The sequence below is a fragment of the Anas platyrhynchos genome, chromosome 6, assembly GCF_047663525.1.
Source record: "Anas platyrhynchos isolate ZD024472 breed Pekin duck chromosome 6, IASCAAS_PekinDuck_T2T, whole genome shotgun sequence".
NCBI classification, from domain to species: domain Eukaryota; kingdom Metazoa; phylum Chordata; class Aves; order Anseriformes; family Anatidae; genus Anas; species Anas platyrhynchos.
The window spans coordinates 22,065,516-22,642,231 of record NC_092592.1 but is presented as its reverse complement, the minus strand read 5'-3'; the positions used below and the strand labels follow the sequence as shown (position 1 = coordinate 22,642,231).

General features: G+C 40.6%; 7 protein-coding genes across 38 annotated transcripts; 5 read left to right on the top strand and 2 right to left on the bottom strand.

Annotated features, from left to right (window-relative positions):
• Positions 1 to 10,592: 10,592 nt before the first annotated feature.
• Positions 10,593 to 31,945, top strand: TMEM273 (transmembrane protein 273). 2 transcript variants are annotated; one of them, XM_005022192.6, is made up of 9 exons: positions 10,619 to 10,834; positions 10,920 to 11,021; positions 11,102 to 11,264; positions 11,538 to 11,646; positions 16,567 to 16,617; positions 17,438 to 17,548; positions 18,145 to 18,169; positions 28,897 to 28,923; positions 29,575 to 31,945. In XM_005022192.6, the coding sequence occupies exons 4-9, from the start codon at positions 11,592 to 11,594 to the stop codon at positions 29,618 to 29,620; spliced, it is 315 nt and encodes a 104-aa protein (XP_005022249.1). In that variant the 5' UTR covers positions 10,619 to 10,834; positions 10,920 to 11,021; positions 11,102 to 11,264; positions 11,538 to 11,591; the 3' UTR covers positions 29,621 to 31,945. The 2 variants fall into 2 exon arrangements, with proteins under 2 accessions (XP_012957574.1, XP_005022249.1); XM_013102120.5 differs by lacking the exon at positions 18,145 to 18,169 and having other exon boundaries at positions 10,593 to 10,834.
• Positions 31,946 to 51,443: 19,498 nt separating this feature from the next.
• VSTM4 (V-set and transmembrane domain containing 4) lies at positions 51,444 to 85,403 on the top strand. 2 transcript variants are annotated; one of them, XM_038181084.2, is made up of 8 exons: positions 51,444 to 51,597; positions 56,834 to 57,232; positions 63,356 to 63,424; positions 64,959 to 65,066; positions 68,200 to 68,233; positions 73,650 to 73,756; positions 74,605 to 74,666; positions 85,189 to 85,403. In XM_038181084.2, the coding sequence occupies exons 1-8, from the start codon at positions 51,543 to 51,545 to the stop codon at positions 85,312 to 85,314; spliced, it is 960 nt and encodes a 319-aa protein (XP_038037012.1). In that variant the 5' UTR covers positions 51,444 to 51,542; the 3' UTR covers positions 85,315 to 85,403. The 2 variants fall into 2 exon arrangements, with proteins under 2 accessions (XP_038037012.1, XP_038037013.1); XM_038181085.2 differs by lacking the exon at positions 85,189 to 85,403 and adding an exon at positions 74,909 to 83,695.
• Positions 85,404 to 95,261: 9,858 nt separating this feature from the next.
• On the bottom strand, positions 95,262 to 270,298 carry WDFY4 (WDFY family member 4). Of its 7 annotated transcripts, XM_072039559.1 has the most exons (65): positions 234,422 to 234,486; positions 230,169 to 230,336; positions 229,239 to 229,511; positions 223,873 to 224,037; positions 218,930 to 219,191; positions 214,626 to 214,740; positions 213,923 to 214,026; positions 212,371 to 212,517; positions 211,557 to 211,746; positions 210,851 to 211,040; positions 209,002 to 209,162; positions 208,176 to 208,628; positions 206,456 to 206,560; positions 205,418 to 205,608; positions 202,474 to 203,084; positions 199,369 to 199,462; positions 193,483 to 193,697; positions 192,496 to 192,608; positions 191,547 to 191,748; positions 191,205 to 191,281; positions 190,263 to 190,481; positions 189,707 to 189,891; positions 187,492 to 187,723; positions 185,627 to 185,778; positions 184,960 to 185,071; positions 184,648 to 184,838; positions 183,433 to 183,585; positions 182,463 to 182,536; positions 181,463 to 181,624; positions 179,653 to 179,744; positions 178,514 to 178,613; positions 177,537 to 177,742; positions 176,823 to 176,992; positions 176,147 to 176,272; positions 175,550 to 175,711; positions 175,242 to 175,439; positions 173,606 to 173,723; positions 172,913 to 173,070; positions 172,237 to 172,475; positions 169,798 to 169,907; positions 168,672 to 168,863; positions 167,994 to 168,133; positions 154,088 to 154,165; positions 152,998 to 153,198; positions 152,121 to 152,172; positions 150,739 to 150,905; positions 139,257 to 139,405; positions 138,023 to 138,143; positions 135,634 to 135,719; positions 134,159 to 134,221; positions 124,669 to 124,711; positions 123,748 to 123,867; positions 122,984 to 123,101; positions 122,189 to 122,298; positions 117,650 to 117,803; positions 115,970 to 116,061; positions 110,908 to 111,120; positions 110,244 to 110,391; positions 109,223 to 109,380; positions 107,301 to 107,459; positions 103,335 to 103,514; positions 99,904 to 100,086; positions 99,174 to 99,261; positions 96,757 to 96,868; positions 95,262 to 95,667 (listed from the first exon to the last, which is right to left on the bottom strand). In XM_072039559.1, the coding sequence occupies exons 5-65, from the start codon at positions 219,188 to 219,190 to the stop codon at positions 95,601 to 95,603; spliced, it is 9,582 nt and encodes a 3,193-aa protein (XP_071895660.1). In that variant the 5' UTR covers position 219,191; positions 223,873 to 224,037; positions 229,239 to 229,511; positions 230,169 to 230,336; positions 234,422 to 234,486; the 3' UTR covers positions 95,262 to 95,600. The 7 variants fall into 7 exon arrangements, 5 of the variants coding, with proteins under 5 accessions (XP_071895660.1, XP_071895659.1, XP_021129955.1 ...); XM_072039558.1 differs by lacking the exons at positions 229,239 to 229,511; positions 234,422 to 234,486 and adding an exon at positions 270,068 to 270,298; XM_021274280.4 differs by lacking the exon at positions 229,239 to 229,511.
• Positions 128,173 to 133,575, top strand: LRRC18 (leucine rich repeat containing 18). 2 transcript variants are annotated; one of them, XM_072039569.1, is made up of 3 exons: positions 128,173 to 128,574; positions 128,826 to 129,025; positions 132,626 to 133,575. In XM_072039569.1, the coding sequence occupies exon 3, from the start codon at positions 132,714 to 132,716 to the stop codon at positions 133,500 to 133,502; it is 789 nt and encodes a 262-aa protein (XP_071895670.1). In that variant the 5' UTR covers positions 128,173 to 128,574; positions 128,826 to 129,025; positions 132,626 to 132,713; the 3' UTR covers positions 133,503 to 133,575. The 2 variants fall into 2 exon arrangements, with proteins under 2 accessions (XP_071895670.1, XP_005022251.1); XM_005022194.6 differs by lacking the exon at positions 128,826 to 129,025 and having other exon boundaries at positions 128,191 to 128,574.
• On the top strand, positions 238,693 to 385,173 carry ARHGAP22 (Rho GTPase activating protein 22). Of its 14 annotated transcripts, XR_011810025.1 has the most exons (12): positions 238,693 to 238,927; positions 254,878 to 255,077; positions 266,145 to 266,232; positions 342,604 to 342,780; positions 359,430 to 359,637; positions 364,610 to 364,742; positions 370,256 to 370,329; positions 372,040 to 372,161; positions 375,743 to 376,640; positions 380,739 to 381,220; positions 382,715 to 382,958; positions 383,675 to 385,173. XR_011810025.1 is itself a non-coding variant. In XM_072039562.1 (11 exons), exons 2-11 carry the CDS (start codon positions 245,777 to 245,779, stop codon positions 380,965 to 380,967), a joined length of 2,232 nt encoding a protein of 743 aa, XP_071895663.1. In that variant the 5' UTR covers positions 245,362 to 245,560; positions 245,721 to 245,776; the 3' UTR covers positions 380,968 to 381,449. The 14 variants fall into 14 exon arrangements, 9 of the variants coding, with proteins under 9 accessions (XP_038037006.1, XP_038037008.1, XP_071895664.1 ...); XR_011810026.1 differs by lacking the exon at positions 382,715 to 382,958; XR_011810023.1 differs by having other exon boundaries at positions 382,715 to 385,173.
• A 4,671-nt stretch (positions 385,174 to 389,844) lies between these two features.
• MAPK8 (mitogen-activated protein kinase 8) lies at positions 389,845 to 435,975 on the bottom strand. Of its 4 annotated transcripts, none has more exons than XM_072039568.1 (12): positions 435,841 to 435,975; positions 412,439 to 412,605; positions 409,697 to 409,826; positions 408,418 to 408,476; positions 408,156 to 408,294; positions 403,343 to 403,508; positions 398,882 to 398,953; positions 396,263 to 396,445; positions 395,615 to 395,739; positions 394,594 to 394,657; positions 391,219 to 391,296; positions 389,845 to 390,787 (listed from the first exon to the last, which is right to left on the bottom strand). In XM_072039568.1, exons 2-12 carry the CDS (start codon positions 412,558 to 412,560, stop codon positions 390,771 to 390,773), a joined length of 1,155 nt encoding a protein of 384 aa, XP_071895669.1. In that variant the 5' UTR covers positions 412,561 to 412,605; positions 435,841 to 435,975; the 3' UTR covers positions 389,845 to 390,770. The 4 variants fall into 4 exon arrangements, with proteins under 4 accessions (XP_071895669.1, XP_027315784.1, XP_027315785.1 ...); XM_027459983.3 differs by having other exon boundaries at positions 389,845 to 390,782; XM_027459984.3 differs by lacking the exon at positions 398,882 to 398,953 and adding an exon at positions 398,452 to 398,523.
• An 8,307-nt stretch (positions 435,976 to 444,282) lies between these two features.
• FRMPD2 (FERM and PDZ domain containing 2) lies at positions 444,283 to 517,538 on the top strand. Of its 7 annotated transcripts, XM_072039557.1 has the most exons (47): positions 444,283 to 444,491; positions 453,664 to 453,792; positions 456,247 to 456,404; positions 456,587 to 456,652; positions 457,687 to 457,872; positions 458,691 to 458,817; positions 460,246 to 460,377; positions 463,904 to 463,988; positions 466,591 to 466,741; positions 469,215 to 469,286; positions 470,001 to 470,175; positions 470,895 to 471,045; positions 471,142 to 471,280; positions 472,148 to 472,300; positions 474,539 to 474,724; positions 475,591 to 475,747; positions 477,459 to 477,669; positions 478,599 to 478,702; positions 479,720 to 479,818; positions 480,862 to 480,969; positions 481,087 to 481,203; positions 481,717 to 481,952; positions 482,555 to 482,659; positions 484,014 to 484,107; positions 484,631 to 484,716; positions 484,988 to 485,135; positions 486,199 to 486,413; positions 487,816 to 487,914; positions 489,084 to 489,448; positions 492,234 to 492,528; positions 493,462 to 493,620; positions 494,261 to 494,435; positions 495,347 to 495,557; positions 496,638 to 496,675; positions 498,328 to 498,414; positions 498,883 to 498,947; positions 500,476 to 500,637; positions 501,435 to 501,606; positions 503,681 to 503,763; positions 505,552 to 505,637; positions 507,330 to 507,445; positions 509,461 to 509,609; positions 511,285 to 511,375; positions 512,502 to 512,836; positions 514,112 to 514,327; positions 514,612 to 514,674; positions 515,516 to 517,536. In XM_072039557.1, the coding sequence occupies exons 2-47, from the start codon at positions 453,669 to 453,671 to the stop codon at positions 515,585 to 515,587; spliced, it is 6,624 nt and encodes a 2,207-aa protein (XP_071895658.1). In that variant the 5' UTR covers positions 444,283 to 444,491; positions 453,664 to 453,668; the 3' UTR covers positions 515,588 to 517,536. The 7 variants fall into 7 exon arrangements, with proteins under 7 accessions (XP_071895658.1, XP_012957594.3, XP_012957595.1 ...); XM_013102140.5 differs by lacking the exons at positions 444,283 to 444,491; positions 453,664 to 453,792; positions 456,247 to 456,404; positions 456,587 to 456,652 and having other exon boundaries at positions 457,715 to 457,872; positions 515,516 to 517,534; XM_013102141.5 differs by lacking the exons at positions 444,283 to 444,491; positions 453,664 to 453,792; positions 456,247 to 456,404; ... (34 more) ...; positions 501,435 to 501,606; positions 503,681 to 503,763 and adding an exon at positions 505,029 to 505,166 and having other exon boundaries at positions 515,516 to 517,537.
• Positions 517,539 to 576,716: the final 59,178 nt, after the last annotated feature.

The following is a 576,716-nucleotide window of genomic DNA, read 5'->3' as shown; positions in this document are numbered from 1 at the left end:
AGTGGGAAAGGCAGTCTTGTTCAGATCCCTCCCATAAGATCAATTAGTGTTGTGATGCAGACAGAAGTTAGTAATGTACTCAAAGTTGAATGCTTTGGCTGTCACTTGGTCATGCATACTGATGATTTTACTAGCAAAGTGACTGTAGTGTGTTTACTAGCAAAGTGACAGCACTGAGATGCTGTTCCTGCTTATTGCCCATCATTAACACTGCCTCCATGGGAAAGATCTAAGGCCTAATAAGTCAGAAAGACAACACTGGTTACATTTTCTAACCTCATTGAAGTATTTAAACCCTAATGTAGGTGTATAAATTCCCACTGAAGAAGATAAACCAGATCTTCACTTACTTAAAACTATATATAAGTGCTTAAAGAAAACTGGGAAGCAACTAGAAGCACACATATATCTCATTTGGGGCATTCAAATTTGGACTTTGGTGCCCTTCTTCCTCATTTGTCCATTAACAGCTCTCCACTCATTCTGTTTGTTATGTTAGCGTGAGACAGGTAAAGCCCCACCATGCAAAGAAACAGATTTTTGGGGAGCCTCTGAAATTTTTCAGCTTTCCGCAACACCAAGCAGAGAAGCAAAATGTCTGTTTTCACAGGCAGACAATGTATTTGAAACGGATCTGCTTGGAAATGAATGATGAATGGTTGTTTGATTTAAACTTAGTGTTTATGAAGATTGCCTAGTGACTTCTAGTGCTTTTCAGTGTTTGTTAAATGGAAAAGGAGAAAAATCTCATAATTCTAATCCCAAAGCAGGGCAATTGGCTTGTTTATATCTGTTATATTCCATTAAAGATGCTGTATCTACTTTGTCTATCTACTTTGTCTCAAGAGAAGTCCCATTTATTTATGCCTAGTGTTAGGGCAAATATTAGCACCAAAATGGTATGCAGCAAAGTCTAATGCCATGTCACCAGCGTTGCTCAAATTACAGACAAAATAAGTGACAGTTACTTTGAGGCAGAACTGGGTTGTTTGTTCAAGTAGCTCTCCTTCATGAACATTCAAAATTTGCCTCCAGCAACAGGACTTCAAGAGTATAGTGGAACATGGTTGTACATTTGAGGAAAGATATAAGAATGCTGGCTGTTTTGTGGGACCTAGTTTGCTATTCACTAGTCATCGCTGCTCTTGACTAGTGATGTGACATCAGATGATTCCCTTATCATTTGGTACATAACCAGAGCTGGTCAGGATTTCTTAAGCCTTTTTATCATTAAAAAAAATAATAATAATCCAAGCTAAACATCACTACTCAGAAACTTGCTATGCTTTCTTGTGGAAGCACTATATCACACATTACGCACCCTTTTTGATGGCTGAATTCACTAGTCAAAAAACATCCCAAGATGCATCAAATCTTTGCCGTGCCAGTGCAATACATCATTCTGTCCTCTGGTTACAGCACATCATGAGAATGCAATTCAGCTGATGAACCAGCCAAGAGAGGATAAGAGGGATATGAACTACCTGAATTACAACTCATATTGGGCACAGCGTCTTCATTCTCAAAGAGGAACAATTGATTCTTCATTTCTGATAGAAGCTCAACCTTGCCACATTTTATAGAAAAGCTTATTCTGTTGGAAACCCTATTTGACACCTAGGAACAGAAGAGACCAAAATGTTTCATCCAGGTGAACACCACATTCCTTATGTGGTCATTTGGATAGAACCAAGCTGCAGACATTTGGCCATAGAGAAACTGACTTCTCCTTCTGAGGCCAAAAGCTGCAATGACCCTTATGACTCCATACATTGCCTAGCCACTAAAACTGCAGATTGACTTTTGGAATAGCATCATTGTACCTGCGGCAGCAGGTAGTAGCTATAAGCAGGGCATTATGATACTTTACTAATTCCTGAAGATGCATAATACTTAATGCATTTGTCACATTTGTATTTAAGTCTGTCCCAAAATTTCCTAGATCATTGTTTTTAGTCTGACAAGTGGTGATGTCAGCCACGGCCACTTACACGTGTTCTCATCGTAATGAATTTCTGGATTTAAGATGAACTAGGCAGACAAATTATACAGTTTCTTTCCTGTTATACTGGAGATACATAAGGACAGCTGTGATTTCTGAGAGGTACCTTAGAGCTAAGGAGGACTGCAGTCAACACAATTTTTATGACAGAGATCAACAATATCTCATTGAAAGACATATTTGCTCCCCAAATCCTCTGCCTTCAGAGCTAGATGCCATACCTTTGACACCATTACTCTTGAAATACTAATAAACCACTTAATCAGCATGCAGCAAAATGCTGCTTCCCCCACATTCACCAGCCAGCACATTGAGTGACCTTTTTGCTACCCGCAGAGGCCAGCAGATGCAGATTCCCTCAGACCAGCGTGGGGAGATATCAGAGGAGAAATCCTCATTCCCTGCCCTTCCTCTACAAACAATGAGCCTGTTCATTCTAATGCCTCCCTAGGCTGCAGCTGTTGCACGGAAAGAAATGGTCTCTCCGGCTGCATTAGCAAAAATGGTTAGATTAAGTTTGGGTTTATCACAACTGAACCGACATTGGTATTTTGGCCTGATTTTAAAATGTAACAAAAGGCAATTTTCTGTCTGAATAGTTTCAAGATTCACTGTGAAAACAGTTCAATCAGCATAAAAGTACCTGACATACATAAAACCTCTTCCTTTTGCTCCAGAGGTGTAAGCCACATGTTTATAAGCACATGTATACCATTTCAATAGGGCAAATGCAGACTTTCCAGGGTAAAAAGGGGCTAAGGGCTATAGTCAGCCCAGCAGCCTCTGTTTCTTGCCCCCCCACAGTGCCATTTTCAATTCCCACATGCCTGTCTTTTCCTTGGCTGCTTGATCTGCTGGCTGTCAGCCAAAAAGGGCCTGCTGCATGATCTAACACAGCTCTCATTGCATTTGACGAGACTGTGACCACGAGTTGTACAAAATCTTTCCTGCTTCCCAGCTCTCCCATCACCTCCAACACTGCATCCTGGCCTGTGCAGGACACAGAGGACCTATTTAACTTTCCTGACACCAGCATTGTTAAAACAGGACCACACACATAAGAGCAAAGTACCAAATCACCTTCACTACAGCAATTGAAAACAAGAACAAATCTGTCAGTTCTGCCACCTTCTCCTCCCATCTACCTCCCTTTACTCTTCCCTTCAAAGCCTAATTAATTCATTAAAACTAAGTGTTATTACAGGTGGGCAGTTTACTTTTGTCACCCTCTTATTGTACACCCTAAAGAAAAAGGATGCTCAGTACCTCTAGAAACTGTTAATATCCAAAAAACCTTAAGAAGCTGTCAAACATGTCAAGAAAAGGCAAAGTTAAACACTGAGAACTCTGACTGCACTGGGTGTCCTATCTTGCTCTTTTTTATTATTCTTTTAAATAAGGTGTGTATATATATATATAAACACATATATAGAAATGTGTTTTAGAAAAACAATAGAGGCACTCTGTTTTGGCAATGGTACCTTTATCTTCATATCATTTGATTTCCTCATTTCTTTTCTGGGTACCCTGAGGTTTACCATTAACACAGCTATTTACATTTATATTCTTATAAACACTGGCTAGAGATTGTGCTCTGCTTCCTGAGTTAACAGTAAAATGAACAGGATGATTTTCAGAAGAACAGAGAACCTCTGGAGAGCAGAAGATGCTGCTGCTCTGTACCCCGACACAGCCTGAGCATGGCTGGGATCTGCTTCCCAGTCCTAGACCCCCATGAGGTGCAAAACTCTCAAGAATTTGAAAAATAAAATAAAATAAAATAAAAAATAAAATAAAATAAAATAAAATAAAATAAAATAAAATAAAATAAAATAAAATAAAATAAAATATAAAATAAAATAAAAATAAAAAACACACAACTTTTCCTCTGCATTAGAATCACATAGCATTTGAAGCGGACTAATGCAAAACCTTTTGCCTTTGTAGTTCCTTCAAAATTTATGATTGTTTAGCTTCCTCTCAAGTCTAACTCCAGTGCCAGGTTTCCAGACTCTCTATTGTTTAGTCTTTTTCCAATAACCACAATGTTCTTGCAAGCATTTTATTCACAATGTCCTCACTGTCCACAAAGTCCAACACACCTGTATTTCTCTGCTTACACAGAGTACAGGTGGATGGGAGATGCTAGAATACTGGTGGGAATTGGGCATACTTTTACCCTTTCATTCTCCTGCTCTGAATTTTCCTGGCCCTTCTATTTTGCTCTGTGCATGCCACCTGCAAAGAGTAAACGGCCATTTTCAGAGGCTGCTTAGCAGCTTTCTAACACTTCAAAGGTATTTTAAGACACAGCCGGGTGTATCAGAATGTGCAACAATGACAAAGCTGGGCTGCCTTGGATGTTTTGCTCATGTCGTATGAAAACCTACACAGGAAAAATTCCAGCAATGCTGCCGCACTAAAGGAACTTTATCAACACAGCGCGCGCCAGCAACCAAGACACACTTGATAAGCAGAGGAGCAGACACTGTCATCCAGCGGGTACTGCAGCTTTTGTTTAAGGTCGCCCAAGCCTAAACTCATTGCTCAGAGAGCAGAGAGCCAATCTTACCCCCAAGGACATCTTTAATGAGTAGGGGCAGCACAGCTTTGTGGCACTGTTGCTTCACCCACAGCCTCCCAACTCCTGTAGCATCATTCCCAAATTCCACAGCATCCCCACTGTGATTCACAGTGCTTCAGAGAAAAAGTAGCACGTGGAGGAACCTCCTCCTCCAGCAGCTCGCTCAGACAGACCTCAGCAATGAGACAAATGCAACATAGTGAGGTTTTCCAATGGGCTACTGCACATATGGAAATCCACGGGATCTGGGCAGAGGGTCCTGTCTCTCCCTGAGCAGACTCACAGCTCCAGTGTGGAGCTGACCTGTACAGAGGAGCTGTTAGCTGAAGCCTGATGAAAAAAAACAAGCAGACACCTCCATCCTGAGCCTAACCCAGCTTTCTGGTAGAGTTGGATCAAGTGGTAAAAGCCATCGCCTGTGACAGATGGAGAGAGGGCTCAGCAATGCCGAAGTGCTGCTCTCTGCTTCATGCCCACCCGCAGGAGCTGCCCGAGCTTGCCGGTCCTCATCTGCCAAAGCACCTGTTTATACACACAAAGCAGCTTCCCTGGTATTATACAAGTTTGTTCTGTGTTCAGCACAGGGGTTAGACAATAAATAAGGCCCACTACTCCCACATAAGGATGGGAATAAACAGATATGCTGAACAACTGCCCTCTTCACTCTGCCTCATTCACTGTTTCAGATGGGGAGAGGATCTGCTCTTGAAGCCAGGTGGGAACAGGACAGGGAAAAGGGGACAGGAAAGACTGAGCACCATAGAACTGTGTTACTAAAGACAGCCATGGAAATATGCAGCAGCTTGATTTAGCAGAGCTTATTTCTGATATTTCCCATGGTAGCACAAAATAGCATTTCCAAAAGGTTGTCTTAGGGCAATAGAGTTCTTCTACTGTTATTTTTGGTAGTGTTTTCTAGGTGTTTTTTTGTTTTGTTTTGTTTTGTTATTTTTGTTTTTGTTTTAATAAAGAAAGGAAAATACAGATTAGGTTCTTTCTATACTGTAATAAATACTTTCCACTCAATGCAAGAAATCCATCCATGCAATAGAGGACATACAGTCAAAAAGCAACAGGTTATCCACGTGGGAGTATACACATTTTTAAGACAACCAAGACAAAAATATTTCAGGATATCTCCAGGGGGCAGTGTGGGTGAGAGGTGGGATCCATAGATTCTCTATGCCATGTTTTCCTACAACAAGGCAGACATGATCAGTGTTGCCCGTGTGTGCTCCTCAGCCCTCCCAAGTCATCTGGACTTATTGAACAATTTCAACTAAATTTGATTGAGGGTTGAGGTATTTGCCAGTTGGTGAAGTTTTTGTAGTTTTAAAAGAAACTTCCCCCTGAAAGATGTCTGTATGGAAAAATAATCCCTTTCAGGGGAAAAAGCAAGTCAGGTCAGATGGTCTCAAGCTGCTAATAAAATGTGAGCTGCTTCTATTGAAAATAAAACAAGATCAAACTACAAAAACAAACAGAGCTGCTGTCTCCAGTGACAACTGTTTGCAGCCTTGTTTTTGGAGGGACACAGGCCTTATGTTGTCTCCTCAGTTCCTTTAACCTGGTAAACTTGTGCTCTGTGTGTTCCCACACGTTCCTCCCAGTGACTCATGGGCTGCTATGTCGAAGGCAGGATCCTGACCTCTTTCCTATTTCCTTAGCTAAGTGAAACACTTCCCAGTCATCTCAAGCATCAACACGTCCTTCTCATTCTACACCGGCAGCTAACTGACAGGCTAGCTGGTGGCATTATGAGAAGCCTGAAAGACTCTTTCTTATTAATCTTCTAACCTAAATAAACTACTTCATACTGGACAGTTTGTCTCCAGTGTTTATAAACATGTTATACAATGGGCTCCAGATCAGATTAGGGTTGTCTAAAGACAAGTAAGAATACAAGTCTCTGTAAAATCATTCCTCTGAGCTGTGGGCTACAAATGCACATTATGCTGTAAGCTATGTTTCAGAATCACCATAGCTAATCCTAAGAACAAATCTGCAGGCCTAAATGCACTACTCAGAGCTTGATAGCTTTCCTGGAAAATTTTTAGCTGTTCAAAACTAAAAAGGAATTGAAATCCTTTGGTGTAAAGCATCATTCCAGAAACAGAATCAGCAGGTGTCCCAGGATCCAAAACTTTACCTGGTCTGAAACCCCATCTAGAACAAATTTGACTGTTTTCACACACCAGATATGCACCTTTAAAATGAAAACATTAGCCACATGGTTTGCTATGTTGATTTTTCAACCCAAATTTTTGTGTGCCTACCTGCATTTCATAGAACCATAGAATCATAAAGGTTGGAAAACCACCTCTATCTGGTCCAACCATTCCCCTACCACCAATACCACACACTAAACCATATCCCTTAGTGCCACATCCAAGCTTTCTTTAAACACCCTCAGGGATGGTGACTCCATTTCATCCCAGCTCCTGAAGTGCTAGCTGGCAGTTGTTAACCCAAAAGATACACAGCTTCCCAAAGAGATGCATAAGTGCTTTCCTTCACCAGAGAAGATACTGCCATCTGCTATACCCATCTTTCCTGCTGCCAGCATAACACAAAATCAGTCTGGGTTAGAAATGTAAAAAATGTTCTTTGCACATTGATACAGACCAAATGAACAAATAATCCAAATTCACCTGGTACAGAAGAAATTAAGTTCAGAAAAAGTTATAAATTCCATGAGGGATACTACACGATTTTATAAACCTTGTGAAAATAGAGCAAGATTTGGGACAGGAGATCTGCAAATTGAAAAGTCTACTCAGCTGAGCTGTGGACTACTTTGGCATTTTCTTTTCTGATGATGCATGGAAGAGACCTGAGTAGACATGTCCCAAAGCTTTTTTTTTTTTTTTTTTTGTCTCCTTGCACCTCTCTGAGTTGGCAATAGCACTGAGCAATAGTGTCCCACAAGTAAAATCAAGGAAAAAAAATAAGAATTTTAAAAATTTACGAGCATATTCCTTCATAATGAGGGGAAAAAAAGGGAGGAGGAAAAAAAAAAGAACACTGAAATGTTGAATGGTTTCCCATAGTATTTGTTAACATCAAGGGAAGAAGGCGCTAAATAATTGGTGCAGGCGTGTTTCCCTTTGTTAACACACCCGACATCTGTGATTCTGTTGCTTGCTGAGATGTGGAATCCCTCCCAGTTGTCCCAGCAGCTCAGAGTCCTGACAGAGGAGGAGATGGAGAAAATAGCAAAGGAAGAGCAGCTGTGAGTTTTCAAGCATAGTTTCAATTTGTTCCGGATGCCCATAGCAAAAGACCCTTGATTTTTGGCAGTAACCAGCCTGAACATGTTTTCCTCAATTTGTTCCATGATGTGGCACTTTAGTGGAAGGCAGCACGTCCATACACACCAGATCACCCTGAGGTTGCCTAATATCCATTGATATCCATCAAGCCAAGTACATAAAAACTTCCAATTTTTCTCTTCCTACAGTGACTGTAAGACTTACTTGGCCACACTCTGAAAGCAGATTTTGAGCCTGAGGACTGGATTTGAATGGAACAAAAGAATCGGACAGTGAACCACCTCACCCTGTTTCTGCCTGCAGTGGCCAGTACAGAGGATGCTGTCAATGGTGGCATGCATCAGCTGGTGACAGAACATCTTGTTCAGCCTGGAGGTTTGTTTTCAACGTCTCACTTTGGGACTGACATGCATCCCACTGCATCAGAGTTCTTTATGTCTCTTCAAATAGGTTGGATTGCCATTACTTAAAGAGCATTTTTTTTTCCCATTTGACTTGTTTTGCTGAAATTCTTCATTTCACAATACTTGTCATCTGTCCTATCTTGCTCATCTCCAGTCAGACTCTTATATTCACACTGTCTGTGGTTCTGTTATGGTTCCTTATACTGTTGCCATGCTGAAAGTGACAATCTGAATTTCCTTCTCTCTACCTAAGGTCTCCATTTGCTACATGCTTTGCCCTAATCTCACAAAATCATGCGGATAGTCCTGGATCAAGCAACTGCTCCCAGTGAGAAAACAGGCCCTGCCACTTAGGTAAAGGTTTTGGAGAAGTGCTCCAAAACACCCAAATCCCTTTTTCAGTTAATCAGTATAAATCAGGGCATGTCCACTGACACAAATTATGTTACACCAGTTAAAACAAAAGGGAAACAAACACTTGCCTATCTAGGCCCTCAGAGTATTTTTTGAAGATCCCATTTCTGAACCCACTACAACTTCCCTGGGACCGCACACAAGTGCAGGCTACTGCACTGGACTTCACTGCGCGCTGTTTTGTGGAGTTTGATTCTGTTTTTGTTTTTTTTTCACTTTGGGACATATTCCACAGAGAATCAAAGTCTGCCAGAAGGACAGAGTTTTCTTTGAACCTCAGGTGGAAGAGAAGGAACAGCATTACAGTGTGCCTCTAATTACAGCCACCATGACAGTTCATATGTGTAGCAATAAAAATAACCATAAACCTACCTAATCATTAAAGTAAAGTAAACAACTCCTCTCTGTATCATCATACACAGGTACTGGAGTTGCTAATAAACCAAGAAGAGCACTGAGGCACTGGAGGAGCATCTTTCCTATCTCCACAGTTTCTTAAACAACTTCAGAGGCATATTTTTATTAAGTATATGCAAGGCAGATGATCTTAAACCTCAAAAAGAGTCTGTATAATAATTGTGTGCTCTTCTAATGCTCTCCAAAGACCTATTCAGAGTCCATTCTGAAAGACAATAATATATCAAGAACTTCTGCAAACTTCCTCCTAATGAACACATGCCAATTTGAGACCAAGAATTCTGGCCTCAGAGGACAAAATAACCACTGCTTTTAGTCTCTGGGTGTTTTGCTACTTTATTTCAGAGTGATTCAAAATCTAATTAAATTTCTAAACTCTAATGAAATTACAGAAGAAAAATCATTTAGGATTATATTATATACAATTACTCACAGCTGAAAATTACAGTTAGCCCCTTTCACCAGGATAGGGTCTCCTGAGAAATCCTTGTTATTCATATAACGTATAAATCTGACACTACTCCCACTATTTACAGGTCGAAGGTAAAAGCAGAATTAATTAAACATATATATCCTGCCCAGTGGCTGGATGGCAGAGAGTGGGTAATAGAAGTCTGGTAATGATGACTATGCTTGAAACCACATTCCCAGTTTGGTTAAGAAACAGAATAAACCTACTACAAAGTAGAAGTTCAGTAAGCCTGGCTTACTCTGATGCTCATCCTCACTGGAGGTATGCTGTGAGTGAGAATATGCATATGTACTCAGCAGTGCACTGCCAGCTGGCTGAGCTAGCTGAAGCATTTTGCGGAGAATTAGCAACAGAATAAACCAAGCAGTTTGGAGACTTCAGCCAAACACTTGGATATTTAAATGCTTAGTTGTTTCTCTGAAGTAGGAGAGGCCCCTGAGACACTGAGCTAGGCAGTGAGGGGGTCGGGAGGTGGTGGTGAGGACAGGGGAAAAAAAAAAGAAAGAAAAAAAAAAAAAAAAAAGAGTGCTAGCATTCATGTTATTCATCCCATTAGAGATTCTCAGCAACTTTGGAGTATGGGATCATTTGCAGATGAAACACATGCTGTATAAAAACTTTGAGGGTCTCCTACTAGGATCCTTGTATCTTTTCCCTACATCTGGTGCAGAGCACTTTGTCTAGTTTTGATGTTTTCAGCTCTGATCCCAGGAACAGTGAAAGAGCAGCAGTGAATTACACGTGTTCATACCCACACACTCACAATGGGTCAGAGCGTTAACAAATACGTTCATGAATTGCTACCACATTCAATCTGTTCTGCCTATGCTTCATAAAGCAAAACAAGCCAGGAATTGAGGCCACCTCAGAGAGTTCATAGGTCATTTTTATTTACATTTTCAGTGCCTCAAGAGTCTTATTTGTTGTCTAAAACCATGTTCTGCACATCCCTCCACAAACACCTGGAAGACATAAACATGATCCTTCACTCACATCTTGTCAGAGCAACCAAACATTTGTGAACGCGTCTTGCTCATCTGCAGCCATTTTCCTGCCAAGGTGGTCATAGACCTGCAGTCACCAGCATTCTCTGTAGTCTACAGTGGTCCCATTAAAAACAGACTTCTGGAAGGAAGGAGGGCTTTACAGCTGTAAGCTACTCAGCAAGAAAGAGGTTTTGTCCAGCCTTAAGATATGCAATTCTGCTGAAATATTCCCTCATCAAGAGAAGGAAAAGGAAGAAAAAATGGAAATTTTCTTGAAAAACAGGTATATATATATATATATTTGTTGTTGTTGTTGTTTTTGTTTTTTTTTTTACCGTGGTATAATGACTAAACTGTACTCTTGTCAGAGGCATCATCTGGATGTGACACTGCTAGGCAGGGAGGTTGGATTAGATGACTTCCAGAGACCCCTTCTCACCTTCACCACTCTGTGATTCTGTGATCTGCCAGTAAGTTACTCTTTTTAGTTCCTACTGTGCCCGGACATTTTTCTAAGGCAGAAACTGGCAATGGTGGCTTTCTTTTCCAGGAACTGGCTTGCAATCTTTTTGCAGCTGTGGTGAGTTTCTTCCACTCTGCTCCCCCCAAAAGATGATGGGGGGGAATTATTAAGAAGATTTTCTCTCTAAAGAAGAAAAGCCACTTGCATCACTTCAGGCTGAGAAGACTTCAGCAGAGACCAAATCACTGTGGTAGGACCTTTTCAATTTGGTAAAAATAAATATTAGTATTTAAAGTTCCCTCAGAGAACAAAATAGCTGAACTAGGCTCTGACTGTTGGCTGTCCATCTTCTTCTCAAAATGTTTTCAAGCATGTAGTTTATTTATATGTTGAACTTAAACCCAAAAAAGGGAACTTCTGTTTGTAAGTGTAACTACTCAGGATGTGACTGTTGCTTCACAATATAACCACGTGACCTGGCTTAGCTTTTTTTTTTTTTTTTTTTTTTTCCCTCTCACCGCAGAAGAGCAAAATTCAGAAAATTTGGGTGAAATCACTCTGTTGTCAAAACTTCACTATGATCTCACTAACAAGCTGGATATCAGTCCCAACAACATTTCTTCTTCTCTTACGTAAGTGATCGATCATATTTATTTTATTTATTTTCAATCTTTTTAGAGAGCTTTTTTTTTTTTCCTGACTTTGGTCTTTGTTTGGATTATTTATTTCTCAGTCTGATTGCATGTACATGTATGTTGTTTTAAACTTTGTTTAGAACTCTCTTCCTCGGAGAAGAAAAGTTTGTTGAGGCAGTGGGGTATAGGTTGCTGGGTTTTCTAAACAAAATTTTCTACCTTGAGTGCTAAGGGATTGGCCACGTGTCATCCAGAAGACTCCCTGAAGTTAAGTACATGCATCTTTGCATAATAGATGTCAAAGCTGCTGAACATCCTGTCTGGCACTATGTAGGAAACTACTTCAGTGGAGCGTAAGGAAGAAGTTGATCTGTGTGCATGTTACCTGCAAGCCGCTTTTGCTCTCTGCATCTCTTACTTAGACTTTGATGCTCCTGACTCAGGATGCTTCTAACGCTTCCTGTCAGCTCAAAGCAGAGCTTTGTCACCCTCACAACTTGCCTTTTACTTCACAGTTTCTCACCTCCGGTCAGCGCAGGGAAGAAGTGAATCACACAGATAGGAAGTGTCAGCAGGATTTATAATATAACATTGGGACTAAGGTGGACTAATTCAGGACGGAGCTGGCAGCTGCTAAAAGACAGAAGTGTACGTGGATGCTGTGATCTCTGAGAGGTTAGGTAAGGGGGCAGGCACCCTCTGCTGGCAAAAATCTCATTGTCACCAAACAGATGCTTCCCACATCACCCTACTTCAAGCAGAAATTTACCAAAAATCATCATTTAACTTGGGGAATCCCACAAGACAGTTTGCCCCACCTGAAGCATACAGCTCAGCTCTTCCAGCTTGCACCCACTGCATATGTGTTTCTGCCTCTGCTCTTGAATGTAGCACTATTCATAAGTCTAAAGCAGTGCTCTATCCTCTTGTCATCCTTCTCAGAGTATACATAGAAATTTATTGCTCTTACTGTCCTTTAGTTGCCTCTTGAAGACCTCTGCCCCTTCCTATAGATGCTTCCAGGAGCTCAGAGAGATGGAGACTGTCTGCCACGTAAGGCATGGATAGCAGCTGTTTTTACAGGTCTAAAGAGAAAGTACAACCATTGCTCCCTAGTTACTGACTAGCTATTGCTCAGCAAGCAAATGACACAAGTCCCATTAATCCAATAGCATTTCCCCAGAGCAAAGAGGTGCAAAAGGTAACCTTGCAATAGATACAAGGAAAATACATTAACATGGCTCCAAGTGAAAGAGAAAGGTGCAGGCAATGCCACATCCATGGGACCTAGATGGAGAGGAGCCTGACAAGGGCTAGAGCTCACCAAATTCCTGTCTCCTTGTGGGAGTGACTCCTGTCCTCATCTATTACTACAGAAAAGGACTGAGGAATGACCCATTTGCCTGCATGCCAGCAGTGCTTATCTTACAAAATTTAGATGTAACTGACAATTTTGCTACACTAAATACCTACATATATATATATATATATATTAACAGTGCATTCTGCACCACTTTTCTCCCTGTGTTGACCCATTGGCAAGGCACTGTCTGAGCACCCATGGGTAGCAGATGGAGAACAGGACATTCCTTGGTGGGGCAGCTCCCAGCATGGGGTGCTGGCCTCAGGAGCTGTGTTCAGCTTCACCCAGTTCTGCTCATGGCTGGAGGGCTAATCATGCCTTAGGTTCACAGAGATCATGCACACAGAGGCTCCTCGTCCCCTCAGAGCCTGGTGTGTTCATATATATGGGCTCATTGCCTGCCTGGCTGCTCTGCCTTGGTAGAAGTAAATCACATCTCCTGATTTAACCACAACGTAGATGATCAATGTGACACAATCTGTCTGCATCACAGTGCAAATGCATGAGTCAGGCTTGCATAAAGGCTGGGAAAACACCATCAGTTATGTGAAGACCCTTCGAAAGCAATCACAAGTCACTCCGGTATAGATATTAAATGCATCTGCAAGGCTCTATGACCCAGAAGAAAATCCTGTCCAAGTTCAGAGGGTTTATTCAAGAGAGGGAGTTAGTCTGAGCCCAGTCTGCAGAGATGCGGGCCAGACAGAAAGCTAGAACTGGGACTAGGGAGCTGCAGAGCATTAGGAATCATTTCTATCACCCTGTCCCGGGAGGACTGTGTATATCCCCAGGAGATCTGAACTGATGATGGAACCTAGATCAAACAGCAAAATGTGTTTGACGGTGTTGATCCCCTTCCTTCCACCTAAGGAGAAAGGAAAACAAACAGAAGCTAGCTACCTAACACACAGTCCTCAAAAGCAAGCGGTATTTAAGCAGCATCCAGTAAATGATATTAAACGTTAATTAAAACCATATTGAAACTATGAATTGAAAACATTCTCTCCAGTCCTGTGGGTTTTCAGAGATTTCCCTCCCTCCCTTTTTAAAAAGAAACTAATAATTAAATCTCAATATATTAAAGTGACCTACATAAAATATTCCATGTAAAATATTATTTCTGCCATAAAACACATAATCTGTCACTGGTTTAATTCCATTAGAAAGCATACATTAAGGTCTATGTATTATGACCATTAGGATAATAAAAGTAATACAATATAACTTTTATTATGTTTGAATTTAAAACATTCTTCATATGAGCACAAAGAATAATTAAGTGGATGGAAGAAAGTTTTTTTTTTTTTTTTTAAATTTATAATGAAATAAATTCACAGGCAGGAGCAAAGAGACTGGTTTTTAATCTGGAAAATCAGAAACATTGCTTTCTATACCTATGTATTCTTAGACTTTTGTGATTATTGTTTTTTGTTTTGTTTTTTATTTATTTTTTTACATTGATTTTGGTCATGTAGAGAAGTCAGCTTTTGTGATCATATGTGCCACTGGATTCCCTACCCCTTCCAAATCCTATCTCTGAGTGTCATGGGATTTTTTGAAAGAAAACACTTCTGCCTGTATAAAAGAAGTTTCCTGATATTTTTTGATTACGAAGAAAAATTTGGGGAAAAAAGAACTTTCAGCTCAGTATTACAGCTCACTAAATACATATGGTTTAAAACTCAAGACTTTTTTAAGCTTGTCTCCAGGATTTTGAAGCATGGTTTGTAATTTATGAAAATTTGGGATTAGAAATGTGACTAAGGCCAGGAAATAAAAACAAATCTGTTCAGAGTCACCCAATGTATCAGATTTTTCTGATGTAATGGCAGAAGCCCCAGAGCCCAGACTCAGCTCAAGAGATTTTCAGCAATCCGAAAAGCAGACTCAACACTGATGTCTCTAACAGGACAGAAATGGCTGGTTTGGTGGCTTTGGAGAATGAGAGGATTATGCTTGAAATTTAAAAACAAGCTCATTTTTAAGTATTCATTTTAGTGGGAAAGAAATGAAAGCACAGCCCCCAAAACCTCAAAAAGGCAGGATTATTTCTCCATGGTGAGAGGCAATCTGGGTTTTACCACATGGGCATTTTAGCCGAAGGAAAGCTGGATGCATTTAAGACCTTGAAATCTCATTTGAGTTTCAGTCAGAAATCCCCACTAAAGTGTGGAATGCCTCTGAAAAGACAACGTGGGGTGCAGAACAGCTGTCTTCCTACCAAGTCCCATATGACCAACCAGAGGTACCATCACACAGGCAGCGGATTGCCAAGGAGGGTACCCTCAGGGATGCAGGTCCAGCACAGCCACAGAGGAGCAGATCATCCTGTGTCTTCCAGGGTAGGTTTAGTAATCTCACATGCTGTAAAGGCCTTGATGTTTTACAGGATAAGTACTCTGGTGCAGAGGTACTAATTCCATCTGCATCAGTCCATTGCCAACCACAACACAGGTTTGGTTCTGGAAATAATAATGTCTGTTGTCAGCCAAATAATGTCTGTTGTCAGCCCAGCAATAGCTGGAGAGGACTTTGAGTTCCACCTGAGGAATTTACCAGAGACAGAAATTTAATAGCACATTGTTTTAAAACACAGGGGATACATCTGCCTTTAAAGCCTTCTCATGCTCCAAGCAACTCATGCAGCTGTGCAACAGTTAGGTTATTTGGTGCTGCTTGAAAAGATTTTGGTGGGAACACCCTTGCATGCCCATCACTGGGAAACGTTCAGTTGTACATTTTCAACAATTTCCTACAATGAGCAAGCAACATCAAATATGACTTTTTTTTTTTTTTTAAACAAACAAACAAACAACTTCTTATTGTTGGAAAGTTTTGAGTCCATCTCCTTCAAAAACTACATGGGAAAGAATTGTTTTCTTCAAAGCCACTCTATCTTGAGGGACCCTGCACACTCCAAGCATCAGGCAGCCCAGCTCAGTGGCTTTATGGAAGAGAGCAGGGCCAGGAGCAGGGCCTTTTGATGAACAGACAGCTTGGCACAGGAATCTCTGGAAAGGTTGCTTCCAGCTCACAAGGTTTTCTTGCCCACAAGAGGAAAAGACTCTTCTCTAAATTTCTTTTTGAAGGCTGGGGCTACAGCACATGTAGGGCTGGGGTTTTCTGGAACAGGTTGTGTTGTGTCCTCTTTTGCTAGCATGTCTTACTAGCTTTACTGTATCTGTAGTCCTTTTTGTGATTTATAGCAACTTCTGTTTCAACTCTTGCACACAGCTCATGGGCTTGCAATGAGGAAATCTTAGAAAGGAAACAGTACTATAACAAAAGTTTTTAAAACTCTATTTTCCATTCTGTCCAAAAATTAACATTCAGTGATTTGTTCCAAACGTCTAAGATTTCCTCATTAAATTACTAATTATATATAACTTTGCTAACACTTTGCTACTGCAGCAAGCCTCAGGTCCTTTCTTAGCCTTTACCTGGATGTTCCTTTCCTTTGGGAATAGCCTGATACACATTCTTAGCTTTAGCTCAGGTGCATATATAGCACATTCTTCCTAATGTCTTAACAGACAAAAATATTTCCTTTTCAGATTTTTGGAGAGCAAAGGTCTATGCTTCTGAAAACTCAGAGGATGAAATAGGTCAGTTTATGGGGAGATTTTCACTTCTAGGCAGAAAGTCCGGGGGGAGGGTGGGAGGGTCTGGGACTGAATACACATAGAAGAATTTAAAAACTTTTTATGTGTAGAAAATTATTATCTGGTTGTGTGCTTCAACTTTGCCTAGCACAGCAGAGTTCTACCATGTGACTGGAGACTTAAAATGAATTTTAACTGAATATAATGAGCATAGGGAGAACAGAGCCAGGAGTATCACAGATCCTGTAGTCTCCAGCATGACAGATGAAGGTGGACCCTATGTACACATAGTGATGCAAAATCATAATATGCTTCATAGTTTACACTTAAAATTCCCCTGCTTCCTCCCTGAAAAGAGTTACAGGCAGAGTAGTCAGGCAGAGCAGGATGATGGGGTTGGGAGGAGGAGATGAAGCTGTGCACATGCAGGTAGGGGAAGCAGGAAAGGGAGATTGGTAGGATAAAGAGCGGAGAGGGAGTGGGGGTTGTAGAATCTTTGGCAAAAAAAGTTAGAGTCCTAGCTGTAAAACTCAGCTGAGACCTGCACACACAAAGAGCGAAACTTGTTCATTATCATATAACTGTATCGAGCCCCTTAGCCACAGTTTCATAAGGTTTCATGCTGTGCAGGGGTAGTCTGGTGTGTGAATATCCTCACCTACCTGGTCTGGCTCAGCATCATCAGCCACTTCTGAAGAATAGATGTGACTTTAAAAAAAGATATATTTTAACTTTGGCAGATTTGTGTTACCACATCTGAAACAAACAGCTGTATTTATTACTTATTGGTGTATATTCACTGTCTTGTTTTCAATTTTTGCAGATTTCACATATCTTATTATAGGAGTTACTCTGGGAGCCTTTCTAGCAATTGGTTTTATAGCAGTCATAATTTGCATGATCAAAAAACAAATGCTTGACAATGTATTTGGAGGTAAGCGAAAATACTCCCGATTTCTTATCCAAAGATTGAGATCTCCTTGTGTTTCATGCTGTTTACAGTAAATGCTTGTCTCTTAAAGGATAGTTTTGCAAACAGACTCCCCAGGTACCCTGTGAGGATACAAATGATGGCGTAATGCTACTTCCTGAAAGACAAAGAGCTGATGCTTTCTTTATTGGCACTACATTCCCTAAGGGGAAATTGCTTCCTCCTAATTCTCATCAAGCATCTACTCCTGAAGTTGTTTCTCATTACACTCTGGATATGCACTACCAAAACAAAACAAAAGAAAAGAAAACAAAACAAAAACACCACAATATCTCAAAATACCCAAAACGTTAGCAAAAATAGTTTTGAGAAAGTTGTTGTGAGATATTCCAGCTGAAAGAATTAAGAAGGACTTTAGGAAGGCTGCATGGCACTACTAATATTAAAGAGTTTTGCCTCAGAAAGGATGGCTGGACCTTTACCTCCTCCAGCAGCTCTACCTATGTTCTCCTGGTTGCATTCTCACTGCATGTGAACAGGCCTTTCACCACTCGTTTCCTGGTTTCTTAACTAACTGCATTTTCCTGTTCTCTCTTTAGAGTCAGATGGCAAAATGGATAGAAGGTAAGAATCATTGCTCCCAGGGTTTTGTGAGGGGCAGCATGATATGCAAACTGTAATGATAAATTTCTCTTTATGTATGATACTTCCCCACAACTGTGATTTGAATGATAATATAATATACATTTATTTATGGTCTAGAGGACCATGACACCCAGTACATCTAGTGGAGCTGCATGGAAAAGGAAATTCCACATAACAGGGGTTTGACATTTAAGAACTAGGAAAGAAATCCCAGCAGACTGAGATTCATTTTCAAAAGAAAATACTTCAAAAGCTTTTGATTCTGCCCTTTTATTTTGCACTATATTTAATAGCAAGCTCAAAAAAATACAAATAATTTTTTAAAAAGCTTTAGATTTGGATGAAAGCCAAAGGTCTCAATTCAGAGGTGCTAAACTTAGATTCTCTTTGACATTGGTATAATTTTTCCATGTTTTCTCTGCAACAGAGCTTTTACTATACCGATATATTTTCACAAGCCCTTTAGATTTCCAGAAAGAAAGAGAGAGATGGAAAAAAAAAAAAAAAAAAGAGGATCCAAGAGGAAAAAAAAAGCCAGAAAGATATAAACCACAGCAAATGGCTTCATCAAAAGTTTTCCAGTCACTGTGACTGGGCCTCAGTTCCAAGAACTCCCTTCACCCAAAGGTCTTTCAAATCAAGGTCATGCGGTGACCATTCCCATTGTGAGGGATGTATTTTTACCCTCCACTTTCGCTCCCACTACCCATAACCAGTAAGGCCATTTTAGGTTGTAAGCACCTTATGGACTCACAGGCACAAGAGGTAGTGTCAGACTGCTTAGGGGATGGCTGCTCCTCATCTGAAGTCATTCAATAGGGTGGAGATGTAGAGTGGGGGTAGACAATGTTTTGTTTCTCCCTAAGATATTTTATGTGTGTAAAAAAAATGAGATTACATGAATTAATCAGCATTCTCACGGACTGAAGGCAACAGCTGTTCTCAGTGACCTAAGAAAAGCCTTTTGGCCTCTCTCAGAGAGGTGGATAGAAGTGCTAATAGGCACGTCCTCATCAGTCATTCCTCACAGAGGCAACACAACATATGCAAACACTCAGTTTAACATCAAGGCAAGGACAGTCTTTGCAGAAAGTATTGTAATGCTTTGCCTAACAGAGAAAGGCCCCAGCACGGAGCATCTGTTGTTTGCCCAAGGGGGCGCTTCCACAGCCTAACACAGCTAACTGTCACAAACCCCGTTTCCTTTCTCATCACACACTGTGTTCAGTCTCTTCTCTTACAAGACACTCATTCACGCTTTCTGTGTATCAGCCTTAAAGTAAATTAGGACTGCTGTAGAACCAAAAGACAGAGCATAGAGCACCCAGTAAGGTGTTTCTGGTGTGTTAAGGACAGTACAGACACAGCAACAAATGGGGAGGGAGAAAGAAAACAGAAATCTCAGAGACCAGACTCAGGAGAATGGGAGGAAGGGGACAAAGGCAAGGAGAGACACGAAAGGCAGTAGATTTACTGCCTGGATCAAATACAGATGGCACTATCTGTGAGGTTCCTAGTTGCATGTTAAACTTGGGATCTTAAGGCTGGAAGTGTGACGCAGTACACACTGCACATTCTGCCTTAGAAACACTGACACAAATTTAGAGAAAAGCTGTAATTCCACAGTATTTGGGGACAAAACTAGGTATCCTAAAGATGACTTTTTTTCCTGTGTAGTGGAAAACAACTAGAAATCCACCATCTTTTCTTAGTCCATTTTACTTTTCAACAGTACTGTGGCATTTAGTAGTTTATTAACAAGTCTTTGTTCTTGTTCACTTCAAGGCATCTATGTACTACCGCTTAGTGGATTTTTAAGGGATTCTATAATACAGATGCTAATCTGAGGAAACAAAATAGTCATTTACTGGTCTTAATGAAACCATTGGTTTGTAGTATAAAATAGTTAATACCTAATGTGATCCTCAGTAACTAACAAAAACATAATTAATTATTGTTTACCTACTGTAAGGATGGAGTAGTATGACTGATACAACAATGCTGCAAATAATACAAACACATAATTTAGGCTCTAAAGAATTTACAGAGAGATTATAGATGAGAAAGTTAACAATATTACCTATGAAAATCAGATATCCTTGCAATATCATCAAGTTTTAGAAAGGAAGTTCATATGGTGGCTTGTTCTATAAACAAATATATGCTCTTCCACATCTCAGATGATGCAAACCCAACTTATTTGTTCTTTGCATTATCATTTTTAAATCCAAGCAAACTACTCGCAGAAATCAAAGGGAAATTCAGTATACAAGATCCAATGTCCTATTTCATCTTTCCTCCTAACCTTTAGAGGAAGACCTTTCCATAGGACTCTCATCCATGTTGACATCTCTTCTTTGTAGGACAAAACTTTAACCACAGAACAGTGGGAAATGACATGTTTCAGTTTCCAACATTCATCATTTAAATGGTTGAGGTTGCTTGTATATCTCTGCAAGGAGATGTATGGGAGGTAGATGTTCTTAACAAAAACAAACAAGCAAGCAAAAGTAACCCTCCAACCTGATTTTCCAACCTGAACATCGATTTCCTGAAAACAGCATTGAAATATTACCTGATAAGTACTCATCATGATTAAGTGCTACAGTGTCACAAATACTAAGGAGTTTCCTCAAGAATATCCAAGCTATATGTTCATTTTTATCTGATTTATTTTTCCCCATAGGTCAAAGGGATAGCTTCCCATTTATTCAGGTCAGTGGAGAGATGTGATAATTAGATCTAACCTAATTTTCACTACTTGCTTCACTACCCTGGAGATTCTAATTCATGGCATTTTTAGGACAGTGGTTCATCCCGGAAACCCTTTTGATAATGCAAAGTCCTCTATCAGAAATTACTTAGTCCTAGATTTATTCCAATCAATCATAAAACCATCCTGAATCCCTCAGCTATACAGGCAACCTGAATCCCTCAATGATAATCAGGATATCACCCCTGTAGGACTGGAAAGGAAAACTGGCATATCATCCACAATCAATTTAATTTTCTACTTCACCACTGATGATTATTAGTGTTTGTTCAGGGAAAAACAAAACAAACTCCACCACTTTAATCCACCTGATAGAGCACTTGCTGAATTCATAATAAGCCAAATTTTGTTTTAATTTTCACACTGTTATTGCCACAAGTGCCTCAAGTCATTCAATTTCTCCCTCTAACTGGGATATACTCTGAGTGGGAGTATCACAGCCACATACACGAATCTCCATTTATGCTAAAGCCCCTATTAGCTGAAACTGAACCTAGCCAACACATTGCAAAATCACGTTTCCCACTGAAATAAACATTCTTATATGTTCCCCTTGACACTTTCCCAAATCCTTAAAACAGAAGTGTTTCTAGACCCAAATCATACTGTCAGCTCATTGTGAAATAATTAACATTCACCACTCTATCCAGGTATATAACATTGTGATTTAAACAATCAATTCATAATGGGATGTCCTTAAACTCAATGGGATATTTACTAACACTTGAGAAGAGAGAGAGCCTTGAGGCAAGCTGCTGTCAGCTAACAAAATAGTAATTTAGATGTCAACTGACTATTATTTAATGTCCTTTTTTTTAATTAATAGCTCATGTCAGTTTCAAATGCCATCTTGGTGTAAGCTTGGTAAATTATAATGCCTAAAATTTCATGCAAGTTTAATGTATTAATAAAAATGTCTGGGCACATTTAATGCTGGCAATATTTTGAGTTAACTACAGTGTATGGCAGCCAGATTTATTTTGACAGAAGGAGACAAAGAAAGAGGCATGCAGAGACAAGGAGAAGGATGGAGAGACAGAGAATGTATACTAAAAAGGAAAAGGCATGCATTTTAAGCTTGCTGTAGTAGCAAAAACTAATCTGTTTCCTCAATACATCCTGGGGAACAACACATACCAAAACTCCTCATGCAATTCTCTGGGTTCTGCAGGCCCCCATGGAAGTCATTCAGCATAAGATCAGGTTTTAAACGCAACGCACAAACTGTACTGATACATGAGAGGACAGAAGGAGCTTGGGAGCTGCACAGGCCCAGTGCCAAGTATAGTGCTGATTTTCTTTTGATATCTGAAGCGATATCTAGATGTTCTCTTGAGTTTTACCACTGGATTTCTTCCAAGTGACTGACTCTTCTTTGCTGAACTTGCCCTGTGAAACACAAGGTAATCTTGCAAGTCAGAGCAAATGGCAGAGGGCTTGGAACTAAACTAGGTTCATCTCTAAGGTTCTTTTTGAATGAAAACAACTCAGCTGAGTGTTATAGCCCTTGCATTATCCTCAGCTAGCGGAGCTCTCCCAATGGGTTGTAGCAGGCCATGCCTACTGACAGGGAAAGCCCTCTTATTTCCTTATCCTGACATATCTGTGCACTCCAGGCACAAGCAATGCACCTTTCTGGTTATGTTAGATTTTTGTAACTGAGAGTCATGCAGTGAGCAAGATCTGGATGGTAATATACTTAAAGACAATAATTAAAACCAGCTCCATGAAAGAAAATTCTCCTTTCTTCCCACATCTTCATGAAACAGGATGTTTCTTCACCAGTAGTACATTTCATAATGGCACATGACAGTGTATTCCTCATGTGCATGAGGGTTATCCACAATTCCCATGGAAATCCAGGATGCTGGTGTGCAGCCCACAACCACTTGCATCTCCAGCCCAAAGGTGTTCTATAGAAGACAATGTACAGAACATCATATTTAGTTTTAGCAACCTCAGTTTCAGTTCAATGAGTGGAGCCTACAGTGACGGGCCTGCCATTCTTCACTGGACATTCCTGTTTAACAAGAGAACAACAATTGAAGAGTGCAACAAGTGTTTCATACAAACTGTGTGTGACTCTCCAAGCTGCTGGCAATCTGCAAAGGGCCTTCAGCTGAGGTAACTCTTGAAGCCCCTGTGAAATTATACCCTTTGAGGCTGATGACACAGAGTTCAAAGTCATGGCTCATTGCTTCCATTTAAACTCCCTCTCTGAAACTAAGGAGAAACAGTCATCTCATCTTGAAAGCCTCTGGTCTCCACAACGTCTAACTCTAAAAATATTGCTATGGATTAACAGGAAGTGAAACCATCCACTTGGAAAATATAAATATCAGAGATGGATGGCATGACAAAAACTAGGTTTGGACAATTAAGTGCAAGTGTGAATGTTGAGGTGCAGTTTCTTACAGAAAATGTATAGATTGCAGAACCATCACCACCAATATGTTTGAGTTAAGATCCTTTTTCCTATCATTTTGTCATGTTTGCACCTATAACCAGCTGCACAGACAGGCAGAAACTGCAAACATAACAGAGCTGATCTAAACATTTCAGAGCTTTCAAGCAGGCTGAGAGTCAGAACAAAAAGTCTCCTATTAGGAGCGGAGAACAGTTCTTAGTTTCCTTTTGATCTAAATAGTCCAGATTGGCCTATAATGCTGTGAACTGTGGAATGCATCATTTGCCAGACAGGAAGCCAATCAAGTAGACATGAGTCATACCACAGATACTATTAGCTGCAAATCAAAGATACGCTAATCACTGGAGTCTGAGCTCACAAAGCTAGCTGGAGACCTTGCTCTGATGTTAGGGTACAGAAAGCCTCTGTGAAAAAGCCACAAGGAGGAGACCTTTGGAAAATGGGGTCAAAGTTCACAAATCAAAATTGTTAAGTAAATACACATTTTAGAAGAGACCTTGCCCTTGTCCAAATGTGTCACTGAAAGAGCAGTGCTCAAGGAAAAAGGATTAAGACCTAGAACAGAGACTACACAAGATGCCGGGCGCTGAAATGCATCGCAGCAACTCAGATACTGCATCAGCTATTCACATGTAACACTATACATTCGCTCTGCAGCCAGGGAGGGATACTGTCTCGGTCGCTCTACTATCCATTGAAATTGTATCTGCTTAAGATGCAAACACATACCGCTGCTGTACTATAGGCAAGTTCATGGGAAAAGTACATGAAATAGCAAGATGCTAAAAATATATCTGCAAAGCAACTCTCTTTTATACAGTTACTAATCAGAGTAACTACGATGTCTTCTCCAGAGAAGATTTTTTTACAAAGAGAAGATGAAACAGGGATGGGCATTGGTTGTTTTAAGCCACACTACAGCAACTTTAGTGAACTTTAATTACTTTTCAGTGAAGTAATTTTCTCCTGCGGAAATATGTCAGCTTGGAAGTAGACATTTTCTTTGCACTGATCTGACATTTGGAGATGTTTCCCAGTCATGAGGTATTTCACTTTTCAGCTTAGAAATACCTAGTACAAGGCTAGCTCATATGTAGCATTTCATTCAAGCTGTGGCCTTCATGCTAAGGCTCCCATTAAGAAGTTATTACAGGATTTATTCAGACATCTTTGTATATGTTACCAATCGGTGCTGCAGTTCCTCTCTACAGAAGCTGAGACCACTTCAAAGTAGCTTTCTCATGCATATTTGTAAACATCTGGTAACAACAGTAGTGAGGCACCAGAGGGAAAAGAATTAGCCATAACCTTCATCCACCCATTCTCTCTGAATTGTCAGTAGTCCAGGCAGGCCTAACTTCCCTAGAGTCCCTGAGGTGCCTGCATCTATCATTATTTTCCTAAAACAAGCTTCTCTTTTCTTCTGCTAGGAATATTCCTTTTAAACTCTGATACCCAGTGTCTTTTCCTGGAGAAAATCAGTCATTCAGTAGAATCTTTGACACCTCTGGGGTCACCAGTTTGAATGTTTTCTCTCATCACTCAGCAATATATACCCTGAACTGTTGTTTCCCTTACCACTCATTTTTTCCTCCAGAAGCCTTTCATTGTCCCATTCTTACATTCTCTATAGAACCCAATCATCAGGTCAATATATGGTTTTCATAAATAATTAGAGGTTTACAAATAAGGAAAAACAGAGCCAACAAAGACACAAAAAGTGATCTCAGCAAAAATGTCTGTCTAAACTTTCTTGCAAATATATATTTCCAGAAACAAACCGTAAATACCTGTTCTGTGTTAAGGCAATGGTCACCAATAAACAGGATAATAAATTGGCTTTTCTACCTGATTCTGTCACTTTCTTGTCTAGCAGAACTTGTTCTTCTGAACAACCTTGGGCAAGTTACTTTGGCTCAGGTTACCCTTTCCATAAAATGAAATTAATCTTTATTATTGCACACTTCAAAAGCAAGGACACTAAGCTTTACACTGTGCTGAGAACACCAGACTTTAAAAAGCAGCACTAAGCTATTCTATAGGTAATCTTCAGACCCTCAATTCCTTTCAGCACCATTTTTGAATGGCAGGACTACTTCATATACAGACACATACACAGAGAGGCAGTGTTATATATACACATACATATAGCCCAGACTGTTCGGGTGAGATTAATTCATTAAGCCCCTTTCCAGGATACTGCACTGATGCCAGCTATGAGCCTGATGGGCAGAGCCACACTTCTGGCTATTTTTCGCTCCTTCCTGGCCACTTTCCACATTCTCTGGGAGAGCATCTGCCCCAGGACGCTTGTGCTCTCATCAGATCTGGGGGCTGCATTTGCAGTTGACCTTTTCACAGCTGCCAAATGGGGAGGAATCCTTATTCCTTCCTCCTCCTCTGCACAACTGTTTGAGGCTAGTCTTGAATAGCTCTAAGTCATTTGATTGTAAGAGTTGGTCCCAAACCTGCTGAGTCAGGAGAATGCTTTCCTGGTAATATTCAGACACCTGTCAGAGGCAATTCCTTCCACAGCCATCATGGTCTCTGCTGTCAAACTTGCTGGTGTCACTGACTCCAGCAATAACTGAGTACTCTGCCTTTGCCTGGAGCTGCTGCAAATCTGGATAAAAGTTCAGAAGTGTTTCTGGAAGACTTATCTTGGCTGCTGCCAACATGCACCTGGGGTAACTCAGACCCTGGACACCACAGGGCAGAGGGCTCCTGCTCCCAGGGAGAGCCCATCCACCACCCAGAGCAAGCAGCTTTGTGCTGACTAGGGCAAGGCAGAGAGGTGACAACATGAGATTAGCTAGCAATGAAAGCTGCTGTCATAGCTTAGACAGAGATTTAAAAACAAACTAAATCAAGACCTCTGAAGCGGGAGGCTTAGCATGCCAGAGGTCTCAACCAGAAAAGAACAGCATCAATCAGAGCTCCTGCATATTCTGACTCACAGAAGGCACTGTATCCTATTGAATTTCTGGATAAATTCACACTGAACATCAAAAGAGGACTCTCTAATTTCAGATGGATTCCTACAAACCTTTTCCCAGTGACTTATGAAAAAATAATATTATTTATAAGTCCTTTTTTAAGATCATGTATATAGTGTGTCAGGTCAGTTTATTTCCATTCCCTGATCTCTTAATCTCATAAAGTTCTGCCCTGAAGAACCAGTACCAGGTATCAGCAAAGCTAAATCTGTCTTTCTTCTGATTGCTGCTTATAACCACCCACCTTCATTCTCCATGTGCATTTCTGTACCGGGTCTGGCTAGGTACCAAAACTTAACAGCCTGGTGTCAGAGAGCTGAAAGAAGTGAGCAATATCACTAAATGCAACACAAAAGGCTACATATGCTTGGGGATCCATGGACTGTTTCTGAGGGGTTCACAGAAGTTTAAGGACCTAAAGACTTTTCATACAGGTTTAAACTGAGCTTAAATACATTTCACAGAGGACCACAGCTTCAACTGAAAATTTGTATGGGTTTATAAATAGAAAAAGACAGAAGAACATTGGCTGAAAAGTAATAAGGTCATTTTTGGTGCATTAAAAACAACACCTGACCCACAGGTTAATTTTTGTTGATTTACTACACAGGCATCGCATTGCTTGTACTGACACAGGAGAGGTGGAGGAGCAGGGTGGGAGCTGGGAACAGCTACACTTTAGGTGGCAATACTGCTTTTCAAGTCTTTGTGAGCTGGTTTATTTAAGTGAGCTTTCACTGCTCCCTGGAGGAGAAGAAAGCATGAGCTGTTCCCAAAGGACAGTCTTGTTCCCAGGGTCAGTCCTGCTCTGCTCCCCATTTGCTCCCAGTACAGCTGCGTGTTCTGGTCAGGCAGCCACATATTGCCTTTCACAGAACAGGCCTGGCTGAAAACCTGCATGGCATAACAAACATAATTTTCAGAGAGATCTGCCTGTTCAAGGACATCCAGTGGAAGGGAAATGGTGGGATTTTATAGCCAAGGTGCTGAAGAAGGCTGGACCATCCTTCTGTGCAGCAGCTGGCATTGTCGATTGTGTGAAGGCAGCCTGGGAGCATCAGCAAGAAAGCCATTCTTTTTAAGTGACTTACCAACTATACTGGGCTACACGGACAGGAGCATCAGCCTCCCAGGCAGTCTATTCTCTGCTCCTTTTGTACGTGGTGAATTAGTTACTTAGGGTGAGGTAGGCAGTCTCTTCAGAATGGTGCTGGAAGACAAGGCCTGTCCCAGCAGCTCCCTGCCGCTTTCTCTCCCAAACACAGGCAGGGGAAGGGATCAGGTGAGCGTCCCCAGACCTAACCACTTGCTGATTCACTCCAGTTAGCTCAGATCACTCTGCATTGGCCTCATTCTGCATTAATCTATTATTGATCCGTTGTCATAGTCAGAACAAGAGGGGGAAATTGGTTTTTTGTTTGTTTGTTTGTTTGTTAAAATGGCTACAGTTCCAGACAGGCAGAAATTTGTGTCACTTAGATCACATGCTTAAACCTGTGAGTTCCTTTTTGTGTGTGTGAAGAAATGTTGACAAGTTCAACAGTACTGCACACATTGGGTCTTTTGATTCTGTTTTCAACTCCCTCATCTCTCTGGGAAGAGCTGATACAAACTGTTAGGAGCAAGCTGAAAAATACTGCTGCTGGACCCAAAGGAGCAGTGTCACTACATGTAATTACTTTGTCTGTGAAGTGCCAGCCTGGCGGAGGCAAAAGAGGGCTGAGACAGCCACTAGCAGCCTCTGATCTGGCCCGTGGGCTCCTCTCCTTGTGCCCCAGCAGACCTCTTCTCTGGACGCCCTGGAAGCTCCCCCAGGGCTGGGTAAAGCAGGGAGCAAGGAGGGAGTTCAGCCATGGAAGCACTACAGGATGGTCCTGATGCACCCCAGCCCCAAACTGGAGAAATAAACAAGGAAAGAAAGAGCAAAGCAGGAAAACACAGATTTTCCTCTGATTTTAGCCTATATATGCCCACCACATGCTCTCCAGTGGACTTTATGCCCAGTTCAAGCTAGAAAGATACAAATCAGCTCTTAACTATTTCTTATGGACATGAACTGTTAGCGCAGTGAATTTCATGTTAGCAGAAAATTTCAGCACAGCTTTCCAAAAAACACATGCAAAAAATTTCTCTCAGAGAAGGAAGAAGACTGAGACAAATTACAAGAAGCCTGTCCCTGGCTGACAAATCTCCTGTGAGTTCTTTAGCGAAGTCATCAGAAAATGCTTAAGTAGTATTGAAGGTGGGGGACCTGAATACCATTTCCCAGTTGAGTCATGGGATCCAAGAATATAAATAGCTGCGGGATGCAAGGCAAGATGACATCTTATTTCCAAGCACTGACGCTAGATGGAGTAAAGCTGAATAACAGATTAAGAGTAGTGAAGGAAAGAGAAAGAAGGAAAAGTTCCTGTGTTTCACCAGCTCCTAATGTGGTGATGCTTTGCGTGATTATTTTGATTAATGCACTGAAAATCAACATTAATAACTATTTCTCTATACTTTGCAGGTCAAATATGGGATCCAGTCAGAACAGGTACATTACTGGGTACACATGGGTCTGGGGAATCCCTATCTTCCTATCCCCAACCACCTTGTTCCACCCTGCACAGCCTATGGCAAGTCTTTTAGCTGCCTCATCCTCCTGCATCCCAGCTGTGACAGTGTGACTGTGCTGCAATGCAGCTGCCCTGCACGAGCAGCTCCTCCAAGCAGTAAGCTCTTAGAGCTGCAGCCACTATCGGGGTCCAGGAGCTGCTCCCTGTGTGAGAAGGCGGTCCCAGGAAGAAGCCCAAATAACAATGACCCAGAGCTTGTAATGCAGTGAGAAATTCTCTTAGCAAGATGCTGCCCTGCAGCTCATTGCTGCCTGCTAGGGGAATCCGAACTGGCAGCAAAGGGGACATCTGGTTACCACCACAGCCCGAATCATACATTCATCCTGTTAGCTCACTGAAGAAAAATGGGTACCTCCAAAGAGACAAACATCAAGGAAATAAAAACTAAATGTGAGGAACTTCATGAATGTAACTACAGTCCCTCCAATAACAATTTTGCAGGAAGCCTGTAATTCTCATCTGCGTAGCACCCAGCTCAGCTTTTACAACAATACTATGGATCTATTTAGATAAAAGAAATGCCAGAAAATTGTTGTTAACCTGCAATGTTTTCTTTTCTTTCTTTTCAGAGATGACATCAATGTACTAGGAAAACCAAGTACAAATAATCAATAATCCTTTTGCAATTGACAGCTGCATGGTCTGAGGCTCAATAGAAGTCTCTTGTGGATGAGCAGGAATCTCACACCAGTAACAATTCCTTTCTTTGCTCTTTAATTGAAAGACTGATTGATTGACTGATTACATGAAGAGCTTATAATGCATGCTAGCTTCCACCACCTGTACCAAAATTCCTGTAGTCTCTAACAGCATGCATGCATGAAGGAAATGCATGAGGAAATAAAAAAGATGAACTCTGCTCATTAATAGATCTTGTTTAGTTGGTTATAAATACATGATTGATTTTTAAAATCAATTAAATACAGGGTATTCAAAAAGCTAACAATACATTTCAGCAGCAGGATTCATAGTCACACTCATAATTCAAGTTATGTAAATGATGGTTGAAGTAACTTAAAAATTATTAATTTGAGGTTAAAGCCAACAAGGCTTCTCAAGTTTTTCAGGAAAAGCATGTTTTGTGTTAATGTGAAAACATTTCATTCATTAAAGGTAAATCTTTTTTAGCTTTAGGATCAATACCTTTTATTTAACTTTAGGTGGTAATGTTAATTTCAGCCATCTCAAATGAATTGTGGTCGGTTATGAACTACTGTTTTCCATGTTTTATTTTTAGAACACTGAAATGAAAACAGTGTTGTATACCCAAGACAAAAAGTTTCTGGACACCTGAAATGAAATATTAATTTGCTACAAGCTAATTTGTCATTTCCAAAATCCACTCAATCCTGTTTTTTCAGTGTAAAGCAATGCAATAAGCTCAATCAGAGTCTGTGAATAATTTCAGTCTCCTATCCCTCCCTTCTTGTTCTAGTCTTGAATATTCTGTTGAATTTGTAGTCACCAAAAATGCTTTGCCTAGTTCCAGTTACAAGCTTCTTACAGTGCAAGTGACAAGAAGAAAAATTAGTTTTGTCTCAGAATGTTTTTTAAAGAAATTAAATAATTATAAATGGTTTAAACCCAAATTATTTTGGAAAAACATCCCAATTTTTGCAGAAGCTGTGAGCCTGTTGTCTCAGTTAAGAAAATAATGCTCTGGTTTATATTCTGCTTGTTTTAAAGCAAGAATACTTTATTATAACAGATATTGTCATTGCAAAATGCACAAAAAGCAGGCAGATATTTGTATTTCAAACCAGGCTTTACTTTCAGCTTGTAAAGACAGGCAGCAGATGTCAGCTATGGGGGCTCTGCAAACACTTGGCCGGCAATGACTCTGTGCTGAGCATCCTCTCCTCTCAGGAAACCCAGCAGGAATTAAAGACTTGGGAGACTCAGGTAGATGGCACACATGGCATTAAGTAATGTGGTGGGATTTCACTGGCATAGCTGTTACGCCGCAGCATTACAGGATGACTTCAAACAGGATGTTACTTGATTTTATTGCAGCTTACAAATAATTACTAACCAGACCACAAAATAAATAAAGTGGATCTTGCAAAACTTTTATATGAGGCCTAAGTCTGTAGACATATGGATTTGTTAAACTCTCATCTAACATCCATTCCTGAAGCCAGTCTCTGCTAGCTTTTAAGCCTTTTAAGCCAGTTTCTGCTCTCAGCCATGCCAGTCTCTGATCAGAATAAATGGAATTCTTTCCAGTTTTTCAGTACTGTAATACAGCAGAAGCTATTCAACCTGGGGGGGGGGGGAAGTAAGAAAAAGTAAAAAAAAAAAAAAAAAAAAAAAAAAGAGAGAGAGAGAGAGAGAAAGAGGAAGAAAAAGAAAAGAGAAAGAAAAAGGAAGGCAAATATTAGACTCAAATCCCAAATCCAACCTGGAAAGTCTGTCTTATTAACAAATGTGACTTGAAAGATTCCTGGATACCAGTGTCTCCCTTCCATTAATCAACTTTCAGACTGAGAACAGCTACAATTAGCCTCACATTTTGAAGTTAGAGCTGATGCCCTGAGTCAGAGGTTGAGTCACACTGTCAGAGCAGAAATATCAGAATTATGTTTTTATGAAGAATAAGCTACTGTGCCAAATTCTAACTGTAACTGAAAGGATTTGAATATAATTTGGTTCTGACCTTAGCAAGCCAGGTAATTTCCCAAATGCGCAAAGGAAATCTTGTTATTTATTTGGATTGTAATTTTTTTGCACATTTTGAACAACAAAATGTAAGGCTTATTTCATAGAAAAGTGATATATTGGAATAATTTCCCTGTATTCCCTAGGTGTCTGTTACCCAGTTCTGTAACACTTCAGTTCATTAGCAGCATTTGTGAACAGATAAACTAAAGCAGTAATGTGATACTTGGAAGTAATTGTGTATGTGTATATATGTAAGTGAATAAACTATCTTGTAAGGTATCTGTTAATTGATTTGCTTCCTTTAGTACCATTTTAATTAAGACTTGGAACAGAAGAGAGCATGTGGTCAGGGAGGGAAGCTATTACCTTCCCTTATTTGTGTGAATAAATGTTTCTTTTGCATCATTTCAGTGCACTACAGGAAATAAAGAGGAAAATAAACAAAACAGCAACAACAAAAAAACAACAACAACAACAACAACAACAACAAAAAGCAAGTTGCAAGCAGTATGGGAGAAAGGCCTGGAGAATTATGATTAATAATCTTGATCAGGCAAAGGCCTCGGGCTGGAAAATAAGTTTCTAAAACCTTTTGGGGTGTGCTTGGCTCCCTGGGTACAGGAAAAAGATGGGCAACACAGAGACAAAAGCTGGAGCAAGGAGTCCCAGTGCTGCTGCCTCTAGCAGCTGTCCCTGCTGTGAGGGGCTGCAGTAGCCACAGCCATCAACGTCCCATGAAGCCTGACTGTCCCACCCCACAGCTCCAGCAGCCAGGTTCTGCGCAGACAGGTCATGCTGCCATGACCGTTTTGCCACCCCACGTTGCCACTCCCATGTTTGGAAATAATCAGTGAAGGTAAACTAGATAAAAGGGGAGCATTTTTGAGGCATCCAGTCAAAAGACAAAAGACATTGTTAGCTCCACTAATGCTTGATCAAGGGTACAGCCCAGGCACTGCACAACCAGCATCCATGGGATCTCTGCTCTCACCTGCTTGCCTGTCCAGCACAGGCTCCTCCTGGCGCTGCTGAGCACCCAGAGCTCTCCCACAGCTCACTGGCATCTCCTGAATGGGTGACAACAGGAAGGTCTTCAGGGGCAGGGTTTGGACACATGTCCCAGTTATGTCATGCTGGGCCTGTGGTCTCCTCATGGCAGATGCGCAGCAGAATAATGATGCTTTTGAATTGAGTTATTCAGAAGAGGAGATGGTCATAGACACAAGAAGTGAGCTAAGAGGTACATACACAGCATGCATTTCTAGAGAGACAGCCATGCAGTGCTGGCTTTAGTTACAATGCATGTGCCACAGCAAGAGGGATCATCCAGGTCAAGTCCTGCTGTCAACTGCATCAGTGCAAATGGGGACGAACTGCAGGAGTTGCACAGTTTGGTGTAGCTCACTCACATGGTAATAAATCAGGGAAAACTCCACTGAGCTCCATAGAGCTACATGAGTAGAAGAAAAGGTGTGCCTATGGGAGGAGTCCTCACATAAATCTGCTCTGGGCAATGTAAGAGAAGAGCCTGATATTCAGTCCTCCCAAACAGAAGGGAAGGCAAATTTCATAACAGTCAAAAGCTGCAACCTGAGTTTTGCTTGGTCTCTCTCATTCCTGTAAGTGAAAAATCAGATGATTTTCATTGAGTATTATTTTTCCAGTTTGTTTTAACTTCACCTAATCAAATACAAAAGAATAAGATAATTAAAAATGCCTTGACTAACCAACCAACCAAACAAACACATACAAAAAATACAAAAGGAAAATAGAAGCAAAAGAAAGCACCTACCTAACAAACTTGATTAAAAAAAAAAAAAAAAAAAGGTGTTTATACCTACATACAAAGAGAAATAGAGATGAAATGTGAATTAAAGAAAGGGCAAAGTATAACACTCTACGATGGCATAGACCAGGTCTGAAATACCAAGTGTCTGTTAAAACGGAAGAAACAAAAAGGACCTATAGAGGCTCCAGAGATTTGAAAATCACACTCTGTACACATAAGGAATATTAGGACAGGCAACCTAAAAGTTTGTCTTCTCCAACAGCCTATTTGCCACGGTGGCTAGTAGCAAATGTCTGATGATGTACTTTCCTTCCATAGGCAGAAGTAGTGCATTCTGAAGATACTGTATATTTATATACTAAAAAAAAAAAAAAAAACAAACAACACACAGTGCCCTCCCTGTCACTACATCAATAAATTTGCATGGTCCCTATTCCCAGAGTATGAAAGCAATTCCCATACTCCTAAGAAGAAATGATCACACTTCATAGAGAGGGGAAATGAGACATGGAGGAGCCAAAGTGCTGTGCCAAAGGCCAATGCAGCCTCAGCAGAACAGAGCATACAGACAACTTTTTCCAAGTCCAACGTGGGTGACCTAATTATTATTATGAGACCATCATTCTTCTTTTCTGCTGCCTCCAACAAAAATGCTGCTTTTGGAATGGTAAGGTGTTAAGTATTTCACCTTATTGAATATATATGGTCTGGATTCTCATATTTCAGGCTTTAGGCCCTAGAAGTTTGCTGTGCTTTCACTTACAGCTCTATCAATTACAGACAGCAAAGTCAGTGACTGCACTGGGGCTGAACACTGCGTGGAACAAAAACAAGCCCGAATGCTTCACAGACAAACTGGAGCAGTGCACAGGACCTGTCTTCTGCGTTCAGTTAAAAAAATAGTGAAAATACGGTCCCTTCTATAAGCTGTGCAGTGCTCCCTGGAGGCCAGCGATGTTTCATTTGCATCCCTTTCACTGCTGCTAACGGCAGACTGTCCTCAGGCAGGGAATCCTTAAGGCGTTTCACTTTATAGATCAGATTCCACTCATTGCTAACAGAAATCTTTCTGAGTCAATAGGCAATTAAAATAATTACCTTTAATCATATTCTTCAATTACTCCACAGTACCGAGGGAAGACTCGCAGGACTGGGACCAGATGCAAAGATATTCTGTTGTGATTAAAACTGGCTGAGATGTGCCAATGGCTATAAAACAGTGACTATTTACCCCTTTGGGGGACCCTCTGTATGTTTTAAGCTGCCTCACATTTAAAGTCGTTAGAGCAGCACAAGGGAACGAAGGGAAACCTGGGGAGAGTACACAAGGACTCCTGCAGGGACCTCTCCAAAAGAGGCACCACCTTGAAATGAATATAAAACACAAAACAGCTACTAAGAAGAAAAGACTGCTGCTTGTTCACAGGACAAGCAGTTCTACCAGCAATGGGCAAAGCAATGTGAAGGCAGGGCAGGTTGGTTGGTGAATCCTTACCCCATACACCAGCCATCTCCAGCAGCTCGCTGCCTCTGGGACCTCGCTGTCCCTACCCAGGGACAAAGATGTGGGAGACTGCTGGTGTCTTTGTCCTGGGGATAGGAGCAGGTTGGCACAACAGCCAAGGGGCTTGGCCTGGGGATGCCAGGGGAATTGAGTATTTTGTTAAACAAACTGATGACAGAAAGGAGAAATAAATAGAAAAGAGACCAGACTAATGCTGGGAAGGGGGAAAAAGTGACTGCACAGGAACAGACAGGATACGTGAACTTACAGTCACCTGAAGACAATGCTTTTACAGATTCAGGAACAACAGGGAGTGCTGCCAACAGTCATTTTTTGACTCAAAGTTTTGCACTGGCTGATATTTTACTTGAGACACTAGGTCTTCAAAGCATGTGGCTGTGGCAACCCCCATTTTAACTTAAAATATACCTTGCTTTTGAGGCTGTAGAGAGTAGCTGGAAGCTCTGATCACTGCTGCATCATATATGCAGAGAAACCAGGAGATCAATAGTAATAATAATAATAAAAGAAAACAAACAAACAAAAGAAAACACTAAACTTCAAAAATGTCAAGATTATATTGGGCCTGCTTATGAACTTTTGAATTCTCAGGGTTACAAATACAAGCTCAGTAAGCAGCAGGCCCATACCTGCTTGCTATCAGAGAGGCAATCCCTTTCCAGTGACACACACCAAGCCTAAGTAGTTACTGTCTTACAAAGGGCAAAAGCCTACCCCTGCTTCTCCTCTCAAAATTACCCCAAGATGAGGTGAAAGAAAAGCCCAGTGCATAGTGCTGGGAATTAGAGGTGTACAGTAAATGAAATGTATACATTTGCGTTTAAATGTAAATGTTACCTGTATGTCCATCTATGAGGCAGTCCCAAGAGTAATGAGTTTTCCCAGCTCCATTCTCTCTCCTCTCACTCTGTTGAGAACTCTCTTAAACTTACACAAGATCACTGCCTCAGTCCTGCATCCACCACACAGAAATGAGTCCCATAGTCATTTTCCCCAAATACTATCATCCATATATGAAAGCAGCATATTAAATAATTTATATCTAACTCATAATTTGTAACATTTTCCAAATAATGTTAATGAGCCAGTAAGTCAAATCTCGTTCCTGGTAAATAGCATGATCTACACATGGAAGATGATGCAAATGGTAGCCTGTTTGATGTAATGCTGACAAAATGAATAAACCCTTAATTCAGTTCTAGCACTTACCAGGCTTTTCAAGGATGATAAAAGAAGACAACATTGTACAAAGAGATCAAACATTAAGATCAACATTTGACACTCTTGCCCTATGCTGTTCATGAATGAGACTGAAAGACTGTCAGATTACAGATACTCATTAACTTTGGAGAAAGGCCTTAAATCCAGGTCTAAATGAGGAATGTAACTTTTTGCACTAAAAAAAAATCTGCTTATAGGATCGTAAATAAACATGCATCCCCTCTGGGATAGAAGCACTTTGTTCCTACCACAAAAATACTTGTGAAGAACTCACTTCATGACTTCATTATCCAAATGTCTGCCCAGACAGGACAACCTGCGAACCTGCAGCTCAGTGCACCAGTGCACATCCCACCTTGCCTCCTCTCTGCTCAGTGTTGGAGCCTGAGCTACAACAGCTCCAGGGCCCAGCAACACGCACAAAGGCTGAGCAGTCTCAGAACAGTGGTGAAGCCTTCTGCCATAGGAGTGTAGATTCATACAGTGCAGTCACCAGCAGTCCCTTAGGCAGGTTTTGCTGAAGGGTTTAGACATGCTTTGCTTTCAGATCTTGTCACAGCTACAGCTGGTTTAAACTTTTCAAGTGTTTGTTGAGAGCAAGATGACCAGACCTTCTGCGTGAGCCATAAATGACCTCCCACCATGACTAAGGAAAAATAAAAACCTCATCTCATGGCCTTGATTATTCATGAAGTAAAAAAAAGGTCATTGGCCTGAAGGAATGTGGCTTTTCATGCATCTTTCATGGGGAAGTGATGCTATGGATCTGGCACAGAGAGGAACAAAGGGTGGCTGCTGCTGCTGCTGCATAGTTTGTCCCCAGGAAACCACCCATGGGTCAGGGAGAAGCCAGAAGCGGTACCAGGCTCAGACCAAGCAGCAGCTGCTAGTTCTCTGCTCCCAAGCCTTCCTACTGACTTATTTATTATCTCCTCCTGCGTAATTTGTCATAATCTCTGACTCGTCAGGCCAATTAATCATGCTTCAGAAAAAATGAGATTTCTCACAAGGAGATTATCTGTCTCTGACAAACAAGGGATAATTCAATTAGCTTCCTTTTCTAAACATTTATTAACTGGTTTTGGTAAATTAGTCCTTTTTGTAATTTAACTATAATTTAGGAAGATTTAATATGTCATTAGGCACACCAAATTCTGTGTTAATATAACATTATGGCTGAGATTTTAATTGCCCCAGAGTCAGGAACTGTATACATAAATGGCCTTATTCCCACATGGAAGCAGCTGATAGGAAGTACACAGGGCTCTACAGAAATTCTCCTTAAAATCCCCTCTTCCGTGAGTTGAGCACATGCTTAAGGACTCTTAAGGACTCTCAGGATGTTTTCTCTGGCTAGAAAAAAAACTGGGTAAAAACTCAGCCAGAAAGAGAAAAATTTGCATATTTGTTTGCAAAGCTTCTACATACTACAGAACTTCACCTTATACATGGATTTACCTCCCCTCACAGTTCCTATTTCCCATAGTGCAGTTCCCTAGGAAAATCCTAGTATCTAGTCGTAGTAGCTGATAGTGTCCTGTCAGCTGAGAATGGGTTTTCCATTTCAGTTTGGAGGAAAACCTAAAAAGGGGTTATGCTGGTGAGTTCTTTTGGACACTGCCAGTTGATACTAATGTCATAGCATTAAAGAAATTGATGCTACTTCATACTGAGGGTAAAAACCAGACTCTTTCATAGAATCACAGAATATCCCAAGTTGGCAGGGACCCACAGGGATCATTGAGTCCAACTCCTGGCTCCACTCATGCTGGGGGAAATCATTAGCAAATCAAAGCAATTGAGTTGCATGGATGTTAAAAGGCGTAACAGAAGCAGACCCAGTGTTAAAGCCATGTTAATTACTTTATCACAGCATGGTCATACAGACTTTGCAAACTTAAAGTGAAGACTCAGCTGAGGCTGATGCATCTTACACATTGCTGGCTGCAGCCTGACTCTGGTGTCAATTGGGAGCACCATAACTGGGCACTGGAGCAGCTGAACTCAGGGTATTTCCCAGTATGTCCACTGGTAATCTGCCCATGGTAGATCCTTCCAGAGTTCATGTTTGAAAGCGAGGACCCACTATGAAAAGCTGGGATTTCTAGAGTCTGTTCTTTCAGAGAATTATGGAGCTCCAGCCAAAGCAGCCTTCTCCCACCAACTTTTGAGTAGATTGGCCAGTTCCTAGCAAAACATTCCTGTAACTTCCACGAAGTCAAGCAGGGAGAAAAAAAGCTCTTCTTAGTCCTCTATACAGAGTGAATCTTGTGTCTAAGATGACATAAAACCCTGTTTGAAGCTTTTTCCAAGGCAGGTGTGTTCTTTAGATCACTCTTTACAAATTACTCAACACCTAAGAAAAGATATAGCTTTATTTAGCTAAAACATCAATGAAGCACATAAACAAATCTGTTGGGAACCGGAGCCATTGGTTCTGCTGCCCCGCATACACTTGACATACACACCTCCCAGCACACACAGTAGGAAAATGGCCACAATTTAAGACAAGGCAGTTCAGCCTGTCAGGCTGGCCTAGCCAATGCATGCCAATTCTGTGGTAAACCACATATAAGAAGAAATTTTTTATCGCAGGCAGCTGCCTTTTTGAATCCCCAGCTGGATGACTGATACTCATTTACAACTGAGGTGACCAAGAAAAGCCTCAGAGCAGCATGATCTGATTCTCTACCTGTCTGGAAAACACTCATCACTAGCATAAGGGAATGTACACCTCTGGCAAAGAGCCAGATGTTGTAACCACTCTGCCATCACAGCATCATTTAGGGAAAATAAAAACTTTCCTTAATTTTATTTTATGGTTAAGATACTCCAGGAGTTATTAGATGTCATGCTGTTCACTAGTTTAAAGCCATAAATTTGTATTTGAAATAAATTGTGTAAAACCGAGGCTTTTTCATGTGTTATTTCAAGTGGTAATAGGAGGCATGATTCTGCACTCAGCTATACCAACAAAAACTGGGAGCAACTTGATGGAATTACTGCAGGAAAAAAGCAGTGCGGACAGAAAGAGAGCACAGCCCATGAATTTTTTAATTTAAAGAATTCCTGTATTTAACTACAACCCCAAACTCAATAATTATTACCGCTAAGGGATCTATTAGGTAATGATTGCTCTGGAGAAAGCCCAGTTGACCTCAGTGGGAATTTTGCCTGAATAAACTTCCCATTGGAGCATGCAATACTACTGATATGCTCACGCTCATGAGCATTAGCAGAACCCAGACCTGTATCTGAAAAGTATTTCATTAACTCTCGTTAGCAGCAGGGGTGAAGCTTTAAAACCCTTGGGACAGATTCCCTCTGCCCCATTTTGGCCTGGGCAGCGTCCATTAACACTCTGTAAGCAGCTGGAGGAATGCAGGGCCCTGGCCTGCAGGGTGCATTAAGTCCCCTTAACATGTCTCCTCATCAGTGCCATTGTAGGACATGGGAAAGAGGGGTAGAAAGGTAAGTGCCGTGGGGAAAAAGGAGTGTTCACAGCACATGTGGAGCTATGCTGGTATGAGATGTGCAGAAGGAAATGTTTGGCTTTACAGAGGATCATGCAGAGCAGTGCTGACGAGTTTGGACATCACGTTTACAATCTGTCAGACTGCCAGACTTGGCACTATCTCAGGACAAAGTACAGTATTGGGGAAGAATCAAACTAGAAAACTATTCTGCAGAAATGCATAAAGGAGTGAGTAAACTCCCTTCCAGTGAAACAAACAACCTTGGAGAAGACCTTCACAGTCTCTACAGCTATAAACAATGCGTGCTATCGGAAGGATACTGGGCAGAACATCAATTTATTTCTGATAAAATTGGATCTCAGCTCGAGGTTTTTAATAGTTTTTGATTAAGATAGCCAAGATGCTCACAACAGAAATGGACTGCAGAAACTTACGGAGTACTGCAGTCCATGGAACATACAACCAAGATTTTTTAATGCAGGGGAACAACATGGATAAAATGCAAAAAGTGTTTGCAACTGGTCTAAGACTTGAAAGTTGGACATTTTTTCCTGGAGTGGGGAGGAAGGGAGTTGACCAACCAAGGTCCTGATAATAGAGCAGTTCTCCATCAGCATGTAAGACACACAGACACATAGTCAGAGAGACTAACGAAAGACCCAAAAATAAATTCTGGCAAAACGTCTGGAATCTGCCAAGCAAAGGAAGTCACCCAGACTCGACTGAAGTTTACAGAGTGCAGACTGCTCTGATACAGCGACCATGACAGGACATTAAAAACACTGTAAGTAAAGAAATGAACAGGGCCCATCCACAGAGCTCTGAGTCCATCCATACGTGACTCAGCACACAAGCCATAACTATGCTTAAAGCTAGAAAAGATGCAAAAGCCATCATTCTTGATGAGTTTGCAAGCAAAGTCTGGCAAGTTCAGTAATGGCAACACCAACACCGCTACTTCTGCGGAAATCTGGACAGCACAGCTACAAACTGCAACTTGGCTGCCAACTGTGGGATGCTTACTAATTTTGTCTCTGATGCACAAGATTGTATTGGTTGTATTTTCACTACAGTAACAATAAAAAAAGTCAAAGGCAAGGCCCCAGTAAAGAACCATATGAATTAGATGTATGGACAGTTAACAAGCTAGGAACAATGATTTTTCTGATGCTTGGTGAAGAAGGAAAATTTTATTGGTGATCTTAACCTGGAAAGTGTGATCAAGACAGAACATTCATTAGAAAAGAAGTAATCAAAACAACTAAGGAAGACTTTTTGTGCTGAGCAGAGCTGAAAGAACACAATTACTTCAAGACACAGGCCCCCAGGAAAGCTACTTCCAGCTTCTCTGGGAACACAGGGCAGAAGGACCAACCCAGTTGCTGAACATCTGTCTGGTTGCTGCAGAGGGAAAACACACACACAACTCCTGGAAAGCCAGAAAGCCCCTGACAACACATGCTGATATAACAGAAATCACAGTATGGCTCAGGGTATTATCATTTTTACATTTAAATTTTAAATGTGCTTTTGCACATTTTATTAATCCACAGAATGTGCAGCATTTAAAAATGGAAATATCATAGCTAGAAAGAACTACAGATGTTAGTAATTAGTGGCACATTACTCACATTTCATCGTAAAACATATGGGTATTATTTTAATTATAATGACTAATAGAACATATGCCTTTTATATAGAATGTTTTCAGTGACTCAGTGCTTTAAGTATGGTTTTAATTTCATTTACTTTCCTAAGCTCAATGTTGGAGAAGGAAAGTATAGTTGTTACATGCTAACTGATCAAAAAAAACCAACAAACCAGAGAAAGACTCTGTGTATTATTGGAAACCTGTGTTTTGATGGTACGTGTTTGCAACTGCTAAGTGTAATGTTATGATCTCCAGCTTCACTAAAATTACTTCTTAATGATAATATTTCCTTACCCTGGGGCTATACCACATACAATTATGGAACATTTTGGAGCCTTCATTGTGTGCTGTGACTTTTAAAAGATAGTATCCCACTTCCCTTTTTTTTTTCTCCCTTCAATCTCTTTCTTTAGAGCAATGTTCAAATATACTCCTTTTTGAAAATTACTTGCATATGCCATGGCCCGCATTATGGTTATTTAGTGGTGGCCATTTTACAGTCAGGTTAGCTTTTCCTTTCACTGAAATTGTTGGCTGCCTTTGCACAGACAGTCAGAGAGAAGCCTATATAAAAAATAAAATAAAACAAAACAAAATAAAACAAAACAAAACAATTAAAAGGACTTCAAGAGCAGAATCACTGGCAGACATTCAGCAGGTACTAATAACCTACATGTACCACCCAGGCAGAATTTAGGTACCTTCACCCACATTTCCTCTTTAATATTTGAGGTTCCCTAAGTCCAGATACTGACCTCCATAAAAGACCAGCATGATGTCTGTTGTGAAACCCTGCAAAGGTGCCAAGTCCTGCCTGTTTCCATTTGTATCTTCATGGCCACACAGGCACACACACAGTTTTGAGCCCCTCCATTGTCTCTGTGAAGTCAACCCCAAGCACGGGACACCCAGCTTACCCCCTCCAGCAATAACCCTCCCAGCTGGAAGGCCTTTGCTCAGAGTCTGTTGCAGACAACATACATTCTGATAAAACTGCTGCTCCAAGTAAAAGCATTTATTTTGAAATATAATCCCACAGACCCTTTGAATGCTACTGAGAGGTATTGGCTGTGTTCACCAAGTAATCCTTCCCCTGACCAAGGGAATATTAATTTGGAGAGGCTGAAGTGGTTCACCTGAAGGTGATATGTTGAACTTGGGCAGCACCAGTTTCACCCTCTGACTGCCTTCTGCTTCCATTTTCTCCTGCCAGATCTCCAAAATAAAAAGTGGATGGAATATTGTCATGGACCATCTTCTCAAGGATGTAGTAAAGCACTGTGGTGGCACATCAGTAAATGGCACCCATCTGCCCCAGCTGCTGTCCTGAAACTCCCAAAGCATGAAGAAAAGCCATCATCCCGATGCAACCCCTAACAGGGAGCAGAGATGTGAAGCCATGGATAACTGGCCTAACAGGATAAGCTGGCTCATGTCAGCTCTGCTGCTGCTCTCAGCACTGCTGTTGTAATCTTTCCTGGCAATTTCCCAAAGTTTTTCATTTCTGAACTTTTTGTAATTTCACATTTTAAAGCTGTATCGCCTCTGTCACTGCACTCAGCCATTGCTTATGGTACTTTCCATCAGCAATCTCCATCAAAACCCTCAACTCCTACTATTAATAACTTTAAACAGACTTTAACCATCAGAGCAAAAATGTTCTATGCATGGGCTCTCCACCAAGAGTTTTTTTTTTTCTTCTTCTTTAAAAAGAACTGAGCAAATATTAGTCATCTGTTTGAAAAACAGGGAGCTTTGCCAACAGCTGACTTTAAATCAGCACAATAAACTTCTAATCTTCATAGGTGGAAAAAAAATCATTTGTGAAATCATAGGTGGAAAAAGTCATTTCCAAGGAACAATCTTGAGTTCAGAGCTTTCTTAACCAAGTCATAGAGAATCATTCATATAGGCTTTATATCATTTAGAAAGTGCAGAGGGAAGCCCCTTTTTGTACTTGTTCAGAGGAATTTCGCGGATGCTCACTTGTAATTCTGCCCACGTTCCTGCTGCCCTGCACAGACTATTGTTCCATGTAGCCATGGAGCCCACAGACCAGGCATGACACAGCCAAAAGTGAGCTGGCTGTCGCTTCACCACACCAAAATCACTACATCGACTGGGTCAGGATCTCCCCTCTTCCACCAAATGGTGCAGGTAATGTGGTGCCTGTCTAAGGCCGACTGCTGAGGCAGTTGTCCTCTCCCTGCTGCAGAAGGCATGCAAGGAACTTTTGCCTATTGCTTTGTCATATATGGAGAAGAATGCAAAAAAAAAAAAAGGATTAGGTTCTTTTAAGACAGAAGAAATACAAGCTCGTTTAGTGATATGGCAACCCTGCATCTTATCCATGTGGCTCCAACACTGCTAAGAAAAACGTCTATGTTTGGTTAAGGGATGTATCCAAGCATACGGTATGTACGGTATGCAAGATGTGGCTTCTCTCATATTCTCTGCAAAGAATCATTTAACAAATTGCACCTGAACTTCTGTACTTTGAAAAAGAACATATAAAGCAATTCTTTTGCTGCTTATTTTTATGTTTAAGGAAAAGAGGTTGAAGAACACACAACATTCAGCAACTGACAACTATGTGAAGAAGATGCCTTTAACATGCTACAGGATCAACTTTTGTTTCTCTTCAAGGCAGGCAGTAATCATCCCTATCTACAACACGCAAGAGACTATATCTTAAAATATTCAATACTTGAAGGACTTGAAAGTCCGTTATTTTGTTTATTCAAATCTGTGCCAAAAATTCATCAGAGAGATCATCCTAGAAACACAAGTGAGGTAACTACTTGAGCAGTTCATAGACCTGCTGGATATTTGAATAGATATTTGTTCATTATTTCTCTGTTCAGCAGGATACATAACATCTTGTCTCATCTATAACACCTCCTGAAGCTCAGAGGTCCATGTACAACCACTACTCAACTCATGCAAAAATTGGCTGGAACGTGTGGCTTGAACTATCTCTGGTAAAAGTCTTTACTGGGAGATTTCTTTAAGAAACAGTAGGTTTTTACTTTTGTTTAAAAGTGTAGAGAATCAATTCTAAAGTTAGTGGCTGCCAAAGTGTAGCAACACCATTCCTGACAACAGAGCAAAAGGAGAGCACATCTTCCAGGGACATTCCTGAGGTTAGGGAAAGATTCCCTTCTTTTCTGACAACAAGCTCTGTGCTGTGGGTACGTGTGTGGGTACTTTGTTTCCAGCCTGGAATATTTTTAAACATGCAAAACAGAAAGATGCAGGATTTATTATACAAACTTAATAAAAGCAGAAACACAAAGAAGTCTTGGGGAACATGGTAGAGAATAAGGATAAGAGAGCAAGGTGCTATCTATGTCTGAATAGGGCAAAGTAGGTCAGAAGCTTTGTTATTCCTTGGAATGTGAAGAGCTTAAATAACTTTTCTATGGCGTGTTCAAGGATTTAGTATTTCTACTATGGGACAAAAATACAGAGAGCACAAAACTATAACAAAGAAAAGGCTAGGAGAGCTCCTCAGATCTCATTTAGTCCAACATCCCCCTGAAAAGCTGGTTGGCTATTCTTAAACAACTTATGGCAGATATTTGTGCAATCTATACCTAAAATCTCCCATAAAGAGGGCCCCTAAGCTGTTCCAGCCCTTGATTAACCTTGTGGTTAGAAAGCATTTTGTGTTATCTTATTTTGCTTTCTGCAATTTAGATCTGTAGTTTCTCATTCTACTGTCAGTGGACATGGATAGTTGTTTATTCACTCTTTATGCAAGAGCCCCAAAATACATGAAGATTTATTATACCTCCTAATCCTCAGCTATCCCAGCTTTGCAATGTTTCCTCAGAGGCCATGTTTGCTAGAGCTGTGACCTTCTGTGCCGAGCTCTCCAGTTGGTGCATATGTTTTTTTCCAGTTTGTATTTGCTTTCCAACTGTGACCTTCAGGTTTTTCCAAGGTGAGTTAGCAATTTTTGAAGTGCCAATAATAGTTTGGTCCAACTTGCTAGATAACAGTTAGTAAAAGCTTCACAGACAATTTTCAAAAAAAAAAAAAAAAAAAAAAAGTATCAGTTAGAAGCAATACTTGAGAAGTTTTGGTTCATATCACAACTATTCTTCACCTTAATTCCCCTTCATCCAAAACCTGCATTCCACAACCATTCATTGCCCTTCTGGACACTACCTCCTCAATGTGGTGGGCTATGGTGTTTCTGGTGCCAGACCAGAAACACCAGGCACAGGCAAGGGGAGCATTTCTTGTGACACTTCTGGCCAGAGTAGAAGCAGGCAGGTGAAGGAATTAATGTGGAGGCCTTTCTTCTTAAGACTAACCCAGGATAAATTTGCTAATTTGGGAAATATGTTGCACAGAAGTTTGAAAGTTTAAGACAATAAATCCAAACATAACCAGACAAATGGTAGACACGTACATTGTACCTTCTGGTATGAGCTTGCTGCTTTTGTCAGTGTGACTTTCATACGAGCCACATAGCACCAGTTTGAGAATCCCCGTGTGGGTTCAGTGACTATTTCATGATCTGCTTCACCTCAAGAAGCTTTTGCTCCACAGTGCTTTATTCCTGTCAGGGCCACAGCCAGTATCACCCTGAGCGGGGAGGAGAGGTATGCTGGCAAACTTTGTCTTGGTTGATGTTAGCACAACATCTTGCCGAGAAAGCAAGTACTGTAAATCATATGAAGCTGGAAAAGTCCCCTGGGAACACAGTATTGTTTGCTTGCCCTGCTCATACTGCTCTACTCTAAGCATTTGCTAATAGCCACAGCCAGAAAGAGGGCACTGAGCTGGAAGGATCACTGTGCTGTCCCAGGAGAGCAATTCTGACACTCTTCCACATGACAAAGAGGTCACAGGATGTGTCTCAGAGTGACAATCCAGAGACAAGTTATGAACACAAAGCTTTAAATACGCTGCCAGCATGGGCCGTGCAGAAAGCACACCCCAGATCCCATGAGGCAGGAGACCTCACAGATAAGCCACGTCGCTGCAGGCTTCAGGAGGGGGTTGTGCTGCCCTAGGCTTGGTCACAACACTTACTGGGGAGGCAGATCAGCAGAAATGGGCCAGTACAGTGAAGTGACAGGGTAGCTCTCACTGGTCATGTGGTGCTGGGCTCTGTACCCTCTCAATGCTGGGCAGACTGGGATGAGCAGGCTCCCAGTGAGCAGCTCAGGGCAAAGTGGTCAGGAATGTTTTAGCTGGGACATGCGCCTAATGAGAATATGGAGCCAGAAGATATTACTGTACTGGAAAGGCTTTGAAATCCATCTTAGCGTGACATTTGCTCACCTACTGCCAGAAATAAGGACAGCTAAAAGCTAACACTTTAATATATTTGGAGAGCAGAGATGGAAATGTAATAGACTTTTTAACGAGCCTTAAATGGTGCTCTTATCTACAGTTATATGAAGCTGAGGCTGTGCCTTTGTGCATGATGATGCACAGTAAGACACAATAAGACTTAATCAGATTTCAACATCTTGCACACATCTAAGGAAGCAGAGAATACAGGGGATGTCTCACATGACAGAAGCTCTTAACACTTGCGAAATATCCCAAAGTCTCATGTTTGGGGGGATTAGTAGTGCCTTGCAAATTGGAATGACCAAACTTGAAGCAAGAGCTAAGAAAAACATAACAAATCCCCCTTCCTCTTGTGCAGTCCCAAACATAATCATAAAAGTCGTTACAAAAGGAAGTTCCCTGGAGACTAAATAATGTGGTCTCATTTGAATGGAAAAAAAATGGAAAAAAAATGCTTGTTGCAGCATCAAATTTTAAGGATAGGATTTCACCTCTCCAGGAAACATCTCTCCCCAAAAAAATCAGATCCTACCCAGGTACATCAGTATCACTCATAACTCTGGAAAAAAAAAAAAAAAAAAAAGACACAGGTGCTCTTACAGTAGTGCTTGTCCTGTTGATGCAGAGCTGGAGCCACAAAACTGTACTTCCCATATGGCAGTCCACAAAGTAGCCAGGGGAAAATACAGGAGCAGAATTTTTAATCCCAAACCATGTTATTCAGCAGCTCTGGACTATTACAATTCAAAGCTAATTTTGCCCATTAAAGGGATGGGAAAGTCTGGATACAGATCCAAACTCCATCCATGCTTGGCAACACCAAATCAGTCTGGATTTTATCCATCTCTAATCACCGAACATTTATAATTAAGATTCCATGGGCCATGGGAGCTACCTGCTGCTGGATCCTTAGCAGACCTGGCTATAATTATCTCGGCTGTAAGGTTCAGGCAGGCAGGCAGCATCCTTGCAGGAGGCGTGGGAGGGTTAGAGGCTGCAGCTGCCCCGATCAGTCCAGGTACAGAGGAGAAGTTCAGAGAGGCAGTTTATTGCTAGCAAACTTCATCCATCACTCAGCAGAGGCACAACTCCCCTTAGCAATCACATATGAAAGCCAGCAGTCAGCCCACCCCAGTCCACCTGCACTGACATTCTCCCAGTGCTACAGCACAGCTGAAACAACCCCAGGTCGTGGCCGATGTTACTACATCCCTGTATGCACTGAAGTACACACACACAGCTGGTCTGGTCCCCTGAGGCGTGTGATTCCTCGAACACAGCCCCAGGGAGCAGGGGCTCCAGGCTCTGTGGGAAAAGGCAGCTGAGCTGTGTCAGCTGCACCGAAGTGCTGAGCAGGCACTTTTCAGCTCTGAGCAGACCCGTTCTGACAGGAAACCAGGACATGTAGGTGCTGCCAAAGCTGAGGAAGCCATATCCTGCGGGGCAGAGGCTCAGCTCGCCTGCGTCAGCACACGTCCAGCGGAGCGAGGGGAGGTGCACTGGCTCACAGCCCTGCGGGCGAGAGAGAGAAAGGCAATCGTCCTGCACACTCATGGGCCTCTGGGATTTGTGGTGCGAGGACTAACTGTGACTACCAGGTGGAAGGCATGAACAAACTGGAATAAACATTTTACAAAAGCAAGAGCATCTCAGCTGTTACAAATGGGTTGAAGGGGTAAAAGGTTTTAAGAGTGAAAGAATGCAAACCTTATCATTGCAACCTTTCATCCAGGTTGCCAAAGTATTTCCAGTCCCGCCAGAAGCTCCCTTCCCAATCCAGGCCAAATGAGTTTACAGGTCAGCTAGGTGCAGCCCAGGAGTTGGGACCCATTTGCATAAAATCATCCAAGAAGCCAGCAGTACATCTGAGAAGATGAAGGGCAATGGTTTGTGTTTCTCCATTGCTCACTAGCCTGACTAGTGCTGTCTGGCCCATGAGTATATCCCAAAACACTGGTAAAGATAGGTTACATGCTGCATTGCCTAGCAAATGCGGCTGGAGATACAGCTTAGTAGCAAGAGAGAGGCCCAAACACAGGAGCTCATGGGCTCTGTTCCTAGCTGTGCAACAGAGAGCTCTCCCTTGGTAAAGAACACACAAGGTCAGCATCACCTGAGCTCATTTATGTCACGACAAGTACAAAAGAATTTCAGCCTAAACCACTTCTAAAAGTACTTTCTGAAATTTAAAAGAAACATTCCTTTAAGAATAAAGAGCACTTCTCATGCTCTTACATTACCAAAGGTATTTCAGTGGGGGAGAAACTACCTAAACGATTCTATGCAAAACAGCAAACCCACAACACAGGGAAATGTCAAAGGCACAGAGATCACAAGCTGCAGAACAGAAACAATATGTGGCAGTAAGCTGGCAGGCACACAAGGCTGGAGAAGCCCAGGTGGGCCTCTGATGTCTTCTATTTTCTGTCATGGGCAAATACCTCTTAGGAAGCCTTCTCTCCAGCTGATTGATCCAGCTCTGCCCCAGAGCTCATTAGGGTTCCTGATGCAATTGAAGGAACTGTTAGTGCCACCAGTAACTGAAGTGGTTGCAAAGACACAAACATTGATACCGATTCTCATAGTGCACTGTTAAGCTATACAGGGCCCAGGCACTCACATGAGAACTTAGGCAGTCCTTATTGATGGCTTTACATCGGTATTTTGAATGCACCCTTAAAAGATTAGTAGACTGAAGGAATCTATGCGAGACATGGCATGCAGCAAATGCTTTGGAAAAGAATACGCAGAATCAGTCATCCCTGTTTCACCTTTCAATCAGCAGCCCCAGGATTTCCTGAGCTAGAGCTTCAATCAGGACCATCAAATTAAATAATTGCTGGTGCACCTTTTTGTGTGTGTGTGAGAATTTATCTGCTTCTTTATGAATTATCTTCTCTCTTTGATAGGATGTTCCTTTCCTGAGTTAAAGGAGTAGATTTGAATCTACAGATCTTAATTAGCTCCCCAGGCAGTACATCTTTTAACAACTCTGTCTGTTTCCTCAGGTCTGCTGATCTGTGTATAATGCAGACCTGGCGTTCTCTTGGGAGGAGTGTTTACTGAACAGACACAAAAGCCTGTCCCGGAGGTAAAAGAATTGCCCAATGGTCCGAACAAGCCATGCAGCCATCAAGTCATGTTCCTGCACCTTCTGCTTCCATCCACATCTATTAAAGGCAGGCTTCGGCCTCATAAGGATCAGATGAAGCACATGCTAATTTTTCTGTGATGCATAAAAGCAGACATGTATTATCCTGCCTCAGGGATTACTAGGAGAGGGGTGGAGCAGCTATATTGGTACTAATTGCACTATCCATGAAAGCAGGAATGCCAATGTGTTTGCATCATACACACTTCACATAAAATGAATACTGAAATCGGGCATAATCCATCATACCTGCTGGTAGAAGGATTAAGTCCCCCTCTCTGGAGATTTGTGGGCTTTAAAATGATAAATATCATCAAAAGAAGCTAAGGGGAAGGGCAGAGGTAGACTGCTGAGTACTATGTTCCCCAAAAGACCTTATGCCACGGAGATTGAATGCAGAAGCCATCACAAGATGAAAGTGCTGGATTAAGATAATTAATGAAGTGATGATTATGGTCCATCTTATGAGGCTGAAACCTGCCTTTAATAGACATGGAAGGGATGCAGCACTGTGGTACCTCATCTTCTGCCTTCTCAAGGGGCAGATTCTGGACAGACCTTCACAACAAAACCAGTTTGGTTAACTCCTGCCCTCTGATACCAGTCAAGGTGGTGATCAGCAACCTTCAGCAAACACTGTTCTCACTGTTTCTAGATTTTTACCAGCCTAAGGCATTCCCAAAGCCTCATCCACTGTGACTGCCATCCTCACTGAAGCTAAGGCTGGGTTATCAGACTGCACACAGAAGAGGCTGAGGCAGGGACACATCACTTTCCACCACTACTGCCACGTTGCCTGGCACAGAGACACCCAACAACTGGAGGGGATGATGTGTAAAAGAGCAGTGTAAAAGAGCCCAGTGGTGTATTTGGTCAGTGCCCTTGGAGTACTTCACAAATGGGTCAAGGCAAAATAAGAATGGTATCCTTGGAGTGATGCACCTTAAGCTGGTCTATCTATTAATTCAGGACTTTTTAAGGCAGCAGGTGAGTGTCCAGGGTTGGTAGTTGTGCTGCTACAGCAGAGAGCAAAACCCTCCCACCATCAAAGCACTGTGTGGTGTTCCAGCACAGGCACCCACACAGCCTAAGGCATCCATCCCCATGCCTGCCTGAGGGCCACTCCTGCCTGCCAGAACTCCTCACCCCCAGGGTGCCACCAGCAGAGCCCACAGAAGGGAGATGGCTGTTATCTGGAATCGCCTGGAAATGCTGCTCCTGCTCCAGCTGAAGAGTGGGCTGTGGGCAACAGGTGTGAGGACCTGCAAAACATCAAACTCTTCCAGGAGAGCAGAGAGGGTGCATAACAGTCTGCCCAGTCTCGCCCCCCTGCCCAGCCACCCTGAGCTGCTGGGCTGTCGTGCTGGAAAGGCTTTCTGTGCTTGGAAAGGGGAGATCCCTGCTCCGCCTCTGCTCAGATCCCTGTCTTTTGGGCAGGGTGTGTGTGTGTGCACAGGGGGCTGCAGTGATGGCAGATGGAGCGGCCCCCGTCCCTACCTAGCCCTTGTGCCCTAGGAGAAAAGAAAAGGAATGAAGGCGAGAAAAAGAGGAGGGGAGTCAAAGCGGGGGCAGGACGGTGGGAAGCGCAGTGAAATGGGGAGGGAAGGGAGAAAGCGGAAAAAAAAGGAGGAGAAAGGGGAGGAGATGAAAGGCGAGGGGAGAAGGGAGGACGGGGCGGGGAGGAGGCAGTCGGCTCGGCACGGAGGGACGGGACGGGACGGGACGGGACGGCCCCGGCGCCCCGCGGGCCATGCGGCTGCTGGCCGCGGCTCTGGCCGCCCTGCTGGCCTCGGCCCCGGCCCCAGGTAAGCGGCACCGAAGGCACCCGGGGCCGGGGGGCGATGGTAGGGAGCCGGGAGAGGGGGGCTCGGCAGGCAGGAGCCCGGGCACGGGGATCTGTGCGGCGGGGGGGGGGGGGGTGCCCGCCGCCCCCTTCGGGGGTCCCCGTCCCGCTGCGCCACCCCCGGGGCCGTGGGTGCGGGAGGAAACCCCGCTGGAAGCGTTCCCTCCGCAGCCTTCTGTGCCCCGTGCCGCTGCAGGCAGAGGGAGTTTTGGTCCCACAGGTGCCTGGATCCCCTATGCAGCCAGTGGGCACGGGGACCCCCGGTCGCTTGGTGCTAAGAGCAGCCCCTGCTCCTGCCCGCTTCTCTTCTGAAATGAAAAGCGCAGCGGGCAGCGCTGTGCCGTGTGCTGCAGCAGAGGACGAGTCCGGCTCTCAACTTCAAGGCGCGGGGAGGGTGGGGAAGCCCGGCTCCTTAGAGGGTAACGGGAGTGGGATTTGCACCTCTGCCTCAGCAGGGCAGGAGGCGGCAGAGGTTGGGTGTAGGTTCATCTTCAGTCACTGCAGGAGCTTTCCAAGGGAAGGAGCCTCTGACTTGTGAAAGTTGCAGACGTCCGTTCAAGCGCAAGCAGCTGGTTGCTTTTGGTGATCTTTCTAGCCAGCCCCTAATTATCTTCATTTAAACAAAGAGCTTTGCTTCTTCCTGGCTCATCTGCTCTTCTTACTTCTTAATCGAAGAGAAATCAAAATAAAGCAGGCTTTGACAGTAACATTGTTTCACAGAACAAACTACAACATGGATAGAAGCCGCCCTGTCCACTTCTGGTCCCACAAATCCAAGATGAGATGGCAACTACTGAAATGGCAACTGCTCTTGGCGTGCCTCTTCAGTCCCTTGGCTATCAGCAAGGGCTGGGGAAAAAGTTCTCCCAGCCCTGAAAAGTGGCTTGTAGACTCTGTCCCTCAGTCTCCATGGAAGCAGGGAGAGGGACCTATAAATACTGCTAAACCCAGATGTGAGCAGCAGTTACAGGAGCAACCCTACTGGCGTGGGATCTCCACCGCAGCAGCTGGGGCTCTTCACAAGAACACAGCCCTGCTGGAGCTGCCCCCCAGGCCTAAGGACCCAGCAGCAACTGCTGGTCTTTTGCTGCTTCTCCAGCACAGACTGTGGGGCCAGCCCTGGCATGGGTAGGTTTCTGCCTGCTGAAACTGTAGTTCCTCACTCCTGACAATGCCATAAAAGCATTTTGCTATGTAATATGGCAGACAAAAGGTCCAAACATAGCTAACACTTGGGACTGAACTCCTGTGTGTAGGCACATGTGGACTATTTTTGGAATAGGATTTTTCAAATTGGGGTGCAGTTTTAGCACTACCCTTCTGTGACTCCCAACAGCCCAGTGAGACATGCGGCTGGAAGGGACCAAAGAAACAAGCAGCTAAAGGCCAGGGATGAGGGCAACTAAATCAGCTGGTTGCAGATGGGAGAGAGACACATGTGTGATGATTAAGCACACTCCAAAGGAATCCTCAAGCCTTTGACTCACTCTCCTCCCTTTTTCTATAAATAGTTTCCCTTTTCAAGCAGAAGCAGGACTAAATTCTTGTGGTGAGCTCCACCTGAGCAGCAACATGGTGCTATACTGGGAAGTCAGGAAAATAAAACGTGATTCCTCACTTGGAGCAGCAATCTGAAGCCTAGAAACTCAGTGCTGTAATCGCACATAAGCCTGATCTCAAGTTGTGGAAGAGTCTCCTGTCTTGGCACACAGCCCACTACAAGGATAAACCTCGTGTTGGGGCTGGTCCAGCGGCCGCTAAAGACCAGAGAAACATTTCCACTAGCATGTGGAGGCCCTGACCGAGGCTCGTCCTTCCCACATGGGAGGTAGATGACCTCTCCTCCAGCCATCCAACACTGCTCCTGCTCCAGTGGCAGTGGGTGGATAAAGTCAAATGGACACCATTTTCCTGTTTCATGTAAAGCATCACCTCACCCTGCCCAACATAAGATGAGGTGAGGTCACAGTCACCAGAAAATTTCCAAAGCTTTTCCATCTGATGCACTTGTACAACTGCCCTGGTTCAAGGTGCAGAAGGTAAGACATTTCCACTGCTCAGACAAACCTTCAGGCAACTGGCCCTCTGAAGTAAACGAGCTTTCTTACACAAAGGATGCAAAATTTGATATTTCCTTATAAAAAGACACCTCCCCCAGGGAAAAGTAGAAGCCCTAGGTATAAAATACTGATTTTTGTATGAGTGTAAGCAGCTAGAAGGGAACCGGAGACTCCACATACAATGTCTCTTTATCTTCTCGCAGAGGCTTCCATCAGCACCATATCTGAATTCCTCAGTATTTTCTCTTGGGTACTTTTTGGCAATGTGTTCTGCCTAGTTTTGAATTAAGCAATGATTCTTTTGCTTTTTGTTTTGGGATAGTATTCCACAATTAATCCTAGCCAGCTTTTTCAAACAAGAAGTTCACATGTCAGGAAAATGACATAATTGTTTTTCTTTACAGCTTTACATGATATGTTCATAATATCGGTAGAGAAAGCTCATGTTTCTCATTTACCCAAACCACATTTTTATAATCAATTTCTTAAAAGTTTTATAGCATAAATAATTATGAGAACTCCCAAAAGTGCTGAAATTCCTAAATTTATTTCTTATTTTCTGAGCGTTCAAAATTTTAATCTCCTTTTGATGGCAGAGGCAGGCACTTTGTCTTCACATCTGCCTGTAAAGCACTGAGGCCCTGTAACTCCAGCATGTACTAAATGAAGTTTCATGCCTGGAAACCTTTGGTGATATTCAGACTTAGTTTTAAATTTCAACATCCTGTTCTACTTGTGTGCTTTCTATGATCCAAAATAATCTCTTGCTTTGGCACTCACATGAAGTGCACACTCACACAAACATAATGCACAGATAATTACGTCAATAGCTTAGACCATTCTTAACTGTGTTTTCATGAATAAATCTTTTCATCTCATTATGTTTTTTCCTTCACAAAGTGTCTACTTGTACAAAATGTCTACTTCATGGTGTCTACTTGGAAAAAATCATACCAATCAGTAAAGCTTTCTATTAAAATAACACAAAATAATTACACTATTTATTTTCAGAGGGTTTTTCTCTCAAACTATTGCTATGTAACTTTTTAAATTCAATGGGATTTACTTTAAGTAAGGTGATACATTTCATCACAGTTTCAATGAGGCCACAGAAGCAGCATCTCTGCCTTCAGTACTCCCTCAGAAATAGATGGAAATACTTTACTTGCTTATTTTGAGATAAATATATGTTTGTGTTTCAGGAGCTGATGTCAGACAAGAGTCTGCCAAAATGCTCATCCCTTTTGTTAAAACGTTCCTAGCTGATGTGCTAGAAAAGTGTCCAGAAATGAAAAAAAAATCCTTCTCCCAGAGTTGTAATTCTCATTAGTATCTGAGTACAGTATACTCACATAACAGGAAGCTCAATATTCACATTTTAGAGGACATTTCATGCTTTGCACAGCATTTTGCAGGGAGTGTTTTCTCACTGTTAAAATATGCTTCTTCTCTCTAGTGGATGCCATCAGACCAGTAGATTACACACTACAAGTAACTTAGGAAACACGTTGCCACAATATACCAAAAAATAGATCAGGTCAAAAATAAATCAGTCTGTGATATGACTACCAAGGACATCATATACAATGGGAAAGAAATAAAATGGGTGTTGATTCCCATGCCTCAGAAAATCTGTTAACCATAAATCAGCAAGGTCAGGAAAGAAAAATCTTGCACTAATGAACAGCTATGGACTTCTTTCAACCTTCACCTACACTGACTATTGTTAGAAATAAAGCAGAGAGACAACTAGTCTAAACTAGGTTCATGATGAAGAACAGGAAAAAGAGAGTCAGAAATGAATGGAAAAAAAGAAATAACCATTTGCCCCAATATAACCGCATATCATACTTTGTCATGCAAGTAATGTCATATTAAAATGAATTTGTAGTCAGGAGGACTGATCTGACAGATTTAATCCAGATGATCATTTGATTATTACAAGGAGAATATTACTTAAAACAGAGGACACAGGGAACGGTAAAGCGAGGAGTTACTCGTATCTGAGGAGTTACAGGCTTGTAGGGAGGTCAGTAGCCCTTTAGTGACTCATCTAGGGAACAGCAGCATGTAAGGTTTGCACAGATTATGTCCAAAAGAAAGAAACAGAAGCATACACATTGACATTACGTGACTTTAGCAAGTCAGCATACGATTGTGGTAGCATGTGGAAAAACTGAGGACCAAGTAACAAAAGTAGAGCAGAACTTAGTAAAGCTAAGTCATGCACTTGGGGATTAGTAAGAATTTCTCTGATGAACTAGGAACTGAACCACAAATGACAAAGGAGGGAAAACACTCAAGTGTATTTAAATATAAACTGATATATAATCCCATATGAAAGTGTGATGAAAAAGGACAATGGAATTCTGGATACACAAAGTATTTCTAATCAAACCTGGAACGTACATTGACTATTTCACAGGACATTGGAGAGCTGCTTCTCAGAGCGTGTCTATAATTCCAGGCACCCATAATAAAAATAACAACAGCATTACAATCAAAACAAAAATGTAAGGAGGAAGCAATGCACAGAAGAATTACCAAAGTGAATAGGGAAGTGGAAATACTACTTTACCAGTGGAAACTAACAAAGCTTGGCTTCTTTAGTTCAGCAAAGTGCTGATTTGAGAGGCCAGATAATTGCTTTCTATATAGAGTCAGGAAGTAAATGCCATTTAAATTTAAAGGGTAAAGTTGGCACAGGAGCAAATGGGCATAAGCTGGTTATTGAAAAAAGTTAGCTTGGAAGTTGTAAGATGGATGCGAGTCACTGTAAGATGCAGGTCATGGAATAGCTTTCCAAAAGATATTCTGGGCTCTTACTCCAAGCCAGTTCTAGACAAGGCTTGTTCAGGGTGATGAAAGATTATGTGATGTTGGGTCTGTGACAGCAAAGTGCCTACCTCAGCCCTATCTTATTTATTAGAGAACACAAGAATACTGGAGCAGATTGACTGAATGCCATCCTTAACTTTCACGGAGGGACAGAATATGTCAGGTTCAAGAAGCTCACTGAGTTGCTGCACACAGAACTCACGCTGTTGGTTTACCTGCTGTGGATCTGTATGCTGGGACAGATTATGGTGCTGTTGTGCTGGCAGGGAGGATTCTCACCATCTTTTCTTTCCTTTGCAGATATTTGTGAGGCTTTAAACGTGACAGTCTCTCCAGGACCGACAGTGAGATACTCCGAGGGAGACAATGCTACCCTTTACTGCCACATTTCTCAAAAGAGAAAGACAGACAATTTGCTGGCTGTGCGGTGGGTCTTTGCTGCATCGCCTACCCAGGAGTATCTGATGATCAAAATGACTAAGTTTGGGTCTGTCCAGTATTACGGAAATTATACTCATAATTTCCACAAGCAAAGACTTCGTCTTCTTAAGGAGAAACATGGAACTCTGTACAAATTCCTTATCCTAAGCCTCCAGCAAACAGACCAAGGACACTATATATGCAAAGTGCAGGAAATTGGCAAACACAGGAATAAGTGGACAGCATGGTCAAATGGCACAGCAGCTACTGAAATTCGAGGTGAGAAATCACTGATTTCAGTTCTATCATTTTTCTTGTCCTATGATCTTTCTGTCAAGTTCATCCATAAGACATTTGAAGTTAGGTTATTTTTTTAAGTGTTATCTGTGGGTATGAGAAGAAAATCTAATACCCTGCTTCTTTACTTACACATTACAATTTAAACTTTATTCAGCCCATAATAAGATGTAAACAAGCAAGATTAGTATATTTGTAGAAGATGGTCTATTTCCTTTGCCTTTCACCAGAATAGCAGCAATTAAGGTTCTGTTACATTCAGCTATGGGTCTCTACAACTTTGCCAGTGGGAACAAAGAAATGTCATTATTATTTAAATACAAAGGACAGAAAGAGAGAGAAATTAACTTATTTTCTAAAGAATATGAAGTGGGTTAGCCAGAAATAGAAGATATTTTAGGTCTGTGTTTTGCCTCTCTCTTGGTGTTTTCATTTATTTTAGTTTGAACGCAGAAACAGTTTATAAGTTGCATTTCTAGTATCACTCCTGCACTTTTGTTTATATAATTTGTAGCCAGAAAGCAGAGCTAGAAAAGCAGCGACCAGCCTGACTTTAGATAAAGAATTGACCAGCAACAAGTGAGGTTTTGAACCATACATATCAACTGGAAAACAGGCCTTCTCTTTGGGGGGGGCTCAGCTCAAACCTAACACCACCACACCCACGCATGATGAAACTGGACTTAGAGAACAGACTCCTTTGAAGAGCTGGCTGAGCTCAGCATTTGTGCTGTCAGGGCTAGCTGACAAACAAGCCCCCCGCATGTGGTTTTACATACAGAAAAGTTGATTTCCCACAGAGCCAACTCTGAAGACAATGCCAAAAATCAAGGGGGACTGCTTGGTCCATAGGTCTGGAAATTCAAGAGGTTTATCTAGCAATCACAGAAAAACTTGTAAGAGGAAATTGTACTTCATGAAGTTTCTGCCATTGCTGTTGATGCTAAATTTACTGTTGTGTTTAGATTGCAAAGGTTATTCCCGTAGCTGGGAAATCCCAATCCCATTTATCTAATTTTTGTTTTGGGGAAAATGTCCCTAGCTCTTTTCTAAAACCAATTTTGCACTAAGAGGACTCCACTGACTACAAGCTTTTTCCAGATAGGTTCAAACATATTTCTGTAGACTTAATTCAAAGCACATTCCCTTAGTGCCATCTTCATTAGCATCACTCAGGTTTCTGTATCACTTTTGGATTATACACACACCGGGGGACAAATGTAACAGTAAAAAATAATCTTTGAGTGCATGATCGCCTCTGGAAAGCTCTCAGGTGTCACTACAAGAGCAAAGGTGGAAAAACAATATAATGAGATAAACAGCAATTTCACTTTGACCAGCAATGTTTAAATCTGCCTTGAGAAATTATGGCATTAATATAATACAATTAGCTGATTATTACTAGCAATAATGAAAGACACTAACAATCCAAAGCTGAATCTCTGGTTGTTTTGGTAACAAAGACCATGGGTCAATTTCAAACAACCATAAGAAAATCTTTGGTTTTACTGGTTATGTAAAATTTGTCCCTCTCTGAAGAAAAGCTCCAAGCTCAAAGCTGGTAACTCTTGTTCTTGCTCTGCCCTGTGCCCAGTGACCTTCCACATCACAGTCAATGACTGGGGCTCCTGGATATGCCACAGGAGGAGGTGGCCAGCACTAAGGTTATTGTGGAGAGAGAACACGTTAGGATACAGGACACAGAATTCATTAGCTTCACAGTTCAAAGAACAGTTGCATGTTTGTTTTTTGTTGTTGCTTTCACTCTGTTGTTTTTAAATGGGGAGGAGTAAAATTACCAGGGCCCAACATTCCTTGAACTCAGCCATCTTGCATCTCTGGAGATCATTAAATTTTACAAGCACTGACCCCATGTTGTGTGGCTGGAGCCAAGGCACAGTGGTTAGTCTCACAACCACACAGGGATCTGTGCTGAAATGAAACTTTATGGTATGTGTGATTTAGCCCTGCAGGCTTCAGGCACTAGCTTGCTTCACGCTCAGCAGTTATTCTTCCCTGTTGTTCCTGCTCTTGGCTAGGAACTGGGACTCCTCCTCCTCTCCCTCTCTCTTCCTCCTTCACCCCTCCAGATTTGGCTAAAGGGAACTTGGAGGAAGGAGACCTGATCACCCCAGCTGCCTCAGCCACCTCTGGGAAGGGGCAAAGCTGGCGAATGATGCAGGGGACAGAAGCCAGGGCTTGAGTCTCAGCCTACAAAAACATGGTGGTTCATATGCTGTGCTGGAGGGGAAGAGGAGGAGAGGCTGAGTGTAACAACAGGGAGGCTTCCTCTGGTGCTTGAAAGGGATGGGCAGAGCTTGCAGACCTACAGGTAGAGCAAGGAGGTCAGCACACAATCCCGGAGTCTTAGACTACACCTTCATCCCCATCCCAGGCTGTCCCTCACATCAGAGAGCTTCAGAGACTCCTTCAAACCTGCTTCAAACACTGACATCCTCTCTTCATGTTTTCCAGTGCTTTGGGGAAAAAATACTGAGGATTACTCGAGGGAGGAAAGCTAGAGAGAACCAGGTCTGATGCAGAGAGAAGCGAAGGAGAAGAATATCGTTTCAGCTGAGGGAACTATGCTGCCCCATTGCCTAAGATCATCCGCAGCAGACCAGTAGCTATCTTCAAGAGTGGCGCACTGAAGGATAACAACTAGTGCATTTCTTGCACAAAGAACTTGCAAAATAAACCAGAACATAAACACAAGAAGTGCAGAACAAGTACTTCAGGAAAAGGAAAGAAAAAAAAAGAAAAAAAAGAGAGGAAAATCAGATGCAGGACCATTTTTAGGATTTTCCCATGATAGTGTAATTTCATAAGTCAGTAGTTTAGAGTGTTACCACATTCAGTGAAGGATAGAATTTCTTAAATGCCTGTACTGAAAACATATGGATTTATCTGGAGTGTTTGTATGTTAGGGGAACAACATATTGCAGATAAATGGCAACAGAAAAAAAAGCAATATAAAATATTGATGGACCACCTGTCAAAACCCTTCTCACAAATGCCACTCTGCATATTTTCAATAACCTGTTGCACAGGTTATTGATAACTATAACACAGAAATGCCTCATTGCTCTTTCTAGTCAAAATCTGGGGTTCAGATTAATTTAGTTATTGCAAAGAAGAAAAATGGAAAATTATCAGTCTGTTCCTTAAATTCTAAATTAGCTCTTATTTTTCTGACTTTTAGTACTATTTATAAATACATAATCATGGTGAAGATTTGCAGCTATGAATTCATCCTTCTGAAACTCTCTGGCCATCTGTACTGCTTCTCTCTGCTTCCAGTGTAACCCAAAGCAAGGCAGAAAACTTGAGATAAGGAAGGAGGGAAGGCCACCTGTAGAGTACACACACTGACAACACTCCATGGGGATCTCAGGCAGACACCCCCAGAAGGAATATCTATTCGAAATCCAAATCCAGGTTAAAAGATCGTGGAATCACAGAACCATAGAAAGAATGGATTGGGTTGGAAGGGACCTTAAAGATCATCTGGTTCCAACCCCCCTTCTAAGGGCAAGGGCTAAGATACTAAGGAGACACTTGAAAAGTCACATATCTTTAAATGTCATAGCCACTGTTTTAGTGCTAAAAGCCCCTTTACTGGGAAATAATTGTCTTAGCTAGCACCAGATAAAACACTGTGATTGGACAGGCCTTGCTACACATGGGAGGGAAGGCAACGATTTTCAGTGGTGATAAAGTCTTCAGTTTCCCCAGTGGTAACACTTGGGCTTTTCAAGGAAATTTTCTTCCAAACACATTTTGTATTTTATATTATGATCAGTTACACTTTTTATTGCAAAGGGATTTGGTTTTGCAGTTAGATCCCGGAAAAAAGAAAAGGAGCAATACAAATTGCCTGAAGCACATGGATACTTAAACCGTACTGTTTGTGCTTTATCAAGTAAGGTAGCAGTGCTCAAATGCATCACAGTTGCTGTCTTTTCTAACATTTTGTTCCAGTTAATGTGTCTGCAATTATGCACAAATTCAAAGTGGTCTCTTTATGCTGAAGCACCAGATAAATTTCTGACAAGCTTGCACATTAGGTGGATGCAGAAATAGGAATTATTTTTGTTAACACAGGAAGAGGAGGTCACTGCGTAAGACAGAAAATTGCAGAGGAAATGCAGAAGGAAAAGTCATCCTGCACCTTCAAAATCTAACTGGCACTGCAAGCAGAAAAAAACAGAGGCAATTCAGTATGTAGCCTTTGTCAGCCACAAAGCATAGCACTATTTCAAGTAAAAGAACTTGATAGGTTAAGCCTGGGTCTGTAGTATCTAACACATTTTTTATTTTTTTTTTTTATTTTTTATTTGCTAGCAAGTTTGCTAGTGTGAATTTGTGTAGTCCATAAAGAGGCTGCAAATGCATTTTTTTGCAACACCATTTTTTACAGGTAGACATATTGGAGCTGTGGAAAATCAAAAAAAAAAAAAAAGAAAAAAAAAGAAAAAAAAAAAAGAAAAAGAGTTACAGTTCCTTAATGTTTAATAATGGCAGTTAAAAGATCAGCTATACATCTAGCTTCTCCTCTAGGGGCTGAATAAATTTTTCAGAATCAGAGCCTCATCTGATGAGGATGGAGAGTCCTACATTTGTGAATTCACTTGTCAACTACAGCAACTTTGTGGTCTTTTAGAAAGCCCATCTGAAATTTGAAATGCTGCAGTTTGCCCCTTTAGGTGTAATGAATACAAGACAGCAAACAGAATTCACAGGAAGGATATTGTTAAATCCTGGTAAATCCATGTCCTCATGTTGTCAAGAAGTGTCTCCTACTTCAGCCATTTGACATACTCACTCTAAGCTAAGGTGGATCTTTTTCCCCTCCCTGCATCTTCTCATAAAAAGTATATTGTCTTTTCATGGGTTTGTCTGGTCAATATTAGCCTAAGAACAAGTTAATCATCTTCATTACAGTGCTGAATACACCAGAAAACATTATGAGAGAAAAAAAAAGACATTGTAAAGATGGTTCTCCTACTGCTTTCCTATCAGAAAACTCAAAAAAGTGAGTAGTCTTCTACAAACAATATGCAGCACCTCCATCATTTATGGTTGGATAATCCCTCCATTCCAGGTACTGCACATGGCTTAGGAAGAGCAGTACATGTTCTAAATGGTTTATGATCCAAGAGAAGAGATTATATGTAGGAGGACAAACAGAGAAAATCAGACAGTCCAACTGAAATCCTACTAGCATGGACAACAAGTGAGAGATGATCACAACATCTTGTTGAGAAGTTTGTATATCAGAGTTTCCTGTAGAAAAGATTCTGAATTCTATTAAATATTAGTAGCCTGTGCTGTTTCCGAACAGTAAAAATGTTGCAAGATAAAGAAATGCAATATTTTTTTCCTTCAGAAAAATAAAAAAAAGCCCTTTTTTCAGGGAATGTATTCTAAAATACTTGCCAAAAATCTACTCGTGTGATACTTTCACCCAACAAATCACTAGACCTGTGAAAAAAAATGTTCAGGATAAGCTTCCCATCACAACTAAACAGCAGATTTCATTATTCCTGAAAGCATTTCCATATCCACTGAGTTAGCCCCACACATCACATCCCTACAGGACAGGCCTTAATTAATTTCCTTTCTAGTGGGATACTTTTCTGTAATGATTTGCCACACGACCCTCTCTTGGAGGCAACCAGGAGGACATCACCAGACTTCTTTTCCATTGTAATGATAGCTAGCATAAGAAATCATGGATTAACATAAGTGAGATCATCTAATCTGATGACATCTAAATATGTCAGCATGCTTAAACAATCTAGCTGGGAGAGCAGAGAGGGTTTTGAACAGCGGGTGATCCAGCAGTCAGAGCATTTGGATTCTAGTACCAGGTTGTACAGCTGTTATGACACAGCAGATGAGATTTGATGGAAGATATTTTTAGTAATGCCATTTTATAACTGCAGTGTTTCATTGAAGGATAACTGTCCTGTGAGATCAAGTAAGACCTTGATGCACCAATGTGTAAGGCAGAACTATATTTACTCTGAGTGATCCCAACATGTTCTGCTGTGTGTTTTCAATTCTTGTTATGTCCTCTTTTTTTTTTTTTTTTTAAACCAGTGATTTCATCAAAAACTTCTGATGATCCCACTTTCAAGAAAAACCATGAAGCTTGGAAGTTTTTTGAAGGTAAGACACATCTAACTGCTACATACAAGATGCTAGTTTGGCCAAACTCTACAGTACAACTCAAGCGCCCCCCAACAGGCCCAGTTTTGCATGTTCCTGTACAAACTCAGGCCTTGCCTCAGAAGGCATCCCACAAACTACAATGGGTGCTGGCAAAAAGAGAATGGAAGTCTTCAGCTCCACTTTCTTACATGTTTGTTATGGTCAATGGGAGAGTGGCCTGCACCTGGCTGGTCATGCAATGCAAATGCAAACCCTCATCCAGGAGGGTGCTGAGCATGAGATACCAAGCACTGTGCACTCCCCCCAGCCTTTGAAACTGCTCACAAACCATGCTCTGCACTGAGGGAGCAGCTTAAAGCTCCCGGGAGTTTCAAGGCAAGCAGTATTTTCTGTTTATTAGGGAACATCTATTCCAAGAGGCTGAAATCCAGAACCTGCATGCAGCTGGGATTTCCTCCACCTCCTCCCACCCCAACCCAGAGCACCAGTGAAGCACCAGCCCAACATTTGCAGCCACTGTGCTGCACTGCCTGACAGGCAGCACTGCTTGCTCAATTCTGCAGAGAGCCTTGCTGCTCAAACCACAATTTACACACTATATTGTTGTACTGTGTACGGGGAGATGTAAACGAAGCACAGAACTGTAGGTCAGGGGTCTGGTTCCAGCAACGCTATTTTCTACAAGAACACTTGACCTTTGAGGCTTGGTTTCCTCTCTGTAAAGTGGGAAAGAAGCCAATATACATCCCTAAGGACATTTCAAGACATTAATGGGTAGAGCATCCTTGAAGTGCTCTTTTTAGAGTTCTAGTAAAAGCAGAAATAAGTCATCAAAGACTTAGCCTTCTGAAAAAAATACTCTGTCTTGATCTCCTGTGGTAGAAGTGCTGGCCCCTCCAGTGGGAATGTGTTATGGGACTTGACTGACAGCTATAAGGGGAGACTGAGGCTGTAGGTTGAAAAATAAAGAAAATGTATGGATAAAAAATTCAAGCCAATGCTGCCACCAAAAAAAATAATATAATAAAATAAAAAAATAAACAGCAATCACAGACTTCCTTCCTTCTTCCTCAGCCACTCAGCACTCCCCCATCTCTCCCTACTGCCACTTTTAAAATTTGTTTTCATGTCTTTATTTTTAAACTAGTACAGCTGTTTGAACTGGGAAATAATCCAACTGAAGTTCTTTTGGTTTTGTTAGCCACACCAAAAACACACACAAGCAAACCCAAACAAACAAAAAAAAAAAACCACCACTACAACAACAACTACCAAAAAAAACCAGCCTTCTCCTCCCTCCCAAAAGCAAGCCCTCATAAATACACCTATTAGTGCTTATAGAGACTTTATCCAAATTTTAAACTGAACAGGATATTGTATGAAAATTTCAAGAATGTTAATTATTTCTGAACTGTTACCTAATTCTTTTGGGTCACGCTCTATTTAGGTCTTGTTGAAATAATATTTTTCTATCTTGTAAGCATGAAACGTACAGCAGCAACATTGAGCATCACCTGTGCTTGCCTTTCAGATCTGTACGTGTATGCAGTGTTTGTGTGCTCAATAGGAATCATCAGTGTCCTCCTTTTCACGCTTGTCATTCTCTGTCAGTCACTTCTGAACAAGAGGAGATCCACAGGTGAGTGAAATGTCATTCTTGCTGGCTGCAAGATCCTTACCAAAGAGGGAGAGCGGGAAAGGACAATGGAGAAAATGCAGGAAATAAAAGTATTTCCTTGTTTTTATTTTAAATTAAAAAATAAAATAAAATAGGAAAGACTGCTTTATTTCTTCCAGAAAAAAATGGAATTTTCTTCCACAGAGTAACTAGAACAAAGGCCTTTTGTTCCCCTTGAATAGCTATTTCACTTTACATTTGCATCGTACTTTTTCAGAACCCTTCAACTTTTCTTAAACATAAATTGCAGGTTGTTGGGACTTTCTTCAAAGACCACCAAGTTCTACATCATTAAATTGCATTCTGATCAGATCTAGCCAGCATTTTGCAGGAGTAACATTTCTGCAGACATGTTTAAAGGGGCTTCAAAGCAATTTTCTTTTGTTCCATTTTCTTATCCATTCCTGACTAAGCTGTCAACATTCTTGGGAAAGTGTGGGTGTTATTAGCACTCTCTCATTTGTAGCGTGCTTTGAACCTAAAGCATCATTTTATCATTCAGATGTGTATTTTCACTATAGTCTTTCAAGACCAAGGATTACCATTTCATCCTTCTCTTTCTCAGGTTTTTCAAAGAGGCTAAACCTGCATGAAAGCAGCCCTGTTATAACTAAAAGTGCTATTTCCGATCTGTGGAATAACCAGTGCAGGCTCTGCTTTCATTTCAGTTTAAGAATGGTATTTTTTGGAGACCTCACACTGTGATAATTAAAATACCAGCATGTTTAGCAGCCATCATGCTAGAGGAAAGTGTAAAGACCATCTCTGAACAGAAGCTGAAAAAGAGTTTGGTTAGTGATTTGTCCTGTGAATGACAGGAGAGAATCGTGACTTGTTGCCTCTTCAGCACTACACACATACCACAAAGGAATGCATGACTCAGATACACAAGGAAGAAGACACGTAAGCCAAAACATAGATGTGTACAGAAGTCCTTGCCTGACCACAACAGTATTTCAAGCTGTGGCTCTGTTTTCCTGGTAGTGCCCTCAGTAGAGTAAACTCCAGGTCTATCTGAACCAAAGAACTGTGCTTGCCAAGAGGAAGAAATAGGATCAATGTTATTCTTCCTACCCTGGTAAGTGATGACAAATGCTTTGTGCCAAGGGAGTACCCACACTTAAGTGTGTTGGTCATGGTGAGTCACCCTGAAGCCACAAACACTAGACACACTGATTTATCCTGTTTTTTCTCTAAAAGACATTGGGCTAGATTTTGCTTCTGTTTGTGTTTATTTACAGTAGCACAAGTGAATGACCAGGTTAGAGCTCTCTTCACATCCAGCCAACACAAGATAATTATAAACAGAATATAGAATAAGCATATACAACAGACAAAAATAATTTATTCTGAGCTAAACCCTTTCTTCACTACTCTAATATCTGAATAATTGAAGTCTTAAACAATTTTTTATTTGGATTTTGTACACTATCCAGTAAACACTGGCAGCATTAAACTTATGGTTTCAATGGAAATATAACAGAATAAAGCTTAATAGATGGCACTCGGTATTCAACAGATTTTATCTATCTATAGGCCTTTTGCCTAGGGCCAGCTGGTCAGAGCATTCTCCCAAAGCAACGTTAATCAGCTCAGCATTCAGTTAAGCAGCAGGGAATTAAAGCAGCAGTGCTCTCTCCTTCAGACTGTTAGAATAAAGCACTTTTCCTCAAAAAGTGTTATCTTACCTTCTTTCCATCTGTGGTACTCTGTACCTCCATCCTGGGCTGGAGTGGGCAGATCCTAGTGTTCAGATGAAAGGAACCTTCAGCAAAATCCTGAAGCTAGTCATTGAGGAAGGGAGCAGGGCACAACACGGCAATCTCCAAGAGCTTCACCCCGAGCCTTCAGGCCAGCTCCAGGCACAGCCTTCTGCCACCTTCAGCGTGGTGATTGCCACACCATCTTCCTCAGAGGCCCTCCGAGAGATACCTGACTCTCCTGTTCCCCTCAGGGCCCAAGAGAACCAAAACCATCTCCATACCTCACCTGCTGGGTAAATCTCCATGAGAAAAATTACTGTTTCCAGTCACCCCACCCATGTGTTCTTCATGAACACACCTGAAGAAAATCATGGAGACACCAACAGCTCTGTCCACTCTCCCACCATCCCCTCTCCAGCTTCCTCAGCCCTAACACCGTATGTATTTAAGTCCAAAATACAGCCTGTAAGGAACTATTCAGCTTTCTTATAAGGGATACTTCAGGTAAGTCCAAATGTGAAAGTTTTCCTGCACAAAGGGGCATAATTCTGTAAGTGCCCCATTGTCTGGTTTTCAAAGCCTTTTAAAGAATGGAGAAAATTAAGATGCAGGGGGTTACCTATGTTACATTACACTTCACACCACGACTCGGGGCTGCTCCCTCTTTTGTTTTAGAGAAATAAATTGGTTCTAGTTTAACTAGAAGAGCCAAAGCCTCTCCTCCTGCCTGCATCTCTCCATGCGATGCAGCTTGGGCAGAGCCAAGCCACAGAAGAGCATCTTAATAACCCTGGCTCCTGAAAGGCTGCAGGAGGGAAGCTGCCCTTGCTCGGGCTACTGATTCACAGCATTATGAAGCAGGAGGACTTACACAGCTCACACTCATGCAGTCAGAGATGGCACTGGCCAGACTGGACTTCCAGTCTGATCCCAGGAGGCAACCCCTAAATGCCTGAGGCTTCAGGCTAGCCTACATTAGGAACAGCAGCAGCTCCTGTAGCTGCATGGTTTATTTCAGGCTTCTGGAAATAAACAGAGGCACCACAAGGGAAATGAAAGTCCTCAAAGTAAAATTACTGGCCTGCTGTGCCTCTCCTTAGCAAGATGTCTCTTGTCTGGGCTGACCAGGGCTGACCACTGGAATGTGAGCTGCCCAGCACTTCCACAGCAGATTTTTGCTATTTGATGCATTTCCCTCTCCCAAGTGTAGCTGTCTTTGAACCTGACTACATTTTAATTCACAAAATATGGTGATCGTTAGCAGCTCTCCCAGTGTGACAACCTGGCTCCTCCACAGTCCCAGGAGCGTAGGTCTACCTGCAGTGTCCATTTGTAATCCATAAACTGTACCAGTGTGAAGCCACATTTTCTTTCTTTCTTTTCTTTAACAGTGAAGCATTACCTGGTGAAATGCCCCCAGAACAGGTAGGAGATTACAATTCTCTACTATAACCCAAGGCACCAGTTCTGTTTTGGTTTTGCTGTGTATGCTGAAGATGAGTAATGTTTTCCAAAATGCCTGCATGAAGATAAAGAGTCCCAGGTCCATGACTCATGGATGTACTTGAAAGCCAACATCTGCCATGCATGACAGGGGAGATCCACCTGTGCTCTCTCGCTGTAGGTCCTGCTTCAGTGACAAGCCTTTTCATGAGGCTCTGAATTGCTTTCTGGAGAATCCTGTTGGGTTTCCCAATACCTGTTACAGCTGGTAATGACATAAGCCATCCAACTACATAAAGCACACAATGTTACCCAATAATTCCTGCACCCAGAACCAGGAGTGAGGCTCAGAAGCATGTTTTTTTGGCCCACAGTCTAATCCTAGCTGAAGACTCCGAGTGATGGGAAAAACGCTACTTCTGCTGCAGTCATTAATCACTGTTCCTTTACATACCACTGACTGCCAGAAGTTTTTGATTGTGTGGTAGTATAAAGCTGATTTCCAGTGTATGAGCTTCTTGAGATATAAACTGTGCTGGAATGGCAGTAAAGGAAAGATGACAAAAGTACTTTACAAACAAAAAAGATTAAAGAGGGATGCCTCATAATGCAAAAGAACATCTGTTTCCCAGTTTTCAGTGACATAAAACACGTTTCTGGCCATGTAGTTCAAATCCAGTATTGCTTGGTATCACAGATACTATTTCTCATAGTATCTTTTTAGCACCAATTCAGTGCCAAGTATAGCATGTCCTAGATCCTAAACTAGTGTATTTTTTGGTGCATTTTCATGGGATAATCACTGTATTCATTCTAACCCACACTCGGATGTAAGGGAAGTCAAAATAAAGCTACAGAGAGTTCAGGCGAGGTCAGTACAAACTGAAACTTTCATGTTATTCTTGAAAGATCTTTGTTTTGTGACCCTGACCAGCCATTACACCACACCAAAAATTTACAGAGACAGCTCAGCAGTTTTCATTTTTCCCTGAATGTTTTTTCTTTTTCCTTCTTTATTAGCTACTAGGACAAACTTAGAACTAAGGAAAAAAAAAAAAAGTGGGGGAGGAAATCAAAGGAAATCAAGATTGTTAGAGAACCCAAAGATAGGGGAAAAATGAGACTGATTGAAAAGATGAGAGTCAAAACTAGTGAAAAAATTGAACATGGCAGTCAGATAAAAAGACTCATAGTATACAGAATCTGCCTGTCTGGGCGTACGTGATATGGTAGTGATACCACTGAAAATGCTAAACTTGGGAGCTGAATATCAGGGTGGAAACAAGCCAATATGATTTCTTCACTTTAAAATGGAATCTTAGGAAGTGAAAGAAGTGCATGACTCTATATGGCTAAAAATTGTGGCTTAATGTATTTTAGTCTGGTAAGGTATGCTAGTGAAAACCCTGATCCTACAAATGCTTGTCAGAAGTGCACTGACTTCAAGGCTTTAAAATAAGTACCTATGAATGTGTTACCAGTAATATGCTTTCTGCTGTGTTTCACAATTACTACCTTTTATTTTCTACCCTCTACTCAAAACACAAACTATTAATTCCTTTGAACTCGTCAGGACTATCTCTATACTTGAAGTTAAGCAGAACTGATATTAAACATGCTATGAGCCACATCTGATGCAAAACATTTGTTTTCATTCTTGTGCTTCAAGGCATCACAAAATCTGAATGGCAAGTAAATCTTGTATTCTGGCTTATCCAGATGTGCTACTGCTAATAGGTAAACCCACTGAAAGGAAGAAGATGCAATTGCATAAGCTGGCACTGGTCACTTCGAGCTGAATGCCAGCAGTGTGGCAGCAGTGCTATGGTCACACAATGACAGAATTTAGAAGCTTGGATACAATTTGAAGTATTAGAAGATATGAGAGGTATGTGACAGCTTCATCCACCTACAATGCAAAACCCAAGAAACCCCATCAGTGTTGCCAGATCAAACCAGAACCTAAAAGGCTGGACCAGATCTCATTTGTGCACTTGGCATAAAGGCTGCATTTCAAACAATCTTTACCTGCCCCTAACAAGTATTTGTTAGCTCATCTTGGAACTTAATTCAAAATGTTCAGGCCCCAAACCCGGTGCCTAAATGCCCATTAAGTCAATGTGATGAACAAATTTGCACGAGATTCTTGCCACTCAAAATGGCTCAGCCTTGCTCAGCTCCAACTCCCTCAGTGACATTTCAAACTGAGAGCAGAATCAAGTTTCCAAATTACATTAATAGTCTGGTGTCTGGGAATCGTCAGCACTCCCACTGCAGTAATACCTAAGCATCTTAAAATATTTCATGTCTTGACATCATAATGATGGTTTTACTTAATTGGAAATTGAAGCACAAATTACTAAGTGATTTGCCCCGGGTCTCACAAAATGGCCTTGGTAGAAAAGAAAGTGCCTGAGTAAAACAACATGAAACAAATGTTTGGGTTTTGGTTCACTGATTGACCAACAACAAATAAAGGGGAAAATGAGTTAACCAAAACCCGTTTCTAAAAATAAATAACTAAATAAAAAGTACAGCCATTATGGGTTTTCCAAACCACTTAATTTTCTTTTCTGTGGGTTTCTTTCCTTTAAATATCTTCTTTTTTATTATCTGCCTTATTATTAGATCGTTTTGTCAGTTTTCAGATCCAGAAACCCACGGGAGATGTAGCTTTGAAAACAGGACTTTTTTTTCTTTTTCCTGTCTTTTGTTTGTTTTGGCCTGAACACTCCAGTCCTTTGGTGACTGCTTTTCTGGAGAAAAATAATTTGAGGTGAAAAAAGCACTCACTTCACAAAGCTGCCTGTCCCAATGCCTTGGTCCCACACCACCACTCTGACAGTGTAGGAACAAGTTCTGCCAGACTGAACCAGAACCAGGCATCCAGCTCACCCCAGGTACCTTCTTACACAGTGCCCCATTTGGAAAATACCAACACAGCTCCCAAGCGACTTGCACTTTTGTCACCCCAACCCACAGATCCTTGACAAGAGGGAATAGCTGACCTAGACAACCACAGGAAGAGTCCCACATCATTGACTCTGGTAAGGATGGTAATGCCCAAATTGTAGCACTTTGCCCGCTCTTGGGACTGTGTGCTCCTGAAAGAGCAGCCACTACCTCCAGGGAAAATTGCCTTGGTTGTCAGACACCTTCCACAGGCTTCCTTTTCCCCAAACTCCTGTCTTTTTCTCGCTCTCTCAAAACTCATCAGATCCTTCAAGAAAGGCACAACGTGACACTGTTAGAATAGGAGCCAGGAGACTGGAGGAGGAGCTGCAGATAAAAACGTAACATTCTTCCTCAACCCAGAACAAGACAAGCTCACAAAGAGACAGTGTTTCAGAGCCAAGGAGTCATTTCTGAGCCTCCTTGTTTGGTTTGAGGAGCTCAGTTTGGAGACAGCAAGTACAGTTATTTTATCTCCCAGAATCAGTTAACCCTGTATAGGTCTGGCACTTGAAAGAAAAGCATAAGCCACAAATAGAGTGTTCTGTAGCTTCACTTTTTCAGTGGCAAAGCAGTACAAAAAAAAAAAAAAATGCAATGAACTAACACTAAGCCTTTTCATAATTTGTACCTAAGTAACAATATCAGAACAATAATATCTTTAAGCTACATATCTGTCTTAATGACCAAAAACATTTTATAAAAATCACCTCCTTTCCCTTTTCTCTGTCCTTTGCAGTTTGCTGTGTTTGAGTGATGGAGCTAGACAGGACAGTTTCATTTCCTGGTAGTTTTAAATGATTTAACATTATGATTTTAATATAGAAACAAATGGTTGTTGTGGGAGAGTTTCACAATTGTGCAGGCACACTTTAAAATCACTTTAATGCAACCCTCAGTTTACATAATTGATGTGATTTATTTATAAATCATGAAAATATTTTACCTCTTAAACACTTTTTTAGAAGTTTGGCTGCAAACCTATGTCTTCAGCTGAATACAAGGAACAGAATTTAGCATAATCAGCAAAACAGAGTTTTTTTTTTAATCTACTCAAGTGTAAATTCAGAGTGATTTCACCAATGCTAGTGGCATTTGTTTGGATTTACAGCTGTGTAAAATGATAATGGCTCCTATTTTGCTATTCTTGTGTAGGCAATAGCTGAGAAATCTTAACTTTCATCGAGACTTTGGCTCAATTTGAATATTTAATTCTATTAATGAAAAGAGAATGTTTCTTTATACAAAAGAACCTAGAGAGGAACAGCATCTCGGGACAAATGATTTAAAATTCAGAGAATACAATGTCACCAGTGTTATTACCACAGAGCCCCCAGCTGGGTCCCACTACATGGTGCAGCTCCCCAGGATGATTCCCTCAGCCACTCTGAGCCCTTCTCAGGGCCAGCCCATATCAGGTGCACCCAACAACTACTGCTTTCCATCCCCCCCCATCATTTAACTGACCCCTATATGCTCTCCTCCCACCCCAGCTGTAAGATAAGATTCCTTTTGCTCCCAGTTAAGCCAATATATTCTTACTTCACGTTAGTTGCAAGCGAGGAGCACCTGCACAGTCGGCACAGCTGACATGGTGACAAGGTCAAGTCTCTGCAACCTGACTGCATATCTGAGCCCCTAAATGTTCAGAGCAGGTTATACTGCTTCAGACTTGAGACATGCTAAGGGTAAAACAAAATGAATCAAAGCATAACAGAACAGTTGCTACACGATGATGAGCTATAATAAGTCCAGATACAGAAGCCCTCTTTTAGGACCCTATTTATAATAAACTGTTGTACTCTTCCCTCACATCTACCACTGCTTTCTCAGCATGGATGTACCGGAACATGCAAATTGCTGGAGTTATGAGACTGCAGCACATGTTACACACTGCACCTCCTGTAAAAAGCTGCCTTTTTCAGATATAGCTTTGTCAGCCATCTGAAGGACGAGCTACCTCAAGGCATGCTGCACACTCTCCTGTCCTGCTGACCAATCAGCCAGGATTAGCCCCTAAGATTTTGTTTTGCCATGAGCTGCCTGTGTGATCTTATTCCAGCCCACCCATGGCCCTGGTCCTAGCCAACAAAAAGGTGCAAGCACAGACTGGGGACAGCAGCAGGATCATGCATGTTTTTAAGAAATAGCTGCGATGAAATGTGTAAACCCGGCTTTAAGGTCACTTTGCTTTTTCTGTGTCAGGAAAGATCAGGCTCCTGATTTTCTCAGCTAGGCTGTGTGATTGAAGAAATGCAGGACCCAGAGCATTTTCAGCCCCCTGTCACAGGTTTTTTAGCATAGCCCCATGTCAAAATCCAAGTTGTTGGGCAGTAGCTCTCACAAGCGGAAGGTGATGTGTCTGCTTGCATGAACTCACTGGGACAAAGCATCTTTCCCTGCGTTGCCCTCACCTGTCCCTCACACACGGGTCTCTGCATTGCAGCTCAGGGGAGACCGTAACCAGCGTGACAAGCATGTCCCCTCTGCAGCCCAAGAAGGTAAAGAAGAAGAAAGAGAAAGTGGAGCAGCCGCCTGCCATCCCAGCAAAAGGTATGAAAACAGAGAGGCAGGGGTATTTCAAACCCCAGGTACAACCATGGAGGGAAAGCAGTGCATGGGATGTCAGGCCTTGGCACTCTGCACCCATCCCGCTTGTGGGCAATGCATCTGTGGGGGAAAACATGCCCAGTGCCTGCTGCTGGGACCAGGCCTGCATCCCCACAGCCTTAGGTATGGCAGGGTCATCACCGCGTCTAAACCAGAGGCCTCAGCTCCCTGTAACAGAGAGGAGAGCAGGACCTCTGCCACAACGTTCACACTCATATTGAGGATCAGAGTTAGGCAAGATGAACTCTCACTTTGGGGATAAACTGGTGAGGGAAGCCAGCACAACGCACTCTTAAAAAATGGGGGTGCATTTCATAGATCAAGCAAGACAAGCAGATAAAGATCAACCCTTTGGGGATCTCATTTTCAAAGAGGGTTTGGGGTTACCTCTGGGGTCGGTCACACAAAGACTTGGGTGTGCTTTCTGAGCACTGCCACCAGTGCTAACCCAATGGCAGAGGGGAAGGAAAGGAGCTGAAAGTTTTCCATGCATTAGATCACAAGTGACCAGTCCTCAAGACGTGTCTTTGGTCTCTGGCTTCTGCACAAAACAGCATGATTTATATATCAGATTCTTTAATCTTACGATTTTTTCCGATTCATAAGCCCTATGCTTCATTGTAAAGCAAGTTATCTGAAATACAGTTAAGCTTTTATAAAAGTGTAACTACATGTATTTATTTACTCCCAATCTGCTATAAATCTGTCATTTATAAATTGCTAATGCACATGCTAAAAATGACAGTGAATTATAATAACATGAAATGACCCCTTAATATTTATTTCCACAGCTCCAATAGCCAATAATTTTCCTAAGCCCAAGCTCTTGAAACCTCAAAGAAAATTGATCCTGGTAAGTAATTTTCAATGACATTTTCTTCATATTCTTCTCTCTCAATATAATTGCTGTAATGTTGCCAGAACTCCAGGTTCAGAAGCTATAAATTGGCATAAAAATTACACAACTTTTTTTTTTGCTGTTTGTTTTTTTTTTTTTTTTTTTTTTTTTTTTATAAAGTAATACTTCTTAAAGTGATAAGTTGTCTTGGCCCTTTTCATTTAGAGCATTAGGTTACAGTGGATTATGTTTTTCAGCTTTCTTGCAGTCACTGTGTCTACAAATTTAGCCTGCTCTTAAACGAAACCTGCTATTGATTCTCACATGCTGCTGGGAGCTGGTGCTTCGGAAAAAAAAACATCCGTTACTGGTAGAATCACAACCACACTGTCACACTGCTTTTGAGACATTTCAAGTCAAAAACAGGGTCCTGATTCTGCCCCACAGTGGTGTAAGTCAGCAACAGCTGAAGTTGCAGGAATGAATATATGCATAGAGCTTGTATGAAAGAAAAGAAAAACTTGGATGCAGTTTCTGTTGGATACGAGTTTTTGTTAAAAAACAAACCAAAACTCCAAGCCTGTGGGTATTTGCCAGACAGATCAGATAGATGGGCAGATGTTTCTCTGCTTTAGTAACAAAGCAGTACCTGGCCAAGACATCTGGGGTAACAGAGACTGCTTTATACCAACTAACTTCAGCTGCACTATAACGAGGCTGGCTTGCATGGCTCCCTGTGCAGTCAATAAGCAGAGGTGAGTCAGAGAGGAGCCTGACCAGATGCTCCTCGTTGCCTTTTGGGGGGATCTGCTCTCTGTTTGTTGGCAATGCAGAGCCCAGGGTGACTAACCCCCTAACTTCAGCACCTGAGTGAAAGGCAGCTCTCTAAAGTTAGGTGATGTGAATAACACAAATGCCTCTGTGATGGCTTCACTTTCAGATGAGGACTGGAATTGGGAACCCTCCCACCAATTGCTGGCAAATGTTCTCTGCTCTTTTAACATGGTACAGCCCAGGGTACCTGGGAGCGGTGCCAGGTGGCTCCTGCTCAGCTTAAATCTTGCGTGACACTGCTTCTCGGGCACACTGCCCACCTCTTCCCCTGGTCACAAAAGGGTTGTGCCTTGGTCAGCCTCCTTGTACTGGTAAGGTATCAGTAAAGGAAGAGGTAGAGTTTTAAAAGCCCATGAAAACAAAACCTGTGTTAGCCACTGTGTCCCAGCATGTGGCTATTCCAGGTATCCACTAACCTTCAGCCCTCCTAGAAAAAGCTCTCATCAGTTAAAGCACTCAGACTCTGCCTGCAGGTCAATAAAGCACATCAACACACACTGAACTTGAGGTAAATCTGTTTCCAGATGCTTTTTCTTTCTGGAATAAATCCAGGGATGGGGGCCACAAATAGCTATTTACTCTTGCCTTCCCACCATGGGACCCCAGACAAGGTTCAAGGTCTTTGGAGGAGAGCAGCAATAAACCCTTCTCAAACCCTGAAATCTGCTTTGTTTTCCCTAGCATGACTGAGCACCTGTGTGCTGCCAGCAGACTCAGTGTTAGTGCCTTGCTGTCGGACTCGAGGCTGGCAGCTGCTTCCATGTGTGCCTCTTTTCCCTTTTACATGTTACCTCAGAGTGCACATGAAAAGATATCGCAGTCTGCAGAAAACACACAATCTATGGACGAGAGTTAGCTTTTAGCTGAAAAATAATCCAGCAAATATTGTACAAGGCATTTTCAAGACCCAAACTCACCTAGTGGTACTTAAAAGGCAGAAAACTAAACCCAAGGCAGTCCATAAGGCATATTCAGAAGCTGAGCAGGACACTGCCCTGAGCTGTTTCCCATTTGTGTTCCTCTTGCCTCTCTCTACAACCCATTTGTTTAAACCGTCATGTTTTAGTATTCTCAGGGAAAAAAAAATCTTTTCTCTTTTTAAATTCTCTTTTAGTGAGAAACCTAAACTAGCTGAAGTTAAAAAAAAAGTTTCAACAAAGATATGAAATGGAAATAATTACAGAATTCAAATTCATCAAAATGGAACATTTTGTTGGTTTCAGCACAGGTCTCCTGATTTTCTTAATTCACAAAAAATTCTCAGATTTAAAATTTTCAGTCTGCTTTGGGGCAAGAAAAAATGTTATCGCCACCCTGCCAAATTTCTGCAGGGTAAGAGATTTTTTCCTTTCAACTGCAATTATTTCAAAGTTGTTGTCTGCGCTAGTTTTTTTTTTCACAGATGGCACATAGTTGCTAGGTAAGGTAATAGCCCTTGGAAAGCCAGACTCAAATTGCTGAGTATCTGGACTTCTTCTTCAGCTTCCCATTGCAATCGAAAGAAGATACCACACTAGGAGAATATTCTAGAAAGCCTAAGCAAACAAGCTTGAGTATAAGGGAACATTACAAAATAATTCCAGTGTTTTGGGAAAATTTTTGTAATAACCTAAATACCAGCAAAATTATTTCCAGAGGACATGTGCTTCTGGTTTCTTGAAAGATGTTTATAATAAGCTAGAGAATTTCTTTTGTTGTTAACATGCTAGAGTGGATTGCAGTATAATTTTACAAGAATACAATAACCTGGGTAAAATATGGACATAATCTCAATGAAAATTAAAAAAAAAAAAAAAGTGAAAGCCTAATATCATGTTCAATTGCACAGCCTTGAGTAAAGTCTTTTAAAAACTCTGCTTATGTCATATTGCTTTTGCTTTAGCCAGAACAAGAATTCTATGCTCCCCTTGTTGCAAAAATATTCCCCATCAGTGTCATTCTCTATTAGCATCAATGAGAAATGTGTACAGATCAAAGGAAATAGAGATGCTGAAATGCAAAAAGGGATGGTTTTTACAGCATGTAAGAAGCACAGAGAGTCATTAGGAAGACGAAAATTCTAGGGGCCCACAAATCTGTCTCTCTAAGGGCTGTTCCACTACAGCCTTAAGTACTTAGCCCTTTGAATTGGTAGAGACAAATCTTATACTTCCTCAAATGAATTTTCTGGTAAGCCTTTCATTGCCTCCTAGAGATTCGTTGTCATAGTCCAAGAGTTTCAGGTGCAGAACATCTAAATGATTAGGTTTCAGTGTCTTCATGAAGGTTTGCATCACCAAACTTTTAGAAGACCTTGTGTGGAGCTAGTGGAAAGAATTTGATTCCAAGTTAGACCAAATTCTGCAATCTTTACGTATGCAAAATTTTTGTTGACTTCATCATCTTCACATTAAACTTTAAGGGAAAGACTACCTGCACAGATAAGGCAGGATACAGGGAATCTTCTTGATTCTGCCACTGACTTATGCAGCCTCTGCCAAGTCAGATAATCATTCCACTTTGAAATGAGATAAATGCATCCCATATTATAAATGATCCCCTTGGGTCTAGTTCTTTGAATGTGTTGTAAACGTAAGGGACACAGTATGTAGGATTTGCCTTCTGCAGCTCCTGCATTGACAAATCTCTTTACCAGAGTGTATCTGGGTTCTCCTATTATGCAGCACAGAATATGCATTGGTCCTGTGTGACTTCTGGAGCAGTGGTTTTCCAGAGACCATATTGGAGCTAATTCTGAGAAACATCCCACTACCCACAGCTAATGCAGCACAGACAGCATTGTTTGTTTCAGCATGGATTGGATCACTGGAGACCTGGTCCTACATGATTGCTGAGATTTTCTTTTGATGATGATTATGTAAAAGCTACTTGAGAAATGGGAAGGGCTTATGGTTATCTAAGATTGAGGGAAACTTCTGGAAGTCATTTTGGTGACAGCTCAGAGATCTGGATTCCCAGCTTTTACAGATGTATCAGAAATGGAACACTCTGACTTTTTCTTTTCTCTCTCTCTTTCTCTCTTCCCCACCCACCCTAGCTTTGAAAAATCCCATCCTTATTTGTCATTATAGGCTAAGTGCTGACAATGTGCTGAGTGCCAGCCAGTGCATGTTAGGACAGTCCCTGCACTGGAAGTGCTTACTCAGCAGAAAAGTGTGTCAAAGCCTGGGATCTGCAAGCATTCAACCAAAGCACAGCTGTCCTGCTTCTGCTGTGTCTTTGAGGCAGAAGGGTGTTGTTTTTAGCAGGAACTTGATGGGTGTTTAACACTTTTGGAAGTAAGAAAGATATGATTTGGTCTCTTCTGCATGAATTCAGCAAAATTAAGCTTAGTTCACATTTAGCTCATTGTTCTACATCAGTGTATACTCCCAAAGCAAGCAATGAAGAAAGGTGCTCCTAGAGCTGCCCAGAAGCTGAAGTTTCCTTCATCTGAAAAATCATTTTGACTTTTAGGTTTCAGGAGTACAAATAAGCAACCAGACCCACTGTGTATCAGAACCAGTGACTTGGAGACCCTTTGAGGAAGGGTCTGGATGTGCAAGTGAATGATCTCTTTTTCATCTTACAATTAAGTACTACATCATTCAAGCCAGTCTTATACCTATTCACCAAGCTCACTAGGAAAGGTTTTCTAATCAGCTTTTTGCATGACTAGTAGAATTCCTGAATAGTCTTAACATGCAGGTACCATTGGCCCTTTCCTTAAGAAAAACAAAGAGTGAAATACTATTCAGTAACCTCATATATTTCACTTCTGAGAACAATCAGGTCTCCTTTTCGCCTGCATGATTTTAAATTAAAAGCTATGCCACCCTCTGTTAGAAGAGTTATTTTCTCCACGATATGTAACAATCTGTGATTTAAGTTCTCAATTTCTCAAGGCATTATTGATCTCCACAGACTTCAAGTAACATTGTACATATGATATGCAAGGAAGAACTGAACTTTTTTTTCTCGACTCCCCATGATTCTTGAATATTTTCATCCAGTCCACATAATTCTTTTCTCTGTCAGATAAATAATCATTTTTTATCAGTCTTTCATTAGGATGTGAGAAGTCCATAGGAACGTTTCTTCATGAATATCATTTACACATTCAAGTTGAAACTCAGAATATAATATATTCAAAACTTCTGAGTTATGCCTGCTTTCACATTCAGATCCTGCATTTCTATCTTCAGCCCCAAGAAGGAACAGTTTGTGTAAATACAGAAAAGCTCTTGCTTGAATTGTGCCAAGAATTGTGTATTTACAAAGTCCCACAGCAGATGATTTTTGTGCAATAACACCTTTGGAGTAAAAAATGTGTCTCACTAGAAAACTAAAGTCCTTGAACCCTTCTGAAGGATAAAGAGAAATAATCCTGATTTCCAGCAATGTTGGTTTGGTTCAGAATCTAGTAGTAATTCTGCAGCTGTAAAAGGAATAAAGCATTAGCAAAGGGACTATTCTGCAAAAGCTGTTAAAACAGGCTGGACAAACTTCTGCCAGGTACATTTAATTCTGTTAATGAAGAAAGACGGACTGACTAACTCCGTATAAACACTACCAGCCATTTAAGGGATTCTGTTTCTTTAAAATAAAATGATTCAATGGGACTTAGAGAATCACCTTTGTCTTTGTCCCCGACGTTGTTATCGTAACTTCTGTGGGATTTAGAAGCAAAATTTAGATGCAGTGCTGAAAGAGGTTTCACAAATTGACATAGACATTGTTTCCAGTGGTGAAGCCTCTTCTGGGTATTAAAAACCAGACATCTTAGTGGAAAGAAAATGTCCTTTTTTTTGACTGATAGTGCCACCAAAAATCATACTTCCTACTCCATGATTTTCCAATGTCATATTTCTCAGCCTTGGCACAGAGAGCACAATGGCTCTCTTGATATTCCAGAGCTCTTACTAGCCAGCAGTTGCATTTCTGAGGAATAATTCATCTTGCAGATCTAGCTTCATTTTTTTGCGAAAGTCTGCAGAAGTCATTTTGAAGTCCCTCTCTTCCAAAGCTAGCCCCTGTTCCTTAGGCAGCACACAGTTCTCTCCCATCTGGACATTCACACAGAGAGCATCAACGGTCTGCCCCCATGCCTGAGCCCACCCCCTTGGGCCTGCAGAGTGCTGCCTGGGCACGGTCTGATTTCTCTGTGCTCAGGCAGTGACACAGGGTGCTCCTGAGCTGTGCCATAGGGACAGTATCAGTGCTTTCCCTGGGGACCTCTATACAGAGGATGAATGCAAAGCACAGAGTCTCTCAAATATGAAACGGAAAAGGTCCAAACTCTGATTTGGGATTATGCAAAAGAAAGGGAGAGGAAAAATGATAGTTGCAGCAAGTTGTTGCTAAGAGAGACCTACGTTGTGTCACTGCACAGGGCTGTGGTGTAACCTGAAGAAAAGCAATTGTGCTGGAGACTTCATCAAACAAACCTCATCACCACCTCTTGAATCCATACCTTTCCAGCATGTGCCCAACAGCAGTGTGGCTAGCCCATAGGTGACAATTTCCCCTGTAATGGCACTCAGAGCAGCAAACATGCCTAATTGGCGACGTTTGATCTAATCCATTCACCCACAAGCACAGGACCTGGCAGTGAGGGTAGGGTTTCATTTTTAATGTTTCTGCAGGAATTCTGAGTTACTGAATTGTTAAACTCTTGACTGGAACTTTCTTGAAACATGCCTGTTAAACCCCAAAAATTTAAAAGTGACAAGTCAATTTGGTATATAAGCGTAATTTTCTTACTCTCATCCATAATTAAAGTCATTCTGAATCATATCCCAAACATCTCCATCACATACAATCATATAGACACTGAATTCCAAGGCAAATATCTGCAGCAGTAGTGGATTAAGTATTTAAGACTGAAGTGAACAGGCAAGCGAGCCCTTGTCTGCTTAATTTTGATGGTAAGCTAGAATCAGGGGATTATTATTATTTTTTTTTAAATTAGAAACTCACATTTATTTTGTCATTTTCACAATAACTGTTGAGGTCATGAAAGAGCAAGACTACACCAATCCATGAGTGAAAGCTGGCAGCAGTTGTTTTTCCAGACAAGTTAAAATTATGAGGTTATTATTTGCTTGTTTTATCTATAGCTATTTACAAATTTGGATAAAAGTGGTTTTAGTTAAAACTTCAAAACTTTCAGTCTGACAGTTCTCACAGTAAATATCCTTGATGCTGCCAAGAAACAACCCAGCTAAGCCAAGAAAGAGCAAAATTGACATTCCTGATAATTATGACATAAAAATCAGAGTAATTTTCATTAAAATCCCAGCCCTTCCAGGTCTTTTCTAACACATTTATACACTGGACAAGCCCAATAAAAACAAAACTGAGTATACACACACTTAAGTTTCTTTTAGATATTCACGTGATAGACTTTGCAGATTGTTTTTTGAGAAAATGTTCCTATAACTGAATTATTTCACATAGTTGCCCAAGGGAAGCCCTGTGACTGGAATAAACTAAAATTAAACTGGAAGAGATCTGGAAGAAGAATCATTTTGCATTTGCCAGAAGATACACTGGAAAATGATGACTCTTTCTAATTTGTGTTTCTTCAAAGGGTATGATCCCAAGACAAGATGAAAACAGATGCACATGATAAAAGTCTACATCTAGAAATGTCACTTTGGAAAATAACTCTATTTGAAGAAATCATTTCAATATAATTTAAGAACAATGATGTAATTTTTCAGGAAAGGACATTGTAGCCATAGAAATCCCAATGACCCCCTAGATGAAGAGCTGGGATGGAAAGAAAGAGGCGAACAACCAGTCATTTGCTGTCTCTTCCTCTTCTGTCCTAATATCAGTCCCACCTGTAAGATCAGTTATTAAAGTCATCCTGTTGTTCTAAAAAGGAGGTGGTGGCAGGATTCCAGGCTGACATTGCCAAAATGGTATCCAATCCAAATGAGAGATGAAATCATAGAATTAGTTTTCTTTCCCTGCCTGTTCAAAAAAAAATTGGTTTTGGACAAACAAACTATCAAAATTAAATTAAACATATGGTTGATAAATGAAGTACAGAAAAGTGCATGAAAAACAAGCCTGGCTACCATACGTACTTTATAGTACTGTTGGCTTCCATGCACTGTTATTACACATCCTTCGCTGAAAACTGTATACCCTTCACAATTTTGAACCTCCTGTGTGTTTCCTCATATTTTCAATCAAATTATTACATACTAGAAATATGCATAAGGGAAATTATTCTACACATTTTATGGTGTGCTGTTGCTTGTAGCAGTAATTGAAGTACCTTTTCCACTTATGAAAGTACTAATTTTATTTGGTTTTATTGCTTTTCTAGATGCAATTATTTATTTAGTGTGTTTTGGTTTTATTAAATTATGTTTACTATAGGAACATCATAAAAATGTATGAAAACAACACATCAGCCACTACTGCCCAATGACCTGTTTTGGGGAATCTAGTGTTATTTTTCATATCCAAACATAAATAGAATAAAGTAAGAATAAAGAGATAATCTACACTGGAAAACAATGCAATTTTGAGTTAACACAATAAAACACCTGGCCAATATGATTTCATAAATCTTAGTTCTAAAATTTACATGAGCTGGGCGTTGAGGTGGCTATTTTAGGACGTGACATTTTCTAAATGGAAACATAATATGAAATGCAATTAAACAGCAAAGAGGAAAGCATATACAGATTTAGCATGCCCTGAGCAACTGATTTCTATGGAACAATGAAAATAGTTCTACTTCAAAAGGTGTACTGGGTCAGTCCTAGAAGATGTGGAGTTTTACTTTGGCAGTAATCAATAGCTTGTTTGGAAAGTTTTATCAGATATGTTTTTAAGATGCTTTTTTTTGTGCATCATATCATTATGTTCAGGGGCTGAGATGACTCCCACTAAAGTCAGTAGCAAAACTCCCATTACCTTCAAATAGAGGCTAGATCTGTTATCCCACACTGAGAATAAAATCTTCAGTATTTGCTGGTTTTATTGCAATATCCAGCATCAACTTAGTTTCTGCATTTAGCTGGCATACTGGAAAGACAGGTAGATATAGCTTTGAAGTCTTAAAAGGAATCTTTAACATATGAAAAAAAGGCAAAAACAAATGCCTAGATACTTTCAAGCTATAAAGAAGAGAGATGTTAAAAAATAATTAATCAGAGTAGCTGACAGATTTTCTCTAACTTTTTTTTTTTTTTTTTTTTTTTTTTTTTAACTCAAAGCCAGGAGAGTATGGATGTCTTTCTAAATGTGTTTTAGTTCACTCCCATTATGTGAACAAATAAATGTGACTTTCTTTCTGTGTTGTGTATGAGATCAGGTAGCAGTCTACAGGAAGTCTTTTTACATCATAACAGCAGAAAAATCCACAAAAACAGGAAGTTTTGTGTGGTTAACAGTGGAGCATTTAGTAGTGAATGAGGACCAGAAGCTGAGATCAAATAGGACTACCCATGCAAGGTGGGGAAGACAATGTGAAGAATTCAATGCATAGATTACAGTCCTGCAGACACAGAGCCCTGCAGATGGTCTTTACTCACATGTACAATCAGCTGACTTCAGTGATACTCCTTGCAGGAGCAGCTGCACAAAGTATTTCAGGATCAGATCTACAGAGAAGAAATAAGATTAAATTCATGCTGGAAAACTGTAAGAGGATCCACCCAGAGGGAAACAATCTGAAATGTAGAGAGTGAGCGACTGTCAAGGCAAAATGAAAGGATTCCAGAAAAGTGCAAAAGACAGGAAGCAGGGGAGCACGGGGACTGATTTCAGAGGATATTAGATGTTTATCTTTTTAGCCAGAAGACAATACAATAATTATTCAAGCAGATTTCAAGGAAACAGGAATCATTTATGTTAAATCAGAAAGGAATAAATAGCAGTAAATAAAACCTAAGGAAACTTGCCATTGGAAAATACTTTTCTTTTTTTTTTTTTTTTTTCACTATATGGAAACCTTGGTTTATAAACTTTGAGTTAGTTTTCAATTTACAACTGAGAAAACCTTTCTTGGTCTTAGAAATGCAAACTTTTCTATAAGGTAGAAATTTGTGACTGCAACAGACTGCATGGCTGATATTTTTGTATCAGCCAAAATATATATTTTTAAATAGTCCATTTTAGTCTTAAACTTGAGGACAACAGAGCCACAGCAATTTACAAAAGTGGAGAAATCCTACTGGAATGACAGTAACAACTCAAACCACATTTTTACCACCTTATGCAGAACATTAACACACTTTTTCTGTTAAGAAACATAATGAGAGGTACTGTGACTGTCAGTGATTAAAGATGTAACTGGGAAGCAAATCTGGCACATATATTTCAAATTGTGGAATTTGTGAATAGCTAAAATTAAATTGGGAAATGTAAGATAAAAGTGACCAAACGTTGCTAATATACATATTTCAAACGTGCACTATTTGAACTGTCAAATTAAAGCAATCAGTGTTTAAGAAACAAGGAGAAATTGGATGTGAAGCTAAAAATCCTATCTCCTATTTCCTTAAAAAATGTTTCCTTTTAAAAAATTATTTTTATTTCATCATATCTGAACTAACTGGCGCAGAGTAAGCTTACTAACAGCAGAGTAGAACTAGCATTTGTGAGAGAAGAAACACACCCCATTCTATAGAATATTTGAAGTGACTTTTACATTTAACGATAATGACATTATAACTGTAATTTGTTGTTTGTTTCCTAGCCAAAAATTGCAGAGGAGAATTTAACATACGCTGAACTTGAACTTATGAAGCCAATTCAGGAAGCCAAAGGCATTCCCAGTACGACAGTCTACGCACAGATACTGTTTGAGGAGAACAAGCTGTAACAGTTCATGCCTGTATAAATGTCCTTTGTCTGTGTTCTATTTAATTCTTGCTGTGCTGTTTATTTATAAAGATCATACAAATGTCCGTATTTTTTTATTGCCGTTCATGTGCTTCTATAATTCTATGAGTCTTTTATACAAAATGTAGTTGAAAGCAATCATAGAAAAAGCAGCTGGTCTACAAGTGACATCCAGAGACACCCCACCCCTATAGTGTTTGCCCCTCCCCTTCCCCAATTAGAAGGATACTAAGTTCTACCTGGGGCATTTTCAATGCTATTCATTATTCTTTCTTTGACACTAATGCAACAAGTCCAGCTGCAAACATGGACATCTGAGCAAGCTGTGGAAATACTAGTGGCAGGATCCATGCACATTAGCCTGCTTCTTAAGATGAGGACCATTCACAAGGAAATTCAACAAACTGCTGCTGTTTATCCCATCAAAAAATAATAATTCAGTAAATCTAACACTTATTTTTCCACAGTAAAAGGAAAGCTAGAATTACATTTTCTGCCTTCTACCCCCCCCCCCCCCAAAAAAAAAAAAAAGTTATCAAAAGGTATGGTTTCTATGTTTTCTTTCTGAATGACATTGCATCTTACAGTACCTTTAGTGAAGCCCTACTTCAGAGCTTAAAATCAAACACTTCAAAATAATCCGATGGAAACATTCCTAGTTAAACCATATCAATTTGAGGAATAATATTTATAGCTTGGGAACATTTTCCAGGGTTTTATGGTTTTTTGTAGTTCTGGTTGAGAATAGAAAAAACTTGATAGTAAGAGACATCCACAGAACTGGGACACTGTTTTTGGCTTTGCTCTAGACTGGTGCTCCTAAACCTGCAAAAGATTCCTCCTGTGGCTTACCTTAGTGAGCTGCTGTGATGTGAAGTGATGTGGAGGAAAAATCACAGAGCATCTCCTTTAGTACAGAGCAGACTCCGTAATGCCCTGCTCACTTATCTTGGAGTTGGTTCTTTGGAAAGGCCAGGGCTCGAGAGATAGGGAACTGAGTCTACCGTGAGAGCACAAGATACTCTTCCTCTCACTTCCCCCCTTGTTAACTGAGAAGGGATTCTTCCTTTTCCTACGATACACATTCATGAAAACGGGATGTTCTCTGGCATCCCAGGCATGTCAGCCATGAAGGATAGCTGGATTGGGGTTTTAAAGCTCCTAAATTTGCAATGCCCAATTTCCACTCAAGGTCAGGGATTGGACACCCAATGCCTTTCAGCCCTTGGAAAGCTTTAGCCCTTGAGTAACCACAGAGTTAATGGGGATAGAAAAGCATGGGCTCTTTAGCTCACCATCAGGCCCTCAAGATCTGATGTTTGGCACGTGCCGAGCCCCTTGACAGGCCACAGATTCAGCAGCATAAGCATGGATTTTGGAACAGTGCTTGCAGCCCTTGCATCTTGAAAATCTCAATCAAAGTGATCCAAGTAGCTTCCTCCTTCACGGGTCAAGCTATTTAGTGATACAGCAACTTCATTCCAGGGCTCAGAGCACAGCTAGGAACACTTACAGTAGCGCTCATGTTGCTACTCCCAATTAGCACGCGAGAGCAGAGGGCAGCAGTAGCAATGCAGGAAGGGGGACACATGACAAAAGGACAGCACACCCCTGCCTTTTGGAGGGTTCCCCCAGAGTAAGCAAAGCTCTATAAACTGCTTTTTAACTTTTCTTGAATGGAGGTGTAGATTATGTGGCATATATAAAAAGTTAACTTGCAGTCAGGGTGGGTAGATATAAAATGTAGTTATTTGCTTCCACGCTAGTTAAAAACCTCTTCTATAAAAGAAGAATTCAAGAAAGGCTTGGTAGGCTGGCCATTGTGTACAGTACTAATTCCATCCCTACCTCCTCATCAAAGCAGTTCTTTCCAAACTAAAGCCAGCTTCTATCAATAGGTTTGTTGCTAGTAATTATTTGCATTTTAAATATTTGGGTTTGTTTCACCTTCTCATTACCCCAGGAATTTAATCACCCAACAAAATGGCATAATATCTTTCCTTATTCTCTGATGAGCTCTTGCTGGCAAGAGGCATAAACTCATTGACCAAAAAATTGGTGCTAAAAAGTCATCAAACATTCAGGGACCAGACACAGTTTGACTGAACATTCAGAGAGAACAGCATCTTTTAGGTAGACAGCTGTAAGGAAGAGCTTAGAAAGGTATAGAACTTATTAGGAATTCCTTTGGAATTAAAAATACAACCCTAACATCTTAATAATTTGATCATTTAGTTGTAAAAACTTTTTAAAGTTTGGTAATATGAACATTGCTTTTACATACAACTGGCCATTATGCCCATTGTTCAGAAAAGTCCACTACTGTATGTTTATAGCCATTATTTTAATGAATACCATTCTTTGTGTATTAATATTTTATATGTTCTTGTTTATGCTTCATATCTAATTCCCCATAATAATAGTTAATTGATCTAAATAAATTACCTTTTTTGCTGAGATAAGTTCTCTCAGTCTTTATAGGATTTATTGCTTGCTAGAGAATGATACGAAGACATGTTTTCATCTCATACTTGACATAAAGACAATCCAAGGAGATGGTAACTGACTTTTTCATTCTGCAGAAAATCCCAAGATTTTAGAAAGTTTTCCATTTGTGACTGACTTCAGATGACAACAGAATCCTGAAAGGCAGCAGACCATCCGAGTGAAAGGAGGGTCATATTGTTGGAGAAAGTAAAACATCATCCTGTCCCTTGAAATTAATTGTACAACTTTAAGTTTAAAAGCAACTCACTTGAAAGAATACGGAGAAGAAAGTTTCACCAAGCATAACAGGCTTTAGTGGGAGAAATGTAGTTGGGTTTAGCTCGTTTTAGCAGGAAACTCAAGGCAGAATTCACTCTGGCCCGACTCCCTCTGGCTATAGCAGAACAGCAGCAGAGCTGAATGTGGTCCACTGCTTTTTTATGATAGGAGCTCCCATGAAGACTCTTAATACTATATTTAGTAACAACTGGATCTGCTGAGTCACAAAATTTTGGTTACTCCTTCTGTTGTCATTGGTAAAACATGGCCCAGTGCTGAAATTTTAACAAATACAGCTCTATTAGCTTCACACCGACTTAGTGTCAGACTGTTAAATGTTAATGTACTGCACCCTATAGCTTTAAACAGAATTAGAGATGTTTACAGCTTTGGTTAAATGCACCTTGTTCCTCCACATTAAATTTTATTGCCAGAATCCTCCATCAGCAAACAGGAGTAAATCATATTAGTGTCGCAGGCTGTGTGGGGGTTGATTCTGCAGCCCAGGGAAGGGGTGTTTTATCACTCTTTATTACAACTTTCTAATTGGTAGGTGTGGCAGGAATGCTATATCTGTAATTACAAGCAAATTATTTCGTTTAGAATAACTGTAACTTAATTGTGGCGTTCTCTTCATTAAGAAGTTCAATCAACTTGTGTCCTTAGCTAGGGTTTGGCCATAGCAGGACTAAACCGGATGAGGTCTTATTTTTTATTTGATATGTAGATCAAGTTCTTGTGTGTGTGTGTCTGTGTGTGTCTGTGTGTTTTAGGACTTCTCCAAAACACCTCTGGTGAGCAATACTAGGTTGCAAAGATCGTTTGGGGCTTCAGTCTAACTTGTCAGGGTGAAAACATAAGAAATCCTAAATTCTAGCAGAAAACAATTGCTCTTTGGACTTTCTTGCACATCTGAAATATTCTTATTTGGTATGCTTTGTTCAACACTTAGTATGTCTCAGTTTTATTTACCTTGGTTGTGAGGTAAAGCAGATAGAAAGACTGCATGCCAGTTGAAGAACTGAAGACACCGAGTGTGGCTTTCTTCTTATAAAGAACAAACGATTCCTGACACTACTTTTCTTGAAATGAGTAACCAAATTATTCCAGAGGAAATGCTTAGTAACACACCATGCCCTGGAAATTCAGGCAATGGGTAGGTCAGGTTCTGAGCTTGCTTCTAAATCCCATTCGGAGCACAAGCCACAAAGGAAAAAGCCTGCTGAAACACCTGCACAAAACATGCCATAGCTCCAAAACAACCCCTCTCTCTTGCTACCTCAGCTCCTTTCAGTGAATTTGGCAGTTATTGCATACTCCAGTATTTCTGCTAGGAGGCTAAATTTTGAAGCAACATGCTCTGACTGAATAACAGTAGGTAGGCCAAGAGTCCTGCCGCCATTTTATGTTAACTCTGGCATTCCTTACCAGCATTGCAGGGAAGTTTGCAAAATCCTCAGAGGCTTTTCAGTTTTTGACTGCCCCAGTCAGAAATGAAGCCCTTGTAAAGCCTCCAGCTGGTATCTGCTCGGGTTTTCATTTCAGTAGCTAGCAGCTAGTCACTGCAGTCACATTTCTCCCTGTTGTGCAGAGCCTGGAACTCTCCTGCACCTACCACCAGGGAAGTTGGAGTTCATGTGCATGCTCAGCTGGGTTCTGGGCCTGTTTAGAGAAAAACCCCGGGGAAAGGCACTTCTCACCTCCCTGCATGCCTGCTCTGTGTGGCCCTCTTGAACACAAGCTGTTGAGTTCAACTCAAACTTTCCTTCTTGGATTTTGTTTGAGTTGTTAAGTCAAGTTAAAATCAAGCAGTAATATTTCACAATAAAGAAGTGAACGAGAACACAACAGCACATCATGGCTCTGTACATTGAGAATCCCCCATGAGAAGACGACCTTTGGGGGCTTTTGCCTTCCTCTGAATGGCATTTGGGCACAGTTGACAGCAGATGCAGTACATAGCTCCAAATTTTTCCTTGAGAAATTAAACATCGATACTTTTGGATTATCCTCAGGAAAAATAAGGCCTCCAGGAAATTCTCTGACTGCTAACTGTTTTCTTTTTACACTGGAGGGAAGCACAGCCCAAGAACTAGAACACCACAGGGAGTGGGAAAAAAAAAAAAAAAAAAAAAAAAAAAAAAAAGGAAAAAAAAAAAAGAGGAATGGGAATGGGCAACAGTTATCAGTTTCAAACATGGTAACTGGCCACGCGTTCGCCCTCTACCATAAAAAGCAGACAAGCAGCAGGAGCTGGTGAACACTGCACAGAGTTACTACAACACTTCCTCCACCTGCAATTCTGCTCTCTGTGTGTAGGAACTAGGAGGGAAATTGGACAGCACTGTCTGTGAAGAGGTTTTTCAGGCAGTCAGTTAAGCAGCTTTACAATCATTGTTCCACTGTACTAGTCCCATGGTAGAGAGGCAAATGGAGAATCCTGGCCTAAGTACTCAGAACAGAGAGGATCAACAAAGTTGCTAGCCAGCTGTTATTATTCTATAAGGCAACTCTATCCCTTAAATAGTCCTGCCTTGCAATGGCACTCCATTGTCTCTGGAACATGTGCCCTTCAAGTCCCCCAGGGAAAAACATAGCTACACACATTTCTACCTCTGCTTCCTCCTTGCTTGTTCTCAAAGAGCAGAGAATAGAAGAGCTGTGTCCTGCCAGGAAACTAGCTGAAAAGCCAAAATGAGTAAATCACCATGCACATGACAACAGCAAATGGCAAAGGCCACTTCTATGTATCACTATAAAAAATAACATTAATTGGGATGCTTTGCAATTTCCTGTACAACCCATAATTAGGTTATATAAGAAACTAGCAGTGTCTAAGTGCTATAAATGTCTAAATTAAGTTATTTTGAAAGTGCCCAGCACTTTGACATTTGAGAGTTCGGAGTAATTGGGGTATTGAAATAAAATTGCTTCTGTTATTTAAAAGGTCATTATCTTCTTCGAGTAGATATATGAGGACTATTTTCCACTCTACTGAGCCGTTCTATTTGGTACAATTAGACCTGCTTGAGTAGATTTCTAGTGGGCCTCCTCCCACTTATCATAGTCCCAGCATTGCCACAGGGAAGGGCCTGTAAATATACAGCCCAAACACACAGTACATATTCAGCTCATAATCAGACTCTGAAGAGCCAAAAGCTGCCCAGGGTCTCACACCCACCATGAAAAACACATGATGGTAAATCCCTTAAGGCAGCAATTGAGTCCTTACACAACCAAAGTCAACAAAAACTGGGTTACAGGCAGAGGGCAGTTTGCTAGGTAGACAAAGCCTTTGGAGCAAATAAGGATTTCACCTTCCAAACAATTAACTTGTAGGGTGGCAGCAGCTCTAGTTATTTCAACAACACTACTGGCATCCCTTGTTTAAAACGTAAATGGTTCCACTGTTGCAATAGATAGCACTTTTGCTTGCTTACCAGATCTGGTGCTCTGCAACTGTGACAACCAAAGATGTCACTGTAAATGACTACATTTTGTATTTTATTTTGGTTAGTCCCATAGTGCAAGTAAATTAAGTGTGTTTGTCTCAACACAGACACTGGCAGAAATTTAACTTACTACTATTTTTCCACTGGAGGCCTCCACAGTCAGGGGACCACAGGGAATGGACTGAACACACAAGTGTCTACAGAGCACTCTCACTGCTCATTCCAGCAGTTTATTCCCTGTGCTCACTCCCATCCCACAAAAACTGGAGTGGCTAGGGAAGCATAATTCCTCCGTGTCCCACCTGGCCAGGCAACAGATGTAGGAGGAAGAAACACAGTCCTTAAAGCCTTCTGTCCAAACAGAACAAGGAGACAATTTCTGACATGAAACAGGGTTAACTTCCCACATTCCTGTTGCATTCACCCAGAGATGGCTGTGTAAGCGCTCACGATTTGCTCAGTATTCATTGCAGCAAATACTACCGATGGTTACCAAGATCCTGATGTACTCCTGGAGCCTACTTGGTTCTGGATAACAGGTTCCCGTAAGACATTAGCATATTGCTGGTAATGATTTTAGCTCGTAAGGCTCTCAGATACTTCCCTTGTGACAGAAATATGAGATCCTGAGTAAGATGATCTGCTTACCAATTTCCCCTTGTAACAAGCTCTGAGATCCATGCATGAAAAGGACCTGGAAGCACTAGCACGTGGTGACAGTTATGGGGAACTTTTTGTTGTAGTTACAGATTGGTTTGCATGGATTTTTCAAAAAAAGGTTTGAGCAATTTCTTTTTATATGAGCAGACAAAGGCCTTGCAGTGCATAGGCAGCTCTGCAAATATTGCTTCACTAGTGTTTATTAGTCAATAGAAAGCAACAGAAATCAGACAGTATTTAATGCTCACTGTAGCATTTATAAGACTTCTGTTGCAAAACAAGGAAACCTCATGGTCTGTGCAATAACCAAAGAAGTGTGATTAAGGCATTTTAGGGTTTATTGTCCCCAATTAAATTGTTTTTTAAAGTCACATAAAAGTTGTGCTGTGCCGTATTTCTCTTCTTGGCTTCCCTATGGGGCAGAGTTAAAACTCTGCCTTAATTAATGCCTTAATTCTGTACTTCTTATCCTAATGGCATTGGATTTCTTTCAAGGGTAATTCTCCCCCTGAACTACTTACCCCCTGCAAAAGCTGCTTCCGAGATAATTACAACACTCTGGTGATGCTTGCATTGTGCCACTTATGGTAGTGATGGAGTTATGTTGAAAGCATTTGCTGTGAAATTGCTCTACCTGCTAAATTTTCAAGCATATTCTAGACCTGCCTCCCCTATATCTCATGCAGCCATTAGAGAATCAGTATCATATCATAAGACAGAAAGCAGGCCTTGTCTGCATGTCAGTGAAAGCTATCTCCACACGCAGAGCTGACAGACTTTAATGTACATTCATCATCTACCAAATACACAGGAGCCCAGCACAAATATAAAAGAAGGTGTTTGCAGAAGGATAGGTTTCAGACAATCGTTCAACTGTATATTAGAAACTTCTAACTATTACTTCATGTCATATGCCTGCAGGAAAATGATCAGGTGACATTGTACCACTGTCACACAGACGCTGGCTACATCAAAGCTAGGAAATGGCTGTGGTATGTGTGCCTCAGCTCTGCCAAGCAAGGAGTGGTGCTTTTGGTACCCACAGCATGCATTTCTTTCCATGACTTATGACTGGAAAAAGTCCTCTGGACATAGAGGAAAAACAAAGAATTTCTCAATAAATTGGAAGATACCAACAGCCTCATGAGATGATGGCCCAGAACCTATACTCCAAAATTCAGAGTTTTTTCAGCAGACTAAATTTCTGAAGAGTGAAGCAGCAAAGAACTTGCCCAGGTGCTAGATAGATGCAAGTCTCAAATATACTACTTCTTAAAGGACTTGTTGCTAAACAACCTTAACTCATGAAGACTTTCATTCGTAACCTGCTGACTGACATTCACATGCACATTCTGGATTTGTTCTGAAATCCAAAACAACAGGTAATGCACTTTGTCTTTCTCTCAGAAGCACAAGAGAACTGATGTAAAGCACAAGGAGATAAGCCTGTCAAATCCATGCACAGTTAACCCACAGCTTCGAGTGGTCTCTTCTCATACCTGACAAAGAAAGATTGGTGTCCAGAGCTCTGGAACCATTAATGCTGCTACCCAGACAGCAAAGTAGACGCCAATGCCAGGTCTAAAAAAGTGAATATCAATTATTGGCAAAAAGAGGCTGCATGAAAATGCTAAAGGAACAGGTAATTAGCCAGCTATCAAGATGCCTACTAGGTAAAATGAAAGCATTGGTAGTGAGCTTTTTCCATGGCTCTTAATCATCTTGATGATGTTTCAGCAAAGCAGTATACATAGTTGACAGGAGTACATATCCTGCTATGTAGCCAAATCACAGCTTATTTTTAAGGAACATGGAGAGATGGAAGAGGAAAGAAGGAGTGTACTTAATTTTGTTGAATTCTATGGCAATTGAGCTTTCCCCAGTTCTCAGGAAAGACGGGCACAAACAACCTTTGCAACATAGGGTTATTTTGATTGCAAAAAAAAAAAAAAAAGATTTGTTTAGGCCTAGTTTCAGGGTCTGTTTTGCCAAGCACCAATACCAAGGATGGTATTTGAATCATCAAGTCAGGTACTTGGAGGTTAGGAAAGATAACCAGCCAGGTCATCGGTGTAGACATAATGCAGCCTTCCTTGTGTCTGCATCATGAGCTAACTTCTAATTACTACATTTTCCACAGGCAATTACCTCACTCTTGATGGAGGTTAGACAGAGCATAGGGGGTGGGGGGGCTGTCTCAGCACTCTGTTAGGAAAGCAGCTATTTGCCAGAGGAAGCCTTGCTCATTCAGCAACATAATTTGAAGACAAGTTGTGAACAAAGCAGTACCCTACAGGAAGAAGAAAGTTGTTATAGTTAGAGGAGACTAGTAAAAAACTCATCTTTTTTTACTCCAGACTCATCCTAATAATACTGACAAGTTTCTAAGCACCAAGATTTTGGCATACAGCAGTTCCTCATAAGGTGGGAGGAGAGGGGCAGTTATCACCAATATAGCTCCTTCAAATTCTCAAAAAATGAGAGAGACCTTGATTTTTCATACTTTCTTCATTTCAGCTAGAGACATAAATGGCATTTAAATATATTAGATTATGGCCTCAACCTTCTTATACTACAAATACCCACTTCTATTATGCAGAGTCATTATGAAGGTAAATCCTGATGTATGTTGCTGATATTCCAGATGGCATCATGACAGGAAAGAAGGTAGAAAGGGAAGTGAAAGAAAGAATACATTGAACAGCTGTGTCAGATCACTGTGGGGGAAAAAAAAAACACAGTAAATCAGATTAGGAAACTAAAGACTATGCTGTAACATGCTTACAGCTGAGCTGGATGAAGGCACTGCTATCAACGTGGCATCTAGGAGTTCTTACCTTCACTTTGTAAACAAACAGGTTTTCTGAAGGGATGCATACATTTTTCAGGGAATGAGGAATAGCAGGAACAGAGATACTAACGTACTTGTGTGTCAGTAAGAACAAAGATTCTGCTATGAACACAGTTAACATCAGTTTGAAGCCTCAGTGTGTTTTGACCTCATAGTATTAAAATTAGTATATATTCATTTTATTAAGCTACATTGCTCTTTCAGAGAAATCTAGACTGCTTTATTTGATAGCAATTATTTGTGAGATACAAAGAATTATGCAAAATACAGTATTTAAAATAACATTTAAAATACAGAAGTTTTACCACGTCAAATACTGTGAATTCTCATTGTCTATGTGTATGTCTGTCAGTGTCTTTCCTACACCTTTGGAGTCCAGTCTTTGATTTCAATCAGAGCTGACTGTGTGGTCATTCCAACAATTCCATGGAGATTCAGTCCCCAGTAATTATCTTCTGACTTCAACTCTTTCATGCTCTGATGGGCACTTTTCTCTCCATCCAAAAGGCTGAAAACATGAGTCCTGACTATTTCTTCCTACCCATCCACAGACCAACAGCAGATTCTTCCCCAGTCATCGCCAACTAGGAGCTTGGAGGAATTTCTTGAGAAAGAGAGAAAAATATTTAAGAACGAGATGCAAACAGATCAAAACTTTCTCCTGTATATGCAGCAATTAGGAGGATGCAACATTCAAGGGAGCAGATTAATCTCTAACATTAAGTTTGAAGAACAATGGTCTAGACTATACAAAAGACTGAACTTAGAAACAGATCCAAACTGTCCTGTATTTCAAGGGGTTAGTTGCGGATAATCTTGCCAAATCAGGAGCTTTTACCCTTCTCTGATCCTGAAAATCTGTGAATGTTAATTAAATTTGGTGGCCAGCGTCAGAATTCAGGCTTGTCAGCACATAATCTAATGGCTTCAGCCATTGAAATCTCTGCTGCACATGGTGTCATCAACACTGATGAAACTAACCAACCCCCCCCCCCTCCACCCTCCCAAAAAACTTATACACTTTCCATGCATATAAGTATCACACTGAGTGCTCTAAATCTCAGCACAGACAGTATAGGAATCATTTTAGCAACTATCAAAATGCCAGCACTTCTAGAGAGAAAGGCAGCAGCTGTTTTACAGTACATTGCAACATCGTGGGATAGAAGATAGCAACAAATATTACAGCCAGATGACACTGCGGGAGGGAGATTGAGTAAACTAAAATACTGCTGGCTGTGCAAACTGAGTTCAGTTCAACAAAGCTGTCCATTAGCCAAAAACTTCCAGTTTATGTTTCATTAAGGACATAGCATCCCCAGAAACTCCTAGGACACTGTTTCTTCTATGATGCAAAGACAGTGCAGCAGCTATTGATCTATACAACTATTCCACCCAAAAGCTGCAATTTCTTCAGGGCTGTTTCTTTTCAGACCACTGAGTATCCCAACACCCTTCACTTAATACCATCAGCCAGGCCAGCTCCCAGAATGACTGCATTTGACCGAGATTAAACAAACAAACAAAAAAACAGCACACATGCACACAAAAAACCCCACACAAACAGACAAAAACCAGCAGAAATACAAACTTTAAAATAACCTGAGGATTTAGGACAGATCAGTGGAGACACTGAGGCTCATACGATGCCCTCTGCCGGGCATATGCTACAATGCAAAGGACAGGACCGTACCTGGACATAGCAAGTGCTGTCACTGCTGGGCTGTTCTTACTTGGTTTTCCAGTCAAGGCAAGGCTGGAATTCAGTTCCCGACAGAGAACAAGATGTTTTCCACTCTTGTTACCTGTTGTGTGGTTTAAAAATAAATATTTAGAATGTGTCTGGGGGGCAGCATGGAAGGGATTGTTATTATTTACGGTCAGCAAGTTGTTAAGTTGAGAACAAATATATTTAATCTCAGCCTGTGCTGTTGCAAAATAGGCCCATCCCAATTTAATTTGTGGCTATGATAGTTACATGTGCTGACGTGCGGCTGTATCAATTGTGTGCTAAATTGGATTTGTGTATTATTGCTTTCTAAATTGCATGCCTAGTTCAGCAAAATTGTTCATCAGTTTTCACTGGCTCTGTGCTTAATAAGATGCCCCACAATACCTTGCTGCCAGGATATAATACAGCCCATAATTGCCTAGTAAAAAGAAATTACATAAAGCCCTGGTATTATCAACTTATCTAAATCTGCTCATAACAGAACCAATAATTAAATGCTGAGAACATTTCACATACACACATACATACACACACACACACAACTAACAAAATAATTCGATCATAGTTACTTTGGTCTTCTTAATGACTTGTGTTTTGTATTAATTTTATTTTCTTTAACATATAGAATGGCATGTGGGAATATTTGGCCATTTAAAGTAATTCTGAAATCATCTAAACACTTTGAGGAAGCATATCACTGCTCTGATCACATTCCTCAACTCTTTACTAAAGAACACTGTTGCTGTATGCATCTGAGAACAGGCTTTCTTACACTTGTATGAGAACAAGTACACTGTCAATGATGTCAATGCATGTCTCTTAAAAAGGCACAAACTGGAGTATTCTGCTCTGTTCCCATAGGCAGCTTTTAAGTCCTTGTTTGGAATACTGTTTAAGAAGATCTGATTTTTTAAAAATAGCCAAGGTCTCAGTCTGCTCGAAGACAATTGCTATGCAATTGTACCTGAGTAAAAGAGACATGGAAGTATCTGCCACAGGAAGTTAAGGACCAAATTCTATGAAATTCTTAAAATAAACTAGATACTTCTAGATGTAAGAAGAATCTGCAAAGTGACTACTGAGTGCTACAAATATTCTGGAAGGAATGTTAAATCTCGTGTTTTGACTTGCAGCAATCTCTGGTTAGAGACCACAATGAAACCAAATATACAGCTACCGAGCCAGACTGCCTCACATCTAGCATCTCTGGTGTTCTTGCTCCCTTCCCTAGAAGCATCTGGCTCTAGTTACTCTCAGAAACATGACAAAAGGTAGGATGGGCATGTGGTTTGGCATTTCCAATATGACTTTGTACATATAAACATTTTCACATAGCAATCTAAGTAACGTAGATGCCAAGTTGCCAAGTTCCATGAAGAGCACTTCTGAAGATCTCAGTGGTAATGCCCAATTACCGTATAATATCTTTTTATGCAGATGTTACATCTACAACTCTATCTTTATGCAAATTGTGTGCCTAAAATTGAAGCAATAGAGAATGCCTAATGAGGATCACAGCAAATAAGTGGTGTAAATTATACATACTAACAACACAATTCCTTCCTTTTATAAAACGTGCTGTGAGCAGAAGCAAGCTGTGCTATTAGAACATGCCTTTAAAGCTCCCTGGCAGGTTTCAGCTCCTGTATTTGTTAGAACAGTAGTGAGCTTGAGTTGTTTTTAATACCAGTCAGCACTGTAGCCCCATCATCTTGTTAATCCTGGCTGCTCTGCAAGAACTCCAGGGCATTAGCTTCAGCTTGGCATAGCCTTGGAAATATAGCACCATGCAATAAGACCTGCTGCTAGACTCCCACAAGTCTGGAGAACCTCCAACCTCGTTTAAGACAGCAAAGAGAACAAACTTCCCTGTTTCATTCCAGGACAGAACATGGCACTGCCCACTCTGACATCCAAGTACACTTTAGTGCAGGCCATCAGTAGATGCGCGAAAGGAATGTGCTTTCTGGAGTTCCTTAGTTTCATATGCAGAAATGTGGTTATAGAATCACAAATGGTTTGGATTGGAAGGGACATTAAAGATCATCTAATTCCAACACACCTGCCGTGGACAAGGACACCTTCAGACCAGGTTGCTCAAAGCCCCTATCAAGCTGTCAAGCTTGACAGAACGTATAAAGAACCTTCCAGCTTCATCCAGACAGGATTTACCCAAAAGACTGGTGGCTGAGCACTGTTCTGTCTCCCTAACATAGGACAGTGGCTACCCACTACCACTGCTGGTTACAGTACCACCATACCAGTTCCCAAACTATCTCCCATTCACACCACTGTGCTCCCACATCCTTTTCCTCCTCGCAACAGAACCAGGTCTGCAACAGTCCCAATTCAGTTCACAGTCCACACTGGGGTCATACCTGTGCTGTTTGCCTCTTCCATGGCGCCTTTCTGTGAGCTCAGTCCATCAGCTTGGCCTGGGCTGTCAGTGTATTCAGTCTTCCACAGCTGTGTCAGTGAGGGAAAAAGGAGAATAACATGGTTATAACAACACAACAACATGAGATGTGGATGTCTGCGTCCCAGCAAGGGCTGAAAATTGGATTTTGATCATCAGAACGGGGCTTGGCAGTGTTCTCTCTCCCTTTGCCACTATGCTGCAGGGTGTCACACTGAAGAAACGTATGCATGTAGCTAGCAAGGTTGCAGGTCTGATGTGCTAGCCAGGATCCCAATTACCCAGGGAGCTCTTCCACCAGACAGGAGGTGGAACCAGCAGCAAACTCCTGCTCTTGAGAAGGTATGATTTAATGAACTAAGCTGTGAACCAACTCTCAGAAGCTATGGATCCTGCAGAGGTCTGTGGTATTGATCTATGTAAAAGTGAACCTAAGGGATTTCCTCACCACCTCAGTGTCTCCATTTATAAAACAAAGGCAATGCATAACAAATTCTTTAAGCAATGTGCTGCCATCCACTAACAAGTGCTGCAGAAGAGCCAGGTACTAAGTTCTCCCCCAAGAAACTGTTTCTCCCAGGAACTCCCAAACACGGGCTTTTAGCAGCTCTGCCCCACCATTCAGAATGCAAAATTCTGCCTCTGGTCTACACTAAATTAGGATATTTCTTTTCTCTTCCCTGTCCACCTACCCTCACTACTCCATCTGTGCTTCCTGTGATGACGATGCTGCGTGTGTCCCAATCCATCACTTCAGCAAAACAGCAACAAGTAACACGGCTTTCGGGGCTGCAGGTGGTGTTAATGCTTACAAGAGGCTGGCCATTGACTGTCCACAAATATAGGTAGGATCCAGCACAAGAGGCAATATCACCCTGTAACAAAGCAAGAGGCAATGTTTCAAGATCCTACACACTCATCCTCCTCACAGGAGGGCAGAGATAATGGATGCAGATGGAGCCAAATCAACAGTAAACTTCTGGTTCAAACTGTGGAGGCATTCATGTATCCTGCAGAAAGTATTTACTGAATTGCACTAGAAAAACAGTGACCATTCATAAAATAAAAGAAATTGATGTTATTTTAAATGACACTTCCCATTGCAAAACACTTCAAGGCTACAAAGATCAGCAGAACATCATGCCTTCATGTCCACCTGCCCCCTCCTGTAGTCTGTCTTGTTCTAAATCGTTTAATTACTTAGCATATTTTGTTCTAAGTGTCCCAGCACCTCTTCACACCTCCTTGGAAACAGGCACGCCTCAACACTTGTTTTTCAGTTCTGTTCTAGTTGTGTTCTGCCAAAACTACCTTGATCCACTGGTGCAAAAGAATGTGGAGACAGGACAGATACAGTTAGCCTGCTGCATTGTCAAAAAATGGGTAAGGAAACATCTGGATTCACATGAACCAGAAATGCAGCCTTGACATCCATTTCCTGTAACTGAGCAGGGGGAGACCAAAGAGCTTCTCAGTTTTGTTCTGCAGTCCAGGGCACCTGCTACAGACAGGAAGCTTGCAGACAGACCAGGCCACAACATGTTAGGCTGCACCTTGAGGTAACAGTCTGTCTGTTAGTTTGGGGTTAGGCAGTCAAAACAATCCTCCTCCTTGCCCACCGCACCTACCCATTTTTTAAGCATGGCAAAGGAATCAAAGAAACACAGGAAAAACAAACAAACAAACAAACAAAAAACAGAAAAGAGGACAGAAGGCTGACTGCTATGCTCTGCCCTTAGCTTTTAGTCAGTGCATAGCCCAGCAGAGCACAGACTGAACCTCAGCCTCCACCAGGGCCAGGGGCTGTGCAGTCAGTGTCTGACACAAGTTCTGGGCCAGGACTAGTGCTTTTAAATGTTACTGATCTACAAATAAACACTCTCTTAAATAAGGACATGGAGTTTACCTCCTTAGCTGTGAAACCTTTGGTGATTTCACAATCCTCCTCTGCCCCTCGCAGGGAGCTTAATGTCATCGCATTTTTAGACTGTTTTGCATTCGACCAATGACCAGCTCAGCATTCGACGAGCAAGCAGCACTTCCAATGCAGAAAACATCCTCTGCAACTGAATCTCTCCTATTCCTTTAGCGCAGGTGGATAGTCTTACCAGGGACTGCATATAAGGAGCAAATACACAGGTATCTTCAGGGCAAGAAACACACAGAATCAAAAGCTGATGCTGCAGTCTTAAATAATCTTATCAAAAGTGCCCTTTGATTGAGATACTAACTGAAATTTCACCCAAACTTTTCACACTTGATGTGTACTAAGAGACAGTTAAACAGAACAGCATCAGCCAAGTCATCTGATTCTGGCAAAGGCCGGTGTGCCCTTAAATTAGCAGTGCTCATCTGGTTTAAATCAACTAACACTGTACATCACCCCTGATTTGGGGAAAGGGCTCTTCACATTGGAGGGCAGGATTTTGAAGATAAAGCAGATTTTGTTTGAAACACTGAAACACAGTTGCCAATAATTAAAGAGATTAAATGTCAGCTACCTCATCTACATGTCTGTTCATTTGGTAATTATCTACAGCATTTTTCAGGTCTAGACCAGAGATTTAAAACTGAAATCATTAGTTAAAGCAAGCTTTTACAATCCTGCTTAGCTTATAAACTTTGTTTTGCTTTGTGCCTAAGTGATACAAACACCATGAAGTTTGGATCTATAAATGGAGTTTCCAGATGCTAAAGCAAATATAAAACCAATCATGTCACAAACAGGTGTAAAGGGCTCTTACTTCACAGAAAAGTGATTCAGAAATTTGTTTCCTTCAAATCTTTGCTTTAAAACATTCTGAATTTTCCAGGAAAAAATCATTACCAAAAAATGTCACTTTGTATAAAAAAAATATTTAATTTAGCACAATGGAAGCATTGGTTCTACCTTCATATTATAATAAATATTATCAAATTATGAAATAAATAAATCAAACATACTTTCTTAAGGTTTCTTTCCTTTAAACAAACCTTTCTGCAGACAATTGTCCAATCAGTTTAACTATTTTAATTTTTGGACAGTTTAGGAGAAGAGCTCCCAACTGAAATGGCTACCATTAATGGTAGGTTGGTATGTAAGACGAAGAGGAGACTATGCTTTTGAGGTATGAAGCCCATGTTATCCTGCCCACTCATTTCTGAATGCTTGGCACTGTTTCAACTGCCTTCCCAAGGGGCCACCAAGTACTGTGAGGTGGCCAGCTGAAGCTACTGGCCACATATTACTGCTAACCAGGACCCTTGGTGCTGGGTGCTGAGGTGGCACTGAACAGACTACTTAATTCCTGCCCTCAATCACTAGTCATCAGACTGTATGTTTAGTGAAGTTGTATGGTTGTTTTCTTACTGCTGTGAATTCAGTTTTGCCTCTCTTGGTACAAACTCCAGTACCCGCAAATTGTCTGAGCACCTGGAACCTTGCTATGGTATATTAGCACAGAAAATATAAATATACAAGCAATATTCTTGGGAGGTAGAAGATTGGAAAAAAAAAATAACATTCAGAGTGCTTACAGTTAACTCCAATAGAAAATATTTTCCTATCAGCATGCATGTGATTGCAGCCAGGCCCAGACCACAACAGGATTATTTCCACTGCTGGTAAACGAAAACCTAGCCACTGCTATCAGGAGCACACCCCTCAGCTGACAGTAGGAGGGAAAGCAAAGCAAAACAAAACAAACAAACAAAAACCCACAAACACTATCACTGCGAGGGTGTAAGAAAGTTGTCAGCTGAGGTGGGAGACTGAGGTCCAGCACTCCTCAGCTGACATGGGTCTGCTGCATGAACGTCAGGAGAAATTAATGGCATAATGAAAGCAATAAGATTATGGGTTAGCCAGATCCAGGAGCTACTAAGGTAATACTTCATGTTCTGCAAACTAAAAGAGTTTTAATCCTGCTATCCACCTAAGATGCTTCTGCTTAGCTACTCAGTCTAAAACGTTGCTTTTAGTGCTCCCCTCTTATCATTAAGAACACTATTAGCAATCTCTATAGAAAGAAAAAAAATCAATGTATCAGACTCAGGATGTTTTTATGTTGTGAAGAGCACCCATTAAATTATCATGAAATGTTCATGGATGCATCAAAAGAAAGATGATAAATGAAGATCTTACTGTTGAATTGTTGATGGCAACAGAACAGAGACTTGCCCCATGGGCAGGAAGCTGGGTTATGTACGTCAGCTGGTTCAGGTCCCAAATGATGCAGGTTCTGTCATCAGATCCACTCACGATTATGCTGTAGGTCACAGACGCAGCAAGGCAGGTCACTGCCTGAGAGTGCCCATACAGAGCCTGGTGGGGAAAAAAGTGACAAAACACAACAGTGTGTGACAGATTTACTAGGGAACTGCAGTTCTACGGCCATTTACTTAGCAAGAATAAGCAAACAAGTCACACTTTGGAGAGCCAAAAAGTGTATGAAGTAGAAACCACAAAGATTCTTTTAGAACCATCCTTTTCCTCAACTCGTGGTTGAGGAAAGTTGAGTATCCAAGAGATTACATGACTTGCCCCAGGTTGCATGGTAAGTCAGGTAAAACAACTCAACTCTGGCCCTTGGCATATGTTTCAGATTCTACCACAGTGGTTTGTATGCAAATCATCAATAAATTCAGTTAAGGCAGTCTTAAGCAAGTAAAATTTGGACTTGAGAATTATTTCTCAAAATTTTTAAATCATTTTGAAATAAAACTTAAGATATATTTCAGTAACCTTCCCAGACTTTTCTTTCTGTTTTTCTGAACAAGTACTAACATTTTTCCAATTTTAAATTAGAATAAAAACAGCATTTGTTTTTATTTTTGCTTAAAAAAGCTATGTATGAATTCTTCTCTCATTCATCATTATCCAACATCCTTCCTCTGTTTTCTAGGTTCCAGAGATACACAGAATACCCAGTTTAATTCATCTTTAAACAGTTTCATTAAAAAATACTATATTTTAGGCAATTTAATGTCACAGAAGTTGTGAACAGGAATATACTGATGACAATTGTGTAATGCAGCACTCTCAAGTGACAGCAGCATACATTTCTGCTGCGTAACCACCAATGACATTAAAGCCTGTAGGGCAACAGAGATAGAGTCCTTCACAGATTTCCTGAAAAGCCTTTCAGGGCTCAATTATTAACTGCCTTACTGTGAAAAGTCCGATCCACCAGTTTTAATGTTGGTTTTAAGAGTAAATGCATATTCCCTGCTGGCTTTCTCTACATGACTTAATTAACACATTTTCAGGGTTTGTCTCAGTTCAGAGACAGTCACAGAGCAGGACAGCCACATGTCCCGAATGATTTTTGTGAACACATCTCATACTCTTTTACAGTCTGTGAATATCAGACTGAACTCTTGCTAGCTAACACGTGCTGCCACTCGCCACCGTTATTAGGATAACAGTATTCAAACATGAATCCACTGGAGGAGAAGCTGAGCTGAAGCTATGACCTACTGAAGGTGACCTGCAACTGCAAGGGATGAATTCCAGCTTGCAATGTATTCCATTGAAGAGAGTCATCAGCTAAAAATACTGGCACAAAATGGCATCTCCATCAGCAGTCCTCAGAGGTCGGAAGCACTCCCAACTCAGCAGTAGCTTACAGCTCACAGTGGAAGTCTTTTTACAAAGGGCTGGGCATAACCTAATGCCTGTGCTCCAGAACTAGGCTGTGACAAAGCAGGTTCAAGAGCTCCAAATTCCTTCTCATTCCTCCAAAGAATGAAAGGAAAGGAAATGTACCCACTGTGACAACATTCTCACTGCCAAGACAAGCTAAGGTGCTACACAAATTTTCATCAACCCCTTTCTCCTTTTTTAACTCAGAAAGACTTGGTGGTGAAGTACTTTAAATGCAAGCTGAACATGGAAGAGAAGGATAGATCAGAGCTCAGTTAAAATTTCAGCTTTGATCTACCAGCATTTTGATATGTATTAATGCAAAAACAGTCAAGTGCAAGTGCTTGTAGATCTCTAATGTCTTCTTGTTTTTCCTCATGAAGGTTTTCCCTTAATGGGGAAAAGAACTGTGAGGCCTGTCTCCACAGTAAATTCACAAATAAAAACAAAACAAAACAAAACCAAGTTCTGGCCATCCAATGTAACTGGCTGGCATGGGCACAGATACTTCACAGCTATGTTCAGTACCTTCCTGACAGGTCAGCACAGCACACAAAGCACAGCTTGCCCGGATGCTTCTCCCAGCCTGGTGTTTCATTTGGCCCAGAAATTCTGGGGGGCGGATCGCATGGGTTGCTGTGTTCATGAATACTGAGGGAACTGGTAAATTGCACAGATCAATACCGAGGCTATTATGCTCAATCTTTAGTGTTCCACAAAACTGTGGAAACAGTCCCTGCTAGAGAGGGAAAAGTGACTTTTTATGCTGAAATATAGTTTCTGCACTTTACTACATTCCAAACCAGAATGTGTCGGTCCCATGAGACAGCTGATAAGTGAATAGCATCCACTTTATAGCACATCAGCTTTACTTAAGCAAAGTTCACTCTCTCAGGAAAGATGATACAATTTTTTTTTGTTGTTCAGAAAAAAAAAAAAAAAAAGGAAAAAAAACGGCCACCACAAAACAGTGAATTACATGAAAGCAGCATGTAATTCACTGGAAGACATTTAGAACCATAATTCGAATTTATATCTACACCAGTCATTAAAAAAAAAAAAAGGTCTCTGCAAGCAAAGAGAAGGAAAAAAATACAGCATTTGTCACTGTATGACCTCATGCCACTTTGAGGGCCTTGGGTAATATCAGATTAATCACAGCTGAACACATCAGCAAAGCTGATTTTATATTGTTAAAGGGAAGGGTATTATACTGAAGATGGAAGAGCCTCTTCAGTCAGATGCCTGAAACTCGAACAGATCGCCAGAATAGTATCATTTTGATGTTTATGAAGATTACTGCTTAGATTTTCTCTGCTGCTATTTCTTCCATTTCTATGTCCACCTCTGCTTGGAATACTAAGCAGAGAGACTAAAAGGTCGTCACTCAAGATTTTGCCTCCTAGTTTTGACTTCTCAAGAAAGAAACATAGAACTCAGAAGAGAAGCTGCTATAAACAGTTTTCTTCCTAATTTCAACATCCAAAAACATCAGATAAGTGAAGGTCTAGGAACTTCTCTGGCCTCCCAGCAGACATAGATGTTTTCACATTATTTAATGACAAATAAAATATTTTTCGCTCCAGGTCTGGAAAGCAATGAGATAGCTCCTGAGTATCTCCAGAGCAGATAAACAGAACAAAACTCTAGAACAAGAATTTGGAGACCTCCTTGCTGATCAATGAACCCATTATTAGTTTGCCTAAGAGTAGCAGAGAGTTTTGTGTCCCTTTAATTCTTAAGGAAGAGAGGTCACACACTGCCTTTCAGATATGATAGTACTCCAGATTTTCTTGTAAAGCTGGGAACTCACTGTTCACTTTTGCAAATGAAGTAGCATTTATACAGCTGCTGGGTGACTACAGATGAGCTCCAAATCAACAAACACTAAAGGACCGTGGACAGCAAGGTCACAAACTATATAACTGAAGGGATCTTTCCCTACCTCGTGGAGTGATAGACAAACCTTTGAAGTTCTGAATTCTGTTTGAGGGAGAAGTATCAAGGGCTTTGCCTAGCCGAGCCTTCATCCCCATCAGCTAAGTTGACAGGGTGTTTTGGAGATCCTGCCCACTGCTCTAGCAGCCAAAAAAGAACTAGAACCATCTCCAGGTAATATTGGCTTTTGAAAATAATCCAAGGGTTGGCTGGAGGACATGCCTTATTGTCACTGTTTCTTCTATCACTGTAAATTTAGATAATGCTACCAAGGCAAAACAAACAAACAAACAAAACCCACCAAGCATAATACATAAGGTATGGGTATAAGGCATATAATCAGTTCCTGACCTGACAACAAGTTTTAGCATTATACCTATTATTATTATTTATTTATTTATTTTACTTTATCACCTTTTTCTGCCTTTTTGATTCACGGTAGCATGTTTTCTCTTCCAATTTTCTGACAGAAAGAAACTCGCTCTTTGCTTTTTATTAAATTTCTGTACCAAGAGTCACAGTACTCACCTGTCTCAAGTTCAGATGTTTTACTTTGTCCTTGACCAAAGAAAGTTCCCAGACACACACAACCGAGCTTGTTCCAGATGTGATTATGGTAGTTGCTGACGGACACACAGCGCAGAGGCATTTATCCCAGTCTGCCATGCACTCAAACGTAGTCATGTTCTGTATGAGAAAACAACTTTCAGCCAAAAACTCATCTGGTGATACCATGCATTTACTAATACCAAATGGCAGATTTAATTTTCAGAACTGAGCCTCTTTTAACCCAGGAAAGAAAAGCTCATCTTATCCCAAGTCTCTATTTTGACAGCACAGCTGTATACATTATGTATATGCACACACTGTGGCTGCATGCAGCTGTGCAAGACTCTGGGGAACAAACAGGAAGGGTGGATAAAGGTCAGTGTCTTAGGACAACAGAGTTCCAGCCCCTCTTGTGCTACAGACTTCCTACATAGCTTCAGGCAAATTTGTTCTGCCACCATATAGCAGCAGCATGCAAACATTCAATGTAGATTAATAACAAAGCATAGGTTATGACTGCCACCGCTAACAGAGTTAGTGCCAGGCTCAGCTACATCTTTGTCATACTTGGATTGAATAGCCAAAGCACTAAATTCCATTCTGGCCAACTGCTCTGCTAGCAGTACCAAGCTGCCCTAAACCAACTCTACACTGCTGCAATTACAGCACAAACATTCTTCCACTCATGTTTTGTGTTAGCTCTCTCACAGTCAATGGGGATGACAGCACAGTGCTAATGATTCTGCTGAACCTGGATGCCACAGTTACAAAAATCGTACCATGGACAAAACAAACCTTTACTACTTCAATGAAGGCAACAATATATTTCTAGCATATCTTCAATATATTTTCAACAGAGGCACTGTTGTCCCAATAGAGATTCAAGCTGATCCCTCAACTACTTCTTATAGTAACTGTATAATCACTGCAAGAGGCTCAGTGACACCCTGACTTTTGAGCAGTACTAGAACATTTAATTTTACCTTGATCTTTGGAGGAAAAAAACCAAGAACCACCATGATTCTGTAACTTCCTTTCTTCTGAGTCAACCAGAAGACATTAAGCAAGAAGTTTACACCTACGGCAGCACTATAAGTTACTGAGCACCAATTTTAATTTGCTATATTGAAAATCAGTGGGAAAAAAATCATTGATTTTACAGAAATCAGAAAGTAAAAATAAATCTCATGTTTTTCCTCATCTCTAGTGTTTGTGGATATATCTGTAAAAATACAACGATATGGTATGATCTGATACCCAAGCTAGTATTTTGATGAATGACTAATTCTGCTATTTTGATACCCAAACTAACTTGGATGTCTTTACACATCATAACGTTGTCCCAAACACGTGCAATATCAGTGTGTTTGTGGTAGAGAACTGTATCTGTCCAGTGCCCTAGCCAGCAGTGTGGTGACACACACCCTTGATTTTTAACAGCGAAGAAGTAAGAGTATTAACTTTCTAGATTAGGGGACATTATGATGTTGAATGAATGCACTGGGCTGAGCTTGGGAGCCAGAGGGGAATTGACAGATGGTCCTATCTCAATTCCAGCAGAAAGTTCTGCACAATGAGATTTCTAATTGGGGGCCAGAAGACCTTGTACCGTCCTTGCAACCTATGAAATGAGGTTTCTCCTTCGTTGTGACAGACAACAAAGTCACTTGAAGGAAAACTCAAGATCATTTAGAGGGAAAAAGTCACATTTTTCAGCTGTGAAATAATTTTGTACTCCACTGGAATATCCAACTTGAGAATCCTCAGAAAACTTGACTGCAAAAAGTCATGCAGAGCACTCTCCAAAATCAGCTCCCCTACAGCCTCTCAACTGGGTACCCAAACAAGACAGACCACAACATAACATCCATTTCTGAAATGCTTAGGCTTTTTCTATTTACCTTTTCAGACCCATAGTTGCCAAAGCAGCAGGTGAAGTCTTCAAATCCCCAGCAGAATGTTTTGTTCCAAAGAGGAGGAATCAACACTTTATTTTTTTCAACAGCCAGAATGCCCTTCTCAGTATGAACAATGTGTCCAATAGCTCCCTTGGGATAGTCTGACAAGACAGAGAACATATTTAATTCTGTTGTCTTTAAAACACTAACATTAACTTACTGCCTTACATGGCTTTGTGGTGGGGCTGGCATGCCCCACAACTGGGCTCAGTGTGCTGGGACCAGGTCCACAGACAGAAATCCACTCTGCCACTGAGATTCCAAGACAATGGTGGATACTCCCCTTTCCAACAGACCACATAAATCCATGCAGAGGTGGAGACTGGCTCCAAAGAAGGGGACAGCAGTGTCATTAACCTTCTTGCTGGCAGACTGCCTTCTGCCATGAACTATAGGATGCACGGCATGGCAACAACAGCCTCTGTAGTACAGCTACAGGAGTCTGCTGGCCACACAAAAATGTGCAATGTACATACCAGCATCATAGGATGAAAAGAAGTAGATACACTGAAATTTTCCAGGCTTGTCAGCATTAAGAAAAATAGACTAAGAAAAAGATGAAGAAAAAAAATAGATTTGAAGACCAAGAGGTGCAGAAGGAAAGAATTTACTTTGCTGATGAATATAAAAAGAGAATGAAAAGGGAAAAGAGCAAGCTTTATGCTTTAACTTGATATATCCAGAATGTAGAAGACAGAAAAGATTTGTGTCATAAATAATTTTGTAGAGTTCAGAACAAATTAAGTTCCAAGATTTCTCCTTAGTGTCTAAGTACTTTCAATGTCCCCTCACAATACACACATATGCAAATAATAATTGTCTGAAGGGATCTTGGTGGTACCAACTCATGTCAACTCACACAAAGCTATATGACTATATTTATGCTATCAAAAGTACAGATTCATCCCCATCCAAGAATCCTACACTTAGTAGCTCAGAAAATGGAGCACAGCCCCTGCTGCACCTTTTACTGTAACTGGTGAGAGCTTCAGGTTTTGCAGACTGCTGATGAACGGAGGAAGAATTCCACTTGACTGAAAAGACAGCACTGATTCTCTTCCTGATGAACTTTTACCCTGGGCATTCCTGGATGGGTGTGGCTTAGTGAAGAGCTAGAACAAAGGAATGGCATTGAAAAACACATCTCTATCAACCAGGTCATGCAGGAGACACATCTATTTAAAAGATTAATCATAGACTCCAGAACTGTCATACAAAAACTTTTTCATTAAAATGAGACCATCTTATCATTACATTTTCATCAGACTACATCCCTTACAGGGATAGGAAGCTACTCCCAGTGATACAGGAAAAGAGAGAAAACTACAGGTGAGAATTTAAACTGCCTTCATCTGCCTGTATTCAGCCCCAGACTAGTGGTTACTCATGTAAGTACTGAAGTAGCAGAACCCAGATTTGATACCACAGGTTTATGGTATATGACAAGAACAGCATAATTCGAGAGTGGAGTCACACAACCTGGAGAACTCTATAGCCCATCTTCTAGCAGATTTAAATCAGTGACTGTCTGTAATTTAAGTTTCTTCTCCTGATTTCCAGTTGAAATACTACAAGATCAAAATTAATTATGCTCTGTTTTTCCTTATACTCTCATGATGAAGTGATACCTGCTTTGGTATCTGTCCGAAGTTGCTGATAAAACCCAGGATGGTGCTCTTAATCAGAGGATCTTTGATGTTGTTGAGGTCCATCTTGTCTCCATAGAAGTAAGGGTGGTAGGTGTTAATGGCCTCCACAGCAGCTGAGCCATGTTGCTTGTGGCCAAAAATCAGGTCTATCCAGCGATGGAGGTGTGCACTGACATAGTCACTTTCCAGTGCCTGAAACCAAAGAAAATTAATTCACTGGAGTGCATCTATTGCAGATGCGTTACTACTCCCTGTTCCCTGCTGGAGACAAATTCTCCACAGTACTCTCTGAAAGCAAATCTTCACACTTCCAGTTCTTCCAGTACAATCTTTCATAGCACATCCTTACAAAATGAGACCGAAGAGGTGTAGGGTGGATCCTCACAGGAAAAGGAAGGACAGAGTGAGGCATGCTTGATGTAGCAGACACCACTTACAGTATCTTCAGGGAAAACACAGGCAGGTTCTACTAAGCAAAGCACAAGCATTCCACAGGTTTTGGCACATCCTTCGGTTTCCAAGCATACACTAAACGCCTGTGCTACGATTTCTTCATCAATAATGTTACTGACACGAGATGGTTTAAAAGAATAAAATATTTATATAGCATTTAGTACCATCTTTTGGCTCTGTAGACAATCCACAGGTGATTTAAGGTACTACTCTCTTTGTAGAAACAGGCCTTAGTAATGAATTATACCGAGTAGCAGAGACTTTATTTGAGAAGATACATGTGGGTATATATTGGAAAGGAAGAAACTAGCAGAGAAGCTTTAAGTTGGGTCAGAAGGTTATGGTAGGAGAGGGTACATGCCATGAACCATCTCTGGAAATGCAGAGCTTGTAGTGATATGGCAAGGGGTGTCACAAGGCAAGACAGGCAGAGCATGAAGGGCTTTGCAGTAGCAGAGTTGTGGTGCAGCAGGACAGCTGTATGAAGAAGCTTCATGACTGCCTGGGTTTCATCAACACACACATTTTACAACCCTCAAAAGGTTCAAGCAGAGACAGATGCAGCACCAGACTCCCTCATCCTGGAAAAGCTCAAGGCCTGAACTTTTCCCCCCCAAAAAAAGAAATGGCTCTCTCTGTCTGACTAGATCTGCCACCTGCAATCACAGGCATGTGGATTAACACAACCAGAAGAAACAAATACTACTGTAGAAGACCATAAGAGATGCTACAAGGTAGTGCACATCCGTCCTAATGTGGGCTCCCTAAAAGGCTCAACATGATAGCAGAAATCTTGTGCTTGGAAGACCCAGAAAACAAGTTCAAGGGCAGTAGACAAAAATTTGAGTCAAACCTTCACCCACCTCCAGATTAGTCAGCCTTATCTATGAAGCTTTGCAAAACACTATTGCCTCTGCCATCGCCTGCATCACCAAATCTTTGTGCATTCCACAATTGCCTTGCTCAATGATTCAAGCATCAGTGTTAAGCATTATTAAAACTACTTTCCTATCTCCAAATCATTTGACTGTGTAATACTCCCTGATGCTCAGTTAAAGGTCTCCCAAGTAGACCATCCTACCCAAAGCACAGCAGAAATAAACATGCTAATGGGATCCAGAACAATGGCTCATTTCACAGAGCAGACAGTGAGCCCGATACTGGTTTAAATGACCCTGCCCACAGCTAAAATGATTGCAGGGCAGAGAACAACCACAGTATACAATTTGTCCCCTGCAAACAACAAGAAAACACTTATGAATTGACTCAGAATTCATTCTTATTAATAAAGCAGTTAGTGCACGAATTACAAACTGTAAATTTTGCCTGGCATCACCGCCAGAGCAAAACAAAGCAACCAACTGAGATGAGACCGTGCAGCCACTCAGTATTTCACTGTGCACTGTGACGTGCCCAGGAAGGCAGGGAGCATTGAGGTCTAAGAAGAGAGAAAAGAAATTACTTTATGTAGACAAGATTCTTAGCTTATTATACGTGAAGTAGAGCTACTGACAGTTTTAGCTCAAGAACAATTCTTTGCTCTCATATTCCTCAAAGAAATAGCCAGGTTTCACAACAGTGTTGACCTGTAACTGTTTAGTGTTTTAAACTCTGTGAAGCCTCCTGAAAAACACCACGATACCAGTAACAAATACATCTAGCCTTGCAGGTGATTTCAGAGGAAATAGAATTCTTCGCATTCCAGAGTTCAAGATCTCTACCTCTTCAGGATTAGATGAAACTTTCCCAGGCATGCTAATCAACTAACTTCCCATGGCAAGATTTCTTGCACCCTCCTGTGTAATACCTGGTGCTACTAGTGGTTGGAGATAAAATATTGGACTGACTGTGCTCGAGGTCTGCTCAGGCCTAGCAAATCATTAAGAACATGACTATAAACATTTTCCTTTTGCTAAACTGCTCCTATTTGAGACTTCAATTCATTTGTACAAGTTGCATGATTTAATCAGCTGTGCCAATGCTATCAAATAGTGCAGCTCAGTGGAAGCAGGTCTGCTGAACACAACAGCTGGTAGAGAGGGCCCAGTATCCACATTATATGCACTGTGGGGGCTTTACTCCAAACTATGTCTAGTCTGCTCCCCCAGGCTGAATGCTGTCAGTGGTAGGAGCATAGCTTAGGTGCACAACTGGAGTGCAGCTTTTGGTTTCATTTCATTCAAAACTAATCTATATAACAATCTGAGATCACTTTGCAGTGAGAACAAAACTATGCTATGCAGGGATGATTGATAAATCATTTCAAAACTAAACCCTTACTCCAAACTACAGGACTAAAGCAGATGTTCCTGTTGAATTTAAGTGCCCTCAAAGTGCCCAGCATTAACAAGCAGCAAGGAGCAAAGCCCAGTACTTTACATTCAAACAAGACAGAATGTAAGAGAAAGCACATCTCCCTACACTTTTATTTAAAGAACATCAGTATAAAATTGCAGCAGCTCTCGTGTCTGTGGATTTCTTTCTGCAGCACCTCTGTTAGAGAAGTGTTGTCATTCCTATGTTTAGCAAACTGGAAGACAGAGGCTAAGCAACTGGGAAGGTTACAGAGGGAGCATGAGGCAGAGCTCAGGAAGAAACCAGAAAGCTCCAAAGCCTACATGCCTTCTTTGGAGTCCTGGGAGAACAACAGGGAACAGTTACATGTTTGACTGAGGTGGCCAAAACCTACATGCAGTGGGTAACACCAAGTTGCTTCCCTGCAAGGAACGTGACTGCACAGTTCCTAGGCTCAACTCTTCACTTTGGAAAGGACCTTACTTCAACCAGCGAGCCTGCAAAGCACACAACACAACAAGAATTTCCCTCCTCACAGTAAACGTATCGTCATGTGCTGATGAGCACTGATCAAAACTCAGGTCTCTTTGTCCCTTCCACTACCTTTCAGCGTATCTGCAGCTCTAAGCCTTTAAATCACTCTAAGCACCTTCAGTGATGCCTAACTCAGTAATAACTGTTATTGTGTACATACAGGAGCTTAAGCAGTCTGAAGTGTCTCAATCTCTCTCATCTCAGTCATTTGTTTTGGCAAAAATGTCACCTCCTTTCTTCATCCATCTCATGTTACAAAGTTGTAAACAGAGAGGGGACAGAGTCTGACCAAAAATTGAAGCTGTGCAGATACTGGATAGCATTTTCTTTCCAAATCAGAACAAAATCCCTATCAAATTTTCTCATGTATTAAAATCTCCCCCTCCCCAAATTTTAAATTTGGAAAAATACCATCATGTTATTTCACTATTAATGAAGCTATACACCATACAATATTAGTTGTAACAGCTACATCATGAAAATCAAACATTTTTAGTTCAGCCTGTAATATAATATAAATGTTGCAATGAAAAGATCATTCCTGAAGCATTTTGAAAACAGACAGAAAGTTGAAATGATTTATTGAGATTTCCTTGTTACTACTGACACACTCGTTCAACCAGACTTGTTTTCTGGTGAAAAGCTGTTCCATACATCTCTTTCCCAGACAGTTCCACTCACTGTGCGCTTGTCAACCCAGTAACACTGGGCTGTGATGGGAGTTACACATTTAACTGCTACAGAAATACAAAGAAAAACAAAGAAGATTAACATAGCTTCTGTAATGGTACTGATGAATGTCTGAATATGTTGTAAATTCAACATACTGGTTTAGGTTACTAAGATGTGTGGCAACTCACCATGGAGTCTAGCTATTAAGCATGGAGGCACACTTGAGACTTACTAATAATAGCAAGTAGCTATTTGCGCCCACCACATAACTTGGAATATCATTAATTTACAAGCCTTTTTGTATCAAAGATGATCTCTAGGGAAAACAGTGATAAATGACTATTTACAATCATATTTTTAAAATGATTGAAAACTTTTTTTTTTTTTAAGCCTATACAATAGTTAACCATTTCAAAATAACTAAAAGTAGCAAGATAGAAATTTTGCTTTTTCAAAGTAGTTTTTCGCACTTACTGTTCTGACACTGATTTTAAGTGAATTGGTCAGGTCATGACTTCACACCAGAGACTAAAGGGAGCCTATTAAACTAAAAATGAAATACCTTGTTAACAATCCTAAACCAGAAACTATGGCAAGAATACTGAGAAGAAAAAAAAAAAAGTAGGCAAGCACAGAGTTAGATTGTACTCATACTCACAGGAGTAACCTGAGCACATGTGAATGAAACCATGAATTTCAACAGGCTCACACTCACATTCGGAGCTATTCACAAGTCAAAGTGTTCACAGCATCAGGAATCAGGGAGACGGTGTGCAATGCAGATACTACAAAGCATTGACTTCTTTGGAATATACATATATTTTTAGCAACAATTTATTCTTTGCAAGAAATACAGATGATGCATGTTATTAGAAGCCCGTTCTCTTAAACCTGGTTTCATACAAGAAAACTTACTTCAGGATGGAATAACAGCCTGTAAAACAGCTCGCAAAGGATTTTTTCTCTCAGATGGATAAAAATGGTATTGCCAAACATGGGACGACACCTAAATTACTGAATACACCCAGTCATAAATATTTTAGTTTGTGACTCTGGCCTTTAATCCCAAAACGTGATATTCACTAACCTGTCTATGTAGGAGAATGAATTTATGGGGGTCCCCATCTGCCCAAGGTGGAAGCTGCACATCTCCCAGCACTGTTCCATCCTGCATGCAGCCTGCAGGAATTAAAGGAAAAAATAAAAACAAGAAGCGCACACGTTGCAAATAGGAAGAGCTTTTCCAAAACTGTGAAGTCAAGGGAAATTCAAGTGATTTTCACACATGCAATTTCAGGTTCTACATGGAATATAGCGTCATAAAACACTGCAGAATTTATTTCACCTTGGATTTCTGATGTTAATAAAGCAGTGGGATGTTCTACAAACTGTCATTAATGCAGTAAAATCACACATGTGCTTACTACAATCATTTTAGCCCTGAATGCAAACTCAGACAACACAAACTTGTTGGCATAACTTTCTTCTCATACATAATCCCATTGCACTATCTGATATTTCTGCTACAGCAGCCTCTGGGAAGGATTTCACCGTCAAGTCCTTTGCTATCTGATTCCTTTCAGAAGGTAAGCATATGTTTTCAAATCAGGGCAGTGTTACACAACTGGATGATCTAAGTTAAGGCTCAGGTTTGGGACTACAGATTTCCTTACAGTGTAGCAGTGAACAGATTCAGGTTATTGGATTTACCTACTGTAAAATCTTTCTGTATATTTGTTCTTTATCAGTGAGATTCTGGTGCCTTTTTTAAATCCCTCCACTTGACTGTGTTCAGTTCAATTTCTGAATGCTGATTTCAGGCAGGCTCTGCTATTTCATCTCCTCTCAAAGATTAAATTAGCCTAATTCTTTACTATCTTTTACCAATCTTTTAACATCTTTTTCCTACAGTGCCCTTTTCATAGTATGTCTCATTTCACTGAGATCTTAGGTACAGTTTATGACTAGATTTCAAAATCACTAGTTAGGTGCCTTTGCTATTATCAATTTAGGATGTGCCTTAAGGAGTCTCCTCTGCCTTCACTGTTAACTAACCAACATCCATTAGAAAAAGAAGCTTAGTATTGCAAATTATGTCAGTTTCCTGTAAAGTGAAATGGATCATGACTGGAACACTGTCATATCTATTTCTGAAAACTGTTTTTTTTTTGAGGGTTCTCTCTGACCCTCCACCACTGATGGAGAAAGGTTTGGAGACAGTGTACATTCAGAGGGGACTGTGATATTGCTGGATGCCAGGGATGATGCATTTAATTCATATAACTGGCACTGAGACATTCAAGATGATAGTGAGGTCACATTTGGCAATATTAAGCACCAGAAAGAGCAGATTAAAAAACCAAAAATGTAATAAGTACCACTTAACAACTGATCCATCTCCAAAAGTCAAATTAATATATGGTTGATAGACACATACATGTGATGATAGAGACCAGTTTTTCAAAATCAGACATTCAGCCTGTTGATATCAAAACCTGCCTTTGACAAAATGTACAATTTCTTTACACAGAAACAGGAACAAGAACCCCTTCTGAGCTAGAAACATGATTTATTGAATGTGTCACGTGAATATAAAAAGATTATACTCTTGAAGCTTTCTTTTAATAAAAAATTGTCTCACTTGATTGGAGAGCCTCATCAGTCAGCATAGTCCAGTGACCACATACCAACATGAGATCTAGGACTTCTCTCTTGGTGTGATGCTGGGGAGCAGAAGGGGAGCAGTGAAGTCCCTTCTGTTACTTACCAAGTTCAAAATGATTGGCATTGGTGAGGAACTCTGGAAGGTAGAAGAATTCGGGGATGAGCTCCCTGACATCACTCATATTGTCCCTTGATGCTGATTCCCACGTGCTCTTGACACTATGAAACATCCTGTCTGCAACATCAAAACTCCCACCCTGTTAAATGGACAAAAAGACTGCATTGTGAATATTCTGTTAAATAAGAAGCAGATGCAGAATCTTAGCCAATTCTGCAATAATCATGACACATCTGATTCGTTGATATCTCAAAATCTGTCCCAGCTCTATTTACTGTCTCAGTCCTGAACTTTAGATATGTAGGTTAACAATATCATACAGCTTGGAGATTTTGTGTAGCTTGAAATAACACAGTAGCATGCAAAAATGATCAAAGATAGCTTAAGAATATCAGCATACTCAGCAGTAATGCTTCTCAGTGTAACTCATTCGTTTAACATCCCAAAGTGACTTGCAAGCAGTAGACACAGCTTTGGCATTTACATCTGTGAATCAAATAGTTGTGCGAAATCTTACATGCAATCTTCTGGAGAAAAACCCCTGGGGAAAGGTGGTACCACTGAAATAACTGTAATCAGATCTGGGCAAACACGAAAGACCCACTGGCCAGGGGACAGCAAGGAAGAAGGCACAGCATAAAGATGGGAAGAGGGGAAGAATGTTTGAGCCCAGCACTGAATTGGTATATGAAGAAAGAGAAACAAAACACTTCAAATCCTGAGAGCATTTGAATATGTTTAGTTTAATGATAGTAAAGCACTAGAAAATAGCAGCCTTCTTAGTCCTTAATATCATTCTGAACCACGGCCTTTAGATAAAAATAAATCACTCACTGAATGAAGGGTGCATGTCTTATATTGAAACTGTATTTCCTACAGGATTTTTAAAACGGATTTCAGATACAGTATGGATTGGTGAAAATATCAGGTGCACATTTACATAGGGATCCCTGCACTGAGAAAAGGATTTATTTTAACAAAGAAGTCCTACAGTAACAAAAACAGACAGTTTTTGGAGATCATCTGAATGAGCTGTTCAGAATGAACAAGTTGATTCAGAAGAAAGCTGACTTTTTAAATGATGTAAAATTATAAAACTAAGGTCTATGATCTCTGTTAAGTCTGGCAACTGAAGGTCAAGAAGTAACTTTTGCCTTATTCTTTAAGAAGAAACTGCCCTCACAGATAAGTAAACAAAACAGAAATCATAAGTTCTGAAGCCACATCTCCTTGCTTGTCTTTTGAGATAGACTCCAACCAAAAGCTAGCACAGTCCAGATGTAAAGACTTCATCTCTGTTTCCCCTGAGATGAACTCTGACAGGACTTTTGGTCCTGCTTCATCTCTAAATGACAGCACAATTCTGGTACACCTCGTTGCATTTTACATCCTTCTTCCTTATCCCACTGACAACTGTGAAGCTTTCCCAAACCTACTCAAGGGACTGAGTGAAAAAGTGGCTCAAATCACATGAGTAAGCCTAGCTGGAGTTAATTTGATGCACAAGGTCATCTTGCTCTTGATCATTATTAGAGAGGGACCCTTGGAGTCAAATTCAAATTGAAATTAAAACAGAGTAGAAGAAGCACTATAAATAAATCAACAGTTAACAAGTATCTCATTGAAGCATATTAAAGGGCTTTGTATATTTAATCTGCACACAGCGCACTGTGTCTGGTGGTGATTGATGCTTTTTCATCTTTTTTTGCAGCTTTTATGAGAGCTGATGGTAATCTCTTGAGAAACAATATGATTTGTAATAAAAAGATTACCTGTATTAAATAAAAATAATATATACATAGGAAATGCTGTTAGCGCGACAAATCTGGTTAAAGATATTACCACCACGAAAAAATGTGATTTTTTCCCTGGCTGTCTAATTCATTTTAGGGAAAAGTAATATCTTTAAAACTTAAGCCTGTATTATTTATAAAGGAAGCAATAACTGATTTTCCCATTTCCTATATTAATAAATTTATTTGCATATATTTATATCAGAATTAATGAGTTTTCTCTCTCTATGAATGCAAACACCACACTGAAAGGAAAAAAACAGAATCAAGAATTGCTTTATGCCTTTAGATTCCAGTTCAACAAACTCTTACAGCTTTTGTATAGCTAGATACAGTAAGTCTTTCTTTCCTTTCAGTTTAGGCCTTCTACTACAGATCAGTAATACTGGTAAAAAAAACATGCATTTTAAAGCTATGGTTCATCAGGATATATAAAAGACAGCTGGTCAAAGCGGCCTCTAGGTGGGAGTTAGAACTCCCCATGTTTATAGAACTGAGTCTTGGTTGTGTTTTAAACCCAAAAAGAAAGTGTTTCTAAAAGATGATTATGAAGTGCAAAGACTTACCATACCCTCAGAGATGCTGAGAAGCAATTACCCTTAGACAGTGCTTAAATGACAGCTCCAGAGTCAATGACACAATGAAGAGTAAGAACCCTGTACTCTGCAAGTACCTCAGAGAGGCAAACACCAGGAAGAAAGAATAGCCTGCTTGCTGAAATGCAACAGTGGGATAAGAACAAAAGGGAATAAAATACAAGGTGAATCACAAGCAAGTGGTACAAATCATTAGGAGCATGAAGTCCTAGAATGCCTTTCCAACAGAGATACTAAGCACAGAAACCTATTCCTGAAAGGATTTCTGTGAGGTACCTTATTTAGGAGATATCATCCAAATACCCATCTGATGAGACAATCTTTGATCCATTCCAGTACAATATGCAAAGCACATACATGCCTTCCTCCAGAATCAGATCTCAATACATTTAAATAAAATGTGAAATAATAAGGCTTTGTAAATTCCTGTATGGTTGCTTTAGTAGAGAGGTACTGCTTTCTCGCTGCCTTCTTTGTCCAGGTGTAAATCACATATCTGACATGAGAAACATGATGTTATGCAAATTTTTTTTTTTTTTTTTTTTTTGTCATGTGCATTCAGGCAGGCAGTTTAGGGTTATAAGCATGGCTTTTCCACTTTTTAAGATGCTGAGAATCTTTCGTGGTTCCCAAGTCAGCATCTTTCCAAAGTATTAGGTTTGGGAGTTCTCCTCCAATCTGTTCTTGACTGAATATCAGTTGCAGATCTGCTTTTTGCCTGACTGCATTTCACACTTTGCAACTCCTAAACTGCATAGGACCAGTCAGCCAGGAGAAATGACAGCAGCAAGCTCAGCTGAATATGCAGCAACAAAAGAGCAAAGGAATGAGAACGAAAGTTCAGCAGTTCAGTGGATCTGCATCCAGACAAAATTTCAAGTTCTTCAGATCTCAGCAGTGTTTGAATATTTACATCCACATGAAATACCTGCTAATCACACAGACAAACACAAAGCAGGTACTCAGTCTAGGAGCACGTTATGCATAGAAGTGTGCCAGTGAGACACAGCAGCCATTATCATTTACTGGAAGAAATAGCTGCTCCACAGGCATTTGTGACTGCAGCTAACATATGGCTCACAGAATGCAATGGTAAGTATTGCCTCAGGTAGTTCACTAACCCATCATCTACTGCTGGTAACAGCTGATATCATAGGGCTCATTACTTAATTATCACAGTGCTTTATTTATACTAGCCCATAAAAAAAATAATAATAAAGAAAGAGACCAGCACAACCACAGAGCATTGCTTGTATGTTGCCAACTGCTTGAAAAGGGCAGACAGGAAATTTAGTGTCCTCTATGCTGACTGGCTAGGAAAGGTAAAAACAAGGCTCAGTTCCTGTGAAATTAAATTCCATGGAGAGTCCTTTCAGCGCCAACAAAATGATGCCAAGTTCAGAACAAGCAAAATCAAAATACTCCTTCTAGGGCACTGGACCTAGTCTCGCCCCACCCTCAGAGAGCCAAGCCAATGCCTCCTGCTGTGCCTCAGAGTCATCATGTTCCCAAACCACCAGAACCTGCAGGTCCCCATCCAGCCTAGGGATGCTCTTCACGTTAGCACAGTCATCTCCAAGAGCTTGCCAATAGGCACATTACTGCATGAGCTCTTGAGAATTCAATAGCAGATATTCTAAGCGCATCTGCCCCAAAGTCAGAAGCTAACACTCAGAGTGGCAGTAAAACATTATCTTGGTGTTCACATGCTCAGCTCTCACAAAAAGCACCATAGAACCAAAACTAAATAGTCCCTCTTCCTCAGGGAAAAATAAAATAAAATAAAATAAAATAAAATAAAATAAAATAAAATAAAATAAAATAAAATAAAATAAAATAAAATAAAATAAAATAAAATAAAATAAAATAAAATAAAATAAAATAAAATAAAATAAAATAAAATAAAATAAAATAAAATAAAATAAAATAAAATAAAATAAAATAATCAGACATCAGTTCCACTCCTATTAAAACTTTCTGCTGAAATCAACAGACACAACATAGAGCCTTCAGTTAGCCCAAAGTCCACAGAGAGCATACAAAAAATGTCAAGAGAATGAATCCCTCTTCACTGCACAGCCAATGCAGTGGGCTCCATAACGAGGTGTAGGAGGGAAGCAATCTTGTCCCCTTACCTGCAGAGAACAGAAGGTTTGTGTAAATGGCTCCAGTCGCACCAGGTAAGATGCCACTATAATTGCTGATGAATAGTGCGTACAGTAATGACACTGAGCTGACAGGTCTCCTGGAAATTTGACACAAATCAGATTTCAGTGCTAAATTCCACCATCTCAATTTCATAACATCTAGTTAGCACAGCACAATAAGTCTTTAAGGCAGACGTTCAAAGACGTGCAAAAACACACCTTTCATATCTGCATTGAATGTGCAGTTACTACCACATCTGTATATTCTTTTTTATTTTTCAGAAAATTAATGTGGAAGGGAAGAAGACCTTTATCTTGCCAGACCATCCTCTTGCCCATTAGTAATAAAAAAGTCTTGATATCTAGAGGTCAAACAGCTCAATGCTGTTTCCTTTTCTTAATGTAGCTCCTAGCCAAACTGCATGCAGCAGTCTTCTACACACAGTTTGGCTAACAAAGACTGCTGCATGCACCTTACCTACAAGAACAGCCTTTTCTGAGGAACATTGCTTTTTGCTGTTGCATCTCTTCCTGCCCAAGTGAAGAGGAGAGAACACAGCAGTAGAAGGCACAGAAGGAGGAAATGCATGCAAGAGAGTCATTTCTCTTTCAATCTTCAACCACTTTGAAACTGAAAGCAAGAGGATCTTCCTGGCATTGTGCTTCCCTTAGCTACAGCTGTGGAAAGACTTTGTGTGTCTTTTCCAAGGGATTCAACAGTATCCCCAAAGGCCTGAGGAGACTTAAAGCCTATACTGCCTGCTAGGTTCCTAAAACCTTCACCTTCACTCTTCTCCACCTCGTTGTAGCGCTGGATGAACTTCTGTTTCCTCTCCGTAGTCTGTGCTCCCATGGGCTTCGACAGGTCCCGAAACGTATGAGGATTACTAAGGTTCAGAGTCTGAAAAGCAAAAACAGCAAAGATAGGAATTTTTAGAATGCAGACTCAGGCATTATGACCAACTCTGTGTCATTGGTCAGTGGTAAAGTTGTATTCAAAGCTTCACATATACAAGGCTGCCACAGACTCAGTACAGAAATAGTCATCCTCAGAACTGGGAAGGGACTTGGAAACAGAATGGCAACATGTTCCTCTGAAAGGACAGCATGTACAAGGTGCTTCATAAGTAAAGGACGTGGTAGATCCTGAATAAAGGACCTGGAAGGTCTCAAGGACTGCTTTCAATGACTGCAAGGATTGTTCTCAAGGACTTTTCTGTCCAAACCTCGTTGCCAAGAGGTTACAGACCTGGCCCTGCCTACCTGCTAAGCCAGTGCAATCTTTTCTTATTCCTTAGGTATGCATTTGACAGATGCTTATTCACCTTACCAAGGCAGAACCTCACCTCAGCATGCTGACTTGAAGAGAACACTAATCTATAAAGAATTAACACAATTCAACAAAAGAATCAGTACAGTTCAACGTAACTGTCTCAAATTTTGAACCCTTGGTTTAGGCCCTTTTGCTTCAGTGGCATCACAAAACAAACCTTTACATGGTTGCTATCACAGAAAGTACAGGATGCAGTTACGCGGCATGCACTGACCTGGGAGTGATAGTCAGCAAGGACCCATGGAAACACAGGATACTGCATGTAATCGTTGTAGCTGCGGCCAGCAAGTGTGTTCAGGTACATGAGATAATCAAAGTTGCTGATCTCCCTCTTCTGCCAGGGAAAGGAAACAGACATTAAAATCTCCTAACTCCAGCCATGAAAAACATGCCTCAAAAGCAGCCTCAGAGCTCTGTGGTTCCTTTGTCCACCAGGACAAAAATTATAAATAGTGTAATCAATCACCCACTGCCATTCAGATCAGCACAACAGCTCTTATACAACAGTCCATTCAACAGAATCTGAGTCTTCTTTCTGGCTCTTCTTCAGACAGGCCATTTGCATTCATCTATAATCACCCAGTGCTTTTATGCTGCATTTGCATAACAGAGAACTTTTTCCCAATTTAAAAGAGCCAAATGCATGCAATCTGTACACTGGCAAATCCTGGACAACTGCCTGTACAGAAAAGCTGCACAAAGTGCTACATACAAACAAGAGGGTATAGATTTCTTCAGCGCGTCTTGGGCCACCAAGATCAGGGGTAGAGGAGAGCGAATGCATCTCTCAGCTCAGTATAAAATCTATGAAATCAAGAGAGGTGCATTGATTTAGATGTACAGATCTGTGAATAATCATTTGACTAGGTAGCTCTCTTTGGTTTCTGCTTTAAAATGTGTGTAAAATCACACTTAATCTGCCAGTCACACCGTATGTTTCACAGTAGGAACAAAATCTCTGCAATAACCAGATGTAAATTCTCTGCTCCTCTTGCCAATAACCTCACCTCCAGCAGTGAGCAGCTTATGCCTGGAAGTGCAGGCATGCATGCACACACAGACATATATATAATTGTGGGTGGACACAGGTGATGAAATTCTTTGCTTAACCACATGGAGCCAAGATTTAGTTTACCTGCCACTTTTGGAGCATTGTCTTTTCCCCTCCTGAGTGTTTCCTGTATGGAACAGACATTGATTGAAATAATTGCTTCAGAACAATAAGAGAAAATCAATACATTAATGCTTGTGCTCCCTGAGCCCCTACTGTCATCCCATGGAAACAAGAGGACACCGACACTAAGGAATATTGAGGTTTCAGCATTGACCAAATCATTCCAAAATCAGAGAGTGTCAATAGGTTAGTGCTGCAGGATCAAAGTTTCATTACTGCTTTCAGTAGGTGGCAAGGTTCTGTCTGGCCAGAACATGGCTGGCCAGCTTCAGATGACTGATGAGATTGTCACTGGCAGTCCCCCTCCCTACCTATACAAGGGGGGCTAAGCTACTTTCCAGCCTGCTCCTGAATGAAGCACCACCTGAAGTATGATATTTAATAGGGAAAAAAAAATGAGAAATTAGGGTGGTGGTGTGGAAGATGAATTCTGTTTGCCTTAAGATATCACTGCAAATGGTGGCAGTGATGCCACATAGTAAGCTAAAAAAATTTACAAGCTGACTAAAAGGGAGAGAAGGCAACCCTGCAGCAGAGGCAGAGGGACAGTGGAGGACAGTAACCTTCTCAGCTGTTCTGAGACAAGCCATTCTGCTAAATGCTCAGTGCTCTCATTCACATCCTACTGCAGAGCTAGCGTATTAGTGACAGGTACCATTAAGACTGTCTATATTCTGAAGACTTATTCTTGAAAGTTCTTATTTTTCTGATGCTTTTTGAAAACACTGGCTTGAAAACAAAGGTTTTCAAGTCTCCATATGAAAGATATTCTTTGTGCATAAAGCACTTTTAAACAAATGTAGTTCTGATAAAGTAGGGTGGAGTCTTTTATTTTTAAAAATCAAAACAAAACAAAACAGGAGTAAATAGTTTTTTTTTCCCTGCACTTTCTTTGTTCTCAAAATACAGAGCAACTTTTACTGAAACTTTAAATAAAAACAAACCAGCCAAAAGGAGATACTAAACAGAGAAATTCACTTGAAAAGGTGAAAGAGTCAAAGTTCTATGCAAACAGAAGTAACATTTCAACTACGCTAAACCAGGTATGTCAGTATCTGAAGACAACGAATTTGCTCATGTCTACTGTAAGAGACCAAACTCAGTCAACTAACAGCTTCTGGATTAAAGAAATTTTTGACCTGCCAAAGTAAACAGGGTTAATGACATGACGTAACATAACTGGTGGCAGAAGTTGCTTTTCCCTTTGAGTATATAGCTCTACACTAACCCTGAGGTGTCAGTTCACAGATGAAGTTACTAACTTCCTGAAGCTTAAAGGAATCAGTTTAGCCATAGATTATAAAACTGCTACAGGAATAACTAGCTGTTATTTTGCATTCTTGTGCTCTGTACTGGATCACACTAGAAGTTTACAAAGCTAGTCTTAAAGCAGCCTCAAAGACCTAAATAAAACAGCATCATGGTCTATGATCATTACAGTTTTATTGAAAGTGCAGTAGTTAAGTGCTTGTAAACAACCCCTCCTGAACCATTATTTTAGTTTGTCACACGCCCTAACCCAATAATAAGGATTCTGCAAGAGCCAAAACAAACCTCTCTCAGTGGAAGCTTCTATATAACAGAGAGGCTGATGTGTTCAACACCTCATGAAAACATACAAGGCTAAGTGTAGTCATCCTCCCTGAAAGAGGCACCCTTCTGAGTCTCAGGGGTCCAGACAAGATGCTCCCCGCTCCAAGTCCCAAGATCTTTGTCAACTCCCAGTGGTCCGATCCATTAATTACATTAGGTGAAGCTCAGCAAAAGCACAAAGTAGATCAACAGCTATCCAACCACAACAGCTATCCAATCATGGTAAGTGCATTTAGAAATAAATAAACAGAAGTCTGGTTTGAAAAAGAAATAGGAAAAGTGCTTCCTAAATGTAAATAACTAAACTTCAAGAGAAAGTGAAGTTATGTGAACCAACAGAAGTACCCGCATATCTAACAGGAGTACCCTCATATGTAAATCTATAAGGTATTTGTAGGTTACTAGCCATAGCACAATATAAGCATATGTACTAATGACAACCATTGGTTACAGTATGCATAAGTGATTTATTAATCCCTTTTTTCCATTAACATCAGACTATGATCTCACTCCTGTGATAGCAAGCGCCCTCCATTTGCTAGAAACAGGTGAACCTCAACCCATTTGGAGATTCACTGCAGAGGAAACAATCTCAAAGGATAAAATAATCTCAAAGAATAAGATTTTGCCCCCACAGAAATTAAAACTAAAATTCCAATAAACTTCATCGGGTTCTTAGATTTCCCAATGCTACTTTCATTTTCTTTTTGTCTTCCATCTTCCAGACTTCTGAAGTCTACAAAACAGTGCCCAGTGCCCAGGCTCTCCTAAAACCCACCTTCCTTAAAGAATGTCTGCAATTAGGAAAAATATTATGAGAAAATCTCCTTCACGGTAAACCACATTTTAGGTCCAAGCCTTATTATTAAACAAAGTTAATTACAAAGAGGTTAACAGGGACTGGATATTAAGAAATATTTCTTTACTGGGAGGGTTGACAAACACTGGAATAGGCTTCCAAGTAAGGTGGTTGATGCCCCATGCCTGTCAGTGTTTGAGAGGCATTTGGATAGTGCTCTTAGTAACATCATTAACTTTTAGCTAGCCCTTTAGTGGCCTGTCAGTTGGACTGATGATCTCTGTAGGTCGCTTCCAACAAAACTATTCTATTCTAACACCATCTTTCCCTGTGAAGCAATCCAGTCTCTCAAATCTCAGTGTTGGGTTAGTTTACTTTTGATCAAAGGTGCGGGGTCCTTTTTATCTGATTGTACCAGTTTACCTTCTGAGTATTCTTGCTCTGTGCTATAAAAACAGAGATATTACAGTAGGACCACACAATTTCTTCTCTACAGTTGAAAACAATAGGCATTTCTGTAGGACACTGAGTAAATAAATCATTTCTGTGTACTTCTTGGCAATAGGTGGTACACAAGCCCATTTCCCTTCAATAATTCTTTTTCTCTAGATATTTTGGAAGTATTGCGACCAGTTACTAAAAGCAAGAGCTTGGTAGCTGCAGCTACAGAGACAAAATCTAGTAAATTCACATGGCACAAGAGGAAATTGTTGCAACAGCTGCACTTTTGAAGGGTCACAGATAGACAAACATAAACTGCAGCTCATAGCCTTTCTGCTGCACTGCTGAACTAACATCCTCCTAGTTTGTATCTATCCAGTCTGGCATGTCCTAAGGATGGTATCACAAACATTGTGAGTTCAAACATAAACGTGCAGGCATTTCACACTGTGCTACAGCCAAGTAAAATGAAATAGCCAAATGACTAAAATGGACAGTTAAGGCAACAAGCTGATGAACAGCCTCTAACCAGGTCCAGATGCTTTTTGTTTCTGCATAATTTGAAATCTAACATTTCCAGGCACTACATGCAGTTCAGCTTTTTTCCCTCCAGCTTGAACTTGCGTGCTGGAACCAAACATTATGCTAATGATCTCCAAGGACCTGGCACTGCTGTTGCTTAGGAACAAAAGTTTCACAGGCTGTGGACAGAGAACTGAATAGAGGCGCTGTAGCTGGGGAAGTCCGTTTTACCACCCTCTTCCCCTCAACACTCACATACACAACAGTTCCTTGAAGGGCTGCCATTTTCCTTCAAGGAAGTACGATTCAGCATTTACAGGCCTCTGAAAAGGAAATTGTCCTGCACACTCCTGTTTTACGAGCTGAAAGACTAACTCATTACTCAAGGAAGAGCAGACCAGAGGACAACTACACGGTAACAGACCATGAAGGCTCATCCCACACTACTGAAAAAAACTATCAGCTTGTGACATCTGTACCCTGGCTTTTAAAGTCCTCCTAGCTGCTAGCCGGTAAGACCTTGTGCAGGGGGGCAGCCTGACAGAATTGCTGAGATAAGAATATTTTTGTTTATCCTTGGTGGGCACTGGTTTTATAAGTGACCTTGCACTGTGTGATAGCACAGTGGCTCTGAAGTCATCTAGAAAAGTAATAAAATTAAAGAAAGTATCTATTTGTTCATGGTAGGATTTAGTCTAACACAGCCTGTTAGCAAGATACTACATCTAAGATAGTCAGTGAATTAATCTCTCTTCCACAACAGGTCGTATCCAACAACAAAGAAGTGGTAACAGGCTTGTAAGCAAGGAAATAAAATCCTCCCCAGTTTGGAACCGCTTGGCTTCATGCAAAATTATTCACTGTATGAACGTGGGTTTTAAGCTGTACACGGAAGTACCTCCATAGAGCTGGAACATGTCACCTTGCTGACCTCCTGATCACAGAGTGGTGCCGCTGGACCAGGCAAGCCCACTCTGCAACACGTAGCCTTCCAGAGTGAAGGGAGAGGGAGAGAGAGAAAACTTTCTTTACAGGCTGGTTTAAGAAGGGATCAGGATGTTTCTGTATAGCTTTGGGCACAATGAAGTAGGAAGCAGCAACCTAGGGGAGGAAAAGAACAGGGAGAACCACAGAGGAGATCTTGAAACACCCAGTGTCAGGGATAGAAGGCCTGTCTCTTCTGCCAGCACTAGGCTGAGAAAGGAAAGAGAAAGGTTCCGGCGGAAGATTGTGCACTAGGGTCCTAATCTGTATTTTTCCAGCATTGGGTCTCCTTCTTATGGCAGGCCTAAGCTACAGTGGGTCATGGCAGGGCCCTGTGCAAGCCTTTCTTGCCTCACAGCCCTAGTCCTGATGATCAAGGTCTGTTCCCAGCAACACAAAGCACCACAGGCAGTGTGATACAATAGACATGGATTTTCTTGTAGTTTCTCTATCAGGTCAGCCTCAAAGCTCTGGACCTGTGAAACATTCCTAAAGCTCTAGGCTTTTAAAAGTCCAGTCCAGACTAAAGACTTTGCCAGGTATGGATATAAAGGGAAAGAGTTTCTCAGTCAAGATCTTCTTTACCAAGACCTTATCAACCTAGAAATGCAGCACCCTCATCCTTGGACAAAAGCCTGCCAGCAGCTCAGAGTGTCAGTATCTAGAGAAAACTACAAGTAGAGTTTCCTCTTGGCACCACCATTTCTTAGGCAGTGGGTCACACATGTACCTTTCCCTCTGCTAGCACCGGAGATGCACTGTGAGCATGAGACTGAACAGGCATAATTAAAATTTACAGCAAGGAGGGCTCCTGCAATTCCTGAATTTTTAATACCAGTGGCTACAGAACTGGAGCCTTCTTATGCGGAGCTAAAGAAAATGAGACACGGCTAAGTAAGCTCCATTATCTCCAGCGACAGCCCTGCGAAACACTGATAATTAGTTTACAAGCATGCAGAGACAAGAGAGCTATTCATACCCTTCAAGCTGTCTGGTGCTGTGCAGTGTTTCTGCAGAACTCTAATGCTAATCCCTGTCTCCAGGACTGAAAATATATATATATTTTTTAATACATTTGAAACCTGAACACTACTTTTAACCCAAAGGAAATAGCCTTTGGAAAGCGTCAGCACAGTGAAGGGACATATGTTTTCCTGGTCAGTGCATCTTAGAGGTCCAAGGTAGGATTTTTAAAAATCCAACTCAAAGAGGCATGACCCAAGTAGTTAAATCATTTTAAAGTCTGGGGCATTACGCTATGCATCATATTAAGTGATCTGTCTTCAGGAAAATTAATAACCTCTCTGGACTTCTAAGAGTCTGAAGGGCCTAGGTTCAAATTTTATAACAAGTCAGCAAAGGGTCATTAATAGAGAAGTACCCAAAAGGTTAAATTGTACTGCTACTTCTTACCAGCCTCCTACCTTCAGCATTCAACCTTCTGCACCAGGCTCCCTCTAGTGTTCACAGGTACACACGGTACAGAGTAATATCAGGACTGGGAACCAGCATTAAGAGAGCTGCGCAAAAGGCTGAATTTATTTATCTATGTAAATGAAACTGTTTAGGATCAAAGCAGAGCACTCCTCCCATCCCCTTCCTCTGGATTTTCAATGAAAAGTTACAAAAAAAAAAATCACTAGAAACTGAACAAAATGTTTTCTGAGAGTTTTAAAGATGTTTTAAAAAACATTTTAAGAGATTATTATATTGAATTTAGAAAAAAATATGTATTTCCTGCCAAAGCTTAATGCAGTTGACCTGAAGATCTTTTTCCATCAACTCCTTAAAATATGAGAATTGTGATTAAAACAACCTATTGTTTTGGTCTCCAGAACTTCCTGCACAATCCTGGTCAAATTATTTAAGCTAACATCCACAAAGATGGAGAAGTGCATAATTTTCCATAGTAGAGTATTTCTGTGCCTCAGTCCCCATTCTTCAATGGAAGAAGTAGCATAGACACTGCCCTTGGAGCCCAGTAAGCTTAAATATAGCCGAGTAAGATTAAATATAGCAAAAGGTGAGAGGCCTTGAGATATAACAGTAATATAACCCCGTAATTACTGGTGAGAGACAGAAATGTGGGTGTGAAAGATTTAACTGTGTTTAAGTCCTTTTATAAATAAATAACAGAAAGATTCAATTTTGGAATATACCCTCAAGGCAAGACTGACCCCACTGTGCTGCTTCTAGAAGCACTTGCCTCATTACAGAGCTCCCAGGAGGACAGATAGTAACTGGCAGAGATCTCACTTGTTTTTGCATCATTTTTGGCTATGGCATGTAATTGAAAGGAGCTGAATGCCATAGTTGTAGCCTCAGCTTCCCCATCATGTATTTGCACATGATTAATGAGTAGCCAAAAAGCCTGAAGGGTTTGTAATGAAGTCTTTATAAAATGGAAATGTACTGTAGACAAATCCATATTTTGTTGCAATCATTCATCAAAGCTGTGATTTGTCTCTTCACAACTAAATGTCAGAGCACCAAGACCATCCCTGTGATTAGCCAGTTTAACCCATGCTCCTCTCAGCTCTCTGGCTGATAGGGACATTGTCATCCATTTCTAGGGGATCTTCTGTCACTAGCTCTAACTATTGGCTATATTTGATGACCTTCAAGTATACAGACAGGTCACCAACCATAAGACTACAGTGGACTACTACTCATGCAGGCCTCAATTCAAAGCACATAGCATGTGCTTAGCATCAGTAATAACCAGAATTCTGACCAGAACACCTACATATATTTTTTAAGGGCAGGGCACCCCCACCATGTGAGTCCATCTATCCCACTGCATGTGTAGCAAGACAAGGTTAGAATATCCACAGTCTGTTCTTAGGAGTACAGAGACACTGACTGAGGTCTGGTTTAACATATCATTAAGCAGCACAAACACTGACTGCCCCCTCCCTGTTCAGTCTGCCCTGTAGAAAATGTGTGAACTGCAAGCAAAACCTGGGAGCCCACTAGGTTTCCAAGATCCCAGTTGCATAAAAAACAAAACAAACAAACAAACAAAAAACAAACTACTTTTAATCATTCACTTTAAACATTTCATTTTTCAAGTCTCAGGTCCACTAAATAGGACATTTACCAAACCTATCCTCAGATGCCAGGCCTGAAAAGAAGGCAACCCATTGGTCTGGTAGAATAAGCACTATTTTGGATGGCTTCTTTTAATGCAGTCCTCAAGGACTGAATTGAGACCCATACATTTCAGCCAGGTCCTCAAACAGTGAATGGGTAACAACACATTTTGTTCAGTTTCATTACATGCTGGGCTCAAACCTGTAGCTAGGGATGAAAGACAGCAAGTTTCTCCCACTTATATTTCCAATTTCATCTTGTAATACTTATATTGCTGTATAGTGCATTTTTAATAATTAGACTTTTACCTACTCAAAATACTTCTTTCAGGAAAACCTTTCAGAGCTGCAGCCCTGGGACTGAAAAGTCCTGACCCTTAATAAAAACAAACAAACAAAAAAACAAAAACAACAACAAAAAAACTTCTGAAGAGACTTTTGGTCACATGCTAATTCATGACTAACTCATTATTTTGTTTTTAATTAGGAAGTAACTGCCACTGCTTTCAAAGGCTTTGCTGGAATTCCCACACTTCATCCAGATTCTGGTGTGTTTCTCCTCTCTCTGAAGAGATATGGCCAAGGGGAAAGCAAAGGAACCAAAAGGGAAAAAAATTACCTTGAAAATTGCTAAAAATTCCATCAGAATCTCTTATGACGGAGGGCGCCGTCTTGACTTAAGCAAGATGGGTATCACCACCTTTCCCAAATGCATTCTGAAACTGGCTGATGTGGATGAACTTGATTTGAGCAGAAACATGCTTAAAAAGATCCCAAACAGCATTGAGAAGTTCCAGAAACTGCGCTGGCTGGACCTGCACAGTAATCAGCTCGAAGAGCTGCCCAAGACAATAGGTACACTACAGAACCTTTTCTACCTGAATATTTGCAATAACAAGCTGACAACTAAAAGTCTGCCAGAGGAGTTGCACCTTCTCAAGAACCTGCGTTTTCTCAACCTTGGCTTGAACTGTCTTGAATGCATCCCCAGCAACCTTGGGGCCCTGCAGGAACTTAAGGAATTAGGTCTCTTTGACAACTTATTGACCACCATCCCAAACAGTGTGAAAAAGCTCCCCAAGCTCAATAAACTGAATGCAGAAAGAAACCCTTTCCCTGATTCAGTAGAAAAAGAAGAGTTTGTCGACCCCATCAAACGCATAGAAACGCTTTACCTAGTACAAGAGAAAGACCTGTGCTGTTCCTGCCTGAAGACATGTCAGGGTGAGAAAGACAAGATGAACAAGTTAAAGAACATAATACCCAGCCCCTCAAAGAAGCTCAGCTTCCCTTTACTCCTTACTCCCAATTCCACTGCAAAGGATAACCAAGAGCAATGGAGATTAAAAGGTGAAGATCCCTGAAATCTACCAAGCACTCCACAGGCCACATCCCATACAATGTGGTGAAAACTAATAAAAAAAGCTGTCCACCTCCCTTTTTTTTGCAGTTCTCTTCATTTAAAGATACTCAGCTTTAGAAGCAGATCCTAATAGTCTCTAAAACTAAGTAACTGAAGGTCAGCACAGAACATGCTCTGTCACCTCCCACTGGAAGAAAGCTTTCTTTTCCTGCAGTGGTAAAACAGAGGGACATCAAATTGGAATCTCCACTGCACAATTACTGTAACATGCCAAAACGTCTGTGTGCACATCAGTCACTGTCTGCTCTAAACGTGCAATAAAGAGGCCATTATGCAGAAACATTATGGATTACCTCTCTAACCTCACCACACTGACTCTCTTTCCCACAGTAACCATCTGTGTAGACTTTACCAATAAAGTCATATTAAGGAGGTAATAATTATTAAATATGCCCAGTCAGCTACTTAGCACATTCCTCTTGCCTTCATATTATGGATGCTGTACACTGGAATGCTTTTCAGAATTCAGGGGACACATTTGAATCTTTAAAATAGGGGGCACAAACAGCTAAGTTTCTAGATGCATTTTTTTAAGGTATGACTTATTCACACAGTTGCATTTGTTATCTACTGTTATCCAGTGTTCCCTGTATTTACCTTATATTCAAGGAGTCTTCTGTTACCCCCTTTGACTTCAAAGCAGGTTGGAAAGAGCAAAATCTACAGAGATACAAAAGATAACATTACAATCATTTAAACAGTTACCTTTACACATTACATATGTACATACAATTATATATGCATATAATCTATTAAATAATGTCATATTTTAACAGCAACTTTCCTCCTAAAGGATGTCACAGTGTTTCACCTACCCAGCTGTGAGACAATACAGGAAAAGCATATATGTAATGTTAAGAAAGTGCCTATAGGCTGGATAAAAAGTTTGTCTCCTAGATAGGGCCTTGAATTGATATACAGGGCTATACCTTATGATCAGGTTGTTTAAGATGGTATTAATTAAACCCAGAGAAAGAGAACCCTCTCAGACATTTACCAGCCTCTTGGCAAAAAAGACAGAAAGGAATACCAACTCATGTCTCAGTCATTCATGTTTACCTTCACTGGGAACTTATTATATCAGACATAAAACCCCTGAGATACATAGGTTTGGTACCTGCAGCCAAGGGGCAAGACAGTCAGCTGAGGATGAAAACATTATCCTGAACTGCCTCAGCAAGACAACCTCAGGAAATGCATCTCAGAGCCAAGAGACAGCAAAGATAAGCACTGAACAAAGCAGCTAGCTCTGGAGCAGGATCTGGTAATTCCAAGTAGCCACACTATGCAGCCAGTTTAGAAAGGAAAAGTGGATAAATCTGCATTGGCGTTTTAAGCAATGCTCCATTAGAAACTGTTCAGTGATTTCAGGAGCACAAGGAAATTCTATGATTGCTTGGAAACTAACAGTAATCAGTCCAGGCTGCAGAATTTACCAATTCTACATATTCTAAAGATTCTAAGTATTTCTAAGGAAATACTACATATTGAGGTATTTTTCCTGCATAAAGAACAGTAAGTGAATCTAATGTAATTGCCCATCAAAAAAAAAGCACGTAAGGAAAAAAAAAGTCTTTCCTATAAAAAATCCTATTGTTAAAATTTAACACCACACTAAGGATACAAAGTCAGAGTCAGACTACAAAATACTGATACAAAATCAGTTTATTCTTAAAGCATCTAATGGTGCTTTGTGTGTTGGAAGAAAGTTTACGGTACTTTCCCACAGTACTGTAAAGTGAAGCAGAGACAGATTTCTGCTCTCAGTGAGATTGCAATTCCCTGGGATGCAGGGACATATGCCACAACACACCATTGGGTGCTACAAGAGCTCTACAAATGCATTAGTCCCCTTGATAAATCAATGGCTGTATAATGCTCCAAAGAATTCACAAGTCAGCAAAAGGAAAATTTCATAGCTTTACGTCTAATGCATTAAAGAACAAGAGCTGAAACTGAAAAAAGAGCCCTTGTGGCAGCACAAAGGCAGACATCTGAAGCTGGGATAAACAGGGGCAACAGACAAAGACTATAACCTGGGTGTTCATGTGATATTATGAAGTAGTGATTACCTCTTAAATATCTTATTTCGGTCATTGTCATGGAATACAAGAAATCTGGAGTAGCCATTTTTGAAGAATATTTCTAAGGCGATCTCCTGGAAAGGTAAAATCAGTCACAGTTTGAAGAATCGCAGAGCTAGTGCTAGTACTGCAAGGAGTCCACTATGGCCTGCCCAATTCTTAATTTTTTTTTTTGTTTGTTTGTTTTTGACTTGGTATTAAGTGTGAAGCATAGCAAAATAGGTCTAATATCCCCAATTTCTCCAACTGTAGGAGTGGTCATACTGGGATGACTGAAAGTGCAAATGCTCCTGCGAAGCAAAACCAAGCTCCAGATACTGGTTTTTATCACCCACGACCTCCTGCCACTTCTGAAGCATTTTTGTCTTGAAATTTCAGTGTGATTAACAAGACACTAGTAGCATTAACTTCTAACCAGTTGAGAAAGACAATCACATGAAGGGGAGATGTTAAATAAGAGCCCCTTTCAAACAGCACATGTACTACTTCCTCAATGAATAATGATCTTGATGGAAGTAACCAAACAATTTTAGTTCAGAAATGGAAGAGTAAGGCAAGTTTGACATTTCTTAGTGAAGCTTTAAATAATCAAAATTGAAACCTTCAGCCTCTTTTTCCACCACATCCTCTCACACAGTTTGTTGAGCATTTGCATATAAACCTGTAATTTACTCAGTGATCTGTCCCTTTTCCGCCCCACCAAAGTCAGTCAAGTATAACTACAGATGATGCGTAGTGTCTGGGAACCCACACGTGAGTTTCAGGCCAAATGTGTCAGGCGTAATACAAACCTGAGAAGATAACTAAATGGCAACAGTCCATACATGTTTCATAAATTAAGTATAAAGCAGAAAGGCAATGTGAGAGCTGCTATGACAATAAACAGGTTGAAGCATTGGGTCTGAAGCTTGGTTTTCCAAACCAACTCTGCTCAAAGTGTGGCCATTCCAGCATCAGGCTGTGTGGTTTCACATTGTGTTGCTCTTTGCTTGCCTATGTGCACGAATAGGACATCAGCTCTCTGCTGCTTTGCTGCTGCCTAAACAACTGATCCACCTGCCCTCTAGGGAAAGCACAAATATTAGCTTTCTTCTTTTTTCCATACTATTTTTTTAGAGCAATTTTTGGCATTGGGTCCTGGTGCCAGAATTTTAGAGTGCTACAGATACCTGAATTTTCAGGTCATTAATAGAAATAAATAATAATAAAACCACACACAAAACACAACTGAAAAAAAAAACAACACAACACATAGAACCACCTATATCGTCCCCCTCCCACCACCCCTTTTTTTGTCCAAGGCTCAATCAATGACTATTTTTACTCATCTCAATTTTTTCCACTCTGAGTCCCGCAAAACATTTCCATTTCACATGTTTTAAAAAGTCCAAAGGCATACAAATACAAGAGAAGAAAGCAAGATTCTACTGACAACTTTGAATTTATTTACAAAAGAGGTGACAGTTCTGTTACTCTGGTTGCTCATCAGTGGTGTAAGAAAACCTTTGTGCAGTTACTCAGAGCAAGACTTAACATTCCTGTACATGCTTGGAGAGTAACCTAACCACTGAGATATAACATACCCTTAATCGGGTCTGATCTACTAGAATTTTCCATTTTGCATACATAATTAAATATAAAATAAAATGGGGATGAGTGCCATACTGCATGACTTAAGACATTCATCAGCACCATTCTCTCAGTTTTCAATTTTCTGAATTATTTCTTACTTTTCTGTTGAACTACCTTCCAAAAATGGATTAAACGAACAGATTCCTGTTTATGGCTGTTTCAAAACACTGCATTTTTGTCAAACAAAATCTGTGAATTACTCTTTAGGCTGTACCAAGATGCTCTAAAGCAAAATACAGGCTCTGGTGTTTCAAGGAGCTCTAGCTGCACTTCTGTGATTCTTGTCATAAGCTTACCTAAACCAGACAAAGCTAAAAGGGTACCAAGCCACTGCTAATGAATAACTTCTGGGTAACATAGCTAAAAGCTGTGTTATGATTCAGATACTGACTCATATGCACAAGTTACTCCAAGAGGCTCAGGTAAGTAAGTGATGCATACTTGTAGCCCACTTATGTCCACATCCACTGGTATATGGGAACTATTATTGAAAAAATAGACATTTACTGTGATCTTCAATCAAAACAGGACTTCAAGACTTATTTTCAAAAATATTGAGATGAACTGTAAAGAACATTATCAGCGTAATAACTAATGGGCTAACCACTCCAGTGAGGGTGGTGTATTTTTTTTTTCTGAAAGAAATCTCAGTAGAATTAGTGAAAATTATGTAAGTAGTTTTCAGTCACATGCCATTACTGCTGCTGCAGCTTTCATTCAATTGACCATGCATGTTAGTTCCTACCTGCAGAAGGAAGCGCATCAGACGAATCTCTTTTATATCATGATACAAGTAACGGGAACACACCTGGTCTCCCACAGCATGATCTTTATGACATAAGTTGAAAATGAATGGATCACTGATGCTGTGAAAAAAAAGGAAAAATAAGAAAAACGAATTTCAAACGGAGAAAAGATCAGAAAAACTTTGTGAACATGGCAAGTCCTCTTTCTAGGAAGAATAAAAATACTAAGAGATAGCATGATCAATTGGGGTATAGATGAAGATAAAGGCAAATACTGAAAGCAGATTCTGTGCTAGTACTTAATAAAAAACAACTTGTGGAGGCTGAGGGTAGATTTGGAATTATTTTAATGTATGCAAATAGGCAGACAGCAATGTTTTACACACACTGAAGTCTAAGAAGTAGCAATGGAAGGAGTTGGGTGGGTCAAAGGCAAGCATCATGTGGACATGCTGCTACTATTAAACAGCTATTAATTGGAACTAATAATTAAGCATTTAATTCATTATTACTTTAGGTATGTACATGTACTGCAGCTGATATCTACAATCTATCCCACAGCAAGTCCCATAAAAAAATCAAACCAAGTCAGATTCAGTCCAATCAATATGTAAGTCACCTGATCAGATTGACTGGTATTGGATTTAGTAAGAATCGGATGCAGAACAGACAGACAGTCATGGAATAAAAGCACTGAGTTACTCACTGTCCCACTGGGCTTTGCACATGAACACACAGTATGAGCAAAGAGATAAGTCTAACAGACTCATTTTCAATATTGATCAGTATCAATAAATCATGAGTCAAAGATGATAGCAGTGTGCCAAATATTAATTATGATTCTGTCTTGGAGAAACAAACAAAAACTTATTAGACAATGAAGTGAAAGGCTCTTGTAATGACTATTCCATATGAATAAAAGATGGGAGGCAGCCAGAAAGGAACATTAACAACACTTTAAAAGATTTAAAAAATAATAATAAAAGAAACGTGTTAGACTGCTCACCATCTCCACCTGTTGGAGTTGGGAGTCCTTAATGCACCTCCAAAGCCTATGGACAAGCATCTGCAGTAAATTAGGCTGAACAATTCTGCAAATACGGAAACAACAGCAAACTTCTTGCTGTGCTAATATCGTTTTTGGAATCCCCCAAAGTCTATGAGAAATCTAGGGCTGCATGTGTCAATTCTGTAGTTAACCAAGCAGATCTCTGAGAGGAAAGAATGACTCACCTGGACAAGCAGTGTCGTGTACAGTAGACCTCTTCTAAAGGGGATAATACAAAGCACTCACAGATGTAGAAGTGCTCTTTTCCAAAGAGCAGCACTCCTTCCAATGCTGTATGTCCCTGCACAACTGCCACAGAGCACTTGAAAGTAACCTAGTATGGAAGTAAGCATAACAAAGCCAGGAGTGGGTAACACAAGAGACAGGGACATCAGGGAGCAAAACCCAATGATGTAGAAGGATATGTATTTGTACCAAAACAGCTGGCCTCTTGATTGGCAAATCTATAGGGATGCAGCCACAAAATCATCATGTGATTGACAGTGCATGCCTCCCGGACACTAGTAGTGGGAAAGTCTGATGTCCTTCCCCGCCCCCTCCCGTGTAACTCTGCCCCTTCCTCATCTACCTGGGGCTGTATTTAGCAACATCACTATAGAACATAAGGACCTTACAAACGTTGCAGAAGTCACCACTGCAAAGCCTTGTCAGCAACAGTGACTCTACAAAGACAGGGAGTTGAAGCACTGGGGAAAGAGTGACTTACACAGCACCATGCATAAGAACAGTGTCATATAACAAATATATGTATATTTACAATACAGAGAAAAGACAAATACTTGTAAAAATGAAATCTACACTTGCAAAAATCCTTCAAATTGATTCTAAGAAGCAATAAACAAGGAAAGGAACTAATATTCTTGGTATTTATCTCTCCAAATCTGAGTAACAAAACTCCTTGCATTAGCATTTTTCCTTCCTATATTATACAGGATACCAGTCAAAATATACGAGTCTATGATTCTAGTTGCTTTAAAATAAAGATTTAGTTAGACATTCTGGAATAGTAAAAACAAAACAAACAAACAAAAAACACACCTTCCTTAGCATCCCTAAAATTCACCTCCTTTTTCTTACTCCTGAGCAAGCTAACTTGGGCCTTAGAATGGAGGAATTTCTAACCCACAGTTTAGATGTGTTGGGAATTTTTCAACAAAATAGTTCTTCAGTATATACGCCAGCTCATAGAAAGTTTTCTTGGGATTTGACCAATTTTGATGGAGAAAAAAAAAGACTTTCATCTGGAACAACTTTTATGGCTGAGATGGTGCAGGAAAAAAATAAAAATAAAACAACAGAACAACAGATAGACTAGAAGAGCCTAATGATTTGAAAAATTTGCAGGTTGTGAGAAACTTAAGAACAAGTTCTGATTTTAAATCAAGCAGTACTTAATTGAAAGGAATTTTCCTAACATTTAGAGGCAAGACACTCCTAGTTTTTCTTGTGTGTTGAGTCAATCTTCTACATATACTCAGCTTAAGAAGAGCAGTCTACTGACTAGTAGAGTTAACTGGGAGGATTAAGGCCAATTCACTGCTATGCCAGGTTTGCACAAGAACTTTGAGCTGGCACTTTCTACATTTCCAAGAAAGGATGCAGAAGCAAATCACCATCCTATTAGCCTACTCACAGGTGAAACACCCTTGAAAATCCTTTCATAATACTACAAAACTGTAAAATTCTCCAAACTTTAAAATCCTAATACTACCTTACATACTAAAAAAGGATTAGATCTGAGGATTAGATCATAACAAGAGTTTTGATAGCTCAGAAATCTATTGCAATGTTCTTGTGAGAATGGATTGACAAGCATGGGAAGTAGCACAAAGCGGTTTATTCTTACAATCTCAATAATCTTACCTCTACCAAACTTCCCTAGAACTGAGGTCCTGTATTAATTTTTGCACATGCGGAAGTGGCCCAGAAATAGCATTGGTTCTAGAAAATCATATGAAATCTCAATATCACTATAATAAAAATATAGAGATCAGGTGTGCTTCTCTAGAATCTGCACATTTCAGCTTGGCTTTCTGCCTTTGTTCCTATTGTACTCTATTGCTGGAAGCAAACATACAGTCTTCCTTGCCTCCATCCCAGAACGGGCTGACTCAGATCAGCTGAAACAGACCTGCACAGCTATATAAGCTTTCAGTCTCAGGTGCCAGCATAACTTGGTAAAACTATTAGAAGTTTTTGTTTTAAAATTCAGTACAGAATGAAAACTGTATGAAATAGAAAGATGCAAGAATTCAAAAGGGTGATTACTATTTTGATCAATATTTAAAATTGACATAAATAATAAATAAATTCATTAATAATTCAAATAAAATCTTGCTTCGACATTTTATTTTATTTACTGAAAAGCAATTCTTTTCACCAACAAAATGGAGTCATTTTAAAATGAGTTTGTTGGGAACAGAAGGTTGGTGACATTCTGGAGTAAAAACAATAACATTGGAAGATTACCGTGGGCAATTTTTAATGAAAATCACTTCACTTTCTTCCTCTTCCCACTCCAAATTAATTTTAAGAGGAATCTAGCATTTCCAGTCACCTCTCCCACAGATCCCACAGGAATGCCTGTCTCCACAGGGTTATGCCACCACAGAGCTCTCTGAGCTGCAGTACCCACGTGTGTGCAGGCCATTACGTGGTTAGAGGCATGTATGCTTGCACCGAGAGTGCTGGGGAATTCTGCTCACATTAGTGAACCACAGGGCTTCCTGAAGTAATTAAATAGCAGAAAGATTGCTTCTTCCCAAATGGAAGGTAACTGAATAATGAAACATCAGGCAGTTGCATAAAATAGCTAAATGGACACAAAGTTGAAATCCAGACTTCTAAGAAATCTGCCTCAGCAACTCCAGCACTCTGATCCACATCAAAGAGCCATTTGACCAATTTCAGTCTAACTCTGCTGCTTTTTAAATTTTATTTATTTTGTTCGGTTGCATATATGGCTATCATGGGACTCCGAGCAGACAGCAGAAAGTGGGGACAGATGGAAACATTGTAATAAGAAAGGAGATTCTCAAGTAGATCTAGGCAGGTAAGCGTGGGTAAAGGGGAATGGGCAGGGAAAAAAAAAGGCAGAGCAAAAAGGGAGCAGGAAAATATAAGTGGTAAGAAAAACAGCAAAGAAAAACAAAGGCAAGTATGACTTATGTCTTTAACCCTCTTAATGTGGAATATTAATAGGGAAGAGAAAAGAGCCTACAGGAATAGGGATATGGGACAATTCAAACCAGAAATATGGAACTGAAATCATGTAGGGTAAAGCTCAGGTAGCAGTTGGGTAAGTGCCAAAATTGTACTGTTTGGAGTAGGACTAACATGCCAATAAAGCTAAAAGCACTCATGTCAATCCAGCTCTCCTGTTTACAGTTTATACTAATCTGAATACCAGTGTAAGACACAAGGCACAGCAGGTTGACTCTTAGCCATATAGATAGAGCAGTCAGGTAAAGCGCTCCAGTGAGAGCCCTTTGGCTGCATGCATGGCATAAAACCACATGCTGGCTAGCACAGGGCAGGAGGCAAAGCTGCTGCTGGAAAACAGCAGAGACGAGTCAAGAACAGTTCATAGGGAAGACCTAGGTAGAGCCATGAGATAGGTTGAAAACATTAGAAAATCTGCACCTGACAGCCTAGATAAGTTGCAGCAGGTGACAGTGATCAAACTCTACATAAAATTCCTGGAACTTTATCCTAGATGAAGACTACACAATGTGCAAGAGGAAGGTCTGTAGGTCAGCCTCAGAAAGTGTTTCCAGCACAGCAGGAGCACCACAAAATCACAGTCTCAGAACTGTACTGAAAACATTGCCAGAGTGAAAATTTCAAACTAGAGATAACAGACATCATGTGTGTGTGTTTGGGAGGCACATGGACTGTGAAGGGGGCCCGCACACAATCACTAACATGGTCTGGCACAAATAACCACTATGGTACTCCACCTAAGGCAGGATTGGGACATATTAGCAGGCCTTGAGAGGGAAAGAGCATATACTTCTCTTTTAAGGCCTATTAAACTCTAAGCCCAAGTACGTTCCTGCCCTTCTGCACTGTCAAACCACTAACAGTCACTGGTGCCAAATCCATTTCTTCATTTCGTGTCAACACCCCCAACAGAATTAAATATATTTGCACTATTAGAAATAGTAGAGCCCTTGGGCTGAGTCAGTTCTTCTCATTTGGAGAACAGGGTTCATTTTTCTTCCAGGTGAGTAATAAAGATCTGACAAAGAGGTGTACTAGAGAACCCCCACCAGGACAGTCTTGTACCTAAAAGTCTTGCATTGAAATACCAGGCAGCTTGAAATTACCACAGATTAAATAAAAACTTTCATTTTCTGTCAAAACAGAACAGAATCCAGTTCACCAGCTACTAGAATCATTAATCAATGATGCAAAGGTGACATAAAATAATTGAATAATTACCTTCTAAGGTATTGCCTGAAGCTCTGCATCTCTTGATTGCTCTGTTCATTTGTATGTACAAAGGAATTAAAGCTAAAGGCATGTTCGTTTTGTGTGTGCACATGTGTCTTCTCTCCCTTTCTCTTGTTTTTCAGAAGAGCTGTTTGTAAAGGCATACAGTTGCATTTAAGCAAACTGCAATAAAACCACACCTGCTCTGGAGTTCAGGAGCCAGATTTCCAAAGGAATTACATTCCTGAAGATGCAAGCAGTCTTTACAGGGTTTATAAAAAAACACCAGAGGAGGTTAGATCTATTCCTAGAGACCCTGGCAGTGTTAGTATTGCCCTTCCAGGGAAGAATACAACGCAAGGAAATTAAAGTCACAAAAACATGTCAATGGAACATGCTTACCCATGTCACACACCCTACTGAGCGCAACATTTTTACAGTGTGAGGACAAAAGAACGGCTACTCTTGAGTCAGTCCGTAGATCAGTCTGAATAACTATCCTGATTATTAGTATCAGAAGCTTAAGGAAAGAGTATAATAAACATGCTTGGTATGGCATCTTTCTTGATCTTTATGTATCTTCTAAGCATCCAATGGCTTAGGGACATCCTGAAGCCCCTTCTTCCTTTTTACTGCTACATCTTGTATTCCCCTATAAACACTCACAGCCATCTCTAATTATTTGCTCAGAGATGAAACCTGTGGTTATATACTATTTCTGTCCTTTCTGTTGTGTATCAGGATGTATTAGCTACAACAGATCTGTCAGTAAAGTAGGGTCAATGCCACAGAGTTTAAAATGACTAGAAATATACGAAACAGAACATGTTGCTTTCACAATTTTTGCTAGGAAAACAGATGCATGCTTTCATGGTGACAGGCATATAGGTCCATCTTTTAATGCCACTCACAAGACCTTTCCTGCAATGTTTGTTAGTTTGCTTGCTGTTAAAGACTCGTCTTACTTTGAAACTGTCACACACGCACCTCATTAATCACAACTTAAGAATAAGTGACAGGTTGCTTCATTCTCCCCAGCTGCTCCATGACCAAAGGAAACTAAATCCACTTGACCTAGTCTTTCGTGGTAGGGGCTCCAGGCTCAAGTTTGATCCCATCTGAACTGTTAAAAACATTGGCTCAAATTCCTTCTGCTTGGGTTTGAGTTAAACTATTCTAATGCCAGAAAGATAGCAACAAACCTTGTGGTGACAATTTTGCTTTGGAAGACCCACAACACATACACTTTTTTGCAGGTAGCCTCTATCCACCCTTCCTCTCTCTCTCCCATAATCTGCCGGAGTAAAAACCTTATGCACAGGAGGTGTTCCTTCAGTGTGCACTTATCAGGTTTTATCAACTTCCCAAATGCTGCAGGGAAAGAATATCAGGTATTCAGGAGAAAAGGCGTGGAAGAAGGTTTCTGTCTGTACATGGTCATGGGAACTGGGGTTGCTCTTTGTCCTTGCTTTCTGTGCTGAAAGCTGCCATCTGTCCCGGCCCATCGCCAGCCTGAGAGGCTGGCATCCCTTAGCTGATGATAGCATCTGGAAGCCAGCTCTAATAGGATTGTGCTCATACCTCTTGCACACTCAGACATCTCTGTCTCACTCCAGGCTCCACTCAAACAGAAAATGCTGCCAAAAACTAATATGAGCCCTTTAATTTTCCCTTAGGCCAGTTCACTCAAGTTCATGCCCTTCCCCATGACTCTTGGGAGTAACCACAGCAAAGTTTGCCTACACCACACCCTGCTACATCACCCTACACTACAGAAAGCAACTGTTAAGGCATCATCAGCTGTGCTAACCTGAGGTGGCAGTCAGGGCCCTGGTGTTTGTCTGGAGCTCTGCAGAGATCCAGGGAGCAGCTACAGCTTCACAACTGAAAGACGTTTTTCAAAACAACCAAAAAAACACAGAAGCAGATATGAAGAGGGACACAAATACAAGGAGTACAAAATGTCATGGTGCAGGTGAACATCCAGAAAAGCAGAGATCTGGCTGAAGATGCTCTGTTTTTTTTGTGACACAGCATGAGTTGGACCCTGCCCTTTACACCTAGTAGCACAGTTGTTGACTGAGCTCTGGTGGGAATGCATGAGCTGTAGTGGGTTTACGTGGCAAGGTTTTGGTAGCAGGGGGCCATAGGGGTGGTTTCTGTGAGAAGGATCTAGAAGCTGCCCCATGTTTGGTAAGGGCCCCATTGTTTTCCAGAGCTGAGCCAATAAGTGATGTTGTTTTGCACCTCTGTGAGAGCATATTTAAGACAGGGAAAAAAACGCTGCGCCACACAGCAGCTGGGAGAGTGAGAGGAGTGAGAAAAACAGCCTTGCAGGCGTCAAGGTCAGTGAAGAAGGAGGGGGAGAGGTGCTCCAGGCACTGGAGCAGAAGTCCCCTGCAGCCTGTGGTGAGGACCATGGTGAAGCAGGATGTCCCCCTGCAGCCCATGGAGGAGACCACGGTGGAGCAGGTGGCCCTGCACCGACAGAGGCTGCCGCCTGTGGAAGACCCCTGCCAGAGCAGATTCCAGGCCCGACCTGTAGCCCGTGGAGAGGAGCCCACACAGGAGCAGGTGACCTGTCAGGAGCTGCTGCCCGTAGGGGAGCCAGGTTGGAGCAGTTTGCTCCTGAGGGATGGACCCCGTGGTACGGACCCATATCTGGAGCAGTTCTGGAAGAGCTGCTGCCTGTGGGAAGCCCACGCCGGATCAGTTCATCAAGGACTGGACTGTATCCCGTGGGTGGGACCCCACAGCACAGGGGACGAGAGTGACTGAGAAGGAGCGGCAGAGAAGAAGCGCTGTAGACTGACCATAACCCCGATTCCCCCGTTCCCCTGCGCCGCTCGGGGGGAGGAGGTGGAAGAGGGTGGATGGGGGGGGGAGGTGCTTTTGGTTTCTTTCCTTTGTTTCTCACTCCTCTAGCATGTTGGTAATGAGCAATAAATCTTACTATCTCCTTATACTGAGTCTGTTTTGCCCGTTACAATAATTATTGCGTGATTTTCTCATCCTTATCTCAACCTTTGAGCCCTTTTCACATATTTTCTCCCCATTCCTCTTTGAGGAGAGGGAGTGAGAGAGCGGCTGTGGTGGAGCTCGGCTGCCCACTCGAGTGGAACCACGACACGAGCATGGGCTGGGAAGGGGCTCCCAGCAGTCTCTCCACTGCAGCAGAAACCCAGACAGGACAAGACAGAGGAGTAATCACCTGTAAAGCCTTGTCCTTCTTCAGGTAGCCCTGTCTGAACACAGGAAGAGTTTCACATCAAAAACCTTTATTAATGCTCAGAACTGCTTCCTGCAGTGGGGCAGCCATTACAGCCGCTGCTCATGCAGCAGGAAGGAAAGAGGAGAAACTGAGGCATAGAAAGGGAAAATGATTTGTGCCAAGACCTGACTTCCTATTCTCCTGCTTCGATCCCAACAGCTAGTGCCTGTTTGTGCTGCACATCAGCACATGTGAAGTTCTTTTCTGCGTCGTTGAACTAGGATGAACTGTAACAGTGCTCCCATGAAAACAAACTGTCTTGGTGCCTTATATAGCTGTGAAGCTTGTGTAATGCCCCTAAAACCACTGGCTCCACTGAGTGCATGCAGAGCTGCTGCACACTTCTGCCTGTCCCAGATGCTGAACTTCACAGCTGCTCCCTCCTTCAACTGAACTTATTCTTTAATCAGCTCCTTTCTCCCAGCCAATGGATCTCTCTCCCTCTTTAAATGTTTTATGCTAGCCACTTCTATTATTGTCCTTGGCATCTCCTGTGCTCTCTCCCAGCCCCTCCTTTAAGGAAAGGCATTGTGCCCAGATTTCTGCTAGGCCATGCCCTCTTGTTAACTTCAGATTCATTACCCCAGCTGCTTGGATTTCTTACTGTCTCAAATGACTTGCTGGCAAACAGAGCTTTATTTTTCTCCAAAATTCAGAGTTTCTATGTGAAAATCATTTCCCTAGCCTTCTACACTTCCTTCATCTATTACATGTTAACTGCACGTTAACAACCTGGCAGGACTGCTTCAGGCTTGTAAAGATCAGGGAGGCAATCTCACAGTTGGGGGCTCAGGTTGCAGATACACAAATCCAATCTTCTTGCTGGTAAACCAGGGTTATTTAAAGGGCTGGCCCTGGCTTTTGGTAGGCAAGCTGATAGATTAGATCAAACAGGTTCCTATTCGCATTTCTCTTGTGCAATTTTGCAGTTTTTCTCTTGCATGCACAGCTGCAGAACTGTGCATAACATCACCCACAATGCACATTACCTCTCCTTCCATGCCTACAGCATACATGGTCTCAGAATACTGAGGCCATGAAAAATACAGTCTTAGGCTGTATACGAACTGCTTTGCTACAGTTCGCCTGAGCCCACTAAGAGCAGTCCTTTTACCTAGCTTCCACAAGTGGTCCAGGCTGGGGCTATCTGTAAAGGAGGAGGCAAAGCAACAAAATGTCTCAGCTACCCACCCACCATTCTCCTATAGCCTGCCAAAAATCTGCCCTGAACCTCCATTCCTTATGCCCAGCCTCTCTTTGAGGGGGCAAGCTGTGGGCACGTACAATTCCTTTTAACAGCCACTTCCTTCTTTTTGTACCACCACAGAGCCAAACACAACACCCTCTGGATCTTGCTTTTCACCAGTGTCACATATAAGGCTTTTGCCTTTTGTATCTAGATCACTGAAAGTTGGTGGGGTCTAGGGGAAAATGGTGCAGAGTACATAAAGAAATGGGAAAAGAACAGCACACAGCCAGACTCATACATCTGGCAATTCTACTGATAGGTTACCACTGTGTAAGGAAGATGACTGGGGCCTATAGCATCCCTACTAGCTGCAGAATGATGAAGGTAAGCAGTATGTATTACAAGGACCATGGCTGGAGGAGAAAAAACATGATCAGTATAACTAAATGGTGCTTTGAAGGTATGGATTTGTACATACATACATACCTACCCATTCTATGCACTGGTAGCACAGAAGGGAACAAACTAGTAAATGATTATGTCATTAAAGGCTACAGTTGCACAAATCAGGTATTAATTTCTTGATCTCTGTAAGTTCCTAAATTCAGAAAGTTTGACTTTGAAATCTGGGAAATATGTTCCTCTATGGTTAGTTTAGTGCATAAAAAAAAGGCAACAAAAAGAACGTCTAAAGGCTGAACTTTTCATGGTTTGGGTTCTGTTCAAACAGAGCATGACTGCTCCCGCTTATGATTTATCTCTACTCAGAGACTAACCTTCACAATACTCAGAAGCTTCCTTCCTTGGCCTACCATACTTAAAATGCATACTTCAAATGATTTCACAGGAATGCCTAGAAATGTTTTAGTTTATTTTACAAGCAGGATAAAACAAAAGACTAGATTATATTAGCAGGAGAATACCTCACCCACACCAATATTTTCCTTATTTAACTTGCTGTAAACAGACTGAGCATTTGGTCAAACAGCATTTGATCTGCTACTTCTGCAAAAAGCTGTTGCACATCTGAATATGTACAAAGGTGCTTGTTTAATGGCAATACAAGAAAAAAATAGCAGAGGGTGACAATATGAAACAAGGACCACTTTACAGAATAGAGCTATCCCTGTGTTCCAGAAATCTATCTAGTAGCTGCCAAGGCATCACAATGACTTCTCTGTGCAGTGCAGTAGGTAAGATGGTTCCAGTTGCCTGGTTCAAGTGCAAACAGCTCATGAGGCAGCCATTTACAAGGCAGGACTGCAGTGCACTAAGTGAGCACAGGACAGCTAATGTCACCCCCTACTGCTTTTTTTAATACTTCTGTCGGCTCGGCAGCACAGTGACTGCTGCTGGAAAAAGCATGCCTGGCGTTTCTGACGGCTTCCCGTGGAGTTACATGGAGAAGAGACAGACAGCCTAAAGGCTAAAAATGAGATCAGCACACAGAAAACATGCCTCACATATTCATGCCTGACTCTTCTGCTGTGGAGAGGTGTGTGGGGGCAGGGAAGAGGAGAAGCAGGGGAATGAAGTATGTTGTATAGACAATATACCAACAGCTTTAATAGCTTAAGGAAGCCATCACGTTGGAGAACACAAATGTGACTCCTGGCAAAATGCCAAGAAAATTCAGCTAAGATACTGAGACAAAAATAAAATAAGCATTTCTATACCTAAGTACAACCATCACACAGCACTGTAACAGCAGAGTCTAAATGCTTGAGTCTAACCCTTAGGTTCCATTATGGGATGCTAACTCCTAGGCCAACAGGGAGAACAATGCCACTTCAAATAAAATGTAGTGTAGAAGATCACAGAATGAGGCTAGGTCTACTCTTTGTGACAAAAATCTCGTAATCCTGGGAGAAATGGCTATGTGCAGAGCATATTCAACATGAAGGATTTGACCCAAAGACACCATTGCAGGGAGTATGTTAAAAATGAAGGGCAGGTTGCCAGCTTTTGAGCAAGGGATTAAACTGAGAACACCAGGGTGAAGTTACTGTCCTGCTGACAGAGTCACTCTTATTTACTCCCCAGTTCCTGTCCTCACAGCATTCCTGAACCTGCCTCTTAGACACAGAAGACACTGTGAAGATGTAAGAGAGAAGGGTCACCAGTCCAGCACAACATCCAAGAAGCAACAGCACAGTTTTGAATAGATCAGACAACAGAAGCATCAGACAAATATGAAGCAGAGAAGGTCTCTATGGTCTCAGGGGGAAGAATCTGTCCAGCATTCAAGGAGAGGTGGAGAAAAAAAAAAGGGCATGTGAAAGGACAACAAAAATATTTTCTGGTATTCATCAGGAAGAGATTTTGAACATCACTGAACTAGCATTTTTACAAATCTAGCACAACCTTCCATGGGTAATAAGTTGGATCTAGACACTGCTCTGGGCATGGATAAGGGTAGGGAAGTTGGAATCTCAGGTCTGTATAATTTGCCATGTCTCAGGCAAAATGAGACAATATTGTCTCACACGTACCAGAATACCTTGGTCACACACCCAAAATTTTTGCTGTTACTTCAGAGAGTTAGTGTTAAATGCTCTTCAATAGTAACCCTATATAGGCATTTGTACAGAGTCTGGAAAATTGCAAGTGCTCTTAAGAAACAGATATTGATATCTACTGTAGACTGAATCCATCTGAACCAAAAACTGAGAGGAACAGGTAAGCCTCCACATCCAGTTCACCCTCTAAAAGCCATTTCCCCTGAGAAAATTTTCTAGTTCATCTTTGCTACCTTTTCACTCTCTGCAAACTCCTGCAGTATAATTTGTCTCTCCACACATAACTCCAAGAAGTCTTCTGAATGGAAACTTTCATGTAGAGCAGGGAAGAACGTTAGCTGGTTACAGTCAGATCCTTTCTCATCCATGTCCCTCTCTGCTCCATTTAATGTCAGCTCTCCTATATGAGTATGAAAGAGATGGCAGTTTTAGTGGCAGCCAGATGACAACAAAATAATCTGCACTTTAGACTTTCACCCAACCTGTTCTACTTTGGGAAATAACATTATCATATTTTGCAGATCAGCAAAAAAATAGGCATGAGAAGTAAAATCTGTGACTGCTAAAGAAGGGTGCTTAGTTCAACTAAAACCAGATCCCCACAATTCAGTCATAATTCAAATCAAATCCCTGTCATCACTGAAGATTCAAACATACTGAATAAACATATTTATTCACATTTTTGTACTGCGTTGGGCTGATCATATGATAACCAAATAATTTTAAAAAGACTCTGTTTACATACTCAGATTAAATTAGGAAGAACTGAAAATGGCAGTCTCCCATGAACATGCAATGAGCAGGATCATAAAACAACACAAGGAGAGATAACCCACTCCATATCTTGCCCTAAGTTTGGGGAATTTGTACTGTACACAGTTAGGGAAGGAGTGATCAGCCTTCTCTTAATCCTTCTTACTGAAGTAGACTGCAGTTACTTCCACGAAGAAACTACATAGTACTTCAGTCTTGTTCTGAGCCTAAAAAATAGGCTCCATTCTCCCTCAATTCCTGGGCCCTAGCACATGAAGAAACATACAACAATATACTGCCTATATCCAACAATGTACACTAAAAGCTGGACATAAAATCCACAGCCTTAGACTTGGCTGACATTTCTGAACTTGAACTTCTTAATTTTTTCCTCCCTCTGAAAACCTATCAACCTCTGTACCATATTTCACTAGTCTGTTGTTTTCATTCTTTTAATGTCTCATGTAACAGAAATCCTGGCCTTGGGAAATGAAAAATGTTGACAATTACTATATTTGAAAAACCTGGTCCCATTTTGAACACTGAAAAACAAATCTGACATGTTAATTTTCTTGGAGATTTCCTCACATTCTCCATTATTCTGTCCACATTCTTGGAAACTCACATTTCCTATAATCACTTCCCTGAGCCATTTATCACCAGGTATTTATACCACCTATAATAACTGTGCCAATCTTTTAATAGACGTTCAAATTTATTTATTTTATTTATTTTTTAGCCCAGAACACTGCCACTCAGCTTTTTACCTAGACCAAATTCTGACCTGGAGCCTTGTCCACAGCTCTCTTTGGCTGTTTGTATTTACCCACTACCACAATGTAATTTAGCCCTAAACCATTACCTGAATCCACTTCAGCAGTGGGGGTTGTTTCATTTCTGTTTGGTAGGAGAACCTGAAAAGAGACTAGGTATGACTACAGAAGAATATGCTGTCACGTAAACATAAACAAAACCCTGCTGCAGAGCAAAGCACAGATTTGGAACTATGTTGCAGGTAAGTGCCCTGGAAAATCAAATAAACACATTTGAAAGGACCCCAAAAAAGAACTAGATGTAAGAGTAATAAGTGTCAACAATTAAGCACAAGGTCTATTGTCTTTTCAAAGATGAACCTCTATGAGGCCTGTTATAGGATAAAATCATATAACCCAGACTGCAGAAAATTGTCAGAATTCAAACTCTGTATAAAAGCTGAAAATGTCCTAAAGATGGAAACCTCTTGACATATTAATTGCTTCAGCTTCTGACTGATAGGATTTGGCACTTAGAATCTATGGAGACAGGCTGTACTAAATTCCCCATATACACAGGTCAATGCTTAGTTCAAACCACTCTAATTCCCCTTCTTGATCATTGACTAGTTCTAGCAGCCCTAATATGCATAAGGCTAACAGGATGGTGCAGCTTTCTAACCAGACTCTGCTGGATACACTGCAAAATACTATACCCATGAGATATTACAAGCAGAAAAATATGTCTGGGTTATATTCTCAATTATTTTAGATTTTGTATTAGAAAAGATGGAAAATCATTCCATGGCTGCCAAATTCATTGCAGTTGCTGTTAATCTCTCTCTCAAACAAAGACTGATTCAATGGATTCCATATGCATGGCAGAGCATATGGGTAAATCAGGTGATGAAGAAGCAGTAGAAACAGGATTATAAAGACACCAGCAACTGTAACAGAATTTGTGCACCTCCTGTAAATATTTTCTACCTCACTCTTCATTCGTATCGTTGCTCGGGTGTTCCCATGTTGAATCCTCCTCCTCATACGTGAAGGCCCTTCAAAACAGTCAAGAATCCATCGCTGCTCTAAGGACTGTGAGGCAATTCCCCATGGGCCTCTCCTGTAGAAAAGCTGCTCTTCAAGTACCATCCAGTCCTTGGCTGCTTTGCTGTAACCACACTGCAGCATCTGTGGGACAGAACCACTTTGTCACTCCTCCACACTTCCCTCCTGCCACCCAGTGATGACACCGCCCCAGCGATTTAGAGGGATCTGCCACGTGGGACCACAGCAGAGCAAGTGTTGCAGACCCAGCACAGGTCTGACTGACTACCAAAAGAGTGCTCTGGGAGATGCTACTAATCAGATAAAAGCAACAGACATAAGAATGTAGCTTACTTCAACCTCCTTGAGAACAGCTGCTTTCATTTAGATATTTAGCTCAAAAGCAGTGAGCCAAGAGAGCAGCTTCACAGAGGATTCATTCAACTCCAATTTTTCTGGCCAAAACTCATGTTTAATGGCAACAACCATGCTCAATGAAAACAGAGTCTGAAAGTTTCAGAAAAATATTATACTCCCTCCAAACATGGCATAAATTTAAATATTTCTACTTGGGGAGGAGGTGAGAAGGAACACACTAAAACATTAATCTAAAGGAGAGGTGAATTTCAAATTTCAAAGAATTAAAAGCTTGTTGGTCCCTGAAGGTCAATCCTGAAAAAGAAACATACCTGTGAGATTTTACTGACTATGAGTGAATTCTCTTGAAAAGTTTTACTGGCTGCCAAGAAAAAAGGTCAAAGCCCTCACTTTCATTTCTGCCAGCGTATGAGTGGAATAAATCAATTAAACAAACAACAACAACAAAAGGCTCCTAAAGATAAAGTGAGGATCTGCAGACTATTTGGTGAGTGATGGATCCTGTATCATGTGTTAGTGATGAGGTCAGCAATGGAGCTCACTGCCTGTTACAGGCACACTACTTATCTCACCTCTGAAATGCCTGATTCTGAGGGTAGTCCAAGAGCAACCTTTCAAAATCAGAAAGGTGTCACACAACATTCCTGTTCTTTACCTGTACATGATCCTTGTACAAAGAGGCATACAGCTCCTGCCCAGTTCTTCGGTACTGTTCCATACATGACACAAATCCCTAGAAGAAACATCAGAACACATTACACCCATACAAGGTGCTGCAAGTGTAAGCCCCAAAGGACAAAAGCAGCCATTAGTTTCTCTGTCTTCTGAAAAATAATTAGGGAATACGGCCTGACAGCTCTCCAGACAGCACAGTGATGAGGCAATCATCTGAGAGCAAGCTGCACACTCACACAAAGGAAATGAACATATCCATGATCTTAACAAGGGTCATTAGTGGAATTACTCAAGACGGAGAAAGAAAACAAAACTGCAAGGCTTCTCCTTTCAGACCTAAGATATTTAGTATTACAAGTAGCAAAAACAAACAAACAAACAAACAAAAAACAATTTGCTGTTGTCAAGACTCCAACTGAGGTAAGGATCTGGGATTTCTAACTATACACCTACTCCTTGCTGTATAAACAGAAAGCACAGACAAAGGGCTGGTCCATGTCCCCATTCTGCACACAGGAAAACAACTGCTCCTAAAAATGTTTTTGATATTTAGGAGCCTAGATCTACCAGCAATAAATGACTTTCAGTATAAATCTGCTATTTAATGGGAATATGATGCAGAGATCTCTGAGCTAGTTTTAGAACTAGAAGATTGTAGAGCTGTGCTAGTGCAAGATGACAACCACAGTAACTGCCTCTGCTTCACTATGCAGCATGGATACGCCTTAAACCCAGCATTACTCATGTGCTTCTGGAAATACGTGTCCCCCAAAGCAGTCTGACACAACTTCCCGGCCACCTTCCCTTCCAGGATGTTCTAGACTCAGAGAACAGTGAACCTGCATCAATAGTCACTGCATTTGTTATTGTATATGAATGAACTTAAGCTAAGGAAGGGTCTCTGTGCAAGCATGAGACTGATAAACTGCTGTCAGGAGATTATTTGCTGCATTCCCCACTTTGCAAATGGGTTGCTATGGGACTCACAATGATGTTCCTAAACACTGCTGAATTACACAGATACACACAAGCCACAATACAATCTAAACCATAAATATCTACTCCAATCGCCAGCCAAATGTGTAAGAGGTACACCAAAACAATAAGATGAAGAGAAAATGAATCAGGGTGGCTGTTTATTAACTGCATTACAGAGAGTAGCAGAAGTTTCTGTTCCTTTAATAAGGTCCTGAGGATTAGTAGTGGCAGAGAAGGCAGAAGCTGTTCAGAGATTACATAGGACAGCTTAAAGTGCCCTCAGTGCCACACAAAAGGTCTTCTGCCCACCAGTGTCCCTGAAGGGTTTCTAACAATGGTCAGAAAGTCAGATTGCTCTGAGTCACAGCCCAAGTCTAAACTGGCTGTGAAAGTCCCAGACTCTCGCTACCTACAGCCATGGATCAGATGGGTAACTTTTAAATGCATGGACTCTGTGCCACGCTGACAGTGATTCCTCACAGCAAACTGTCTAGCTGCTGCTTGCACTGTGCTCTAATTAAGTTAACACACAAGGTCTATGTGGTGTGCCGATTACTGCTGGCTGTCAGCCAGGTCTGCACCCCTGCCGTGAAGTCACATTTATTGTTGTTTCCCTGCAGGAAGCTCCTGTTTTACACTGATGAAAGTCATTACATTTTTGTTTGTTTAAAGCATCATTAAACCTGTAATCACAGTTGCGGCCTCACAAAAGTATTCTATAATTCATGCAAAACTCCCATAAAGGCTGACCTAGAAAGCAACAGAATCTCCATGCTGTTGAGCCAGGCTCAGTACAGGAGGAGAGCTGAGATCCCAGCTTTTTGTAGACATAGGGTAAAAGCCATTCAGAGTAGACAACCAATCCCTCCATGTATTAGCAACCATTTCAGATACCCGCAGGCTGTTCAAGCAGAGCCAGTGCCCTGCTGGCAGCTGTTTCAGCTCCGCACACTCTGTGTTTCAGACATGGTCACTGATCAGATCCCTGAGCTCAAAGCCCATGTTGAAAAGGTTCTCACTGCCTTCCCTGACACAGCTCCGAGCCTTCCAAACACACGGAGGGTTCTCTGAAGGAAAAATTCTGCTAGCCACATCTGGTGGAATGAAGACTAACCACTTTGGCTTCCAAATGAGCTCTAGCTAGTCAGCTTTAACCAGATGAGCATGTCCCCAGTGACCACCCCCACAAGAAATCCATCTGGCTGTAAAAATAAAATGAACAGTTAACAAAACTGGAGATCGCTGTGACTGCAAATATATATACACACACACACACACACACACACTGAAAAGAGTATAGACCAGGCTATCATCTATCCAATGTTTGGTCTGAACAATTAAGACCATACAGTAAAGCTTAATGAACAACTAGTGTGACATTTGCTGTGACCTGCTAATAAATAAGCAGATTCCATTAGAAAGACACATCCTGAAATCATATACTGTAGGGGGTTATCCTTTAAAATGGCAACTCCATGCTGTAGGTTGAACACAACCGTGTTAGGGTTAAATATTTATCTTGAACAAAAAGGATATATCAGCTTTGATAATTATTAGAATTGTGTGACATTATGTATGGGTTGTGTTTCAATATACAGAAAAGCAACTCTGAATGCAGAAAGTGTAACATATATTCTAAGGAAGATCAGACTAAAAGGCCATATTAATCCATCCTGGCCTAAAACTGAGCACAGTAACACACTTTAAGTCTTCCTTATACAGACTTCTCCACCTTGCAGCCTTAGGCACTTGCATTGGAAGTAGACTCACGTCATTTTGCTAGCCCACATTCCCCAGACAATATTTAGAGCTTCAAAAGGTGATGGAATTCACAAGCTATTTCTCTACTGGGAGCGGGGGGATGGCAGGGGAGAAGGGGGTACAACGCACAGAATCCAAATCCATTTTTCCTCTTGCTGCATGGAGACCTCAGGCAAATAAAAGTGAAAATGATTAGCATTGAGGAATAGTAAAACCAGCAAGAAGAAAAATGCTGGCAAGCAGAGAAAAATGGCACGCCAAAAAACCCAGAGAGTGGATTTTCTGTAATTTCTTTCAACAAAAGCAATAGAAGGACTGTTTGTAATAAAAAATGGTTAGAGAAAGAAAAAAAAAAAAAAGATTGAGGTGTAAATTTTAAGTTATCAATTCCCTACTGAGCTCTGGAATGTTTTTATGTCTATTTTTTATATGTATGTGTTATATGTGCATGTGTGTATATATATCACTTAACACTCCTGCAGTCCATAAATACCCAGGCTTGCCATAATAAACTCACATTGCCTGATACAGACTCCACAAATGCCACAGATCTTTCCTAAAGAAACATTATGTCATTGGAGCTCTGCGCTTTGGGGCTTTCTTTGGGGAATTACAGGCTGCATGTTGTATTACAGAACATACGTACACCAAAGCTCTTAATAAATAAAAATAAGCTTCAAGATGAAGATCCAAAAGGACAGCCCATGTATCCAGATCTCTCACAATGGCAAGTGTACAGGTCCAATCCAACAAAGTCAGTAGTCAGACAGATGACAGTGAAAATAACCAAATACTTAATTTGAAGCATGTGTTTTCAGCATCTGTTGGTGAGGACTAGAACTAGTGATGTTAATCTACTTCTTTTGCTTTTCTAAGCTAAATAAGTATGATAAACAAATAGATATGTACACAAAGAACACTTGCATAGCATTGCAGCTATGTTAGATGTATTAAATAAAAACATCTACTCTTGCACAGTGATTTTCATCAGTATCATAGAATGGTTTATGTTGGAAGTGATCTCTGGAAGTCACCTGGTCCAACCCCTCTGCTCAAGCAGGGCCGTGTCCAGATGACTTTTGAAGATCTCCAAGGAGGAAGACTCCACAACCTCTCTGGACAACCTGTTCTGGTGCTCCATCACCCACACAGAAAATAAGGGTTTCCTGGTGTTTAGATGGAACCTCTTGTGTTTTAGTTTCTGCTCATTGCCTCTTGTCCTGGCACTGAGCACCACAGAAAAGAGTGTGGCTCTGTCATGATTGCATCCTCCCTTCAGGTATTTGTACACATCAGTAAGATCTTCCCTGAGCCTCCTGCTCTTCAAGCTGAACAGTCTCAGCTCTCTCAACCACTCCTCATAGGTACTCTACTCTCTCTGATAGGAAAGTACCTATCAGAGGTATTTATGAAGGAGGTAAGTGCCTTTATTTCTACCTTACAGTTGGAGAAACTAAGACAAGTGAGTCTCTGGAACATCCCGCCACTATGAATGGGAACTGGTGATGGTACATAACCAACCTGAATTACTTTGAAACAGCTTGGTAATCTCACAAAGATGAATGTGGCAATAATTTGCAGTAGCAGGGGGAACAACTTAAACCAATTTGGAAATCCCTTCTGCTGCTATTAAGTTGTTCCTAGTGCCAGCACACTTTCTAATATAGTTGATTTGCCAGATATTAGTACTTATGTTATATTAGTACTTATGTTACAGAAAGAGTCCATATCCCTAATTCCTCTAAAATTCCTTTCGAAATTCTATTTGGGAGTTTTTTTGTTTGTTTGTTTGTTTTTTGTTTGTTTGTTTTTTGCTATTTGAACAATCACTAGGTTTTCTGAAAGTGTTCTATGGGCACAGCAGACAAATAGAACAGCACATAAGGTGCTCTGACAGACAGAAAAAAGTACATGTAAGTACCTGTAATTAGCGTATGTAACTAGCAAGTAGCTTGTGCACAGCAGAATCAGATTTGATAGCTCATTCATAAAAGTCTCTGTTTCAGCGGGTGTTAAAGCATACACTTATATTTAAACAATGCAACATTTCTTACTTATTATTGCTTGCGAACATACCAGAAAATACAAAACCTAGTTCCAGTTTATAAAAAATACAAAAATGTTAAAATCACAGTTATTTGTAACTAGGCTTGATAATATGTAACTAGGCTTGACTAAATGTGTTTTAACAACCACATTTATGAAAAACAAGACACTGGAGGTAAAACTACCCAAACTTATTACTTGTGGGTGAAATATCTGAAGTAATAGAGGTCTGCAGGTAAAAAAATCTCTTCAGTGATACTGTCAGACCTGAAGAACAGACTGCGTATTAACAGATTTACTTTTTCTTCAATATCAATTATCATTTCTATTACAACTTTTACAGATGGGTTTTCTGCTACTAAGATGGGGTGCAGATTTGACTTTAATCCAAGCATTAAGATATAAGCATACATTTAATAAATGAACAGCACTTGGACATCGTAAAAGTGACAGTTAAGTGTGATTAAAACCTCTGTGGGTGACAACTGAAAAAGCAGTAAACAGAAAATGAGCATCATTGAAATGACAAACATGCTATTAATGTAAGATTTATATTTCAACCACTTTTCATCTTGAATCAAACAGAATTTGCATTTTTAATGACACAGAACTATAAGAAAATGTCATTTTACAAGGGGAAAATTGTTCCGTTTTACTCAGGTATGTTTCTCAGTAGTTCAACGTTAAATGGTGTCTGTCTGTGGTGCAGCACTGCTCCTCTGTCAACAGCTCCACATCCCAGCTCTGTTCCCTGGACTAACCAGTGTGGATCTCCTGTCACTGACCATATGATTTAGTTGGGCAGGAGACATTTTCTACAAAATGTATCAGTTTTTGCAGTCACCATCCAAAGCCAAGAATTGTTTTAATGGAAAAATTCCTGAAACACTTATTTACATAGCTACAGAGCTAGATTGGCAACAGTTAAGTTTTGAGGCTAAACTCTTCCAAAGCATGAACTCTATCTTGTAGTATTTACTTCAGTTCTCATACTCATCCTGTTTCCACAAATCTAACCAGAATTTCTCTCCCCTCCCCACAAATACACAATTGAAGCCCAATACTTCTGGTCTGTTCCTGCTAGAACATGGAGAATAAATCAGCCTCACAAGCAGAGGATAGGATTACAGGTAGCATTGCCATTTTACAGAGAGGAATCTGAGTGTCACAGTAAATTACTAAAGCTGGCTGAAGTCTCCAATTCATCAGTCCTGTTGTACTTAGCTACAGAAGAAAAACGGGCTACCATTTCCAATGACACACATCTACCCCAGGTCCTAAATCTAACATGGTGAATCAGAGGCCAGGTATGCTACTGCCCTGTGCAAACAAACAATAAGACAACTATTTCATAACCAGACTACTTTTCAAGTAAATGGCTGTGAACCAGGAAGCAAGTAGGTTCATTTCATAAGGGAAAAAAAAAGTTTCACTAGTCACCAGGTAATAAACATTAAGCTATGGCAGATAGTATTTTTTTAACATCAAAGAGCAGTTTGTCCTAGTTCTTAGCATATACTCTCCACATTAAGAGCTGTTTTCAGGCTCTTTTGAATCACAAAATTGTTATTGCCATGTGGATTTTATTGTTACTTTGCCAAAATTCATTTAGTTTTTCAACAGACTGCAGTTCCAGCAGTTAAGTGTTGCATGTAAGCTTCGTGCCTCAACCCGCTAGGAGGCTAATGCACACTGCCAACTGCTCCTAAGGATCATGGATGGATTCCTGGCATCTCCAGTTGGTTGGGGAATAGCAAGCTTAATGAGAAAAACCTCCATATTTCAATACTCCATAAATGTACCCCAACACAAGGGTAAGTTTCAAGGGGATAAACTCAAAGTACAGTGTACATGTGATGAGTCAACACAGTATTGTCAGCTAAACTTGAGCAGCACAGAAACTTCCCTTCTTCTACATCAACTATATATTTATAAATTGTGTATATATGCACACACACACACCTTTTCAACAGCTGATACTACTGAAGAGATAATTCTTGTGAGAACAGGAAAGTTACCTCCTAATAGCTAAAAAGTTCAATGTAAGTTGAGATCTGTCCTTTATTCCTGTCTCTGAGAATGACTTGTGTGACTTTGAGATAATTCACTCAACCTCCTGAGCACTCAGTTTCCCTCCAGTTACAGAACAGGTGTTACCTCTTCTAGCGAGTGCTGAAAGTCATTCTTCAGTGATATTGGGAGTAAGGTCTCTCTTTCCTTCATTTGTTCTTTCTGACCATTTTCTTATTTCTGTTGAAAATGGTGATTTTTCTAACAAGTGCCACAATTGTGGTAACTTAGGGCTTTATTACTACATAGTGTCATAGTACATTTATCTGAAAACTTCACACTGGAATTTTCTGATTATATTTGAATTATGGCTTTTGTTTAAGAAAAATGTGCATTTCTAATCCTTTAGCTGAAGAAATAAATTTGTAAATATTAGTATATGCTTAGAGCTCAGAGTCCAGAATAGAAAGAAACATCTCTCCATAGTCCACAAAATTAACAGTTTTCTTAAAATGACATGCATTTAAAGGTGACATGATTATTCCATAGCAACAGAAAGTATGAATGGAACACAGTCAAGTACAACCAAGCTTTAATCTGGCTAGCAAGGATAACAACATGGAATGAGGGCACAGGCAGGCAAACTATGCCCTTGTTTAAGAGGAACCTTTAAATTCATCCTGCGGAGATTTCTAGAACTTCCCGATTTCCTATTCTTTACTTGTATGCATCATCATCAAATTACACTCTGCTATTTTAAATCCGTGTTCTCTGGTGGAAATGCATACTTAATTTTCTGGGCACCTGAACTCCTGTATACATTTTATACTGCTCCTTGAATGAGATAATATGCCACATATAATTTCATAACTTGTTGATAAGTGAAGTTGGTCATAACTCTTCTTCTTATAAAGATTTCTACTAAAAAACAGCATAAGTCATGAAGCAATTGACTTCAAATAATTCTCCTGAAATTATTATAAATGTTCCATCAGGACTCCTGAAGCAAATGGACATCTCTAAAACAAGAAGTATGAAAAGTGATTTCTCTTTCTATATATTCAGCATAGAAAAAGTAATTCTGTTTCACTGGCTACCACTTGTTTCTAAGGTTTCTCTGCATCCAAATAAAGCTCTGCTTCCATCCACATTAATACTATTCAATTCATTTGGCATGATCTCTGTTATGTGAAAATAAAACTCTCCAACCAGCAGCTGAAAGTTGAAACTACAATGCTAACAGCTTTAAGCCTTAAACTCCACTGGCTGAAATCCTATATCCAAGCTTAAGCTTGAATCAGACAGTCTCTAACTTGAAAGAAAAACAAAACAGCACCACATTTTCCAAAAAAAAATAAAAAAAAAATGCAGGAAATGAAAACTTTTCATACAGTATGTAATTAAATAGAGGAACTTCACTGGCACGGGATAACAGAAAAAAAAGCCATTTGAATAGTTACCTATACAAAGTTTTGGAAGGGATATTGGATCTTGTGTTATAGGCTTTAGATGAATTATAACTGATACAAATCAAGAAAGGAACAACTTTGGTAGGATAGATTCTCTACTGTGCATTGTGCTGTAACACACCATCTCCTTTACCATTGGTATTGGCTTTTTAGGGGAGGACAATGGGGTGAATAGCTATTGGATCTGAGTTAGCCTAATAATTTGTTTTCATCATTATGCAACCTTTATATTCCATTTTCACTTTTAAACAGTTATCTTCAATGAATGTGGAAAGTATCACAAATATTTCAAAAATTTCAGTAATTTGTATTACATAAAATCAGGTAGCTCTGCATTGTATGTTTTCATGCAGTTCTTATCTAACCTATTGACCTATTGGATTATTTCATTATGATCTTCTAAGCAATCTGAAAATGAAAAATGAACAGTGCATCAGATAACTGCTTAAGAGGACAAAAAAATTCTTTGTTCAAAGTTAAAGAAACTTTTTCCAGCTTGCTGCAGCATACTGTAATTTAGCTTTGAGCCAGTTATTAAACAAGACAATAATATTATAATGGAAATTGTTTAATATACATCATTAATAGCAAAGTGCCTGCTTTCATTGAAGTAAAAATGTGTGCTATGAGCAGTTTTGAAATGAATATTTGATTCTAATCTTCCCTTGTGCATTTAATGACATGCTAATTTACATTTTAATTACTTCCTAAGAAATCAAAGCATTTGTTGACAGTAGAACATAATGTCAACTTCACAGTGCACTGTTGGTGGATGGTTAATGAACTTAATTAGATAATTAGTGATGTTAATTATCCTTCTATCTGAAGATAAAGATGTTACACAAATAATGCACTTTTCAAAGAAATACCATTTTATGTTTGCTTATTTTAACTTAGTTAACCCAAAAAGCAGGTAAAAGACCAATAGAGTAATTAGTAAGAAAAATGTTTGTTTAAATAAGAATTGTGATTATATTTCAGATAATATATTTTTTAAACTTCATTTCACCTACCATGGACTGTTAAGATGAGCTTGTCCATCCTGCGTCCTTACTGTTATATCTAAAATAAGTTCATTTCATCCAACACCAGAGAGGTTGGATGAAACCCACATACTTCCACCCCTTAAACATTCTCTGATCTAATTGCCTCAGTATTGTTTGAAAACCCAGGCTGGTCAACATCCTTCTTGATTTTACAGTTGGTTATTGAAAGACGCCGTAACTATACAGGAAATAAGCAGTTAGTGTTTGAAAGTGCTGATCCAGTATTAGTTCTACCACTAACCATCTTGTGTGATCATGGCAAAGTCTCTAAATTCATGTCCATCAAGTTGACGTAAAGCTTTTTTTTTTTTTTTTTTTTTTTTTTTTTTTACCAAACTCAAAAACCCACTGACAGCATTTTGAGCTAATGCTGATATTACGTGCTGGGGCCAAGTATTCCACACCCCTACAAGGGTCTGCAGGTGCACCATCAGTCTTCAGTTCAACATGAAACACTTCTGCTTGAAAAGTCTTGTTTAAAACTACCCTCTAAAATACAGACTTTTGCACACAAATGTCTGACCCAATAGTTTGCAAATATGATTTAAGAATATTAGTTTCAAGCAGGTCATTTCTCAGTGTTCCTTCACACTTAATGCAAAACACCAGTATATATGGCTGCAAAAAATGAGAAGCAAGATTGACAGCCAGGAGTGAATGAAGTCCCAGAACTCTATCACCCTTTGGCAAAGGAATGCAATTAATGAACCCAAATGAGAGAGGACAGGCATGATCAGGCCTGCTGTACCACTCAGGAGGCTGTGCATTTCCTGGAAAGCATAACAACTATATCTACAGCCCCGAGGCAGCATGTCTTACAGTTGTTAGAAGTATTCTGCTTGTAACCTTGCTCAGGCATTCATCCTCAGAAAGAACCTTAAGACCCTCAGCATGGTAGAAGCTGATAATGGATTTGCAATTTACTGAAATCATAAATGGTTGGCTACAACAGTCTCTTGCTGCTCTTGCAGCTTGTTGAAAACAACAAAAATAACTGGTCATTGCTAACCTAAAAATTAATTACATACCCTAAGATTTCAACAGCAAAATGAGGAAAGAAGGGTAGGGAACAGGGAAGGCAGAAGAAGATCAGAAGACTTGTTCTGAAACAGGAAAGCCAATGATTTTGAAACCTCTAGTACTGTATTCAAGAGTTTTATAGACCCTCCTGCTGGTGAGCTTGCCCAACTCTGTCACCTCTAAGTGCTAAAGGAGCACCTGACTTTGTATAGTGCTCCTCTTGCCCCTGCATGGCTATTCAGACTTCCAAGAAAGCACAAGGTAGCAAATACCAGAAAAAATTGCACTTCCACTCCTAGAAATGTGATCAAACTCTTCTTTCTGAATGCTCATGTGTTCCAGACAGAGACCTGAGCAGACCATGAGACAGCAAAACAGATTCAGGAATATGTAGAAAAAACAGCTGTATTTGGTTGCTTGTTCTGACATTTGCCATCAAAAAGCAGGGAATCACCTTCACTTATGTTCCGCCTTAGCATCAAGAAACACTTTGTTACTGTGAAGGTGACTGAGCACTGAGGTTGCCCAGAGAACTTGTGGAATCTAAATCCTTGGAAACACTCAGAAGCCATCTAGACATGGTCCCTGGTAACTTGCTCTTAGTGACCCTGCTTGAGCAACAGGTTTGAACAACATGACCTCCAGGAACCCCTTTGACCTCAACCATTCTGCAATCCTGTCATCTTTTCCTTCAACGTATGCATTTAAGATGAGAGGCCAAAATATAATACTGAACCAAATTCCAAGCATTGTTTGACATTATCTGTGTGCTTTCCATTACAGACATTTTGACACTATTAATAAGTGACTATTTTCATTTGCCAAACCCTAGTTGTAATCCATAATTAGGTTATTTCTATATTGGTACAGCAACAATCACACCAAAAGCCTAATCCTATTCAGTGTAGAGACATTCTTAAAGTAAAAAAATAAAACAACAACAAAAAAAACACACCACCTCAGCTAAAATAGTCTTCTATATGAAATTTGCAGAAGCTTTATGTTACATTAGACAGGAATCCCATTTACTTTCAATTTTTGTGCTCACAGCTTCCTTTGATACTGAGAATCTCACCTTTTATCTCTGTTATAAAGTGTATGAAGAAAGTGAAGAAAGGACGGTGGAAGTGCAAAGGAATTCATTTTCTTCCCCCTCAATTTCTATCTCTGAAAATTACAGCAAGTCCTTTCAAATATAGGCTGGAGGGAAAAGCAGGGAGAGGGAAAGTGGAGAAGAATATTTGGAATTGGATCTTTGCATCTCATTGAAAGGAACAATTTATCAGAGCTACAGAGCTGTCAGTCTTTGACATGATAAGGAATAACACCAAATGAGTAATGTTTCCTTCAAACCCAGCTCCTTTAATTACAAGCCCCTTCCTTGCAGAAGAGAGACAGAAGATGCAGAAACACCAATTTCATGCACTTGTGCCTGAATAATGTCTCCGTGCTGCCTTTTCCAGATGGCAACCTTTTCACTGGAGGAACTAATGATGTGGGCATATTTAGGGAAAAACCAATAACGGAGTCTTTAACCTTCAACAGCAAAAAGCATGTTGTACAAAATGTTCCTTGGGATACATTTACAAATATCAATTACATTGCTCACTGAGGTGTAATCAGCTGTAACAATCAAAATTAATTTTAAAAAATAATTAAACAGACCCCAGGGCAAATACTAGATGCTCTTGCAGTATGACATCACAGTCTACATATGTACCTGGGAAGAACTTGCTCACTCTAAGTAGCAACGTGATTTTAAGGATTGAAAAAGGATGCTGTGGCACAGTGAGAGAAAAACTGCTGCTCAGTAAGGCACTATCAGACACATTACTTAGGTATCATAGCCTTACCAATCAACACACCTAGATCTGAATCAATTCACTGGGGATAAAGCTTCAACCTGATGCAGCTTAAGCTAGAGGGTTAAAATTCCCTGAAGTGATGCTGTAACAGACTGTCTCTTCAAAAGGAGGAAAAAAAGACCTTGATACATTCAGCATTGCAATAAGATGTTAATGCCCAGTCCTGAAGTGCCCCACTGAAGCAGTTCAAAGCTCTCAATATTCTGTCAATTGAGTGCTGCTCTACCCTATAGCTACTCTAGCCCCAACGTACACAACTAACTACTGTGTTGTTTGTATTCTAGACAAATGAGAAGCAAAAACATAGAAATTGTTAAGGCTGTCAACCTAAGTTCTTTATATCAATGACTATTTCTTTATTCTGCATTTCTACTATGATCATGACCATGGCTCACTATAGCATTACAAATAATAATATAGCCTTGATACTAAAAATTCTGAGATATCACACTCAGTAAAACACGTATTCTTACAGTACTCCATTTTATAGCTAGCAGTGTAGGATTCACCAAGACTCATAAAATTACCCAATGTCATACAAACACTACTGCAAATAAATTAAGAGAAAATGTGTCTCAAGACAGGCACTACCAATTTTGTCATTAGAGCCACAGCCTGGAAACACAAACATTGTTTCCACACAGATGAGAAATGCAAACTTATATGCTTAACCATTCTCATGAATATTGCCCACACAAGTAACTCATGAAAGGAGATCTCAGTGGCTTCCAAACCTTCAGTTTGCTCTCTGGCTATTCTGTTCCCCACTCTGCCACCCCATTTCTCTTTTGTGACTTATTTTTTAAACTTGATTTTAAACATTTAGAAAGCTGATGGAGGTTCTGAACATCAAAGTTAGTCAGATTTAAAGTTATGGATATTATCATGCACCTTGCCATGCTGGGGCCTTAGTTGCTTAAAAGTACACTGCTAACAGACAATGTTGACAAGCAGGATTTAAGTCACTAAATTTGAGGTACAATAGGAATATGAATATTATACAGATGACCTGACAGACTACTAATAAATCCAGTGAGTAAAACTGAAGGCACAACTATTCAGCTTGCATTTCTACACAGACCTGGATTCCTAAAAAACACGACATGAATGCAGTTTGTCCAGCAGAAATACCTATTCTCACACACAGAAGGACAAATTGCTTCTAGAAAAAAATGTTTTCCCATTCCATGCGAGCTACACAATCACTCCATACATGGGCAGACCACCCATTGGTCTAAAGCTATTTCACACCATGTCACCTTCAGCAGTGACGTTCTGAAACTAACCTAATACATCCTAGCTGACCAGTCAGGGTCATGTAGGTACCTCTGTCCAGTGCTCATGAGTGCTCCCCAGTACAGAAGAAAAAAAACACATGACCTGCCCTTGAAGAGTCCAGCATAGCTTATTAAGTAAAGGTCTTACCCCACTCACTGATACCTCCACTTTTAGGCAAGTGCCAAGTAAAGCTTTCTGGCTCCTTCCATCCAGGAGATAAGATAAAATTATTCATAATTGTCTCTCTAGTCTTAAAGTCTGGGAAAGGAACCTCAACAGCCATGGGTGTCTAATTTCCAAAGGAACACACCAACTGACACACACAGAAGCCTCGTAAGTCAAGACAAGCTGCCAGAACCATATCAAAGGCAGAGAAGGTGACAGAGACAGAAAAGACAGCAAGGAGATGTTACCTCAGATTTGTATGTCATTTCCTTTGTATTCCGGCCAGGCATCAGCCTAATAGCTGAAGAAAGACTTTCACTCCAGGAATTGTGCTTGCTCTGGGATGAGCTGGGCCCCCCCTTATTCTGGAGAATTCTCTTTTCTGATGCTGTGAGCCAAAAATGAAAAGAAAAAAAAAAAAAAAAGAAAAAGAGCTTGTAAGACTTGAAGTGGAGCTTGTGAGAAGGTCTTGTAGGTCTTGTGTAATGTGTATCAGTCTTACACAAGATACAATGTGGTAGCACCTCACTTCAGCTTTTCTTTACAAGAGAGCTGAATTAACGTGCTTTTCAAAAGCCTTTATTTAAAAGCCTAATTGAGGTCTGCCATATACCAATGTCACTGGGATGATCTTTTTCACCCAAATATCCTCCCTCTTATTAAATTCTCCTGTGGGATACATTTATCTAAGTACACCTCTCTTTCTTACGGTACAACACCAGCCCAAACCCATCACCAGATGATTATAGAAGGGCTGGGGCATGACACAGAAAACAGTCACAGTACTGGATTACAGAAAATGAGAACCTGTTTCATCTAGCAGGTGACATGCAGAGGAAGAGTACAACCAAGGAATTAGCAGCTCTCCATTAAGCACTGCAATATCTATGGCTACTACAACAAGTGTTAAATAAAAGAGCAGAGACCTAGGAAGTTTTGCCAAGCTTTTGCCATCATTTCTTCCCATAAAGGAGTGATCTCAGTTATCTTCATGTCCCTCTCTCTGTCACTTCCTTTTACAGAGAGATCCATCTTGTAGATGTCCTCCAGAGCTTGCCGCCTCTGAGAGATGAGTTGCTTCCAGATGATTTCTACAGTTCTCAGAATCTCCTGATGAACTAAGAAGCAAAAGAAACTACAAATGAGTATTTTTTGTGTAACAAGTCAAGCAGCAGACAAATCAAAAGCACCTAATTTTGAACAGCTCTGGTCCAGAGTAACTGCTGGAGTGCATAGAGTTGCTCCATTCTGTCCAGTATCTATACACATCTTAAGCCAGACCATTTAGTCTATTATAGAAAAGAGAAGGACATTTCTTTTATTATATTTCAAATCCCTGAATGAAATGAGTAGGAGTGACAGATGATTCTACCTGGTTCCTGCCTTGAAAAAACACCTCATCAGAAGTTTGATGAGCTTATTATCACACAGAGTTCTAAAGCACATAAAGGCCATTCCTTTATATTGTCAAATGTCATCAGAAACAGTAGGAGGAAGGTAATCAAGTCATGAAAAAATCGGATGCTGCAATGGGCTGTACAAGGAAGTCCTGAGCTGTTTTGCTGTCTTTCCCTGCAAATCAGACTGATCTGACTGCTTCATACCCAAACTAATACATTAAAACAAACAAACACAAAAAACCCCACACATCTCTGCAGTAAGGTTCAGCTGATAGCCCACACACCGAATCCAGCCCAAGTGTTTTTTTCATTGTTTTTTCTAAAAAGAACCATATGTTTCTTTCTGTGTAGAACAGCCACCAAGCTACACAGGCCTTGAAAACAGAAACAGAACTACAAACAGCAGGTAGTTGGGCACTGATAGTGGCCACAACTTGGGGAAAATATCTCCAAACATACCCATTACTCCTGAGGATGTGGGATATGAATTTGGAATAAAAACATACCGTAGAAAGACCTCTCTGTGCTGTGCTTGCAGTGCCTAAACACTCTGAAGAAGGAATTCAGCAGCACTTGCACAAGTTGCTTGGATAGCTGTTTAGACCAGGCACTTTTGTACCCTTTAAGCTGAAGCCAACATGCAATAAATTACCATCATCTGGAGTAGGTAGGCTGCCTTTTTCCTCTTCACTGGGTGCAAGGAAAATTTGGTGATGAGAAGCTAGTCTTGGTTTGGCATCCATCCCAAAACCTTCTGGATAGCTGTGACAAAAGGAAAAGAGAGCAGATGTAGAACAAACCAAAGACAATGAAAAAGCTAGTTATTTCTACTCATCCACTCCTACTTTATTCATGTAGCAGGCTACGTTCCAAGGCTCAAAGGCCTACATCAATCACATGACATTGCAGAGTTTACGGGAAATGGGAATTAAATCCCTGTAAGTCTGATTTCCAAAGTCAAGGAGTATTCATCAAGATCCTATGAATCACTGTGTTCTACAAGCCTTATCCTGCAATCCTTGGTGCACTTTACCTACCATTTACCTCAGTTAGCTTGAGCACAGGGTTGTACTGAGGGATCCAGATTGCATACAGGATGCTCAGGGGTGGTAAAAGAAAGCTTTATGCAGTCTCTTTGCTCCAAATTTCTTCACTAGATTTATTTCCCATTGTTTGGGAAACACTGTGTTGCCATATCCTACAGATGATCTGTTCACTTAGTCTCATACAGTTTATAAAGCACTCAACATAACAAGGCCACATACTTTAGCACCTAGTGTTTGCCCTATTTTCACTCTTCCCTAAGCACCAGTATTAGCCAGTGTAGGAGTCAGAGCCACCTAGATCTTTGTCTGACCCAGTACAGACACTCAAAACACACTAGACTATTTCAAGAATAAATAGGCACCACTACAAGGGAGACTAAAGCCTCTGGGGTATGCAAAGCTGCCTGTTTTATTTGTGGTTTTCTTTAAAATGCAACAATTCTGATTCACAGGACTTGCTATGTTTGGCTTTTGGATAATATCAAACTTCTGTAATTTTTATTGTTGTTAATATTTATACTCTTCCTTATATACAAGCAATCCGTACCCCATCTCCACAGTTTTTGTCTAGAAAGTATCATCAGACTGGAGTAAGAATAATCATGTAGCAATAGAAAACCTCAGGAATGAATTGTGACTCATTTCTGTTACGATACCGTATCACTGCATTCAATTCAGCACACCTAAGCAGCACAGAAGGTTTCCACTGAAACAGCAAACATCAAAGTGAATAAAGCCCTGGCCATTATTTGCTTCTTTTAAAGAAACAGAAGTGTCAAAAACAAACAAACAAACAAACAAACAAAAAAAAAAAAAACAGAAGCCAGCCTTCCTCAGTTTACATTAAAAAAAAAAAGTACCTTTGACACAAAACCTATAAGAACAGCAAACAGAATACCTATGAATGTTCTAGTCCTATTTAGTCAAGGGCAAAATTCCCAACAATTTCAGCAGAACCAGGACTTTGTAATTCATATCCAAGTAACAATAACCAAAACAGTAAGATTCAGAAGATCCATGCACTACTTTCTGTATGTTTTAAGTATACCCACATAAAAATGACTCCTGAATCAGAACAACCATTTCCCTAAACTACCCCAGTGCAGACATCTCAGAAAATGGCCACCTGCATGCTTGTGGAAGGATTTTACATCCCAAAATTTCCAGATTCTCATTTTACTGGTGTGCTCATGAGCTAACTCCATTGAAATCAGTTGAGACTTGTTAACTGCAGTTTACTCCAAACTGAGTGAGCTGGTAGAAAGGCTGAATGAGTAAAACAGATACACAAGTATCTTAATATAAAGCAGCAATTAAACCTCGGTGCAAATTCAAGGGCTCTTCTTAGACAAACCTGCAAGCTTGCCTGAGTGCCTCTGAAATGAAACAACCTTTTCAAAATTAAAGAAATGGAATTAAGTGTTATTACCATCTACTGTGCCTTGCTTCCACAAATTTATGCACAAATAGTATGCACAAACATGCATACTAATCTGCCTCTAAACCACAGAGGTAGTAGGAAATTTTCTGCTCACTAGTGTTTCAAGGAGAAAACAGTTTTCTGATTGAAGAACTGTATCTCTTCCACTTTCTTGCTAAAAAACAATAATTTGTCTCCAGAACAGTGAGCACATGAATAAACTTTCCCCTGAAATTAAATTATTATTATTATTATTATTACTGTAAAATGTACAAGGGAAAACAACCATCTTTCCCCACTGAACTTTACTCTGTAACTTCAACAGACACCAACTCAGACAAGAAGCTCTGGCCAAAGCAGGCAACTGCAAAATGGTGCTTTAAATCCCCAGAGCACTGAGAACCAATAGGCCAACGTCTTGCTAGGATACAGTACATCCAAAATCCTTAGTCTAGGTGTATCCACCTCAATCTCAGCATCTAGGGACTCTCCAAATTGGAGATTACTTAAATCTTGTGAAGAAAAAAAATACATAAATAAGCATGCAAGATCTCCCCTTCTGCACCCACTGCCGTAGATTACAGTACAGAGAGTTAAGCAGAGGTCATAAGACAAACATTTGTACCTGCACGAATTCAGTTGGCAAAGACAGTGCATTAGGCAGACAACAAAATTATTACTTGAGTTGTAAGTTGCAAAAATAATGTCCCACTGTTCCTGCAGAACATTGAGAGTGTTCAGGACAGTAAACTTTTCAGGCAGTGACTGTTGTGGTCTGGACAGGCAGTAGAGGATGGCTCTGTTTAGACAGCTGTACAGGGTACTGAGGAAAACTTCCTTTTGAGGAACTGTGCCTTCTAAGACCTGTGAAAATATAAAGCAGCAGTGTACTTGGCATGTTCAAAGAACTGTCTTTCCCAAGGATTTACTCCTCTCACTTCATTTAAGCTGTTGTAAACTTACTTCGGCAATATTCCCCCTAACTACCTGTTAGGTACCAATTCAATTTTCTGTAGTTCTGCTAAGTCCTTAGAATTGTAGAAAAGATTAATTTATTCTCATTCAGCAATACATACATAGGCAGCAGACAGTGGTACATGGGAAAGAGCTAACTCTCCCTTCTTTATTCAGCAAAATCTAGCTGATTGTCATTTACAGCCATTATCAGCTCATGCAAGAGAACAGAAATAATCAGAATCATTAGATTGCAGACAACTTCTTGAGATTTGTTGAATCACCATCTCAGTGTGAAACAGATAAAATGTTGATAACAGTTTGAAAAAATCTTTCATGTGACTCACCCCCATAATCTGTTTGGCAGTGAAGAGCAGGATTTGCTTGGGGTCAGCAGCAAACATTCTGCTGCTCAGCTTCTCAATCAGCTTCTGAGCAAAATAAGCAACGTTCATCATGGACACAGATGCAGTTGATTCTGAAGTTCCACGAGGATCACCGTTCCCTGGAGATAATACAAGAGAGTTGATTATCCCACAACAACTTGAAATGCAGTAAAATATAATGTAAGATCTGAGAGTTGAGAAAGAACAAAAACATTTCAATGTATCAGAGGTGGGACATGTCTAAGAAAACTCTAGGTCTAGCAGAAATGTGTTAATTAGATTGGGTATGACTGCTTCATCCTAGGGATAGAACCAATCCCACTAAAACACTGTCCTGAAGGACTAGTCCAACCAATTACTCAGAAAGTAAAGCAACAACAACAAAGGTACCAGGGTTGTTTCCAGAAGCACTTAAAAGATAAGCCTAGGTTTCTTTCTTGTTAAATACTTCCTTTTAATGTTTAGAATCTGTTCTCAAAAAATCTCTAGAAACAGAGTAAAACTGCTGTAATTTCTGTATTTGAATTTACGACAGGAGTAAATGGACAGGCCAGCCTGATGAGCTGAGTTCTACCTATTCTTTACAGGCTTGTCTAACAAGGACAGCTAAATGCCAAATATCAGCTACCTAATGATCTGAATCTCGCCACTCACCTCTTGGCCTTGTTTTCCCTTCACTTTGGCTGATAACATGGAAGACATCCATAGCAGAGAGCAAGACTCTTGTCTGAAAATTTCTCTTCTGCTCACTGGAGGCATCCTCTGGAGAAGCCTGTACAGTCACCATACAAACATTACTAAAGCACGAAAACAGCCAGAAATCAGATTCTGAAAGTCACACTCAGCCTCTATTCAAAGGCTTTTGATTTCACTGGATCTTTGGCAGTTTATACCTATCAAAGATTGGGATTTGGTAAAAGTTTTGCTCAAGGTAACAAGCAGAGATTCCAAAAGAAATTCAGCACAACCTGAGATAGTTCAAAATGCCTAACATTTCCTTTAGCCCCCTAGGCATTGCTTTAGGAAGAGATGGGGAAACACAGCACAAGAAGAAAGAGGACAAGAACTCCATCTCACTTCAGCCTTTGTTATGGGCATATGAAAAGCTGATGCGAGGTTAACAGTTATCTTCAGCAGCTAACCCACAGTAACACAATTGCAGAAAACTGCTGTACTCCTCTGTGCAAAGGCAAATCAGTAACTCTCATAGGAAGGATGCAGGTAGTCATAGGAGCCACTCTATTTTCAATTGTATCATGATTAAGCCTTGGGAAGTTATTATGTAAGCCTTTAGGGAACTGCTGCTCCACAATGGGATTTAACTCATAAGATGACAACTGCAATAAAGATTCTTATGTTTGTTACTATTTGTCTTACTAAGCTAAGTCTGAGCTACCCTTTGCTCAAACAAATAATGACAGGACAAGGGGGAACAGTTTTAAACTAAGAGGGGAGATTTAGATTGGAGGTTAGGGAGAAATTCTTCACTCAGAGGGTGGTGAGGCACTGGACCAGGTTGCCCAGAGAGCTTGTGGATGCCCTATCCCTGGATGTGTTCAAGACCAGGTTAGATGAGGCCCTGAGCAACCTGATCTAGTGGGGGTATCCCTGCCCATGGCAGGGGGGTTAGAACTAGCTAATCTTCAAGGTCCCTTCTAACCTAAGCCATTCTATGATTATATTTGGAACACCTGAACTATTGACAATTTGTTGATTGACTCTTTCCAGTGCTTTGAGTGGTTGGAATTCATAATCTAGGTTCAGTTGTTACAGATTCTATTAATCTGTCCTAAAAAAGGAGGAAAGGGATAGTTGGTTTTGGTTTATTTGTTCACTGAAAAGAAATTATTGTCTCAAAAAACAGTACACAGGAATGCTCTGAAATATTCTGCTCTCTCTAGAATTCAAGGGCTGCTCTAATGACATGCAGGCATTACTAGGGAAAATTTTCATGCCATACTTTAATATTAGATGTTGCCTGAAAAATGCCTTTGTTGGAGTCTAGGTGTAGCATGAATGCAGAGCAGGCAAAAAAAAAAAAAAAAGAAGTCTCTTCCTTGCACGTATGGGTAGGAGGAATTCCATTCTATTATGTATGTTGTCCAGACCTGCCAGGAAATAATGCATGCTAAGAGCTGTGATCCAGCCTTATCCTGGACTGCTGGAAATGCTTACTGAATACAAGTCTTCATCACTGTTAGCCCTTTGCTAGGCTACTAGCAGGATATCTCTTGTCCTTCCACCCCCAGAGCAAAGCAGAGCAGCAAAGCCTGAGGACTACAACAGAAACCTCAAGAAGCAGCTCAAGTGGATGTCCTTGTTTGTTTGCTGGGATGTTGAGAAGACTGTCCATCAGGAGGATGCCTATGAAATCCCACACTTGTTTCTTGGCAGGGTGTGGCAGGAGTGGGAGAGAGGAAGAATCAACACAGCCTTTCCCTTCAGCAACAGCTGGACCTTCAGGGGATAAAAGACCTTCAGAACCTCCCTGTAGACACAGACAGACAAGCAAAGGATTTTAATTTATAACCTCCTTTAAGTTGATTTTTCCTCCTGGCAAGAGATTTGAAGGGCTTGTGCTGACTCACACACACATACCTTGGGTGCTCCAGAATGGAAGGCAACCATCGCTAAAGTTTTCAAGAACTCAGGACAGTGCCACACTGGATCTTGAGTGTAACTATGATAGATCAAGCACAGAAACTGGATAACGTTCCCTGGATAGTTAATCTCCCAGGAGGCTTCTGCATCTGCAATGGGCTGAACACAGACAAATGTGCATCTAGTCAAGGCTGCATTCCACATTCAGATAAGGTCCTTTCCAGATGTTCCCTAAGCAGCTTAACAAACACTGCATGGCCACAGAGAAGTCAGAAAAGGCACAATGGCTAACTCCCAGCTTGCAGACCACGTTACAGAAAGGTTACATATCCTTATCGCCAAGAACGAGCAGAACAGGTGATGCTGTGGGTGAGACCCATCTCTGTGTTCAGAGTTCTTAAACATGAGCCTATCGCATCATCTGCTACATAACACCCAGGCCAAGAGCTATGCTGATGCTTTGAAATCCCTTCTCACTTTCTGACTCAATACTGCCTGGGAGGGCAGATGAAAGCTAGAGCTTACAGGTGAAGATTGCCACGTCCATCAGGTAGTGCCACTCATGTTGCACTGTCCTTGATATAAAACGCTTACCTTGTCCGCAGTGACTCTAACCATTTCCAACAGTAAAGCAGCTGCCTCTGCACACAATCCAGTTTTGAGGACATTCTCTGTAATGTGGTGTTGCAAGAGCCACTGCAACATAGAGTCAAGATCTCCCTACAACAGGAAGATACATTTCAAGAAGAGATTGTAATTATTTGTGCTACATCAAGAACAATGCTTGCTCTTCCACATTAGGGGAAAAAAAAAAAAAAAAGAAAACACCACAACATTTTCACCTCCACCTGCTCCTCCCTCTCCTATTAAATGTGTTTATCCAGAATAACACTAATGGATTGTCCTCTTCAGAAAGATATCTTTGTTACTCCTGAGGGAAAAAAAGCCTTATTGGCTTCTCATGGCACCATGGAAAAATACACATATCCACTAATTCTGAGATTTTAATGAGTCCTGACAACATCAAAACAGACAGAAAAACTAATTGGAATTAGCTTCTAACATGCAATAGTTAAATGGTACTAAAGACCTATATGAACAAGTTTGCTCAGAACACAAATTTTCATCTTTTAAGTGTGGATGGCTAATTTTATCTATCCCAAAAACTAAGTACAGTTAGACTGCCTGGGAATCCTCCTATAGAAAATACCAGAAAATAACAAATTAATAAAGTAATTGCAGCTTCATGCTTGTCCACTGTTTTTCTTACCTTGGCTGTTTCAGGTGGTTCACAGTGTGGAGTTGCCAGAAAGAGCCTTGCCACTAGCAAGTAGATCTCAGGGATGTGGACATGATCAGTCAGACATTTTTGCAACACAGAAAATCCAAAAATCAAGAAGGGGCCATTGTCAGTTACTGGAGGATGAGTTTTTAAATTATCTGTAAAAGAAAAGAAAATGAAAACATTCTGAGAAAGTCTCTAAAAATGAATGTCATATTGTAAGAAGGACTACTGACCCAATTTCATCCTCCTTTATCTGTGGTACCAGGCCACTCAGGATTCTTCTAGACTGCAATATTAACACTTCACAAAACTTCAAACAGGAGATTCTCCCAGAATTTTCCTCTCTTCTCTTCCCTCTCATAACCACAGGTCTAGTTATCAAAATGCAAACTGAACAAGTCTTAAAGAAAAAGAAGGGTTCACTGTACAAGCTAACATCTGAACTTCTCACATGCTTATGAACTAGCTTGATTTTAAGTAAGACAGGAAGATCCACCTCCCTGCAACTTCTAACCAGAGATGCCAACTACAGTTTAATGAAGCAGCAGTGCTTTCTACCTTTCAGCACAGAAAACCTTAAGTACCAAGACAAGCTTGCCCTAGAAAGCAATACTAAAACTTGGTCTATTGAGATTAGTGGAAATTCATCCACTGAGCTTGATTAAGGGATTGTTTCAGGAGCATTAAACCAACACATACCCATTAGAATATTCAACCCTGTAGAGCTGTTTTCCAGCCAGCGCCCAGCCACAATCCCTTCCTTGAATTTGTTTAGCAGTGAACGATTATGGAGGAAGCACAGAAGTAGTTTCATCCCTAGCACAACCGTGCTAGAGTGCAGGTAGCTCTGTGTGAACAGCAGAAACCAGTCTGACCCCAGCGCCAAAAATGTCTCTTGTTGTGCCCTGGAAAAGAGAGGGAAATAAAAGAATATGAAAGGAAACATAGGAAAAGTCAGTGAGGAGATTTTATTTAAAATTATCTCTAGGTGATTCAGAAGCTCAAGCTTCTCTGGAAAAATTCTGATTAAGGTTTTACCATGACACAAAATCATGAAGATTTAATGACATACACAGCTCAAACCACTTCATTCCCACTATATCCAACCTTACATTATAAAAAAAAGCTCATTAACATGAGGTTCCCTCTGAGAGTGCGTATCAGTAACTGGTAAACAATACATCACAGACTAGGTCTTTCAACCTAGAACATTCAGAATTCAAGTTTAAATTTTGAAGTCAAAGATACTTTAACAGATGGAAGTGTAGTTACAGCATCCAGCAACATGAACTCTGCCTTTTAGTTACACAAGGTAGAACTATAACTGCGTGCTTATGACTGTGATACAGGGACACAAGTAATACTAAGTTATATTCAATTGATTTTCACTAACAGCTGTGATTTTTTCAACCCTTGCAATTGAAGAAGAAACAGTATCTCCAAGTCCCTTCTTTGAGATCATTTTCTGAAAACACTCAACATTTTTCAAAGTGGAGATCACTGAATCACAGATAAATCACTGCCAAGACATAATTCTGAATCTAGTCTGCTCTTACTTACCATTTTATTGACGTGCAGATATTATTGTTGTGTTTATTCATTATCACACACCATGAAAGAGAAAGCCTAGAAGAAAGAGTCACTTACTCCTGCCTTCCTAAATTGTTTCTACTTACTCAGAGGACAGATGAGTTTTGTCTGAGCAGATTACATCTAACAGCATCTTCAGTAACTGGTTTCGAAGCCAGATTGTCTTCCCAGATGTTTGGCTTAAGGCTACAAATATCAGAAAGTAATAAAGAGCAATGAAGAGACAAAACACATGTTCCATTGCTTTGAAGAACAACCTTGTTTATACCAGATTAGCCAAATGGAAGTACTTATAGCAGTGTTATGCAGAGTAAAAGGATGCAAACATCAGCTTTTAGTCTTAAGAATTCCTGCAAAATCAGAAACGATCAGTGCTTAAATTGTAAAAGTCCTGTCTTTAGAGCTTCTCAAAACTCAACCAGACTTCATGTTGAATAATAATCCACATCAAGCAATCTCAGGTTAACTAAGGTTAACTAGGGAGGGAAATGCAAACAGGCAATGACATGCATTTACTAGTTGTGATGTTTATAGGTACAAACCACAGTTATTAGTGTCTCCTTAATATATTGTTTGGAGGTGCAATAACCAATACAGTCTAAACTGAAAGATCACAGAGAATGAAAGAGCTAGCTGACTGGAAGCTCTTCCCCCCCACACACTTAAAACAGACATAAGGGATGGATTTTTTTTAGAAGGTCCAGAGCTCCACGTAATTGTTTGCTACAACTACATGTGCAGCAAAGCATTCTTAGAAAATCCAGGAGGCCAAATGAAAATTTATTCCTCCTAACAGCATGGTGTACTGGTTTTGGAGACATTTTCAATTTAATTGGCCTTCATCTCAGTGTGTATTTGTGAAATCCAACATTGTGTGTAGGTTCTAGAAAAAGTAGTTGAAACACTGCTGGCTAAGCAGAGAGGACAAAAGCAGAACTCCCTTAGCAGGAGGAAGATTGTGCTGTAAACCAGGCCTTCCTGATTATAGATAGCAACTACCACTCCAGTATTCTTCACATCAGGACTTTGTAGCAATTTAAGTTTTCCTCACAATTTCAGGTTGCCTCAATGCAGCCTATCCCTGGCCAACAGTCATTTGAATTGTGTCTCTTCCCACCACTAAAGGCATAAGAACTACATTTCATTTAGGGTTCACTGTGCCCTGGGGAAGAGGAGATGCACCTAGCCATCTGTGAGAATACACACACCAAAGGCAGTTCCTCACCTTCATTGGGCATCTCAGCCACACTTTCTGGGCAGAGCTGATTTTCATCCGCAGAAGAGGGTTTCAAAGTGTAAACAAGGAACAAAGCAACCCTTCCAGAGAGAAGGAACCGGTTTTGGTCAACAGAATGAAAGACATTCATTTAATTAATTTGAGATTACCTATATATCTCAACAGTAAGTAACAACGTCTGTTAACGATGACTGCTTGAAATTCTAGTGGCTGCAGAAATAGGCTTGAAATAGGAATGAAAAAGATCATAAACTAGGAAGCAAGTAAAGAGGATATAAAAAAAAAAGAAGAAAAAGATATCTATAAACGTAAGTAACATCTATTCTACTATGGAAGAGTTTTTCTGTTTATCTGTCTTCTAATTTTAAATGTCTTTTACCCTGTAGACAGCAAAACTGAGTTAAGTACTATTTATACAAAGCTGGGGGCAGAAACAGATTCTGAATTTGTAGCATTTAGATATCAGCATCATCATCACTTGGTTTCCAAGCACACAGTGGAAAGTAGAGAAACCTCAGCAGCTACTCAGGGAGGAGGACTGGCAAATGCTTTTCATCTCTAATTTGCTTTAACACATTACTTGGTTCTACAGGTAAATGTGAGATACACACTTAGCGCAAGTGCATACTTAGCCTCCTGCCCACAAGAAGGGCATTTCTTAAGGAACAGAATACCACTTGTTCTGCAGGACTGATCCACACAGCAGTCTCCAATAGATGTGTCCAAAATCTGGAACCAATAGAAACCCCAGCACCTTTCAGTACTGGTGAGAGCCTGCTATAGTCTGTCATGGTTTAGTGGGTGACATTGGTAGTAGGGTGGAGGTTGGACCAGTTGATCTTGAAGGTCTTTTCCAACCTTAATGATTCTATTATTCTGTGTTCTCCAGGAGCTTGGAGGATGGTGACACATCTCTATGCACTTACTCAGCACCATTGGGCCTGACAACCAACCAAAATTACCAAGGAATAACCATTCATGAGATTTTAAGAAAAACGCTCATGTACACTCCTTACCGCAAGACCAGTTTGATATACTAAATCCATTACTCATACCTCTGAAAAAAAGAAAAGGCTAACTCATACAGCTGAGGGTATGAATATGCATACAATTTCACAAAGAAGCTGGCTAGCAGTCAGTTCATGTTACTTTACTCCACAGTAACTACTGGAGATGCTTGTCTCTACATTTCATTTGACCAAAGACAGAGCTATAAAGCAGCTGTCATCTGGGCAGTGCGTTTACTTTGAGCTGAGTGGCTGTGGAACACTGTGTGGACCTTCCTCAGTTCATAGGCTATGGGCTGATGCAGCTGGACTGGGGATATAAACTGAAGTATTGTTTACATTCTGTGGAAAGTAAACAAGTATTAAAACACTCGATGAAATCCTGACTATTGCATGTTTAACTGATACAAATTCAAAAACAAAAAATATAATTATTGGGATATAGGCTAAGCCAATGAGATTAGGTACATAGTCATCTAGGGCCATGCTGCAGTACTTCAGGGACAGACTTCAGCGAGAATAAATATTAAGTACAGATTGTGCAGTCCCAGTCATAGCATTGGGGCTATTTGTGCCATCACTGTAAGGGTTGTCACCCAACCTGTGAGGATCTTCACACAAATATAAGCTAGGAGTGAACTCTATTTTGAAGGTGTTAAAGTCATTAATTACTGGGGACTTTGGAGTTGATAGAGATTTGGGGCTCCTATCAAAGATAAGGTGAGAGAAGCTCAGGAGAACAGGAGAAGCTCATTTGCAAACTGAGAAAAAGCTACAGACTTGAATGTTACCTGAGAACATCCCTTGTGTTAAAGTGTCCTTGCAACTGGTGGGAGAGAATAGTGCAGGCCACCGTGATCCTGGAGTTGCTGATTTCAGGATCATTGAAGAGGAAAATGAGCTTGGGCACCATTTGCACCTGGTAGGCAACTTCAGCATTGTGACACCCATCTCTGCATAAAAGAACGGGAACTTTTAAAAGCTTTTACTGGGAAGTACAAAACTCGCTGGGTTTCAGCTAAAAGGTTTCTCAAATTGCACTGATGCTTTGCACCTTTGGCTTCTGATGTTGCTTTGGCAACTGATCAAATGCTGTCACACAAATTGAATATGTGTCAGCGATGGAGATCTGAAGACTTCTTTGTGTGTTTTCCACCCTTCGCAACTGCCCTCTGCCCCGGAAACCACTGCATTTCAGTGAGTTCAAAGAAAACAACATTATTGACTTTTCAAGGAGTGAGTTGGTAGTAATAAAAACTATTCTTGTAAAATGCAGCAAGGGACATCAGACAGCTCTGCAGAGATTTTTCTGGTGCCAAAATGAAGGAATCTAGCAACCTGTTCTATTCAGCCCCTATGCCTCGCTACATCTCTTCAGATGCATTTAATTCCAGTAGAACCAGTATGCTATTCTAAAAAAAACAAAAACAAACAAACAAACAAACAAAAAACCTACAACTCCTGGTTGTATTCTGGCTTTAAACAAACAAACAGAGGAAGTTAATTCCATGCTGTATTCAAACATTCAGATTTATCTCCCCTGCATATATTTTTAACTTTCTTTGTACATCAGAGGTTCCATGTGAACCAGGTCACCAAATAGCTTTTCCTAGTCTGGTCCCACAGTAATTTCAGAGGCCGATCAAATCACTAACTCCAGCCTTGAAATTTAAGAGTAGTACAGAAGAATCATTCACTCCTTTGGTCCACTGATTACTACTAGGATTGTGCCCTCCACATACACCTCACAGTCACAGCCACATGCTTCTGATTTAGATGCTAGCTGCGTACCTGGAGGACTGCAAGATCTCCGCAAGATGTGAAAAAAGAACAAGGTCAAGGTTCTCTGGTGCTTTCATCCAAAGCTGAAAGACAAAGGAAAGCAGAAATTTTACTGCTCTGGTGAGCTGAGGGTACAGTAACCTGTGGCAGAGAACAAGTAACAAATAGTTCAGATGGGATAACATAAACTATCATAGTCACATCTGAATGACAATCTACAGAATTCTATTTTTTTTTGTAAGTACAAAATTATTAAAATTATACTGCAAGAGTGCACTGTAAAGAAAACTACAAATAATATTCACAATATTGCATTGATGGTTTCTGCAGTTTTGGAAAGGGGAGCACAACAGAGCAGCAAGTACATTTTGAGAGGCAAAGAAAGAAGGAGAAGATGCCTAAGTACATCCACTTGCAGGGCTCACAATTCATTTATAGGAAAGCAGGAGTATCACAGGATATAGAGCTAAAACCAGGCCACATTTGAAGAAAGTTCTCACATACCCCCAAGTAAGGGAGATTTTATTCCAGACCCAATAAATCCCAGCCATTTTGTGCCATATAGATATTGCTTGGAGGGAGAAACAAGAAAGGTGGAGGGGAACAGTGTCTGATCCCACTGCAGGGATACGACAGGTAAGGAGAAGCTCAGAGCCACAGACTATTTCTCACCAAGGCAAGCTATCTCCAGTCAGGCACTGGGAAATCTCTGCCTGTGTGAAGAATTTCTGCTCCTGAGCTAACTCTGTGAGGAGCAGGCCCTCAGGCTTTGCAGAAACACTTCAGAACCTGGACCAGGGCACACAGAGCCACAGTGCCAGAGCAGCAGCCATTCCAGGACCCTGCACCTCACCGTGTGAGCGAGCCATGCAGCAGAATATCACACACAACCCCATCCCAAATATTGGAATCAGGAGGTGCTAGGAACAAACCTCATACTATAAAAACATCTTTAATACAGTCAAACACACAGTTTTACCTCGAAGTTGCAGAGAATATACTGGAATGCACTATAATTCTTGATGACTGAAGACTCAAAACCAAGTTCAGCTGTGCCCACTAGGGAGAACATTAACTGTAAAATCCTGTTGTTTAACAGCTGTGTTTTCCTCTTCAATAGGTATGCTAGCAACTGAAAAAAAAAAAAAAAAAAAGACAAGTATTTGCTGAGTATAAATCTGTAGTACTGTTTTTAAATGTGTCCAGAGAAGGGCTACAAAGCTGGTGAAGGGCCTGGAACACAAGTCTTATGAGGAGCAGCTGAGGGAACTGGGATTGTTTAGTCTGGAGAAGAGAAGGCTAAGTAAGTATTTGGGCAAGTAGTACTTAAGATACATATATTCATAAGAATCAGGATCAATCTATGAACAATTATGAGCAATTCACAAATTGGGAACATGGAAACTTTATAATTAATCATTAATGAAGCTCTAATGTTAACAGTCTCTTGCTCTCTGTTCCATATGACTCTGCTTAGCCGACACAGCATAAAGTAAATGATATTGAACTGAGACTTCACACTTCAACCTTAACCCAGCCAGCATTATGCATACAGTGCTTTAACTTGCCCTGGTTCTATCAAAGCCCTGAGACAACCAAAGTCTTTAGTCTGCACAGCTTTCAGGTTTGAAAGATGAATTTAGGACAGACCTAATCAATCTCGTTTGAAATGCAGACAGCACTTATTTATCTCAGCACAATTCCTAATACACAGTGAAGATTGAGCCATAGGAATTCACTGTCAGACCTACACTACAGACCTACAGTCTGTAAAGCCTGTAAAATCCTAGGTTGGATGAGCCAAAGGGAAGAAGCAGACCTGCCTGAGAAGTGGTCTCTTGTGGGAGGGATAAAGTGTGGTGGCAAAAGCTGAACTCACAGATTTGCTGCACTGACTTTACCAACAATAGCATTAGGAGCATGACACCTTCCATTATTAGATCACATCTGATGAAGATACACCTGTCCTCACCTTCCCATCAGGAACCCATTGTTATAGAGGTTTCCAGAAATTGTAAGCACAGGATTTAGAACACTGTTCCATATTTCCCTCTCATCAATCCCATAACTTACACAGTTCCAATCATAGGGGCTGATAGCCAGGATATTCTTGGTTCGTTGCCATTAACAGGTTTTAGGATAAGGTCCCCCTAAAGGAAAGACGATACCCAAAATGAACAAAAAGGGTACCTACCTGGTATCCACCCATATGCCTCATCAATTTTTCACTCATTGGGCTACTGTTCAGGATGGAGTTCAGGACTTTGACAGCTGCATACATTGTGTGATCATCACGGGCCATGGCAATGAGACCCAGGAGAATGGAAGGGCCTCCAATGAAGTTCAGGCTAGTAGCTGCTGGAGAGGACTTGAACACTCTTACCCCTAGGAAATTGCAATATTATTCCGTCAAGAAGTTATACAGACTACATCTGTTATAACACAGAGATAGGCCCAACTCTTAAAATAAAATAATACACGAAACATTAAAGCATTGTGCATTTACCATATTGGCCCACAGCAACTGATCCAATAGTCCGTGAGGAACCTGAGAGGTGTCCAGCAATATTTTTAGCCAGGAATATTGGAGTTGAACTGTCCCGAGAATTAATCCCAATCTAAAACAGATCAGAGACATTCTAGGAAAAACAGTGGAAGTACAGGGAAGACAAAAAGTAATGAGCAGAGGCTCTAATTCTTTTTTACTTTTAGAATATGAAAATTTTAGAATATGAAAAAAGAGCTCTGCATATGAAAACCAATATTTTTCTTCCAAGTTGGTTGTTCAGACAAACATCGACCCACCTAAAACATCCCACAATTCATCATTTTGTCATGTCAAAAGCAGGCCTGGCACTGGCAAGAAAGCAATGATAACACCTGAAAGGTCACTGTGAAGGCTTTAAGGAAATCAGTTATCCTTAGACCTCAAAACTATGACATCTGCTGCTGTTTCAAAAAAGGCTTTCAGCATTGTGTTCATGCTATCCAATCTATTACTCTCTGCAAATGTAAGCTAAAACCATGACTAGAGTAGAGTTAAGGAATGGGAAGAGAAACTCAAAAAAAATCACTGAAGGTATGAAAATAAGAAAAAGTCACAAACTGTGCTGAGGGAAACCGATGAGAAACAAGAGAAATTATGTTAAAGACAAATAAGGAGCATGTGTGACCTCTTTGGCAACCAGCCGACCATCCACTTCATTGTAGAAGCTCTTTATATCTTGAATTGTAGTGAAAGATGAGCACATAGCATTGATTCCAAAACAAATCTTCTCTTCTGCCACCAGCAGTGTAGGATTATGCTCACTGTACTGGTCCTCACCTAAAACAAGAGACTATAAACCTCTGAAGCAACTTTGCAAACTCAGCATGTAAGATAGAAGAAAAGCAGCTGAAAAATAACTGGAGGACTTAACTAGAATCAGATAAATCCCTGACTCTGCAACACAGACCATGGCAGCCTGCCAGCACAAGCACCAGAAGATGTGCTTGGCTTGTCTCTTCTCATGTCTGCCTTGTGTAGATCCTACATGTTCTCCCAGTATCTCTTGAAGCTCAGAAGTCCAGAATAAAACTTTCTCTGTCTGGAAAGTACAAACAGTCTGGACAGAGAAAACATTTCAGAGGCCTTCTGTGTTACTGTGAACTTTCTCAGCATTACTAGGAGCTAGACTTCATGTCAAAGAAAAAAGGAGAGAGGAAAAAGTTCAGACCTGCTAACTGGTAACATGTGGGAAGTTCCTAAAATGTACCAAGTTTAGAAGCTTAACAATTGTATGAAATTATCACATTTTTCTTTAAAGAAATTTTTATTCCTGCTTGCACTTTGAAAAATAACTTGTGCCTTGTACACAAATAAAAATCTTGTATTTGATAATTTCATAAAATGGAAAAACGGTTGATCTTTGAAACCATTTACTAATGCTTGAGACAGCCCTTAACGGCAAACAATTATCACGGTATTTGGGGGTTTTGTGCCAAAACTCTTTTAACTCGAAATTTCCATTTGAAAAGTTTCTTCAGGTGTTTTGATGAAATAGGGAGACACTAGACACTGCCGCATTCCTACCTCTGTCCCTCACAAAGAGGCTCATTTCACTCTCCTCATTTCACAAAGATCCGATTATACCTTATATAGTGACTTGTGACTTCCAGGGCATTGCTGCAATCAGATGGCCACAACCCATGTTTAGTACTGAAGTCATCCAGGAAGACCAGTGTGCAGAGAACAAGTACCACGCACTTCATGAGGACTCAACACTTCAAAAATCAAGCCCATCTGACTTCTATCAGTATTTTTATTATTTTAGGGATATATTTGTGATGTAATTTTTCTTTCAACCCCCCCCTCCCCTCCCCCAGATAACTGACTTGGACAGTCCTGAAGGAGGACTCTCAGACAGTCTTTTCACTTTGTTTTAGGCTAGAGCTTCACCAGGTGAGATTATTCTGTTCTTGTCAAACAGGAGATCATCCCATTTCACCCCTGATTTCTAGTCCAGAGGTGAATACACTACATGTTGAACAGTAATCAATAAGTGAAATGTTTTGTCTGCCTGTTTAATAATTGAAGCTAACAATATGCTTTAGTTAAAAAGCCTCTTCATTAAACAGAATGTAACTTATTCCTCTCTCTCTCCCCTCCTTTACTCTGCGGGCATTTGCAATGAAAGCAGATGCTTCTTTTTCTGTCCTGTCTTGTAATGTCTCAGTTACAAAGCTGTCCTTTTAATATTGGTCCAACAGAAACTGCAATCTTGCATTTCAAGACGTTATCCCTTTTTATTGTCCAGCTTTAAAAATCAGGTTTAAAATGGTTCTTGATTCTTCCTCTTTCTTTTCCTGCCCCATTTATGGTATGTTACAAGACCCTTATGGTATCTTCCTACAATCTTGTACAACACCTATTAACACAGAGTTCTGGACTTTTAGGGAGAGCTTCAGGCATAGCTGTAATTCTAACGACAGGCTACAAAAAATCCAAAGAACATTGTCATGAAAAAAAAAATAATGCCAGAAAAGAATTATTGCATACCTTGAAGCTGTACTGCTTGGAAATTGCTGCAATATCGTGGGCCAAGCTTATTAATCACCTCCATGGTTTCCACGGAAATGACTTCTTCAAATAAGTATGTGGGGCCGAGGCGCCAGGTCAAGGAGGACTTCTGTTTCCAAACTCGAGGAGTAGCTATGTACCCATAGACATCAATAAAGGAGGAGGGTTCCATGGAAATATAACTACCTGGTAAGGGCTGGAGATACCGCATCTGCAGCAGAGGAAGAATTCACCAAGAGAATTCAATATGCTCAGGCTTCCTTAAGTCTTTTTCCCTAGAAGGTACTGCCTGCCTCCTCTTCCCTCCAAGAAGCTTGTTCATGTTACACAGTTAGCTGTGTAACATGATTATCACCATCTACTGTTTAGCATTTGGACTTTCGGAAGTATAACAAACATAAGCATTTTGGAAAGGTCAAAGCTACTTCTTTTGATTAAAGAACAGAGTCAAAATCATTTCCAGTGTTCTCAACAAAAAAACTTATCTTGACCCCAGACCTATTTTTCCTGTTCTTAACTTAGTAACTCAGACTGACTTTCAACACAGGAAGCCAAGTTACAAATTTCACCTTGTATTAGCCACTCTGAGAATAAACAGTTTGTGAAGAGTGTAGTGTCCAAGAGTTTCAATTTGCTTCAGTGAAAGTTAAATAGTCTAGGAAGTAGGACCATTTATTGTTTGTATCAAAATAAGATTCAGTCCCCTCAACTGAGTCTATTATTTTGTTTAATGCAAACAGCAGTTGTAGGAAGTAGCTAGATTTTTTTTTTTTTTTTTTTTTTGAAAAGAAACTATATAGAAATTCAGTGCTTAGCCCAGTCTTTAACAACTTGCTGTTAGGATGAGAGACTGCTCGTATTTGCCACTCTCTCACAGCTGAGATGTAGGAGACAGGGCTGGTCAGTGTCAGGAGGCAGGACTTGATACTGGAGTGAAAAAATATTAGCTCTGGTACAACATAATATACTCACCCACTCCCTAGCCTCCTCAACTCAGAAGTAGCTTTTGATATTTTTAACAACCTTTGTGTAATTCTGATTTCTTACACAATCTTTTATTTGCTGTAGATGTTAAGAAGGTGTGAATCATGTCAGAGACCCCAGAACAGGGACCATCTTTTATTTACTAAATGCATTTTTTTTAAATTTATTATGAGCTGTTTGTTTCTCTTTATGTTAAACACATTTGCTGTGAATTCTTTAATCAATTGCAATGCTGAAGCCTAGTTTTATTGATGACTTTCAGTCTCATTTGAAGGAAGGCAAATTAAATTAAATTTTCATTCTTGAAATGGATATAGGTCCCAAAAGACATTTAGAAGACAGATCATTTTTCTCAAGTATGGGAAAGAGAATATTTGGAATTAAACAGGTTGCTTTTACAAGGGAAGTATAAAACACACAAGTGAGCTTTGCATATGTCGAGAATGACTTGAAATATGGGAACTGGAAGGAAGAGACCAAGGTTACAAGCTGCAATTAATAAAAGGTATCTATTTAAAAACAAAAAAACAACCCACACCAACTAGAGCTGCAAAAAAAACAGGCTACATTTCTAACGCTGCCAGGCTCCAGCATTCAAAATCCATAAGTCAAATCTCAGTAATTATTTGAGATTAGCTTCAAAACCAGAAGCATGATGACAACATAAACTAAGGGTTCTTCTCATTTGTCCTTTAGATTCTAAACCCTTCAGGTGCATTTTGTATTGTTTTCTCATGATGTCTTGTGTAATCAGAAAAATCTTCAATTCACCATTTTTCTATGTGATAACTGTGATTCTGCTGCTATGTAGAGAGAAGATAGCAAGAAAGGTACAACTGCATTTCATTAACATAACCCTTAGTCACCCATAAACTAGGTAAACACTACTCTCAAACTGAGTGTAACTGTTGGCAATTTTGAGCGGTTATCTGCTTATTGGTGGGTGAGAGAGAACAAAGAAAAAAATAATTCAAAACATCAGTATACACTGATATACTTCTGAGCACAACTATTCATCATTTGTTTGTATTTCTGCTTCCACTCAAGCACAGTGCAGAGTGATACTTCTTTAGGAAGCAAATCACCATGCTTTGAGTCTATTGTGATTACACTGAGAAGACATGGTATGTGTACAGGGATTCCAAAGTGTAAAGCACTGACAGACAAACGCTCAGCTTTCAGACACATGTTCTATGCAAAGAGTCCTTACCTTTGCGGAGCCAAGTGTCTGATTGTTTATATATGCTGACACAATACAGCTCTTCTTTGCTTCCTTAGCAACTGTCACTGTGAGGTGATGCCACTGGCCAGCAACCAGCAGCTTGCCACAGCCAAACTGGACTTGCCCTGGAAATAGGGAAGGATTTAGGACCTCACCCTCGGGTTCCATGATATCTGTAACAACAAAAACAGGGGACAGTCAACAGTACTTACTGCCACACAGAACAGGCAGGAACTAGCTGATTCCTCAAGTCCAGTCCCCACAGCTTTGCACAACCATATAACTGATGTTCAAAAGTTTTCCTAGAATGTCTATGAGTTTTATCATATATCGCAGACTACAAGATAATTCTCAATGCCTACAGCAAACTTAAAACTGAAATATGACCATGAATAACAAATGCAAAAGGAGTTCAAAAGAAAACCAAAGAGACAGAAAGCATCATTAATGTTTGAGGTATTTATAAAAAGATAAAACTTGTTAATGAAAAAAATCCAGATAATCACAGGACACAAAACTGCAGCTTGATTGAGAAAAGCCTCACCGAGTGGCTGGAATTCCACTTCCTCTGTGGAAATGACCAAGGAATGGTCCTGAGGAGAGAAGCTTATTGAAAAACAAACAAATTCTTGCTCTGTTCTTGCCATGTGCCTTACGACAGTGAGGAAACGGACTGGGTGGCTGTTGTGTACTACACCAAACTTGCTAACCAGAAACCAGCAGGAGAAAGTCAGACCACTGGAGGGAGGGAACATTCTAGTGCCTGTAGGCGGGAGACAAAAGGCAATTAGCAAAGTGGTTTCTCTATGCAGATATTAACAAACTGCTTGCTGCTTCATTTGTAGCCCAAATCATGTAAGAACCAACATTAGAATCTGAGGTTTAATTTCTCATTGTTTTTCTAGATTTTACTGTTTATCTTCAATGTTATAGAGACTGCATGTGTGCACATAAGTGACCTGTAATTGACTGATGAGAAATGATTGCTAGATCTCTGTTTCACAGAGCTCATCACTTGGGTAGCAGTGAGCTAGAAACAAGTTTTATGGAATCCACAAAATTCAGGAGGCAAAAGGTACAGTATGAATAACCATTTTCCAGTATACCAAATAGCGGATTTTCATCTATAGGAGAATCCCATTTAACATTAAGTGACACAGTTTCTATTCCTTCCGTGGGAGACTACCCTAAAATCTGGTGGTTCTTACTTGTTAAGACTGTTTTCTTAGTACTTTGTGTTGCTAATGTTAATGTATCACATGATTAAGTGGCACCTGATGCTGCATTTTGGTGAAATGATTTGTAAAGCTCAGAGCTGGACTAGGACACAGACAGAAGCGTATTGAAGCACACACAGTTTAGTTGCTGTCATTTCTAACAAACAAATGCCTTTAACAGGCCTGAAAACAAAACAAAACAAACAAACAAACAAAAAAACCACAAACAGTACATTGAGAAAGCTCTATGTTAGTCAGAAAGTTCTTACCCATGCCAATTCCACCTGAAATAGATTGCTCTGCTCCTGGGCCCATGACAGTGGCCAAAGTAGGGATGTACAAACACCTACAAAAGCAAGGAAGTACCCATTCATCAGAAACTTAAATTCATCCCTGAATGTCACCAGTGACTTAATACTGCAGAGTCAAGGTAGCAAGGAAGAGTCTCTGCTATCAGCAATAAGGCAATGTCTCCAGGCCAGAAAAGCTGGCAACATTACTTCAAGGAAGGCAGCTATATGACACTAAGAAGGACTAAGATGAGAGCTATGTCCAGAATAAGGTCCAGAAGACTGCACAGCAACTAAGGAAGAAAGCAATAGTAGTAGTACCCATATCCTTCCATGGACATGTCAAATTCCACAAACGATGGAGCCAAAGAAGTGCTGCAGAGCTGGAAGTTTCGTGGTGATGTCATGGAGATGAGACTCATTGCAGTCTGGAGTGCCAATGCAGACCCCTTAGACAGCCAAGGGCTGACAGGCACAACTGTCTGAAGAGCAGTTTTATTGTCCACTGCGATACCCTCTGAACCTACAAGATCAACATAGTGCAAAAACAGATCAGTGTCTGCACTACTTTTTTTTCTTATTATTATAAAAAAATAAAAATCACAGGTTTCACCCTTATTCAATTCATCACTGCTAAGATCTAGTGTTGCATGAGGCGTTGGCTCTTCAACTAATACACCCTCAGTAACCTGCAGAAATCCTCAGAAATACACAAAAGTATTGCACTGAAGGAATCTCAGAATGTTAGGCTAGCAAGAAAGATGAGTTTACAGAAGAGAGAGCCATATTTTCTCTCCACACCTCTTCAGGCAGCTCCAAACTTCACTTCTAGTAAAAGAGGTTCTTAAGTCCCTGGTTTTGTTTTTCTCATACACAGACTATTCCATAGTGCAATAAAGTAATGGCTACTACCAACACATGGGAGGAGATCTGAAGAATGACTGAAAATAATTCAAGGCCCAAATCTGCACCATGCTGTATCAGGTGTCCCAAGCATGCGAATGCTGTAGGTGCAAAATACTACTACAGTAGCCTTTCACCTGCAAAATATGTTAGAACAGAGAATGGACTGAGATGGAAAATGGCCCATAGCAAGCAGAATGCTAGGATATCCTAGGGATTACAAAAAGCAGTTGTCTTTTTCACATTTTTAACTATTTCCAGCTATGCCTGGCTTGGAGCAACTCACTTCAACCAGCAATTTCCTGCCATTACAGAGATCTGTAATCCAACCGCAGTATCAGTAATAGGCTGTTCACTGAGTGCTCACCTTCATTCAAAGCTGCTTTACATGAATTACTCTCTTCACTTTGAAGTACTTCAGTCCTGTTTGTGCTGGGCCTGGAAGGTATTGATGAAGGCCCTCCCAACCAAAGAAATTGCCTGGAAAAACAAAGCAATAAAAAAGAAAATATAATAAATACAGATACTAAGGAGTCACAGCAACCATGCAAATACAATTCAGACCCTGGGAGATGAACTTTATTATTGGAAACCAAATTTTAAAGACACCTGAAATAAAGCAGAATGAATGCTTTCCATTGCATCATCACAAATTGACATCTTGCTTTAATGTCTTCCCCTTTCAAGGCTTCTTATAGAAAAATTAAAAAAAAAAAAAGTTTTATTTTTTCAGCAATACTTTTGTATTACTACCATTCTTCCAGGGGAAAACAAAACAAAACAAAACCCTATGGATTCTTTAAAAAATGAATTCATTCCATTTTTTTTATTAAGATAAATCCACTGCATATCCAAACTTCATCTGCACTTCTATCTTTACTAGGTATACTTTATGCCGAGCATCTCTGAACATTAAAGGAGAAAGCACATCTTCAAAGTAGAAACAAGACCATACTTTATTTCTGTATCTGTCATTATTGATCTGAGCTAAGAGACAGTCACTTCAACTCGTCAGGAAACAGTTTCTCCATATGAATATATGGGTATATGAATATATATTTCTCCAGGGAAGAATAATCCTGAATCACCCTAGTGTTTTGCAGTTACTTAGTTACCATTCATAAATGGTTTTACAACCCTTGCAGAGATGATTCAGGAGACTACAGACTTATACCATTTTCAGTAATTCATTTAAGCATATAACCTGTGACTAACAAATCAGAAATATTAAATGAATCTTGAAACTAAAAGTCTTGCTGAATAAGGGCACTACATGAAGTGTCCATTTAAACACAGACTTTACAAAAATTTGCACCACTAAGAGAAATTTGTTCCATTAAATCTAATCTGATACCTTAACACATCTGGCTCAATAGATTGTGAGGCAAGCTTCTCAAAAACTCTCGTGAGGGGCAGGTGCAGTGGATGGCTCTCATTGCGGAAGGCATCCTGACAGGAAGCTATGATAGTGCTCAGCAAGCCAGAACCACACATCACCTGGCGACTCTTCTCTGACTTCACCAGGGACTGGATATGACCAGCCACAGCACACTGGATTTCCTGAGAAAGCTGAAAGACAAGGAACTGAGGTTAGTGACCTGGAACTAAAACTGTACATTGTGATTGCATTTGTTTTTGCAGTCACTGAGTCTCTGGGTACAAAAATCTGGCCCCAAAAGATGCCTCTAAGGCAAAAGGCTCAAGTGCAACTGTATGGCTATTCTATAAAACCGTGCACCCGAATGCTCTGGGTATATCCACAGGTGAGTAACTGCTCAGCTACCCACAGCTGAGCTTTCTGGAAACACCACTATGGTAGTGAGGGATGTCATGCAAAAGAGGGAAACACCTCCAAGGGCAGGTTGTTAGGCATAATTTTCAAGACCAACACAGTTACTCAGAATGTATTTAACATGGGGAGTCATGCTGACATATTCTGCTCTTCTGCACTGTTGTAAAAGCACTGTTGTTTAAACAAAACAGCATGTAGTAAAGTCCTGAAACACAAACACTTTGTCTACATGTTTTGCTGAATTGATGTTTTACTTCACTATTGCTTCTTAATGGTCTTATGGACTTAAATAATTTTTAAAGAAATCAAGAAATCTTTAAGATTTCTAAGTGTTTGGTTTTTTTGTTTTGTTTTGGTTTGGTTTTTGTTTTAGATTTTAAAGAAACCTTTAAGAATTTCTGAATTCTCACTATCTTTAGAACAATTTGTTTCCACTTACGAAAAAAGCCCACTCTGCTGACAAGACTAGGTTGCTCTCAAAAGTAACTACGCAATTTATTTAAACAAATCTTTCAATTATTCCCCATCCTCAAGAGCCCTTTGGCTTTCTCACACTCTTCAAGGAAATATCTATACACATTTTTAAAGAAAAACAGGTGGTGACAGACACAGATTGTGACATTTGGATTCAATTTTATGACACAAAAGAGAAGCTACTTCACTGGATTCTGCACACGCTAGTTTATTAAGTGTAAAGAGCAATTCAGCTCTTTTGCATGTAGACCAAAATTTTGGAGAGCTCAAAACCAGTACAGGACAAATTCAAAGCTGAAAAACAATTTCTTTTAAAAAGTGCTCAACAACCTAAAGCATCAAGTGCAACACTTGGACGATAGTAGCACATCATGTGTAAGATATATTGGTTTTGTAAACACAACTACTGGTTTTGATACCTGAGGAGAGAGTTCTTCAGATAGTCTTTTCTCCTGTCTCAGACTGTTCATTTCCAGTGACATAAGTTTCAATGTGCATCTAATTACATGCAGATATCCTCCACCAGACTAAACCAACATCATTCTTCTTCTAAGGGGAGGAACTTATTTCTACTGTGTATCAAAGCCTCAGTAACTTTTTGGAACTTCAAACTATTATTTACAGTATTTTTAACTGGATGAAGGAAAGTGTCTGCATATATAAAGCCATGAGAAAAGAAAAAAGTAAAAAAAAAAAAAAAAGAATAGTACAAGTCTTGATTAAGTGAAAGTACTGGTTTACTCCAAAATAAATCCAATAAAACCATAATGGCATACAAAAAAATTGATTGTTTTCATTAGCTTAGCAGCTTTGTCAATACCACTATTGCCTTGTTTTGAATAAAATGCGCTGTTTTCATGGATCTTAGTTCCAGTAAAATGAGATATCAGTGGAGCTACTAATGGTGGCCAGGAAATCAGGCTATGTATTTCTAGGTGCATGGATTGATTTTCCTAACACATACCACTTGCACCAGGTGAATCAGGATATTGAAGGTGCAATCAGAATGCAGTTGGGCTCACAGCTCTGCCTCAGATTTGAGTCTAAAGGGTAAAATGTCACCTAGCAATTTGCCTAGTCTGCTTAAGTAGTTCCCAGATTCTTGCTCCTAAGAGTCCATAGTTGGAAAACTAGGTAGTTGAATTCAATTCATTGTTACTCCTCTTCAGAGTGACCATGTGATGTGCAAGATGACTAAGAACTTTGAACCTTCAGTGTGTGTGTGTGTGGGGGGGGGGGGGGTTAGCTTCCAAAGGATTTTCAATTTTCTTAGGATTAAGAATGATACATCAATAATTGAGTGCACAATTGGAAATGACGACACTTTTCAACCTTGGAGCACCTTTCACTTGAAAAGCTATCAGCCTTTCAAATAAAATTAGAATTAAGTTCTAACAATACAGTTTTAATTTTACTAGACATCAAAAGTAGATTTTTCAAGAAGTTCAAAGTGTCTCAGGGCTTCAAATTATGCTTTTAAAATTAAAAGGTAGACAACCATGAGTTTAAAACCCATTGGCAATAAAGACATTTGGTCTACTTCCAAAAATCAGTTGTGTGTTTTTCCCTTTAAAATGTTATCAAAAATAAATCATTCCAAAATTCACCATAGTTAAAATGATCTTCAGTACAGTTAGTCAGGAATACTGGGCTGAGTTTGTATGTCTTCAATCAAAGGTATGCTACCAAGATTTTAGGATAACTTCAGAGACACTGACTGCTTTTTAAGGAGAAAGTGCATAGCAAGAGAAATGGTACAAATAAAATGGCAGGCTGTAGGACTGGAAGCACAGTAGGAAAATTGCTCAGTTACCAAGCTTCAGAAGCTGTTCTGTCAAGGAACAAGCAAATTTCTTACTGAAAGACCAAAAATAACCTTGAAAAAGAACATGTAGACAGGCTATACATTTAAAAAATAATAATAATAAAAAAGAAAGCTGTGCTGTAATCAGAATAGGCTAATAAAAGAAAAGAATCCTCAAGGGGACAATGAAGCAATGCTTGCAGAAAAGTGCTCAGGGGAAAGAGCTGACCTTCAGCTGCCAACCCTGGCTAGAGAACATGCTGCCAGGGTGTTTGTGTTCCCCTCCTCCTAGCAGGGTTCTGGTCAGTTCTCCCTTTCTCTCAAAGCCTTGGCAATGAAACCCAGAAGGGAATGAAGTTCTAGCCAAAAACTTGAGCAACTTCCCTGTGCAGCTAACTCACTGCAGTAGTTCAGTGTGGTATTAACATTTACATTAGCAGTAGTATCACTAATAGGTGTCTAAAGGCTGACAAATCTCAGTCACACAGGCTTCTACAGGCCATATCTAACAGTGTCAGAGACCTGTTAGGGTTAGAATGAATTTACATTTTTAGGAAGCGTAAATATTTGGAAAGTTTTATGTTCTTTACATCTCCAATAAGAACAACTTGCTTTGGTTAACTTTAAGACACGGAGAAAGGGATAAAAGACTTCTTTCTAATAAAGTTGCTAAGTCCTTATTGAAATGTTTCAGATTTACAACAGTGAATATGACAACAGTTCATCACAGAAGAGACGTGGATAAATAGAGGACAAATCCAGCTGTGGCAGAAAGAATATTTTTTAGCAAGAGTGTAGTGTATAAATAATTTGCATAGTGAATGATGTGATAGTGTTTTTTTGTTTTTGTTTTTTGGTCTGCATTCACAAGAATACCCAAGAAACAAGCCAGAAAGATGGTGCAGAACTGAATCATGCTTTGATTCTCTTGTACAAAGTTCTTGCCTTTCTCCTCCCAGCCTTGTGAGATCTAGGAGCTCTCCTTATCTGACACTGAAAACAGAAAATATCTGGCATAACACTTGGAAATCTTAAAGTCATGTTTCCAAAATGCTGGACAATGAGTCCAAGGGGAACTTTTAAGGTAGAATAAACTATGAGTGTTCTGAGCCAGAGTTAAAGTAGATGTTAACCTGACTGGCTTGTACTTAGCATTATCACAGGTTTTGAAAACTATCATTCACCAGTGAACAGGAAACACAAAAAGGAAAATCTGCCTTGTACATATTGTTAAACTGTACGTAGTTAGATGGGAACTGCCTTAGATGTACTCACCCTATCCATGAACATGAGCAATAACGTCTTAACACTGACTACTGACTCAAAGACTGTCTCTTGGGGGTTTTAAGGCTTTTAAGCAAGTGTTCATACCTATATGACATTCAAATCATTTTTGAACATATCTAGGAAAGTCAGCAATATGCAACCACAAATCTGTTCTCAGCTCATACTTGTCACTCTGGACAGTCAGAAAAAAAATGGTTGAACTACAAGACCATCTGTTTTGCTGTCTACTACTGCTTTTTCTATACCTACATGCTCAGCGTTGCTTCAGCCCATTACTGTTTAGGGCTGACAAAGGTCACCAAGCAGCAGCAACTTTGGCAGGAAATGGATATTATTTCTGAGGGTCAGAGTAAAAGTACATTAATTTTATTGAGTTCCATTAATGTTTCTCTAAAGGCTGTGCTTTCTCATTGCCATTTCTGTGAAAACAAAAGATTTGCACGTGATTTGCACATTCTGAGGATTTTTTTTCCAGATTAATTCAAAATATATGAGCCTAAAGATCAATTATAGCTCTAAAACAAGTTGAAAGAGATGAGCTACTAACTGTTCATCACCATTGCTCCTAAAAAAGAAATATGCTATTTGACTCAGTCCTAACCTCAGAGCAAGAAACTCCTTTGGATTTTTAATTTAAAATTGAATGAAAATCTTCAGCAAGAAAGCTCTATCGAGAAAGAAATTACTTCATCTCTCCTAATTGTCATATTGCAGCACTAAAATAAAAAATAGCACTGTTTGGTATAGAGGGAAATTCAAAGGGTATTTCCTTCTTTTACTAAGTCACTTAGTTCCACCTGTTGCATCAGTTCTTGCCTGACTTGCATTTTCCAAGGAATTTGTTTCACAAGGGTTTGTGCAGTAGCACACATTACAAGGAAAGGTATTTAAGTCCAGCCTTTTGTGTCACTACCTGGTAGCATGAATGAGCTGCCCAAACTGTGAGACAAAAAGTTCCAATCATTCTCTCGCCTGCCTTTAAACAGGATTACCATGAAAATCTCATTTCCTCTATCCTTTTTGTGGCTTATTTGATGAAAAAAATCTTCAGGACGTGTTAAATTCCTACTCCAAGTCTAAGGACCCAAAGTAACAGTAGTCCCAACGTACCCAATGCAATCCTATTCAGAACATCAATACTAAACACACAATATCAACAATAATTTCTTGTTGGCTAAGAAAAAAATAAGCAAGAAATGAAGGAAAAAGATGGATGCAATTAAATGCACGACTAAAGTGCCTCAAATTTGTGCTCCAGTCCTTCAAATTTTTAAGAACACTGCCATCTACTGAGGATCTGACAGACTCTCAGACAGCTCAGCCATGAGCCAACTCAGATTCACATTCTTGAGGGCACTCTCTCTCATCCAATTAACTATTCTACTTGTTTATCAGGAATTAATTACTGTAATTATCAAAATTTCAATAGCTGCTGCCTTGAGTTGGGATATACTGGCACTTGCATTCCCATCTTCCATAACTCCAGATGAACAATCTGTTTTTTTTCAATCCCTCTGTATGTACTTTAACCATATTTGAGTACTTAAGACAAGATAACAGATGCAATGTAGGCAGTTTACTTGTTCAGAGGGGGTGTGTGTACTGGAGGCCAGACAAAGCAAAACAGAGTCTAAATTAATTGTAAGCTTATGGACTGTTAGACCTAAAAAGCCAGATTGTTCTGGTTGCTAGATCAATTGGCAATATTTTAACAATTTTCAGAACTAGTTCTGTTAATTCTTTGTCATTATTTATCTGAATTTATAACAGAAATCAAAGCCCAACTCATCCAAGTTTGCAAACAAAAGCCACACACACAAGACACAGGTAGGAAACACTGATTGTTTTGAACCAAATTCACAAGGACCCCCTCTCAGACTCACCTGAGAGTGTCCCTCTTTGTACAGCTTTGGCAGCAGCCTCACCATAACACAGACAGCACCTGGATGTACAATAACAGTGTCTCTCATTTCCCACCTGCAGGAAAAAAGATGTATAAGGCTTATAATTATCGTTAATAGCAGCAAGGAGGTTATAACTAATGTTCCAGCAGAGTACAGTATTAAACCTGCCTAGCTGTAACCAGGCTTGGCATTTGAAAATGGAGAAAATTGGAAAATGTCTCCACAAAAAGTACAGATGACCTGGAGCAGATGGGAGCCTCCTGGGAGTAATAACAATGGGATATAACCTGATCATGATCTCATCCTGCAGGTTGAAAGGAACCTGCAGGTTGAAAGACGTGCAGCAGCCTCTTTAAATAAACTTTACCTTTGAAGGTACCTGAAGTACAGAGAACAGACAACCAGAGGTCTCCCTGAGGCATCAGCCCAAAGGTACCATGTATTTTTTATTTCCAAGCAGTTTGTAACTTTGGTCAGACAGTAACTTCAGGGCTTTCAAACCAAAACAGCAAGATGAGAAGACGAGACAGCCTTGATGCAATCAGCATGCCACCCTTTCCTTCTAACACCAGAATCTACTTAAACAAGTAAAAGAAAGTTATGTATCTGTGCTTCCCCACCAGTTTTCATTTTCACCATGCATCACTTTTGCACACTCAGGCACAGGAAAGAACTGGGGAATCAAATTTACCACAGAGAAAACTTGCTTATGCCATGATGCAGGCTAGAGGTCAGATGTACCGCTAAGACAAAGGCACTTCATAGCAGTAACTCTACTCCAGGCACTGCATGTTCATCAGCATGTTCACAGAATCAGCATTTCTGGGTGCACCTCTGAACCGGAGCTGTGATGTTTCTGACAGTACACATCTATCCCAAAAATACTTCATGAAGAAAGCCCAAGCAACATGTAACATCCATAGTTAGACAGAAAAAAAAAAAAAAAAAAAAAGCAAAATATGCTTTACAATCTGTATAAATCGAAAGATGCAAGTAAAAGGGGGAGCATAAAAAAAAATGTACAAGGGACTTGAAGGAGGATAAAATGCTGTAATTAACGCTTGTTAGCCATGACCAAAAAAGGCTTATCTAACACACCAGAGCAGCAAGTAATGTGTAGCACACTGCCACGCAGTGACAAATAATTCTTACTGCACCCTCAAGGAATATGCTAAATAACGCTTTCAAAGCAGTTGCTCATTTGCTGCATTTTCTGTGTAATCGATCAAAATCAGATCTGGTATAAAAACCTAAGAAAACAGTGACTCCAGTGTCCCTGACCAGCATCACACTGCTCCCCTATCAGCACCAGACTCTCACTGCCTTCAAGAATACCAGATAAATATATCCTATCAGTCTTATCTCTATCCCTCTCTCTGTTTTTTCAAGAGGCCTTCATTTTCTGTCTTGTCTTAACAGAAAAGTTGCCTCCATACACCACCTCCTCACCCTTGCAAACATCCCAGCTTCAGGGCTATCCAGTCAGCCCCGTGATACCACTCCCCTTACCCCATCACTATCACTGTGTGGATCGCAAATGCACTCTGCACTGACTGTTACTTAACAGCAAGACAAGAAAGAGGGTCTGGGGACAAAATGAGATGCCACAAAGAACCTGAAGATCTATTAGCATAATCTGTGCAATGGCAGCTGCAGCAGCCATTCTGCTGGGGTGGGCACGAAGAGGGGCTTTCCTCCCAAAGAGAGAGCACCCTCTCTAACACAGCTTGCAGCAAGCCATCTCAAATCCCCAGCAGCAAAAGGAAAAATAGGAGGTGGTTCAAATGGTAACACAAGAGCAGGAACACAGAAGGCCATTTTTCAGACAGGAATTAAAGGGTAAATTCCCCTGTTACCCAGCAGCTTTCAGCATCATTCCCACAGGACAGTGTAAGAGGCTAGAATATTACTCAGTTAAAATGTTGATATTTCCGTGGCTGAGTCACAGGCTCTTAGAACTACCAGATCACCTCCTTTCTCCCTCTTCAGGGGATGTTAAATCCATGTCACAGGACAAAGAATCACAGGCCACCTACAGCCACCTACACTGGCTGCACTCAAGTTCCTCCTTTCAAAATGCGTAGCTCCATGCTGAAGCCTTTTTCAGGAGGAAGTGAGAGTGTGGAGTAGAGCTAGGAGGAAGCTGCATAAGGGGAACCACAGGCTTGAAGGAATGCTGGGAACTTGATTTCTTAGTTTTATTTTCAGCAAATTTACTACTGGAAAAGGATACAGATTGTATGTCATGAAAATTGACAGCTTGCTAGAATACATTCTGCTGTTTGCATACACTGATGACTGAGGAATAGTCTAAAGCAAGGGCTGAAGAAATCTCCCAGTCGTAAGCACTGCACTCAACCTTTTTAGCTGTAACTTCAACTAGAAACATTTTTGAGAAAAAGACTGGGAGATCCAAGATAAAGCTGCAGACACAGGAAGGGGCAGATCTCACAAATTATGAAATGTAAATAACTTAGCACTGATTCACAGATGACAGCTACATTGATCTTTGGTGTAGTCTTTCCTTCCTGCCATACTCCACTATATCTGGCATGCAGCATGACTGTTCCTTTCCCAGCTTTCTCTATTTAAACTGCACAACTAGATGAGCCAGCGAGTGCACGTGTGGGCACACACACATCCAGGAGCATCTAAAATAATTTAAAAGCTTTTATTTTTCATGTATCAGGTGACTGGAAACAGCTTCTCACACTGTTTAAAAAAAGTCAAAATTGAGTGGAGAATGTTCAAGTAGAGACTAATTATTAGTTGCAAGCCCCAACAACCCTCCTTAGAACCCAATGCTGCTCACACATTGCACATGCCAGAACCTTCAGCTCTAACTGTGCAACTCTCAGGCTTCTGTGTCCCACTGCTCCACTAAGTATACATGCCGTAATGTTTACCACCATTTACCTTTCAAAATGACATGATTTCTGCTATCTGAAGGCCTGGCATTTGGGACTGTATGACTGATTTGTTTGGTCTAGGGAAATTTTGCCACACCCTGCCTCAGTTTACTACCATATAAAATGCAGATACCAGTCTTACTACTATATTTCCTGTAGTAAAATCAGGACTTACTTCTCCTCAGGATTTTCCCATAACCTGTATGCTGAGGCAGGTAATTTGTTGACTAATCTTTTGAAAGTAACAGGATGTTCTTCTTGAGCTTCCGGTCCCTCCTGATCATCTCTCGATGGCTCACCCATCTCTGGCTTTATCTCCTTAAAGTAGCTCTCCAGATGGAGAGTTCCTTTAACCATATGATCAAGAAAATTCAAAATCCATATGCAGTTCTTCAGCCATGCTGGGAAAGGTTCTGAGGAGCAGAAAGCTGCATCCAAGAATTCTGCAAACGTCCTTTTCTTCTCAAGGCTCAGAGGGATTTGCCATTCTCTTTGCGTCCAGAAACAACCAAGTGACCCAAGATCCTCTGCCATCTTTTCAAAGAGGCTGTTCCTCTGAAAGAAGTCACTGTTAACAGGGTCCAGGTGCAGGGCTGCTGTTATCCCCTGAAGTGTGTAGAAAACAAGCTCCATTATGCGATTCTGTCCAACTGCTGCCCATAGCCCAGATGGAGGGTCCTGCAAGGCACCTTCCATGTCTGAGAGAAGAGACAGGAGTCCATTGAATCCGCTGCAAGTTCTGAAAGCTGAATGACTTTTGGGACTCTCCAATATTCTCAGGAGTGACTATAAACATTGTGAAGAAAGGAAACAAAAGAAACACTTAAAAGAAAGGGCAAAAAATAAGAATATTTTTAAATTGCAAATTTTTTGCAAAATTCTTTCACTGAAATTTCAGTCAGAATAGAAAAAAAATGTTGGTCAAAGGTAAGGTCACCACCGCACATCTTTTCTCCACCCCCCTTCTCCCATGTACCCACAGAGTCAAACATCCTAGATTCATACACACCCTCAGGAGAAAACCCACAGTCAGTCTGACAGGTGAGAAATGGTGTTAACAGGAATAAAGTAAAGAAAAAAATCCTGCATTACATAGCTTAGCTAGTTTGGTCAGAGATACTGTTTCAGACCTTTGGCTAATCTCTTCTCAGACACTTTCAAGAAAGCTTAAGATGAAAAAAAAAATGACAAAGCATAGCCCAAAGAATACAGCAAGTAGTAGGCTCTCCTCTTTAAGAAAAGCAACAATTCCCATTCTCAGTAGGGTTATTTTTATAGTTTGCACAACACTTTAGAAGAAAAACAACCATGAAGAGTCAAATCCAAAGACAACAATGTTCTTAGGTTTCTCTAACTTACGTGGGCTTAAAGCAGGCTGTAAGTGAATGCCACTTGATAATATTACACGGGTATAAAACCTAACCTATTCCACTTGTAAATTTGAAATAGTACGGGCTTGCCATTGCAAAACAAATCTAGCAAAGATGTTAAGAATTATAACAGTGGAAGTAAAGTCAGTTGGGAAAAGAAAAAAAAAAAAAAAGATTGTGAGGAAGCAGTCTAGTGTATTTGAATGCAATCCATCCCAGGTTCAGGGGATAATCAACAATCTGTTTTGTAAAGATGATGCTCTTTCAGGCACTGGTGGCCTTCCAAATTTGAATCTGTATCTTTCCACACTGCTGAAGAGGAACAGTTCTAACAAGTGAATCTCCCAGTAACAGGATCTAGGACCGTGAGAAAAGGTTGCCAGAACTAGAGGGGGAAGAGAAACGCCTTTACTGCCATTCAATTTTGTATGATAATGCATCAAACCAGGCAGAGACTTCTGAACAGGGAGTAAATTTAATAACTCAAGAGTTGAAGTTATCAGGATGGCTTTAACACATTTCAGAGAAGGTCAACAGTAACCACATTTCCTCCAGCGCTAACTCAGTTAGAATTTAATCGCCTATGAGTTAGTATTCCTCTGTCTTGAATCTATAAAACTGATGTCTGCTGGAAACCCCCTAACTCAGTTAACGTTAACAGAATTTATTTCACATTCCATTATTTGTTATTCCTCATAATTGTCCACGTGCCACCCTGGAATACGGCAGTGCTAATTACATTTGGGCTCAGGCTTTAACAGCTAAATATATATTAGCAAATCAATCTGAATTTGTGTATAACACAATCACAGTCCCAATGGATGCAGATAATAAATTCATTTGCTTACATTATGTTTTAATACAGTTATCATTTGTCAGAATTAGACACCAAAGCTGCATTTATTTTCATATTAGTTTGGACACTGCACTCAAATTCTCTACAAACATTGTTAAACTTTACTGTTTCAAATCAAAGCTATAAAAAGTGACAAAATTTAAAGTAACATGGTTATTTTATCACAAAAAGAGCTGCTATATTGTGCTAAAAGATGAATTCTGTTCACACCTGGTAGAGAAGGCAGAATGAAACTTTAAATTAATTCTTACAACACTGCTGCTTTTCAGTTTGATGCTTATGACCTAAACCAGAATAAAGCACACTGATTCTTTCCCCTGCTTCAGTTGCCTATGGATCAGACTCTCCATAAACATCCATAAGAATCCCCCTTACCATGAACTCACCTCTGTTTTTCCCCTAACACTGGTGTATGTAAGAGATTACCAAATTCAGGACAGCAAAGCTACAACCTTGGGAACATAGAATCAAGCTATTCCATCTCATGCCTACCCTGCCCCCCCTCCAATCTTACTCTTTTACGTCTTCCCACATCCTCCCTCCACGTCTCCATTTTTATTCACATTTGTTCGCCCTTTCTCTGTCACATTACATATAACTGCACATACAACCGTGCCTTAATATTTGCCACCTCCATTTCTCTGTCATGTGTTACTGTTTAAGTTCATGGTATTTCAGTCTGGTACTAAAGGAAGGTGCTGACCACACAGATGGCCCCCACTAAAAGTCAAAGCACTTGATCTACCAGAATCAAAAACTGGTCCGTAGTTCCTTCCTCTTCAGTACTTACCTTCCTGGAAAAACACAGTGCTGGGGAAAGATCTAGAGCAATTTGCCACAAGCCAAGCAGTTTCCAAGAAAACAACAACCAACTTGGAATCCATGTTAATTACCTTCAGCAGATCTAGTTTCAGATTTAGTTCCCCTTGAGTAGAAGAACAGAGGGCTCCAATAACAATGCTCATATATTCTTCGTAGTTGATGACTGATAGCTGCTCCAAGATGCTAAGAGTAGCACTCCTGTAGCACTCATCATCCAAAAATATCTTTATGTATGGCACCATTCCATAGTCCTTTAAAACAACTGGGGAAAAATACAGTATCATTTGTTACTTAAAGTATCTTGTTTGTAGTTTTTAGAAGCAGGTTTTCAGTGTTGGTGTGTAGTGCCAAATTTCTACAAATACAGCATAAGAGGCAAGAAAGAAAAGATTGTTAAGCTAATGGACACAAACTGAAGAGGACGAGAGGGGATAAAATCACAGGATGATCACAGTCTCTAAGCATCAGAGATGATAGTTTCCCAATTCGATAATGCATGAAAAAGTGCTGAAAAATTAGTTTTCAGCTTAAACATTCCTTTAGTTTATGAAGGAGACTTGTTTGGGGCAGTTTGTGATGATACATTTGCATTATGCAAGATGCTGCAAATGATGACTCTAGAATTCAAGACTGAATTAAATGAGCAGATAGCAGTACTCAGAAGATCCTTTTTACTCCTGTATTATTATGTTTTACTGTTCCACAAGACTCCCCACACAAACCTCTCTCTTAATTGTGCCAATACTGAATGTACGAGTGCGACCCATCATGTGTCTGATCGCGTCAAGATTTCACATAATAGACACCATGGAAGAAAACATGGATGAACAAACAATACATAAAACTCTCACACACAATTTTGTTTTCCATGAGTAAAGTTTACATCTTCTGTCTAAATGTTTTAGGGTCATCCACATGATGAGGGAAGTGCGCAACTACCAGGGTAAGTCTCATTGTGGAGAATGTGGATATCTTTACCATATTTCTGGTGTAACACTGTCATCCCTACACTTCTCACTGAAGCACAAAAGCTAGAAAGTTTGCTGGTGCACCTGAAGAGGCATCATGGCCATTTATCACCAAAGCAATGCGGTCATGTCATTTCTTACCAGTGTTCCTTACAGACCCCAGAGTAAGTGCAGCCACCATCTTCAGCATGACAGCATTTAATTCCTTCTCAGTGCCTTCTTCTGGAGCAGGCAGTTGGGTTCCAGCTGTCAGTGTATTAGAAGTAGTAATAAAATTTATACAAGATGTGGTTAACTGTAGTTAGATTATCTTAAACTAAAAAAATAAAACCAATTCTCCAGCAAATTGTAGTTCAATTAAATATTATTTGCAGACTACTTGAGCTCTAAAGTGAGCAGCAAAAGACATCCAGGGCACTGTCTAGCAATCAGGGTTTAGTCTGGAATTGGGAAACACAGATTTGACTCTAGGCTCTGCATCCCAAACTCTTGCATAACTATAGACAATACTAGTAATAGTTATGTTTCTACTTCCCACTTATATAGCTGACATAAAGTGACCTGTTCAGTAATACCTAGCAGGAGCACACACAAATAAAAGAACATTACAGCTTCTGAGCTGTGAAGTGGAAAAATAGACCAACAGATAGTACATAGATAGCTAAACTAAAAGTACAAAGCAGAAAATGTCTGCATGTTTAAAGGCAAACTTTTCCAGAATCAGACAGTGTAAGATAGGGGGTTGGTTTTGTTTTAAGCTCTAAAGGCCCTGAAGTTTGCAGATCATTTCTAGAAACCAAGAGAGGGAATCAGTGATCCCTTTACACATTGTGTTCCCACTTGCCCCTCTTCATCTTTTCATCTGAAGTTACAAATTACCTAGCTATTCAGTCACTCATTCTGTACAATTTTCATCACTAAGTGATCTAAGGCAGTAAAATACACCAGCCAGCTGATAAATGGAAGATACATACAACCGTTCTTGGCAACTTATCTTGACACTCTTTAAATACTGTCATACAAAATTCTAACTCTCTGATATCAAGGACTCAAAGCTGAGTTTCCTTGCAGGTAATGGGCATCCACACACTGGAACTTCTGTTGCAATTCATATTCTGTTTGTTGCTTGGAATAAACATATATAAATTATTCAATTGTGTTTGCTACTCCAGAAGTTATACCTAGTACTTTGGGTCCCTTCTCAGTTAGATGACTATTATTATGAAATTTAAAGGCATTTCCTAATTCATACAGCACAGGCATTTTTAACATGATTTAAAATATTTTTAAAAAAGCTTTTAAATATGTGAGCCTTTACCGTAAGTCAGCTGTACCCTACAGTTACTACACATGGACCATTACCTTCCTGTCATATAACTATATAAGCGTCTGATATAGATATCTCCTGTATCACTAGAATGGATAGTAGTGAGTATTGTACAGCCAAAATTTGAGAAACCTCCTTCCATAATGAGTCCTCAGGACTAAGTGCTGTTTTCATACAAACTAAGTTCTGTGGGAAGCTTTCTTCCTCTACTATCAAGCTGTCATCTCAGAGAATCCCAAATCAAGACCAGTTTAGAAATATGGGATGAATGGTACCCTTCCAGAGTAATAGACTGTACATCAGTGAAGAACAGTACATGAGCTGTTTAGGATAGTTATAGTTTCATTCTGTTCACTAAGAATTCAGAGAGGACCTGGCTTAGTATGACAGAAACATCTCAAATTTAAAGTTAGGCCAGCTGGCTTCCAGACAGAAATCTAGCTACTCAGTATATTTTTTAATTGATTGTAGAAAGAGATGTATTCTTTCCTATCGATATGCCTGCCTCGGAGTCATCACAAATGACAGTTGTACCTGACTTCCTCAGGATCTTGGCTTGCTTCCTCAAAAGTGCCAACAGTAGGCCTAACAACCCTGAGTCCCGGAATATGTCGCTAAATAGTGGATCCTTCTTGGTCATACTGAGAAGACACTGGAGAGCTGTTAAAGTGCAGATTGGCACTACATTTTCCTTTATCAAATACTGAACCTTCTTCAAAATTTCATGGGGGATGTAGGACAGGTCTAGCACTATTGACTCCACCAGTCTGAAAAATTGGACCTGGACTGGGTGTGGTTTGAAATGGATTATGTCAGTAAACTTGTTGATAGGTTGTAGTGTCCATTCCAGAAGAAAGAAGTTCACCATGTTCCAGGCCCATATGGTACCAATTGCTCCTAAGATTCTTCCACAAAGGTGCTGATCATTGCTTTTCTGAAAAATAGACTGCAACACCTGAAAAGCTTGGAGATTTTTCACTGTCATTCCTGCAAGAGAAACAGGTGAGATAGCCCTTTGTTTTTTAATCCTTTTAAATCATAAATATGATTAAATGATTATTTATATCATTATGATTAATATGATGATTTTATCTGAAAGAACTTTAACTATTAATATTCAGTCACATCTGAGACCAGAAACAGGAATCACAGATACAAAGAATGTGTCTGGGAGCCACATCCTCAACCTACAACCAGACCATACAACTGATATGGTCAGTTCATTTTGATGGAGGTAACACTCAGGTTTATACAACTTCAAGCATTTCCTCCCTCTTAAGAGGCATGCTGAACAGATCCTCCCCCCCCCCCCTTTTTTTTTTTAATGATCCACCTACATATCAACACGTATATACTGTACCAGAAGACCGTGTCCGTTCAAAATCAAAGTGTGGTAATTGCGGGTGTACAATATTGCCAGAAACTTTCAGTTCAGTTTTTCCACAGGTTGTAAGGCAAGTCAGCATGTCCAGAATCTCATTCAGATAGGGGTCTCCTTCATTTTGCTGCAACCCCTCACATCTAGCAACAAAAGTTGGGACAGTCATGTGTTCATGCCTTAGTAATGTAAACTTTTTGGACACAGCAGCACGTACTGAATCAAACATGAACATACCATGTCTGTCCTAGGTAATGAAATAGTTTGAGCTGTCACCCAAGACGTGTAATAGTTTAGACCTAAGACAGCAACTGTCAAAGGGCAGAGACATCTGCTTGTCATGTCATTCTATTCTATACCGCATAGAGAGGATTAAATCTTAATGAAAACTGCAGTATCTGGGCATGAGTTAGTGGCAGAGCAATAGATACGAGAAGTTAGGAAAGTCTCTCAGAAAGAAAACAATGTTTTATAAGCAAGGAGAAGAATGGTGAGGGAAAATGCTAGCGTTCGATTTTAGCAGGGAAGAATGTAACCTGGTGGGGAAGAATATTCTGTAAACAGAATTTTCTTTATCTGAAGAACAAATTCCATGCATCAGAAAATAAGAAATCTGGCAAAGAAAAAGTTCAGTGAAAGTTCTCTGCCTACCCTTTGCTGCCAGTATTTGCTGGGAAGAGACAAAAAAATGAAGCCCTGAGTATCTGTATACTATTTCTGTCTCCCCAGCATGGTTTTATCAGTTAAAAAAGAGTGAGACAGTCATAGCCCTTGCTGATAAAGATCATATGTTTCTTCCCTTATGTGGATAGATTTTCTTCAGAAATAGCCATCTTTCAACACAACTTATTTAGAAGAGAAAGCTAGACACTCCATGGTAACTAAAGAAAACACTGCCAGAAAAAAAGAGACAAAGCTTCTTCCAACGGAAGGTCAGTAATTTTTTGCCCTGCAAAAAAACATCAGAAATAACGTCCACCTAGTTTGGATCCATGAACACTCTACATTCAAATTACAAATACATCCTAAACCTGATGTTCTGGTCAGGGACCAAAGTTCTTTCGAGTGTTGGAGAAAACGTACAAGATTAGGCAAAGCCATAATGGAAAAAACAATGTATTGAGACGATCTGGAAGTGCTCTCTTCATACAGTATTAAAGAAAAAAAGGAAAAAAAACTAAGCACTTCTGGGGAAACAGTATAACATTCTGTTCTGACGTAGCAAACTCACAGCTTGTTTAGGCAGTAAGAATAACAAGAAGACTAAAAGATTCTGCTCTGTACTTTTGATTAGGATGACTAGTTTGAATTTAATCTGATACTTTCAAATTCATCTCAGTTCAGAAGAACTTAATCTTTTTAGATATAAAATTGTGTGAATTTTTGTCTTCTGCACTGCAAGGAGATCTGCTTTCACTCCCTAGCTGAGTGTATTTCTGGATTAAGAGTTCACCTCTTCACCTAAAACAAGGTTGGATTAGATGATCTTAGAGGTCTTTTCCAACCAGAACGGTTCTAAGATTCTCAGCCTCCCAGATCCCTTCTAATCCTAATAACTGATGAAAAACCCTTGCCTTCTGTTCGGTAAGTCCCTACCCACCTGTAAACTAACTTCTCCTACAGTTAATTTCTGTTATGGTTTCAGGAGGAGAAGTTATGAACTGCTTCCCCTCCCAAAATAGCAATGAAAGACTCAATGTCAGAGACTATTACTGGCTTTGCATCCACACAGTATTACTTATATGACTAACATTTTAAAGCAGATCAACACGCCTTGTGAAAATGAAGTTTTACCATCCTCTAGAAATAAACAAAAAACTTCTACACTTACCTGAGAAGAACTTTTAGCAGGAGTTGGTAGCCATCATTATTTTCAAACTCTGTTAATAAAACTGATGATATGGGATAGGAATCTTTCACAAAGCACAACATGATACTAACAGCTTCACACACATCACAAGCAGGTAGTGTATCAGCCAGTTTAAAGAGATTCTGAATAGCTATTTTAATGCAGTCCACAGCTGTAGGGAAAACAAAACAAAACAAACAAACAAACAAAAAAACACACAGGTATTTAAGAACTGAGAGTCAAACAAGTTTGAAGTTACTGACAAAAATGGAACAAATTTTTAATGTTAGACAAATAGTCTAGAAAGAAATGAGAATATAACTCACAACCAATCATGATATCATCCAAAAAAAAGATAATGCTCCTCTGGCAGTGCCGTCAACCTTCTATTTCGAATGTTGACGAGCCTCACATTACTGAAAAAAAAGTTTTATGCTTGTCTACAAGAGTGTGATCAGCTGGAATGGACCCTTGCCAGTAATTTTTTGTGTGTGTGGAGAAATCCTCAGTTTCTAGATGTCTATCATCACTAAATAAAGCTCCTGTCTGGACAGTTAAGAGCCCATTGTTTTCAGTTGACTGAGTATCAGCTACTGTAGAGATAAAAACCTATCCCAGAGAAAATTTTCTTGACAATTAATTCACAGGACAGCCACAAGGAAAGAGAAGCCAAATTACTAAACCAAACCTTGTAGGTATAGGATGCTGTTTCTGGTCTGAGCTTTTGAAATTGTTCGCAGCACACAGCCTGTGGGTACTTTCCACGAATGGTTACACTGGTCCCAGAGGGAAGCAGTTGCTATAATTAATGACTGAAGCTTATCAGCTGCCAGAAGTTCCTCTACACCTTGTTCCTCTCTATACATGTTAAGCATAATCTGAAAAGAAAACAAACATCAGCTACAGTAAACAACTCAACAAATACCTGGGAGACAGAGGCCAGCATTAACCCAACATGACCACAGATGTACTCATCCACTGAAAACCAAAGCAGCACAAAACTCTGGGTGGGGTCACTGCAGAGCTTATAGGGGGACCACAGTACTGTAGTATCAAAGCCCTCCTAAACTTGTAAACACAGGAACTAAGAAATGAAAACTGGATACAGTGAGCCAGGTCAAACTGAAAAAAAATAAACAAATCTAAATCAGTGGTTTTTCTATCCATCATCAATTTTTGAGCAGTTAAATGGGGGAGAAAAAAAAAATCAGTTTAGCTACTGATGCCAGAAAATAACATGCAGTGAAATTAACAAGTGTAACTTCCACTAGGATATTTTTTTAAATTTTTGATTTTTGAATATAAGTATGCTGTTTCACTTAACAAAATAAGAGATAACTGCATCATCTAGATTGTTTTGTAAGGCTTCTGATACTTGTTCAGTGATTTTTCAGTCCTAATTTATTCATTTATTTGGACATTTGAATAACCACCAGTTCCATTCTGAAGCCTGAATGAATGTGAGCACTCAGGGCAAAGAAACTGCCAGAGGGGCAACTCACCTTAACAAGCATCTCCTGAGTTTGAGTCTCGTTCTCACTTGTCTCTCCATCATCACTGGTTTTCTTCAGAGGAAAAGTAAAGAAAAGGTACAGGCACTGCATCAGAGCAGCTGGAAGGCCAGATCCAATGATGTTCCTCAAAGTTCTCTAAGTAAGAAAAAACAAAATTAGCCCCTCCAGAAGCTGACTGCACTTTCCTTATGTTTCTAAACACCAAGCATAGTCTTAACAGGTGAACCAGCTACCTAAGTATTTTATTCTTAGGAGTGCTCAAGGGCACACTAGCATGGCAATCAGATCATGGCTCTAGAGACCCTCTTGGGAGAAGCAAACACACTGACCGTGCATTGTCACAGCTGTTCCCACGAATTCCCACCCCAGATCAAATACAGCTTTGACAGATGCTTACTGTGTCCTACATAAGCAGACCTACAGCTGATAAAGCATATAACCTGCAAACTAACTAGCAGCTACAATAGTAGTAAATCCAGGGGCAGACAGTACCTCTTTTATCATTAATTCACAGGACAACACAGAAGCCTGGTATGTTAAAAGCATAAGTTCTTCATTCCATCCTTGACCCTAGCATAGCAGCAACTTAGCTATAATTCCTTTTCTTTTACAACTCATTCAGTAAGTGCACAAACACTTCTAATTATAGCTTTTATAAATAGACACACTGCTTCTTCACAATGTTTCTCAGCACTTAGTTTCCTTCTATCTCTGCTAATGACTCTTTGCAACTTAAAGAAGTGGCATCCCAGGGTGCCCATTTGGCATGCAATAATCAAGTTCAAAATTAGCAAACTAAAAAGAAGAGTGGGGTTTGTGATACAAAGTTTTTTTGTGAGTCTGTACTAGAAAAAATAGAAACATTTCTGAAAAGCACAAACCTCAACAAGAAACTTCACACTGTGACTAACTATATAAAATTTTATACACCTCCTTTCTGTGACACAGATCATGCCTACCAGCAGCAAACAGTAAGATTTTGTTTTCATTTATCTAAATAAGGAGACAAACTGCTCAGTTCAATGCCAGGGATAAATGCACCCTCACACATCACCAGCAGGCGGTACTGCTGGTGCCAGTCTGCATTGAGGATGGGCATACAGATAGACTCTGAAATGCTTTGAAGTGCTGCAAAATGAGAATGCAACCACTGCAGTATCAGCAGACAGATCCTTACCAGTCATCTCCTTGATATGTAAGCTGGAGTGACAAAGAAAGGCTGAAGAGCAGCAATAGACAATGGAGAAAAATCAGACAAATACTAAAAAAACAGCTGTCTGATTACCAAAACAAAAGGGTATCTGAAAGCACAGAACACTTACTTCCCTATTTTAGAAAAGCCTGGACTGTAAACCTGCTAGCATGTTCTCTCTCTGACTATACCCTGGACATGCTGATGCATAAAGCACTGGGTACAAAACAAACATTTTAAGTCCTAGATGTTCCACTGTTGGGGTGGTTACCAAGTCTCTCAGAACTAAAAAATAAAAATAAAAATAAAATTAAAGCAAAACAAACCCTTTGTAATTATTTCTCTTACCACATCAGTCTGTGAGAGTAGATACACTGATTTCAGGAGCAAAAAGCCATCTTCTACTTCCCCTTTCTGTTGCAGCAATTGCTCCAAAGCCAGCCGAGCTTCCTCTGTTACCACAAAACATTAAACTTCAATTCCTTAATGAAAGGTGAAAACATTGCATTGATCCTTTCTTAACAGATCTGACGCATTTTACAAAATTACACTAGCAAAAACTCAGAGGTGAATGGAAAAACATGAAAGGATTTTGATCCAACAACAGGCTCAGGCCAGTTCATGTAAACTACTTTTCATAAACTGACAAGCTGCACTGGGAATATCGTCTCAGTTCATGAAGTTTGCCAACTGACCAGTGCAAAGAGTGTACAAAAGGCACCAGGAAAGCCAAATGGGACTGGCCTACATTTCCCATTAAAGAAAGCTCTTCAGAATATTAAGTGTAGCCTACTCTTTTACTGCATAGCTGCAGTGCTATACATTTCTACCTACAAGCTCCAAAATAAAGTTTGGTGTGGCATACAAGTCCAGATCTTCAGCACAGTCACACCTAATAGGTGTGGGCTAGCGCTGGTAGAAGATCCGGCATGCTACATGTATGCTCAATATTTTCTATTCTCTTTATTTCCCTCATGCAAAGTGTGTAACATAGCATAGAGGACAGCTGAATAACAGCAAATGCCCAGTAGAAATGCTATGGGATCGTTACCTGCAGGCTTGCCATTGAGATTCTTCTTAATCTCCTTGGTCAGAAGCTTGGAAATTTCACTGGCTAACAGCTGAATGTTGGGGAATACAATTACTCCAGCAGACTGTTCCCAGGCCTGAAATCCAAGTGTGAAAAACTGTTTAAAAGTTTCTGATACAGCATGTGTTTGGTGGATTTAGAAGTAGTAATAAATATACATAAACCTAAAGTTAACATTTCCCTTCAAAAGTCCCTCCCCAGACAGTGTTGTCTGGCAAATGCTGTTTAATGGACTAGCAGAAGTCTGACCCTACAGATACAGAAGTCAACCTGGAACAGGCAACATTTGACTCATGTAATGCACCTGGCCAGACAGCATTTACATTATTTTCTCCAATGGATATAATCAAAACAGCTTAGATGTCTGTCACTGCCTCTGTGCCAATATTTGTAACAAAATGCATGCTAGCCCATTTTAAAATAATACAGCAGTCTGTACCTTAAAGAGATTAGTGTTAGAGTTGCCCAAAAATTTAAGTAAAAGAATATCTTTCTCCAAAAATTGTTTTCCCAAAACTAAAGACAGTCATAAGCAAAAAGATAAAAAATATTTTTCAGAAATAAAAACAAAATAAAAATTGCATTTTCTCTGTTCAGTAAGTCATTGCACAGTCTCAGCTACTTAGAAACTGAAATGAGGTTGGAACTGCAGCTCTCATGGAGCACTGCAACAGATCTGTCACACAGAAACCATGATAATAAGCAACTACTGCATGCAGGCAGCAGTATACTGGCAAGATTTACCTGAAACTGAAATGTTTCTTTAAGGTCAAAAAATTTAGAAAAATCACAGAACAACAACAACAACAACAAAAATAAAATCCATCACTTCTTTTATGTTTTGCTTTTTTAGTGCATGTATAAAGTTTCTGCCTTACAATTCTATGGCTATGACCTTGCAACTTCACAAGCCAGTTATATCATGAGTATAGCTCAATTCTGTTATAGGAAAAGATGTTCTTCTGAGATGTTGAAGATTTTGACAGTAAACATTTACCAGCCCAGGATTTCTAAATAATCCCCACCCTACACCATAATAAAGCTCTCCTAAGCAGCCAGGTATTGCCCTAAACATTTAGCTAGCCAAGAGAAGCAAATTTATAAACTAGTTTATAAATTACTTGTTCAAGTACAGAAGAACAATTCAATGCAAAACTGACAACAAGAACAGTAGCAAGACTTGATGGTTCCCTGCTCCAAGTCTGACAAACTTTCCTTTTCTCAAATATATCCTATTCATTTTAAAATACATTCATTTTAAATCAACCAACAATATTAATTAATCAAAGGGTCAGCGCAATGCTACTGTCATTGTGTAAAAGCTCAGTAAGCTTGTGTCATTACAGAGAAGGCCACTCATGTTCCAATTTAATTTCCTGGGTGATCATCCTGTGGGAGTCAGACACTAACCTCTAGAAAATGCTCTCCTCTAAAAACAGGCCCAATCAGTTCCATATTGGTCTTTGAGCCTATAAAGATCTGTATCTGGAAGAAGCTCAACCTGACTCCATCCCAGAATGCCTGCCTTCTGGGGAAACTCAAATAATGCGGTGTCAATCTAATCTGTTCTTCCTCTTAAGCTTGGCTGTTTCTAGATGTTTAAGATTCTGCCACAAGTTCCTTGTCTGCTGTTACCATCTGTCCTTCCTACTCAGGGGCAGGGGGAACAGGCAGCAACACACTGAAACTCCCAACTGTTTTACACAGAGCACTACATTAGAATTGCCTATGCTGAGTAACAGACTGCTTCAGTGTTAAGGGGGATGACACTTCCCTCTGAGGTTTGAGCAATGCTTTATGGAGAGATGCTAGCTCAAAAGCCATCTATTGAATAGAACATTCTGATGCTTTCTGAGGAACCAAGAGGCACCAGATGTCACATTAAAATCACTCCCAGCCTATGCCTAGATCACAAACTGATAGCTAACATTTTCCTCCTACACTTTTTCCTTCTGCATCAAGGAGTGTCAGGGAGCAATGAGCCCCCGCATCTCAACTGGCTCCTGACTAGGGCCCTCTTTCCAGCCGGCCCAGCAAGAGCCAAAGCTCTCAGATGGAGACAGAGATGCATTGGCACCTGCATGATCCAACAAGGAAAGAAAGACAAATGAAAATCCTCAAGGGAGAAGGAGGACTTGCACAATCCCCTGTTAAATACAAGGAAGCAGGGTAGTTGATACAACTAAGGACTTTACAGCAAATACAATTTGAACAAAGATGCGTTTGCCCAGGCCACACCAGGGGCTTCACACAAAGCAGGAAGCTCTTACGTGAAGGTAGTAAATTTGTATGGGGAAAGACATGATGACTCAAAGGTAATGGACCAGATTTTCAACAATGTACTCCTAAATCAATGATGCAAGGACAAAATGCTCTAGCCATACATCTGAACTTAAAAGACTACAAAACAGCACAAAGCTCTGCTGTTAAAAAACTTGAGAAAAGGGAAGGCAAAAATCCCTCTCATAAAGCACAAAAGCAAGCATTAAGCTGCACATCCGTTTTGAATATAATCTGTAGCCATGGTATCCTTTAGGAATTCAAAATCATTACTGCATTTCAAGAAATCATTTCTTACAACCCTAAAACATGTGAAGTTCAGCCCTGCAGAAGGGAAGCACAGATGGATTTTTGTATGCACAAAATTGCCAGTGCCTTGGCAACATTTAGCCTGCCTCCTGAGAAATTGCTGTCCTGACTCACAGGTACTGAAGTTTATTTCTCAAGTGTCACAAGTGTGTTGTGCCTTGGACCAGGGCAAGCTTGCACTCAGATATAGCAAGGCCTTTGCCATAGGTTTTGCCAGACCCTACCTGCAACTTGAACTGCACTTGATTTGTTTGCATCACACTGACACCAAAGGGTTACCTGCTTCAGTACTGTTAACTGGCACCAGCATCTACAGCAGTTTTGAAACCCTGTGTCCTGCAGGGAAAGTTCTGTTTAAGCTTCACAGGTTCATGCTTCATCGTGCTGAGTGAAATGCTTTGACTATCTGGAAGTTATTTCTTTACTGTTATGGACACCAAAGATTTCACAGAACTGAGTGCAGTGAGTTCCTCACTCACATATTTCAATACATTCCTTGTACTACAGGGTCCCTTTTTGTGTCCCATAATGCTTCCACATAGAGTGACCATGTCCAACAATATTTTTTCTCACCTACTTACTACCTTTTCAGAAAACTGTCTCAGATAGGTAGGGAATTGATGGGTCTGAGTTTGGTCATCCATGAACCAAAAACTCACAAGTACAGACAGATAAAATATGCCATAATTAAAATATGGTTTCGCACACACACACAAAAAATAATAATAATAATCTTTCTGAAAGATTTACATAGCGGGTGTGTAAAAACTCAGATTCTACACCCAGAAATACCCTAGGTAATTAAGGAGAAAGACAATCCTACTGTACTATATGGTGAGAAAACATTTAAGTATAGGCCAGGTTTTCTGCATCTCTCAGGATTATGCTCTGCCATTCTGCCACTGTACGATCCACTCAAACAGCTCCCTATATTTTTCATGCACTCAAACAAAATCAACCCTCAAGACTCCCATTCATCACAGGACTCTTCCAGGTTCACGTTTCAATACGGCCATCTCTGAAATCATTGTCTGATAGGAGCTGTAGGGAATGCAGCAGGGCAGCCTGTTAACTAGCGTTCTACTCCTGAACTATCTCATCCACAGTGTGACCTTCCTCTCCTCACGGGCTGCAGTTTCCCCAGACCCAGTACAACCACCTGGGACAGCTCCTTTCTGAAGGACTGGAATTAGACATCTGCACTGTCATTAACCCCAAAATTTCATCTTCCACACCATACCCCTGCATTTACCCTAGCTAGCAGCATGTCACAACCACATTTTCCCCAAACTGAAACTGCGCCCAGTCTCAACTAAGTAAATAAAATAGTGTAGGGTGACATGAAGTAACCTCTTCACAGGGTACTCACTTTGAAACATGCTTCTATCACCAGCATATTCCTTGACACAATGGGTAGAATTTAGCCATTCACATAAATAAAGCAGTGCTCCCCTATATTCTTTTCTTGTGCTAAGATTGCAGGTTAGTTAGAGGAGAGGTGGACAAGAAACTGTTTCCTTAGGCTTCCAGGGGAATAAAAGTGCCCACCTCATAGCCAAAGAGATCAGGTACTAATCAACTCCACTGGCAGTTAGGGTGACCACTCAACACAGAGCAACAGAAAAATCAAATGCATGGCCGTGGCATCTGCACCAAAGGCAATACAGAGAACAAACCTTTAGGAAGAGAGGAAGAAAGTCCAGCAGTCTTCTCTGTTGCTCCTCTGGGATGAGAAATGGAGCCACCTGCTCATATTCTACAAACTGTCTGCCTAGAGTCTCCCACTGGAGAGTATGACTCTGGGGCAGCTCGTCCTTGCTGTGCACAGGCTGTCCCAGTACTTCTGCTTTGTCTACATCACCAGGGCTTTGCTCCTGCTGTTCTGCTTTGCCAGGTGAATCCTCCAGCTGCCCCATGTGCTCAGTTGCTTTGTCCATGCTGAAATCAGAAATTAAGTTAAAGATACTGTGTTAGTTACAGCTGTCATCAACCCATACCACCCCATTGTCCTGTCAAACCAAACATTGACAGTCTTAACTATTGGAGTTGGGAAGCTTATAGGCTTGCTGTCACTAATTCTTTTCCACTTCTAATGGCTAAGAGCTCTGCTCCTGGAAAACAGCATTCCTACCTTGCAATCATATGTATGCATGTTTCATAAGAGAGAGCTCTTTGATTTTCTACACAACTCATCTGGGCTTTGGAAGGACAAAATGATAAACCAGGCAGGAAATCTGGATTCTAGCCCCAACTTTAACAGAGTCAGATTTTCTCATTTCTTCTGTTGCCTCAACTATAAAAGAAAAATCATAACTATTACCATCATCAGATTTGCAACAGAAGAGCACTATTCAAGATCCAGGTTATGTATTTCGTTAAGTGTGAATGCTAAACTAAGCTGTGTGTCTGACGTATCCCCCACCTTGAGCAAGGATGAAACATCAGCTGGGAATACTGGTTGTTCATTAAATTTGACCTACAATTGGTCCATCTTGTGCTGTAGGTAAAGGAATCCCTCTAATAACCTTATCTCAACCCCAAGTCCTCTCATCTATCTTCCAGATCTGTTTTTACCCATAGTCTTTTGGAAGGTCAATGATTCAGCCTTGAACCCACAGCAACTCTACACCTTTGTCAGAGCCTTCTGTGAGCTCACCCCGCTACCCAGAGCTGTCACAACCTTTCATGTTTGTGTGAGTGGAAGTTAGGCTTCTCCAGTTTCAACCAAAATCAGCCATATACTGTGTGCTGTCTAGGACACTGACTGCTCAAAATTGAGGGATATGACACAAACTATTACAGTGTGGAGGCAGTGAGGCAGCTGTCAACAAGGAGGAACAGGCTCCATTGCTTTACTTGACAAATTGATCATCTTTTAAGAGCCTAGAAGAATCTTTAACCAATCATTAACACTCTCTCAAAGAAAAACAGCATACACCTTTTCCTAGGAGATAGGTTCTCTATGTATAGTGGCTTTTTGCTTAACACTGTAGATTGTCAATAAAAAATGACAAAAAGCAATGTAATTCAAAAACTGAGTCAGTTCTCCTGCATTGTCCATTTATACACCCCTTGAAATAAAAATGGACTCTTATTAGCCTTGTTTAGAAATTACGAGCCAACAGTGATAGTATATTTGGGATTCTCTTCCTTAGCCATCAATCAGCTACACAGTTTGCTTGCTGCTTGCACCCTACCCACTCCAAGCCAGATAAACCTGTTTCACTTCCACACACATGCAGCAGCTCTGAGCTGCAGAGATGAAGAAGGTGACACTATCTTGTCACTGGGCAGCACACCACCTGCAGCAGGCTGATGGTCCCAGAAGACACCTATGCTTGGATCCAAATGCTGATCCTTCACAGTACAGAGAAGGGTAACTACCATAGCCCATACACCATCCTTCACTAGGAGATGGAGGGTCTACGAGATTTGAATCAGTCTCCAAGGGTATCAATCTGGAGCTTCCAACCTCAAGAACAGTTTGTTTCACTGCTGTTGTTTTCCTTAATTGTCTGTGTCAATACAACACAGTTTTGCGAGCAGAAAAAGTATGACGACTGTGCCAGCACTGAGTAAACAGGAAGACAGTGTTCCTCATGACTGTGTGGGAGAGACATTTGTCATATGTTATCCTTTGCCCTTGTATAGGATTTCAGCCCACTTCAGTCATCACAAAGCTGTACCATGTACTGAAAAAGCCTAGGTGCTGTTCTAGGAGTCAGTGATAGCATAGTTCAGTCACTTTTTCAAGGAGGCTGCTCTCACATCCCCAATGACACAATCCTCTTTCCTAAGGGAAGTATCTTGCTGTGGAAACTACCGTGCTAAACCTGAAGCAATGCTAAGGAACAAGTTACCCACACTCCTACTGTCTAGATTTACCTTGATCATTTGTATAAGCTCAAAATCCATGACAGAGGCAGACATTTTACAGATGGTGAAACTGAGGCACAGAAGTGAAATGCAGTGCCTACAGTGACCATCAGAAGGCCATCAACTGAGCAATCAGTGGAACAGCTTGAACGAAGGCAAAAGTAGTTACCAATTTTCTCTTTCTATTCATAATTTACTTTGCAGGCTTTCTTGCTGATTGCACAGCAAAGACAAGCAGGGCTGGTCACTCAAAACATTTTCAGACTATAAAGCTATGTAATGGCAAAATGAGGGTCACAATTTGCCTCCTTATTTACTCCAACTGTTCAGACTACAAGAGGCACATTAAACTAAACATCAGACCCCTAGTGTTATTCTGTTTTCTCCACTTGCACTTTCTACTTTGCATGTTCTGCCTCCTAATAGCGTTTGCTTGGATCTACAGTTTCATTTGGGCTTCTAAATCCTTTGTGTTTTCTATTCCTCTTGGAGGAAAATTGTTCTTCTGGATCCATCAACATATCACAGGATTTGAGACTCACATATCTGTGGTACTAAGAATAACTTAGATATTTTGAAAAGGTCTAATCTGTTGACTCTCTGCTACATCCAACCATTTCTACTGATCCTCATCTTAAATCTTAAAATTGCCTACTTCAGTTTTGGTTATGTTATAAATACCACAATAATAGAAAAAGTGAAGTTTACATACTAAATAGTAACAAAAAAAGACCCAAAAGTGAAAATATATAAAAGAAACATAATGCTATCATTCAGAAAGTGATGTCAGGTAACAGAGAGGAAGTTGAACTTACTCATGTATTTTCCCTTTTGGTCTAAATGAATATTGTATGAAATCACACGACACTGTGGTTATGCCTTTTCAGACTGATAGGATAAAAGGGAAGAAAGGCTTGACCAAAGCTGGTAGAGAGATAATGTTGATATTAAAAGCTTAATGGTTGAACAAGCATGATTTTTGTAAAGACTCATTTTTACTTCAGCATTACTTATATTTACCTTAGTTTTTGTCTCTGCCAGAAATCTAAAGAATAATCCCATAGTGCTACAAAAATCCCAAATTGCACCAAATCAAGAAGTATCCTTAAACATTAAAAAATATTTGTTATCTGAGAAGGGTCTCATACTAGGACAGTTAAGCAAAACACAGTAAGACCTGATACCAAATTTCAGAGTTTGGTCCACTTTTTATAGTAAGTGTCTGAAAATAAATAAATAAAATAAATAAATAAATGGTAATTTAAAACCCTGGACCCTGGTACCCATCAGAAATGCACAGCTCACAGCGCCCCAAAAATCCACTGGGTGATGACTCTTAATATCACCTTCTCCTTCTTGGCAGCCAAGATATGCCTGTTCATTAAACAGTCATGCCAGTCAAATATTTGAAATGCTTAAAACAAGGATTCCTGTACCCCCCAGGTAAAGTAACATCAGAAGGCTCTCTGATGTTATATGATCCAAGCAGTGGAAGGCATCTCCTTTCTTGTATGAACTGGTTTATCCCACAAATTCTAGTTGACCCTGAATTCAGCCGCAACCTCCTTTTTTGTGGCTCACACTATTCTGTCCTTACAGGCACCAACAACAGTTCCTCAGAAACAGAACACTGTGCCAGACTGTCTATCTACTATTTTACCTCTGTCCCTCAATCTATCATTTTCCTACCCATCATTGCCAGGTCCTTTTAATTGTAATTTTAACTCCTTCCTTGGGAAGGAATTCACTCTTCATAAATTTTGGCCCAGCATTTCATACAATGGGGGCCTAATCTGATTGATGACTTGAACCAAGCACTGTCAAAAAGTAATATACAAAGGGGTTTTAAAATACTTGTCAGCTTAGAGAAAGTTGAAAGCTGTTCAAAGAACAAGTTGTATTTCAGTAGCACACAGTCCTTACTTTTTCAGCAATAGGTATCATTTCAGCTTGTTTCAAGAAGGTATGACACTATTGCTGCCAAAGGAATTTCCTTAATTTATGCTAGAATGTAATTTGCTTAAGCTTATTTTTAGTTTTGAGTATATTAAGTTGTAAAACGCCTTTCTGTGCAGTACAACCTCTCAAAATCATTATTTGGGTCTCAAACACATAACAGCATTTATCTTTACTTCTGTTTGAAGAGCACGTCCATGAAGTTCAAAAGTGGATACAAAACTGACTTAAGCCCTCTCTCATATACCCACTCTTCATTTTTTCTCCTTTAAAAAAAGTAGCTTCTGAATATCTAATTGGAAGTATTTTCTTCTCTGACTTGCATACGCCACTAATGAAGTCAAGAGAAATGAAGCCCAGATACCAAAAAGATTACTTTTAAGGTATTGTCTTCCTGGCAGTGAAGCAAATGCTCCCCAGCCCAAGAGTAAACAGAATATTCCCGGTTAGTCACAGACAAAATAGTTGTACAAACTCAAAAGAATAAGACCAGGGTAATTATCTCAAAATGGCAGCTCATTGATAAGGACCAACTCTAATGAGTTTCCACTAGCAGCAGCAATAGATAAACCCTATTGTCATTACTAGAATAAAAGATACAAGCAAACAGCTCTGCTCCTTTTTCCTCCTTGTGCTGCTTGTGCTGCATTTCAGGGTGAGCTTTGACTGAAGCTTTTGCTGTTTGAAAATGATCCTACCACAACAAACCAATTGCAGATCATGCTGCAGATCCCTTCAACAGCTAAATCTGTTTCTTCCCCTTTCACAGAAAAATCTCTTGACATACCTGGGCTCCTGTATTCAGCAGCTCCTCCTGCAGTCAACAGCCACATCCAGAGAACTGAGCTTTGTTGCTTCTGTCTTATTATGCATCTTGGTGCATGCAGCAGCTCCCACTCTGCTCTTTAAACTTTCCACTGTGAATCACTTGATTAGCTGCTGCACTTATTTCCTGAAGAAAGCAGAAGTGGAAAAGAGCAAATGAACCACGTGTTCAGGACCCACCAAGCTCCCAAAGCAACACAATTCAGTTGATGCGCAAACCTGGCAGGCATTGCATTCCTCTGTCTGGATAAAGAGTAACCAGTTATTCTCCCTCCTCCCCCACCTCCCAATACCATATTCACAATGAAGAGTGTGTCTGTGTTGTGGTGGTGTTAATTTTGTTTCTAAGTTTAAGGTTTTACCAAACCACTACAGGAATACAGCACCACAAAGCTCACACTCTGTGCAACATATGCAAAAAGTACTGTCAACAACTGGAGTCCTTCCTCAAATGCAGTACCCTTAAAATAAATATACTTGAACACTGAGGTAAATATTCAAGCCCTTGACTTCTCTACTAAAATGGCTAAGGCAGCTAATCAAAGAGGCAAATGAGCACTGTAAACTGCACTGACAACAAAGAAGTCTTGATTAGCCATGGGGTGGGAAAAAACTACTTCTCAGTTGTCTTTTTGCTTTTTTTGTTCTTCCCAATGACATACCTCAAAGGCTTTAAAATTGTTTTTTAAGAGGAGAGGATGTAAACTTTTTATACAGAGGAAAAATAAGAATGTTTTAAACTGTTTCTCCCAGAAAATTCTACTGTGACCTTGAGCATTAATGGGATTGTGGCATTACAGAAACCTAAGGGCATTTTCCTCTATATAGTTAAAGTCACCAGTATTCTGTTAGTGTCTACTTCTCTCAAATGCCTGAAAAATTATTCAGGAGGAAGAACAATTTTCTCTTCCAGCTAAACTACAGCAGCACCCAGGCTGCTGGTTCCAATGGTAGAAGCACCAGGTCCTGAAAGGTCTGATTTCACTGTTGGACAGGGTTAGGTTATGACAACAACAGAAAAGTGATTGACTATATAACATGGGGACCTTCATTAATGCAGTGATGTTTCTAGCACACAATAATCCCAGTAGATTGTTCTCAATCTCCTTGTGTGACACAAGGTCGCACTTGGAGCCACCTGCACACAGGGGTGTCTCCAGTGAATGTGACATTGGGCTACTGGAAAGCTCAGCTGAGAGCTGCACACACAGGCTTCCAGGCAGCTCTGAGCACATGCAGAGCACAAGCCCATGCAGCCTGCATTGGCTGTGCCAACGTATCCACTGTTTTCCTGCCTTTAGGCTGTTCACATATTAGCCAATACTGTCCCAGTTGCAATCTAGCCCAAACCAGTGGTGATGAATGACAAGCACAGAGACACTGAAGAGAATATTAATACCATCCAAGAGAGAACACTGTTTTCCCCTTTCTAGTTTAGAAGAAGCCTAAATGTTACCACTGCTACTCCATTTCCCTTTTCATTGTCAGTTTACAATTGTGAAATGAGATCATTTGCAGCAGTGCCTCCATGTTGTTTGATCACAGATCTTTATTTCCCAGGAGCCTTCTCCTATCTAGTGGTGCCCCCTCCATGGACACTCTCAGGACACAAGCAGCCACATAGTCATTAGTAGATTTCTATCTCACGCAGCATAGGAATCATCATTTCTTTTTTATTTTGCACTATCTGCTGATGGGGCTGAAAGTGGAGAGTTTCAACACGCCCTCCTGTTCCATCTCTGCTTCACTGGAGCAGAACAGCTATAACCAAATTATCTGTAGTAAAAATAACTCAAGAAATAAAGACAAGCTAATAACTAATGTAGTAGGTCACGGCCCCACAACTTCCCTTGTCAGTTTGGACCATTTACATTTATACCCCATTGCACCATGCCTTCACCCACAAGGAAGAAGAGGAACTACCTTTCTTAAGCCTTCCCTCTGTCCAGTTGATCTGATCCAGAATTAGTACGCTTTGGGAGACTGACAGTTAGATAATAGGGACATTCTTTTTCAAGAAGTTCTGCACTTCACACCCAGCACTGTCAAGAAAGTCACCTAGATAACAGCTTCCCCACACATGTACAAGCACCAAAGTCTGTATAATCCGGGACGGCCTCACAAGACCAAATTCTCTCTGAACATTTCCTGAGCCCATTCAGCATGCCAGAAAGCAGGCCTCTCAGTTCTACAAAAAGGAACAGTTAGCTGTATTAAAACAGACCCCAAAAAAAGTTTTTCTTTACAAAAGGAAATTCTCCCCTGGCTGTCATCTCACTGCTAGCTCCTTCCTATCACATACCTTCGCAGTAACACTAAGCAGCACCGGGCGATCTAAGGCAAAGGTCTGTGGATAACTACCAGACCCACCTGTCTTACAGCACCGAATAACATCCTTTACACCAATTCACATGAAACTTCTCTTCACTCTTCCTGCCTCCAAACACAAGAGGAAAAACCCTGTTCCATGCCTGTGCAGTACAGGCAACATTTTCTGCTTCACATTCACAAATTCTCCTCTCTTCAGTGACAGAAGATGTCAGTGAGACCACAGAGAAAGGTAACACACAAAAAAAGCAAACCCAGAGACGACCAAAAGCCTGGGAGGCCTTGGGTGGTAGCTGCCATGCAGCAGGAGATGACCGGGGCTGTGGGGAAGGAAGCTGCCCCTCAGGCTTGCCCACTGCAGCACACAGTCGGGCCTGAGGGGACCTGTGGCTGCAGGCCGCGCTACCAGCCCTGGGGAAATCAGCAGGGCCGTGCTACGCAGACAGTAGTTTGCATATTTGTGTGCCTGCACGGGTAGCTGAAGTTCAGGATTAAGGTAAATGGAGCTAATGCTGATGAAGCCATAAAGGTGGTAGCAACGTGTTGCTGCCAGGCAGCTGTCCTCTGCATGTGGCCACCCTGTACCTCTCTGAGCTGAGCACACTTGCTTTGAGTTCAGAGATGCCACTACACCACTAACTATGCTGACACCATGATGATCAGAAGCAGCAACTTGCTGAAGTAATGCTCCAGACTCCTCTCACAAAAGGTGTCCATTTTCTTCCCTAGACATCTAGGGGGTCCATGAGCCACCCTCTGGGCCTCCCAGCACACAGGCTGGATCTTGGCAGCAATAAGATTTGGAGGGGTGGTGTTGTGACATGGATAATATCCACAACATGGATATGAAATATATGAAATTCTGTTGTTTCAAAGGGTTTCACTGGTAATTGGTACAAAATTCCCTCCATCAACAAGAGTCCTTAAATCAAACTGTCATGTTTATATGTTTTTGTTTCAACAAGAATGAACCAAAGTAAATCCAATAGGCTGGGTCTTATACATCAGACTAGAGTAGTGGTTTTCAGTCTTTTTCAAGTTGTGAAATTCTGAAGTAGTTTCCTATGAACCTTTACAGAAAAAGTTCAAGGCTGCTGCTTTTAAAGTCCCCCTTTTCTTAGTTATTTTTTGTGGCTTCTTTAAAAGGAGTCAGGAATGGTCATGAAGGAAATATCAGTGGACTATAAGTCCAGAAATACAAATTGAAACTCTAATATTTTAATCCTGTCCTTAACTATACACCACCAAAATTATTCCAGCTATTCCAGTCAGTAAAACAATAGCAACTTCTAAAGAGAAAAAAATAAAAAAAAAAAAAATAAAAAAAAAAAGAAAAAAGAAAAGAAAAACCAGCCACATTTAGAAAATATTTTGTAACAAAAAGTTAAAACCTTTTTTTTTTTTTTTTTTTTTTTTTTTCCCCAGAAGAAAAAAGGATCAAATCTGAAAGTTCCTCTGGAAGTTGTTATTTACACTAAATGTCACCTACTGACCAGAAATACATTGTGCATGAAAATTTTTAAGGTGGCTTGGCTAAACACATGATATTCACACTGGAAGGCATGCATATTCATCTACTGAGATTGAGGAAGTTGAAAGCCTAATGGAACGTATAACGGCATACCATTTCCCCCCTTCCTGTACCTCAGCTCAACATTCTACTACATGATATAAAGGAATTCATTGTTTTCAGGAGTATTTGAATTAATAGATCATGATGCAGACATTCTGCAGTAAAACATCTACAAAATATAAAGGTAGACTTGAACACACAGCACTCATCAGAAAACAACACTCTCAGACTCAGTCAAAAGCACAAGATATAATTACATAAACATATTGACCAAGAGCTGCTTTCCAGGAAGATTTACTTATCTCAGTCTGGAGAATCAGCACCAAAACCTCTAGCAAACACCACTTTCTCAAAGTCTTAGAAATATTTTCTTCCTTTTTAATACCTCCATTTGCTCTCAAGCAAGGATTTTTAGCTTGCACAGCCTGCAGTAACTCTTTATTGTCGGAAGAAATAGGGAGCCTGAAGTTTAGGCTAAACCAATTAAACAAAATTCATGCAAAGCATATGTGAAAGCAGATATTTTACATCTCTGATGTATCCCGTACTAACAACCTTTTTTTTTTTTTCTTTTTAGCTCCCAGTTCTATTTATAAATTCCTGCTCCTGACCTTGCTCTCCTGTAAGCTGCACTCCCAGAGGGACTCTGCATATATCCAGGAAGGCAGCTATCCCACAGCAATAACTACTCAGGTACCTTCAAATAACTAATAAGCATGCTTAACAAGCCCTCAGACCCTATAAATGGGCAAACCTGGCTTTTCTACATTCTTCTAGCTCTCTGAACTAGACTCATGTACCTTCTCCACTTCTTACTTAGTGTTAGTATTTGCGGAACACTGCAATTGTACCCAATTGCTAGATTTCAGTGTCATAAAAAATTTTGAGCAGAAACAACGAGGACAAACTGATATAAGCAGTAGGTTTGCTATCTGATATTCCTTTGCTAAAAACAATTCTTGAAACTGAGTAGGTCCTTGGGAACTGTTTTCATCTTTTCCTAGGAAAGGACTGCTTTTATGGTGTTCAGATGATTGTTCTAGGCTAGTAAATAAAAGGGGAAAAACAAACAAACAAAAACTCTGTTTAACTTACAGCCAGATAATACATTATTAGTTTCTTTTCTGCTAGGAGCTTAACCTATAAGAATGCATAAAATTGCTGCTGCTGCTCAGAAAAAAAAAAAAAATATATATATATATATATATATATTAGAACTGAAATTAAACCCTCGTCCTGAACATATCGAAATACTTTGTTAAAGAGAAAAGTTGAACAATAAAAAGCTCATCATTAGCTGCACAATCACTTGTCAGCTTAGTGTATTCAGACCTTGAAAGTACAGCTTACAAATTTGCAGCAGAGGCTGCTACCACATGGAGTAGAGGAGGAACTGGTAAAATCAGTTACCTTGCAGAGAGTCTCACCAGAAAAAGGAAGTGCATCAGGCTCCTCAGCAGCTGCTTGTTAGATAGGAATCCCTTTTGCTGCACTGCTATCCCAGGGCTGGAGAGCAGTGGCTCAGAGCTGACAATCCATAAAATTATTTCTGGATGTCTGTGTGTTAGGATGCCAGTCCAGACACTGGGTCTTGGGATGCCTCTGCTTGAAGTTATTGCCTCTTTGTGAGCAGATGGATGTGAATGGCAGGGCTCACATGGAGGTCTAAGAAGACTTACTCAGTATTTAGGGTTTTTAAGCTGCACAAAAAGAGACCAGTCTTGAAGTGAAACTTACACCATTGTTTTGTAGCTCAGTCACTCACTACAACAAGCTTAGAGGGAAGTGTAGTTGCCTCGTGAAGGAAGCAGAAAGTTCTTTGGTCCACCTCATGAGAATGTGGGATAAACATGCATTCAGAGGGTAATCTACAAGGTTTATGTCTCCATCATGTCAATTACATAGCAACAAACTAGTACCAGAGCCTATGCTCAGAGCAGTGAGAGAGTTACCAGCATCTTTACAAAAAAAAAGTCAGTCCCGTGGCTTGTGTTTCATTCTCCACAGTTGGAGATGTAGCTCAGAGGTGGGATTCATCTGAAGAGCCTTCCTGAATGCACGGATGACAAGCGTATGATTAAATATTTCACGTGGTCAGGCCAGGCTCTAGTGGTAAATTTTCTTTCTATTTGAAATCATTTCCATTGAACTTTTATATTTATTTTATTTCTTAATTGTTGCTTAAGTGAGAAAAGAATAAAGATGAAAAATTCAGCCTGTCTTTCCCCCATACAAGCATGCCTGTAAGAGATATTCAGAGCTCTTCCTTTACCCCACAGCTATTCTATCCATGCAGACCACAAATATGAAACTATATCTTGCAGCCTTTTAGCCCCCACCCCAGCTCCAGACATTACCTGTTTGCTGTGTCTCAGAGGTAGGTAGCATCAGCAGCCTGCATTCAGAGCATTTCATGTGTTGGCACCTTCGCCTCCAAGTGTCACCAGGTGGCAGCACAGCAGAAGGGCTCTCGAGGTCTGATGCCACAGAAAGCCTGGAGCTCCCATTGGTTTTCCCCAGTCCGTCTTAAATAAGGAGAGTACATCATAGAACAAAATATTATTACTTTCGTTCCTGTATATACTTTCAGCAATTTGAACTTTTATAGAATTACATTTCGAGCTTCTGGAATAGACACATTTTGGTTGGGCACCCAGCAGAGAAGCCACTTGGAACACAGTGGTCTGTTTTGACCCTCCCATTCTAGGGGCACAGAAGCTGTCAGCATGTAGCAGAGCAAATAAAGGATTATGAACAAAGAATGGAGCTTGGTGTGGGTAGGAAATTGCTTGTAAACTTGGTCAACTTGGCAAATAGTTTCAGAAGAAAAAAAGCAGGGACGTGTAAAGGAAGATTTTTTTTCCTATTACTATTATTTATTTTTATTTTTTCCCCAATACTTTTGGAGCAAACCTAGTTGACATCGTTTTGAAAAGGCAACTTGCATTTAAACGTTGAACAAAAATGTAAGTAAGGTGATTAAATGTAAGTAAGATGCTGATTAAAGCATCACAAACAAAACAAACAAAAAGAATATCCAGAGATAAATGTCATTTGGGGGGTGTTAAATCATAGTCACATTTTTGGGAGGTTATTTTGTTGTTCTTAAAGAAAAAAAATCCTATTCACACAGTTCTGTTTCTATAAATCCAATGATATTTTTTCTTCAGCGTTATTACTTTCCAAGCTGTAAATTCCCTGCAGTAACACTAGCTTAGGAACTGTCTTCATAAGGATTTAGAACCTTTTTTTTTTTTTTTTTGGTGCTGCAATATTTCTGATATTCAATTGTGGTATCTCTCTGCAGACTCAGTACACTGCAGCTGCTGAGAGTCTGTAAATATGGACAACCAGCACATGAGATCATATTTGAGAAGGTATTTGTGTAAATACACAGCTGGGTAGGAGTAGTTCAAATAGGCATGTTCCATATATTGATATTGGGGAAGGGAAAGGAAGGATGTAAATGTCATCTTCCAGGAAACAAGAATCATTGAAAAGGTGGTGTTGATTATCAAAATTAAGAGCACTTTTACTAGGATTGTATCTGCTTTAAACTGAATGCTGATTTTATAAGAACATGACCGCTAAATGATTGTTCCCCCATGGAAATGCTGGTATTGTTATTTAAAAAAAAAAAAAAAAAGTGTTTAACATTTTTCAGTTACATTTTGATCCAAACGAATTTACAGGAAAAAAAAAAAATTCAGGTCACAGTTTTGCTTAGTAAGTAAAACTACTTGTTTTAAATCTATTTTATAGTGCATTTTATTTCCATACATCTCTACAAAATTATCATCTGAGTGGTCAATATTATAGTCTCTATTTTACAGGATGGAAAACAGAGACATTAATAACTGAAGTGACATAACCAGGGCCAAGTTGCCACCCAGTGACAGAGCCAAAGAAACTATCTGGCCTCCAAGACCCAAGTCCAGAAGTCATTAGTATTTACAATTCAATTTTAATTTAGTTATTTTCTCTCCTTCTGCTTTTTTTTTTTTTTGAAATAGAAAAAAATTGTCAGTGTTAAAATAACATCACTTCTGAAATTTTTAACTCCTATCATTTTTCACCTAACCTCCAGTTTTTACCCTAGTTTTATTTTGCATCAGATCAGACTAAATGAGTACGTTTTTTCCTGAGACAGCAGGAAGAGACATATTTCTGAAGATGCCAGCCTCAGTCCCCAGTGTCTAAAATATGCATGCACTGCTCTTTGGCTCCTGCCACTAAAACAAAAAGAAATAATCTATTCTGCAACAATAGCATTTAACATTTAAATAATGCATTTCTGTATTTCCTCTCTGAATAAAGGACCTCATTTCTTTTAGGCCTACAAATATAAGTGACCGCCCATGTTTCTGCTTTTAATGCAGCTGATTCATGAGGTTCTGCAGCTCCTGACTAAAGAGTGTATTCCTGTCACTGATCTCAAGTGTGCAGGGAAAATCTCGACACGTAGAGGAACAGGTGAGCGAAAAAAAAATACAATAACCTCTCCAGACATGTTCTGGGACTGTCAGAGCAATTCCAACAAATTTTCTTAGATTTGAGTGAGAGCAGGCTGATGTCAAGATACAACTGGAGGCCTGGCTGTATAGACAATACAATTAGAATTAGAGACCTGGGCTAGACAGCAGAGCTACCTAGGACTTAGACATACAGATTCCTTTCACTATGAAGTTTGAGGCTCTATGCTTTGCTTACATAATACAAAATCCAAACAATATGACTTACCCCAATAATTTCTGATCTAGCAAGTCAGTTAAGCATGTATTTTGATGTAGGACAAGTGAGTAGTCTCTTACGGTTTCAGTTACGCTAATCCCATACTTCATGCTAAACAATTAATTTCCTGATTCCAGTATAGCAAAACACTTAAGTTTAGGGAAATTCAGAATAAATTTCATATAGAAATTCCAAGAAAAGATGCATCTATTTGAAAGAGGTAATGATGTGGGGAAGAACCTCAGCTGCTATTTACCTGATCTGACAGATGTAATTGCAGTAGCAGGTCTGCTAGACCTGTGATGATATGAGGGTGTCAATGAAGCAAGGGTTAGAGAGAGAAGTAGCATTTTGCTAGACCAACAGGTATAGCAGCAAAAACCGTCTTTCAGACAGGCTCACAAAAATGGGGGAGAAAAGGAAGCTCTGGAGGTTATCTAGACCAGCTTTCTGCTTGGAACAGGCCTACTACCAAAACTAGCCTAGCCTAGCCACCTTAAAAGCCTCTGAATACCTGCTTTCTTTGTATCCATCCCAGTATTTCACCATTGTCCTGGTGAAAAAGTTTTCTTAGTCTCCAAACTGAATTCCGAAGCTAAAACCAGGCAGGCATTACTTTTCATTTTATTATCTGCTACTACCAAGAAGCTTTGAGTTACATGGTCTTTGAAAAAAAAAAATCATTTAACTTGTTGTGGAGTGATGCTAGATCCTCCATTAGTCTCTCTGCCAGATTAAGCAAGCTTCAACATTTTCTTCCTTATAGGTAGCGTACCCTGGCTCTCCAACAATCTGAGTAGCACTTGCTCAGAAGTTTTTATTGTATTGTATTTTTGTTGTTTATATTATTGTATTGATTTTATGTATTGCTTTTATATTAATAATCTGTCTTGTCTGACTCCAACATATGAAGGTACATCACAAAACAGAGCTGGAAATCTTTTTCACATAATTCAGAACTGTCTAGACTTTCTTTTGTTATTTATTTTATTGTATAATGACTTATCAGAAGTCAGAAATTTCTGTTAAAGATTTTCCTTCTCCTTAGTATATTACACCCCCTCAATATGGTCAGAGACCATTATGCTTATAGCAAGACCAGAAAAAGGGCACATCAACATCTTTGGTGTTTGTCAGCAGTAAACAAAAAAGAGGGAAAGAAAATACAAATTCAGGTTTTCTTTATCTACCATGAAGAATAACACAATTCTCTAACTGTGTTTGCAGGTCACCTAAGCAAAATACCTAATACTCCTATCTGAGGGGCACACTTTCAAATTAAGTCAACTGGTTTTCAGGTATTTGCTACAGTAGCAGAAGAGGTCTTGTAGGGATATAAGCATTCAGCATGTTCATCACCACAGAAAGAGGAAAAATTGAAGCCATCTTTGGCCATCACCATTATGGCTGCTTGTTTAGTTTCTTCCCATACTCAGGTTTATGACAGCTGTATTACAGCCTTCTCTCAGGCTGTAGCTGCTGCTCTCTGGAGAAGCTCATACAGCCTGAAATGAAAGATGAATGTTCTTGACCTACTTGTGGAATGAGACTAGATAGAAAGGAACACTGACTGCAAAAGATTGTTAAAGATACCCAAAAATTGCCTAGCTTCACTCTGCTGTTTCTGATTGTTTTTCTGTAAGATCATAATTCTGCCCTCTCTTAGTAGCCTAGAAGTGTTTGGCATATTCACTGCCTCATCTGAAAAATATTACCTCTGGGAGACCCAAGATGCCATTAGGCTTACTTAAAATAAATAAATAAGTAAATAAAATAACCCAAACCTAAAGAAATTGCTCCATTTATGTTTTAGTTACAGATAATCTCTGAAGTTTTTTCTGAACTGTTGACTTTTTCCCCACCACCACCACAAAAATACCCTTCAAGCTTTCAGTTGTTTCCAGAGCAGATCTAGAGCATCAACACAGCATCCTCCATCATGCATTATCCACTTACCTGGCACTAGAGGTCATTTTTAAAGGTCCACATATTTCTTGCTGTGTCTTCTAAGAGTGCCAATAAAAATGCTGATTACTGACAGCTGAAAGACTGGCAATGCTTTTCACCTGGAAAACCAGATGGCAGCATCCTCAAGAGGTTTTGATCGCTTAGCCTGGAAGCAAAGGTCATATCAAATTGAAATTTCTTCTGGTCATTAGATACTTCAAACGATACCTATTTACTGCTCAATCTTATTTAGCAAGAGAATTTCCACAGTTCCTATACACATATTTATTCCAGCTTGTCTTGCAAAGGCAATGCTGCTGCAATTATTGATCTGAAAATGCATACCAAAGTCCTTTCTTCTTTGGATCCTTTTCCATCAACTTCATTTTATACAGTAAGAGAACAAATTCTAACCAAATGAAGTTGCAATCTAAACAAACTGGATCTGGTTTTCAATGGTGCCAAAGTCCAGGGTGATTAGATCTTGGGCTTTAATCCAGACCCATCTTGCTGATGAGTAAAGAGAATGTATCAATCAGCTAGTTACAACAAGTCCTTGGCCTGCATATGGTAGCAGAAGATGAGGAGGAGGAAAGAAGGATATGCCATGCAGTAATTGGTGGGTGACAGCATGCTGCACATGCAGCCTGGGGAAATAGAGATCCATTCAATGCCCCCCACACAGATTCAGCAACTTCACTGGCCCACGCACTCTTCCGTCGCAAGTACCCGACATGTTTCATAGCCTCTAGCCATCAGCCCTGGCGCCAGCAGATGAATCATATCTTCTATGAGTGTCCCCACTGCAATAACTTACTAACATTATCATCCACTGGATTTAGATAATGTTTGCCAATCCCAGGTCTCAAAACACTGCATGGAGGTGGATAGGGCCTGGGGCTCAGTGTCTTTCGTGTGACCAAGGGAAATGAGTCAGCATTAATTCTGTAGGCTTCACCTCCACACTCTACTCAAGTTTTCTAACCCTTAGGCCATACCATTTGCTATCATTATGTGCTTAACAATCAATGGTAAACACTTGTGACATACAGAATGTTTTTTCCACATTCCAAAGAGGTGACAGATAATTAAGGAACGCATTTATTTTTAGATTCACACAAGAAGCAGATAATAACAGTTCTCTAGTCCTTGGTTAGTCAGCCGATTCCTATTTTCTCACCCTGTAGATGGTTACTGCTCTGTGACGCACAGACAGTCTGTATCTAGACCAGTGATTTCCAGTAATAGGTACACACATAAATGTTATCTCAAGCCATCAGGAGGGACCCTCTTGCCTCAGATCAGTCACAGTGGTCTTATTGTCTACAACCACAGAGCTTCACTGATCTTTTTAAGAAGCCTGGGGAACTGGTTCATCTTTGACCTAGCTCTAGAACAGGATAAGCCCCAGACTGCTAGGGACTTTCTGAAGCAACAGATGTATGTTGTTTAGAATTACTAGTACAAAGATTTACACTGAGGTTCAGCATGTGACTTTAGGTATCCTTAAGCTGGGGAGACCACACAGGTGCATTTTCTGGTATCTCTGTTCAAATTCTCTGATCAGGGTATTCTTAAACTCTATTCAAAGATACCCACACCAAATAGGAGGGGGGGAGCTTATGTCATAATGCTGTATTTCCATTTTTCTCAGTTTCCATTTAGCAATGAAACAGCTTAATACAGAGAGAATAAGCCAAATCAGCTGTTACTTAAGTTTATTTTTTCCCCCTACTGCATGGCCTTCTACAGAGTTGCTTTTTATATAGAAGGGTGTATGTATATTTGTTAAGAAGTCATATTGTCAGGTACATATGTGGAAGGAGCATCTGGCCGTGGTGTGGGGCAGGCACAGGTGAAGAGGTGACCTGGGTTACAGATGAAGCAGCACTTGAGGCAGAGCCAGGACATCCCCAGCCATACTTCAAGGGCAGGGGTCCTTTGAGGTGTGGTTCAGTGGAGGTGGTGCAGCCTAGGGACACGCATCCCAAGAAACTGCCTGTAGGATGGAAAGAGGCTCTGAAACTTGTGAGCGACTTAAGGTACAAACCATTGAGATCTCTTGCCCCAGCTATCCTGCTCAGTGTAGGTAGGTTGGTATACAGTCTTCAGTGGTTAAACATTCCCATAGGCTCTGGTTCACCCATGACACTTGCTAGGTTACCTTTCTGTTGGACCTATTCTCAGTTTTTCTTTCAGGAAGTACTTTAAATTGTCAGAGCAAAGCACTGCAGCCTTCAGTGCTGAGATGATTTTTTTTCTCTCCTAGCTGGCAATTTTTAATAGTTTTTGTTGTTGTTGTTGTTTTTTCCCCTGACAGTTTATTTTCCCATAAAAGTACATCTGGGAGACTCAGATATGAATTTCTTATGATTGATCTGTGGAAAAAATAGGAATTTTTTGACTTCTAAAAAAATATTTAAATTGTTTGATTTGAAAATTGCTTTAAGAAGGGCTGATAATCTTGATGTCAAAGCAAAACATTTCAAACAGGATCAAATGGAATGCTTCTGTTTACACTAAGTACTTTGTTTTCAATTAACCAAAAAGACTTCAAAGCTAGTATCTAGGGTTGAACATGGCTGTTATTTATTTGAGTGTTTTCATTTCACCCATGAACATGATAATCAATTATTTATATATAATATCCTTCCCCAGAGATGAAATCAAGCTCTCATGATAAGTGACTTAGCAGGAAGAAGTGTCACCAGTTTCCTGTGAGGTTAGAAGTTCAGTTCACTTTATTTCTTGTTATGTGTTACTGTACACACCTTTTGATTTCCTGCTCAAAGTGCAAAATGATGCAATCTAAACAGCATCAAATTGGACGAGAAAAGCTGAAAATATCAAGAGAGAAAGAGGTCTCCTGGACTGTTAGGAAGAATGACTTTTTAATCCAGGCACTGGATAGGAAGTCGGAAGCATAACTTCCCTCAGCTCTTGCTATTGCTGGTTACCCCTGCTGGTGTCAGGGTGTTTGCTAAGCATGTTGGCCAAAGGATCACCAGTTAGCTGCTTCTCACCATGCTGAAGCCCAGCTAATATAGATAATTAGTGGGGAGATAACTGCAGGAGCCTGCATATTCAAAACAGATCCCACTTCCAGCCTCATTTACAGGTGCGTAAATCTGAGGCAGCCATCGTGAGCTCAACAGATTTATGATCACTTCTAAGCAGCTGATTCTACGGGCAGCTAAAGCAGGTAAAGGTCCAAAGCATCTTTGCCATTGTTCCAGCCTTGCACACTAAGTATAATTTCTGCGGAGGGCCAGAGAGCCTCTTCCACTGCTGGAGATACAACTTCATGGCCAGTGTTCAAGATCCAAAATATGATGCATCTTCTTGGCAAAGAAAGAAGCGGTCAATCTCAGGTGCTTGTTGTCAATGCAACTCAGCAATGTAAACCTGCAGGGTGATGCTGCAGAGCATGCACTTTGCCAGGGAGATGTTTACCTACTTTACTGTGTTGCAAAAGGACCTGCTAGGCAAGAGATAGGGATGGTGAGGAAAGGGCTCGTGCTACGAGCAGCCCTTGAGCCCTACGAGCAGGGGCAGAATGTGTCAATTGGATTTGATTTTCATCCAACTATTTGTAGTTTATAGATACTAATTGCTAGTACCTAACTATTTTGTCAACTGTCCTTTACTCTCCCCACTGCTGACTTGCTCCTTCCCAGGATGGGGCGAAGGAGAGCTTAGCAAGGAGTGCAAATAGAAATGACTGGTGCTAGGATGGAGTGCTGGCATTCCCCTGTGCTCATCCCACCAGACTGTCAGTGCAGAGAAGAGCTGTTGTTCTGCGCTGCAGTAACCATTGTCATTTCTCCCATCTCCCTGGTGCTCGCTGGATTCCCTTCCCAGAAGGGCTGCAGCCCCTGGGTGCTCCCTGCATGCCACTGCCCTGTGGCCCAGCACACTTTGTGTTTTCTTCAGTGCACAACCGTAGCAGATGCACAAGCTCCTTGGCGTGTGCTTTGTGTCCTTTTTTCCCCCCAGCTCGAGCTGGGAGAGATTCAGCTCTCCGTCCTTGGCGAGTTGAAGCGTCTGTCGAACGCGACAGGAGGAAGATGCTGAGGGGGGATGCGGGATCCACGCTGCTCCCTGGAAGAGGCATATTAATAACACCGATGCACGGCCAATTAGCAGAAGGAGCCGGGTCCAGCCCTCGTGTCTGCGTGCTAGTGATTTATCGGCAGTAATTACTGAGGCACTCAGCGCTGAGTTCGGACGGGAATTAATTCGAGGCCGGATAAATAATGCATGACGGTTTATTTAGCCCCACGTGAAGCGTCGCCCCCGAGCCAGAGCTGGGAGCTGAGTGAGGTGGCGGAGGGCGGCGGCCGGGCCCGGGGCCGCCCGCTGAGGCGAGGCGAGGCGAGGCGAGGCTGCCGGCAGGGAAGGAGCATGCTGAGCCCCCGGATCCGGCAGGCCCGGCGAGGTGAGTCCTCGGGGGGCGCCGGGCCACACCGGGAAACTTCCCCGGGAGGGCGAGGGGAGGGAGCGGCGGCGGCAGAGGCTCCGGGCAATAAGCGGTGGGTGGGAGGGAGGGGGCTGGACCCGCGGTGGTCTGCGGTGCCGGGGGGAATTGAAGCGCTGGATTCCGACCTGGGACTCGGTGGAGTCTCTGCACCCCTGTGGGGGTTGCTAATGCTGCGCTTGTCATGCCGAAATTCCTGCTGGCGGCAGGTGTGGCAGGCTCACCTGCGGCACCTCGCAGCAGCGGGCTGCTGGAGCGCGCTGCCCCTCCGGGCCGGGATGCAGGCGCTGGGGAAAGTCACTTGGTGGGAGCTGCTGGCGAGGACAAAGGAAGGAAGGGAAGAAAACCTGCTCTGGGTCTGCAACAGCTGCTTAGAGCAGTCCTGCAGCCCTGCTCGTAAAGCGATCGGCAAGGGCTGGGCACGGCTCGCCTGGAGGAGATGCTGTGGCAGGGGCTGCGTTGGGTGATCTCCTGCTGCTGCTCCAGCTCCTCGCTTGACATGGCATTTGTTGAGCATCATTGCCATTCACAGCCTAATGGCAGTCTCGGGAGAATATCTTCCCGCCCATCAGAAACAGAAACAGATTAATGTCATTTAGGAGCAAAAGCAGACACAGAAGTGTACGTAAAGATTAGGTTTTTCCTCTGCCATGCCAGCATTATAAAATAGAAAAGCGTCACTGGTTCTAACTGCTGTGATTCTGAGACAGGTAATACCAGCTAAATGTCACTTCGGGTCATACATATCTATCTACAAGCAGTGTTTTGCTCTGAACAGTCCTTAAAATACCAACAGTCTATTAAGTAGCAGTATCTTAGGAAAAAAAAAAAAAAAAAGAAAGAAGCTTTCTGCTATTTGGGTTGTATATATGCAATCTCATCCACGCTAATTCATAGGTACTTATAATTTACTTGCACAATTTTGTAGAAGTTCAGCACATCTTTTGTAGATGCTGCCTCTTTGCCATTCCCCTTCTAAGGGGTGCTTGATCTTATTTAAGTGTTTTAATACATTTATTATCCAGCATTCCTGTGGGTTATTGTAGCCCTGATGAGACAGAAGCTAATTGATGTGACTAAAGTGGTACAGGAAATCTGTGGCAGAGGAAGGAAACAGGCTTTCACAACTATATGCTGTACTACCACTTTTTTCATCTAGAAGATAAATATATATTGAAGTCTAGTTATGAGGCATATCCTAGATCCCTGTGGGTTACTGATGCTCAGAAGACAAACTGTAGTGTACTTCTGTGACTCAATTTCAATTTATAGCAATATATGTCATCCTCTCAGGGTTTGATCTGAGTTTGGTTTATTAACTGTGCAGTAGTAGGTTTATTTCTGAGTGAATTTAGAGCTCACGGAAAGAGCTGTCTTGATGCCTTTTGAAATGTAAGGAATTTTCCTACTTTTGTAATGCCTTGGCAAAATATTAGGCAGGGCCTAATACTGCAAGGCTCTTCTGTAGCTGTCATTCATAGGAGCTGCAAACAGGCAGTGCTGAAGATGGCTGAATGTTTCTTTGAAGGTAAGCGTCCCACCTTGCAAGACTGAAGTGAATATAAAATGGTTGTTCATGCTCCCTGACCTCTCTGCTGGGGTTGTTAATGAAGGTTCAGATAGTAAAAGGTGAGCAAGCAACGTATTGAGAAGGGCTGCATGAATCTTTAGCTGATGGTGAGCATCAACAAGGTCTGGAAATCCACAAGCTGCTGCATGAGCTTTGTTGACTTCAGGGCAGGCTGTTAGCTCTGCTACTGAGGACTTAGTTGTTGGCAGCATGACTTCTCTGAGCAGATGAGAAGGGATCAAAAAGAATGCTCTGGCTACAGACTCTGGGTTCACTGGAGTGTGATGGGAGGCAGTAATAAAGTGAAACCCAGAGATGTTCTTGTATTTACTGTAGATTTATTGTGGTTGAATTACTCAAGCTACCTTGTCTGTATGTGCTGCTCTTTGCTTCAGGCTCCCTGCATCTGTTCAAGTAGGTCCTGGGTTTAAAGACATTAAGGCTTTTCAGAGTGTTGAGTCTGACATCTGGGGTGTAGCTCTCAATATCCGTGATAGGTAAGGTAGAGAACAAAGATAACTGGCCTTACGAGAGGTAACTGTCAGTGTAATGTAGTCCTTGCCATTTCATCAGCAGGCTCGCATCTGTAACTCAGACACATTCATTTAAGAGGTACATTGTTTTCATAATGCCTAGTAAGGTGTAAAATCTCACAGACTGGAAATCTTAATGTGCCTAAATGGGCCTTCTGGAAAATCATTCATCCTGGTTAGGCTTGAATGGATTTTACATTATTTTTTCATCTACAGTGTTTTATGTACAGAAGTTGGCGGACTCCAGAATTCTGAAATAAGTGACTGCAATGGAAAACATCTCCTATTCTCACATTCTTTCCTGTCACTTACTGTGATGGGGCATAAAAATGCTGTCTTCCAAACTGGAGGCAAGAGAACTTTAAGTATGGAGAGCAGGGAAAGCAGTTTTCAGACTCCATCCTTCAGTCTCAAGGAATGCATTTTTGTTTCATTGCTCTTAAGGTATGAAAAAATGAAGCAAAACATCTGCTGTTTTTCTCAGAAATTCTAAGACTGTATCTGACCAGTTGCTTTTAAATGTGCTTGGCAATAGAAGCTGGACTGGCTACAAATTTGCACATTTGTTTTTTAATAAGTGTTATGAAGGTATTGCTCTCTATCGCAAAAGAACTGCTGACATGATAGATTCTTTACCGTATTCCTGTCTTCAGCACAGTCTGTCTCAGTTATATAGGCATGAAGAACTACATGTAACCTTCTCTTCTTACTAGGACATTGTACTAGTGGGTGTCTAACATTACGGAATTGTCTGCACTTCTCTGATTTATTATTTCTGCACATTCACGCATACGTTACAGTATGTTGAAAATTTTATTCACAGTCATAAGAATTACTTTTTTTTTTTTTACTGTTTAATTAAAAGTTAGAGACTGGAAAAGATGATGGGAAACATTTTAGCTAGCTAGCCTGCTGCAGGCAGGCTGTTTTTTCCTCAGGTATCCTTCAACATGCCTGTCGTAAAATTGCATTATTCCCCTCTTATTATTCCCCTCTTTCTTGTTTTTTTTTTTTTTGTTTGTTTGTTTGTTTTTTGTTTGTTTTTTGTTTTTGTTTTTTTTTTCTTTTCTGAAACTCATCATAATTTGATTTTAATGAAAAGTGGGCTTTAGCATACTTAAAACATTTCTAAGAATGATGTCTAGTAATCTTGGCAGGAGGAACTTTAGAGGGTAAAGTATTATTATACCCCTCTGGGAGTGTGCACATGTACAATGTAAGCTTCATGTGCTTGCAGTGAGGACAGCTATGCTTTAATATTTAGTGCTTTTGCAATGGTGTCATTGTATTTTTAATGAAAGTGCTGTTTCTTTGATTTCTGAAGCACAGATACACTATACTTAAACTGATTTCTTACGGCACTAAGGATACACGATTGTTTAGTCTCCATCCTAACAATTTGTGATCTGGTTGGCTAAATCCAGACAGACTTGAAAGGAGAAAAGACACGTCAAAATATAGTTGACTCCTATAAGCTCAAATAAAATTGGAGGCAGGATAGAGGAAAGATAACCATTATCTGTGTACCCAGAGAAAACTCTCATAAAATACTCAACAGAAACATATGTTCTGAAAGAAAATGCCCAAATGACCATGCAAAAGACACATTGATGATCTTGTAAATGCACACACATGTTCAAGTTAGCCAGAAAGTTAAGGGATATAGGAATGTATTGTGTTGTTGGGGTTGATCCTGTATAGGATCAAAATAGTACTGGTGCAAAACAGAGCCCCTTAAAATTCATATGTAGTAAGGATATTAGTTACATGCCATTAACTGTCTAACAAATGCACTCCTAAGGATCTGCACTATTTACTAATGTAGACATCTCCAAAATTGTCAGTCACAACACACCTATTCAGAACTGATAATTTTATTTCAATCCATTACTTGAGGCCAACACTTCACTACCATTTCACAATTCATAATGGATTTGCCTTTGCATATGCTACGTTTCACAGTTAACATTTACATTCTGTGGATTAGGGAAAACTCCAAGGCAAAGCTAGGACTTGAAACAAGTTTCCTGATGTTTAGTGTAGTGTGAAAGAATACTGAATTATCCTTCCTCCTTGTTCAACAGCTTTTAACTGGTCATTCTGTGTCATCAGAACACATCTGACTGTAAGAACTCACCAGCTAAGGGCTTAGATATCTGAATGCAACCCTGCAACCTTAGTTCTTGCGCAGGTGGAGGACAATAGGATGAATGTACTGGTATGAAATTGTGGGGTTTGCTAGTAGTAACTTATTTCTGTACCAGAAATATGGAGTGATTGGGGTCATCCCTTTAAAGATTTCCTGTCTAAATGAAATTGCTATTAATCACTTCTTCAAGAAGCCTTAACGACAGGAGAAAGCTATCAACCAGTCATGGCTTTCAGAAGGTCTCATCTAGCCTGAGTTTGCCAGGCTTAGGAATGAACTTTGATGTGCAACATCTCTGGAAAATGAATAGGGCATTTTTATACCAGTGAAGGTGACCTCTGACTCTGTTAGAAGATGCTGCTTATTCAGAGTCATATTTGGCTAAGCCAGTTAATTTTTCAGTACCATTGACACTGTTCAGGTCCCAGGGGCTGGGCCGCATCTAAGAATCAACCACGCAGGCCCAGTAGCAGGTGCCTATAGCAAGACTGTCTGCAACAGGAAAAGCTGAGATGAGGCCTAACAAGGGAACAAAAAATAGCGATTAAATGAGATTTCAACACAAAGGAGAAGAAAAAGTGTGAAAATTAGTTTATGGGGGAAAGGAAGGGGGATATGGAAGAGAGAAGACATTAGGAACTGTGAAGTAAATAGAGTTCATAATGTCCCAGAGGCAGCCAAACAGTCTCAAGTGCAATCTGGCTTCTCTGGTTACTGAGGGATCAACCCTCTGGCTTTTTTCTGAGTCCTCTACAGAAGGCATTCCTCCTGCCCTATGCACAGCAGTTAATTGTCACATTGCTATTTTCCTCAGGCATACAGGGCAAACTGGGGGCATCTTCAAAATCATGCTGTATGAAAAGCTTGTTTCTCTGGCTAGTGTGAGGCAGAAAAGGGGAACTCTCACAGACATCTGGTCCCCTTCACAAACCACAGCTTTGCACCTGCAGCCTCTTAGCTCTGTGGAGAGGAACTCCGAGGGCTCTGCAGCCCCGATGCTGCAGCTCTGGTTTGAGGGGCTGATGTTGCACACAGCTATTCCAAAGCATGTGGGTGGCCTGCACCTTGGCACCTCCATCTTACCAGGCAAACAATAACAACCAGCCTTGTACTCTTGCAACCAAAGTCAATAGCCCTGGAGCTGTGAACTCCTCCAGAAATTTCGAGCCCCTGAGAGCCCACCAACACAGGTGGGAGCACACCAGCCCCCATGGTGTGGAGCAATCAGAGTCACTAGCTGCAGCTGGCATGGCAGGGACAACATTACACTGGGGGAGCCCAGCTGCAAGGAGGAGGCTCACTATATCCCTTCCTTGAAAGAGGGTTTCTTTGAGACAGAAGAGGCAATTTTAGGAGCTGTGTTCTAGAAAGGTATGTGGGTAAAAGGCTAGAGTGAAATGCTAGTAAAACCAATTTGGTTTATGGCTTGTGGTTTGTGAACTTGTGTGAGGAGCCTCTGAGGCACTGTGGGGCAAGCCCTGTTTGTGGTGTGAGTCTCGTCCTCACCTCCTTGTTTTGGAGAAATGTGAGGTAAAGCTGCTGAGATGAGCTTAAAATCCTAATAAAATGCTGTGGGCTGTTGAGGGAGGTATTGGGGTTGGAGCCTGGTGTGCTGCTGGGCTTGTTGCTTATAGGTGCCCTGAAGGCAGGAGGAAAGAATAGCCCCAAACCGGACGGGGAAGCTTGGGGTGGATAAATAAGAGTGTGGGTGTCCCTGCGTGCTGTGTCTGGCACTAGGGAGGTGAAAGAGGTAGGGGATTATTCCTGTCCTGTTGGTAGTGGTCAGTCTCCTGTGGTCTGAGAAACTGATAACTGGGGCACAACTCCAGAGAGGGAGGTTCAGCTCCTGCTGCTACTCGGTGGTATGATCCATGACAGAAGGACCTGGGCTGTTCAGAGGGGTGAGCCTCGCTATCCCTGTGGAGATGCCTCTTTCTTTCCACATGGGCTTTGTGGTGTATGCTGAGCTAGGTGAAGCTTTTGGCAATAGCAGTGTTCTGGCCTGGCTTGAAGGCTCAGGCAGGAGATCACCTTCTGTAGAGCAAGCCCTGAAACTTTGCAGGCAAGCGGCTGTTACTGGGCGCACGCCATTTGAATTTGAAATAACGAGCTACGGCCTCGCCTCCTGGGCAACGGTTGAGGCCTTAGGAAGGAGCAGTAACACTGCTTGAAGGGCGGCTGGGCTGCCAGGGAGATAAACGGCGTGTGGGGGGAAATTAAATATTTAAAAATGAAAAAGCCATAGGCTTTCTAATTTAGGTGTAAAACACCTGCTGAGCAAGCACAGGCTGGTGAAGAGCACAGTGGTAGCACTACAGATGCTGGCACCTCACTCCTGGGAGGTCAGTCACCTGCTCCTTCTGGAGCCTGTATAAATGCATTCCTTTTCATTGCAAGGCTACTACCAGAATTACGTTATTTTTCCTTGTTGGTTTCCTTTTACATTGCTGGTAGTTAATAGGCAAGCACAGCAGTACAAACAGCTTGATGTGTTTTCTCCAGCTCCCTGCATAATAGGCAGAGGTAGTTTGAGGCAATGATGAAGGCCCTCCCACACCATGATGGCGGGGGGGAACCCCTTGATGAGGGTGCAGCGTGAGCCATCTGGTGAGCTGGAAGAGGAAAGGAAAGGATCCATGCCCAGGCCTGCATGTGTTCAAGGTATTTGAAACTAGCATGGGGGAGGGAGGCTGCTGCTGACAGTCCTTCTAGCGTGTTTGCCTTCAACAGAGCTTCTCTGTGTGTGTCTCATGCCCAAAAAAGAGTAAATTTGTCTTTATGAATAGCTTAATAGGGGAGATACTAGGTGTTCTCTGGAGTTTAAAAAAGTTGCTTGGAGTATCTTTCCTCTTAATGCATGTAATTAAAAGCACATTATGCTTTTAAGTTCACGTTATTTGTGAACTCCTTGAAGTTAACAAACAAAAACTACACCCAAAACTATGGTGTGTGGTGTTAAATTGGACTCGATGATCCTTCTGGGTCCCTTCCAACTTGGGATATTCTATGAAGTGATGAGGAAGCTGTATACACTTGTTCTAAGGTGAAGTGGTTACACTGCAGGGGAAAGGATTGGATCAGTCATGATCTCTGGGAGGACTGTAGGCAGGGAGTTTCACAGTCTAATGCTTAACCTTGTGCAGACCTCCAAGTTAGGAGAACCCCTCCGTATGGTATTAACTCATGACATCTTGTTACAAACAGCCAAATAATTTGTGTACTTGTGTTCAGATTATGAGACATGTAGGAGTAAGAATTCCTGGATTTCTTCTAGCTCTGTCTCCCAAATAAATAACCCTGTCACTAAGGCAAGTCACTGAGGGACCTGTTTTACAGAGAAGGGGACAGGTGCTGTTTGCACATGGAAAACAGACATAACAAATGTTAAAATCAACATTGAGCTGTTGGTGTAATACCCTAAGAGTAGTGTAGGAATGAATACCTGTGGTGATCTTTGTATAAGAGAAATGAGGTATTGCTGAATATGGGGAGGTTTTATTCCTGAAAGCAGCTGGCTGACATTATCACTTCAGTGTTATTGACAAAAGGCCTTGACGAAGTTTTCTCTACTCCTGGTTACCATTTTCAGTTCACAATAATTTGGGGAAGTGGTATTCTATGGAGTGTGGCAGACTAATGTCTCCGGTTAGTATAAGATACCAGTGATGCTGGCATCCGCTGCAGTATCTGAAGAATATGGACCAAGTACTTGGCATGTCACGGGTATTAATATTTGTTATAAGTGCATTGGTGAATGCAGAGTATATGACTAACTTGAATTATTATGATGCAGCAGACCTATGTGCTGTATCTGTAGTGCTGAAGAGCTGCAGCTTTGACCAGGATCCCACAGTGTTTGGTGCTGTACAAGTTTAGTACAGTCCCTGCTCCAACATGAATGTGATTGTGGCCAGCATTTTTTGTTTGTCCCTCGGTCCACCATGGCTAGGAACACTATTTAAAATGAAGTCTTAAATCCATACCCACTGGGAATATTACAAGAGGTTTTTACTGATTGTGGAGGGGGCACAAGCTATTTATTCAGTCGTCTTTCTGTGACCTGATTTGACTCGCTAAAATAGCAGGGGAAAAGAAATCTGAGATGACTTCCTGGCATTCCAGAGAGTAACTATGCTTATAAAAAGGTCTGAGCTTGTCAGTGAAGTGTGGGAACATAAGGCTGGGTGGATCAGAAGGAAAGAGTGGTGTGGGTGTAGGGAGAAGGGAGTAAGACTTCCCTCTTCTGGCAGTGGTGAGCTGTAGCTCAGCGTGGTTGCCCAAGGAATTGCAGAGCTTTGCCAGCAGCAGGGTGTGAGTTGAGCAGTGCTTGTCAGGTAGGCAGTTCTAACTAACCAGATGGAGATGATGGACAGCTTTCAAGAGATGCTGCCAAGGTTCAGTGGGAGCGGAGAGTGGTGCTTGGCTTTGCTATGGTTCTGTAGCTCATCGTGTGTGCTTTGGTGGTGAAGGCATGCTTCAAGCTGACTCAGCAAATGGATGTGAACTAAGTGGCAAATGGATACAAACGAAGTGCTGCTTTGTCCTCTGAACAGTCTGCTGCAGTGGTTCCAGTTGGGAACTGTCAGCGCATGGTGCAGACCTGAAAATGCAGACCTTTGCAGTAAACAGGTTTCTGTACTTGGGCTGTCCAATGGTGTGGTCTGTAACAGATTTTTACAATAACAAAGGACATAATATGTTGAATTTAGGATTCTGAGCTACTGCTTATGGCATTTACCTATCTTTGTGTCTTCTTGCTAATCATATCTTTCTCTTCTCTGTTTTTCTTTTTTTTTTCTTTTCTGAAAACAAACAGAAAACCAATGTTGAATCTCTCTTGATAATGAAACTAAGCTGAACCTGCTGTCTACTGGGATAGAACAGCATGAAATTATAATGGACTGGCTATCCATCTTCTTTGTGTCCCTTTCAATGCTTAACAAATAAATAAAGCATATGAGTATTACTCAAGTGACTACTGTTCAATTAATGGCAGGAGCTTGTAGCTCTCTAGCCTTGTCTGAAGAACAGAGTATTACCTAGCCTTCTCCAAGCCGAGGAACATACACACAAGGCAATGCTGAATGGCTTGCTTAAAATATGATGTGCAGCAAGCTATGCAAAACTACTTCATCCTATTACTAATTGGGATAGGAGGCCAGTGTTAGTGAAGAAAAGGTTGTAAGCGTGATGAAAGGCAAAATTGAATGGTTGGGCTGTGATGTATTCTGTGCATTTTCTTACAGAGAAGCTAACACATGCTGCTGCTGCATGATCAGTAGCAAACTAGCTGGTACTGAAAATAAAACAACCATTACAGACCCCACGTTGTATCCTGTGTTGAGGGTTAAAAGGCCAGTAGTTAGGGTGCTAAGTGAATGTTGTCTTTACTCCTTGTCCGTTCACAGGCTTTTCTTTGCAGGGGCTTCGCTTACCTATTCGATACACATTTTCATTTGTCTTGTACAGACAGGGCAGTGCTGTTACTTCAGATACACTGTAAGCAGTAGAACTAAGATGAGAATGGATGGGTGCAACAGCTAAGGCTTAAAGTAAGCCTTCAGTGAAGAGCCATTATATTAATAGTCTGTTACTATAATGTCCAAAAGATTCACTATTTATTGTTCTACTGCATGTGTCTCTGTCCTTAGTCCAACCTACTGGGTCAGTAGGCAGATCCTGTCTAGTGTCTTCATTTGGAGTAGTTAGGGATGTTTACATACATGTAAATATTTGGATTAACAGCATGCTTTTGAAGCAGATCTGATTATTTCTCCCTAATGTAGAATCAAAGAATGATTTTGTTTGGACTTAAAGAAAATAATAATGGACTCAAAGAAAATCTCTGACATAAGTATTGTGTGGGTCATGGAGGACACAATCTCTTCCACCACACGTATCTGCTCCCAGTGTGCTGTACTTTCTACTTAGATCTAGCCAAAATAATGTTAGCATATTTCACTGAAGCCATGACCATTTGGGTCACTCTAAAAGATAGAAAAGATTCAAACTGATTGCTACCTTTGTTCAGCCTGATCGCCCCAATGCCTCGTTTAGGTGCACTAGCTGCCTACTTGTGCAAAGTAACTGATGAGTATAAGCAATTCTCCTGATCATATTGCACAGGTCACTGGAGTATAAAATAACTTTTCTGATTTAGAGCATGCCTTATACAGAGCTGACTGTACCATTTGTAAAGTGGTGAAAAGCCATTGCTGTTGTGTTGAACTACACAGAAGACCAAGATTAATTCCTTTATACCATTCAGAAAGCAGCAGCCCTCAAACCAGTGTCTTGCCTTCTTGGTTTCTGATGGTGTTATGTAAATACTGTAGTACAGGGAGAAGAGTTGTTCCACGTATTCTAAAAGGAAATGCTGCATGCTTATTGAAGATGGATGCAAAGATCTAAGCCTGCTCTGACTCTAGGAAGGCTATAGGCAGCTTTGAGTGCTGCTTTGCTTAGGCTAGTAAACCTTGGAAGAAGCCTGAGCTCAGGGCATGGCAGTGTTAAATAGTTTTCAGTACCTGAAGGAGTACTTATAGAACAGCAGTGTTGTGTGGGTGTACTAACCTGCTAGCTAGCAGGAGATCTTGCCTTCTGTTTTGCCAGGTACTGTCAGCATGATTACCCTTAAAACATGCTGGTATGTAGAATGTATGCAATCTAATGCTTCAGAACTTTTTGGCATGTGCACATGTTATCAGTGAAGGAGCTAGGCTGCTCAGCAGTGAGTTTCTTCATTGTATCTTTACAGCTGGTATAGCTTAAAAAACAAACCAAGTCTGGGCTGTGAAATATTCCCCGGTACAGCTGTGGAAGCAGCATCTCCAGACTTTTGTATTTTATTTGAGTTTTTCAGTTGCAAAACCATGCACCAGTCCTGCCCAGACATGTTTGGAGAGATGATGCAGTCCCAAGTAGTTGCAATACAGTTCTAAATCCTCCAGCTCAAGTGTGCTGGCTTATATGCAGTCATTCTTCAGGCTGCCTCTTGTTCTGGTTGATCTCTGAGCCCTTGTGTCTGGGTCTGCTCGCCAGGCCCCTGTTGGACTCTGTCTGCAGTCTTTCTGTTCTGCAGCTTGCATGCTTGGGCAGGACTTGCTTTATTAAGGGACCTGCTAGTTTGCCAGGCACCCTGGTACAGCTTTAGTACATTTTTTATGAAGTCTTACTTTGGTGTGAGCTTGCATTAGTGCTTCACAAGGAACCAAGGAAGGGTGGTAGAATGCAGCACATTGTCTTGGTCTGTATAATCCTGGAATAATCTGTATAATGTTCTGAATAGAGAGGTGTAACTTCATTCACTAAAACTAATGGAGCACAACCTGCTGTTACGGCAGCACTCCTAAACGTAGTATGTGTCTTCCAGGTCACAAAATGTGAGCAAGCACTTGGCTGTGCAGCAACCTCTTGATTCAGTGCAGACTGCTACTCTATTTGGCTTCAGAGAACAAAAAGCCATTGCCAGTTTCTTTAAACTGATATCCTTCTAGTTGTCTAAATACATTTTATCACTGATCACCTAGACGATTCTGTGATTTCAAACATTGTTCCCTTAATGTCTTCACTGTGTTTCAAGATGATAAATTCTCGGGTTGTTGAGGAAGTGTCTTGGTTTCATTTGTGCTTGCTGGCAGTGGTATCTCAGCAATCAAATGCAAACACAAATACAGATGTGTACTACAGACAAAACAAATCTGAAGCAAATATTTTTTTCCTACAACTTGGTGAAAAGAAATGTATCTCTTGTGTTGTTGTAGCTTTTTTTGACACTGTTTGAATTAAGTAAAAACTGAGAATATTGCTTATAGTATGTAAGATCTCTTCCTTGTATGGCTAGTGTTTTAAATACTATCAGAAATAATAGCTGGTGTCACTATGTCATTAATTGAAGGAACATTAGAACGAAGTGCCTTCACTGAAGGACAATTTGTCAGCCAGACTCTGTTTAATGACTGTATTGATTTAGTTTAATTGCTTATGAAATTTCAAAAGACCACAACTTTAATTGATATTGAAATTAATCAAGTCAATGCAATTCAATGTCCCTGATTTAGCTAGGTTCTCAATGACTGTTCAAATCTGTAGTGGTCTGAGCAGGGGAAGGAAAGAAGAAACTGTCAAATGTTTTCAGTCAGGACTGTGCTCAGAAAAGGGGAATGGTGTGGACAGAGAAAGGAAGAAGTGTAGCAGAGGAACTTATCTGTGTTGACGTGCATGCTTAAGATAGACAATCAAGGTGATGAGAAAGTAGTCATGTGTATTGCTTAGAGGAAGGTCTGAGTGGCAGAGGACTCTTGTAGATGTCTGATATTCTGGTAATGGGGCGAAGAGGGAGAACTGAAGAGTAACTTTGCATCCCAGCTTGGCCCTGTCTAGATAGGGATTCCCATTTCTGTAAGGAATGGCAGCATGGCTCCATCTGAGTTGGTCTGTCCACTCCTTGGAATAATCTTTGCGTTTAATAGTAAAGGCATGGCAGTCAAATGTGGGGGTTTTGAAGAGCTTATTTGGTGTATCCCAGGTAGTTAGTACAGCAGTCGTTGTTGGTCACCTCACTGTCTTTGTTCGCAGTGCCTACTCCCACCTTCATCTAGCCATAAGAACATCCATACGGAACATCGCTTCCAGCTGCAGGAGTATTTGTAAGGTCTGCAATTCTGCTTCTTGCCATTTAATGATTCCTGCCATCTAATGGTTCCTAAAAGAGGCTTGGCTCACTGTTGTTGGTATCAAGGATGTGGGTCTATATGGTCTGTAATAAACTTGCTGGGTTGTAATTGTCATTTTTCCTGCTTCTGAGTGGGTATGTCCTGTAGCTGGCATTTCGGTACTGTTGCTTTGTGCAAGTGAATCTTAAACCTTTCTTCCAGGGGGAGCTTGAATCCTTTCTACATTGATTTCTGTTTAGTGCTTTTCTGTGTTTCTGAGTCAATAATCAATTCATGAAAATGTGGAGAGCAAAACCAAACTGTTTGGAGTTATTGAAAAGGCATTACTGGATTAGAACTCTATGGAGTGTGTAAAGTATTTGCTGAGTTGTTGTATGCCTCATTTATTGATTTGTTTTCTTCCTTATGCTTTGCTGATTCCATAATTCTGTTAAATAGATGAGCACTAAGAATATATATATCTACCATTAAGAACAAGGGGCTTGATGTACTGAATCGGATTATCAAAGTAGGTATTTGATCCAAGTACTATGAGATACCAGCTCCTTTAAAGACAGGCTGTACTCATCTGTAAACTTTCTTCTGACCTCTCTATGCAATTATTTTATTCCATGAAGCATGCAATATAAACGTCAATGCTGTTAATAGCCATAAATAATTCCTCCTCCTAAAAATTTCTGTCTGGTCTGTGTTGTTGACTTACAGATGAGGTTGCTAACTATCTCCATAATGAAATAAACTATTACAGTCACGACTAGAAGCTCTAAGGAAATGAAAAGCTAAGACAGCATGAAGAATTAACAGCCATAGCAATTGACTAACGTGTGGTGCTGCTTAAAATAAAAGTATAAGGATAAACATCCTCTAGTGTCTGATCACGAAAGCCTCAACTCTTCCCTATAATAAATTGTTACTGGTCAGGGCTGTGCAAGTAAACCCAAAGGATGCGTGAAGGAAGGCTCACTTTGGGTTATGCCAATGCTAGGTGATGTCTTCTGTGAGGTCTCTGTCAATATAGATGCTATAATAAAGGTAGTTTGTTTCCAGTTAAATCTAATAAATCTGATTTGTGTTGGGTAGGAGTGGGAGAGTAGGAGAGGGTTTATATAACTGTATGCAGACAGGGAGTTTGGAAACTACTGGGAATCACACACTTGATCTGGAAGATGCTGAGGTGCTGTAGTGTGGAGGTGACTGAAGTGCTTCCTGAAGTATAGATTTTGGTGGTATTAGACTAATTAGGTTAATTTCTAAGACCTCTTCCAAGAAACATAGTTCCATTTGGAAGAGCAAATTATTGGGATATTTGTAATAACGTATGTTGTAACATGAATGTGGAAAGGAACCGGAGACTGTCACAGATAACAGCTTGGTCCTTGCTGTAAAACATGGCCTGGGATGAGGAAAAGGCCGTTCCTTCAACTAAGTCCTTATATACCTCTGTAGTAGAGATTTAAATGTGAAGTCTGCTTTTTACTGTACATGCACGAAATGGGATCCTCTCTTTCTTGAGAGTGATGGGGGGTAGCAGGCAAAGTTGTACGTGGTACTTCTGTAATCATCTGCTAGAGGGCACTGTGTTGCCAGAAAGGGATGTATGAAGGCATGAAGATTTCAGTTAGCTTCGTGGAAGGCAAGCGATTCCTTACATACTTTGCTAGAATGAAAAGTCCTGTCAGAGCTAAGACTATAGTGAGTAAACTTCATAAGAATACGCCCAGATACGTCAGAGCTATATATTTTACATATATATAAATATATATATGTAAAAATAAGTGTTTGGGGAGTACTGGGTTACTTGAGCAAATACAAAGTTTGCTGGTAGATCTCACTAATGTGGAACTAATGCTTTATGTGAGTTCAGCTTAAATTCAGCAAATTATTTTAGCCAAAAATAAGGGAAAGATAACTCTGAAAAAGCTGTAACTCTCTATCAGCATGTCTTACATCATTTCAACATTTTAATTAATTTTTAGAGTCCAGCTGAAAACAAACTTCTTACAGTAGGGTTCAACCTATAGCTTTCTTGATTGAGGCATGAGACAAATTTTATTGTAGTGGAACTCACCCTAGGAACTTAGAGAAATGGAAAAAATCTGCATGTCAGACAAGGTTTCCCACTGAGTTTTACACTTTAAAAAAAAAAAGTGATGCCCTCTTCCTATAAAACTGGAAAGCTGTCAGAGGACAGGCTGACCTCCTGTGGGGTGGTTACAGGAGAGGTGAGCAGACTTGCTCTAATGAAGGGAAATGACCTCAGATAGTAAATAACTTTTTTTTATAAGATACTTAATAACTTCATAAATTCAAAGGAAGTAGAAATGGAAAAGACCTATGAGATCATGTAACCTCTCTATGCTAGAGGGCTCACTTCTTACATGCAGTATCTGATTATCTGCTACTCCAGACTAGATTTGTCCCTTTTTTAAAATTTCCATTGTGTTTTTTCTGCTTCAAAGTTGGAAAGCTCAAAAGGCTCAGGTGACTTGAATCATACTGTATAGCTATGTTACCTCTATGTGCCTATTCCATTTTTGAGTCATTCTCAGTTCTGACTTTATCAGTGTGCGTTTGTTTCCTCCTGTGGCAGCTGGTGTCACTGACCAACCAACTCAGTGGCAGTAAGAATATTTCATTTTAGTATCTCCTGTTCTCTTTTCTGTACTCTCCTCACCATATCTGCACATCCTCTTCTTTTGGATAGAGCAACATCGTTGTTCCCATGTACAGCTGGGGGCAAGTAATGACTTGCCATGAAGGAAGACGGAGTAGGAGCAGTGGAGGTACTGTGCTGCCTATAAGATTGTTGCAGTGAGCAGTACCAAAAGGTTGATGTTTGACTTGTTTTGCTGTCACTAACTTGAATGTACACCCTTAAAAGCAAATTCCTGCTGAAAGAAGGAGAGTGCAAGTAGTGGTCTGTTCTCTTGGTTTGTTCTCATCCTTATTTCATTATTTTACTTTCTCTGTAATTGTTTTTTCAGCCCGATCAAAGAGTTTGGTGATGGGTGAACAGATTGGGCCTCCCTCCAGACCTTCCTCTCCCAACCCTCAAGAACGTGTGCTGAAGTGTGGCTGGCTGAAGAAACAGAGGAGCATTATGAAGAACTGGCAGCAGCGGTGGTTTGTGCTGCGTGGGGACCAGCTCTTTTATTATAAGGACGAGGAAGAAACTAAACCTCAGGTAAGACTATTTTTAGAACTGTACAGTGTATTGGGCTGTGACTTTATGTGGGTCACAGTCGGTACTTTTGTTTGAGACCTCAGTTCAGTTGTTCTTAGCACTGAGAATGCTCAAAGCAAGAGATGTTGCAAGGAGACCTAGTTACCACATGGATAAGTTGCAGAGTTTGGGAGAACATCAGAAGTTATTTATTTACCTACTGTGGCATGCTGAGCAACTCTAAAACAAATTACCTCTACCTGTTGTTAACTATTTGCCAGGTAACCAGTCAAAACTTTCATTACTATATACATCTCACCAGATACAAGGCAAGGTGTTAAGTATAAGGCATCACTTACACAGTACACTGTTAGTATTTCAGGGAGGCTAGTTTAGTAAGAGCATAGTTATGTGAGAGAAAGGTAGGAATTGTAAGCTGTAAATATGAAAAAGAAATTGCTGTCACTGTCAGGTGTAATTGGAAAGGTATAAAGTGGATGGAGCCCAGAAGTGAAGGAATAACATTTTTCTAGGTTGTGCTATTGAGAAGAGGGTTGAAGACAAGTGGTGAGTGTGTAAGTAAGACGAAAGACAGGATTGCCATAACCCTGTTTTATTTAGTGGAATAATGCTGTAAATGGCTTGAAGTAGCCAAGCTTGGGCAGCCCTTATCTTTGACCATGAGCAATTGCTGGAAGCTGCTACCGTCTTCTCCTGCTGAAGCTTTTTCTGGCTCCCTGAGACTTCTTTCCTGACCCACTGCAGTCCTTCAGTTCTTGTCTGCTGTTGGAGAAAGATCTGAACAAAGCTCAGTACTGAGCTAAATATTATTTTATCGTATGTAATGGTTATTTTTGCAATATAAGGTCTATCGAAGCTTATATGTTCCATGCAAGTGAGGAGAGCATCTAGCAGTTAGAAGATGTGGCAGCTTTGCAGTAGCAAATATGGAATGGTTTGTCATATTAACTCTTCTTATCTGCTGGACAGCATTGAGCCCCCTAACACCCTTTTCTTAAGGCTGTATCTAGTACTTCATCTGTAATCATTTCATAAATTTGTTATCTGTATGTATAGTGTCTCTCTAAATCTTTGTTTTTATACTCAGCTGCTTTCTGCAGCAACATACATGTATTCCACTGGCTGTCTGTCTGCCATTGGTTAAGAGTTGTCCTGTCTCTTTCTCCACTCCCACTGTGCACGATGTTCCCCCCAAAACTGGTCAAAATTTGATCTAGAAGCCAGTACCACTTTGGTTCAGCTGTCACCAGACTTACAACTTTTGAAGCACAGCATGAATTCCTGACCAGTATCAAGAGCAGAAGGGTGGAGTGAAGTAGCCTGGACAACTTTTCTCTATGTAGCTGGGCTGTATTTCTCTATTTCATAAGGCAGTGGCACTCTTGGTTTTGCATATGATGTTATTGACCTGTTCCTTTCCAGGAGGCTTTGCATAGTCCTCTGAGTTGGAATGTGAAGTCTGCTTTCCTAAAGGTGCTGCCTTGCCTCTCAGGTTGTTGTTGACTTGCAAGGGAAACAGGAGCTGGAATCAGGTGCTTTGCAGCCTTACTGAGAAAATTGCAAAGTAGGCCAGTTTAATGGCACAATGTTCGCTAACCTACAGTATTTGCATTGTCACAGTCCTCTCAACACAATAAATGTTTCAAATTCCACTTGTTAGAATTGTATCTTCTGGCAAGCCCATGAATGCAAATGCTGCACCACAACAATCTGTGTGAGGAAAAAAGTGTACTTCATGAGCAGCCATTTAACCTGTTCACTCTTCTCTACTTTCGATTCACCTAAGCCAGTTCTCTGTTGAAAAAGCACCGATGTGAAAATAGTTTTTCTTTGTCCTAGACTGACCTCCAAATCTTTGTATGGTCATCTGTGAGGCTGGAGTTTGACATCAAGAGCTATAGTGTTCTAGATTGCTGAGGCAAGAGTGAAGAGCCTTGCTTAGTCAGCTGGGCCTCACTATTTCCCAAGTAATCCATTGTTAAGCAGAGTGAGGTGAGCCAGCTGCTTAGGGCTAGCCTGTGTGGGCAGAGTGTGTGGGTTTTGTATGCCAGCATGCAGGACTTGAGAGTGGGCTGTAATGTGTTTTAGCGTGTTTTATCTACACGTGGGAGTTACTGCTGTTCTATGCAAATTTTGAGGGGAAGAAATTTAGGCAAGGATTTGTGCTGTCTGTGTCTGGAAGGAGGAGTGTGTATCTGTCAGCAAAAATTAATTTAGCAAGCTGGGGAACAATTTGACCTTCTTTTAGGGGGAGGGAGGCCATGGGAGGCAGGCTTCTGTTTCTCCAATTTTGCTGGCTCACAAGTATCACAATTCAGTGACCTTGAGTTCTGCAGACAGTATGTCACAAGGACTGAAGATATGTAGAGGCTCGTGTTGGTCCTCTCCCTTTTTTGGTTCCTCCACCGGATCATGACACAGCTTGTACTGTTCCTGTTCTGGGCCAATTTGATATCTCAGTGGTATGTCTGGTAGCCACATGCTTGTCATGTTCTTCCTTCTCTCTTCTGTCATGATCTCCTGGTTTTGCTCGCTCTTGCGCCATTTTCCTCTGTCTGCGTAGCATTGTCAGCTGCTTCTGGATTTTTAGCCTGGTTGGTTGATGATTTGACAAGCAAGGGTATGCAAGCATAAGGCAGTTCTTGCAGAGTACGACCTGTACCTCCTTGGATATTTGAGTATGGCTCAGAGCTCCTAAGCCCGGTCTCCCCAGCTTGCTAAAACTGTTCTTTAGTGCTGCATGGTTTTTGTACTTCAATTCTAGAAATGGTGGATGTCTTGTATAGTTTTTTCTATGTCCTGCTGATTGAGAGATTTCTGCAGGGATCCTTATCTTCCTACAGATGTCAGACATATCTGGCATATCTCTGAACTCCCATGAAACTCTTGACAGCAGTCTCTAGTCGTCTTTAACAGTTCTGCATATGTGAAAGCCTTAGTCTTGATAGATGACTATTATACCCTAAAATGACTTAAAATCTCTCCTTATGTTGTGCAAGCAGCTGCTAACAAATCACTCATGTTTAAAGCTTTTCTACATGATGCTGTTTCTACTAAAACACAGGACTGATTTTTTCCAGCACAGGAGTGTGGGTGTGGTTGTATGTATATATGTGTTTATATAAGTCTCTGATAATTCTGAAGGCCCTAAATAACATCTAAGATGAGCCCCTCCCAGGTTAAGATCACAGCTGCATGTAAAGTGGTTTGGGCTCTCCCTGGTTCAGTTCACGGCAGTTTAAAATACAGTATTTCTCTCTTGCAAATCTCTGCAGCTCTTGGACTAATGCAGGAGAAGGTTAACTGTCACCTGCAAAGCAGAGTAAACCGTGCACAGCGGTGTTGACAATGATTGATCCTTGCTTGACTCCTCTTGTATCAAATAAACATCCTGAAGATACCTTAAGAGGAATAGGTTAGTTGATCACTAGTCAAATGTCCTAGAAATTATTCTGTGCTCCTTTGGAAGATAGCATCAAGGGAGTTGATGGGGAATCTTTACTTGAAGTCTTCTTTTGCAAAATGACTGATTTTAAAAAATGGCTCTCATCTATAGTTATGGTTACTGGTTCTGTATCTAGGTCTACCCAAGCATCAGAGTTTGAGACCAGATACACCAAACTAATTTCTCTGTTATACATGAAGGGAAAATGAATATTTGCTGAGAAGGACCTAAGAAGACCTGTCATTTTGTTCTTGCACCATGGTAGAATGCAGAAAGCAATGAATTTTGTGCTACTGTGTATTCTGACTTAAGAAATGACAGCCATTTTCCCTAAATGTTGGTGCAGCATGTTGCTATTGCTGTTCTGATATACTAGTAGTGCAACAAGAAAGCGGAGTACGTTTTTTAGAGGTGGGTTGCATTTCCTTTTCTCTGGAGCTCAGAGAATCAGAAGAAACTGACAAAAAATCATGTAGAACAGATGAGCGTTGCCCCTGTGAAGAATTTTGTTGGGTAAAGATGCCCAGGATATAGCAGCAGAGGTAGTGTATTGCTTTTATTGATCTACAATAAGATTTGCATAGACTTCAGTGAATGTCGTTGAAGATTGCTAAAGAATTTAACACTTGAAGCTGCTATAAAGATCTCCACAATAAACATTTGTGCTCAGTACTCCCATTGATTAAGTGCAGGGGAAGGGGCTTCTCTAACATGTTGAGATACTCTTTGCTGAAATCACTGTTTTTTTTCTTCTTATAAAGCAGACATTAGAGTGGCTGCATGCTTAAATTTCTCTTTCGTGAGCTGATATGAAGGGGAGGGTATGGTTTCTTTGCTGTTCTTGGTCTAAATGCTGCTTTGTTTTTTGGTTGCTTGTGCAGTATCTATTACACAGGAACTATGGCTGAGGCTTTCAGCTGCTGCACCAGTGTAAAAGCCTTGCTGGTCTTTGCTCAGGGTGCCTTGATTTGAAGCATTGGCTGGTGCAACTGGTTTCATTTTCCTGAATGAATATTGTGCTTTTCAGAAAGAATTTTGAGTTGTCCCAGGGATTTCCCATCTCTGGCTGAGTTACTGTCTCAGAGCTCAAAGAAAGAAATGATCTCAGGCAAGAAAGAAAGCCTCCTTTGACCATGGAATAAGAAAAGCTTTCAGGACCTCACTGTATCATCACTGGAGACTAAACTTCTTGATGTTACGTGGTGTAAGATGGTATATAGTGGGCATAAGACTAATAAATATTAGTGTAAGAGTATAAAAGAAGTTCTTAATTATGCATTTAAATGGCTGCTTTTACAGTATTAAGTTGGATGGTACAAGTAGAGGTGTACTACAAATGAGTGTCCTTTCAAAAGAAAAAAGAAAGCAGTAGGATAGCTAGAAGAAGGGAGTATGATGGTGATCTCTTCTCTTTGAAAGCTCTTCAACTAGCTGTTAGGAGAATTAATAACAATTAAATGATAATTGAATAAATCAAACCATAGTAGGACTACTTAAAATGTTTAGGTCAGCTGTATCAGTTTGCCCATAGGACAGCAGATATGTGCAATAAAATGTGTTTATTCTTGCAAAATAAGATTTAAATTGTAATTAACTCTGTGCTGAGTAGCAGTAGGGTAACTCGACGATACAGGGTAGTAGTTACCATGCAATATTTGCATGTGTACACAGCATGTTTAGCTTGCAACTTACTGATTGGGAATACTCTTACCATGCACTGAGCATTACCTGAGCATGTTTATCTTCAAGAATTCCTTTACTTAATACTTCTCTAACTCCTTGCCACTTCATATGCCTTTTTTTTTTTTTGTGTTGCTGGTCTAGCATCCAGTTCTCTTCTGTTTTAGAGAACCACGTTTAATTGTAATAGTGAGGGAATGCTCCTAGGTTAAACACAGTGCTGAAGATGATTACTTGTCAATCTGGAAGCACTACTAAACTCAGGATGATTTTTCAGCTTCTTACCTATCTATATCTACAGAGCTAGTGGGTACATACTTTGCACTACAGGCATGGATAAAGCTTCTAACTGAAATTTCTTATTCAAGTTCTTCAGTATGTCTATAAAAGATCCTTGCAGCATTTGAGCGAAGTGCTTTCCTAGTTGAAGTAGTATATTAGGCAGCATATTTCATGTAGTCATTGTTTTGACTGCCAGGCCTCTAACCAGAGTCATTGAACAGAGGGAATGTAATTGAATAAGCCAGACAATGTCCCTGTACTGCTGCCTCCTGATGAGTCAGTACAGGCATTATAGAGTGACAGACTGCCTGTGTAGTACCATTGCCATCCACGCACTCATTATAGCCTATTATTAAACCACTCGCTACAGCTGCATGCTAAACTGTTACGCATAAATTTCATTGTTACTGAGTACAGAAATGTTTTTTTTTTTCCCCTGTGAGCCTGAAACGTCCATGGCAGATGGATGAGGATGTTGGCAGCATCTTGCATTTTTGCATCTACCTGCTCAGTAATTTGATCCATCATCATGGATAGACTTGTATGTAAAGGCTAGAGAGACTTGAACTTAATGTGATCTGTTGCTCAAGACCCTGTAAGCACTGGCAGTCTTTCTACGCTGCAAGTCGGGTACTTACCTGCAATGGAGGTTTCTGCATTTCTCACTTCTTGCCTTCAAGATAACTTGATTTTGATGACCGAAGTTCAACACCCCTGGTAAAACTGTGACACTTAGTCTGCTTAAGGGTTTCCCCCCCCCTGCCTTCTGGCCTCTTCACACTGTCCCTCACTTACTTAGATGTGAAAATTATCCGCAGCTCTTCACGGGGCTATTGCAGCAGACCAGTTTCTGCTTTGTTTTACTGCTCAAAACTGTAAACTTCAGGGTTTTACAGGCAGCCAATGCCCTCATAATCGAATCTGGCATCTGCCACTTTTCCCTGTGGTCCTTGAAGTTTGTATGGATAAACAGATGGGATTTGGGAACCAGAGCCAGGTATGTTGCGGACAGAAAAAGACAACACTGCCCTGACTTGTCTGAGTAGGTTTTGTGGTGCTGGTACTGAGAAGAAGCAAGTGCCTGATTCTCCTGCTGAAGTAAATCTTGCCTGGATGACAGAACTAGAATTTCTTGAGGGGTCAAAACTGAAGAACCTGTGACTCATTGAAACCTTAATTTGTTACTGTCATTGTCCCAGGAGTAGAAATTGTGTCAATATTATGATGCTTTAGAAGGAGGGAATAGAGCTACCTGCAGTCAACAAGGGTGCTAAAAAGCCATTAACCCTGGGTGACAGGAACTTCTGTAAGGTTCACTTGAGGAGTAACCCTTTGAAAGGAGAAGCTTGGGGGAATGTAAAGCTGAATTCCTATCTGCTATTTTTGAGAATGTGATGCTAAACTCTTTGCTGAAGCCCAAGAACTTATTGCTTCTCTGATGAAATATCCTATAGAAGCCTTAAGTTCCCTGCTCCAGGCTTTTACGTGTTATTGAGTGGCAGACCACCTTCTCAGTTTTCTTTTAAATGGGCTACTAGCAGAACATGATATTGCTGTGCTGCTACTTGTAGTAGTTTACTTTGCTAGTTAAGCTCTGTCCTGGAGAATCTGTTCTGTTTCTATGTAACATTGAGCAAGTTGTGGCTACTAAAACACATTTTATTATTTAATAGATACGGTATCATTAGCTTTTTTAATCCTCTGAAAGTTCTGCAGAAACAGTGCTTTGGGTATCTGTTAGCTGTAGTGCACCAAACTGTTCATATCAGTGGTTGCGCAGATGTGAACTCCATATATCTGGGAGAAAACTATTAGTGATAAGGACTTCTTTCTTTGTCCAGTGTAAATGTTACCACACACTTATTATTGGAATTCAATTTTGAATAGCATGCTACAGTTCTATATCCTTACAACTCTTTAACAGTTGTAAAATTAGGATTTGCATCTGACCTGCTTCTGGGGAATGAAAGGACAATGATGCAGGCATGTCCACATGACTTAGGAAGACATTGTGTCCCTGAGAAAACTTCGTTACAGACCATGTGGAGGTTTTAATTGATCAATATTAATCAGGCCTTTGAGCTTGTGTGCAAAAGCTAAAACTATCTTAACTGAAATTCCCATTGATCTTCTGCCTGCTTGATTATTTCTATGTGCTCTGGAAGCGGGTCACATTCTTATTGCTTATCTGACAAGGTGAAATGAGATTTATGCTATAACACTTCAAGATAGAAACCTTAAACAACGTCATCTTGTTTACAGATGTAGTATTGCCTATTTTTATGAAAACATGCCCCTCCAGGTCCTTAGGGGGAATTATAGACACTCTTCTCTTGAAAACAATGCTAAAAAGATGGAGCTGTAATTTGGTGTCAGGAGAATGCTATGGACTTCCTGATTTGAAGAGGAATTACTTAGCAATTTTAGTGCATCGCATACTGTTGAAACTGTGTGCACTTGTGTGCTGTAAAACATAGTTGCAGCTGCACGGTCCTCTCCATCAGATTGACTTCTGTGCTGAAAGCTAGTGTGAACTTGCAGCTATTGCTACTCTAGAATATTTTCTCAAGTGCTCCCAGTAAAGGGGGGGAGGAAGGACTGACCTGCAAAGAGCTTTTGATGTTCCTAATAACTCTGCTAAAATGTGTGGTGTGTAAAATAGCCCTAGGTTTGCTTCCCCTCAAAGGGCAGGAGGTGGCATGTGCCCATCCCCAGTTTCTGGGGGAGGGGGGAAGCTACTCTGCATTAATTTATCTTTTTCCACAATTGATTTGGTATGATAAAAAGCTGTGCGTGCCAGAAAGCAGCTGAATTTTCTACAGCATGTTCTGGCTGCTGGGCTCCAAAGCTGAAGATCATTTCCTTTCCCAATTTGGAATAATTTGTGATGCACCGCCATTCTACTCATGTTGCCTTTTCAGTGTTTTCATGTTCTTTTTGGAGTGTCTTCATCATATCTTCTAATTTAAGTGAACCTCAAAATAAAAATGTAGGACAACAGGATTGGGTAGGAAGCTGCTGAAAGATTGTTCTGTTGACTTGTTTCTTTCTCTTCGTTTTATCTTGCGGCTATTCTAAATAAACTACTCAGTATGAACTTGAGTACCTTTCAACACTGTGCCCTTCTCCAGTCTAACCTTTACGCAATGTAGGGGGCCGGACCTGAGCCCTGACACTCCCTTCTGCAGCAGTATTTGCAGGCTCTGCTAGAATATTAGAGCCACACGTAGTCACTGAACAAAGATAATAACAATGTGATCTGCCTGTAAAAGATTTGATAATGGGACACCCAAAAGGGGATGGGAGAATAGCAGGGCAGTTGTATGTTTAATACACAAGGGGGTTATAACAAAAACTTGGTGAATATTTTTATTAATTTCACTGGAAAAATGGGGAATGCCACTGCGGTTGGTAACAGGAATTAACTAGCTGTTAAGTAACACCAACATCTCCTGGCAGCTGGGCATTTTGATGCTTCCTTATCATCATTATCATCAAGGTGTCTGCGTGTTCTTGCACATCTGACCTCTCATATTATCCACAAGTCTTCTGAGCACTTCTTGTCAATAAAAGCGACCTAGTTGCTGCCTGTTTCCTCTTTCCAATCCAGGGAGAATTTTGTAAGACAAAGGAGCAAAGCTGTACTTGTATGTGTAATGGTGTAGTTGAGGCTAGACACCCTACTAATCTCTTCTGCCCTTGAAGTCTGTGAAACAGTATGAACTTACACAGCTCCAGAACATTGCTGTTTTATTTATAGTGTTCTTGGATATTCATGAAAGGCAGTGCTTACAATAACCTCAGAAGGCCAACAACTGAGCAATCAGTGGCACTGCTTGAACAGAGGCAAAAGTAGTTAGTAATTTTCTCCTTCTATTCATAATTTACTTTTCAGCCCTTTCTTGCTGATTGCACAGCAAAGACAAGAAGGGCTGGTCACTCAAAGCATTTTCAGCCTGCGAAGCTATGTAAAGAAAGAACAGACAGTACTCCTATTTCTTCCCCTTTCCACAAGAGCTATTAAAACCAGATATGCACATACAACTTCAGTAAAAACAACCTAAATCGTAAGAAATTAGAATCATAGAATATCCCAAGTTGGAAGGGACCCATAAGAATCATGTAGTCCAGCTCCTGGCTCCACACAGGAACGCCCAAAACTCAGACCACATGTCTGAAAGCATTATCCAAGTGCTTCTTGAGCTCCAGCAGGTTTGATGCTGTGACCGGTGCCCTGGGGAGCCTGACCCAGTGCCTGACCACCCTCTGGGTGCAGAACCTTTCCCTGACCCCCTGCCTGACCCTCCCCTGTCCCAGCTCCATGCCGTTCCCTCGGGTCCTGTCGCTGTCCCCAGAGCAGAGCTCAGCACCTGCCCCTCCACTGGAACAAACCAAGGGCCCTCATAGGTCTTCTCTCTGGACCCTAGACCCATGCTTGACGAAGTTCAAGCATGCCAGCTCCTTAAACTTTTTTCCTATGGAAAAGAGTATAAGGTAATGCTATTATCAAAAACTGGATCTGAACTTCCAGCTTACTGGAAGCAATGTAACCTTTTGCCCATTCCTGGAGCTGTCCAGTCATCTCAGGGATGGCTACCAAAGCCTCAGGGAGGGAGGAATAACTTAGTCATGACTGAGGTTTATTTCTGGGGCATGCTTTGGCATATATCACGTTAGACCTTGGGGAATTAAACTGATTTAATCCACCATTAGCTATCTTGCTTGGGAAGTAAATTAATGCTGTCTGAGGACTGCTGGGCAAGGACACATGACACATCTATGTGTTTAAATTTAGTAATGTCTTTCTACTAGTGACAGCAGCTGTTAAGAGCTGATACACCCTTCCTGCAACTGTGAATTGTTTTTTGTCTTCTACATCCTGCTTATATTGCCAGACATTGGACAACTGTAAGCCGGTTCTCTGTTACCCTTTAGAGAAACTTGTCCCCTAAAAAATGGTTACAGTGTAAGCGATAATTCACTGAAACGTGAAGCTGATCTGAAGATCATTGGTATGTTATATACTTATGAACTGGAAGTACTTTCCAGAGATGGGCCTAGAGCGCAGGTTTTGCTCACATTCCAACTATTCAAGGTTTAGAAAAATTCCAGCTAGTCAAATGAGTTTCTTGTATGCAAGAGGCAGAGGTACAAACTAAAGACTGAAATTTACCTCAGTTTATGGCTTTTGTTTAGCTAACTCATGGAAGCTGAGATGAAAGTCAAAGTTTAGTGAGCATGCTCTTATGCAAGATGATATGATATATGCAGCCTGATGATATAGCTTGCAGGCTGCACTCTGAGTTAATTAAAACTCAGTTTTGAAACTCAGTTAAGTGAGAAATTAAAAGGTAAAGGAAGAATAGATGTGATATGAGAAAATTTTCATAAGGGATAATTAATCAAGGAAATCAAGTAGAATTCACCTGTGCAAGCTCAGAGTAGTGCTACTACAGAGGAAAGATCGTTTGACCACAAGTATCTAGTGTGAGGCAAGTGCATGACCAGCTCAAGTATTTTTCTTGCTCGGAAGAGGTTGGGTTGGAAAAATGAAGGACTTAGTGAAAGAGGGGGGGGCTTAAGTTTGCAATATTATGTGTATTTTTTCTTTACCCTCTTCATGCATCTTCCCATTTCACTGGTGTTTGTGTCCCATACAGGGTCTCATTCTACTGCAAGGCAGTCACGTGAACGAGCTGCCACCTAATCCTGATGAACCAGGAAAGCATCTTTTTGAAATTGCCCCAGGTAGGCCAGTATTTCTTTCTATTTCGTACGTAACATTAATGAGCTGTGTGGCTCACTTGAATTCTAAGCATTCTGACACACTAGTGAAATTGTCTAGACCAATTTGTGAAATAGGACTTGACAGACTTCTTCACTGTGGTAATCTTTGTTTTGGGTGCAACTGCTGATGTGATACCTCACGAAAGCAGGAGCTGAGATGCATTGTGGCCCTTGATTTTTCAGGGGCACACCTCGCCTGCAGTGTTGTGTGGTCTCAATTTTTTGTGTTTTTCTGCTTATTATATTTTGTGGTAGGAGCTAATGCACAGCACAGAACTTGTGGAAAAGAGGTATGCAGTATTTAGATGTAATTGCTTTTTTATGTATTCTACTGCTCTTTCACAAATTGGTAATCGGAGTGTTGAGAGAGACCATTTTTTTGGACAAAATATGTATACAGAGCTTTTCAAATCATTTTGTCTCCTGTGTAAACGTTTCCTAGCTCTGGGGTATATTCTGAGTTCCTTGTTGCAGGCTAGGAGCAATTGTACTCACTTTATTCAGGTCCAGTTATGTCTGGGTGAGGATTGTTCCTGTACATAGACTTGAAGGCAACAAATTTTGGGGGGTAGCTTCAGGTGGTAAGATCTGCAGAGAAGAAAGCTGCTACACTGCTAGCAGTGTTAGACAAGAGGAGTGGCAAAGACAAGCCAGGCGAGTCACTCCACAGCTGTCTACCAATATCTGAAGACTGAGTTGCTGAAAGCAAGATGGGAGATGGAGTTGACTAGGCTAAAAATTGAGTGCACTGATTCAGTCATGATTTCACTTCATGGCCATTTTCTCTTGCATGGACTAGCTTCCGTGCTTCTTAATGTTGTCTGTTTCCCCTTGGAATGCTGTTGATGGAGCAGATTTTTATTTTTATTAAAAAAGGTAGTTTAATGTAATTGCTTTCAAACAGAATAAGCAGTGTAGGGACTCTTGTCCCCATATTTCAGTGCTGCTGTTGAGGAGGCAGGTGTACATTTACTTGCACGTTAGGGTCTCTCTTCTTGTCACCTAATCAGGCTGGACTTAAAATGCCCATGTTATACACTCTTTTTAACACAATATTAGTCAATGGAATGGGTGGTACTGAAAGGCTTTGAATTACACCAGCAGGTAGGGTTTTGCAATAACGGTCAGAGCATTCTGTTTGACACACAAGAAGCTGCTTGGGGAGAAGAATTTTTTTTTTCTCTCTTTCTTCTTGCTGCACGTTATCTGTTAATGCTCCCTTTTTCATATACTGTTCCATGCCTTTATAGCCTGGGCATGCGCAAACAGTGGGCATTGGGCTCAGTGTTGATTATGTGGAAGGGCTCTTAGACAGTGGTATTCACTTCTTGAAAGTGACGGATCTTATGCACCATTTCACAAATATTGTGCACTATACTATTGTAACAGTACTGTGGACCTGGGCTGTGAAAGCACTTGGATTTTTGTGGTTGTGAATGATCCCATGTGTTCAGGCACTAAAGATAAATGGTTAACTGGCTCACTGGCTGTCTCAGTTGAGTTTCCTGCAGACTTGCATTTTGCCCTTTGGTTTTAGTTAGATAAATTGGCATTCTTCACTTCTTGCCCAGCCCATCAGGTTTTATTTCTGTAGACTACAAAAGAATTGTCCTGAACCACAAGTGGCTGTTGCTTCAGTGGAGCTGATAAAAACAATGCCATGTGGCTACTTGAAAGAGGGTATCCAAAGGGGTGGAAAAAAGCAATGCTTCACAGCGTGGTTGTGAGTCCCAGGACATCTGTGTTCAGCTTACCTTTTTGATATTGCCCTTTCTCTGTGTTCCTAAGAAAAACTACTTGCTCTTGGTGAACCACTGTCCTGCCTGCAAAATTCAGATGTTTTCCCTACCTTGTGGAGCTAAATCTATTCATGTCTGTAGGGAGCTTATTTGCTACCAGGATAGGAAGTATTGAAAAATGCTATAAATAACCAGTCAATACTCAATGTGACTCGGCACAGACGTCACTGGAGAATGTGGCCTGAAGAGTTTCCTATTCTCTTCACAGTACATTTATTCTGGGTTGGTTTTGGCATAAATGCCTTTTCCTTTTTGCACGTCTTCTGAAATGACTGTGCTCTGTGTGGTTGCCAGCCTTGCAGAACACCCACATAGTGCACAGCTCATGGTTGGATGCCAGATAGGAAGGGGAGCACAAATGATCTTGCGGGACTGGTAACATTTTCCATCAGTTCCCATCTTCCCTTGTGTTGTATGTATAGCCATGACCATATTGATGCCTAACTGTGCCTCAGTTCTCCCAGTGTAAACTAGGACTACGTAGTTTCTGTAAGGATGACAGGATCTTTTAGTCTTTTTTAACTAACTTGTGGAACTTCTGAATGCAAGCACATTCCAGAGCTGTAAATACAAGTATGAGACTTCACTCTTCTTGTGAGCTGCTGAGATTTAACAAAATTCAGAATGGTGCTGTGTGCCTGACAATGTTTCCATAGTGTCCTGTTATCAACTTAGCTGGCAAGGTGAGACTGAGATCTGTCTTGTATCTCCTGGCAAGGAAGCGTCCCAAGCTTTGACCTATAGTACTAATTATCTCCAAAACCTGTTTAGTGTTTGATAGCTAGGGCTTTCAGCATATTTATTGCCAGAACTGTTGCTTGGATCTTACCGCCTTTTCTCTGCTGCAGGTTGTGTAAAGGCTGCCATTGGAGCTGCTTCCTCAGAGTGCAGGGACTAGATTAACAGCATGTCCTGCACTGTAAGAGAGCCTGTATTGATTTTCTGCTGAGTAACAAGAACTAATGACGGGCATTGTGTATTATTCATGTTTCATTGAGTTCATTTTTAAGCTGTATAGTGCAGCTGGGAGAAGGGTTAAGTGGGGACACGAGAGACGGCAAAACATTTCTACAGTCAAACCAGTGTTATATCTGGTGGCAGGACTTCCTGAAATACGTCCTTTGGCAGAGATGTTTTCTGTTGTCTTTTATTGAGAAACTGTGCATTTTGAGATCCTTTTAAAGCTGTTCATACTTTTTTCCGTCACAACTTGTAGAATTCGTAGCAGAATGGTAGGGTAAACTGTGAACACTTCACTGGTTGCCTACGTGTTCCAGGGCACATTTTCAGGTTGGGGGAGGGATGTTTCTATAAAATTATCGGGGTGGTTTGAGATCAGGTGCAAAGTTTTAATCAATTGGGGATGATCATCACATATAGCAGCTGATATTTCAGGAAGAAAATAACCATTGTATGCTGCCTGGGTGAGGAGTCCAGATCTGGTAACAGAAACAGCAGCTGACTCTGAAATGCACAGTAACCCCAGGTGAATTCATGGTTGCTTTGCAGCCTATAGTAATCAGAGTGATGAAATGTGGTGTGTAAAACACATGGGGATTGATTTTTGAGAATGTCTTAGGGAAGTACTGGTGGCTTAAATGCTCCGGATGTCTTATCTTTTAGGAAGTTGATGCTTTTAATGTTCTGTGGCAAATAGTCTGCCTAGTTTTAATTCTCTGATCTCTGCAGCATTATGAGAGGAGATGCTCTAGTTCCTCTGCAGAATAAGATATTTTCTGATATAATAACGTTTTCAGAGTCAAGGGAGTGGTTTAAAAAATAAAAAAGTTCAGAATAGAGGAGGTGAAAAGTGGTGTTTTCCAATAGATAGGGCAGGGGTTATTACCAACTGAATGGAGAATAGCTTTTCTTTATAGAAAACTTGATGACCTAAGAAGATACTACTATTTTGTTCTAGAAATGGGTTCAGTCGATCTTTTCATGAAGAATGGGAAAGGAAAGATAGAAACATGTAGAAACACGAACAAGAAACTTACCAGGGATGAGCTGCTACCTCTGTGACTACCAGTCTTTCTTGTAGTGTAGGAGACCCAAGTTTCTGTTCCTCTAGATTTAAACCAGAAGCCTGGACCTGTCACCTACAAGTATTCTTCCTCATTACTGGTCTGTATGGGAGGGGTGGTTTTGCTTCATTTTTGTCTCTGAAATCCTTCTAGAGTCCTTCAATCCTTGCTCCTGATGAAAGCAAATGTGTCCTTTTATGGTTTTTTGTTTGTTTGTTTGTTTGTTGTTTTTTTTTTTTTTTGCAAACTGGTATGTTGTGATTGAAAGCAATTTTGCTGAAAAATTCATGACCAAAAATCATGGTGCACATCGCCATGTTTCCTGGTCCCTGACAGCACCTACTTCTGTTTCTTGCCACAGTGCTGTCTGCTGAGGTTCATAGTGACAGCTCTTAGCTGGGTCTATATGTGAAAATTGAGCACAATGATTATTGTGCAGTGTTGTGGTAAGTGTAATTTGATTTCACTGGAAACCACTGCTCAAGGGCTACATCCTGCTTTTCCCCTTTCCTCTTGTCTTGTTCTCCATATCCTACCGCATCCCGCACTTCATCTGTTATGACTGAAAAAACAGTTCTCAGACCAATCAGACTTCTGGTCAATCAATCCAAGCTTGATGAAGAATGTACTTTGGGGTTGCTTTTTGTGCTCCCTTTGAGTAATGCTGCCAGCCCTCTCATTAATGAGGCAATTCAGTTTTCATACCTGTTGTCTCAGGCATTTTACGGAATTTACCGAGAGCAAAGAAGACTGCCTATGTTTGATTAACATTTAGAAGGTTATTTTCAAAGCTTTAGAAATCAGAGTTGTGGCATGATTTTCAATTAATTTTAAAGACTGAGCTCAATAAAGGCAGAGTTGGAAGATGGGAATCTTACAGGGATAGTTATTGTTGCCTCCATGTTGTGCAGGGAGTCCACCAGGGTTGTTGGTAGTGTCTAACCAAGCAGTTGGAGTGGCACCTTCTTTGTCTTTTTCCAGTAGGGTGAATGGTGCTTACAAAGCATTCTGCTCTGCAGTACGCTTCTGTGTCCCAGGTGATCAACATCAATTAAGTTTGTTTGTGGCCTTTTTATCTCAGTTCCCATTGGCATGGTGTGCAATGAAAATACCTGGAGGGGTAATTAGAAATTCAGACATTAAAGATCATTCTATATTCTCTATTATTCAGTGCAAACTGCAGTTCTAACTAACAGCAGGAAACTCAGTTTGCTGCTTGTAATTATTTTTTTCTACTGAAGCCTACGGCTGACAACTGACAGCATACCTGGATATGTGACGCTGATATTAAAGGGTTTTATTTAGGCTTCAGCACTCAGAATATTGATTAGGGAAATGGCAAAGAAAGTAGTTCTGGGACCTACTGAAGAGAAGGAGACTATTATTTCAATGGAGCACTGTGGAAACACTTAGCAAATGAGAGTTTACAGACATCAGGGAGCATCTGTGGCATTGTATTGACCTGTAGAAGAAGGTTGATTGGTGTTGGTTTTGCAGGGGAGCTGACATTGCCACTGTTTGACTTTATTAAGGAGGGAGAAACCTAAGATGTCTTCTCTGAACTGTCTTTATAAAAGCATGCATAGCACAATAAAACTGCATGTCTTTTTTTTTTTGCTGTTGTACAATCTGGAAACTGTTTTTTACTACTTTCCTTGTAGCTAGGGGTGAAGTCCTTCGTGATAGCCTTAGCACTAAGATAAGGACAGATGCATCTGGCTTTTACTTGCTGCAGGGGCTCTTTTTACATGCCAGATGAGTGTAGCCTGAGTCTCCTTGGAAGCGTACAACCTGTACTTCCTTAACAAAAAATGCAGAAACTGTTGATACTTTGGTATATGTTCTGCTTGCTCTTTTTGCTCCTGAACGCTAGATGGTGCTGGTACTTTCTGCCTTGTGGTTGGAAACGGTTGTGGCATTTTGTCCTGAATCGTTTGAGTTCATCCTGTTAAGAGGAAATCAGCCACTCCTAATTGTTCCTTGGTGTATCCTCAAAAGCAAAGCAACAAGCAAGAGTTCCCAAACAATGCTATTACCTGTGAGGCTAATGCTGTGCCCTGTAGATAGAATACAAAACAACATACATTTCTGCACATTTGTCCCACCATGAGCAACTTACTCTGCTTGGATCCACACAATACCACTACAAGCTTAGAGGTGCACTCACAGGCACCAAAATCAACAGTCTTTGAAAATTCTCAAGTTCATGTTGTTTGCCTGTTGCATGTTAGGTTGATTTTCTGCATATAGAAGAGCAAAGCACATTCCGTACAGGAATGGCTGTGTGGGGAAGCCACTTGAATCTCGGCTCCTTTAGGTTAACATCCTGACCAGGGACATACTGGCTGTTTTGTTGCATCTCTCTTGGATTTTCCTCCCCTCCACCGTTCTGGACATGATAAATATATTTTTCAAAATAGTTATCTTTCAGATTTTTACAGTTTTTAGGAACCAGCATATTGCCTCCTTGGCCTGAATGTGGGCATGAAGGAGTTTGATTAAACCTCCCACTGCATTGCACCTAAGGGATTTTTCTGAAAGATACTATTGTCTTCTTCAGAGCGGCTTCTTTCCTATTCAACTATAATTCTGTTGTCTGCCTGAAAAAAAAAAATTCATGACCTGTTCAGACACTGACAATATTAACATCAATAGAAGCACCAAGGGGCTGCCAGTATTTTTAAGTTTGCTTTACAAATTGATTTGAGTTCAGCAACTATTATTTGGGAAAGTTAATGGATACCCTGGCTTCACTCAAGCAGGCATTAGACACTAGCAACTCAAATCTTCTACAGGCAATGCGTCTCTTCTTACTGATAGCCTGATCCATACATTCCCTGAAAGCTTGACTCACCATGTCGCTGATGCATGGTTCTGAAAAGAGCCTGAAAAAAGTGAAGTTTTGTCCTCTGAATTCATATAACCTTATTGATTTCAGAAATGTTGTATTAAGTCCAGTGGTGTATCTGTGTAACTAGACCAATACACTGTTGCCTACTTAAGGTAATGACTCATTGCTAGTTAAGGTCTTCAGACTGGATCCAGACTTTTGTACAGAGTCGTTACGAGGCTTCTGTTCCACCTCAGGGCTATGATGCTCTCTGATAGTTACAAATGTTTTGACCTACCTTATTTTATCAACTTAAAACATCTTGAAGGGCACTGGGAGGCACCTGCAGCCTGTAAATTGCTTTTTTTTTTTTTTTTTTTCCCCCGCACCATATGTAATGCCCAAGGCCTATGTTTGCATTTGGCAAGCAAAGACACTGCTTTATGGAATAAACAAGATTCTTCCTTTGTTTGCTTAGAAGTGTTTAATCTACTCTGTTATACTATCTATATCCATCAGTGCTCTGTGACCCTCGGCAGTTGAAAGTGGTCCCGAAAACAGGCTGTGGCAGTATGTGTTGAGCTGTCCTGGAATCTGCATCTCCAGAGAAAAAGTCTGCGTCTGATCTCTGATCAGTAGCACCTAGCTATCTTGAATGCAAGTGCTGCCTTTCAGCAAGGATGCTGCTTTTTACAACTTCAATTGCAAGAGCATATGGCCTACTGGGGAAGGAGAATGAGGCTTAAGGAGTTTCATGAATAACTTTTTTTGCTAGTGGAGATAATTAAGACACAATCTCACTGTTCTTGAGCAGTTTTCCTTAACCCATCGTATTCATGAAAGTCAAATATATCTGCACAGAATTTTGTGTGGGCTGCCTTTTGGGTATACAAATGTGGCTTAGTGAGATGATGGCATGTTGTTGCTGGAATGTACAAGTCGTCATTTAATCTCATCAGGTTGGCCTTTTTAGTGCAAATTAAGTAAGGTTTTGAATTCTTCCTTCTGAGACGTTCCAGTGTAAGCTCTGAATATTCTACCTTAAGGATAATATATTAAGCCCTAAGGCATGTGTGGTGAGCAGAGATACTTTTTTTTTTTAATTTTTAATTTTATTTTTTTTTTAGCATTTCTGTGCAGGAACAGCTTTGTTCCATGAAGATATGATTATCAATCTGTCAACAGGATCAATTATATAGTGCCTTCCCTATATTTCTTGCTAATTTGTCAGAAATCAAGTCTTCAATGCTGTCTAGAAGTTTGTGTGGTGCTTTGATGCTGCTGTTGGGAGGTTAAGCTATGTTCTGTGCCAGAAGCAGCTGTGTTCCCATTTGTAAGAAGGACGGGTGAGTTCTCCGCGCATTTTATGCAATGTTTGGGATGCCTCAGATAAAGATACTCTAGTACACTAGTATAATGAAGTAAAGTAAAATAAGGCATAATATATGGCAATGTAGTTCATAGGAGCCATTAACTTGTAGACCTTTGTTGGTTGTGTTAGCTGGAGATGCACTTAGGTGTTTGCTCATCCTTTTCCATAGATTATTCTGGTGGCTGCATTCCTCTCGACTTTCTGCACTTGAGCATTTTAAGGGTCAGCATGTCTGCTGAGTGTGTTTTCTTTAGCTCTGAGACTAGAAGTAAATAGCTGATTTTTGGGGTGGTGGATGATGATTCTTTGAGGTTTTTCTTTTTTTAAAAATGTTCTATGTATCCTGAAGCTGGCAGCAGATGCATGTGTATCTATTTGTGGAATTCATGCTGCTTTTGTGTTTGGTATAATAGCAGGAATAAAGAAAACATCTCTTCTTAAATGTAAAATTTCGTGGACAAAGAACAAACTGAATTTCTTGTGTACCTGCTTCACTCCTGCTGTTGTCATCACAGAACTGCAGTAACATCTGTAGCATTTAATGACGTGTGAGTTTAGTCTGATTTCCTACCTGATTTGAGGTGCCGTGGATCTGATTTTCTGTGGTATGCAGCAGGTTCAGGATACGCAGAATATACAAACTTCCTCCCCACACACTGTGGAACTGTGTCAGTTACATTACATTCCTTGAAAACAGGGCAAGAAGCAGGACTGGTCTTTAAACCAACTCTGGACATCATGTAAGTAAGAAACCAAAGTCTTTGTTCCCCAGAAGGGAATTCTGACATGCACGCCAACCCTTATCTAAAGAATAGAGAGTGAAAACACGCTATGTACTGACAAACCTGTTAGGCAGCACTGCTGATGTGACTAAGGTACCTGCTAGTGCTGGTAGCTTAACTGCTCAGGATAACATGCTGACTTGAAAATACCAGCTGGAAGTCATTTGGGGTGCAAAGGTAAGAAAAAGAAAACACACTTCCTTTTCACGTGGCCCACACAAAAGTGTAGGGGAAGGAACAGAAAGCTGATAGTGTGCTGCTCCAGCATCCAAAAGAAATTCTCATTGGTAAACTGCTATCTGGTATGTTTATGAACTGTTTCTTAGTGAATGATGCACTAATACCAGTTTGAAGTGGCAGCTGGCCTGCTGTCAAACAGCTGTGAGGATTCACATGCAAAACCTGAAGTGTTTGTCTGAAATGCTTTAGGGATAAGCAGTGTGCTATCAGTGAGAACCAGCTTGCACCAGGCTATCTAAACTTCATAGAGAGGAGGAGGAAATACTGCAAAGATGTATTGCTTAGGGCATAACATTGAAGATTTATGCTTTGTTAAATAAGCTGCCATGCTATAAAGTAAGAATAACTTAATGTTATGTTCTAAAAGCTTTCTTTAGCCTTTGAATGCTACTTTAGTTATTTACAAATAGTGATTAGGTATGATGAGTGGGAGAAGATTCAGGTGTCAAAGTGACTTATGTGCTTCTTATTAATGATTTTCAGATACTTATCCTACACTAATGCCTGTACTTAGCCTTACACTTGGGCAGGATCCTATTAACACAGCTGCCCACAAAATATATTCTGCACTGGATCTTGCTCATGAGATTCTCTTGTGTTATTCAGGAAGTCAGAGCATGTCATGACAAAGGTCCATCTTGGACCTTTTAATGCTTTTTCAAAAACTTAAAAAGATACAAATTACTGCAGGGAAACAAGTTCATCTGACACCTGAAATGCTGGCAGTGTAGGTTGTGTACTTTCTGAAGGACCAGTGCAACACAAAAAATGATAAAAATGTGAAATAAGCAAAACAATTTAGTTTCTCTGGGACAGCCAGGAGAAATGCTGACGTTAATCAGTGTATAAATGAAACGTGTGCGATTTTATTACTACAAGGTGTCCCTGGAAAATGGAGTTGGAAAACTAAAGAAAACCATGTGTTTTCAAATCAATAAAGTATTAGAATCAGTCTCTTTCTGTCAATTACTGTTGTTCAGAGAAATTTATTCAGCAAGGGATGGATGTGGAATCTCTGGCATGTCCAGAATGTGTGGGTGTTGGTTTTGCTTTTGTTTTTTTTGTTGTGTGTTGATGCAAGCACTCCTAACAGATAGAATCCTGTAGATTCTTGAGTATTGGGTTTAGATGTTATGGCAGGACATTGGGTATACTTTATTTTCTGACAGCTTTATGCTCTATAGTGGAAGTTAGTTCCACTGAATTAGAGTGACTTTAAGAGAGCCTGTTGATCTAGTTAAATATCTTTGGCTTGAAGGAGAGGTATTATAATTTTTATTGAGATCTAGTTACTAACCAGCATGGCTGTATTTTACCTGTCTATTGGTTTGTTCTGGAAACAGTTTTAACTCTTTCTGCTAGTTACCCAGGTATAGCTTCTCTGTAAGTCATGCATGAGCTTGTCATTTCTAAGGTATGCCTAGATGTGTGCTCTGTTATGTAGGGGACATCATGCCATTTTACACTGCACTGCATTAAAAGAGCTGAGTTATGTCAGTACAAAACTGGTCAGCTTTGTGTTTGTATTATCAACACTAGGGATAACTTTGGCTTTATTACTTTAGCAGTATGTTTCTAAACAGGTGTAAAATTACAGATTTAGAAGAAAAGTACTACTTGTGATCACAAGTACCTTGTGACCAAAGCTGTATTTTGAACCAACTTTTTTCCTCTTACTTTCAGTAAAAATTTAAAAGGAGCACTACATGGTGACACATACTGATATGTGGTTAATTTGTGTTGAATTAGTGGTTATTTAATGAATTTAGAGGCTTTCTGAAGCCTTACAGCATCTCTCCAGTACCTATCACAGTGGGTTCTGCTCAAGATACTGTTTTATAAACCAAAAGCAGTGAGGCAGCTGGGATCAGGACTATGTTCTGTTTAGTGTAGCACACTCTGATAAGCATAATTTTCCTAATTTTCTTCAGGCACTGTAATTGAACTGTGGCAGCTGGCCTGCTGTCAAACACTTCCTAACTGTCCATTAGGAAGACAAAGTTGAGGTCACTTATTATAGAAGTCTTCCTTTTAGCAGGCTGTTTACTTTCTCAGAGTTTGTCTCCCATCTCTGTTCTGGCAGGTGCACAGCCCAGTGCATATACATTCTTTCAAAGTCTGGCTTTGAACCTCAGCCAATGGAGGCAGATGTATTTGTAACTGCAGGATTAGGCAACGCGTTCTGCATCTATAAACCATTGCTCATCTGACTGAAGTCCACTTAAGATGTTGATATCCATGCCCCCATGTGGCACCAAAGATGCTGTATATCATGCTGAGCTCATGAAATACTGTTGTTAGTTCTGGGTTTAATCATGAGGTGTCTGAGTTGTGAAAACTTTGGGGAAGGTGTGTGTGAGATAATAAAGAAAAAAGCTATGAAATCAAAAGAATAGCCTGTTAAAAGGGGAGCCTCTGTGAGGCCATGAGGAACAGCTGTGTTGTAACCGACTGTATATGCATTGTATTGAAGGCTAATTGTACAAGCTGTGCTGCTTCCTTGGATTTGGTGTTGTGGGTTTATTATTTATTTCTAGCTACATTGGTGTGAGAATTCTCCCACTCCAGAGGCCCCAAAGGCTCTGCTTTGAGACCATGTGGTTTGAATATGAATCGGAGAAAAAACTTTGCTTTCAGTTGTAATGTGAACAGCATCACAGATTTTGCCCTGGTCTCCATAAGTCCACTTTGTGTGTTTAACTGTTCTTCCCCTATGGGCTCTCAGTGGGGGCGAGTTGTGCAAGAGCAGCTCTGGGTGCAGGGCCACTGGTGAGAAATGGCTGTGATGCAGGGTGAGAGATGCTGAAGACAGGCAGTGTGCTTACCTGCCACTGAAAGAAATGAAAGCACAGCAGTAAGTGCTGCCCTAGCATACTCCTTTAATCAGTGCACCCATTCTTTCTACTAACAAAAATGGAACAGTAAGGGCATCGGCTTTGCTAGATGCAGGTGTGAAAAACTCTGTAAAAAGGAGATTTTGTCCATGGACATGGCATACATGTTGTGTTTTTTGTTTTTGTTTTTTGTGCTTCAACAGCACTTTAATGCCAGAACCCTAAGAGCTTGCTGATGACCCTGGGGCAAAGACCCTAAAGAGAGGAAGGGTTAGAGTTACAGGATTTACTCTGTAGCACAATGTGGCTAAAGCTGTATAGACATTTACAAAGAAGCTTTCTTTGCTTGATGTTGCTTGCACCTAAAATTTCTCTGTTTTGAATTTGCTTAGGAGTCTGTGAGCTTTTCATGTAGACCAGATGGTCCATTAGAATTTGCACACTCTCTTCATTCCTTTTTCATAGGATTCCTTTTAATTTCAACAAGTATTTTAGGTTGGAGAGTGATTTTACTTGAATGGAAGGAATAAAGGAGGCAGACACCTGGGAACCTCTCTTAAGAATGGTCAATGCTATGGGGAAAAAATGCCAAAATGTCAGTGCAAATTATTCAGCTGTTGCTCTCTGGTGGTATGACTTCAGGTGCTGAAGGTCACTTGGAGGTACAGTGATTGCAGAGAAGAGAAAGGGAATAGACATGGTCAACTCAGAATAATTTTTCATAAGTTCAGTATCTTGTGACTTTCTAGACTAGAAGAAACCATTTAACAGGACCAGGTTATATGTTCTGAAATGCTGATCGTGTCTCACCAGTTAGGTGACTTGATCTTGTGTTTTAAAATACTTATTTCTTTAAGCCCATAATGCCTTTCTTAACATAAGTGTGCTGTATTATAAGCCTAGCTTGTCTAAAGGAAATGTGTTGTATCAATTAGGAAAAGGAATGAGTGAACACAAAATCACGACGTAGCTAGAATGCAGTAATACCTCGTACTGTCTACTGATACACGTTTGGTGCTAACTCATGTTCTTTTGTGGAAGAGCAAACTAACTGGAAATTCCTGTAAGCCATGAAGACCTGATTCTTCTGTCAGCAAGCTATTTTTCAGACTGTTACCAAGCTGGAGAACTGGAATTTGCAAAAACATTTCTTTCACAGTTTATGTTAAAGGCTTTAGAAGTGTGTATTTAGAGGGTTGGGCTTTTAGGGGTGGGGGATGATGGGTTCTGGAAGGGGAAGATGGTTTAGACTTCTACCATCTCAGGGGAAAGAAGTGTTGGGGGAGGGGTAGCATCTCACCTTATTACTAAATAAAATAAGGCACTTAGATTAAGTATTCCTTTAAGTGAGTTTTAATATTTGGATATATTTCAGCTAAGGTTGACTTTAATGTACTCACATACTCTTCTACGTGTGCTATTACACTACCAAAATACTCTTCCTGAGCCAGTGGGTAGTAGGAATTCTGTACTAGCTTGATATATTTTTAAATTCTTGGGTGGAGCAGTAAGCTTATGGAATGGCTTTTAAATTAACCTTTTTGAAAGCATCTTGAAATGCGTACAAACTGTTAAGTTAGCCAACTTAGTAGTGCTCTGCTACAGTGTTAGCACTGTAGAGCACTGGTTTGGTGTAAAAAGCTTACTCAAATGGAAAAGGAGAGAGGCCAGCGGTGGACAAGAAATGCTGTCCTGAATTTCTTGAAATGCCATCTTGATGTTTCCAGAGGAAAACTGGGAACTTGACAGTTGCCTAACAAAAAGAGCCATAGATCAGGAGTTGGAGGGACAGAGTTTTGTGAGATTTGCCAAAGCTGTTCTGTGTGTTGGGGCACCAGAGTGAGGGTGTCCTAAGACGTGCAGTGATGCTGGTTCTTTTCCTGATTTCCTGTAGTTGTGACAGGCTCTGGAGAAAATGCTAGTGTTCTATGACAGAAGAGATTTCTGAAGCAAAACGGGGCTTGGCTTTACTCAGTTTTTGCTCTTTTCCAAAGCAACTGATGTCTTTTGCTGCCCTGGTAGGAGCCCACTGCTCATGAGGCAAAACCTGTCTGTAGATTGGAGATGGGTTTATAATGCCTGCAAAGACATCCACATGGCAAAGTAAGCTGTGTTGTTGCTTTCATCAAATAGACATTGATGCTCTGATCAGATAAGTGTTGAGAAATGTCTTTCTCCATTACTCTGAGCAGATCCAGCCAGAGCTCTCCTGAATCACTGAAGGCAGCAGCATAGGTTGTCTGCCTAACACTCAGGGTGGATTTTCTGCTTTTGATTTTTACCTTTCAGTGATGCAGAGGTTTACTTTGTTGCAAAACATCTAACTTGACTCCTTTTTACTCATTTTAAGGAAAAAGCTTTCCAAAGCACTCTCTAGATGTTGCTGCTGAAATTCAGCCTTGTACAGCTCTTTTCTAACTCCTCTAGCCTGTGCATCCAATAAAGGAGAGCAGTGGGGTTCTGTTACCTGGCAAGCTGGTTCTGCTTGAGTTTCACCATGTGTATGGGTAATCAAGTAAGGGAATAAACTGGTTTGAATTTGATTTCTCACAAGAAAAAAACAATGAGCCTCCCCATGTAAGAGGGCTTGAAGAGGAAGTCTATAGCTTATCAAATCCTTGACTTGGAGATCTTTGATAGGGAGAAATTCATAGTATAAATAACTTTGCCGTTCAAATGATAGAAGCTTTTATTGGCAAAACTTGAATAATTTTAACCCCATTCTCCTGGATTTTGAATATAGATATTAGCATAAATGGTCAGCTTTTCACTGGTGCTTCTGCTTTGTGCTGGCTGGCTGAGATCTGTTCTATATCAAGTGCAGATCTCCTAGTTTGTTATTAGTGATTCCAAGTGTTGCCAATATTTCTGTTCTTCAGACCAGTTTGTGCCTTCAGGGTTTTGAGAGAAAATCTTGTAATCCTTGTCTTGTGTCTAAACATTTGAAAAGCAGATTTTGCTCAGTTCTAGAGATGCAACTCTGACTTCTGTCATTTAGGAATCACAAAAGCCATTTGTCTCCTAGTAAGAGAATGAAAAATAAATGCCTTCGGCCATCAGTGAGCTATCACATCTGGAATGAATCACTGAAATAGAACAGCATATTACCGTAGTCCCCGTCCCCCTCCCCCCCCCCCAATATAAGTGGTTGGCTTAAATCTTTACTTCTGGTTTCCAGATCTTCAGCTTGGTCCTTAAATAGGAAAGTTCATTAGATACACAGCACTGTTTAGCAGCCAGCTTTCCTTTTGAGTGTAGAAGCCAATGTGCTATCATATTTCTGAAAAAAATGGGAGGGGGTGTAAACTTTAAATCAAGAACTTCAGATGGCAAAACTGGAGAGCTGTAGCTGGAATGAAGTGCAAAGTAAATGGCTTTTTTGTTTTGTTTTGTTTTGTTTTTTGTTTTAAGAAAAATTTAGGGCACTCGGTCTGTACCAGTTCATTTCACAGGGACTTGTTAAGTACTTGGTGGTTTTGAAAGATCAGCCAAATTGCTTAGTGCTTGGTTTCAAGATAGATATAAAACTCTGGGCTCCTGCTTTTGTGAATCTTTGCCTAAAGTTGGTATGTGCAGTTAAAGGCAAAGACATGCACCATTAACCATGCGTCTAAACGGTCGAATTACTGAGAATTACTGAAATCCCATTTTGAACAGCTGCTGTGCAGAATGTTATGTACATTAACAGAAATGAGTCTTGGCGTTTTACCACACGTGAAGTGGATTTTGTTGCTGGAGAGGTGTGAACATACCCACCCTACTTACTATAGCAATAGGACAATATTTTGGAATTCTCAGAGTGTAAATATAAATACATTTTACATAATCATAATCCTGATTTGTGTGATCTAGACAGGTTTGGCCATCTCTGTGATAGCCCTTTGATGAGCATTCATGTCCTTTATGGGATGAGTTTGTCAATGCCTTGAGGTCTAGGAAGAGAGTTTTTAGGGTTACACTTAAGCAAAAATGTGTCTTGAAATTCTATACTGTAGACACATGTGTGGCCCTGCCAGTGCTCAGCAGAGGGGAAGGATGGAGGGGAAGGGATCACCTCCCTTGATCTGTGGCAATACTTCACAGTATTGCCACACTATCCTAGTGCAGCTCAGGATACTTCAAGAGTTCAAGATAGCTTCAAGAGTTGGACTTGATGATCCTTAAGGGTCCCTTCCAACTCAGGATATTCTATGATTCTATACCACTAGCTTGCTTTCAGCAAGAGCATGTTTCTGGCTCATGTTTGTGGCTCATCTCAGCTGCTTTTGTCTGGGACCAGTTAATTCCCTCTTGTAACATAGCATAATCAGAAGAGTAGACAAACTTGTCAGTTTTTCAATTTCCTTGAAAATAAAGTGAGTTTAGAACGCAGTGCTTCATTTTATAAATATAAAAATTTGTAACATGCTTTAGTGAAGCTGCCAGTTTGTTTAAAAGAATGTGTTTGTTTAAAAGAATGTGTTTAACGGCACAGCAGCCTCTAGTCGTTTTACCCCATAGCAGCCTCTATTCATCAGTGAGCGGTGATGTGGTATGCAGCAGTCCCAAAACTCCTGAAATGCTCATATTTCAGCAAGGTTTAGGTGGCTGGGGGGGTTGCTCTGAGGCATGGCACCCAGTAAGAGACCCCAGGGGCCTGCCTTGGCTGCCAGGCTGGAACAGCTGGGGAGTGGAGAGCTCTCTCTGCACCTTTTATCTACCACTGATCCAACAGCATCATTAGTAACTGCTTTGTGTGAGTTTTCAAAAACTCGGAAATCTTACCCCTGCCAAGGGGCTCTCTGGAGTTCACTTTGTATGCGGTGCAGGAGCGTTGCCAGGAGAGCACCCAGCCACTCAGGCAGGTGCTGTGTGCACCTCATCTCTGAGAGCAGAAGTGTCTGCTGTTTTACTAGGGGAAGTTAACACTTTGCACAAGAGATGAATTTCAGCTATTGACACTGATAAGTTGAGAGGCCCAACAGGAACAAGCTGGTACCAGCAAAGCCGGAATACCAAATTCGGCTTTGCGATTATATTGAGTTTCCTCTAACGTGTTTGGTGGTGATGGTAAAACTTTTCTGCCCAATTTCACTCTGCATGTTGTGTGTTTTTGTGTTTGTTTGTTTTTTGTTTTTTTTTTTTTTTTTTAATTTTGTTTTTCTGCTAGATAACAAATGGTCATAATATGGGAAGGCTGTCAATGCACAGTAAGAGAAGAATATTCTGCAGGAGGGACTCTGCAAACACATTATAGGCTTGTTTTTAAGGATGATGGGAAAGCCAGTAAACATTGATCCTTTGTTCAGCTTCTAGCCTAGAAGAACTGGTTTGATCTCTAGACTGAGTGGAACATGTATAGGAGTAGGAGCTGCAGAGTCTCATCAGTTCTCAGGTTCAGGTTCTTGTGTTTGAACTATATTTAAAGGTAGTTCCTTGTTACTCCCTCCCTCAAATTCTCTTTTAGTGTATCTCTTCTCTCCCACCCATACTGCAATTTGGGTGCACTGCATGCAGGGTGTTCTTGGAGCATTCTCCTCTTACAGTGTCTGGAAGGGACTTTGTCATTCCGGCTCTTGCTTGTGACTTCAAACCTTACTGTGTGACCCATGCTCTGTATGCTGCTTGCCTGTGAGCTGCTGCCTAAAGCAAAGTCACACACCTGTGTCACACCGGTGTGGGACCTTGGTGCCTTCAGGGCTGTGGCTCTGCGGTCACAGGGTCCCTACAGCTCTCAGGGAGGTGCTGCAGGGCCTCGAGAGCAAACACAGGGTCGGCGGAGACCTGGGAAACATCTGTTTTAGTGATACGGTTCTTTCCTTATCCCAAAGCAAAGCTCTTATCTTGTCTTTGAGGCTAGTGCTTTAGTTGGGTTGATGCAATTAGGAGTGTTTAAACAAGCCTTCGGCATATGGCTGGAGCAGTGCTGACCTCGGTGAGAGCGCAAGGCCCCTGCAGCGCAGTGCAGAGACTGCCGGCGATGTGTGCTGAGTGTTTGCTCAGGGGGGAGCTTATGATAGGACCCCTTCCTGTGCTGACATAATTTTGCAAGAGGTGAAATGGCCCTTCCCGCAGCTCCTCGTGCACACCCACGGCTTGTGTTTGGCATCTGCTGCCCTCCAGCCCCCTGGGAGCTTACAGCTGCCACCTGCCTCAGGCACGGGAGGGGAGCCCTGGGCAGCAGGGGACAGGGACGTGGACCTGGCCAAACGCCGCCTGGGGTCCGGAGGGGGAGCTGCTACAGGCCATGGGGCTGTGCTGCTGCCGAGGTAAGGAGCGGGCCCAGCTGCAGTGGGTTTAGAACCAGTGGCTGCTTGAGCGGGCATGGTGTAGTGGGGTGTGAGAGCCCTGTTCTCTCTATCTAAGGCTTAGGCAGCATCTGTCCCTTTGAGGGATGCCCAGCTGTCTCCTGTGGCTCACTTAATAAAACAAAATAGGCTTGGTACCATCTCCAGGTGTGATCTTGCACTTAAAACTATTCATTTGTTCTTCTTTTTCTCCATTAAAAAGGAGAAACGCTCCTCTCTTTTCATTTTTAAAAGATTGTTTGTGTTTCTATAAGGTTCTTAGCCAACAGACTCTTTCCTCCTCTATTCCCTTTTATGTCCTGAAGGACTTCAACACTTTGTGAGGGGTCGGGCTCCAAGGAGATTGGCATGCGAGGTAGTCAGGACAGAGGCAATGTCCCTGATACTAGATAAAATGAAGGATACTGTAATCCTGAAATGAATTTTCCCTTTCAGGAGAGAGATCAGAAAGATCATAAGTAGGGATGGTCAGATAAAAGTGTATCTAGTACTTTAGTCTTTTATTGAGAATCTAAGGATAGTCAATTCAAAGTGGGATCTGATGAGGATACCTTGTTCTTCCTTTTTAGAGACAGGCTCAGAACAAAGTCCTTGAGTAAAATTCCCTTGAATTTTGAAAATACTGAGGTTTTGGTTTGCTTCTGGCTTTAACCCATTGAGGAAGGGTATTTATTGTATTTAGAGTGGTGTGAGATCAGATTCTTCCTGCCAATAACAAGAAGAGGATCTGAGTGTACTTTTCTCACACGTGGCCCTGAACCTTGTTTCTATAACCAGTGGGTATTTCAGCTGGCATACTGCATTCAGGCTCAAATCAAGTATGCTTGTGTCAGCTTTGTACTATTGGGTAGACTTGCTGACACTGGTGAAGCTGCTCCATTTTCTGAGAACAGATACAGGTATGTAAGCTGTACTTTGTCTACAGAAACACCTGGCCTTAAATGTCCCAAAGTCTGAATGTGTAATATTTGTAATACCTCAATACATTCTGAGGCCTTCTTACAAGTCTAGCCCATTAACAGTGCCTGCCATGTTTTTGTCTTAATTTGGATTTATATCTTTAAGCAACTCCTTTGAAATGGTATAGATCTTTCCTCTGCTTTTTACTTCTAACCCGTGCAGAAGGTTCTTATTTGTTTCATGAAGTTCCTGGGCCTCCAGTTATATGGAACTTAGTAAATCTCAAGGTCAATGTGACTATGCTAGTATGATCAATGAGGTAAAAAGGTTGCCCGTGTTGGTCAGTCCCTATAGGGGAAGGACTGAACTGCAAAGCTGTGATTTTTATTCCTAACTGGGACCAAGTATATCTTTGTAGGACTTTGCAGAAACTCATATATTCCATTGTACTTGGCAGTAAGTTTTTTCCATGTGCTTTTGAAATACTCTTTAGATATTTAAAATATATAGAAGCTGCTTACTGGGGTCTCTCATGCTGCTCTCACACAACTTTATTTCCATGGTTTCCGTGGAAGTCTTTTTCACCCCCTTGCTCCTGTGGCAGCAATATGCAGCAAGCACTTGTCCATGACTTTAGAGGATGGTTTGGGCTTGTCTTGCAATGAACTTCTAGCCATGAGCATTGATTAATCCTGCTCTCCTGTGGGAATCCTTTTGGTAGATGCAGGAGGAGAGGTGGTGCTAGAGGCCAAAGTACTGATAACAGTATGTTTTGGGCTACTGCATTTGTCCTATCAGCTCTTTGTCTTGATAGGCTTTTAGCACGTCAGGCACAGATAGGGCTAACTGTCAAAGTAGGTGGAGCAGATTCTGATCCTTAGAAGAACTGCCAAGTTGACATGTCGGTCTCCCTGAATGCTGTCTTCAGCTCTCAGAGGCAAGCTTACTAAGGGGGTGAGAGCTGGGGGCTATTTGCTTTGTCTAAGCTCAGGATGAAGTCTCAGAGTGAGGTCAGTCTCCCCCCTCCATCTTCCACCCCACTCTTCATTGAGGTCAGAGGGGAAACCAAAGACCTTGAAGAAGTTACTTTAATTGTGTTACTGGGGTAGAAACATCAAAACAGCAGAGGTGGGAACAACTGACAACAGAGTGCAAGAATGATTTCACTTCTGTCTCTGTAGCAGAATTGTTCTGCTGGCTAGGAAGTATTAGACTCCCAGGCAGGAGTACTGAATTGCTCCTTTACGTTTCCCTTTAAATTCAGTGAATCCTAGGTGATGATGATGATTGCTGGCAGGGGTTGGAATGGAACTAGCAATAAAGTCTTCCAATCTCAGCCACTGCTACTGTCAGCTCTTAATAGCCTAGGCCAAACTAGAACCTGAAGCTGGTGGCGGAGTATTTGCCACATCCTGTTGCTGATTGCTCTACACTTACCTATTTCCTGAGCTTGGTTATGACACTGGGATTGTACTTTTCTTGGCATTTCTTACACTGATAGTCTGGTAGTCTGGCAGTTGTTTCCATCAGATGACACCCCTTCTGACAACCAAAAATCAAACAAAAAACAAATAACAACAACAAAAAAAAAAAAACACACCACCACCAAACCACCTTTGCAGTGAAGCATGACAAAGATTCAAAGATTTCTGGTAAGTGACTTTTTGGTGATGCAGTGTAATCATGGTTGTAAGTGAATATTTCCTTTACTTTCTTTAACCTGGCCTTTGGTTGGTTTGGGCTGCTCAGTTTAGCTCTCAGGGAGACCTGCATTAAAATGTGACTAAAAGACCAGCAAATTCCAAACTGGGACAGGTGTGAAGGAAGAAGGAGAAACAAGTTTTCAGCTAAGCAGTATTTGCCCTTTTGATCTTATCAGATGCCAGCTGCTGAGGAGTCCTTTCAGTTATGATTTTGTGCTTAGGAAGGTGCAAAGTCTGTAGGGCTTGCAAAAAAGGGAACACTGGGAAAATGGGGCTTATCTGAGATACAAAAGCTAGCTTGTTGTTGTTGTTTGTTTTGGATGATGGTTGAGCTTTGTGTAAAAAGGAGCATGAAGGGAACTCTTGAAAAATGTAGTTGTCTTTTGGGTGACCTTAATAACCTTCCATTGCTTGAACGAAAAGGCAGGGCTTTCACAGGAGACCATACTTCAGAAACTTATCATTCATGATGAGTATAAAATGTATTTAGTGTGTTCCGGTCTACAATATTAAAACACCTTAGAAAGATAGTTTTAGGAATCATAATACTACTTCAGAGTTAAGAAAGTAATTTTCCTGTTTAGTTATTTCAAATGGTATCTTCTATGTACTTACTTTTGTGGATTATATTTTAGCCTCCATAGCAACTAAAAATTATACCTTCTAACAAAAGACCAGCATGGGTTGACAATTGAGTTGGTTTACACTATAAGATTATACACTTGGCTCTCCCATGGACAGCTAGTTAGGCTGCACAGTCATGTGAAGCACACAATTGCACAGTTGCAGTATTTTAGAGCTGTGCAGACCCCAGATGAAAACGTGAATAAATAAACTTGTGTACTTAGTACTTTGTGTACTCTGCTCCCTACAAGAAACAGTTCTTTCTTTTGTGTGGTAGGACCCAACAGCCATGAGAACAGCATATGTTAGGGTAAGAACACACATTGGGTTAGTATACGGACTCATTCCTCATTTCAGCAAGGTGATCAATGTGCACAATAACCATAGTAACAAAAGGGCTTGGAAGTCTTATGAGCTCTCATTTTGCATCTTTTCTGAAAACCCAAGATTGAACAAAAGAAAAAGAGGACTGGGATCTGTGGATGAGCACAGCAGAGAATGTCACTGGTATGGGTCTGCAGCTGGTGTTCCCTTCTGTGACTGACCCAAATGTGCTTGCCTCTCCTTTTTCAGTGTACCTGTAGTTAATAAGGGTGACATTTGGAGCATATGTCTTGAGAGGGCAGGGGTGGGACACAACTTCTCTTTGGTTGTTTTTGCTGAAATTCAAAAACTAAGTAGTAATTTAAAGTCTAAGGGGCTTGTTTTAAAAAGTAATATTATCTTGAAGTTACCTGGTCAATTATCACACTTGTCTAATGGTTTTGTTTGTTTGCTTGTTTTTTCTGTGACTGCTTTTGTCAATGAAAGCCAATGCTAACATTTGACCTAACATAGCAGAGCTGATGTGTTACGAGATGGAAAAGTGCTGTTAAGTAGCAGTGACCATACAGGTTATGCTCCAAAGAGGGAAGAAATCAACTGATAGTGTTTCAGAGGCTTAATCATATATGTGCTCTTATGTCTGATTTGCAGTCTGGTTTTTGGACTGATCGTGGAAGACATTGGCTGGTTGCTAGGCAGAACTTGGTGCAGTTCTTTTGTTGGAACATTTCACTAAAAGACTTTAATCAGAAGTTGTATTCCTGCAGCCTGTGGTTGCTGCAATTTGGAAACACAAATTTCAGTCAAAACAACAACAACAACAACAACAAACAACAACAACAAAAAACCCTGGATGAGTGCAGAGTACCTCCAGTTGTCATTGTAACCTAAGGAAGTAAATGTCACTTTGGGCTTTGTTGCACTGTGTCCTCCAAAAATGCACACAAGATGTATTAACTGGAGTGGGATACAGCCTTTCAGGGCAGGAAACGTGGGGGCAAAACTAGAAACAGAGCTGCTGAGATTCAACAAAGGAATGGGCTGCTGTCTGTATATAAAAACAGTGAATTGTGGAATATGGCTATGTGGAGGGTAGCTGTGCAGAGGCTTTTACCTTGTAACAGCTACATTAGTTGAGATGCTTAAGCATCTTTCCCTTTCGAACAGCCTGGGTGCCCCTTCTATGAACTGCCTTGTATAGATTAAATTGCCTGCTGTGCTTAATCTGTATACAGCTGAAGCTAACACCTGAAGGCTTGATATTGATAGCATCTGCTGTATTCACAACCTCTGGCTCCTATTTACTGTCAACAGTCATGTTACTTGTTGATCTAATTTCAAGCTCTCATGGTGGGAAAGCTCATAAAGGCAGCATGGACCCCTGCAGTGACATCACTTCTGCTCTGTTGCCACATCACTCACTTATAACAGGGAAAGCTTCCTGCATGACATGAGTTGACATGACTGCATGACATGGGTTGCTTTCTCCTCCAGCTTGTTTAGTATGTAATCTGTTGTTTAGAGTATATAAAACTTTTTTTTTTTTTTTTTTTTTTAACCTAAATACAGAGTCCCTGTATCTATAAGGGCTTTCAGTGTGTCACCCTACCCCAGGTAGAACTTGTATTCATTATCCTCAGGACTTGAAGTGTGCAAACCAGCTGTCATTTAATTAAATGTGCTGCGGGAAAGGCTTCTTGATACTGACATAGCTAATTCTGATCCAAGGGGTTAATTTGATTTGTAAAATAAAAAATAAAAAGGCATTACAGAGAGAGATCTGTACCTAGAGCATACCTAGGACCTCTCTGTTCTTGACCAAGCATGGGCCTTTCTGACCTCAGCTGGCAGGTCCAAAGGTACAATATCTCACTTTTATTAGACTATCTAGCTTTTAACTAGAATACCTGATACAGAGATCTCCATGTGCAGCTTTGCAAAACAATTATTTTATTTTTTTTAAAGAGAAGGCAAACTGAGGCATAGAGGAATAAGGTAATTTGTTCAAGAACCCAACTATTGACTTGGTACATGCAGGTTTCAGGCTGCCAGACAATTATAGTTTCTGCAGGCTATCCTGTTCATGGTTATTGCAGAAGTACCAACTGCTCAGATGCTCTTTAGATCTTGTTTTGTTATTTAATGCCTGTTAGCATGCTAAGGTTAGAAGTTCTCTGGCTGATGCAGGTTTGTTTACTGTTTTGCTTAACCTTCTCCATGAAGCTTTGGCCTGGAGGTGCAATTCAGTGTATGAAGCATTGGTAGAAAGTGTTTGTGTTCTTTAAATCCCGGTCTGGCTAATCATGTCCACTGCTTAGTTTCCATGTGTAGAAGCAGTCTTGTAGGTTAATTGGAGTTTTGTTTGACAATCTGAGCCATCCAGTTTCAAGAGCTTATGCTTACAGCATCATAGGTATGGCAGGAACTAATGTTTTATGCAGTACTGCCTTCTTTTCCTAACCATTGTCTTTACCTAAACATCACAAAATTTCAGGAGTATTTAAATATACGCAAGCAGTTGTCACCCACATTGTGCAGGTGAAGATTGCCATAAAGAGCTTTCTTGTATTGAATTTGGGATAAGTTGTTGTATCTAGAGAGGTGTACAACATGCTAAATTTGGAGATACTTGACTGGACTTTCTGGTTGAAAAGCTTGAAATAAATTTCTAGGGCACTGGCTCTAAAAGTAGTTAGCTGCATTTTGTGTGGTGTCACACTCATTTTTAATTTGTATTTCTGTAGTGTCAGTGAGCAACAGGGCAGGCCGGAGGCCAAGTGAAATGTAGTGATTGATATAAACATTCAAAATAAATAAAGGACCAAATGCTGGTAAGGAAATACGGAGCTTTAAGAATTGCTTCAAGAGGTCCTGTGCTCAGCCCGAATTATATGCATGTAGGCTGTCTCAGATAAAATGCAGCTGGGTCTTAAACCGCTGATGAAAAGTCCCCTGATGCAAGTAAGATTTCTATTCAGCTTCTTCAGGCAGCGCTGTTAGCAGACACTTTCTCTTAATGCTTCCATGAATCTTTTGTCAAAGTTTATTTTTCAGTGACAACTGTTATCATACTAGGAGATTAGCAGAAATCCCCACCTCCGCCTCTTTGGTTTAAGCAGCCCCACTGTTTTCTGTCTTTTCTATGAATTGCAGTCTAAATCTGTCATTCTTACCCTTCTCCACTGATCCTCAGCAATCTGTCTGTCCACACCTCTGCCTGGCATGCCAGCCCGGCTTGCCATGCTAGGGGAAACCTCAGGACAGAGGACTGCAGAAAATCTCCTCGCACTGTTCATAAATTTCAGAATAAGTTGCATTTCTGCAATAGTTGCATTATTGGTTTGTTTTTGTTTGTGGTTCACTCTATTAAAAAAGAAAAGCTAAGCAAGGCAAACATTTTTTTTTCCCTTATCTTAGTTTTATGGTACAAGGAAGGAAAGAGACTTGGCAAATGCTACCTAGCAAATACTCAGGAGAATGAGAAAATGAATTCTTGTTTCCTGGTGAAAGTTTTGTTGCCTAATTTGTTGTTTATTCTGTTACATTCCTCTATTCTACAAAAGCTCTTTTGGATCAGCCTGACATAACAGTGTGGTAAAACTTCCAGTGACTCAAAAAGTACATGTTTTTATTGGAGATGGTATCAACTATTTAATCTGCATGGAAAAACTTTACTTAAGATTAGAGGCATGTAATTTTTTTTCTTTTTAAAAGAAAACCTATTGTAAACTTAAAAAATATATATATATATATTTGATTTTCAATCACGAATTCAGTTCTCAGGTGTCCTGTAGTAATCTCCACTAACACAAAGTACCTAAATATTACCTTTCAGCAATCTTTCAATTAGTTTTGTCACTTGTAATTTTGACCTAGATGTGAAGATGTTCGTGGAACAGTAGAGTTAAGAAACTATTTGTCATGCTGCATATGTGGCTTTTTTTTTTTTTTCCTCCCCAGAAGAAAGATCCACCAAGCAGTGCTCTTGAGGCCTAAAGGGAGGTTTTTAAAAGTTGGGTGGAGGCACATGCTGTGTGGCTAACTGCGGTTGTACAGGTTTCTCTACTGCAGAGGTGCTCAGCACCCTGCAGACGCTCATAAGAACTGAGCAATTGGGAATCAAAGCTGGCTGGATATTTCATGTCTAATCAGTTCTCCAGCCCACATAGCCAGTCATTTATGCTATACAGATATGTAATGGTATTTTTGAAAACAAGTTACAGGTAAATAATCAGCTTTTGTTGTTTGGGGTACTGCAGAACTTGTTGAGCATATATAAATGAAATGAAGGAGGTGTCTGTTCTTTTAACCAGTCTGTGAAGCAGAGAAGAACCCTCTACAGCAGCACGCAAGAGCTCAGCAAAGAGGGGGTGTTTAGAGAAATGTGGTGGTTGGAAGCTGGCATGGCAGGCTTTTTCTTTTTTTTTTTTTTTTTAATGAATAATAAAAGCACAAGCAACCCATAATTTGTGTACCAGGTGCTATTGTCAGACAGATCTGGAAAGTAAGGGAACCTGTGCTTCTAACTTTCTAAACAGGAGGAATGAAAGGTTTGATCTTTCTTTCCCAAACAAGCCATGGGTTACTCTGGAAGCAGGGTGAATCTTACCTGTGCAAGTCAAAATGTTGCTGAGGGTATGTTGGTGGTTTCTTCTCTTGTTGCTTCTCTCAAGACATCCTGGGAAACAGCCTCCAGGCTTGCTGCAGTTTTCTACCTCCTGCAGGTATCGGTCAACAGAAGGGATTGTACAAAGCAGCCTTGTTTGTGTTGCAGTCTCAGTGAATGTCTGTCTTGTTGTAACTTGGACTTGGCTGCTGACTGTAGCAGTTAATGCATCAGTTTCATACACTAAGAACAGCTGTGCTTGTTGATATCAAGAGGTTTTATTGTAATTAATATTTCATACTTTGTTCAAAAGTTGATGCTGAATGCCTTGCATCTGTTGTAGACTGTCACATTGCTTTGAGCAGCTGCTGTGAGCTGAAGGGGCTTTCAAATGAGTTGCTGCCAGTGTTTAGGGATGTAACTAATTTAACAACAAAAACAAACCCTCTGTTTGTTGAATATTTATTGTTGGGATAATAAACAACACTATTTTGCTGACTTTTATTTATTCTAAGGAAGTCTAATGTTAGCATTGCTAGCAAATATAAATTTAGCAACAACAAAAATGGGTAACAACATTTTTAGGGAATGATGGTATCAAATCTAAGGATTTGAACATCTTGTTTTGACTTTCACAAAGTTGTCCTATGGTGTAATGTAGATGATTACATCACAATTAATTCCATATGAGAAAGAATGTTGCTTTAAAATGGGGAATCCCCCTCACACCTCCCTCAAAATCCATTTCCATAAGGCAGGCTTTTCCAGCATATGAATAGAGTAAGACTTGAAGCAGTGATTTTTCTATTATAATTTGGGTGAGAAAATGGACTGGAGTTTGCTGGAGTTTGACTCTATAGAGACGACAACACTGTCGTCTTGCTTTTATGGGAATTTCTTGGCTTAAGAAGTTGGTGGTAGAAAGAGTTCATGGCGTGCTCGCTCTGGCAGAAGTTTTGACAGTAGCTGTGATTGAGTTAGCCTGGTCCTGTAAGATCAAAGCTGATGAATTTCACTACTGCTGTGGGGGCAGGTGAGGTTGCAGGAGAGGCTCCCTGCCCTCCTTGGCTTTGCAACAAAAATGTTCTCTAAGCTCTTCATGTGTGTGCTGACATCTCAGTAAAAATATTTGGTTGTGCTGTACCTTCAGGTTTAACTGAGCAAGTGAATCTCGTGGGGAGTTTAGAAATGAATGAGATGAGCTATTTCAAAATCACCCTGTAATTTAACTAGTAAATCTATAAAAAGGCCATTACAATTCGGCTGGGAAGTATGATATATGCGCCAGCTCATTGATAGCCTGTGATGCTGAACTGGTGATGGAGGCCAGGCAGTCCCCGGCAGTACGCAGTACAGCCAGCACTTCCCTGTAATTCCAGATGTGGATCATCTTGGCCACACATCCCTGCAGCAGGACCAACTGTGACAGAAGCAGATTGGGCCCTGTACTGATAATATGAGGATGTGAGAAAAATGCCTGCATCAAGCATCTTGCAGGGATGTACAGGGACCACTTAGCAAACCGCTGCTGTTTAAATGAGAAATTAAAGACCATGTGTCACTGTGCCTTCTTCACTGATGTTCTTGTCATTGAGGTGCTGTGGACAAAGACTAGAAGTAGAAAGAAGGGAAGGAAGGTCAGTGGTTAGAGAACTGGCTTGGAAGACCCGCGTTTAATACCTAAATTACAAGTACATAAATACCGGAGTTATGGAAAAATGATGTGATGCTTACAAAACAAAACAATGCTGTTTTCTCCCATTGTTTTGAGTGACCTGCCAAAATCCAAGGCTTCAGAAGGTGGTTTTGACTGTGAATTGGGCATGTTCTTTAAGTTATCTTGAATTTTTGCTTTAAAAAAATACTACTGAAGTCATTTCCTTAAACATAGTGAAAATGGACAACAGCAGGGCACTTCTCTGCCCTGATCTAATGCTCCAGGGTGTTAATTGCTCAAGAATCTCTCTCTCAGTTCCTGCTCATAGTTCCAGTTCCCTTTGCTGATTCTCTGAATCTGTTGTATGCAGTCTGCAGACAGTGGCCAGCCCCCTACCTGGGTAATCGGCGAAACCCCTAATGCCATACTGCTAAATCCAGCTCTGGTTATTTAATGTGATGATATGTCCCCACGCTTCCTAGCTGTATTATTTATTTTTTTTAACAGTTAGCCTCTAGAGTGCTTATCCCATGACTTTATTAGAGCAGTGGTTGTTTTGAATCCATGTCAGCACTAACTGCACTTGTTTTTGGGATGGAGTCCTTCTTGTCCTGTTGCAGCTGCTGTCCTGTGCTCAGGCTGCCCCCCGTGATGCTCAGTCCAGGCTCTGGGGCTCCAACAGGAAACTAAGTTTGCAGCAGGGGTATGCCCAGTTTGCTCTGTGCCACGTTCTGCTGCCTGGGGTGATTTCACCTAGAGCTGATCTGGGCACAGCGTGAAGTGCAAGGACAAGAATTACAGAGCAGTCGGTCCCTTGAGGAAGGCCCTTGCTGAACCTTTCCGCTTTACCATTGCCTCCTCTTGCTCTGTGAGGGCTGCTTTCCTTCCAGCACATGGGACCTCTTCCTGAGGTTCAACCACTTAAGCACCTCCTGAAAGAGGTGGAATCAGCAGCTTCACTCCCATTGACCAAAGCATGTAGATCTTTTGTGTCTAGCTCTTGAAGTAAAGCTTTGAAAGAATCAGTGTTTTGGCTTTCTGTGTGGGAAAATCAGTGTGTGCCAACGTGTACGCCGTGCTGATTAGCCCACTGGGTCAGACAACCCTCAGCAGCACCGAGTCGGACTGAAGGATGGTGGGAGGGAGGGCTTTGGCTCCATCAATCCCTTTCTGTATGCAGCTCTCAGGAATGCTGAGAAATCATATGCAGCATTGTTCCCCTCAGCATATTCTCATGTGCTTTGTCCAGCCTGGCTGTAAGCAATTCAAGTGACAGGCATCCAGCGCTCCCTTGGGAGGCAAAAAATAGTTTAACCATCACTGCTGTAGGGAAGAGCATGAGATTCCAAGGAAATGAGGGGAATCTGCTTGAAAACAGTAGCAATGTGAGGGGGCCGAGGGGGCCCTTAGATGTTATTCTCACTGGTTTATGAGTCTGAGCCAGGGATGTGCTTGGGCTGTTTTTTTGTTGTTGTTTGTTTGTTTGTTTTTGTTTTGTTTGTTTGTTTGTTTTTTCCTGCTAGTAGTGGCATTAACTTAGAGCCTTGCTATATTTTTCTGTTTTATGTTGTAATTTGCTTCAATTTTGATTCTGGACATCCAGTATTGGCATACATGTGGTGAGAGACTTCAAGAGAGAGGCACTGAGCAGGGGTGGGACTTGAATTCTCCCCTTGAAGCAAGGGGGCTCGGCTAGCTGAGAGACTTTTTGGGCAGGGGCTGGAAGTGTTCCTGAGCACTGTACTGGAGAGATGCTTTGTGGATTATAGCTTTTCAGCATCCTGGTTCCACACTTATTAACACTAGATGTGTGCTACCTGGCAATATAAATGTCATCCTGGTCCACAGGACCAATTCAGCAGTGTTTATACCTGATGAAGTAGAGCAAACGCATAGCAGGCTTTTAGTCAAGCACTTTATGCCTTGTATTGTCTGTGGGAGCAGACAGTGCCTGTTTTGATGACATTGTTTTTGAGAAGTTTGTCCTTTCATAATATTGTAATATATCTGAACATGGCAGACAGAATTGGCACCCTGGTTTTGCACTATACATCTGCAGAGCTTTCTGATACAATAGAATATGCCCTAAGAGCTGCTTTGCTGTCTCATAGGACAGTAGTCTTACAAGTCTCTTGGCATTGCCCAGTCCCCAACTCCATATCCTCCTGACCACACGTGCTATCAAGCCACTCATGTGAATTCATAGTCTAATTGCAGTGTTATTTCCATGCACAGCATCGCAATAATTTATCCATACTGAGCTGTTCAACCCCTTGGAAACCTGGGCCATTGTTACTGGCAGGCTTGGCTAGCCCAGGGAGAGCTTGAGAACCATTGCCTTTCATTTCCATGATGCTGTAGGTGAGTGAGTGGTTAGATTGTAGGATGGAACAATGAACGTGTGAATGTGGGAATACAGGTAAGCCTTTGGAAGTTCTTGGTTTCTGCTGAACAAAAGTAAAGTGTGCTGTGATTTCTGGGCATGATTTTGAAATAGTTTTACCCCCCTTTGCATCTTGTGCTCTCAGCACTACTTTCTGAATTATCTGAAACAGAAGGAAAATCATACTTGAAAAAAATCTCTGCAGGAGTAGCCTTTCTCTGACAATGGGTAAAACAAAGCACGATCAAGGCTTGTTTTCCCTGTCAGTTCAGTTTCCCTGGACAGAACCCTTGCTGAGCTGTTAATTATCAAATTATCTAAGTCTGTTGTTTTCTTTTTCTTGAGAATGTAGCAGTTGCTAGACTGGATCTCACCCAAGGTCTGGTATTCTCTCTCTGACAGTGGCTAGCACTGTCTCTGAAGTAAATGAACTCTGCAGCAGCAGGTGGGAGCTAAACTACCCCTACACTAGGTTTTTTTTTGTTTTTTTTTTTTTTTTAAATAGCTAGAGATAACAAGCTCTGGAAAAGATGGCTTAATATTTCTGCCAAATGTCTGTTGTTATAGTGAAATCATTCTGGATAGTCTTGCTAGTACTAGGAATTTACAGTTCTTCTGAATTATAATTTTTTGGTGCTTTCTTCATTCTTTTTTCTTAGTTTGCCTCAGAAGTCTTTTTTTCCCATGCTGGCACAAGGGGAACACGTGCACCTGTTTACTGGAGTGTGTTCCTTCCTCCACTGCCCTTCCTAGCTCCTCAGGGAATTCATAAGATTTTTACTTTTTATTTTTTGAAAGAGCAGTTTTTGTCCTTGAAGCCACTGCAGCTGCAGTGATGGTAAAAGTGTTGCTTGCTCTCCACTGCTCTAGGAGAGGTGGCTCTGCTGAACAGTGTTAACCTGACGTTGCCTAAATGCAGTGTGGCCATTTGTGGAAGTACAGGAGACTTCAACTCCTTGTCTTCTGTCAGCTGGAGTACAGTAATAATAGCTCAATTTCTGCAAATGCAATGACTGTATTTTACAGAATGGAAAACTGAGGCAGAGACCAAATGTGTAATTTGGTCACTGGTCATGACTGTAAAAGGAGAGAGTTCAGCTGGGATTTGAGCCAGGGAGAATGGTTTCTCAGATTCATTAATGGATAATGCTTCTTCAAAGAGAAGTCTGGTTTTGAGTCCTTAGTATGGCAGTGCAGCTAAATACTGAGCACTGGATGATGTGTGAACCACCAAGTCTGAGACTTGTCTAAGTAGCTTCACTAGCACTGAGCACCACCCAAATGTCATCACCTGGTGTAGTTCAGATTCAGGTTCCAGCAGGACCTATTTTGCAGCAAACTTTAACTCGAGTGGTTGCCTTACAATTACTGGTGAATTTCCTGGCATGGGCAGCTCAAACAATGACTTAAATTTTCAGAGCTGCTTTGCTTGAAGAGACCTTCTGCAGCAGCTGTAAATCTGCAGTTGTCAAGTGCTCCATTTTTTCAGAGCACAGTAAAAGTAGAAAATAAATGATACTGCACATTTTTACAGTCTTTTGCCCATGGTCAGAAATAATTCAGATGGAGTGCAGGTCTTGTCTATCCCTGTTTTACAGATGAAGTTGCTGAGAAACAAGGGTCTGACCTTCAGAAATGTGGAGTTCAGAATGCCCTCTGAAGTCAGTGGGAGGTATTGAGGGCATGGCAGCTCTGAAAAATCAAGACCTAAGTGACTCACTGAAAGTTGGGTGACATGCCCTTAGCAAAGTGTGGGAGAAAACTTGGGACTCCTGTCATCCAGAATAAATCAACATTACATAGTCTGTCCAGTAAAATGTGCCTAAATGCAGTGCTGATAGATGTCTTAACCTTACGCTTTGCTGGATCACAATGTAGGTTTGTTTCTGTCTGCTCAGTTGCAGAAGGAATGCAGAACCCCCAAAGGAAAGAGAAGTCAATGAAAACTTCTGTAGACTAATCTAAACAAGTCTCTTTGTTGTCTTTGAGAATCAAAAGGTGCACAGACTGTTCATTCATAGGGTGAATATGTGGGATAAGTTTTGATTAAATTAAATATACTGAAACATTTCTTCTTAAATAGCAATAATGCTCCAGGGGTCTTGGTGTTCTTTTGTCCCGGAATGCTGAGAAAGTTTCACATTGAAGTGAAAAACTCCTGAAGTAATTTGCTTTTGTTCGGGTTTTAATTTCCTTCATACTGTGCATAAAAAAAAAATCCTTTCTGGGTTAAGGTGTACCATGGCTCTGAGCAATAATTTAATACCACCAGGGTAGGTGGCAATCCATGAAGGCAATGCCACTGGGTGAGTTGGATAAGGCATAGAATATAGTTGAAAACAGATCCAGAGGCTTATACCATAGTGGTTTTTGCTTCCTCTCTTTTCTTTTTGCTACTTGCAATCTAATTGCATCACTGCGGTGTTAGAACTGAGCAGTACTGCCATGTGGGGCACAGAATGATCTGTGCATGCAGCTTCTTGACAAAACCTCTGCTGCTCTTAGCCTTCTGTGTGAGCCACGGAGCTTTGGGATGCTATATTCATCATCCCAGGGGGCAGAGCTTTCTGGTCCAAACCTGTGTCATTTAGTAGCACAGTAGATGGATTTATCTGTGGTCAGTCTTAAGCAAAAGCCATTGTTAAGGCAGCAGTTGCCAGTTATTACTGCCTGGTTCCCAATGAGACAGCAAGGCCTGATGACAGGTTGGGAGGATGCGGCAGTCTCAGCAGCGAGTGCGTTATTCACACTGGGGGGGTTGATATTTTAGTGGTTTCCTAAAAGACGTGTGCCTTCAGCTATGGCTAGTGTTCAATACTGATTCTATAGCAAATAGTCTTTATGTGAATAAATGTCTCTGTCATCATCAAAGCCAGGGTTCTGAGGCCTGGTAATCTGATTAAAAAATAATCATAGAAAAGAGCATCTCCCTTAAGGTGTAATAGGGCAGGGGTGATTTTCCTGTATAGGTTTCTCCTGAGGAGGGGTCGGTGAGTTCTGATATCTGTGCCCAGTGTCAGCATGTTGTGCCCTGCCCAGTCAGCTCTCTGAGGAATAGTCCCAGTAGTTTCTATTCTGGCATCCCTGTTGTTCTGTTCCAAACCCTGGTTGCTGATTGTAATCTGTATGAACTAGCTAATAGCTTTCAACTGAGGTGTCCGTCAAGGGACACCTCAGAGACTTTCATAATTAATGGCACTTGAGTGGGCTTAATGTTTTGTGAGGTATGTGCTGAGTTAGTCCTAGTTGCCATGCAGAGTTCAGCAGCCATGAGAGCTTTCAGAAATGGATTTAAAAAAATAATAAAAAGAAAATGCCTTGTGTTTTCTGCATCACTATGAGAATGAACATCAGAAAATGCAGGGGAAGCCAAACATTGGTTAATTTTTTGCAGCATGTCAAGAATGGCATAGAAACAGCTTATACCTCAAATGAGCTGTAGTAATGGCTTTTTCTGTCACTGGTACTGGCATTTCTATACCTTCTGTAGATGTGTGGCAGCATCATAGCAGCCATTCTTTTTCTACAAATTGATGAGTATGCTTAAAATTTGAGCGCACCTCTATTTCTATCCATTGTTTTGTCCAAAACAAAGGGAGAAGCTTCCTTGTATAGCCTCTGCAAGCACAAACAGAGAATTTATAAAAGCATGTAAAGTCTCTGATGTTCCTCCGAATGCATTGGAGGGTTTTCTGTACAGAACGGCATGGTAAAAAAAGGTGGTGGTTTTGGGGGTAGGGTAGAATACAACTCTCTCCCACAGGTCATTGTTCTTGGCAGAAAGTTGGATCTGGTTGTCTTCAGAACAAAGAAAGATTTGTGATCACTGGCTATCAACTTGGTGAATCTTAAGCTACTGAGGTATGATATCTTATGGATGTACCTCTCCCTGGTGGGCATGCAAAGTAAAATGTGTAAGCTGAAGGACGTGTAATGGTATGTTAATGCATCTCCCGTAACAGTACAGATCTCTAGAGCAGGGCATGTAACTGCAGAAATGTGCTGACCTGATGGTAGGACCATCCAGAGCCACCTCTGTTGTTGCCTGTTTCTTTGAGGCCAAGACTTATTATAGTGACTGCTCAGTGATAGGAGGGCACAGAGACATTGCCCCAGTGTGGAGGAGGTAGTCAGGTACATTTTTCCAGACTCATCTAAATGTGGAGGAGGCATTCAGAAAAAGTAGATGTTGATTTTGAATGGGCTCACTCTCTGTACTGTTCATCTTAGTTACTATGGCTTGTTTTAAAGTCACTTTGAACTAGGGAGCCTATTTGGATTTCTTTGGCTAGGGATAGTCTGGTTTTTATCCTTTTAGTGGCTTGTTTCCAGGAAAGTCAAGGTTAATAACCACGATGCTCCTCTAGAGCTGCTGCTTGCTGAAATGAGGCACCATTTAAGGACAGTACATAAATTCTGATAATCTAAAGTGTCCTAGGATGGGGATAGTTGAAATAGCTTCAGTGAAGCTCTGTTTTATTTTATTTTTTTTCTACATGAAGCATTTTCAGCCCTTGGTGGTACTGACAGTATTGTAAAGAGCTCTGCTAGCAAAGTCAGCCTGGTGCTACAAGGTGGTGCTTGGTGGTGTGGGCCTGCTCACAGTCTGCTAATGGAGGTGGATTTTACACTATCACAGTTAGGGAAGAGGTGTGTTCCCTTCTGCTGCTGCTGCTAAATACTCATTATTCATTCCCTTTGCTTTCATGGTTGGGTTTGTGGAAAAGAAAGGCCAACACATTTTCAGTGCTAAGCATTGGGCTACTTAAAATGTATGGCCTCCTCTTACTTTATAGTTCCTGTAATTTCTTAATCAGTTATTCCATCTGGGTAATTTAAAGTGCCAAGTGAGTGCTGGCTGTCATTATATTGATGTTATCCTAATGGACTGGCTGGTTTGCCTGTATGCAAGTAGCTGCTGCGGTGGGGAACTGAACAGGCCCAGCAGTGCTTCGTGATCAGAGGGCTGAGGGGCTGATTTCTGGCAAAATGGTGAAAATGGAGGAATATTTCTGCAGGCCGTACAACACTATACACTCTGCTCTAGAAGTTAAGACTTTTAGCCCAAGTTAAGTCAAAAAGAAATGTTGAAGACAAGGTGCCTGGAAGGGATAAGTGCACTGTACATGTCAGTTTTGGATGCTGAAGTCATTGCTTGTACTCTCGAGATCAAACTGGTTCAGCTAATGAGAGGATACAAAAACTATGCTAAAGGTTAGTTCAAAGTGGGAAATTAGGTAGTCTTTATATGACAGTGAAAGAAGGGTGCTGCCTTCAGGTACTGTGCTTGTGGTGTTAAATTTGTGTTTGCACTCAGGTCTTTTCTTGCAACTGGCTTAAAATCTTGTTAGACTTCAACTACTTTAACAGACTGGTTGCCTCATAGTTACACACCTGTTAGGCAGGACATGGGTTTTCTGGTGTCACTTGCTCCATGCTGGGAGCCAAAAGCTGCAGCAGTACAGCTCTTCTGAGCATTGTGCTGGGTTGGTTGCTGCTGTCCTTAAGGACAATTCTTACCTTTCTGTAGGACAGAGATCTTCCTAAGGATCTCTGATGCCAATCTAGGGTTAGAAGTTGCAAGTCCAGACAGTCATGAAAGTGTTTATTGTTCGTATGGGTTTCATGCTGTTTGCTTGTAGTGAAGCCTTCCTACACAACGTGTGGAGAATATAAGGTCATCTCCTGTAATGCCATTCCAGTCTTACAGGAGACCTTTAGATCAACAATTTGAAAACTTAGAACATATGCCTTAAATAAAGGAAGGAAAGCATGAAGCAGTTATGCCTGCGATATGTTGTTCTTGTCTGCTTTGTTTAATTCTTTCAGTGAATCTCCATGGTTAAGTCAAAATTCTTTATCTGGCCAATGGCCCTCATTGCTCTATTTACACTGGATTCCTTTCTTTCTTTTTCATATTCATTTCAAAAGTATTTTAACGAAATTGGATAATTTAGGTTTTTAGAAGAAAAAAATCCCACCTAGCATGAAACCTATAAACTGCAAGCTGTGGACAGTAGATGAAAATTATCATTAAAAGTAATGTGTTAATTTGTTCTTGAGCATAAAAATATTATCTTTTAGAGACTAGACTGCATCTAGGACCCAAAGGATGAACTTTATTTTCAGTTGTTGGCTTGATTCAGCCATCTGTAGGCTGTTGGCAGTTGCAGTCGTTTAAAGATGCGTCTGTCCCTGCTGCGATACCCTTGTTTCTGAATTCCAGTTTTCAAGGGCATGTTGGATTAGCTTGACTAATGAATGTGCCTAATCGAGGGGACTTGACGTTGGATGTAGTTAATCCAAAATAGGAGAAACAGAGCAGGCATAATGTAACCTTTGTGAGGACAGACTCATTCTTCTTTTGATTTGTGTGTCATGAAAGACCATTCCTGTTACAGGTGTTGACATGCCGTGGTTTTAAAATCGCCTTCTCGGAGATGCAATGGATGCTGAAGTTGGATTCAGTTTATGGACCTTCTGCTTTCTCTATTGCAGGGCAACAGAAGGACTCTTGTATTCTGGTCTGTTCTCTGCAACGGCACACGGAGAGTGGCCTTTGGTCTCTCTTTCCCTCCTTCCTCCCATCTTTAGCCAGCTGCTGCTGTTTTTACACATCATTAAATCTCATTCCTGCCAAAGATAGAAAAGTTTACAAGGGGATGAGATTTATATGAGTGAGTACTGTTTACAGAGCAGTATCCTGGGGCAAAAATGAGTATCCAAGGAAGTGGTGTAAAACACAGCTATAAAAAAGGTAATGTAGGAACTCAGAGTTCTTGTATCAGCAGTTTGGTGCATGTGTCACTATTACAACTGAAAATACTACACTTTCCTGGAGCTGTAGAGTCTGAATCAGAAAGCTATAGTCTCCTGGGTTTCGTTTCTCTTTCCTGTCCTTTCCTGTCCTTTCATTTCCTGTCATTTCCTGTCCTTGTCCTTGACCTTGAATAATCTTCCATGGTTCCATGTTGAGGTTTGTTGTGAACCTTTGTGTGTCAGACATACATACAGCTGTGCAACAGTTTCATACAAGGCAGACATTGTCCTTGCTCACTGTCATGGCACTAGGCATTGGTGTTTTGCCAGATGCAGACTAGGTACTACAGTGTCAGCAGCAAAAATGAAGACTAAACGCTTGATCCTTGAGTGACATTTTCGAGTTCTTATATAATAGGAGGTGGTAAAGAATATATTTATTGGAAGTTTAGGGGCTTTTTGAAGAAAAAAAGTCAGTCTGTTTTTGCCACAAGAGGGAGCACATGAGAAATGCCAGAAAGAGGAAACTGCACTGTGACAGTTCTGCCTTATATCTTCATTTTAGACCCCACAAAGGGATAGGGAGATTTTTGGAGCTCCTCCTATTGCTATGCTTTTATTTATGAGGAAGTACGGGTACTAGAGATGGGAAAAGTCTAGCCAAACCTTGCCAGATGCATGATTCCTAGTGGTTCTTCTATGAGTTGTCATTATATCTGAGCTTCAGATGTATGTCGCTAAGATTTTGTGAATCAAACTCACAAGCTAATTTACTCAGTGAGTCTGTCATAGTGCTGTGATGGGGGCTTGGAGCATAGGGAAGAAGTACTGTCAATGGTTAGAACTCAGCGTTGTTTATATTTGGTTGGGGCTGGCACTCTATTACTAAGCCCATTTAACTAAATGGATATTGATTTTAGTTAATTCACTATCCAAGCAAGTCATGCTGATATACTTTTAATGTACTCTGACTGTAGTTATGCTGAAGGGCTACATCTATTTAACTGCATTGGTTTTCATGCCAATTTAGTTAAATCTCTGTAGAAGTGAATATTGACAAGCTCTAAGTGTTTTGTAATGGGATTTTGCATTGTAAGCTTTTTCCCCCATCAGTTCTGGTTTTATCCCATGTTCAGGTTTTCAGCTGGCTTTCAGAGGTAGCATTTTCTGGGTTCCTTTTTTTTTACAAAACAAAAAAAAAAAAAAAAAAAAGATTGAATGTTAACACTGTAAGAATTAACACTTCCAAATCAAAAAATAGCTAGCCTAAAGCTGCTCTTTGATTTACTTCTTCTTGCTGCAGAGGTGCTGTTATGATAGATGTCTCGTGGAGTCATTTCATCTCACAGTATTTATTTTTCTTTTTCTCCTTTGCTGTGTAAGTTTAACAGACAACTTCCAACCTGCTTGTATAGCGATTAACTCACAGAGTCCACAAAAGGCATTTGCAGAAGTTAATTGCACATGCTTCTCTGCTCATCTGAGGTAGGTGGAATATAAAGCAGCAAGTAAACCTACTGAGAATCTGTATTTGTGTGGCAGGGCATCACGTTGTGGGTAGGGGATAGTGTATGATGCAGAGAAGGGAGCAATATGAGTTCCTGCTCCTGGCTCTACTGATGCCTATTGTGTGACTGTGAACACACTGCTCCCTTTGTGTGCGTGCAGTTCCCTGCCTGCCTGTTCTCTGCTCTGTTGTGATGATAAGCTCTGCAGGGCATGGACCATCTCTTCTTGTGGTCTAATAATGCCATGCACATCCTCATTAGCTACCACTCCCTCTATAGACTATTTTTAGTTGTTGTTTGTCTCAACCAGATGTTAACCTCTATCTAGTAGACAGTAGAGACTGCCAGCTGTGTGTTTAGACAGCTCTTAGCCCTTGGTGAACACCTTTAGTCACCACTGTGACTATATTCGCACTACAGCTCTGTATTTTAGAGTGATACAGCACAGTGGTGTTGTTTTATGGCTGAAACTTTAGCTGTGGCACCAGTGCCAGCTCTTTTGGTGCTGTTATTAACCATTCGTTGGTGCATCTTGGCATTGAGTTCATAAACTAAACAGAGAGAAGCGAAGTTTGAGGCATAATCTGAAGGGTAAATTGCACAGTGTCAGCAGCATGTAAACAAGCACATTAAATTCAGTTACTTCCTCAAGACTGAGGAAAAAAATCTCTTTAGTCAAGTAAAAATCTTTGCAGTTTAGACAGGCATATTCATTTAGGGCATTTCATCCTGTATTTACAGCTTCTTAAAACTGTCAGGACAGCCTGAGGTTTCAAAAAGATTAATCCAGGGATGCCAGGCATACACCACGCAGGCCAGAACATTCCCCTACCACCCTATTTGTTGGTGGTTCTTCAGATGTGGGCAGGAAGTGGGTCGAGGTCTGGATGAATTACTCTGGTACTCCTGTCCCTGCTGTGCTCTTACCCAGAGGCAGATTTTTCCCAGTATGTTTTTTTTAAAAAAAAAAAAAAAAAAAAAAAGGAAGTCTTTCAGGTGAGTGAAATTCTAACATGGATTCCTATGCATGCAATGAGGGCACATCTAGTGATGTGTTGGAATGTGCATGGAATAATGGAATACCTGCATCTGAATCTGTATGTCCAAATCCCATCACAAGATGTCACCTGTCACCATCGAGTGACACACACCTGACATGGGATAGATCTCTAACTACCTGATGAAAGTTTGAGGGGAGTACAAGGTTTAAGGGCTTCTGGAAGAGGTGATTTGTCCCATCCCAAGTGAGTGGTTGAGCACCTCCGAGTTGCTTTCTGTTTCAGTCTTAAATCAGGCAGGAGGTATGAGAGCCATTACAGACTGTGAAGCTCAGGTAGCTCCCATGCTAAAAAAACTGGGCGGGTGGGAGACCACTGGGACTGCTGGCTGCTTTCCTGTATCTCCAAGAGCAGTTCAGATGTGCTCAGCAACTCTACTGCCCCAAAGTGCAGTTGTCAATGGAGTTAGTTTTTTGAGGTAAGGGGCATGTGAGTAAGGAGAATGGCATTGAGGTGCAGTTTGTGCTTTTTAAACTGAAATCTGTAACAGACTATTAATTTGTTTGAGTTACGGTCCTCAGCTCCAAATAGACTTGCCACTCTTTTTCACTTGGAAACAACTGTCTGTTTTCATGTTAGTTTATGGGAAAATCCAGTATTTGCCTAATAAGAAATAATCCCAATCTGTTCAGGTAGCTGTGCCCATTCAAAGGGCTGTACGGCAGCCACAGCAATAGCAAGGGATTCTGCCAAAACCTATGAGGAATTCCAGCTGTGAGCAGATGTGAGAGAGCAGTCCCTGGGTGCCCAAGCACTGCTTCCTCCTAGCTATCATTTCTTTCACAGCTGTGGGAATGCATAAAAATTATGTACAGCTAGGGAGGAGGGGAAAAAAAGATCAGTGACTTTGAAACCTTTGGCTGAAAGCCAGATATATTGCTGTGGGCAGAGGTTCAGCACTGCAACTGCAGCCATGAGAGAAATTCAGAAATGACTGGGGTTTATTTTTAAAGTGTATTTAATTCCAAGTTTCTTTCTCAGAACGTTAAGCCCTTGTTGGCATGCCAAGGCCCAGCCTGCCCTTTCTCACTCTCCTGGCCCTGACCTGGTCTGTCTCATTCATTCCCCTCAGCTGTTATTAATAGAGATCACTTAGTTTATTTTTCATTCTCTTTCAGCTATTCCCACTCTGCTTCCAGTGCTTGAGGATCATGAGACAGCTGAGATGGAAGCAAGGAAGCTGGGGTGTATAGAAGGGTTAGGCTGCTGACTCCAGGAGAAAGCTCCCTGCCAGGTTTTAATCCCAATGCTGCCCCACATTACTGAGGAGCTTTTAGGGACTCGCTTGCAACGAGAGTGTTTTCAGAGTTGGTTAGTGAATGAGATGACTCAAGCTGTTTTTTTGGGGGAGTCTCAATTTGAAGTGCTCTGCACAAGTAATTGCTGTTCTTTTCAGAGTAGGTATCCCTTTGAGTATGAGAGTTGGGAGCTGGGCAAGCCAAGTGCCATTGCTAAGATTTCTTGCTGTGCACCCATGTCTTCACATGTCTTTTTGTCATCAAAAAGAACATCTATCATTAGAGTTGGATGTGTATATGTTTGGCAAATAAAAAACTCAAGTTATGGGAAGGAACTGTAAAGACTGAAATTACTTAGTGGATTGCTGCAAGTTAGGAAAATTTGCGTTAAAAGATCAGGGGAGACAATTTCATTTTGGAATGTTTTCTGTATCTCTTGGAGTGGGCAGAAATTGTATGGGTGATTTATTTTTTTCACCTGTAAAGGACAAATTCCAGACTAAGGCAAAGGGATTTTTGCTGATCCAAAGTGGTTTTGGGGATTGGAAGGGATTGTTCTGAGGAAAAAAAATAAAACTATCTCTTGATATGCCTTGGATCTGTTTCTCTGACCCTGCATGCTTGCAAATCTTTGAAAACTGCTGGCTACAGTACACAGGTGAATGACATCTATGGATGTGGTTGCCTACATCATTCAGAGGCTGTTCCTGTTATGTTTTGTCTACTGCTAGCAAACCTGTATAGATGACGTTAAAAGATGAACTCGAGAAGGATGGAGGGGCCTGAAGCCTGTGGATCCATTGTGCACCCTCTGTAATGAGCTGTGTGTTCATGCTTTCTGCTGAGGGCTGTCTTGACACCCTGAATTGCCAGCTCCTAAAGCTGACCATGCAATTTAGCAGAGGCAACCTTGTTGCTTCTTGGCTATCCACAATTCCTGTACTTGGCTGCTCACGTTATAAAGCAGATTTTCTTTGCCAATTCAGGCAAAGAAAAGCCACACCTAGGAGAATGGAAAGTTTTGTTAGGCTTGCCAGCTACCCTGAAAGTATCCAAGTATGAAAGAGACATTAGGATGAAAGAATCTATTTACTTCTCAACAAATATTAGCATTCATCCATATATATTTTAAATAGCTTTTGAGAAGATCCAGGGACTTCCTGCTATTTGTAACTTAAGAAGAGATTCAGTTTTAGAGCTATTTGGGCAGAAATGTTAACTGCCTCATTAGTTTCTGCGATGGCGATGGCCTGTGGGTGTGACAAGGCAGAACTGTTGTCCATCCAGACAGCAAGCAGAGCGTGCTTCGCACTGGCCTCCCAACAGATAAGTTGTGTCTCTTAGAAGAAGCGCTCTGTCCTGGCTCAGTGGAGTACATCGATCAACACAGCTCTTAAAACTGAGATGTATTTCCTTATAGAGTTAAAAATTGACATGTAAGGGACAGGGATGAAAGGAATTGACTATAGGGATTTTCACTGAGATAGACATAATGGCTGCCAAGACAGTTTGGGACAAATGCTATGAAATAAAGTTTTGAGGTAAATAGAAGGAAAAAATCCTTATTCAGCAAAGCCATAGATGTCAGTAGTGATGGATGCTGAATTCTCTACTGTACAATGATATTATGAAAGCAGGATCTACTCACAAGCAATGAGGCAAGTAGTAGTAAGGCTGATAGAACAGGAGGCTGGAGTAGAGGTAGACTTAAGCCAGCAGGAAGAAGGTGAGTCAGTCTCTTTAATGGTGACCCAAGAGAGAGTCTCGCTTTTCACTAAGACAAACAGATTTGTTTATTGAGCCACGTTAATTTGCTAATATTGTAGGAATTGAGCCTTAGAGGTTCCTTTTCTGTCATAAACATGCAAGTGGTGTGTACATGTTGTAATGAACTGTTTTAATAAAGTTGATTAGGAAGTATCTGTGCCTCTCTGCTAATAATACCAATCCAACTGGAGAGGCTATAGAGGCAAGAAACTGTTGTTGTGGCTTCCAGCAGGGGCTCCCAGCAGGCAGAGAGAAGATGGGAGGTAGGGGAGGCATCTGAAAGTGGGAAGGGAGTCAGAGCTGGGGAAAAGATGGATTCCACATTGAATCATAATCGGTCTGTTCAGTTGGTTTCCTGTGGTGCTGCATTTTGTGTAAGCCCAAAATGCAACCCCAGTTGCTCGTGATGGGAGAAATCTTGCAGGAACTAAAGGTAGCCTTACCCAGCTGCTTTATGTTAGCCTGCATATATGCTGTATAATAACAGAACAGCCAGTAATGCTTTCATGGTAAAATTGCTTTTTTTGTAGGTGGCATTCAAAAGATTATGTGGAGCTTGTTATAGGAAATCTGTCAAAAGGAAAACAAGTATGGAAACAGGTTTTTTCTTAAGGGACCAAGCCGTATTGATTATCTTTTGAAGAAAAAATTAGATTCACTTAGCCAATTATCAGAACGTTTATAGTGTCCAAGCTAGAAGGCTCTAAGCTTAAAGATGAGATGTTACATTTTCCCATATGTAACAAAGATTCAGCCCGTACTTTCACCACAGAATGGGTCTCGCAGTTACCTGTAGAGTTGTGACCAGTGTCGCCACTCAAATGATCTGTGCTCCTGTTGTGAAAGCAAGCCAGGCTTGACTCTTCTTTAAGCTTCACATCTGCTGAGCACTGGCTATTGCTATTTTCAGTCTTTTTTTTTTTTTTTCCTTCTTGCAAAACACCAAGAAAACCACTACTGAGCCCTGGGGAAGGTTCCAGTAGCTGGGCAAGATGCAATTCCTTTTAGTAATGATCAGAACACTATAAGAGCCTGCCTTCTTTTCCTTATATGCTTTTTTTTGAAATCCTTGTCGGAAAAAAGGAAACAGGGCTGAGGCAATGAGGTTGAGTGGTGGGGCATTGAATCGCTGCCTGTATGACGGTGATGTGTTGAGTTTGGGGACAGGATTAAGGCCAGGGGAGTGCTGTGTCCCTGTTCTGCCCAGCACATCACAGCTTCTCCTTTTGTTGGTAGCTCTGTGTCCAGCCCATACCCCCTGCAGGGGGGAGGGTCATGGATCTCCAGTCCTAGTCAGCTGATAATTCTGTTGAAAACAAACTTCAACAGACATCTGTTTTTCATAGAAATCAGTCGTCTTGAAATATAACAAAAATCATTTGTTTCAGACACAAATGGCAAGGAAAGAGTCCTGGCCATAAGTCTGGGAAGGTGTTGAGCTGGGCATACAGCATGTAGCTGTGTGGCAGCATGCAGGTTCACGTGTAACGTGTTGGGAGAGGGTTGATGCTGTGAGGTCTACTATTTTGCAGCCTAAATAGTACTTTCTTTACTGCTTTTATCACATACAAATTCCTTCCTAATTAGCCATTCTCTGTCATCTCTTATTGTTGCCAGGATTCATTTTTCCATAACGTATGCATTGTTTTCACATAATACGTTGTTTTTAATGGGCTGTGCATATCTCCCGTGGCTATTTCTGTCTTTGTAACCAATCTAGCATTCTTTGTTCTGCTTCTGTCACTGCAGCTTGCAGCACTGTGACCATCTTCACATGCTCTTAATGCTTTTCTACTTACCAATCTTTATAAAGATATTACCTGAACACTAAATAAAACATTACAAGGTGTATTCTCTAGGGAGAGAGAAATGATGGATGATTCTAAATGGAGTAGACCTTAATGCAAAAACAAATGTAGGTATGACACCAGAAGCACAGCTGTACTAGAACGTCTTCCTGCATGTACTGTGAAGAGAGACTTAATGTGTACAAAAGAGCTGAGAGTCTGAGGCTGTTTCAAGAATTTAATATAATTTTAGAGCTGCTAGTATCAAGGATGTAGCCATATGATACAGGCGCTGTTCTGATGGTTCAAACTTATCAAAAAAACTACTAACAACACCACCAAAACACCCCCCTTTGTCCTCCTCTGTCCCTGAAGGTTTTAAACCTGCAAGCCTTATTTTAACACCAATATGGCCTGCTTATATCATTCCAAATTTATATTGGATTCGGCATCTTGTGTCTTGCAGCTGGCTTAAAGCTGATGTAAACTCTACTCTGCTCTCGCTCATTTGACAGAAATGTGATTGTGTCCATGCCTGATCTAGCTCAGTCATGCCTTTTTAAGTGATTCTGTAGCTTACAGAGCCAGCATTAATTGATGTGGAACCTCTGCCATATTAAGCAAGACAGAAATAGGAAGTTGTCATCTTCTCCATTTCGCGTGTGGGGAGCTACAGCAAGGGAACGAAGCTGGGTTCCAGCAGAGTGCAGAGCTGGGCAGCCCGTCAGCCCCTCTTGCTCTGCCGCTGGCTCTGCACAGGGCTGCTCTAGCGCAGTGTTCTGGGCCAGGTGAACCTTTTCAATGAGCCTTTCTGGTAGTTTGGAGCCCCGTGACAGTTTGTTTTGCAGACGATGTGAGTTACTGCTATAAGGAATTTAGGAGCTGTGGGATATGGTACTCAAGTGAGCTCCAAGCATGTTGTTCCTGCTATGTTTTTTTTCCCCTCTGCTTATTTTCCAGTCTCCGTGTAGCAAACCAGTCTGTTTTGTCTGGAGTGCTTTGCCCTTTGTAAGCCAACACTGCCTCTGAAATGTTTCCCATCTCCTGTTGAGTAGTGATTAGTCCTCTTCCTACTATTTATATTTCTGCTTGGATCAAGGGTCTGTCTCAGGCCAGTAATGGCATGGATTATTCCTCTTTCCTTTTGTGCCTGCTTGTAAAAATACAGATGGTGATGATGTTAAGCTTTATAATTAGCTCGAGATTTTGTACTTAATGGGAATGTAAGCTTGATCCCAGTGTTCAGAGGAACTGCCAACCAAAGATTCTCTTTTATAGCAGGGTTAGTGCAGGGTCTATACAACAAACGTAGTGTTATGTGCGTGGGTCATCACGGCAAAATGGGGGAATCCAGTTATTGTGCCAGCATTATGCTAGGTCGGGAAGGCCCAACCGGCACCTTCAGCCGGGTTTAGTGGGGCCCTGGAGTGGGCCATACACTAAGCAGATCTCTCAGCCTTCCCAGACTGCGAATTGGCCACAGGCCTTGAGAATTCACTTGTGGGAATAGCTGTAGAGAAAAATGCTGAGGAAAAAGTTGTTGGTGCTTTAGAAGACAGCAGGAGAGACCTGAGAGCTGGTTGAGAGGAGTGGCAGGTGAGAAGGCTCAATTTCCTGCTCTGGTTGCCATCTCCAAAGGATGGGTTGCAGAGGTGGTCTGCTCTCTCCATCTCTGCTACCTGTCTGACCCAGCCAGGCTCTCCACACTTAACTCCGTCACACCAGGGCAGAACAATTTGGGCAGCTATCAGGACTGGGTGGGAATGGCAGATCCTAGATCTTTCCCAGGTGAGGCAGTCCTTGCTGCCCAGGGCTAGCCAGCCAGCTGGGAGACATAGGCAGCCCTCTGCACACAGGTAGGTTTTTGGCAAAGTTATGGGCAACTGAAAGGAGTCTTGCAGTGGCTAAGGCAGGGCAGGCAGCCACAAGGAAGCAGTGTTTCCAGCACAACAGTAACTCAAAATGCTTTCATTTAAGCAACAGGGTTGGAGACAGAAAAGTTGGGCAATGTCAATTTTAACCCCAGCTCTCTTTCTCAGTGTGTTAGTTACCTGGTTGCTTAAGTTTGATGTTCTGATCCAGAGCCATCGTTCCCCACTCCTTTCATGTCAGTGCAGTGGACAGTTTCAGGAACAGCAGATGTGGCTTCCATAATGGTTCTGTGACCACATGTAGTGGATTGGTGGTGCAGCACGGTGTGTGTTTTATACTGTCAGCTGCTTTACAGCATCAAAATAGGAAGTCTGAAGCATTCTCAGCTAGTGTACTACTCATTGTCATTCTAGTGACAAAAAAAGATCTAAGGAGACAAGAAGACTTCAGAAAGTGTTCTCACACTTTGGCTGCAGCAGCATGTTTAGAGCTCCTAAAAATAGCCAGCTATGGCTCAGGGCCATGAGTGGCAGGACTGAAGATGCAGACATCCTAGCGCTGCACTCTGAAACCTTGCTGTATACTTATACTGGAGAAATGGGGAAGAAATGGCAATGCAAAGAATCTAAATGAAGAGGGTAGAAAATCATCATTTTTGGCAGCTGTAGGGAATAGTTGTCCCTGCTCTGAGGTTGATATTTATCGTGCTGCCACTGCTGCTTGTGGGTGATAGGGTGGCTAAACGTGATACCTGGATGTTTGTTGCTAATCACTTGCATACAAATCATCTTAATCTGTTAGATGAGGATATTTATGTCAGCACTGGTGGGTTTCAGAGTTAACATCACAAGTCCTGGCTTCCCAAGCGATCCTGAGTGCATTGGCTCCAGGTATATGGGTATGGTTTTCTGCCATGCAATGGGAGAGAGAGGTTGGAGGAGTTGAATGCAGTTTAAAGCAAAATGATGGTGAATTCACATGTAGTAAATCAAGCTTTTCATTTAGCATATTCAACATGAAAAGTGAAAAGACTTTCACTGCCTAGGGATGAATGAATAAAGCAAAGTAATGCTAACTTGGACTTGTCACACCTATGGACCTGTCTGCACTAGAGGACTGACCAAGATGCTGACAGTCCTTATCAGTGTGGCTAGCAGTGTGGAGGGTTCAGCTGGTAGGTGTTGATGGATCAAAGCAGTTCAGAGCACAGACTCCAAATATCTCCTGCTCTCCATCTCATACTCCAGTGGGAAAGGAGCTGTCAGAGCACCTTTAGCACTGTCAGCTGCAGGGTCTTTCCTGAACAGAATGGAACTCTTAAGGTGTGATCCAGAGACCATTGAGGGGAAAAAAAAAATCTTTTAATTTTTTTGTCTTCCCTAAATTTTTCTTCTAGGAAAATAATAATCTTGGGGGAGGAAATTTGGGAAAAGATATTGGTTTAGGCTTTCTAGGGAAAATTAGAGAAGTTGATATTATTTTTCAGCAAAGAAACAACAAAAAAGTCATTCTGGGTCATCCCAAGACAGTTTGCTGACTTGTAAACCAAATGTTTTTCATTTAGCTTTATACTTACTACTTTTGTTTAAGCTTTTATTTTGCTGTACACTAGCTTTTAGATGAGAAACATATATTAGCAAAAATAAAGTTCAAATTTATGCAAAATATAATATTTTAGACTTTTTTTTTTTGTCAAACCCATCTGCACAGAAATAGAGAAACAGTTCCAACCTCCTTGAAATACCCTCACCTCCTGTAGTAAAGCTATAATTTCTTCTGGCTCTGTTCTGTTGTGGAGATGCTCTATGGGAAGCAGTCCAGTTAAATTACTCTGCTTCAACCAGTCTGAAGCTCGCTGTTACATTACAGTACTCTGGACAAGGACTGGACAAGGGTGAAAACAGAGGTGGTCTCTGGTCAATACAGCTGTCTTACAGAAACTGCCTGCTGTTAGGTATCAGTTATCTGGTGTCACAGGAAATTTTTGCTTAGTGTGAACTATGGGATAAGTTGTGGAGGTAGGTCTGCAGCTTTGTGAATCTAAGCTGTAGGCATACTAGAGTGGGTGCTTCTTCAGTCTGTGCTGACACCCTCCATCATTCCTGGGAATGCTCCTGGTGGAAATAGAGCCCTGGATTCCAGCTAATGGGCCTAATGCCATCAGCTGTGGTTATGTACAGGAAAGAAATGGGGCCAGATCCTCAGCTGAGGATAAATTAGGCATTACTGACCTCATTAGAGCTGATTGACTTCTACTTGCTGAGAATCTGGCCCAGTATCATGACTGTATTTATTTCCTCTGCTGCACCTTGAAGTAAAGGCAGCTTTTGTTTGACCAAAAGAGTTTGTATTCTAGTCGGGACAATTACTATTGTCATTGTCTGCTCCAAAGAGAGAGTGTTATCCTGCTGTCAGCTCTGGTGGAGAGAAAGGGACTGTTGGGTCACTGCTCTGAGGAAGAATCATCTGAACAGAAAGGGTCCTGACCTAGGCTCAGCGCTGGAGGGATGCAGGTCACAGGAGAGCAGTGGTGTAGCCCTTAAGGAAGGCATATCCTTGGGTAGGCGGGGAGCCTGCGCTTTGGTTTCCTCATGCTTTTACATGAAAGGGAGAAGTTCAGTCTCAGTCTCCTGCCTGGTGGAGGGATGGGAAAATACAAACACTGAAGGCATTGTTGGTACCTTGATGCTTCAGTCTGGCTGTAGCCTAGATTTCAGCTTTGAAGACATTGAATTGTCAAGGAAAACACAAAGTACTTGAATGAGCTTAACAAGATGATCACAACTCTGTTTACCAGGGTGGCTCGCTTAGAGCAGTTCTTACAACACCCGGGGAAACAGGAAGAAATTGTAATTAAAGGCAGCTTTGAAATTCAGTATGTGGTTGATTTGCATTTTACTATTTATTCCTGTCTTTTCCCTTGCTCCTATAAAAGCCTGGGGTGGTTTGCATGGTGAGGCTGGCATCACTGTGTTGCATTATGTATGCTTGAGGGACTGTGGAGTGGCAATTGTGCAATGGGGATGAAAATCACAGCTCACTTCAGGGAGAGGAGAAAAAAAAAAAAAAAACTTTTATCTTAACTGCTGCCTGGGGCTTTCATCCTCTTGATTGCACACATGGGGAAAGGTTCTGACTCCCGGTAACCAGCAGTGCTGGAGGATGCAGTGAGGCTGCACGGTACTGGAGGGTTATTCTCAGGGGTTTGTGGCTGTGGAGCAGCAGGATGAAGCTATCCCCACAGAACCTGTGCTGCTAGCTTATGTTGCACATGTAGTCTTTTTGTTCAGCTCCCATATCCCTGTCCTTTTTGTTTTCGTTAGCCTGATTGGGGCTGAGAGTAGAGATGGCTGTGCTAAACACAAGAGGACTGGGAGTGGGATTGCACATATTTCCTGTGCTGAAGATGTAAGCAAAGGCTTCTTCCCTGCTCTCTTAATGCTTACAGGTTTACAGTGATTATCCAGTCCTCTTTTACCTAGTGTGTCACTAAAACTGTGCTTTGTACTCAGTTCCACCGCCAAAAGTACGTTGCTAAATCAGTTCCATTTTGAGCCATTCTTTGCTAGTGCCATAGATGTATTTATGTCCTCATTTTGTTTTAGGCACCTACATAATTTCATGTATTCCACTTCCAAAGTGAACTAAGCAAAATGTAACAAGTCTGTGGGGTTTTCCTTGGGCCTGCACTGTGACCAAGGTGCAGTCTTCTTTCCCCATGGGAACAGTGGCTCCCTGGCCCCTCAAGTCCATGTTAAAGCAGCAGCAGACTTTTAAGAGAAAGTCAAAATGTCCCTGGTGTTCAGATCATGTCCCCATGCAAAAGTGTGTCTTTCTGCAGGATATTCAAGGTCATTTCAAATTGCCCTCCTATCTATATGCAAAATTTTTATTGCAAATGTATGGCACTTCTCTGCAGTGTGCTGACCTGCCGTCAGTTGTCGGAACCACACTAGGTGATATAAGGACCTTTGCTGTAAGGACACAGCGTAAACTATAGAGCTGCTAGTCTGTCTGTGTCCCCCCCGAGCATATGTTTCTCAAATTCCATAGGAGCAATCACGTAGGGATACAGGTTACTGCACTTCAGAGGAAAATGAGACTTGCTCTCAAAAATCCTAGCAGCAGGTGGAGATGACATAGCTGAAGGATGGCTGTATTTTGCTGTGGCTTAGACTTGGGCTGGACTGATGCAGGTGGAGATCCTGAGGAGGGAGAGCAAAGATTCTTGAGCATATTTACAAGGGATCCTGAAGCAAAATGATGGCTCTGGACTGTTCAGAAAATCTGGATCTACCTACTTTGAGCTTTGGCTTTACAAAGGTCGTAAAGACAGGCTGCTTGCTCAGGTGGAAGAAATACTTAAGCCTGAATTCATATGCTGTGTCTTATTGTGCATGTGCTTCCCTTACAAACCCTAATTCTGAATACCGTGACTATGTCAAACTTGCTGCTTTCATTAATAGAAAGGTGTTTTTTATTTTTTATTTTTTTTTAACAACTTGTGGCTTTATTTTAAAGCTGCTGAGTAGGATCTGTATAGGCTTAGAAAATAAAAGATAAATAATAATGAGAAAGTCCCGTTGGTTAGAAGCCAGTCTCATGATTTTGGTCAGCTGACCTGAGATTTGTGAATGCCTGGGGTAGCAGTGATTCAGAAACCAGATCTGTGCAGGCTGGTTGACAAACAAAAGTCACCGTTATTTGAGAGAAGTGTCATTTAAAAATGAATTAAGATAAAGAATGCCTTCTGGAAACTTTCAGAGGACTTCACACTCTATCATAATCTTGTGTACCAAGTGGCCTTTCAACGCATCACTGCCTTCAGCTTAACATGCCCTGGTAAGCAGAATGGAGAACTACAGAGATGTCCTAGCAAAACAGGGTCTGTTGCTTCTCCCTCTCATCCGTTAAACTAGAAGAGGAAGGTAGGACAAATTCTGTGGTCTTTATGCAGGGAAATTCCCATCAACTTCAGGGGGAGACTTGGCTCAGTGAGAGGTACAGAAGCCAGCCAAAAGTTTGCATTAATTTTTATTTCTCTTTAGGAAGTTCCTATCACATGTTTATGAACTGTAGCCACAGGGCTTTACAAAGGTGAGCAGTAGAGTAGTGATATGCTTGTAACTCAGTGGACTTTTGGCAAATTCCTGTAAATTGCAGCCTTCACAGTTTGTAAATCCTTACTTCACTGAAACACATGACTTTAGGGATACAGCCAGAGCTGCCTGAACGTACCCGTAGTGCAGGCATAAACTGTGCAGCCCTTAATACCCATTCTTGCTGTGGGACAGATAAGCATGAAGAGTCTTGGTGTTCTGCAAATGAATCGCTTAGCTCATCAGTGAGTGCCTTGATTTAATGAAGCCATAGTATGTTAATGTTAAGACTGCAAAAAAAAGCTGTAAAGTTACAGGCACGCTAACTAGCTACAAGCATTTAAAAGCCCAGGCATGAGCTCCTACTTGGCTATCCTGGCCATAATTAATGATGACAACTCTGTTGGAAAAATAATTATTTTGCTTGCTTTTAAAGACAATTACTTGCTCAAGGCAAGTGAGGGGGTGGGATTTATGTGGCTGTAATGAGCATATGGAGATGGCATCTTCCCAGAAGAATATTGTAGCCACAGGATCTTTTTAATTGACCTGAGATTCCTTTGTTCTGTAGGTAGAATTTATGTATGTGGCCACAGACTAAAATGACCCTGCTTGTTTCAGGGCAGGCTGTTTTTAACTGCTGAAAGGAGAAAAGGCAGCTTTTATCTGCCTGATCAGCAACAGACAGGAATTTCTCCCAGATCACTTTGTGGCTGGGGAGGCGAGGAGAAATCTTTTTAAATGGGCACCCTGAGCGTGTGCTCTTGCCATCTGATAAAGCAGAAACCCGTGGTATGGCAGCAGGCTGGACTGAGCCATGTTGCAGTCATCTGGTCTCCTTTCTGTGCCAGGGCTCACACAGCATGGCAGCTTTTGCCCAGCGTGAGGCCAGGCTGTCCACTGACCCCAAGCTCGGTCCCCTTCTAACCCCAGCCTGGTTTTGGAGAGCGGGGAGGGAGCCCCTGCTCCTCCATCGTGCTGGGGGCTGGAGGGCACCTGCTGCACTCTCAGCACCTCCTTCCCCACCAGGCACTGCCATTCCTCTCCTTCAAGGGTGATGGGAGCCATGTGCTCTTACCACATAAGCTGTAGCATGTGTTTTAGCAGGAAGGTAGAGTCCTGTCGCCTTTTTCTCTTTGGGTTTCATGCTGACTTTGCCCAGGTGGGAAATAACAGCAGAAAGTCCCCCAAGGCTGTAACTCGGAGGAAAATTCCAACATGCGGCCCTGACTAACTGCTTTAATAGAAAGCAGCAGTTTTCATGTCTGTTGCCTGTCACTCCACCGTTCCTGTAAGGTGGTGAAATCCTCTTGGGCTACAGGGTTAGGGAACCTAAAAACATACATGCTGATCACTTCTGCACATTCAGAAAAATCTCCCTCCATCTTACTCCCCTTTTTTGTCTTGCGGTCATTGTGCAGAAGTCATGATACCTTTCTCCAGTTCCTATTTGTAAGATGGGGAGGATGATGCTGGCTTTCTTAGTAAAGCATTTTGAAATCTGATACTGAAACTTGTTACAGAAAATGCAGTGATAAGAGTCTGAGGTGCTTTTCTCGGCTGCAGGCAGCCTGCAGCTAACAGCAGAGATCGTGTGTTACATGTGCTATGCGGTCGGTCTCTGTGTTTTTGGAGTGCTGGTATATAACAAAAATATTTAGATTTCATGCAGTCCCAGTTATATATAATCCTTTCTGAAAGTGTTACTATAGGAAGCAGACTGAAAGCTGCGTGAATGATATATTTAAGGGTTTGGATCCAATTCAGTCTGTTCCTAGTATCTGCAGATTTTTGTCAGGGTACAAATTGTCGTGATCTCTGTTTGGAGAGCTGATTAAGGAAAGCTGTGCCTGAGCAACAGAGTAATGCCGGGGGAATGAAGACTAAACAGTTCCCCTGTCTTGAAGAAGCAAGGTCTTGGGATCCCCCAAAGGAGATTGCGGCAGCAGGAGGTGGGGAGTGGAAGACAGCCTGTGTTTCGGTGCCCTGGGTTAGAGAGAAATGTTTGTGTAAGCCCAGGGTTCTCTCTGGAAATGGTGAGTCTAGCAGGAGGGCAACCTCTGCTTCTAGCTCCAAGGGCAGAGCTGGAAGTGAGGCATAATGTGTAGGGTACTGGAGCTGAAAGCAGTAGGGTTTTGTGCGAGGTCATAAAAGGGCCAGTTTTATAGGCAGCTGGGAGGGATTACTGCATTAGGCTAAATTTGCCCTGTGTTAAACTGGCAGAGAAGGGAATTCCCTTGGGGTGCTGTGGTTTTACTGGGTATTTTTTTATTTTAAATTTACTGTGAGGAAAAAGGCACACTTGCTTCAGCAGAAACTCCAGCCTGTCATTGTCCGGGGAGCATGTTGTCTGGCAAAGAGGAAGCTGAAGGAGAAAGGGGATGTTCCAAGGGCTTTTTGGGCTTGATCTTCTTTCCCACATACCGCACAGTGACGGTGGGAGGAAGTAGCATGAGGTTCAGGGATGAATTCTGTGAGGAAACTGCTGAGTTTCTCCTTCAAAATAACCAGATTCTAGCGTAAATCTTTGGTTTGGGTCTTCTGAAGGAATGAAGAGTGGCAGAAAGCCTCACTACCCTCCAGACTTCAGATTCTGCGGAATGATTTGAATGGCTGTAATTGCATTAGTAAGAGAGAAAATTGTGTCAGATCCTCTTCTTGGATGACATGAGATTAGGATCAGGCATCGTTTCCAGATTAAATACAGCATAGACAGACTTTGACCGATTCCTTCCCTACTTGCACATTGCGGTGTCCTTCAGTCTTTGGAGGAGAGATGTTCGGTTAAATGCTGCCTGATCATGGATGGAGCAGGCAGAATCACAGTGGTTATGGCTGGAGGGACTTCTAGAAGTCCTCTGGCCCAACTCCCAGCTCAAGCAGGAGGTCTATGTATATTAATGCATGCAAGATTATTCCAGCTTCTGGAGCAGAAGGTATTGGGCTGCCTCCGAGAGCAGGACAGTAACTAGCTTGGCCCCCCCAAAATCCATTCCAGGTTCATCTCCATGTCCAGCCCCCAGCCTGCAGCAGCAGGTGACATGTGGCAGTTACCTGGCAGTGATGTGATGAGAGAATTTGGGTTGGTGTGGTGGTACAGATGCAGTAACAATGGCATGTATTGAATATTACAGGATTTATTAATGCTAAACTATGGTAAAGTTTTTCATATTTCTAAAAAAGAAAAAAAAAAAAAAAGCCCTGCTATTAGATCTATGTGTGGTGCCATGCACCCCTAGCTTCCTAGCTTGTATACTTTTCATTATAGAGTTATTTGTTCTTGTAAGAGTAGTACTGGCTTCATTCAGATCATTTGCTTTGCTAGTCTAGAAAGCTGACTTCAAATCCAGTCATGCAAGAGGTTATAAACATTCTCCCTGGCAGCCAACTGGTTTACTTGCATCTCCGTGCAATGGTGACTTGGCAGTACCCCAAAGACTGGAAGCAGTAAAAGCCAAGAGCTGAAACACCCATGGAAATACAGATCGCTTGCTTTTACACATTTTCCATGACAAGTCCCTGAGTTTCTAAAAGCAAGTGCCATTTTCTGTTCATTACACATAAGAAGACCTGAGGCATAGAGAAATGAGTGTGCCCAAGACTACATGGCCCAATTTGTGGAATTGTCCTTCATGTTCCTTCCTATTCCAAGGAGCGAGGGTGGAAGGGGTGCCTGGGCAGGCGATACGTGGCGGTAGAGTGAAGCAGTGGCAGATGACTGGGAGGAGCACTAGCGTGGGTAAATGTAGTTGCCATTAAATGTCCTATCCTAACTTTATGCAGTTAGAAAGGAATATGAAGTCAGCACCAAATTGCTTTACACTGTCTGTTGAGGTAGCAGAAACAAGAAGAATAAGACAGAATTTCCAGATTGGATCATCCTGGCTGAAAAAAAAAAAAAAAAAGGCAAGAGAGATTTTGGTGGTCTTTGGTCCTCAAAGCATTATAGCAGCATGAGGGAACATAAGCAGCCGTAATCACAGAGTGTGAAGCAGTGGGGTTAAGCACTTGTTCTTCTCCTAGGACCCACTTCCCAAGAACCTCAAAGGTTTTTACAAATGCAAATTGTAGCATTGTCACCCCATCTGAAAGACAGGGAAACTGAGGCATAGGAGTATTGGGGTAACTAACTGGAATTGAAACCCCTGATAATTTATTTAACTGCTTAGCAAAGCTTCCTTTCTTCAGAAGTGCATAGGAACAAGATGCAGGGATAGCCTGGTAAAGTGATGTGGAAAATGTATAACTGTAAACCTCTCTCTAGACAAGAACTGGTTAATAAAATCTTTTTTTATGTTATTCAAACCTGATGGTGTCTTTTTCCTTCTCAACGTATTGTTGGTTGCTGTAGCAGCTGAGTAATGCAGAAGTTCTGCCTGAAAAAATGCTTCCTCCTTATATGATACTGTACATATTGTCATGGAAATTGTCCTCATTTCCCCCGAGCACACTTTAAATAACTCGAACAGCAGTGCTAATGAGCAGAAAGATATCTGCAATCCCCACCGTGCAACTTGACATACTTTATCCCACTCTGAATTCCCCTTGCTCATCATTGAGCATTTTAAAGATCTGGTATAATAATTTGCTTTCTCTCTTTGGTCCAGTCATTCTGCTCTTAGCACTTGGTAATAAAAGGTCAGCTTTGGCTGAAACCTTAGTGTTGCAGCCATGCCGTTTTTTACTGCCAAATATCTTAAGAAAAACAAGTGTCTCCGAAAGGGTAAGTCATGATATTTTTGGTGTGTTTAGTGTTGTCTGTTTTGCTTTAAATCTCAGTAAAGGATTTATTTTGAATTAACAAGCAGTGGGAATGGGTCTATTCATAGTGCCGGTCGGTTAGCACAGGGGTTTTGTTATGCTGTGCACATTTTTGGTTCAAGATACAGTGTATGTTATTATCTTGCATTTTACATTCACTAAAGCCGACTAAGCGAGAGAATGTTTAACCCTTTAAACATGGAGCATATGTTTTGCACGGGGACGAAATCCCTAACGCAGAACAAAACAGAAGCTGAATGTCTGTGTGTATTTGTTTTTCCTGATAAGTTAGGTAGGCAGCTGGGTAATGCTCCAGTATTTTGTTTCTGCTGACAAAAAGATTTTTTTCCTCTATGCTGAAATAACAAGCTAAATAACACTAAGTGAAGGAAATGCTTGTTTCCTCCTAGCATCTTTTCTATGCAGGGTGACCTGAGTGCATGATTCCACAAAGATTTTTAGCTCGCTGTTGTGATGTTTGCTTATTGAATGCCTGTGTGGGCTCCAGGTAGATACAAAACTGGGAGCAGCTTGCTTCTAGCACTATAAAAATTAACGCGATAAACTCCTAATAGAGAAATACATTGTATTCTTCTCGTTCTGTTTCATGTGTCTTTAGTGTGAAATTTATCTAGCCAGCAGTCCCGATAGGGGTTCTGCATCAAGGAAAGTAGCAATGATTGCTTGTAGCTGGGACATGGAGCAATTGAGGAGATCTGACCTGCTTACCTGGCTAACCATTTATAGCATGCATATTCCTAATCCCTTTTTTGAATGGGAATCATTTCTACGGCATAGCTAGAAGCTGGAAGTGTAGGTTTTAATTGCAGGTTTAAAGTTGAAGAAAAGGTTTTGCAGAAATGAAATTTGCTTTCTTTAACCTACCTTTGTTTTTCCTGATGGGTTCCTATTTAAAATGGGACTGCACAGCAAGAGATAACAGTGGTGATGTGAGAAGTGAGAAGCTTACTCGTAGTTGCTAGCACCAATCTCTAGTATTCTGTTGAGCAAAATGTGTGCAGGTGTACACAAATTTGCGCAATTATTCATGAATTTCTAAGGATGTAATTATACCAACAAAACATTTATTAGAAGGATGAGAAAAAAAAATTAATTCATTTGCTTTTAAGGTTTTTTTGTTTGTTTGTTTGCTTGCTTTTTTTTTTGTATGTGCATACATGTATATACCAGTTTAGAAGGGGGTGTTGGACAATTTTTGCTCCCCCTTTTTGCTCTCCTACTGAGGATGGGTGGCTGATGGGTGCTGCTTTCCCTTACCTCATGTGTCACGGCAGAAATACCTCTCGAGACAGACACTTATGAAAGGTGCCTGCCTTACCTGTGTGTGCAGCAAAGGGCTGGGTGTACAGCCAGGAAAAGTAAGGCTGTTTTGGCAGGTGCAAACTGAACATAAAATTACCTAGCCCTGATGTCTTTTAGGCAGCAGGGTGTGTGCATCCTATTTGCTCGGAGATGTTCCCTACCCCACTGTGGTAAGGAGCTGCGATGTGTTAGACACAACAGGGTGTGGAGGCTTGGGGCTCGGCGTTAGGCATCCAGCGTGAGTCAGTGTGGCTCTCCAAAGGCTACAGGATGAAACTGGGGAACCTTTGCCCAGTGAACTGCTGCTTGCTGCTGCTCTGCTGTCATTTGGCATCCTTGGGGGCAGACTTCTTGCAGGTGTGTTTGGGGCTAAGCCTCAAAAAGCAGCAGCAGGACACGAACTGTGGCTGTGGGGCTCGCCTTTGTGCTGCTGCATCTGCTGGGGGCTGTTGCTAGTGCTGCAGTGTGGTGACTGTGACTTGTCCAGCCCTAGAGCTCAGCTTGGGAAGAAAGACTTGCATGCTCAAGAAGAAAGTGAGGAGCAGCTTGGTACCCAGCCTGTGCAAGGAACAGGGGGCTAAGAAGTGATTATTTTTAAAATGGAATCAATACAGGTAGAATCTGAGTCTTGGAAAGGTTGCTGAGGCAGGCTTAGCCAAAAACAGCAAGCAACTAGTCATAATTTTAGGGAGTCACTACCAACATGAAAATCTTCAGCTAAATGAGTACCCCAAATAGATTTTCTCAAAAAGCTTCTTTCTGGACCGAATAGGATAGGGTGTGTTACATCTCTGAGCCTGCTTCAGCCAATTCCTTTTGATGTGTGAAATCCATCTATCTGTCTGAATATCTCTTGGTCCAGGCATGCTGACAGGCTGGGGACCCTGCTCCCTTCTGATCCCCTTTCTTCTCTGTGTTAACCTCTCTCCACTTGCTTCCAGGACAGCCTGGGAAGGGAAGTGCCAAAACATTAAGGCAGAGTCAATGCATTTGGGTAGGGAGTGCTGAGGTAGCTGGGTGCCTCCATGAGCTGTTTAACATCTATCTGTCACTAATGTTGCTTTGAACAGGCTGGACTCCTGCCAGTTTTTGAACCACTCTCCATCCAGTTACTCGAGGCAATCCCTTCTAGCTCCCTTCCAGAAAGCACTTCATTCGTACAGTTTTTACTGTGATCTAAGTAAGGAGATTTCAATTCTTCCCAGTAAGTAAATGCGGTTGTTAAAAGGCATTAAATGATTACAGAGTGCCCTAGGCATAGTATCAAAAGTGTGGTTGCATAAAAGCTGTAGTAGCCACAGGCTCCAATGGGTCTGTCCTTGCTTGCTGTTCCCAATGCCTGTGAACAGAGGAGCAAACCAGCAAGAGCAGAGATGTCTGTGCATGATCTTTCCCATACATTCAAACAGCCTAGGGACGGACAGAAGCTGAGGTATGAACGAGTTTGTGGCCAGAAACGTTGGTCACATGGGAAAGAAAAGTCCCAAATTAACACTCCTGATTCAGCCTCAATGAGGGAACTTTCCCAGGTCAATGCAGGAAGTGGTCAGCAGAGCTGAGAACTAGGATGTGATTTTCCAACATCTTACTGCCTGAAATCCCAGGCAGTGCAGGGATTTCTCTTAGCTTTTTGGACAATGTTAGCTCCAAGTTTCTCCTTAAGTTAGTTTTCCATTTTGTCTCTTCAGAAGTGCACTGGGCCAGGCTAGGATGCTTTTTGGATTAATTTTCTGCGCTGTTTTTTTTTTTTGTTTGTTTTGTTTTGTTTTGGTGGAGGGGTTGAGAGAGCCTTGGCACACCCCTGAAATAATACAGGTAAGACAGAGTACAATGTTCTCTCATGTTGTGCTTAAAAAAAAAAATCTGAGATTTCCAGCAGGTCTCAGCTGGTGATGTATCCTTAGCCTACTCTGATCCCCTGGTAAAACCTACAGCAATGACAGGTTCTGGAAAGACACAAGTAGCAGCTCACTTATTTCCTCTCTCTCCAGTTTTAAGCAACATCAAACTCCTAACAGTCGTGTCCCCCCACCCACATTAAACAAGGCATTAAAACAGTGAAAAACATTTATCATGTTCCGCAGCCTGTTGTTAAAGCCAGCTGTTCTCTCGTCAGCTCTCCTACAATAAAATTTGTCTTCTGTTGGCCGTTCATTGAGCTCTGGCTCAACACTACTCAAAACTGGGCTGTAAAACATCAGTCAGAACTTCCTCTGATCTGGCAAGTCACTGTTGGTTTTCACCTGTCCCTTGATTTCTAGTGGAGAAAAAGAAAAAAAAAAAAAACACCAAAAAAATTAATGCATGTGTTATTGCCAAGCAGTCTTTGCTTTGTCACAGCTGTAGATTTACAGGACTTCAAAGCTGGATTATTAAGGCACGGTTTTAGTTTGTAGCCAGGGAAGCCAAACAGCCTCGGCTTCAAAGGAAGGGGGTGTTCTTTAATGTTGTGGGCTCGCTCTGCACTCAGCAACCAGGGAGATGTCCCGTTCAGCAGAGAAGTGGTGTGGCTGCTGCTGCTCCTGGGGGGGAGGCTGGCTGCTGCCTGAGCAGAGCAGCGTGCACCCAGCAGCCTTGGGGTACCTGGAGACTTCTGGCTGGGTCCTTTTGCATGTTACCGAGCTGCAGGACTTGGTGTGCTCCTGACGCGCCCAGAGCTTTTCTCTTTGTGCATCCCCAGCACGGCTATGTGCCTGAGCTCTGTTGCCTCTCCTGCTCCCTTCTGTCTCTGCTGTGTTTTTCTTTCCCCTCTGATGGGATCAGAGTGTGGGTGGTTTTATATGTGTTAGGAAGAGGCTGTCTCAGCGAAAGGAAGTGTTTGTTTCATACAGCCTTGGGGTTTGAGGGAAATAGGGACCAGGACTGGAGGTGAGGATGCTCTGCATCTGCCAGTTGTGTTGAAAAGGGGCTCTTGTGATTTTATTCTTATGTTAAAGCTTCCTCCAGTCAACCATGCATCACCAGTTCAGTCTAACTGGTGGGGAGGGAAGAGCACCTGGGTAGCTCCATCATTAGGGGGACATAGGTACTGTGGTGTTGTGGCTTTACTTCCTACTCTGATGCCCAGGCAGTGTGATATGACCCCTTCTGTTTACTGAGCTCTCCATGTATCTGCTGGCTGCTCTAGTGGAGAAAACAAGCCAAAAGTCTCACAATGAGGCAGAAAACAGGGCTGGGTGACTACATTACATCTTGAACCCTGGAGAGTAGTATTTTCCAGGAACATTTCCCCAGTGAGGAATCTGTCTTAAATCCCCTGCAAATAAATTAATTCCGTACCTTTGGGATGCAACGAGGTGCAAACACGCTGTGGTGAGGTGTCTGGGATCAAAGCAAGGAGTTTGGGGGGAGGCCGGGCCCCGAGGCTTTGCTGCTCCGAGCAGCTAGAGGCTCCAGGAAGTGGTGTGCTGGGCTCCGTGGGCATGGGGACATGAAAGGAGCTGGCAGGGCCCCACAGAGACACATCTGTCACGCAGCAAATGGCTTCCAGAGCATGTGGCTCCGGTGCAAACCTCCCTCATCAGTAGTAAAATCTGAGTGGAACTGGGGCTTTATCCAAGCGGTATCTAGGAGGCTGTGGGAGCCAGGCCACTCTCTCTGCAGGGCTCTGGGATTCAGCAGCCAGAGAGGCCAGCACTGCCAAGGCGCGTAGTGCTCGAGAGGCAGCGTTGGCCAACACACCGCTGTGCCTCTCAATGAGCCATGCGAGCGCTGCTGAGAGCGCGGTGACTTCAGCTCGTGAGTTGAAGCTCTCCAAATAGAGGAGGTGCCAGGCAACCACTGGGCTGCTGAGTGAAGTAACAGCTTTTCGAGACACAATACACTCCTAATTTCTAGTGTGGCTTTCCTATTTCAAGAGTACGGCTTTGGTGAGTAAGTGGCCTGCTTTCCATCCTGTGCTGGGGGAGCAGTCTTCGTGCTGTTCAGCTTGTTCCATCTCATTCTTCACCTTCTGCTTTCTAGGACTGGCACTGCCTTTGCAGTTGCACATGACAAACCTTCCAGACAGTATTTCTTGCTTTGTGAGAATCAACGTTTGATTAATTCAGGGCTCCTGGAGGTGGTATATCTGTTTTTCATTCCTGACTCTGCTAGTCGCTAGCCAATACCACCCTGGAAGTCATTTTGTGTCTCCGTATCTCAGTTCTATATTGGTATGTAGGAATTTTGCACTGTGGAATTTGAAAACTGTTTTAATACAGAGAAGGCATTTTCCCACTGACACACAATAGGACATCGGGAAGTAATTTTAACCTCTCTGTGCCTGTTTTCCCCTTACATAACACCAAAACAGTAATACTTAGTTCTGTGACAAGTATATTCCAGCAGTGCAACATCTTTGATTTCTTTTTATTTATTTATTAATAGCTAAAGCAAACATCAAAATCCCTTTCACTTGTATGTCCTTGTTATAAGATTGTTTGCAGCTACTGTGATACTTACTGTTCCTTCTGTCTTCCAGTCTAAGCTGGGTTGGATATTTTTAATGAGACAGATAAGTAACACAACTAGTTAGGAGGAAACTGAGTCGTAACATAAGGTGTGTGGTACGAATGGCTATCTTTACTGTCCATCTCCTTCTGAGAACCAGACTTCCCTTGTATTTAGTCTTTAACATGGACAGGTCTAGAACACTTGCAAATACAGGAGCATTTAAGTCTTACAAATGTTTTACTATATATATTTGCATATATGCACACTCTTCCGAATCACTTTTTATAATGCTTTCATGCCTACATGCCCAGGTCACCTAAGATATATTAAATAGGGGAGAAGAATTATTAAATTTCATCTCTGGAAGGCTGTGTCTGTTTGGCAATCACTTGTAGATTGGCTTCAGAGGTTATAGTTGAAGGTCTCTTAAAAAGAGGCAACTGGAGGGAACAGACTGGCAAGGCAATACTTTATTAATATCTGTTTGTTCTTGCTTGCATGCTGTGGAGCATTTAAATAAAAATAATGGTTAAAAGCAACTGTCTGTCTTTAAAAACTGGTTGCAGTCACAAGACATGCAAGCTTAAAGCTGTTATTTTTTTCCTCATTATTTTAAATTTTTACACCCTTTTAGGGACTTCAGATTCACCTGCTTGCTCTCAGTAACAAATGGGGAAGGGAGGAGGAAGAAGCAGTTGCCACACTCCCCTGATCCCCTCTGTTATCTGACTGGGGCTCAGACAAAATATAAAGCCATCAGTGATTTATTTTTTTTTTTTCCAGCCTTGCAGACTATTAAACCAAATGGTTCTTCTGTGTCCAGACTTTTTCTTCTCTGGCTCCCTGCATACCACAGCTTCACTGCAGATACATAATTCATTATATAGAAAGCCATTGTTTTAATCTAATATTAAAGAGGCAGCAGCTCAGCAGGTGTCCCCAAGGTAAGGAAGGCAGCATGCTGCTGGCAGCAGCTGCTAGCTTCAGGCTTATCAAGATTTCTTTGTTTTGAAACAGAAGCTGGAAGGCTTTTTAATATACCACGTCACTGGCTGAACAGATCCCTGTCTTCTGGCTGTTATCCTGCCTTTGACAGCAAAGGCAAAAATTCTTGTAGCATGATGACTGCATACGGTTCAGTGCTCTCGGGAAAGGAGCAGGGTGAAGAGAAGGAGGCTTATGAGGCGGATGCACCCTATTGCCTGCTTGTATTCTTCTTAGTGCGCCAGCTGGGCTAAGTGTATCTGTGGGGCAGGCCCACTGATGTCAACATTGTCAAAATGGACTTTCTGCTACTGTAAGCATAAAAATATCCAAATACATTGCCTATAGAGAGCATTCCAAGCAATGACGCTGATATTCCACCAGCCTCATCCAAGTACTAGATGTCTGTGGCCTAAATCTGTGTAATGAGATCTAACTTATCGAACTTATTGAGGCGCACCTGGGGGACAAAGCAGTCATTGGTCCCAGCCAGCATGGGTTTGTGAAGGGCAGGTCCTGCCTAACTAACCTGATTTCCTTTTATGATAAGATCACCCGTATGGTGGACCAAGGGAAACCAGCTGATGTGATTTTTTTGGACTTCAGCAAGGCTTTTGACACGGTTTCCCATAGGATCCTACTGGACAAAATGTCCACCATACAGCTAAATAAAAACATCATACGATGGGTGAGCAATTGGCTAACGGGCAGGGCCCAAAGGGTTATGGTGAATGGCGCTGCGTCAGGCTGGCGGGCGGTCACTAGTGGGGTCCCTCAAGGCTCCATTTTAGGGCCGGTACTTTTCAATATTTTTATAAACGATCTGGATGTAGGAATAGAAGGTATTTTGAGCAAGTTTGCCGATGACACCAAACTTGGAGGAGTTGTGGACTCGAATGAGGGTGGAAAGGCCTTGCAGAGGGATCTGGATAGGTTGGAGAGCTGGGCGATCGCCAACCGCATGAAGTTCAATAAGAGCAAGTGCCAGGTCCTGCACCTGGGACGGGGAAACCCTGGCTGCACGTACAGACTGGGCGATGAGATGCTGGAGAGCAGCCTTGAAGAGAGGGATCTGGGGGTCGTGGTAGACAGCAAGTTGAATATGAGCCAGCAGTGTGCCCTGGCAGCCAGGAGGGCCAACCGTGTCCTGGGGTGCATCAAGCACGGCATCGCTAGTAGGTCGAGGGAGGTGATTGTCCCGCTCTACTCTGCGCTGGTGCGGCCTCACCTCGAGTACTGTGTGCAGTTCTGGGCACCACAGTATAAAAAGGACATGAAACTGTTGGAGAGTGTCCAGAGGAGGGCTACGAAGATGGTGAAAGGCCTGGAGGGGAAGACGTACGAGGAACGGCTGAGGGCACTGGGCCTGTTCAGCCTGGAGAAGAGGAGGCTGAGGGGAGACCTCATCGCAGTCTACAACTTCCTCGTAAGGGGGTGTCGAGAGGCAGGAGACCTTTTCTCCATTAACACTAGCGACAGGACCCGCGGGAACGGGGTTAAGCTGAAGCAGGGGAAGTTTAGGCTGGACATCAGGAGGAAGTTCTTCACAGAGAGAGTGGTTGCACACTGGAACAGGCTCCCCAGGGAAGTGGTCACTGCACCGAGCCTGACTGAATTTAAGAAGAGATTGGACTGTGCGCTTAGTCACATGGTCTGAACTTTTGGGTAGACCTGTGCGGTGTCAAGAGTTGGACTTGATGATCCTTAAGGGTCCCTTCCAACTCAGGATATTCTATGATTCTATGAACTTTTATATTTATTGTCACTCTGGCAAAAGCAACCAAACTGGCAACCCTAGAGTCTGAGTAGTGCAATATGCAATGAGAAAGGCTTTACAGTTCCTTGAGATAACAACTTTGTTTTCATCTGTGTCTGGATGTTATACAATAGACAAAAAATATTCTGGTGGGGTTTCCCCAGAATGTGTGGGTCCTAAACTAGCATGTGTAACAGCACAGGGTAAACCTCCCCATCCTTTTACCCGGTCTAGGAAAAATTCAGCTTGTGGCTTCTATGGCTTCCAGGTTCTCTATGGAGACTTTTCTTAAGGTAACATTTCTTGAAGTGGGGCTTATTCCCGTGACTTTTAATGTTTCCTTGACATGTGTCTCCTTTTTGTGTTCCTTTGTGGAAATTCTTCTAGTTTACCTTGTTAATAAACAGAGCTGCTTCCACTGTGACTACGATGTCGCTTTGGTCAGCAGCCTTCGCTTGAAGCATGACAAAGACCTGCTTGTCTGTTGGCACTCCTGCTGTCAGTGTTTTGGCTGATAAGTGGCACAGACTGCTGCAAATTAGGGAAGAGTATAAGATAGTTTGGAGGACCTTCTAGCAGTGAGTTGTAGCTCTTAAGTGTCAGCACACTTTGCTAAGACATTGTATGTGCTGGCATAGTGGAGAAGTTTTTCACACATAAGGATTTCCATTCAGCCACCTAACCATTCCAGAGAAAACCTCCCAGCACAGAGCACTCAGACAAAGGTGCCATGCAGGTATTGGAAGACCATCAGAAGTTCAAGGATTTCTGCATGAAGAAGGTCACTTTCCTGGAGTTTGCTCCAGTCCACAAGTACAGAACTACAGCTGGGGAAGGTCATATAAGCCCAGAAGCAGGTTGCTGTTGTCTGGAGGAGCTGGACAACAACAGGTCAGTGGCTGAGGGCTTTGGTATCCGTGAGTTTTCTGCACTGTGGGAATGGAAGCTTGCAAGGCAATGCTTGAGGCAATTCTACCATGTGGGTTGAAAAACATGAATAGTTCCAAAATATAAATGTGCCTTTACAAACTGCTGTCCTCAGCTGTGCCAAGGCACATCTGAGCTTTATTGTGCCTCTACAATAGGTGAGCAAAGGTATGTGAGCTCGCAGAAGAGGCAATACCTGTGCACATGCCTTTGGCCTAACCTGTGGAAGACTTGGAAGCATTGAGATGGGATGCAGTGGGAGGGTATGTCTGTAATATCCCAGTGTGCTGTAATGGCAGTGAATGCTGCAGACAGGGCTTCCATGGGGAAACCCACTGAGTCTCAAAGAAAATGATCTGTGCAATGCTCTCTTGAATTTCACTGGGAACAAATCCACCAGCTGAAGACATTTCTTTGGATGAGTTGTTGTTTACGTACCAGGCTCTTTTCATTTCTTGTTGAAACATCTAAATCAGCGTGTTTTTTGAAAAGTGAGGTTACATCTGCTAATGATTAACAACTTCAAAGGAACTTTTATGGACTTTTTGATAATGCTGTTAACTGGGATGAATTTGTCCATTGCCACTGGGTAGAGAGAAGCAGAATTGATTTTTCTAAAGCATTGTTCTGCTGGCAGTTCACTGACAACTGTCTGAAAGCACAAAGATTTGAGGCCCCTGCTTTGTGCATCAGCATAACCTCAATTCCATTAGCCATCCACCGCTGTGTTCTGAGTGGCTGCAGTGCTTAGCCCAAGTGACAAGAACAAATTGTCCTTTTTGCCAAACACCAGTATTGCCACAGTAAAGAGTACTGTGTAACAGTCATGTTTAGAAGATTCATTGGATAACCAACACTTAGCGAGATACAGAAGGAGACTGGTATAAAACTGCTATTCTGTGCAAACTATAGCAAGACTTGGATCAGGATATCCCAGAGCATTTAAATTCTGACTTAGATCAGTATTGGTATCATCTACGTTGTCTCATCATTAATTTGGGTAAGATTTTTTTTCTCCCAAAATTTGTCAACATTTTACAAAAGGCTTACAGTATATATTCTTTTGCATTTCAATTCCTTTTCTGCATTAATGCAACAAATAGCTTCATTTTTGTGAAAACAAAGTCTGTAAGTGTTGTGTCCTTAATGATAGGCCGTGTATTTGCTGCTGCCAAAACTGTGCTTGTAAAGCTTCAGTCACTTCACTGAAGAAAATAACGTTTGTAATTGGTTGGCTTGGATTTCTGAAGAACTCTGTATTCAGTCTGCAAAGAATCTGAGCCTTTGCAGGCTTAGCTAAGAGCGCTGCTGTCTGCAGCCAAAGCCGTACCAGCTGATGGTTTCACCTCAGTTCTCCTTTGTTCAAAGTCCATAGCTTTGACTAAGATGGCAGCAATATCATCTTTGAAGACTCCCTCACTGTATTTTTAACTTTCATAGTGGAGTTAGTTGCAGAAGAAAGAAAAGAAAGAAGAAAGAAAGAAAAATTAGGCTTATGAGGTGCAAGGGGGAAGAGGAAATAGTTGTAATGAGACTTACTTAGAAGGCATGGGAACAACTTCACTCCTATCAGTGAGCATACCTGGAAAATGGGAATGCAAAAATGCTGAAAGAAGTTGGGTATTAGCAGCAGTTGGGTATTGAATTTCTAGAATGAAAATTTCAAAGAAAAATAGATCAGATTTTGCTATTCTGATGTTGTGGTAACTCACTGCTCATCAGGATTTAAAATTTCCCTTGACTTTTGTCTTCAGTGTTAAAGATTTGAAGAAATTTATGAGAGCTAGAAAAGTGCTTGTGGTTGCATGGTAATGCATAAAAATTATCCAGTCATTTCCATTCAGATATTTCAAAGCATGAAGGATCATCATCTTTGGTCAGGAAGGAATTTCCTCACTTATAATAGTGTGTAAACATAACCACAGTTGGAATATATAATTTGATACATTCCTCAGAAGTGTCTAGCACTTGTTGCTTTGGAGAACCATGTTGAACCATGCGACCTGCTTTGTACAGATGTGCAACTATTTTCTGAGTCTTCTGTGCATGTATTTGTGATATATATACGCATATATATATATTATATATATGAGCTGTGTTGATGCAAGGGAGATGCTACATCCTTGAGAAAATTAATGTACCTAGAGCAGTTGTATATTATATATATGCAACTATATATTATATATATATAATATATGTATAGTACCTTCAAATTCATAGCTGTCTTATTTCAGATAGGCCTCCTGCAATGTGCCTTACAGGGGCTGGCACATGCCTTCTGCCATTGGGCTGCCCTGAATGGAGCATCTCCATCTGAGTGCGTGGTTTCTGCTGGCCTCAGAAGAATTCGTTTCCCTTCAGTCCAGGCCAGAGACCACTGAAATGATCAAGAGGTTACCATAGCCTGGGCAGTTGCACACTTCATCACTTTTAAGGGTTGAGCTTGTTGTAGCTTTCTAGATTTGGAATATATTGAGGAAAGGCTGCAAGGATCAGTTTTCTGGAGCGGGAGAAAGAAGGATAAAGGAAAGCAGATATCTCTTAGTACAAGGCAGTCCACATAACATACTGGGGAAAAAAAAAAGCTTTGGAACCTGGTCTTTCTCCTCCTTGTCATCCCCAATTGCCATTACTACCACATACTTAATTTTGCAGTAGGACTGGGGTGCTTTTTTTTTTTTTTCCTGCAAGGAAATGGCTTTTTTTTTTTTCCTAGGACATCTGTACAGAGGGACAGAAGTTGTCTTTGTTGTCTTTTTATCATTCTAAGAAAGACACTTCAGGAGATGAACAGCTCTTTAAGAGCTGGTGATGTCAGACAGATTTTGAAGGAAGGGTTTGTGCGAGTGGAAGGAGCTGAACCCCAAATGTGCCTGGGCTCCCAACACCACCTTTTCCAGTAGGAACTTTCATTTTCCAGTGAGAGGCTGGTGCCAAGGTGCCTGATACCTGTTGCTTGGCAGGCAAACAATGTTAGTATCAGCATAGAACATGTTGTACCCTAAATTTGTCTGCTTTTCAGCAGGTATTGTTTTAAGACAGTGACCATGCCACTGTGCGCTGAGAAGTCCAGCTAACAAGCTGTTACTTCTGCTGTGATCCAGGTTTGGAAGTGAACATGTTCTGTCTGCACTGCAATTTCCTATTGGGAAATATTATTTGAGTCAAGTCACAAGGGTTTAATTGATTTGAGCATACTGTCACTTATTTGACAGTCTAACCCCTGAAGCATCCTCGGAGATAATTAGAGTGCAGGTGCTCTAGCATTCCCACTCAGGATGAAACATACAAGTCACAGCAGAGGCAAAGTGGTGTCATGCTGCTCCAAGCAATTGGTGGTTTAGTAGTTGCTCCTCGTGTTAATTATTGTTGATCTATTCCTATTTGGAAAGGTTCTTCTGACTTCCTAAATGAGCTGTGACTATGTTGGAGACATTTCATCATTTGCTGCTAGCTAGCAGAAGCTGATACAAACAAATCTCAAAGCAATAACAATACCTCATGTTTATAGGGATACTGAACAGAGGTGGGGGCATTTCACAGGCTCCTGAAACCTCTCTGGCTAGGGAGCCAGCATGATCATGATTAATGGCAATGCCTCTTATGGAGCAAAGTAATTGTGAGCAGGAGCTAGAGGGAATGGTGCCTGAGCTGTGTTGATGCAAGGGAGATGCTACATCCTTGAGAAAATTAATGTACCTAGAGCAGTTGAATATTATGCCTGGGCTCACCTCAACACTAAATATTGGGCTGCTGCAGTAGAGGTGGCCTTCCCATGGCTGTGAATTCAGCTCTAAGCTAGGACTGGACATTGCAGCCACCTTGAGCAGCACATCCCAGGTGGCATAGTGGTCTCCTCATGAAATTTCAGATTCTTGAAAACAAGGGAGCATGAAAGCATGTATTGCAATACATGTGTTTTTAATACTAGATGTTAACTTAAAAATGGCTGAGCCTTTCTTTTTTTTTTTTTTTTTTTTTTTTTAACTGAGACCTCACAGTTCAGCCTAAGGCAGATAAAGCACATCAAAAAAAATCAACTTAAGTAGACTTAAACATTACAAAGCACTGAGCAAGAGAAAGCTTTATAAGCAGGGGTTTAAGGTGGCATTTGTGTACACTGCTACTTGCTCATCCTATAAAAGCACCTAAAGTTGTCCTTCTCACTTCCTTTTATCTTGCATCTTTCTTCTGTTTGCCAGGTCACTTTGCTTGTGTGACATTGACATCAGTAACAGCATAGGGCATACCTGGCGTATGGGTTTGTTTGCTTTCAAGGTTTTGGTTTATTTGAAGTGATTGGTAGCACAAACCAGTTCCTCAGTTCAATAGATAAGTCTAGGGTAATACAGATGACATATCAAGAAAGGAATCTCCAGGCAGAAGTTGAAATTAAAACAAAACAAAAGTCAAACTCACCTGATACATTTTTTTTTATGTCTAAAAGGTCAAAGATTAAACCAAATCTTCATTTATTACTTGTACTTTTATTAATCATACATCTGATCCTGACAACTGAAACAGAACACTAGCCTTAGATTTTTAAGAGTTCTCTGTAGTCTGTGTCAGTACAGAAGAGCTGAAGTGCTTCCGTTCATGTTAAGTCTTGTCAGAATTTTTGCATAAGAAACCACGATTCTGAGGTCTAATATCCTTGCTGGTGCCTCTTTAAAACAATTTAATGGTATCTGAAATGCACAGAAGTACTCATCTGAAACCACAGAAGGGATCTGTTCTCCACCTAGTACCAGGGCCCTTGAATTAGTTTATAGATAGCACTGACGTTAAGCTGTTTATCTGCCTTTGTGTTATTCTCTGGGACAAGGTCTAAGATCTGAGATCTAAAAATCATTTAGTGACTCATGAAAATCTTCTGCTAGAACTTTTGAAAATTTGATCATCTTTTACTTGTAATTATCATTAAACCTGTGGGGATTTAAAAGCATTTAAGGAAATTAGGCATTTGACTGAAAAGTCAACGAGAGTTTAGAGCACTCTTGTTAGTTCTGCTCCAAGAAACTTTAAACCATGTCAATTTATGAGCTGGCCTTACACTGTACAATAACAGCAATTTAAAACTTCGTTTTCCTCGTTACCAAAACCAAGTGAAAGCTGAACATTAAAATCCCCTCAGACTGATTCCAAAATGTGGAAATAAAACATGTCACCTGCAAAGGTGCATGTTTCTTTAGGAAAAAAATGAACTGAAACAGAATAAATGGGTTTTGATCCAAAGCTTGTTTCGTTTATTTGCATGCTGTGTAATACTAAATCCCCAGACTTTATTTTTCTGAACTTTATAAGCTTTTTAAAAGGTGATCACAAGTTTGCTCTCAGCTTCCACGTTAACTTCCAACTCGGATATCCCATACGTGCATGGATATGTGCCTGTATCTATAGATACAAATACAAAAAAACCATGGCAAGCACATATCACTATTTACTGCACTGCTCCATTCCTCTGTCTTTCCCTTGTAGATTCTGTCAATTTTCCTGATCAAGCACTCAAGCAATTAATGACCTTTTACTTATTTGCTAATATTTTTTGTTTCTTTTCATAATCCAAAGATCAAGGCTATTTTTTTCTCATTGTGCAAAGATTCCCCTAATACAGTTGCCCTTCACCTTGACAGAATTCATCCACCTCATTTTTCACCTTCTTTCATTATCAGGGAGATCTTAGAGCCCTGAATCTGATCCTCACCTTTAGGACAATCATGAAGAGTCAGTCAGGGAAGGTGAATCATTGCAATTGTTCTCAGCTGCTGGGTGCAGGTTTTGTCCATTTGTCAAGATCTTTGTTGCTGCCTGTCTGCAATCAAAGGCTTCAAGTCACTGCTTGCTTTAGTACTGAAGGCAAGCGTTCTTTGGGCCTTGACTTACCTATCCACCAGCACTTTCATAACTCACCCTTGGAGCTGCTGTTTGCCTCCCCACACACTGCAGCAGCATGTGCGTGGCCAGCTCAGTTTCACCCTCACTGGAAACACCACTGCTATCCACACCAAAGCATTGCAAGCACGTAAATATATACACATATACAAACATTTGTAGTTGTGTACATTTTTGGTGGAGTTGATATAATGACAATACCCAAGCACATCAATAAGCAGAACTATGTAAGAAATAGGAGAAAGGCAAACCAGATGTGGCAGGGGAGGGAGGGAAATGGTCTGAAGAAAAAAACAAGTTGCCAACTTCAGCAGAACCTGGCAGCAGCTTCATCTGAGGACATAAATGTTCCTCCTTTTACATGGAATGAGGCAGGAACATTTACTGGAAGTCCAGTCCTGCTTCTCCTGAGCTTCTGTTTCCATACAGAGAAAGGGGCTGTAAGGCTTGGCTCCACAGATGTTGCTTTTCTGAAGGTTAAGCTTATGTGAATAAAATTCATGGCAAAAAAAAATGCTTCCAAGGTTTCCTCATTGGAAACAGCTGTTATAAAGGGAGAGCTGCAGCTGGAGGGCTGTTCTGGGTTCTTTGAACAGGAACTCTGGGCAGGACAGGTACATGTGGCATAATGGCAGCCTTATGCTTTGTGCTTCCCCATGTATGCATACCAGACTAAGGACAGTCAAAAAAGCAAGAATTTTCAGTAAATAGGGCTTTGAAATATGGATTTCAATTCCCGCTGCTGCTGTGGTGCTCTGTCAGACCTTTGGCAAGTTACCTAGCTCCAACCTTTCTGTTTGATCTTCCATGTTCTGGGCCCTGGAGAGAGCTGACAGAATGACTTACTGAGGCCTAGGAGGTGGCACGCTACTCCGAGGTCAATGCTTGCAGCCAATGCCCTTAGCAGGTGTCTCTGAAGCCACATGAAATGCAGTTCCATGAACCACCTGAGCACTTTGGGAGCGATTCTGTCAGCTTTGCTGGGAGAGAGAGCACTAGCACTCTGCACCTAGCAGCCTTGAGCTATTCAGTTCCCTTGAGGCAAAAATACCTACCGGTATCTATAAAGCAACTTTGCAACAGTACCTTGAGTTAAGGCCCCTGCTTCTACCAAATGCATTGATGTGCTGTGTTTGCAGACAGTTAAGGTTTTTCCTCTGGTCTGGAGCTGAAAGTGTCTGAGCAGAAGGGTCAGGATGTCTGTCCCTGGCAATCCTGAGCTAAGAGAGCAGGCCTCTGAGGGCCAGTCTCGTTTGTATGGGAGCGTGATTAAAGATGAGCGAGAAATTCTGTTCAAAGGAATGGAAAGCCCTTGTCTGTATTTAAAATCATTAGCAGACTGTTCCTCCCTGTTGTGGTGCAGAGGAGCCAGCGCCCATTAGCTTTGTGCAGCAGCCCTTGTGTGCCTGGGGCTGGAGTCTCCCAGCTGCTCAGGGTGGGCTGTGGCTCCCCTTGGGGCAGGAGGGAGGTTTCAGTGCAGTATCTGCCTGCAAGCTTCATACTGCTTCGATGGGCAAAGCTAAAATTTTGTATACAAGCATTTCTAGACAGAAAGGTTTAAAATTGTTTTCTGCATCCTAAAGGCCAGTACGTTTGAATCTGTACAGTGTCTCTGTTGCCAACTCAAATCTGAAACCCAGAACAAGGTCCTCTGTTGTAGCTTGGCACAGAAAGGAAAGCAGCTGTGAGTTTCTGGTACAATTCTGGATTTGTAAAGAAGGTGCAGTGGAAGGGAGGTGTGTTTGTTTGTTTGTTTTAATAAGATCTAAATATTTGGATTTAGCTGTTTTTCATTCTTCTGACTTCTATGACTCAAAGTCTGTTGGGTGCTGCAACAGCACTGAGAGCTGCATCTGAACTCCACCCTTTGGGAACTTTAATTCTGATCATTGCCTTGGTGATGTAGTGAAAGGAGCCAGCAGCATGTGGAAAGGAACAAGATCAAAAAGTCATAAAAGAAAAATTGTTTATATTTGGGTCTGCTTGCTCTGCCACTGCTTATTCATCTCATACTAACACATGAGGACTTCTCTAAGAAGTCCTTCTGAAGTGTATTCTGGTTTCTACACTAGTGTCTCTGCGTGGAGTTGTATTTATCTTCTTGTACTCTTGTGACTAGTCACTACTGACTCTCCCACAGGCAGCTTGTAGGATCATGACCTTGGTCCTATTTAAAGTTTCAGTGGGAGAAAGCTAACCACAGAGGAGCTGTATGTATAGGTTTTGGCAGAGTCTCAAGCCTAGGTTCTACAGCATGTGCAGAAATCTTTTTCCCATCCTGTTTTTACTTTTTGCAGACTCCAGTAGAAGTATAAATATTTTTCCTTAAATGCTTGCATGAAAAATACCTAAGAAGGTTTACAAGGCAGCAGGCTAGTCCAAAGTAACATCTTAGGGGAAGGGGAGTTTTAGTCAGGTCCCTGTGGTATGGCAATTCAGGGGGAAGATGCTGAGACACCACTTCTGCAGAAGTTCAGTCGGATGGAGGCTTCATCTTTCTCTGCTTATGTTTCATACATCTCTCTTTGCCTGCTTTAGTTCAGCTGTTCTTGCTAAATTTACAGTCAGTAGTTTATTCTGAACTAGGACTCTGCTCTCTTCTTATACTTCATGGCTTGTGTGGGCAAGACTTCAGCTGGGTCCCTTTAAATTTAAGAACAGGATGCGTGTTTTGCCTTGACTAAGTTCAGTTTTTTTTTGTTTTTTTTTTTTTTCTGGTGGTGTGATCTGTTCAGCACATGCACTTATGGATGCTCTAGTGTCCTGAAATAGAGCTAAACAGCCCACTTTGCAAGACTAGGATATATCAGAATTAACTGGCAGCTAGAAATGCCTCAACTATAAGGTTTGTAGTTGCTGTGATGAGGGCAACCAAACTCATTGTTGGCAATGAATAAATAAGACTTTAATGCTAAGAAAGAAGCCAAGGGGATGGCTGGAGGTCAGCCAAAAGGATGCATGTCTGCCTGTCTGAGGTGAGAGCAGCTAATGTAGTACTGCTAGGGAGTGAAATAAAATGAAGAGGTGCCCCTTACAGAGGGAGTTGAGTCCTTCAGGGCTGGTGCTCAGCTGCATGGCTCATTTCACTGCAGCACTCTGATCACTGACATTGGGTCACTTGGCCAGGCCTACTGGAAAGTGGGGTAAGAAGAGGTTCTTGGGAGCAGGAGTGACGAAACAGCCTGGAGAAACGCTTCCCAGGACTTTGGTCTTTATAGGTAGAGAAATGAGAGCTGGGATAAATGAGTTTTTGGAGTGTTTGGGCTTAGCAATGCAAAGACGTGGTAACCTGGCAGGTCCTGGTCGAGGGCCAACCCAAACCCACAGTCCAGTTTGCCTGCTGCTCCCCAGTCTGCAGTGCTCAGCAGAGCTGGAGTGCAGCTCGTTGTTTAGTGCCTATCTCTTGCAGCTGTTCTGCTTCCTTATCTCAGGGAATGCAAATTCAAAAGGGGAGGCTGTCCGGGAGGATGCTGTGAGGAGAGAATCGGAATTTGGATATGCGTGGGGGAAAAGATCCTGGCCTTTGTTTTTTTAAACTGAATGCCTAGTGCCAGGTGGGCAGTCATCTCTGTCCTGTGCTGAAAGGCTGCCTCAGTTTCCTTTGTTCTGCAAATTGCCACAGAGCCCTTCGTGGCACATCTCACACCACACACAAAAAGCCCTTTTGCTTTGCAAATCAGCACGTGCTCCACGGGTGTTTCTAGGCCAGGAAACAATTAACAGCAAGAAAAACCACTTCCTTGGCTTGCAGGCAGCTTCCAGTTTGCTCCTTTCTCCAGATTAGCAAGGATTTAGAAGGCACATGTTCTGTGTTTAAGTCAGTTCTGCAGAAACCACCACGCGCCATTGTCCTGCCCTTATCTCTGAATTGCACGGACAGGCAATCCCGGCTGCTCTGGTTTGCAAGCATGGAAACAGCACCGACACAACAGCTGAGGCGTTGTTTCTGCAGCAAAGCCAAAGGCAGTGTCCATGGAGATGGAAAAGCTTTAGGCCGCTGGTGATGCAGCTGCTGTGTTGGACAGGATCAGCTCCAACAGAGCTGTATGTATGGCCTCATGAGGTTGTGTCCAGCTCTGGGACATAAAATGAGGGTTGAGGGGAACATTTAAACTGACTGAAGTAAGTAAAGAGCTAAAAAGAAAATGGGAATAGAAAGGTGAAGGTGTTGTAAGCCTTAGAGTATCCTCAAATGACAGACGTAATAGAACAGCTTGAGTGCGCCTGGTGTTCTGGTCAGTACTGCCTGGGATGTTCACGGCAATGTTAGTGGCTCCTAAAGATCTTGTTTCAAGTGGGAGAGTCAGATTCATATTCTCAAGTCCTAACTCCTGTTCCAAAACACTGCTTCTGGGATGGATCCAAAATCAATCTGGGTCTCTTTCTATATCAAGACTATAAATTCCCAGGAACTTGAGGAAAGCAGATGATCTTGCAGCTTCTACGTTTCAAACCCTAACTTGTCCTATGATTCCCTTGGTCCCTCTCAATGGCTCAGCACAGATATGTGAAATTAATTTTGAGCTCCTCCTGCAGGGTGTAACAGCCTGTGATCTCCCTTTGCTTACTGCTGGGACAGCAGGCACAACATCTCAAAGTTTCCACACTGGAAATGCCTATTTTTTACTTCAGCTTTGAAGTCTTATCAGCATGCTTTGTGGGTGCTGCAGCATACGTGTAGGAATTGTGTGTAAAACTGCTCAATTAAATTAATCATTTTCACCCAGAATCTTGGTGGTTTTAAACATTACTTGTTCTCTTCTGAGCTAGATGCTAAAAGATATTTGTGTTTTGTTTTTCAGGTGGAGCAGGCGACCGGGAAAAGATGCCCGTCAATCATGAAGCTTTCCTGCTTATGGCTAATTCCCAGAATGAAATGGAAGATTGGGTGAAAGCCATCCGACGGGTTATATGGGCTCCATTTGGTGGAGGTATTGCAAATAGCTCACATGCACATAAATTAAAACATTTGCCTCAAGGTAAAACATATTCTTGTGATACTAGGATATGTGTAACACTGTAAAATCACTGAGATACCTAGATAAGCTCTTGATTATGTGAAGTGTTTTACAGCATGGAGATTGGGTTGGGTTTTTTTTTTGCCTTTTTTTTTTTTTTTTTGCCAGGGGATGGAAGGTAATGAAAGGGGAGGTCACATCCAAACCGTATAACTGACTCACAGTCAAAAGTGGGTGGTAATAACAAACATAACACGATTGCCAGTGCTAAGTTTCTTAAAGCTGATTTTTACTATGTATTCTGTGGATCTTTCTTATCCTTATGGCCGTAAAGGATTTTGTCCGGTTATCTCAACTTTCCACTTCAAGGGCAGATGCCCAAATTAAACCTCTACAAAGCCAGAGGCAGCAAAACTTTTTAATTGGTTAATGTAGGGCCTGGCTGAGAAGGCAAAGCTTCCACTGGCTTCAGTGAAGATGTAACCTAATGAAGAACAACATGGTCAGGCTGAGAGAACACCTGTAAGAGTACAGCTGTTCACAATCCTTGTATTTAAAATGAACAAAAAAAAAAAAAAAAGCAGATTCTCCATTTTTGATACTGTACTATGATCTTCAAGATTTTGAGTCACATTCTTAAGTCAGGGGATTAGATAGGAGATGTTTTTGCAGTCTGACACAGACCAAGGGTTCACAAATGTTTTCTGTTGGGTTCACTGCTGGTAGCAGCAATTCCTGGTTTGGTACTGAATACTCCAAATGCTTCAGTGCTATTGATGGAGTTCATGCAGATGGCGATATCACATGCAGATAGTGATATCGTCCTCTTTTGAGAGGTACAGATAAAAAGTGCTGAACACGTGTTAGGTTATACAATTATTTTGCCAAAATGAAGTTACTGTTTTTCCTGAATCTAGGGGAAAAAAGGGACCTTGGTGCAATTGAGAGAGGCTGAAACATCACAAGGTCACTAAGAACACCCAGTATTTGTTAGTAACTTTTATCCTTTTTTTTTTTTTTTTTTCCTCCTTTAAGTGGCTCTTGTGATTTTGACTGTCTGTGTAGAAGCAGCATTTAGTTTGTCTGGAAAAGATATAATCTCTAGTGATGATGTCATTTTTTCCTAGGCCCTCCTTAGCAGAAAGGGTGTATATACAAAAGGCAGCTTATACCTAATTCTGAGAGGTCCCATGAAATTCTGTTGTGCCGTGGGCAGAACAAGCTCTTTTCATTAGCAGAAACTGATTTACCCTGAATTCTCCTCAAACTTGAGTTTGAGCTTGTTTTGCTTTTCTTCTAAAGTCCAGTCCACAGCAAGGGGTCTTCACACTGAGCTCAGTGCAGATCTCTGCAGTCTGATAATCCGAGTTGGTGTTTCTGTGGCCATTTATAGTGGACCTTATAGCATGTATTTGATAGCATTTCCATGTGCATCAAACAAATGCTGTGAGGAAAAAGGACACAATAAGTCATGGCAGATAGCATACATTCCACAGACTCCTTCTTTAAGGTTTAGGACATGATGTTTTCAGTGCTGCTGGTATCCATGCAAATTCTGCTTCCCCCCCTTTTTTTTTTGGTCAGCATTTGTGTTTTGTCAGCTTCTTGGAACAGTTCCAGAACAAGCATTGTATTTAAAGTATTAAAATAATAAATAATTAGCAATTCTAAGATCTTAAAAACAAAACAAACAAACAAAAAACAACACATGAGAATGGCATAAAAGCAGAGGTTAGTTTATTTTTCTTCTTTGATTCTTTATGGGTACAGTTTTGTCCCAGTTATCTGCTCATTTTCTCTACCTGTATACTTCTCTTCAACAGTAAAGTGTAAAATTTTGATTTCCCTTTAAATGAGGGCAGATACTCTTATACTTGAGTCCAGTGACTGGAGAGCTTTAGCAACTGTATGAAATATCAAAAACTGTAGAACGTTGCAATCATGAGGGTGTGGGGAGCAGGGTGACACAGGCATACAGCAGCAGTTTTGTGCTGTTTTCAAATGCTGCAGGTTTGATACGGTTCCTATTGATGTCAGTGTAAAGGCTTCTGCTGATGTTGGTGAGAGCTGGCTTAAGCTGCCCTGTAGATGAGAAGCACAGCTGGAAAGAACTGCAGCTGTGTGTTGAGGGTTTTTCCTCTACCTGTGAATCAAACCTACCTAAGAACATGTGTACCTCCTGGGCGGTGGGCCTGGCCTAAGCTGTCTGCCCTGCTACTCAAATGCACGAGTCTAAAGCTAGCTTGGCTGTGTCTGCTCTGCTCTGTAGTCAGTGCTGCATGAGCAGATTCTTATCCTATGGTTTCATCACTCCTCTGAGCCGACTATGTGCTAGCTGCTGTCAGCAGTGGTCTTTTCCCACCTTGCAGCCATGTGTTCCCACCACGTTTCATTCTGCTAGTACTGGTGGTTATACAGCTGTGCAGAAGGAAATGACCTGGGAGAAAAAAGGTGGGGGTGAATTAGTTTTGCGGTGGGTTGGCTCCCTTGCCCAGCTAAGCAGGCAGCTACAGGAACAGCAGTTCCAGCACAATGAGGGCAGTGGGGAGAGGTGGTAGGGTGGAGGAGGGCATGCTTGTTCGTTCTGGCTGTAGCCCACACTTAAATTGGCTTAAACAAACTGTGGAACTGCATCCTCAGTCTCTCTTCACAAAGTATTTATAGGAATATCAATAACAAGGAAATGGTTAAAACATCAAAACTGTTGTTTCCAAAAGGATTTAGTCAGTTTGGGGAAGTGATTAAAACTATTCATCCTCTATCAGACTAGAACAGGGCAGCTTCTGAGAGTGAAATCCCAGCTTAGCTCAAATGTGGGAGGACTGTAAACATAGCTGTCTCTGTTTTAATTGAATAATTTGAACTCTGCATTGCTATCACTGCTAATTTGAGAGCCAAGTCTTATCTATCGACACTTTTTAATATATGACGCTAAAGGAATGGGGGTGAGGAATTATAAAGCAGGCTTCATTATTAATATGTAAATATCCAGCCCTGGAGAGGGTTGATACGGTGTAAAAATAAATCATGCCAAGATAAAAGGGGAGTCTTAGCCACACTTTAATCTTCGCTGACGTATTGAAGAAACTTATAAATCAAAAAGGTTGAGGGTATCTTCTTACGTGTTCATGCGGGCATATGAACTGTGTTTAAAGGTGAATAGCAAAGGCTTTTTAAAACAAAACAGAAAACTCTGCAAAGCTGCTGAGGATCCCAAATCATTTATAGGAGACACATTCAGGCCATATGGAATGCATGCTTTGAAATACACTTCAAATGTGGCCTTCAAATAAAATCCTAGAGTTCCTGACTTTTTTGAAGAAGAGCTGTCTTGTTTATGGAGAAAATAATTTTGAGCCAGTTTTCCTAAGTTTCAGACTTCTGAATTCTTGACTCTAGTCCACCTCATTCAGAGTTGAGGATTTTGTAAAATGAGATCTGACAGTAAGCTGTATGTTTGAGTTTGTCTTTAGGAATAGGGTTTGTTACAAAGGCTTGAAAGAAGTGCATTTTTGAGCACATTCGGACAGAGGGTGCTTAAAACTGTTTCCTCTGATCCTTCTTACCTCCACGAGGAACAGATTTTGCTCAGAGTTTACACCACTGAAAGTTTATCTGGACATTCCCTCTGGGCAGCCGTGTTGTTCTCTGGCTGTTTTCTGATGTGGAAGCCTTGTGGCAGCGCCGTACTGTTTCCTGGCCACAAGCTTGGGAGGGAGTGAGCCTGCCAACAGGCTCTGAAATTGGATGTGTGGAAAATACTGAGAGTAGTATGGTGGAGAGAGGGTCTTTCTTCGCTCTGTAAATCTGTAGTGGGGCTGTACCTCTAGCCTGAAAAAAAACAGCTACTTTAAGGAGGTCCTTTGCCATCTATTTACTTCTTAGCTTTCATGCCTTCTTCATTTTTGTCTTGCATTAAGATTTAAATCATAATGTGTCTGGGACTGAATTTTGGGCCATGGGGTACAAAAGCTGAGTTTTTTGGTGCCTGAGCTAAAAGCTGTGAGGTGTAACATTCTCTCCTGTAGCTCAGCACATGACCAGCATGGCATGGGACAGAATCATTTTGTGTTAATCTTGTGCTGTGTTTGTGTTTGTTTCCTTCTGTTTACTTATCCTTTCTTGCCATGAGCAGTTCCTTGCTCCTCTGCCAGAAATGCATGTCACGGCCCCTTTCTCCATTCCTTTATCCTAATTCCTCCTCCTCCTTATCCCAAGCTTTCATCAGTTCCTTGTGATGGAGAAGAGGTAAAGCAGTTGGAAGGGCTGTGCTTCCCTTAGGCAAACAAGGAGAGCTTTACCTGTGACAACGTAATTATTCTGAAGGAGTTCCATGAGCAGTTTCTCTTCTGAGAAGGAATAATTCTGAGAAATAATAACTTTTTAACTGGAGGACTCTGAAGAAGTGTCCACTGGGGACTCTACTGTCATTAATTCCAGTCCACTCCTCCAGATAGGTAAAGCTTGATACGTAATTTCTTTCTTCTTTGCCAGAGAAGTAGTGCAGAGGATGTTCTTGCTGGCAATCAGGGCCCCATGAAGACCATATCTTGTACTAGGGGAGAGCTGAGATCCAGTGGAGGAGGCTCTGAGGTGTAATTTAATGCACATCTCAAAGTCATTACAGGTAATAGAGGGATAGCCCTACATAGGCCTAATTAGGGATCCTGTTTTAAATGAGTAAATGTCTTTCAGATACCATCTGCATGAAAGCAAAATGACTGTTTTGAAGGGTCAGATGTTGTTATTAGATGCATGTCCACAAGGATGCTAGACTCTTTCAGAGCTAGGATATTACCCTAAGTCTTGGGAATGTGGGGTTTAATGTCTCCACCATGGGGATTTTCCAGTAAGACCACCATGAGCATAGAATTATATTAGTGAATTTAAGATGCTAAGATACCAAAGAATTGAAAAGCACAGAGGTGAGTTCTGTTGTTTGCCCAGTGTTAAGACTGAGAACAAGTTTTTGCTCCCTATCTCATTAGAGGGCTCCACCAAAGTGGCAGCCTTGAGATGGATTCCTGCCTGGGCTTTGAGGAGCCCCTTCACTTGGTGGCAGGGTGCAGGCTCCCACAGGTGTGTGGGGAGTGGCACTGGGTGTTTGTTGTGCCTGATATGTGCTGTTATCTCTGCGCAGAGACAGCTGGCGCCTGATGCAGCTTATCAGTGTTTGCTCTTCAGTGTTGTCTCATGCTGGGAGATGGGCCCAACCAAGGGGAGAGGAAGAGAAAGATGATGAGGGTTACAAGTTCAGATGTCTGGATGAGGGGATGCGTGAATCATCTGTGAGGAGGTTCTGTTTAGCTTTACCCCAGGCAGAGGTGTTACGGACAGGGGTTATGCTTGTTGTGGATATAGAAACTGAGACACAGAGCAGAGTTGGGAGTGTGTCTTGCTGTCTGAACTGCCCATAACAGAGTTTTTAAAAATTGGATTCTAACATCTGTTTCAGAGATCTGAAGTTATTTTTTTTTCTGAGTTACCTCATCAGGTGTATCTGGGGCTTTTATTGCTGCTTTATGCCCAATGTATTCTATCACCATGACATGGCCTTGAGGTAGGGAATGGCTGTTGTCCTAATTTTTTGTAAAGGAGGAATTTGAGGTATTGAGCAATGAAATAACTTGCCTGAGGTCACGCTGTCTGTAGAAGAGCCACTCTGAAGGCATCATTCAGCAAGGCAGATAGTAGAATCACAGCCCTGGACCTCAGGGGAGCAGACTCTTTGCCTTTTTAGGGATATGCTTGGAAGAGTCCCATGGGATATGGTTCTGGAGAAAAGAAGGGTCCAGCAGAGCTGTTTGATTTTCAAGGATTATATCATTCAAGCTCAAGAACAGTCCGCAATGATGTGCAGGAAATCAAGCAAAGGTAGTACAATGCCTCCATGTATGAACAATAAGCTCCTAACAAAGCTCAAACTTAAAAGGGAAACATAGAAGCATAGAATAAGTAAGAACAGGGACAAGTGACCTAAGGAATACAGAGAAACTATCTGAACATGCAGGAGTGGACTTAGGAAAGCTAAAGCCCACATGGTGAGGAATGTGTCAGGCAATAAGAAAGGTTTCTTCAGTTATATCAGCAGCAAAATTAAGACAAGGAAAAATGTGGCCCCATTACTGAAAGAGATGGGAAACCTGGTGACAAAGGATATGAAAAAGGCTAAGACTTTCACCTCAGGCTTTACTGGTAAGATTTGCCATCAGCAGCTCCTGGCCAGTGGGACAGTCTGGAACAAGGAAGCTTTCTCCTCAGTAGAGAATGTTTGGGTTAGGGAACATTTAAACAAAATTGGTGTATACCAGTCTGTAGGACCTGATGAGATGAATCCGTGAGTGCTGAGGGAACTGGCTGATGTGTAAGGCCACTCAATAATCTTTCAAAGGAGATGGTGAGGAATAACCTCAGGCACCAGCACACTGGTTGACTGGCTGGAAAGCAGCTTTGCAGAAAAGCACCTGGGATGCTGATGGGCAACAAGTTGATCATGAGCCAGCAATGCACCCTTGTGGCAGATAAAGCCAACAAGTTCTTGGGCTGCATTAGGATGTGTGTTGCCAGCAGACTGAGGGAGGTGATCCTTCCCCTCTGCTCAGGGAAGAATTTTCAATTGGAATTGCTCTTATGCTCTGGAGGCTGTGTAAGTGATTAAGATGTAAAATCCATCCACTTCAAGGCCTTCCCTCAGGAAAAAAAAAAAAAAAAAAAAAGAAAGAAAAAAAAAGAAAAGAGTTTGAAAAGGATCTCGGAGAAAAGATGATTTCAGGTAGGTACAATAGATAAAATTACAAATGTAAGGAGAATTTGAACAGGGCACAGTCATGAGGTTTAAACAAAGCAAAGATGTTTTTCATGCAGGGCACAAATTATGAAACTCATTGTTACAAGATGTTGTGGAAACAAAAATAATAAATGTGTTCAAAATAGCATTAGATGAGTTCATAGGAGATAAGTCCACCTGGGCTATCAAACCAAGACGTCTGAATGTAGTTATTAACTTCACACATACCTTGTATTGCTGAGAGCAATCCTGCTTTTGGCAAAATATGGTGATGCCTGTGCTTTCTTCTTCAGTAGCTGACCATTGTCCCCTTCAACTAGTAAGTGCCATGGAGAGATCATAGTGGCTGTACGTTTGTTATGTTGTGGTGGCTGCTGCTTGCAGCACCTGGTCTGGCCAGTGCCTCCTGCTGCACTGGTGGTTTCTCAGTGAGGTTGTTCCTGTAATCATCAGATTCATGCTTCGTGTTTGAAAGCTGACAGGCTTAAAGCACTGATGGTTCTCGCTGCACGTCCTGGCAGTGTATGATTAATGGGACAAACATGTTCCTGTGGTGTTTCTCAGCTTGCAGGCAAGTATTTTAATTTCTCTGTATTATTCCTTTGATGAATGTTATGAGAATCTGTACTTACTGAAGGGGAAGGGTAATCTGCTCCTTGCAAGTTGCAGTTTTAACCATTTAGGAGCCAAGAACAAAGAAATTCACCCTATCTTCTCCCATTTCCTTTCTAAAGGTTACTCTTCTGCCTTTCACAGTGTTCTTCTTCTCTATCATTAGGTAATCAGCCTTGCAATTTCCCCTTCCTACCTTATGAGTTGCAGCTCGGGCAGAAGAACATTAAGCCCTTGATCTCTGCTTGAAGTGTTCCTGAAAAGTTGGCAGATTTAGTGAAATGTTCTAGGAATTGGAGCTAAGTGGCATCCCCTCCCCAAGCACAATCAAGTTCAGCTGTGGCTAGAGCTTGGGCCATGACCTTATGCTTGAGTGATAAAGGTAAAATTTACGCTTTATATTAACTGAGAATTTTAGTTAGATAGATGCAGTGTGGGAATTAACTAATAGATTTCATTATTGATTAAGTTGGAGTAAGCAACAAAGTGACTCCATATATGATTTACCTGGTAGTGAGACTAACAGTTGCAGGTTACAGGCTGACAGGTATTTATGGTGAAGTCTGATTTGGATAACTGTGCCCATGTAGCATGGTTAGTTGATCAGTGTTGATCCTGTCATCGTCTCAGCGTCCGATTGTGTTTAGGATATCAGCTTTTCAGGCTTGGGATATGGAAAGGCCCGAGGACATAAGCTCGCTCAGTGTGCTGAATGGATTAGAGGGGCTGGTGTTCTAAATTTCAGTGGTGAGCCGAGATCGCTGGCCCTGCCAGGTTCCAAGATGGTCAAAAGTCTGGGTGGCTCATTTCATTCTGTACCAGAGGCTAGGATCAGTGGCAGGTTGCAGGCTTGGGGATCCTTGCATTTAAACCCACATCAGGAGTTTTAGTCCTTCTCTAGCAATGAGACTCTGGTGGCAGTAATTACACTATATCATAACTATTTTGGACTTACTGACACTCAGAATTTTTGTAAAACTTTTCCGTGCAGTGGGGAAATCACTACACAGTGCATTTGGAAGAGAAGTTCTGCCAGTCAGATGCTTCCTACAGACAGTTTCCTTCAGGTCTGTGGAAGCTATCTGTTACACATAGGCAGGCATGTGTGAGAGTCAGTGAGTAAAAAGCTCTGCAAAAGATGTTCTTATGTTGTGGGGAGAAAGAAGTTTTCCAGGGCACGTTTGCCCGGATCACTGCTTGCTAAAAGGCATTTTTTCTAGCTCTTGATGTTTTGTTCTCTAAATCCTTCTTGCCTTTGTTTAGAGAGAAATAGACCAATAAACACAAGGGTTTGGCTCTGGATTCAGAATGCTGTGGTTAAGTGATGTTTAGGTCTGTTTATCATCTTTTCTCCGTGAGCAAACAGTTATAATCTCAGTTTAGAGCATAAACCGGGCAGAGTCCACTGCAGGGTAATTTACAGCGCTGCACAGTTGGTTCCTTTCCTGATGTTTTAGAGAGATTGGAGAACACCATGCACAGGTTAGACTGAATCTGCTGTGAGACGGGTGAACGTTGCTGTACGCTAACTTTTCAACCCAGAATGAACTGCTTTATCAGTCAGTGAGCAGAGGCCTGTTTATTTTCAAAAGATTTAATTTTACCAGTAAATGTTGAGACCCCTGCCCAGAGCAGGGGAGAGAAAGGATGTGAAGGAGTCATTTTATTCACAGGAAGATCTGTCTAAAGTGTTTGGAGAGGGAAAAGGCTGGAAGGGAAATTTTCTGTACAAGGGGCATTCTTACTGTGGGAGGCTTTCCTGCTGGCTTCAGCCCTGTGACTGATCACCTGTAGCTGTTTCACTGCCAGCTTTCAACAGGTACAGGGAGGTGCTCACGTCCCAGTGTTTGCCTGGGTGAGGGAATAAGTCTGTGTAAGGCACAACTTACCTGAAAATCAAGGAACTTCAGCTCTGATTTGAACTTTGCTACTTGGTCCTTTCTGTTCAAATGGGCAAACCAATTTCCTAGATCTGAGCTCCCTCAGGTCCGCTTGAGTATATGTGTATATTAGCTAATACTACATGTAAGCCAGTGTTTAAAAATACCCACAGCCTATGGGCACTTGCTAGAGCTGCACAAGCCAGCAAGGTTGTTCACAACCAGCGAAGGGGGAAGAAATATTTTCTGAGTTCATGTAGGTTCGCCATTCCCATCTGTTGCAACCAGATGCAAGACTGAATTTGACCTGAGTTAGATGCCAAGCCTGAGATATGCCTAGATTTCAGAGGTTGTCTGAGCTGTAGTGAACTTCCCAGCCAGTCTCCAGGCTTGTAGTGACATGCAGAGGCAGGATACTTGCTCTCTGATCCTGTACTTGCAACAGAATGACTGTGGTGGTGCTGGCTCCTGAGAGCACTGCTAGCACTTTCTCCACACAACGACACCAGGGAAGAAAATGTCTGCAGCTCCCAAGCAGGAAGTTTGTGTGACATTTACTTGCTAAGCAGTCTTACAAACCCAAATTCTTCTTCTGGAAAGTAAGAGCAGGCCAGCAGTAACCTTCCCTACAGTTAAACAGCCTCATACCAAGGGGAAAAGGAGTTCAGTCCCCATAACCCCTTTTCTTCTTAGCACATATATATGCGGAGATCTCCAGGTGGCAATTGTGATAGCAGTTTAGCAGTTTATATGCAGTGTGGCCATTTCTCTAGATTTTATTGTTGTTCTCGCAGAGTCAGGTATATTTCTGCAGCCTGCAGCCCCTGCAATCAAGTGATTATGTGAGAATCTTGGATTTCATTTTTAGGAAATGTAACAGAGTAAGCAGGATCCAAGTCAACTAGAAATTCAAAACACTGAAGATAAATTATATATGTGTTTATATGTATCTGTTTATATGTAGAGAGAAAGAGAGAGTGATTTTTATTCCAGTCTTATCATATTCTGTAGTCTAAGTAGGGCTTTGTAAGGGATTGAGAATTGTTTGATATCAGGAGATAAAGTGATATCAGTGGTGTGTAGCTATATTGCGCCATGTTACATCCTTCTCACAGGACACCTATATCTGCCAAGTGACCATCTGCAGGGAACCATACCAAAGCAGCTGCCCTTTCCTGTTTTGGTAGTGATGCTCACATGAGCAAGCATGTGTTCCTTCGGCCTTTTTTTCCTCACCAAGGCTCTTTCTTTGGAGAAGAGTTTACATCATCTTTATCATCTCTCATGCAACTCAGGGTATTCTTATATGCCATGCTGATGTCTAATCATGCTTTGAGTCATGCTGTGCCCTTGGCTGCAGAGAAGCTGTGAATTTCACAGGTTAATTACACTTCAGGTACAACAGCATCCATGTTAAACAAGCTGACTTTCCATTTAATTGGATGCCCTCTTTGTTCTTGTGTTTTAAGAGATGGAAAACAGAAATGGAGAAGTGAATGGAAGAATAAAAGTCTGCATTTGCTATCTCCTAGGCTTCTATCCCAAACTTTGAGTCCCAGGCTCCATAATGGTATTAGCAGATGTGACACATTTTGAGGCATCATTCCAGGGAATAGTGCCAAAAATCCTGATGGTGTCTCAGCCATTCAGCAGGGGATTGGTCCTGCTCACTGGTTAGCAGTGCAGGCAGGTTCTCCCTAACTTGCAGCCTGCTGTGCTCACCACAGGGGAATAGAGGACAATAAAAGTGTGAAGAATACCCAGGATCTCATTTTTACCTTTTATTTAAGGGTCTCTATTGCTTACCAGATGTTCTTTAGTGGGTTATAGGTATTGTCTAGTGTTTTGTCTGGGTTTCTGGTGTCAAGTTGTGAAATACCTTGTTATTCAGGTTATACCTTGAATACTTAAGGAATACCAAGCTACCTTGCTATTCGAGAACTGAGGCTTTTGATCCTGGTATTGCCTTTACCTGAAGTAAGACAGTCATTTTTTCAGGAGCTTTTGATCACAGTAGAGGATTTAGAGAGAGAGTTTGATAGCAAGTTTCCCAAGTCGTGAGACAACACTGTCCCAGTGACTGGAATCTCAGAGCTTGACCACCAGCTCAGTATCCCCTCTGTGGTGTGTTTAAACTCAGTCACAGTGTAGTTAAGCAAGTGGTAAGCCAGTAAGTTCAGATGAGTGTGGTCTCTACAGTAGCCACAGATGTGATATTTTAATAGTAGAAGTGCATGAGCAGCTGCAAAGAGCAATGCATGTGTGTATACACCTATTTATTTTCTGCAGAGGGAGATGCAGCTACCCAAACTCCATGAAACTTCCCAGAAGGTAGGTGCAAAGGTTCTGGGCGGTGACTGCTGCGTGCCTGTAGTCACAGGATTGTGTTTTGTAAATGGGATAGAGGGCTGACCTCAGCGTAACTGCAACTATCACGGTGTGATAGGCATTTTTCTGAACTGCAGGCCACTTAACCTTGGAGCAGGACCTGAGGGGGTGAGCATTTTCCTGCAGGTAAGTCCTGGGGGTGGCTCACATGTAAAGAGCTTTAAGTTCCTTCCCCTACCAGTTACTCAGCTGAGCTGTTTGTCATGAGGCAACTTCTCTGTGAAGGGCTAAAGCAGAGGCTGTACGCACAAAAAAAGCGGCACTAGGTCAAAGATTGTGGCTCGTCCTAAGCTATGTAAAACTTCAGAGCCTGCTGAGGCTGCGGGGGGGCTGTGCCCCTCCACTACAAGACTGCTTCTGGTGCTTTGCAAGCAGCTCAAAGGCCAGACCAGGGAACTGGGTTGCCTGCAGCACAGCTAATGCTGCCTGTGTCAGGAAGGGATCCAGAGAGTGGCATGCAGACAGCAACTGTTGCTCAGCTTTTCCAGCTATCTAGAATAGATCTGACAAGCAATTAGAGCATGAATATATTACAGAGCCGATGGGGGATGCCTTTGTTAAAACTTGTGACCCATACTTAGGTGCTGTTTATATTGGCGGCAGCTTCGAGGGTGGGCAAGACCCTACCTGCCTGTCTTTCTCCTCTCTCCTTCCCCTTGCGGAGGGAGCTGGGGAGCTCTGCATCTCATTGGATATTTCAAATGCTTTCTGCACAAGTCATAATTAATGACGAGTTGTGGAGCTAAGACCAGATGTGCTGCTGAGATTATCTCCCAGGGCAGATCGGCTGCTCTCCGCTCTGTAGCGCTGGGTGAATGGAAAGCTGCCAGTGCTGGGACTCAGAATGTGTCTGATGCCTGAAGTCAGGACTTTCTTTCTCTGCCGCTCCTGCTGTCTGACACTGCCTGGTTTCTGCTTGAAGCTCAGCGCCTGTCATGTAGCAGAGTGCTGCACAAGAACGAGAGGTATGAGATGATTTTCCAGAGTTTAGATTTGTTATGGTTTTCTTTTCCTAGAAGAAAAGCAGATATTTGAGCTTAGCCTCAGACAGAGGCTACACATCTAAATAAAGCAGCTGTCTTTATAAAGGGGAAGGAGTGGGAAGGATCCAGCCTATGGCCAAAAATACTACTGAATGCCAAGCTATCATTGAAGATGTTTCGGGGGAAGTGTGTTTGTGCTTGTTTTTACACAGAATATTTAAATAAATACATAGGTGGACGAGAGCAGTCATGCCCCCGTATGTGGAGGCTGATCTTTGTGGGGAATGGGGTTAGAAGACACCGGGTTCTGCCACAGACTCATTTGTGTGACCTTGGGTGAGTTAGTTACTCAGATTTGTGTTTGATTCCTGATTATCTGTCGCTTCCTTTTCTTTCCCCCATTTTTGCGTGCTTTGTCTGGCTGGGCTGTTTGGTTGTCAGGGACTGCATTTGGGGGCTTCCACAGCTCCTAGCCAGGACCTCGATTCTCTGTGCTGCTGCAGTCATTCATGGGGTGTGCTTGGGTGGGCCAGGGAAGGGGAAGAGAGAGCTGCAAGTTTGTGTGTGCTTGGTGCTATGAAAGCGTATGCGTTTCTGAATGTCTGCCCATGACTTTTTTCTCAGTGCTTTCATGTGTGAGAGGGACAGATAAATGGGAGCCTAAGCATGAATGTGGGAAGGTAAAAGCAGACTCTTACCTGTGCAGGTGAGCACGTACACAACCTTTGCATCCATAAACTGCCTGTCTGTGAGGCACCGCATGCACGCGCGGGTGTATATACTGCTGTACAGCAGCATCCAGGTGTGTGCTGATTATCTTCCTGCACATCTTTTAACGTGTGTACTAACCTGTACATACAGCTGATGTAGGTGTGTCTGGACTTTTCCCTCTTTAAGCACGTATGGTGTCCTCAGTCCTCTCTGTAAAGAAAATCTACTCAAGCGCTGACTTTATTATCTCTGTCTTTAGTTTATTTTGGTTGAAATCAGAGCTCTGATGAGGAAAAATGAAGCTGGGAGCATATATTTTCCTGCCCACAGCATGTCCAGACAGCATAGTTGAATGTATAGGCTTTGTATGCCTGGAGCTGGTGGGTGAGCTATTCAGGCCAGGACAGAAAGCCTGTCTGTGTCTTCGTACATCATTCCTGGCTCGCTTTTTCCACAAAGAGCCACCTAAATCTTTAAAGAACAGAGACAGCTTGTTGGAGTGGAGGAAAGAAATCCTGGAGCTCTGCTAGCCAATTTTTTTAGTATCTCTTGAATCTTTCTGAGATTCAGGATGTGGTCCCAGGCTCACTCTTTTTTTTTTTCTTTTTTTTTTTCTTTTTCTCTGCTCTCAAACCAAACAAACAGGCCTAGCTGTAGATAAGAGTGCAACAAGGAAAATTAACCCTTGGGTTGCTAGGAGCTTTTGGCTTTATTTCCAGCCTACCCCTGTCCAGGCATGTGACCGGATGGCACTGGCTCCCCTTCTTCTGAATGAAGAGAAAGACTTTAATGTCTTCCAGCAGGATCATCAAATGGAGTGAAACGCTGCCAAGTTCAGCCTGAGCTACAGGCCCTGTGATTGAAACCAGGCCTGTGCCTCAAGGAGCCAGCAGATGAGGCTGTGTGCGACTGGCTCCACATTAGCTTTTCCTTGCAAAGCAGGACAGTCCCTGTCCAGACCAGCAATGCCATCTTGTCTGGTGGTTTCAGAGACGTTTAACTTCCTCAGTTTTACAAACCCTTCTGAAACATAGCTGAAATGAGGTGAGCTTTATAGAGCTAGCAGGATGCCACCTCCTCAGTCAGCCATATTTTGCTGTGAGAGACTGAAGTAGGTGAATCTGTGTGTCTCCTGCCTGCGTGGCTGGGAGAGCCCTCATGGTAATTTTCCTGAAGGGTCACTTTGTCAAGCCTTGCAGCAGATGCCTGGAAGAAACATTTCTGCAAGTCCAGGACTTGCGGCTCCAACATGCCTTTGATAGTCCCTTCCCAGCCTTTCTCCAAAGATAGCTCTTAGCTTGCTCCTTCTCTGAACCCTAACCCTAGCACTAATTTCCTCTTCTAAGCCACAGACAAAGCTATGCAGACACTGCATGGTTTTTCCAAGGGCAGCTCTTCCAGCATCCCTGCTTGCTTTTGGCTGCCCTTTTCCAGTCCTGCTCTAACTGCAGCTCTGTGCTTTCTCTCTCTAAACCGTAACCCTAATATTCTTTCTGCCAAGACATGTGGCCTGGGAGCAATCTTTTTTCTGCACAGTGGCTGGGGGTCCTTGTCTATGGCTTAGCAAAAATATTAGGGTTAGGACAGGGAAAAAAGGAGAACTGTGTGACAGGGGCTGCAAAGGGAAAGTTGGAGTTACCAACAGACTTGACTTGGGAGAAATACTTTGTCTGGGTAACGCCTGGGGACCTTTTTTAGTGCTTCTCTGGAAAATTATGGTTCAGGGTTAAGGGAAAGAGAAAACATATATCTGCAATTGAAGTTGGGCTGGAATGGGGCTGCCAAACCAAGGTGGGAGGCAGCCAAGAGAGCTGGGCTGGGAGAAGTCTTTCATCCTGGCAGTGGCTTAAGGGTCTTTTCTTCACCTCAGCAAAAACTGACCTAACTGTGAGGGCTTGTTGCCGGCCCTGGGCCAGTCAAGGCTAAGGAAAAGCAAACAAAGCTTCACACTGCAAGTAGAGATGATGCATGCAGTTGTTCTGGGTATGAGTTCACATCTGTGTGTGTCTGACACTGCCTCTGTCCTTACTCTGGGTCAATGTAGGACACCAGAACGTGGGCTTCTGGAAGAACATGAGTTCTGCTCTATACCCGGGGGAGTGCAGGGCATTTGCCTTTTTCCCTGTCTTTCGCTAGGTGGACTCTTTGGGTTTCAGGGCTGTCATTCTACAAGGAGGAGAGATTTGAGAAAACAAGGCTGCTGTCCTCTAATTGTCCTGAAATATTCATAGCCTGACTTCCCTAAACCCATGTATCTTCCATCTTGGAGAGCGAATACCGTGTATTATTTTGAGAAAATAGATGGGTTTGGTGTGCATATCTAAGCTTGCTGTAACTAAAGCTGAAGGACCTTGGTTGAATTGTGCTGTGGCCCAGGATCAAACATTCAGTTCTGAGGAAGGGGGAGAAACAATCACCAACAAAATATCATGAAGGAGGTTAGGCAGGATGCGTGGTCCTGCCCAGTTTTTCACAGCTGAGGTGCCTGCAAAGTACCTGGCAACTCCTGTTACCTGGCTTGTTCCTGTGTGTGCAGTGATGCGCAGTGCTGAGAGCTGCTGGTGGGTCTCCCCATGGGCAGCCTCTGCAGAGAGGCCAGGATGAACAGGCCGTGGAGATTTTGCTTTCTCAGCCACGATCTGGATTCAGATGTCACACCAAACCACACCTGCATTCTGTATTCAGTCCAACCCTGCTGAATCCTCAGTGAAACGAATCTTGCACTGACATCAGTTTCATCTCCTGGAATGAAACATGCAAGAAGGATCCTGAAGCACAGTTTCCATTCCTTGCCAGTTTATTATATATCAGAAGTCAGAGAAACCTTTCTTAAACTCCAGCCTACACAACTGCATTACAGTATCAGAGCTGGAGGGCTATGAAGAGTCTTAAAGGAAATTCCCTTCTTCTCCTGGCAGGAGAGCATGCCCTGAAGCATAGGAGTGACTTATCTTTATTATTGTAAATACGGGTTTTCTTTCAAAGTAAAGATTTTACTAGTTCTAGTTTCTAATCTGTTTGTGAGTTTCACTGAGATGGGTATCCCTGAAATTATACTCTGGGACAAGGAATTTCTTCCTAGTTTTGCACAGATTGCTTTGTAATCACATCAAGTAATCCCTGCTGCCATGACAGGGCAAAGCAAAACTGCTTGGTATGTGGTGCTCAGCACTGTTCAAGGGTTTCATGGGCACTTACAGAGGCTGGGCAGTCGTGAAAGAAACAGTCTCCCTCATTGTGTGCCCTGAGCAATAGCTCACAAAGAGCTTCAGCTAACACCTGAATGTCTGTCATGCTCTCTGTTGGCAGGGATCTTTGGACAGCGATTAGAGGACACCGTACAGTACGAGAGGAAGTATGGCCAGCGCTTGGCCCCCCTGCTGGTGGAACAGTGTGTGGATTTTATTCGGGAGCGAGGTCTTACAGAGGAGGGGCTCTTTCGGATGCCTGGCCAAGCCAACCTTGTCAAAGATCTGCAGGATTCTTTTGACTGTGGAGAGAAGCCCCTCTTTGACAGGTGAGTTTACATCAGCAAATTCAGGCTGGTTTACCTGTGGCATGCGGTTTGGCGGGAATAGCCTGGCAGTGGCTATCCTAGGAACATGTTATTTCCATGCCTTCATTCTCTTCATTGAGAGTGCTGCTGAGGCTTTCTCCAGCATGGTGTTGTGTGTTGAGGCCTTCTTTCAGTTCAGCACGGGGATAAATTGAGCCCATCGGTCAAGATGGGCTACTCCAGTGTTTCAGCATAAGCACATATTGAAATGCATTGCTGGATTTGGGTGCAGACTAGACAGCAGCCATGGGGATCCCACCAAAAAAATACATAGGACAGTGGTGAACCAGGTGCCTTACTGCTTTCAGATGTTGCATTCTCTCTTGCCCCACCCTGGATCTGTGTGGGGGTGCTATCTCAACTCTTCCCTTTCCTTTGTCACCAGGTTTCAGAACAGTCACCAACATTTACACATCTTCCCTATACATGTGTAAATGTATAGAGTTGGTCAGCAAGTCATAGCAAACTATTTTCCAACACCAGAAGAATTCTTGACCAAAATGAATTTTTTTGGTCAAGCAATTTCAGCAACATTTCAAAACTGAATATAACTTAGGGACATTTGTGTTCTGTTTTGAATTTTCAATAAAACTTGAGCCAAATGTTTCTGAAATAAAAATGGCAATTTCATGTTTTTCTTCCCCTTGTAAATACATTGCTGTAATCACTCCTTGTGTGGTACAGAGAAATACTAGCTGCCTTTTGGTCCTACTGGCCATGCCAGTGTCAGGGAGTGGTGAGAGCCAGCTGCTCTGCAAGGGAAGGTGAGCAGGGAGCCAAGTGCAGTGACAAGGCTGGCAGAGGCAGTGGCCTTGGCACCCAGAGCCCAGTCCCACTGTACATGAGCCAGGTGAGAAAGACAGACCCAGTGACAGTAACCAGGCTCAGGAACACTGGTAATCAGCAGGCAAGTCTGTAATGACAAGGCAGATCCAAGGCCAGGCTTGGAAATCTGTCCTTGAGTCAGTGTGCATATCCAGATCTACACGGTCTGTGGCCAGGCACAGCCGTGGCTGTGAGAGGCAGCGGGAGCTGTAGCTCAGACACAGGATAAACAGTAGAGGTTCAGCTTAATGTTGGCTCCCATGGGAAGCATCAGCTCTGTCTAAGGTTAGCAAGGAATGGGGGCAGCTCTCAGCTGCACTATCTCTGCCTTGGCCCTGAGCCCAGGTAGTCAAATTATCAGGAGGGTGGATGCTCTCAGCGCCTTGCAGCCAAATCCTGTCCATCCTCTGTAACTAACATTTCCTTCCCTCTCTTATATCCTCATGCTACCCAGCATGAGATAGTCAGCAGTGTGCTGACCTGAACAGTCCTTTGAGAAATGGACTCAACCCTGGCAGAGTCCTTGAACTCCAGGGGTATTGGGATCCAAGGCCACTGCACAGATCTGGCCCAATCTCTATTACAGGTCCAGGAGTGGGATCAGATCTGGGATCTTTACTTGGAGACCAGGATTCATTTATTGCCGAACCTCTCTAGGATGGATTTCCCAGGTGACAGTGACAGCCTCTAGTATGTTGCCAGCATGTTAACCCAGGGGATCATTTTCCCACTGAACCTGCAGTCAGCCTTGATGTTGCCCATACTGTCCCTACCTACTTGCTGCAGGAAGAACTAGCACTCTCCCACATGGGCAGCAATGTGCTTGCTCTCATCCTGGGAAGAATATCCTTTGAGTTTATTGTGAACATTCTTCTAATTCTTCCCTTTCCTCAGCTTCCCAGGCCACCCATCCTCCTTTCTTTGATTCTTAACCACAGTTAATATTTGCTCCCTAAATGGAAGCGTCAAATATTTAGAGATATTTTCCGGAAAAAGATAGTTTGAAATTGCCAGATTGTCTCACTTCATCTTTTCTTAAACAAAATCTTTGATTTTTAAACTAAATATCTGGATGTTCTGGTTCAGAATTAGAATTGTCTTAATTCATGTGGAAGTGAACTGAGTTGTTTTGGAACACATTCTGGAACAGGAACATCTACAGATAGAAGCAATTAGAAACAGTAGTTTCGCTTTCATGTCTTACCTTAGTCTAGTCCATATTAACATCATTGTCAAGAAGGTAAGCTGAGCCTCCCCCCAGTATTTTTAAAGCTGAAAGAATGTTGGACAATGAATTGGTAAAATAGATCAGTGATAGGTTTTGCCTTTAATGGAAGCAGTGAAGTTCTCCATGAAGGGATGCTTGCCTTTTGGGTAGTTGATCTGAAATCCAATAACTCAAGGTTCAGCACTGAATCAGAGCAGACATGGTGGCACCTGAGCACTGTGACAGTTGAGGGTCCCCCCACTCACTGCATTTCTGCTCTGATTTCCTCTTGAAGCCCCTGTGACCACTGCAACTTGCAGGCCCAGCTTTCTGATCATTGATCATTGACATGCATGCTCACAGACAGGGACAAGGGAGAGCCAGTTCCTGGCCAAGTGAAATGTTTCTCCTAGCAAGCATGATTTTCTGTGTAACTGAAGTTGTCCATCTATGGCTTAGAACAAGTAGGCAGCAGATATTTTCTGCAAGTATGAAATCTATATTCTTATATCTGAATCAGGAGCAGTGAAGGAATATCCTTTTGGTGGTTTTTTTTTTTTTTTCCTTTTTTTTTTTTTTTTTCTCCTAGTTGCAGCCGGTGCTTTTAGATGTCTTTTGTGTCTGCAATGAGCTCAGCATTGTTTCATCTTCCAAATGCTAGAGCCTGCCTGCCCCACGGTGGCGGTCTGCGATGACTGATAGTTAAAATAACTAATTTTAAAAGGCTTGGGTTTCCAGTTTTAGATGCAGATACAGGTTTTTATGAAAGGCCAAGATGCTGTTTTGGAAGCACCTACTGCACATCCACGTCACTGACATTTTGGCTGGATTTCACATGACCTTGGTGGTAAAACAGTAAGCTCCAGCCAGTGGATCTGAGGCTGTAGTCTGGGCTCTGCTGATGAGGGATAGTCATATTCACCATCCATGCCTGAAAATTCATGCTAAAAGAATAAGGGAATTGACCTCATTTGTAAAAGCCACTATGTAAAACTCTGGTATTCTCAAAGATGATAGAGTTGTTGAATAGGAATGCCATCAAAATCAGTAGCAAGTGGTCAAATATGTGTATATACTAAACTACTGGCAGCTCCCTCTGGTAATTTTTCCTGTTTTATTTTATCCGTGTTTCTAATACCAGTATGCTTGCCTGTCTTTCTCTCTACCTTCCTAACAGCTTCAAAATTACTGGCAAGCTTCGGTAAAATAACAAGAATGGAGTCACTCAAGAAAATTAAATCCAGAGGTCTGATAAGAATTGAGTAGAGGTGTGAGTCTCTGTGTACTTTGTCTGTGGAGGAGCTGCCCTGAGAGATAAGTTCTTAGACTTAGGAATCCATGCGTGAAAAACCTCCTTACAACTAGCTTGACCATAAAATCAACTTCAGCTAGAGTTCGAGATAAATTAGAAACTAAAGTGAGACAGTGGTAAGATAAAAATTCATGGAAAATAGGGCTGTGATATTTCTGGTGGGCTAGGATCTGAACAGTCGCCTTGTAGATGAGGTATGTTAAACTTTGATGGCTGTGAACGCATTGTATCACACAGGATGGATAGTTTCTCCAAATGTATGCTGAGAAACTGCTAGTTGTTCATCACAACATCTAGGTGGTCCTAACAATGTGTTGGCACTTCCTGTCATTTTTGGGTAGCAGCGATGTTTAGGCTTCCATGTTAACAAGGCATAAGAAACTTAATCTTACTTTTTGGGCTTGATCCAGGAAGGTTTGAGAGTCAGTACATAGGGATGTAAATTGAGTCTCCTCAATTTACTTTTCCGTACAGTGAATGCAGATAGCCTCACTACCGCCCTGCTTGCTGGGCAGAGTTTGTAGTTCATAAGGAGCCCAGAGCCTTGCTGAGCCCCTGCTACCTGTCTTTTGCAGTAGCAAAAGACAAAGTATTTGGCAGAGCTGATTACATTTCAGAAACCTGTTTATAAACATACTGAGCCTTTAGATAGAGGTGAGGATTTGAGGCTCTGTTGTTTCCTGATGTGTTTTTTTCCCAGATTCCTTTAAAGAATGTCAGGGCAGTGGCAGGTTGTGGGGAGCCTGTGGCATGGTCTATTTAGATTTCCAGTGGCCAAAACCTTTTGAGGAGGTCATCTACAAAGATTAAGAAAGCTGTACAGATGGGTGAGGTGTTGTAATAAACCGCAAGCTGCGTAGGAAATGGAAAGGGAAAACAGGTGCATCTTCATTATGGGATCTAATATGTCAACCCCAACTTAAAGCGAATGATAGAAGAGGAAAAAGAAGCTCCTGGAGTGGGAGAGAAAAGAAAAGCTGATATCCCAACATAACAGGTGGGCTATGTAGTACCAGGTAGCCCAGCCTGGGGGAGGAGATGTGATCCAGAAGCTGTGCAGCCACACCAAGTGGCAGTAGAGAGCCTGGGGAAATATAGCATCGTCTGTTTTTTTCTGAAGGCTTGGCCAGTCACTTGGGAGCCTGGCCCATTGCGTGGGTGGGTGCCAGCTGGCGAAAGTATGAAGCAGGAGGGATCAGTGAAAGGATCAGAGGTGGTGTTTGATTGCATGAGGATGCAGAGCTCTATTGTCTTTGTTGTGTGTTCACTGTGTGCTTGCCTGAACTGTATTGCTTACCTTCCTGATCCTCATGAGCTGAGGAACCATAGCACCACCCTACCCTAAGCAATACTGCAGGAGTATCCCTTCCGCTCCTTGTATGGCCTGAGACGCAATCTTATCTTGACAGAACAGGGTTTTTTCCCAGTTTCCAGGTAGAGCCTCCTGCTTCATACAGATATGTGGCAGAATGACTCCCTTTTGTGTGCCTAGTTTGTCCCTAAGAAGGACCTTGATCCATCCCCCCAAAAGGTGTCAGGCTTTGGGGTAGCATGGGTTTCTAAATTTCCTTCCTTCTTCTCTATTGCAGCAACACGGATGTTCACACTGTGGCGTCCCTCCTGAAGCTTTACCTCCGAGAGCTGCCAGAGCCTGTCATCCCCTTTGCCAAATATGAAGACTTTCTTTCTTGTGGACAGCTACTCTCAAAAGATGAGGGAGAGGTCAGTGGTCCTTCTAATCTGCCTCCTACCTTGAAGGTCATTCCCAAGACTCAGTGTAGTACAGCTTCCTTCTCATCACTCTTCACTCCTAATTTAAAATTGATGAAGTTCTGAAAAACTTTGCTTGAATTTTCCTGAAGCTATGAACTGGGCATTAATATCACAGTGTCCTGCTTGAAGCGGGAGTTGTTTTGAAGTCAGTCTTGTAGCCTGGTGCTTCTTTCTTCTGAACAATGCTGTTCTGTAGCATAATTAGTAAGAGATGTGAGGTAGGAGATCTGGGTTCCTTTCCCAGCCTTGCTGTTGACTCATTAGCAAGCTTTATGAAGTCGCTCCCTTTTTCTGTGTTTTCAGTGCCATATATTGCAACAGCATGTTCTGCATCCCAAAGTTGTTGGTGGATGAGATGTTGATCAGTCTGACAGTCTTTGAATTTCTTAAAGGAGGGACGCTATAAAAGGGCAGAATGTGATACTATTCCACAGCAGCAGAAATGCTGTGTGAATACTTTGCCAGAATTTTCCTGTGATGTTCCTCTGTTTAGTTTCCAGGCAAGGGAAGGGGCTGACAAAAACCTCCAGGTCTGTGGCAATCATGGAAATTTTGATTCACTGCTTGGGAGGAGCAGGATAATTTACAATATGACTGATTGATCTGTTCCGTCCATATTGCTCCCTGTGTGGTGATGCCTGAGCTCTTTGCTGACTGCAGAGGCACGTTGGATCTGGTCTAATGTGGGTGGAACTGTGCCATCTTCTAAACAGGGGTTTAAAGTTGTAAGCCTTATTACTTCTGTCACCTAAAGAAGCAAAGGCCTGAGGGCTTGTAAGTCACAGCCCACAGTTCTGTCCCTTTTCTGTGTGTGGCCTCAAGGGCGTGCTCACATCTCTGTCTGGTGGGGACTGTAAAAAGTGCTCTTTACTGGGAGCCTGGGGTTTACCTTTAGTTGAAGTGGCAGATGGCTCTGGGGCAATCCAGTCCTTGGTGATGCCCATAAGATTGTTTGCATGCATCAAATACAGCGTATCTGGTAACGTCAGCTTTGTATGGGCAAAAGGCGAGTTTGCCACTATCTGCACTCGCACAATCTGTTCTCTAGTCACCTCCGAGAAAGCAAGTAACTGTGCGTGACAGAGCGCAGTGCCACACATGGATATATGTTTGTGTCCTGGACACACCCACCTCAGTCTCAGTGCACTGGGGGTGTTTCTTAATAGATACAGGTGTCTGCTAGCTCCAAGATTTGCTCGTGTTCTGCCTTGTTAACAGGCACCTCAGTCATCTCTGCAGGGTGCTGTGCTCTAGACAGCTGAATGGCTGATCTCACCAGAAACAGCAGCATTTCTAAGGCAGCAGAGCTGGTTTCATTTTGGTCGTAGAGTGTGCATACTGGGAAGTTTTGGATCCATTAAGCACTATTGCACAAGAGCAGAGACAGTGCCAAGTTAGGCAAACATAATTGTATATCACTGCTCAGCTTATTAGCTGTGTAGTTTGCCTGATTCTGCCTGCACAGGCTGCAGCAGTTTGGGAAGCAGCAACTGTGTTGGTTTTGTGGGAGCACGGCCAGACTGAAATGGCTTGTAGTGCATTATTCTCTTTGGATTAGAAAGGAGATGAGGAGCACTAGAGAGCTGAAGTGAAAGCTTGCAAAATACAGTACTGCTGATAGCACAAGTTGCTTTGTTAAACTGCTGTTGTAAACAACCATTTGTTTGGTCAGGAAAATCTGGAACCTCAACAAGGGCTGTTTACTTTTTTTGGAAAGGAAGGTGGAGTGCACACACCAAGGGTGGAGAGGCTGTACGTGCTCAGGAGCACGTGGAGCAGTCATCCCCAGCCTGTAGGGCTTGAATCGCCTCCCACCTGGAAAGTCCCCCTGCTGAAAAATGTGGTTTCATTGAAATTCAGAGAATTTCAGAGTCAAATATTTCATTTTGGGAAAAACAACACCACCAACAACAAAAACAAAATGCAAACTATTGTTTGAATTTGAAGTAATATTTTGTTTTCATTTTCCATATGGAGGTTTTAAATGAGACATTTTGACTCAAATATTTTGTATAGTTGAAGCCTCTCCACCCCCAAAATAAAAATGGAATTACTTAGAGCAAAATAGCAATTCAGATAAAACAGCTGGTACTTCGTGCTGCTATGCTGCTACATTGTGAGCATAGATAGGAATTACTATGATCTTTGATTGGCCTAATTTCCATCTGCATCAAAAAGTACTCCAGCATTGTCCCAAGCTTCTATTTTTCATTGACTGCTGTTTGTCTTTGTTCTGCACCCAACCGATCTCTGGTGCCAGAATGCAAACAAATTTAAGAGTGCTTGAGTTGTGTTGAGGCCTCCAGGTATCTCAGCAGGGCTGCAGCATTAAAAAAGATCTGATTCACATCCCAGGTGGTTTTGAGGAAGGACTTAAGAATGAATGAAGGATCTTCAAATCTTTAAAAACTCAAATTTGAGTCCGACTGACTTGACATGGCAGTATTTTAGCCTTCACTCTAGAGATGCACGCAGCAGTTCAGTGGGCTGAGCACACAGCTTTGAGATTTTAAAGAGAGAACTGAATGTGGGGGAATATGAGAAGCGTTGTTAGTTTTCAGCCCAACTAGAAACTCCCTGTTAGTTTGCAATGTTACATCATGCATTGCAAAATCCTTGGGTTTAGGACCGCTCCTTGGAAAGCATGCATCTGTGGTAAACTAGACATAGAGGAGCATTTTCAAGGAGGTAAGAGCTGTTATTGCAGAGTGCCGTAATGATGAATGTCAAAATACTGCCTCTGTTATCTGTTCAGCTGCAGCCAAAGCATGACCCATGCTGTGCTAGTTGTTAGCATTGCAGCAGTTTTTAGCTTGCATTTTTCTTTACACTCGTGCTGTGGTGTTTCTGCGCTCAGCCTTTGGCATCTGTTGGTCAGGAGGCTGGTGCATACAGGCCTGGGGCAGTGCTAAGTTCCTGAGATGCCTGCATCAGGAGAGGGAGCTTTTCTATTTTTTTGGAACCTGGAAAGTGCTTGTGCCTTGATGAATCTAAAGATCCTCTCTGTGTAATCCCATTGTTGTGATGTCTTGTGACAGAGCATGGGTAATAAATTTTTATAACTATTATTTCTTTCAGATAGGGTCCTGTACCATTAGATCATGTTTCCAGCTGTTCAAAACTGCCTACATTTCTGTTCCAAAGTCCTTTCTCGCATCCAGAGAAGCTGCGATATTTTAATTCAGAGCACTTGAAATACAGTGCCAAATGTCATTCTGATTTCTGTATTTGAAATAAACTGGGTTACAGAGCAAAAGTCAAGAGAGAGGTTTGTTAACTCAACTGTATCTAGTTCAAACTCCTCACTTGAAAGCTGGATGATCTGAAAAACTGACCTTAACCTTCACATCAATAGCAGCTTCCCTTGATTCAAATGTTTTCAGAAGTTTAAGAAAGGGGATTTGAGATTTTCAAAAGTGACCGGTCTTTTATTAGTGTCCCCATTGTTGTCTCTGCTAAACTGGCATGATTTTTAACCTGAGAAATTTAAAAGGACTTACCACTTCTAAGAATTTTTTTTGTCTTTTTTTTTTTTTGTTCAGTTTCAAGTTTTTATTAGTTGAAGGATATTCAGGCCAATAGAATCCCTTCCCTGACATTCCCTAAAAAAATAGAGGAAGGTTTGAAATGAAAGTGGCCCATAGACACTTCTCTGGCTTTGAACCAACTGCTTCTGAAATTTCTCCATCATTATTTAGCAGTCTTCTCTCATTAGCTAACAGCTATCACTCTTCACAAATGTGTTTGGATATCGATCTTCACACAGGAAGTTTAGCTGTCTCAAAAAGTAAGCAAGCCTCCAGGGTAACTGCATTGAAAGGAACCAGTAAATGATGGTGGGACTGCGGCAGGACAATACCTTCTGAGTCAGAGATTTTCATTATATGCTTTAAGTAGCTTCAGGGTTCTAAGCCATTTCTGAAGAAGATCTCTCATCTTACATTTTAATGGAAAGACAGAAAGTTTATGAGGAAGTGTGTCACAGCTCAGAATGACTGCAAATAGAAGTAAGTAATTAAAAAGGAGGTAGTCGAATTGGAATGTTGTTAGCTTTTTAACGAAAATTTATCTTCTGCTCAGTTCAGCATTACTGCAATCTGTTTATAGCATACTCAGTGCCTCAAAGTTTCAGATAGGCAGGGTACAGAAAAGGCATATTTGCCAGTACCTTTATACCAGTACCTGTTAGCAGACTTTGAAGATAAGCAGTCTTCCCTAGCTGAAGGTTTTTACATTAACCGTTAAAGTGACAAGAGGATTTGCACTGATTTGGAGAACTGAGTCAAGTCCTGGCTGTTGGGGCTTCAGTGTTTCAATCTGTGATACAACTTCAAGAATTCTGCAGCCCTTTTCTTTTGCCCAAAAGTGTTTTTATTTTTTATTTTTTATTTTTGGTGTTTAGGGAATTGGAGAATAAGCATGCTGACTTAGTGGTTTGCAGAGTGGGTGGTTTTCCTTTTGTTCTAGACAGCCCAGCTACTTTATTTATTTAGTTATTTTTCCCTGTCTTCTGGAATTAAAAAAAAAATAAAATCCAGCTAACATTCAGGCTGGGAAAAGATCCTGGCGGTAATGTATCTCTGGGATAATTTCTGCTGCTCTTTGTGCCAACAGCACTCCTATATAGAGATGTCTCCTATATAGAGCTGTCTTGGCACTCTAGTGTTTGGATACTGTATGTAGTGGATCTCTCTTGCGGGGACCACCGGTTCTAATCCCATCAAAGCAATGAATCATTCTCACACCTCAGCCTCTGCTTACAGGAAGGCAATAAATCTTCACAATGCTATTTGTTCAAGAGCACCTGTGTATGCTAGGACAGAGAAATCGGTCTGGATGACTTCTGGTTCTCTTCCAGGTAGATCTGTCATTTGCAAGGATTCCTTATGTATCCCTTGCCTTGGTTTTCCATCTCTGAACCAAGGGACATACTGGTACCTCTTTCAGGCTGGCAGAGGTTGTGCAGCCGTACAGTAGATAGGGAGGGTGGGGGAGTTGGGTCAAATGACCTTTGTAATGCCATCAAATAATTCTGTGGCATATTTGGTATTTGCAAGCTTTAGAAGCGCAAGTAACAGGGTTTTGATCCTGTCAGAGAGTTTCTGCATCAGTCTTCTGCACCAGACCTGGGACAACTTTCTGAAGCAGGGTCAAGTACTGCCCCTGTATCAAGGCAAGCAGGAGCTTGGCGGGAAGCAAAACTGAGCCAGGTCTCTTGTGCTCACAGCCATTATGTGTCTGGGGTCGTTAAACTTGGGAGTGGGACTTGTGCTCCCACCTGAGAGGTAAGGAACAACAAAGTGGATGATACCTTCTTTAAAAAACAAAAACAAAAGCCTCATTGTGCTATCATGCTCATGGTTTTGACTCTAGAAAGAGGACTTTGTAGCACTGAAAGAGTCACATCTGCTTTGCATTATTTATATCAATACGTCTCCTTTCTTGTTTTTCCTGTCCCTCAGGGTACCCAGGAACTGGTTAAACAGGTGAAGAATTTGCCCCAAGCTAACTACAACCTCCTGAAATACATATGCAAGTAAGTGAAATGAATTAACACTTGGAAAAGTCACTAAGTATTGTGAGGCTCAATCACAGATATAAATAATTTACTCTGAAAGTTCGAATATTCAAACACCACTTACACATAACTTACAGCTCCTATAAAACATGTGGCTGTCACCCACAACCCGGGCAGCAGGCATCAATGATGCAAATACGTTGTATTGTCTGTTTCAGAAGCACTTAAAGACCAATAAAGACAGGCAGTAGTTCCAGGCACTGCACATTTGGAGTACTTATAACACAATCTGAGTAGCAGATGGTATCGCCAGTCTGACCTCAGCTCTGATTTGGAAGTGGGGATGAGAGTGGCTTGGAGTACAGGGACTCCACAGCCTTGTCTCCCCTAGTTTCTCTGCTGACTCTGCCAGTTTCAAGTGGGATGGAATGGTTGGGGAGCTGGAATGGACTGTTAGCTCACATACAACGTAACGAACTTCACGTTGTATTGTGATCTCTGCAGTAGACTCAAAATCTTTTTTATCATCAGTGAGATTTACACATCTGCAGCAGGGAATAGACACAAACACTGACATGAAACATGAAGCCCATGCTTTATTCAGGAGATATCAAGCCTTTCCTAAGGGTATGGATTCTGAAATGTGCTTTTGAATGCTTTGAAAAATTAATTGTGCCTTGTGACGTGCTTCTGTAGTCATTTGTGTTAGTATCTGAGCACTGCACAGCAAATGTCTGAGACAGGGGAATATAATCATATATGTTTCTAAGTGAAGAACCGAGGAAAGGAAAGGCAAGTAGATTTTGCTTCTGGCTTACAGAAGAGAACTGAGAGTTCTTGGGCCTCAGCACAGTGGAAGCCGCATAAAAAATGGGAGTTCCTACAAAAGTCAGACTGCAAGCAGAAGCATTCAAAAATTTGCCAACCGAGCAGTACAGAATAATGAGGAAACATTTTGACTACCAAAACCCCTCTAATCACCCCAAAATGAGCAAGACAGAGTATAGGTCGAGCAAGAGTGTTCACCTCTGAGGCCACCAAGACGTGTTTCCAGCTCTTATGCGGTTTCATGTCCTATGGTCCTTTTCATAACTAGGCTAATTACAGGCTATTTCGGTGTTTGTTACAGCCTGCTATAGTTCCTGTTGGAAGGCTGTTCCAAATTACAAAATTAACTGTTAGAAACATTCTGCTGATTTCCAGCTTATACATATGGATAGCCAGTCTGTCAGCATTTCTTCATGTGCTATCTTTGGCTTGCACAAAGTCTGTTTAACGTGTTGATGTTTGCCCAGCTGATGCAGTCACAGGAAGCTCTTTATCTGTATTTTGTCAGATTCAAGAAATGAAGCTCTGCCCACAAGTTCTAGGACGTTCTAGGATGAGGAGAGAAGTAAAATATCTTTTTACTTCTATTACATCTGTAGGTAAAAGCTGACAGAAACCACTCTGTATAACTGGAAAATTCCCATAAAAATATGAACACCTGTATTTTCATACCCAGAAGTGCCTTTGGCAGAAACCATCCTGTTGTGCCTCACTCAAACAAGGAACCTGGGGATTGTTATTGAGTATCTGAGCTGCGGTTAGTCCATAGGAGCATTTTAGATGCTCGGGTTGTGTAAGCATGGGACAAAACTGTTCCTGCCCCAGAATGTCTACAAGTATGAGAAGTGACTTACTTTATATTCCTCTCCTCCTATGATTTTTCTGGGGGGGCTTTTCAAGGTTCCTTGATGAAGTTCAGGCTCACTCCAGCATTAACAAGATGAGTGTCCAGAACCTGGCTACAGTATTTGGACCAAATATATTACGACCCAAAATGGAAGATCCCGTGACCATGATGGAAGGTAGGTACTCCTGTTGTTGAGGTAACACAGCATCTGTGTTTTGGGGCTGCAGGAATATGCTGAAAGTCATACAGCCGTTGGTAGTTGTGTCACTTGTTGACTGTTGCACAGTCAACAAGTCAAGCGATCCCTTTTATTGGTGCCCGTGAGTGGATGTACCAGTGTGGCTGCTGCTATCCCACTTGCCACTGGTGTGGGAGTGTCTCTCTTCTCCACTACATGGAGATGCCTCTGCCCTGTTGCAAGTTGTTGTGTGGAACCTACTGCTAAAGTGAAAGGTCAAATATTCTTCAGAAGGACCATGTTAAGTACCAGACTAATGTAGTTTAGCATTGGTGCATTCTGGTGCATTTAGCTCCCTGCAAGGGACGCCCAGTGCACAATGAAGGAGGTACTGCAGTTCTTACTGTGCTACAGGGGCTACAGGTAGGTGTCTTAGAAGTGTCGTCTTCCAAGCAGACTGCGTATGGGTCAGATCTTCACAGAACCCAAGGAATAAGTGAAAAATCACTGGTAAATTCTGATGTTTTTACATTGTGCTAGAAAATACAAAATACTCCAGTCGTATCTCAGATGTTTGCATGTATATTGATTTCCTGAGTTTAAAAGGAAAAAACTGAAAACCAAGCCTGGAACAAAAGTATGTTACTAGGCCCTGACTAATTACGGAGTTGCTGTGGGTATATTTGCTGTAAAGTTTGTTCTTTTGAGGTGACAGCTTTTATTTGTTTAGGGTTCAGATAAGGTAGAAAAACAGACTGTCGACATCAGGTTTTGCTGCAATTGCTTGGTCATTGCATCTTTCTTGTGCTAGACTGCAGGAATAGCTGGGCTCTAGAGGAAGAGGAAGTGAAATGATGGGATGAAACAATACTGTTTTTTTTTTTATAAAAAAAATTAGGACTGAAAAAAAAATAAAATCTCATAGTCTGTAGTTATTTGTGCACTGCCCTAGCTTGAGACTCTGCTGAACGTCACTGCACCAGACAATTAGGTCTTGGTTGCAGGTATTAATTCTCCTTTCTTCTGATTAATATGTAAAAATCTGAAGTTTGAAAATTATCTACCTCCATAGGGGTCAGCAAATACCCAGGGCAGGTCTCTGGTTGGCTTACACTAGGGCTGGGGCACAGCCTCTCCCATGTGCAGTGGAGCACAGCTTGTGAGCTTTGGCAGGGCCTCTGCAGCAAGTTCTGTCGGATCCTTGCAAGCCTGTAGAAAGAATTGATGGATTCATCCGGCAATAGGCACAGATGGGGGATGCTGTGCCCACATGCCTCAAATCAGCCCTGGCACTGCTTGCAAGCTGTAGGGGGCAGCTCCCGTCGTGTTCGGTGTGGTGGAAATCCTTCACAGCACTGGTATGACCGTGCCTGTGCAGCAGCAGCAGTGCCTTAGCAAAATGTGAGGGAGACAAAACGGTAGTGCAGGAGCAGATGCTGTGCTATTCAGGGGTATAAAGGTGGGCACAGCAGGACCCCTCCTCCACTGCATGATGCGGACTGCCCCTTGTGGCCGGTTGGCTGGTGGTGGGCAAAACTCTTGGAGCCTTGGCCAGCAGCATTCTTCTGTTCCGCTAGTACAGATGGAGGGCTTGGCAGCTCACCCAAGGCATTTCATTATATGGTTCAGCTGATGGCAAAGGTGCTTGTTCTGTCTGTAGGTGCACAGATGTCACAGATGCTGTGGCCCCATGGCCTCTCCCAGTCCTCATAAAGACAGTAGGGGTGGCCTGACCAAATTGGGATCCAGTGGCTGGATTTTTAGATTTAACCAGTAAAAGCAAATGTAACAGCACTGGGAATGTTTTGCTTTAATGTGAGCAGAGGGTAGAAGATTGGTTAAATAGGAATAATGGAGGAATGGAAAGACACCTAATAAAATTTCTTTAGCTTCACAGTAATAGGAATAATAAATACAAAGAAAGACTGCTGCAAGTTCTTAACAAAAAGCACTTTAATTGCATCTCTCCAAACTTAAACCATGAATTTCAAATAGAAATATCTGAAGTTTGACAGCTACATTGTTAAGCATGACCTTATCTCCAGAGAGGTGTATTCTCTTGCGTATCCACAGACATTAAATGCAAGCAGTAGGTGAGCTTATACCTCTTGCTGCCAGGCTGAGATTTCATTATTGTGTTCATGTCCTTATTATAGACCTCTGAATGTTAGTCTTATTCTTTAGTTCAGATTATAAGTAAACATAGAATGATGATATATTTGCTCTCTTTAAGGTTTTTCGCTTTAGTAGAAAATACTTCGTATTAGGTTTGGTAAGAGATATTCTCTGTTAGTCTGTAATGGCCTACAGTATTGAAAAGCAGTGACAACTCATTTCTGTGGATTTATATAGTTACAAGTACTCTTTCTGCACTTGCTGTAAACTTTCTACTTTTTTAATGTTTGAATACAATGAGAAGCTCCTCTTTTAATCAAGTCAGTCACCTTGAGAATCTGCTAGCTGTTGTCTGCAGTGAGGTAGCTGCACCCATGCCTCTTTCAGGAAACTTTGTTCCAGTCGACTAGCTCCCTATGGCACCTTATGTTCCAGTTTTCAAGGTTTCCTCATACCTATGTTCCTGCAACACATTTTTGGTTTTGCTATCCTATCTTAAAGAATCTACACTTGGTTGCTTTAGGCTGTGACCTAAATTTATCATCTACCTTAAAATTTAATGTTTCCTTTTGATCTTTATTGATTAGAAACCTAGCAGAACCTCTTTCCTTGTTGTTTTCATTTTCTATATCAGTAAAGATGTCATCAGAGCGTTCCATAAACCTGCTGGGCTCTGCTGTTCTTTCCCAGCAGATGTCTGAGAAGCTGCCTTTACAGGCACTCTTCAATGGGTACTTGAAGTCTAATTTCCTTCCATCTTGTATTTCAACGTTTCCTCATGAGTACGGTTTCATTTCAAATTGCTGAATGCTTTACTAGGATTGGAGGTGAACACCAGTCTGCAGATAGTGATGGTACAAAACATATCTTTTCCCCCTTGCGTGCAGCTACGTGTGCCATACAGGTCTCATTCTCTCTCCAGGTTTCCCTATACAGCAGGAGTGCAGCAGAAGGCCTAGGCTGAAATTTCTGGTGCTTTAGTGAACGTTAGCTCTGGGCCTATTTAGACTGTGAATGTAGGTCCAATGTAGATACCCCTTGGGTATCTATCAGTGGAAACCTGCTAGTTTTGGAATCCGGACAGAAAGGTGCTCTATCCCAACTACCACATCAGTGTGTTCAGGATCCAGCATGCATCTCTGCAGAGCTGTGCTGTCCTGTGTGGATCCATGTGCTGAAATCGGTGCTGTGTCTGAAGCCCATGCCATGGTGTGGTACAGACATGCCCTGTTCTCCAGGCGCCGTCCTCCTCTGCTTCCTTATGGGTGTCCTTAAACAAACCTGTTTATTAATCATTGCTACTGGTCACTTATAGTACATTAGTTGGCTGCATTCAGGAGCTGGACTTAACACTTGCACGTGCCAGCCTCGTGAGGAGTTCACACAGCATCTCACAGACAGGGAGTGAGCGCCTCAGGTCTGCCACATCTCATGGAATTTTTGCCTTTGTTTCCTCCCCACAGGAACCTCCCTGGTGCAGCACCTGATGACGGTGCTGATAAGTGAACAGGGCCGAATCTTTGCTGTTCCCCAGGCAGATGTGCCAGGGAGCCAGCTGGAAATCAGACCCATGCGTCCACGCAACACCGTGGAGTGGATATCCGAGGAGGATGGGGAGGACAGGTCAGAAAGCTGCGTTCCCAGCCCTGCCGATTCGCCCTCCGGCAATGCTGTGGCACCAGAGGCCACCCCTGGACCCGTGGTGAATAACACCTCTCCAGAGCGCAGCAGCAAATTGACTCAGCCTGCCACCAGCCCCAGCAAAAGAGTGCAGACGCTGCCTCCCTGGAAATACTCTTTCCGCCAGCCAGGAGCACGGTCTGTGAGTCCAAAGCTGGGCAGCTCATCCTTAGATATCCCCAACCTTTCCTCCAGTGGGAACTGGCTGATGAACGGACTGTACTCGCTCCGAGGCCACCGCCGGACAGCCTCTGGGGAACGAATGAAAGACTCGTGTTCTTCCCAAAGACTCTCTACTTACGACAATGTCCCTTCGTCCAGCCTCTCCCTCAGCACACACAGCATGGCCAGCACCACGTGGTCGACATCATCGTGTGAGATCTCCGTGGTGGACTCGGTCAGCAGCTGCCCAGCCTGTCGGGCCAGTGACTCTTCAGCTTTAAGCTCTCTCCAGACTGAGTGGATGACTCAGGGCTCGCTGTCTCAGAGTGAGGTCAAGACTGCAGATCTGGAGAACAGCATCGACAGGTTTGATGTTTGCAGCAGCAGCAGTGAACACAGTAACCCAGCTGCAGCTTCCAGAGACTCTGTCAAATGTTCTAGAGCCTTACAGAGCTTGGTGGTGGAGCTAAAGACAGAACTGAGCAAACAGAGGACTGAGTATGAGACCAGTATCAAAAGGTAATGTTGGTGGGGATGGGGAGGGGGGATACAGAACTCTTTTAACATCCTTACCCCTGTTTGATTGTGGGTGTGGGCTACCAAGTGTATCGGGTTCTCAGACCTGGAGCTTGGCTTTGGGAGACTACAAATATGGATCTGGTCTTTCCTCACTGTTCCGTGAGTACAACTTTTATCTCTGACAAAATAGAGGATCAAAAAACAGGATTTCCAGTACACAGGAGATTCCAGTATTGCTCATGCTGTTTTTAGTGGAAATTGGAACAACACAGGTAAACCCAAAGTCTGCTTTTTGTCAGTGTCTGGGGAGAAACAGGTAGGCAAACATCTGTCTTGTGGGGGGGAATGGGACCTAGCGTGGCCAGGCCTCTACAGGGAATTCTGTTGGTCTGTGCATGTGCTGAGACTTGTGTCAAATCAGTCAGAAATTGAAGGTTTTTTGCTGCTTTTCCCAGGAGAAACTTTGTTCAGGAAATGGATTTTGACTATTCTCTGTTGTTTTTGTTGTTATTGCATCTCAGTTATAACTTTTCAGCAGCCATTTTGTGTTGAGCTTCTAAAATCAAAAGCAACATTTCTAGATGTACTTATACCAGTCATTTGCTCATATAGCACGCCGCTGACTCAAAGTAGCAGCAAGGTGCTGCTTGTACAGCAGAGTGCTGAACTGCGTGGTTCTTTGCCCCCTCTGATGTTTTTCAGGTTTTCAGGAGAGGTGTGTGTGAGGGTAGAGGCTGTAAGAAGTAGAAAATACTATGAATAAATAGGAAGAGTCATATTTATTAATTTGTCTGAGTTGGTATATTAGTTTCTATGAGTTTAAGTGCTTAATAGAATTACTTTCAGACAAGTACTTAGGGAAAAATGCACATGAAGTAAGTATGGTTGTTTAAAAGAATTGTATGTTATAATGTACAGACATATGCAAAATTGCATACCAGTACTAGTGTGTTGCATTAGAGAAAGGCTGTAGTCCCATTTCTTAGAAATTTATTTCTTCTCAGCATTTTTTTGTGTTAAGGTGTTAGTGTTATACTCCCTAAATTATTAAAACTCTGATACCATGTACAGGTCTCCTAAACATGGTACCAAAAGTACATGACTGTTTATAGTACAGCTTGAAGCTAAGCTTGTTGCATCTTTTTTCTTGTTAAAGTAATTTCTCAAAAGGTGTTTTGGAAAGCTCTAGTCTGATCTGTGATCTCTACCAGTGGGCCAGCTGTTAAGGTAGGACTTTTACTTGTTACCTTCCTGCTATATTTTAAAATGTACTGTGGTGGTGGCTTGCCAGCCTCTGCACCTTTTCTGCCTCCTACCTTGTGTTGCCTTGCTGTGTGAAGCTGGAAGGACCAGCAGGCTGCGTAGCAGTTCAGTTACAGCATCAGAACGGGAGAAAAGCTTTCCCTGCCTTGTTGTGTCCTGGCCTAAAGAGCTGGCGAGATCACCACTGGTTGCGAGTATGGTGTGTTGGAAAAGGTCTGTGAGTGAGAATGGTAGTGAGGATGCTATGTGCCTTGTATTTAATTGTGCAGGACTGCCCCAGCAAGCCTTGTTGCAGGGATACAGAGTAATAGAAGTGAGATTGGGCTGCAAAACTTGGAAATGTGTAGCTGGGCATCTTACCTGCTGCGTGAGGGAAGAGATGGCTTCCTAGCTCGTATTGATAGCACTGTTCCAATGGCCTTCAGCTGTCAGGGATGTCAGGAAGCCCTGTTTGTCATTCCTGCCATGTTCTTGGCTATTTCAGCTCTAACACCTGCCTTTCCCCGTCAGTGGGAAAGGGACAAAGAGCACCAAACAGCATAACTGGAGGGGAGGACTATAAATTGGCCAGGTCTCATAGGGCAAAGTAGCTGAGAGGAAAATGCCTAATGAGCTAGTATTTTCATAAAACCAGATGAGATGCAATCGCTGCCTTTTTGTATTAAACAGGATGATTCCAGCTGTTCAGGATTACAGCCTTAAGCATTTTGCAGACAAGTCTAGGAATTTCAAGCCAAGTTTTTTAGCTCTCAAAAATCTTGCAATGTTTTTACTGCAGCTGCAGCAATTTACATGTGCAAAGATATGTCCCTTTTGAGACTGCATATAAAAGTCTGCTCCTGTGAAAAGAGGGGAGCTAACTAGAGTAAAGAAATGAAGCAGTTTAACAGTAAAATTTTGGGCTCTCACTAGCTTTATTTTATTGAAGATAACTTAGTCCCCAAAAGTAATAATTAATTCCTTTACAATTGTATAAGTGCTTGTGTGGTTTGCAGAACTCAGTCTGTGTAGCAGGGCATGTTTTAATGAAGGTGTGTGAGCTTTTTGTTGGCACATACATAAGTAAGTGGAGGGAAAGCAACGTCGGTACCTGCCTGGGGCAGAGGTAAGGAACACTTGCTGATGGAAAAGCTGCTATTTATCATTATCAACTGCCCATTTTCTCTCTCTTAGTCAGAGGGAGGCAAGTTTTATGGCCTTCCTGTAACCAGTCTGTTCCAGAGCATTTCTCCCTCGAGGTTAGTATAATTAACAGGCATTTTCTGTTGAGTTTCAGTAATTCATGTTTACAACCTGGGACTCTTAAGAAACTGGAAGTATCTTGGAGCAGACTATTGGACTATTATATTGTATATGTAGAAACTCTGTAAGTAAGTACTGTGAACATGTGTAATTCAGAACATGGACAGTTAGTCTAGGCTGCTGTAGCTGACTCCTAAAACTTCACCGTACAAACGTTTACTAGGTAGTTCAGATCTGTAGGATATAACAAAATGTTGTAAGAAGGAGTAGGGAGTGCTGCATCTTAGCTTCAGAAGAGTTTAGCTGGGTGATGAAAGTCTGCCAAGACAGGCAATTCTTTCCAGATGTTCTGCACATTTCTGTTCACCTATGAGTGCAGCTGTTCATCTGCTGCACTTGGTGATCAGTGTTGAAGTGTGTGACTTTTTAAGTTGTGATGATGATGATACCATCCTTGGCTGTATGTGAAGGAACAGTTTAAGGGGATGCATTGCATTGCATTATCTGAATAATTGCTGCTTGGTGGACACAGAATGTAATTCAGGTTCTTCTGAATTAGGTCTAGTTCTTTTTTTGATGTTGTAGGGACTGTAGCATGTCCTTTTTGAGTGTCATTTAGCCTGTGTAAAAATATCCCATTCACCATTTCAGAGGGAAGCCAAGCACTCCATTTTTACAGTTGGGTATTATTACTGTTTACTGAAATTATGTGTCATCTAGTTTTTATTTTTTTTAAAGTTCAGGGCCACACTTTTCCTAGGAAGAACCTGCTTTTAAAATCACAATCTGGTTGTTCTAATGATCAGAAATTTCCATCTGGACATATTACTTCTGTATTAATATCACTGCTCTGTCTTGCGGTTAGGAAACAAGATTGGGAGGACAGCAAGTGATGTCCCTTCTGCGCTTGTTTCAAATCCAAAAACATGAACCTTATTCTTTGACTTCCTTAGAGAAAAGCTCTGAGTCTTGCATTAGAGCTTTGTGCACAGATGAACTATTTCAGGTCTGTTCTTCAGTGTCTTCCACATATAAAATGTTATTTTCTGTAAAAAATTGTAAAGTGTAAAAAACTTTTACTCACCCCTTCCGTTGTCAGTAATGGAATGTACAGGAAATACCATAAATGGATGGCAAGGAAGGACTGTGACCTCATTCCTAACTGACTTCAAGGATGTTCCCCTGTACTGGATACCCTTATGGGGAAACACAGTATCAGGATAAAAACAGACAGTAGACGTTTATATTGCAAATTATGTATTTGAACTCAACCTGATTCAGGAGTTGAGTTGCCTCAGCCATTCAGTCTGTTCACAAAAAACTTAAGCATTTTGTAAGACTTGATGTACTTGAGCTTATTTTCTCAAGATACGAATGAAGTAAGCTCCAGCTTTCAAGAAACTCAACATTAAGTGACTATGAAATGGCAGTTAGTGCCCTTATTTAAAACTTCCTTTTAGAATGAAGATATTTTAGCTCTAAGCTGAATGGCTTATATTTATTATAGCTATTAGCAGTATTTATCAAGACACTTAAAAAGCTTTTTTTTTTTTTTTTTTTTTCTTTTCCCTCTTTCTCCCCTTTGGTTTTAAGAATTGAAGAAACAAGTTCAGACCTGAGGAAGCAAGTGGTTAGGCTAGAAGAAGAACTGGACCAAGAACGAAAGAAATACACGATGCTGGAGATAAAGCTGCGGAATTCTGAACGTGCTCGTGAAGATGCTGAGAAGAGGAATCACCTCCTGCAGAAGGAAATGGAAGAGTTTTTTTCAACATTAGGATGTTTAACTGTTGGGAGTCGAAGTGCTAAAGTCCCCAAGTAGAATGAGCTTATGTACAGCATAGACAATTCTATTTCTGGCAAAACCAGTGAAAAGGCACATTTTGTTATGGTATACTCATGTATCATGAGTAATTGTATAGTGAGTATGCTCTCAGTGACACTTATTCTGTTGTTTTTACATGTGCTGTAGTACTTGGGCAAGCCGGAGAAAGACTGCAAAACATAATGCTTGGAAGTTTAGATATCAGCTTACCCGGAAAGAGTGGACACACTTTTTATCCACAAGTCAAAAGGTACTGTTCTACGTAGCTGTACTGTTGCCATCTTTGGATTTGTTTGCAGCATCCTTTTGCTGGTTCAAGGACAATGGAAAGGTGCGCAAGGTGGGTGAGGTGGCCAGAAGGGCATTTGGTAAGATTGCAGTTCTAGGACGTCACCACATTCAGTGTGGTTTAGGATATGGATTTAACATGAGGATTTTTTTCCTCCCACTCTCTTCATAAAGTTTGTTCAGATTTCTCATTCTTGGAAGTGTTGTTATTTTGTCAAGATGCTTTGAAAAACAATGTCTACAGAATAGCAGAAAATACTAGAAATTCTGACAATTCACTTAAGTTATCCCTTAGATACCGAACAGTTCCACTGCTTCATAAAAATATGACTTATTAAAGTGTATGTGATTAACTGTCAGATTAGCCACATAAACTCCATGGAACTTTAAATATGCACATTTGGCCCTCGTTATCTTATTCTTATTTTGAGCCAAAATTGTATTAACCGCAAGGAAAAAAAAGAGAGCTGATATATACTGATCAGACATCGAGTTAAGAAAGAGTCTTATCAAAACACATCCAACTGATGCAGGTTTTTATATATGAAACCTTAAAAGCATTATCTATGGTAATTTGGTAGAAAAAAAAAGTAAATTGATGCAGTTAGTGCTGGAAAAGGAAAAGAGTGGAATCTACCTTTAACCTTCACCAACTTACTTCTAGATTGTTTGTCATACCTCTTGTGACCCCAGTTGATTTTTTTTTTGTTGTTAGTTCATGAAGATATTAAGGGACAGAAGGAGAACTGCAAACAACCCAGTAGCCTAAGTTCACTACTTCTGCTAAAAGAACAGACATCATTAGAATGAAGTTGTAATTTCCAGTAATTAGCTGTCAGTGCTCACTTCCCTTCAAGGGACTTACTTGAGAAGTTCTGCATAACATTTGTAGTGCCCTAAGCTATGCAGAACCTGCACACACAAATTGTATCACTAGATTCATCTTGAGCTCTGCTTACCAGCCCCAGCACTCACCACATTATTTGCTCTCTCTGACAGCTGAGGCAGCTTGGGAGCCTCAAAGGAGAAAGATTTTTAACAGAAAAGTACCACAACATGAACCGGATAAGACAAAAGCACAGACCATAGTGAAAGTGCTTGCTTTAACTATTTTTGTTTAAATGACCTGAATCTGACATCTTTTCTTACTAAAGAAGAATATAACTCATCATCTGGAAATAACCTTGGAATGTTTTTTTTTTTTTTTTAATACTAGCAGATTGCACACCTTTTACTATTGACTTTCTCCTCATCTCACAGATATCCATGTTTTAATAGATGTTACCTTTTTTTTTATCACTATAGTGCTTCTCCTTTCTACAGAAATGTAAGACATTTAAAGTGAACAAAAAGAAAACATATTTACCTAGTATTTTCTAGTTATAACAAGTCAAACAAAGTGGTCAAATAAAACTAAGCAGTTCAGTTATTTCAAAACATTTTCCCTTCTCTCCAGAGTATCCAGCTGCGCTTCATTCTTTACTACCCCTGCTGTTAAGCAGCGTGGCACATCCCTGACTGTTCAACAGGAGCAGCCTGCCCCCTGCAGGCACCAGCAGCAGCCTTACCCCTGTGTTAATGATCACAGCCTTCTAGGGTGTTAACTACTAATCACGATTGATCACCAACTTACAGGGACACAACTGAATCTACAAGGAAGACAATGGCTTGTTTAAATCAACAGCATTAAGATGCATAATGTGAGTAGCAATCCCTGTTGTAACAATGATTTTCAGCTGGAATGGCACAGTGAGTTGAGGCAGCACCGAGTACAGTTACTGTCCTCACAAAATAAACCTCAATATTAGAGCATTGCCTGAATTGAGCTGTAAGTAATTCTCCGTAAGTAGAACACCAGGACTGGTAAAAAGCAACAGCTTGTACTATCTGGGACATTCAATCCAAAGTAATACCAAATAGGCTACTTTAATACCCTTTTATTTTTATCCCCAACACGGGTACCTTTCATTACATCCATCCTCCTGACAGCCCCCATCCCTTAGACTATTTATACTGCATTAGCTCCTGGATGTGCCGAGTGCAGACTACTTGCTTCAGTTCTGGCATGCTACAAACTGAGCCATGCTGACTGGGAGACTAAAACAGGTATGTGAGGTAAGGAGGGGAAGCACTACACAAGACAGCTCTCAGTGAAATCAAATGAATAATTCTAAAAATTCTTTAAGTAGTCAGAATACTAGGCAACATATATAGACATATATATACACATGTATATATAGCTGGACTGGGAAACAAATCCACCAATTCCATTCCACTGTAAGAGCTTCTGTTAACTATGTAGAATACTACATGATATTAATCTGGCAGACACGATAAAATTCATTCCTGTTTTCAGTTTCACAGATCAAACTGTATCCACTCAAAGTGATTAACGGAACTAACCTTTTTTTTTCAGTCGACTGTTGTGCTCCAGAAACATCTATTCCTCTTCTTCATGAGTAATAAATTTCAGGTCATTTTGAAGATGAGCCTCTGCAGTAAGTGAAGGCTGCAAGACGTTGCAAACTACTAAGTTCATGCTAAGACACACCACGATGGGATATAAACTCTAAAGCACAGTAGCAGACACATGATGTTAATTTCCTCTCGTGAGTAATTATGCAAGAAATGGGAATACACTTGAGATGTTGGACACAACCTCATGGATCAATGTGTCCTTATTTGAGGACGATATATTTGCTTTACTAACTGTAATGCCTGTTTCTCTACACGTCATGTGTCTACCTCATGGATATAAGACCACTCCTTATTTTACAGACTTCTAGGTTATTCCAGCCTCCACCCCCAATTTAAAATACCAGCCTTAGCAAGAGTTTTCAAGATACGGGTTTGTTAATTCTAACAAAAAATGAAGAAAGGCTGCTGGCATTAAGTATACCTAAATTTTAGCATAATTTTCCCAGCCAGGAACATCCCTTCCAATATTATGCAGCCAAAACAAAAAATGTAATAAATAAGTAATCAATTAAAGGAATACAACACAAACATATACTTGAAAAAAAATCCAAAGTAAAATATTCCAGAACAACAAAAAAATTCTGTAGGTCTCCATGGCATTTCTAATATGAAAAGAAAAATTAATAATGGTAGCTTATTGACTGACTTACCCACATTCACCAAAGAAGTCTGTACAAGCCAGCAGCACTACAGAGTTTCAGCTTTAGTTCTGTGAGCCAGAGCCACTGTCCAAGATGATCAAAAATAGTCACCCACAGACAAATCCCTGACAGAGCTTGGACTCTCAGACCTCACTCTTATTATATTAATAAATTACTTGGTACCAGCCCCGCTTAGTGCTAACAGATGCAAATAAAAAAGAACAGCACTGAGCCACACAGCTTTCCTAGAACGCCTACTTAATAGCTGGTCCAAAGAAATGGAATGGGCTGCTTTGTACTGCCCATGGTCATCGCACCTTTCCCTTAAAACAAGGACGCAAAGAAAACCTAACAACATGCAGCCAAACACAACTCAAAAGCATCTTGACTGTTCATTTAAAGCAACATGCAGACCCTGCTGGAAATGAAGGTAATGAAACACATTATGCTAGGATTTATCTGCACTGCAGTGGTGCCAGTGAAGGAAGCAGGCCCGTCACCCAAATAAGAGCTTCCATAAGGGCTCTTCATAAAGTCAGAGCCCTTAAAGCCTTATCTGGGACTCAGTTTTGAGAAAAATTTCTCCTACAGGCAAATTCCATGTATCCTCCTTTCATACACTACAAGGTCCATGGCTTACCTCTTTTTACCACATCGGGTCTCAGCAGCTTTATTTCCAGGAAAGAAGGCAGGCTACAGCTGGTATCAAAGAAGTAAGAATGGATTCTCAGCAGTTGTAAACACACTTGATGCTATCAGTCTGTGGCACAGCCAAAGCCCATGAGAATGGAGAAATGGAAGAAACATCACTTTTGTCCACAAGTGAGCTCGCACACAAGACAGGACTTAAATACCATTTAAAACAGATGGAATCTCAGGGAAGACTGGTGCTAACACAACTCCAGCTGCAGCCTTATTCATGATGTGCAATCCTAGCAATGAAGAAACACTACGTGCATAGTGGTCAAACTTTTTTTTTCTTTTTTATTTAAAATATCATTATAACCAATTAACATACTAGATAACAATGTATACATTCCAGTGGTGCACATGTAATGACCTATGGCATGAATGATTAAAAAAAAAAAACAAATGTTCTCAGTAATGCCCCACCAACAGCTTATTTGGAGGGAATAAATGAAAAGCAGGAAAAGGTATCAAATGCAGGGAAAAAAAATTAGTTTTCCCAATATTTTTAATGGTGTATCTTCCCCTTCATATTTCTTGTGATGAAATAAAATTGGGAATTTACTTCAAAAGGGGCAGAAATAATGATCACAATAATTAGGGTGTTGTTTTTTTTTTCTCAACTTTAGTAATAAAAGTTAAAGAACTCTCAAAAATAGACTAGATATTGGGCCTACAAAAGTAATTCATCTGTATGCAAAGCTTACCAAGAATTATTCCTTTTGTAAAATGTAAAGGATGGGCTGACATTACTAGTAAGCTATTCGTAACCTACAAAAACAGACTACAATAATAAAATCACCAATTTACAGCTAACACAATATTCTAGATGTACATTATTGTACACAAGCTATATATTACACATGAACATCTTACGTGAAATATATAAGAAACATACTTACTGATATTGTCTCAACATTGGCCAATAGGTTTATTTTTCTAAAGGAAGTGTATTTTTCTATTTCACATTCAGTGTAGTTCCAATAGCAAGGGTTAGCTTTGCTTACTTAGAAATGTAGACAGTTTGTGTGAGGTAGATCAAGAAAACCTAGCTTAAAATTTTAATGGCAAAAGTGGAAACAACGTTATTGGATTCATAGGAAGAAGGGAGTGAAATAGATTAATTAAAATATATATCACTTTTATCCAGTGCCCTTAACTAAGAACAAAGAAATGAATTGAAAATTTGGGTAGGCAATAAAGTCTCATCACATATCTGCATTAAAATCTTTTCTAATCCTACCAAAAAATGCAGACAACTCTCTTTCAACTTCAGTCCTCAAACTAAATACGGAGGGACAGATGAACCAAAACATTAACAGGCAAATGAAATGTAACAACACAAACAGGCTGCTGTCAACAGCAAATAAAATATATCTAGAAAGAGTAATTCACTCCCTTTAGCAACTCAAAACAGTAAGAACAATTGGTAGCTGAATCATCTTCTTCCATTTCCCCCATAATCTTGATTGAGGAACGTTTAATGTCATATGCTTTGGATTACCGGATGGGTAGGAACTATACTAGCTTTTTGATCATTTTTTTCCTCTATGCAATGTTGAGATGAATGCCATATATATGAATGCAGGCGCATTATATTTATACAAACACTCTGTCAAGGTGCTGAGTTTCTGCTTTCTAACTGAATAACCTTTACGTTCAGCGAAGCAAGTTTCCGTAAAACCCACATCAGTAACATTCTACTTACTTGTACACTGAAGCAGTAGAGGACGCTATTGCCACAACTGCCTCAAATGCAGCTCACTACATCCTCTTAAATTTGTGTGTGTGTACAGAGCAGGAAGACTTACTCTTATCCAGAACAACACTAGTATACATATAGTTTAGAAAGGTTCTTCTAAACCAAAAACCCAAGCAGTATCATATCTCCATAGGGAGAAGTGCCATGTCTATTCTGGTTTGCAGAATGAGTGAAACAGAGGTGACCTGGTCAGTCATAGAATCACAGCATAGCCCAAGTTGGGAAGGACCCACAAGGATCATCAAGCTCAACTCCCAGCCCTGCAAAGGACCACCCCAAAATCTGACCACATGTCCGAGAGTGTTGTCCAAACACTTTTTGAACTCTGTCAGGCTCGGTGCTGTGACCACCGCCCTCAGCAGCCTGTTCCAGTGCTGGACCACCCTCTCTGTGAAGAACCTTTTCCTGATATCCAGTGGGCATTGTCTGGCTAGTCTACAGTTGTTCAACTGGTTGGTATTGCTTTGGCAGTCCAACTTCTCCCCACACACTAACACACAAAAATCTCCGTTCTGACCCCATTGTCTTGTCTCAACAAAAGATGTCACACAGTGGAGGTACAGCACACAGTATCAGTATGAAACTCTTCCGCTCTCATTCTCTATTTAAAATCCTTGAGCAACCTACTTCTACAGAGGGAAAGGAGCCATTTTGTCCTTGGTGCCTGACACAGCTCTGATCGCAGAAGGTGGGAATTAATCTTATTATTACTGTCCAACTGTTCACCTCACCTGACAGGAAATCAGACACAGCTCACTGTAATTCAATCCCTACCAAACTCCAGTGGATTGGAATGCCCTAGAAGTGGAAAGTTATATGCACTTTAGTGAAGCCTGGTGCCAGGAGAAGATTTTGGAATCACATACTAAAATAAAGCTTAATAATACTTTACGACTAAAATTGTACAGTGTATTAGATAGTATACTATGCTAGCTAACAACAGAACAATAGACAAAAAGAGCTGATCTCTAGCTACCCATTTGTTTGCTATGTGTGGCAATGTACAATCATCTCTGAAAACATTTTACATTTCAACAAATAAAAAGTGATGTTAAGACTAGTCTACTATTGTGATAATTTGGTTACTGCGAATCTTATTTTCTTATCTTTTAAATTTACCGTCACTTTAATTTGCCTAAAATGAAAAAATGAAATCAACTAAGAAAAAAACAAAGTAACATTGCTATGAGGCCAGAAGTGAACTACAGGTTCTAGCATCCAAAGCTCTGACCTTAGTGAAATAATCACTTTAAACATAGCTCACTTCTAACTGCATGGGTTGCAGTGCATAGTATCAGCCATTCATCAACCCTATCTTAAAAGAAAAAACAGCTCAATTCTCCTTACAGATTATGAGCAAAATGAAGTTACTATCAATAACATGCTGTAGTAAAACATTAGACTCAGCCTGTTTATGTTGCAAGAAAAAAAAAGAATAAAGTAGCTTTCACTCAATATTCATTTAAAAGCAATTCTCTTTAGGATACTGGAAAGTGATAGCATTTTTTTTTTAAGCTTCAAAATATTTCAGTCACCACTGCAATCCAGAGTGGTCCAAAATCAATTGAAATAGCAATTACATTTACCAAATTTTGTTCTTCACACAGCATTTACAGGTATCAGAAGTTCACTTTGTCAACCTTAATTTCATTATGCTGGGTTAACCGTATATAACAATGTAGTACTGTTGTATGACCAAAAATTTTGGCTTAATTCTCAGCTAAAACTTTGATAAAAAATTACAAAATAGACTGTTCTGTTGGTCTCTGTTCAAATTGAGCAGATTTTCTATGTTCCAGTGTGAGATGAATCCAAATATGTCCTGCCTATTTTGAGGTACTATACAATTTGGCAGGATCCTGTAAAAATAATTGCCTTAACAAATGTGTTTAGAAAGGCAATATTGAAATATTCGGTACAAATGAGGAAAGCAAAATTACACACATAGCACTTACCAGCAGTCTAGCCAGGCCAGGGAAACAACTGTGCAGTTTATCAATTTAGTCATCTTTGAGACATTACCAGTCCTTGTACCCTGTATTTTTTTTAAAAAGACATGTTAGATATTGAAAGCATTACTATCACTTACATTTTTCTGAAACTTTCTGCAAAGACAAATTTTCCTCTTTTGATTCTAACTTCAAAAAGATACTTATTTAACCCAACAAAGTGGAAGGAACCACACTGAAGAGTATCAGTAATTCCTGGATGACCTTTATAGCCAGTCATGTTATTTACTTTACTCTGTGCCTGGCAAGACTTCTGTATTTCTTATGCTCATTTTTGTTAGCATGACTAATTTGAATTCCTCTTCACATTCTAAGTCACTACAAAATATGCATCTACACAAGGCAATCAACTATACAGCCTAGCTTCACTAAAAATCTGCATTTTCCAAAAGAATAAATTCTGAATGATTGTTTAACTCATACATAAACTTAAGTCAGTTATACATAAATCATTCTGTAAATATAAAATGTAAACAGTTAAAATACTTCTGTGAGGAGCAGCACCATTTTACATGACTATTTAGTAACTGTTCGACATATTTCAATATATCTTTTGTTTAAAAAGTGTATTGAAATCTGGAGCTTCAGTGCTGAAAGCTACTGAATATTTATGACTTAAAATGAACCATTATTAAGATTTCTGCTACACTGGTCTCATGGTGAAATGAAAGAGATAAATATTAATTTATACAGCACTACTTCTCCCTCCTTTGGATGGTATATATTGCTCACTTAATGCATTAACTACAGAAATCCTGAGGTTCTTCTACCACTTACGGTTTTAGCTATCAGTTACTTTTGGTGGAGAAAGAATAGCTAAGTTTTGTCCCTATTGCATTCACATCATTTCCTCCTCTCCCCAAAAAGCACTCACCTTAGCAGACAAAAATACTAAGAAACTGAACACCCAAGAATTATATCCTACATGTAAGTATAATTGCTTTCCCTGTTGGCAGTCTAGACATCCTGGATTCACTTTGTTTTGTGTGTACAAAAACAGGCTACAAGCTAGAAGTAAACAGTTTATTTGCATTGCAATGTGTTATTCATGAAGTATCCTCTTGTTTTATGGCGATCACAGGTTTGGCATGCCACAATTCTGCAGAAAACATCACATCCCTTTGTTAGGCTAGATATTTCTGCAGCCTTGAAGATAGGTTTTGTTTTCTTAAGTTCAGAAAACCGTTCAGATTAAATTTCTTTGCTGAGGTTTGTTTCTCTAACAAAATTCAATAACTGCTGCTTTTACTGAAGTATTATAGGCAAGCGGCCAAAATAAAAGAGGATTTTGTTCATTGCCAGCACCACAGTAGTATGCCCCAAAAAAACTACAGCTGGCTGCACTGAATTCTCTCCCCACCTTCACATGGACATATGACCAAGCATAAAACTTTGAAGGATATCATGAACAAAACATCTGGAATAAATTCTAATTAAAAAATTGAAAACCTATAAAATCTTAAATAATTCATGATATGGTAATGACCACAACATTAATATGTGCTTTGATAAAACAAATCTTACAAATTCAGTAAAAAAAAATCAGCAGCATAATAGTAAAGCAAATATGCAGATTTTAAAACCACAATAAAAATTATCAGGTTTAATATTTTACAGTTAATTACAGCAAAAAAAAAAAAAAGTGGCTGCTTTTAACACAACTTACAGTTTAAAATTACAGCACTTTATGATGAATTCTACGATTATTTTTGAAAAAACACTCAAAAATACCACCAAATTTTAAAGGTGCCCTATTCATGACTAAAAGGACCCCCCTCCCTCCCCCCAAAAGACCAAGTAGTCATCTACAGCAACCCAGAGGTCCAGCTGAAGCTTCTAGACTGCTGTCTGTATCAGAGGCCAATGTTGGATCTGTTGACATTGAAGACACATCGTTGACAGATGACGATGAAGATGGATGTTGAGAGCCATTGATCACTGCTGCACCTGTGCTATGAGAAACAAAACAGCAAATCAGTTGCAGATACAGTTGCATGGTTCAGCACTTGCATTAGTCTGTCTCTTCCTAAGAGTCATTACTTTTCCCCATTTCAGTGAGTTTGAAGAGATGTATCTCAAGCCATTGTCAAAGCAAATAAAATCCACAATTCTCTAATTTGGGGTTTAATGAATGGTATGTCAGGAACCACAGAACTCACATGACAGGACACCTGTCAAATTCCAATAAATGCTATTGTCTGAAGGTTAAAAATCACAGAGATAACACTGCATAAACCCAGAGCTAAAAGAGAATTCTAGAGGTTATCGGCCACTGAAGAGACATATTTTTGAGTCAGGTTACTCTCAGATGTCTTGAACAGCTTTACACCCTCCTAACCTAGTACTCAACAGAGCTTTGTACTGTGCTTTTATTGTAACCAACCTAAAGGGGCTGGTTGTCCACGTATAACCCCATTCTTGGTTCTTTCCTCCAGGTCCATGACTTCCTTGTATATCAATTCTGAAAATGCAGGGAAAAGAAAGTAGAAAAATGAATTTGTAAATACAGGACTCAATTAACAACACATCTACCATTAAAATTTCTTAGGTTCATTACTGTTTAGAATAAGTTTTGAACAACATGTTGTAGGCTACAGAAAAATTGGCAAGTTGTATATTAAAGTACAATTCCGTTCTGTTGGAGCCGCACTCTCAAGCACACACTGACATTGCCCCAAGACTTTTATCCAGACAGCCTGGGGACCTGGGGTTAAACTGAGTCTTAGTGACCACTCAGTTTTTATCAATGACTTCTTTGGTACAGAACAACTGGATCAGCAATCTTCAAGAGAACAGGTAGGCCACCAGGAACTGCATGTGCTGCCATCACATTCAAACTCATTGCAGTTACCTGGCAGTATTCCAGCCTACACTGCCAGAAAACTGTAGCTCTGTGGATGTACTTTAGCCGCACATGGTTTTATTCATTCAAGGACAATTACACTTACAGAGAACCAAATTGTTCCCAAATAGGATTAGAATGGCTTCATACAGCTTCTCTCAGCACTGCAGTGCTTCTCACTTCTACTCACCTGCACTATAAAATCTTCACCTAAGAGACAAGTCGTGCGAAGTGGCACTTCAGAATCTTGGAGCTATGCACAAAGTTGTTACACAATGTTTTGTAAAAAAGCTGTTCTGGAGAACAAGTTTCTTTACTTTGTCACCGATTCTTTCTCATCTCAAAAAGCCATTTCACACACTACATCTATTAGTTTTTCTATGATGCAGACACTCTGAAACTCTGAAAGAATAGTGACAGATAATCTCAGCAAGTAGGAGTTCCCTTAGAAGAGACCAGGCCAAAAGCCCTTGGAAGAGATAGTAGCAAAAACCACAATGAACAAATCCACACAGCATTGCCATCCTCCCAACACACATTTGCCACTAAATCTCCTCATTAACAACATCTAAAGGTCCAGGTCACCATGAAATGGAATACAACATTGCATAGAAGTAGATGCTAGAAACGAAAGAAGCAACTTTATTTTACAGTTACAGAAGTTCGTCATCCTTAAAAAGGTTACACGTGCTACTAGAGTGCTTGTAACAAGAATCATACTGCCCTATCTATATACTGGCCAGAAGGTTTCTCACCTAAAGGCAGCTTATTGCTGAGAAGAGACTTCAGCTATGAATCTATAGAAGTAGCGACAGAATAACAGAACTAAACATACTAAATGCAGTTCATCAGAACCAACTCGTCAGGCTACTGTCACTGGCAAACTAATATCATGTACAAAGAGTTTGGAAGAAAAAAGCATTTAGGAATTACAGTTTCAAGGGCTGTGAAGTCTCAAAAGTAAACTCTATACTGCCTGAAATACCTATCTTTTATTTTAGCAGTATAACTATTTATCTTCTGTTTCAAAAGGGGAATAAAGTTTGCTGGGAAGGAGCACAGGGAGAGAGTTTCCACAATTCTATCTCTGCCTTTACAATTAAAACCCATTTTCTAATAGGAAGTGAGTTGCAAGTATGGTAGTACTAGATTTTACAGCCTGGTGTCCATCATCAGCCAACAGAATGAAACTGTAAAAAATGACCCATTAAACATTTTTCCAGTTTTCTTTTTGGTTTGGTTTGGTTTTCCCCCTCTGGGGATAAAAAGGCTATACCAATCTGATATTCCTTCCTAGACTTTTTCAGTACAAATTATTAGATCAGTAGTTGCACTAAATTCTTGCTTAAATTCAGTATTTGTAGCCTTCACAGTCTCTGGATCCATCCAAGCTCAACGCTACCACTGGTCCTATTTAAAACACTTAAACCACAGAGAACTAAATGAGGTACCTGAGACAGAGGAAACAAACATCCTAAATAAAAGCAACTTGTTTATCCTAAGTGAGAACATTTATAGTCTAAGGCACTGAAATGCACATTGGGGACAGACTCTCAAGAACTACCACATAGGCCCACAGCGGGAAAGCCACATACCTGCCCTAATCTCAGTGAAAAATGCAATTAGCAATTCAAGCATTTGTTCTGCCTTTCACTTAGGAATAACCAGTACCAATTCAGATCACAATAAATCTTCTGATACGCTAAATCATATACTTAAAGACTGCAGTGATCCAGAGGAAGGCATTTTTATTACCTGCAGACATTTCTAAATAAATTGTGTTGTTTTTGTTTGTTTGTTTTGTTTTTCAGTATTTAGCCTAGCTAGTACAGTTGGTGACAATAAAAGAGTAATACATTTTAGAGGTGGCAGTTAAACATTGCACTCTTACAGTAACTGACCCATTTACTTACATAAATAATTCTAAAAAAAATAAGTCATTTCCAAAAACTACAATGTCATACAATTAGTATTGTCTGACTTGTCAATAGCAGCAAAGGAAAATATATGATATTAATAGTACGGATGTAAAAGATTTCTCCACTAGAAGTGGAGGTTTCATTTATCTTAAAACCAATCTCCACAGGTCTTTAAAGCTCAGCAACTCTCTTGATTTCTAAAGTGCAGGGGGTACAGAAGGTTACAACAAGGTTGTAGATTACAATACATCAAACGCTAATGGATGCAGTGGCAGATGGCATTTTCTCTTAGCACTAGGACCTCTGCAGTAACGCCACACCTTGTAGAAGCAATTTCAAAATGAAACACAAGCTTTACAGGTAACAAAGAGGTTCCCCTTGTACTTTATAAGTATAAAGGAAAATATAGATACAAAACCACTACTGACCACTAAAAATCATACTCTTGGAGGTAAGTCTTATGTCATACTATGATCTGTTCCACACCTCAGCCCTAGCCACTATCTCTGGGCCTCACAGGAGATAACCATCAGCGTTTGTCACATCACTTTAACCTCTCTATCTTGCCCTTTACTAACACTCCTCTGCTTTAATTATGTTCAGTACAAAAAACGCTAATATGCTCTTCACTTAACAGCGATGCTTCTATTTCAGATTTACACTGCTCCAAATCCTGAATTTTTTTTCAGTTGTACCAGTTCTGTTCAGAAGAGTTCCTCTCCCTAAAACCGCTGCCTTATGATTTGCAAAAGGTGACCAAAATGAGCAGACCTACAGTTGAATGAACTTAAGCTCGCTACAAAGGTTCATCACCTTTACAGAAAAATTATAGCGTCCTTAAAATCAAGAGCTTGTGAAACATTGATCTGTTCCTTTGCCATTCCAAGCAACTGAAGTATGTACTATTAGGTTACTCAGGAGAATCTTAATAACAGTAAACCTTGGAGACTAATCTACTTCAAAAAAGTTTCAGGATAAGCAAAAGCGTTGTTCTTACCTTTCCATTCTTCTATCGTGTGTTCCCTCTCATCTAACTGCTTATCTGGTATCTTTGGTGGAGGCTGGAAAACAAAACTAACTCATGATAAAGTAATCAAAAGGGAAACGAAACTAGAATAAATGAAAAATTGAATTAAAATATTCTGAATAGGAACCTGATTTTAAAATACTGTATTTACATGGACAAATAATCTCTCATACTTGGCTTATTTTTTAGATGCTGCTTCACGTTTTAAACTTGTTCTGATTAGCAGATTTGCTACCATTACTGAAATAATTAAAGCAGAAACTGAACAGTCTGGTGAAATAGCTCATAAGGACAGTGGTCTCCAGCTCAAGCAGCCCTTTTTACCTATTTAGTGTTAATTAAGCAGAATTCTAATTCCACCATCTACATCAAGCATCCTACTAACTTTCTCTTAAAAATGTGTTTTTTTCTCCCCACAAGTTGAAATAATTTATTTTTTAACTAAGATCTTCATTTAATTCCTCTGTTCTTTAGTGTCAATAATTGAAAGCTTGAGGTCTTGTACAGAAGAAAGTTTTTGCTGAAATATTTTCATTTTAAGAGTACTATCAATTGCTACAACTAATGAAAATATTTCTCTTGCTCACGAGTAAATATTTCAGAATCCTATCACAGGCAATCAAACTATTGATTGAAACAAACTATTGACTGAAACAACTGAAACTAAAAAATTAGAACTCTGTATCAGAGACTTCAGGTGCATTGCTACCTGTCTAGGAGTTTATATGAGTTTATATGCAATTACAAAGAAATACAGATGCACACACAAAAGTACTTTAGTTACCTGCAAGTTTGTGCCCATTCCTAATACTAATTCTAATAAACAAGTAGATCAACGACAATAAAAAGATTACAGCTCAGTTAAGCTTCTAGTGAAATGTGTAGATCATGCAATAATCTTTCAAGCAGCTACATCGAGTATCACAACAAGTTTGCTTTAATACAGGACTGTCTTAGTCAGAGAAGCAACCTTTCTAAAACAAGAACTTACAGCTTCTGCTTCTGATGGATCATACCAAACATTGATGTACGGGTGCTGAAGGGCTTCATCCACAGAAATTCTTTTAGAGGCGTCTATAACCAGCATTTTTGACAACAAATCCCTTGCTTGACTTGCTGCAAAAGTGAAATTTTCTACTTACACTGGTGCCATATGCACATAACACAGTATTTCAAAGCTGATAAGGAAAGAAGACTGGTAAACAAACTCCAATTTAGGATCTATACAAGCCTCACAGAATTTGGGGTTTAGGAAAGAACCATTTTAATAACTAAAGGATATATGCATATTATGAATATAAAAACTTTATTTTCATCAATTTCCTGAAGAAAGAAGATCTGCTCTGGCTACACAACTTCTATGCCTCCCCTCATTTTTCTCTAAATCACATCTGTCATTGAGAGAAATATGCTTCATTTTCTTTATACAGGTTTTACCAGGATAGATGTTCCAGGGAGGATAAGAAAGTGCAGGTAACCATATCTCAGAACTTTCATCTGCTTCCATGATATTAATATTGTAACATTTAAAACCTTAGCAGCATGATTCTACAGTGAACAAAACTAAGATACATTTCTATTCAATGCAATGAAGTTTATAAACTTTAAAAATATACAATGCACAGAAGACAGACCTTACCTTTAAGTTTGTTGTGTTCAGAATCAGCTGGGAAAAGAACATCTGGGAAGAGTTTCTCAAAGCTATATCCAGCATATTTGGGTCTGTTCTCAACATAAGTTCGGACTGTGGGCTGTAGTTTCTTCATAAATTCAGGACATGGTGTTCCTAGCTGCTCTATAACTTTATTCCACTGATCAATATCTAAGGTTTCACAGCTAAGAAAAACAATGTCTAATTTTCAGCTAAAAAGTTACGTTAAAACCACAAGAATTATCCAACAGAGATAAAAACAAAAAATTTTAATAAACTATCAAATTCAGCATTAATCAGGATAATCTTCTCAGAGAAAACAGTGAAGCAAAGCAAGAATGATTGAGTAGTAAAGGCAACGTGCATTTTACTCGAAATCATAAGAATTAAATGGCAAAGGATATACTCCTGTGAAACAAAGCAAATAAAAAGACTCACAAAATTCATTAAGTTCAAATAAAAGTGCTTAGGTTATTTTTTAAGGACATTCTGAGAAAAACTCACTTCCTGCTCTAAACATTTATTTACAGCAACCGAGCTATTAAGCACCATTAATTCATTGAAGAAAATCACTATGCATGGGTGCTTTGTCCTCTCTTCTTGCCTTGATAACTCATCTGAGTTCTGGACTCTACCAAATTAGCGATCTCTCCCTAATGACACACAACGCACAGCACCAGTGGGCTCATAAAGGATGAAATCCTGGATCACACAGGTTAACAATTTTGTCAGTCTTCAACATTGAAGCAGAAGACTTTCAAGGGCATGTAAGGAACATCTTAATTGAAAAGCTTACACCAGTTAAGGAGAGATTGCCCAGTTCACGGCAGTAAAATTTAATATATGCCACTAAAAAAAAATAAAAAAAAGTGAAGCTTGGCTCAGGAATTTCTAGTTGCAGGTCACTAGATACTGGGAGAGAGTAAAATTTTGTATATGCTTATCTCAGTCATACAGTCTTCCCAACATTTTATGTTCAGCTACTGTTGAAGACTTGATACTGCACTCCCTAAACCTTCACTTGTATCTAGCAGGTCCTTTCTTCTGTTTTTAAAATTTTAAAGTAAGGTTTCATAGCTATACAATGCTTTGCACAGGCCTTGAAAAAAAATAGTATTGCGTTGTATGGCACTGAGCCTAAACTGCAAAGCCATGCAAGAAAATCAGATTGAGAACATTAGCATGGTGCAGCAAATGCAATGCCAGAGCTGTGTGAAAGTCCCCAGATCTCCTTGCTGTGCCCCAAAACCTTCACCCAATCCTCACCCTCAAACAGGAATGTAACAATTTTTAAACAATTAACCTATAGCAAAAGCATGAAAAATTTCTGACGGCATCTAACAAAACGGAAGGAAACTACTAGTGAAACAAATAAAATGCCAAACTCGAATTAGATAACTGCTGATTTTAGCAAGGATCTAGAGGCTTCAGCTCTATTTGCTTGTAGCAGATCCTTTGCCTGAAGCACTGTTCACATGACAACCCACACAGACACCACCAAGCAAATCATGGAAGAGAAAGACAGAAGCACCAGGTATTTCTGAAAGCTGTTTGCAGGATGAATTCTGCAAACAAAAATAAAAATCCACGGAGTGCAACCATTTAAGCAAGTTAGGAACTTTTTGTAAACATCTCCTATAAAACAATAAAAAATAAAATAACAACTGCTAATATGCTTGGGTACCAAACAAAATTAGTAAGTTATTATATAAATATGAAGTCCAAAGCAAAAAGCAACGCATGTCAACCACCTAAACAAAACACCACCTACACAAACAAACAAACAAATCTGTCTTAAATGTGACAATGTCCAAAAACAATGGATAGACACTATATTAAACTGAAAAAGCAAATGAACAAACAGAAAGAAAGGAAAAAGGAAAAATAAGCTTGTTCAGCCCAAGTGGTATTTTGTTCATTTTGCTGTATTTTCTTAGTATTAATTTCTAAAGACAGTCATACTTGTTAAAGCCATCTGTGTTGTTTTGCTTTAAATGGTATAACTGTAGACATTTTTGCAGCATCCCGGAACTAAAATTAGGAACTAGCAAATTGCATTTTGACAAGGCAGTTTAAAAACAGTATTTTAAAAATTGGAACCACCTTAACCTAGAACTAAATCGTTGCAGTCTCTTTTGACCTTTTATTACTACATCCTAGGCCAAAGGTAAGGATACGATCTGTACCAGGAAATAAAACACCACCTTTGATCATTTCTCCCATGATGCACCCAACTGACCAAATGTCAACTGAAAACAAAATGCAATGATATTAACATAAAAGATAGTTACCAAAATAAAGTAAATAAAAATATCTAGACGCACACACACACAAATGAAGTGACTATAAAAAGCATGTGTAATGAAGGTGAGTGAAGGTGGATGAATGTATGCTAACTAGAGGACCAGCAGAGACTATGTCCTACTGCTAGGTGCAGCCTGAGTATAAATGACATTCTAAACAATTTTTTTTAAGTGTATCACAAGAAAAATTCATATCCATTTAATAAAAAAAATATTGCACAATACGCATTTTCATGACACAACATCAATAAAAAGGTTAATCACTTCCTAACTAATTCAACCTGCTGCAGCAGCACAAGGATACAGTCCCTTCCTGGAAAGAGGATTTTGTGGCAAACCATTTCGCCCATAATGCACCCCACAGACCATAAATCCACTATGTTTGTAGCACAAAAAGAAGGGAAAGCAAAGCAAACGGTCATTTAAAATGAAAAGAAGCATAACATGACTGCATTCTATAAACAGCAGAGACAGCACAGGAAGAAGAGCAAGTCTTTATATTAATCAATGAGACCACTTTTGAAAACACAGCATATAAGGATTAGCTTTTAACTGTCTCAAATACAAGGCAGAAAACCATCCTTTGGTTTATACAGTGCTAAAGCAAGAGCTAGAGCAGAGAGAGAGAGATATACATGAATCAAACAGAGTAACGCTTGTCTTCAAGTTCTGAGACTGGCAAAGATCTTCCAGTAGATTATAATGATGCACCAAAGATAAGTTTATTTATTAAAATTATTTTCGCTGTAGTTATAGGAATCGTTTTAAGAGCAGCAAACTAAATTGACTTTTATAAATGTGGTATATCTACGTAATTTACACTTTTAGGAGCAGAATTAATTATTTAACATATTAAATAACATTTGCCATCAAACATTTCCTGTAAGTCAGATTATCATGCATATCTCTCTCCATTTAAATAAAAAGCAAATACAATCAGTAAAAGGTCACTTAGAATTTTAGAGGATCAGTTAATGACAATATTAGTACATTCCTAAGAGATTTTCAGATAAATTATTTCGTTTAAAAATATTTCTCCACTTATGCTCAAATAACATCTTATAGAAAAGAAAAACTCAATAGCAATATATTTTTGGTATGAAATACACGTTTTCTTCATTATCTTAAATAATTCAGAAGACATACTCATAGCTTATTTTTTACAGGTATGCCAATTTTTTTACATTGCTTTCAGAGATACTGTTACCTCTGTACGCAAATATTTTCTTGAAGTCATAATGATGAATTTGAAATGTTTTAAATACTTTTATGTCAAACATGAGACTGGAATTTCAATTTAGCAGAAAAAAAGGGGATTTAAATGAGAATAATTGTATACTAAAAACCACACGTTAAAGTTGTGATGGAGCTAAGCAATTTCAAGCAAACAACATTGTTTCTAATTGAAAATATTTCTTCCCTCTTATTTAATAAGTTCCTCTAAAATAGTATCTAAACCATATGATAAAGAGATCACAATTGTACATATTAATAGGTCAAAATTAAGGGCCTGGTTCATTTAAAAATAATTTATGATTAATGATGTTTTCTCTTTAAAGCTCTTTTAGAATATTTACAAGAAGTACACATTCTGCTGCACATTCACAAACTGAACTTTATCCAAATCCATTGTAAATAGTTTGTGACCAATGTGATGAAAACAACTCCTATAACTGCATGGAGAAATCTGGGAAGAGAAATAAGATAAGTCAATGACTTCATGCATCAGAAGACTTTAGTGGCTAAGAAAAACTTTAGGTACAATTCCTCTCTTCACCGTACTAAACAAACTTCTGGTGTTTGGGGGTCTTTTGGTTTGCTGCTTTCATTAATCAAAAAATAACCCATTTATTTATAGGAATCTGACTAACTTTTCCAGAAGCTAGACCAGCTTATACATAGATGACTGCTCCTGTGGATACTATTATAGAAGACTGAGTCAAATCTTAAAGATGTCAAAAAATCCTTTAAAAATATTTAAAAATTACTAGTTGTCATACATAATGTACTTAATTCTTTAAAACCCTGCTTGGAGTGAATTTACTATCTTCTATAACCCTAAGTGGGAAAAAAGCTAAGTGAAAATGAAATTCAAACTCAGTGTACATACTAGGAAACTTTAAAGTAATTGTTTCAGAGAGTTTGGGTGTTCCCCTGCTTTTCAATGCTTGCTTCCTGACAATAACACACAAGTACCCAAGACTAAATATGCTAAGGTGTAACTGCAAGAACAGTTTTAGCGTCCTTCAATTCTGAATTTCTTCAGTTTTCAAGCCCTGCTTTCTTAATGCAAAATACCCATATAAGCTTTGTCTACTTCAGGATAAGGCATATGGAAAAGTTAACTCTGTCATAGGTTTGTTAGGGATCTTCACTAGTTCTAAAAAAATTACAGACTTCATATGTACAAACCATAGTACCACAGAGTACTACCCTATAGTATGTATCTCAGTCATCAATACATGTATGGCAATCCTCCCACATCTTGTCTGCAAGGGAAGTTCAGCAGGGCACTGAAACAGCATAAAGCTGTCAGATGACCCTGTTCAATTAAACTATATGCTACTCTCTCTTTAACCTTTTTTAGCTGTCAATTTTCAATATTTAACTAAGTTAAGGTAACCTTTAACTATGGATTTAGAGGGCTACAATGGGCATCAATGTTAACAGGTGGGGATCCTGGACAGTCCATGGTTCCTACTGCAGACACGTCCATCCTTTATACCTGCCTCACTGCCCTCTGCAGCCTAGCTGCTCTGTCACCAGAGCTGCACAGTAAGAAACTCATCAGCCAGTGACTGAGAAGAGCAACAGTTTATGTAAATAACCTCTTAATGACAACAGTACATATGGAAATACAGATTGTCTTCTGACTCAGTTAGCCAACAGATTTACATTCTCTACAAGTGTCATTCTCAACTCAACGACTACATATTCAGCGTTTGGGAAGATGCTGTGCTATGTAGTTTTTCATATGAAAGTAAATGTGATTTCACATTCTGCTGCAAAACACAATTCACTCTTGCTTAAGGAACAGGATTGTCGCTAGAGAAATAGAGTGCTCTAGAACACAATCTATTTAACTCCAATAATACCTGAGAAGCATTTTACTGTAAAGAATGCTTCACACTTTCGCAACTCAAATTTTAAGAAAAAAATGTAAACAGGGTAAGCTAAGACAGAAAATTTGAAACTTCCATTGCATGAATTCCTTCTGTAAAGCAGCTGCGTGACTCAGACTACAGCTTTAGGTTCTTTTATAACTTGTCTCTCAGTTGGCCAATGTAAAGCCTTCTGGGAAAAAAAGGAAAGAAACTTAAATTTGTGCTCTCTATGAAACTTTGGCAGTTAAAAAAAAAAAGTAACTTTATGTATGTTCCACTCAACCTGACTTCTAAGTTACAGAAAAAATAGCCAACTGTGGAGGCCATTTGAAAGACTGTATTCCTATCTGACAGACTAACAATCCAAACAGAAATATAAATCACAGCCTTGCAAAAAAGATCTGTTCTCTTTCCTTTGAGCTGGCTTCTTCTATTGTCAGCACCGATAGGAGTTATTCTTCCTGGCTTTTATATGAAAAACAAAAAGAAATCAGTCTCTATGCACCTTGCAGCTACAGTTTCTGTACAACCTGAAGTCATTTGCCCTAATGCTATGCGGTTGCCAGGAAAGTTTGCAGACTATATTAAGAACCTTGCAAAAACACTGCATGCCCTAGTTGTGTCAGTAACCTGAGGAGCCGTACACCTTGTATCACCAGGAGACAGCTAGCAAAGCCTCAAGCATCACAGCATCTGCTAGGGCTTACTGGAGAACTAATCGATAATGGGTTTAAAACATTTTCAGCAAATGGTGATCCTTGTGCACAATGCCTGCCTGAAGCAGATACATCAAGTTAGGTGAACTGACAACAGCGACAGCAGATCAATGAAATGGCAGCAGAACTTCAGGAAGGATATGTTACTTCAGTTTCCCAAAGAATAAATACTAGGTGTTTCATTTATAAGATACAAAATAGCTGATTGAGTGATTTCCCCCAAATGCTACACACTTTCCTTACTTTCTTACAGAGGATACTGAGAGATCCAGGGTCAAAGACGGAGCATAAAGAGGAGGGAAACGTACCCAAGCAGGACAAAGCAAACGAATTTCCTTTGAGTTCATCATGGACCTCAAAGAATCTATGCTGCTTCATGACAATACTCTGCATTATTCTTTGAAGTATGTCACTGTTTTTTTCTTCAGCAATATTAATTAAGAGCTTTGTGTGACAATTTCAAAGTGGGCTGGTTTCAATAAAAATAATGCCACTGTAGGTGGACTTGATTTTGTTTGTTTCCTGCGTCCTGAAAGGCTATACTGAACATATTTTTTAAACGTTCAATTTGGGACACATGTTTACTGATGAACTACAATTTATATCCTCATCAGGAATAAAATCAGGTCAATGTACACCAAGGTACATACCACATATTAAAGTAATACATTTTCAGTTCTGTCATGAAATTCAATCTACCAAACAGGTCATTTAAATTTTTAAACAAACAAGGCCCTCAATTTATTATCCTATTAAATGCAAACATTTCTAATGGGATTGGATAAATAAATTGGTGTATCTGCATTTTGGTCACATGAATCTGCATTTTGGTCACATGCCTAATTTATAAATTTTCTACAGCTTGAAAAAAAACATTTAACATGTAAAATGTGGTGTGCCGAACAAAAAATAAAGCTATGCCAAAGAAAGACTATATTTGCTGACCGTTTTCTTTGTATCCCATCCCTAGGATGACCTCTGGTGCTCTGTAGTAACGAGTCACTACATAAGGCGTCATCATAAAACTAGTTCCTGCAGTTCTGGCCAGTCCAAAGTCAAGAATCTTCAAAGTGCAGTCTGACTTTACTACTATATTACTGGGCTTTAAGTCCTTTAAAAAGAAACATCATATATGACTGCTAAGACAAGCACAAAGTATTTTGTGGTTCACATTTTTAAAAGATAATACTGCTAACATTAAACCCCACATATATTACTTGATCATTTGTAAAACTGCAGTTTCTTTTCCCCTTGCATTAATTAATATGCATTCAGCAGACTATAGAATTAATTCCTTTACTGTGCTTGTAGAGCTATATAGCAATTAAAGAAGGTAAATACAACTAGTGTTACAAGATATGCTAGTAATGTCTGAAATAAATCAAGGTTAGTATGAAATGTTAGCTCTGAGGAAAGGTCTAGAAACTTCACTGGACCAACAGTTACTACTACAGTGCAGTTGCTACAAAAGTAACATGACAATTGCTGAAATCATTTGATGCAATAATCATCGTGATATAAGAATTATTAAGAACTATAACATAAATGTTAAAAGCAAAAGACTTTGCTAGTCAAGGCTGCATTACCTCTTTTGAACCAATGCAGACAGATGTATTTCTCTAAACAGGAAGGAAATGCCCATGCTCACAGAGGTCTAGTTTCACATTTAGGATTTGGTTCACATTACACCAAATTTGGTGACCAAACCCAAAAAGGCACCAGTGAAAAATGGCCAGATACTTAAACATTAAATTGTAATAAAAAAAAAAAAAAAGATATATTTTCAGAGGTTCTTAGCTGAAAGCTTGGTAATTCTATTCTCTTCATCTGAACTCTAAAACTACATTGGCAATAGGGACTTTGCAATGTCTATACAGACACTACACAGGCATACTCAGTGTTTATCTCAGGAGGATCTTACAAACATCTGAATGTCACAGAGCAAATATTATGAGCAGAATACGTTCAGAATAACTTAACCTTAAACTTTGCATCATAAAATCATTCATAACACACAGGCCATAACAGATAAGCTCATATCCTTTCTCGCTACCTCTACCCAAGATTAATGATACAAAACAAGAAGATGTAGCAGAGGACCCTAACATGTGAGCGGCAGGCACTTGATAAATAGCTCTATCTTTCATTATTTCGTAAAGACTTAAAAGAGGTGACCTGCAAGATGTATGTAGTTTTCTTTTGTGCTTTACATCTTTCAGCAAGCCCCTCAGAAAGCTAAGAAACCTGCACTAAAGACAGAAAGGAAATGACAAAAAAAGTTATTGGAATAATACAATTTTAATGGGTAATAAACTGTCTTGCATACTAACATATTAACACACACTTCCAAATCACACAGAGAAAGACTCTGCAAACAACTTTGGCTTAAAAGATTCTCAAACACCATGAATAAGCTCAAGTATTATACAGCATTTCAGCTATTCAATATGCATATTTCACATTTTGCTAAAATTCTGTTTATTATCAGCTTTACTTTTGCACAATTCCATTATTTGGAAAACATTCATTACAGAATCCCAGGTGCATGCTGACAGTATTAACTATACCTGTTCTCCCTAAAGTTGCAGGATTAACTAAAGAGATTTTCTCTTTGCAAGAGGAAAAACACCAGAAAACAAAAAGTGAAAGCTGAGAGAGTACTTTCCATCCCTAATTTCTGAATACTGTGTTGTTCTCATGAAGCCTAGGAGCATGTTTTAATTTTGAATACAGAATTGCCATCCTTCAAAAATGATGGAGGCTACTGTTGACTTACAATGCATTTCAAATTCATGCAAAACCAATACCTCATGTTTAAAATAAATGAGGACTCAAAAGTTCCCGTGAGAGTGATTAACATAGCTAAGCTGTAAGTACCTATACCAGAAGGTATATCACCTAACCTTAAAAATGTAAAATATCAGTGCCTAAAAATCAGAGCTATTCATGGCTGTCTCCCCATTAGCCAGATAGGCAAAGTAATTCATGGTTTACATGAGTTAAATAATTTCTGGAGTTTATTTCTCTTTCTTAAGAAAGATGTGTGAAGGGCTTCCATAATTAGGCACCTTTGTTAAGTGCTCAAAATTAGGCACAATACAACGTTTCAGAGCCTCGATGCAAGCCTAATGAGACTCTCTGTGTCCTTCAGCAACTCAGCGAGGCATGACCCTGCAACTCTGATTATTCATCCTCCCAAGCCTGCAAAATATAAATGAATGTATACTTGTAGCTTGCTGGAGACTCCATCTCTGCAAAATGTTTTGAACACCATAGTGTTCATCAAAGCCAACGTAAAGCTACAGTCAAGTCTTTATCAGGGTAAAACGTTATCCACTTCTGTGAAAGCTAAATATGTCCCCTGCAACTTCTAGTTGAAACAGTCCAAAACACTTTGTGTTTGATGTCTGCCTTGTTCCATGCCTCTAGTCTGCTATGAAAAAATACTGCACTTATTTCTATGGCAGATAGTATCCAGTGCTACAGGCACCTGAAGAACGTCAGAGTTTCAGTCATTTGGCAGGCTTTGAAACAGTTACTGAGATACTGAGATTATCACAGCTATGTTAGAAGACGAACAACCAAGTTAAAATCTGTGTGAAACTACCAACAGCAAAAAACGCTTCCAGCTTTAGAGGACACTAAAGAAACACACTAGATTACTAACCAGAACGCTTCAATGGCAGCCACAGTAGTGTGGACTATGTTTAAGGAATAACAACTTTCATAGACTCATAGAACGGCTTGGGTTGGAAGGGACCTTAAAGATCATCTAGTTCCAACCCCAAACAAGGTTGTTTCAACAAGGTAGTTACCTTTAGACAGTCAGGACAGTGCTACAAAAAGCCCGGAAGAGCGGTATAAGGAGTTACTATTTCAGCCACAAGTTCCATATGAAAGATGTCTCTTTTCAAGCATATCCTTCTTGCCTTCCAAGGTTTAGTTTAACTTGTTGCACAGAAAGAATTTTGATGCATTGCACCTCTAAGTATAAAGGTGTGACATACACAGCAGGTAAATAGTTCAAACATTTTTGCTTGAACACACTGAATCTTCTAACAAAGTCCGAGAACAAGCTGTCAGATGAAAATCTTCCATGAAGACATGCAAAGTGAAATGTTTCTGCCCATGTCCTTCAAAAGCATTCATGCATACTATTTACATAGCAATTGTATCTATAGACAATCTCACTGGAACATTATCTTTAAACTTTGTACTACTGCACAACATGAAGCACTCCAAATATTTCACCTATATTTACAGCAGCAAAAATTGTATCCTCAAAACTGTCTTTATTTCTACCTAACAACTACTTCTTTTCCCTAAATATACAGACATTTCCATTTATTCCTGGTATCCACAGGCTCAGGGTTTTGATTCCTACTTTATAGGAGCACAAAATGCTTACAGCAAGTTAAGTGTTAGAAACTTCCTCCTGCCAGCACTACAATCCTTAGGAAGAGACACTTACAGTTCCCACCCTAGCATGTCTATATGCACGTGCAGACCAGGAAGTGCAGGGTTCAACACATGGGTGATGCCTCTGCCTACCTTTCTTCCCCCCAGCTCTTTCAAACACAGCTGTCCCAGGGCAGATTGTATGCATGAAGGAAGCCTTCACCTTCCCACCCTGAGCTGTTTACTAGAATGAGGCAGTAGATGAGTACTGGAACTAGCTGAGCAAAAGGAAACAGTGTTCGGCCATTCAAATTTCATTTGTTATTCAAACAGTCTCAGTTCTCAAGTGAAAAACACCAGACTGAAAAGGAGTGTCATTCTGCCAGATCAAGCTTGCATGCCATTCAAGGATGAGATGGACTACTGAACTGTGCAAGCACCACTGCATAGTAATAATGCCTGTTGCAGCATTCAGAATTGCTGTTCAGGATTTACTTTGCTGCGTACATCATCCTTAAGGGAGACTGCATAGTACTGACTGAAAGTATCATGCATGAATAACTTTAATTATTTCTTCTGCATCATTTCAGGGATGAAAGCTTTTAATAATTCTCCTTATAAAAACATTACAATGAAGAACATAACACTGTAAAAATACAAGCTTACAGATTCCCAGAATAATATAAACTATATTTGAAAAGTTATAGCTAGACAATCTCAAGGAATCTTTTCACTACACACAAATGTATATAAGACATTTAACTTGAATAGACAACCTTAAATTCAGAATGTCCTGACCGTTTGACATTTGTCCTGACCATTTCAAATCATTAGAAAAGTAGTTGTCATTTTTGCCTGTAGGCAACCTGAACGAATGCTTTGTGACACACAGGTGTACGTAAGTTCCACTCACAAGTCTTTATCACCATCTGTTCGTTTGGAGAATTCAGATACTCATTTGTTACTCTGCTAGTAAAAGAGCTGAAATAAATTGGGCAGTTCTTTCAAAAGATGGAATTTCAGGTTTGGTTACCAAAAGAGTAAAGGCAAAATTGCTTTCAGATACTCTTTCCTGCCATAATATAGACAGAACATGATACAGAATTTGAGGAGGTAATGTAACTCACTGATAAAATCTTTATTTGTAGAGATTGTTATCAAATCCAGGAAAAACATTCAAAAGGTTCATTCCAGAATTGCAGTGAAACAAAGTAAGCTTAATTTCCTTTCAGCTTTCTCTCTGTGTCTATGGCAAACTATGGTGACATCTGTGCACCCATTTCTGATTTTTTTTTTCTAGCTCCTTTAAATACACAAGGCAAAATGAGGTGTATAAAAGAAACACAGGAAGTTCACTTACCCTGTGTATAATTCCAGCTGAGTGAAGATGTTTGATACCACACAGCATTTGATAAAGAAGATAGGACATTCGTTCATGGTCCAGCTCCATCTGAATCACTTGGCAGAGATTTGCATCCATGAGCTCCATTACTATGTAGCTTATAAAGAAAAAAAAAGAACAATCAAATAATGCTCTCATTTTATTTTATTCTTTCACCGTTTATTTTCCGATGTTAATATTTGTAAAGTTAATTCACAGCTTTAGATCAAATCAGACTTACACGTCTTGAAATTCTTCCAGGGATTTTTGCGGTGTGAACACATTCAGTAGGCCGATTATCTGTAGGAAGAGGGAGATGAAGTATAATCACACCACAGCAACAGCAAAGTTGCAAATCAACATTTCAAAACTGATACCCAGCATCCTGTTGCAATCCTTCTGGTATTTATTCATTGAAGCTCCAGATGCTCAGTGGCTCAACCAGGACTAACACACTGTAATAGATGCTAATGATTTTATCAGAAGTATTTTTCCTCCACAATTCACATAATCTAAAGATATATTGTATGCATTAACAAGATGATCTCCAAAGCTTAAAACCTCACGTTAGTCAGTCTTCTTATGCTCCCTACTTTAAGTTTGAAGAGAACTCATTAAGACTATTATTATGTAGGAGGAAAAATAAAATGAAATACTGACAAATACTACCAAAGAGATATCACTTTGCCAAATGCAGAGGTGAAGCAACAAATTAATCCTGAGACAAAACCAGATCATTGGAGCTCTTTTATGACATTTTTCCAGTTGCTAAGAACGGATGGGATATGCAGTAACAGGCCAAGATAATATTCATCAAGAGTCATACAGGCTTACAATAGCTAATGATCATATAAATCATGCTACTGGGTAGAACTTCCTTCAGAGAATCCACTTACAAACCACACGTCTTAAAACAAATACAAAATTTTCTCAAGTAGCTAAAAGAGTAAGTCCTCCATGACTCTCTCCTTGCCTAAAAGCCAGGGGGAATTTTGACTTGCTGAAGGGGGATTAAGAGGGAAGGTGAGGAAGATGGCACACAACTACCTCTGAAGGAAGAAAATGGCCAATACCATCCTTCTGTAGTCCAGCTTTGATAATTTTGCAGCTTATTCTCTCCCCATGTTTGTAATCTGCTCTATTCTACAGCTTCACAAACACCAGAAAGTTCCTGCTGTCACAACTAGGATTCCTAACCTGTTCATGCACCACAAAAAAGTAAAAACGAAATATATTGCTGGATTTTTCCTCCTACTTGTTTAGCAGCAGAAACAGCTGTCTTTAAAAAGTAGCAATGTAACACTGCCTCCTTTCTTGAGTTTGAAGAATTTAAAATTGTGCAGGTATTAACACCAGCCTGCACCAACTTTTCTGAAAGATGCTTTTGTACTTTTCATGAAGAAACAACCCTGTTCTGAAAACCACTATAATCTACAAACAATGACATCCTCTGAGTCATCTTTACAAAGAATAACCTTCTAGGTAATTCTTTAACATTTAAAGCAGGACACTCCACTTACATTTTTGTGATTAACGCACTTCATAAGAACAAGCTCTCTGTAGGCTCTTTTAGCATGGGTTTGGTTCTGAAATGGTCGGCTTAGCTTCTTGATTGCAACATTTCTTTCAAGGATGGCATCATAAGCTGCACTGTAATTAAAAATAACATTATTACATCTCAGTGTCAAGGTCCTTTAAGCTGTGGCAGTTCTCACTTTTCCAGATACCATTTACCATGTCTGCAGATATACCAAACTTCCAATATTATTCAGATTCAGGGCGTGCAACAAGAAGGTGCTCTTGTATGCTGAGAAATTCAAGACTTAGAAAGCTTTTCCCAGCTTCATAGTCCTAACACAAGACAATCTCCACCAAAAAAAAAAAAAAAAAAAAAAAAAGTAGGATTTCTGCTTCCTAGAATATCTGACTAAAGGTATTGAGTTCTTGTCATTCACTGGCACTGGAAAACAGACTGCCTAAATATGATTGAAAACATTTCAAATGCAAAAAAAAAAACATATCACTTTTATATAATCTCCATGCTGAAAGGTAGGAAGAAGGAGAGAGAAAAAGTAGGTTATACTTGGGTCCCATGCTGTCATTTATTATGCAGTGTGCAGCTGTTTAATATCCTTATGACAATGAGAGTATCGTTGTCAAGATAAAGCAAACAAAAAGAAAATGCTAGGAAGACCTTAATATCTTGATGTCACCAGCTTGCACTTGATAAAAAGGAAGAATAAAATTTTGTTTGCAGACAGATGCCAAGACTGCCATATGATTCGGTTACACAGGCTGTTTAACTGATGAAGATTGTTACCGGGGACAACTCCCATATATATCACATTTCCACGACAGGAAGGCAGGGATTTTGTTTCCTGTAAGATGTAATACAGCAGCTGACTACTGTGCAGACTCAGGAAATATTTGTCAGCTACTAAAAAGCTTCAGCAGGGAAAATACCATTTTATTGTCTCTTATCAAGAACAGCGTACAAACCTAATGGAGAACATCCGCCAGTAAATGGTCAGCATTTACTGAATACAACTAAAAATATATTGTCTGTATAGTGTGTAGGCTTGAATGATTTTTTTTTTTTTTAAATCATAAAAACCTCTAATTGATAGGGGGAAAAGAGAAGAAATGGGAAAAACACATACTGATAACTTTTTTTGATTTACATTTTCCACTACCTGGAATTTCCCCCATCTACCCCCAAGAAAAGGATTATCTTCTGAAAGAGAAGCAAAGAGGTGATCAGGAAAGAATGCCAAACTTCACTTTTTTTTTTTTTTTGCATCCTCAATTTATATCTGTAGCAGCCTTAGAGTCTGTTTCACTGTTAGATATGGTTGAGCCTTTAGGCCATCTCCTTCATATTCCTCCAAACCAAGTTTCATCAGTTAAAACAAAAACAAATCACAAGAATTACATCCCATCTCCTCGACACATGGGCAAGATTTAACCACATGAGTGCTCCAGTCTGTTTCAGGGTAATCAGAGTGGTTTAACTAAAACAGCTTCATTTACCACTAGCAGTAATTACAGAATGATGTTAGAGTAATTACATGGTCAGTTTTTGAATCTCAGCTCTGGGAAGGGCAGTAAATTTGGAAAACAGGAGGTAACATGACTGGGAATCAGAAGAGAAGTGGTAACATCCAAAGATTTTGCAGTCTTTTCTGTAGCAACTAAACAGACTCCAGCCAAAAATCTGCCTCATTATATTAACACACACATGTACAAAATTCAGATTATTATTTCTGTTGCTGCTACTTATAGACCAAAGAATCTTACTGTGAGAATTCATCACTTCAAAAACAGCTCTTTCTAGGTTAGTGGCCTTCAAGTTTGCATTTGCACTAAGAAAACACTGTTTTATTATTACACCAGCTAAAACACATATATGAATTAAAAACACAAATGAACCACACATTCTCTAAACACTGATGACAAGATCAAAGCAGTAAAAAGGTTAAAGGGAAAATTGTTTGAGAGGATTATGCTTTTTCCTATCCTTCTCTTCCTTGACATTTTTTCTGTATTTTTATATCACTAGTTACTATCTTAAAGTCACAATAAATTGGCAAGTCTGCAAATTGCTATACTATCTATACCTTATCCTTGATTGTTCAAAAAAAGTCTCAAGAGTCTTAAACCAACATTTACCTTTGGGGTAATTTTGCTGCACAGGAAATGGTGCCTAAAGCAGCTAGTTGTCACCAATATTCAGTCAGTCAGACACTCTTCAGTCCAGAGCTTTCATTCAACAACTTACATTGTCAAGTCATATTTTCCTGAACTTCACTGGGTATTTACATATTACCCTGGAAGTCTGCATCTCAAATGCTTGTTAATTAGTACCAGAGACGAGACAGATTATAAAACTAAGTGAAACAGGCCCCTAACAAACCATTTTGAGAAGTTAAAGCATTTAGAAGCATCAAATATTATATAGGGAGTATTTCTGGCTTTTATTTCACTGTAAGTAAACAGTGTGGTTTAGGATTAGGATTAGTTTCTTTATCCAGGTTTTACCCCATTAATTTATGGGACTCAGCACAGCTGACTGATTTGCACAGAAAAGCATCAGTTCTGGAGCAAAAAGGGACATAGGTCAAAAAGCAAGAGCAAAAGCCATTGTTGAGGAAAAACAGCTAATGCTTACTAATGCTGTTTTTCGTGTAACATACAACTGTTAAGACATTGAAAATTCTATTAAGGTAAACTAAAAGTATATTTACACCTTAAAGAAACCTTACCATACTATCCCCTGTGCTCCTGATCCTATTGGTTTCAAGTTTTGATACCGTTTCAACACAGTGAACGTAGAATCTCCAATTTCAACACTGTAGAAATTGTTGTCGCGCTTGCTTCTGCTCATGACGGCAACTTAGTTCGATTGCTTCATCCAAATTTTGTTTCTGGCCTGTAAAGAAATAAAATTTTAAGAACTAAGATCTTATAACTGTATGTAATCTGACAAAAGGAAAAATTCCTTATAATATGCAGAAGATGCTTCTCAAAAATGGCCCATATGCAAACTTACGCCGTTTTTAATGTCTGTTACACAAACCTGTTTTAGGTATGTTCCTAAAACAGGAACCTAGAAGGGAAAAAACAAAACAAAACAAAACAAAATTGAGCGATTGGTAGCAAAAATCTGAGATGGCAGTGAGCAGAAAATCAAAAATTAGTCTGTGTCATCCACAGAGCTCTATGAGTGCTGCCATGCCTTTTCACAAACATGCTGCAAATGAGCAGGGTTTGGACCAGATGCCCTCCAGAGGTCCCTTCCAACCTAAATTGTTATATGACTCATGCAACAAGAGTGACAAACTATCAAGACATCTTCCAGACATTAAAATCATGAACACATTCTTGGTCTCAACTGCCAGGAGCATCTGTCACTGATGTGGAAACACATACAGCTAATCAAGGACAGAAAAGGAAAACTGGCCTTGTCAGAGACCTCTCATACAAACTTCAATGAAAAAAAATAATAATCAGGGGAAGAGAGAACAAGAGTAGGAAAAATGGATGTATATTTCACACAAAAAATCCCTTGAATTAAAATAAACAACATCTTAATGTATATGTCCATAGAAGAAAATATTAAAATTGCACAATTGCTTTTACTGTATCTCTTCCTGCTTCTTCGATGTTAGCTGTACTCGTTTAGTTTTCTTTTCACATGCGCTGTGAGTTGAGTTGTAACAGATGTTCAGTAGTACAAATTCTTGGTTGACTCTAAGAAGTTTCTTCATGAAGATTCTTCAAGAACAATAGCATGCTGTCTTCTTTGTTACTAACTTATGCAACACTTTCCCATTATCATCCCATTACAATTATTTATCAGCCCCAGACAGTGACAGATTCTTTGCTTCCACACATCATTATACTACACAATTGTTACATTTTAAACAAGCTTTGAAAATGCGGATAGCACATATATGGCCTTCACAGATAATCACAAAGGTCCTACAAGGCTAATGCTTGCAGAATTTCAAAGCTCGCCAAATTCCTCGTTCAACTGGCTAATCTACATTCATTTCAGATATGTAGGTTATTTTTCCTAAATACTGTTAAAGTTGAGTCCCAGTCACAAAAACTTAAGAAATACCAAAGCAGTTTGCATCAGTTATAGCAAGTATCACTAAAGGCTTCCTTCTCCAGTCAATAGGGAAGGCTTATTTGGACAGGAACTGCTGCTAGGGACAAGAAAACCTGGATGCAAGCTGGGATTCCAGAGTGTGAAGACTAGGTCTATATGAATGATGCTGGTTTACTGCAAGGAGCTAAAAGGCCTGACTTCTTAGCAACATACAACGCCATCCTCACCTCTTACTTCCCTATCCCTTTTATTACTGCTTCTTCAGACTCCGACGCTTTCTCAGCACTTTCTTCACAAATGTACTCACACATTCCCAAAACTTTGGAAAAAAGATGCCCAATAAATATATAATGACAAAAAACGAAGAGAGAAAATCCGTTGTGGAAGGTATGAAATCAGCCAGGCAAATTTCTGAAAATCACAAAACAAGGAATAAAGACAGTCCTTCATATGATCTTACATCTGTTCTTTGTCAGCTGAGAAAACAAAACAAACCAAAAAAACCCCAAAACATTGAGTTCATCCACTGAAACTGTATTAAGATGCAGCAACATTGAAAAAATGTAGGATTAGCTGGAACAGCTTAGTAGAGCTCTGCTATTTGGTATCAGCATCAAGATAATGAAAGTTTAATACTTCACTTTGGATAATTCCTCTAAAATGAATGCAGAAAGGGCTGTTCCTTTCCATTTGGAGTTTTCAGATGAACGCTGACAACTTACCACCTAAATGTCAATATTTAGAGTAGTTAAAGCCAGGTATGCAGTTTAATTCCAACTTGGTAAACTTCACAGGATCAAAGGGTCAAACAAACCGAGTACAGGTTAAGAAAGGACCTTGAGGTACATCATTCTCTTAGAAAAGAATTCCCCTATATTAACAGATTTTACATGTATACAGTACATGGTACTATAACCAAGCAAATTTCACTGCCTTAAAACTTTGCCATTTGCTATATGTTCAATCAATATGCTTACCAGTATGCACTGGGAAACTTGCATTTACTAACCATTTTATAATTACAAGTAGTGTTTTAGTATGTAGCAGCATACAAAAGGAATCCTAATTTATTCTTGTTACGGTTAAAAAAAAAAAAAAAGTGCGCTGTTTCTGGAGCAATGTTTTCACTCCTTTCTGAACACGTTAGCATTGCAGCCACTGAGATAATTCCTACAGCCCATTACTCTATCCTTCTCTGCTCCAGAGATAAAAGCAAAAATAATCATTCATACACTAAATATATGCTTCCTAGTTGAAAAGCCTGCATTCTGGATTATTACAGTAACTATGCTAGGCCTAAAAAAAACAGTTTGTGCAAAGTTTTTGGATATAATTATCTTGTCCGCTTTATCTAATGCCTGTGCCACATACAGGAGGACACCTGGAAGCTCTAAGCTCTCATCACTACTCCCTGAACCCTACAGCTTTCTCCCAGAGCAAAGCTGCCAAGGAATACAGGGACTCTACCTCCTGGCCAGAGAGAAAGCACTAGGAACACAAAATGGTTTGGGTTGGAAGGGGCCTGAAAGATCATCTAATTCCAACACCCCTTCCATGGGCATGAACAGATTATCATAGCTTCTACCCATATTTGCCAAAATATTTGGCTAATAGATGGCTCCAGCCAGGACCACAGCATGCACAAGCAAACCAGGTGCCAGTCCGCCATCTCACTCAGTCTAGGTTTAATCTCAATTCTTTACAGTCTTTGGTTTTGCCATTTCCCCTCTTGGCTGCACATGAGGAATTGAAAGCTCACGTCTCTCAAACAACTGTTTCCTCCTTCATCTGCCTTCCCATGCCTACAGAGAAAACCAGACAGAACCTAAAGAAGGTTTTCAAGTCTCAGAGTACGTACAAGACGTTTTCACTCCTCAAGTTTCAAATTGGTTAAAGCCAACATTTATTTTCACTGTCCTGCCTAAATAAAGAAACATCTAAGACACTGACTTTACTGATTGATAACATACAAATTCCAATATTTTAAAATGTGTTTAAGTAGCTACTTAAAACTTTTAAAAGAGAACAAATTCCAATATATTGCTAATGCAGAATACTGTAGATACACTGTATTATCATTCAGGGCATTTGAGACTTACAGTTAAAACAAACAAACAAACAAACAACTGCTAAACTTCCTAGTACCAAGAATTATTACATTCTTATCTTAATTCCACACATATTATAAACTGTTGTTAATGGTGTAATTTTAATGGTATCTTTAAAAAGAAAAAACAAACAAAGTGTTTTAGGGGCATAATTCAGTGGCACTCAGATATAATTAAATGTGCCTCTACCCTGTTGAAAAAAATCAACCAACTGATGTCAGTCACGACACTTAAAACTTGAAATGTAGAAAACAAAAACAAAACAAACAAACAAAAAAAAACAAACAGTAAAGAACAGAATACGAAATGGTCTTTAAAATGTTAAATAAAGAGCCATACATCTCATCTGAAGAACATGAACAACCTAAAATGTACCAATGTACCTTATCCTTCTACTGATTGCCAAAAAACTACAACAGCTCTGGGTATTTACTTTGTAAGGGATCCAATCTATCTGGACCACGCCTCAAACACTCTGCTGCTACCTTGGCCCATATACCACCAGCCTATGAAGTTCAAATGTTTCTCAGCACACTGTCTGGCAGTATTTCCAAGACCTAGAAAATGGCCTGAGAGTAAGACTGAGGAGAAGGGTTTTGCAATTGAGATCACTGCTTTTGCAGGACCTATTTACAAGAGGCAGTGAGTAAGACCAAACAGCCCTGCTCTTACACAGCAAAGTCAACTAAACACGTCCTGTACTTTCAGTAAAACCCTATTTCAGGGAAGCGATTGCTTCCTGAATAAAAATCTAAAGGATTCCTGAGAAACTTCTAGTCAGGATGCCACGCACAAGCAAAAGCAGTCAAAGCACAGAAGAAAACAAATACTCTACTAGATATAATTGGGCATTTTTTTACATTTCAAAATATATCTGCATACAGCAGCTCTGGGGCCACATTTCAAGTTACTGTTAGATTTGTAAATACTAATACATGTAGTAACTTGTAACCCAAAGTGCAGCAAAGAAAAAAAAAAGTCTACTGTGGAGTAAGATCCTGCTGTTTACTCTAACCCATTACTCACTAGAGTATACACAGTCAGCACAGTTGAGAACACGAGAAGGATGAAGACACCAAACAGTTTAGCTGAACACATGCATTAGCCTGTTGCCCAGTTAACCTAGTAACAAGCCTGAAAAAATCCTCAGGTAGCAAACCATATGTTCAAGCACTTACAACCACAACCATAGCAGCGTATGGAAAGCTACTGGGATCCTTAGGGATTTACATCCTGTTACCTCCCTACCCTGGGAGGTAAGAGCTTCCTCAGCCTGAATCAGCCCTAACATCCACCTTCTCTGTGCTCTCCACCTCCATGTCTCATAACTTCTACAGCTCTGTCCATCAGCCATGGAGGATTTAAGCCTCCCAGTTTTGTAAGCAAACTTACTTTTACTCTGTGCTTGGCTCCCCCTGAGCTCAGACTCCTTCATGCCCCCTGCCCACTCACCTTGCTCTGAAGGCAACCTCAGGAAGCACCTGGTACTGCCCAGCTCTGCAAATACAGCTCCAAGAACAAAGCCAAAAGGCTTCAGTCTTTCCCATCCACTAATCTACTGGTGACTAGTCTTATGAAGTCTAGCTTCAAAGATCCACAACACCAAAAGTTTTAGTCTTAAAATATTAAAGTGAGTCTAAATGCAGAAACTGGCAGACTTTCAAGATTCTTACACAATGCATCCCTGCACCATCTTTCATTAAAACATGATTAAGCTATATCAGATAAGCTTGCCTGCCTGAAATTTGACATTTTGTTCCACTTTCTAGCAATTTTACAGAAGCACATATGGGAAGAAAGGCAGGATGCAGATTCCAGATTTCTATTATTAATGAAGGAACTAATAATAAATTTGTCCCATTAACTGTGAACTTGCCAGAACACTATCGCTGTCAGCAGGGAAAGAATGCTGTAAAACACTTCAGTTTCATCTCACAAGTAACTACTGTGCTTTTCCTTGAAAATATCCTGCCTCAGCCAATTTCAGTATGTGGCAACTCAAAATTGCTCAAGGTAAGGATATTCCACAGCTGAACTATAAGACATTACAGGGTCTGTTTTGATATATTAATTTCATAACTCTTCAGATTACTGTAGGTAGCATTTACTCAAGAAAGCACAACAAAAAAGCTGGAAGTAGAAATAACACTATGCCCATACAGGAAAAGTCCCATGGAGGACCCTCAAGACCATGCATTGTCATTTGATTCCCTAGCAGAAACCAGAATTCATTCTTCTTGTAGGAGACTGAAGATAGTCAACAATTTCTGTTCATCATTTCTGTTACACTGCCTGATGAAGCGTAAGTTGTAAAGGCACGAGAGTGTTAAAACACTTGGACCCACTGAACTTGTAACTCTTTCAAGATTTAAAAGACACAAAGCAACTTAAAAAAATTTAAAAGACAAGTAGAATAACCCTATTAAAGTAAATACTATGGCTAACTTTAAGAAGTATGGACATTTATAAAAACGTTTCATTGACACCCCATTCTCCTCCTCCCCCACAAATGCTAATACTGACAACCAAGATTAACCAACATTCTTCACTCAGCTTTAATTGAAGCATATTGAAAACAGCAGTAAGATGTCAAAATAAAAGAAAGCATGTACAGCAATGTTTATATGTGAATATACAAACTTCTGCCATTTACTTCTGTTTAAAGAAAGGCATGTACCTTGGCATTTCTCAACTACTGATCTATATAAACTTGCTGACTTCAAGATCTCTTTAATAAAACATACTGCTGTGTTTGAATACTGATATCAAACTTCATGTGTCAGACAGAAAGCATCCCATTTATTAGTCAGGACACAGAACAGCATACGGATAGTGTATGTTAAAACATATTTCCAGTACAGCCCAAATATGTCAGACAAACAGAGGATTTGGGGATGGAAGGGTGGGGTGGGAAAGAGAGGTAATCCTATGCTCCCACGGCTTTTGCTTAAAAAGTCTCACTGCAGGTGCATTAAAAACCTTAATAATGGCCAGAGGGACTTAGATATAAACAAAATCCCACAATGCAAAATTATATAAACATAGGAGCATATTCAACAGATCTGCCTATAAGAACGCATAAATTGGCTCCTGTAGAAGGCAGAGAGGACACAATGCTCATGCCAGGCCCCACTTTATCTGATGCTTTTTAAAGCTACAATCTATATACCACAGGGCAGTGCTATAAAGGGGCCTCCAGCGTAGCAGTGCTAACTCTGCACAGCACACTTCCATGCTGTAAATTAAATTTATGTGTTCAAAGCAGAGCTGGCATCAGCTGTGGTTTATGGCTATGCGGAGCTCACGGTACCAACAAGGTTATCAGACCTGGGCCTATTATCCAGTCGTTAAGGCTGGATTTCGGCGATGTAACGTTTTGGTTATCTGTATCCCTGAGTTAACCGCAGCAAGTTTATATATCTGCAATTAGAATTTAATCTGAAAAAGATTAAATTTACATTAACTGTGTGCTTTCAGCTAGACATCTGAGTATTTCAATTCAGTGCCACACCATCATCAAATAATATTTTCTTGGCTATCATACTTGCTAGCTAGCCTTCCTGTCAACTAGATGCCAACTCTTGCTTTTTTAATCAGACATCACTTTAAAAACAACACGTGTGTAATAGACTTCTATCACGCAGTGACCTGAATACATGCATTCCAGGCATACAGAGGAAAAGAAATGGAACAGGTTTTATGGAAGAAAGAATCTCTCAGTTTATGTAAGAGCATGAAATATTTTATGACCTCTTCTGCACTTTTCTCTCAGCAGAGATAGTAACAGCTAACAGGAAAGCTTCAAAGGTTGCCTTATAAACTGACAAAAAGCATACATTTTAGAGATGTTGCTTCCTCTGAGACAGGGAAATGGAACCCAAGAGATAATTTTCTTACTAGGGACAAATAAATAGACTGAATATTGTCAGTTTAAAGAGTGGAGATATACAGCTGTACGCTCTGTACAGCTAAGTCTCTAAGACTGCTTGTTAATTCCTGTTTTATACCTTTGCTAGACAACACAAAATGAAAATCCAGGATTCATCCCATGCTGCATTTGGCTGCACAGGCTACTGCACACAATGCCTTATTCTCAGTATCCTCTTATGAAAGAAATTGTGTGTATTCATTTGGTTCCTGCTGTGGTGAAGGAGTATGGCTGAAAGGATATTTTCATACCCTAATACCTTGAAATATAATAAAATACCTAAAATGAGAAAAATCATAGAAAAGAACAACCATCATTTATTACAAGCTTTGTCTGGAATCAGACTTTGTTTTCACATTTCACATTCATGTTTTCTGAGCAATCCTTTGCTAAGAGCTAGCATCAATGGACTTAGAGGAAAATTAGGAATCTCATCTTGTCCCCCAGTCTGCGGGGCAAGACGTATCTTAAGTACAACACAAAAACCAGGTAAGTCAGTGATCCCCATACTGAAAATGGGGGCGTACTGGGAAAAACTGATTTACAGTTAGGGAGGCAGATTACTTCAGAAGCTGATCATATGTAGGGTAACAGAATGAAGGCCACAACAGTTAAAAATGCAGAACTGGTAAAAGGCAATTCTAAAATAAAACAATTACACAAATTATCATCATAATAACATATGCTAGGTATCAGTGATAATTCAATAACTTCATTTAGAAAATTCCCATTAAAATAAAGGGATCTAACACCACAGAAATGAAAAATTCTGTAGGAATCTATGGTTGACCTAGAGAAATATATCATAAAAGCCAACAGTATTTCAAGTATATGCTAGATTGCTACTGAAAGCAAAACAAATGCACAGTGTATGTCAAGCTCTTGCATTAACTAAGTTTATTTAATTTCTTTGTGAAAATACAGTTCACACATAGCTAATTTGTATGCATCCTGTGTTTGTACATGCTTGTCTAATTTTCAGCTGTCGCATTTAAAGACTTCTGGACATCTGCTAAATGAGGTACTGTAAATGGAGCCTGGTTTTTGGAGAGTTAATAAAACAAATGCTTCAAATGGTCAAATTTAGGAAACAAAAGAACAAAAGCATTCTGTTTCTTAAAGGTAACTTCAAAACTCATTTATTCACAGAAGTAACCAGCGTTTTAAGGACATTTTCTTTTTTCATACTGCCCTTGAAACCAACAGCTATACTCCGCAGTACTTCAAGCTCTGTTAAATGATAATACAGACAAGGGATTTGGAAAAGGGAGTTAACATTAGCTGGGTGAACACTGCAGTAAGATATCACTAGACCATTACAAATGCTGAAGAAATTCTGAAAGATCTGAAGCTTACTCTAAAATGAAATATTCCCGTTATTGGCTAAAGGATTAATTTTCTTAAAATTCTACATAGCTTTCAAATTATGTCTTCACATATCAGATGGTTTTAACTTGAACAACTTCCACATGACTCTCTAAAGTACTCCTAACATTGACATGTTTAATGAGGTCCCTAGACTGTGCATAATTGATATGGAAGTGTTATACTTAAATCTAATGTAAATCTGCATTATAGAAGTCCTCTTCTTAGCTTCTGCCACTCACAGGAAGAGTGCCATATCACAAAATTTCAAGTCTCCACCTTGATTTCTGAAGCTACTTTTTACAGGCAACTATTAAACACAACCATATGTATATATGGGAGTTATTCTTATGTACCATAGGTCAGAAATGCATTGCAGGTGCATTTCTTACCACAAAATTTTACTTTACCAGATCTTTTGGCCATCAGAAAGTCAAATTTAATTACTTACAGCTTCAGTAAAGCAAAGATAGACACCAGATCTCATTGGTCATCCAGAGCAAAAGTACTGAGGCAGGAGAAACGTGCATAATTGTAACAAGAGCACATTTAGACTTACCTACCACTTTTGAGTTCAAACGGAGAAGTCACTTCAGATTGCCCAAAGGCTAGAGATTTGATTTTTTTTAAAAATGTAGGACTGGTTTGGTTTCCTAATTTCTAAAGAGAATTCAAAGCCAATTTTTTTGATTTCCAGGAGCCTGTTGAATATTTAAAAACAAATAGGTATCTTTCTCCACTAAGGATAATAATTCCAGAAAAGAAAATGACAGGTTTTGCGAGAAAAATAAATGTGGCTTTAACACACAAAAAAACTATTGAGCATGCGATAACAAAATGAAACTTAAGAGATTTTAATACGGGGTGCTTACACCAGTGAATTACCTCAGTGGTTTCAGCAAACCTCATTGCCAGACTGGCAGACCTTGTGGAGACTCAGACCCTTCTTTGTTATACTAGCTCTGCTCTTGGTACATTTTATGTTAAAGAACTATGCAGTGTCCTAAATTAACAAGGCATGAAAACTATTACTACCAATGCAGTCTTTCCAGTGATATAATGTTGCAGTTTACAAGTTCATGTAGTGGCTGTAACCTTATACTGCCCCTGTGACATGATGGCTTTTTCTAGTAGTTTTTTTTTTCCTGCTAGTTTTCTTCATATGCGTGTATTTCTGTCATCTCATCCAAATATAATACCTGTAATCTGAAGAATCTAACAAGAATCTAACAAGAATGTGAGGATGTGCAGGTAAACAAACTGCCCTTTTTTTTCGCAGCCTCTTAGCTTGTAAAAACCTTACTACAGTTTCCACAAAATGATCACCTAACTGACTGCAATTGCAACAAACTGAACTTACTTCTGCATTACAAAAATCCCTTGGAGCCCCAGGTGGCTGGCTACTGTATAAACAGTACAAGTTTGCACAGCAGCACTAGCACTCCATACCAAATTTCAATTCAAACCTGCACAGCAACCCCATATCTCATCTGTAGAAAAGTAAGGAATGTAAGAAAGGTTATAAAGGAACTGTTAAAATTAGAACAAGTACTGGCTTTTCTATAAAATACAAAATTTGTATTTGGGAAGGATGTGAGCACAATAAGAGGCTCTAAGCAAAGCCTTTCCCTTTGACAAGAAAGATCAACAGATTGCCAAAAAAAGAACATCCCAAGGACCTATCACTTTTTGAAAGAGCCACTCACAAAACAAGATTGATAATCTGATTTTAGTCCCCAGAACGGATGTCTCTCCCCAGATCCTAGTTCTGTTTTGAACAGACAAGTAATCCTATCACCTCAGCATATGGGGAGCTTTCCTACAAACACCATCTACAGATGTAATATAAAAAGCCTAAGAATGTCTAGGTGCTTTGTGTCCCAGATTAGTAGTGACTGAGTGCAGGAACTAAAAATGGAGAAAACTAACCATTTTTTAATCTGAACAGACTTAAATAATTCAGTGTTCACAGAGACCCTTCTGTAGACCAGGTACTCTCCCAAAATCAGGCCTGCTTTTCAAAACGCATACATCTTTCCAGTCTCTGAGTCGCTTCTGCTCTCTATTCCCCCATTTCTCTCCACAGACACAAAAGCACATGATATCTGTTCCATATTTCCTTTTCCACCTCAAAAATATTTGTATTTTATGCTCTGTTAAGTTCAGCTTTAGGGCCAACCTACCTTGCCTGCACCATCCAGCAGAGGCTTTTCCTGCGCTCCCTCACAGCTGAGGCAGTTCCTTCAATCCTCTCACACTCCAGACCACGCATTTCACCCTCACACAAAGAAACCACGTCTCACTTAGAGCTCTAAAAGTGTAAATGATGGTAAATGTGTTTCATCTTTGATAATTAAATAATAATTAAACTGATTTGCTCCTTTTTCTAGCCGTTAGTGAACGGCTTCCATGGCAGGGCCTGCGCCGGCAGCAGAGGCGCACAGCCTGACTGACTCCAACCTCCAGGGAGAGGAGAGCCCCTCCTGGCCACCAGACAGGCCCTTCTCCAGGGAAGAGGGACATATTTTCCATGCAGAGCTCTCCAGCAGCAGCTGCTGGCAAAGGCAGCCCCTTGAGCTTTGCCTCCTCGCTCTGTTCCTTGTCCCTCCTGAGCAGTGCCACAGAGGCGGGGGCGCCATGAGGTACCCCAGGAGCTAGGCCCCAGGGCTGCGGGGCCAGGTTAGCCATGCAGGCAGGGGCATGAAGCTGGCTTCTTCCCTAGTGCTGTGCCCATCACACATATCCAATCCTTACCATCACATCTAAGCCAAAAGTAGATGAATTTTGGGAATCTCACCCCACAAGCCATGACAAAAGGTTAATAATAAAACCAGGGATACATGACAGAGCTTGAATAGTTCATTTCAAACTTCATGTTTTACACGTATGCACCACTACTTGAATTCCTTGCATCTAATGATGTTCAAGTACCAGGTAGCCAGAAACAGAGATCAGCTCAGTCCCAGATTAGTGCCAAAATGTTAATGGCTGAACCTGAAATGGGAAAAACCTAAAGTTGGAGAAAGCGAGCAGCACTCAGCGATTTTTGTATTAGGCAATTGTTAGCTTTTCTACGTCCGTATTTCAAGTAACTTCAAACTTTCTGAAATAATGGCAGAAGTAACTACCATTTTAGAGGTCCTTTAATAGTAAGGAAAAAGCCTGTGATTGGCGGCAATAAAATGACAACTAACTAACAGAATATAGAGATACTGAAATTTCTCTAGAAATACATAGTGCAAGAATACATCCAAACATGTAGGAAGCTGCAAAAACAATTCCTGTTGTTAAACACTGCTCCAGCTGAACCATTTCCTAGTGCTGTTTGGCCAGCTGGCACGGACAGACCCAGCAGGCTCCAGCAGCGATTTCACACACAGCTCCCTGCGGAGCACAGACGAGGCCAACATGACCACTTCACATCCCATTTTCCTCAGAAGCTCAAAGCCTACATTTATGCAAACCAAATATCAAATGGCAACATTTTCTAAAGTGGTTTGAAAAGCCGCTACTTCTAGGTGGGGGTCAGCAGCACAAACTTCAAACACTGAATCTGCATCCACAGTGTTTGAGTGGCCTCTCTATAAAAATCAATAGTAAACTGCTAAGCGCATTTCTAAAGAGGATTCTCATATTATGAAACATCTCTTACAAAATAGCCCAAATAAGGGAATCAATATTATTTGTACTGCTTCTAAAACATTTGTTTTATTTAAAATCCAATCAAATTGAGCTGACAACTGACTTTATTTCAGATACTTAAATACACCAAATACATTGCATAAGCAGGAAAATGAATGGTCAAATAATAAATGCACAAACTCATTAATCACAAATGATACTTCAGTATTTCAGTGACTTTTTGCCTTTTCAAAATACATATTTACTACTTTTTATCAATAAAGCTCCAATTAAGAGGCTTTCACCCAATTCACCTTCCCAATCTCGTGTCTCAGTTTCTCTAAAATAGTCACATATTATCAGTCTATAAGTCACAGGCCTCCAACTGAAAAAAATACTGTGATATAGTTGCTCACAAAGAGTTAAGGCATTGTTTTATCTTGTGAAATTGAGGCCTACAGACAGCTGCATGGGCAGAGGCCAGTACCCTCATGTTGTGAAATTCCCTGTTTAATAACCTAGCTTTTAAAAAACACTGCAACTGAGAATGAGCTAGCAAATGCCTCTTGTGGGAAACAGAGGTGCAACGTTACCAGAAGAAATTAACTACCCAGTGTGCCAAGCAGATAGATGCTCTTCCAATAGTCTGAAGACAAGGAAACAAAGAAGGGTAAGTGAACACATGCTATCAACTCCACGAAATGTGAATGTTTCTGCTTGTTTATCTGCTGCTCCTTCTGCTGTCTTCCCCTCCTCTAAGGAAGCAAGGAAGTCTGCTGGGATGTGGCAGGGGAGATGAAACCTGACACTTCCTCATCATCTGTGTGTATCGGACACTTGGTACTATCCAGATTTCCTGGTTTCTGGTGTATGAATTAAAATGCACATATTCTGAAAACAAAGCAAACTCTACAGAGAGTCTCACCAACATAAGCATTTAAAACATCCTGAAAACTGTACTAAGAATTGGATAGTTTGAGGTTTAACCAGATTTCATCTAAAGCTTAGTGATACTCAAATCAACCTCTGATATCCAAGTCAGCAACAAATAGGAAAGCAGCACATACAACCTTCCAGCACTTCTCATGGTCAAGTCAGTTCCTGTAACACGAGCAGCAAGTAAACACAGCTGCTCTCCCTGCAAAGTGTTCCTCTGTGCCAATAACACTTATTTAACATACATATCCTCCCTAAGTTATAAATCACTTCTAATTTAGAATCAGAATCACTTAGGTTGGAAAAGACCTCCAGGATCATCAAGTCCAACCATTAACCTTGCACTGCCAAGTCTACCATGTCCCTAAGCACCACATCTATAAATTTCATTTATTGCAACACTTTGCAGCTATACAGTGTTTTGTACAGCAAGTTTTCCAGGTTTTTGTACTTTGTGTTGGGACAGGAATATATTGCACAGATCAACTGAGGAGGTCACACAGTGAGATGTATTTGCACTGCACAGTTTTTCTCTATTCTTAAACATTTTTAAAGAAGTGATTGCACAACAGCAGAGATTTTTAAAGATAAATATCTTCCTTCCTCTTTAAAATAGGTTTTAGATTCACATGCCATGTGGATGTAAATGAAGAGGCAGATAGTCTGCGATACACAATATTACACAGCCCAGCACCTGTAACCCTGAAGATTCTTACTCTACCTTTCTTCTCAGGTTTTTATTGTTTTTTATTTTTCAGACTCCTGAAATGTTACTTTAATTAATCATAAAAAAAAAAAAAAGAAAATGTAGTTGGTACCACTTTTCTAGAACAAACATTACCAGAATGAATAGAGCTACATCTACAAAAAAGAAAATCTCACTCTGCAAGCACTCTGCTGCACTACATTTCATAGTACTGGGTCTCTACAGCTTCTTCAGTGTAATGTCACATGAAGCTTCCCTACAGATGGCTCCATGCTGAATCCTATTATCACAATACATGAAGCAACACTTTGCCAACTGTCTTTTGCAGGTCAGTTTTGCCACACAAATCATAAACCAGAATGGCTCCATCAGAAGAAAACTGCATAATACTACAGTTTGGCAAAGAAGCTGTTATGATAGCAGATTAAAAGACTGTTCTTAGCAAAACCCTCTTTTACAGAAATAATAGGATAAGGCAAGGATATTCCAATTCCTTAATCCTTTTTCAAATAAAACATTATACAAAAGGACAGTTGATGGCAAGAAATTCAAGGTAAACATTTTTTTAAAAGGTTTAAAATATAACAGTATTAAATAAATCTACGAAGAAGGAGCAATGCTACTGCTGGCTGTTAAAAATGCAATTCTGATTTCTACAGATTATTTTCATATTTTGGTAGGGCAATATTTGTAAATAGTATTTTTATTGTTGGTTTTACAATGTTAAAGTCTGAAAACAGTGGAAATTCAGTGAAGCAAGACTTCAAAAGGCTGTCCCATTTTATGAATGGGAAGTACCCAACTCAATTGTGTCTAGAAATGCAATCTGATACGAAGTGAAAAATCCTGCTTACACCATAATGCTCTCACACGACTGTTAAGTACAATGTTCAAAAGGAATGCGATTCTATATTGCATTCTATACTTCCTTTTGGGGCAGAATCATATGTCATGGCCCATTCAATTTACTCAGGTATGTCAAAAAGATTAACAGTAATCCAACTTGAAATTCATGAGCAGAGAATAAATTATCAAATTTGGTATTCTGTTTCAACTACCTACCTAAGGGAATGCTATTTCTAGCCATATCACTGAAGTGACAAATGTTTGTCTGCATATGCTAGTCCTCTGCCCATCCAGTGACTGCTGGCAAAACAATAATATAGTATAAAAAGGCAAGTCATCAGCAAATAATCCAGCAAACATGATTCAGGGTTGTTCAATGAGATCTGCACAAGACTAGAAGAGAAATCCCATTCCAGGGTTACTCTGGGGTAGGAGGAAATGCCTGTTCTTTAACCTCTTCTTATAGGGGAAGATGAAGTATATAGAAGCTACGTGTGTCAGCAGAAGATTCAGATTGAAAGATTCTCTGATTCTTTCAAATGACATGAGCAAACAAAAGACATCAAGTGACCTTAAATACTCATTACATACTGATATTGAAGAACACGACAGCTACAGAACACTAGAGGAAGCGGGGGGTTGTGTAACAGCTGGGGAAAAAGGTTTTCAGAATATTTTAAGAGTACACTAAAGATCACATCGAAAGTTCCACTAAAAAAAAAAAAAAATAATTGTAAAATGTTTTAACTTTAAATCCCTGTTACAAAAACTTAGAATCCAATTATGAATGTGCTATTTTCACTAATTCATGCATTTATCTGGTAAGTACAAGCAGATTAATGTGCTATGAAATCCTGTCTAAAACATTTAGCATTAAATGGCTCAGCAATAGGAGTTTTAGAATGGAACAAAAACCTCCAAAGCCTATCACAACCTCAGCACTGACAATTCCTTCACAGACCCCACCCGTAACGCAGAACCATGCTGTGCACAGTCATTTACTGGTGGGGGGTGACATTGGGGTTTGAAACTACATTTCAAAATAAAGGCTTTGCTTTCTAGGCAGTTCGCAAGAAAATCTACTAGAGTCACTACTACCGGCAATATAGCCTGGTCTGTTCTCCAATTTCTCTTTTTTCTCTTGAACTTGAGTAGTGCCTGATGCTCTGTCCTTGAAAAATAAAATAAAATAAAAAACACTAAGAATAAGTTCTCAAACTAAAAGGCTTGAGAATTCCCATTCTTCAAACAAGAACAAAAACTTCAGAAGCACTGCATGCTTGTGGCTACGCACACTAACAGCAGTGATGAGGAAATTTCTAAGGAAAACCAAGACGAAAGAACTTCAAATAAAATACAGGAGCAGAAGAATAAAGTAACTGTAGCTACATCAAGATTTTCTGATTTCCCCACAGTTCCATGCTAACATTAATGAGACCCCTGTATGGCAAACATAAGCTTATTAGAAACTTTTTTTCCCCACATCTTGACATACAAGTGGCACAAGAATCGTCATGCTTCAATTTAATAAACTGCAAAAGATACACTGCCTATTGTTCAACAAAGAGGAGTTTTCCATTGCAGGAACCCATGTAAATGAAAGTCACTCTGTTGAAAGGCTTGACTGCTCATTAAATGAACCACTATCACGCACAATGATCTTTCTGTTACTGTGCATCTCCTCAATATTCACTTCTGGCACTAAATGAAGCAAGTGAACTTAGCCCACACATCCCTAATAAAGCTTTTTAGGATATCATGTTACCCCTCTTCCTACTCTGAACTCACAGGAAGTCATGTTTCTCTCCATCCAAAACACGGGCACAGTGAACAATCACCAACTGATCCCTGCTGACCTGTGTGTCAACCATGGCATCCCATTTTTTACTGTTTGCTTAGTAAAACTTAAGATTAAATGGTAAAAAAGATGCTTGTATTTTTATACCTAAGACCACAGAAGCATCATAACTGAGGTTAAATTTGCTCTGGCATAAACTTAGGCATTAAAACTACTAAAGAATGCACTTAGTGCTTGTGGTGATGTGCTACCACCAGCTTTTTCACAGACCTCCTCAGTCACATGTGAGCAGCTGTGTGCAGGTATTTAACCACCTACAGGTTCTAACCCCAGGTCAGTCACTTTCCTAAGAGGCAAAATCATCACTGGGGGTTGTAACTTCCTATTCCGCTCACCTCCCTTTCCCCAATACTTCATATTAACTTTGCTCAATGGACAAATAGTTAAGAATTAGCAGTAACAAAAAAAAAGCTGGAGGATGATGTCTTCTGGAAGTAGTACAACCTTAAGGGACAGCAGCATGAAAGGATTTCTACCATGGCTCTTTTTTTTTTTTTTTTTGCCCTTCTGACACTGGCCCTACCATTCCTCTGCAGTCACAAAGGGCTGTTTCCATTGCTGGGAAAGCCAACCAGATCTACTCCGTGACACCATTTCCTGGAAGAGCCATCACCCACCCAGCAGAAGACCAAAGCCCTGCAGCCCACCTGCCAACACGATTCTCTGCTATACATGTAGAAGGAAATGCCTGGACAAATGGCAGCCGGCTGCCAGGCTGCTTCTTCAGGGATGGGCTGTTATGTTCATCTCTGTGAACACAGGCACGATAGGTACCATAACCTTTCTTTCTGATCTTTATGCTTGCCTGCAAGCACTTCTGGCCTAATCAGCTGGAAAGCTCAGCGCAGGGCAGAGAAATGCCAGCATTGCCACTAGCAGATTTGAAAGAAGATGCTTATCACAACTCACTGCGTTTTCCTCCAGTTATGAGCAGCCTTATTTACCTACGTCACTGTGCCTTTGTTTTGCCAACTTCCTTAAGCTACTTTGAAAATAAATCCATAAAAAGTGGAATCATATGGAAAGTAATGCCTAGAGATCATCTACCTGCTCAAAACAGGTACAACTTCAAATTTTTATTTATGTAAGTTTATTCTATGGAAACATGGGGATTCCATGACACAAAGTACCTCTGTGCTCTTGGTACTGCTTATGCAATGTAGGTAGGAAAATATGCCCTTCACATCCAAGTGAAATTTCTATTTTATGGTTTATGACCATTGACTCTTGTCCTTTTGCCGTGTACTTTTGTGAGGAGTCTTGCTCCATTATCTCTATAGCCCCCCTTAAAGACAGCACTTATATTTTCCCCATGTCTCCCCAGGCTGCAGACCCCATCCCTCTGCTGGCCCAGGTGCCCCAGCCCCCCACCCTCTGAGCCCCTTGTTTCTCTAAGGGGTGTGTGCACATGTGTGTGTGATCTACCAGGCACTGCTACAGCTGGAGCATCACAACTGCCCCCAGATGAGAACAATTTCTTCCCATGCTGGCTAGCCAGGTTCTGTAATTAGCCTTCAGTGCTGCCTCCTGGTCAGCTCCGCCTCTAGCAGGAGGCCCAGTCCTTCTGCAGAAGTTGTTCCCCCACCAGCTGCTCCCCAAACAGAGCAGAATAATTCTTGTCAGTTTATGCACCGATGTACATATGGCCCCATACATTCACAGAGCTGGGCATCTCCGTGACTTTGAGATCACAGCAAGGAACGTGATAGCAAATGACTGCTTTTCTCATTTCACTGCAAACAAAACCAGACTGGAGACAGCTGAGTTGTTCAGAAGACTGGGATACAAGGCAAATATTTAAGAAGGAACTACCCAGACTACAATGAGTAGGACACGCAGTTCAGCCACCGTTTATAGTTAAGAGTAAATATTGAGTTAAGATATTTTCCTGCATGCTTTTAAGATCTACAGTTTAAAAAAAAAATAATCTTGGTAAAACATCAACATAATTAAGTGACCAGAGTTGTCAGAGGTTTTGTTTTTTAAATACTCCGCATCCATAATGACAGGAAATAGGCTTTGCAGCAGTACTGTAGAATTGGCATTTTCTCTTTTTGTTTATTTGAAGTGCATGTACATGAGCACATATACAGTATTTGCTTTGTTTGCAACACAGATGACCACTGAAGTACATTTTCTGCCAGTCACCACGTAGCATTAGTCTACAAGATCCAACTGAGAAGGATTAATAAGCATCCCGTCTGTTCACACATCAAGCAGCATTTATCCAACAATAAAAGTGACAATATGGACAACAACTATGAGGTTTATTTTGGTATCAAGCTTACAGGCAAACAGTTTGGACAGAAAAAGAACCAAGGATAAGTTTTTAACCACTTAGGGAAAAGAACATCTGAAGTTGAGAACAAGTGTATTGCTATTACTTATAAGCTTGGTACACCATGATCATCATCTCTTCACACACAAATCAAGACCACCACCCTTTAAAAACCTCCAAAATATTTTACAAAATGATGAACCATTAAGATAACAGTACTCTCTGAACACAGGTGGTTGGGCAGTTCTCCTCTTTGTGAAGGAGATCTGTTACAGGCCAGCACTGACTCAGATCACGTTGATGCTGTCAGCTCCAGCCTCTTGGAGGAGTTCTCACCCAAAGCCTGCAAAAAGCTCTAGCAGAAGCAAACTGTGGTGCACCATTGGCTGTTCTGGAAATAAATGGTGAGATTAAGTATTCCTTATGCTATGTAAGTCTAGAAAAGTCTTCTAGTGTACAAAAGGAGTCTTGCTACCATGTGCTTGGTGCATTCATTGAGCTAATATCAATTTTTACTTCAACTAAGGAGAATTTTAAAAGGATGTGACAGTTCTGGTTGATTTTGATTTAGCACTTCAAGAAACAATTCCCCTTAACTGAAGGGTACATTATACCTAACTACAGTTATTACTGTTTATTTCCATTAAATTTCAAGGCAATGTACTAGCAACGTACTCCACCCATCACCAAGTCCTGACCTCCGAACCATCTTCAAATTCTTCTGACAGTACATTTCTTAAGAAGTATCAGTCACAATTGAGCAAGGCTGCTGATTTCCCACAGGATAAACTTATACATGTATGCATGAATAGCACTAAAATTCCACTCAACATTTGATAGATACAAACATCTTGGGAAACTACTCAGTGACCTACACCTGGAGTTCCACATTTGGAATAAAAAGTGGGACAGAAAAGGAGTAGGGCATTTCAGATAAGCAAAAAAAAAAAAAAAAAACAACCCTAAAGGTTAGATGCTATGTGTTCTTGAAAATAATACAATCGGTTAAGTAAGCAGTTGTATTCATATGTTCACCACCTAGCAGGTACTCTTCCCCAGTTTCTTCTGGCCTCCACAGTGCGTTCAGTCAAAATAAGCAGGTTGTTCAGCATACTTTTAGGTAACATCAGCAGAAGAGTCAGTCTGCACACATCTTTGAAGAAGCACTTCTCAACACACAAGAGGTCCATCCCCTTGCACTGCTTTAGTCTTTTAGCAACTGCTACTTAACCTGTGAACCCTCATGCATGTGCATAACTGAGAGCAACCCCTGCTTCAGCAGCCTCCTTGTCTTTCTACCTCATAACAGCATAGTTGTTTGTTTAGACACATACAGGAATTAATCAAGCTGAAAAATAGTCCACAAGGAAGATTTTTTTCAGCTATAATCAGTTAGTTCCCTGATCTATTTTACCACAACAGCTGGCAATGAGGAACAGCAGGGAAAGAGATCGCTTAAGCAAGATAGCCACTGAACATGGAACTATGGATGTGATAGAAATATAAACACTTAAAATTGCCTTGAAAGCAAGGGTTTTATCAGCCAGTTATCTTTCACTGATGCTGAAGTAACTGTTTCAAAAAAAATAAAAATAAAACAACTTACACAAATAAAACATTCACTTATTTTGATACAAATATGCCATGGAGCAATGCCTCTTCAAATTTAGTTCACCTGTTAACAAGGACAGCCAAAAGGGCCTTTATCAAGTTTAAAAGCAAATTTGTCTCTGTTTAAACAAGGAGATTCTTAAAAGATTTGAAAACTATGTGTTCAGATGCTTAATTCAGCAGAGTAAAAGTTATTTATCAAAATCCATGTCCAAGCTGTGATGAACTTCTCAGCAGGTAAACAGCACAAGTAGTTTAAACTGAATTTTTAAAGAGATTTCAAAAACCAAGACATTGTACATATTGTAAACAGATGTCTGTTTCGGCAGGTTTTGAATGAAGAACTAGGGTTTTTTTAAAGAAAACATTCATAGCAACAAAATATATTGTCTTTATTAAAAACTTACAATCAAAATCAGATCAGTCTAAATCACAAAGAAATACAGCAATGAATATTATATATATACACTAAATACATTAGAAAAAAAAAATCTATGCATTCACAGAGAGCATGTTTTTCCCCCCATGGATCGAGCGGAGAGAGAAAATAGCATACCATGCTTTTCTGTAGAGTATCAAGAAGGTCACTTTTATTATTAGTCCAGAGCCCTGGATCAAACCTCAGAAACAAAGAGCTAAGCACGTTCTTTCTATGCATCTTTTACACAATAAGCAGTCAGTCTAGGCAGTTGAGGAACAAGAGATAAAAAAGTCAAAGAAAATATACAGGGAACAAATTAAATCTCATTAACATTAAATCTCAGATACTACCCCATTATGTCATGGTTTAAAAATAAATTAACAGAGACAAAACAACTAGAAGAAATAACCATCATTTCAGGAAAGTAGCAAGCAGAAGATTAAGTCACTGAAATCCCAAACACTTGTTTATTTCCTTATTTGTGTAACAACCAGACAAGATAACAAGGTAACCTAGAGAATTTGCAACAGGTGGGTTACAAGTTAAAACATGGAAGCCACACACAAAGGGCAACTCTCCCACCTAGGACCAGCAGTCCCAAACCACACAACTCAAACCCACACCAGATCATTTTTCTCTGGTTTCTGACCTAGAAGCCTCCACAAAATACATGGTGCTCTGCAAGATGACTCAATGCTTCTAGAGACCATTGGCCCAAAATGCTTGGGAAACTGAAGACCCCGCACAGGAGCACCTCATTAAAATCCTTTTTTCAGAGTTCAGACAACAGCTCCATGCAGCCAGCTTTATGTATACTCTGAAACGCTGGATTAGTTTTGTTTAGTAGATGTTTGATTCTTCCTTTCCCTATCATTTCCCTAGTATTTCTATCAAAGCATCTGAGCATTCAAACATTGGAGGAAGAAAGAGAGAATGTAAGACAAAAATGACAGCAAAGAAGGGAAAATGATGGGGATGCATCACCACTCTACCACCTAACCAGTCTGTGCTACACATCTTTGAACGCCCATGGGGGAAAGGCAAGACGGCTGCCCTCCCCAGACTGAGGTCATAGAATGGGACCATTTGAAATTCAGTTAATTTTTCCTTATTACTACTGGAAGAGCTAAGAGTTTCCCTTCATTACGCACAAGGAACGTGCTCAAATCAGTGAGCTCTTTTGGACAGTATTCCGAACTAGATTTGTCCCAGTTTCTCTTCATGTAACATTTTGAGCCATTTCAAAATTATCTAATATACCAATAAACCTGCAAGTGCATAGACCAAGTCAGAGGCATTTCAAATACCGTTTTGCCCTAGAGATGCCAACAAATGCACTTTTAAAAGTGAGGTTGGGTCTCCTGTGAACTGAGGCCATCACTAGTTAAGTCTCCACACCTGTAAACAAAACCCAGCTGTGAGAGAAGCATGCTAAATGCCATGTGCACATGCCCCAGGGCAAGCAATAAGTTCCTTCCAGGAAGATGCATAACACTCTTTGTGTTTATATTATCAGATAGGCCAAACCATGGAGGGTTTGGGGATTGTCTGAAAGACCTCAGCAATCCCATTGCTATATGATAGTGTTTTTTGAATTTCAGTATTTGTTCAAATCCATTTCAGTAGCTGGGGGAACAAAATAATCAAGTGGGACTTGTGTTTGTAAATTGGTCAAGCTCCACTGATGGAGCCACTCCGGAGCAAAGCCTCAAGAACCAGGCTGTGGGAGTAAAACTGGATGCTGCCAGCAACACTGAGAAACCAAGACGCAAGTCAAAATTTGCAACGGGACTGCTCGGTCCTTTTACCAGAAAGATGAAAAGGCGAATCAAAGACGCTGCCCACCTGCCCCAAGCCCTTACAGCCGGAGCAGTTACCCCACGCCAGAAGCGCATTTTCAGCTTCCAGAGGCGTTTTCAAAGCAAGGTCACGGCAGTTCACCCCGGAGGCGGCTGACACACGGCTGCACGCCCCCTTCCTCGCCCGCAGCCCCTCCGCCGAGGGCCGGGGCTGGGAGCAGAGGCCGCACGGGCCGTGCCGGTGCCCCCCGCTCCGGGGGAAGCAGGAGGAGGAGCCCACAGCCCCTCCTGGCACACCAACAAAGAGGCCCCGCCATTACCCGCCCGGCCCCCCCCGGCCCCGCCGCACCGAGCCCAGCGGGGAACCCCCCGACAGCGGGGAGACACCGGGAGCCCCCCGGGCCGGCCCGGCCCCTCCGCTCCGCTCCCTCCCGGCCCGCTGCGACCGCTCGGGGCCGTAAACAAAGCACCGGGCCCGGCGGGGCCGCTCCCCGCGCCCCGCCCCGCCTCGGCCCCGCTGCCCCCACCCCGTCCCCAGCCCCACGGGGGCCACGGCCCCGGCCCCGCGCTCACCGCCTCCCGCCGCCGCCTCCTGCCTCGGCCGCTGAGTAATGAGCCGGGGCCGGGCCGCGCACTCAGCGCCGCGCTCCGCCCGCCGCGGCTGTGGCTGCGGCTGCGGCTGCCCGCCCCCTCTGCCCGCCCCCTCCGCTCGCCCCGCCCGTGGGCACGGGCCCCGCCGCTGCCGGGCCGCCCCCTTCCGGGCACGGAGCCCTGTGGGCGGCCCGGGGACGGGGGGACGGGGGTCGGGTGTCCTCCCGGAGCCGCTCCGTGCCTTGCATCCGCCCTCCCGCCCCGCTGCCAGAAGCGGGCGCCTTGCAGGTGGGCGCCTTCGTGCCCCGGCAGCCGCCCTCCTGCGCTCCTCGGCATCCTCTCCGGCTCGGCAGCCCCGGCCTGCCAGCGCTTGGTGTCCTCGCTGGGCGGCTGGGGGCTGGGACGTGCTCTTGGTCTGCAGCTGGCCTGGCACTGCCTTTTCTGTAAACCTTCAGTGCCTCGTTGTGAGATTTGGAGTTATTCATTACCGCTGCCTTTGGCTGTTGGCACCTGATGTGCATACTGTTTTTTCAATGTTTTGTTTGGTTTCTTTCTTCCTTTCTCTTTCCTTCTTCCTTCTTCCTGCTTCTTTTCTTCTTCCACAAATGTTCAGAGACGACACAAGGCTTCTCAATGCTTCAGAGCCATGTCAGTACACTTGAAGCAAGCTTTCATACATTGACACCACGTAGTACAAAAAGAAATTATGAGCAGTATTCCAAAACATAAAATCTTCCACATAGGCACAGGGCACAGTAAAACGGACATTTCACGTCTTACACTTTGCCAAACATTTGAATGGTTTATGCCACATTTTTGAAGATGGCACATATTACAGTGAGATGGTTGCTGCTAGCAGCTTTTGTCGTTCCACATGGTAGTAATAGGCATGGATTTGGATATACTAAAGACCTGCCTCAGAAATTTCATCTACTATCATGATGTTAAAAGCTTCAGTTCCAGAGAGCTGTTCACATACTACTACTCATATGCCCACTTTATAGAAATCTTTGTACTCTCCACCCTTAAAATTCTCCATTTAAGCGAGCCCATTTCCACTCCATACACTAAAGTGGTTCTTTTACAGTTCCCCACAGACATATACACAATGGTTTACAGGAAAACAAAACAAAACAAAAAACAAACAAACACACAGAACTGTTGCTCAGAGTCTACCCCCAAGCCTTTCTAGATCCCATTAGGCTCTAAGCGTGTTTCCAAGACTGACAGTCTCTCCCACCTCACCTCTGATCACTTCCACGGGACAGTCCCAGAACTGAATTAGCCAGTGTTCAGGCTTGAGAGTTCACCTTGCCGAAGTATGTTAGATCACAGTCAGACATTGCATTCCCTACCATGCTTATGTGTGCCAGTGGCAAAACTCAGCTAGCAGAAGGGGCAACATGAATCCCCAAGACACACTGCAGGCAAAATTTAATCTGGGTAGGTCATATCCATCTTCACCAGCAGATAGATTAGCCCTGCTGATTTTGGCTGATGCAGGTTGTGGTACCTTCACACGATTCTGTTGGTGAGAAGACCTCTGGTGTTAACCATTGGTCTCTTCACTGAAAGAAACCAATGGGGTTCTGGCAGCACGGTTATCTGCAACAAGGCTTCTGGCCTTACAGATGATCCGTACCCTTGCTATTTATCTGTACCCTTACTATTTATCTTTTGGGGAGAGTTATTGCTCCTGATCATCCTACTCGAGGTAAGACTGTATAAAGATTTGCAAGGACAGAAGGATAACAGTCCCTTTAAAGTAAAAAATGGTGTTTTGCTTAGAATCTAGGTTTGTCACATTTATTTTCCAGAGCATAATCTAATTCTCATTAAGATTTTACAGTTTTCAAAGTTGGCACTTCTAAACAGAGATGTATTTCTAAGCAACTTTTTAAGTCCCCAGTTAAGGTGTCCAAGCAGCATTAGTCATGTATTTGGACTGCTGCTTTAAAATACACCGCTTTTGAGTGTCTAATAAATATTTTGATAGAAAAGCAGTGCCAGAAAACTCTGAATTATGTCAAAACACAGCAAGCTTTCTCACTCCTATACATTGGAATCACAGTATATTTATGAACATCATATTGAAATATCTGGATTCAGCAGTCATGAAATTGCATTAGGGATGTAGTTTTGTCATTTCTGAGTATTTTCATTAAGTTCTTATCAATTACCACATTCTTGGTAGTGAACACTGTTTTAACATATCAATGCTTATAAACTGCAAAGCAAACATAATTCATGTAGAAATCTCTGCTGTCAAAGCAATGGACCTGAGTTATCTGACCCAACTTTCAATTATCAAAATATCAAAAATTAGAAACTATAGCATCAAATAACAGTACAAAGCTATACAAAATCCCCCTTTTCACCCATAGAACTTCAGTATTAAGGAAAAATGATTTACTTTTGTACCAAAAATGAATAGCATAATACACATAGTAACCCAACAGGCTTCAGCTGAGTGGGATTGTAGTGAACAGATACAACGTGGCAACTCCTTAAACAACAATAGCTGCTTTGCAAGCAAATATTTGATTATGCCTGCAGTCATTTTAGACAAGCTGAAAATAGAAACAAGATATTCTAGGCATGAGTTGTAACTACAAGATAGCAACATTTAGACAAACAGGTAAAGAACTGCATGTACGGATTTTTTGAAAGATTTTTTCAGTCATCTATTTAAAGATATTTCTTTGTATGAATGAACCACCTAGCATTTCTTAAGCAATTTTCAATAGATTGCATTACAAGAAGTTGAATTTCATTGGACTTCTCAGCCTGAACCACCTGTGCAAACATGCAGCCGCTGTAATTCTATCATTTATTTATTTTAAACATTTATATATCATCATCACACAGACACCTAGATATCTTGCAGCGGTGCAGCCTGTCTGTTGGAAATGAACAAAAGAAATCCTCTCTGTGCCTTACCGATTTTCTCATCATGAAGAGATCGGCAGGGACTGTGGGTATTAGGGGTCAGTTTTTCCACACTAGCACTTGATAAGTCACAGCCAGGATCAACACCCATGTCCTCTTATGAAAATAAGTTGATAAATACTATTTTCTAAGGGAGACATATGTGGAAGCAAAGCTCAGACTTCCAAACATTTTAGAAAATTCCAGAAGTAATACAAATGCCTATGTGAAGTGAACAAAACAGTTTGGTAATATCTTTCAACATCTCTTTACTATTGGTTGTGGCACAAAAGTTGCATTTCATATGAGAAAGTGAAATGGAAATGTGCTAGAAACTAATTATAATCAAAAACCAAATTAACATAACACAGCCTGAAAAGTGTACAAAAAATGAACCAAGAATCACACATTCTAATTGTTGATAGCTTCATCAGACATTAAGATGTTTTAGTTTGATAACCATACAAATAAAAAGGAACCTAATAATAGAAACACTCTAATGGCTAGATTTTTTACTTAATTATGTCTTAAAAAGCAGCACAAAATCAACTTCAAGTAAGTAGGTGGAGGGAACTATTCCCTCTTTGAAGAGAACTAGAAACAGGCACTAATTGACAAAAGTTGTTTTATGGTTGAATTCTGACTATTAGCAAATAATCATTAATTGATATTAAGATTTTTTTAAAGTAGTAATGAAAATCAATTGAGCAGTTGCTGGCTTTGCCAAATGTAACAGAGGGAAAGCAGCCACCGCGGGGCACCATGTGACAGGTTATAAACGTGTCTGTGACGGTGGGACCGTGTTCGTGGGGATACTTCTGGGATACTTCAGCTCAGCCAAAGGGCCATTTCTGTGTGTCCAGTCAAGAAACCATGTGTTCTCTGAAATGTCATTAATCCCATTAACCCCTTCTCCACGGATCCTGCAAAGGTCCTCCTGAGCTGCCATAATTCCAGGAACAGTCTATTTATATGAGCTGGCGTACTGAGTAAATTGGCAGCAGAGTATGCACAATCAGGGAGGCATGCCCAGCCAACTGGAAACTGTTTATGGAGAGAAGTGGAGTTTAACCATTAGGAAACAGTGCTTATGGTATCACACAGTTCTACACACTGAACTAACACAGCACAGTGTTATATTTATATTACTAGTCAATTGAAATTTTGCATAGGCAAGCTTTCATATAATTTAGGAAAAGTTCTTGGGGTCTGGCATTATCTGAGGACAGCATTAGACAGCATTAGACAGTGGGTTCACTGGGCTGGGTTCTGGCATTATATTCTCTATGTCACAACTAAAAATATATTTTGGCACTTCAGCTGTTGTAGGAAAAAAAAAAATCACTCAGTAAGTAAAGTGTTAATCTGCAACACACAAGTATATCTGAATGTAGGCAGGCTTCATTGTGGTGGCCAAGAACAAACTAAAGAGAGAATCTCTTTTCCAAGATATATATATACATATTTTTTCCTTATAACAATGTCACTGCTGGATAAAATATCTATTTTAAATGAATCATGGTGTACACACAGGTAATTCCATCACCATATTCCAGAAACCTTTAAAGAAGTTTCACTCTTTCTGTTCCTCAGATTAATGCTATGAAGTTACAGTTCTTATTTAGTGAGTGACTCAATTACAGTCTGTAAACTTTTGGCCATTAAAAGATGCCAGCTTGTATCTTTTATCATGAAGCACTTGGTTCGTACCCTCTCTTCTTGTATCCTAGAAAGATGCATTGAAAGACATACCACAGGAATACTGCCTAGCATTGAATTACTTATGGGATCAGCAGAGCAGCAATCAGGTATTATAAACATCAGCTACTTGTTCAATCATGTTTTATTGCCTCACATCATATCTCAAAAGCAGTGAAAGAAGCAAGAAGAAATTAAACAGCTCATATTAAAAAATGAGGTTTGAATTGGGTCTCGTCTCATAGAATTTTCTGAAGATTTAGAAACTCTCAGGGGTTTGATGCAGCCTTTGCCAACTATTGTTCTTAAGGTAAACCAGTTACTGTCACCAGTGGCAGATAAGAATTGAATTATGCTGTCTTCCTGCCCCCTTCAAATACAAATTTAAAAAACACCTTCCTCCATTCTCAGTGTAGGTTTTTTTTTCTTTTTTTTTTTTTTTTTTTTTTCATTTACTTATGAATTATTTCGTAGACAGAGCCAGAGTGTTCAGATATGTTTGTTCAGATATTAACTTGTAATTAACTTCCTTACTTAGATCCTTGCTTACATACTGACTCCTTTTTTTTTCTTCACAACTGAGATCAGGGCACACAAATCAGACCTGGTGTCTCATGAAGACTCTGATGTGAAATACCTGGCTGCAGAGACCTGAACAAGAGCACAGACTCACATCCCTCTACTACTTTGCTAACCTAAATATAGATGACTGGACCTATTCCAATCTGCTTAGAAAGCACATGGAAACAAATCTTTAACTGTCTATATTGAGTACAGGGATGATGCATGGAAGTTCCTTGTCAGAAGTAGTAAAATTCTGTTATATGACTATGAGCAGACTTGAAACAAAAAGGGAGATTTTTTGGAAGGTGCAAGTGATCTCCATTTAGCTCTGACCACTCAAGCAGTTTGTGGTCCACTCCGTGGGACTCTGAACTAAAAACTGTTAAAACTTAACAAAAGTACCATGAGTCTTCTCTGTTTAATAGAAACACCATGCCTGACCTGTCACTGCAGTTTTGACAGCCTGTTTCTACCACCATCAGCTGAAAAGTAAATAACAATCCTCACCTTTATGTAAACTTTAAGAGCTTCCCACACTTCAGCTTCTGTGGGATGAAAAGGCATTAATGTCAGAGAATAATTGGATTCTAATCCTTGCCAGTTCTCAGAAAGCTAGACAGAACATAAGGGAGATCCTAAGCCTCCATCCAGCAGTTCCTTCACTGAGCTAAATAGTCTTTCATCTTGTTAGCCTTCTTTCATAGCACTCCAGTTACATAAACTTTGCCACAATCACATACATGTCACCTGTATACAGTAATGGATTCAATAGGCGAACCAAATTAATTCAAATGAAGCTCCCATATTGTCTGCTTTGAGTTTATGAGTCTGAAATACCACTTTGGTTCAGACCAGTACAAGGTGAGTAATTTCCCCAAATGCTTATTTTCAATGACTATTTAGAATCAAGAAGGAACCAAGGGTAGGAATTTGGTTTCATGAATCCGGAACAATTGCTTACATCAACAGAACTATGACAGTTTTCCATCAGTGTTGATCAGTCAGAATCAGGCCCATGTTTTCACAAGAAGAATGGTTGAGTCTTTTCTTAAAGTGATGGATGAGAAATTATTTAGCCATTTTGATTAGTTAATCAAATCAACATTTGTACCTGACTTAATGGGAGCATATTCACATAACACGTTGTTTCTAGCAAAATGATTCAACAAGCCACATGCCCTATTAACTCTACAAAAAGCATCATACACGCATCTACTTAAATAAAATTGGGTAGCTACAAATGCATCAGTGAAGGGACATAAAAAGATGAATGATGTGCCCAGTGCAAGAGTTCAGCAAAATGAATGTTTCTGTGATGTTTTGAATAAGGCAATATTGTATTTGTCACTGTCAGAAGAGAGGGATTTGCAGCAATTGAGATATGACGTGATGAAAGCCTGAATAAATGTTGTTTATAGATAGATACAGAAGACCACAGCTTGTAAGTTTTATTCAAAAGCACATGTCAAGGTCCAGATGCAGTGAAAGAGTTGACTCAGGAAGAAGACCAAAATGAGATGAATCACAGGATATGTGCTTGGGATAACAGTGGTATCATTCATGGTGACTAAGAAAGAAAAAAGGAGTGAGAAATAAGGAAATGAGTGCTAACTTTATGGGTGCTAATTCTGGCCATATTGAACTTAAATTACCAGTTGTATGAAGACAGGCAAAGAGGTAATCCAAGCTGGACATGAAGCGAGAACTGTAAAGTGGAAACATCTGTGAGGCACTGGCATTAAGGTGGTAGCTGAAATTGGATTTGCAAATCACATTGCTCAGGGAAAAAGGGAGAAAGAATAAATAGATTCAGCTTTGTGGAATGCTTATACCAAGCTGGCAGGAGAAAGTGAAGTATCCTCCAGCTACTGCCCAGAAGAACACTTTTGATGGACAAGAATCAGGAGTGGAGACAATGAGAGTCCAAGGCAAGATAAGACATAAATAACATGGCTGAGTGTCAGCTGATAAATCAGACAGAATGAGGATCTAGTGTAATGATGACTTCAGCTGCTGATGGCAAAATAATCTTGACTTGTGCCTACCAGACACGGAGATCAAAAGAGATGGTTGGTTGTCTGATCTGAATTTTTTTTGATGTAGCTTTTGACCTTTTGTGTGTTACCACATTTTCTGCTCTGCCATCAAACTTTTGAGTGTCACTTTTAAAAATAAGATGCTGTCTGCTCTATCTGGATTTTAATGTTACCTTAGAAGTAGATATTTGACATTACAATACGTAATACAGATTTTGATCATTTCTTCTGACTTTTTTTTACCATTTGGAAGTAAATGAATGAACAAATTTAGACTTTTTAGAGGCAGAGGGATTTCTATTTAGCTCAAACCAGAAGATAACTGTTTTGAAGACTGAAGGAATAAAACAGAACGCCAAGAGAAAGAGAATTGAGAAGATTGGAGGAGCACTTAATATGAAGAGCTTCTTGAATAAGTCCAACAAAAATTTTGCTAAGGTATTTTTTCCACTTTCTTATGCTCAGTTCACAGTTCAGAGTAGCCCTGCAGCACCCCACAAGCTCCTTTTGCTCTGCTCTGGGCAGAGCTACACCTTGCCATAATTAAACTTTTTTTTTTTTTTTTTTTTTTTTCAGATGGATCAATGTAAAACAAACAAACAAAAAGGCTTCTTTCATATTATTATTATTATTATTATTATTATTATTATTATTATTATTATTATTATTATTATTATTATTATTATTATTATTATTATTATTATTATTATTATTATTATTATTTTCTGCCAGGCAAACCCATCAAAATCCTATTTACATTGTTGATTCAGTCTGAAGGATTTTGCTGCTCACAGAAGACACACTCACCCCCTTAGCCCATCGGTCTGTGCTTTGGTGTATTCCTTCTGTCTGGATTGGCAGGGGGCAGAAAGTGACATCAGTCTACAGGGCTTTAGATGTAAGGCTCCCATGTGCGTCAGGTAATCCAATTGAGTTCTTACATGTCGACAGACCCAGAGACTTATACTGAGCCACTTCCTAAAAGCTGACTCTATTACCTGGCGAGTGAACTATTGGGGAAAAAAAAAAAAGAGCGGAAAGAGTGTAAACAGCTTCAGCAGCCATGACGTTGCCTTCAACTTCAGACCAAGAGCTGCTAGGCTGGGCTTGCAAGCAAGAGAAGGAACTTTATTGCTTTCTGGCTTAGCCACCACTTGCCACACCACACGGTGCTTAGTTACAGGGTATAAACAAAAGCAGTAGAAGGAGAAGAAAGAAAGAGAGAGAGGGAGAAAGAGCAAAAGACAGAAAGAGAAAGAAAGAGAGCAAGACAGAAGCCAAGAAACAGAAGTCTCATATATGATTACTGTGAAGTTTACAACTATGAAGATCTAAATCATCAGTATTGGACAAAAATACAGAAGATTTCAGACCATTCTGGATGCAGCATCTGTCCAACTTGTACAGGTAGGTTCTTATGTATTTCACTTTATTGCATTATCAATTTAATAAGTATTAAAGCATTCATCTTCTTACTTTGTAAAGCGGTATCTAATATTTGCCCTGTTTTGTTTTTTCATTGCTTTTATTATAATAATAAAGTTTATTGCTTATTTCATTTCCCTCAAGTCATCAACTAATTCCAGTTAGGAGGATGCTTGCCTGTATTAAAAGCAGTAATACAGGGTTGGTCAGATTTTGCTCTAGCATACCGGTGCTCAGCCCCTCCTGCCTTCTCCTGGGGTTAGAGACATTCACGTGTGGCAGAATTTCATTCATAAAAGTACAGAGTTCCTCAGCCTGGTTTTTGTTTGTTTGTTTTTTATTATTGTTATTTTCTATTGAGGGTTAAGGAATACATGTAGAAGAGGCTAAATCATTACTGCTCTTCTGGCGGGGATGAGTCTTCTTTTGTATAACACAGCTTACGTGATTCTGGAAAAAAATCATTTTAATATGTTTTTTATTTGTGGATTTATACTGATTACTATTTTTTTTAAAGTAGCACTCAACCCTCTACCCCAGAAAGATATGTTTCTGGTAGTTACAACCTAGGAGTAAAAAATTTTAGTTAAGAAACTGGTTTCCTCATTTCTTTTCTACTATTCTCTACTGTGTTCTTAGGCAAGCACCTTTGTAACAGTTTGCAGCTTCTAAAATAGAAGCAACCTTATTTTATGGAAGTTTTAGCATATGCCTTGCAAAGATAACTGATTTAGAAATGTTAGATGGAAATTCCAAAGGACTAAAAATACTGTTTACATCTAAAATGTAGATAGAAAACCATATCATCCACAGTGATATGGTAAAAGAAGGCTCTGAGACTTTCTCAAGTGATAGAGCCAGTTGGCAGTAACATCAAGATCAGAAGGTTTGGCTATCTCTTTACTGCAAACAAACATTCAAATGTGACACTTTAAGGACCCCAAAACTAGCTTTAGATTACCTGTCGAGAATTGCATAATGCTTAAAAAAGGGCATAAGGCAATATACACAGAAGAAAAATACTATGATGTTGAGTTCTGCTGTCCTACTATTTCTGGCACTGCAGCAGCAGACAGCTTTGAAGCTTTAGGCATTAGAGCATTATAATGTAGACAGCATTGGATTCAGTTCTAGGCCACCAGTGAATTACGCTTTCTTGTAAAATGAAGTTTTTATGAAAGGTGCATGGAAAAAATAAAGAAATGGCAGCACTACTCTATCACAAATAGATATCCTGTGAGGTCCTCAGGGTTTGACGTCAGCCAGGGTGGAGGCGATAGATTGTATAAGTTTAGCTAGAACAAACATTAGCACCACTTTCCTTTGAATGCAGGTATCCAGTGAGATGTTTCTATGCATTTCTATTGAAAGAGTATCTATTTACATACTGACTGCAAACAGTATAACATTCTCTGAAATTTATAGTTAGGCTCCCTTTGAAATAAAGAAGAAATTGCAATTTGGGCCTGTAAGCCTGATTCAGTAGGACGGCAATTTTTTCTACATTTTCCTTTGGCACCAATAACATTGGGGTGGCACTATGTCTAAGAGGAACAATGGCCATAGATCTTGTAACAAAGCCAAATCTTTTTAACTCCCTGGGCTGTGATAAGTTTGTGGTTTCCTAGCAATGAAATTTGGCTCTTTTCAGAAATTATTTTTATCCCCCTGAAGTGCCAAATACTTTTTAATAGTCTGTTTAATTTTCCTATTGATTAAAATGTATGCTTCCAGAAAGGAAATGAAATAAACTAATTTTACATAAAAGGGTGAAAATATATAATGAATGCTGTATCAATACAGCTATAACTTCTGTGGCATAGTATCACTAACAAAGTTGTGCTTTAGCAACAAGGCAACTCCCTTACTTACTTATCAGTGTTTACAGATTTGGCTCCGCCTATCTACTTTATTTGAACAGAATCTTTTAATATTAAGTGTTTATTCAAATTACAAACCCATAAATTTCAATCCTGCATTTCAGAGAGTTGAATTTCTTACTGAATGGAATTCATCGTTCTGATATGAAGAACTCAGTATATTCTCTCCACAATAATAATTGAACAGTGAGTCAGAGGACAAAATTTGCATATGGAACATATGTGAATAAATCAGTTTATGACTGAAATTAATTTTAAACTCGATCTTTCGATTTTTTTTTTCAAAAAAATCTTTTCAAAATTCTTCAAAAATCTTTTCAAGATCTTTTCAAAAATATTCTCATTTTAGTCTTTTCCAACTTTTGATGTAGCTAAAATGTATTCACACTTTATAGACAAGCAGCATACAGTAGGCTGTACTTAAGCAAAGTAATTAGCAGTTATTCATCTTTTGTCATGTTTATATTACCATGTAAAACCTATGTTAACGTGTTGTTGTGGATGATAGCATAAATCAATAATTGGTTTTAAATATATTGAAGGGTTACTGCAGTGGTCCTACCATGCACTATGTGCACAAGAAACTCAGTGTTTAAGATAGACATTAAAATCTTTGAAGTACACAGTAAGAGCATCTAGTCTCCCTAGACTCTTTCCTGTTTTGTTTCTCTAAAATATTCATGTATTTATGATTAAGACATTACATTTATTTTCAATGCAGTTTTTCTGTATTTCCCCTGTGATTATCAGTAACAGTCATTAGTTTGGTGATAGCAAAAACATTTCCTTAATTCAATTTTAACTGCATTTTAATATATTTTCTGTTTGTTGATTTACATGGGTTTTCAATTTTAAATATTATAGATGAATAGTACCTATAAAAACAATATATTTAGTTGTCATCTCTTAGTAAATCATTTCTATGTTATATTTTTTGGTAAGCATATATTTGTCTCATAAGAGTGCTGCTCTTCAAGCACAAAACGTAGCCTGGAGTATTAAACCAGAGCTGTCATTGATGCAACAGATGGAGTGAGGCATGATCAAAAGCTCACAGCACTTTTGACGTGGTCACTGTAAGACAGCTACAGACTTAAGTGATCTTCTTTCCTCTGTAGCCAATTGCACATTACTGCATTATGGATTGTTATGTATTGGATGCAAAATAAAACCAGGTTAGGGTTCTCATTGGCAGACAGGTCCCAGCTTTTAGTGTCTCTTCAGTACCTCCTGGTTACCTAGTCTTAGTTGTCCTGGAGGCTGACACCTCTCAAATTCTCAAATTGCCTATATAGCACAGCAGATTACAGGGTGTGGACTTTTTTTTTTTAAGAAGCAGAGAACTTGCTGCCTTGAGGAACAAAAGACTGGGATCCTCATGAAAACCATTCATTTAACAGTACTTAAGTTTTATACTCTTGAGTGGGGCAAAATTATTTTACTTATCCCAAACTTGTCTCCATGAGCCCTACGCAGACCCAGAACTGGTTTAATATACATTCTGTGCAGTTATCTTGTGCCATTATAGAAAGCAAGCCTTATTTTCCCATCTTGGTCCAGAAATGATTCTCTACACCAAACATTTAACCTATATGCACACTAGGATAATTTTCTCATTTCAAAAACATTTCTACACTCACATTTATAACTACATATTTAAGTGCATAAAGGACTATGAAGAAAGATCAGGTAGGAATATTCCTATCTTATGGAACGCAGAGCAGTGATTCTAGCCTTGGTTCAAGACCCTGCCACCATGGCAGTGAGGTGACTTGGGGGAGGCAGAGGCAGCAGGATGGATGATTGCTGCATTTGTTCCTTCTGCAGCTGTGGCTACAGAAGTGGTTCTGCCTTCATCATGCCACACCACTGCACTGCTAGGCTCAGGACACACTATTCATGAATTCTGCAAACTTACACTGATGATTTCAAAACTATAACTCAACCCAAATGTTAACGTAGGGCCTATTATTAATCCCCCTAATTCTGTATTCCAGGTTTGATTTATTGCACAGCAAGTCCTGAGATGGGTTGCAAGGACCTTCCTCTGTGTATTTGGAACACTTGACATTTACAAAACTTGCCCTTAGTCAAATATTATTTGTCTTTTAATTTGCTTTCAGTCTTCAGTTAATATTCAGTCCCTCTTGAAGTTTCTAAACTCTTCTGTCATAGAGATGTAAAGATAGGAATTTATCACTGGATTTCTCTTAAACATAAGGCACTTCAAAAAGTGTTACCGTAAGGTATTAATCTTTGAGGGATGGAACCCCAGAGGCAAATGAAGAGCCAGGACAGATGCACTGCTTTTATCTAGGTCAGAGGCTTCACCTGGATGTGTCAGAGAATTTGTAGTATTTGCATAACTGAAATGGGATCGATTCTTAAAAATCAAGCTGTTTATTCCAAGTAGCAAATATAGAAACAATTTAGTTTTGAGAAATATGAACTGAATAGGTACATTTAAAAGTGCTTGTGCTTACCACTGTGCACAAAGAATACTGAACAGAACCTTAGGCTTGCTGATGCTGATAGGAGTTTGCCATAGAATTGAATGGATTGGGATTTCATGTTAGGGCAGTGGTACCCAAGGTCTTTACAGCAAGCTCTGTGAGGCCTCTGACAATATCATTGAAGACAGTACTTCGTGCTCCCCATATTACCGCTTGAGTTACTTTAAGAGAAGTGTGAGCCTCAACCCCACAGGGGCTGAATCAGTGTTCCAGATCTGAGGTTTGGCCATGAGATACACAACTGCTAAACCTTTTCAGCCTTTAAAAAGTCTACTTGCCCTCTAAAACCCAAGGAAAATGTTACTTCAAGTTGCTGTCTTTCCTGACATTTGATCAGCTTTGATTTGAAAGCAGACTGCTCATTATATTGCAGAATAGCACCCAAGATCCTCTTTAAGTCCTGGCTTCCAAAAAGTGTTTTTTCCCAATTCTTGCTGCCACAGACACAAATTTTGCCAGGGGCTATACTGAAGCAGGGTTGGGTCCTCTTGGTTTTGCTCATTTATTTACAGGCCATGTTTTTATACAGTCAGGCAGGGACTGCTAGACATAGCAAAGGAATTGGAGTACAGCAGCTGAAAGGGACAGAAGACTAAGAAAAACACTGCAGCTAGAGAAAGATGGCTAAAGACCAGCTATTTGTAGTCTTGTGTGTAGTATTCTCAGTGTGTCTTTCAATGCAGCACAAGAAGAAACAATTCCTGGCCTCTAAGTCTGCCCTTGAAAGTGGCCAATGAAGATTTAGGTATCTAAATCCCAGGCAGTGTAACGCTTAAACAAAGCAAAATCAGTACTAGCCAACTTAGCGTGTCTTCATGTGCAGAGTGTTTGCACCAGCTTACAAGGACCATTGTGTACAGATAACTTTTTCTGGATATAGTGGTACAAATGGAAGAGGTTAGGCTCCAAGCCCTTTCCCATTTGCCTGAGGGGAGTCGCCCCTCACATTCTCTCAGGGAGCTTAGGGACTGAGGGTAGAAACCTCTCAGGCCCGTCAGAGGACCTCCTTGTGGGGCCTCTCTCTGGCTCATTCATGTCAGAATCAGTTAGTCACCTCTAGGAGGTGGCCTGTGATGGGCATTTATATCCAAACTATAAAGAGGCAATACCCCTTTCTGAGGCACAGCTCTTTAAAAAATCTACATCTGTTTACACCCTTAAGCAATTAAAAAGCTGGTTAAGTTTCCACCCAGGTATTTTGCAATATACAGAACAGGGGTTGGAAGGGACCTCAAGAGATCATTGGGTCCAACCCCCCTGCCAAAGCAGGTTCCCTAGAGCAGGTTGCCCAGGTAGGCATCCAGATGGGCTTACTCACGTTATCTTTTGCCTTTGTTTTGGTTCCATTTCCTGTTGTTCTTTAAGATGCCCAAATGGTGCAAATATGTTCTTGCTTCATGCTTTTGAAAGTATACCAGAAACAACATGACCCAGTATTTTCAAAATCTAAACTCAATTCCTCCTTCCTCACCATCTTATTCACTGCTTTGCCCTGTGATCTCCCTTTTTCATCTAATTTTCCAATGTCATCCTAGTGATGGATTAAGACTTTAATTCTACAGAAACTCATTTCACAGCTGAAGCAACACCCCAGTAAAGTCCCTCTGACAGGCTGGAAAAGGGCTGTCCTTCAGTTCGGAATCCAGATGTGCCACTCCTCTTGATGATGTTTAATTCATGTAACTGTGTTTGATATGGGAAAGTCAATTTCCCTACATAAAATAATACTTCAAGCTCTTTTGTCATTTTTATACAGTCAATAAAGCGGCAATGGTAAAGATAAATGTTGACAAGAGCTAAGTTGCTCCTCACACTTTACTAAATAAGATTGGCAAATCTAATAACGTCAAATTGCACATAAAGTGACCCTCACATGTAAAATTACTCATGTGTGATTACTATTAAGTGTTAAATTCAGATGCAAAGCAGTACTTCATCATCTTTCATCATCAATTCTGTTTCTTTCACTGACCCTAGATTTCAGAGACTGCTTGGAGAAAAGCAGCACGTAGGACAAAAAAGACCATACCAAAACAGAATAAAACGATTCAAAAAGAAGTGAGATAACAGCTGGGTGTTCATGGCAAAATGATGGTTTAGCCTCACCCCAGTGTGCCTTTCATATCTATGCAAGAGTAAGTTAAAAATCTATTGACTTGAGAGGAAAATCTATTGACTTGAGCCAATCCATGCAATGAACGACTGTGTTGTAAAAAGGAGAATGGGAAGGGTATTTCAGGTTAATTTGCCTATTTGAATGGCACCAAAGATGCCATTACTTATCACAAGTGCTTATCACTTTTAGCTTCTTTGAAGCTCAGAATTGTTTGGTTCTGGATCACAGCTTTTATTAACTTGAAGGACCATGAATATGTACAGTGCTACCATGATAATCATACCTTTATATCACTTTTACTCTCATATCACATACATACTGTAGGCTGGCTATAAAAATAAATGAAATTTCTTTTTTTTTCCCAACCATTCACACAGTCACATTTTCATGAAACATCATGTCATGCTGGTCATGAAAACCAAATATTAAAAATACAGCCCACAGACACAGGGCATTCCAAGCCTGTTTAAAAATCAATTGCCAATTTGCTTTCAAAATAACACACCACTTAACTCTATATCATGTTAAAGCAATAATTTATTACACTTTAAAGAGATTCCTAGTTTCATGGCCATATAAGTGAATCATTATATTTGGAAGAAATTTGCACATCGTTGCTAGCAAAATTAATTTAATTCACACTGTGAATCTCAGTGCTCTGAAATTCTTTTACTCTTAGAAAAAGCATTCACTACAAAATTTAAGCAGCTCTGCTGTAACTGCTAATTTCACTTTGGCTCTATAAAGATGTAACATCTAGACTCCAGGTAATCGCTTATTTGAGTAACTTATACTAGATAGAAATACCAGCACTGAAATCACTTGGTATAAGCACTTCCATCTAAAACAGTGCAGTGCTCCTTCCCCCAGCACACTCGAATAAAACTGCACTAAGTATAGCCTGGTGGATTACCCATATGGAGAAGCCATACAGATTCTAGCTCTGGGGACACGAATTGATTGCTTAGTCCCAGTACCACAGGGTTAAGTGAAATGCTATCACAGTAATTTATCATTAAGAGATATGGTGACGGCTTAGATTAAGAAGATTTGTCTGTCTCTTCTAATTAAGGTTAGGTCCTTAAGAAGCTTTACTACCTCTTGAAGGCACACAGACTAAAATTGGGACTCTGGTTCTGTTTAAAATGTCACTAGGTTGGTCCATAATCCCAGAATGACTGCAGCAAGGGATCATTCTTCCAGTGTTGTCATTCCTTGTTTGGAAGCTAGTGAGTCAGGGCAAGACTCCACAAAGCAAAGCCTAAGCAGTCTATTAATCAGCAACAAGTTGGTCCTGCAGAACATTGTAATGCTCTTGAGGTGACTCCTTGGAGACTGCATAATGAATGGTAAGCTGACAAAAAAAATCAGCAGTAAACTCTACTGCAGGCAGAGAGCAAACGGTAGCAGTAAGTGGGCTGTGTACTGAGGGGGAAGAAATGGTTGGGGGAAGATCTGTCGTCAGGCTGTGAGTGGACTCATTTCATGGTGGCACTTGTAATCCTACACATAACAGTAACATCCTAGGCTCTAGTGTCCTCACTTGGTGGCCTACAGACAATGTCAATAGATGGACCACTTCCTTTTTTTTTTTTTTTCATTAGGCCTCTAAATGTACAGCACACAAAAAGCCTACACAACTCACTGTTACAGGATAGTAATAGCCAAAGTATAAATTAATTACAAAAATTTTTAGCAAATTTTAAGCACGGATAAGGTTTTCCTTCCAGATTTGTAGACTTAGAGCAGCTCTGCCTAGATTGGTACATTACAGAAATGTAAAGCTGGTGAGATGGGAAAATCAAACTCAGTTATGAAGAGCAAGACCTTCTTTGACAATATTTAGTATAGTAAAAGAGTCTGAGGAAAGGAAGCCTTAAGTTACATTCTAGTTGCCTGGAATTAGAAAAATGTTCTTCAAGTGGGTAAGACATTAAATTATGATTCATTACAGGATGCCTTCCTCTAAATGATCTGATGCTGCATTGCAGCTGGCACAAAACAGGGAGAGTGCATGGACCAACATTTTTCTGCAGCATTCCAGGCCTCAATGGGACAGTGTTCTGGGAGCCACTGAACTGCTATCAGCAGCATGCAGAGGGAATTACCTTTTAATTTGGTTCACTGAAACAAAGCCAGTTTTTATGTACACTGGTATGAAGGAACTGCAAGTTCAAAGTCTTAAGTGTCTGACCAAGAAAATCTCTCACCAATGAATTCAGTAAGAGCATACAAGCTTTTACTGATCAACCTGCAGAGTAAAGAACAGAACACAATTGCTCTGTTGGACTGTGTTTATAAATCCTTTATATTATATTGCATCTCTTTTGCTTTGCCATGCTTTTTCTCTCAGATTATCCCAGTTGTGTATTTATAGAGAAGAGCATCCAATTAAGCAGCAAAATCAATGCCCTTCTTTTTACATAACCATTCACAAAATCTGAACAGCACGTATTTATAGAGGATCTCCTGAGTAAATACAATTTGCCCCATACAATGTTGTAAATGGTTTTAATTGAGTAAAAAGGCTGAAAAAGATGACAGGAGGTCACTTAGTTCAGTCTCCTTTATTCACTTCTACTTAAATTAAGACATGGATAAACTATTCCTGCCTTTTGCACATCCAAATCTGCTTTCTACTGCAGCAGCCATGAGCAGTTCCTGTGTGACACTGGCCGAGGTTCTGTGGGCAAAAGGAAGCCCTTTGGAAGAAGAAGATATATGGGCACTCTTGTACCTTGCCACAGTGCAGCTTCTGGAAGACCTTCACAAAGGTGAGGTGAAAAAATGTCTTACCATAGGAAATGCCTTCCAGAGTATTTTGGGGTTTTGAGGATTGGTTTGTGGGGTTGTTTTTTTTGTTGTTGTTGTTGTTTTTGTGTTTGTTTGTTTGGTATGATTTGGCTTGTTTGCCTGTTTGCTTGTTTGAGACAAAAAGCACTAGCAGGAGTAATAACATATTTCTAATAACAATGAGAAGCCTTTCGGTGCTGCTGGGTTTGCATGCAAACTGCTGTGCCAACATGCAGGCCTTCACACAGTTATTTTTTTTTTCCTAAATCACATGGCAATTAATTAATCTAAGTAGAACTACAGATGGTGGAACAGGACAGAGGTGCCCTTCCTACCATAGGAATAACATACACACACAGAAAGGGCAGTGCCAGCTAGGATCATACCCTGCAAGTACTGAGAGAGAGAGAGAGAGGAGGACAGGCAAATTCACATGGCTCCTCAGTCAGCCAGTAGGAGACTTTTATCCAAGTGATGTGTAACTTCTGCTGTAGCTGGAGGGATGAACATTTATTAACAACCAAGTTTTAATGGACTGAACCACTCTAACAGGTTGACTGTATGATCAGTTCTCCATTATCTAGTGTAATCTAGCCAGATAATACAGGCACTAGGAACATGCAAAGGATTGCAGCACTGAGATACCCACCTGGATAAATTCAGCTCAGGTCCATCACAGCTTATTAACTCTGTGTCAGACACTAAGCTGACCCTATGCTGTCCTGATCTCATTTCAAAAAAAAAGTCTGCTGAATTGAGATAATCAGCATGTGTTCCCTGTGCTGCACTTGATAAATTTATGGTATTATGACCAGAAGATGAAAACAAGAAGTCGGGATGCAGAACCAAGCTGGTTTATAGGTCAGATGCGAGGCCGCTCAATCACGTCTTTAGAGCTCAAGTCCAGAAGTGATGCCAAGTTTGACTCATTCTGAAGCTGAATCCCCAGTGCTCCAGTGTCTTGGAGGGCAGCAAAGGTGAACTGTCCCTGCACAGCATCAGCCCAGCTAACTCAGGCAGAGCTCTGGCTCCACTTCTCCCAAGTGCAGCTCTACTGCGTCTTCTGGAGTCTGCCTCTTCCGAGGGCTAGTACTGCTGTATCTGTGCAGCACTGTGCTTGGCATAATAAATTCTGCTAGACCTGGTGTTGGTCAGTACCAACTTGCTATAGCAGTATTTCAGTGTGTTTGGGCACTGTGGTTAGGCAGGTAAGCTGACTGGTGGGCTGGCCAGCATTACAGAAAGCCAGATAACTTACATTAAGACTAAAGTACAAGCTGGGTGTTTCTAAAACAGACACATTTCCCAGCATGTGCTGGTTGTATTTGAATATAATACTACAGAAATGGAGAAGGAACAAAGAAAAAAGTAGCTGATGATTTTAAGACCTTCCCAGCTTAACGTTAACCCTTTGTTCCTTTTTTTCACAGTGGAAAGGTCACCATGCACAAGAATGAAGTTGTCATTTAAAATATGTAACTTTTTAAATGAAAAAATACCAAAGCATTTACTGCATGTTTTCAAAATCTTCTCCTATGGAGATCTGAATAGTCCCTATTCTCACTGGCTAGACTGAAGAGACTGGATCAATATAGCTAACTTAAAAAAAAAAATTATTCAATTACCCACATTTCCAGGAACAGTCTATCTAAATATTGCCATAGTTAATGCAGCTTTTCCTCTTTCTAAGTAGTTTGATCTTAGACTTTTTATCATACTTTTTTTAATGAATAGTTTAACCAAATCACTTGGATTCAGTTAACATATCCATGCAAGTGCAGAGTGTTTGCAGAAGACTGCACATCATCCTGCTTCCTTCTGCTTCAGACCACTGGGACTGTGGTCCCTGCAGTGGATATTTTTAAGGAGAACTCAGCACTTTACAAGAAGGAACCAGTCCATTGCTGGGACACTCTCACATAGATTTTTGTAGGGAGCAGCAAGGGAGCAGCTGTTCCCTTGGGGACAGGGAGCCCAGAGCCAAGTCTGGTTATAGGGGTGGCAGGGCAGGGGCTGCCCCATCCCACAGCCCCCACATAGGGTGGGCAGGGCAGGTCTGGTGGTGTCACCTGAGAATGCAGATCAACACACAGCTCAGTGGTGGCACGGCAGGTCTACGAACAGTGACAAGATCTTAACCAGAATCTGTGCGTGGGATGTGATTCTGCCTTTCCTTAGGCTTCAGAAATCCATGAAAGTCAGTATACCGTTTTTATGTGTGAAATTCTGAGATGGAAATTAGGCCTTTAACCATCACTAAATCCCAGATCACAAAATCAGCCCCACATAAATGAACAAGACTCCACTGACTTCTCGGTATATCTCCAGGAAGCCACAGTGATGGGTTTTGCTGTGGGGCTGAGGCCCCAGCAATATGATTTTCTGAGCTCAGTGAATTCCACAAGAACTCCATTATCTTCTTTAACGTTTTTCAGACCCTGCCATCCGTGTGCTTTGTCCATGGTCAGTACTACTGTCTGCTGAAGGAAATCTGTCCTTCCAAAACAATGCACCTCAGACAGAAGCTATCCCTTTCAGCGCACCAGAATTACTTCACAGACAGAACAAAAACCAGTGCATCGGACTAACAAAGGTGAGGCGTACTATAAAATAAATATTGAGGTTACCTTGTAAAGATAAGGCCAGGGCTTTAATGAAGCATGCCAGGAATCTACTGTCAAAATCCATTTCTAATTACATTAAACAAATCAGGCTACAGTTAGAAAGACTTACATATAAAGACTTCATAAAGGATTTCCTTTTCTGTTTTGACAGATGTTGGTGTATTCCCTAGGAATGACCCTCTACTGGTCAGCAGACTATCAGGTTCCTCCAAACCAGGCCAGTAACACAAACATTTTTCTTTTCTTGTATTCTGTCTCATCTTGGTAGGTTCACAGATCGAGAGGCATAACATGAAGTGTCAGTAAGATGGGCTTCTTGTTTTGGACCACTAAGAAGAACATGGCTAATTGGAATGCATGTGTCATGGTCTAGACCTCACCAAAAATTCAGGTTCATCCAAATCAGGAATTCAATTAGGCCTTTCATCTTTCCTTTCCTCCTTGAAAAGCATAATTATTCCTATTAAGATTAATTTTACTTTTCCTTTAAGAGTAAAGATTACTTGTTCAAAGACCGTAATGAGAAATTTCCTGACAAGACAGTCAGGGCTAGAAGAAAAGCATCACGTCTGCATGATTCTGGTGCTCTGCTTTTTCAAAGAATGGGATGATGGAATAAAAGCTAAAGAACTTTGCCCTTATTTCTGGGCAAATTCTACCTGCATCTCTGCTAATCGAAACTTTGCATCTCTTGCTATCCATAATCCTTTCAAAGATGTGTAGCACACATTTTGCTTCATTTCTATATCCCTGTTTTGATTACATGCTTTTGACTTGGAAAAATGCTAGCTTTTAGTGGGTATACATGATATAAGCAAAAAGACTCTATAAGCTAAATAACTCCTTAAAATTTAAGTATCTGGTCTCTATGGTAACAGCTTTGGCTGGAATAACTCCTTAACTTTTTGAAGCTAATACTACCACATGTCTAGCTTGCATGAATCTTGAAGATGCACAGTCTAATTAGCAAAGCCATGGAGCAGACTTTGCTGCCAGCTGTCACCAAGAAGCACCTATGCAGACTGATGATCCTCCTTGTACATGCCTGTTCCCTTCAAGGCTGTCCCGCATCCCATTAGAGGCTTCATTTAGTGCTGTTTTGCTGCCTGTCCAGATCTGTCCCAAAGCCTAAAGGAAGTCAGTGCCCATTTCTCACTGAGGGTGAAAGGCTTACAGAAGTTCCCGGTCCCAGTTTAGACAGGACTTCAGACCCCTGTGCGATGTCATTTAACTGTGCCTCTGTTGAATCAGTCCCTCCAGCTGAGTGACCAACTACACAGTCTCTTGCTGACGCTATGTGAAGATCTGCCACATAAAAGACTTTCTCCTGAATCAATTCTGGAAGCGTGTGAGGCACATCAGAAGGAATCTTCTTCTCTACCAGTAAATGTCTACATAAAGAAAATGGTCCAGTTTGTGGTGGGAAGTGTCAGTGAGGTAAGTACTACTCTCATACCTAACCATCTCTTTTTCTGTGAATGTTTGTATGAGTTAAAGAAGTGAGATTTGGCTGTAGGCTTCTATGCAGAAAATTGAGTGGGTCTGTGTCCTAGCAAATGAGGCAATGAAACCATCTCTCACACCGCTCCTACACTCCTGGGAAATGATACAAATCCACCTTTTGTACTCTTAGTATCTTCTTTCCTTTGTTAATAAATGAAACAATAATAATCTCTACAGAGACTTCATGTTGGCCAAATTAATAGACTGAGCACAAGAGAAAAGATTTTCTCATTGCCACTGTGGCTTCAGACTTTCTTTGTGAAATTCAGAAGAATCACATTCACATCACATTGAGAATTTCATCCATCTTCCCTAGGTGGAGCTGAACAGTTACAATACAATCCAGCCAGCCCATCTGAAGCCTTTAATAAGTGAGCACCTGTGTCTTTTCAAGATCTGAAATACCAACAAACAATTTTTGTTGACAAGCTGAATGAAACTGAAAGGAAACAACTTGCAAACATTTTTTCTGTTTTCAAACAGTATTCATTAACACTCTGAGCTGACCTTTCCCTTGTGCTCTCTGTTACTCTGTTCCCCACTGCGGCAGAGTGTGCCCTTTCTTAAACACAGCTAGCACGGAAGTGTGGAGCCATCAGAAGTCAGTCCTGCTTTGCAAAGGCTGCCTGAGAAGATGAAGCTGCTTACATCACGCAAGTCAGCAGCCTCTGACAAGCAGAGGGCAAGGACTGCTTCGGTACAAGGGGCTGAAGTCCACTTATCACCTGACTTGCAGTGCCGTTGTCTTCTAGGTAGAACGGGTAGCCACTGAAGACAGCACAGCCTCTCAGCTTCACAGAAGTCATGTCATAAGGAGAAGACTACATGAGAAAATCCTGGACGCTTCACCACCGTCATCCCAGATGAATCTTCACCGAGGTATAGTAAAACTTCTAATCTGAACTGTGCAATAAGGGCACACACAGCCTTTCCCAAGCTAGGTGAATTGTTTAATTTCATGTTGTAATGATTACACGTTCTGTTGAATAAGATATTTATTGCTTTACATATAAATTACTTCATAATAGAAAGACTCTAAGGCAAGTCAGCAAGATTTCTGCTCCTTATTTCCTCAAAGGACAATAGTCTGAAGGCTGTGAAGCAATGATAACAAATCAGCTTGCACGTGTTTGACTCTTAAAGCAGTCTGCATAAGAACTGTGCATATAAAACAAAACTGTTTTCAGCACTGCTGTTATACTCTGTATGCTCCAATGGATTTTCAAAGGTAAAGAGTGGGGTTCTTTGAAGTAGCCATTGAAAACTATATATTCATCCTTCCCATTTGATTACTCAAGCAATGATTTGTTGTTTCTTTTTGACATTTAGTTCCATTTTTCTATTCAAAATATGTTTTACAAATGTGCACATGGATTGCTGGAGAGATTTCAAGACACAAGGCCAAATCCTGCTTACTGTATAAATACACCAGCATACACCGATTTCACATTTCATTTGATGAAAATCAAGATTTTGTCAAGCCTCACAGTAATACTCTAACTGTAACTAAATATGGACTTCAGGTCCAGATAAATTCTTTTTTTTTTTCTACATCCCTAGATTGTGTTATTCATTTCAACTCATTTCTCTGGGGTTTGGGTAAGGGATGGGTTGGCTTTTGGCTCAGGTTAGGTAGACTTTTTTTGGAGGCTCAGTATTAGGCATATGAACAATCCAATCCCCATTCAGCAAATCAAATGTATGTTCCACTAACTTTAGCTAGAATTACACACTTGCTTAAATATTTGTGGAACTTTTCTATTACATATTGGTCATAAGAAAAGGAGATTCTTCTGAAAACATACAAAGCACCCCTCAAATCATAGTGGCTCAGTCACTGATTCAGAAACAGAGCTTATAGGTTCACACTTGCATAAGCAGGTGAAAACTCTACTGCTGCCAAAAGGGTTGGTCCCATCTTCAACTGCCTATTAACCTCAAATTCCTGCCATTCCCCTTCTACCATGATTGTTCCAGCAATTGTGTAGGTGTGGTGAGATCTGCTTGCTAAAGTTTTCAGTTAAGCATACAGAATACAATTAATATATTAGATTTGTTTTATTTGAAATGGTCAAGGAGAACTATGAGAACTATTTTGGGACAGAATAAAATTATAGAAAGTCAGAGATAAAAGAATGAAGTTACCAAGCTCCCTTCTGTCCTTAAGGAACTGAAGTCAGGGTTAAAAAACAAACAGACATGAGCTATATGAAAGTTAGTCGAGCCAAATGTTATTTAAGCTATCATGCAGATACAATGATTTATAATTAAAGCCTGTGATTCATCATATTTCCTTTCTGTTTCCAGACAATGGGTCCAGATTAATGAATTATAGCCAGTCAGCAGAAGATTACAGACAACTGTCCGTGGACTACAGTGACTCTAACAGTATTTCAGAAAGTACATCTTTGATACTATCTAACCAAGGACACAGGAAAGGTAAGATTTTCCTGAAAGGTTATGGTTATAAATTATGTAATCTGTTGGTTTTTTTTTGTCCCCTGAAATGTGAACTACCCATGCACAGCCAGGTGAAAGGTACTCCCATGCACTTGTGGTTACGTGACTAGGGAGGTACATTTGACCAAGCTGCAGAGAGAGATCCTTTTACACTGGCTTCCTTTTTCCCTGTGCCCTACTGTAAGGCCTACCAGGCAGCACCATTGCATATTTCTTCATGCCCCCTTTGCCAGATGAAGCTGTTCATCAGATCACAAAGCCTGACAGCATGTTTCTGCCACATGGTGTCCTGAAACAGATGAGAAGCCATGCAGCTACCCCACATACACAGCAATGTCAAGATGGCAGCACCAAAATCAGCTGAATCTGTGAACAATACCTGACACTAATAAGGGGGATTAATGTTTCTTCGAGCACATTTAGAAACAAAGGGACTAATGCTGAAATCTAAAGAAAAGGAAAGAGAGAGAGAGAGAGAGAGAGAGAACGAAAGAACAAAAGAACGAAAGAACAAAAGGAAGAACGAAAGAATGAAAGAACGAAAGAAAGAACGAACGAACAAAAGAAAGAAAGAAAGAAAGAAAGAAAGAAAGAAAGAAAGAAAGAAAGAAAGAAAGAAAGAAAGAAATCCACTCCCTGTTTTGTTTTCATTTTGTCCTAAAGCCATTGTGTATTTCCTGCTCTGTGTGTTTTCATCATGCTAAGTGCCATGCTGCACTTTTCCTGCCTTACTTTGCCTGGAGATATCAGGATTGGAACTGTAGCTCCATTTTCAATCCTTTTGTGGCAGGAACAGCATGAATGAAGCTGCTAGGCAAAGGATCCATTCAGTGAAGACACTGTGGTAGTCATCAGTCAGGATCATTCCCAAATGACTTAAATCACAGTGTAGGGGGAAACTCTAACACAAGGAAAGTTATTCAGCAGGAAGGGCACATGTACCTTCATATTTAAATTGGAATCTGAGCTGGGGATGCCTAGACAGGATGTTTACACTGCCCAAAAGCAAAAAGCTCCTGTTGCCCAAATGTCCTTAACATCTCCTAAAAGCAGGCTTATCATGCCAGATCCTCATTCTCAAACTCCTGCCCATTGCTATTCTCCCATTCCATGTCCCACCTCCTTTTGACCTTTTTTCCCATCCTAGAGTCCTTTCTGAGCTTCCAGACCTGGAGCTGAAAGCTTGCTTCCTTAATTTGGAGTTTACTTCCTCCCTCTATGAGCCTCCATGAGAAACAAAGTCCTTTCTCCTGCTGTGGCAGGGACTCAGATGTGCTCTGTAAGCACATGTGTTTCTTTTATCCCAGAAATTTCTTCCCTTAGGCAATAAACCTAACATCCACCACATCAGTTATCATGCAACAAGGTATGCACACCAAGTGGTTAGTTCACTGTTGCCATAAATAACAGATAACTGCTGAGTTTCGCTTGCTTTTTCTCACTAGGGAGCATTAATTTTGGTTTCTGATATCCAGCTGCTGATTATCATGAAATTTGGAGGATCACATTACCCACTCTCTTTCAAATTTGACAGGTTTAAAATATACTAGGCAAAAAGGAAAGGCATAGAGTATGATCTCAAAGGACTAATTTTCTTAGGAAACATGGCAAAAAAAAAAAAAGGTGCATACTGCTTCATCAAAAGTCTGCCAAGAGATATTTCACAGAGAAAAAGAATATATCCTGGGGAAAACAAAACAACAACAAAAAACCACACCACATGTAGAGTAGCCTCTCACCCCTCAGTCCTAAGGATGAGTAAGGTGGGGGTACTTGTACAGCTGTTGTTGATATTGTCTTCCTGTGGAAGGTGCCACTTTGTTGAAGCTCCAGCATTACAATCAATATTGCAGCAATAAAAACCTGTAAGATTCTGCAGCTGCTCCTTATGTGACTCACATGTGTCAGCCACATACCAAGTGGCACATAGTGACGGCAGACTCGGAAGACAGTTTTGAAAGTCCAGCTGCTGGTACTCAAGATGTTATAAGACAAAACTCTAAAAATACAGGAATAAAAACAGAATGTGAGAGCTTGTTTGCCACAGATGTTCTTGCATGAGATAATGTATAAGAAAAATGCATTTTTCCCCTAAAAGAAACATTATCATACAGCAGAGCACCATTATCAAGAGAGATCACTCTATCCAGATTGGACTTTAGAAGCTCACTTAATATGTAACAAATTAATCATCTACAAGATCAACTGCTTCGAGTTCACCCTAAACAGCAGGAATGATGTGTTGGATTTGTGATCAGGGCATGGCAGTCTGGCCACTGAAACCAGCCAACTTGCCCCACTGCCATAACAGCTGGGACTGTCACTAAGAGGAATTTTATGCACTTGTCCAAATATATATACACAAACATGTGGAAACTACAGTGTGAGCAGAGAATTTTGCAGGTCTTTCTCATGAAAAAACATGTAGCTTCAGAACATAGGACTGTATATTAATTTTTGTAACTAGATCAGAGTATTTGGTTTATCTCACATCTCACATTATGTCACTACAATCTGCAGCCTAAAAAATCATGTTTATGCATATTTTAGCAATGTGACTGGATTTTGTAGGTTTTTGCTTGCAGTTGGTGGTTGGTACACTGGAATTTAATACCATGTTTTTGTGTTGGAATTCTGAGTGAATTCTCATGCTGCAGTTCATGAATATTTTATCTGGAAGAAAAGCTGACCTATCATAGCTCAATTTATCACCTCTATCATTATGTGTATGTAATAGTTTGATAAGCACTTCTTTAAATCAGATCAATAAAATGATCCAAGTGAAGACAAATCTAACATTACCACTCTTCTTTAGAGGATTTAAAAGAGCTTTGATATTAGAAAAAATGTTCATAGAACTACCACTTGTATTTGGTAGGACCGTCCTACCTCTAAATTTCAGTTTTCATATATTCAGACATAGCAATGCTGATCCTTTCTCTAGCAGCAGAGCTGACTGAAGGTGAAATTATTTTTTTACTCCAAACTGAAATTTTATTTGACTCCAAAACTATCCTATCCCCACCAGATATTTGTGATGTAAAAACATTCACAATATACTTACTGCAGTAAATAATCAGTGGGATATTTACAAATAGTTTTAATTTCAGTGTTTTTATATCCTGCTCTGATTAAACCACGTAAGTTTCATGGCCTATTTCCCCTGATTTTATACCTGGAAACAGAAGAATAAGAAGGACAATTTCTAAAGAGCAAAAACTATTTCACAAGTTACCCACAAACACATGGCAATAACGGACACTGTATGTACACAGCTATTTTCCAAATGACATTCATATGGAGGGTTATGTAGAAGAAGTAATTACAGCTACAGAACTGGGAATACTGCTGGTGTAGTATTCACTTAGCCTTATCAAACAGTCATTTATAATGCCCAAGCAAAGATGCAGAGGAAGTGGCCAGTCTGAATTTCCTCCTTGTTCTAATTGTCCCGCGAGTGCTACTACAATTGCTTTAACTGTGAAATTCCCTTCATTCATTCCAGGGAGAGTTACGCAGACACACAGGTCATGGGACCCCACCCTTAGTGAATCAAGGACACAAAGCAGTTACAAACTCTTCATAAACAGGTAATCGAAACTCCTATTCTGAAATGATAGAGGCTGTTTTATTACCAAGTGAAACAGAGAGCTCATGTGGCAACATCATTACTGGAAAATGCCTGGATTAGCATCTGAACCTGTCATGATATTAGATACTGTTTAGGTAGAATTAAAGTGCACCTAGACTGAGTTTGTCTCTGAGCAAAACTGTCCAAATGCTTTAGTGTAATGCAGCTTGGGCCCTGAATGATCCATACAAAACAAGCACACTGAAGTTTTCCACCTTCCCTCTTCACTGCTGTGTCCTGCCAGATGTTACTGGCCTCTCAGAACAGCTGGCACAGCTACTACACAGCTGCCCTACTGTGTTTCAGTCCAACTCAGCATGGAAAGGACAAACCTGACACAATTTCCACACATGAGCAGTGATAAGAAGGAATGAGCAGTCGCTGCTTTCACTACTAAGACATTTTGTGAAGTCCTATTTGCCCACATTCAGATCTGGGGTCAGGGTCTTGCCTTGCTCTCACATTGGCAGAGGCCTGATGTGTTCTGGAGTAGTTATGATAGACCATGTATGTACATGACCCATAGTTTTCAGCAGAATATTTGCTTTTCCGTCTCAGTTCTTAGATGGATTTACCTTACTTGTCCGAATCATCCCCAGCCCTGCACCAGCACTTTACTGAAGAGTTACAGGTAACCCAAGGACACAAGAAGTAAAGACCTCTGCTCTGCCTTGAGGATTAGCCTCATTTCAGCCTTGGAAATATAACAGTAGCCTTGTTATTGGCAAGCTTAACATAGCTTGCCTTAACACAGGTAAACTCAGCTGAGAATTGATGCTACCCTCTTTTCAAAGCCAGCTAAATATCACTGCTGTTAAACAAGAGTTTTATAGACTAGGTGTTAGCATAGCGCAGCTGCAATCATGACTTGCCAAATGAAGAAGTGATGCAGGTACTGTTAGCCTCTAGGCATCACAAAGACCAGAATTCCATAGTTAAGTACCATGTAATCCCTACAGACATCCCATTTAAATTGAGTTCTTGACCCAGTTAAGCAGGAGTTTCTTCTTTTAACCATGACACGAGTAATTCAAGCCCACAGGAAATGCTCCATCTAGATCAATTCCCAATTAAATGTATCCCAAATAAACAGTTTGAACTTCCTGATAAACCAGCCATGATAATCTGATCTATGTGAGATACCCCACTATACCTCTAAAACCATAGTAAGAAAGAACTGCAGCAGGTTGCAGGGTAGTAGCAGCTTTTGTGAAGAAAAAACTGTCTAGCTACACACACACATATATGTTTGTATACTGACATCTATATATGCATCACACAGCTGGCAATGCTATCAGTAACAGCAGGTTTATTTACTGAGTCTTTTTGGAGCAACTGTCATGCCTCTGACTACCAACCTGGGTATCAGCTTGACATCCCTGAGATAAAATTGTGCTGCCAAGAAAATGTTCCCCTCCTCTGCTGAAAGATGAACTCTCTTCTCCAAATTTCCAGCTAGCTGTTTCCCGTAAAACTTCAGAGACTGTAAGCCCCACTTTTAGTTGTAAGGATCTGCAACTGAATTTCTACCAAGGTCACCACTCTATTTTAAGTACGAGGACAACAGTGGAGTTGAAGTAATTAGTTTGGAAACCACCAGTTTCCCACGTAGGAGGCCAGACAGCACAAGACTCAGTGATGGGTTTCCTACCTGTAAAGCTTACTCATATCATCATGCTCAGCTCTGTAAGCAGCCCAATTGACATAATTTACATCTCTTAGTTCTAGAGTTAAGCTTGCAAGTGTATGCAGGGCTATGGCCTTTACACAAAGAAGGCTCAGCTGCCAAGTGTGGCACCCTGCAGGAAGAGTAACAGGAAGGGTTTGTCAGAGGGAAAGAAGTCTTCTTAATATATCTCTTGGGTTTTGAGCTAATAGCATTTTTATACCCACAAAAATCACTTCAGGTCCTTTTTAGGCATATTTTGTAGTCAAATGTTGATCTTTCCAAGGCTGCATAGATTGAAACAATAATACCTACGTATCTTTATAGGCTGAGGAATACAAACTACTCCGGTCACTTTGTTAAAAAGCTTTTGAAGCTCTCTGAACAGTTCTTTGAAGAAACTCCATAACATGCACAACAAAAGGATAAAATTCCTGTTCTGGAAAGATTCTGAATAATGTAACAACACATGTTATGGTTTTCTGAAGCTTTTTTGTTTGTTTGTTTGAGAAAATAATAAATGAGAAATTGATTTCATCCTGTAGATTTCTCAGAAAGGCATGGGGCTAAATGCTTTTGCCTGCTAGCCTCATCAGACCTAAGCCAGCTAGATCTAGCTCGCCAAATGAAAATGAAAAAGAAAAAAAAAAAAGAAAAAAAAAAGGAATGTCACTGAATTAAAGCATAATTTTGATTTATTTATAAAGGGCATCAGTAATATCACCTCTGTTAATTTCTTTTTCTGTAAAGATAAAACCATGTAACAGCTTGTAATTGACATTGTCCTGGATTTCATACGATTCTGCCAGTCAATGTACCTTGAGCTCTTTCTCCTCAGTCTGTGTAGTTTTGTTGCATGCTGGATATCTTGCTTACTATGACATCTCCTTTGAAGGTCGGTCAGTGCTGTAGAAGAAATCCCCGGTGGAGCTCACAAGAACAGCAGGCACAATCTGCTGAGTTTAGGTTCCACCTTCTCCGTGTCTACAAAGGATTACACAGCAGCTGCTGCATCACAGAAATGTTTGTTCCAAAGGAAGGAAAAGGTGACTAATGAAAAATGTATACGCTGATCTGAAAATGTAAATATCACTAAAGAGAAACCTCTCATCCAGTTGTCATTTGCTAATGATTTGCATATTACCTACTGCATCACCTCATTAGGTGAGTCTCCTAAACTGAGAGTCCAAATTAACGTGATCCAGTTGTGGTAACTCAGAACTCAAGACAGTGAAAGGTCTCGTATATAAAGACAAAGCACAAGTTTAGAATTGAACGCTCTCTATCCTTCATGTGTGATTTCTGCAAGCATCAAACACCATATGGAGCGTTTTCATCAACTACCTTGACAGAAGCTTCAGTATGGCAAAAAAAGATTTTTAGAGAACTTGAAAGGACTCATATATGTTCTACGGGGTATGCCTGGAAAGAAAGCACAGGCTAACAGCGAGTGTGCCAAACATATAGTTCACCTAAGGGCCTACTTCTGATCGCTGTCCAGTTATAGGGCATTTTTGTGATTTTATTCTTTGTTAAATGGGAAGAAAAATGCTTCTTTGGCTCTGGCTTGGGTAAGCTTACAGTTGATTCACTTTAGTTCCAGTGCCATAAAGTTTTATTGCCATACTCATCCATCCATTTATATTTTCTACCTTCTCTGACAAGAAAGCCTACTCCTTTTAGGCTAAGTGACTGCTCTCATAATGATGAGAAGAACTAAAAGACAAAGTAAAGATCTTCATGAGTGCATGCATTCCTCTCCCTAGCTCCCTCCCTTATAATCAGACTGATGTAACCCAGAATATATGTCTGAAAAGAGCATAGTGTAGAGTCATTCAAAAAAATGAAAGGCATACACAATATAAACCTAAGTATTGATGCAGAAGACACACAAGGAGCACTTAGAATGCAGGTTCTGGTCCGGAACAGGGTAAAATTAAGTAATTGTGAAAGGGACATATGGTCTAAAGGACTTTTACATATTGTTTTTTTCAGGTTCATCTGTGCTTTTAAATCCTTGAAGCAGACAAAAATGACTAAATGTCTGCAAGTGGTAAGAGTGGTAAGATGTGAATCCTTCCAACCACTCTCCATGATGTAGTTCTTTGACCCATTTAGATATTTCTCCTTTTTTTTTTTTTTTTTAGAAAATTTATGGTTTGTTTCATAATACAAGTATTGTCCTGTCAAGAGACAATGCAGTTTTCTACCATGAATACAGAGGGACTATCAGTAAGAAGTTAAAGTCACAATGCTCAGATGATACGAGGGAGTAAAGGTTTGCAGAGGGAAGGGCTATGGCCTTTGAGCCTTTTTATTGTTCCCTGTTTTTATTACATACAAAACATCTGATTTGTTGTACTCTGTCCCGCAACAGTCAGAGCCTGATGCTTAAATTATTACTGCTCAAAATAGTAAGTTCTTTGTATTGTGTCCTCCTGACATTTCTAGCTCATGATTCTTTGAGAAGGTCTAGCTAAGATAGCCTTAAATCATTTTGTATTCACTGACATTTAGCAGCTCTGGTACTTGACAAAATACCAGCAACTGGCCACAAAATCAGCGTTCAGCATATTGGTGAATTTAAAAATGTTTTCTCTCCTTGATGTCTAGACCTAATAATAGGCTGATACCTTGAGATTTCCTTGTCAGGAGCCTGAAAAGAAAGCCAGTGTAGTTTAGCATTTAGACCATAGGATGCTTCTCTGTTCACAGCTCTGTCATTGATTCACTGTGGTATACCCAGGGGGGAGAGCTGCACATTGTGCACATCACACTACCCCTCAGCTGGGCAACTATACATTACACAGCGTAGAACCAAAGCTCATAAGTCCTGGTGAAAGGAATACTAGGTCTTCTCCAAAATAGCATGGAAGCTGTGAAATATCAACACTTTTAAAAGCAAATCGGTGGTATTCCCTTAAATGGTTCTTAAAACTTGTCAAACTGTGCCGACACAAAAAAATATTAAGCTTGGAAAGAATCATTCTGTGCATTTGTTGAAGCTAAAGCAAAAGCATACAAGTTCTGCTAATAAGAAATATAATACATGGAATAAAGCAGCTCTGCATTTTAGAGTGGTTCCGCATGGCAGTTAGGCTTATGAAATCCCAGTGGTGTGTATGTTTGTGCGTACATGTCTGTGACTGCCAGAGTAACTCAGGAATCAAATGCTTTTTTTCAGCCACTTTTGACACAGAAACAAGGTTTCAGAAGAAACTATGATGTTTCAGTGAATATCATGAAAATAGGTGCTCTGCAAAGGAAATGGATCTTGGTTAAGGACCTATACAGAAGAAAAGACTCCACCATGAGCTCACCCCTAATTTGACCCCAAAGAGTCCACACAGGACAGTCCCCAAAGAGAAGTCTTTAATTAGCATTTGCATCTTATTAGATACTCAAGTCAGTTAGCTAAAGCACACAGATCAACAGAACTACGTTTCATTGGTACCAGTGTTAGGGATCTTTATTACATTAAGGAGACATTTACTAAATTTCTAAATTGCCTCCTTACAGTTTTCAGGTCCAGAATTTATTATTCTGTCTAGTGAACCACCAGTGACCTTACAGCTGCCTGGATCAATTGTGGTAAGTATGAACATTAAGAATTTAGAACTCATCTAGACACCTTTGAGTTGGGGCTTTTTCTAAATTGCATCTGAGTCCCAGCCCAGTACCCTTGTCATGTCCTCTCCCCAGACCAAGGTCCTGCAGATGTACTGAGACTTGGAAGGAGGCCATTTAATTCTCAGTGCTACACAGATATCTTTGTTGCTGAGACTGTTGCAAAAATAGCTGAATTCATCTTTCTCAGCTAAGAAGGCTAATTTTAGTGCAAGACTTTTGAGACTAAAAGTATACAGCAAATAAGGAATGTGACATCTAGTGCCAACATACTGGGCTTCTCCATTTTGCAAGCACACCCTTTACCTTTCAATAAGTTAAGGTAAAAGGCTGATAGCATACAGCAGTAAATATTAGAGTAAAAAAAAAAATCTGGAATTACCCTCAAATCTAGAATAGCCCTGGTGATTGTAGAATCTGTGTATGCTCAGCTGTTTTGTGGGTATTCCCTGTTGTTGTTTTTTTTTTTTTCTTTTTTCTTTTTTTTTTTTTTTTTAATTTAAATTGGATATGTTTGGGATATTGTTTAATGTCAAAAAAGGCAGGGAGGATGTCTTGTGACCAATTCCATTAAATTGTGTAGTGACGGGAGACTAGTAAAAAAAGTACAAAAGTGCTGTGGATCTTGTATTGCTTGTACTTGGCACTCATTCTTCACTCTTTGTTACATGTTCTTAGACTAAAAAGGGAAAATCCTATTTGTCCCAAAGGGATCTCAATGTGATTCTACTCAACGGGCAGTGCCTTGAGGTGCAATGTGACGTGAAGTCCAAGGCAAGAGATGTTTTCAATACTGTGGTGGCATATGCAAACTTGGTGGAACATTTCTACTTTGGCTTGGCTTACCTGAAAGGTACTGAGACACAGCTAACTATGGTACCAGTTCTCTCCTGACAGTGCCTTTGTAGTCTCTGCATTAATGAATTGCAGCAAGATCCTTTAAGATCCTCAGACGAAAGCAAATCCAAAGCTTAAGTAAAAGTAAGGAATGTTGGTTTAAACTGCACTGCACTGATGTAAAGCATGTCTGCCCCTGAACCGTGCATCAGCACAGCCATGGAGATACAGGCTGGTATTCCCATGCAGAAAAGGCTCTGGCCCAGCCTTGCACTGGAATGATGCTGAGCCATGTTCCCCCAGCAGAATCCCAGGAAGCACTGTTCTGCGGAGGGCTGACTGTCACTGCTCCTAGGTGTACACTGGGGTACAGGCTCAGTTATTTCACATATAAAATCCACATCTTCATAGCCCAATTCTGCTGGCAAACGCAGCTGAGGTACTAGGAAGAATACATTGTGTGAAGGGCACAGGGATTACAATGGGGCACAGAACCTGACTAGCAAGCAAGATGCAAGTCCCATAAATTCTTGAACAATTCCAAAGATACCACACCAATCCAGCATCTAACAATTGTAATCCTAAATTACATATTAAATGTTATCCTAAGTTCCCTGACAAAGCAGCAATAAGGTAACTATGGCACAGAGAAGTAGATGCACTGAACAATCTTCACTGAACAGAATTTTGGGCTACTGAAGTTATTTTGGGCTCCAAACTTAATTCTCATTTCAGGTAAAGAGTTTTTCTTTTTGGATGATGATACCAAGCTCTACAAAGTGGCTCCAGAAGGCTGGAATGACCAACCCAAGAAGAAAACCTCCATCATTAACTTCACTCTATTTCTGAGGATAAAATTCTTTGTAAACCACTTTAATATCATCCAGTAAGTGCATGGTTCTGCTGACTGATGGTAAAACAGTAGCATTTATGCTGAGTGTTCAAAGCTCATTCTGTGTTCCTAATCCCTTCTATGTTCCAGGCATGGCTTGACAAGACATCAGTTTTACCTGCAGCTTCGTAAAGATATTTTGGAGGAGCGATTATACTGCAGTGATGAGACTGCCCTGAAACTCGGCGCTTTGGCCTTACAGGCAGAGCTTGGCAATTATGCTTCTGAGGTGTGGATAAATAGTACAATATTTCTCAGAGGTCTCTGTCAACAGCTTTTACAGCTTTTGCTTGTCACATACTTAAAAGATGAAATGTGAATAGCATGTAATTTTAGCTAAGTCCTTCAGTAATCACATTTCAGATTTAGTTTAAATAATTACAAAATTTGTCTGATTAAGCAATGGTAGTGAGCCAGATGAATTTGGCAGGAAACATGGCAGAATGATGAAAGACTCTTGGTCCGTTATAATTAGCAACATGGCCAAGAAACTCCAGAAAATCTGTAGAAAATTTCCAGCATGGGTACAGCTTGGATGTGCAGAGGGGCTTAAAGAGATTAGAAAGCAAGGAAGAGAAAAATAAATAAACACTCCGGATTTCACAGAGATTTTGTGTATAGGCTCAGATCCACAAGCTGCAAAGACAGGCAAGTTGCTGATGGAATATCTGAACTAGTTTTTGTAGTTTCAAAGCATACAGAAAATATCCATTTAAGTTCTTTGCCATATCTTTAGTTACATAAATTGGTGTAGCTCTGTTAATTAACTCTGAGTTGTCTGATCCATCTGGTTTGATCCAGTTTTGCATTGGCTCTTGCGGATGCAGCTGTGGCTGTCAGCTCTAAGTGCATGACTGCGGCATGCCCATAGGCCCACCTCTGCATGGTGCAGTGTGGCTTTGAGCACCTTGCTGAGCACAGGTGCAAGAGGCATAGCTGTCAGGACGTTATCTCCTGTTCCCTATCTCCTTATAGGAAATGGCAGCAGGATGACTTCAGTGTATGGGTCACTGAAAATGGAAATGCACCAAATAAGAAAAGTGAAGACAGAACAAAAGGCTCCTCTCTCTTTGTCTTTTCATTTTTTCCCCCAAAGGTACATGGAAAGAGCTATTTTCGTGTTGAAGACTACATTCCAGCAAGTCGAATAGAGAAAATGACCCTGGCCTATGTACAGCGAGAGCTTGCTAAACTACACCGTATGAATCGCTCCCTATTTGAGGACGAAGCTGAACTAGAATTTTTGAAGGTAACTTGCCACACACCAGACAGTATTTATCTGTTTAGTTAGAGGCAGCAAATCCTTTTTTATTTACCATTGTCTATCGTTTCCTTCTTGTCTGATACTGAGGATTTGAGATGTGGTGAACAAATCTGAATATTTAAAACAAAACTCACATTTTTGTTCTGCTGTATATACTGTCACCATAAATAACTTATATTGAAGTTGAAATATTAGGTTTCCTTTTATTGACAGTTTATAAAGAGTTAATGCACATTTCAACATCCTAAGGGTTGATGCAAGTTTCCAGCATGTTACGAACACGTTGTCTAGGTTCTATGTGATTATAAATACACCTATTACTGTATATATAATATACTGTACTACAGATGACTGTAAAGCATGGGAATAAGCACTTGACTTCTGGAACTACATCAGATGTTCAGACACTTTCTAAACAAGCAGTGAATAGTTGTTTAAAAGTATCTATGAGCCCTGGAAGTGAGGAAGGAGTTAGCTGAAGTATTTTCTCACATGACTATTTCTCTAGGGTGTTAGGATGATGTGGGATTTAATTTTTTTCTTGATGTCCCCTTCTCTCCAAACTTCTCTGCTTTCCATCAAATGAAAAATGTCAGGAATTAGATAATGAATAAATAACAGCCATTTTGCTGCAGTGCAGTGCCTTATGCTTTTATTTATAGCGTCGTTTTAGTTCAGTTGCTGTTTAATTATGTTAGTTTATCATCTAATACTGTCAGTGGAATTGAAGAAATAGATTGAAGCTTAGCCTTAATGACAGTCCCATCATGTGTGGCAAATCCAATGAAGAAAAGCAGCTTTGTTAGTATCTGTTTCAATGAATAAGTCTGTAGAAGGAGCCAACACATCATACACACTGAGAAAGATAGCCCCCATGCCAAGAACAAGCAAATTCCAAATATAAAAGGGATTAAAAATTAAAACCAAGATTCAGCTAGTGATTATGGACACCCCAGTTTTCAAGCCCTGAACATTTCTGCTCTGGATTCTTTCTGAAAAATAGATCTCTTTAAAGTGCTTTGTTTCGGCTACTTAAAATCTCTATTCATAGTTGAAAAGACATTTGGAAATTCTACATGAGCTTCCCAGAAAAAAAGTGTATTACAATAAACTCACATTGATCTGCACATCGCAAGAGGCCAGAAAGTCATCTTCATATGCTGTAGTTCTGTAAAAGGTCTCAGTCCCATTTTAACATTATGTGGCCAAGTGTAGGCGGTAGAAAGACAAGCAACAACATCTAGAAGTGCTGGGTGTGGTTCCTCAGAGCGTCCTCTGCACACTGTCAGAAGGCAGGACCAGAAGCTGGCTCCTCAGTCCCTTGAAGTATAATCCTGCTTAACTTTTCTCCCAGCCAGGAGCACCATGCAAGAAAGAAGCCATGCTGAAGGTCTGTTATAAAGTCTGTCATTGAAGGAATTTGTGGGGCAGTAAAATTCCCTCAGAAGTCACCACCATATCTGTATGAGTTACCTTGAGGTACAACTTAGCAAACTCTATAATTTAAGATTCTTGGCAGTGGAAGGTTATAACGTCTGGTTCCAAAATATGACAGTGATGAAGGAATGAACATATGTATTTGAGTGACTTTGCTGAAGGCTGGGAGCTGTGGTATCACTGCAGTTAAGATTTCAAGTTGTTCATCACTGTTGCAGAAAGGAAACTGCACAAAGCTGTAACAATGCCAGAGCAGCCCTGGCACCAAAGTATGAGCGGTTTTACTAAGATCAGCATATCTGCTGTACTTCATGGTTTCCGGGTTTGCTCAGGGAAACAAAGGCATAGTAAAGAGAATGGAAAGAAACTATGTTTAGCAGCTGATGAACAGCATTAATCTTGCACGGATTTCAATTCAGAAGTCCAGGCAAGTGCTAAGTAGCAGTAATACTGAGCACCTCAACACAACTGTAATGTTTAGATTATTATACAGGAAGCTAAATAATCATCTTACCTTTTCAATTGAGGCGTGTGGGAAAGTGTTTTCAATTTTATCAAAGAAAATGAGTGTGCTATGACATACACAAGGCAGGTGATGATTCTGTGATGCAGTAAGTATGAAAATTTCGTAAGGGTTTCCAAGGGTTTCTTAAATGAGTGAAAGAATATTCTGTAAAGGCACTCAAAACCATTTCCCTTCACACCTACCTACCTTTTTCTCCCCATGCCTCTTTTTGAATAAGGTGTGATGTGTCTTTGTTTGCTTGTTTGTTTGTTTATTTTTAGGTGACTCAGCAGCTTCCTGAATATGGAGTGCTATTCCATCGTGTGTCCCAGGAGAAGAAAGGAGCAGGAGGGGATATCATCCTGGGAATCTGTGCCAAAGGCATCATTGTATATGAGGTCAAAAATCACACAAGAATTGCCAGTTTAAGATTCCAGTGGCGTGAAACAGAAAGAATTTCAGCTCATGTGAGTTGCAACTCAGTGAGCCTCTTCTCCACTATACTATTTTACTCCCCTTCTGCCTGTCACTTTGATAAACTTCTTGCATTCAGAGCCAGGATTAGACTCATTCCATACAGACATGTGCTTATTGAAACCAGTTGAAAATCTGGATGTGGATCTCAGGATAGCTAGCTCTTAGCGAGGTTTCATTCTGGCTTTTTTTCTTTTTGCCAAGATTGAAGTCAATTACTACAAAACTGAGTAAGCCGGTATTGGCTACTACAGGAATGATGTCACACCTCTTGAGAGCATATTCCTTATTCATTCCTCTATCATCTTTACTTCTCTTCTTTCATTTTCCTTTCTACATCAGGTCACAGGATCATGCCTTCCCCTTTCTAGACCTCACTTTTTGCATCGTCATCTCTTAGTATATCGATGTCTGTTAAACCAGCATTGGTGACAAGGTTATAACCCCTTTCTAAATAATATTCTGCCATCAGAGGCGTATCAATGTATTACTATACACCGTAGGTGTCAATCTTCATCACAAATCTCCCAACCTGTTTGCTCCCCCAAAATGGCCTTTCTTTAACATCTGTAGGGCCAAATTTTGCCAAGCCTATCAACCTGCTCCCGATACAGTCAGTGTCCAAAGGCTTTTGACATTCAGCACAGCACAGTTATGATCCAAATGACAAACACCTCACTCACAACTGTCGAATTTACGGTGGGCATTTACTGCAACCACAAGGGATGCAGCAAGGCATAAATACATCTAGACAAACCAACAAAATTATACAAATGAGCTTTCAGTGCCTCAGTATAATGACTGATGTGTTATATGAAGCAAGCTGTGCTCTTTTTTTTTTTTTTTTTTTTTCCTTTAGAGAAAAAAATTCATGATTGAAAGTAGTTTCAGCGGCAAGAAACACACATTCATTACTGATACAGCAAAGACGTGTAAATATCTGCTGGACCTCTGCTCAGCCCAACACAAATTCAATGCACAGATGAACTCTAGGCAACTTCGGCAAACTTCATCAGGTGAGCAATAAATGCAATTTCATTGTACAAGCAACAAGACAAGGTTAAGTGTTACAGGGGAGAAAAGAACTCACAGGAAGGGAAAAGTGCTTTAGTTAGGCTGAGAATCAGAACCTCCACAGCAACTTTTCTGTGCCTCAGTTTGTCATTTGCAGAGCAGAAAATAATGTCTTCTACTTCACTGGAAGCTGGAGGTGTGTCAGTCTCATTTATTGAAATGATGTGAGTGGCGAGGGGTACTCTGCTGAGAACTACTACATAGCTAAACTCAGTTTAAAGAAAAGCACGACTAAACTTCCCTTCAGGAAACCACAAGACTTTGTTTGTTTGTTTGTCTGCAGTAATATTTCTTAATGAAAATTACTGTGTAGTTCCAAATAGAACAAAATGATTGAGAGCTAAGGAAATTATAACCAAGGTCCCAGTTACAAGCTCCTCACATCCCTGAAATCAGCCAGACTTATACGAGCCGTGTGACTCTGGTTGTGAGGTTGTGTGTGCTGCTGTCCCAGAAAAGCAGGCTCCGTGGAGGCAGTGACGGACAGCAGCTCAAAATGCCGCCTCTGCCACTGCAGGGAGTCTGCAGGAGATTATAAGGCTGTTTCTATGTGAGGGAAGCTCGTCCTCCTGCCCTGCTCAGATGCATACGCTGCAGTCTCTTGGAGCCCTGCTAGCCATCATCCCTGCTCTGGAGTCACCATGGCAACGCTCAGGCCGAGCTAACACCACGGCAGCAAGGCCCTGACACCTCCACAAATGCCCCCGATCAAAGCCACTGAGGGATGAGGGAGTCTGGGTTTAATGCTGCAGAGTAATATTGCAGAAAATTGCATTCAGGGTAGTATTTGTTAGGAAAAGGCATGGGAGGTCAGCTGGCACGTACAAGCAGAATGAAAGCCTGTATTTGTGTTAGCCTGCACCACACTGGGTTCTTGTTTTATTTTCAGACATGCCTCCAGTTGCCTGCTACCTCTTTCTTCTTCAAGTCCCCTCCTAGGGGTACTCCTGCCCATCAATTGAGAATCTAAGTAAATCATCAGTGCCTTCTCCAGCATTATGTTGTTTCAGAGAAATAAAATCTTTTATTTCCCTGAAAATAGATTTGTAGATTGCAGAGCCCAGACATCATTAAATAGCAGATTTCACACAGAGGTGGAAAATTGGATACCATGCATTACCACAAAGATCATCTCCCACTCAACTTCACTTGTGTAAATCCCTCAGGGCAGAGAGGGATTGATTCTTGGCTCGTTTCCGATCTCAGGACAGCAGTGTTAGTAGTGCTCTTCTCTTCTCACACACAATAGTGGGCCTGTGGAGGATGGAAAACTACCAGCCTGGTGATTCAGTCTCTGACAGACAGCTTTCTCCATACCCTGAACTTTTACAACATGCAATTTATAAAGATACTCAGGTTTAAATTATACAGGGCTGTACATTTTATCTGTCTTTGTGGAAAGTGAATTTGTAGTATGATTCACAGAAATGACATCTACATACAGTGTATATTACCTATGAAAGAAATTGATTGAAAACTCTTTTCATGCACTCCTAGGCCTGGATATCCTCAAGGATACCAGAACAAATATATCTGTGATGTCAATCTTTTTTTCTGGCGTGTTCAAAAGGCTAGACAGAAATTGCTTAAAAAGATGGGTTGATGTCAGCGGACTTATCTTTCTCTCCTCCCCCTATCTCCCTTCTTATTCAGAGGAAAGTAAATTTATGGAAATAGACAAATCAAACTCTGCATATGCAGCTCAGCATGAGCACCTTGCCCTGATTCAGAGACTGTCTCGTTCAGAGAACGTGCTGTATGGGGCAAACCTGGAAAACCTTTCTGCTGGCATGATGAGCAAGTCTTGTGATAACCTCAGTGTTGAAACCGGCAACAGGACTAGAGACAAAAGCAATCTTGCCAGGTATGTTTGCTTTTTCCTCTAAACCTGTGGAAGAACACTCAGTCATACACAACATCATTGCAAACCTCTACAGTAGATGTAAGGCAGGCTTTTATTTTGCAGTATTTACTGTGATCACACCAGAAGTCCCCACCAGGACCAGGGCTCCTTTGTGTCAGCAACAGTGTAAACACAGGCAGGAAGGTAACAACCTCACAGATAAGACCTTGAAACAGATTGGCATTTAAATTTGTACCAGGCAAATTACATTTGTTCCCAGGCTCAGGAATTAACCATGTACTGGGATATGGAAAAAGATAAAAATGAGGAAGAATGAAAGTAAAACCTTTAATATGTGCATCTTCTCTGGAAGTTGCAGTAGGTGAACTGAATGCACAGTGGAAGTTGTTTATGAGCAGGCCTCTGTGACTAAAGGTGCAAATCACAGAGAACAGCATAAGAGCATCTCCCTTTTCACTTACAGTGCTACACCAGTGTAGGCAGTTACTATAGCTGCACAGCATTTCAAGGCTTTTGATGAATTCTAGTGCCTTCTGGAATACTAAGAATTAGAACAGTGCCAAGAAGAACGGGAACTACCAGGAAAACTTTCAGACACGGTTTTGTCTGAATGAACAGCAGAGCTAATGAATCATGCTGAGGCTATGTTGTGTTTCCCTGCTGCCTGCACTCAGCTCAGAAAAAAACACAGGGGAAAATCATTTGTGATGTGAGTGGTCTAATGGCAGCTGTTATTTGGAAGCAAATGCTGGCAAGGATAAACTACCTCTCCCCTACAGTGAAATGTGGCCCAGCAATCAGAATACTGGTTGAAAGGCTATAAACATGTGTATTCCCAACTTGGCTCTGACAGACTAATGACAGTGAAGAGTGCTAAATACCACCGTTGATTTGTTACTGTAATGCAGTTTTCATTTTCTGCCATGCAGATCCACATCAGGGCTATCCCAGTCAGAAATGCACATCAATTTGAATGGAAAGCAAAGGAGTTATGACTACCTTTCTATCCACTCAACTCAGAACACAATCAGTGGTGAGTATGATAATCATGAAGAGAGACGTTACTCTTACATATGTATGGTTTCAATACCAGGAGACTGAAACATATCCTATTTATAGATTAAAGAATAACCTTTTGCACTTCTTGCCCTGCAAATTAACCCAGGACTTAGCATGGCAAGCTGTTTTCTTCCCTTTCACTTATCCTTTCCATCAGGATGAGTGTTAAGGGACTTGATTATCAAATTATTCAGTCAGTGGTGCCAAAAAAAAATCTTTTTTACTGAAATAGTTCAGTACACCCAGGACTTTCACATGAGGCAATGTGTCTATGCTTGGAGGTCATAATTTGGTTGCAACTGAGATGTACTAAACAATAAATAGTGCACAAGATAAAATAGGCTCCAGGTTCTTCCTCTGTTCTTGTGTTTGCATGATAAAACTAACTGGAAAAATAAGCACAAGGCACCTAATTTTCTTACAGAAGCCAGATGTCTGTATCACATGCACAAAGGGAGCAGATACATGGAACACAAAAGTTACGATTTTTCGGCTAGTCCATTTTTAAGTTAGACCTGTATTTTAAGTAATTCCACAATGTCATCATCACACTTGGTGCTGGCTGAATTGCACCTACAGAGCCAAAAGGACTCTGTTGAGCCCACAGGGCCTAAGGCTAGAGTTTCCAAAGGAATCTATACTACTTTTCATGTTCAAATCTCCCTCATGTTCAATGGGTGCTATATGCCTGATTTTTTAGTTGTCTTAATCAAAGTGCTGCAAATAAATGCATACTCGCCCAGAAAGGAGCATTATAGAAAGAGCTCACGCAGTTACTGTGCTTCCCTGTTCTACACATATTATTCTGTTCTAAAGAATGTAAATTTTGAAACACTTGTTTGAGATTCCTTCTTGAGTTATATTGAATCAGATATAATGAAAACAAGGACAGAAATATATTTAATTTTTGAAACCCCATTTTTGCATGCTACTTGAGTCGCCCATCTCCTTGCACTCATCTGCATTTATTCTAGCTGTTTTGTTTCTGCAGCACCTGGATCACCAGCCATTCAAAAAGAAGTTTTACTAAGCGGTCTAGAAAGAGAAATCATTTGTGTCAGCCTAAAACGTGACCCTAAGAATGGCTTTGGTAAGTAAGGAACATGAGTGTTATATTTGTTACTGGGACTGTCAGGTCCTGGTGTAAACACTGATGCTTGCTGACTCATGCTGAGCAAGACTGTAAACTTCTTCACCTCATTTATTCTCCTTATAGAATAAGACTGCCAGTCTTTGCAAAGGTCTTAACATTTCAGACTTAAGAGGACTAAGTGCATAAATTAAGGCCACACTTTTTTTTTTCAGAGGATTAACTAGTGTCAGAGATCAAGGGGACCAAATGGTAAAAGTAGAATGAAAGGAACAGGAGCAGATGATATTCTGCAAACCCTTCACATATTGCCTGTGTGGGTGCAAAATGCGTACACAAGCCTAACATGAATGTTTCCTGACTTCTAGATTCTTATTTGGATAACATTTGTGTTACATAATACACTATCACAGTATATCCTCTTCTAGTGGATGAGTTCAGAGGACCATCAGGTCCCATAACTGACCATTAATGCTATTTATTATCAGATTTCTAAATGGTGCAGGTTTGTGTGGCACGTTTGATTCCCAACCCAACTGTTCTACCAGTGAGAAGTCAGCCTGTTACAGAATATTCTAAGCCAGGATAATGAAATTAAATTAATTAACAATAGATTTAATTTTCTTACATGCCTCATATATCCATTAGAAGTTGGCATTTCTCTTCACAGGGGTCCTAGACCACACAATGTAAAATAATGCTCTAATTTATGAGCTTTTATACCTTATTCCTCCTGTCGGTGTTAAACACTAAGGTCAACATAACTTATGACTCTTATAAGAAAGCAGTTGGAATTCTTTAAAGTCCCAAGCCAGAAAAATACTCTTATTGAGAAATTGTATTAAAATAACAGACAATGAAGTCACCAGCATGCTTAAATTATAGTACGAGTTTAAAGCTCTCTCAAATCAGGATCTTGATGCACCAGTCTCCCAAATTTGCAATAAACTTATGCCATTGGAGTAAGAGCCTTTTGTGCTTCTAAGGTTCATGTTTTCTAATACTGCCAGTGTCTGCATTCTCATGCTATCTCACTTTTGCAGGTTTTGTAATTATTGGAGGAGAAAATGTAGGAAAATTAGACCTCGGTATCTTTATCGCTTCAATTATCCCTGGGGGACCTGCAGACAGAGCTGGAAATATCAAACCAGGTCACTGTCCTTAGTTTTTAATTAGAATCAAAATACTCTCATGGATTAAAGTTAACTACTTAACTTATTTCCCTATCCTGATGTGCACTGTCTTATTTTTATCCTTATTTTTTTAAGGGGGTCGACTCATCTCTGTGAATAATATTAGTCTTGAAGGTGTTTCATTCAATACTGCAGTTAAAATTATACAGAATTCTCCTGATGAAGTGGAGCTGATCATCTCTCAACCCAAAGGTATAAAGGCAAACATCTTTGCTGGCTATGGAGTGCTAGCAATTAACTCAGGACACTGGTATTTATTAGGCTCTGGGATGTTGTAGCACCTTCTTGCCACTCAGTGCCAGTTATAATAACCACTGGTTAGCAGTGAAAATCATTCCAGTGACTGTCATGAGATCTCTGTTCTATAGTCAGTATGAAAAAATCTAATCAATTATGGGCTTTATTCTTCACTGCTAAATACCAAGGGAATTTCAGCATTTCTTTCTATGACAGAATTAGCTCTACATCCCAACCTTGAATCAGAATCATTGTCATAGTTCTCTGCAGTGATGAAGCAAATACTTTTCTCCCTCCTTATAATAGCAGTGCTCCATTTTGCAATGGCTAACTCATTTTACAGACCTGATTACACAACCAGTTGATTTAGTAAGCTGTTTTGTCCTTCTGTGGTGATATACAATATCGGCTTTCAAGTTTACTTATTGTTTGCATTCATCAATGTTTGATTTTGGTATGGTTTTGCAGACATATACGAAGAAGGATTAAATGAAGAAAAGAGTCTATCAAGGGGAAACAGCACTAGTGGATATGAGATCTCTTGTGTAGACAGTGGGAGAAAAAAGATTCAAGATTGCCATACAGCTCTCCCCAAAGAAAAGGACCCAAATATAGATGAACTTGAGAAGGCTCTTTCCTGGAGTTTAGCACCAAAATTGGGCCCCAGGATTCCAGTTCTTTCATCTGATAGCCTGGATGTGGAGGTAACTGAGATTGTGATGTTGTAGAGTAGCATGATGCCCAGCATATGTCTTAACAACATGCCATCTATAATAAGAATGGAAAGTAACTGATAAATTAAAGAATGAGGAAAGAAGGAAGAAAACCTTGAAACTTGTTGCTTCTTAAATTACATTGGAAATGTCAAAATGATACATGTCTAGAATGAGTAAAAAAATGGAGAAACTGTTCTACAAAATGTTATTAAAAGTTGTCCTCCCTTCTCCAGTGAACTACAAAATTTTGATTATTTTCTGCAATCTCTTTAAGTTTTCAACCACCCACAGAGTAGTAATATTTTGTGTCTAATTTTCTTCTGTTAAGCAGCCTCCCTATCTACACTCAGTTTATGCACATTTAGATGGATTATTTTTTGAGTAACAGTGTATGCCTGAAATAATGTCAGGGATATAAATGCTACCATTCCAGGCGTACACTGACAGCAGGATCAAAACCTTTATATCTTCTGGAAACCCATTCTCTCTTTTTACATGTATTTTATCTATTTATTTATTTGTTTATTTATTTATTTATTTATTTTCTTGAGATGCAGTAGTCTCATTAGTGTTTATTTTTTTTGAGACAGGAAGCTGATTCTTCACACTTACCACATCCAGCTGAAACCATCTCCAATGAAATCTATACTGTAGAGCTTGTTAAAGAAGATGGGACTTTTGGAATCAGTGTGACTGCAAGTGTTACTGTTAATCTTTCAGTGTGTCCTTCAAACTGTCACGTAATCAAGAAACATGTAGGGAAGTGTATTCATGTGCAGCAAAGGTAGAAGATAGGTCGATAAAGGAAAAACTGGTAGCATGGCACATTTCAAACTTAAGTATCCAACTGAATGACAGAGAAAGGATAATAGTACTGGCTTGGCTCATTCCCCTGTTCTTGCCCACAGAATCTGTGAAAGACATGTCCCAGCATAAAGCACATGGTGCTACAAGTACTTTTCATCTTTGCTCAATTTGCGAATGAGACCTACCACTGAAAGTGGGTTTCTGTCAGGGAGGGATACAGCCAAAGCCTCTAGAAAATGCAATGATGCAAAGCCAGACCGTGACGGGTTTTCCCCTGGGGCTCCTGAAACTTGAAGGCTGTGTTTATGCAAGCAGGTCACACAGGACCATGGTACAGATTCAAGCAGTGCCCACAAGTCACTGCTTAAGTGTTGACACACTCCCCAATAGGGCTTTGGCCTGTGCAGGGAACAGGACTGACCAAAACCAGTCATCTCATGCTCTGGAGATGAGAGCTGAGTTGCATGGACTCGAGATAAGCCATGCTTCATACTCTAAAGGGTAGACAAAGGACCCTGGCCAGTTTTAGTTCCAAATGTACAAAAATACAGTTTTCCATATATTCAGAAGACCAGAGAAGGGAACAGTGAAAACTTTATGCGCCACATTTGAAAAACTAATTCCTTGTTCTGGATATCAAGATTGAATTTACTGCTCCAGGCTGAGGTGTGTTGATAAGCCTTGCTGAAATGGAGCTGGAAGCAACAGCCATTTCATTTCTTGCAGTAGAAATGGAGAGCTGCTTTGTCATCTGAAATTGGCCAAAGGATGTAGCTGGACACAACATGATTCTTAGTTTAATATGGAATTCTTCTGGCTGCACGAGGTCAGGTCCAAGCTTTATATATTGTCTGAAAGGCCAATAGCTGCTGAATACATATTGCAATGTCTGGAAGCTGGGCTAGAGACTGACTGAAAGATGCAACCAGATCTTTACATTAGCACAGGAAATCTGAACAAAAAAAAAAAAAATCTGAACATTTAGTAAATGTTTCTATATAGCCACATAGAAACACACTGCACTTTCCTGAGAAAATAAGGCACAATTACTGCCTAGGGAAGTACATTACAACTAGATGGAACATTGGAGTAACATCCTCTTTTTTTTTTTTTCCCCTATATATTTTTTAAATGTACTTTCTGAAGCAGTTTCTTTGCAATGCATACATAAGTTGTGTTGATTTTTATCAAGTGAAGAACATGTGAAAACTCCACACTAATCTGTGCATGTATGTTTTGCAGGGTGGAATTAACACTAGTGTGCCTCTTGGTGGGATATATGTGAAGTCAATCATTCCCAGGGGACCGGCAGATAAGGATGGACAAATAAAGATAGGTAACAAGTCTGGCAATAAAACTCTGGGCTGCAGAATTTGACATTAGTGTGGAATACTTACTACAAGATAATGAAACATGTTTGTTTCAGCATTTGAAAAGATTGAAGGTCACACAGCTACAAAACATTATATGCAGTCCCTCATTCCTTAGCCTTCCACTGTAGTTTATATGTTGATATTTCACTGAAAAAACAGGAGTCTCATACCAACACTGCACAGCTTCCCTCTGTAGCTGCACACCAGGGCACTGACTCTCAGACACCTACTTTCTGTGTTGCTGTGATAAGCAGATGCTATCACTGCATTAGTTTCTAGAATACCCTGGAAAGTGGTGTGTTTTAAGCATTAGTTATAGAATACTATAAAATAAACAGCATTGCTTTCAAGCAAAGTAACATGATTTGAAACACATAAGCATGAAGAAAAAATGCAACATGGGTAGCCTCAAGTTTTATCTCCAATTTGTATCATCAAAGCAATTTGACATCCCTTCCCCCCTTATTTCATATTTTTTTTCCTCAGGTGATCGTCTGCTGGAAGTAGATGGAATCAGCCTCTGTGGCCTCACGCACAAGCAGGCTGTGGAAAACCTTAAGAAATCTGGCCAGGTTTGTGTAACAGCAGAGCAAAATGGGATGACCAGTCATACAACTTGGTCTAGTTGGAGGTGTTCCTGCCCACGGCAGGGGGGTTGGAATTAGTTGGGCTATAAGGTCCCCTTCAACCCAAACCGTTCTGTGATTGTATGACTCTGTAAACTGTACTTACTATAAAACACAGCAGCAAAGCAGGGCCAAAAGAAACTTTTTCTTTCCCTGCCTTGTGACTGTGGGTTTACCGTGTACTGTGTAAATGGGCACTGTTCGTCTTTTTTTTTAGGTTGCCAAGCTGGTTCTAGAACGGGGACACCACCCACCGGCACAGCCATGCCTGAGTGCTAATGATGGAAAGGAAGACCAATGTGCAGTTGTTTCTGTAGCAACATCCTTCACAGACGGTACCAAGGACTACTGCTTTTTGACAGATGGTGAGAGAGAACAAAGGAACTCAGGGTGACTTTCTCTGGCTACTTATGATGAGCAAGAAAGGAATGAACAAAAATAATTCTGTGAAATTTCTGTGGGTTGGGAGAAAAACTGCACACCAAGCAAAAAAACACTTAGCATTAAAAACACTATCAAAAATGTTTCTGAAAAAGATAAATACATCTGATATGCTTAGAGCTACAGTTGCTACATACAGGTGAATTTATCCTAGGCATAAGTACTGTATCTCTCAGCCTTCATGAGATGGGACTGGCAGGGGACATCCCCATCTGTACTCACAGCACTCTTGGGCAGGAAGCAGCTGTGCCAGTGTCACTAGTCTGCTACTCAAAGGCAGCTCAGTTGGCATGCCTGCTGACGCTGTGGCAGTGACGAAGCTAGGGTGAGCTGCTGCCCTACAGCCAGGACTGGAAACTGCCATCACTTCTTTTCTTGAAAGCAGAAGATTCACAGATCATTTTCATTGAATTTATCCAACAAATAGATTCCCCCTCTTGCTGTGAAGCTGTCCCATAACCACCAAGTCTGCACTGTACTCTCCCATGGGACAGTTGTTTCTGTACACTGTCCCAAGGAGAATGGGATTCAACTGCAAGTATGGTATTTGGGAGATGGCTGGCCTCTTGATCTTGTCTCGAAAGGACAGTAGCTCTGATTCTAGTTTATGCTGGTTTGTGCAGCACCTGAACTAACATCAGACATACAGAATAGTAAGACCTACACAACATTTAAAGAAGAATGTCGGAAAAGGATAGTATTTGAAACTTTTGGCCTTGGTACAAATGGCTTCTTCCTTTGTAGGCTTGTACCACATGGCATAAAGCCTGTGAACACATGGTAGAACAGTGACCAGTTTTTATCAGTCTGCCCATCTGAATTCTAGGGCTCATTCAAATTAATGGAACACTAAAATCATCTTCTGTCATTAGATCTATCTCTGCAGAACACAGGAAAAAGGTCTGTAGAGAACATAATACATACCAGTTCCTTAAGGGGTACATATGCCATTGAGCCTACTCTTTGTCCAATCCCTCCTTTGAACAGACAATATATTTGAAGTCAAATTGACAAAGAATTCTGGAGGCCTTGGCTTTAGTGTTCTGCAAATGGAAGGAGATGGCTGTGAACACCTCGGAGGAGTTATTGTCAGGATCAAAAGACTGTTTCCAGGGCAGCCAGCTGAAGAGAATGGAGAAATTGAAGTTGGAGACATCATTTTAGCCGTGAATGGGACATCTACACAAGGACTCTTTTATCAGGTACCAGGCACTACTAGCATGTTACCTACTGGGCCTCCTGGTGGGTAACATGATAATAAAGACAATGGGATGAAACTGCATTTAAACTTAATTATCACCAGAGGGGGTCAGTACTTGCATATAATGACTTTGATTGCTATGTAGGAGTCTTCTCTAGAATTCTTAAGGAGAATTCCCTTCATAACAGAATTGTTACAGATAATTTATTGTGCTATTTAATTTTTAACTTTCAACTCCTTACACCCAAAATGTATTGTTAGATGAACAACAGCTATTAATTAGTTGGAATCTTTGTTGCTTCCATGAATAATTGAAACATTTTTCCCCATGGTCGTTTGTGTTTCATAACATGCTAGATACCATGCCCCAGATTCTAATTTCCAACAGGTGAGATAAGTCTAGGGCAAGGTTGGTTTTTTTTTTTTTTCCCTTCAATTAATTAATTAATTAATTTTTATTTTATTTTATTTTGTTTTTTTGAGGGGGGTGGCTGGAATGAGCAATTCTATGGTGTTATGAAATTAAATAGTAACAAAGGACTACGTGCAAATTTATTTTTTTTCCCTTGTAATCTTTTCACCTTATGAAAATTCCTGATACCGAGTGCTGTATACATACATTGAACAGGCATGATTGGTTATGAACAGAAATTATGAGAACATCACACAATTTTCCTACTGACATGTCATTTGTATCATTAAATGGTTAAGGCAAAAGACAGCGTAGTAAATACTCAGGGAGGCTGTAATTGTACTTCATATTTTTCTTTTGGCTTGGAGAAGTCTGTCCTTTGCCAGTACCATCTTGCTCATTGGTGTACAGACTTTTTACTCAGTTTCTGCAGAGGAGCAGATAGGGAGTTTTTGCTTATAGGACTCCCTCTCCCCCCATATTCTCCCCTACTGAAGTATTTCAAATCCCATTATAGCTGAAAGACAGATGCCACTGGACAGATGTTATTCTGAGTAAGGGCTTTGGGAAAATCTTCCATTGCTTAGAGTCAGTGTGGCAGTCTATGGGGCAATACTGATATAATTGACAGATCTGTCACATGTGTCCCGGTCACACGCAGTTTGAATGCATTTGCCTGAAAATCCTGATTTTCTTCAAGAACAGGGAAAGGTTAATTTAAACCTATGTGTCTGCTGGTGGAACAACAATTTGTAAACAGAAGAGACTTGAATTTAGGTACACATTCATATAAATAATATGGCCCACTTAAACATGATGATCTTAGAGTAGAAAAATAACTGGCCTCCAGACACTTCTGAGAGGCACAAATACTAGGAATTTGGCAATCACATTAAAAATTATCCCCCATCAGTTGGCAAAAAGATGTATACTACAGACTGGGGAAAAAACATATTTCATAAGAAATCTAATATTCCTTCTTCCTGCTTAGGATGTCCTACACTTGTTGAGAGGAGCTCCACCAGAAGTCATACTACTTCTCTGCAGACCACCAAAAGGTGTTCTTCCAGAAATAGAGCAGTGTGTCCCGGTAAGACAAAGACTCTGTCTGTGAACTTGCTTCTGTAAACCTGGAAAAACACTACTACATTTTCTATCTAGCCTCAAATACAGCAACCCTCCCTTTTCTCCAAGGCACTCTTTTCCATTCCTTTCCCTTCCCATATGCAACGTACCCTCTACAGTTTATCTGCAACCAAAATAGAAATCTGACAGATCTGAAACATGTTTATCCCAGTGCAACAACTTTTGAGTTGCAGTACTGTCAATGAAGTGAAATATCACATACCCAAGGAGATCTTCTAGCTAGTGTTGCTTCTAAAAATGTTCTACTAAATGTTCAGCCAGAAACTGCAGATCTTCCCAACTGCAGCTATTATAATCTGTAGGTTTCAATTATATTACTCCCCAAAGTGGGAGGAAATTAAGGAACTTTTCCTATTAACAAACTTAACTAAGTGAAATTACATTTCCAACCAGTTATTCAGTTTCTTATTAATGGTTAGCAGAATCAGCAGAAAAACAAAACAAAACAAAAACAAAACAACAACAACAAAAAAAACAACAGTCGAGGCTGCAGTAGAGGGTAAGGCTAGTATTATTATTCATGCCTTTTGAATACAATTCATGGACACATGCACAAGTACTCCTATCATGAGCATGCATTTGCATTATTCTTGCTCCATGCAGAATGGCCTCATGATTACTCTAATGCCAGAAGGATTTGTAAGTGATGTCCATGGACAGACAGAAATGATTGTCAGAACTGTCTCCAGAAAACAAACCTTCTCCTCTTACTCTCTTGCAAGATGCTATTTAGTTGGTCTGACCAATTACTTTAGTCCCTTGCATACGAGTCAAATCTGGAAGCCACTTCTACACACTGAAGAGAATGCAGACTAAAGTTCAGGCACGATATGACCAGAAATAAAGTGAGGTCTCCGCTAGCAAATGATTAATTGGGAAAAGGAACTTGTGTAGTAGCTCCCTGACTGGAATTCCTCAACAACGTAGAAGACAGACATAAGGACAAAACAGTTATTTAGTGAATAAGTATCTCCCTCCATTTTTTACTCCCTTCCAGTCATCATCCGGTATTTTCACATTAAGATGCTTATCAATAATCTCTTTAAATTCTTTGGTTCTTAAAGGAAAGAAGATGGGAGAACAAAAGTTATAACCTTTTTGTTATTTTGATAGACTCCAGCACCATCTCCTGTTAAGGAGTTTGTGGCAGAGATGCCAGGCAGTCCAGAGGCAGGAAATAGTTTGGACCGGTCTACCAGTGATGGAGGTAGCACCTCTCCAGACCTCGAAGATTGTTTGGATTCTCCAGTGGCAGCAGATTTCAGTGAGCCTCCAGAAGAAGACAGCTCAACTTACGAAGAGCAAGAAGCAGAGTCTCAAGATATGTCCATACAGAGACTTATGCCTCCTAGGGAAAGTTCCTATAAAGACCTTTGGAAATTTCATCAAGAAGCTGCCAGTTCTGAAGCGTTCCACTCCCTGGAGGAAGAAGTGAAGCAGAACTGCTACTCACCATGTGAACTTGGATGTGCTGAAAGGTAAGGAACACTGAAATCTCCTCTGCAGCCTTTCCTTTGGCTCCTAAGATTTCAAAAGTGAATTACTTAGCATTAAGTATGGGGGGCTCTCTAATAGTCACTGCTGATTACTGAAAATTTTGTTTTATCATCTTATTCTGACAATCCTAATCTGCTGTCTGATTACTCTCAATTTACTGGAATTCTGCATAAATCCTCATTGCAAGACAGTTGAGTGCTGCGCTACTGTAATCATTTATGCCATTCAGCTAAAGCTGGCTGCATTTTGAAATCAGTAAAAAGACTCCTATTGACTTAAATAGGAACCAAAGACTTTCTTATTTATTGTATGATTTTTTTTCAACTTCAGTTTTCTCAGAGCTGACTTAAGTAGGCAGCAAACATTTCTTACTGTGTAACCTTTTAATTTCAAATTTCTCCAGTTAAAACAAACAATCAAAAACAAACAAACAAACAAACAAAAAACAAAAAAAAAACAACACTCAGAAGACAAACTGTGATCAAGGAGCAAAACATTATTTTCCAATCTTCAGGAGCCAATAGAAGCCCTGACAAGTTATACAATAAAATACAGTCCGACCAGACTCAAGCCTCCTTTTACACTCTCTTGGATATACTTGACTCTGGCACATGGCACACAGAAGATTCCATTTTAAACATCTTTCCCAGTGCAAAATAACATAAATTACCAGAACAGAAAAGATTGGTGGAAAGTTAAATGTCTATCAGTGACCTTTAACTTACAGATTTGTTAATTTTCTCTAGAAATTCATTTCCAGTTTTCACGCAGTCACTCAAATCTTTTCATTACTTTTGGCATTCATCAAGCACAAAACCAGGTAATTGCAAATTCCAGTCACTGGGGAGCCACAGTTCTAGGTGACTGCAGGTCTGGTGGGGCCATAACTGCAATTCATACTTTTAGCTCTTCTCTCACGAGAGAAGAAACTTCATTCACACTTATGAGTGAAGCTCCTGCTTGCATAAATGTTTCTCTACTTCCAAGATTAAAACCAGCTGAAATATGTCTGTAGCAAACACACTTGCCAAGAGACACCATTTCATCAAAACTAAGTTTCTTGCGGGAAAATATCAATTGCAAGAAAAATCATGGATTCTTCTCAAGAAGGAAGTTCTGAAATAAATGTTTTTGTTTGGTATATTCTCAGTATCATTTAGTTTCATCTTCTGCATTTTCAAAAGACAGCCAGAGCAGTTTAAGAAGATATGCATCTGAAATAGTATTTTATGTGTTTAAGTGATCCTTCCAGCTAACTATTTATATGTACATACACATATGTATATACATACAATAACATAATAGGCATTAATAAAATGATTCCCCTTTCTTTTCTTTAGATTGCTTAAAACATTTCATGCTAATGTAGAAGTCTTCTGATAGGAATTCTAAGAAGTTTACTGCTCAGGATTTCAGATGGGAAATTCCTGTGACTCTTTTCATTGCCAACAAAAAGAACCTTTGAAAAAACTACTTTGAGAAACTTCACCCCATAGTTGTCCCCTAGGCAGTCCATGTGGAGGGGTCCCCCAGACACCAAAGATTAAGTCCAGCATGTCAGTGGACCTTGTATATGGGCCTACAGGACGACCGAGATTCATGTATTTCCCATGGTGACACAGAGACGGGCTAGAAGCTGTGCTGTGACTAGGCCGCTGCTGGCTCACAGAGCCTGTGTAGCTCTGCCAGACACCTTTTGTACCCATGAAGGTCAATCAGCACTTCACTGGCATGGGACAGTTTCTGTGACACTCTCACTGAGCAAGGTCCATTGAACTTAATCGTTTATTCCTTTAACCTAAAGAAAGGACCAGACTGCATTTGTTGTTATCCTTAAATATTTATTCTAATTATCCCTATCTTCTTTCACAGTATTGTAGCACCTGTTTTTCAGCTATTAAAGCACACAGACTGCCAGCTTCATTCTCAGCTTTGCTAGGCTACTGGAGATGTCCAACTCCTCATTTCCTCCCTATAGATATATAAGCTAACACGCTAGATCGCTTCCTTGACTAAGTGCATAGAGCACGAGCCTGCAGGTCTTCCTTATTTCAGCCAACATTTCAAAAATGCCATTGCAGGTGATTAGCTGTATCCATCCAAAAAGCATCTTTCACTACTGCTTTATACTTTCCTTCTGACTATAGTCAACTTTTGAAACAAGAACTTAGCACTGAGGATATTCTGTCATTTCATGCAAGACGTGCACCATAAGAATAAACGTAAACTTCAAAAGAGAACTCAGGACTTCTATTTTTAGGAAGAGAGGAATCATTTATGTTTCATGCTCAGGATCTGGGCTCCAATTACCAAGGAAAGAACTGCAGCAGCCATGAATGTGGCTGACAGTTACTTTTCAAGAAGGAAATATGCACATATGAAAACTGTAATAGCCTTGCAACGTGCACACCACTTACTAGCTAAATTAATTAAATTGTTTATGGCAGATGAAAGACTTAATGGTCTAGGAAGTGTCCAACCATTCTTTTCAAGAAACAACAAAAGTACTAACTAATGCTTTAGAAAAGAATGTGTGTAAGATTTTGCAGGCATTCTGATACTTAATCTTTTAATTAGCTTCATAAAAAGATTGATTACTTCCTCTTTATATTAATACTAGGAGGACCTAGACAGCAATTTAATACTATAACAAATACAACAGTTAAAATTAATATAGGGCAGAGTATAAGCAGTAGACATTTCAGTGGCCAACTAATGAAGTATATGGAGGAAAATCCCAGCACTGCAATCTTTTTTATTTTCCAGCCCTGTATTTAATAAGGGTGATGATGACCTGTCGAACAGAAACTGTATGCCTGAAATTCTCTCTCTAACCCCTATTGATGAAGAGCATCTTGCCATCAGCTCAACATCTGTGACCTCACTTTCACGTGGAGGAAGCTCTGAGACACTCTCCGCAGCCTTGGTGACACCACAACCACGCGTTTGTGGCCCTTTCTCCTCATCCCTGCCTGCTAGAGATACACATGGCAGTGACAATGAATGGGAAGACGTGGAGGAACCAGAGGAAGAGAAGGACAAAAAGGAGGATTGCACTAGGGTATGGGATAGGCACTGGAGTATTAACAGGCAGACCATGGCTAGGGAAAGGACAGCTTTAACAATTTACCATTCATAAAAGCTTTATTTTTAACACATTATTTTTAACACATTACCTACGCTATTTCTACATGGCTTTATTCACTTTCCTCCAATGTCCAAAATCTTCAAATAAAGCAGATCTCCCTGTATGCCCAACTCTCTACCATTTCCTTAAAGGCTATTTCCTTCCCCTTGCCATATTACTGTTTCTTTAACTGACCACCACTGTGCAGTATTATTCCCAGGATACGAAGGCCTAAGACCCATTCTGTTCTCTTGTAACATATAAATTAATCGGAATCAGCTACTTCATATTTTTTGTTGTGTTTTAAACCCATGAGCAAAATCACTTTGTTACAATGCTAGTACTGTAATGTCCTGATAAGAAACTATGATCCCTGTACTAATTACTATTCAAAATACAGGGCTCTGCTAAAAGCTGAACATCTTGCATTCCTGCTGACACTAATGAGCTCTGAATTCCTACTAATTTGAGAGCAGTGAGGACAAAATTTAGGTCCAGCCATTTCCTTCAGTGGGAAAGCAATAGCAATAACAGCAGCAGCCTCTGAACCCTACTATTGTACTGCTTGTCAGTTCAGAGGCCTCCGTGCCTTTCTTTATACATTTTAAATGCCCAGAATCCAGTCCCGGATGGCCTTCTCTGCCTTATTGGGCCCTTTCAATCAGTGACCATGAAGCTCCACCAGATAGATATAAAGAAGTAAAATTAATTCTGGAACACTGCAATGATCAGAGAAATCTTTATGTATGCTGATTATTTATATCACCTGAGCATCTGATTCCTATTTGCATATAAAACATAAATGCAAGATGTTAATGAAGCAACTAAAAAGCCTGCATCAAATATATCTCATGCTTATTTTAATAGGAAATGGAGGTCTTTGTGACTTTGACAAGGTCAGAGAACAATGGTTATGGATTCTCAGTGGTTCTTAACAAAGTGGACAACTGTCTGTATGTTGATGAAATCTTGCATGAGCCTGCCCTGTCTGATGGAAGGCTGAGAAGGGGAGACAGACTCATTATGGTACAGTAATCCTTTGAATTTAAACAGAGGATAAAGTATTTTCAGATCAATGTCATTTAACTTCAGCATTTCTCATTTGGTAGGGTGTAGCTAATCATGTATTTATGTATGCAAGTGCAAATGAATCATATAATAAATATAATTCTGCTGACTCCGGTAGAATAAACTTCAGACTGAATACATTGTATGACCAGGCAAAAAAAAACAATCATCTAGCAGTAATGCAATACAACTGAGACACTAAATGGCTTCCTAAGTGATATAAACTGCATTAATGTAGTAAGAAAGGTGGATACAGGATACAGGAATTATGTCCTTTGTAGTGTTTGAACAAAACGTGTTTTAAGGTTCATCTTTAATTTGTTTCATTGAACTTGTCTTCCTTGCTTTTTGCTACAAGGCCTCAAGTTTCAAGAAAAAGAAGCTATTTTTATGAAAACTGTACATTCAGAAAAACAAAAGTTTGAAAAAATCTTACTGCAATTGTAACTGTTACATTCACAGGCATTAAGTGCCACAGCAAAGCGATAATATGAGAGTGAACACTAATTTAAGTTCATATGCAATATTTGGGGTGGAGGGAGAAGTGTAATGATGGTCAACGAGATCTTTGACATCACTATAATGGTTTGTCATTTAGGTGAATGGAATCGATGTCACATCTTTACCATGCAACGAAGCCCTGACTTTACTGCACAACTCTCCTCCTGATCTGCACCTTGTGGTTGGCCGTGCTGGCAGCGATCCATGTCCTGCTGTTAGGCCAGATGACATTCCTGAAATTACTCTCACAAAAGGTGCCAACGGACAGCTAGGTGTGTAGTAAATACTACGAATGCTATTTTAGACAGGGATTACAGCAGTGGTATGATAATCATATGCAACGGTGGTATTGGATCAGTTTGATCCTGAGTGACCTTGACACCTTTATGCTCTCCTCCATCAACACGACTGTAGGAGGGCAAACTTTATTTTGGGCAAGGCCTTAAAAGGAAGATAAATATCTCTTATTAGACCAATTAAGCTGTTGAAAGAAATATCTTTGTGTTATCACCCTATCAGCTGAAGTTTCTGCCAGATCTTCAGTCACATATTTTTATGTTATTGATACACAGAGAAACACTAGAAGCTGTTTGTAGTAATGCAGTAATGATAAATATCTATTGCTGGGTAGACCCAGGAAATAGTATAGCTATATTTGCTCAGGTACAACATCCTGTTCCCAGTTCAGAAACTAGCTTGTTTGGAAATTACTTGAGTATCATTGTGCAACACTGTTCTGTACCACATAGGTATCTCCTCAGTTGTCCTGTGTCTCCATTCCCTGTCTGAAAAAGTGGATTGATATCACACCCTCCATCACTCTAAAGATTGCAAGGCAGTTATACAGACTGGTAATGACGGAGTTACTGCTATGCCACACAGTCTTATTCAAATGGTTATTCAACATCAGGTGAAATAAAGCACTATGGAATAGCTGAAGTGTACAGATGGACAATACCATTTCATTTTTTCAATTTATTTATTTATTTATTTATTTATTTATTTTAAACACCAAATTGCATTTTATTCTCCCTCTCTCACTGGGGCAAGATGGTTGTTTATAATGTTGGTGCTTTGTTCAGCCTATTTTTCAATACCACATCTATTCCATCAGGCTTCACCTCACTGACAGTGAAATTGAAAACATGCTGTCACAAAAGATGTTTTGTCTGCATTGTTCTAGGCTTGAAGCTGACAGGAGGAGCTGGAAGCAAGTTACAAGGTATTTATGTGCTAGAGATAGTGCCTGGCTCCCCTGCCAGTGTGGAAGGCAGTTTGCAGCCACGAGATCAGATTCTGTACATCTGTGGGCTGTGGACTGAGGGCATCAGCCTGGATGATGCAGTGAGAGTGTGTGAAGCTGCCACCCAGAATGTCCAAATCAAAGCAACAAGGTAAATCTGAGCCAACATGTGAAATCTGAACGTACTCAGTCCTAATGTTATAGCAGGTTTCTAAATTTTATATCAACAAGTCAAACAATGAAACCAAGACAAACAACAGGAAGAATGATGTAGCTCAGAGGTCTGAAGGTGTAATCTGATGTACAACATCAGTAAGATATCTTAACTCCTTCTAATTATAGCTAACATAGAATGATATGAGCATAGGTAAACTCACACAACACGAATTGTAACTCTTCAGACTTCATCATCCAAACACCAGTGTGAATCCTTTAACTACTTCTGATGGGAAACTCTGATTTATTTCCCACAGCCAAACATTTTAGAAAGGTATTAAAAATACAGTGTTTAGTCTGCAGCATGTAAAAAAAAAATCATCCCAGGGTTGATGAATAACCTGCAGTAAAGAATTTCCCTCAATGGGTCTTGACTGCGTTTTAGATGCTTTGCATTCTGCAGTCTGACAGAGGCATAGGATACAGAAATAGCCTCTAAAGATCTTACAGTCAAATAGTCATTCACATATTTTGGGGTTACTAAGTTAGATAACTAGATTCAGCTTTAGTGTCTGTCACAGCAATCTTAAAGTAGTTCAAACATTTATCAGTGTTTTATTAACTGGCTCTGTGCAAGCAGGTGAAGAAACTCCAGCCACATTATATTTATTGCTGTATAAGCAGCTAGTAGGCAACACACACTGATCTTAAGAATCTGCAGTCTAAGGAAATAAACAGAAAAAGGGGAAAGGAAATTACAAGTGATCACTCCCACTTCATAGAGGAGAACTGAAGCTGATTCAAAATATGCCACAAAGCAGTTTTGTACTGGGACAGATGGTGTAACGTGTTCTTTCTTTTCTAAACCCATTTAATTAAAATGTTTTGTTGTTGTTAAAGGCTGTCTAATATTTCATATATTGATATAAATGCTCTTTAGGAAAACACCATTAAGAATAACAAATCATAGAACTGTAATTTAGACAACTGACTTTTTCAGAAACAGTTTTCATATGTGCTTTTATAAAGCATGCAGCTCTTAATGGCTCACATATTTCACTTTTTCTGCCTCCAGAAATGGCAATCCAGTGGTTCCTATAGACCAAGAAAATAGTAAGTAAGGCTAATATTTGGGGGGTTGAATTTAACATTTGCTTCCGATTTTGGAAATAAACATAAGGTATTGACTCATTGTATTAAACATTTATTAATAGATTGTAACTTGGCTTTCAGCATTTTTGTTAACATACTAAGGGTCTGAAGAAAAACTGACAGCTCTTTACAGACAGAAATAAAACACAGTTCTCTGTAAAAAATATTCTATTTTCATCCATATTTGCATAGTCAGTTTCTATTTTTTAAATTTGTTGTTAGTTTTATTGTTTGTTGTTTAGTGGGAATTTTATGTTCATATTTCAACATCTGTTTTGATGAAAACTATTCTCCATGTGGTTTTGAGCTACTCTTTAATATGATGCCATGACTTAATTTTCTTAGACCAACTTTTTAAACCAGTATCTATAATAATAAATGCTCCTTTAATAGAGGAGCATTCCTATCAGGGGACTATGTTTATTACCATAACTGACACACTACTTCAGTGACCATCCACACTACAGAGGCTTGACCAGAACTGCTCTAGCAGCAGAAGGAATCTCAGCAAGCAGAGGCTGCAGCGGCACAGTCAGGGACAGCTACCGTGCCTATGTTGTGTCCGTTCCAAGGCAAGCTAGCTACAGATTTTTTACTCTAAGGCAACTACCATGTGTATGTTTTTACAACCTGAAGTAGCTTATTTTACTTACTAAAGAATAGGCTTCTTTGAATTTACTGCAAGAGATGGGTAAAGCTAAGTGTACTCTCAGTTTCTGCAGTACAACTAAAGTAAGGTAAACACACATCCTGGTAGGACCTTAGCTACACATCTGTGCTCAGTAAGCTTTGTAGGCTCCATGGGATTTCTCAAGACACTTTCAGAAATAGGTTACCAGCTATGATCCCTCTCTCATGCAGACCTTTTTATTGTACAGTGGTACAGTTCTCTGAGTCTTAAAAAAAAAAAAAAAAAAAGAAAAAAAAAAAAAAGAGGTTCTTCCCTTTTGTAAGGGCTTTTTTAAAGGAATCTATAATAATTTGTTGTATCTCTAATAGATTTAATCTATAAATCTGTAATAGTTTGCTAACAAGGAAGTAAGCCTTCATTGTATATATTCTCTTAGTTACAAAAATACATATTAAAATTGCAAATGCAACAGGGAACATTTTTTAATATATAAAACAACAACTAACAACAGAACAAGAATTTTCTATAATTCATACCTTAAGAGTACTTTGTGGAAGATAAGTAAGATTACCAATATACGATGAAGTGAAACTCAGAGGGGGTGAAGGCAGGGTGGAACTCAAGAAACGCACACTGGCTTCTTACACTGCGAGCTCTGTGGACACTAAGACACCCTAGTTCTTCCTCTGCCTGATCACTGCCACAGGTCTGGAATGACTCATTCGGATCTCCAGTTCTTGTTAATTTTAAATATAGCAATAAATGAGATGTAATATTCCTGCAGTTCATGAAAGAATTATTTACATCACTGCACAACTTGGCAAACTTAATCATGCAATAATAACTGTCTCATGCTGCCTCATACAACATCAATACTGGATATTGATGCTTTGTTTCATAAACTAAGCAGAGTTTACATTCCCTTGGATATATGAAGCTGAGCGGGAGGTCTGTCAGAACAAACCTACATGTATGTTTTTAGGGCCACCTGCTGAGACAGAAAAAGCCAATATTTCTCTCTCAAATGAAAACCTGAACTCCCAAGAACAGCAACTACCACATCAACATGGTAAGTAACTTGATTTTTCAGTGAGGGTTTGTAAAATTTTTAGTCCTCTCTTAAAAAAAACAACAACAACAACAAAAAAAAAAAAAAAAAAAAGAAAAAGAAATTGGTAGATGGTATTGGAAGTACCTGGGAATGATTAATTCTTAGTAAACACAACTGCAACCTTCGGAGTATCAGCAAATGTGTATCCATTGCCTGTTGTCCAGCTGATGTCTCTGACCCTGTAATGTGCAGCTTTTAAAGCTTGTTTTGGAAACTACTCTCTGGGAGGCCAAAGGTCTACAGGGATGACAAGCAGAAGGCTCACTTCAGGAGCATAACAGACCAAGTAACACGAATAAGCCCACAGGAACATTTTTATTTCACACATCTAATAGGAAATGCTTTATTAGGTCTCTAACTATTATGATTTTGAGTGCTATACTACAGAACATTTCACTAGTAAAAACTGTTGCTGGTTTTTCACAGAGGAACATCTGAAAGAAACAAACTGTGGTACTCAGCAAAGCACTCCTGACCCCCCAGAATGCCAGGCAAGTGACAATTTTATCAAGTGCAAGGCGGTCCATCAAGTAAAGTGAGCTATATTGAGTTGTTTTTTGTTTTTTGTTTTTTTTTTTTTTTCAATAGTGGTATTTAATGTATTTACTTCATCTCTGGTTTCTTTGAAAAAGCGAACAGACTGCATTTGGAGAATGTACTGTGAAGTGGTGAATTGCCTCAGCACGCATTGACCGGTGTGCGCTCAGCACTTCCTGGGGTCAGACCCTTCTCTTGCTGTTTTTCCAGAGTATAACATCACTACTTTAACAGCTTGGCAACAGAAGCAAAACTCGTATGATGTAGCCCCTCCATTAGGTCTTACTACTCTTACTAGTTTACAAGATTAATCCCTAACTTAGAAAGAAAGTACCACAGGAAGGAGAGATGCCACAGCATAGGATTCTGGGCAAAACAAGTGTAATTGTAATCAGGAAGTGTTTTCCACAACAACGTCAAAACAATCCTTGAAACTTGAGATTAATGTTTCAGTCTGAAATTCTAAACTTGAAAAGAGAATAAAATTACCTCAAACCTTTAGAGTATTATGCACTATTGACATAAACCAGACTGGTTTGAATTTACAACTAGTAAGAGTAGTGGTATTTCTGAAATGATAAATCCCTAAACTACACAGGAGCAGGAGGAGGATGAATTTCCATGCAAAGCATACAATACTTCAAAAGACTTAGAAGTACAAACATTGCTTATGTTTGTGTAATGTGGAAAATAATATTACTTGGAATTGAAATTGCCCACTTTGGGACTGGTATTTCATAGATTTACTCATTTTCTCTTGGCTGTGGTTTATAAGAAAGGGCTGTTTCTTGTTCAAATTAGACCTCCAACCTGGCAGAAAAATCAGAACAACTTTCTTGCTTTTGATTAAGTCCTCACTATTACTGCTTCTTCCACACCATTTAATCCATGATACTTTGTCTGTTCAACTCACTAGAATAATTTCTGAGGTTGATAAGTGCACCATCTGAACCAGTCGTGCTGCGAGTCATAAACATTTCTAGGTTGCTGCTCTTTCTGACATAATGCTTGACCCTAAAAAGGCAGCTGATTGTAAATGTGAATGAAGTGCTAGAGCCAAACAGACAGGTATGTTGGGTCTGCAAGGTTAAGATTTTAATTATGGAACAATAAAGGAATGGAGTACATACTGAGTTACTGTCATGCTGGAGATAAAAGAGACTGGTCTGTCAGTGAGGGCAACATACTATATATATTATAGAAGGATTACACACATGAAGTACACGTCACCTTGCTCTTGTACTCTCCAGCTATTATTAAAAATACTTGTGCAAATAAGTACATACTATTTTCATTTTGATACATACATGTAGCTGCCATGTTAATCACTGGAAGCTCCTTACACCCATTCAAGGGAAGGAGACATCCCACAATTTACATCCGCCAGTGCGGACTGTAAAGCACAATAGAATTACTTCACATTAAAAACGCAAATAAAACAGAATACTGAATAAACTCCAACTGTGTTCTTTTGTATTCTAGGACTTCATTATTAAGATTGAATTGGAAAAAGCAGAAAATGGAAGCCTAGGATTTGCACTAGTAGGCGGCAGAAATGGCAGGGCTATCCTAATAAAAGCCATCAGCCCAGACAGCATTGCAGATCTGGATGGGAGGCTTCGAGTTGGTGACATCTTACTTAAGGTAAGACTTGTTCTTCATCATTTTGGGCATCTTATTTTTTTTCCTCAAGTTACTCTATAAAGAGCACCCTCTTCAGTATAAAAATTGCTTAGACTAGAAACCTGAGGTTGCCTGGCACAGCAAGAGGTGGAAGGTGGTGTCGCTGGACTCCTGGTGGTCAGAAGGCTGCTCTGGGCCCCCCACCCTCGCCACTAGTTCAGCTGGTGTGGGCCTCGGCCCCTCTACAGTGAGAAAAGGGCTGCTGGGCCCAGTAGGGACTGCACATGAAGAGGCCAGAAAACAAGAGTAAGCTGACCAAGCGTGCCCCTAACAGCTAGCCAGGAGATGGGGAGAATCCTGGCATTGCTGCCAGTATCAAGACAAGCAGAAAGCACTGGAATTAGTGCTTTTGAACTTGTAAATTCCTACTGTCCTAACTACCTCTTAGCTACCAATCTTTTATTGTTGCTGTTGTTAACTTGAAATCCACTTTTCTCCCCTCTCCAAGAGTTTCAAGTTTTTACATTTTTTTGCTATTCTGTTTTTCACTACCTTCCTTCTCCCGCTTCCATGTGAGGAGTAGGAGAAGTGAGGCCCTCTCAGTGCCCTGAAAGAGAGGCAGACTACATTTCTGGGATGTGCTGCTAGCAGTCATGCTATAAAGAAGCAGAGAGGGGAAGATCAAGCAAGTCACTAAAATAGGAGGGCGAGAGGAGACGTGAGATGCAGGGAAGATACATAAAGCATGCACAATGCTGGATTATGTGTTTAAAAAGCTTTCTGTTACAGGAATCTTGTTTTATCATTGTATTTTTTAGGTGAATGACACTTTAGTGTCTGGTTTACCACGCCAAACCGTTATAGATTTGCTGCGCAAGGCTCGAGGAACTGTTCAACTCACAGTTTGCCGAAGCGTGGCTTCACGTGCAGCTTCTTCAGGCAACCAGAGCAATAACGTACCTTCCCCTCCAAACATAAAAGCAGAGCCCAGTAAGTAGCTTCATCCACTCAGTACATGTTAACAGTGGGATTATGTGGTGCCTAGACTCAATTTTCCCATTAGGTAAACAATTTTATATTATTAATGTTACAATTAATCCTCATTCGTAGCTATAGACACAAACGAGTTCTTTGCCCTGATTTGCAGCTCTGGCTAGGCTATCCAAGACACAGGACCACAGGGAAGGAATGCCCAAGACCCTCAGAGATATTTTAACTCAGCTTATGCTTGCTTTTAAGTCATGATGGTTCCTGGTATGTGCTGATTTTAGCCAGCTTTATACAAGTCACAGAGAGAACAGGAGCCAATTAGTGACCCAGCTGCTTAAATTTATTTCCCACAAATTTCACATCCTAGCAGTCCTACCTCATCTCTCAGAAGCATTTCATTCTGTCTAGCAGGCAACTCATCTTCCTTCTGTACTTGCTCATGTTCAAATCCAGAAACCTCTGCTCCTGGGCTGATTGCTGTTAGTTTGAGCACTCGCACGCCTGCATGCAGCAGTACTTAGGGAGCTGATTAACTCTAATGGAAGAAACCTCTGTTGCAGGCTCTGCTCTGCTGAATACACAGAATTTAAATACTAATTACAGCCGGGAGTGGAAGCAAGGGTATACTATTACCAATAGATTATGGGTTTCTATTCCTCATCTGTCATTTCTTTGAATACCGAAATGTTTCCTACAACGTGGAGAAGCTGCAATGGGCAATGAATAAAGAATTCCGCCTTAAAATACCTTCTAGCCTGGTAGTTAGAAATTGAAGGCTTGTTCCGAATCTTCCCATGTAAGAAGGAGATTGATATCAGCTTTCTCCCAGGCAGACTAAGGAGAGATATACAGTAGATTCTGGATTTTGGACATGTTTCACAGCAAACCTTTATGCATCTTGTCAACTTTACTGGTTGACAAGTTTATGCAACTTTACAAGATGCATAAAATATCTCCACGGGTATCTTAGGCAACTCTGCTCTCAGGGAGCAGGTGCCTCTATGGTTCAAGGATCTTGATTCTTGAATTTCAGTATCTGACTACAAGAATGGACCTAGTGCTCTTCAACTTCTAGCCTGTGCTGTTAGCACTGGACAGTCATTCACTTACTGGAAGATACTCTATGTGATTCAAAAGCAAAACGTTCCAAAAGAGTTGTACCAACAAGGGTGGGAAGGGGTGCCAGGTAGATCATCAGGCAGTGCTGGGGAGAAGGAGCTGTGAGTCCTTAGCAGCTGAGGACTCTGGGACAGCCACAGTGGGACTGTCAGAAGAGGCTGACCTTGACGAAACTAAAGTAAATAAAGAGAGTGGATTATTTAAAATTTCCTTTTTCTTTCACAGCACTTCAGAATTCAACAATCAACCTGTATTATACCACTAGTGCTTTAAAGCATCTTTCCATAAGGATGACAGAACTGTGCTCAGCACAGGTCTGGAAGCATGATGTTCACTGTCCCATCTCAGCTCTAGTTTAATTTTGGGGGTAAATGATCCAAAATTAGGAAGGACATGAAGGTATAAAAAGGTTAATTAAAGCTCTAACTCTGTTAAAGGCTGTAGAAGCATTACCATTCTTTTCACTAGGACTAAGCTTTTCTCTGGCTGTGCAACTTCAAGGAACTAGCCATGGAGATGCTTATTTGGGTCTCACATGATATTTGTAAATTACACAGTTGCTGTGAAGTTTAAACTCTTTTCCTGGACCAGTAAAACCCAACAGTACTATAGAAGCATTGGCAACATAGCACATCTACGGCATACATGTATGTCCCTTAGCACTGCAAAGGAATGGACTAGGTTTGACTCTTTTACAGGGTTCTTTGTAACTTCTACTGATACAGAGGTCTACTACAGTGCGTCTTCTGGCTATATGAATTATGCTGGCTCCTTTGGCAGTGATATATGGCATTTGTGCTGTTTTGCCCCTGGATATTTTGTGCCAGTTTCTGGCACTGTATCTCAGTGTCTATTTCAAGACCAAAAGTACTCTGGTATAGATGGCACTGAAGAAATTGATCCATATTTTCACAATTCACAGACATTTTACCTTAATTTTGTTTTCTGTATTTAGATGACAACAGTTCTGAGAGAAGCCTAGGAGCACAGCCTGTTTTCACTTTCAAGGAAGAAGAATCCAGCCAGATGTGCAGCAAGGTAAAATCTGAATCCGGCTTTTAGAAGTTACTGGACAATGTACTCATACGTTTGTTGACAAAATGGGTTTGGTGCGGTACAGGCAAGAACTACACCTTGGAGAGGTGGTAAAGGAAAGTTGCATAAGCAAGTCTTATTCTGATACTTCATAATATTGGAATACATGGTTTATTAATTTCACTTTTTTCAGTATTTTAAAATAAATATAAATTGAAAGATTGTTATTCAACTGTATTTTGATTAATATTTGTAAGCCCAAGGCCCTAAACTTCTTCAAACATGGTCTTGCTTTTGAATATTAGTAAGTCCTGCAAAACAATCTATTTCAAATTTTAGAGCATCTATTACTTTTAAGTTTTGCAACTGTAAAAACTCCCCTCAGGAAATATGATAAATACTTTTTTTTTTTTTTTTTTTTTTTTTTCTCCAGAGGAAAACAAATAAACAAACAACAAGCATCCAAATCTTGCCTCAGCCAATATAATCAAAGTACATAGTTAATATCTATCTCAGGACAGCGCATGCCTAACTTTAAGCATATGCTAAACTTTTTTTGCTGAGTTGGCTCCATTCTGGCTCCATTCTTCAGTATTTCCAGCTTGTCTTTAGCTGTCTCCTGTGAATAGAAATAATCTATGCTTTACTTTTTAGAGCACAGCTGCCATCTACTCCAAAGATTTAGCTTAGAAAATGACAAGCTACTGGAAAAAAAATGAAAAAAACAAACAAACAAACAAACAAAAAAAAAAAAAAAAAAAAAAAAACAGCAGCAGTAAAATACTTTTCCTTGGCAAAAAAAGAAAACTGAAATCCATATTGTGTTTTCTAGTCAGGGTATTTGGTAGATGCAGAAACTGGGTAAATGAATTCCTGGTTAAGTGTGCAGCCATGAATTCCCATATTCTAATGGAAAAATACAAGCATAAAAGCAAAAAATTAAATAAATAAAAAAAAAAATGGCAGATACTGTCAAGATTCTGTGGGGTACTCAGCAGTCTATACTACGTAATATGCTAGGGTGGTTTCTGAGTGCATCTGGAATACTAATCAGGGAAAGAAGATGAGGAAGCACCCCTGTGAATTAAAATTTAAATAATTATCTGTCGAGTGTTACAGCTGAGAAAGAGCCACTTCCACATACCAAAGACAGATGTTCTGCATCATTATCTAAATGCAGGACCCAGTTGTCATTCTCTAGGACTGAAAAACAGCCACCAGTACTATTGCTTCTACTCCATCTGGAGGGCAATCAAGGGTCTGCCTTCTCAGTTGAGTGCTTCTTCTGTAGAGCAGCTGCACCCTGCTCCTAACAGCTGGCCTCGTTGTGTCTGAGATAAAAAGGGAAATTATTACCAGCCATTCTAACTCAAACACTGGTGCTTTCTGCTGCCAAGAGCTAGGAGGTGAGGAGCAGAGTGTGACTCATAACTCCTGTGATCATGCTTTCTTTACGAGATCAGAGAGGATATAATTAACACAAACCTTTTCAACATTTAGCTGTGCATGCTAGGTTGTAGAGGTGTCTGAAGACAGCACTATTATGAAGCTCAAAAATATAAAAAGCTGATACGGCTTTTTATTCTAAGTAGATACTGTAATGCTAAGTCAAAGTTGTATAGACTTTTTTTTTTTCCCCTAAGAAGTGGAAACTACTTTACTTTCCTTCTTGAGTAACGGAGACATTTTTGTCAAATCTGTGAAGAAATGTTGATGAAAATCACTGACTACATTCTTGATGTTTCTATGTATTGATTTTTTTTACACCTATACCTAATTTTATATCTACAGGGTCCAGAAAGCATGCACAGTTTCCCTCTGCAACGACAATTGGATGGACAAGACTATCAGGATATCATCAGTAACACTTCAGACAGGTAAGTCTTTCAAACAAAGTAACATTACTAAAATAAAAATCATGGATAGCTTACTCTTCTATTTCCAAAGCTGTCTGGGTATGCTATACAAATATACTCATGTTCCAAAAAATACGAATACAGAAACGCAGCTCCATCTGCAGTAAGAGTGGCTAAACAGCTTTCACACAGCTACTTGGAGGAATAAAATAGAAGCTTCTAGGTGTACCTGAAGCTCATGCAGATGTGCCTTTGGTAGGAGGAGGTGAGTACAGGGAAGTACGACTGTGTTGATGTGGGCAGGCTTCCCATGGGGTTTACTGAGTTTTCCCAGCAGGTCCTGAAGCCTGGTGCAGACTCTGTGCTAGGATGGCTGTAGTGATGCAGATATTGAACTCCAGACATTTGGGAATCATGAGAACTTGAGGGTATTACTCCTAAGGAAGTATGTGGATACAGAGTACAAGAAGAGAAGAATTTTACTCCAACTGTATAGTAGAATGGGAGATCAAAGAATAATGTAGCATTGATAAGACATGGACAATTTCATTTACTACAATGATACAGAATATATGAAACATGATTGTCTTTATCATTTATAGCCCATATAAATAGGAAAAGGAATGAACACTTATATTTGAAACCTAAAATTTTCTAAGAAGAGTAGTTGACCAATCTTTAAGGGGCAACAATCTTCCTTAAATTACCTGCTTACAGAGAACAAAACTGAAAGAACCTTCGAGAGCATGTGAAGTGAAAATATCCATGTGAATATAGGCTCAGTGCCACTTGCTATTATCTCATCACTAATATAACATTATCTTGTGGTATATCAGGTAATCAGGTGTGATTGCTATTGAATTACCTTGTTCTATGTGCAAGATGCTTAGTGCATCTATGGCTAACGCAAAGTTATCATACATAAGAATAAATGGTAGCTTTTCTGGTTGTCTTGCAAATAAACAAACTTTCTGTACCTCATTCTGTGTTCTGAATCTCTTTATTACCTGCACTTTCTGGTAGTCATATATTCTACTTGCAAAACCCTTATGTAACTTGAACATGCACAGCCCTCAATGATTACTGATATTTGCAAGGCTGTTACTTAAGATGGAGAGTAAGATCATAATTTAATAGTACCTTTTACTATTTCTTATACCATGTATTATGATCATACACAATCCTATCCTATATAAAACTATGGTAAGCTTAAGCCTATTGAAATAGTTTAATATTAGGTCTGCAGAGTACTGGAGTTAGCCACTATAGGGATATTTAATCTATTCTGCATGCAGCATTGATGTACTCTGAACTGTAGGCGTATCACCTACCTAAAAAAAAATTGAAGTGCTCTAAAATTCTCTGAATACCTTAAATAAATAGGCCTACCTAATAACTAAAAATCTAGGTCATACATGAAAACTGTCTATAACTGAGAAACTTTACTCTCAAGGATGTTTTCTGGTAGTTTTTTTATACAAGTTATTTGCTCATCTCTCAGAAAAAATGCAGATAATAGTGCTCCAGGCAAAATACAAGAGTATTTATATAAGTTTAATACTCCTTGAACTTAGGCTCTTCAGAGTTCATAGTAATTCTTGAAAACAGTTGTTCAAGAAAGTTCAAATTCAACTGAAAATAGATTAAAAACAAAACCTTTGTACACAGCTTCTGCCACTTCCATAAAACCATTCAACTAATGCTGTTTTACAGATCACAGAAATGTGCAGGATGTGAAGGTTGCAGAAGACAGAGTCAGCAGTCTGAGTCAGACAGCTGGAACAATGAAGACGATGATATGCCTCACAGGATTTCCATCCTACCTAGAAGTAACCATGCAAAAAATTCTCTTGTATCATTAATGTAATAAGCCAGCTCTTCCATATATCCACAGTGGAATCAACACTAATCCCTTATGTATAAGTTAAGACTTTCCTATTTGTTTCTCAAAAGCCTGACCACTCAGGACATGATTCTAACCTCTGATACGTATGAAGGCCATCAAACCTTTGTAACATCCACAAGAAAGCAGCCTACATAGGAGCTCTCCAACTTGTTTGGAGAACTGTGGGAGGCAAGAACAGGAGGATGAGTATAGTTAACTGAATGCAGGAAGGGCAGCCTTACTGGCCACTATCCACTTGCCACTACTTCAAGCACCTCTGCTTTGGAGCTCTAGTTTCCAAAGGATGGGCAACTTTATGCTTGTTTTTCTCTTCTGTAATGTTATACATAGTGTTCCTCCCCCAAAGGAAAATATCTCAGTACGTTAATCATACTTGATTAGGCGCACAAAGTGAGGAAGTAAGAGGAAAGAAAAGAAAGCTATTGAATTAATTTGAGCAACATCATGACATTTGTTCACATTGTATGCTACTGGATATTGTATGTTGGATATTGTAGCATTGTATGCTACAGACTCTAACTGCAAAACCATGGATGTTTAAAAGCTGGTGATTTCCTCCTGCCAGGACTGCAATGACCCATAAGTCTAACTGTGACGAACAAATAGCAAAAGAAGAGATGTGTATAGGAAATAGCTCTCTCTAGAGTGGGGGATTTGTCCTCACTGGCACTCTCAGCTGACTTTTTAACAGAAACACCCTTGCATCTGTGAGGGGCAGAGAACAGGAACTGAACAAAGTGTCTTAGAAGCTCAGGCAAGGTGGCTGCCAGTTGTAACCCAAGACACAAGGACAGCAAGCACAACACTTTTACAATGAAGGTTAGTTAAAGGTAGCAATGATATCCTACAAGAAAAAAAAAAAGAACACTGCTCTTTGTCTTTAGCCTACAGCACAGCTGTGGAACACATCAGGTTTTCTTTGCAACAATTGGCATGCTTTTCTTTGACAACACTCACTTAAGGCTGTAAGGACTAATTCCTTAATTCCTCTGCCTTGAACCACTATTTTCTACAAAAGAAGCTACTATTTTTTTTTTTTTTCCTATGGAAGTAACAAGTTGCTGAAGAAGTACACCTCCTCTTTCGATTGCCCTAGTAGAACAGGGGTATTTCTGGAGACTTAAATGTTTATCCATCTTCTTAATCTGTCAAGTGTTGCGTTAGAACATATACTTCAGGATGCACACTGGAACAGGCTCCCCAGGGAAGTGGTCACTGCACCGAGCCTGTCTGAATTTAAGAAGAGATTGGACTGTGCACTTAGTCACATGGTCTGAACTTTTGGGTAGACCTGTGCGGTGTCAAGAGTTGGACTTGATGATCCTTAAGGGTCCCTTCCAACTCAGGATGTTCTATGATTCTATGAGTTAATTAGTAAAAGCAAATCCTGGTTTTGTTGTATCGAAGATACTTCACATCTTGTTCTTGAAGGATAGTGTGAATTAAGATGAAGAGAACAGAAGATACTTCCTTACTTCAGGGAGGAAAAAATATCTATAGCAAAGGGGAATGGCGATACTAATTTTCAGGAAACTGTTGGAAACATTAAGATGATTTCCTGTGAAGATGTGGCCAGAGTCTCCTATATCAATATAAGTTAATATTGAAGTTTACAATTCTGCAGCAAGGTTTATTTAGAACAGACTGTATTTAGAAACCATATAAAGCAAAAAGCTGCAATAGTTGGATCTGCTTCCAGATTCCACAAAACATGTTGCTGGTTGTATCCATGGTATTGATTTATTCTTCTTTCTGCCATACACGTAAGTAAGCCAAAAAAAAAAAAATATATATATATATATATTTTTTTACATTTCATTTACACAGAATATGCTAAAATATACTGAAGTACTGCAGCCCTCCGGTTTTTAAAGCCAAGATTTACGCTATGAACAACAATCATTAAAAACTCCTTTGTTTTTTTTTGTTGATATATAGGCAGAGCCTTTGTTTCTGAAGATGAACTGATTCACTTAATTAATTTTAAACCATCACTGACTGGAGTATGTCCAAGGACTGGTGTTAGAGGTCTTATTCGAGGCCTTCAGACACGGATTGAGAATCAAGAGGTGTTGAAAGAGTTTATGGTAAAGTGTAATTCATTTTTAAGACCTGAGTGTTTAGCAGAGCTAAGTGACTTTTAGCAGCCTTCAACATGCTTTATGGGAGATGCAATTGTATATCTTCACTGCAATTGTATATCTTCACTGACTCCACTTTCTCAAAGGATTAAGTCAGGTGTCTGCTTTGCTTTTTGGGTGCTGCTACATTATCTGGATCTCTCTCTTTCTACACAGTCAGGCTTACACTGTTTCCTGTCCAAAGATCCTGCCCACATGGAATGGAAAATAAATACACAAAAGTTCAATAAGAATCACCTTAATATTGACTAACTTCTTCTTATTGCCCCTTCAGCTCTCCTGAACATCTGCCCAAGAGCTATTCTAGGGGCTGCATTAAAGCAAGAAATTCAAACACTTAGTCAATGAAAGGAAAATGTTTTACGCAGTGCTCCAGTGATCCATGGGATTCATTGCCACAAGATGTTATTGAGGTCAGGGACTTCGTGCAATTAAAATAGAAAGTAACATACATAATAATGAAAATACACAATTACATCTGATGGCAAATAAATTATGGAAAATGTAAAATTATGAAAGCATATAAAATCTCTTGTTTTGGTATACATAGAGAGTACTCAGTGTTGGGGATTATCAGCAAATTCCCAGAGAAAGATTGTTTCATAATTCTTCAACACAATGCCAGAATTTTCATCAAAGGATGCACTCATTACCAGTGAAATAGATTACAACTTTTTTTCCATATTATTTAGAGTGTTATCAATCACTCTCACTTGCCTTATGGCTGACTTTCTGGGTACAAAATAGCATAGGTTCACATGTATAGCATTTGTTGACTTTCACCAAGAGCTCAAGAACGTGCATTAATTTCCCTTCATTCCATTCCAGATGTAGGCATAGTACGCTATGAGTTGAGTCATGCATCTGCTCATAAAACATAAAGATCTAACAGGAAAAGCACTGGTTACCAAAGTCAATGGATATGTTTCCTGACTAAAAGCTGTAGTAACTGATGAAGATCTTAACTGTCAAATGTATTTCAGTCCATATACACTGTATAGTGGCATAACATGAGGGCTGAGCATTGTGCAATGCATAGCAAAAAGGTAAATGGAAAAAGAAGAGTGAAAGTAACTCAAAACTGTGAATGAAATTAACTTTCACCTTCTTGCTTCCTGGCTACACTGCATTGTGTTCCCCTAAATTTGCTATGAAATACTTAGGACCATATGATTTGCACTTAACACCACTGATGTTGTTCCCTGTATCCACCACTTCCTCTGTGACTGAAAAGTACTCATTGGCATTCATTATCTGGTAACAGTGCTATAGCTGTTTCTTCAGTCTGCATGTTATCAATTATGAATGCTGATTTTTGGCCAAGGCACTATTCCAAACATTCATTTTACAGCACTATATAATAGGGATGTGTAATTACAGGGGCTAAAGATGTGGGTTGGAAATCTCATTAAAAGCTCCAGAAATTTTGTATAGACCGAAGAAAACCCTAGGCAATTTGAATTCCTTGTGTAGCAGTTTAGGGAACAGTGTCCTGATTCTCTTCTTTAAGAAGTCTGCTTAGCAGTCTTGGGTCACAAACAACAGTAATGTTTGCTTATGCTGACTCTGTAGTTTTTCATAAAGGATATGAACATGGATTGACTATTTCTCTTTGATATAGGCTTTAGAACATGTGAAACCAACAGAAGACTGCAGAACTGGCAAAGCACAAGAGAACAGGGATAAAAACAGATATCAAGATATTCTTCCATGTAAGTATGCACACTAAGCACATACGTTCAGTGGACAACACTGGAAACCAGAAAACATCTATAATGCTGGGATGTAGGAGGTAAATCCCACCACATCCCTTGCTACAGAGAGCTCTACTAATAATGAAATATGTTAAGATTTTTCTGAAAAATTAAGAGTTGACATAAGGATGTCTGCATTGCACGGGAAGTAATTTTCCAAAGTATCATCATCTATAAGGGAGGACTTGGTTTGGCAGGGAGGCAGCTGTCTTGGTGCTTCCTTTTCTCTTTCTCAGAGATGGTGATCTGCTACAGTTGTGTTGGCAAGTGTAACTTGAACTATAGTAGCAGTTCTTTAAATCTACAGCTTTTGACACAGCAGAATTCTGAAAAGTACAGTGGAAATCATGGAGATATGTTGCTCCTGAAAAGATACAAGATTCTTTTGGAAATATTTGAAAGCGTAAAATAACCAACCAGATCTTTCAGCTGCTCAGCTCTGATCTAAGTCAGAAACAAGTTTCATCACTGATGAGAAGTAATTTTAGATCACTAATGAGAAGTGATTTTAGAAGGAAGATTTGAATCCAAGAGCTGAAAGACTGTTGTTAACAAGGATTCTCAAATCCCAATTTCCAATGTACTGCCAATTGATTCCCTGAGAGGTATCATGACAGAAGAACACTTTCTGGACCCTTGATGTCATTGTAAACTGCAGCACCAGAACAACGCATGCAAAATTTGTCACAGTTACTTCTCTATATTAGTGATAAAGTACAGGTTCTTAAAATTATCTTGTTTTATAACTCCAATATCCACTGACAATATTCCCATGCCATACACTCATAGCAGTATTGGATTCACTATTTTGAATTACTGCCAACAATTCTATGGTAATTAGAAGGACTGTCAGACTGTTATGCAAGTATGTTATGAGAAATAAAGCTGCAGTTAACCATACGATTTATCTCCAGGAATTACTATTAACAATGGTTAATATTAGTGCTGCTTGCCAAATGTGTTCTAAAAAACAGAGGCATACTTCACAGCTAGGGGTTGAGGTACCCCATCTCCTAGATGCTAGGTATGGCACAGCTCCATTTCAGATCTACAACTGAAATAGTAACTTTCTGTTTATGTCCAGATGATAAGACACGAGTTCCTCTGGGAGAAAACAAAGGCTACATTAATGCAAGTTATATTAGAATGAAAGTTGGAGAAGAGGAACATTTCTTTATTATAACCCAAGGCCCTTTGCCTTCCACCATGGCGGATTTCTGGCAGATGATTTGGGAGAGTGAGTCAGATGTGATTGCCATGATGACGAAAGAAGTGGAGCTAGGAAAAGTGAAATGTCATCGATACTGGCCTGAACCTCCACATGATTCCATAGACTTAACTAACTTCCATCTCAGGCTAGACAGTCACCAGATTCTGGAATACTTCATAGTTAGAATAATAGAAATGATCAACAAGCAGGTAAGTTGTGTCTAGTTAATACTTTCATATACAAAGCAATTGATTAGTTATCTTACATGATTAAATACTGGTATTACTGTTTTTTGTTTGTTTGTTTTCTGTAACGTCTGCTCAGTACAGTTTTAGGAATGTAAAAGTCTGAGTAGCTGGAAGGAAATTAAGGTAAATGAAATGCTGCTTCTTTGCTTATTGAACAAGCCATGGATCCAATATTAAAAACACTTGGGTGAGAATGTCCAAGAGTTAGTCCTTTAATAGCCACAGAGTTGCAGTGTTCAGTATTTTGCAGAATTGCTTGGTGTTCTTACCAAATCAGATTAGTAAGGGCTGCCTGAGTGGGTTCATATTCTGTAAAAGTGGGTGGAAGGAAGGATTTAAAGAAGGTGGCTTTCATCCTAATATTTAAAAGGAATGATAACTTTTTTCATTTGTGAAAAGACATGAACACACATGAAACTATAAAATGAACAACTCGTTTTTGAAGAACTAACAAATACAGAACCCAGTTGTAAGAACGTGGAAACTGGGGGACAAGTCCATCAGTCTTGCCTCCATATGAAACAAAACATTGCAGAAATTTCTGTGGGAAAGACTGATTAATGGAATCATTTATATATTCTTACTTGTGCCAGACTAACTTAGTTTTCCAACAAGACAGCTATTTGTATTAAGAAAACACAATTCACCTTATGTCACTGAGTGTAAACATAGTAATTTTATATGTGTCTATCCAAAAGATAGTAGGAATATTGGCTTGTATATGTGATTGGGTTCCTATCTTGTTTAAATGAACATGTTATTTTTGCAATGTTTGTACTGGACCAGTATCAAATTAATAGAGAATCATAGGTTTACTTCAGCAGAAATCCAGGCATGCATTCAAATTCTTCTAATGGCAAAAATCTAGGTAGGTCTTTCGTATTCATTTTAACCTAGTCAATAGGAATCCACTGCCACTCTAACCTCGACTTTGGAAGGCTTCAGTCCTTACAGTTCCTGGATGCTTTATACTGAAGATCTTCAGCTACCTAAACAATCATTTTTGCTGAAAAGTTACTGACTGGACTCAGGTCTTTACAATAGAAGTCTTTACCAGTATAATACAATACTATGTTTTTTTTTTCATTTAACCTTTTTTGACATAAGAAACAATAGGGAAAGAAAATGTTATTTGTATTTATTTACTTTACTTGTATTTATTTGCATTTTTATTGAATTTATATAGCTATGTTACTAAGCTGCCAGTTGATAAGCATTTCTGGCTTTCTATTCCAGACAGAAGAAAAACGAATTATAAGGCATTTGCAGTTTACCACTTGGCCAGACCATAATACACCCAAACTGGCTGAGCAGCTTGTAAAATTTATTTGCTACATGAGAAAAGCCCACAGGACAGGACCTATTGTTGCTCACTGTAGTACTGGGATTGGAAGAAGTGGAGTTTTGCTGTGTGCTGAAATCCTGCTGAGCTATATTGAAAAAGATCTATGCGTAAGTATCAAACATCATTGTTAAATATTACAGTAAATATAAATATTACTGACATATACGTCAACGACATATGTAGGTATCTTACTACATGAGTTACTCCTGGTAGAAATTAATCCTAACAAAATGGAATAAATGATGCTTTTGTTATTTTGCAAAACAGAGATAATAACTAAAATGCACTATTTGTAGAAGAAGTGAGCCCCAGCTTTCCCAACAGAACATGTTCAAGTCATTTTTCATAACTTGAACATCAATAAAATAAAAATTGTTTTCTCTTCTGATAGTTCAACATTAAGCACATAGTGAGAGATTTGAGAGAGCAGCGTTTTGGCATGATCCAAACTAAGGTAAGTTCTCAATATTCTGACTAGGCTGTGATCTTAAAAAGTTTCCATTTGTGGTACATATTCTCATGCTTTGATAAATCTCTGGCTTAAAGCTGAATTTTAGCCCTCTTATGAGGAAAATGACAGCTTTGCATACAATTGGTGTCTATATTTAAATATGGAAGATGTTTTCCTTACTAGCTAGCTGAAATTAAGAAAAAAAATTAAAAACAGAAAATAACCTCTAAGGGCAGCTTGCAGGCACTTGAAATTCACTTCAAAGCACCAATACAGTACAGATACATTTCTTCTTTGGGTAAAAAGAAAAGCGGGGCTCACCAATGAAACGGGTGAGACTCTACCCTGCAAAACTGCAGCCTTCAGTTGAATTCTTGCAATTGCTGAGCTCTCATTGTCCTTCTAGTGCTGAGATAAACCTACCCCTGAAGTGTGTTCACACAGGAAAAGAGAAAATAAGGTTAACACAACTTTGAGAAAACGGAAATTGGGAAGAAAATAAGACAAGATTAGGATAAATTATTCTTGTATGCAAGTATTTAAGCACAAGCTTCAGCAAAATGATTGAGCACATGATTAAAATTAAGCAAATAGATAACAGCCACTGACCTCAGTGAGATTTAAGCACATGCCTACAGGTACTGCACTGAATCAAAAAAAGCTCCTGAACTTTTTATGAGTTATGGAACAAAAAGATTGAGGATGCTCTCAAATATCTAAATTTTTGTATCCCTGTTACAAAGATGCTGGTGTTAAAAACAGCATGACAGCCAGTCCATCCTTTTTTGTCTAGAACTTTTGTTACATTTAATTGGATGTTTCACACTGGTGTCTCTGTATGCAGGATCAGTATCTATTCTGTTATGAATTTGTTCTGGAAGTCCTTCAGAAACTTCAAGCAATGGATTCCTATTGACTGCAACATTTCTCTTCACTGTTGCTATCCCCCTTGGACTCCAGGGGACACTCAGCAATTGCTTTAAAGGGACGTCAAGCCAGCACAGACAAGTGTTACACAACATGCTCTGTCAGATTGCTCGGATTTCTAAGAAATTTAAAAACCTTGCTTAACATCCCCTTGGTAAATCTCGGCATACAGTTTGGAGAAACAGCAAGCCACAAATGCAACACTGCTGTTAAATTGTCATGGACACTTTGTGTGTTCTGTTGAATAATATATTAATTATTAGGAAAATATTTTTGTACTATGACAACGGGGCAGCAGCCTTTTAAAGTAGCTTTACTATTCAGAGGCCAACTAAAGAGATCGGAGACTGCTGGTTTTGCTGGAAGATTAGTTGTCCCTTACATACAGTTGTGCACTGCTGGCTTCTGGACAGCAAATCAGTATTTTTTTTTAATCATGCTTTTGTGTGGAAGGACTCAGTTTGGTTACTTGTGGTTGTTTGAACAATGTGGAACCATTTCCAGTCATCACTCCAGCACAGGAATTTAAACCACCATCACTGGACATCTTAAATCAAGAAACTGATAGAAAAATAGGATACCTTTAACCTTTAGCTATCTGTCTTCAAAGCAACAAGATAGTTCTAATATCTGGACGGGATATTAATATTTTCCAGCAATATGAGCAGCTGTAGATAAGGTCAGTATTCTTCTATTCCACATCCATGTAAAAAGGAATGCAATACAAAACCAAATGAAATGACTGTGTGTGTCTTGTGGCATACATACATTTCATCTTCCATTAAACCTTTCCATTGATTAACTATCTTGTAATTCCCACCTACGCACTGAACAAATCTATGGGAAGTCCCATTGGTTTCTTTAAATTAGAGTAAATAACTCTCTGTACAGATTATTACTCTTGTAAAAAAAGTTTTTTTGTTAGTGTGAGCTTGGATTTGAGCAGAAATCTACTGTTCGCATTTGTAAGATTGTAGCTGTTTTCTATGTGAGTACTTCTAATACCTTTATCTAGAAGATGGTGTATATGGAAGCAGAATTTTTAGATGTGCATTGGAAGAGTAACTTTAAAACACAGGAAATTATAACTGCACTTATTTAACTGAATTGTACATATTTTAAAACTTCCTTGATTTCAGGAGATATGAAGAAGCATTTGATTATAAAATTGCAGTAGAAACAAGACAATAAAATAGCTGTTTATTTTCACTATGGATGAGAGATTTATGTTTTGAAAGAATGAGGAATTAAACAAATTAAAAGTATGGCTTTTGGAAAAAGCCATTGTAAAACAATTATAATAAAAGCCCAGAGCCATGTTTTGCTTTCTGCCCTCATATAGTCTGTTGGAAGTGAGGAAAAGATATAAATGGAATTTATGATGTGAGCCAGACACTAATTTCAAACATACTGATAGAGATCCAAAGTAACTTTAAATCAGTGAAATAAACCTGGAACTGTATCAGTATAAATATAAGCAGAGTTTAATGATTTGTCTTAAATTAACTGAATTTGAGCCTTCTAAGAAGCATTACTCTCCACACATTCTGAATACACTACATTTATGTTGCATATAGAGGATTATTTGCACAATTTTGTCCAGTATCTTCAGCCAAATTTTTATTCATCTTGTTGTTACCTCCGTTTGCTATTTGGCCTTTCGCTTTGGTTTTGATTACTGTACATGTACTTCTATGCAAGATAACACTGCACACAAATGCACAATTCACTTTTTGTACCATGGCAACTTTAAAAAGCTTCTCAGTAAAAATATTTCTGTACTTCTTGCAAAGGTGTCTTTTCTGTAGTTTAGAACAATTCTGGATTAGGAAGACAATCTTTATGGCACTATTTGTTACTCCACATTTGTGCATCATCTTTGCAGCTGTTTGACAGAAGTGTTTCCTGTTTTACAGGGATATTAAAAAGATTTCTGAAAACACAGAATTGCATTTCAATTTCTTTTTATGAAAAAGACATTTTGATACTAACTGCTAACCAATACTAATGGGAATAATAATCCTTTGGTAGTGAGGGATTGTTCTTAAACTTCCTGTAAAGGCAGATTTTGTCACGATGGTACCTCTTGTGCATAACCCTAATGTGGGTACTACCACCTTCTGAGATATTCTGCCATATTCCATGTTCTTATCCTGTAGGAATAATAATTCAGAGCTTTTAAACTGATACCATGATAATAATTCCTCTAATGACATCCTCACTCGGTCTGAACTTTATTTCGGATGAGGCATGCAACTTTATGCAGATCTAGTCTGCTAATGCTCCTAGCAGAGTGACTCAAAGCAGAACTGCCCTTCCAAATGCTTTGTAATCTGTTATATAACAAAGAAACTTTCATCCATAGAAAATCTCAGAGCCTCTCAGACCAATTTTGAGCAGAGCTAGATAGATGCAATTCACCACATGCTGTGTGACAGGCCCTCCATCTGTCATGGTCCTGGTGTGATCCCATAGAGAGTGTCTCTCAAGCCAGAGCCTGAATACATTTTAAGGAAACTGCAGACTTGCAAGGGTTGATTAGTTCTGCACGTTAGAAGTTAAAGGCCAGTCACCTTCGTACTAGTACTACTCATGAGCTCGACTGACAGTCTAGATAGCAGATAAATTTTGAGGAGAGAAGGACTGAAGGACTGAAATGACATTCACAAATTCTTCCTACATAGACACTATGTTTAGAAAAATTTGGGAGAACTTTTTTTTCTCTCTCTTTTTTTTTTTTTTTCAAATAGGTATTCATACCTAGAGATGCTCATAACTAGAGCAATTCTTTATTTACACACAGTAACATCTATTACAGAATCACAGAATGGTTTGGGGTGGAAGAGACCTTAAAGACCAGGTCTTGAACATCTCCAGGGATGGGGCATCCACAGCTTCTCTGGGCATCCTGTGCCAGTGCCTCACCACCCTCATAGTAGAGGATTTCTTCTGAGATCAAGGTTCAGTGATACACATTTATATGTAATAAAAGAAACCGTTCCTTAACTATCAGAAAATGAAACAATACTGCTCTGGCTCATTTCTGATTTGATACTGTTTAGCATAGAAACTGATCTGACTGTAACTTGCATAAATCCTAACAACTTTTCTTTATCTTTATGGTTGGAGTTTATGTCCTTACTGAACAACATCTGGGATGACAAAAGATATAGAAAATGCAAGTATCACTAGTACTGCAAAATAAGAACTAGGAAATACTGCCATCTATGGGCACATCACTACGGTGACATTAATTGCAATCAGTCGCTTGTAGCGTTGGAGCAGAGCTACTCCTATACTACTACATAGTATATGCTGGTGGTCCTACAGGTCCTAAAATAATGATAATGAAATACACGGCCTCAGGGAAATGCAGATAAGACGAGTCTACAATTCTGACAGGATCTGTGCAAATCTAGACCAAAGCCTAAATTATGAATAAACCTGCTCTTCACCTTAAAGTAAGGGTGCTTTCGGAACGAAGCACTTTCTTCATGTACTGAAAATTATGAGTGATGGAAAATAATAATGGAGTTTTATAAGAACTGTTCTTATGAAATGTTCTTAGCAGCTGAACCTAACTGGGTTGTGGGGTTTACCTAGTATGAGATAACCCCTGTCAGCTTTTTTTTTTTTTTTTTTTTTTTGTTAAGTATATTGGAATCTCATCTGCAGAATGAGGACTGGAGATAGTGTCACATATCTCAGTGCAATGATCCTGACCGTTGTGCACTGAGAAAGGTGATCTATGTACCAGTTAACCTGTGCTGTGCTGCATGTACAATTTAATCTCAGGCCTGTGTTGTGCTGTGAATATTCCTTGGCTGTATGATAAACCTAGCCAGCTAACTGTAACAGAGCCTGGAGGCAGCCCCCATTTGGTATCAGTAATTATGCCACCTGCATGTCCTTGCATTTATCTAACAGTGCAGCAAGAAGTTCTCATGTGAATGTCCTTTTTGTTTGGCAGTAGAAATGGAGTTATTTTCCTGTAAGAAAATCCTGTAATAGTTCAAATGACCCAAATGGAGTAACGCTTCCACAGACTGGGTCTGCACAGCATGCTGTGCCCTGATCAGCACATAGGTACCTGTTCAACGCTGCAGAACTTGGGGTTCCCACCATCTGAACAGATGTAAGATTATCCCTGCTATTCTCTCTCCCCTTATAGTGTTGGGTCTAGCATATAGCATTTTAAATGATCCTTTTCAGGAGCTGAGTGCCTTTCTTACTGGAATTATAATGGAACAGCACCTCGTGGTGAAAAACACTCAGTTACTTCTGAATGGTGTTTCTGACCGTTGTTAAATCACAAAGCTGGGATCAACATAAAGATTGCCTGTATCAACATCAAGATTGTTTGCAAAGATGACTGACTATTGTTGTAATACTACAAAGAATAGATGCCAGCTGAGATCTCTATACTGAAAAGAAACCTGGCCCTTGCGGCTTAAGCAGACTACAGCTGAGAGTCCACCATTAAACCAATCTTTAAATGTACAGTAGCATGTGTGATGGAAGGGGACAGCACTTTCATAGGAATGTATAACAGTAAAGTATGATTTGCACATATTTTTGTACTGATGTAGCTCTGTAGATTTAGAAATAAGACTGTGAAATCTGATCAGTATTCTGTAGTGCCATATAGGTATAATTGGCCTTGCTTTGGTCACTTAATGCACACCAGTAGTAACAGAACCTCATACTTTATTCAGGCTTCTTCAGACCCAAAACCATGGAACCACGGAATCACAGAGAAACCACAAAATAGTTGAGATAGAAGGACCTCTAGAGAGCATCCAGTCTAAACTTCCCAGCTCAAAGCAGTGTTATCTAGAGCTCAGGAAAGTAATCCAGTTGGGTTTTGAGTATCTCCAAGGATGGAGACTCCACGACCTGTCTTGGCAATCTGTTCTGGTTTTTGACAACCCTTAGAGTAAACAGATTTTTCCTTATGTTTAAGTGGAATTGCCTGTATTTTCAGTAGTGCCCTTGCATCTTGTCCTGTCATTGGACACCACCACCAAGAGTCTGGTTTCATCTTTTTACTCCCTCCCATATCAAGAACTTTGTACATGTTGATAAAGCCCCCCTGAGCCTTCTCATCTCCAGGCTAACGTCAACCCAGGTCTCTCAGCTTCTCCTTTTATGACAGATATTCCAATTTCTTAATCATCTCAGTGTCCTTAATAGGCCAATACTGACTCAGAGAGGATGAGATTCCATACAACGCCTGCATGTCTACTGAAATCACGAGTGCCATGTTTTGGTGCCTATCAGCAAGACAGAGTTACTGTTTTAACATCTCTTATGCACTAATCAAGGCCTCAGAAGCTAAGATTGGTGTTTAAGAGTAGATGCAGAGACTGGAGTACCTCTTAGATATCAGTTTTCAGTTGTCAGTAATCTTGACTCTTTGGTGTCTTTTCTTTGTAACAGAGCTCTGTAGGTAGCTCCCTCCCGCAGCAAGTAGATGGCTGTTCAGAATTCATTGCCCCTTCTGCACCGTACCAGATACATATGCATGCCTGAGGGACAGTGAGCTTTTTGAGACCCTACTCTGAATTTTACAGCTATTTAGCTTGCTCATTAAACCATTTAAAAACAAAAAACAAAACCCAGCTAAAATGCCCTAGAGCAGCACACCCCCAACCAGGCGGCTGTCACAATGGGGACTATACAGCAGCTGTCCAGCACCCCAGCTCATTACACAACCCAGCAATTAACCAAAGTTGCCTATGCTCCCTCCCCTCCCTGCATTTGTTCTCTTGAGAGATGACAATTCCTTCTCCTCCTTCCTGTTCAGCCCCCTTGGAAAGGGGCCCTTGTGACTGTAAGCTTTCCTTTCCCATCACACTGCTGCAAAGAAGCTCTTAAGTATTGCCCTCACCACTTCCTTCATGGTTGAAGTAGATTTAGCTCAGGCAAAGCACCAGCTGCGATATCCCTTGGTCAATTCAGTGCACCTAGCAATAGTTCCCAAGGCAGAAATGACATGCTGTGAGCTTGCTTAATGCCAGCATCCTTGGATGCGTGACAAAGACACTATGGAAAATAATGAACATTAGGGAAATGTAGCTATAGCAACACTAGTAGCCACAAAGCAAATCCCCACCATGAGTGCTGGGAAATTGCTCTTATTGTATACATAATGGTGCTGATAAAGCAGGAACTTGGGCTACAGCATCAGGAGAGCAGCCTGGCCTGCAGCATGCCACAACTAGCATTACACACAAAAGCATACCTATAGCAGGCAGAAACTTAGACTACACACTCTTGGAAATGCTGGGTGAAACAGCAGATCCAAAATTGATTACTTGCAATGAAATCCCAAACTTCACTCAGCTCCAGATTTATTGTAAGTTTAGCACCAGATCATCAAAGGAAGGATCTATAGATAATGCTGTCACCATGATCAGGAGGTTGCCATTGCTCCAGAGGCAAGAACTGAACCTTGGTCTGTCACTAAACATCACTGCCCCCATCTCACTTACTTTCTCTACTGAAACCAGGCAAAACTTGTATCTGTGTACTCACCAGAAACATAGGCTTTCTGACTTTTGCTGGTATCCAAAGCTGAAACAATTGAATTACTCTTGAGGACTTTTGACTTTCAGGAGATAAAATTTTTTTTTTTGTTGTTTGTTTTTTTTTTTTTTTTTAAACTTGTAATAGCAGTACACATATTCTACATATTCCTCTAGACCTCCTGGGTTTCTCTCTTCACCATGTTTATAATTCACTTTAAGACAAGTTCCTTAACGGTATCATGGCTTATTTTCATTGTCTAATGTTTTGCCAGCTTAGAGGATGTACATGAATCATGGGTAATGCTTGCAAAATGTCAAGGAAGTGTTCAGGGTAAAGCTGATAGAAAGCACAAAATATTCTTCATGCTTGCACTCTTCAGTTACTGTACATTCCCCTTCATTACTCTACGTGAGTTAGGGTGTATGTAGTAAACATCTGTCTGTTATTAGGAAATTTGTGATACTTTATTAAAGGAAATAGGTATTTGACATGACTATGAATTATTTCTGTTGCACTTACCTGTCTCCTGGGAAGAGTAGGATTCTGCTAATGTATCATTTGAACAGCAAGTGGGAACAAAGTAGTTATTTCACAGCTAGAAATTCCGTTAGTATCACCTAACTTGATCCACTTACCACAGACAGAGCATCATTCACTTCACTTGGCAGCAATTTTAGATCAAATGAACTAAAACAGTTCTTATAATCAAAATCCAGACAAAGTCTGGGTTGCCAGCAGCAGTGGGATGACCACACCTCTTAGCTCAATATAAATACATAACACCTTCACAGCAACATTGCTCTAGGCAATTGCAGCAGTCCATGCCAGCTCCTGCTGAGATTTTCATCTCATGGACACTTTGCCACCTACTCCTCATCTCATCAATATTCACTTAGATCCCTGGCTAAAAGTGTGGGTGGCTGCTGTGTTTTGTTCTTCTGCCAGACTTTGTCAGTATCTCAAAAGGCCAGGTTAAATTTTCTGAGGACTCCTCCTGGGGACTTACATAAAGCCAGCGTGAGCTCTATCAAACCATCTGCTGAAACTACATTACCTCCCTGGAGTACTGAGAAGGACACAGAATAAGCCTGGAGCAGCACCACCACCACCAAGTAAACGTGTCAAAAATATCCATTGAACAAAACTTTCCACCCTTCCCTTTTGTCAACAGTTCTCTCTTAGTTGTTTGGTTAACAGGGCAACATGTTCACACACCTGCCACCACCACTGTCCCATTGCCATTTCTGATAGTGCACCTTGGCTTCTAGTTTGTTGTAAAGTCCTTGAGGGATCCAAAGTGCAGCTGTGCAATCTCCAGGTGGTCCAGATTGCACTGATGAAAGGCCTGTTGCCTAGCTGCAGTGATTACAGCCTTGGGCAAGAAAGAGAAACTTTTAGCAAGGCTTCTGCTCTCCATAGCTTCTGTCTGAGGTCCTTAAATGTATTTAACAGATTATCACTGTTTCTTAATAGCACCATGAACACCTCAATATCAGCAAAACTCCCATTTCCTCCAGTGTTGGTCAGAAAAACGAAAATAATGGGCTTAACCAATGCTAAACTCTAAAGACACTGTATTGTTACATTAAAAGCTTAAGGCCTGTTCAAGTAGTTTTAAGCTCATGCTGTGTGCTCACTATGCCCATGCCTAACACCCGTTACCTAAACTAGTCCTCAGAAAAGGCCCCATCTGTGCGTAGGTGTGTGTTTGTGCGAACACAAAGCTAGGGCTAGCAGAATACTAGGAGAAAGGATGCTGACAATGATCTGTCAGAAGAGAAAATCACCCCGTGAGGATGTGCGTGATGGGCCCACTGGAGTGAATTAGGTCACCTAGCGCTGTCATAAACAATAGGGCCATAGCTCATACAATGGATGGCAAACAGACTCCCTTAGGAGGTCTTCATACAATTGGCTCTGCTAATAAGGTTACCAGCAGTATTATTACATTTCATGGCATCACCGTAGAAATGAGCTGGCATGGGAAGGGAGGCAGAGATCTGAGCTGAAGGCAGGCAACGTAAAGCCTCGGAGTGAAAATCTTTCCCCCAAGTAGCTAAGAGGAGATCTGCTTTGGACTTGTTGGATTTTACCCTGAAAAACTGCTTTGTCCTCTAGCCTAACTCTTTTTTACTGAAGGATGAAATGGTAGATAGACTCAGCAATAGGCTGTGATTGTTCAAACTTACCAGTGACTTTAAGGCCCCAGTTCAGGATTCTTTCAGCGGGCTTGAATTTCAGGAAGAATGGTGTATGCACATGCTGGATTCTCAGTAGTGTCTGGATCTGTAGCATAGCCTTCACAGTTTTTGCTTCTGAAAACTTTGACTACCATTTTACAAAATCCTAAAAAGGGATAAAGGAGAAAAGAAGGTTGATTAATAACAGTTCACACTCTTTTCCCTTTATCACAAACCTCACAAAACCCTTGGCAAATGCAGGCAATCCTTTGATTTCCAGTCTTTCAATAAATATACTGTTCTGACATCTAAAATACACTGGAAGAAAATTTAGGCTTTGTTGGTTATTACTTGGTCCATCTTGTGAAACTGCAAGAATGGTGTACACAACTAGATCCAAAGAGTGCACTTGCAAAAAATAAGAGAGCAAAGGCAATAGCGTTTACCTTTCTGAGATTAGAAAGATCTGGAAGAAATGGGAAGATTTACTCACATGCATCTACATACAGATCCAATATCACAACTCATCCAAACTTCAGGCAACTCATCTCCACTTTCCTTACAAGAATTAGCCTGAATTTAACATTAACTTCATGACCTCTGCCATCACTCCCTTCAGGAATTTCAAACCTTTGGATATCTAAATTATACAGTGTTCCATGTGCATCATTACAGCATTATGTTTTGATTTTGTACTCTTCTGATTCTGCGCATAAAATCAATTGTAATTTCTTGTGGCTGTGGCCTACCTGTTCTTTGTGGAAATATTTCTAAAGCTAGTTTATAAATTAGTTGAGAGAAAAGGAAACTGCATATTTCTAAAATTATTTTTTGGTATTAATAAACTTTTTTGTACTAAGAAACAATACTTCATCAAAACCTGTAAAAGAATTCTGCCTTTGATTTTTTCACTAGAAAACTGAAAACCCAAAGTTTCAAAGTTTTATCTCCTTTAGATTTTATCTATCTCTATCTCTGTCTCTATCTCTATCTCTATCTCTATCTCTATCTCTATCTCTATCTCTATCTCTATCTCTATCTCTATCTCTATCTCTGTATATTTCTCATAGCTGCAGTCCTGGGAGAATTCCCATCCTGCAGTAAAGTACACAGTGTAGAGAGGGTTGGCGGTAGATGGAAGCAAAAGGCCTGTAATCCTTCCAGTTCCCACCAGATGTCACCAGGCTCCCGAAGATCTCTGGCGCTGGGGCAGTAGAAGCCTCCTGCCTGAGTGCCAGGGTTTTTCTCTGCTAGTGAGCGGAGAAAACCGGCTAATTTAAGGAGCTGAGGACAGAGCCGTTCTTTGTGTCAGTGGATGAAACACTGCCGAATCGATACAGAGCCAAAGCTGCTATGATCTCACTGCTGCCGGGTAGTTTAATCCAAATGGAGTCAATCTCCTTCCACCTCCTGCTAGGGAACGAACGCTACCTTCTCGGTTCTTCTCTACCTGAAGCACCTGGCAGAGCAGGCAGGGGTACGATAACACGCAGGGGAAGGAAGTTTGTGTCACTGCTTGACAGGCTAGAGCTGATGCGGGCTGCCCAAAACTGCTCAGGGAGTCATGAGCTAAGCTGGGCCCTGAAGCCAGCTTTCCATACCCATCGTGCAGAACTCCTGCCAGTAAGCGTCCCGCTTTGCAAGGCACTGCTTCTCTTCTGGGCTCTACTGAGCGCTCGGCTCTGTGGTCTCTTGCACAGCATAAATGCCTGAGGTCTCACTACTCAAATATGTGTTCCCCGAGAATAAGCCAGCTTGCCAAGAGGCTCTCCTCAATGCATCCCAGTTGGCAGAATAGCACTCTTAAAACTCTGCCATCAGAGGAAATGTTCGGTCTCAAAGAGATTAGATGCGCGGACTAAATAGGATGAATAGAAGTTGACAAATATCCAAGATGTATGTTTGAGAATGAAGAGGCTGTACTGGAAATGAATGGATTTTAATGAGAGAAGGGAAGGAAATTCACCATGAATTGCAGGCATCTATTGTCCTGAAAGGACATTGTTCCCCATGGCCCCAGAACAGACACAAAAGCCACACATTCCACGAGGTATTGTTGGGACTGGCTTGACAATGGCAGCTTGGGCTTGTATAGTACCTTTCATGGAGGGCCTCAAATCATTTCACTCCTGAGAGGCTGGTAGCATTATTCCTGCCTTTTCACAGACACTGAAGTACACACTGAGACAAAATGACTTGGCCTCATGGCGAACAACTCCCAGAGCTGGGAAAGTGAATCCTGATCAGTATAAATGAACCCCTGGCCTAGTGCCTTGTTTCTGTAACCTCACTCCTGAGGAAGCAAGGCCGTTGGTTGCTATTGCGCCAGCACTCGCAAATGACATTGTAACGAGGAGCTCCTTGTCCGTAAGTGCAGCAAAGCCTGTTTGTCCTGGGAATGGTGCGCACATCGCTGCGTGCAGCATACACAGCAGCCAAGGGCATGCAGAAGAACAAACACAGTTTGGCCTTACTCTTTGGTGCCCAGACAAGCTGACGGCAGTCACAACCGGGCCATAAATCTTATTTGCCAGTCCTGTGACTCATCAGGTAACCCTGGCCTTGTCTCCTCTCCACTGCAGCTATCAGCATCACATTCTCCTCCTGGCCAACCAACACCAGCATCCACGCTAGAATCTGAATCCCCTCACTGTTAAGGTGGGAGTTGTCTCAAAGAGGTGCAGGCCTCTGTTTAAAGTAGTTCAGGACTGCAGACTGAGCACACACAAACCACTCACTGCTCCGTGATTATAGTGGTCCCAATTCTGCTTCCTAAGGAGAAGAGGGGAACTATGCTCCCAGCCTGGGGTTTCTCTCTACCATTTTTCCCTGCATCACCAGTGTGACCTATACTGTCATCACAAATTCCTTCTCTTCTCCTGGAACCTTCTTTCTGCCTTCATCTGGATCAATGACAGTATCAGAGCATTTCTACTGATTCAACTTCTGAGAGAATAACCATAAACACTTCTCTTCCTGCCATAAACACCTTGTTTTGACGCAGAAATACCTATCATTTAAAAGGCAAGGTGGACACTGTAACCCCTCTCTTTCTGGTACACTATCAAATCACCCTTTCTCCCTTTCCATCAGCACATCACACCCACTCATGACAAACCCTCTGTGCATGCACACAAATAAGAAGTGACGATGGGAACTGCTACCTTAGAAGTACAAACCTCTGCTGCTCACAAAACGCTGCTTCTCTCCTCTACAGACATGATCACAGCTGACACACTGAATTTGCTCACTCACCAGCCAGCCTCATTCGGTTTGTGAAGCAGAACATGCTGCTGAATCTCCACTGCTTCCTTCCAGTACCCAAGTTACCTAGATTTAGTAATTCTGTTATCTAGCAGCTCTTTTGCACCTACCTGAGCTGTAATGACATCCATGACTGCAATGGGTATGGAAACTTGAAGGGCCATCTGAACATTTTGCCTATTAATTGTTTTGTCATTAGCGGGAAATTTTCCACCTTTAGGGCTACCTAATTTATCTTTGGAGGGAATTAAATTCATAAAGTCAAAGGGTAGCAGGACTCTGATCCACTGAATACTAGCTTCTAATCTAAAAAGCCTGCATTTTAGTTCTGTTTTCTTAATCCACTTGTCTGCCTAGGATTGTCCTATTTCTCATTTGTTAATTACAGCTGGCCATTTTTTTTCCAATTAAAAAATAGACGAAGGGGAAAGAATTTAAAAAAAAAATCAACAATGAATTTCAAAATGTATCTGAAAAGCCAAAACCTCTTTGGTTTCCCGAAATCTAGACAAAGCTGCAGAGGCCCCCAGGAAGAATTCTTGTTTTCAAGTAGTTCAATAAGCAATTTGAGCAAGGGATTATTTTAATTCTTCTCTAAAAAAGATTCCTTAGAGGGCAACTAATCTTGAATGGTTCTGCCACAGTAAAATATTAACAGAAAGAAATCTATTTCACACATCACTGCTATGTCATGCTCCCACAAATAGGTGCACCAACCGTTGCTCAGGTTTAGTAACTTTGATCCTGCTGTCAAGAGGCAGCCCTGCCTGGCTCTACAACAAAGAAAAACAGCATAGAGCATCCTGAGAAAGCACAGGAAGATATCTGACTCCTTAATTGCATCAAAGGTTCTTGCTTGCTTGTGTGTTCTTTGACTAAGGAAGCTGATCATAGAAATCTCCCTACAGTGAAAGGCTGTGGTTTCCCCCAGTCATGCAGTCCCTACAGGGATGTTTGCATTCCAGCATGAGTTTAAAAAATTGCTAATGGAAAATACTTCCACACCCAGTGGCTAATTACTTTCTCCCTCAGAAGTAAAATCTTTTTTTTTTTTTTTTTTTGTTATTAAATGCACTACCTTTTAACTGTCAGTTACAGGGGATGACAGAAGGGGCTACAAGGGACAAAGGAGATTCTAGAAGACCTATAAGTACTGCTGCTATAGTACTGCTCATATTGTGGTTTTGCCTGTTAGACCCTGGTTTTAAGTAACTGATAACTAGTGCTTAAAACCCAACTTGGTTTCTTGATGATTCATGTCAGAATATAACATTTTTTTGGTGATAATTCCCTGAACTTCTGTTTTCTATAAGGTTTGATGTTGCTAGCACCAAATGCTTGAAAATGAGAGGCCTTTCCTCAGAACTGTAACGTTTATTTAATAAATAAATAAATTAAATAAATAAGTATTTATTTTCCAGTGGTGTTCAGTTGGTGTTATAGATGTTTTAGACAGCATGTTCAGACTTTCTTCCTCAATCACAAGCAGGGCTTACTTCATAAGCACATAACTCCGGGAGCTGGGTTTTTAAGGAGAAAAACAAGTGTAGTAGGACTTTCCTTTAAAGCACGAGAATGATGCTGACAGTTCCTATGTGTTTCTAAATGGAACTGTGCATAGGTCAAGGTTTGCAGCAATGTTTCTTGCTGGCAGCCAAAAGTTCAGAGGAATCTGCTCTGCACCCTGCCCTTCTCACCGTCCCCAAAAAGGAATAAATAGAAATATGAATGGTGATTGCATCTTTATAAGGAAAAAAAAACAGCTTAGCAGGCAGGAAAGAATACGTGGTGTCCTTCAGAAGGCTCCATAAATTGGATAATGAGGTGCTCTGTGGGGCACACATCTTCCAGTTCTGACATGGCAGCTGGGACCACACAAACTGACCTGAACAGCCCGGAGAGTCAAATCCCCCCATTCAGACGCACAGTTTAAAGGTGAACAACAATACACATTTTAGGAAAACAACACGACTCCGTTCCTCATTCCCCCTCTGGACTTTGAGATGTTTAAAAGCCAGACTCCTATGGACCACATCTCTGTCACGATTTTAGCTCTGCCGCCTCTTCCAGCACAAAAGAAAGCATACTGAACTCTGTCAGGCCCTCAGCTGCCCATCTTCCCTGAAAAAGGACCACTCCAACCGGGACATCTGGCAAACTCAAAGTAACTGCACAGCACTGGGAGTGAAAAAGGCAATGCTGAGAAATTAAGTCATTTGGTTCCTAAGCACAGCTGGCCTCCTCCGTGTCCCTGAGAGCTTGGGGGAGGGATCGAAGTGACTTGTTTCAAACTGTCCTTATTAACTAGACGTTTCATTTAAATTGTACTTAGCACCTGCCTCCAATTACCTGGCTTCAAGGCCCATGCATGACAGAAGCTGGAGCTCTGATTAAATCCATGCTTGGTACCAGTGAGCCATTAAGCCAAATCAAGGCTCACCGCTCCTTTGAAGGAGATCATTTGTCTTCATTAGAAGTGGCCATCCTTGATTGCCCTGACAGGAGCATCTCCCGGCAAGATAATAAAGCCTGTTATTGTCGAGAGGTAAAATAATGTATTGCACGTCTCTGGAGAGCGATTTGTATTTATTAATGTTCTCACAAATTACTGTACCCTGATTAACATGTGACGGTGACAGGCAGCAGGGGTGTGCTGCTCACCACGGCCATCATGCAGGCCACTGTTCCTCCTCAGGTGCCGAGACAGCATCAAGGGAGCTGCCTCCTGCCCTTTATTCATGCCTTATGTCTGTCAGGGCATGATGGGCAGGGACAGCCAGGTTGTTAAAACCTGACTAATCGCATCTCTGACTAGATTTGAATCTTTGATCCAGATACAGAAGACTAAATAAAAGCATTTTTTTTTCCTAGTAGTAACACTCCATATTCTTGCTGCTGTGAACCAGCATCATGTATTTCTCGCCCACAGTTTTGAAGTGTTTTATACTACTTCAGAGGTGGGGAAGCAGATGAGAAAAGTAAACTGGTTTTCTCAGGATCAGCTGGGAAGCCAGGAAAAAAAGGCAGGTGCAGAATTCAGGTCTTTTGAACCCACCATTTGGTACATTGAAAACTGCACAAATACCACTCTGCTTTCTTTTGTGACAATCAAAATCCAACTCGAATTAGTGTAACTTGTTCCTCCACAATGCTATCATAAGCAAACCATCTCCAGAGGCCTGGTGAATGGATGTTCTATCATGTTCTACACTTTGGGTCACTGATTTTGGCGTGTTTCTCACTTCTTCAAATACACACACAGTCATTTGTTTAGAATTGATTTGCTACTGACATTAGCCAGATGAAGAAGCAGTGACCTTCAAATTCTTCAGATGTCTCTTTAAAACCCTCTTCCACAAAGATCTCCACCAAACATTGGGCAATGTTTAGACAGCTGAAATGTCCTCACACTTGTTATAAGTACCCCGCTGTGTTAGTTCACAGAGTCTGAGTTTGCTACAGCCATCCCTTCTGAGCATCGCTCCAACTCATTAAACCTAGCTGCTCAGAAGCTTTTATTTCTGGTGCTCAAATTGCCTGTCACACTGGCCAAAAAAACAGCCAGCACTCTAACTACCGTTATCACACAGATCCTTATTGTTTAATGCTCACCTTGTACACCTTCCCATGTGTTTCACTTAACTCCTGCTTCACAGCTGATACACTGATGCCTTATTGAACTACTTGCTGTGTTTCCAATGGAAAAGTTTCATAGCTATCTACTGACTACAGCAAAGTAACACCAAAAAACTATTTGGGGGCAAAATCTTTTTCTGCAATGACAACTTTAAAATTAACGAGTTTTGTCTTGATGATATCTATTAATTCATCTACCTGATGCACCACATACATGTGTTTGGGTGAACAGATATACAAAATAGTTTAAATGTGTTTACATAAAAAGTATGTTTATTGTTCTGCAGTGACATTTTCTCTAATCCTCTTGGTGAATTTTTGAAATGTAACCTTGGCACCACCTAGCAATGCAGGCCACTAAGCCCAGTTCCATCACAAAACACATTCTTCCACTCTAAATATGCACAGCAGAATTGATATGGGAAGGCATAGCTGAACACATATGCTGAAAAGAATACAGACTGCATTTTCATCACACATTTTACTCTGTCATCTGAGCTCTTTGACCCAAGAGAGTCAGATAGCTGACAGGTCAGTAAGAAGAAAGAACAGTTTGACTCACTCCCCTGTAGGCTGTCAGTGCCTACCAACGAACAAGCCCTCTGCTCTCATGAGCTGCTTGACTTCCTCATAATTCCTCCTGTGCAAAGTAAAGCTTGTCATCTCTCTTAATATATGGCTGAGAACATCAGAACACCACTGATCAGAAGCTGGGTGATCTGGCAGAGGCACGTTCCTCACGATGTAACAACCCGGTGGCTTTGATTGCAGCTCTGCCAATGAAAATGGGGGAGTGCTGTGTATCCTGTGAGCCCCTCCGCAACACTGAATTCTGGATTCCTCTCCTCTGACCTTGAAATCTTTAATTAGACCATTACATCAACCCTCTGTCATTTCCTCTCAGTCCAAGAATCCTTTGGTATCCTGCTCTGTTATTTGCAAGGCAAATATGAATAAGAGTCTTGATGATTAGATACATAGTGCAGAAAACAGATGTGAGGGGCTGCAAAGTGTATACATTATGAATAGTATTACAGTAACATCTTTAATCCCTTAATGAGAGCACTTTGTCAGGGGAAGGAAAAATAGACTGAGGGATTTTGCCACTGTATACAGAAGCCCAAAGAATGCTCTTAAACTAACAAACACAACCAATGTCATGACACAGTCTTACTTTTTTTTTTTTTCTTCTTACTTCTTATCTTCACACTCCATGAAACTCGCACTGTTTTCAGAAATACCATTTTTATTTTCATGCAAGGGTCCTCTTTTATATATTAATACATTTTGTCTGTGACTTTAACAGCAACATATTGGGATAGCTGTAAATTGAAAGACCACTGAGAACAGTCAAGTCCTACACACTTTGCTTGAGCATTTGGGGCAATACTTTTCATGATCTGCTCACAGAAGTTGCCGTGAGCTGACCCAGTTCTGGGTTTGGAAAGCCCTCGTGCTGCATAGATCTGCTTGGAAATGTTTGCACGTGCCCAGGAACAAAGAACTTGCATCCCAAGGAGCTGATGGCTTGACACAACAGTACTTCCCAGAGCTCTGGGGGATGCCTGATCATCCCACAACACATCTAGGCCCTTCCAGGGGGCAGGCCTGATTCCTGCCCCTGATCAGAAGCAGCATGCAAGAGGCTTGTCTTGTGGTATTACTGCAGTTCTGCCTCCAGTCCCAGATGGAAACCAGACATAGAACAACATCATATTCCAACAGCTGAGACACTCCAAAGGTTTGGGTTATATTTGGTACTGAAATGGTGGGAGGAAAGTTGGGAGAGAGGAGGAGGCCTGGCAGAGAATTTTTTCCCTGTTCCCAGCTAGACTTGGGTTATGAGAAAATGTTTGCTTTCTTTTTTTTTTTTTTCCTTTCTTGTCTAAGTTATACACTTAACAGAATTTAGCACCACTGATGTCCATGGCTGTTTGCCCATACTCACTCTTCCCCTGGCATTACCTGGGGAATCAGCAGTTAAAGTCTTCTCTCCTCACAGGCAGCAGCAGCTGCCAGAGATGGATACAGATGCCTAGGAGAGCAGGATAAATCCCCTTCCTGATCTCACTTACATAAATTCACAGGGACTCTGGACTTACTCTAGATTGTTCCATGGTATGTCAGATCTGAATCTGGTTTTCTTTCTAAGATTCCACTGTGATGGGCTGAAAGGTTGAGCAAACAATGAAAAGTTGTGAGTAGCTGCAGAACACAGCATTCTTACGGGGATGGTGTTTCGGTAGGACTTGGGCTTCATGCTCAGAGGTGTGGACACTTGACACGCTGCTGGATAAAAGATTCAAAAACGTTGGAGGAAAGAAACGGGTAGCTTGTTGTGTACCAAGCTAATATCACAAGTCAGCATATTGAGGTATGCAATTGTTCACAATTATTCAGGGGCTGAATAAAGTGCTTACAGCTCCTTGAACTCTCATAGCAGAGTTATCATTAGCCCTCTCCACACAAGTGTGCAAGGCCAGGCATGGAAAAAAGAAGAGTTCTGTCTCCACAGTATGTTGCCCAGCATGATGGGCCTGGCACAAGAGGAAAACCAGCTACCCAAAAAAGAACGGTTGGTAAACTGCAATAGTAGATAGCATCTAAGAAAGTACCTGTCTGTCTAGATCACAACCAAACCATCTTATCTGAACTTGTGAACACAGGACTGGTAGGGCCACCCAGACCATCACAGCCCATTCTCCATGGCTGTAAACAACCAAGGAACAACTGAGCTGGCAGATATGGGCAGGCTCTTTTGCGAGATTTCCAGGACTTCCAGCATCTGGCTGGGCTGGAAAGCCCCAGCCTGTGCTGTGGAGCATTAGCACAGTACTTCCATTTCAGACTCCAGCTGGAACGAAGGGCGACAGAGACAGCCATGAAAAAGAAGCACTGTTAACAAAAAAAGGACCCTTTGAACCAAGCTTTTCCAAGCTGCCAGGAAGAGCCACAGAATCCAGTTGAGGACTGAAAATCCTGGAGTCTGCATCCATTTGGGTGAAATGCTGGCAGGTACGTTGCTGTGTGATGGTATTATCAGGGAAAGGCGCTGGTACTTGTTATGTTTTTCCTTCTTCATATGAAAAGGATTCTAGAATTCTCTGCTACGTGCATTATTCTGTCTGCTATCACAACCATTACTCACTTTCACTGAGCAAACTGCCTCCCATCAGGATTGGGACTTCATTTGTGATGGGTTCTGTCAGTCCCTGCCTTCTAAAATTAAGATAAAGATATGAAACATTTTGAGGGATCTGATTCTATAGGTGTTTCCACTGGAGATATCCAATACCAAAACCCTAGTTCCAAACACCTTTTAAGTTTATAGTAAAATGATCTCCCTCTTTCCTCAATTTTAAGAACCAGGAAAAAAAAAAAAAAAAAAAAAAAAAAAAAAAAAGATAGGAAAAAACACTACCATTTAAGTCACACTGAGCAGGTGGCTGAGGTCAGTCTTGCATCACAAAGCATACTCCTTTTTGTTGCTACCAGAGAGATGCAAATTAGTGTGCTAAGAGATAGTCCAGGTCTTCTGTGTAAAGGCTTCAATTTCTCCATTCCCTATTCCCCCAGACATACAAGTCTTCAGAGGTGAATATTATAAACCTCATACCCCAGAAGTTCAAGCCTGAGATTTCAATGATGCCTATATTCCATTAGTGTTTTAGTGAACTCCGGGAAGTTGCCAGTCCTTAGCACCATCCAGAGGAGAAAAAGAAACAGAAAGCTAGCACAGCCATCTGTATGATTTTACATATCATGAGAAATAAACCATTCCTAAAGGATTTCCCACGTTTTATACAGTCAGTGGCTACTCTAAGTAGTGCCTGGTACTACATTTTGAAATACAGGAGCCAGTATTTTCTTTATATTATTTAACTCCAGATGAAGATCTGGCCTTTTTTCTTTTTTCCTCACTACACTGAATCCATACACCTCAGGTATCTAAAATGCAATTGTAAAAAAGTCTCCTTTTATTCTAATGAAGAAAGGATCTACAAATCTAAGAGTAGGAGGCCTTTCTCACCTGTGGTATTCAAAAGTCTTCCCCCTTTGGTCTTCCTCCAGTTTGTTTCAAATGGCATGCGGGAATAAACAGGCCTTAGCCAGTCAACCCCATTTCACGGCTTTGATCAGTTTGTAAATGAACTTCAAGACAGCTAATCAATCTCTGAGTGGGGAAGCTCAGCACCACCAATGATGAATGCCTATATTTTTTGACAAGGTCTATTTCCATCTGTGCTGAGACTTCCTAACAGCACACATGTGGCAACTTGTGCACCGCTGCATAATGAATTGGACTGTAGAAATTGAAAAGCTTTTCACTCCTTCTATATACAGAGTGGGCACAATGCCAGACCTGGGATGAGGAAAGGTGCCAAGTTTCCAGAATCTTGTCAGAATTTACTGCTAATAAAGCAGAAAATGTGCACACATATACATATATATGTGCGCAAGTATATAAAACACACTCTGCACTTTCTCACTTTTATTGATAGTGGCCAAACTCAGGACAGTTAATTCCTATCTAAATCTATGTTTCAGGGGGAGGAGGGAGGAAGTCTCTTCACTCTCTTCCACAGCCTTGTATTCCATAGAAGTGGGTCAATAGCACCTGCTTCCAAATCCTACAAGGCAGCCATGGCATTATACACATCGTCTAAAACTTCATGGGACTCATCTGATCAAATTACAGACGATAAAATTAATGGAAAACACAGACTGCAGCATGATTAAGAGCAGATGTACATTTAATTCCAGTCACACTCACTCTTGCCTTTGTAGATAGATACACAGGCAATTTCCTGTGTTAAAACTTAAATTCACTTCCTCTCCAAAGTGTTTGGGCATATCCCTCTACTAAGGCTACGCTATGACGGGGGAACAAGCTTAGAAGGACATTAATGCTCAGCATGGGCCCAACTATGCTTCATTCCGAAGACAATTTCCCTCCGGGGCAACAGCACAGGTGGGCAGCCCAAGTTCAACATGCCATGTGTCTACAAGCACCCGAGGTCCTGGCAATGCGTGCAAGGTGGGTAGGTCAAGGGGCTTCAACATGCTTACTCACCTGCATTTAGTCAGGCAGTCTAGCAGAACCCTGTTTGACATTGGGGACATTCACACCATAAAATGCAGCTAACACCACGCAATCTGGTGCTTCTGGATGCCGCAGGGTAGTACCTATATTAACACAGGCTGACGTTGGGCTGTACTTTGGGTATGATGGCTACCACTCAGCAAGACAGTTTGACTGAGTGCCACTTTTATGTGGTTTTATTCCTTCCAGTTGCTGAAACTAGCTCATACATTGCTAGCTTGGGATATCAACACAGTATTGCGTGAAGTAAATACAAACCTAATATCTCTCCGAGTTTCACATCTGTGAAGCAAGATTTTTTTTTTTTTTGTCTATTTGGGATGTTAGATGTTAATAAATGATGAACTTAATCTAGATTTCCATGCTGTAGCACAACTCAGAACTTAAATGTCTTGTTTGGTTGCAGAAATATCAGGTTAGGCTCTCTGAAAAGGAAACCACACCAAGCTCAGTGGAGCTCCACCTGATTTACCCCAGTGTGTGAAGAGCATTAGTTAAACTGCAGGCAGATCTGGCAGTGCTGCAAAGCAGTTACCTTGAAAATGAGACAGCTCTTTACTGGATCTCTCTACTTAAAAACAGTGAACCTCACTGAATGTTTGTGCCCACTAACAGTACAGGGATTCCCTCACACTAAAAAGAACAAACATTTCCCTTTATTTCTGGCTGATGATGTCTCTTGAAGAACTACAGTTAAAAAAAAAAGTTCAAAACTACGTGGCAAATCACTGTGAAGGTGATGACTGAGCAAATAAAGCTACCCTTGCAAACTGAAGCAACCAGTGACTTTCAGTGACATGGGGAAATCTCATAGCTGCAAAGCATCAACATAAACAACCAAACCCCATTCTTTGTCAATTCAGAATGCAGCTTCTAATTATACTGCACCAGTGAAATCCATAACGTTGCTGGAAACAGGCCGAAGAGACAAAATGTTTCACACCACTTTTTATACACTGCAACCTTTGCTGTGAGGAAGAAGAAACAGAAAAAAAGAAAAAAAAAAAAGGAAAAAAAATGCTTCCAAGCCAGCTGCGAAGATGAGGAGGAGGGGGAGAGGATGGGTGGGACCCCAGACGGAGTGTCTCTTCCCTCCAGAATCTGTTGCACATGTCAGCATTCGACAAGCCAGCGGCATTGTTCAGGGCAGACCTTATTAATTACTGTTCGGTAGGTGGCAGATGATAGCGCCCACAACTGCAATTGTCCTCGTGCCACCAACCATCCCATTGCTCACACTTGCCAAAGCAGCAGCCTTTATATGAAAAAAGGATGCACAAGGAATGAACAAATATCTGTGATGACCTACAGGGACTGCGCTGGGAGTCTGCTTCTCTTCAGATTCCTCACCCTGGGATTTTCACTGCCCCAAAAAGAGAACCCCGTTCCACCCCACTTTGTTTTTTGAGCTAAGGGATCTTGTATCAGGGATGACATACTTCACTAACTTGCTAGACAGGCATGATAAGCTTCCATTTACATAAGCCTGTACTGCTCAAATAGCAAATATTCCTCCACGACGCTGGAATCTAGAGGAGGAATCCAAAGTAAATGGTAATTCGAAATACCATTGTTGAGTGAACGTTTCCAATTTTTTGACCTGGGTGTTTATTTATAGAAATGAAAATGTCAGCTCCACCATGCCCCCCTAAAAGTAGATGGAAAAAGAAGTCATGTCAACCTATACTGATGAAAAGCACGTTCCAATACTTTGGGGAAAAAGCTCAGGAACAGTTTATACAAAGGAAAACATTAGTCTTGTGTTTTCTGGCCAAGCCAGTGGCAGCTTGGGTTATCTGCAGCAAACATGCCAGTTAGATGTGCCCAGAGAAATGTCAGGCTTTTCCAGCCTGCTAACTCAAAAACATAATTCTGGTCAGTAATATTGATTTTTCACTTGTTTATGCCAGGCTTCTTTGCTTAGCCCTTCTGTCTTCCACACAGCAAACGGTTTCTGCCAGTGATGTGTTCTGATAGGATTCCAGGACAGAGGCTGGATGTGATACCTGCTTCAAGCTGGCGTTCCCTGCAGGAACAGAGTCTAACTGGACCTCGCAGGCAAACTTCAGCATGACCTTATTCAGCACGCTGGAAGAAACGTTCAAAGCGAACCTGGGCATTACAGCCAATGCTGTTAATTTTTCTCTGGAAATAGCTGTCTTTTTAGTTTCAGGAACAAAACTAATACAATGTACTAATGAGGGCTCTGCTGCCTGGGTTTTGTGAAGATAGGTGTTTTGGAAATAAAGCACGGAGTCGCATGATCGGGACTGCAGGGGGCTTCCAGTTTTTGAATTCTTAACCAGACTCTGGTTATTTATAGGTTCACCCGTTACTCGCAGACCAGATGGGATGAAGAATGAATCTGCATTGCCTGAAAGCTCATACCCTGGGAACTATTTGTTGCATTCACCTTTTTTTTTATTGCTAAGTTGTTCTTCCAGTTCTCAGCATGTTTTTCTGCTGTGTTCCAGGAACAACAGAAAGTTCTCCCATTGCATACTCAACACATGAAAGTTTCCATGCTTGTAACCTAACCCCGTAAAGCCTAGAAAAAGTCAAGCTGGTGGCCAATGATTTCCTTGAAATTTACAGAGTGCTGCTTAGGTTCTGGTAAGCAGTTTCTTCACAACGGCTTTCTCATTGACTGACCGTGATGAACAACATCACATTTGAGTTAGTTCTTTGTCATAAGACCCACACATGCTACTGCTGACGCCTGCGTTTACTCTCTCCAACACACCGCCACATCCAGAATCCTCTGTTGCTGAAACAGGACCGCGGAGCTATTTTTTTCCAGGCAACAGCGTTTTATGCAATATGATTAGCCTCTCATAAGGGGGTGAAGGATGAGAGAACAGTTTGCCAATACCAGCTGCCTCATTACAGCACATACCCTGAATATAATTCAATTTACATCCTCCCTGCTTGCTTCACTTGAAATTTGATAAGAACAAACTTAAATGTCCAACTGGAACTGACTTCTCTTTCAGGTCCCTTTTGTTCTGGCATCATTTTCTTTTCCTTCAGAGGCACAGACAGCCCCTTTAACATCCTGGGTGGGAGTAACAGGGCCCCCCTGCTGTGGCTGTCTAGATAAATTTAAACACATCTATGCAGCTCCTTAGTATTCATTAAGTTGTCCTGTGCCTCTTTCTATATGAACTTGAACATTATACTGAGATCTACGTCCAAAATAATTTAACAACACAGCAGTTCACTAGTCTGCATACAAAAGGAGGGCCGATCCATTTTAAGATATTTTTTTCTTCTCTTCCTTTGTATAGAAAAGTGCTTTTGGAAATCTGCACACAGATAAAAAGCAAAAAACGACTGAGCTGTTCAAGTGGACAGACTAGAAATAATTTTGGCGTACAAGCACAAGAAGACACATAGCCCTTCTTTGGGTGATATTATGCCAAGATGTTGAAAAACAAAGCAGAGTAACCGGGCTGTTATGCAGACAGTCGATACCTCCTAATAAATGCAACCTTTAAAACCTATGAGGAATGCAGATCCCACAATGAAACAGCAAAGGAGAAATTTTGTGTGATTTTTTTCTGGAAAGAGAATTATAGCTTATCTCAGAAACATACAAAGAAAAAGTGCCAAGACATTTTAAGCAGGAACACAGAAATTGTAATAGCATCAGAGCACTGGATGGAGGATACAGACACAATAGAGCTTTTTTCTCCCTTAACCTTATTAAAAACTATCTAAACAATGGCAAGGTAACTGATTTTTTTTTTTTTTTGTATGGCAGATACCAAAGATCAAAGTCCTTTTTTTTTTTTTTTTTTTTTTTTAATGTCATGCTAGTGCAGCATGAAAATTCAAAGCTAAATCAGTGGAGGAAAAGAAAGGTTGTTCAGAAAGAAGAGGTGGTGGGCTGTTCTGGTAGTAGTGTGCAAATCAGGCAAAGATTCTGGAATATTTCTGTGGCTGACCTATTTTCTAATACGCACAAACAGTTCAATATTAACAATCACCCCATCCCAGCATAAGGCCAGAACAGTAGCAGAGGGCTCAGGCTTTTCAGATCATCAGAGAGGACCAAACCACATGTCCTGCTAGTCTTCTGCTCTTACTTGCAAGTTATTCTTTGGTATTGAATCTCCCATAGTGCTGAAGTGATGTGTGCTTCCTGTCTTTTCTGAAGGCAACAGAGTCCACTTGTGTTTAATGTTCATCACAGAAAGAGCAAATATGAAGCTTTTCAATGCTGCTGAAGAATATAAAATTGTATCACTTGAGAAGCCCAAACCTAACCTTTCTCTTAGCCTTTTGTTCTGTCATGCAGCCATGAAGAAAGGTGGCACTGACTAGACATTAGTTTGCCAATTGCAGAGTACTGACCAGTTCTATCCACGTATCATGGACACTTACAGCCCTGGAGAAATGCTTTCTTTAGTCTCCTAAATTATTTGAATCCCTAGATGTACATTGTTCTAAGGCAGCTTTAGAAGCCTTTTCTATCTTTAAAAGTGAAAATGTAAAGCACATACATGTGAGTCTGTTTGAGTTGCATGGTTATTTTTAACTGATCTTTCAAAAAATATGAATAATGTAAAAGGGAAGTTACTAGGAAACTTAAGAAAAATAACATGTAAAGCGTGAAGCAGAGTTTGAAATACTTTTCTAACAGCGTGATACAACTTTTACCCCACGGAAGTGGATGTTGTTACAGTACTGTAACGCAACTTGGCTCAGCTGTAGGATTCACACCTTCAGCACGCTCCAGCCTACGTGGTAGTCTCCCGGCACAGCACCACAGGGAAGCTGATGGATGCTGCCTGCCCAATGCACTGGCGGTGCCTCTCTTCTTTCCTTTAGACATCGGATTTCAACCTTACTCTGTTCTTTGTGTTACTGTGCAACTTAACTGGTTCTGCTGAGTATCAACAGTCATCTGTCTGCTGACAGACATCTAGAAAACACATTTGTAGACACCTAGCTTGATTTGCATTGTGCATGGAGGCAAATCACCTAATTCAGGGCTCTAATTCTGCATTATGACTTGGCATCTAAATTACACATTGTGACACTGAGTCGTTGCTGCACCACGCTTGGGAATTTAACTCCCATCTCCAAGTGTCTCAGTTCTCCACTTGTATCTGTAGAGTATTACCTAGCAGTACAGTTACCTAACACCACATGAAAGAACAAAAGCATCAAGAAACTGGGAGATGGCTATGCTGCAAGGGAATAGAGCTGCATAAATGCCTTCAAGAGGCGACAATTATATTGAAAAATGGCTGATGATTTACCAGCAGGGAAGTTATACGCTAGCACAGCAGAAGGGAGAATATTTGGTTTTCCAGAGTCCCTGCTTTTCATTTCCCCACATCTCCTAGTACTTCCATTCACTGCTTTCAGTACAAAGTTCATTAACATCTGCCTAGAAATCTTTGTGGTTGCTGTTTGTTGGTGTTCAAAAGCAATTTCCATTCTTGTCAAATGGTTTATGTAATTGAAGGCAGCCGTCCATTCAGGTGCTAGAGTACAACACACGTCTGCCATGCTTCTTTCTTCACGCTCCTTCCTCCCAGCTTTGTTTTGCAAGTGCTGATCTGTTTCACTTGCATTTGGGATTTCTTTCTTTATAGGTTATGGTTAACACATGTTTTTCTCCAACTGGGAACTGGACATGTCTTTGCTAATGTCACTCAGATGCTCGCTTACTCCAACATGAAGTTCTATGGGATTTTTTCCAGAGCAGCATGGTTGTCATCAGCTCACGTTGCCTTCTACAAAGGCCTGGGTAGGTCCCCTATGGATTAAAGTTATACAGCTCCACAGCATCACCGAGTTGATACACACTCGGCTAGAGGAAATTGATAGCTGTTTTCCCATGCGTTACCTGCATTATTTTCCCCTTAAACCAGTGGTAGATCCAGTCTATATATGGGACCAAAACTGGAAAAGCACGGTTCTGTTTGTTTATACTGGAAAAGGGGAGCATTAAGCTAAAGATAAAAAAAAAATCAAAGTTACAGAGGAGAAGAAAATTAACCTGCCATCCTTTCACCCTTTTTCCTGAGAAGTGAGCGGGGGCTGTCAATGAAATTCAATGGCTTGTGACATAAATCTAAAGAGAGATTATTGTATGCAATGCATGGTCAGATGGCAGCGTTCACTGCTGCGGGGGGCACAGAGCTAAGCACTGCAACAGGGTTCTTAAGTGGCTAGATGTAACCGCAGTGATGTGGTCTGAAAAAGAGAGGATAATCAAATTTCATGCTTCAGGACATGAGCTGATTATTTTCTGAGCCCTGCAGGCTACCACACCCTCTACAGCACCCAGCCTTCTGCTGGATGCTTTGCAAAGGCTTCAGCCTGATTCTCCAGAGGCCATAATTGAACAGAAGACACTAATTCACAAAGGAGGAGGAGAATATACTGTGATCAGCCTTGGCATCCTCTTCCAAATCCTGAGGACAAAACAGCTCTGATGTTCTAAAGGTTGTTCATATTTTCTTCATGAACCGATGTTGCTGGAAAACATTTTTTTTTTTTTTTTGAGATGAGGGGATAAGAATGCATGCAAGTGTGGCTATCTTTTTTTTCTTTTTTTTTTCTAATTTTATTTTTCTTCTTAATGTGAAATTTTGTTTTGAAATTTAATTTCTATGTATGAAGCGCAGGCATTTTTAAAGATCAAAGTGAAGCGATGTTGTTAAACTACTGAAACAGCATTTCAAGAAACCCAATCTTATTTTTTTCCATTTCCCATAGCAATTTTCTGGATTTCACATCTTCATCCCAGTAAGATGAGAAAATAATAGGAAATTCACAGTTTTCTTGTGGGATAGAAGAATTAATCTCCCTATTATTTCTGCACTTGCGAGAACTTAAGTACTGCTACTCCCTGCTACACTGATGAGAGAAAACAAAACGGGGCCAAGGCTTCAGCCTGTTTGTCAGATATCAGCAGATCAAGCTGTTGTACAGGGAGATCAAAGCAAAACAACTAGAACACACTGCATCTGCAGGAGCAACATTGCTCCTGGATTTTAGTGAGATTCTTGTCTAAAGTAAATATCTTTGCGAAAGAGATGAAAACATTTCTCAGTCAAATATAGTTTCAATCAGCCCTAGAAAGACAGCAGCATCCCTGCTAAAAGCCTTGACTCACACACTGACATTTAAAATAAAAGTCAGACTTGCCCAACCTACATGTACTTGTTTCTCAGGCATATATACTGCATGGGCAGCTGAGCTGATAGGAATCGGCATCCTTACAAATTACAGCTTGGTCTATCAAGGAAACCAACAGAGATGTTGGTTTTCCTTGGAGTATCGCACTAACTTATGACAATACAGCAGGTGTTTGAGGATCAGCTAAGCTACTCATACGGTGGTGCAAGGATTCTCCAAATGACAAGGAATCTGCAAAGGAGGGCAGTGAAGCAGACAGGAGCAGTCAATAACCTGTAGCCTAAATTTATGAGTCAGAACACCGTGAGAAGAAGGATCTGGTAGACCTGTGACAGAAAATCTGCTCTTCTGGGTACCAATAAAGTGCCTAACAAAGCCAAGTTCCTTCTTTTGACTCTAAAATACAAAGTCTTGTCCAATTTCCCCTCTCATTTTCTATGGAAAAAAAAAAAAAAAAAAAAAAAAACCAACAAAAAAACAACACAACAGAAACAAACCTCTGTAAGTCAGTGTGTACAACTGCTAAGGAGATAGGAGTAGTAAGTGCTTTTTTAGAACCGGACTGTCATAAAGATGCTGCTGACATGCAATGTCAGAGCAAGGCTTACAGGCTTTTCCATGGCAAGTATTAGTACATGCCAGAGAAACAAAAGGAGTTGTTTTTAACATATGGAATATCTCTCAGGTTCTGTTCAGAATCACTTTGAACTTCTGAAGCAGCAATCTCTTGCTAGGTTTCAGCCACGATCAAAACAGGCGAAATGGGGCATTGTGAGAACAGTTTCCTTTTCAAAGCACTTGAAGGTTTTGCACCACGAATTTGACTCTGCCTAAGTAAATCTAGTAAAACACCAGAGCATCTTGTAAAAGTTGTAGAGAAAAGCCTGTCATTCAGTTTCACATTCCTCCTCCACTGCCCTCCAAGCCCCTAATTGTGTTCTGTCCCCAAAGTCTGCTACAAACAATGTCTCCACAGCCTCCCAGCCTCTGCAGGAACAAGGAGCTCTCATGGACTCCAGCAGAGGTTGGAGAGGGTCAAATCTGGGTCCAGCTGTCAGTGAGTTCTATTTCACATAAATAACAGCTGTATTGACATTTAATCACTACTGAGGTGAACAGAGCTAATTTGTTTCCCCTAAAAGCTTCTTCTGGGTTAAGTCAGAATTTCCAAAATTTTTGATGTTTGGACAAGAGAAGTGGCAAATTGCATGATCCTTCTCATCTTTATGTGCCAGGAAAGGATCTTGGTGAGAGAAAGGAGAGGAGACATCTGTGGTAAACATGGTTTGGAACAAGCTTCTGCTAAGAGCCTTTGGCAACAGATGAGAGCCTTCCACCACAATATCATTATTTCCAGTTAGCAAATTCAGATTTCATGACTACTCTCAAGAGACCACTGTCCTGCTACCATGAATCACCAGCATCACTGAATGACCTTCTGCAAGTCCAACAGCAAGTCTGTTCCTTGCATTCAAGCAGAAAATAAGGCTTCATTAGCCAGTCTTCATGTCAAAACCGCTAGCACAAGAAGTGCGAGCCTTGCCCAGTTATTTGCCACAAGGCCTACAAAAGCAGAGCTGTATTCCACCTCCCTCTCTACCATTAATTTTTCTCCCTTAAATATTATCTGTACTGCCTTAGGAGCCCAGAGTTCTAGTTGAGGTCATTGTCACATTGGAGTAAATGGTCTGTAAATGCACACAGGACATCTTCGCTGTAGACTTAACTAAGACTTTTATTGATGGTTGCCCCACATGGGTTTGTGGAGGTATCAGCCTAAGCCAGCAGGCTTAACCGAGGCTATGGGGGTCCCTCCCTCACTGACTGGGTGAGGAGTCAGAGGAGTCAGCAAGCTGCATATACACTGCACTGCCAGCTGGTTGGAATTGGTATGGAAATGCAGTGCTCTGGAGATCAAAGCAGAGGCCTGCTTTACACATTCACACAGCCTTTTCTCCTAGGAACCCCTCTTTTTCTTTTTTTTTTTTTTTTTCCTCTCTCTAAATCTCTCTGACTCCCTTATGCCCTTTCTTCCCAAGCAGAGTCCTTCCTTCTTGTCTCCTTTTCTTTCCTCCCACCTAAAAACCTTCCCCTCCTCCCCATCATCTGTCTTCTCTCCTAAACTTCTTCCCCAGCAGCCTTCTGCTTCTCTTCCTGCTCCAGTCCTGCACTGACAGCTTGCATCTGTTCCTTCCAAGGCCTCATTAGCTGCCTGGATTGCAACTATCTTTTTCTGTCCTATTCCTCTCACAACCTCTCATAACATTATAGACGTCTCGGTCTGTCCAAGAAGCCTTGGTGAAATCTCTGTGTTTTTCCTCCTGTGTTCTGTCCCAGGCCCAGTGAGCCTGCTCAAGGGATGGTGAGCCGCTGCTGCATCCTGCCTTTTCCTTCCTCAGAAGTTTTGCGTGGAAGGGGTCTCTAGCAAAGGCTTGCCAGGCTGGGAGAGGTACCAGCTGCCCTCCTTATGCTCTTTCTCCTTCTAAGCTTTGCTTTTTAGAGGCCATTTCCTACAAAACTGACTTGGAACTACTCACGAATGTCCCTGGCAAGGCCCAGAGGTACACACGATACTTTTCACTGAGATGGACTAAAAGGTGAGAGACAACAAGATGTCATAACTTCTACATGCACACCTGTTTTCAGCTCCTGTCAGAGCTGACACAGGGAACCGGCCTCACGCTTAGTCCTCCATCCCCAAAGAAGCTCTGCTGATGGAAAGAGATGTAGCAAGGCAGCCACGTGGGTTTTGTGTATTTCCCTTTTATCAGTCTGTGTCATAAACCTCTCCCACCCCACAAACAACTGAAGGCATAGAATTTCATCTAAGGCTTTCCATCCCTTCGTTTCAAAGGCTGTGCTTTCTTAACACTCTCCAACAGCCCCACAGACTGAGGGGTCAGCTGCCAGCCCATGTACCTACAGGCCTCTTGTAGCCCTGCCACTGCAACTGATCTTGCCCATGGAGGACTGGGGGGACAGGAGTCACCTGGCTTTACTGCTGCCTGGAGACCCAGTCAGAAAGCATAAGACAAGGTCTATCCCATAAGAGTACTTTGGATATTCTTTAAAGAATGATCAGCTTTGTCAGGAAAGCTAAAAGGAGTTTTTTGTATTTGTTCTGCAACATGTACAAACTTTTTTTTGTTTTGTTTTGTTTTTGAAGTGCTTCAAAACATTTCACAGGGTTTATTTGCCTCCATATGGCTACATGAATCTTTGTATTCCAGCTCCCGTTCTCTTTTTAATGTTAACAAGGTATTTCAGAAAAGACCAGGCAAGGGAAAACATTAAATGTTTTCTTTTCCGGATACTGAATATTTTGAATGAAACACTGACATTTCCAAATATAACTTTTTTTTTTCTTTTTTTTCTTTTCAGAATTATCATAATCAGTGTATTTCCTCTCAGCTGTTCATACTACTCTGCAATGAAATTAAGTGTTAATTTTCCAGCTAGTTTTTATAACAAGACACTGTAACTAGAAGGAAGGCATAATCAACACAGAACACATTTACTCTCTCTTTTGCTTTTAAATCCTTCTATAAATTTGACCAAGAAGATTCACATTATGGTCTAACAGCAGTGTGAAAATTAACATCTATTTTTATATTGCAGGGGATTAGCATGCTGATCAGGTATAGCATGCAGTCCTGTCTTCATATTTTTCAGGGCATACTCATGAAAACCCAATCATACTAAAATAACAGCAGGGTTAGGGTTTGGGTTTTTTAATGGACTAAGCCAGTTCTTAAGACATCAATGTTTTACTACTGAGGCACCAGACTGGGTTGTCACGGGCTGGCTTTTTCTCAAAATCACATTCACCAATGCTTCTGAGCAGCCCACAGCCATGAGGATTTATCCTCGTACTATTCCTTTTTGCCAAGGGAATACTGAACCTACCATGGAGATGTGAAGCAACCCGCTTATGGTCAGAAATCTGACTCTTTTCTCTGGAATCCAAGGCCAGACTCCACTTATAATTCCATCTGTTCTCTTCCGAACAGGTTTCAGCTTCCAAAATCATGTATGCCACATATTTTAGCCACTTATAAAAATAAAATTTAGAAGTCTCTTCAGTATATAGGTGAAAACATTTGACAGCTTTTTGCTAACCGTTGTGATCAATGCACCAAGGTACTGAGGTTCTCTTGTGTAAGAGGATGTCCCTGCATTACACCACTCCTGTTAACAGGTGGGATATGGGGTAAGAGGGAAGACAAAATGTCCTCCCGTTATCTGCTCACCATCTCACCTAGCCCTGATGGTGTGTGCCTCCTTTCCTTTTTCAAAGCAGCTCATACATAGGCAGTTGGCAAAGGAGCTGGAGCAGCTGAGACTTCTGCTATCGCTTCAGCAGAGGGAGCTGTTCTACCAGCTACTGAGGGAGGATAAGCCTGGCATTCTTGATAGGCACGAAGAAGCATTTTCAGGATGAAATGTATCAGTTATTCCCTTTGACAGCTGCATCATTTCTATTGTTGTAGACTATCTGGACTACTAGCACTACTAGCATGGGCTGTAATTAAGCACTAATTCTTGCTGACTATTAACACCCTACTCTTCCACCAGTACAAATACATGCCATGAGTAAGGAAAAGTTTTTATCTCCTAGGGTTCTACCCTGCAATTGAATCCTGTAATATCCAAGTGCCTGATGTTCTGGACACCAGCTGTCAGGTATCAACCCAGAGATACTCATCGCCTCTAACATGCAGAATGGCTACATGATGAGACTGTGCTACACAACGAGCCCAGGTTCTGCAGGTCAGGTAATGGCCAGGTGTCTTTCTGAAAGCAAGAATCCGTGCTTTGTGGACAGCTGCAAAACTGTAAATATGCTGCAAGCACACACATTTCATGGTTTTACAGGCAGGGAGGTTATGGAATCAGCTAGTGCACAGAAGCAGCTCAGAGATCACTGCTACCACAAATGCATGCTTCTCCAGCTCATCACCCTTCAATTTCAGGGCTGCAGATTTGGCCAAATGAACTTTTTTTGCCCTTAAGACTGTGATCTACCTGTACTCCTAGCAATGTAAGAAAGCAGATTGAGTACAACAAAGAAAGGGCTTGCAAGGTTCTCCTCTTTGCTGCATTATACTTGATCTGCAAAAGCACTTCACTATACAGAAAAGAAGAAATGCCTCCAGTGTCAAAGTTCTACATGGGATACTTTATCTTCTGTTTCTCTGATGTATTTGTTCTATTTGGGTTCCTTATTTCTTTATCTGTAGAAGAAAACAAAATGGAAAAAAGTCTCTTGTGGAAACTGGAAAACAAAATCTCTTGCTGTTCCTTTCAAAGAATGTTTTAAGATTTATCTCCAGCATTGGAGAGCAAGCTTGAAATCAGTGAGATTCCACAGTCCAGTTGTATCCTGGCTTTCCTGGGATGCCGCATAGCTGAGGAGCCCCTCTCTGCCCCTTACATGGAAAACACCACAAGTTAAACTCTGAAGGATGGCTCTCAGCCTAAAGATTATGTAGGTACTCTGAGTATCTACAGACAGGGGTTCTTTGGTAGGTTAAGTAGCAGAAAAGCAAAGTGCCTTGCTCACCAGATATGTGGGAATTGGCCTTTATCCACCATCTCCATATATTGTATTCATCAAATCAGAAGCCATACTGCAAGCAGTATGCTAAGAACAATAGCCCTATCCTGGTCCATTCATATGTAGCACAACTGATGCTATTAAACTGTGATATCATCAACTGATACAAATCAGCTCTTGGATAAAATGCAGTGGGTTCAAGCCAGGACAGAAGCAAACTAGAAAAAGCCTTGAGGAACAGTTGGAGAGACATTCCTCTTTGTTGAGGTATTGCAACTTCAGCATCCTCCCGGTCTCCTCTCCTGCCTCTGGGTGCCAAAACACTACCAATGGCCAGGAATATTTTTTTATATATCACCAGCTGGCTGGTAGGATGCATCGCTCTTCCTGGAACCAGTCAGAGCACAATAATCCAGGATTTTTTCTGCACTGCTGCAATACATCTACCTGTGACCAACTGCACATGGGCCACCCAGGAGCTCCAGCTGAATCAACAACGCATAGCAACTTGCCTCTTTCATGGTAAGGGAAAGACAGATGATAACACATTGCACTGGGGCTTCTTGCTATGTATTGGTACAACATGGACCCACTTAAAGGCCCTGACATTGATCTTAAAGGGCTCAAGAAGTAAGCTACTTACTGACAGCTGATGTTAATAGCCATCAGTGAAAACGGTCAGACTCCGCAGGGGGAGCAGAGCTGAACTCTATTTACCCAGTGTTTATCATGTGGTTTTCTGAGAGGTCAGGAGGTTCAAAGATGTTATGCTCTGTTCTGTGAGGAACTGGAATTGTGTGAAAAATTTAGATCAGGGATCCTATTAAATATGAAAAAGAAGAGGAACATGAAGAGACTTTTGTTAGAGAGACCAAATTATATGCCAATTTAGCCTAAGTTCAGTAAAATGGTTAGCATGAAATAGGTATAGATTAAAAAACAAACAGGAGATTTGAAACATTTTGGATTTGACTTTAAAAAAGATGTAGCAGTTTTCTTATTTTTCACTTTTGAAAGTGCTACGTTTCCAATTAACCTAAAGGGCTGAATACTTCCAGACAAATTAAGACATTGCAAACAAACAAATATTATCTGCACTGCTTTATTGCATGGCCTCTGGGCATTGGATGTTCAGAATGTGGTTTGCTTCTCTCCCCACCCTTCCTGACCTGTTCCCTCAATCTGTGGCATTTCCCTCCCTTGATGGTGAACATGGTGCCAGAAATCCATGTGCTTCCTGCTTCTTGCCACCTACAGAAAAGGTAAACCACAGAAACCCCCACATGCACAAAATTAATACAAAATAAATCTGCCTGATCACATATTTTTCTAATAGCTTTTTGGCTTAGTTGCTTTGGGCAGAATTATGAAACTAAAAAGGGCAGACCCAAGCTGAAATGACTAATTGCTGGGTGGTACAGCCTGATTCCCATCTCAGGCTGGTGTAAATCTGGAGTGACTCCAGCGGAGTCCAAGAACCCGTTCCAGGGACACTACACATACGCAGCTGGTGAAGTACAATGGTGCACTTATGGCTTTGGGCAGCCTGATTCCTCCTCTCCTGTGAGCTAAAAGAAAACAGAAAATCTGGGCAGGCTGCACAGTTTCCTAGCAGTTACCTACATTATTAAGATGCTGTTCAAAGATAACAAATCACTAACCAGAGGCGTTCCAGTTTGACAGTAAATCAGAGAACTCAAGAGATGAAGATGACACACAACGTATTTCATCTAGTTTCCCCCACAAAACACTTGACAATGAAACCTTCCTGACCTTTTTCAAAGGAGTACTGGATAGCCAAGTAGCAATTCCTTTCTAATCCAAGTCGGCGCTCTCTCGTTTGGCAGCTGATATCCTACTGATACTCAGAAGCCAGTAGTCCCAACCCTTACTCAGTTTCTAAGATATGTAAATATTTGTTATAATCACTCTTCCTCATATTAGAGAGAAATCCTACCTATAGATGCTCTCCTCTCACTCTTCACAATATTTTTAAAGCCAGCTTCTCAGCATATTTTGTTAAATTACAATTATTTTGATAGTGTGCAGCCTGGAAGAGAGACTCAAGTTTCACAGAACATTTACATGTATTACTTAAATCAATCTCTGTTCAGCAAAAATGTCAACATGTGCTTAATTGTAAGTATTCACTCAAAACCTCTGCAGAGCACAAAAGGACTGCTGGAACGGGGCCTACCTCCAGTACTGTTTATACAGTCCCTGCACTATAGACAGTTCTAGCATGGTTCCTGGTTATTCAGAGTGATTCATTTCACACCAGAGCTTTACTGTTAATCCTCCAGCCTTCCACAGGAGAAAAACATTAACTGTGCCATCTAGATTTAAGGCAGCATTTAAAAACAAGCAGCAAGTCAGAGCATATCTTTGCAAAGCCTTGTGTAGCAGCTCTTCTGTTAGTCTTATTTGGATTTTCAGCTCTGACTGAGGCAAAAGGGCAGCACTGACTGGCTGTGCCTATCTGCCTGTTGACATCTCAGCAAGGCTCTGACACTTTGCAGTGCTGCACACACATTGCAAACGCATCGAGTGAAACAGGTCACTCCTCGCCAGCCACATACGGAGCATTTGGTGAAGCGGATGGTCTGATATCTGGTACCTGGTGAAGAAAGGGCTCAGGGACTTACTGGTGTATAAGCTTTACATGATGCACAGCTTGAAATGATTTTTTCTCCTAGCAAAGCCGTGCTTGCTTTATTTGTGCAAGCGGCCCAATCAATTTGCAAGCATACTGTTCTTTTCAGTAAGGTGAGCTCAACATGCATTTCAGTATGATTTTCTGGAGTGGGAAGTAACAGCTTCATGCTAGCGTCTTGTGTAGTGCTCAGATTTTATGTTAGCCTTTGTCACTTGTATATGAAAATGATTGTATATCCCTAGTTTCATTCTTGCACAAAACTGCACCTGTGGTGAACTGAAAATTAAGCTCCATCATTCCTATGTAATAATTTATGTGCACAATTCCCTTGAAGACCAGTGGATGTCAGTAATCTAAGTATTCCATTATGTAAGCCTGAATGTCTAATAAATTAAACTTAAAACAAAGGTCTTTAAGCTGTCCTAATGACTTTATCTGTATTTGAAATAGCACTTAGTATCTGGCCTATAATTCTGTTTCTATGCACAAATAAACAGTATTCTGTCAGGCAGTACGTATCCTAGTTGTTTTTTATTAATCACAGTCCAACAGATAAGCAGAATAAGATGACTGCAAAGTTTCCATCTTGGAAGCAGCTTTTTGCTGCATTAAGTTGTACGGAAAAAAAAAAAAAAAAAGTTGTTGACAGTATTTCATCTTTAATCAGTATTTAGAAGACAACATTATCCCAAGTCTTAAGTCACACATACTTCTGGTTGCTACCCACTACACACCTTCTGTGTGTGGAATTTTAATGTAATCCTATGATTCTTGAACACTTCTCATGCTGCAGTACTGAAGAGGCAAAACTTTCTTCAGTAATCAAAGTTTGAAAGATTAAGCGAACTGCCTTTTTTATTATTATTATTTTTTTAATCCATTGCAAATGTTAAAATCCAGTTAAAATATCTTTAATCTCTCTGGAAAATGCAATGAGCAGGTTGTCCTTGTGACTCACTGCTGCAATTTCCATACTTAGCCCCTGCTCTCCCACACCTTCCCATACAATCTCAATCCCAACAACTTCCCATTCACCCTCCAGCAACATATCAGTGTTGGGAGAGGGAACCTATGACCAGATATAACCTCTCCAAACATACCTTGAGCTTAGTGATGGAGACAACTGCTGAATCCTGTCCCTCCTGAAGACACTGAGCAAGAGTTTGCTGTCATTGCTGCCATTGCTTAGGCAAGGAATCGTTGGGTGCCCACATCCCATCTTCGTACCCCAACACCAACTACATCCCTACAGTAATTTCTGCAAAAGCTGATCTTGAGGCATCAGCATTCCAACCCTGAGAGGTGATGCCATTTCAGGTTATCTTACATTTGGAAATGCTTGCAACTGAAATAGACAAATAAAGAACCCCAAACCTACATAGGAGCTCAGATTTGTCCCCTTAGTGAAAGCTGTAGCTATTCAAAACTTCTCCCCAGTTTTGAAGAGATCTGGACATCTCTAGCTACAGAGAGGCTTGAGCAACTACAGAAAAGGGGAGCTCAGTGGCACCAGCAGCTAGGAAGAGTGGATTTCCTGAGATGTAGAAGAAAGCACATCCCCTGACACCAGGGTTAGTTTGATTTTTCACATGCTCACAGCTGACAATGCTGTCAGAAGGCCAGGACATGGAGAAATGTCCTCAGCTGCTATGTGTGGTCCTTCAAAGATTTTTTTAATTTGCCAAGCAAGAAGATGCAAACAGCACATGGCAGTGAAGAAAACAGTAGTGACTTACTGCTTACATGCAGATTCTAACAAACTCTAGTGGGGTATGTGTGGTCTAAGAATATAAGGGACCAAACAAAAGGAAAGATACCCATCTTGGGATGCACTGATGTAATTTTAAAGAATTTTGCTCACAATATATCACCAAGGCAGGAGGTGAAGAGCGTAACTTGGATTTCACAAAGCTGGATGGATTAAAGTTAAAAGGATTGGAAGGTAGAAGTAAGAATAAGCATGGAGATCCGTATTTACTTAAGTGACTAGTTGTATAATAACAAATGTACACATACATCTACATACATATATAAATGTATGGGGGAAATAGAGAAGTGGCATTCACTTGCATTACACAGCAGATCAAACATCAGCAGGTAACATTGGAAAAGACGCTAAGGAGTGTACCAGCTTGACTTCTAACATGGCTCTTGATGACTCTGTGCTCTCTCCAGACCTGTCAGTCTGTCTGCAGTGTTTTGTTTCCAGCAGCAAGGAAAACTGAGAAAGCCAGCCTCAGCGCTCCCAGCTCCGTGGCACTTGGTCTGCAGAGAGCACTGTGCTACAGCGCAGAGCCCCAGATGCCCCATCACTTCAGCAATGCAGGACGGTGACTGCCCGGCCTCCCAGCTTGTGCTGTAAACTCCACCCTCAACTCAAGTCCTTGTGAAAGTGACCATCACCACCGTGGTGCTTCGGGTTGCCCAATTTATGCTGGGGAGGGAGGAGGGCAGATGAAAAGCAAGAAGGGACACTTATCCAGCTGATATAAACTAACTGAAATAAGGACTCAAAAGCAAGAATCTCGTCCTCTTCTTGCTCCTTGGGTATACTGATCATTTTTTCCTTTTTTTTTTTTTTTTTTTTTTTTTTGTCAAAATCTTTTGACAAAAAAGTTTGACAAAAAAAATTGACAAAAATTTTGTCAAAGTGCGGCATTGTTCTGACTTACATATCTCACAAACATCTAATTGGATTTTTTTTTTTCCAGCAAGAAGATTGACATTTTTCTTCTCCTCCCACTCAAAACTTGTTTTCAGGTAGAAGCAGCTCTTTGTTTGAAAGCTAATCTATGTCATAAAATTAAATTTTAAAACATCTTAGAAGATTCTAAAAATAAGTAAATACATAAATAAATAAATAAATAATACAGATCTCCCCTCTTACCAGTAATGTTAGAAAAAATGTCAGGGGGGCAAAATATGTTTTGGTTTATGGAAAAAGAACCCTAAATAAATAATTCACAGGCCCAAGCAAGTTATTTGATTTCAACAGTTCTCATTTCATATTGCAAAGTGTCCTACAGTCCGGGTTTCATCCAGGCAAATGGGTTTCTCTAGTATGTGCTGCACAGTGCTAGCTGCTATCATGCATTAATGCTGGCATACCTGAACCTTAACAACTGTATTTTATAAGTGGATCTTTATATTAGATCTTTGTGAAACCACAGAATCTCTTTCCCTTCCAAAGCTCAATAAACAGCTTAGTCAAGGTTTTGACTATCTGTTTCATTTAATTACATATCCCTTGATTTATGGTTCAGGAAAGGCTGTAAATGAGGACATCACATTTGCAATCCAACCTCAAAATGTTTTCAAAATCAGCAACAAAAATCCTCACAAGAAGTCTTATGAAAACAATCCCCCGGGGAGCCAGATGCAGCACAGCCCAGTTGGTTTCTGTGTTTACCGACCAGGAGAGATGAATGGCTGACTTTGATTTTTTCATAGGTGTGCAAATAAGGAGCATTAGACTTGCTTACCCTGAAGTGTTTACCTTCATCTGTCAGTGCTGGGAGCTGAACAGCAGGCACTGTGCCCCAGGGGAGGCATATGCCAGAAGATGTAAGGCCGAGTTAATGTGGCTTGGCAGCACGACATGGCATCAGAAAGGCAGAAGGCAGACTGTCAATTAACAGGGGTGGTAGGCAGCAGAAGTCAAAAAACAGTTTCTAGATGCTCAGTCAACCCACCTTGCTCAGGTGTCAAGAGTGGACAATAAACTGAAAAAAAAAAAAAAAAAAAAAGAGAGAGAAAGGAAGAAAAAAAAAAAAAAAGAAAAAAGGAAATCCACACCAAAATCCTGCTCCCAACACACCTGAATGTGGAATCCCCTCTACCCAGATCTGCAGCAAGCTATGCTCTGTCATACCCCCCCCCGGTATACAGCTGAGCGAGAAAAACCCCAGATAGGAATACTCTTAAATAATTAAGCTCATGAATAGCAATTTCAAAGGAAGCTCTAGGATATGGGATAAACACAGGATATGCCATCGTGCATTATCCAAGATGTATTTTGGTTCACAGATGAACAAACTGCAAAACTGTAGAGAAACATTACAATTATCTATACGAATCCACCCAAAAATTTCTACATCAACATTGTAGCACATGGCTAAGCTGTCATCTATCTTCTAAAGTTAGCTTAGGTATCCTTCCAAATATCTGCTGGTGGCAAAGAATCCACCACATTTCTGGCAAGTTATTCCACTGATAAATTATATTATTATATAAACTGTTAAAATATTTTTTTACTAACAGATTAAAACAGAAATCTCTCCTTCTTGTGGATGTTTTCTTTTAACTTAGGTAAGATTAATATTTTGAGCTACATAAGCCTTTTGATTTAAGGCAGGTGTTCAAGGTTTCCAATCATTCTTTTCAAAGTGTAAAGGACTGGGAGACTCAATATCCTTGAAGGAACCAGCATAAGCACTGGTCATACTTTGAGTTGGCCAATACATTTCTATTTTTTTCAGTTAGAAATGTTCTGTGAGGAGCTACTGATTCACCTTCATGCCATGGAGTGGTTGAGGTGAAGCTTTGAGCAGGGAGTTCAGGTCCAGGATGCAATCTCTGACCAACCTGGAAAAGCAGCCATGAACACAGGGTTTCAGCGTAAGGCGTTTTTTTTTTTTTTTTTCTTTTTGGATAGGCTATTTTAGAGCATTTCATTTGCATAGCAACACATGACAAAAATAGAATTTGACATATCCTACCTATTTTTAACAAACTGGAATTCCTGTTTGCTGATCAGCCCTGGATATTTCAGTGAAGGTTTCATTAGGGTTATAAACAAAGTCAACAAACTTCCCTTCTCCTTCTAGCCATTTCTGAGACTATATTCTGGCAGCAAGCAGAGCTTTAAAGAAGAAAGTTTTTTTTTAAAAAAAACACCTCCCTCAACTGCAAAGGTTTTATCATCTCCACACAGGCTCACTCACCCTGTGGTTGGGAGGAAAACTTACACCCTTTCCATGGGGCAGATGAAATGGCTGAAGAGAGGCCAGGGAGCACGATGGCCGGCACAGACCCGTGTGAAGTGCCAAGCAGCTCCCTGCATTGAGCTGTCGGCAGAGGCACGCTTTGTACGCAGTAGCCTGGAGATGGAGGCACCCTGCTTCTCTTCTCACACACTCTTTATTAAACAGGCTTTTGTTAGGCTTATAGTTAAGATTAATGCAGCTCAATGAGGTACCAGCTCACTGACTCTTCATTTGATGGGTACATTGCAAAACTGGACAAGTAATTAGAATATCTCCCCCCCACGACTTAATGTATTCCTGAAGTTCAAAGAACTGTTCAATTAAAAGCAGCTGTTGCTGATATTATAGTTATTTCCCACATTGAAATGCTTTTGATGCAGATATACAGGGAAAATTAGGATTTAAGCCACTGGTTATCCTGAGGTAGGAAAAGCTGTGTTTTACCATTCCTTTAGTGCCAGTCCCTGTGGGGCACAGCAGCCTCTTTATGGGACTTGGATTCAGACTGCCTCTCTGCATACAAAAGTCTGTGTCTGAAATCCAGTCCTCGTCTCTTTTTCCTTCTTCACAAAAGAACCAAGAACTTTCACCGGAGCGAGGCTGGCACGCTGTGCTGAGGCTCACCTACCTCACCTCTTCCACTTGTCACAACAGAGACAGCCAGGAGATGGCATCTGTCTGGCATACCTGTCTAACATTAGGGGCAATTTGGCCTCCAAAAGCCCTCTTTAATTTCAAAATAGCAGTGGCAATAACATGACGGGCCTTTAAAAGAGCACGGCAGTTTCAGGTGAATGCCTCTGATTATAGACATAAGTCTGAGTGTTGGTTTCTAACTAAGTTGCAGGAGGAAAAAAAACATTGCTTTCAAGAGTGCAAGATGTGAAGAAAGTAAGCTCCAAACCTCTTGCTCTTAAAAGCCCTCAAGTTTTTTTGGTTGTCATGAAAAGACAATTTTTCAAGTTTTTTCAGGGTTTCATTTCTGATTTTTGAATTTGATAACACTATTTGTATTTTCCTAGCAAGGAATGAAGAACACACTCAAGTACCTATCCCTCCTGCCTGCTGAACCTCTGCGTCCTTTAGCCAGGCCATCCTCATTGTCCCCATCATTGCAGGCTCCCTCCTGCACCCGACTGTGTTGCTTGTAACTCTTTGCCTGAACCAGCTGCTAATAAACTTGCAAGGAAACACCAGAATAGGTTGGCCCCCTGGAAATATGCTGGATTCCGGCACACTATTCCAAAATTCCTAACTCAGTCCCTTTCCAAATATGCTTTTCAGCAGCCTGAGGACTCTATTTGGTTCAACAGCCTGCTAGGGTACATGTAGCACAGCCCACCAGATTTTACATACAACTGTAGCATCTCAAACTCAGTCTGTTTTTATTGGTAGGTCAGGGCAAAGGGGAAAAAAAGAAAACACTTTAGAAATTTGATAGAAAAATTCCCCTCACCAAGTTCTGAAACTTTGAAACAGCTTGTTCAAATAACTTTAAACTTGATCAAATTATTAGCTGCCTTCAGCCCACTCATGCCAAATTTGAAACTCAGCAAAGTAAGAATGAAAGTACTTTAGCAGAGATGCCAGTAAAAAATGGATTTATAGAGGAAAGCAAATTTTATCCTCAGCTGAAGTGTCCCTTGTTGCTCTGTAATGGATATCTAATGGTGTGAGTGTAAGATCGTGTGTTAGACTTACAGAATTGTGTTCAATTAATTCTGACTGATCACTATTCTGTACCACATAACAAATAAAAAATCAGATAATGCACCAATTCCCACTGTTACCCTCTGAAGACATGTGAGATTTTCTCTGCTTCCAAGAGCTTGCAGTAGAAATACACAAGATCCATTGAGGGAAGCAGTATTGACTTCATTTTACATCTAGGCACAGAAAGTGAATTATTCATTCTCACTGATGGAATGGAATTAAACTGGGATCTACTGAATCCTATGACTGAGCTTTATCTGCTTTCTAGTCCACTTGCATCCTTTCCCTTACATTTGTCAGTATTTCTAAAGCAATTTTAAATGTCTTGTTGAAAAAATTAGCAAAATAGAATGCATTCTTATTTATGCTACAGGAGCACTTATGACATGAGTAAAAAAGGCTACATGCAGACATGCAGATAATTAAGAAATTATAAGTATTTCTCACATTGCCCACTGATTTACTTTTTTTTAGAAGTCAGTGAGCTTATTTTTTGTGGGTATTGCAGGCCTTTCATGAGCTGAAACTTTATTAAAGTTTCCAGAGGGATGAATCCGCTCCCTTTTTGACCCTAGACATATCTGTATCCTAACAACTACACAAAACAATAGTGAAGTGTGACTAAACGTGAATGGCAATGTGCTGCTGACAAGCTCTGACCATTAACATTTTTCTTTCTGTTTAACTCAGCAGGCGAAAGGCAGCTAACAGAAGCCGTCTGCTGTTAGGAGCACTCACAAGCGTTTCATTGTGAGCATGCAAAATAAAATGAGAGCAATTCTCTCTGAGAAGCTACTTTCTAGGTTTTATTATTTCTTTACAGATTAATTGTGGATAAATGCAAACAGCGTATTTAGGAACAGGACACTTTCTTCTGTTGGGATCTTTGAAGCCTGCAACCCAAGCAGGTGAAATAATTGAGACGTACAAGGCCAACATCTGCTGTGCAATTGTACTAATATGATTAGTTTTGCCATGGTGTTACTAAAAGAAGAATATAGTCCTTTTATAGCTTAATTGATCACATTTAGATGTTAGGTGAAGCCTGAATGCAATGGGAAACCTTCTGCCAGGGGTCAAGAGGGACTCCCCCTCACACTAGTCTACAGCCTCGTTATTAACCACCAACCTGAAGCCCCTTCGACTGCAACGGGGTTTGGGCAGGCACAGCACTCAGCTCTCCTCCTTTCTGGGCAAAAGTACTAGCAATGTTAACTGGTGTTACAGAAAAGGTATGTCCAACCTTGCCTGCAGTCATGTTTTGAAGGAAAGCAATGAGCCTGGCTCAGTTCTTGGGAAAAATCATTGTAGGTTCCCATGTTCAGGAGGTGATTCATAGCACTGAACCCTGAACGGATGGAAGAACCTGAGTGTTGTCCAGGATATGAACCCCTATTTCAGGCGGGGCTCTGTGCTTAGCATTTTCAACTGGTTTCTCTGCAAGTCTTCCTGCTCACAGCACTGGGCGCTTTGATTCCCGTTCTCTGACACCTGCCTTAGCTCCCCTGTGCCTGGAGCCTTGGAAATTAACAGTGAATTCTGGATACTGCAGAGGAGACCTGGCACTTAGAATCTGGGGATTACAGCACCTTGCTTTTGAGCGTGCAAAACTGGGGATTCTTTTTGCGCCTTGATCCCCCATGATTGATGCAACCAGTGGCTGTTTGGTACTCCCCTCTGTAGTGTTACAGAATAGGTCCACAAAAACTGTTCCAGACAAGTTAATCAGCTAACAAAGAGGCATTCCTAAAAACACCATTACACATTTCTCTGTCTACAGATATGACAAGAATCAGATCAGATGAAACCTTTGGCTTCTGTGAATCAATATTACCATTGCAATCAATACATATGTGCTGATTTACAACTGAGGAAGATCTAGACAGTAAGATCAATTAAAACAATATTTTAGGAGAGAAACAAAGGCTGTACAGCAATGTTCACCTATAAGAGAGCCTCTCCTCATAAATATCATGCTGTAGTCCTTTGGATTGTTACTGGAGGGTTCCACGGCACTTAAATATAAAGGGCCAATTTTGAAGTACAAAAATTTAAGTAAAGAAAAGCAAAGCCCATGCTCAGTGAATTATGGAGAGTCCGTGAAGGCAGTAAGTGTGAGAATCCAATCCCTGCTCACAGAAAGAGCCCTACTGTATGTTCCTACAAATATTGATGTTTGAAATCCAAAGCACATGTGATGCATTAGTGTGAAACAGGGATTACATACATGCTGCTCTCTGCCCTGCAGTTCAGGAAAAGTCCTTATGTAATGAAGAACTGAAAGACTTATGAGGGAATCCAATGGACTGTTATCGTGTAAAAATACCAGTGCTCTCCAAAGTCAACTCACAGTTGCTCAAATGTATGCCGGTATGTGTTTTGTTTTCCAATAGGCCTGAGAGAGAAGGAGCCCCATTCATGTCAGACCCTGTTAATCTCATACCTACAGCTCGGCCTGTGTGAATGAAACAGTGACTTGGGAAAGCCACTGCTTTTCTTTCCAGTCAATTCTCAAACATATAAAACCTACCGCAGGAGATCCAAACACACTCAAACAATAACAGGCAATTTTACCAATTACAGAAACTACTTGTAGGCAATAAGAATGGAACTTTTCATCTAACTATGGGCTCTGATTTGGGGTGTTTGAAAATAAAGAATGATTTCTTGATGCTTCCTCTAAGCATCCTCTAAGTTTTAACTGTACATGACACAAATGCCTAGAGCAATTCTTCATATAAGAAGTTAAGAACAAAAAGCCAACCAAAGTTAAGAACAAAAAAGAAAGCAAAAGGTAGTAACAGAACATCAAGGTTGTGGTGTTCCCACATGTTACCTATCAAAATACTATTTAGTGGGCATAGAAATAATAGGATGAAACTCGGAGTTTTTCATAGGCCAAATTCAGTGCTCTTTTGAAACAATTAAGCAAAGCTCCCATTAACTTCAACAGCGTAACTCAACAGCGTGTGTAATTGTTCAAGAAATGTTCAATAGTAGCTAAAAAGAAACCTTCATATTCCCTTCAGATATAGTAAATGCTCACATCTGACACTCTGGGATGTTTTGATTTACCAATCACATCTTATCCCACATACAAAATTTCAATGCTAAATAAAACTATTGCTACAGAAATAAGACCTTTGCTTTCAAGAATTTATCAGAAGTTGCTTGTAAATCCTTGGCTCTGTTTGAGATCTCTGTTAAGACATGATTGGAATTGTCATATGCGAAGTTTACCACATTGCATAACTCTGCGTTGGTATGGCAGGATGTTTTAATCCATTCTTGTGATACTGTGATACTGTATTGGTGTGGAAAAGTACCATTGGGATAACAGACCCTCTGACAAAGTGAAGGAATTATACCTTGAAGGAATGAAGGAATTATATCAAGTTTATATCTTCCTTCATTTATTAACGTCTAAGTCCTCATAAGACATAGTCCCATAATATGTGCAAATACGGCTAAGTCATTAAAGTCTAGTCCAGGCATCTACATTTTCTCTTGGGCTACATTTTCTGGCCTCTGAGAAGGCTCTTCTCTTCCCTTCATCACTGCTGACTGTACAATCTAGGCTGTAATCAGCCCACGCATTCTCAGACTGATACGTTCTGCCACTAGACAGCCTGAGACGCATAACATGATCACTCACCATGCTTCTACCCTTGATTAACAAAGTTGAATCTTATAATTCTAGCAATAAAGATGTACATACAAACATCCATGAGCTTCCTGATCATACTGAGAAATCACTTAGTAGGGTGTCAGATTCCAGAAACCCCAGGCCTGTATCTTTCCCTGCAAAGGTATGAATGAAGGTTAAGATTTATCCAGACCTTCATTTATACTTTATGAATGATCCCCAGAGCTAGAAATTTGGAGAGTCTGAGCAACAGTTCTTTATGTTCCATTAAAATATGTAGGGTTTGGTGTGCTGTCGCTGAAGACTCGGAGTAGAAACTATTTTGAGTCTGTCTGCGTTTCTAAATGGCTTTTGTGAAGGTCAGTATGTTATTGGTAACTTACCAGGTGTGTTCATGCTCTACTAGGTCACAGTGGCCCTGTAACAACTTGCTGGCACTACAACAGAGGTCTGCTCCCTTAGACAGGGAAGTTTCAAAGGAAATGGGGAGCTGGGGTGCAATTAAATTTGCCACCCAGCTCCAACTAAGTTTTTAATGGAATTTGAATAACTAAATCTCCTAGCACATTGTGGAAATATCTTTCCAACAAAGTAGGCTTAGAGAGATGATTTGGGTTCTGCCCAAATATTTCATGTTTGGGGACTGAAAGCCAATGTTCGCATGGACTGGGAGGAGTACCTCAGTGTTACACTGACTACCAAACTTTTGAGCTGCATGAGCCTGCTCATATGCTTGTAAGAGGTCCAAGAAAATTGTGGCTAAACCTCATCTAAAAGATAAGCAGCACAACAGCAAGATGGAAAGAACGAATACATATTTCTGTAAAGGGTTTTTCTCACTACCAACCCATTGTATGAGTCAGTAACCTTTGCAAGTGCAATGACAGGAAGGCATCCTGCAAGTGCAGCAGGTGTTTAATCACATCTTTTTAGGAAAAGAATCTATGTAACTGTTGTTACCAAGAAGTAAACTAAGTGTACCATGTCTGAAGACATCAACACCCACAGATGTAAAAACTTTAAATCCTGGTTTCATCCTGCTTCCCCAGGGGCCACCAACTTGCTCAAGACTGATCCTGGTAACAAATTTTATATTTGATTGGATTTTCAAAGAAAGATATTTTAAACTCATGCAAATTTTGCAAAAGTAGAGGGCAGAAAGCTCGGATGGCACAACCCAATCCGTAAATTCTCCAACTGGAATAAGATGCACACTCTGGAATTTTTCTACTAAGAATTTTTCTTAATTTAGATCAAAACGTACTATGTTTCCAATTACTGATATTTAAGACTATCAGGTACTTATAGAGAAGAGCTCTTTGAAACATTAGCTTGTTTCAAGCAAAAAAATACTGAAACATTTCACAATGGTAGAAAAAAGCATGTTATATACAATGTAAGTTCTGGCCTTGACATAGGAATGTCCAGATAAGATTCCATAGCTTCATAACTCAAGAAGTCACAGTTGTCTGAGAGCCTTGTCTTGGGACTTCATGGAAATTGCACAGAATTTCAGGTCTTGCTTAAAGTACCATATGCCAAAATGAAAGAGTAAAGGAAAGGAACGATCAGAGCAGAGAATAACCAGCTTTGCTTTAACAGCAAAAATCAGTTGTAAATTGAAGAGAAGTCTCTATTACAGTTGGCTTAATCTAAAGAGCACAAGAATTTTATATTCCTCGTAATTCACCCAGGATGTTCACATTCATCAAGTTCTGAAAACCCAGTAAACTTTTGGTCTGCACGACATCTGTGACAATGAGTTCTTCAGATCAATCATCATCTAGACAACTTTTTCTGTGTTGCCTTTTGGTCCCCACTTTCAAAAAAAAGCATCCAATGTATTTTCACTATGTTATTTCCTAGCCTTTTGCCAGGTCTTTTTTTTATTCATTGCTTCTACAAGCCTGAGGTCTGCCAAGCCAGATGTAGCCTGCCTTTGGTAGCTGTGCTTGAGTTCACAGAACATTGTCGTCCAGTTTGTTTGGTCTGAATTGTCCATCAGAACAATAATTAATCTCTCATGTCAGTCTGTGTCCAATGCCTGGATTCACTTGGTGTTAGTGGGTTCACTCCAGACCAGAGCTAGAATGAGAACTAAAACTAGGTCATGTGGGCAACTGGGACAAAGTCTTGCCCCAAGCCAACGTGGCATTATAGACATAGCCTCAGTCTTTTCAAGCACAGAAGAGACTCCTGCTGTATGAGAATAAATATTTTCAAACAGAAATAACTGACATCTTTAAATAGAGTATGATCCGCTGTGGACAAGATATGAGCAAAAAAGCAAGACATGCTTTCTGAATAGTCTTTTTGCACATCCTTTACTACTCTAGTAGAAGATAAAAGTCCAAAGAACACCTCAGAGGTTGGGAAAGGATAAAGGAGGGCAAGCTCTGGACAAAAAATTAAAGACAGAGAAATTTCTAGGACTAGCAGGAAAAAACAGTGCCAAGGGGAAGTACTTAGAAAATGCAATAAGCAAGGTAAGGAACAAGAGGGAAGCAGCACATAGACCAGACACCAAGGTGAGACACAATATGCTTGGTGAGCCAGAGCACGCAGGCACGGTGGGACAGTTCTGTTGGACTCCGGACATTTCTCAGGTGTGGAAATGTTACTTGTCCATTCAAAGAATGGATGCTTCTGACTTGGAATTGGGAAATACTTAGCTTATGACATACGCCATGTTCTGTCCTCTGTCAAACCCTCTGCAAAGTTCTAGCCGTCCCCTTCTTCCCCTCAGCACCACGATGCCCTCTGCATCACTTGTGGCATTCTCTGTGGACGGGCACGGCTTCAGCGTCCAAACTGACTCTGACCTGCAACCTTCAGTGCTACGTGGCTGTTCTCCAACCTACAACAAGGGGATATTCAGCAACTGCCCGATTACCAATTTATTAATAGAAGGCAGGGGTGTTTACTATGGCAGCTGCAATATGGACAGGCTCACTGCCTCTCTCCCATGCTCACCCTAATGTAACAGGAATTGCTCCAGCCTTATTGCTGCCACTGCCACCAGTTACTCTAGCTGGGTGGCCCTAGAACTTCCAGGAACTTGGTGCCTGTAGCTAGCAAAAGCCCAGGTTTCCTAGCTACAGTACTAAAGGCTTTTTCTTCCAGTCTAGCTGGCAGGAGTACTTCCTACTCTGGCTGCTGCAAGATGGGCTGAACATCTTTCTGCCCCTTACATGACGTGGAGACAATTGCAGTGCACTGGGCAGCTCACCAGTCCAAGCGTTTTAAAGCCAGGGCCTGAATGGGAGCTGACAGCAGTAGAAGGAAGTAGAGGTTCGTGTGATTATTAGAGCCCACCTTTTCTGAATCTACAGACGTAGAAGAAAACTGTCATCTGTACTTTAAGCTCACAGGAGATAAGCAGAGGAAGGAATGGTTTGTACCACATGTGCTGCAAAGCCTTAGTAAAGAATGAAAACAAATTGCAGTGCTGACTTTGTCTATGAAAACCAGCAAAGCCTCAACCATGCCGACATTTTGTTGAAAAATATTGAATCAATTAGTGACCATAGCTTTTTCACATAGCTTCCAAACAGCAAAACATATTTTGGCATAAATAAAAATCCTCTCTTTATTGAATCCTTATAGGGCAAGTTTCAGAGCAGAAGGAATTCTCAGCAGCAGAGTCACCAGGCTGGACCTCTGCAGCAGGGGCTCACTCGCACAAGCAGGGGAAGCTTTGATATTAGACGGGAGGCAGAACACAGAACTGTGGCCTCACAGTTTAGGCCTCATTTTAAGGCCAGCTCAAGTTGCTAAATGGGTTGCAGTAGGACTTAATGTGTGTAACAAGGGTGAGTGCCCCCCTTTTGTACAGCAGCTGTAGCACTGAGGATTTTGTCCCCCAGCCCTCCCCAAGGTAACTTGGTGGGAAATTGCTGTCATCTGGCTTCAGTCTTCCTTTGTCCGTCAAAAAACAGAAGCGATTTACATGGTACCCTGATCTTCCCAGCTGATCTCCAGCAGATGTTCTTCCCTCTCAGGATAGCACTCAACGGCCTCTACAGCATTTATCTGCTCTCTGAGGACTTCTAGGTTTGTCAGTTTTGGGGATTCCTATCAGGGTTTTAGATATAAAACAGCAAAAGTCAGTAATTTCTTTCACCCTATTATCCCTCCAGAAGCCAGCTTCCTTTCTGATTCCATTCCTCAGCTGTGTCCTCTAAAAAAAAAACCAACAGCCATTGATCTTCCAGAAGTCCCACTCAATATATCTTCACTCACTCAAAGCTTTGTTCTCACTTCGATTAGGGGATTTCTATCTCCAACTTTTGCTTTGCAAGGCCTGCAAAAATCCCAGCTAAGGAAATGATTTCCCTCTAAATTAACCCCATAATTCCGGATATAAAAAGTGTAGATACACACAGGAAAAAAAACAACAAAACACCTACACTGAGCACAGCTGGAGCACAAGAGAACTAATTTGCACTTCTAAAGTATTTTGAAGCATCCAAAACAAAGACCATGTTTTTAAATGGTGTTTCACCCTCAGCTGTACAAGGTGACCAAAAATCATCTTATACACATTAGGCATAGCAATTGCTTATTTTTTTTTTAGGATACTTACCAGGCTTTGCCATAATTAGCTGTTAGAAGTGAAATTTCACATGCTAAATGTCTGCCAGAGAATCGTTGTTATTTCATTTTCCATGCTGTGGTAAAAAAGGTTAGCTCTTTCCAACAATTAAATTAGGTGGGCAATCTTATTCTGTGCACATTAAATATATTCTCATATATTCTCTCTCTTTTTTTTTTTTTCTTTTTTTTTTTTCTTTTCAGAGAGTTCTGTTGAAAAAGAGAGTTGCAATTTAAATGAGTTATTCTCTTGGCAGAAATGAGCTTCTGTCTTCCCCACTAATAACAATTCAAAGTTGGCCAAACAGTAAGTCACTGGGGAAAAAGAAGTACATTTGCTTATATTCATTAGTGTCACAGAGCTTGTCAATTAAACTCTACAGTGAGTATATTTCAAATTTTAAGGGGCTTATCAGGACTTTTCCCACGACTGATTTTTCAGTCATGGGATGATTTGATGCTGTAACCAGCATCAAATCTGAGATAATAGGAGATGTTCCTCTTTCATCTGCATGTGTCACAGAACAGAAAGCAGCCTGGCACAGATGTAAGGAGAAGACCCTGCATGGAACTAGAAAAGCCCCAGGAGAAAAGGACAAATCGACAAGGTGATCAGGCGCAAGGAGGAGACTGGGCAAAAAGCAGTGGAGGCAATGATGATGCAGAGATCAGAGGGCAAGAGCTGAAGAGGAAGTCAGAGAAAATCTCACAACTTGGAAGGATAAGCAAAAAACGAGTACCTGTAACTAAAGATTTCCACAATTTGTTATTCCTTTGATGTCAGCAAGCATTCTTAAACTGTGCTGGCTGGCTGACATCTTGAAGCTTTGGAGACTACTGGTTTCTTCATTTTGTCATTGTAACTGTTGTTAAATAAAATGCCAGACATTCAGAGAAAGGCTGCATGTAGTACCTATGGCCTGCACAGCCAAGTCTCGGGAGAAAGCCGAGGTTCAGCTTAGACGTCTGCATGCCAACCTCTCTGGTACTTTGCTGTATGTGCCTGTGCCTGCTTTCATGAAGAGTATCAGCATTTCCCTGAAGAAACTGGAATAATGCACACAAAAATGTAAGTTCTGGTAGACAGTATCCATCCGGCTTCCACTGTGCTGGCATCTAAATTTTGAATAAGAGCAATGGTAATTTAGGTCAGTTAAAAGATTTTGCTAGTTCCTCTTTGTCCAGCTAAGTGCAAGAGGGATGCAACATACCTAAGAGGCTCACAGAATCCAAGAGATTTAAAGAGATCATTCCTAATTGTTCTACTGATGTCTAAAGTAAGAAGCAGTTGCACACTTTGGTGTGACATCTCCGGGCAGCAGTACACATCCAAGCCATTACTACAGAGCAAGCTGTATCATGGCTGATATTGACTTGCTCCCCTAGGAAACCCTTAACAGTGCAATGCCAATCAACAATGAAAGGTGGAGAAAAGTGAATGGGCTGAACCACTTTGTGCAGACCTCTCTGTTCCCTACTAACAGCTACACCAGCAATGACAGTTTGGATGCTGTTAATTTACAACAGAAATAATAGAGTAAAAATAATAAATAAATAAATAAATAAAAATAAAAAAGGAAAAGAAAAAAAATAAAAAAGAAAGAATTCACTTTCATAATTCTATGTGGTATATCTTCTCATGGAAGGTGTCCCTGCCCATGGCAGGTGAGTTGGAATTAAGTTGGGCTTTAAGGTCCCTTTCAACCCAACTTTTGATTCCTCACTCAATCTGCCTGATATTGCCCTTCACCTACCTGAAACTTTCAGATTACTTCTCAAACTAAACTTTCATCTTCTTTAACATTTTCAAAATTATGGAGTTCTACAAAGGTGGTAGCAGCTGAAAAGGTTTCATCACAGCTAGCAAAATCTCACTGTAGAATCCCACCAAATGTGGGATTCAAAAGTTAGACACGTGTATAATGACCCCATGGGATAGTCAGGATATCAGGATGAAGAAAATCTTGATCTCAAAATTATCTGCATGAGCTGATACTGCACTGGAGTCAAAATTGTCTTCACCTATCTTTATTTTATGACATCTACACTTTTCATTTTTATAGAAGTGTTTATGCATGCCTCTAACTAAAGATCATCTTTTCAGTTGCAGGAAACACCAGTTTAAATATAGGAAAACATTTGGTAAAAAAATTGTGACTGTCAGTGTTAGATCAATATGTAAACCCTATTGCCTGCTGTTCAGACATAGTCCCTTAACGTTTTCCTTAACTCTATGCTCATCCTTCACCTGCTGTTCCACAAAGCTCAGCTCTAGGCTTCTTGGTCTATTAATTTTATGACACCTTTATGTTCAAATCTTGACTTAACCACTCGCTGTGTCAGTCTCTCAGCACACATACTGCCCTGTGCTCTCATGCAGTAGGCTCAAACCCTGGCTCTGTAGATACCCGATTTGTTTTCTAGAAGCTTGTTACTTGGACAAGATTCTGACAAACCAGAATGTCAGCCCGGGTTTTTTGGCAGTGCGCCTCTGCTTTCTGTTTCCGTAAGAGGCCTTTACTTTCCCAAGCTTCTTGTCCCACTGGTAGTTTTATAAAAAAGCTCAGCAGGTCCCTGGAAGTTCACAAAGCCTTCTTCATTCACAAACAAGCTGCTTGCGAGCCCCTGAACAGAATGGCTCTATCCGTGACGTCTGATTGACCTTCAAGAACTGCACACATGACAGAAAAAATAATAATAATAAAAAAGGGGGCAGAAAGTTTAAGGAAATAGACAAATGAAGAACAAGGGGCCCATCAGTGTGTTAGTAATGTGGTGAATGCGAGAATTAAAGATATAAATATCATGATGGGTTATATTTGCATTGCCTCAGTCTGGTTAAAAGAAAGAACCCCAGAGCTAGGAACCGACGCCTCTTGCATCCCTAATGGCTTCTATATAAAAATTGTCATTTTCTTTGTATGATTAAAATAAAGAGCATCGGCAAAATAAACTCTCCCTTCCTACATGTTTCTTTTAGTGAATCCACTGCTGATAGAAGATGCCAATTTAACAAGACTGCAGACAGAGCCCTTCTGTCTGAAGAATAGATACAAGACAAGCAGTGGCAGGGAGAGGGTCTCTGCCACACACACAGCTCCGAGACCAAGGAGACCACCCCAAGAAGGAAAGGAGCATTTGGGCCTTGGCCTCCTTACCGACAGCAGCAGCCGGGGAGCCAGTCGGTGCCATTTCTCAGAGCGACTTGCAGACAGTCTGGAGTCGAATCCCCTGGAAGTAGGCTGAAGCTGACAGGTCATTTAGCACCATTTTCCCCTGGGTACTGCTGACTATTGCTCTTGAGAATACAAGGCACGTCATTAGCCATCTCTGCTGCATGGGTCATTCAAGCTACTGCCACCTCCAGTTAGTCTAGTGGGCACCATCCCTGCCCTCTCTTTGTTCACCTACCCCACTAATCACCTCTCCATCCTACTTTGAATCACAGTGATCTTTCAAAACAGCCCCAACCCTATTTTATCTTCCCCAGCAAGCTCACTTGCTGTCTCCTTCCTACTGGTACCTTGGAACCTGCTCTTCCTTCCCAGTGGGCACTTTTCTTATCTTCCAGTCACTCCAAAGCAATTGCAACATGGCAGCAAGGACTTCTTGGGTTTGAGCTGTCAGCAGCTGACCAACACACTCTCACTCTTCAGCGAATCCCATGCCCACCCATGCCCACGCATTTCAAACTTTGCATTTTGAATTTCAGAACTTTTAACTCCTTCCCCACTGCCCCCCACTGACTCCTGCCCATCTCTGGCAGCACTTCCCACTGCCATGACCTGCTCAGTGCCAGGCTCTGACAGCTGCAGCTGCTGGAGGAGCATGGTCAGGCAGGGGGCAAGTGGCTCCCTCCCAAGCACCTGCTTTGTGATATCAGGGACAGGAGATGGTAGTGTGTTACCCCTTTTCTCTCACTTGATCTAATGATTCATGACAGTGACAGAAAGGATGCAATGGACTTGCGTTTTATGTCAAATGTCAACACGTTAAGAGCCATAATGGCTTACAAGACTGGCAGTGGAACAGAGCTCAGTCCTGACTAAGGGTGACCACAAGCTAGGAACAGGTCCTGCCTGCAGATGGCCTTATCTTGGATGAACTTCTGCACCAGATACTGAGTTTCCAACTGTCTGAAAAAGCATGATCATTTTAGGTAACATATCTAATAGCTCTCCATCAAGCTGACTGTCAGTGAATTAGTCATGGAAATTGAATTAGTTTGTGTTACTTTAGAAGCAGTCACTCCAGTTTAACACTAAGTCATGCTGGAAAGTCTCTGTTGAGAAAATGATGACATTTCCTATACTGCAAGTGCTTTTTGGGTAAACAAGGATTTTCATCTTTAGGAATGTAAATCCAGAATGCTTCAGCTGTGTCCTAGTATCTCAAAAACTATCTTAGAGCCACTGAAGGATATATGCAAAGTCAGGTAACATGTCCAAGGAAGGCAGGCAGTGGCAACCCCGCAATGACTTGGATCACGGACCTCATTTTTAATGCCCTTTTTCCAGCCTGGTCTCTATCACTGTAAGCACAATATATTTCCCCAGAAGCCATTCATGTAAACAAGCTATCACTTGTTGCTATTGAGACTGATTTTTAAGCCAGTATGTGGCTTGTCTAAGATGGTTAACATTTGCCCTGGCATGTTCATCAGTACAAGAAATGTACCCAAGTGTGTCATTTGGCACTAACGCCAACTAGCATGGAACAGTCCTCATCGCTGCTATTAGCTTCACCTACCCTGCAGCAGGGTGGCCATATCCTAACTGCTTACTGCAAACTGCTAACTCCTGAACCATGCCCAGGAATCATGTAGGAGATTTCCAGGTAATGGAAGAGGAACCATGCCAGGAACTTTTGGAGCAATCTAACAATACAGAGAATGAGTTCCAGTACTGAGGAACACTTCCCGACCCAGTTTACTTTTCTAGTAGACAAAGCCTGTGAGAACCCTTTTTATTGCTAGCTTTGCTGGGCTGAGTCACAGTTAGCAAAAATGGTAATGTATGAAAGTTTTCCCACTGTAGACATAGATCCCAGGTATTTGAACATGTTTTCTCTACTGTTACAGAAAGCTCTGGAAAGTATTACTTCCTCCTCTGATTCTCAAGAATGTAATAATTTTCAGGCTCAGTCATATGAAACAACCAGCTTTTTATCCCCAACCTTGTTGTGTCTTCAATTCAGGACTTACCAGTCTCATGCAGATTCTTATAGGTTGTCCTGGTTAAATCAAAGCATAGAGTTATATAAATTCTGTTTACAGATCCTTTATTATTAAAAATGAAACAAACACCTCTCAAATGATAATTACAGCATGTGATTTTTAAGTGGTCATGTTCTTCCCTGAATCTATACGAACACTGATGAAATTTCTGAATGCAAGTTGAAGGCAGCAGTTTAGAAAAGGAAGCACGAAAACAAACTATTTATGAGGCAAGAAAAATCCCATTTTGAGATCACTTTTGATATTTCACAAACTTTGTGAAATATTTGCACTGGAACAGTGCAATATTCAAAGGTGTACAGCATATGGAAACTCTAAGCCAGCTGCATAAACAAAGAACATTTCTAGAAGCTAGAAAATGGAGAAAGAATAAACTTGCAAAAGACAGCAACAATGGACCAGCAACAATGGAGCATCAACATCTGAACATATTAAGAAAGGCCCTTGCAGAATAAGACCGTTCCTTCTGCAACTGTTTTAAGCTTGGCCCCTTCTCTAAGTGAGTACTTAATACCACAGTCCGCTGCAATGACCAGTTCACTCCCCTCTGTTTTTGCAAATCACATTTTTATCTTCAGAGCTGGTAAAGCCCAGAATTCATGAAGACCTCTGCCGGGGGGAGCGCTCCGTATTTGTTCTGTAAACCCAGCTGCAACAAGTGTTGCTTTGATAACCAAGGGGGGAGCTCAGAGAAATCCTTCTGCTAAGCTGCTGGCCTCTCCAATGTCAACAAAAAAACTACCCGAACATCACCTCCATGGTTTACAGAAGGTGTCCTGATACCAGCTCTCCCCAGAAAGCTCAGCACCATGTGATACCCCAAGCAAGATCCCTGCCATCATGAATACTTACCAAAACTAAAACTTTTTTCCGTTATATTTTTCCTTTTCTTAGCATCCAATCATACCAAACTTAAATTAGTCTGGTAACCATTCACAGTAGGCATATTTGGTGTGATTCTCATGTCTTCTAATAACCCAGTAGAAACAACGTCTTATTATTGATGTACATGAAACTGAAGTGATTTTCACTAATATGCCTACCATGTCACCCAGCAGAAAGGAAAATGAAGCCTGCTCTAATTGCCTGACTCCCTAGAGGCGGTGACCTGGTCCCATCCAGACATAAGCCGGAATCCCCAAGAATTCAGTTTTCTTTCTCCATCAATACATGACTACATTGAGCTCCTTGACACACAGTCATCAGCTTGGATATCAGAAGGTACAAAGTCTTGGAAACAGACCTCTAAGCTCTTGTGTGTGTGTGTGATATGCCTGAGGATATCACACATGGAGCCTGAAGAGCCCTTTAAATTCTGGAGCATCTTTACTGCACATAGAACAAGCTGTTAGGTGAACAGCTACTCACAGCAGAACATCAGCATCTTAACACGTCTTTCCACTTATCGCTTCACATGCTCATTTTCTGTTAATTGCAGTTGTCCCTAGAGATTTTTTATTGTCCCTACAATTCTGTTCCTACAATTTCCAGAGCTGGCTATAAAACCAAGTATAAACTTGGCTGAGGACTGCTTTGTAGCTTCTTAGGATATTTTACCAAAACAGGAAGGATACGGAAGTGGCTCAGAGCATAATGCAGGTGACAATATAATGAGTAGTGTTACAGGGATCACCCTTGCAGGCAGCGTAACAACTTTCTTTAACTACTGCCCCACTCCAAGACTTGTCATTCCTTCCATCCTCCTAGGAAACCATCAGAGGTTTTACAGAGTCATCATTCTGTCAAGCGTCTTTCAGTTGCAGTGATCCATCACCTGCAGCCTCAGTGCTGCTGAGTTTTATAGTTTTATTTCAAGACTGGAATATTAAGAAACGCTATGTAGTTCCACATGGAATGAAATAGGGCAAAGACTGAGCTTGAATTTTGTAACAGGCATTTTTACCCTCTCAGCTCGTGGTAACGCACTAAAACTGTTCCCCAAGGCACTGGAAAAAAAGATTCTATCTTCTTCAGGAATGTGAACAAACTGAAATGTTTGAGACCTCAGCAAGCCTGGACAAAATTAACCAGCACTCTGACCTGGTCACAGCTTTCCATTTGCGTATGTGTGGACAAAGACACGTACTTAATGGCTCAAGACAAAATACAGAGAGAAGTGGTGAAGAATGCAACTACCTTGATGAGAATTTGAAGACCCTCACTAAGGCTAGTACCTGCCAGGTTTTATAAACATTCAAAATGACTGTATTTGGTAAGAACTTCTGTTTTACTGATTGCTAAGTCTATTGTTTTATTTTTAAATATTTTTTGTTTTGTTTTCTAATAACCAGACGTGTTTCATGTATTTTCTGAGGTTCAGATCTCCTTTAAAGCCCAGGCTTTGGCCTTTACCTGTTGGAATTACTGCAGCTGCCTAGGAACAGACCAGACACACCTCTGATTTCCCCAGACGTTCAGCACTAAGAACATTACAATTTTCAGCAGCTTCAACGTAGCTTGCATAGCACTCTGATGTTTTCTAGCAGGGGGTTATGCACACATCTGCCCTAATGCTAACTTCCTATCTTCCTTCTCTACCCCCTTCTTCCCTCTCCTGGACAATCAGAAAAAATACAAAGGTCACGAACCTAACTGCAAGCATCTCTTCCTGCTTCTTGTGTGGTTTTCACCCTGACCTTGATACTCTTTTCTGCCTCCCTAGTGGTACCTCACGCTCAGGCCACCCCCTCGTGCTTTCTTAAGAACAGGAACAGCAGAAAGAGAGAAAGAAGTTAGGACAATTAGAAACATTCCTTGAGATTTCCTGCCTCTAATGCCTAATGCAAAGGGGCTGCTGTTTCTCAGTTAACAGAGAGTAAAACAAGAGCAAATTAATGAGCTTAGCAAATTGAGGACAAATTGAATAAAATGGAACCAAATTCATCCCTGATGTCTTGTCTTTGAAGGCAACAGAGGGATAAATTTATCTTGATATTTTTAACTGCTTCTTAAGGACACGTGTGAGGACTGGGGAGAGGGGGTGGCTTTTTGGCTGCTCAATATTGTTTTGTCATTTGGTACTTGCCACCTACTTCATTAATGCTCTATAACTAGCAATTGCTCTCAGATTCCTGTAGCCAATATAACAGAACAACGTGATTACAGGTCGGAGTTACCCTCACTAGGGACTGAGCCAGAAAATACCACTTTAGCTCCCTGTGCCTTTGAGCTTGATGGTTGCTGGCCTAGATCACCCACTTTCATCAAGCTCTTGAAGACAGATGCTCTCTCTTCACTATACTTCAGTACTTGTAAGACTTACATGTATTTACTTACTGACTAGGTCCAAGTGAATGGCTGTTACAACAAAATATTCTTATGGCTGGTTTACCACAGAACTACAAGAAGGACACTTCTAAAGTATTCAGATGCAATGAAGCGCTGTGCGATACATTCAGTGCTAAGAGGCAACACTGTCACCTAACAGACTTACTTGGCCTTAGGAAAGAAACTCTTTTGCCTTGGGTTTTTTTTTTTTTTTTTGCCTTGGAATTGTTACAGAGCTTAAACATGCAAATAATTAGCAAGTCCAACAAGACTTTCCAGTGAACAAAATGCTAATTTTAATTAACCACATCTGAACAGTAAATTCACTATTACGCAAGTCACATGTAAATGAAAAGCCTTAAATCAGGTGTGGAGCATACTTGCAGACAAACACTTCTTAGCAAGAAATTCAAATGAAGCAGCGATTACCCTGTTGTGGCCTAGGTGGAGCATTTGCAAGTGGTGCACAAAGAACTGGCTATTCACATGGTTCTGGCACTCCTTCCTAGCTTCCTGCTGCTAAATTACATTAAGAGACTCTAAACATACTTTCTTAATATCCCTGCCCCCTGCAGGGAATTATTGTGGTTGCCACAAGAACATTACTGGATCATGATGGGGCAGGAAAAGGGCTTGGTACAATCCTGAACAAGCTATCCGTGTAAGCATCTCTGGGGTCCTAATTCAGCCTGCTGTCTCTACTCAGCGAAATATGTAACCCCTCTGTTTAACTTACATACAGGGTTAGGTAAGATGGACTGCAATGAGAATGAACACATTTTTAATTTTCCCAGTGATGTCAGAGTAGCGTTGAAGGCTACCACAGGTTGCACAACTGGGATTATAGACAGCAAGCTCTGCAAAGCACGGACTGAGTTTTTATTTTTCTTTTCCTAAAATAACTCCAAGAATTAGGGTCAGAATTTTATCTGCAGCTGACAGCACTACCGTAAAATAGCATTGCATCTGCATAGAAATAATGACATCCTAAGAGACGCAAAGAGAAAGCCGCACTACTGGAACAGTTTGATCATTATACTACTCTGATGCCAGGCAGTGAACTGCCATCAAGTTCAAATTAAATCATTTTCCTGTTCCTGGGTCCCAATTTACCCTCAGCATTTTTTTTAGAGTCACCATTCTTAACATTTGTTTTCTAATTCAGGGCAGTACATGCAGCAGAATTAACTCACACAATGTTTAAATCAGAGAAAAATGTGGCTATATCCCTGTTTCTGAGTTTGCTTATATGTTTACCTGTAACATGCACATTGTTCAAAGAATACCCTTTAATAATTGAGTAAAAAATACCCTCACCTCTATTCATGTTAGGTTTTCCAACTAAGTGTGCTTGCCAAATTGTTATACTTAAAATACAAACCAGCAACCTTCAATTCCAAAATCCATATCACATGCAAGACATTCAACTTAGTGATGTTTGCAGTAATTCCCAAATCTGTGATTCAGCTACACCAGTTATGAGCCATGGCCCATCTTCATGCAACTACCCTGGGGTGGGATCAGGATCCTCTTTATATCCTTTTTGAATCCAGCTTAATTCAGAGCCCTACTTGCTATAAATTGATCAATGG

Coding starts and splice junctions, on each gene's coding strand:
- TMEM273 (XM_005022192.6), top strand. CDS start 11,592: ATGATCTCACTAACAAGCTGGATATCAGTCCCAACAACATTTCTTCTT. Junction 18,170..28,896: donor GATGGCAAAATGGATAGAAG/GTAAGAATCATT, acceptor TATACTTTGCAG/GTCAAATATGGGATCCAGTC. Junction 28,924..29,574: donor ATGGGATCCAGTCAGAACAG/GTACATTACTGG, acceptor CTTTCTTTTCAG/AGATGACATCAATGTACTAG.
- VSTM4 (XM_038181084.2), top strand. CDS start 51,543: ATGCGGCTGCTGGCCGCGGCTCTGGCCGCCCTGCTGGCCTCGGCCCCG. Junction 73,757..74,604: donor GCCTGCCATCCCAGCAAAAG/GTATGAAAACAG, acceptor TTATTTCCACAG/CTCCAATAGCCAATAATTTT. Junction 74,667..85,188: donor CTCAAAGAAAATTGATCCTG/GTAAGTAATTTT, acceptor TTTGTTTCCTAG/CCAAAAATTGCAGAGGAGAA.
- LRRC18 (XM_072039569.1), top strand. CDS start 132,714: ATGGCCAAGGGGAAAGCAAAGGAACCAAAAGGGAAAAAAATTACCTTG.
- WDFY4 (XM_072039558.1), bottom strand. CDS start 219,190: ATGGACAAAGCAACTGAGCACATGGGGCAGCTGGAGGATTCACCTGGC. Junction 211,041..211,556: donor CAGCATCCTATACCTACAAG/GTTTGGTTTAGT, acceptor TTTTCCCTACAG/CTGTGGACTGCATTAAAATA. Junction 208,629..209,001: donor TGAACGGACACGGTCTTCTG/GTACAGTATATA, acceptor TTTCTCTTGCAG/GAATGACAGTGAAAAATCTC.
- ARHGAP22 (XM_038181078.2), top strand. CDS start 238,750: ATGACGGTTTATTTAGCCCCACGTGAAGCGTCGCCCCCGAGCCAGAGC. Junction 255,078..266,144: donor AGGAAGAAACTAAACCTCAG/GTAAGACTATTT, acceptor TGTCCCATACAG/GGTCTCATTCTACTGCAAGG. Junction 359,638..364,609: donor GAGAAGCCCCTCTTTGACAG/GTGAGTTTACAT, acceptor TCTCTATTGCAG/CAACACGGATGTTCACACTG.
- MAPK8 (XM_027459983.3), bottom strand. CDS start 412,560: ATGAGCAGAAGCAAGCGCGACAACAATTTCTACAGTGTTGAAATTGGA. Junction 395,740..396,262: donor TGAACACAACAAACTTAAAG/GTAAGGTCTGTC, acceptor TCACTTTTGCAG/CAAGTCAAGCAAGGGATTTG. Junction 391,297..394,593: donor CACGATAGAAGAATGGAAAG/GTAAGAACAACG, acceptor CTGCATTTTCAG/AATTGATATACAAGGAAGTC.
- FRMPD2 (XM_072039557.1), top strand. CDS start 453,669: ATGAGCAGTTCCTGTGTGACACTGGCCGAGGTTCTGTGGGCAAAAGGA. Junction 486,414..487,815: donor CACAAGGACTCTTTTATCAG/GTACCAGGCACT, acceptor CTTCCTGCTTAG/GATGTCCTACACTTGTTGAG. Junction 500,638..501,434: donor TTGGTGACATCTTACTTAAG/GTAAGACTTGTT, acceptor TGTATTTTTTAG/GTGAATGACACTTTAGTGTC.